At 36.1% G+C, this 570,000-nt stretch overlaps 8 protein-coding genes and 2 long non-coding RNA genes across 17 annotated transcripts; 5 read left to right on the forward strand and 5 right to left on the reverse strand.

Annotated features, from left to right (window-relative positions):
• The first annotated feature begins 241 nt into the window (after positions 1-241).
• On the forward strand, positions 242-4,481 carry LOC129756637 (uncharacterized). Its single transcript, XM_055753559.1, has 3 exons — positions 242-653; positions 720-1,226; positions 1,888-4,481. Exons 1-3 carry the CDS (start codon positions 257-259, stop codon positions 1,989-1,991), a joined length of 1,008 nt encoding a protein of 335 aa, XP_055609534.1. The 5' UTR covers positions 242-256; the 3' UTR covers positions 1,992-4,481.
• Positions 4,482-11,960: 7,479 nt separating this feature from the next.
• Positions 11,961-12,839, forward strand: LOC129750982 (uncharacterized). Of its 2 annotated transcripts, none has more exons than XR_008738547.1 (3): positions 11,961-12,314; positions 12,364-12,663; positions 12,725-12,839. It is a non-coding gene; the product is annotated as an uncharacterized LOC129750982 (long non-coding RNA). The 2 variants fall into 2 exon arrangements; XR_008738546.1 differs by having other exon boundaries at positions 12,384-12,663.
• Positions 12,840-38,734: 25,895 nt separating this feature from the next.
• Positions 38,735-289,644, forward strand: LOC129758486 (uncharacterized). Of its 5 annotated transcripts, XM_055755990.1 has the most exons (15): positions 38,735-38,913; positions 50,188-50,754; positions 97,912-97,935; positions 127,173-127,233; positions 160,510-160,541; positions 199,788-199,829; positions 259,116-259,690; positions 267,917-268,045; positions 268,871-269,380; positions 269,442-269,639; positions 270,462-274,207; positions 274,274-274,408; positions 287,721-287,935; positions 288,003-288,314; positions 288,373-289,644. In XM_055755990.1, the coding sequence occupies exons 7-15, from the start codon at positions 259,170-259,172 to the stop codon at positions 288,628-288,630; spliced, it is 6,024 nt and encodes a 2,007-aa protein (XP_055611965.1). In that variant the 5' UTR covers positions 38,735-38,913; positions 50,188-50,754; positions 97,912-97,935; positions 127,173-127,233; positions 160,510-160,541; positions 199,788-199,829; positions 259,116-259,169; the 3' UTR covers positions 288,631-289,644. The 5 variants fall into 5 exon arrangements, with proteins under 5 accessions (XP_055611965.1, XP_055611964.1, XP_055611963.1 ...); XM_055755989.1 differs by lacking the exon at positions 160,510-160,541 and having other exon boundaries at positions 50,154-50,754; XM_055755988.1 differs by lacking the exon at positions 160,510-160,541.
• On the reverse strand, positions 176,619-177,116 carry LOC129758488 (uncharacterized). Its single transcript, XR_008739998.1, has 3 exons — positions 177,016-177,116; positions 176,766-176,957; positions 176,619-176,712 (listed from the first exon to the last, which is right to left on the reverse strand). It is a non-coding gene; the product is annotated as an uncharacterized LOC129758488 (long non-coding RNA).
• Positions 289,645-297,572: 7,928 nt separating the features above from the next.
• On the reverse strand, positions 297,573-301,319 carry LOC129753200 (uncharacterized protein K02A2.6-like). The gene has a single exon (XM_055748998.1). The coding sequence runs from the start codon at positions 301,317-301,319 to the stop codon at positions 297,573-297,575; it is 3,747 nt and encodes a 1,248-aa protein (XP_055604973.1).
• Positions 301,320-307,758: 6,439 nt separating this feature from the next.
• On the forward strand, positions 307,759-313,044 carry LOC129753201 (uncharacterized). Its single transcript, XM_055749000.1, has one exon. The coding sequence runs from the start codon at positions 307,759-307,761 to the stop codon at positions 313,042-313,044; it is 5,286 nt and encodes a 1,761-aa protein (XP_055604975.1).
• A 4,474-nt stretch (positions 313,045-317,518) lies between these two features.
• LOC129758229 (uncharacterized) lies at positions 317,519-318,770 on the forward strand. The gene is made up of 3 exons (XM_055755692.1): positions 317,519-317,786; positions 317,851-317,997; positions 318,056-318,770. The coding sequence occupies exons 1-3, from the start codon at positions 317,669-317,671 to the stop codon at positions 318,625-318,627; spliced, it is 837 nt and encodes a 278-aa protein (XP_055611667.1). The 5' UTR covers positions 317,519-317,668; the 3' UTR covers positions 318,628-318,770.
• Positions 318,771-328,760: 9,990 nt separating this feature from the next.
• LOC129756522 (MFS-type transporter SLC18B1-like) lies at positions 328,761-350,506 on the reverse strand. Of its 2 annotated transcripts, none has more exons than XM_055753436.1 (8): positions 349,391-350,506; positions 340,220-340,537; positions 339,829-340,159; positions 339,594-339,759; positions 339,384-339,479; positions 329,980-330,297; positions 329,617-329,745; positions 328,761-329,549 (listed from the first exon to the last, which is right to left on the reverse strand). In XM_055753436.1, the coding sequence occupies exons 1-8, from the start codon at positions 349,499-349,501 to the stop codon at positions 329,477-329,479; spliced, it is 1,542 nt and encodes a 513-aa protein (XP_055609411.1). In that variant the 5' UTR covers positions 349,502-350,506; the 3' UTR covers positions 328,761-329,476. The 2 variants fall into 2 exon arrangements, with proteins under 2 accessions (XP_055609411.1, XP_055609410.1); XM_055753435.1 differs by having other exon boundaries at positions 328,761-329,561; positions 349,391-350,503.
• Positions 350,507-385,414: 34,908 nt separating this feature from the next.
• Positions 385,415-452,743, reverse strand: LOC129756779 (circadian clock-controlled protein daywake-like). Of its 2 annotated transcripts, none has more exons than XM_055753788.1 (5): positions 452,602-452,743; positions 448,126-448,301; positions 396,507-396,881; positions 396,285-396,434; positions 385,415-386,180 (listed from the first exon to the last, which is right to left on the reverse strand). In XM_055753788.1, the coding sequence occupies exons 2-5, from the start codon at positions 448,211-448,213 to the stop codon at positions 386,026-386,028; spliced, it is 768 nt and encodes a 255-aa protein (XP_055609763.1). In that variant the 5' UTR covers positions 448,214-448,301; positions 452,602-452,743; the 3' UTR covers positions 385,415-386,025. The 2 variants fall into 2 exon arrangements, with proteins under 2 accessions (XP_055609763.1, XP_055609762.1); XM_055753787.1 differs by having other exon boundaries at positions 452,598-452,721.
• Positions 452,744-509,962: 57,219 nt separating this feature from the next.
• Positions 509,963-542,583, reverse strand: LOC129755478 (protein takeout-like). Its single transcript, XM_055751992.1, has 4 exons — positions 541,612-542,583; positions 532,700-532,792; positions 510,714-511,048; positions 509,963-510,499 (listed from the first exon to the last, which is right to left on the reverse strand). The coding sequence occupies exons 1-4, from the start codon at positions 541,757-541,759 to the stop codon at positions 510,257-510,259; spliced, it is 819 nt and encodes a 272-aa protein (XP_055607967.1). The 5' UTR covers positions 541,760-542,583; the 3' UTR covers positions 509,963-510,256.
• Between the last annotated feature and the right edge of the window lie 27,417 nt (positions 542,584-570,000).

Here is a 570,000-nt window from a genome sequence, read left to right on the forward strand (position 1 = left end):
CGCTTAAATTTACCGAATGGAAAAGAGTGTTTTTTTTTCAAGTCAAGTGAAGTTATCAGCAGTGCCAAGCTAACCATTCCATCGGTTTATCCGACTTTAGGATATCCAATCTCAAAATATGTAATCAGGAGATCGAACCGATTTAATCTAATCGGTCTTTTTTAACCTGGAGGAACGATCCAAAACCCTTTTATGATGATTGTTGAAAAATAAATCCAAGTTTCGTCGTGTCTTGATTTGCTCAATGTTGTAGAAAATGACCAAAAACTCGAAGCCAACGAACGTGTATTTTTATATATTATTTTGTTGGCAATATCCTACAGGGCTTTCATTAATCGCTACGAATGTATTTGTATTTCATTTCATTATTTGTCCCTTTTCCGTATATCTCCAGCTACCCGACGTGCAGCAGCCGCGGGAAATTTTCCTCAAATCGGAAAAGGGCGAAATCGACGTGTTCCTGTGCCCGGAATCATCGGAATCGTCGCCCAACAACAATCTGCTCGCCGGAACCAGCAGCAGCAACGGAAGTCTGATCGGTACCGCTATCGGGAACGGTAACAGCAGGCCTGGACCGGATCCCTTGTTAGAAAATATAGATCCCCTGTTATCGCCATTGAGCGAAAAGTTGTTTAGTCCCAAGAATCGGCTGCGTAAGTTTTGCTACTGTTGTATGTTTGAAGTCATTGGAACTAACCGTAGATCATTCTATTTTTTAGGTGGAGTTTGGGGAAAACCATTCAGTTCAGCGCAACGCAACCTGTGCAAAGCCTTGTTTGGCAGTGCCCCTGTAGAAGTTAAAATGGAACCAATGACTGAGGTGCTGGACTCGCATCTGGTCCAAAGTGCCAATAAGCCTGTATCCCCGCTCACTGCTTTGCATAAAGAACTGGAACTGCTCAGCGAACGTGGTTCACCACCTGGCAGCAACAGTAGCAACGACATCAGTAATCGGAGTAACGACGGTGTGTTGTCTGCGGCGATAAAGAAGGAAAAGATCGAGGACATTGGTCTCGGCATAAAGTCAGTGCCTGAACTAACAATGAACAAGTATGCTTCGTTGAATGATTCGAAACTGAGTCCCGAAGCGCTGATAACTCAGGCCGAACAAATGAACGTAATGCTGAAGGGATCAAGTGCCAAATCGACGCCGGTGAACATGCAGCCAAATGACATGATGGCCGTTTATGGCAACTGCAGCCCGTTCAGTTTGCAGTACTCAGGAGGTAGGTTGAAACGTCGATTCTTGTGGGTTAATGAACGGTTAGTTAAACATGTGATGGGGACAGTGATTTTTATGCAAAAGGGATGTGGAATACAAAGACTACAAATGAGCCGATCAAGAGCTCTGGCTGTGACTTGTGTTCTTATTTTATCTATCACATCACAGTCTGAGTTCTTGCTTGGACTTTTGTAACTACTACTTTAAATGGTCGATGTTGTTACCAAGAGGTGCAGAAAACTAGTTATGGCCACTACTAAAGCTGAACTCTCGTGGATCTGCAGTGAATTTGCAAACGTGTAGCACCATGAGATTCAGCTCTAGTGCTGGCTGCTTTATTCGAGAGGATTATAACGGGAAATACATACAAAAGTGAAGATAGCTAAATACCGACGATGAAGATTATAACATTAGAAAAAGTTTAAGGATAGTCTTGGTATTACCTATTTGATTTTACAATGTTTCAAAAAGTTATTTTTGTTTGAAAATTTAATTCGTTAGACCACGTGTAAATTATAAGAAGAAAGACCTCAGACAAAGTGAAAAAAAGTGGAATATCATTTACTTCCAGTAAACTAGGTAGTGTAAAATTAGTAGAAATAAAAATTAAAATATCTTTATTTCTGTATTCAAATACGATTGTAATTTCTGTTCAACCGTTTCAGTGACCGGGATGGATGCATTCATGCCGCTTGAGCCGCTGGACAGCGGCTACAACTTTTCGCTGGACCCCACGGAGGGCGTGTTCGATCTGTTTGATCTGTTTTAATTTTTAGTTCAAATTTACAACCCGTGCGCGCGCGGCTATGCAGAATATACGCATATTGGTATATCCTACGTTACACATACAATTGTTTGTATCTCTCACCGCGTCGTCTTAAAGCCGCAAACGGTCGCTGGAAATAATGTTTTTCCTGAAGGATTTCCTGGTTCATCCAAAGTCAAAGTGAAAATAATGTTGAAACGGAAGTATTTCAGTTTCAGACACCGATTGATTATTCCATTTAGGAAATCATTTGTTAAAAGGAATTTATTACAAAAGTTTACATTTTTTTCAATGAAAATTTCAAAAATTATTTCATATTCAAATTTCCAAAATTTAGAACCTAATTTATATCCAAAGAATGTAGTTTGAAATTTGATCCAGATACGTACTAAAACTTCTTAACTCGAGTCAAAACATTTTATGTTCAGGCTTGAATGAAGATTTCTGATGTAGTAGAAGTAATTTTTGCGCTTCATTTTATTAATCTGATCAATCATGTAAAAACGTTGAAAAATTAAAAAAAAAATGAATATTTTTCTACTTTATTATTTATTCTATTTCTAAGAAATTTGTATTCTGCAAAGAATCAGCATAATATAACTAAAATCATTTGTAGATGCAATAAAAAAAATGTTTTTGATAACAATGACCTTGTTGAAAACACCTTCCAAATATTTGAATTGTTCCTGCATTCTTGAAATATTCTTTCTGAAGAAAAGCACTTTTCAAACAAAATATGTAGTTAAATTCGACCTTTATAGCTAACTACATTTTAAAAAGCACATAATCGTGCAAAAACCTTCTTACTGAACTGATCCAACATTGTTTTTAAAATGATTTTTTGATGTTCATACGGAATATCTTTCCATCGACCCAGCAGAGGCTCACATGCTTGGTGAGAGATCGTAGTATAAGAAAGCATTGCAACATCAATTCGGAAAGAGTAGGTATTTGTTCGCTGCATAATTTCAGGCTTACAATAAGATTTTTTTAACATCTTACTATTGATTGGTGAATAGTTATATTTTTTGTACATATTATTATATAAATTATTGAAAAAAGTAGATTTAAACAAATCAATTCGTGAAAGTATGAAGAAAGTTTCTTTTTTTGCACTATGGGACGTCCGATTTTATAATTGAGGAAATTTTAAGGTGACCTGACTGCAAACCACTCCCCGTTGCTTAAAAATACAAAACAGGAATCCCTTGCTTCCGATCACGAAAGCTTTAGGGGTTCGTCTAGAAGCGCTTATGAATCAAAAGAAAAACTCAAATCAACTGCAACGGGGCTTTTGCAAGCCATAGCGAGCAAATCCGCTCACAAATAATAACAAAACGAAACAAAAAGATTCCAATGCAACTTTGTTCCATATCGCTAGACGAGTGTTGCGGATTGCATTAAGAAAAACTTCAATGTCATATAATAAAAACGGCTAATTATGAAACATAAGAGTAAAAACAATTCTAGTAATGCGAGTACTAAAAACAAACAATGCACACAAAACATATTTTTATGGAACGGCGACAAGGATCTTAATTTACACATCTATATATTTTAATAGAAACGTCTAAAATCAATTGAACCTAACAGAAAAAAAATTAACAAAAACTCAACAAAACAAAACATCCAGTAACAAGGAGCCGAAAGCAAAAAGTTGCAAGTGAACAAAAAATTGAATGTGCAAAGACACTTTTTTTTTTAAAGTAAGCAAATTTTATCGACTTATTTATGTTAAATCTTTGTGTCCGTCACATGATAATTACTGTAATACGCTTGTTAGGTTCATCCCGTTGCCAATTGACTAATGATTACGAAAGGAGAAGAGGAAGAATAATACATATATTGATATGCTTATCGATTATATTATCCAATGGTTATTTTGAGAAACAATAAAAGATGCCAATCTGTGTGGTTTGGTGGCATTATGCAACGCAAAACACAACATTTTCTTTCAAACACAATCAATCTGTCAAATCTCATTCCTATTGAATTTCGTTATAGAGTTATCCAGATAGTGTCAACGTTCATACAAATTCGTCGAACTTTCAGCCGAAATAATTATAATAAGGTCTTGATTATCTGTGTTTTTATTTTCCATAAAATATATTGTTTTATTCGAATTGTTTTAATAAGACAAAACCGGACTGATCAGTTAGAAAAGGATGTGTTATGTAAATATCTACTTGTGAAACATGCTGTAAAATACAGATTGTTAATGGAGAAAGGGTTGAAGCCTAGTCCAGAACAAACAAAGGCAAGCATATACTGCAAATTGAAAGATCGGAACAACCATCTAACAAGTTAACGTACTTTTCCACATTGTAGCAACAAACCACTCACCACAACAACAATACATAGGCTCGGTCTTGCAAAGACAGACGTTACAGGGCGTTTCTTCATCTGTGTTGTATATCACTCGTGAAAATTGCAAGCGCACGACAAAAACGAAGGGAAAGACGTCAAATAAAATATTGACAACATTGAACAAAATATTTTCTTATAAGTTCATCACTTAGGGTGTCTCGATAACCTTATGGGATCTGCATTTGGCATCAAACGTAAAAAAAATCGTATCCAGTTTCAAAATTCATTAAATAAGGTTTTTAAAAGACTGGAAATTTTGAACTTCATGGTTAAAAGACACTCTGTGCGATGAATGGTAAAGTTTGTTTTTATTTGATCATGAAAGAAATGCCTTAAATCGAAGCCTCACCAACCTTGAAAAAGATCGATCACTTTTTATTTGCCGTGTTTGTAGGACAATGGAAACATTTTTTTTTAATGTTAAAGGGGGAAAAAATAGCTTCGAACCAAATACATATGCGGATTATTTTTTTTAATTTTTGGTTTTTTCTACCTCGATATGAAGATTTTAGTGACCTGAATTTATGTAGGCAAAAACACTAGGTGGTATGAAAAACCCCTAGCAATTGCTTTTGCTAAACTAAATCGAGCATTCGAGCAGTCGCAGAAAGCAATTGCTTCGGTTGATATGAATAAAGTTTTTTCTGACAGCTGTTTTCTCAGTCAGGAGCTTTTACTTTTAGAACAAGCTAGTTCGGTATGAATAAAGCCCAAATCTGAAGCAATCGCTCGAGAAATCTCCTAGCAATTACTTTATTTTCTAAGCATGCTTGGTAGCAGACTTTTCCAATAAACAAATTCTTCAACAACGTCATGAATTTATAAAATTAGCAATATTACACTTCAATACAATTTAAAAAGGCATTTTCAACATAGATAAAGAACAGTCGAAGTGATAACCCAACTTTTTTCATATTCCTGTTGTTGTATGAAATGATTCGTCTAAGATGAAACAAAACAAATCAATTAGTAAATATTACAAATTAAAAAAAATCCGGCTACAGTGGAAGAAGTCCCAATCGGCTTGAAGTTGGAAGAAAGTTGTAATAATTTTAAACATAATTCAGATCTCCCAAATTTATATGATTTTTGTATAATTCAAAGATTTAAAAAAAACATCTAAGTTAAGATGCGCGCCTATTGCCTATTTTTTTTTATATATCGGATTATCCAGATCCGAAAACGTGTGGGAGAGCTTATGATAAATGTTAAAAAGCTAGGCCAATTTTTGTTTGACAATATTCAATTTTCTTTAAACATCAACATGCGAGCATGTATTGACTTAAATTTTTCCGATCGTTCTTACACCCACCACCCGCACCGTCGATTAAATGGCTATTTTAAGCGTACTTTTCAATGTTTTGATCGTCTTCTTTCATTTTACTTAAGAAAATTTCAGATTCTGCTGGTTGGATAGCTCTTTTTTCGAAGCAAAAGCTATGTTCTAAGACTTTAGTACACATCTGCTAAGCAAACGTTTATTCATACCAAACTAAGCAAATGCTTTGGGCTTTTGCTTTGCTTGATTTCGAGCAAAGTAAAAGCTACCGAAGCAATTGCTAAACCTTATTCATACCACTAACTCTTTGATACGAGATTATACACGGAAAATAAAAAAAAGGTATAAATTACCGAGAAGCAGAGGTAATTTTTTTTTCCACCCATCTTTCTTGGTAAGTTTTTTTTTTTTCATTCAGCTAGCAAAGGTGATTTTTTTTCCATTCATCTAACAAAAAAGTGGCTTTATCCTTTTTTTGGTTCACCTAGCAACAGGTAAAATTTACCTCAATGAAAAACAGAGCATTCACCTTTTTATCTCGTTAAATTTTACTTTTTTATTATTTTCCGTGAATGAACTCATGTGCGTTCTATACAGACCAAACTTCAATTCCTTATTAATAAATACTTTTAAGTTTCAAAATCATTCGTTTTATTCAGCTCTCATTAAGTACTCAAGAAATCGTTGAATTTCGCTAAGAAAAAAAAACGGATTTTTTTCCATTACTTACTTAATGATTACGCGCCGATCCTCCGGTGCATAGGGCTGTGGTAAAAGACCTCCACTGTTGACGATCCGGAGCCAGCGTCTTCACCTGGTCCCAGTCAAGATTCTCGTCGACAGTTCGGATTTCAGCGGCTAGGCTTCGCCGCCACGAGTTTTTGGGTCTGCCTCTTCTGGAGTGCCCAATCGTTCTCCATTTACGTTCCCGAATCTCGATTTCTAGCGCCCTTTGATGACACCGGCGATGTAGTTCCTCATTCGAGATCCAGTTGCCGCCTGGATGATATTCCGCAGGCAGCGGTTTTGCAGTTTTTGCGTCGTTACCGCATATGTGCACCAAGTTTCGCACCCGTACAGCAATACGGATTTGACGTTTGAGTTGAAGATTCGGATTTTCGGAGACTCGCAAATGCAAAACGGGCTTTTCTGATCCGGGTTTCGATGTCTTTCCTGGTACCACCATCAGGCGTTATCTGGCTACCAAGATACTGGAAGCACCCCACTTTCTCAACTTGTTGCCCAGCTACCATGAAACTGGAGGGATTTGCTGTGTTGATCTCCATCGACTTGGTCTTCCCGACATTGACTTTGAGACCTGCTGCCTTGGAACTTTCGGTGAGGTCGTCGAGTTTGTTCTGCATATCCGGTTGTGTTTGGGCGAGCAAAACAATATCGTCAGCCAGGTCAAGGTCGTTCAGTTGCTCCATTGTTGAAGGATTGCACGGCAATCCTCGGTTCGGTGCACAGTCGATCGATCCAGTCAGAATCTCATCCATTACGATGAGGAAAAGTAGTGGTGATAAGATACATCCTTGTCTCACTCCAGCAGTTACCGGGATTGGTTCGGACAAGACACCATCGTGCAAGACCTTGCACGAAAATGCCTCGTATTGTGCTTCGATGAGATGGACTAGTTTCTCTGGGACCCCTCGTCGCCTTAGAGCCGCCCAGATGTTTTCATGGTTAAGTCGGTCGAACGCTTTTTTCGAAATCAATGAAAACCAGCAGAAGAGAGTCCTGGTATTCGTTGATTTGTTCCAGTATGATTCGTAGCGTTGTGATGTGGTCCACACATGATCGTCCGGATCGGAATCCAGCTTGTTGCCGTCGGAGTGTAGCGTCGATTTTCTCCTGGATCCTGTTCAGGATCACTTTGCAGAGTACTTTGAGAGTTGTACAGATCAAGGTTATGCCTCGCCAGTTACCGCACTCTGACAGGTCTCCTTTCTTCGGGACCTTTACGAGGATACCCTGCATCCAATCGGCCGGGAATGTATAATAATTAGTATTTTAGTATAATTTTTAGTATTTTTAGTATGAACATTTTCAGTATTTTGAGTATGAAAATATAATAATTTATATAATACAAATTCAACGAATGGTTTAGTGATCATTTGTTCCACAAAAAATTGTTTCTCGGTAGCATTGGTAAAAAAAAATTGTGATTTTATGTTGTTTTTATAATGAGAATAACAGAAGGATAGAATGTGAAATTATAAAATTTTGAAATCGAGTTGGTTTAAATCCCATAATCAATCTCATAGATTTAATAATATTTAGTGGTATGAATAAGGTTTAGTAATTGCTTCGGTAGCTTTTACTTTGCTCGAAATCAAGCAAAGCAAAAGCCCAAAGCATTTGCTTAGTTTGGTATGAATAAACATTTGCTTAGCAGATGTGTACTAAAGTCTTAGAACATAGCTTTTGCTTCAAAAAAAAAGAGCTATCCAACCAGCAGAATCTGAAATTTTCTAAAGTAAAATGAAAGAAGACAATAAAAAAAATGAAAAGCACGACTAAAATAGCCATGAAATCGACGGTGCGGGTGGTGGGTGTAAGAACGATCGGAAAAATTTAAGTCAATACATGCTCGTATGTTGATGTTTAAAGAAAATTGAATATTGTCAAACAAAAAATGGCCTAGCTTTTTAACATTTATCATAAGCTCTCCCACACGTTCTCGGATCGGGATAATCCGATATATAAAAAAAAATAGGCAATAGGCGTGCATCTTAACTTAAGATGTTTTTTTAAATCATTGAATTATAAAAAATCATATAAATTTGGGAGATCTGAATTATGTTTTAAATTATTACAACTTTCTTCCAACTTCAAGCCGATTGGGACTTCTTCCACTGTAGCCGGATTTTTTTAATTTGAAATATTTACTAATTGATTTGTTTTGTTTCATCTTAGACGAATCATTTCATACAACAACAGGAATATGAAAAAAGTTGGGTCATCACTTCGACTGTTCTTTATCTATGTTGAAAATGCCTTTTTAAATTGTATTGCAGTGTAATATTGCTAATTTTATAAATTCATGACGTTGTTGAAGAATTTGTTTATTGGAAAAGTCTGCTACCAAGCATGCTTAGAAAATAAAGTAATTGCTAGGAGATTTCTCGAGCGATTGCTTCAGATTTGGGCTTTATTCATACCAAACTAGCTTGTTCTAAAAGTAAAATCTCCTGACTGAGAAAACAGCTGTCAGAAAAAACTTTATTCATATCAACCGAAGCAATTGCTTTCTGCGACTGCTCGAATGCTCGATTTAGTTTAGCAAAAGCAATTGCTAGGGTTTTTTCATACCACCTATTATGTAGGTACGAAGTTGTTATATAATCTCTAGAACCAAAACACAAACTACGTTCATAGAAAATTGGATTTTTCTGTGGTGTCCAATTTACTTAAATTCTCATAAACTGTCCGGATGATTTCGATGCAATTACTTTGGTCACTCGTTCTGCTTTTGATAATTTGTTCCTCGTTATATATGTACTTCTGATTTTATTTTCATTTGTGTTTAATCTGAAGAGCTATTTTTTATGCATTGCAAGTTTTTTATTTTAACTTAATTTTCATAAATTCTTTTTTCAAATTGAAATTTCTTTCAAATTTTTAAAGCCTTCATAAAACGTTTTTGTAATTTTTGCCATATCGTAGATCATAGTTTCTTCTCAACGGACTACAGTGAGCGAAATAAGAATAGCACCATTATGTGTTTTGCTTGTTGAAATATGAATGTTTGAAAATCACCAAAATTTTCTTCTATAAATTGTTTGGAATTGTTTAACGAATAAATCAAGCATAAGTTTACTTTTTTTGGACGTTGCAATTGGCATTGAGGACCAAAACTATGAAAAAAGGGTACGAAATAAGAATAGCACCACTTGTGTTTATCAACAAAAACAAGATTATTTCTAAAAATTTACTGTGTAAAAGTGAATAATAATGCTTCTACGAATTATTTGAGTAGTTTACTGCATTTTAAGGAGTTTTCTTAAATTCCAAAGATTTTCAAAGGTTTTAAAATGGGGTTTTAAGAGATGCTCTTCTAGAACTAAGGAATTTGATATTTGAGCTGTAATTCTTTACCAAACTACTTACTTTCTTCATTAAAATGACGTGAAATGATGAATCAAACATTTTCGGTTTATTTTAAATTAGAAAAATACAGGTTGGAATTCATAAACTTAGATTTTTTCAATGAACATCACTTTTTCCAGTTTCAAGTCATAGATGGCAGCACTATCTTGCCGTTAAAACCAAATAAATAGTGGTATGAATAAGGTTTAGCAATTGCTTCGGTAGCTTTTACTTAGCTCGAAATCAATCAAAGCAAAAGTCAAAAGGATTTGCTTAGTTTGGTATGAATAAACATTTGCTTAGCGGATGTGTACTAAAGTCTTAGAACATAGCTTTTGCTTCGAAAAATAGAGCTATCCAACCAGCAGAATCTTAAGTTTTCTAAAGTAAAATGAAAGAAGACGATCGGAAAATTGAAAAGTACGGCTAAAGTAGCCTTGAAGTCGACGAAGCGTGTGGTACTGGTGGGTGTAAGAACGACCGGAATTCTTTTGTTAATGCGTGCTCGTATGTTGATGTTTAAAGAAAAATGAATACATATTCGAATATTGTCAAACAAAAAATGGCCTAACTTTAATATTTATCATAAGCTCTCCCACATGTATTCGGATCGGGATAATCCGATGTATAAAAAAAAATAGGCAATAGGCGCGCATTTTAATTTAGATTTTTTTTTTAAATCTTAGGATTATAAAAAATTATATAAAAATGAGATCTGTATAATGTTTTAAATTATTACAATTTATTTCTTACTTTGAGCCAATTGGGACTTCTTCTACTATAGCCGGATTTTTTTAAATTTAAAATATTTACTAATTGATTTGTTTATAGTCATCTTAGACGAATTTAAACAAGATTTTATGATTTTATACAACGACAGGAATATGAAAAAAGTTGGGTTATCACTTCGACTTTTCTTTATCCATGTTGAAAATACCTTTTTGAATTGTTTTAAAGTGAAATATTGCTAATTTGATAAGTTCATGACGTTATTAAAGAATTTTTTATTGGAAAAGTCTGCTACCGAGCATGCTTAGAAAATAAAGCAATTGCTATGAGATTTGTCGAGCAATTGCTTCAGGTTTGAACTTTTTCATATCAAACTAGCTTGTTCTAAAAGTAAAAGCTCCTGACTGAGAAAACAGCTGTCAAAAAAAACTTTATTCATAACAACCGAAGCAATTGCTTTAAGCGACTGCTCGACTGCTCGATTCAGTTTAGCAAAAGCAATTACTAAGTTTTTTTCATACCACCCAAAGTCTCAATATTGATTTTTCAGGTTTATTTAGGCCCATATTCATTATTTCGAGGAAGTTTTCCAACACCAGCACAAAAATATAACACCGCCAAAATTCCTGCTCATCTCAACTTCCGATTCAATTTCAAATCATACCAAAAATACAGCTATAGTTATCTGGTTCATCAAGCCTCATCGGAAAGTACAAAATTATTCTGATTATCGATCCAAGAAATTTACTTTTATGGGTCCTTGATGAAATTCTTGTTTTTTGATATTGTGTTCTCTGAATTTCCAAGGTGGTTACACGGTACCAAGTACTTATTTCTTGACCAAAATCATCCAGCACACCTGAATTAATCCCAGATATTCGAAAATGGGCATTAATTCGGTTTAATTGCAAGATAGTGCTGCCATCTATGACTTGAAACTAGAGAAATAGTGTTTGACTATTTAAAAACATAAGTATTTTTGAATTTGAAGCCTGTTTTTTTATTCAAATTCAGCATCAAATCTATGTTTCGTCTATTTGCATCATATTTATGAATGATAATGAAGAAATAAAGCAGTTGATAAAGTATTATAGCTCAAGTATCAAATTATTAAACGCTACACGGAAAAATATTGCATGGGTTTTTCAAATACAGGATCATGATAATTTTACTATGTCCACGATCTAGTATTTTCGACCACGATTTAGTATTTTCTACCAGAAATCTGGGCTAAAGTACTACGACATAGTATTTTTACTATGCGAACTTTGACAGCTCATAGTAATTTTCTCGTGTTCAAATTACCATGCGCATGATATTTAGATATTGCACGATTCGTGTTTTTGAATTTAGCATGCGCATGGTAACGTTTACACACCGTCATTTGTGTGGTCGAAAATACTATTCGCGTCATAATTTAACCATTGCTTCTCTTAAAATAAGCATCAGCATACTTATTTCGACATTTTACGCTCGAATGCATAGTAATAATACTATGCTCTACGTTTGAGTGTATTTTGTTTTGTTTTCTGATCAGCCGGTCGCGACTTCGGAACACGGAAAAAATGTAGCTCGGGTATATCGCTGAGGTGGCCGTTTGGAAATCGTCCAGTGCAGGTGAAATTTTGAGTGTTTCGGTGAACAATCGATTTGTGGCTTTTACTAGTGGGCAATGCCCATGTCTTATTTACCAAGAGGTTGGACCTGGTCATCGAGTTCCACTGGGGGATGACGCACCGAGCGATTCTCGGTGGTACCATTGAATCCGTTCATTTTTCTTCTGGTCATCATGATGACGATTCGGACAAACTTCTGGTGGATGAACAATTTTTCGCGATCAAACATACAGGGGAACATCAGTAAGTTTTGTTTTTTTTTTTCAATTTTTATACTAAATTTTTTCAATAGTTGCAATTCTTACTCTACAGACCATCGACATCCAGCTGTTCTGCCAAAATAAGGACATCGCCTGTTTGGCCAAGATCAACAATCGGGACGCTTGGCTGAAGCAACATTCGTTGGACTTCAACGAAAAGTACGGTCATATTCTCCCCCCAGGAGCTTATCAAGATTATTTCCTGGAGGAAAACAGAATTACACACAGAATTTTTTGTCAAAGTGTTGCTGTTAACTATTCAGAAAAAGGCTAGCTCTGAACAGTTGTCGACTGCAGCCGGGCAGGTTATTCCCAACTTTTTGAAAAAAGAGGTATGTTTGTCCCTTCATTTACAGTTTATATTTTAAATTAACTTTTCTCGGTACTTTTCAGTTCCAACTTTGAAAACATGAAGAAAATTGGTTACGCCCTCGTCATGCCAAAGGTGCAGCAACTGGAGGACAATATGAAGGAGAAAATTGAATGTCAACACAGCAGATCCGGGGGAAAACTACGACGTACGTTTCGTGAAGTGAATTAAAAATAAAAGTGAACAGTGTAATTAAATTGTAGTGTAATTTATAACCAGTGATAAAATAAAGAGTCAAATTGAAAAACAGCATTTTCAATAGAAAGGGTTCGAAATATCACAATAATTGGTAAAATCTATTATGCTACGGGATATTTATATCATGCAGCATGGTAATTTTACTATTTAATCCTGCTATCTAAACTTGTTTTTATCATAACGTATACTAATTTTATAATTGAACATACTAATTTTACTATGTACGATGTAAAAGAACTCATCATTTCATTGACAACTTTACTATGAAGGTAGTTGAAATTACTATGCGCAGCCGAAATCAACACAGAGTAAAATAACCATACGCGTAGTATTTTCAAGAACAAAACATTATTGACTCAAAAATATGGTTGCGTGTTGTTCATTTAAACCACGGATTTAGTAATTTTACTATGCTTTTTTTTTTGTGTGTAGAGGAGCATCTCTCAAAACCCCCTTTTAAAACCATTGAAAATCTTTGAAATTCTAGAAAACTCCTTAAAATACAGTTATCTATTCAGATAATTCGTAGAAGCATTATTATACACTTTTACTATGTAAATTTTTAGAAATAATCTTGTTTTTGTTGAAAAAACACAAGTGGTGCTATTCTTATTTCGCACCCTTTTTCCATAGTTTTGGTCCTCAACGCCAATTGCAACGTCCAAAAAAAGTAAACTTATGCTTGATTTATTCGTTAAACAATTCAAAACAATTTATAGAACAAAGTTTTGGTGATTTTCAATCATTCATATTTTAACAAGTAAAACACATAGTGGTTATTATTATTATTATAATTTATTTGAGACCTTTTAACCACCCGGGTCATTCGGGTCTAAAAACACATAGTGGTGCTATTCTTATTTCGCTCACTGTATAACAAACGGTACATGGGTGTTTGTTGCAGCATCTCGATCGAATTAGCCAACGATGGACAAATGGATACCTGAAGGACTTTCGGGGCTTGAAACCAAATTTGTTCATTGATCAGCAGTATCAGTACAAATGCTAAGTATTCGTGTTTATTTTATTTTCTTCTGCGTCTAAAGTCTTCGTCCTCTCAAGGAACATTTATAAAAATTCGTGAGTACCGTAAAACGGGGTAACATTGATCACCGGGGTAGCTTTGATCAACATGACATTTTGCCACATAATCATCTATAACTTAGCCTGTAGTTTGAATTTTTGAAAACTGTTTTCTACATTTGAAAGCCTATTTATTGAGTATCAAGAAGGGAAAATTTGGTTTGTATTTGAAATGTTTTTTATGTAAGTTATAATGTAATTTCAAAATCCAAAAATATCTATTTTTTCCAAGGCTTGCAAAAAAGCAGCTTTCCTGATGAACTAAAAATAATTTAGAAGCCAACGGGATGTTGAAAGTGAAAGAACAACTATTTTTCTTTGTATTTGTATAGTTCAAGTGCTATTATTATAGTCATTTAATGATAATTTTTTGATATTTAAAAAATAAGGACGTTTCCCAAGAGTAAGCTCGTATTCGACAAATGGATAGAAACCCTATAAAATCGTTATATTTGAGGAAAAAATGAAAATGTAAATAGTAGGAGGGCCTAGGGGAATGTGTGAAGGTAAAATTTCATTTGTATTTTGAAGTTCAAACTATTTAGCAATAATTATAATTTTTGCCCCTAAATGTAGGCAGCATCATAGTTATTTTTTCGGTTATAAATGTTTTTAAACGAAAACGTTAAAAAGCAAGTGAAAATTGATAAACTAGCATTTGTAAACATAATGAAAGTGTTTTGAATCCTTTATGATCAAGAAAACTCGATAAAACCATCAAAATAGAGACTGATCAATGTTCCCCCTAAACATCAAATTCTGAACAGAGACGAAATCGATTTTTAAATCAAATTAAAAGTAGTCTAAAAAATGTCTGCATCCATGTTTGATATTCATTGGAGTCCAGTACTGGTTTTAAAAATATAAAACATGCCACATTCCCCTTAACAGAAAAAATAATCGAAATATATATTGAAAAAAGTGATCAATCATACCCCGGATTACGGTACTTTCTTTACTTGTCTCCTAGGTTTCCGAATCTTCTTCTTTTTTTTTTCTAAAAGTAACTTATTTCATGAGTTTTATTTTTTTTCTGAATTATATTTTAAGTGAATAACAATATTTTTGAACTAATGATTGTTGAAAATTATAAAATTGAGGCTAGTAAGATAATTATAGTATAAAATTTCAAATGGTTAGCAAGTTCTTTGAAAAATCAGAATTGACTTCAAAACTTTGTATACAATTTTGTTTAAATACATTTTAGAGAATATGATTTGTAGATTTGATCTGTTAAATATGCAATTAACTAATGAATTTGGAAATTTATATGTTTATCCGGGAAACAAGTAAGGAATTTATGATGAGTTTGTTGAATACATATATTCTAAACTTTGTTTGGAGCCATGAATTTTTGTTTATTTTTTCGTGCAAAAATAAAAAAAATTGCTCTAGTTTCAACTTTTTATATGTCATTATTAACTCAGTTCCATTTTCACCGATAAATTGGTCTTTAAGATAGCCAAGCTGTTAAAATAATGTTTAAAACTTCACTTCAATTCAATCAAAAAGTTTGAGATTTGTCAAAAATGACTGTCATGATTTTTGAATTTTATTTCATTTTACTGTATTTTGAGAAAAAAGTTACAGGAAAAATGCTGTTTTAATTATCATGATTTTCTTTAAGGTTCGTCAGTACATTTGATTGAAGGAATGATCAAAATTCAAATGAGTTAGATGGGTACAATAGGCGAATCAGTTGAAAAAATGAAAACGAAACCATTTAGGAAGTAAGATTAGTACCCTTTCATTGAAGAAGTTCTAGTATCCTTTTAAAATGGTACGAGGCAGTGATGGTAAATTTCGCCCGTCACGCTTGACCCGATTAGTTTTGTTTCATCAAACGACTGGCACTGTTCTCAATTGACGGAGCCTCACTACTCGCATGACGGACAAAGCACGACAACAATCAACATTTCTCCATCATCGACTGGCGAAGCTCCTACACATAGTCAAAATTTCTCCTGAGAGTGACTGACAAATCTCTTCACACTTCGATCGGCTGCTGACGGCAGGTACAACTAATTGAACGACTTGCTGGCAGAGAGCAACAATAGCAATAAAAAACTGAAAACGAGCTTGCTGGCAGGAGCAACAATAATAATAAATGCTTTTCTTGTTCCTCTTCGGTCGTCTTCGGCTTCGGCAGGAGCAACAATAATAATATATGCGTTTCTTTTTCGTCATCGGTCGTTTGAATGCGATTGCTTGACTAGGTTATTATTTTAGCTTCAAATGAATGGGGAATGAATGACTGGCAAACGAAGTGACTGGTCGTTAAGGAACAGTCAATTGAGTTTGACGGACCAAGAGGCTTCACAGTCACAACTTCACGCCTCATGACGATGATATTTGCCAAGCCTGGTACGAGGTAAGATATTGAAAATGTGCAATTTTTTTTATTATATTTCAATAATGAAAATAGCTTAACTCTATTAATGGGGATGTTGGGGGGGTCATCGAAGGGGCAGGCATCGAACGATCCGAAAACTGATATACAATGGATTGTGGGTTCAAGCCAGCCGGAGTATCTCGGCAAATTTTGAATCTTGGGTAGGTTACTTAAGTACCTTTTTAGGATTCTTTATTTGTTTCGAACAGTTTGAAGGAAGTAAGATGAGTCAAACCTGCCCCAAGCCAGTGGTAACGGACCCCTTGGTTGTGTTGCAAATATTGTTGATGAGTTAAGCATGAGCAATATTTGAATGTGCGATCGAGACTTCCCGTACCGCCTCGGGTCGAAAGACCTATCAGCCACTGGTGGGTTCAACCACATACATACATACTTATCCTTTCCAGGATTTGGAATTTAAATATCTTTACCGTGAAGTAAAAATTTAATTTCTTTTTAGAGTTTTTTTAAATTAAGTTTTCAATTTCAATTTTTTTAATATTCGCTTTTTTCCAAATCGAAATTTCTTTCATTTTTTTAAAGCCTTCGCAATTTTTTGATACTTTTTGCCATATCATTTTCACCATTCATTCCTAATTATTTCTGTTTACAATCTTCTTCTAGTTGCCTGAATTTAAAAAAATTAAACTCAATCAATAATCATAAGGAGCTCTTCGTTGTAATCTTCGTTTTTGTTCTTTACTTTTTTTATATTATTATGTTACTAAATTGTTTTTTGAACAACTGTTTTCGTAGCACTTTATTTTTCCAGAGTTTGAATTCAATTAACTTTCACTTTGAAGAACAAATTGTTTTTCAATTAAATTTTACTTCTCATTTTACTTTTGATATTGCAAACATCTTCATTTCATTTGTTTTATTTTCTTGATAAATTATTCCTCGTAATATTTCTCAATTTTTGTTTTTCATTTGCTTTCATGATTTAGATCTTTTTTCTCATACTTTGCAAGCATGTATTTTTGCATGTATTATGTACATTTTTTTCAAATTGAAATTTCAATTAATATTTTTCTTTTTTTTTAAATGAAATTTCTTTCAAATTTTTCTAAGCTTCCATAAGTTTTTTTTTTTTTGAAATTTTTTACCATATCATCTTCATCATTAATTCATACCGCAATCATTTAACTCTAGGATGTGGATTTGTCCAGAACTTTTCCATCACAGAACTTTTTAACTTCAATTATTATTTTTTAATTTCTTTTGCGTTCTTTTTTTGTTTATAAGCTTTCAATTTCTCGGTTGCCATTACCTTCACCGTCTTCAGTTCATCCCTTTTTTTTTGCTTGATAAATTGTTCTTTGATTTGCTTTCGTTTTCCTTTATACTTTGTAATCTTCTTTTTTTAACCGAACTTTTTTTTTTAAATTAAAATTAGTGGATTCTGAGTTTTCGTTAACATATTTTAAACATTTCACTTCTAATCTTTTCTTGCAGTCTAAATTTTTAAATTTTAAAATCAATAAATACTGTAGGGTACCATATTACAGGCGCACCTTATAGACACATATATTGATCAGCAAGTATGTTACCTTGTCTGACTAAAGGGTGATACGGTCAAAATTTGGTCAATATAAAATTGACGTATTTCTTTCAATTTTGCATTCAAAAAACCTGAACACCCCTCATTTTGAAGGTGTGTTTGTGTGTGTAGAATGTTGCTCCTATTTTGATTTTGGAATTCACTCTTCAGTTGTCAAAATGCCGCCCAATGAAGAAGAGCAGCGTATCAAAATATTGCTCGCGCATCGCGAAAAACCGAGCTACTCGCGCACGCAAAGCTGGCAAAATCGCTGAAAGTTGCCAAATCAACCGTTACAAATGTAATTAAAGTGTTTGGGGAACGTTTGTCGACAGCCAGGAAGTCTGGATCGGGGGGAAATCGAAAACCGGAAGCCGCTGAGACGACAAAGAGAGTTGCCGGTAGTTTCAAGCGAAACCCTAACCTCTCTCTCCGAGATGCCGCAAATAAGCTGGGTGTATCGTCCAGAACCGTGCATCGAGCCAAAAAACGAGCTGGACTATCGATTTACCAGAAAGTAGTGACTCCAAATCGCGAAGATACACAAAATACGACGGCCAAAGCCCGATCCCGGAGGCTGTACACGACGATGCTGAAGAAGTTTGGCTGCGTGGTAATGGACGACGAAACCTACGTCAAAGCCGACTACAAGCAGCTTCCGGGACAGGAGTTTTATACGGCAAAAGGAAGGGGAAAGGTAGCAGATATTTTCAAGCACATGAAACTGTCAAAGTTAGCGAAGAAATATCTGGTTTGGCAAGCCATTGTTACCTGTGGCTTGAAAAGCAGCATTTTCATAGCTTCCGGGACTGTCAACCAAGAAATTTACGTGAAAGAGTGTTTGAATAAACGTCTGCTGTTTTTCCTGAAGAAACACGGTTGTTCCGTACTGTTTTGGCCGGATTTGGTATCTTTCCATTACGGTAAAAAGGCCATGGAGTGGTACGCCGCCAACAACGTGCAGGTTTTTCCCAAGGACAAGAACCCCCAAACTGGCTTTCTGCGGCGAAGAAGGTGGACAAGGTTGCTGTACAAAATCTGATGGCAGGGGTTAAGCGTAAGGCCCGGCAATTCGGATTTGGAAAAGCGGAAGCCTAACTTAATATTTCTCTTGAATTTTATACTAATTAAACTTGAAAAAGAAATTTAATTTGATTTTTTAAATAAACGATTTCACCGATTAACACGCGTTTCCCTTGACCAAATTTTGACCGTATCACCCTTTGTCAATTCATCGTAAGATTCGTTTTTCAAATTTTACATTTTTCTGTTATTTTGTCACTTTTTTTCTTTCGTAGCATTTTACCATTACTGTTTTAAAATCAATTAAATTTAACCGTCGAAACCCATTTTTTTTTTTAAATTTCTTTACTTTTCATTCCATTTTTGCATGAAGAATATCATTTTTAAACAAAGATTGATTTTTTTCTGAATATTTGTTAGAAACCTTAGGAGCTTTCCTTTTTATTTTTTTTTTTAAATTCGCATTGATTTAATCATTTATCTTTTTTTTAGAACTTCGCCTTCTCAACGAAATTCTACAGTGAAAAAATTTATTCAACTTCGCTTTCCCATCGAAGTCATATATTGATTAATAAGAACTTCGCCTTCCCATCGAAGTCCGTTAAATCAATTTTATTTTTCATATTTCTTTTTTTAAAGTGATATTTATTTTTCTTCCAGAAACTTCGTCTTCCCATCGAAGTTTCATGACTACTAAATTTTATCTTTATTTTTATTTATCATTCATTAGGAATTTCGCCTTCCCATCGAAGTCCTGGTTCTTAAATAAGCATTAAGTTTAACACATTTTTTTCAGCAATTTAAAAAAAACACCACTTAAATATAACTGTTACCGCCAATAGATTTACTAGCAATGGACAGTGTGTTTTTGTTTTGCATATTTTGGCCACAAAAAAGGGCATTCAAAACCGCCCTTTAAGCCATTTAACATCAGTAATTTCAGAAAATTCATCAACAAAATGGTTTAGCCGTATATAAGAATGGTCAGAAGGGGTATCCAAAGTGTTGTATCTGAAGCGGATTTTCAAAATTCCGTAATGCTTGGTAAATGAAGGTCTTTTGCTTAAAACAACAGTCAGCAAAAATTGAGTCCCAAAAAGTAATTATAATTAAAATTGCAGGAAAACAGCAAATAAATATATTAATGAAAGTTGATAAAACATATACCGCTACATGCATTGAAATGTGAATAAGTTTGGAAAAAAATTGCGTTTGTACTTTGCCCCCATAAACGGGGCACTCCGGTGTAACTTTATCAATAATTTCGTAAAGGAGTTTCTAAAACTTCAAGAAGCTTTTGTTTGTCAACTGAAAATTTTAAATTCAAACGCAGTGAAAAAGAAGCCCCGCAGCCAACGCAATAGATAAAGTCTTGATGTTTATGATCGGTTTTTTAGACGCATTGGGTATACGCAACATGTGATTGATAGCGTTCCATTGAAGGATCTTGCTGTGCGTGGGTAAATTTTAAATGCTCCGCGAGGGTCCATCCTCTTCCAAGTTGTAGAGTGGTCGTTGACAATAGGCCTATCTATAGGAGAAGAAACCGACAACCGTTCAAGGTTTTGGCTATCGGAAATATGCAATTTCTTCAGTGCACCAATGAAAATTTTAAACAAGCGAGAAAAAAAGCGAAAAAAAACAATAACTTAGGTGGGTCGCGACATGTGTACGACACCCATGCATGGTGAGCCGACCTCGAACAGTGTTGTTTTATCAATGAATTCCTTAGGAAATTCAACTGCAGTACAGCTATATCGCGCTTCACCGATCGGAGTCCAAAGTAACTTAACTAATTCCGCAGCAACTGTGTTTGTTTTAAGTTTCTAGTTTAATGATTTTTTTTATCGACATTGCACGCGGGCAAACTTGTGCAGCTACTTACATCGTATGGATCTGGTTTTGTTGCACAAAATTTTGAAATTTTGTCACGTTTTACTTGTGCAAATCGGCAACGAAGCGTTGGGGGATTCATGTTGCTTGCTGCACCATCAGGTTTTGTATGAAGTGGTGATAAAGCGCGACGAGTAATTAAAGATAGTTTGAGTTCTTCGGAGCGGTACATTAGCAGGAAGGAATTTCTGTTCCGATAAGCTTTACAACTAGTTTCTGCAATATCCGGCTTTCGTTGACTCGAAAATCGGTTTGGATCCTGTGATTATTTTGCATCTTATCTTTTTCAAGGTGGATTTTAGCAATTTTCTCAAGTCCTCGTTAAGTTTTTGAATTTTTAATTTTCGATTTCAAGGAAGCTTTAAGGCATGAAATTCGCAATAACTATTGTGCTATGTAAAATTTCATGCCGTAAATTTCGTTTACAAATAAATTACAAGAATCGATAAAAAAAATCAGAAAATATTGTATGTTGATTGTATTCTAATTCACTTTTCGCGTTTCGTTCTGATCAAAGCCGGATTCAAATGGGTTGGTATTTCTGCTAAATTTGAGATCTTAGAAGTTTAAAAAAAATGAAAAAATATATTGTTAACAATTTTTTTTGCTAAGATAGCTCTTTATAGGCGAGATGGGGGCATAATGGCCACCTTCAGGAAAATGCTTATTTAACCATAGAAAACAGCTGCAATATGTGAATTACATCATTGTTTCGTGTTCAGACACTCAAATAGCCTGTTGCCTAATTGGATGAAACTTGAAAAAGTAGATAAAAACGTTTAAAAATGCATTTTAAAAATTTTTGCCGAAAGCTGAAAACCAGTCACTGTAGAGGCATAATGAGAAACCCCCCGAGGCAGTATGAGCACCATTAATGAAGGCATAATGAGCATTTTCTACCGGGGAATCTAGCAGCGAATTCGACTCGATGAAGTCAACTGAGTAATAGAGCTACAGCCTGACTTGTATCGTCTGACGATTTGGCCTATTGGTTAGATGTCGGAGAGGTAATCAGTAGGCTCGAGTTCGATTCCTGGTGGAGGTGATTTTTTTTTTTCATTTATCATTCATGATCATGATTGCGGATTGCGGTGAGGCGTAGATTCATCAAACAAAGCAATAACAAAATAATCTAGGTCTGTTTGTAGAATTCAAAGAATTAACACATTCTCATACATTATGTTTCTGGTGTTTTGTTTGACGAATGATGCTTTGATGCTATTAGCCGTATAATGTAACAATAAAAAAATCAATCATGAATGGTATGTGCAAAAAAAAATCCCCTCGAACAGGAATCGATCTCGAGTCTACTGATTACCTCTCCGACACCTTACCAATAGGCCAAAGCGGCAGACGAAACAAGCCAAGCTGTAGCTCTATTGAGTTCGCTGCTAGATTCCCCGGCAGAAAATGCTCATTATGCCTTCATTAAAAATGCTCTGTTCGCCTCTAGTGAACAAATTAAAGTAAAAACGGGCTTTACGACTAGTTTCTGCAATATCCGGCTTTCGTTGACTCGAAAATCGGTTTCGATCCTGTGATTATTTTGCATATTATCTTTCTTCCAAGGTGGATTTTAACAATTTTCTCACGTCCTAGTTAAGTTTTTTGAATTTTTTTTTTCAATTTCAAGAAACTTTACGGCATGAAATTCGTATTAACTATTTTGTTACGTAAAATTTTGTGCCGTAAATTTCGTCTACATAATAATTTTCAAGAATCGATAAAAATAATTCAGAAAATATTGTATGTTGATTATATACTAGTTCACTTTTCGCGTTTTTTCATCTGATAAAAGCCGGATTAAAATGGATAGTTCTTTATGCATTTCCAAGTATTTCTGCCAAATTTGAGATCTTGGAAGTTAAAAAAAATGGAAAAATATATTCTTAACATTTTTTTTTTGCAAAGATAGCTCTTTACATAATCTTTCATTTGATGTAAGATTTTGAAATAAGCTATTTGTTTTCATAATTTTAATTTGTGATTATATGTGGAAGTCCTAAATTTTACTGTACAGATTGTAAAAAAATCAATTTGCGTATCGAAATTTCACTTTAAAATCAAATGATTTTGATGAGACGCTGAGTTTTTTTTAGATACAAATGCGCTAATTCAATTTTTATCACTGATATAAAGAATAGGTAAACAAAGTTTTTAAATTATTCAATGTCATAACGAAGTTTCAATATCGAATGTACGTCTCGGTGGTCGAGTGGTTAGCGTGGTAAGACGTTATTCGCTAGCCCACTGATGGCATGGGTTCGATTCCCATCTCGGTACTGGGTGTTAAATGTTAATTAAGTTGTCCATGTCATTCATTCAGTCTGTAAAGCCTAAATCGGTTAAGACGGTGTATGTCTTTCTTTTTTTTTAATATCCTAGGAAACAAGCAGATTCAAAAGCTGATAATCATTTTTTAGAAAATATATTTCTGCAGCAGCTATAATCTCTCCATCCATTTCAGATTAGTTTTGCGTCCATCTTTTGTTACCATTTTTATTTCAAGATCATTTCTATTTTTTTTGTCAACATTGTAACCATTTTTTAATGTTAAGCATCTAAAACCCAATATTTTAGCTGAAAAGTTCGCAGAAGTTTAGTTTTACGATTTAGTTCTAAGAAAAGCATTAGCGTTCAGGAAACATTTCGTACAATATTTTTTTTTTTTTTGAATTGCATAACCGCATGGGCTAAATATCTTTATTTCAGTACTTTTTCGGTTGAAAATATTGAACATATTAACCAAGTTAAGCTAAACTTTAAGTATATTTGTCAATTTCAAACTTCACCTTCAGCCAGGGTTTATATTTCTTCGTTTGTAAACCTTATATAGGATAATTTTTTTAAAAAGAACAAATCCAGAATGGTTGTAAGTTTTAGACCTAACTGTCAATAGCTATTTTAGCTCGAAAAACACAGGGACCAAGGGTTTCTGACGCATTTCGAGTTTTTACATGATTTAAAGCTTTGACAACTGCTTATCAAATAGTAGCCATTAGTATAGATTTGAATTTATTGGAACATTCTATAAGTAAGTTAAAATATTGGTTTGGATTTGGTTGAATGCTGATTTTAGTAGATCCCGTCTTAAGGCGGGGATGGTTTTTAAGAGGCTAATAAATTTCAATTTTTGACTTTTTTTTATAAAGTAACAAATTAAAAACAGATTACAGAAAGACAAAAGAAATTTTTTCAATTTTTTTTGTAATGGACAGCAAAACGAATTCTTTAGCGGTCATCTGGTACAATTCCAGCCTGAAACTTTTCGTTTCGTTGACATGTCTCACCTGTATTTCCAGGAGATAAACAAGGAGATAAAATTGGAAATTTTAATGTCTAGTACTTGAGGAGGCTAACGATCAGTGGATGAATGGCTTAAAATACAAAGAAGACTGCCTCCAAATGTGACCGTTTTCTCGTTGGATCTGGAATCGTGCCATTACGCAAAAACTGTGGTGGAGCGATAAAAAGTCGAACATGTTGTTTTTGTTCCGAAGGGGACAATCGTCCAAATTTTACTACATTTTCAACCAAAATTCAAAATTTTGAGTTTTTTGAAAGTCAAGCTTTCCCTCTCACTCTTTCAAAATTATCGTTTTTCGCACTAGAAATTAAAGTTCTTTTTATTTGTCGATTTTTAAATATGTGTAAAATATACCCCCACATCCCCGAGAGTAAGCTCTAGGATCGCACCTGGATTCAGCAGACATTCTCATATAGGGTAAAACTTGTACAAGACGCACCAGCGGCGTAAGATGGCCAATGCCATTATTTTTCAAAAATACGCCAACTTATGGCTACGAATTATGTTTTTCTTCCTTTTTGTTGCGGCAAACAAGCTTCTCTATCATTTCCTAGGTGAAAATTTCAGACTGCGCAGATTGATAAAATTTCAGCTTTTCTTTTATCCAATCGTATGCCACTTCGGATGATTATAAATATTTTTTTTAATATATCATTTAATTTTCACAAATTTTAACAATAACAATCATAAGAAACTGCACCTAAGCCGAAGTTTTGTCCAGAAGGCCAAAACTAAGGCTAGGCTTCGAACGTCCAAGGTGCAAAAGGCCCCTAATCGCGACGAAAAGCAAAACAAGTCCGCCAAATCCGTGCCAGGAAGTTGTACCTCAACAACATGCTGACGAAAGTTTAACCCTCATCCGCATTAGGGTGTCATTTTGACACCATTGCAAGTTTGAGGCTTGTAACTTTTTTCAGAAGCTTCAAAATACAAAAATTTCTTCGGGGACCCTAAATGAATTCAAAAGTTCTTCAATATTGCATCTTTACTTCTTTTATGGACAAACCCTGGAAGCCTGGACAAAAAAACTCCCTTTTCCGACTTTTGGTGTCATTTTGACACCACAAAAGTAAAATCTATTTAAGTCGTTTGAATTATTATGAACTTCATATAAAACTTATATCAATAGAAACCTTGTAATGTCAGTAAAATATGCTTAGAACATTATATACAGCTAAAGTTACAAGTTTTCTCGTTATTCAGCATGAAAGAAAAAAAATCCGAAAAAACATGCCTCACGAAAACTGCTGTAGTTCATATGTTACACTTCCAAAAAAATATTTGCCTTATGCATATGAAAGCTGAAGTTAATGCCTACATCATGAAGACAAGAAATATTTTTTAAATTTTTTTTAATGAAATGGTCACAAAAAGTTCAAAAAAGTGGTCTAAAAACCCTACTTTTCATTCGATTGCTAGTAAATACTGTTTGAGCGATGGTAGAGTTTTGAAAAAAATATGACTACAAAATGTATTAAAATTCCAACATTTTGCTGTCTTTAGATTTTTGATGCAACAAAAATTGAATTTACTGGAATTTTTCAAATTTCTCTACTTTGCGCAATTTTTTTACAAATTGAAATTTCATCTGTTTTTGTGGTTCACCGTCAGGTTGTACCCGGATTTTCAGTGCTTTTACTTTGTTTGGACCAATCAAAAGTATATTCATAGGAAAGCTAATTTAATCTACATTCTAGTGAGGTGCAACAAATCACGCTGTGAGATTTCCCAAAAATATGAAAATTATAAACGTAAAATCATTCCTGAATTTCTAGAACTACAAGCACCGCGTCCAGCAAAACGTGTTTGTTTGCTCTCCGAGTTGGTACGGTGGGTGGTGATTCGGGCAGAGAGCGAAGCCGACAGACGAAATAATGATGCGTGTCGTGACTAGCAAATGCAAACTACTATCAATAGAATATTTACAACCAAGAAATGCACGACACGCATCATTATTTCGTCTGTCGGCCTCGCTCTCTGCCCGAATCACCACCCACCGTACCTACTCGGAGAGCAAACAAACACGTTTTGCTGGACCCGGTGCTTGTAGTTCTAGAAATTCAGGAATGATTTTACGTTTATAATTTTCATATTTTTGGGAAATCTCACAGCGTGATTTGTTGCACCTCACTAGAATGTAGATTAAATTAGCTTTCCAATGAATATACTTTTGATTGGTCCAAACAAAGTAAAAGCACTGAAAATCCGGGTACAACCTGACGGTGGACCACAAAAACAGATGAAATTTCAATTTGTAAAAAAATTGCGCAAAGTAGTGAACTTTGAAAAATTCCAGTAAATTCAATTTTTGTTGCATCAAAAATCTAAAGACAGCAAAATGTTGGAATTTTAATACATTTTGTAGTCATATTTTTTTCAAAACTCTACCATCGCTCAAACAGTATTTACTAGCAATCGAATGAAAAGTAGGGGTTTTAGACCACTTTTTTGAACTTTTTGTGACCATTTCCTTAAAAAAAATTTAAAAAATATTTCTTGTCTTCATGATGTAGGCATTAACTTCAGCTTTCATATGCATAAGGCAAATATTTTTTTGGAAGTGTAACATATGAACTACAGCAGTTTTCGTGAGGCATGTTTTTTCGGATTTTTTTTCTTTCATGCTGAATAACGAGAAAACTTGTAACTTTAGCTGTATATAATGTTCTAAGCATATTTTACTGACATTACAAGGTTTCTTTTGATGTGAGTTTTGTTCAAATCGGTCTAACACGCCAAAAGTTATAGCGATTTGAGCTTGTGGTGTCAAATTGACACCACAAGTGCTGATTAGGGTAATGAAATCTAATGCGGATGAGGGTTAATGCTGCATCATGAACGACGAAACATATGTGAAGGCCAACCTCAAACAGATCCCCGGCAACCTGTTTTTCACGGCCAAGGATAAGTTCAGCGATCCGGAGCATGTCCGCACTCAGAAGATGTCCAAGTTTGCGAATAAATTCCTGGTTTGGTAAGCCATCTGCACGTGCGTTTCATGACCTATAGGACAGGTGTTCATGAAAAAGTGCCTCCAGAAACGGCTGCTTCCTCTCCTGAAAGCCCACAACGGCCCAACAATCTACTGGCCGGATTTGGCCTCATGCCACTACTCCAAGGACGTGCTTAAGTGGTATGCGGACAATAAGGTCAATTTCGTGCCGAAAATGTTCAACCCCGCCCAATACTCTGAAGCTCTACCCAATCGAGAAGTACTGAGCAATTATGAAGCAGCACCTTCTTAAACGACTTTAGGTAGTGAAGACAGTTAAGAACTGGAGAAATTATGGGTTTACATGCAAAAATCGGTTGATTCACAGGTTGTACAGAATCTTATGGCCGGGGTTAAGGCCAAGGTGCGGGTATTTGAGTATGGACTGTAAATAAAATGCGAGTAAAATGGTAAAATTAAGTTTAATAGTTATTTTTCAATCCATGAAAATTTGATGGCAGTCGGACGAATTTTGCGAATTTCTCATCGTGGACACCCTTTATCATAGATACATTCCTCGTATATTCACTCCCATGCTAAATTTGATTTCATTAGCATGATCAATTCTCGAGTTATGAAGACTTGTTACTTTTATTTGAGAGACCCCCTGCCCCTTCCAGTGAGAGGGAGGGGTCCCAAACTATTTATTATATGAAACTTCTCCGGTCTCAGAAGTTTCCATCTACAAAGTTACACGTGAATCGGTTCAGTAGTTTTCGAGTCCATAGGAAACAGACAGACAGACAGACGGATAGATAGACTGACAAAAATTAATTTAATACATTTTGATAAGTTTGGGTGCTGATAATTTTTTGATATAACTACAGCAAACGAAGCTTTGAAATTTTATTGCACGTGTAGTGAGATGTTGTTTTTAAAATGTCTTTTTTGTCATAATCAGTTAAGGTTTTGATTTTCATTGAGTTTATTTCTGCAAATTCAATCATTCACTCATTGACTTAACAAGCTTATGAATAACCAACTTTTTTGGTTGATTTGTTTTCTCCGTGCAATCGTGAAATCAATATGAGGCAAAGAGTTGAATTGCTCTTATGAGTTTCCAAAAACAATTTTATTCAGTTATCACACCATAACAAGTTTAAAATTAAAAAAGACCAAAAAAGAGCTTCGCATCATCCATCAACAAAATCATTATATTTTAAATATATATCTATATATCTATTATATAAAAATCTCTTGTAACGGTGTTTGTAGTACTACTCCTCCGGAATGACCCAAACGATTCGAATGAAATAATTTTTAGAATATTCTGTAGCCATGCGAATCGGTTTATATCGAATAAAAACAACACAAAGTCGCATCAATTGTCCGGATTTATTAAATTTGTAATAATTTGAATCAAATTAAAGTCATGGCATCCATTTTTTTCGAGATTTTCTTTACTTTGGGCGGTTTGTTTTTCGTCTCCAAGGTCGAGGCGTCGCGAGCCAATGTCGCCAGAGGATAGTAACCATGGCATAGCATACTGATCAGTGAGAATATTTTGGCGCGTATTTCTCAACCAAGCATATTTGCAATGCAAGTGGTGGCGATATGATGCCTTGATGTGATTTTTTTTTCTTCTTGATTCCTAGCTCATTTGTACAGCACATGGTTATGAATGATGCCTAGACGTGACTCAGATTGACATTTTGCCGATCGAATAAAACATAAAAATTTTGTTTTGCCAAAATCTGAAATTGAAAAGTCAGGCATCCAATTTTAGAGATTTTCTTTTCTTTGAGGGGTTTGTTATTCGTCTCCATAGGCGAGGCGTCGCGAGCAAACGCCGTTGCAAGATAATAGTAACCAAAGCATACTGTTCATTGATCGCTGGAAAAATTAAAAAGAAAGGCGCCTTTTTCTCAACTAAGTACCTATATTTCTTATACACGTGGGGGTGATATGCAACCTAGATGGGGTTTTCCATGCTTATTTATACACAGCACATGGTAATAAATGACGCTTAGATGTGACACGGATTGATATTTTATCGATCGAATCAATACCATATAAACGATTTTAAATAATTAAACCATTTTTAATTCGTGTTAATTTAAGCAGTAAATTGTTGTCCAAAAAATATGAATTTGGTAATGATGCATAGGAAATAATGTAATGACACTTTGCGGACGTTTGAAAATAAGAAATTGGGAAGCTTTACATTCAATTTCGTTTAACCCAACTGAAGGTTTAACTGAACAAGAGTCTATCCTTTGAAATAGATTAGATAGGATTGAAGTTTTCAAAGGCCGAATGAACTTTTTGATTTTCTGCAAACGTAAGTTGAAGTTATCAATAAAATAATCTACTTTTTAAGAACAAAAAGTGAGGATATGATTAATTCAAAAAAGTCTGCTTTTCAATTAAATGTTATAAAGTTTTAAAAATATTACATAATCCTAAATGAAATCGCAGATCACCACCAACAATGTTCAGGAAATTTTGAATCAGAACATAGCAATGCTTCAATTAGAATCTTTAAAATAATAGGTGAAAATATTTAAACATATTTTTTCCTCTTTTCAAAACCAATCGTTTCTTTGATTCATTGGGATAAAGTTCAAAGGAATTAATTTGAATTTTTTGTTTGAATAAATAAAAAAAGGAATTTGCTGTATACAAAATAGACAGATTAAATGTCATGACAAGTGCTGTTTGGGAATATTTAAAATTGAAATGTGTAAAGTCTAGAAGTTTAGTATTAGGTGAAACTTTTTTGAACATGATTTTGTTGACAATATGGATTTTAACTCCAACTGCTTCGAAGAATGAGGATGGTGAATAAAAAGCTGTTTGAAAATGATTAGTAACAAATCTTTTCTTATGTTTTTTTTACTTCTTCAGCTCTAAATCCAAAGCTAATTGGGAGATGAAAGCGCTGCGTTAGGCAAAATATTCGGCAAATACTCCAAAAATTGTCCCGATATTCAAAATTCTACTTTAAAAATGATTCATACGCAATATATTCCAATGAGTGAGAAACTTTTTATTTCGGTTTAAACCTTAATGTGAACTCGAACAAAACGGAATGAATCTACTAAATGGAATACGACAAATGAAACATACATATTATCAACATACAGTTATTTCTGGAACAAGTAACAAAAAGTGGATTTTAAAAGACCCGTAGGATTGAGTTAAAACTCTTGGGTTTTATTTTGATAGAATTAAGCGAGACGATTTGAGTAAAAGGAAAGGAGGGAAATATAATAAAAAAAAACTAGGAAAAATGGAAAATGGACGCCCAGTTGAACATGGTAAGACGAAGTTTACCGGGCCTGCTAGTCTATATATATAAAAATGAATGTTTGTCTGTCTGTCTGTTCCCTATAGACTCGGAAACTACTGAACCGATCATCGTCAAAATTGGCATCTGAGGGTTTTTGGGGTCGGAGATGGTTTCTATAATAGTTAAAACCTCATCCGACTTAAGGGAGGGGGGGCTTTCATACAAAATTTGTAGTTTTTCGAAACAAATTAAAGTCATGACATCCATTTTCTCGAGATTTTTTTTTCCTTTGGGCGGTTTGTTTTTCGTCTCCATGGTCTGGGCGTCGCGAGCCAACGTCGTGAGAGGATAGTAACCATGGCATAGCATACTGATCAGTGGAAATATTTTGGCGCGTATTTCTAAACCAAGCATATTTTCAATGCAAGATGTGGTGATATGAAGCCTTGATGTGATTTTTTTTCTACTTGATTCCTAACTCATTTGTACAGCACATGATTATGAATGACGCCTAGGTGTGACCCAGGTTGACATTTTGCCGATCGAACAAAACATATACATTTTTTGCCAAAATCTGAAATTGAAAAGTCATGACATCCATTTTTAAAGATTTTCTTTTCTTTGAGAGGTTTGTTTTTCGTCTCTATGGTCAAGCAAACGGCGTCGCAAGTGGATAGTAACCAAAACATACTGTCCATTGATCGCTGGAAAAATTAAACAATCAGGCGCCTGTTTCTCAACCAAGTAACTATATTTTTTATGCACGTGAGGGCGATATGCAACCTAGATGTGTTTTTCTTGCTTAATTGTACACAGCACGTGGAGATAAATGACGCCTAGATGTGACACGAATTGGTATTTTATCAATCGAATCAAAACCAATTGAAAGATTTGCAAAAATATGTCTATATTCAATTCGTGTTAATGTTACCAAAAAAATATAAATTGAGTTCTGATGCTAATGAAATAATGGTATGACACTTTGCGGATAATTGAAAAAAAAAAAAAAATACAGAAAGTAAAGAATTTGCATACATTTTTTTAACCCATTTCGCCTACAAGGTTATTTTTGAATCATACTGATAACAGAAATATAAATAAGATGTTTTTTTACAGAGGTTCATCGGAAACATTTTGTTGAACATGTAAAAATATACTTTACTGAATTTTTATCAAGCGCCATTTAAATTTAAAGAAGATAAAAAAATGCGATCCAACAGATGAACTGATCATGAGCCTTTTTTTTAAATTAGATAAGAAAGGACTGACGTGTGCATAACTGATAGGTATCGGTGAAAATTAGCTTTGCATTTCCACTTGCCCCAACATGCGGGACAAATGTTAACTTAGAAATTTGTTTTTCCAACATTTTTGAATATTTGACTTTCAAAGAGAAAATAAAAAACGTTATTTAGTGATGCAACTGATATTTTTTTAAATGCTTATATTTTTTTTTTTAATAAATTTGTTAAAAAAAGAAATTTGTACTTTATAAAATCGATAATTTTTATACCACGACAAGTGCTGTTTTGGAAAACTTCAAGTTGTAATGTCTCATGTCTACAAGTTTGGCATACGGCGAAAGATTTCTTAACATAATTTTGGCGCAAAAAGGATAGATATTCAAACCGCTTCGAAGGGCAAGGATGGTGAAAAAAGCTGTTTGAAATGATTATTAAAAATATTTTCATCGTTTTTTTTTTCAAATTTATATAGCTTATTTTTTACAACTCCAAAAACACACACCATCTTAAACTAATCAGGAACTGGAAGTGCTCATAATACAGAATATTAGGAATATACTCAAAAAACTGTCCCGAGTCACGCTATTGATCGGTTTTCAAAATTCTATCTCCATAAAATACAAAATGCATTAAATTCCAATATGCGAATCTTTTTCTTTCAATTAGAAATTTATGTAAACTCGTGCCGGATAAATCAGCCTACCTTCTTTAAGCAGTGGGGGACAAAATTGGAAATGATGGGGGAGCTCCCATGTAAGTTTAAGATAAAGAGTTTTTTGAAGAAGGGACCATATTTTAAAAGAGGGTTTTTTTTGCGTACGGATATTTGACATTACTCAAAAATTGATGTGACAAATGTTTTTTTGAAAGTTCGTAACTTCCCATTTGGCAAAAAAAGGTGGAAAATCCATTAATTTTGACATTATTTAAGTCATAATGAAGCTTTAAAAACAGAGTACAAATTTCAAACCTTGAAAAACAAATTTCGAGATCAAGTTTCAGTAAATAATATATACCATCTTTGAATTGCAATTCGGAACACCAGCTGCAGCTCTCATTTCAAAGTTGTTGGTTCTAAACCATGATGAGGTTTGATTTAAAGAAAATGCTTACAAAAATCTTAATTTGAATAAATTTTTACAAATTACATTTATTTTAGGAAGGTGTAGCAAAGCACACCGGGTCAGCTAGTTATAAATATTCTACAAAGTATGATAAAAGTATCTTTCTCTAAAGGGTCGTTTTTCAAAACACATTAGTGTATCAGGAACAAGATTTAGGAAAACAAGGTAGTTTAAAGAAAATGTAAACACATTTTTATTTTACTAAATATTTAACTTCTTATCACTGCCTCAAAGATAGAAATAGGAGTTTCCTTAAGATCAATCTAGGAGCAAAGGAGGTGTAGGAAAACTCGATCACTCGATTCACCAAAATGGATCCTGATTCGCAGACGTATAGACAGTTTCTCTAGTCGGAAATATTGACTTACTTTTGTTTCTGAATTTTTCAAAACTAATCTTTGGAATATAAAGGGACAAAAGGTTGTTAACTGATCCTATAAAGTATCCTACAAACAATCCTTCCTTCATTCCTCATTCACTACTAGGACGTGGCCGGCGTCGTTATTTATAATTTTTAAAGGGAGGGCATGAGTTTTGTGCATTGTGAATATATTGCTAGTCCCAAGCACCATTCTTTCGGCCATTGCACACAACTGATGGCCTCGATCAATCACGAAGTAGGGGAGAAGTAGGCTATATGCGCCTTTTAAGCAGAATACTGATTTTATCAAATATTACATCGAATATGTGTACAAAAACTATAGACACATGAGCAGGCATCTGTTAACTATACACTGCAGTAATTTTTGTTGTTGAAATTTCCTTCAGTTTTCGAGAAAACGATTTTATTATTTATGTTGTCTAAAATGCCAATCCTCAAACCGTGTGGGTTCAATGCGCCTATTTATGTTTTGAGCCAAATTTCTGTTTCCGGCAATATTTCCGTATATACAATCGTATAATCCATAAGAAAAACTTTATCAAATCTGTTTTGAGACCTTCAGTTCACTCTTAAAATGTTAATTAGAGCTTAGATTCAAAGTTTTAATGCTAAAATCATGTATCATACCTATGTAACCTATTATTTTAAGATAGAGGCATTTTACAAACATGATGGAGGCGTACAAAAACACTCTCTTATACCACTTTCGGATGCTCTGGGCTGGTAGTTCCACCTCCTCGTGGTCCAGGGTGGAAACGTGTCTGCAAGTCCGGCGTATTGCAGATGTACGGCCAAGGGAACTATCACTAAACCCACATGAGGCCGTCGACGGGTCTGCCAAACCCGCGCGGAAGAAGTGGTGCACCCGAGTACTTAAAATGTACCAGTACTCGGGTGTGAGGGTGAGGGTCCAACACGCGTTCGGGGGGTTATGGCCCTGAAATGCGGACGTGACCGGAGGGAGAGCGATCGCCAACTCGTTTTGCGCTTCGGTGGGTATAGACCCGACTCGCACCCGACTCACGGTGGGTATAGACCCGACTCGACCCGAGTAGATGCGTAAAGTGGTGGCCAATGGTGGGCCGATCACCTGGAGACGTGTTTTACACGTCAGTGTCAGTGAGGCACAGTTTTATGCCGGAGGTGTCAGGGTTCGACAGGCGTTTCGGGAATTGATGCGCCCGAACCGCGAGTGCGACCTGATGAGGGCGTTCTACAGCTCGATTTGCGCTTCGGGGAGTAGAGCACCCGACTTGAAGATTGAGTAGTTGCGCTGAGTGGTGACTTAAGTCAACACTACTTGTGAGTTCGGATTTACCACCTGGGTTGGCGAGGTAGAACGCCAGCAATCAAGTAGTTTGAAGTTCGTAAGTTAAGCAAAGTCTAATAAAAGTTGTTATCTGAAGTTTTAAATGATTGATCATATCTAAGAACTTCAAGTTCAATGATTTAAGGTGGATATGAGTAGTCAACTTATCTAAGCTATCACAGCAAAAAAAGTGTTGCGATATTACATCAAAAACGTGCACATAACTTGAGTCGCAAAAGCTACCTAATATAACATCGTTTTGATGTAAAACCTATGACCTCGATAAGATGGAACAAAATTAAACTAGAAAATTTTTTGAAATTTCAGAAATGTGTACAATTCTACACTTAGTCAAAATTCATTCGAACAATTTGCTCTAGAAAACAATGCGGTAGTCCAAATGACGAAATATTTATTGAAAAATCACAATTCGCAAATGTGTTCACAAATGATAGTCTGTCTATTCATAATTTCATTTCCTAAGCGATTTATCTTTCACAACAAAGTCTAGTAATGTACTCCGCTGGTGGAACTTTTAGCTTTTGGCTTTCCGTAGACTTGGAAATAAATAACCTTTCGACGCTGGATCTCGATATTGGCTTCGGATCGACATGTAAGACATGAAAAGATCTTCGGGATATTTCTCTGGGCCTAAAAAAAGGTGAATCCCAAGGTAGCGGGTATGAAAAAATAATCATAATATGACCCTATGTGGTTTATCTATAGGTGGGGACAACCAAAAACTTAAGTATTAGTTCGTTGTATCCATACAGTTCTTTATGAACGATTGTGACGTAACGCGACGCCATCACGGAGTCAAGTGTTAAGCGACCAAATGTAGCCATGGATACCTATTGGGAGGAATGTTTGGGACGTAAATAAAGTTGTTTATTATTTAGAACAAACAGCATCGCTGTGCTGCGCGTCAGTAAGAAAACGCGTAAATAAAAGGGTACTTTGATTGTGATTTATGAAATTACAAGAAACATTGTATGTCGTCGGTGAATGGCGACTTCAACGTCGAGACGCTCATGAACGTTTGTGACGTAGCAATCAAAACATTGAAAAAACTGATTTTCACACTCGTGCAAGGTAGTGAACCTTCATATAAGAGAAGCGACATCTGATCCCTCTTAAAATGAAATATGTGGCAACATCGCCGAAATTTTGGACAAAAAAATTCCCAGCACTGTTTTCTGGCTTAATGTTCAAGCTCTAAAGTGAACGCTCCTTAATCCAACAAAATAACATTGAACTCGATGGCCGAAGGATCGCGATAAACGGTATGAATGACTTGAATTTCGTTAATAATCAGTTAGCTTTCTAACTAGAAACATGATTCACCAAAGCATTAAAAAAAATTGCACCTAATCATAAATTCATATGACCAGCTAAAAAATTATCTGTTTGAACTATAACAACAATCGCAATACCTTCCTTGGTTGAGTTTTCAATAAGAAAGGTAAAAGCTCTGCGACAAAATGCTCGGATCGATTGGAATCGATTTTGACAGTTCTTTTGCTCGATTTTAATTTTGTGTTTCAGATGTCCCTTCTCTTATATACAGGTTCACTAGTGCAAGGGTACTCTTGTCCCCACCTATAGATAAACCACATAGAATATGACCTAACCACCGATCCGTTTGAAAAATTCCTTTCTATACTCCTTGTACTTTTTTTCTTCGTAAAAAATTTCCTGGAACAAACTAATATAAAAATCAGTTAGTATCACTGGTTTTGCTTAAAAATAAGAAACAAATCGAGGTATTGCTGATCCAATCTTTTTTTCTATTTCTGCGATAGCTGATTTGGGCTCCCGTAGGGTACCACTGTAAAAAAAATTACAGTATTCAAGAAAAAAATGAGCATTGTTTTACATAAGGATTATATATCGACTGAAATTAAATCGGATGAACTAGCGAAAAACACTGAAAGATGATTTAATAAAAAGTTGTCAAAAGAAACATGTATACCAAATATATTATCGGATTATCCATTGTGTTGTGCAAAATTGTGTTTGCCTTGAGATTGGTCAATCAGCGGTCAAAATCACGGAAAAAATGAATAATAAAAAAAATTGTTTGCGATGGGGTCAATCAGCGGACAAAACCACGAAAAAAAAAATGAAAACCTGTAGTTGTTTAGTTAAGTTTAGATTTCGACGACACGGTAGCGATCAAATGCAATAAGTGGTAAAATTTATTATGTTTCTTTTCATTCACCACATCAATTGCAAATTAAAGTGTCTGCTGAACACGAGTCGGTTCAAAATATTCAAGAATATTGTCCCTTTCATTGAAAGTTGGATTTCGTGCTATGTTTTGCAGTCGCAGTTATCCGTATAAAGTTTAACTTAAAAGCGGTTAGCGTGTAGAAAACCGTCAGATTTTATACTGATTTGACAGATCGCACAAATTTCGCAGTTATGAGTGCGCAGTCCAATTTTTTGCGATGCGAATGGTATTATTTCCTATAATAGATATTCACCGATCAAAACTCCTTTTTTTTAACTTCTCATATACGATTTGTTACATTTTAACGACAACATAATCGAATTCGACCATCATAAAAAGTATCAAGGACGCATTTATCGCATCAAAAATCTTCGTCATGCCAAATTCGTTCATTCTCAGGAAAAATGTGTTGTCAATAATGTAGATTGTTTTTGCTGTTTTTAGTTTTGTCTAAGATTTCAACGCTCTCACGTTATTCTTCTCTGTTAATAATGTAGAAGCTTCAATCCTCGCTCCCAGAAGAGGAGATAACTTCCTTAAAAAACGCATTTGGTTTGTTATGAATGAAGATAACGAATAACCTTGAATGAAATGAAACAGGTAAATACAAAAATCTGTGTGTATCTCGTAATTAATTCAATCTCAATGAATACTAAGAATAATAATATTTCATTCCGATGACTTCATGTTTTGCCCTCTTTTGCAAAATAATGATTTGTTATTCAAGAATTAACTTCTAAACTTTTCAATGAAATTAGTGAGTAAGAGTGATTTTTTTAACTGTGTTTACTGCTCCGGCTAGCCTACCGCACGGAAGGCTACCGTCGCACGGTTAGAAATTTTCCCAGTAACCGCAATATCTTACCAGTAGATTGGTTGTCTCTGAGCCTCAGAAATCCTTCCGGAGTTTTTGATTTGAAAACTATTTTGTTGACAGTTATGAGCTGCTTCGATGTGATTACATTGACGATGTGATCTTACATAAACAGACATGTTTAAAATTGTGTACATCGATTGGATGTAATAAACGGACGGTTGTGTAGTATCACAATAAAAAGTCGTACTATTACATTTTTTGGCTAATATCTGCTCAAATTACATCGGCCAGCGTTACAATATTTTTTGCTGTGTAAGCTAATTTTTCAATGAATTTGAAACATTGTTTGAGTTGGCTTTAATCTGTATGGGAGCCCTCTCTTTCTCAGGTGGGGGATTTTGCGATGATCCTCCAGGGGAAGGCTTTGTCGAATCGAACTTTTTTTTTTTTTTTCAAATTCCGCTCGTGTAATTATTGCATTATAAGCTGGATTTTCCCTATATCTTTAGTCAAACATTTAACATGGAAAACGTAATGTTAAAAAGTAATGCAGAATGATTGAGACTATAAAACCAAAAACAATCCTCTTTTATTTTACGTGCTTATGACTTTCAGAATATCTGAGCAAGAGAAAACGTATCACAGCCCTCACGACTGTAATAGCGTATCCTATGCTTCCAACATGTAGGAAACCAAAAAAGTCGCGCAACATAAGCCGAGCCGGTGTGTTTATCTAGCTACACGCGAATCAACAAGTGGAGCAGCCGGTAAACCGTTCTGTTTTTCCACCGGCTTAGAGCTGACCACTTCTACCCGGTGATTTCTATGAGTGTATTTGTGTCTTTCAGCTGCTCAATTGAGCTGCCCGTTAGGGGGGTATCAATGATCAATTATTTATGTATTTAAAAATGTATTTTGAAATTTTGTTGGCATTTGTTGACGGTTCAGTCATGAGAAGTATGTTTTTGAAGTCATGTTCTAGAAACCAACTGATTTTTCAAATGTTTTTTAAGCAAAGCTTCAACGATCAACCCTAGGAAAAAAACTTACCGCCAGCCAGGTTTCGCGCCTCGGCCTGTGTTGAGATCGCGCGTCGCTCTTCTGATCTCGCGCGTTCGCGATTCTCCGCGGTTGATCCTCGCGAGCTCTCGCTGAATTGGAGCCTCGCCGTGTGTTGGTTTGCTGGTGCTGTTGTGGCCGTTTATCTCAAGTTCCTCATCATCAGCAGCTCAATTCCAGCCCAGCCCAGCCGTTCTTCGTCGTTTGCTGGCAGTTTGGTTAGTCGAGTGAAAGACTTCGATGCGTGCGGAAGCAACAAACCTGTTTCTCCACGTGTGAACTTTTTCTCAACCTTTAGCAGTAGTGTTCTTGACAGCTAGTACCGATCTTCCGTTCGGGATTTCAACTTCTAGCCTCCCTGAGGCCTACCGGATTACCTTTTCTGTAAGGATAGATTGTTCTGGTTTTTTTTAAACGTTCGCCAACCGTAAAAGTGAATGGAAGTGAGCTAAATATTGGAATGGTTCTTCAGAGGGGGGAGATTGTGGTCATTAAAGTGAAATGTGAATATGAAGAAAAAATCCCATAAATACGTTGACATGTGATATTCGAGTTTAAATTCAAAAAGCAAAAAAAAAAAAAAATGGGTCGAGCTCCGCCGAGAGATGAAAGAGAAACATGGTGGAATTTTTCGCACTTGTGAAATACCTGTTGCGGGGACCGAAAATGTGCTTCGCGAAATCGGGGAAGGTGTGCTTGTGACTTAAAAATGGAAAATAAGTTTTAGCGGACGCGATCTTGGAGACTGTGATAAAGGAGCAACGAAGGAGCAGGAAAAAAACTAGTCTGAATTAATGAGAGCCATATTGTGTATGGCTGCTAAAACTGCGGCTGCTGCTGATTTTGTTGTTGTTGTTGTTCTCGGCCAAGAAGAAGGATTTCAAATAAGGAGAAAACCAGTCGCGGATCAAGCCTGCGCAAGTGAGAATTCCATTGGTGGAACGTTGTCAGGGATCAGTGGGCTTCAGCACACTTCGTTGATTACTGAAGTTGAACTAATTGATTGATTTTCAATCAAAATTTTAAAGCAATTTATGGAGCTTAAAGCCTTTTAGACTTCCTTGTGATTCTAAATTTATTTCTAGCTGATCCAGTGTGCTTTGCTTTAACTTTGAAAATTATTAAAATTATGAAATTCTTGAAAGTTATTTGATTTTTTTTGTACATAATTTAGAATGAAATCTCTACATTATTCAGAAAATGCAATCGCTACCTCTTTCCACCTCTTTACTGAAAGATGGGAGAAATATTTAGTAATCAATCGTAGAAATATTTCTCTTAACCAAATTTGGTTACAATAAAATAACACAAAAGTGATACAAAAAAGTATCTATGTATAAGGGCCCCCTCCCTCCTTACTATCTCCTCCCTGGAATGCGGAAAGCTTACCAATTGATTATAGAAAAATTTCTCTTTCTCAAATACCCTCCCGTATCAAATTTTATTTCATTTCCTTGATAATGTTATGCCAAAAATATAGATGTTCCTATTTTCCATGTACTGGAAAAAGATAGGGGTATGAAACAATCATTGAAACCTTTTTTTTTCCATTCGCTTGATATCTGAATTTTCTTCCCATGCCAAATTTGTTTCCCTTTGCTTGTTAAGTTTGGAGTAATGTATAAATTATATGGAGCCCCTTCCATCCTTCTTATCTTCCCAGCGGGTGGAGAAGGGTTGCTGAGTCATCATAGAACTCTTTTTCGTACCCAAAACCTTACCATGCCAAAGTTGATTCCATTTGCTTGATCACTTCTCGAGATATGCAACAAAATGGTATGAAGGTTTTCCTTCTCCGCTTGCCATCCCCCCTTTTTTGGAAGAAGGAAAATAGGGATGGATCTCGTAAACAAACGCCCTCCAATGCCAAATTTGTAAAGGGGTCCCTTTCCCCCCTTCCTCACTGGATGGCGGAAAGAGTACCAAATAGTCATAGAAAAAATCCTCGGATCCAAATACCCTACCTTGGAATATTTTTTTGATTTTGCCTGATCAGGGGGACTGATCTCAACTGAACCGACTGAAAAGAAGGAGGGGCCTCAAACTCTCATAAAAACATTCCTCGTATCTAAATACCTTCCCATGCAAAATTTGGCTCCATTTACTCGATAAGTCCTCTAGTTAAGCAAACTATAATATGGGAGCCCTTCTCCTCACTTCATATCTTCTCATTGGAAGGAGGGAGGGGTATCAAACCGTTTTAGAAACATCTCCCGTAACCAAATACGCTTCCATGCCAAATTTGGTTCTATTTCCATGATCAGAAAATTTATAAATTGGCATTAAAACCTATAGCAGGCTCGGTTTCAAAGAAGAAACCAAAATTATATTGATTATTCAGTACAAAATGTTTAATTTTCCCATACAAACCTGATAATTTAAATTGACTCATGTAAACGTAATTAAAAATTCTGCAAAAAATCATGGATATGTTTTGGACCAAAACGAAGCTTTTAAGACCCTAGATTTTGAGAAATTCAAAAATGACCCCAAATCGACTCAGTCTAATGAACAGTTCTCGAGTTATTCAAACATCTTTCTTTTGTTTGGAAGGCCTCCTCCCCCCTTCCAGATAGGAAGAGGTGTCCCAAACTATTACAGGAACCTTTCCCTGCCCCCAAAGATCTCCCTTGCCAAGTTTTACGCAAATCGGTTTAGTAGTTTCCGAGACTATAATAGGGAACAGACAGACAGACAAAAAAACCAACTTTTCGTCATATTTCAAAAAATTAAGCCATCTAGCCGGTTTTTGAATTCTTCTGGCCATGAATTCCAATTTCTGATATCTAGATTCTAAATTTGGTATTCTCAATTTCGATTTTTGAATTTTAAGTTTTGAATTTTGAACTCTGAATTCTGAACTCTGAATCCTGGATTTCAAACTAGGAGTAGGTATTGAATTTTGAATTTGATTTTTCTTAAATTCAGAATTTCAAAAACTTTCTGAATTTTGTTTTTCCAAAATCATAAAGTTGTTCAAAATTGAGATTTTTTTTAATGACATCGCTTTGAGGATAAATGAATAATTAGTGAATCAGGCCCTGGCCTTTTTTGAATTTTTGGAATTCCCCTTCTATGGAATCGATACAAAAATGCGCCATAGGCAAACACCTTCACTTTTTTTCGCCGAACTCAAAACGGTGCCCATTCCAGGTACCAGAAATATGATTTAATTGGTTTGTATCATGTCAGCCCGGTGGCCAATTAGAGCGGCTCAATAATTGTCAAACCATCATCATTGGGGTTTCGATTCTTCGATTGGGGTTTGTTGCTAAACAAATCTGAACCTCGGTAACCAAACGCTTGAAGGTTGTCTGAAAACTTTTGGTGGATTTCCGGTGTTGTTTTCTCGCTTTTTTTTTCTTTTTGTAGATGATTAATTGCTTGTGGACACTTTGAATTCAATCCCAAATCTTACAACTGGTAATCAAAATTGATTCGGTTTATCGACTTAAAAACTATAGTCTGATTTCAAGTTATTTTTTTATGTATTACTGGAAAAACTGTTTTGCTAAATAGTATTTCAAAATTTTTAAAGAAAATGAAAGATAGGTAAAGCAGATGCTTATTAGAAGAAAATGTATAGGTGTTGAAATTGAGCCAAGAGCATAATTATTTTATGAATAGTTTCAAAGTTGCGTTCTATAGACTAAGGTTGTTAGATTTTTTCCAGCACTTACCCGGGCCGTACAAATCCAGGCTATTTTGTCTGAAAACCTAGCAAAATCCGGGCATTTGATTTCAGAATTCTCGATCATAATCCGGGCCAAATCAAGAAAAAAAACTTATAAAAAAAATTTTGCATCAAAATTTATCAGCAGACTTTACCGCATTTTAGGCTTCCAAAAATCCTTCATGATTATTTTTTTGAAGTTTGCTCAAAAAATTTCGTTTCAGACGCATAAATAACAAATTTTTACAACATAATTTGTTTTTTAAACTTTGATTTTTGAATGAGAATGAGAATAAACCCGGGCAACACTCGGAGTTTTCCAATGAAATCCGGGCTATCGAGCCGGACCAGATTCTTCCCAAATTGTATATCAAGTATCCGGGACAACCCGGATAAAACCAGACAATCTGGCGACCTTATTCTAGACCCTTTGTCAGGCATCAATTGAATGGCTGGAAGAAGTAATAGCGAGAAGCACAATTACGTTCACCCATACATCAAACCAGTAATGCCGAAATATGTTCTGTGTGTTTTCGTAAATAAATTCTAACATTCTGTGATTTGAGCTGGACATTTTGTGATGTGATGGAAATAGCACAAGTTTCGTTTTAATGTTATGAAAAATTGAGTCTTTTTTACATTTTACTTGAGAAAATACAATTTAAATTAACAATCTTATCATGATTTTTCAAAACACAGTGAAAATCCAAAGTTTATGTTGACAAAAAAAAATTTTTTTTTTTAAACATGTATGTGGAAAATGAAAAAAATTAGTGAAATCTGTGAAAATTTTCAGAGTTATATATTATGTGACACAGATTTTGTGATGAAAATTTGCTCAAAATTCTGTGAAATTACAGATTTTTTTGTAATTTTGGCAACCTTCGATCCGACCCGTTGCACAATGGGAAAATTTGGACCTGAAATCACGAAATATAGAAACGACAGATTTCATGACTTGAAAGAAACTCCGTCATTCAAATTTAATCTTTAATTCTTCCTTCTAAAATTTTCGTCATAACGTTCACCGAAAAGCCTAGCACATTTAATTGAAAGATGAATGATATTTTCCCAAACTTTGAAAAAGATCATTCAAAATTTGCAACCAACAAAAAAAATCTTTCAAAGTTTTCGAGACATGGGCTACAGATATCGTTGCGTTACATCAGCTCTTTTTAAAGGTTTTAATATTATTTAACGTATTGAAAATTGCTGATCTAGCCTACGGAAGAAAATATGGGTGAGTGTTGAATAGAAAAATATAAAAAAAAGTATAATAATTTTAGTTCTTTGGGTTTTTTTTAAAATATAAACAATATCATTCTGTGACTTGCTCCGAAAAACTTTTGACGCTAATCTGTGATGCTATTTTCAGAAATTCCATAAGAAAATCATGTCAATTACATAAAAATGATAAAACGATTATAATAAAAAAAAATAAATAAATAAACCAAACATCGATAAATTTAGTAAATTTACTTGCAGGTAAACAGTACGCATTACCAAAGTCATAAAATTTTCATGAATAAGCTTAATTCATGAAATCTGTAAAAAATTCAAGAGCAGAGAATGTCAACAGAAATTTGACGAAGTTTGATTCAAAATCTGCGAAATTATCATTTTTCCTGAGATTTTGACAACCTTAACATGCAATGTAATAATGCAATGAACTTATAAAAAACCTCAAATTCAAATTTTTCATCTTTTGTTGAAAAAAAATCTGGTCTTCGAGAACAAAATTTACATCGTGAAATGATAAAAAATTGTATTCAAACCAAAAAAAATGTTTTTCTTAGATATCGGTTCAAATCTTTTTGAATTTATTCAATAACTAGCTGACCCGGTTTGCTTAGCTACAACTTCTAAAACTTATGTATATTTTACAAAAGAGATTAATTCTTAAGTTTTCTGTTTTCAAAACCTGACCTAAGTTTTTTTTCTAATCATTATTTTGTAACTAAAGTTAAGACTCTGTGTTTATTCCTAAATTCTGCCAAAATCAATGTTTAGCTTGTATAAAATTCCTTTTTCAAGCCAGATTTGGTTCCTTTTGCTTGATCAGTTTTCACACATTAAAAATAAAACTTTGAGAGTCCCCATGTTTAATGATGAAGAAAACATTTATCGCACTCTAATCCCTTCTATTTAAAATTTTCTTGAATATTCCTAGAGTTAGGAGTCTTAAATTATTATTTCCATATACTTTTCTATGCCAAATTTGAGCCCATTTGCTAAAAACATTATCGAGTTATGCTTGAAATTCTTTGAATGCTCCTTCTTCTCCATTCATCACCCCCCCCCCCCCCCCTCTTCTAGAGGGTTCCCGAATAAGCATAGAAACATTTCTTCATCAGAAAAACCCTCTGCTTCTAAGTTAGTAAGTTAGTTTCTTTCGTATGACTTATTCTAAAGATATGCAACAAAAGTATGAGGCTCCCGTCTCCTATTCCTATCTCACTCGTATCAAAATACAATCCCATAAAAAAAATCGGTGCCTTTCGACTGATCAACTCTCGACATCTTAAAAAAACTGTGGAGGTCTCCTTCTCTTTTCCTATTTGTTTACTGGGATCAAGAAGGGGTCTCAAAACACCATAGAGTCTTTTCCCGTATCCAAATATCCTCCCATGTCTTATTTAATTTCATTTACTCAATTATTTAACCAGTCATGCCGAAAATTGTATGGGAGCCCTCCTCCCTTTCTGTTAATCCAATGGAAGGTGGGAAGAGCTTCAAACCATCTTGCGAATATTTTTTTCATTCAAATACCCTCGCATGCCAAATTTGATTCCTCTCACTCGATTTGTTATCGAGTATTGTAAAAATGTTTATGCCCCCCCCCCCCTCCTCTCTTTCTATTCTACCAATGCAAACCGGAAAGAGTCTCAAACATTCAGAGAATTAAAAAAAAATATATCATATCAAAATATCCTCCCATATCAATTTGGTTACATTTGCTCGAATTTAAGAATAAAAATTGTATGAACCCCTCCCCTCCCTTCCTATATACCAGTGATTGAATTTTGCTGAGCATGAGTTGATCAACCATCTCTCACTCAACGCTTTACTCGGAAGCAAAGGTTGATTTGAGGCAGCGAAAACGACTAAACCGATGATGTATACGCTCTCAAAATGGCCCGACTTCATGAAGCAATATACATTCGAGGCAGCGAATCCAAAAAACCAAACGAATGGCTCTCACTCATCTCCTGTTAAAACATTGAGGGAACCGAATTCAAAAGGCAGAGCAAACCCGAGTCTCCTCGTTCGTGCCTGGATCGAATGCGTGAGGTTTTTCTGCTATTGCTATTATTGCACAGCAACCGCACGCAGGCAGCTAGTTTTTTCATTTCTTTTTCTTCCCCCCTCTTTGCATCATACGTTGCGGGCCTGTGCAATGAAAAAAGTTCGGTTGTTTTGTTGTTGCCTCAACCTTTGTGGCGAGGTTGAAGATGTTCTCCTCAACGACAGTTATCGGCTGGAGTTATTCAAATTCAATAACGTAAATGAGTATGTGTGCCTCGTCTTCTTCATGCATCATGTAGCAACCGAACGTTGAGAGAGTTCGTTCGGGGCAGCAAATGAATAGTATCTCTCAGAGCAGATCCTCCTCATGGGGGGAGGTTTGAAAGAATGTAGGGGAGGAGCGGGCTATATGCGCCTATTAAGCAGAACACTGATTTAATCAAATATCATATCGAATAGGTGTACAAAAACTATATACACGGGTGCAGGCATCTGTTTTCCATACATTGTAGTAATTTTTATGTAAAAATTTTCTTCTGTTTCCAAGAAAACGATTTAATTATAAGTGTTGTCTAAAATGCCGAACCTCAAACCGTGCGGGCTAAATGCGCCTATTTATGTTTTGAACAAAATTTCTGTTTTTTGGGCAATATTTCCGTATAATTTCATTGAAACTGCTAGAAAGTAATAATTTCCGTACGATAAAGCTGAAGTTTTATAAAAATCTATGTATATGATAATTTTATGGAATAAAACAAAAGTTAGGGTTGCCATACTATGGAGGCAGTTCATCCATGAGAAAAACTTTATAAAATCTGTTTTTGGATCTTCAATTCTCTCTAAAGATGTTATTCAGAGCTTAGATTTGAAGGTTTAATGATTAAAATCATTAATTTATTCTATTTAACCTGTTATTTTAGGATGGAGGCATTTTACAAACATGATGGGGGCATACAAAAACACTCTATTATTCCACTATATAATCATTATTAAACCTCCACAAAAGCTGAAATATGTTTAATTTCTTAAATTCATTTGAGTAAGAAACAAAAACCATCCTAGTTTTTGTTTTAAGCTTCTTTACGTATAATTTTTAAAAGTCGAAATATTACATCAAAATGTATCAAAACCTTGTATGATTTTTTAAATTTTTTTGAGTTTGTAAATTCATAAAATTCTTTTTTGCCTTATGTTCTAAGCGTATCACCCTCAAAATGCATTGGTCAGATAAACTGTTTAGTCAGCCATTTCATCAAACAGCCGTAGGGTCATTTAACCCGATAGGCCCATTTTGGAAACCTTTCCCCTATATGTATCGTCTCCTGTATAGCTATGCGAAGCCTCAAAGCGTGTATTTTGAATGCCTCTGATGAGAAAATTGGTGAGGATTTCAATCACTGCTATATACCCACTGGAAAAAGGGATGAGTCTGAAATAATCACTGACACATCTCTTAAATTCATTTCTAATATCATTGAGATATTCCTTCAAAATAAATCAGCAATCATAGAAACATTGAGTGTATTCAAATACACTCCTATGTGAAATTTTGTTCCATTTGCTCGATTCCATGATGGTTTCGATATCATATTTGGCTTCATTAGTTAAAGAAGTTCTTGGTTTATGCAAAATAATTGTATGTGATCTCCACTCTTCGTTAACTTTATCCCCAATTGAAGGAAAAATGAGTCAAAACTAACCATTTCTCTTGTCCAAATGCCCTCCCATGCCGGTTTTGTTTCCAATTGCTCGATTAGTTCTCGAGTTATGCCGAAAATTGTAAAGGACGCTCTCCCCCTCTCTCTTCCTATCATCCCACTGGAAGAAGGCAGTAGTATCAAATATTCATAGAAACATTCCTCGTACTCAAATACCCTCCGAAGCAAAATCCGGTTCCATTAGCTGGAAAAATTTTCGAGTAATTTTAAAAATTGTATGGGCGACCCTTCTCACTTAACATTTTTTCCGCTGGAAGAGCAGAGGGTTTTCCAGATATCACAGAAACATATCTGGTATTCAAATACCTTCAAGCAAAATTTGGTTCTATTTGATTGAGAAGTTTTCCCGTTATGCTAAAAATTTTTAAGGAGCCCCCTTCCAACTTTCCTTTTCCTCACTGAAAGGAGAGAGGGGTACCAAATATTCATACATCCTTTTCTCGTAACCAAATACCCTTCCAAACCAAATTTGATTCCATTTGCTCGTATAGTTCTCAAGTTATGCAATAAAAAAGGAAGCCCCTTCATCCTTCCTCCCTTCCTATATCCCCACTGGAGGGATGGGGTCTAAAATAATCATTGAAACATTTCTCATACAACAATACCCTCCCTTATCAAATTTGGTTCCATAAGCTTAATAGACTGAGTCGATTTGGGGTCATTTTCGAATTTCGCAAAGCCTGTGGTCTTAAAAGCTTCGTTTTGGTTAAAATCTCATCCATGATTTTTTGCAGAATTTTTAAGTAACGTTTACATTAGTAAATTTGAACTTCAAGGTTTGTATGGGAAAATTGAATATTGAAAAATCAATATCATTGATGTTTCCAATTTTTTTTTGTAATCATGAGGCAAAGAATTTATTTGCTGTTTAACAGGGGCATATCTTTTGGCATTGAAAAACAATAAATTCAATTGACATCACTGCTGGGTGTCTAGCGAGGTATTGCACGACTACTTTTTGATCAATACTTCGCGAGGCACTAGCAGAGATGTCAATTGAATTTATTGTATGTCAATGCTAAAAGACATACCTCTGTTAAACATCAAATAATTTCTTTGCCTAATAAGATACGAAGTTACGGTTCTGGACAAAGTTGTTCAGCGGGAAATTTCCTTTAGATATTTTATAAATTGGCTCAAAACCCATAAAGGGGCTCGGTTCCACAGAACAAGCAAAAATGATGTTTATTTTTCAGGACAAAATATTCAATTCTTAAAACAAACATAAAATATCAAATTTACTCATCTAAACGTCACTTAAAAATTCTGCAAAAAATATCATGGATCAGTTTTAAATGAAAAGAAAGCTATTTAGACTAAGGTTGCCAGATTGCCCGGTTTTATTCGGGTTTGCCAAGATATTTTACACAAAATTTGACAGGTTGCCCGGATTTCAGTTTAAAATGCCCGCATTTTGCCCGGATTTATTCACTTTGTTTGCCAAAACAAACAATAAAAACAAATTGTAATGAATTTTTTTATTCGTCGCAAACCGAATTTTTTTAACAAGTTTTATAAAAATAGCCATGAGAAATTTTTTGAAAACATAATACGATTTAAGAACTGCTGATGAATTAAAAATATTTTTCATGTTTTTTTTCCTTGATACGTGTTAGGTAATTCCTAGATTTGGGCTGAATTAGCCCGGATGTTGCCCGGATTTTTGGTCGAAATTTTGAAATCAAGTGCTTGGATTTTGCCAGGTTTTAGATGAAAATAGCCCGGATTTTCCGGCCCGAATATGTGCTGAAAAAATTCTGGCAACCTTAATTTAGACTTTAGGGTTTGAGAAATTCAAAAATGACCTCAAATCGGCTCAGTAGATTCCGAGTCCATAGGGAACAGACAGACAGCAATCCATTTTAGATATATATAGATAGCTGACCCTGTGCTTTCCTACCCCTTTCATGAAAAAAATAAATTCGTTAGAATTATTTTAATTAAAATGAACTTCCTTTTGAATTAAATTTCAACAGTATTCAAAAGTGAACTGTTTTTCATGGCATCTGAGCTTCTAATTCAACCCCTGAAAAGTTATGTAGTGATTTTCGGCATTGGTTTAGACTTGAGGTTATTTATTCACGAATTTGGTAAATTGAAGAAATATTGTTTATTTTTTTTAGATTCTTTAAATTTCTTCAATCGATTGATTAGAGTTATTACCAATGAATTTCAAAAGTACTCGATTGTGGTTATTTTTACAAATTGCGCTTTGAAGCTTACTGGAAAAAGTCTGAACCACGATTACGTACAGTAAATCTAACAAAATCGCCCACCAGGTCTGACTTTTCAGTAGGTAATCTCTTGTTCGGAAAGAGACCTTATGATTCAACAATGCCAACCGCTTGGTGGCAACTGCATGATCTTTCTAGCCAGCTATGAGTACAAATACATATACCGGTTCTCTTAACTTCGAAAGTGCAGCGCGCAGCTGATTCTTTTCAACCCGGCAGCACCCCGGGAACCTGCAAAATGGGTATCTTAAAACGATCTTAAGTAAATCGAATGACTGGTGACGGCGGGTGACGATTGAGTATTCACCGGCTGGCTGGTTGGCTGGCTGGCTGGCGAAAAGCCTTGGATCAGAATGTTTTTGAAGCGGCCATTATGTGATGTGTCCTATTCGGCAGCCGCAGCGTGCATAGCGATTTCAATTTGAGGTTTATGCTGAGCAACTAAGTACCTACTCATGCAATGTTCATGTACCTCAGACCTCAGACAGTGCAATAGTTGACTCCAAGTCGAAGTGCATAGCCATATACTTGTGGACCAAAAGTCGTGAGCGTGAGTGGAAGCTGTGGAATTTGCACAAGCGCACCTTTTCCGCGCGGATATCAAGGCTTTTTACAGTCAATGTTACTCGAGTAGCAGAGGACTTATCACTAAAAGTAAACATCCTATCTATGGGATGCTCGACAGATTCCCTGAACTAGTGCTGTGCGAAAAATTTCATCATCCCTCTAACAATCCAGTGTCTCTTGAATTAGCCTGTATCGGAAATAACTTGTCTGTGTATTTTAGAAATTCCTTCATCGATCAGCGTCATCATCAATATTTATGAGTGGACTTCCAAGCGAAAGGAAAACAAAATTCTTCGGCCCTAAGTGGAACTTAACCAACCAGTCGAGCGCTACAAAATCAACGTACCGAGAATAATCATAGGCCGATCGATAGGTCTCTACACAGGGTACAACTCGTTAGAACTTCTCGGCTGAAAGTGAAACGCAAACTAGCTCCGGTGCAGTTTTTTTTTAGTTTTGAGCCTAGACGTCCTACCTAGATGAAGTGTTCCAAGTTTGAACCAAAATAGTGAAGCGGTGAACAGAAGGGGGTCTTAAAGCCTTTTGAGACCAACGGAACTGGTTCTGTGTTAAATTTTGCTCAAGAATTTGGACTCGGTTCTCGAAGATTAATCTGCTCTAGTACCCGAGTTAGCGGATACTAGTTTACTAAACTAAATTGTGAGTGTACTAGTGGTGGTGATTGAAAGTGTAGCCAAAAGGTGACTTGCGTGGGATCAGATCCAAGGAACGGCGCGGATACTTTGTTGGTGCTTGAAACGGGATTTTTAAATACATTATCTTCAAGGTAAGTGTGTACCGGATCGGTTATATGTAGGTAATTTTAGAACCACCTGCGTATGGTTTCTTTTTTAACGATCAATTGTTGACTGAAGTCCTCTTGAAGAATGACATAGCGGCATTCTAATAGTGATTCTATTTAATATTCAAAGGAACACAGCATTGATTTTGTATTTACTTCAGTAAGTTATTGTCAATATTTTTTTCAAGACTCAACGTTAATTGATGACTCATCGAATTTATAAAGCTCTTTTTAAGATTAAGAATTAAAAAATTGATCAGAAAGGTCAATAATTATACTTGTTTACAGAATTTTTACAGAATTTACAGAACTAAGAAAATTGACGTTAATTTTTAATGTCAAATCGGGTGCTGAATCGAAAGTAAAAAAATCTCAGTAGAACAGTTTTTAAATTATGGTCCAAATATGAAATTTTGGAAACAGAAAAAAGTACCTGTACTTAGATTCAAACATGTCGAACTGCATAGCAAAATTTGAAATCTCTTTTTTGTATATTGGGGGAAAATAAATATCCTACAGATTATATGGACTTCATTTTTGCGTATGAGTAGCAATATTGTTGATATTAGTTAATTTATGATGGAATAAAGATAAAAAATACATTTTTTATGAGAAAATTTCGTTTTATCACGTTTTTTGCCTCGATAGTAAACATTTTAAAAATGTGATTTTCTTCATCAATATTTCCTTGATATTCCTTGAATGTTAGTTTAAACAATGATTTCAAGTGCTTATTTTTATCAAAAGCGGTTGTGAATTTTAGAGTTATAGTTTTTAAATTTTATCGTGCTCAAAAAAAATATTCCCGTGGAAATTGCGAAGCCGTGAATTTAATAAAACTTAAAATTAAAGTGTCAAAAAGGTTTTTTTGATTTTGATTAATGATTAATGGGGATTTTTTTTTATTATCTGACGGGTTTGCGCCGGGGGTCTTCAGATTTTCCCCAAAATTGAAAATTTGGTTCATTTTTGCGACTTAAAAACACATGTATTTTTTCAGATTTCTAACATTTTTATTTTTTGAGTTAGCTTCGGTTTAATTTTTTTGTAAATAAAAAATAACCATTTTTCAAAGCTACATAACTCTGTTACTTTTCAACGGAAATTATAAAATAGCACATCAAAATGCATTGAAATTTTATCAGCTTTCCATATAAAATATTTGAAAAAAATTAAATAATGACCTTCAACATGAAAAGTTGTAAATAAACTTTAAATGGCGTCTAAAAGTACCGTCTGCACCACAGAAAATTTTGCAAAAAATACCATTGTATAGCTGGATTTATGATGCAACTTTCATCTGAAGACACCAAAGTGGGCCATTAACACCTTGAAGAGTTATGAAAGAAATAATGACAATAAATCTCTTTTTTTACATCGAAAACAAACAATGGTCGAACAACTGCACTCACATATGGAGATAGCAAGCACTTCTAACAACATAGAAAAAAAAAGAACTTATCAAAGCAGGTAATAAACACTATTTTTTTCATCCTTTTCAGACTGCCCCTACTCGCATAACAGTCCCATATGAATTTTCGTCATTTTAGGTCAACATAAAGCTTCAAAATAAAACACTAAAAAAAGAGGTTTTGTTCTACAAATTTCGAAAAAAAATATCAATTCGTGGCTGTCCTATAGGAAATATACCTGAATAACAGTCCCATAGGTGAAATACCACGGATTTGGTTACTTTTCAATGCTTCTTTCGGCGAAATAGTCTTTGGTTTTTTGCTTTGAATCATTTAAACATTTTTTTTTAACTCACTTGATGTCGAATGATGCACAGTAGTTCTCGAAGGCAGGTCTGACTTTCTTAGGAATGACTTCCTGAGCGAAAAACTATCGGATGCAATCAAAAATCGTCAAAAGATTCAACCAACAATGTGGAATTCACGATATTTTTTTCCAAAAGTATGTTTTTTTTCTGGCAATTGCATTTAGAAGTTTAAAATGATCAAATCTAAGTCCTAGAAAGTAGCTTGGTGAACAAAATATATTCTGTATGGGGCTGTTATGCGAGTAGATTTGAAAAAGGTTTCAAATATGGTCGATTAACAGTCCCAGAATGAATATAAATGGTGCTCTCGACCTTACCAATAACCCAACTTCGAAAATTTCAGGTCTAACGATTTATTATGACAACCTAGAAACGATCTTCGTTTATGCTGAAAGTGATGGTCACAATTTAAAAATATATTCCAAAACAGAAAAAGCTGATTTCCTCGCTTGCTTGTTTTTGCATATGGGACTGTTATGAAAGTAGGGGCGGTAGATAGTTGCAGCTTAACTGACTTCATGTTATATCCAAAAATCTAATAACGTATTCGTTTATACTCAGTTTTGCACCAGGTCACAACAAGTTATGCACATTGTACTGTCATTTTTAGAAGTTTATGCGCTAAGTTTTGCATTCGTAATTCCCCAGATTTGACTTAAAATGGGAGGTGGAACACTGAAGATTCGTGTGTGAGCGATCGAGGTAGCAAAACACTGACGACGAATTATGTTCTTTCTAGTATGGTAAACCTCAAAACTGGGCGAATGGAGAAAACGAATACGGTAAAAGTATCATATTTTCATCATTTTACAGCCTGGGCTGGCCAAACTGAGCTCTTCGATTATTTCTACAACATTTGTGCCACTTTCTCATACTTTTTTGATCTACGGGAAAGGATTTTGGTGTCCAGTGCATAGCTCCCGATATAGAAACAATGTAAAGCACGTCTATATTTCATTTTTTAATCACATTTTTGTGATCCCAAACACAGGGACTGAACCTTCTACTATTGGCATTGATTATGCTTCACAATGATCTTTGATTGAAAAGTTAATAAGTTATATAGTATATGACCAGGTTGTAAAAGCAACATTCCCATTATTTGTTATATCACATTAACAATACGATACTAAGAATTTTGGTTAAAATTTAAAGTCAGTTTTGCTGCAAACAAACACAAAGCACGAAAAAGTAGTGTTTTTTACCTGCTATAGTAAGTTCTTTTGTTTCCATGTTGTTAGAAGTGCGCGCTACCTCCATAAATGATTGTTTTCGATGCAAAAAAAGAGATTTATTGTCATTATTTCTCTCATAACTCTTCAAGGTGTTAATGGCCCACTTTGGTGTCTTCAGATGAAAGTTGCATCATGAATCGAGCTATATAATGGTATTTTTTGCAAAATATTCGGTGGTGCAGACGGTACTTTTAGACGCCATTTAAAGTTTATTTACAACTTTTCATGTTGAAGGTTATTATTTAATTTTTTTCAAATATTTTATTTGGAAAGCTGATAAAATTTAAATGCATTTTGATGTGCTATTTTATAATTTCCGTTGAAAAATTACAGAGTTATGTATCTTTGAAAAATGGTTATTTTTTATTTACAAAAAAATTTAACCGAAGCTAACTCAAAAAATAAAAATGTTAGAAATCTGAAAAAAACATGTGTTTTTAAGTTGCAAAAATTAACCAAATTTTCAATTTTGGGGAAAATCTGAAGACCTCCGGCGCAAATTGTCAGATAATAAAAAAAAATCCCCTAATTCTAATGTTTTAAGCAGTGGAAACGCTTTGAATCAATCAATTTTTTTCATTAGATGTAAATATCAAAGTTCATATTGTATTTCTCTTAAGCAATTTACAGGGTTGGTAGCGATTTTTCGTTTTGAAATTCTAAAATTTTTCTCGGTTTTCTCCGATTAAACATGATGATTTCTCCGGTATTTTTTTACTCGTTTTTTTTTCAAACCAAATCATGTTGAATAATAAAAATCAATATAAAGCCCTCAAATTTTTTACAATTGTTTTTCTAAAACTTGTTGATCGGTGACAAATATTTCAACGTCTTTTCACACGTAGTCATATCGTATCAAATTTTCAAGTTTTCATATATTTTTGAAAAGAATCCAACGAAATTGTCATCTATTCATTGTTTTACTCCATAATTTTAACAATTTTGCAAAAACAAGTTCAGTTAACTTGATATTGAAATTTTAAGGTGGTTGTTTTAAGCAACTGTAAAAATTCAGTTATTTTCTAGAATTTGTATAGAAGTGTAGGAAAAAAGGCATAATTTGTATAGAAATATATAAAAAATACATCGAAACATAATATCAAATCAGCTTGTCGACTCGAACAGAGACTTGTCAAACAAAACTTAAAATAATCAGATTGCATGAAAATATTTAGTGGTTTTTTTAGTGCGATTATTTTTGTTTGTATAAATCCAAAGACATGTTTAAAAAAAAAATGTTTTTTATGCAAACAATGAATTACTTTAGTAGTGCCCTAGTCATTCGATCTTCGTGAAAATATAGAAAAATCGTAAATAAGACAGGGCTGAACTTCATTCATTTGAATGTAAGATATTATTTTTTATCAGGATACAGACACAATTTTTACATAAGACATACATATATTGCAGTGTTGGAAACTTTAAGCAAAAGATTAACTTAGGCAGAATGAAAACCAAAGCATTTACGTTATAAGGCTTCGATTTTTTTTCAATATGCATCCGGGCAGGACAAATCCGGGCAATTTAAATAAAAACCTGGAATAATCCGGACATTTGATTTCAAAACTGACGACCAAAAATTAGGTCAATAACCGGGTTAATTTGGACAAAACCCACTAGAAATTATTCAACCTAAATCAAGCAAAAAGTGAAAAGATTTTTTTTTCATCAAAATTTATATTTTAAATCGTATTTTAGGCTTCCAAAAAACCTTCCATGATTATTTTAATGAAACTTGCTTAAAAAAATCGTAATCTCTTGTTTCTCAGCTTATTTTTACAAAATTTATAGTTTAAGAAACCCCGTAATGTAACTCAAATATGCGTCTCAGACATTATTCAGTTGCAACGCTTCAGTTTTCTTTCATTCAATGTCATAGAAAAAAATTCGAAAAAACATGCTCAGAAAAAAGACTGTGCTCGATAAAAATTCCACTTATTATCCAAGAAAGCTGAAGTTGAGTGCTATACCATGGACATGAGGATATATAATTTTTTAAATTTTTCATAATCATGACCACAAAAAATGTAAAAAAGTGGTGTATAACCGTACTTTTCAATCAATGAACCGTCAAAATTGTTAAGGTCCTATCTGATAAATTTTGAAAAGAGGATTGGGAAGTTGACGTAATTTGAAACATTTTTTCAATTTTAAATTTTCAAAATACGAAAAACAGATTTATTGACGAATTTTTTGGCAATTTGCAATTTCTCATATTTTATAAGACTTAAATTCAACTTTGTACTGGATTTTGAGTATATGCGAGATTTCTGTCATAAATGTATATTAACCAGAAAGGAAATTTCTTACCGATTTCAGTGGTGTAACGATATTAGCGCTGAGATACTTTATTTAATCAGGCCGTTAAATATCAAATTCTTCTTTCGTCATTCTCACTTCGGTTTATCCTAAAATTCCGAATGGGTAACTATTTTATAAGTATTTTTTAAAAGAAAAATCGATAGCCCTTTTATTTGAATAATGAAACATTTTCCATATCGAAATACTGATTGCGAAAATGGGAATTTTATCATCTTTATTTGTCTATACTTTTTAGAATTTTCGATTTAAAATTTCGCGATCATCCAATCCAATTGTATGCAATTTTGTTGCACACAAGTTTTGGTACATGTTTTTGTTATTTTGAATTACTTTTTATTAATTACACCCTCGAAATGTTTCAACTCAGAGTGACAAAGGAAGGATTTAAAATTATTTCAGCCTTATTACTAAAAACTTAAAAAAATCCGTTTTTAACTCCTTCCCCATAGAGATTTCTTTCAAGTAAAGTATTCAGAAAATTTGCTAACCTTCGGTGATTTTTTTCAAGTAAAATGTTATGCAAATCTTTCAAAGACTAGGACATTTTATTTTAAGACACTATATGACGTTTCTAAATTGATACGAATTTTGAATTTCGGTTTGGCATTTAATAAACCTTTTTTTGTGTTGAAACTCAAATCTTGATACAAAAACACTCTTGATTATATTTAGAATAAGTTCTGATTAAGAAATGTTCATGTTCATGTTCATGAAAAAGTTCAGACGTTATTACAAATTTCTAATTTTCATTACAAATTTTCTCTCAAATACTCTTCGAGAAATCAACTTCAGCCTCAATATTATTTTGTGATTCTTGTTCTTCTAAATGTTCAACCCACATTCAAAAGGGTTCTGATAATGTACAGAAGGCCACAAAATTTACATTTTTCCGAGGTGTAATGAACTTTAGAGCAAATTTTCATGCAATGGGGTGCTCTGAATTCAAATGTGTAATTAGTTTATTTTTCAATTAGCTTTTGTTTTTTTAAATAAATTTTCAAAAAAAGGTAAAAATAATTAAAGAAAAGTACCGCAAGTAAATTTAACTTCTGCGAGAAAATTTAGAGAAGTTTCTATTTGTTTACTTTTTCCCATTCTGAAAAAATCATTTTGCAGGCTTCATCAAAAAGGATGAATTAAATAAAACCTTTTTTTATATTTTTCTTCAGTAATGTCAGAAATATTTTTATTAATATCTTTATAAATTTCAAAAACTGTAAAATTTATCTTTTCTCTAACTTTAACGATCTATAACATTTGTCATCATCATGATCAAAGTATTTTTCCTTTATTAAATGAAGTTTGTATAGTAAACAAATTTAGAATATTTTTTCATGTAGTTTTGGAGTTCTGCAGATATTAATGATTGATTTCACTCAATACTTATTCATTATTAAACTAATAAACTCTATATCAACGAAACTAGAGGCGATAGATAAAATCGGTGTAAGGATTCGAATTCAGGACGCCAAAATCTACCAATAACCATTGCAATTTTTATTGGGATTTTCCTCGTCGATTCTTTTCGGTTCGTTCAGCCTTTTCCTAGATGATTTACAAATGTAACAGTTTTGAGAACATGTGTCGGTCAATTCGTGAATTACTTTTGTATGTATTAGCCATGGTAAAGAGAAGTTCGCTTTTAATACTGACATAGAAATTTTTGAACAAACAACATGTGTGACGTAATGATTTTATCTCGTCTTCCATTTTCAAACTTCTCTCTTTAAAAGACATTTGATTGGTCTACATAATGTAGTTGAAGAAGGATAGTCATTGTTCCCTTTTAAAAAGTTCATTTGACGGATTTTAATGTATGGGAGAATCAGGATCCGTGATCCCTGGGGATACTTGATTCGTTAGCTACATATATCTCGTTACTAAAAAGTTAAAAGAGTTAAAATTTTCCAATAAAAATATTCATTTAAATATGCCATTCGCAAGAGTATAAAATGAACTTTATAATGCCATATATTCTAAGCAATAATGGTAAACTCTCAATTAATGTTCAGAAAAAGTTTTCTAAAATGTTCATTGTGGGTTTAATTGACCCCTAGAGTTCATAAAGGTATATTTTTCGACTATATCGCCAAGATATCATTGCCAAGTATGGATTTATAAATTTTTATATAAAAACCAATATTTTTCCGATTTCAGCTTCGTAAAAAGACTCATAAAAATTGATTTTATGTTAAAATTAGAAAATCGCGCCTTGTAGTATGCTGAGATTGTAGAGTTGAAGATATAATTTAGAATACTCTTTTTCTGCGCTTATAAATTGTGAAATGAGAATTGATATGGATAAAAACAGTCCATGGACCTTCCGTTTTTTTTCTTTAAATTTAAGCCACCTTGAATAAAATATCACGTCTCCTTTAATGAGGGATTCAATTCCTTAACTTTAAAAATATGTCTGTTTTTAATGTCCCATCAGAATGCTTTTAATTCATCGACGGGATCATGTTTCTTTCTAATTTTTGGAGCATACAGAAACTTGAAATGATATGCTGTCAGAAAATGCAAAAGATGACGAGTTGCTAAATTTTTCAAAAAGATATGATGGAAACAAGAAAAAGGTATCAAGTATCCCCATTCTCCCCTACTGAGCTTTGGTTAAGTCACTGCGAAAAAGTAACGCCAAACCTTCCTCTGGAGTACACGGATCTACTGTGAGTGGTACAGACGCTTGCGAGGATGCGTCTGGCGATTTTGTCAGTGATTTGACTTCTTGCCTTACATTTCAGGTAATTATCTACTAGCAATTAACAGTTTAAAAAAAACATTGTATGGAAATTTCATTTCGCTGTATCGAATATATGTGTATCTAAAACCAAACTCGCCAAACAAGACATACTTAATAGTACGCTTGCGCCTCCTGAGACCGTTATCTGCACAAAAGCAGAAATTTGTTAATAACTTTTAAAGCTAGAAAAATATCGGGTGTTACAGGAGGATTGAAATTTTTGTTTGAAAAAACATAAAAATTGAAAATTTTGAAAATAAAAAATCTCGAGTAAACAAAAAACACATCCCTAGTTTTTTCTGTGTCTAATATTTGTGTTACAAACTATTTAATGCAGTAAAAAGTGGATTAATTCGTTTGCCTCAATTCGAGATATAGCCGCTCAAAAATTAATAAATTTTTTCACAATAATGCTCCTAGCTTCAAAAGACAACAAGATAGCCATTTATAGTCCTTGAAAAAAGATGCGTTTTGTTGTGTTGAGAAAGTGTTTAGAACACATCAAACTTGTAGAGCTGCTATCAAAAAAGTTATAAGCAAAAAACCATTTTTTAGACACGTCCTACTTTTTTTATCTTTAAAAAACCATAGAGCGTTGCCATTTCATTGCACGACTTGAGTATGTTCAGCAAAGTTTCTTAAAAGATACGATTTATAGCTTTCTAGAACATTTCTATACTCTATCTATTCACCGAAAGGAATTAGTTAATTTCACGGTATTGACACTTCCTAATAATTCACCATTTAAAAAAAGGCGTTTGTATAAAGTAACTTTGTAGAACAAATGATTTGTCTAAAACACACCGATTTTGTTTTATAATTTTGTTTCGCTGAATATTTGATCTGGACCACTACTGTGCATTGGCTTCAAAATACTGTATTCTTTAGTTATCATTGAATTCAATAAATATATTTTTTTTAATGATAAGCAGTTTTAATTGAAAAACATTTCATCTTAAATGTTTAAAAAATTATCTGTTTAATCTTTATATTTTGTTTGTATTTTCAAATAAATTTTCAAAATTTTGCAGTATAGCGTTTTGAAATTCATAGTCAAACTATTTATATTCTTAGAAATATTTTTAACTAAGTTTTTAACTAAGTTATTTGAACTCATCTTTTTTGAATATATCGTGTTTTTTTAGTTAATCTATTAAAAGTTCCAAAAATTATTAGGTACTAGTAGCAACTTTAAAGCTTTATTTCAATGCCCTTCAGTTTTGTACTTTCAATAATATTGAATATTACAACAAAACACGGAATTCATATTTTTTTAATTTCTATCAGTTTCTTCTTGATAATTTTAGAATTTATCCTTTTTCCAACCTGTACTTCGTCATTAGGGGAGAGGCGGGCTATATGCGCATATTAAGGAAACCACTAATTTTCTCCCGTATTCTAATAGATAGGAGTCTGAAAACTATATACACATGAGCGGACATCTGTTTTATACAAGTTAGAGTAATTTTTCTGTTAAAATCTGTTAATCTGTTAAAAACCTGCCTTGATATGGGCATTCAGAACCTTTCTCTTATTCCAATATCTTATCATTTACAACTTTGCTAAAAGCTTCAATTTGTTGAATTTCCGATTTCCAGATGAATAAGAAAGAAAAAACATTAAAATTTTTGTTCACAGAATCTGTACACACGATAATTAAAGTTCGATATATTATAACAAAACTGACACAAATCTTGTTTGAATTTTTAAATTTTTTTGGCTTTATATAACCATCAAATTTCTTCATGCCATGTTTCAATAGCATATTACCCTCAAACTGCACTGATAAGATACGTTGAATCTCCAGCCATATCGTCAATCGGCTGTATGCGCATATTACCCAACATGCGCATTTAGGAACACTTCCCCCTATACGCTTTCAATGATGAATTGAACATGTTGTTTAATTAACAAATTGCGGACCAAATACGAGATATCTCCTTTTTTTGCTTGACGCGAATGCTCTTCACTGAGAAGCATAACTCAAAAGTAATTCATTTAAAATAGAAAGTTTGTTCTACATATTTACTGATAATTTACAGATGAAAACTTGGTAGAATTTGGTCCATTCGTTTTTGAAAAAGAGTATGCCAAATTTTGGAGCTCTCAGGCTTAGATTTTTTAGCGGTCCCTAATGTGTCAACTTTTATTGAAAGAATTTTTATTTAAAATTTGATTTTCTTTGATATTAATTTTCGACTGGATGATTTTTATTTTGAGGTTTTAATGGTTAACGGCTTAATCAGTCATATTCTTGAAAAGCTGATTTAAAATAAAATTGTAGGTATTATCATTTAGCTAAACAATTTTTAACCATGGTTAATAGAGTGCCCCAAATGACCCGACTTTTGAAAAAGTTATGCGCTGCAGGCTAAAATTGATCCTTGGCCTAGTACAAGATCTCATGCCAAATTTGGGCCCAATCGGATCACGGGAATGGGTCGCTCAACGAGCCTGAAGTTTGTATGGGATTTTGAGACGTTTTGTTCGGGAGAAACATGAAAAACCAGTTTTTCATCAATAACTTCGGTTTCCGTCAGCCGATTTCTTTCAAAAACGGGTTTTCTTAAAGCCTAAATTATGAAAAATATTTCATCCCAAGACTGCATTTGATAAGAGTTATGATAAAAAAAATATTAGGCTTCAAAAATGGGCTAACTTTTTTAACGGTGGTATTCAGTACTGTTAATTAGGCGTCAATATGTTCGACCGCCTCGATTCATTAACAGTGATGAATACCGTCCTTGAAAAAGTTAGCCCATTTTTGAAGCCTAATAACTTTCTTATCTTAATTCTAATTGAAATGCAGTCTTCGGATGAAATCTTTTTCATAATTTAGGCTTTAAGAAAACCCGTTTTTGAAAGAAATCGGTCGACGGGAACCAAAGACCCCTTCCCGTGATCCGATCTGACCCAAATTTGGCATGAGATCTTGTACTAGGACTAGGATCAATTTCAGCCTGCAGCGCATAACATTTCACAGGTTTTGAATTTCCCATACAAATTTGGGGCAGTCTAATGGTTAATTTCTGATTTGATCTGAAATTCATTTTACGATTCCGATTTATAGTTTTTGAAATCTGGTGGTATATTTTTGAATTCTATTTCTGTGCTCTGATTCTTATTTCGGAAGCTTTCAAGTCTGGTTTTATTCGGAGTATGAATTCGCATTCGTTTTCTGATGTTCCTGAAATATTCATTATAAACTTGTAAACTAGGCTGCTTAAGATTTCTCTAACCAAATTGCTTGTTCAGTATAATGAAAAATATTTTGAATATTTTTTAAACAATTTACCGGATTTATTGTGTATTTTTGGTATTGTTATTATTTCTAACAAAATCTGATTTCCGAGACCCCTCCCATGGATGAGACTTTCGCACAAGCCTGGAGCATTGAATAGGGAAAACAGTCTCCTTATCTGACAAACTTTTTAAGACGCCGATTTCGTTTTTTCTTGAAATCGTTCAATCGACACCGTGAATTGTGATTAACGACTATTACCATTGAATAAACTTTAGATTTAAAAATGTATCGTTCAGTTTTTTTTTTAATTTCATTATTTTAAGAACTTATCATCCCACAAAAATTGCATACAAATCTAAAACAACTTCCGTCAATTGCAAGAAAAATCTATTGAAACGTTACTACTCAGGCTATTCCATATGTACTGAAGTTTAATGATCCGTACATTCATTTTATTGGTACAATTCGACGGGTCACAACGAGTGTCAGCGCCGTTTTTTTTTATTGTGTGGGCGGATATGTTGTAGCTGCCGACCCAGCAGTGAACGGCAGATAAACAATCGTACGCAAAGCGAAACAAAGTTTTGCTCATGAGGTTTCAATATCCTCTGTTTGGGTACCCAAAAACCGATCAGGTTTGAATTTAGAGCAACTGGTTTTGTTTGATTTGGAACCAAACGACAACATTTCAACTCTTCGGTTGACCTTCGAGCGCCACATTCTTCTTTGACCCCTCCTTTTATTTAGTAGAGGTAAACTGAATTGCACAGCGCCAACAAACCAGTGCAAAGGGGAGCTCCGTTTCGGATCCAATCGCTCCTAAGCCTATGGTGTTGGGAGCAGGTCTTCGATGATGACTATACCTACTACACTCCACACATGCCGATACGCTCAATTGAGCACCATGAGGCGTTGAGCATTCCACGGAATGTGTGCTGCTGTTGTTGTTGTTCGGTTTGTAGCTTATTTGTTCAGATCGGAACTATCGCCATTTATGAGTCGAGCGGTTTCACACACCCTCCTTTGGCTGGTGAATCTTGATGATCTGATCGGCTTTGTGGGGTACAAGAGCTCTCCGGTGCAGATTATTGTGTTTGGAAACATGGTTCAATTTTGGTCGGAATGTCGTCGCACCAAACCAACTGATTGCAGCGTGCTGGAAAATTTGTAACCGTTCCGAGGCGAAAATCCGCATGACCCCGCGCTCTCAAATGTGAGAAATAATGCATAATTTATGATAAAGCCATCCCAAAATGTTTCTAATCCACAGCTGGCCTAGTGTCGTGGTTTAACCCGCCCAACCTCCCAGAGATGATGGAAAAAAGAAAAAAAAAAACGGTAGATGGAAACGCAAAAGTTTCATTTTTATTACAAGTCAGCTGCTGGGGCAATTGTTACCTTGAAGCGACTTGAAGTTTGAAGTAACTTGTCAAACAAGACTCGACCGACTTCTTGGGTGGTGGAGAGCTGCACTCCGAAATGAGGTCTAGCTTTTTTGTCTAATCAAATCACGCGTACCCTACCTACCTGGTTAAGGGGTGATGAAGAAAAAGTTGACAGATTTGGGTGCTCCGGCTTTTCCTAAATTGGGAACAAGAATTTGCCACGAGCTGGAATAAATTATGATATTAAACAGATCTTTAACTCCTATGATAGCTATCTCTAGAGATCAACTTCTATTGATATGTTAACAAAATAATTCATATCAAAATCTCAATCTGATCTATTTAAAAAAAATCAATGAAAAGCATGTCTAAATTTGGTTATACTGTCAGGTATAGGACCAAGTGGGGTGAATATGAATAAATTACTGAGATTTTTCTATCTTCAGTAAAAAGAAGACTTGAATCATTTTAGAACAAATCCAAAATAAATCGTATCGTTCCCCCTTATCATAAAAGGATTTTCGGTTTATTTTTTAAGTTGCACCTGGTGCTTTGAAAATGTCAGCTCGTAATTAGGTTGATATCATGCTAGGGCGATAAGCGTCGTTTGGCGTTCTGCGTTCCAATAAAAAAAGAAAAAAAACGCACGTCTCGGTGGTCGAGTGGTTAGCGTAGTACGACGGTAATCGCTTGTCCACTGATGGCATGGGTTCGATTCCCATCTCGGTACAGGGTTTTAAATGTTAATCTTAAGTTGTCCTCGTGACTTATTCAGTCTGTAAAGCCAAAATCGGCTAAGACGATGTATGTCTTTTTATAGGTAAAGGGTGATACGGTCAAAATTTGGTCAAGGGAAAACGCGTGTAAATCGGTGAAATCGTTTATTTAAAAAATTGAATTAAATTTCTTTTTCAAGTTTAATTAGTATAAAATTCAGGAAAAAATCCGAATTGCCAGGCCTTACGCTTAACCCCTGCCATCAGATTTTGTACAGCCATCTTGTCCACCTTCTTCGCCGCAGAAAGCCAGTATGCCTTGAACTGATGCTCGTCCTTAGTAGTTTTTTTGGTCTTCTTTAGGTTCCGCTTGACAATAGCCCAGTATTTCTCAATTGGGCGGAACTCTGGCGTGTTGGGAGGGTTCTTGTCCTTGGGAACCACCTGCACGTTGTTGGCGGCGTACCACTCCATGGCCTTTTTACCGTAATGGCAAGATGCCAAATCGCGCCAGAACAGTACGGAACAACCGTGTTTCTTCAGGAGAGGCAGCAGACGTTTATTCAAACACTCTTTCACGTAAATTTCTTGGTTGACAGTCCCGGAAGCTATGAAAATGCTGCTTTTCAAGCCACAGGTACAGAGGGCTTGCCAAACCAGACATTTCTCCGCGAACTTTGACAGTTTCATGTGCTTGAAAATATCTGCTACCTTTCACCTTCCTTTTGCCGTATAAAACTCCTGTCCCGGAAGCTGCTTGTAGTCGGCTTTGACGTAGGTTTCGTCGTCCATTACCACGCAGTCAAACCTCGTCAGCATCGTCGTGTACAGCCTCCGGGATCGCGCTTTGGCCGTCGTATTTTGTTTATCATCGCGATTTGGGGTCACTACCTTCTTGTAAGTCGTAGTCTGGCTCGTTTTTTGCTCGATGCACGGTCGTAGACGATACACCCAGCTTATTTGCGGCATCTCGGAGAGAGAGGTTAGGGTTTCGCTTGAAACTACCGGCAACTCTCTTTGTTGTCTCAGCGGCTTCCGGTTTTCGATTTCCCCCCGATCCAGACTTCCTGGCTGTCGACAAACGTTCCCCAAACAATTTAATTACATTTGTAACGGTTGATTAGGCAACTTTTAGCGATATTGCCAGCTTTGCGTACGAGTAGCTCGGATTTTCGCGATGCGCGAGCAAAATTTTGATACGCTGCTCTTCTTCCTTGGACGGCATTTTGATAACTGAAGAGTGAATTCCAAAATCAAAATAGGAGCAACATTCTACACACACCTTCAAAATGAGGGGTGTTCAGGTTTTTAAATGCAAAATTGGAAGATATAAGTCAAGTTGATATTGACCAAATTTTGACCGTATCGCCCTATATGGTGGCAGTCGAACGGCATCATTCCATGGCAATCGACGGAGTGCAAATCGTAGGAACTTCTTTTGTACCCTTTCCTGTCGTTCAATTTGTAGTACCTGGTGAGGTCTCCAAACTATCATGACATATTCTAAAACGCTACGCACCAGGGAACAGAAAACCGCTTCCAGACAATAACCATCCCCAAAGTCTGCAGGGTTCCTTCAGACGGAACCCAAAATGGCAAAACCTTTTGCAGAGGTATCAGCTATGTGTTCCGAGAAGGATAGTTTGTGATCGAATATAACGCCAAGATCTTACCATTTCCACGGCATCCATTGCACTGTTAAAACACTGATCATACTGACACGACACTTAGAACAAAAATTCGATCATTATCTGGCTATTTTTTTCGTCAAATTTAACAGGTTCGCAATACCGACGGCAGGTGGCGAACCTATAGTTTTTCCAGTAGAAATGCCCTGTAGGAAAAATGTACCTGTTTTGCACGATTTTATCGTCTGAATTGCCTGTTTTTTGCGAAAGTCGGGTGGCACTTTCTAACTGGGATAGCATTTCTTCAAATCGATCGATGCGCACTCTGGAATCGATATTGCGTACTATCGATTCCAGAGTGCGTAAATTATCCAAAAAACGAAATCGACTGCCAGTCAGTATGGTCAGTGGTTAAAACGTAACAATTCTCTCGTTTTACATAACGTAATGCATCTACATATACTAGCATTAACTACCATTCCATGAAATTACTGCACCAATTCAGGAGAGTGGAGATGTTTGCTTGAAGTGCTGCACAGTCCATAAGTGATTCAATGTTCCTGAATATATTAAGGTCCTAAGTGGCTTCCCTGAGGGACACCGTAGGGGACAACAAATGGCTGAGACTGGATTCACCGTAAGTTAACAAATGCTCGTCGATTTGTCAGGTACGAGAGCAGCCACATTGTAGACCTCGATGGGAAGCCATAGCGTACAATTTTGCGGATTGCGATCTCATAAGGAACCTTATCAAATGCTTTGGAAAAGTCTATATAAATGGCGTCTACTTGTTGCTTTTTGCTAACAGCAGTATATAGTGTAACGGAATAGCTCATAAGATTTGAAACCGTAGATCTATTCTTCATCAAGCCGTGTTGATATTCAGATAATTGGTTTAGCAGCATTATAAAGTGTCTCGTAGAGAAATGTTTCAAAAACTTTCGACAGGCAACAGAGTATCGAAATAGGTTTATAACTCTCCACTCCATGAATATTTCCCCGATTTATGAATTGGGGTTATGGCAGCGGTCTTCCAGATGCTAGGAAAAATACCATCAACGAAGCTCTGTGTTCCACCATGGCTGTTTGTATGATTTTCGGGAAGGACGTTTCCTCGGAGTGTGAAGCGCAGCTATCCTTAGCAAATGATTGTAGAAAAAACAGCCTCATCAGGGCATATTCAATAAGGTGTAACCAATCTATAGATGCCAGTATTTCAATTACTGGTACATAATTACATCTTCAATGTCGTAACTGTAATCGTCATCATTCATGACGTTATCGTCGAAGCAATCAAATATTATTACATTTGGTCTATGATGGCGTTTAGTGGATAAAATTAAACTAGGTGGGTCTACAATATCATTTACATCTCGTTTGTTCATAAAAAAAATCATAAGTTTGTAGCCATAAAACTAAACTGATGTGAATTTTTCAGCTTGAACTTGAGCTTAGATAAATCGTACATTTCAGTAGTTGCTACTCCGTGATTGACAAGAACCATCAAAATTGTACATTGATCCAAATAAATGGGGCTTGGGATTAGCTTACCATTTTCTGTGTACACGTTTCGAAGGTTCCTTATTTTGTATTATCAATAACAGCGCCGGCCACGTCCTTACGGTTCATCGAGGAAAGGGAAGGATTGTTAGTTCGACTCCCGTTGCTAATAGAGACCGAATACACCTCTAAATCTCCATGGTCGTCACAGGAAGGGTGGTTTGTTAGAAGGGAAGGTAAATAAGATCTGGATTCCCTTTGGAAAGGGATGTGATCACAGCAAAGTTAAATACTTAATGGTCGTCGCATCGCATACTATCGAGTACATCGCGTTTTTATTTAGAGCAAATTTTATCCAGTTCATAAATTGAAACTTATTTTTAATTTAAAGTCTTATTAAGAATGGGTTTTATTTAAAAAGTATATCTAATAAAGTTCAAAATTAAAAAAATAACCATAAGATTCCAAACTCATTCATCGGATAATAATTTAGCACATCAACAAGTTGGTGGCAATGTGACAAGTGTTTACTACTGAAAAATTACACAAGGCAACAAAATTTACATTATTCCGAAGTGCAAAGAATTGAAAGTTAGTTTTGAATTATTTGAGTGTCTTGAATTATTCTTGTATCCAAATATATGAAAAAGTTTTAATTACTATCAGCACTTGTTTTGTTAAATAAATAACTATTGGAAATAGGTTAAGGTTGCCAGAATTTTTTCCACTTCCATCCGGGCCTAGCAATTCCGGGCATTTTTTCAAAAAAACCTGGCAAAATCGGGGCATGGATTTCAATTTTTCAAATCCAAAAACCGGGCAAAATTAGGGTATTATTATATATAAAAGCAAAGTAAAAATGCAAAAAAAATGAAATTAATATTTTATTAATGTAATTGCAGACTTCCAAAAAGTTTTTGGAACACTTAAATATTTAAAGGTTTATAAAAGTAAATCAGTGAAATTCGATACCATTAATCGATTTTGCTGAAACTTACTCAAAAACTTTGGTTTTTTTTTGCTTTCTTTGTGAAAATTGTTAAAAAATCCGGGCTATATCCGGACTTTTTTCACGATATCCGGGCAACCGGGCCGGACCGGACTTTCTCGAAATTTTGCATCAAATATCTGGGCAAACCCGGATAAACCCGGGCAATCTGGCAAGCTTAAAATAGGTGAAATCGTTTAAGAAATTTCTGATTTATTTGACCCAAGTTTAAAACATTACGAAAAAATTTAAACTAAAAATAAACTAATTTCCCATACAAATTTGGGGCAGTCTATTCAGCAGGTTTCACGAAATTTAATCAACGAAACTATTTTTTTTTATTACTTTTCAAGTTATAATAATTTGTAATTACATCTTTCCAAAATTTTATAAAAACTTTGGAATTGTGCTTTATTGATCTTTCGTCATCATTATCATCAAAATATTAATCCTTATCAACGATTGATTTCACTTTTGACTGATACATTTGAAAACTTAAACTACATACAGAAGTTTTTCAATTTTATCACTGTTCGATTTTATCAATACTCTCCAAATTCACGCAAAACTGATGTAAATATTTCAGCTACAAAAATTAAACTGAGAGGGTTATTGGTTATTTGCAAGGCCGTATTAAGGGGGGGGGGGAGGTCAATCCAAGTACAAAAAATCTAAGAAAGGAAATAGAAATAAAACAATCGGAATTAAAACGTAAAATAATTAAGCTAAGGTAACCCCTATGAAATAATATCTCGAATAGGTTTCACTCAAATATATGATAAAGGGGCACCCTAGAGTGAGTTTTACAGATCTTTGACCGCATTAGCGAAAGCTGTTTTTTTTTCAAAAATTATATGATTTGGGTTAAAAAAAAAAATAGAAAATCCGGAAAATCTAGGAAGAAATCATTGATTATTCGAATAAAAATTAAGAATGAAGTGAGTAATAATATTATAAATATCATTGTTTTTATCGAAACACGTCAGCAACGTTAAAATCAATTTAGATAAAGCTAGCTCAAAAAATTAGCCCATTTTGAGTTTTCTGTTTTTTTCCTGTGTATGAATCCAGCAAAATATGGACTTGTTTTTTAAATATTATGGAAACCAGCCAGACCGTAGTTTGCTTTACTTGTTCACTTTTCTTTAAATACCCGTGTATGCCCGAAAAAATTTGGAAAATCTTGAATGTCTACCCACACAATAAATAATACATAACTTTCTCTTATTTATTGAATACAGAATGTATTTTAGGAGCTCCCAGCGAATGACGCATTTTAATTTGAATATGAAGAAATATTTTCTCAACATTAAAAAAAATGTTAAGGCTCTAATGGCGACTGAAATTACTTTTTATTTGCTTTGTCGAGATTTGAACAAATTACAGTACCTAATTATCAGTTTTTGAATGAAGACACGCAGCACAGAATAGGTAGAACAAAGAAAAGCATCTCCCATTTTAATTAGGTTCGAATGTCTAATGCAAAATAAATTTTAACTTTTGGATCATTTTTGAAATTAGTGAAAATCAGTTAAAAAAAATTCTTTAGTTGCTTAAACTGATCTAATCAACCTACTGACTACTGAGATTCTTTATTGAATTTTTATTCAAATTTCTATCTGAGATTAGAAATTGAAACTTTTTCCGTTTAAATTTTTTTCTATCGATTCTGATGTATTTTCATTTTAAAAGTTTTCTTTCTGAAGTAAATATCCTGAATTCAGCATACCATTTTCCAATTGATAATTCTCAAATTGTTTTCAATTCAAACAGAGAGTCAATTGTTTGACAATTCAAGTCTTGTGTTGTTTTTAAAGTTTTATGGTTTTTTTTTTAATTTTGAGAACTTGAGATCTTTCTGGCAAAATCTAAACTCATCTTACTTTTATAATGATTACTGATTATGTGTTTTGGATATATGATCTCCATTTTATTTTTATGTTTTCAAATTTATATTTTGTTACATTTAGAATTACTATTTGACAAATGATTCTGTTTCTAATATTTGAGAAGATACTGAAAATCCGCTTCACAATTTTTAAGTTACAACACATTACATAAAACGATTGTTTTTGTGTTTACGAAAATGAAATTGAAATAAAATTAGTCATTCTTCTTTGGCCCTGATTGTAACTTTATTTGTTGATTTGAAGATATTTTTTTAAACATTGGATACTGTAATGTGGTTTTGAATAAAATCTGATTTCAGGGTTCTAATTATACTCTTGAACTCTTATATCCGTATCTCCATGGAATTTGAATTTACTTCTTTTGTTTTTTTTTCAATTTTTGATTCTGGAGTCTAAAATCCTAATGTTACTTCACAATTGTTTTGAGAGTAATATTTATCCTGCTATGCGATGTATGCGAGGTATGCGATGAAGCGCATACCAAGCAAGCAACAATGAATTGAAAATATTTTAATATCAATCATTGATTATTTCTTAACTTGAAAATTTTAGTTGCTGATTACGAATCCAATTTTGAAATTAACAGCTCTTCTAAGAGTTTTCATTTTCGATTAGTTGGTATATTAAAAAAATGATTCGTAGGGGTCCCCCGATAAAAATTGCCAACCCCCCCCCCCCCCCCCCCCCCCCCGCTGGCTTAATCCAGCCCAGGATATTTGTCAACAATTTTACCTTTGGTTCGCATCCTTATTTACGATTGTCTTACCTATATAATTAACTAAACATAAGCTTAGAAGGCAAAAGCCTTGCACTCCAAACAGCCAAACCTTACTTTTGTGCAATATAAACAATCAATATTTCAATTTATTAAAGGAAATAATCGACGCCTCGTCGAGTTTATGACTCCCCGAGCCGTAAATTTAGAGTTAGGTAATTGCATCAAGGTGCTTTTTTTATCAAAATGCAGCGTTGCGAAGTTCCTCACACTTGTGGTCCAACAATATTGCAATGCACCTCAAGCATCTGTTAGCAGCATCGGGTGAAGCGATCGAGGACGGGTCATTCGTTTGTTCGAGTGACCCGAAAGCAAGTGCGCAAAAGAAGAGGAATTGACCGGTCGGCCTCAGCGCAGCCCCTTTGACCGAATGACGGCTTTCGAGGAGCCGTCGTGTCAAATATCGAGTAACCGAGTGATTAGTCGTTACGCTGTGGCCTGCACGATGACAGCTGTGAACGTCCTCGCGATTTTTTAACCTCAACAACGGTGACTGAACCATTGAATGAGCCGGTTAATGAGTGAATTCAAGTAAAAAAAAAGCCGAATAAAAATCGTGAAGTGATCGTCAATAAACAACCAGTAAGGGGGAAGTGAAAGGAGTACATTTTGATCGGTGGGGACACCCTTCTCGGTTCGGTTAAGGGTGGTCCGTTGGGTTTGGGGATGATGTCCAAGGAGCATTTGCTGATCCTGCCCGCCGCCATGTCAGGACACGCGATCGAACTGATCCTGTATGGCCTGGACTATGTGCTGCGGTGGGTGGTAAACGGAGAGCAAGACTTTCTGCTGCTGTTTCTGTACGAGAAAGTTGTCTACAAGGCCATGAAGCACTTCTGCTGAGCTTGCTGCAGCATCCGGCTGCTCAGTTGGTTCGCTTAGCTGCACCTTCTTCTTCTTCTGCTTCGGGTGAAGTTGAAGATTACACCAGCCATACTAGAGCCTATCGTCAGAGCTAGTAGCGGTTGTGGTTTGGCAAGCGGAAGATTTCGTTGGGTCGTAAACCATTGCAACAGTCATAATGACATTTATTTAACGCGGAAGGCCATCATGCGGTTTGGTGGTTGCTTTTAAAACGAATTTGAGTAGGAGATAGTAGAAAACAATGAACTAGAAATGATGCATATAACTTTTGTGTATTTATTGAATGATTAGCGAATAAATATAACTTATTTAATGAAACTATTTGGTATATTTGTTGATATTTGTTGACTGCAGTAATATCACAAATTCTCCAGTACACTCAAGTTTTATTTTTGAACAACATTACACAATTTTTGGTTTCTGCTTTCTGGAAACTGAAATATATTTTGATTCAATTATTAATTGATTTCTTGTGTGTGCTTTGTGAAAGGATAATCAATGGGAATCCTGCTTTTCGGTTTGAAAAAAAAAAAAATGGAAGAAAGCATTTTTGGTTGACCGCCTTTCACCATTGATGTTTCGCAAACCTGTTAAATGCGTGCTACTTCTTTCAATGAAGCTGTCCTTTCAGACAATCTCAATCAGGATCAAATCAGTGAAGAATTGGGTTGAAGAACTGTTGAAACCATTTCATGTTTCATGACATTTAAAGTAGTTCTGGAAAATGTTTCGGTCATGCGAAACTAATCACAAACAATAATATGTAATAATTCCTGTAGCTAAAATAGTGCACAGAAAGTAATAAAATATGGATAAATGAAACTTGTTTGAAAAATTGCATTCTTAGGATAATTTTCATTTTTGTAAACTGCAATCACTCATTCGATAATGTTGTAATTCAGAGTAACTTAAAATTCCAAATTTGAAGAAAGTTTATTTTTTGAACAGCCTTTTTTGATCATCTACCAAGTCTGTTTAATTTAGCTCGTCCATTCATTGATTGAATTCAAAATGGTTTTTTTTCGCTCGTCAGTTCTGTTCTATTTTATCTGGAATAAGACTTTTTTCTTAAGCTGTACATTCAGGAGATTCTGCTAGCATTTCGGAGAAAGATCCTGAGCCATCATCATTTGGAAGCAACTTTAAGAATATTTTCTTCAATAGAAAAAAAATTAACATCGCTGGAACGTACTCAAAACAAAACGTATGATTGAACCCAATTGTTATATGGTGATGCTAAGATAAGCTTGCCAGATTGCCCGGTCTTTTTAAAAGACATACACCGTCTTAGCCTAAGGTTGCCAGAATTTTTTCCATTCCCATCCGGGCCTAGCAATTCCGGGCATTTTTTCAAAAAAACCTGGCAAAATCCGGGCATGGATTTCAATTTTTCAAATCCAAAAACCGGGCAAAAACCGGGCAAAATTCAGGTGTTATCTATATATATAAAAATGAATGTTTGTCTGTCTGTCTGTTCCCTATAGACTCGGAAACTACTGAACCGATCATCGTCAAAACTGGCATCTGAGGGTTTTTGATGCCGGGGATGGTTTCTGTAATAGTTAAAACTTCATCCGACTTAAGGAAGGGGGGGCTTCCATACAAAATTTGTAGTTTTTCGAAACAAATTAAAGTCATGACATCCATTTTCTTGAGATTTTTTTTCCTTTCGGCGGTTTGTTTTTCGTCTCTATGGTCGAGGCGTCGCGAGGCGTCGCAAAAGGAAAGTAACCCAGGCATAGCATACTGATCAGTAGGAATATTTTGGCGCGTATTTCTCAACCAAGCATATTTTATTTGAGGGGTTTGTTTTTCGTCTCCATGGGCGAGCAAACGTCGTCGCAAGAGGATAGTAACCAAAGCACACTGTTCATTGATTGCTGGAAAATTTAACAATAAGGCGCCTGTTTCTCAAACACGTTGGGGCGATATGCAACCTAGATGCACGTGCACGATGCACAGCACGTGGTAATTAATGACGCCTAGATGTGACACGGATTGATATTTTATCAATCGAATCAAAACCAATTGAAAGATTTGCAAAAATACTTCCATATTTAGTTCGTGTTAATGGTGGTAGCATTCGACTTTTCATTCAAGGAACATTAGAACATGTTCAAACGTTAACTTTTTCTGTTAAAAAAAAAATTATGTTTTCTTCTAGAAATCGTTAATTCGGCCCAAATACACAACTGAAACTGAATTTAGAAATGAAAATGGGAGCTTTTTATTTTAAATAATTCTGAAAAAACCATCGTACTTTTTGCTTACATACCAATTCAAGTACGTACTTAACATGAAAAGTGTTTTTGTGTTACATGGCTGCATAAAAGAGACTTTTGATCCGCTTCGTTTTTGAAAAGCGAGACTTTAGAACTGATATTCAACTGGACGCAAAAATTTTAAGAGAAATTTTTAGTATACCCTTAAAATGATAAAAACAATATTCCCTTCTGTCAACTTACACGGTGGGGCAAGGGCAAACGTCGAACTTTTAAGAAATTCATCTTCAAAATGATTCAATATGCTGGAAAGACCAGAAGGGGTATTCCATATGTTGAAACTGCAGCGGATATTGAAAATTCTTAAATGTCTTTGTAAATGAGGTTAGTTTTCATTACCATTACCTTTGAACAGCATTCGTTAAAAGTGGAGTAACAAGCATAAATTTATACTGCATTAATACTGCAGATATATCAGTGAAACTTGATAGAACAAAAAACAGGAATTCGTATTAAATCCATTTTAAAGCCATTACTCTGACGCATCTGTAAATAACCTTTGCATTGACACTTGCCCCAATATATGGGACAAATGTAAACTTAGAAATTTGTTTTTGCCAACATTTTTGAATATTTGACTTTCAAAGAGAAAATAAAAAAAAAACGCTGAGAACTTATTTAGTGGTGCAACTGATATTTTTTTTAAATATTTATATTTTTACCGTAGTAAATTTATTTAAAAAAAAGAAGAAATTTGCACTGTATTTATACATAACTAATTTAATATACTTTTCATTACCATGATAAGTGCTGATTGGGTATCGAGCCAGTTTAATTTGCCTACCTTCTTCAAGCAGTGGGGAACCAAATTGAAAAAGATGGGAGAGCTCCCATGTAATTTAAGATAAAGAGCTTTTCAAAGAAGAGACCATATTTAAAAAGGTTTTTTTGGGTACAGAGTACAAATTTCAGATCTTGAAAAACGAGTTTAGAGATCAAGTTTCAGTAAATAATATATACCATCTTTGAATTGCAATTCAGCACTGCAGCTGCAGCTCTCATTTCAAAGTTGTTGGTTCAGAAGTATGATGAGGTTTGATTAAAAAAAATGGTCTCTAAAATCTAAATTTGAATAAATTTTTACAAATTACGTTTATTTCCGGAAGGTGTAGCAAAGCACAACGGGTCAGCTAGTTATATATAAAAGCAAAGAAAAAATGCAAAAAAAATGAAATTAATATTTTATTAATGTAATTGCAGACTTCCAAAAACTTTTTGGAACACTTAAATATTTAAAGGTTTATAAAAGAAAATCAGCGAAATTATTTGAAACAACCGTTGAAAATTTCCATACCGTTAATCTATTTTGCTGAAACTTACTCAAAACTTTGATTTTTTTTGTGAAAATTGTGAAAAATCCGGGCAATATCCGGACTTTTTTCACGATATCCGGGCAACCGGGCCGGACCGGACTTTCTCGAAATTTTGCATCAAATATCCGGGCAAACCCGGATAAAACCGGGCAATCTGGCAAGCTTATCTTAGCCGATATAGGCTTTACAGACTGAACAAATGACGTGGACAACTTAAGATTAACATTTAACACCCAGTACCGTGATGGGAATCGAACCCATACCATCAGTGGACCAGCGATTACCGTCTTACCACGCTAACCACTCGACCACCGAGAGACACGGACTTGCCCAGATATTTGAGGCAACATTTTGGAAAAGTTAGGCCCGACCCGATTGCGCGTTTTGTTATAAAAAAAAGCCTGGATTTTGCACAGATTTATTCTCTTTATTTCCAAAACTAAACAAAAAATCATAGATTGATTTTATTTTATTTTTTTTTCTATATTTGCGTCCTAATACGATTTTTCTTTGGAAAGTTGAATCTAAATAATCACGAACTGTTTTTCGGAAGCCTTAAAAACGATTCAAAATATGCTGATGTGGTTTGATGTAAAAATAAATTAACAAGTGTATTCTTTTTTATTTTTAAAGAATAATTCCGTTGATTTGATCAAATGTGGTCGGATATTGCCAGGATTTTGGATTGAAAATTTTGAAATGATGCACGGATTTTGCCTGGTTTTAAGATAATATTGCACGGATTCGCCCGGTATTCTGGCAACCTTAAATGCTAAGAACAAAATGTGTTATTGAATCTTGTCTTATACAAACTTTAAAAAAATGCTGCGGGTTTTGAGAAAAAAATACGAAAACATTATATTTGAATGATTTTCTGTGTTCAACCAATGAATTTATATTGAGGTTTAATTTTGGTTTTTCCAGCGTTAGTCAGTGAAACTTCGTAAAAGTGTTACCTATTAAATTTTTACAGCCTTATCGGTCATGTTCTTTAAGAAGGGACATTTCTAGTTTTGAAAATCATAAATGTATTAAAGAAGATTAGAAAAAAAATGACAGCAGTTGAAATGATTGAGGAGAGATTCCATACAAAACGTTTTCATCATGCAGCTATTTTGAAGTGGAAGAATCGGAGAAGGTTGAATCGTCCACAATAATTTTCGCAAGAAAAAGCGGGAAAATTTGAGGAAAAAGTAGGACGGCGGAACGGATGGCAACCCTATAATATTATATTTTTGTGTTTGTGTTATGTGTTTTTTTTTAAATTGATTTTTATTTATTTACATAGTATTCCGTCTCACGACATAACTTGACGAACATAATTCCTAAAATTAACTCGGTCCATGGCAACTCCAATTTCTCGGGCACCCCACGTTCGCCAGATCACGCTCCACTTGGTCTAACCACCTCGCTCGTTGCGCCCCCGCTCGTCTTGTTCCTACCGGATTCGTAGCGAACACCTGTTTTGCAGGACAGTCGTCCGGCATTCTCGTAACAGGTCCCGCCCAGCGTATCCGGCCAGCCTTCACCACCTTCTGGTTACTGGTTCATCCTTCGCCTCCACACTCCGTTCTCCTGTACGCCGCCAAAGATGGTTCTTAACACTCGTCGCGCAAATACTCCGAGTGTACGCAGGTCCTCCTCGAGCAATATCCATGTCTCGTGCCCGTAGAGAACAACCGGTCTAATGAGCGTCATATACATGTTACACTTCGTGCGAGGGCTAAGTCTTCCCGACCGCAGTTGCTTGTGGAGTCCATAGTAGACACGACTTCCGCTGATAATTCGCCTCCGGATCTCACGGCTGGTGTCATTGTCTGCGGTCACCAGTGAGCCGAGATAGACAAAGTCTTCGACTATCTCCAGCTCGTCGCCGTCGATCGTGACCTTGTTATTACTGGACAAGCGGGTTCGGTCGGTCTCTGTACTTCGTCTTGGACGTATTAATTATCAACCCAATCCTTCCTGCTTCGCGTTTCAGTTTGCGGTAGACCTCATCCACCGCCGCAGATGATCTGCCGACTACATCAATGTCATCGGCAAAGCAGATAAGTTGACTGGATCTGTTGAAAATCGTGCCCCGCATTTCGCCCACCGCTCGTCGAATAACACCTTCTAGCGCCACGTTGAACATCATGCAGGATAGATCATCACCTTGTCGAAGCCCCCTGCGCGATTCGAATGAACTCGACAATTCACCCGAAATCCGCACACAGCACTGCGTTCCATCCATCGTCGCCTTGATCAGTCTGATCAGCTTCCCGGAAAAACCGTTCTCGTCCATGATTTTCCATAGCTCGTTACGGTCGATCGTGTCGTATGCGGCTTTGAAGTCGATGGATAGATGGTGTTCACGGCATTTTTGAAGGATTTGCCGTAATGTGAATATCTGGTCCGTCGTAGACCGTCCCTCCATGAAGCCGGCCTGATGACTTTTTTTTTGCTTTATTCATTTATTTGCAGCTGAAGAAGTCTTACAAACTGTTGCCAACTACTTTAAGAGCGGAATTGTAAAGTGTGTAAGCATTTATATATCCTAATCATAATTATCAATTTGATTCGGGGTGTATTCTAGAGTATACAATATTCAATTAAATTAAAAAAACATATATCAGGGAAAAAAGTTAGGCGGTAGTAAAAATCATTTTAACAAGGAAAATCGCGCATATCTTTTACACGAAAAGTTTTAGTAGTATCACTTTTGCGTAGAAAAATCATTCCATTCGCGTACCAAGCGTATTTGAACTTGTGTTCCTTCTGGTATTTCCGTGCAGCTCCCAAGAGTTGTTGATTGGCCACAGTTAAGCGATGATGAAAATATATAGGCTGGTTGCATCCCAACCCAAGAGTGTTGCAGTTGATCGGCCGTGTGCGGGAAGTTTTCAAAATCCTTTCCTTTAGGGTGGAATTTGTAAGGCAAACTAAAATCGGCTGGATACCTTTCGAATTAGTTGAATTCAAACGAGTGATGGTTTGCATTTCATCGTCTCGGTATTCAATGCTCAAACCTTTCATTATCGTTCGAAAGAGAACAATAAGGTTCTCATCAGCGATTCGGACAACGTTAGAAATTAATAAATGGTTCATCATACTTGCTTGCTTCAGTTGGTTAAGCTCGCACATGACATCCTCATTTAGTTGGCGGCAGTCCGAATGATCATTTTTCACCTGCAGAAATTCCTTGGTGAGATGACCAATATCGCTTTGCTGATTCGATAGCGTTGATTTCATTTCTTCAAATTCGTTTGATAGATACTGTTGTGAAATTTTTACTTCGTCCACTTCAGTTCGGAGATTAGCAACGGCTTGATTGATAGTGCGAGCTACTTCATCGATGCGGGCATTTGTTTGGCTACAAGCGGCTTGTATATCGGTTTTTATCATCCTGTGCAAGTCGGCTAGTGAGATGATGGGTTGACTCACGGGATCAGTTGTTTCTTCCTCACGGTGCTGAGTGTTCGCAACTTGGCCGGAGAATTTTTGTTGCTTGGATTGGTGATTTTGGTTTGTCCCCGGTGAGACAGTTTCTTCACTGGAACAGTTAAGTTGCCGTTTGATGCGGTTGCGGGACATGGTGAAAGCAACGAATAACACAAAGGCTGCTTATCTTAGTGCGATGAGATCCTCTGTTATGGCGTTGAAACTATCGGCTTTCGAGAGAAAATTGTACAATTTTCAATACTTCCCACGAATCTGTTTGCTTGTGGCGTTAGGCGGCGGAGTAGGATTCGGGACAACACTTTGTAGGCGGCATTGAGGACAGTGATCGCTCGGTAGTTCTCACAGTCCAATTTGTCGCCCTTCTTGTAGATGGGGCATATAACCCCCTCCTTCCACTGCTCCGGTAGCTGTTCTATGTCCCAGATCCGGATTATCAACCGGTGTAGGCAATCGGCCAACCTGTCCGGGCCCATTTTGATGAGTTCAGCTGCGATGCCATTCTTCCCAGCCGACTTGTTTCTATTCAACTGGCGAATGGCTTCCTTAACTTCACTCATCGTAGGGAGTGGCTCCTCTTCGTCGTTGGCTACGCCGGCGATGTACCGTCCCCCACCGTCTTGATCTCCTGCATGTGCGCCATTCAAGTGTTCATCGAAGTGCTGCTTCCACCTTTTGATCACCTCACGATTGTCTGTCAGGATGCCCCCGTCCTTATCCCGGCACATTTCGGCTTGTGGCACGAAGCCTTTGCGGGATGCGTTGAGTTTCTGATAGAACTTTCGTGTTTCTTGGGAACGATGCAGCTGCTCCAGCTCCTCGAGCTCCTCCTCCTCTAGGCGGCGCTTTTTCTCCTGGAAAAGTCGGACTTGCTGCCTCTTCCGCTGTTAGTGATTTTCCACATTTCGACGGATGCCTCTTTGCACTACTGCCGCCCGCGCGGCATTCTCTTCGTCCATCACCCTCCAAAACTCCTCGTCGAACCAGTCGTTCCGTCGAGTTCGCTCCACATAACCGATGACGTTCTCCGCAGCACTGTTGATGACTGTCTTGATGGTATCCCAACAGTCCTCGAGAGGGGCTTCGTCAAGCTCGCCCTCTGCCGGCAGCGCTGCTTCGACCGATTGCGCGTAGTCTGCTGCGACCTCAGGTTGCTTCAGTCGCGCGATATTTAACCGAGGCGGGCGCCGGTTCCGCGTGTTGTTCACTACGGAGAGTTTTGGGCGCATCTTCACCATCCCCAGATAATGATCCGACTCGATGTTGCCGACCCGACAGGATCTGACGTCGATGATGTCCGAGAAGTGCCGGCTGTCGATCAAAACGTGATCTATCTGTGATTGAGTTTGGTACGGTGATCTCCAGGTGTACTTGTGTGGGAGGCGGTGCTGGAAAAAGGTACTACGTACGGCCATTCGTTTGGAGGCGGCGAAATCAATAAGTCTGAGGCCGTTTTCGTTGGTAGGCTGGTGCGCACTGAACCTTTCAATTGTCAGTTTGAATTCCACCTCCTGGCCGACCTGAGCATTGAAATCCCCGATGACGATCTTGATATCATGGTTTTTGCAACGGTCGTATTCACGTTCCAGCTGCGCGTAGAATTCGTCTTTGTCGTCACCGGTACTTCCGAGGTGATGGCTGTGCACGTTGATGATGCTGATGTTGAAGAACCGGCCCTTGATTCTCAACCGGCACATTCGTGAGTTGATCGGCCACCACCCGATCACGCGCTTTTGCATCTTTCCCATCACTATAAAAGCTGTTCCAAGCTCGTGTGTGTTGCCGCAGCTCTGGTTGATGGCACGACCATCTGGATACGTTCGTACCGTGGAGCCCTTCCAGCATACCTCCTGCAGCGCTACGATGTCGAATTTGCGGCTCTTCAATTCGTTAGAGAGCACGTGGGTACTGCCCACAAAATTTAGAGATCGGCAGTTCCATGTTCCAAGTTTCCAATCGCTAGTCCCTTTTCGTCGCGTGGGTCTTTGCCGATTTCCATCCGAAATTTGTTGTTCGTTGTTCGTTGCTTATGTTTTTTGTAGTCACAGGCTCGCAAGACCCGCAGCTAACCCCACTATCTCGCAGGAGGACCGTCGTGATGTTGCTGTTTTGGGTCCCGAACACCACCAGGACGTTGTTGCACTCCGCACGCCGCCCCTGACATGGAGAACAGACGCGTACGAAGCCCCCTAACTCAGTCTGCATGCGACCAAAGCATCCACCGGGGTTGGGTACCCGATCTCCGCTAAGGTTGCTCGCACCCCAACTAGCACCACGGGGAGGTAGAGAATCGGAGTTGCAGACAAGAGGTGATATGACCACTACCCGAAGGTTGGGTGTATGGGGTCTCGAGTTGAACATTGTCTACCTTTCACTAGCCGTTTTTAAATTGAATTAAGATTAAATAGAACTAAAATATCGGGAGGAAATACTAGATTTACAGCAGTCAGCTCTCACTGTAAATTTGAACTTTCATTTCTTTCTACTTTCATGATTTTTTTTTATCAAATTTTCTGCGTAAGATAGATCAAGGATCACACTATAATATCACAATATTAGGGCTTTCTAAAGTTTGTGTTGCTTGAGATACAGTAATTTTACGAAAATCGGACTTTTTGGACTTTAACCTTTCATACTTCAATATCTCAGAAACTACGCTACACTTTTTATTGAAATTTCGCAAAGCGATTGTTGAAGTATAAAATTAGCATGTTTGATTTTTTTTTAAATTTCCATTGATGGGATCAAAAGTTATGCGATGTACAATATTTCAGTCATGAACCTAAAAATGCGATTTCTATAGAATACTATAATTTTAGCCTGCAGCGCGTAACTTTTTACAAGATTAAAATTTTCCATACAAATTTAGGGCACTGTATACATATACCGATTTTGTGATATTTGATAGATGCGAAATTTTGTGATTCTGCATGGTAATCGAAAAACGATGTTTTGCCAAAAAGTGTAATGCAGTGCAATATTTTACTCGTAGGATTACTCATCTCCCTTAGTAGAAATGTTGATATCACTGCAATCCAATCTGGTGACTCACTCAGATCGCATCTTTGCTGATATTTTATCGTTTTAATTTTTCAATTTTATTGTTGCAGACATTTTTGTCATTTATCTGAAGAAGGTTTTTCTTTCTTCGGAAGGTACAAAAACTGCTCACCGATCCTCAGCAAGTTAAACTTTCAGGATAAGGCATGTGTCATTGCAGCCGGAACCGGTTTTCCGAGACCGATAGCTTGACCCACCTGAGCCTTTGAAATTTATGGACTTCTTCGGAGTGCTGTTTGGCTTGTTTTTTTTTTGTTATTTTAATTTTAAAACAACTTGAGATTGACTTCAATAAATTTACAAATAAGAGAACAATTCAAACCACAACTTATAAAAAAATAAGAATATGGTGTCTAAAATCAGTAAGAGGCTGTTTTAGACAGGAATCAATTTGCTGATGCAAAATCATGTCGAAAGTTCAGTGGAAAATTCTGTGACCATTTTCGTTGGAAATCGGTTTGGCCGGCAGTCGGCAACCAACCAAGCCAACCAGTCTCAAGGCAGAGGAACCGGTTTTTTTCCATTAATTTTTCCAAACTTCGCAGTGACAGCATCTCCAATACCTACCAAAAACGCATCGGTTTTTATGTAAGCGGCAGGCAAAGTTTTGGGCACTTGTTTTATGGGGTTGAGGTTGTTGTTATTCTTTTATGTGGATTTTTTTTTTCGGTGGGACATGGAGTTCAATTTACTTTTTGGGCACTTCTTGAACTGGGGACGCCAAGCGATGCTGTTTTATTGTTGTATAATATTTGCGACTTTTCCTGCGCTTTTGAAATTTGCACACCACAACTCATGGATGGACGGATGGAATCGTGTAGTCCGAAAAAATCAATAAAAGTCCAATAACGGTGAGCCGTTATAGAGAAACACCAATTTTTACGTGTATATTAAAAAAAAACAACGCAGATTCCCTTGTTTGTAATTTTGTTTTTTTTTAAATTTAAATTTTAGGAAGGTTTAAAACTAAAAGTTGATAAGGGAAAAAAGTTTGAAAAATAACAGACTACACTTAGGAGGACTTGATTAAAAGACCAGATGTCATGATTTGCAATAATTATGCTTTTATAACCCATGAGGCAATTTTTGAACCTGCCAGAGTGTTGAAAAACTTTCATAAAACCAGGCGTGTAATCTTTCTAACGAGATTTCCCGATGAGCTGGGTTTTCTATTCTCGGTAGAAATTCTCTATAACGCAGAGCAGCGATTTTTATCTGCAACTCCGTAGAGAATCTGTAAGCCAACACGACAGAGCAAACATAAACTACAGTGAAGAAGTTTAACACTCGCCCGAAATATTCTTCGTTTGTTGAAGCTTATTTGTTTTTGTCTTTGCAATCACAATGCAACAGAAGAGGAGAATCGGGAGGTTTGGTATTTTGTTATCATATCTTCTTGGACAAATTTAGCAACTGACCGTCTTCTACAGTTTATGACAGCATTTAATTTCGAGTTTCTATGCTCCAAAAATTGGAACTATACTTGATCCCGATCTTGAGTTTTATACATATATTTACATAAAAAATCAGTGTAAAGTGTAAAATGGAACGCATTTTCGCCTGATGCCACCCATCAAAGCCTTTAAAGTGTCATCCGATACCAGTTCCTTAAATAGTTGCTTAAATTTTCTTAACATATCTTTCTCGTCTTTCACAGTCTTTTTGCCCTTCCGAAGTCCCTGCTTCATTAATGTCCATTGCTGCTCCACCTGGTGTAGCTCCGGACAGTTGGGTGGGTTCATGTCCTCTGGAGTAAAATGGAAAGTGTTGGCCTCATACCAGTCCAGGATACTTTTAGAATAGTGGCATGATGCCAAATCTGGCCGGCGTACTGCTACAAAAACGGCGAAAGGCGCTTCTCGAGGCACTCAGATTTGTAGATCTCGCCCTATACTGTGACCTTTGTCACGAAAGGCTCACACCTCAGTCCGCAAAAGTAGAAGGGTTGCCAAACGAGATATTTGGAGTCGAACTTCGACATTTTCATCTTGTTAAATTTGTCGTCCACATCGAACTTGCTTAAACTCGGCTCGGGAGCTTCCGTGCCCGAGTTTTAGCCGTCGATTGTTGCCGCTTATCGCGGTTTGGGAAGTTCTGTACCTTGTATGTATGTAGTCTAGCTCTCTTCTTTGTATTCTGGACGTAGCTCTGTGACATACCGATCTTTTTAGCCAAATCACAACTTAAGATATTGGAATTAGCATTCAAATCCACTTAGGCGACTTCACCGCAAAGATTGGCTCCGAAAATCAGGACTTTGAGCGCATCATAGGGCGCCATGGTCTACGACAGATGAGCGAAAACGGAGAGATGCTTGTTGAATTTTGTGGGAACAAGAACATGGTGATCGGTGTATCGCTCTTCCCCCATCGACCAGCACATAAGGTCACTTGGGTATCCCGAGATGGCGTAACAGAAAATCAAATTGACCACATCTGCATCAGTCGAAAATGGAGAAGGAGCCTTCTTGACGTCCGCAACAAACGAAGCGCAGACATTGCATCTGACCATCACTTCGTCCTTGATGAGATACGACTGAGAGTCACGCGTGTCCAGCGGCGAGAGGAGAAAGTCGGATGTCGATAACGTTCTCCGGTTGGAGAATCCAACAGTGAAAAGGGCATACGTTGATCAGCTTGAATCCCGAGCCTCGGAACTGCCGACAGACGGAACAGTCGAAGAACAGTGGTATGGAATCAAGAATGCCTTTATCACAATGAGTCATGGTACTCTCGGTAAAGTTTGCGGAAGAAGAAGTGAATGGATGTCGAATGAAAACTGGAAGATGATCGATGATCGGAGAAAGGCGAAAGTCGGAATTGAGCAGGCATGTACCGGGTCAGCCAAAGCAGCCGCCCGCTTACGATATGCGGAGCTGGAAAAGGCAGTTAAAAGAGCTTGTAGACGAGACAAGGGAGCCTGGACAAACTCCCTAGCCGAAGAGGGAGAAAGAGCCGCCACCATTGGAGATATCCGATTACTGTATGATATTTCTCGCAGCCTTAGTGGTGCAAGGATTAATGCAAGAATGCCGCTGAAAGATCGAGCAGCTCAGCTGCTGACAGGTCGAACAGATCAGCTCAAGCGTTGTCAAGCGTTGGACTGAGCATTTTAAACAACTTTTCCGAGTCACAAATAGCGATGGCCAACAGAACCCGCAGCTCGAGGCGCCAACAGTAAGTCGCATTAATGGGGTAAATTCAACGTTCGACAACGACAAATCTAATGGACTATACTAACACGCTGTTCCCTGCAGTTGAATCTCGTCGCCAGATAGACTCCATATATGTAGATTTTTCAAAAGCGTTCGATCTAGTTCCACATACCCTTGTAATCGACAAACTCTTACATCTAGGCTTTCCGAGGTGGATAATTGAATGGTTGAATTCGTACCTGTCGGACCGCAAAGCATTCGTTCAAGTGAACCACGAAGCCTCAACATCACCTCAGGGGTTCCTCAAGGGAGCGTGCTCGTTCTGCTTATTTTCATCCTATACATCAACGACCTCGCATACCGATAAAAATCTTCCGAATAATAGCTTCCATCGTAGATTTTACTGCCTTGCAAAATGATATTGATTAGCTCCTGATGTGGTGCGATGAAAACGAAATGGCCGTTAACATCAAGAAATATAAAGTAGATTCATTTACTCGGTGTCTGACTACTATCAAATCTAGCTACGCAATTGGTTCGACTGTCCTTGAGCGAGTTAGTTCTATTCGTGACTTAGGTGTGGTAGTTGATAGCAAACTAAGATTCAACGAACATGTTTCGCTAACTGCAGCCAAAGGATTTTATGTCCTGGGCTTCATTCGCCGCAACGCAGCATTTATCACTGACGTTTATGCTCTCAAATCTTTATACTGCTCATTGGTGCGTAGTGTACTTGAGTACGCAGCACCAGTTTGGGCACCGTATCACGTCACACGTGCCCTCAAACTAGAACGAGTCCAAAAATACTTTATCCGATTCGCCCTTCGTCAGCTTCCTTGAACTAATCCTGCTGAGCTATCCTGCTGCGTATCCTTCACGCTGCTTGTTAATTGGCTTAGAAATGCTTTCGGCTAGACGCCTTAAATTACAGCAAATTTTCATATTTGACCTTCTTACAAATCGTATCGATTGCTCAGCTTTGCTTTCAAATATCAATATTAACACCCCTTCTCGTATTCTCCGATACCATGTTGGGCTTGTGTTACCATTTAACAGGACAAGCTATGGATACAACAATCCACTCAGTACTTGTATTCGAGTTTTTAATGTTGTTTTTGAATTGTATGACTTTAATATAAATAAGAATGTTTTTGTGAATAGAATTAAGAATTAAGGTTAAGATTCAGTCTGTACGAATAATTTCGAAGACGAAGAACAAATAAATAAATAAATAAAACTCGGAAGCGCCCTCGCTGGCTGAAATAGAAGCGGCAATCAAAGACATGAAATCCAACAAAGCGCCTGGAATCGATTGCATTCCTGCTGTTACACCGTCTTTTTACCGACATTTGGGATACTGCAACATTCCCGGCATGCTTCCGAAAATCAATCATTTTCACTGAGCCATGCTTGACTACATTCAGAGCCAAAAAATCAAAGCAGTCAAATTTTCCTTCTTCAACCAAATCATACAAACAATCATGCATGACAACGACGCTTCTGTATTTGAAACACTTTTGCGATACATGATGAGGTAAAAAAGGACGCAGACTATCAGCAACGAACGTCTCGATGCAGATTTCCTTCCCCTAACGACTTTCAACCTTTAGGATCATAACTGATATGTATCAGTTCTGAGCGATCTATGTAGGCTATCAGATGATTTTTTATTTTTCGTTTTGCCTAGAAGGACAAAATCATGACTAGGTAACCGCAATGAACTGTCCAGCATGTGCTACAGCTTTTTTGAACATGTGGTCCTGGTATTTATTCAGATTTTTCCTTTTGAAACATTAATGATCGTCTATCAATAACGAGCATTATCAACAATGATGCGAGGATAGACGTTCGGGAATGATTGAGGGAGCGACGTTCAAAATGTATCACTAAGTATGTCGATCACCGTCGATTAGCCACGTGACGAATAGCAACGGTAGCCTCCGGTGGGGCATGGTATATCTTCTTGTATCAAGTTAGTGTTGATTTTCGACATTTATTCAATGGGTACTTTTACCACGTGCGTATCACAGCACTCGGAGGTAGCATCATTCTAGCTAGAAACCATTCCTGATTGCTTTTCTTGAGCGATTTTCCGACCACTGACCGGTCGACTGGATGCAGGGTATCCTTGTAAAGGTCCCCAAGAAAGGAGACCTGACCGAGTGCGGCAACTGGCGTGGCATAACTTTGATCTGTACAACTCTCAAAGTACTTTGCAAAGTTATTCTTAACAGGATCCAGAAGAAAATCGACGCTACACTCTGACGGCAACAAGTTGGATTCCGATCCGGACGATCATATGTAGATCACATTACAACGCTACAAATAACACTAGAACAAATTAACGAATTCCAGGACTCTCTTCTGCTGGTGTTCGTTGATTTCGGAAAAGCATTTGACCAACTGAACCCCGAAAACATTTGGGCTGCTCTAAGACGACGAGGAATCCCAGAGAAACTAGTCCATATAATCGAAGCACAGTACGAGGCATTTTCGTGCAAAGTCTTGCACGACGGTGTCTTGTCCGAACCAATCCCGGTAACTGCTGGGGTGGGACAAGGATGTATTTTGCCACCGCTGCTTTTTCTCTTCGTAATGGATGAGATCTTGACTGGATCGATTGACTGTAGACCAAACCGAGGATTGCCGTGAAATTCTTCGACAATAAAGGAATTGAACGACCTTGACCTGGCAGAAGATATATTTTTGCTCGCCCAAAGGCAACAAGACATGTAGAGCAAACTCGACGACCTCACCGAAAGCTCCAAGGCAGCAGGTCTCAAAATCAATGTCGGAAAGACCAAGTCGATGGAAATCAACACAGAAAATCGTCCCAATTTCGTGGTAGCTGGACAACAGGTTAAGAAAGTAGAGTGCTTCCAGTATCTTGGTAGCCAGATTACGCCTGATGGTGGTACCAAGAAGGACATCGAAACCCGGATCAGAAAAGCCCGATTTGCGTTTGCGAGTCTCCGAAACATCTGGCGGTCACGCCAGATCTCTCTACGAACTAAGATCCGAATCTTCAACTCAAACGTCAAATCCGTATTGCTGTACGGGTGTGAAACTTGGTGCACATATGTGGTGACGACGCGAAAACTGCAAGTTTTTGTGAATCGCTGCCTGCGGAACATCATCCGCGCTTGGTGGCCTGGCAACTGGATCTCAAACGTTGAATTTCATCGCCGGTGTCATCAAAAGGCGCTAGAAATCGAGATTCGGGAACGTAAGAGGAGATGGATTGGGCACACGCTGCGAAGAGATGAAAACGAGATTTGCAGAGAGGCGCTAGATTGGAATCTAGAAGGTCATCGAAGAAGAGGCAGACCCAGAAACTCGTGGTGGCGAAGTCTAGCCGCTGAAATCCGCACAGTTGACGAGAACCTTGGCTTTCAGCAAGTAAAGACGCTCTGGCTACGGATCGAGTTTCAACTAACAAAATTCCAAACAATTTGTGAAATCACCATTATTAGTGCTCCTCGAAACCAGAACTGAATGTAAGGATCATGTGAACGAAGCTTGATCTGATTTCAAATAACCTGCGGATCTCTTTGATTTGTGTAATTATGACACATCGTCATAACATAATTTGCAGCCCAAAGACACCTAATTGTTAATGACTGGTTTCACTCAAACGTTCACGCGCCTCACGATGTATCGATCCTATGCTGGCTAGCTGACTACGCTCTTCCTCTTGATGACCGATCGGCCTATCATGGAGACAACACTCAAAGTTCGCCCCACAACGACGCACGTCAAGGAAAGCCAGTCTCGGAGAGCGTTCGGGTATTGCCTATTTGTTCAGTCATTATACCTAGAGCAAATGAAGGAACCGATAGCAATCAAATGTTTACCTGATTGGGTCGTCTTCTACTAAGTAGAAATAAAATAAAAAATAATGATTGAGGCTACTGTGATCTTCGAATATAAGTATTTATGTGGCTCACATTCGATGAATGCTAATCCTATCCGCGCGCGCTCAGCAGGAAGCATATTTGGTATATGCAGAATGATCTAAGTCACGTGTTCAGGTCACTCGAATTGGTACATAAGCGCATGTCCACTGAACTGACCGAAAGTGAACTGCACCTACGACTACGACATTTTAATGCACTCCACGAAGCTGTTTTATCGTTACGCAATCTGAAGGACGTTTGTTAGCATTTTTTTTTCGTTTCTCCAGCTTTGACAGCACAGTGTCGATTCGTCGCAATGTCACCGGTTGCCTTCGTTGGAGGGTATCCTTAGGCCATCTGGATGTGCTGCATCTTTCAACGGACTGCAGTAAAATCTAAGCTAGTTTTTGTGAACTATTTCAGCAACTGTAGAGGGCAAAAACCAAACCAAACATTTGAGTGCTTACCAGTGTAAACTAAATTTGTAAATACAAATGTTGCTGGCCGAGTGTTGCAAAAAACTCAAACTACCTTGGCCAGAGACCCAAAAGAGCCGAGATTAATTAAAACGATACCTACCTACTTGTTACCTTTGCGCCTTGCGGTTGAAAACGGTTTATTTATGCACAGCGCAACCTGCAGCAACCGGTTAGGTCTAGCTAGCCCGTTAAGGTAACCGTAGGGGGAGGGTGATGTATCGTATAATTAAGGTCTAAATTGGAAATTAGGCGCGTGTGCGTGGCATGCTAATTGGAATTTTGGGTTAGACTTCGTGGAGTCTGGGTCTGTTTTCTAAGCGAGTTGTATTTTGGTCATTTTTAAAAGCCTTGTGGGAACCTAGACCTTATGGGAATGGGAATCTGGCTTGAAAAAGTAGTTGTATTTATTTAAATGCAATTTCTTAATTGAAAAAAAAATATTGAAATCCATTCAAAGCATTAGTTTACATTTTTGGTGGCACCGTAGAATATAACCTATAGTATTTCAAATTGAAGATTTAAAATTTTTGATTATCAACTTTTTTCAAGGTAGTACAAAAATAGTTTTACCTTTCGCGAAGAAAGTTAAAAGGTATTTTTCTGTTTTTATCCACTCATTCGGCGGAATTAGAAAATTTAGATGCACAATATCGAGAACAAGAACTTTATATCTGTTATTTTTTAAACCATAAGCCGTAACGTACTGCATTTATAAAAAAGTTGCTATAGGTATACGTTATAATCTTGAACTTTCAAAACTCAGAAATGTTCACCAGTGATGCCAGAAACAGTTAAGAATTGTCTTTTTTATTTTACAATTTATTTCTTTTAAACTATTACCTCATTACCTCATATTTTTGTCCAGTATTTAAAAAAAACTTAGTGCCAGTGCGTTTTTAGTAATTGATAGGTGGCAGAAAGCCTATGACAAATATTCCTTGTAGGGGAGAGGCGGGCTATATGCGCATATTAAGGAAAGCGCTCATTTTCTCCCATATTCTAATAGATAGGAGTCTGAAAACTATATACACATGAGCGGACATCTGTTTTATATACGTTAGAGCAATTTTTCTGTTGAAATCTCTTACAGTTTTTGTAAAAATAATTTTATAATAAAAGAAGTCAAAATAGCCGATTTTCGAAACTGGCGGGCTAAATGCGCATATTTATGTTTTTAGCTATATTTCATTAACACTTGCAATATTTTGATATTATTTAATTGAAAATGGTAGAAACGGATGTTAAGCATACGTCAAGGCTGAAATTTCGGTGAAATTTTTTACATCACTAGTTCTTTTGCATTAAACATAGTTAAGTATGCCATATGGCCATATTTCATGGTAATATTTTGTTCATATCGTATTTTTATCGGATCAGTATGAAGTTCTTATTTTTTCGCTGTAAGATCGTGATTTGGGCGTAGATTAAATGTTTAAATGATAAAATGTAAAAAATTTATAAAACTAATCTATTTTTCTTAATATAGGCATTTAACCTGCCTTGATATGGGCATTCAGAACCTGTCTCTTATTCCAATATCTTATCATTTACAACCTTGCCAAAAGCTTCAATTTGTTGAATTTCCGATTTCCAGATGAATGAGAAAGAAAAACCATCAAAACTTTTGTTCCCGGAATCTGTACGCACGATAATTAGAGTTCCATATATTCTAACAAAACTGACAAAAATCGTGTTTGAATTTTTAAATTTTTTCGACTTTATATAACAATTAAGTTTTTTCATGCCATGTGTTAAAAGTGTATTGCCCTCAAACTGCAGTGATTAGATATGATGAATCTCCAGCCATATCGTCAATCAGCTGTATGCGCATATTACCCAACATGCGCATTTAGGAACACTTCCCCCTACTCCATCCTGCTCAATAGAAAGAAACGTTATTATCTGGTGAAAGAACGATCATATTGAAAAAGCAAAAGAAGAGGGAGAGAATGGCAGGGAGGGGGGTTCAATTGCAAATGAGTCTACAATATAAGCTGCACTCTGCTCCTCATCCTCCCCTTGAATTTCACTTAAAAAAATCAGATGTATGTTGAAAAAAAAAAAAAAATAAATAAGAGAAGAATAATGATAAATATTCTTCTACGGAACTTATACATCCTTTACTACAACAATCAGTGCAAAAAGTGTTGATAAAATGAAAATTGTCGTTATTTTTATATCTGGTAGTTTGAAATTGTCACTTCTTCAGGTCTTTAAAGAATTTATAATTATAAATGTTATTCTACAAATGAAAATAATACACACGTAGCTGTGAGATGAAAATGTAGAATAAAATCCTTTAGGTTATCTACATCGTTTTATCTGAGCTTTTGAATATCAGCGCTAGGCTCAAAAAAAATTAATAACTCTAATTTTGCAACTATATGTTTGAAAAAGCTAACTTTTGAGATAACTAACACTTATCACACACGATTATTGTTTTGAGTTTCAATCTGATTGTAAGACTCTGATATTTCAGTATTTTAATAAAGTATTTCACTTTTCTACGTTAAGACCAATAAACTCATTAACAAACATAAATAATGGTAATAAATTCTTCATTGGAGTTTTTTACTGGATCGTGATTTGGAAATTTCGTATTATTATTTTTAATTTTGAAACACAACTCTTGTTAAAAATTCTGGATCTGATTTTAAAATTTATTTACATAAAAAATCATCACTCTAAATATAAATCAAGTTGAAAATAAGATTATCAAAATCAGATTCTGAAGTATGAAGCCTCTGAAAAATAATTTTAATTGATTAGTTCTTGGATTTTAAGTTATCATACAAAATTTTCAATTTTAATCATACTGGAATTTGCAACAAATAAATTATAAAGAAAGTAAAAATCGTTTTTGTCCTTCATTTAGGTACCTACACATAGTTCCAATTTTTTTAAAAGGATTTTGCATTATAATGAAACATCATGAAATGAACGGTTAACCCTGATAGTTAATACTATTCTATAGTGAAGAGTCGTAATCAATTGCAATTAAATTAGCCAAACATTGAGATTCAGAGGATCAAACCATAAACTGGATTTTAATATAAAATTTCAATATTATTGTGTGGATGAGCTTAAAGTAGTATCGGCGAAATAATTGGTGTTGATAGGCAAACTGATTTGTCAGTTTTTGGCGTCCTAAACTCGATTTTTTTTTGCCAGTTTTTAAAAAGTTCTATTGACGTTTCCTTAGGAAAATTATATTTTATGTTCAACAACCAGTAAATCTATTTCAATAAAAACCTCAAAACAACATCGTGAGATTCTAAGCTTAAAACACAAATGGATCATTCAATTCATTTTTTTTTCTTCATTGCTTTTGTCAGACATTTTTTGACTGATTTGTGGATGGAAAAGATTTAATCTCATAAATCTTCCAAAATTCTAAAAAAATCGTATTTTTAAGCTCATGCCTGAAGATTCCATCGATAGAACATTTCTAAAACGCTAACTTTATATTTCAACAATCACTCTTCAACATTCCAATAAAAAAAAGGTAGCGTAGTGTAGTGTAGTTTCTGAGATATTGCAGTTTGAATGGTAAAGGTCCAAAAAGTTCGATTGTCGTAGAACTACTGTATCTAAGGCCAGACAAACTTTATAAAGTTAAAATTTTGTGATATAATAGTGTGATAGTTGATCTATCTTACGCAGAAAATTTGATCGGAAAATATCATCAGAGTGAAAAGTTATGCAAGTTCAAAGTCGAAGTGACAGTAAGCATGCTTCTAATTTCTATACAATTATGAACGGTACTGTACAACGATTTGAAAAAAAAACTATTTGAAATTTTTTTCAATTGAATGGGTAGGTTATAACACCAAAGGAAGGTTTGTTTAGTTAAGTATTTGATACTGAAAATTTCAACTATTTCATAAGTTTGTCGATGGCTGAAAAGCATTTTCACTTGTGCTTTAAAAAATATCCTAAATTAATTTTGATTTTAAATGTTTTCAAAATTCTCTTATTTTGCAAAATGTGGAACCACACTTCTTCTATATTTTTTCCGCCCAGAAGTAATTACGTTAAAGCACTTTTTTCAAAACCATTTTGATATTTTACACTTTTGCTACAAAGTGCACGAATTTCACCTTGTGTTTCCAAAAGTTATACCAGAAACAAAAGCTGTTACAAAAAACATCAAATTTGCATTCAGTGCCCCTAGATAAGTCAAAATCAGTTTTCAAATTCTTTGCAGTTAGGAAAACATGAATTTTGTTTCCTTTTGTTATAATTTTGAACGTAGATTTTGAGTTCTAGGGATGAATTTAAATCTCTATCAAAAAATCAATTCCTTAATGTTAAAACAACTTTAAAAAAAACTTGTTTTCTTTTTTGGCTCTTAATGTGGCTGTGAAATAAAGTTACACTAAACACTAAATTTATAAAAACGTATTTGAAAATTTCATTTAATTCAAAACTCCACCATTAACATCCCTTGAACCTGAAAAGTTTTATAAGGTACAGATACATATGTAACGTTCTTTCGAAAATATAATCTGGAGGGCCTGTAAATAGACCTTTTGTATGTACTAGATTCCTTAAAAAGAAACTCATCATGCCTAACGCAGATTTATAGGAAAGACTTATAGATAGCTACATAAGTTTGTCAGTTTTTTCAATCCCATTCAAGCTACCATTTTTAATTGCAAAAACTTTCATAAGACGAAAAAGTTTTTCAAAAGTGTATCAGTTTAATAGTTATTAAAAAAACACCATTGTTTTTCAAGGGTTCAGTGACGACTATTATTATTTCGTATATTGTCACCTTTTCTATGGTAAATAATGGGATATTTTTTAACGACAGTTTTCTATTTTAGAAAGTTATCCTCATCTAATCCATGCTCTATTAAATCTCGGCATACTAATGGCTGAAATAATTTTGAACAAAATCTTGAACTACTACAACAAAAATTCTTACTAGAAAATTAATATTTTTATATCAATTTTATTGGTTTTAATTGATTAATGAGCAGTTTACTGTAGGCCCGTTATTTATTCGAAATTTTTCAATACATATTTGCTGTAAGCTTAAAAGCGCAAGTTAAATTGAGCATGTAACGAAAATTCAGAATATGAAAATAATATTGAATTTCTTCACAGATTTATATCAAACAAATTTAAGCTTTCTGATTAGTTTTTTATTTATATTTGATTTGAATTAAAATCATTTGTTTTTAAAATTATGATTGAAATCCAAGTTCCGGAGCAGAATTATTTGTAGATGAAAATAATATTATAAATAGGTTTTATAAGCAAAGTTCATACAGAACTTAAGAAGTTAAGATGACTTGCCAAGGTTTTATAATTTGCTCAACAGAACCTACTGCAGAAGGGCCTTTTTGTGCCACTAAGTGTTGAATTGGAGTTTAATAGACTCTAACATGGTTTTATAGCTTGAATTCATAATTGGACTGAAATGCATTAAAGAACCCAAATTTTTACTTGGGATATTAACTCTTTCGACTTTTTCAAATTTGTCATTTATTTGAAATTAAAAACAAAATAAAAAATAAGAAGCTCAAAATTTGAAGCAAATTTGAATTTTATTACTTTTTACCTCAAATAAAGTTAGGCATATGAAGGAAACTAACGACAATTTAAAAAAAAAAGTCGTCCCTAAATTTCATATCAAGCTCAATTGTTTAATGGATAAAATTGAAAGTCAACACTCTAAGTCACTCAAATAAAGTTATTTGGTGTAACTCGGTCCAGGAAATTGCAAGTTACAGCTGCTTGAGTTTGGTGGACCGATTATTTTCAATCTTGAGCCTTTAAGTGATGAATAAACGTTCTTGTTTTTCTTGTGTGAAATTTTAGCTTGTGACGGTATTTTGTATCGGTTTTTTTGTCGCTTTGGGGGTTGATCACTGGTTAAGATGCCGGATTGGCAAGACGTTATAAAAATATTTTGTGAGTTCTATTCTCACTTCCCTACGGCGCGGTACTTCGTATTTTTCTTGTTTCTGGGATGAATTATCCAATAGGATGAAAATGTTTTTCTTGTTTTTCTTGAATGTAGTGGTCATGCACCATTTTGATGGGAAGCTCGAGTATTTATGCCAGTAGTGCAATCATATTATCTCTGGCACAGTACACTTTTCAGCGCATTTTCGGCACAGAGATCAACACGTTCGTCGCCACGCTCATTTTGGTAGTTTTACTGGCCGGGCCCAAAGAAATTCTCGGAGCGAGGAAGAAAAGAGGGAGAACTAAACGATTTGAAACGTATGGCTAAATTGAGCGGCTAACTTGAGCAAGAGAGCGTCACACGTCACACGTCACGCCTCCCAGGAAATATACCCGTCACCCGAATATGGGTCCCATGACGACGAACGTGTTAACTTAAAAAAAAATACTATAAATATCTAAATATCTTGGTAACGATAATCAAACAAAATTATCGACGTGAAAAGATTTAAACTGCCATCCTTCATCAGTTTCTACGACTGCATAATTCCGGATTAATCGATGACATGATCGAATGTTTTCTTCGCATCACATCAGTGTGCACTCGCTCGCTTCGCTCCCCCAAGATGCCGATTTGTGTAACACCATGTGGGCGCCGCCGCCGTCTTCAAGCTCTTCTCTGGGCTTGACACGTGAATTGTCGCTGTCGCATCTCTCTTTTTGCCGCCCGAGAGTTGTCACTCGTTGAGGTAGTTTTATCATTTCGAGTGCGTTATCTACACTTCTACTGCGAATCGGAAGGCATTCGAAGAAACCGAAAACAGGTTTCGGATCTCCGAGGCGCAGTTATTGCGGTCGTCATCGCCGCCGGTTGAGGAATTCGAAACTTTTATGGATCTATCGGGATCATTACGTATTCAGCGGCGATTGCGGCGTTTGGTTACGACGACGAGAGTAGCCGCAAGGGACCCACAACAAGGAAATCCAGTTTCCCGATAGTATTCAGCAGGAATTCTCGAAGGTGCAAAATTTCCTGAATTTGCGTACGCTTTCGGAGTGATTCAGATGTTTTTCCCAAACTTGGTGACGATTTTGAATAGCTCCGCATCAGTTGATCCCGTGATAAAGGCCATAAATACAAGATATCTGACGTTTTGATAGTTCTCAACTGCTCGGAAGACAAATGGTCGGTTTTAGAAAATTGATTAAATTGTTTTGCTTTATAGCGGTGTCCTATTCTATGTGCAAATGTTGAAGGTATCGAGAACATTCAATTTGGAACACATTAAACCAGTTTTTGAAAAATAAGTCGAACAAGCCTCCAGCGCTGAGATTTTTTTGAAACTGCCCAAAAAGGTTGACCACAAGAATCAGAACAGAATCAAATATTCGAAATTCAGCTCAATGATTTATCAAACTACATTTCGTTTTTGGTTCATAGTAATTTGTATAGTGTAATTTGATTTGTAGTGTAGTTTGATTTGAAGTCTACATAATACAGTAGACTGAGTCGATTTGAGGTCATTTTTAAATTTCTCAAACCCTGGGGGCTAAAATGCTTCGTGTTGATCCAAGACTCATCCATGATTTTTAGCAGAATTTTTAAGCAACGTTTACATGAGTAAATTTGAACTTTTATGATTGTTTGGAAAAATTGAATATTTTGTACAGAAGAATCAACATCAATTTAGTTATTTCTGTGGAACGGAGCCAGCTAATGATTTATGTGCCAATTTATAAATTCGCTAAACGAAATTTTCCAACAACAACTTTGTAGAAGACCGTAACTTTTAATCTTAATAGGCAAAAAAGTTATTATTAAAGTATTATTAATACAGTCCATTTTGTTCTTTTGACCCTCCAAAACACTTCTTCATTCCCACCGGTAGAAGTTGCTTTATTAATGTTTGTCGGTAAATATTGCGTTAATTTCGACTTCCTCAATCGTTCGACAGCTTTAATCGAAAAAAAAGCGCGCGCGTTCCCCTAAAACATGAAAAAACCAAACTGCCTATTTCCTCTCTATATTATTTTTTGATTGGATGTGATGAAACTTGAACTTGTTTCCCATATAAATTTTACTCTCCGGTTCGTTTGCGGTAACCTTGAAGGTCGTGTTGTGGTTATTTTTTCCTGCCTATTAGGTATTTGTTTATTTTCAATTTGTTGGAATCAAAAATCCAAGTTCGTCTTTCATGTTGCCGTGATTATTATTGGACGGGAGTTTAGTAACGGAAGGCAGCGAACCATTCAACCGTCGTCGTCGATGCTTTTGAATTGGTAGAAGATGGCTTGCGGAACGTTCTATCTTACCTACATACCATACTTTGGTTGGGGTCATGGCTGTGACATGGTCTTTTGTCGATGGAAGGGAATTCAAACAGTGGTGATGAATGAATCGTCCACTTGTCATATATATATTTTGATCGAATCGATGATGTCAACACATATCAATAAATCATAAAATTGTGACCCTCCCAATACTATTATTTTATTATCTTTTTCTTGCAGATTGAAGAAACTACAACAATATTGGTGAGTACAATTAATTCTTGAAAACAGTAATCGGTATATAGTTTTCATTAATATCAGTATTAGGTACCAGCAAAACTTGTATTGAGGACTAATTTAGACTAATAAAAAATAAACTCTAAATGGGAAACGAGAGTTTATTTTGAGAAATACGCTTTTCTACAACTCCGTACTAAAATATTTGATTTTCGTTACGAAGTTTGGTTTTGAATCAGTTTTTAATCTCGAAGCAACTACAACTGGTATCTGAAAGTATAAAAACTTAATTTTCAAGAACATTTTCTGGCATTGCAAAAAATTGTATACATATGCATAAGGATGCCAGAATTTTTAAGGCACGTAGCCTGGCTTGGAAAATCCAAGCTATTTGATCTAAAAACCTTTCATCTGATTACAAAATTTGTAACCCAAAAGCCGATAAGCCTTGTTGGTTAATTGTACGACTCGTGCTTTAAAAATCTAATTTTTGCAACTTGTTGTATAACTACCTAAATATGTACATTTGAATAAACACAAGTTGAGTTGGATCCCTAAAAAAATAATACCGGTACCAAGCAGTGAAGTTATTTTAAAAGTATTTTGGTGTTTATCAAATTTGTGAACTTGGTTAGGCGAGTACTGGATAAGCGAGAAACCTCTATAAGTGAAAGAATTCGCCAGGACCCGTCATTTTTACAGCCAAAAACCTTAATAAATTAGAGTGAAAAACCTCTGTAAGCAAGAGTCAAGATGATACAAAACCGAAGCAAATTAAAGTGATTAGCAATGCCAAACTAAAATTTGGGAGCCAAACTGGCTTTCTGATACCAAACTGACTTTGTGATTTAAACAGAAGCTCATGATGTGGTACTCAATATTATTTTAATACTATGTAAAAAATTAATACGTTTACTTTCGATTTGATTGCAGTTGCTTAGTTTTGCCTCTATAAGTGAAGACACAAGCAGCAGTATAGCATTGACATGTTGTTTACAAAGTTCATTTCTATTGTTTTTAAAATTTATTTCTGTTAAAAAACTGGGTCTGAATGGTTCAAGATTTATAAAATCAATAACACTAGTTTACAAAATTTAAAAAAAATCATGGACTTCATTGACTTACCCAAAGTTTTAATGTAAAATCTTTCACTGAATTCGCAATACAAAGAAAAATCTCAAAAGGATAGTGTTTGAAATATGATCTAAATATTTAAAAATAAAAAAATATAAAAAATGTACTTGTACTTAGATTCAAATATCTCGGACTGCATTTAATTACAATATCTTTTTTGAATATTGAAGGTGAATAAATTTGCTACCGATCATCTCACCTTCATTTTTGCGTATGATCAACAAGTCAATTTTCGATCATTGAGCAAGGTTATTCAAGAGTAATGATATTTACCCACAGTACTGATGCCAAAATCTCGAAACTAATCTCAGGTTCAGGATTCTACTATAATTTATCAAAAATAAACTTACCTTGTTGATAGAATTGATCTGTTTCTGAATTTTTTAATGAGTTTTAACTCATTCCAGAAGTTCTGGTTCTATAATATCGAAATAATTTGTTTAGGTATTTCTGTTTACACACTTTGGATTTTATAATCAGTTTAGGATTCTCGATTCTCCATTCACAACATCATTAGAAATTAGATATAATTTTCAATATTAGGACAATAATTTTACGAATGTGAAAATAAGAAAATTTGAAGACATTCCGAGTTTTTGTTTCATATGCAACTTAAACGTTTTTAAACTTATCACTCATGTAGTTTTAATATATTTTGAAGCTTGTAAATGGCAATTCAAAATCGAAAACTCAGAATCAGATTGATCGTACAAAATTCAAAAGTTCATTCAGATTCACAAGAGGGTTTATTAATAAATAATTGTTATAAAGAATTATGATTGAAGCCCAAAAAATCTCAATTAAAGTTAATTTTTTTTTGTGTGGGGTATTTTGGATAGTTAAAGTTAATCTGAAAGTTAGATTCAGATATCATTTTTGATCAAATTTGAAATTCAGATTCGGATTCAGCTCAAAAATAAGTTATACAATCAAGATAACAATATCGAAATGACAATTTTGTTGAGGAATTCAAATCGATAAAAAAAACCTTAAACTTATAATTTTTGTTGTTAATTACATTTCAAAATTTCAAATTTTAAATAAAGTCAGCTTGTACACACAATTCAGCAGAGAATCACAAATATTTAGTAGAATTTTAGTTTATTTTACAATCTGTTTTATTTTGAAAATTAATTTAAAAAAATTCAAGCTCAAGATTTCTATTATGAAATTGATTTTAAATGATAAAACACGGTGTCTCTGGGAGAAAACATGATTTTTCGAAAATAAGCATCGCTAATTTTTCACCATTCGAAAGCTGGGACTTTTTCCTTTCATTTGAGCCCAAATTAGAAATTATCCATCGGGGGGTCTAGAACAATTTATTTTTCTTTAAGATTTTTTAGTCTTCTTAATGGTTTTTAAAAGACAAAATCATTCTACTCACTGTGAAAACGCTTTCCTTACCTTTAGCGTTAGTCCAAATATGAACTCTTCATTTAAAAAAAATCTGCAGGGAATTAAAATTTGTTCTATTGCAGTTTTATCAAATGCCAAAGTTTGAATAAAAATTTTAAATTTTGTTCAAGTTTGCAACATTTAGATTTGAACCATAGAAATTTTAACTTTTTTTTTTATTTTTGAAAATTTTATTTATTTACATCGATGGTTAAAAGCTTTCAATATACTTAATAGTTGGGTAGATTCAGATTATTTGTTTTTAACATAGAAATTTTTCAATCAGAATAAGTTTTTGATAATTGAATTTTTTCTTTAAAAAATTATCTTCTATGCAAAATCGGATCAGTTAAACCAACTAAACTCTTAAGCAAATTCAAAGACATTAACCATCGATGAGAGTAAGTTCAATATTTTGTCATCAAAGAATTCATTATACAAATTGAGAATATCATCTTAAAGATTTTAGGACGTTTTTTCAAAAGTAACAATTTAATTTCAAAAACTAATTATGTAAAAGCACTGAAAAATTTAATTATTAAATAGTATACCAAAAATATATTATTAATATACCTATAACATTTTTTTGGAAACACATCATGAAAAAATTAGTCATCAAACCGCCCCCCATGAGTCGGTTCCTAAAACGGCCTTGATTGTTGATATTAGTGAACTTATGATAGATAAAATGATAAAAAGTACATTTTATAGAGGAAATTGTGCGTTATCAACAGTTTCAGATTCGATGGTAACATTTAAAAATCTGTTTTTTATGGACCGTGAATCTTAATTCAAATAAAGATTTCAAGTAGTTGTTTGTCAAAATCGATTGAAAATTGAGGAAGTTATGGTTATTTTACTGAAACAGTAATGTTTGCATTTCTGAATAATTTTACGAGCCGCAGTGTACTAATATTGTTATAGGAATAACTAAACATAATAAATCTCACACGCTTCAAGTCAAAATTGATCATTGGCTTACCATAGCTTTAAAGGGTTAACATACTCCCTAGAACGAATCTCACCGAATATCTTTTAACAAGATATATCCCTGAACCTATATAAGAGTGAACCTAGATATGTAAGTGAGAAACCTCTTTAAGCGAGAAAAAAAAATCTGTCCTTGGACTTTCGCTATCCAGGTTCGACGCATTAATAAAAAATCTTTAGCATCGGATCATGAAAAAAGCAAAAGACCTATGAAAAATATTTCCATATACCTATCACAAACATAACAAGAATTCCAAAAGTTTATCTTTTTATATTATACTAGCTGACCCAGTGTGCTTTGCTACACCTTTCAAAATCAAATGATATTTTCAGAAATTATTTAAATTTTTATTGTTTTGTTGACATTATTTCGAATCAAATTATGACATAATTCATAAGCAACCGCTATAAAATGAGAGCTTAAACCTAAACTAACTTTCTGAATCTTGATCTATAAATTTGTGTTAAAGTTCTGAAAATTTTAATCTGTTTACTTAAGCTTCGCCTTAAAAAAGAGGGTCACAAATTAATCGTACGCAAACAATCTAACTAAAATATGGTTGTTTTTGCTTGATATGTCCTGCATTTATGTTAAAAAATTGATAAGAGAGCTGCCTTCTTTCTTCCCCACTCTACACTGTAAAGCGTAAGGGTCTATAACATTCGTAGAAACATATCTCGTAACCAAGTACCTTTCCATGCCCTATTTGTATGAGTTTTACTGAAAATTGTAAGGCAAACCTCTTCTCCCCCTTTTTATCCACCTTTTTGAAGGAGTGCGGAATACCAAATATTCATAGAAGCATTTCTCGTACCCAAATATCATTCCATGCCAAATTTGGTTCCATTTGCTGTTATAATTCTTGAGTTATGCAATAAAAATTGTATGAAGCTTCCCTCCCTCATTCCTTTCTTCCCGCTGGAAGAAAGAAGGGGTCTCAAACAATCATTAGAACATGTCAGGTTCCCAAATATCCGCCCATGCCAAATTCGGTTCCATTTGCTTGATTTGTTTTTGAGTTATGTAAAAAATAAAAAGAGGGCCCCTCCCCCCTTTATAACTCCCTACTGGAGAGAGGGAGGGGTCTCAAATAATCATAGAAATATTTTACGTATCCAAATACCTTCCCATGCCAAATTTGGTTCCATTTGCTTTATTAGCTTTTGAGTTATGTAAAAAAATATGGAAGAGGCCTCCTCCCCTTTCAACTGCAAAGAGGGAGGGGTCTAAAATAATCATTGAAAGATTACTCGTATCAAAATACCTTCCCATGCCAGATTTGGTTCCAATATCTTGATTAGTTTTCGAGTTATATGAAAAATTGTAAAGGGGCTACCTTACCTTATTTTCCCCCCCTTCCTATCACCCCACTGAGTGGAGGGAAGGGTACCTAATATTCATTGAAATATTCCCCGTTCCCAAATACCACCCCATGCCAAACTTGATACCATTAGCTTGATTGGTTCTCGAGTTTTGCAAAAAAAATTCTTTTGTTTGGGTGGCCCCTCCCCCCTTCCTGTTAGGGGGAGGGGTCCCAAACCATAATAGGAACCTTCCCCGGCCTCCAATGTCCCCACCTGCCAAGTTTCACGTAAATTGGTTCAGTAGTTTTCGAGTCTATAGGGAACAGACAGAAAGACAGACAGACAGACAGACAGACAGACAGACAGAAATTCATTTTTATATATATAGATCGGTTGGAAATTCTCAATTTTTTTGTAGTCAATAGTGCAAAATCAACTCATATTCTTACTTCACACTATCATTAACAACGATTTTGTGAGTATTTATTATTCACTCATGTTCATCTGTATTATAAATAATTTCACGCGTACGGTTCGTTTTTTCGTTACTGCCAGGTCGGCTGTTTATTTGGGTAGCTTCGGAAGTCAGATTGTGTTGTTCGATTATACATAAGTTGTGCGAAGATTGATGAGTGTGACAAAGCTACTACAATACTAGAATCAAAAATGAAAATGTTTTCGTGTTCATTCTGGGAATGAAATAGAATGTGGAAAAATGGACTCCGCTCGTTCGCGTGTGTAATGTTGATTTTGCTGCTATGACGAAGCGTTAGCTACGCGCGGATTGCTTTGATGTTTTATTTTTCGAACCGTTTGCGTTTTTGGTTGAAGTGATTGAGTGCGCATAAACAACTTTACCTAAACCCAGCCCAGAACATGTATGGACGTGTTCGAATCCATCGCAGCAAGCGGGAAATTTCCAACGAAGGAAAGCTCGAAACTGGTGAGAGCGTTCCATCTATTTTACTTTACTTTATTGTTCACCTCATAAGTTGAGACAATAATATGACGTAGCCAATTTAGCATCAAAATTTTCAATTGTTGATTTTTTTATTGCAATTGTTAGAAAAAAAAATTAAAATCAAATGTTTGTAAAGCGAGAAATTACATTAGTATTTTGGTTTTTCTACTATCTTAAATGATTTATCATTTCCCTACCCAAGATTCAAGATATAGCTGAAACGCAATAAAAAAAAATTTAAATTGATTGCCGATTGTCATTCAAATTATTTAAAACTTAAGGCTGTAAAGCTTAGGGTCTAGCTAAAATATTACGTTTTAAATTGTGTTAATATAAACAAACAATTTATCACAATCATCAGATAAAAGTTGATGGATTATGAAAATTTTTACATTTCAGATTCTTACAAAATTGTGCAAATTTTAGCGAAATTTTTAGGTAAAATGAATATTATATCTTTTTAAACTATGAAAAGTTTTAAATAATTTGTCCATTTTTTTTTTGGTAGAATAAAAGTTTAACTCAATAGTTGTCAATAGTTAAAATTTTCTCCTTGTTTTATTTTAATGCATCTTAAAAAAGAGAAAAGATTTTTGATGTCTTTAAATTAAAAAAAAGGAAATATTGAAACACTTTTTTTTTATTTCATCGAAATAATCGAATCTGATTTCAAAAAAACAGCTTTGTTTTTTCTTTGTAAACTTTTTATGTTTAACAACATTGTTTTGTAACCTCCATTTTTATGCATCTTAAAAAAGAGAAAATATTTTTGACGTCTTTAAATAAAAAAAAAGTAACTATTGAAACACTTTTTTTTATTTCATCGAATAAATTGAATCTGATTTAAAAAAAAAAACAGCGTTGATTTTTCTTTGTAAACTTTTATGTTTAACAATATTGCAAACTACTATTCAAACTTTTTGTTTTTAATTTAAATTTTTTAACCTTAAAGTATTTTTCACATTAAATTTACTGCCCTTCAAGATAACTATTATTTCTTTTTCAGGTATCAGGTAACTTTGATGTTATATATATATGTAGAATATTATTTTGAATTTGAATTATATTTTCATATCGGGGATTGGGAACTAGAGGGAATGCATCTGGGGATAACCCAAAGCAATTATTGCAAGCGGAGTGGAGTGCCAACCATTGTAGGTTTCTGAGGGTTGGATGCCTCCTCTCGACGAACCATCGGCCGTGGAAGCCCGAGAAGTCAATTCAAAGGCCAAGCCACACAGACATAGGCAGGACCTTGCTACCGATGGGGGAATCATACATACATACATACATACATACAATAGTGCAAAATCAACTGTTTTGACATGTTTTGGTTTTCAATGAGTGTTTTTCATTCCGTAGATGAACTCAGATGATAATTTTAATTAAATTGTAAGGCAACAAAAATTTTTAATCTGTATTATGTTATCTTGCTAATCCCACATATTTTGTTAATCTTGTTTATCTTGTTTATTTCGTTTATCTTGTTTATCTTGTTTATCTTGTTTATCTTGTTTATCTTGTTTATCTTGTTTATCTTGTTTATCTTGTTTATCTTGTTTATCTTGTTTATCTTGTTTATCTTGTTTATCTTGTTTATCTTGTTTATCTTGTTTATCTTGTTTATCTTGTTTATCTTGTTTATCTTGTTTATCTTGTTTATCTTGTTTATCTTGTTTATCTTGTTTACCTTGTTTATCTTGTTTATCTTGTTTATCTTGTTTTTCTTGTTAATTTTGTTAATCTTGTTTATCGTGTTATCTTGTTTATCATTTTTATCTCGTTTTATTTTTCGAATTATTTTTCAATAATATCCGACTACTTTCCGTTGAGCAGTATATAGTGGGAGTTTTATGCGATTTCCAGTAACTTGTTGATTCGAAAAGTAATGCCTAGCGGATGCTATCATCATGGATTTCAAAATAACGTCGGACTAGGATTTGCGATTTTATATGTTAACCATCACTGCATGAATTATGAAAATTTTGAGACTTGTGTTTGTTGTCAATAGAATAACTGTATTGCCCTCGAATCATAAAACTTATATCAGAAAAATTTAATTTGTGTTTAAACAGTTTAATTGTTTAAATAGTAAAAATTAGTTTATTAAATGGTAAACGAAATAAGGCATCTATGAACTATCGTAGAATATTACATTGACAAAGATTATATTTCTAGAAAATACAGTTAGTATAGTTACACACATTTTTTTTGTTACCATTTATAACACATTAACATTTATAAGTTTTATTTTACTGTAAAATCTAATTTATATTTTTGTATTATATATGATACCACGTTAAGTAATCTCTTAAAAATGCGTAACAAAAGATCTCAAAGCATTATAAAGTTATCAAGTCAAAAACAAACATTAAAGTCATCATTGTTTATAGTCTCGAGTTGATTTGGTTCCACCAGTAATTTTTAAATTTACCCACAAAACTATGCGATTTTTACCCTACTAATGAAAAGTTGCACCAAACTTTGTTTTTAATGAAAAAATAAATGAAATCGTTTGAAAATTTTTAGTTTTCGTTATGTTTGTGATTTCATAACGCATGAAGCACAATTTGCAGTAATTTTTGGTTTTGTTCGAACTAAATTTTACACGTTTTCTGTCAAAAATGTTTTTAAAGAAAAAGCATAAGGATGCTGCATAAATTTAGGGATAAAAATACTACAAAAAATTCTACTAGATGGAATCATAAAAATTAACGTTTAGATGGATTAAATTTTGAAATTAACATACGCGTGATACAGAACAAACATATTCCAGCACATAGAAACGAGTTTTAAACGGTGAATCTTTGATTTGTATTGTGATGCATTTTAGCCCAGTTTGGTAACTGAATTATTAATATATGACCCATTCCAAGCGCCCTTCAACTGGAGAACCGATTTTCATTTTTCATTATTCAAATCAATTTGCCCAGCATTTGAAAGTTCATTTCTTGAGCTTCATTTTCCATCAAAAGATTTTCTGTTACCTTTTTTCGGAATTGAGTATGTTGACGTTGAAATTTAAAATTTTAGTACGGAAATAAACTGATTTTAACAATTATTCTTTATTTGAAACATAACTTTGTCAAAAAACTAGCTAATTAAAACAAGTTATTGCAAAATTATTGTAAAAAAGCCATCATTTAAGAATGATATTAGATTAAAAATTATCACAGCAACTTAACGCTCTGTGATTGGTAATAAAGGTATCTATTTTTGAGCGTTGTGACGTCACGAAAATTCTACTATTTTTCAATTCATGATTCCTTTAAACGTCACATACTGTCGAAAATTAAAGATCTCTTCAAACATTTTTGAGAGGAATTCAATGCTTTATTCAGAATGAAAATCGGTTCAGAAGGTTGTGAGTTGCACCCGGGCAAAGAATGCGTTGTGACGTCACGTAAATTGATTTCCTTTTTTTCGATAACGTCTTACTTTAACACTATTATAATATTTCTTCAAAACAAGTTTAACATAACAATGCGCTTCAAGAAATGAATTCAATTATCAAGTTTTAATGATATAACAAATCATTTTTTTTCGCATTAACGCGGTTATTTTAGAACGTCTTAAAAAAAAAATACAAATTTGCGCTTGTGAAACACTTTATTCGAGAATAAACAAACAGTCATTAACATGAAATCCTCGTCGATTTTTATAAAGAATATTTGTAAATTATACAGTAGGTAGTGATCACTGATTTGAATAAAAATTTTGAAGGTAGTTATCTGAAGTTTAAAATAAATTACAATAAGATCAAGTTCTTCGATATAAGAATAAAAAATGCGCTTATAGCTTCTATAACTTGCTAACATTATGTTAAAAAAAAACTTAGTATCTATGGAATAAATGCAATAGGATTAACAAATTTTTGAATATGGTAAATTTTTTAAAAAACAATTTTCTTTCGTACAAATTCATAAGACTGTTCTCATAAAATATTTTAAAAAAGTGTCCTTTATTGAAACTTCTACCTTATAGAATGTTGCTAGAAAATCCAAATCGAACCCCGTATTCACATTAATTCCCACGAAGAGACTTTTAACTCAACAACAATATTAAAATATGAAGGTACTAGCACAGGGTTTCATGCAAAATTAGGCCCAGATTATACTACAAAAAGGAGGGGTCGTGCAACAAACCTTAAGTTTGTATAGAATTGAGCATAATTTTTTCGGGATGAACAAAAAAACCTATTTACAAGTTTTTTACCAATAATTTTGGTCCTTATTAACCGATTGTTCTTCTAATTTCAGTGTTTCAAAGCTTAAATTAATATAGGGTGATTTGCCAATCGTTGTCCCCTAACCCATTGTTGCACAGCATGACTTAAATTGTCAATATTTCAGCTGTTTTTCAACTTTTTCTCAAAAATAATAATGAATCATGTTATTCGGAATGTTTTCTGATGAAATTAGGGTTTTGTGATATTTTCTGCTGATAAGTGTGTATCTTACGACAGTTTTAATTTTTCTTGTTTTTATCGCGCGGTTTTTGTGCTTATTGTTAACAAAAACCTTAACATTCCTTCTACGGCAAATAAGGTTTTACGTCAGAGCAAAACATTTTTCGTATCAGTTTTCTATACGAAACGTTTGTTGGACAATTTTAACACCATGATTTTGAAAAAAAAATTATGATCCATACTTAACTAGAAAATATGTTGGATCGTGCAACAATTGGTCCGCTCAATTTCCTCCTGCCCCATTGTTGTACATAGTTCTGCTGCAAAATTTGTTTGGAAATTTCAAATTCGTATACCTCCAATAACTTTGTTTGGTTGTTTTTACAGCTAAAAATAGCAATAAAAATTTTGGAAGCGATCGATTAAGTCCTGAGTTATAACAACGTATTTTAAATTAGTAAGGAGGCTTGTACAGAAAAATCCAAATTTTCTTTCAAAAACCATCAGAGAAAGTTCAAAAAACATAATTTTTTATTTTTTAAATATTTCTTAGTTCTTGCAATACATTGCATGTGAACAAAAACTTAACCATACTTTTACCCCAGAAATGATATGCATTGTCATACAAAAAATTTCAAATTGAAAAATATTTTTTTATTTTAGTGTTTTGACAGCTAATTTGAAAGCTGGTTAACCGGATGAAAATAAGAATCGCATTATACTGCTTTGAATAGCCAATAAGTGTAATGATTCAAAACTTTCGTAAAAACATGTCATGAAATTATTGAAAACTTCAGAAAGCAAATCCTGCAATTTTACAATACTTTTGAATGGATTACGATTTTTTATTTCGAAATAATTATAACTTTTTTCATGAAATACTTTGCTTCTTCTCATGCTGGAAAACAATTAATCTTAAGAATGGGCAAAACCAATTATTTAAAGACATTTCAAACTTATTTGAATTTCTTGTATATGCGAAAAGTTCTTCTTGCATACAAATTGTCATACAAAATTGAACACGTTCATTGACTACATGCAACTAAAACAACTCGAGTTGTCTATTGATATAACATGTTTTTTTTGCTTGATTTTTAATAAATAATTCAATAATTCAAAGACACTTTCTATATCCATAAGTTTATTTTTTCTACCGTCAAATCTTAAAAATGAAGTTTTGAAATTATTTAACTCGTTGAAAAAACTTATGTATGTATGAAAGTTGGGCAACTTGCATTGTCTGAAAAGTGTCAAAGTCAACTCAACTGCATTGGCTTTGAGAGACTACTTTTTTATCAGATTTATTTTAAATTACTTTATCGCGACCATTTACTCAACATTTTATGCAAATAATCTAAAAGCTGTTCTGAAAAAATCTGTTTCTCTTATTTCGTGTCAACAAATCTAAAAGAATTTTTTTCCATGTCAACAGCGATCCCCTTGATATTTTTATTAATATTGTCAGAATATTGTACAGGAGGAAAACTACGACCCTTAATTCCAAAAACTAGAAGTCGAAGGTTGGAAGACCCGAAATATTACTTATCTGACGTGCAATTTTCTCAGGAATTCGAATCTGCCGTCGAATGTCTATGTGAAGTTTTATTTGGCCCTTATCATCCAGAAAAATAAACAGTCATAGCTTTGTGAAACTTAATTTGATCCAAAACAGTTTTCCAGCCGGAAAACTCTTGGGAAGCATTTCTTTGTTATGTGATTGTTTCCTGAAGATTGATGAAATGCTATAGAGGTTACATTAATTACAAATAAACCCACTTATATGAAAAAGATATTTAAATCAATTAACTTTTAAAAAAAATTCTTATACAAAATTGTATATCATGAGCATAAATCAGTAAAACGATCTGAAACTTTGGGCGTGGTTGTGTCCATTTTCAAGTTTTAAATTGAGATCCATTATGTAAAAATCGATCGACTTCCAAGTGAGTCCTAAAACATTTGTTTTATAAAATCGCATCTTCTTCATGGGGGTAAAAGGGGGCAAAACAGATCACGTTCTCTAATCTTTTCAGCTGTTAATAGCCACTTAAAAATAAGCATTAAATACCTTTCAGTTCATTCTATGGGATTTCAAAGACATAAAATTTTATGTTGGTAGGACATATAAAGAAAAAGGCTCAACACTGGGTAAATAAAGTTAAATAACACTCCACTCAAATGGCTTCGGGTAAATTAAGAGGTGGATTTGAGTTTCTGAGAAAACTTCACGTGTGATAAATGCTATTCCAGACACTCAAACCGGCGGATTTGTGTTTTTTGGGGCCGAATTGGAATTTGAAAGTGCATTGGATCATATGGAAGACCCCCCCCCCCCCTCATAAGGGGCCGTCTAAAAATTAGATTGCATTTGAACTTGAAGTTCTTAATAAGCTTCCGTAACAAATATCAGCCTATTCGACCTCATGGTGACGGATTTTTAAAATGTGCAACCATTGGAAAAAATCGGACAACATTATGCACGACACAAAATTTGCCCGTGCAACTATTGGGCACAGACAACCTTTTTTAAATAATTTTTTAAATTTTTATGTTACTTTTTTAAAAAACTTGAACTTTTGGATCTTGTTGACCAATCCTGTATGAGTGCATCGACTAAAAAAATCGAGTGAATTTGGTTGAAATGACTAAAATACAGCATAAACACCAAAATCATGTGCTTAGCTGTGCAACGATTGGCAAATCACCCTAATATTTCATCTGAGGAACGCATGTCGATTAGAGCTATCATAAAACAGTTATAAAGCTTCAAAACAGGTGTTTGACTCTTCAGAAGCTCATGTTTTAAATTCGAAATGGTACCTTGGGATAAACTATTTGTCATAACGAAAGCTTTGTGAATGACTATAATGAAAACAAATCACCCGATAGGGACTTCAGAAATTGGAGCAAAACTGGGTTTTCATGTTTTTTTCCAAGAAAATTTTCTCATAATTCTATACAAATTTTAGTCTTATTGCGCCATCTATTTCCGAGGTCCGATCCCCCTAATTTAGCACTGGACTTTGTGCTAGGCCTGGGATCTATTTTGGCTTTTCATTAGTCGGCTGATTTAGGCACTCTAGTGTCCATCAACTAACTTTTGATAGATCGCAGGATTTTGAAATTATCATTTATTTTTCATTTCCTTTGCAATCAAATATTGAAAAAATTCAGAAACATATTTCAAAGCTTTTACAAATAAATATATCCTAGCATAAGTTTTTTCTAAATAATATTAACATCATCACATGCATAAATTTCGAATAAAATTGATGAGCGCTGTGTTGCAAACTGTATCCTGCTTATATGAGCCATTTAGATTCGATTCCCTTAATTTTTTGGGTATAAATGAATCAATCAAATCACATTATTTGTTGAGTTTTTGAGCATTTTTAGTAAATTAAGCATTTATTTTAAGATCATATTTTGATTTATTTCATGTAGCTGACCATAAAATTTCGTGACGTCACAACGCTTTGCAAAACCCTGCTTTAAAAAAAATGGCACGTTGTGACGTCACGAAACTGAATTGCTCTAAAATAAATTTAAATCAACAGTTGGAAAAAAACAAAAACAGTGATTTGTTGGTTGTAATGAAACGATACTTTTCTGAAATTTTCATAAAATATGCTCGAATAGGAGAGCTGAAAAATGCGGTTTTGTAAAAAAAAACTAAAAAATGGATAAATAGGCGCGTTGGGACGTCATGATTTCTTTTGCTTATATTTTGATAACTATATGTTTAATAAAAAAAAATTTGATTTAAAATTGTAACGAATTAAATTCTGAACATAGGTGTATAATATTTTTCAATGTGCGATATGAACTGTAAAATCTACAAACCATATATCAAACAATTATTTTTCAAACGTTGTGACGTCACGCTGGAATGGGTCATATTTATTTAAAAAAATTGGTGAACTCAATCTGTAATAGAAACATTTTTTTTCTGCTGGCAGTTCACACGATCCACATGATTTTCCCACCTCTGGAATGTTCATGAAGTAACGATTGAATAATAGCGCGCAGGCTCCATAACTGACCGCATTACACCATGGCGTTGTCAACCGAAGAAAAGATGCTGCTAATTAATACTTTCCCTGATGCTTCAATTCCATCTGGTTTGTCTTCTTAGTTATAGTTGAAGTCTTCGGGGGACAGCTTCCTCCCTCAGTATAGGGTGAAGCTTAGTTGTTGTGCAGTAAGGTAGTCAGTGCCAAATTGCTGACTGCCTCTCTTTATTGAATGGGGGTTTTCTATTTGTCCGGCTTGAGCTAATAAAGCAAAACTCAAAGCTCACGTTTTCAAAACAAATGTCTTCCACCTTTCTCCAACTGGCAAACTGACTTTAAGTGTGGACTCGTAGGGATTCACCATACATTACCATACATTTTGATGATTTTTCTCTCAATTCGCTTGGTTTTAAGCACACACTAACGCTATAGAAAGAGAAAGGTTTGAAAGTCTTTCGGGGCTGGAATTATGGCAAAACCCCTCTCGGCTGAAGAGATTTACTTTTGATCATAATATGGATAGGTTTATACCCACTAAAATGCCACCACTCCATGAGACAGACATGAGCTATGTATCTCCCTGCGGCTATTCGATTGTCGTGCAAAGTCTCTGTCACGAACTTCAAAGGCTGAACGGTATGGATTTCATCGAGCTCATCGATTATTACATGAGCAGCGCAATATCTCCCTCGTTTGCCATCCATCTATCGATCGAGAAGGTGACGTTCGCGTCTTCGCGTCATCGTGTGTGAAGTGTGATGGAAGATTTTGGCATCTTTCCATACAATGAACCCAGTCGGTCGGTGGAAGTGCGAAAAGTGTTGAATGAAAAACGAATGCCTAACTGGTGCGAACAACATTCACCGCACGCCTTTGCACCGGCAAGTAGCAAGCGATTGCATTATCTATCTTCCCACCTACAAGCAAAAGGATGGATCCCAATCGACGACGCTAAACAAACCGACTGGAGCGTGTCCAATTGGCACCCGGGCGCTAATCAATGGTGAATTATTATGTGTGGATTGAACTTTGTTTCAATCACGGAATTTTACTTGCATCTTAGTTGGAAGTTTGCAAATAGGCTTAATATTCTGGAAAAAAGTTCTCACGTGATTTCAAAATTATTTGAACAAAATAATCAATTAAGGAGAACATTTTGAAAATTAACTCCGCTCTCATAATAAAATAATTTTTACAATACAAAAATACTCAAAACCTTTATAGAATTTTTTCGATGACCCCAAGCTGTTTATTTTTAAGAAGAACTGAAAGCCAGTAGATCCTGACCTAGGGGATAGCGTCCTTGTCTTCTAAGCCAACAGTCATGAGAACGAATCCTGGTTGTGAAATAACCTGGCACACATAGTATGATGAAGGTTGGCGGTTTTAGCATTAGTGAAATGATAGCCGGGTAGACATTAAAATTTTACGCCTCAATGATGCACCACAAGCATATGGATGGATCTTTTCAAGGGAGCTTCGTTTGCACTTGGAGATCCTATCTATATAAAGGGTGTCCACGATGAAATTGCCACACACAAAATTGATTGAACATTTTTGGCACGAAATTGACCTTATTGTCCTCATACCACTTCAGAAGTAGTGGTATGAGGCTAAATCCGGCCAGAAGATTGTTGGGACGTTGTGGGCCTTCAGGAAAGGAAGCAGCCGCTTTTGGGGGCACTCTTTCATGTACACCTGTCCGTTCATCGTGTCCTGGGTCACAAAAGGTGCACTCCGCCTCCCGCACGTGCAGATGGCTTGCCAAACCAGGAATTTATTCACACATTTAGACATGTTCTGAGTGCGGACATGCTCCGGAACGCTGAACTTATCCTTGGTCGTGAAAAACAGGTTTCCGGGGATCTGTTTGAAGTCGGCCTTCACATATATTTCGTCGTCCATGATGCAGCATTCAATTTTCATCAGCATGTTGAGGTACAACTTCCTGGTACGGGTTTTGGTGGACTTGTTCTGCTTCTCGTTCTACGTTCTGCAATCGTTCCTCGAACCGCTTAATCACTCGCGACACCGTGGAATTCGCGATTCCCAACGTTTTAGCAATGGAACCATGCGAGAGATCCTTGTTCTCCTGATGAATGCACTATATTTTATCACGCACGAGCTGTTCTTTCGACTCCATTTTCACTAGTTTTGATCACAGGATGTAAGCAATGCACTATGATCTAAATTTACCCAAATTTTCATAAAATTCTACCCAACGGTTAAAAAGTTAGAGCAATTTCAAAGTGTGACACTTTCATTTCATTTATGAAATTTGTTTTAGATCCAATTCTGCAAAAGAATCTAAAGTAAAATTTTGAAAAATTAAAAAAGGTTCGTTATTTTAATTTTTTTTATAAACCGACAGGTTGTATTCCGAACATGAAAGTTCTAAAATCAAAACCGAGATTTGAAATAGGATTTTTCCCAAAACTGACGTTAAGTAACAATAAACAGGATACAGAATCCAAATTATTATCAACAGACATCGAATTTTAATGTTTATAAGCAAATTTGGAACCACAAAATCCGGAATTATTCTAGCCTAAGCTTTCCAGATATTTTTAACCAAGTGTCCAGGCCGTGCAAACCGGGACATTTTCTCCGAGATCCGGGATCCTTCAATATCAAAATTAATCAATAAAAATCATGAAGAAAATTTCAAAATTGGATTTGAAAAAGTAATAGATTAAATTACAGCTTGAACCAAATGCAAAAAATTTGTGTTGACGCCATTTTCCTCTAGGCGCTAATATTTGAGTTATATTAAGCATACATTTGATGTGTTTTGTGTTTAGAACCGTCATTTAAAAGTTTGTTTCTTATACCCTAAGCTATCATTCGAAGATTACGACCCCAGAACCCCAGAAAAAGTGTAATTATGGGCCACCCTAGTGTGCGCTCACATGGGTAGGTACTACTTCTTGAAGACAGTTAATTGGTGAGGGAAATAGATTTTAATATGTGATGAAGCTTTTATTGCAAATGCTCTTCGCTCTTTCAACATATTAAAATTTCCGTTTTCTATTTCAACTCCTTAATCCTTATCAATAAAGCTGCAAATTAATCCAAAAAACTATTCAAAAAATGAAATTAAAATTTTCACGATTTCACTTCTTCCGAAGGCAAATGACCAACATGAAATTTTTCCAAATAATCATCAATAACTAAGTCTATAGTTAAAATATCTCAAAAATTTTTTCTACGTTTAAAAACCTTTTAGTTGAGTTTTAAAATTGGGAAAAACTTGGTTTTCTTTTAGAAAATTTCAAATTAAAAATGTTATTTCAAAATCTTGAACTATCTATTTTTTGAAGGCTCGCAAACAAACACCCTTCCTGATGAAATCAAAGGGTTTAGAAGCGGCAGGTTGATTTATATCAGAGTCATGGCCGTAGGAACGGGAAGGGAAGGAGGGGAGTTTGGGGGTTAAACCTCCCCCCATGAGGGTCCAGAAAAGTAAGTGAGGTATTCTACTCTACTCCCTAAATTTCAAATTGTTCATAAAATTTTGATGATTGATTAAAGTTATCAAGAGTTTCAACCTCAAAAATGTAAATGTGTTCAGTTTTTAAAAATTGTCTCACATGTTGTAAGAAATTTATTTCTGAATATTAAATTTAAAATGAGATTTAACTCATTTCCAAGGTTCTGGTTCCGTATTATAAAAATCAAAATTCTATTTCTGTTTTCATTTTCAGATTCTATATCCAGTTTAAGATTCTCAATTTTCGGTTCGAATCATCATAAGAAAATAGATTTGGAGAGTTGATTTGAAATCTACGTTCAAATTTAGTTTTCATTTCGTACCAAATTTGATTCATCTGATTGGCTTTCGAAACTCATATGCATTTCCAGTATTTTGATGATAATTTTCTGGATGTGAGAAAAAATAAGAAACGAAGTTCTTAACTTTATTCTTATGCAGAATTCAAACATACCAAAGCTTCAACATGGAGATCCAGAATTGAACACTCAGAATCCGATCCAGAGTTCCAAATTCATAGTTTGATCAAGATTCGCAAATCGGATTTAATATAAATTATTGAAATAATAAATTCAGATTTATTTCAAAGATAAATGACTGTGGACTCTGGAACAATTTCAATTTTTGGCTTATGTATTAAATTCTGACCTGGAGTCTGAATTAAAAAATCGATTTTTGTACATTTCAGAAATCATATTGAAATTTGAAAACATATCCAAAATTCAAATGCTGAATGCAGAATCAGAATCAGATTCCGAATCAACATACAAAACTCGGATTCAGATTCAGCTCGTAAATAAGTTCCACAATCAAATTGACATATTAAGGATAACACCGATATTCGACCATTTTTATCTCAGAAACCCCTAGACCATATTCTACAAATTAAATATCTCTGAATTGCCGAAACAATTGTGTTTAATTTAGTAAAATTTAGTTTAACCATTCAATTTATAACATTTGAGTAATGCATCTGAATATTATTCAAGAGATAAAACGAGATATCTCCGCATGTGTTGAAATTATCAAAATGACTTTTTCGTTGAGAAATATACAGTAGAATTTCAGTTTATTTAACAAGTAACGTTTGATTTAAAAAACTAAATTTTATTAAAATATTTTACAGGATTTTATTATAGAGTTTATTGGTAATGAAAATATTTGCTGATAAACAAACATGTAATCTCTTCGTAAAATATTTCACCGAAAATTCTTTTTTTGTGTATTGATTACCAGTAATCTGAAACGTTTTGTTTGAATCAGGTTTGGAAAAACGAGATTTGAATCACAAAAATTGAATCTTCTATTGGAAATTTAATTTATCATATGATCAAATTTCAAGAACTTGAGGGATTTAGCTTCTATGATTTGAGCGTGAATAAATTGTTTATGTAATGTAAGGCTTTCTTGAAAAAATCGGATTCTATGTTCAATTCCAATCAGCTAAACTCGCCAGATTTTTTTTTAGTAAATTCAAAGATTTCAATCATCGATAGAAGTATGTTTCCTATTTTAAAACTAAAGGATTCCATATACAAATCTAGCTTTAAATTTTAAAGATTTTTGGAAATATCTTCAAAAGTTTTTATAAATTGAAATACGAAAAACTATCAGAACTCAATTACGATGAATCAAATAGTATTATTAAAATCTGTTTATTTTTATTTCATTCATACATTGATTGAGCAAAATATCCTAGAAAAAACTAGATCATAAACCCCCTCCCCCCATAACGCGGTTCTTCCTACGACCCCAAAATTTCATTTGTTTTTGTAATTAAAATTTTAAAAGTTATGTTAAAAATTTAACCCTTTAATTTATGCAGCATCATCGTCCATCATTCGATTTTAATTATAGTTCCGCCTTAACACATTAATGACCGCTATGTTGTTTTTTGACCGCGAAGAAATCTAAAGCAAGAAACACCGAATTCAGCATTGTATATCTCAGAACTCACTGAACGAAAAGTTACAAATTTATTATCTTTGAGCCTTCGAAAGTGTTGTTTTCTTTTTTGTAGAGTTTCAGGATCAATTTTATATCATTCGAGTTTTTTCCGAACTGCCTTAGCAATTAATAAACTAGCATTTATAAATATTATGAAGGTGTTTTGTATCTTTTATGATAAAAAAAACTCGTTAAAACCGTCAAAACAGAGACTGATTAATGTTTCCCCAAAGCATCAAATTCTTAGCAAAGACGAAATCGATATTTAAATTAAATTTAAAGTAGTCTAATAAATTTCTGCAACCATGATTTACGTTCATAGGAGTCCAGTACTGGTTTTAAAAATATGAAACATGCCACATTCCCCGTCACAGAAAAAATAATCGAAAAATATTGAAAAAATATCAGTATTACCCCGGATTATGGTATTTCCTTACACTTTAAATAATTACGAGAGATTCATCTTTAAACTATCTCGCTTTAGGACACAACTTCCTTTTAAATAACTGAGTAATTTTGCAATCATTTAAATTTTGTACCACTCGGTTTATGTTCAACGACATTTCCGGAAAAAAAAACATTTTGTATGTATTTTACAAACTATAATGTTCGACATGTTTGCCTCAATGTAATCAAAACTCCTGTTGGAAAACAACTTCTGTATCAATAAATATTTTATTGACTATTTGCTCCACTTCACCATTTTCGGAATTGGTAGGAAGTAAAACCATAACAAGAAACCTAGACATCATCATCATAGCCCATAGCACTCACAACATAACTTCAATCACATTCGTTCCTCTATTCCGATTTCCAATTATGGATTGGGCGAGGTGCAATACGCAATCCAAACTCATCACCTTTTTCCTTCAAGCTATGTTCATCAATATGTGATAATCATCCCCATAATCGAGTGTCATCTGGTTTTTTGCGATCAAAAGCCACTCCAAGCGTAGACAGACAGACAAGGTAGCTTGTGATCCACCTTTTGACGCGTTTGTATGAAGATACACCCAAAGTGATGGGAAAGTAGATTGTACCATGTCGGGAAAGAAGATCGTATGTGCCAAACTGGGATCTGAGTGCAGTTCGATTCCATGACGTGTGGGCCGGTAATTCTTGTTCATCGGCGGCGATGGTCAACACATTTTGTCTAGATGGAGGTAGTTACCATTTATTATTACAACAACCAGAAGCTGACTAACCGGCTAGTGGTGATTGGTGATGGTAACATAATATTGAAAGTTGTCGCGCCCTCTCTTGCGGCTGGCTAGTTGGCTAGCTGATTGAAAGTGAGAGTTTGTTTGCGGAAAAGGGTGATGCTAATGTGTGTGGCTGGCTGTGTCTTTCAGCCGCGCGCACCGGCCTTGCTTTGCCGGCTTCGCGCTTCCGGCGTAGTAAAAGTACGCGCGTTTGCGCTCGTGCGCCTAGCTATTTAGAAGAAAGGTTGCTGCTGCGCGTCTAGCGACTTACGCCTAGGGATGGGTTGAGGTTTGTGGATGAGACATTAAAACGACATAGCCGCCGGCAGCGCTAGCTGGAATAATAAGGTAATGTCGAATCGCCATCGTCGTGGTGCATTTCCACGACGACCCGCTATGAACGGGAAGTTGTCATCGGAGTTGCTAGGTCTGCCTGCCTGTGGCTAGTGGTTTTGGACAGATGGTAATTGGAAGATAGTCGGCTTTTTGGCACATCTAGTGCTGTGCAAAATGAGAACCAACCAAATGACTTTCGTCCGAAAAGATAAACAATCTGCAGATTGCAAGTGAAAATATAAAACGGAAATTTGAGTTTCCTTTGGCTTATTGCCATATTGTTTTCTGAAAGACTTTAGATGAACATAATTTGATAAAAGTTTATTTTTAGCACAAGTTGAAATATTTTAAACAGGAAGCATGATTTGGAAAACACATTATTTTGTTAAGTTATGAATCATGAATTTTTAGAAAAACCGGCGTGCCACTTACAACATCTACTTATTCAAAAAATAAGTGCCAAAAAGAGCCCAGATACTTTCAAGAGCCTCGATATAAGCTTTTGAGTAGGTACTTGTGCACGCTGATTTTAAGCGCCTCAATCATAGTTCAGTATGTATGATCTACTGTACAGTTACAAAGCGGATCAAACAAAAATGTGTTACGCCACACACACCAATCAGATCCTACTCCAATAATGAACTTACCTGAAGGTGGAATTATCGGTTTAAGATTCTATGCCGGAAGGCATTATTATGCTTTCTAATAAAGGGTGATACGCAGTCTTCCGAAAATCAATCAAAACAAACACTCAGGATGCGTTTCCTGTTGGAAACATTCAGATTGTATAATGGGATAGCGCCTCTCGCAACTGCTTCGCCTGGCTGGTATGCAATCTCGATCAGCGCTCCTATCAGCTATGCAAACCGAGTCGCATCATTCAGAATCATCGGTTTAGCAAACATCGCATATCGGAGATGAGTGAGATACAAACTGATCCATTCTGAATGTAGCTCACTCAGTATCTGCCTGAATTGTATGAAATTCAAAATTATTTTTTGCAGGACGAGAAAAATCAAACAGTTGTGCGGGACACCATAAATTCTCAGTAGTTTTAACGTGACGGACGACAGTTTAATAAGAGAACTTGTAAAATTTGTAAAACATGGCGAAAGTGAACATCTTTCCCTCACAAACACAACTTCAATTTGATTTTGATCATACTGATGTTAAAAAACGTTATAACAACAAATAAATTTATTAATTTGCTATATATCAAATCAAACAAAATACGCTAATGATCGGCTTCATGTATCACTCACTCACTGCCTGATCCATTCACTCCTGATCGAAGACCAACAAGATTCGCCATATGCATTGCGCATTGGTGAGATTCCAATTTGATGATGGTGCTGCACTGTTTTGACAGCAAGCATCGTACGAGGTGATCTGTATTTTAGCGATGAATTGAACGATCGATGATCGGGTAGGTCCAGTAGCAATCAATAACGAAACCCGACGGTTGTACGTTCAGTTGCGAAGTGCAATCAGAAACATTCATTGAAAATGAGTGATATTCGGAACACTGGTGATACGGTCAAAATTTGATCATGGGAAAACGCGTGTAAATCGATGAAATCGTTTATTTAAAAAATCAAAATTAATTTCTTTTCCAGGTTTAATTAGTATGAAATTCAAGAAAAATATTCAGTTAGGCTTCCGCTTTTCCAAATACGAATTGCCGGGCCTTACGCTTAACCCATGCCATCAGATTTTGTACAGCCACCTTGTCCACCTTCTTCGCCGCAGAAAGCCAGTTTGCCTTGAACTGCTGCTCGTCCTTAGCAGTTTTTTGGTCTTCTTTAGATTCCGCTTGACAATAGCCTAGTATTTCTCAATTGGGCGGAGCTCTGGCGTGTTGGGAGGGTTCTTGTCCTTGGGAACCACCTGCACGTTGTTGGCGGCGAACCACTCCATGGCCTTTTTACCGTAACGGCAAAATGCCAAATCCGGCCAAAACAGTACGATACAACCGTGTTTCTTCAGGAAAGGCAGCAGACGTTTATTCAAACACTCTTTCACGTAAATTTCTTGGTTGACAGTCCCGGAAGCTATGAAAATGCTGCTTTTCAAGCCACAGGTACAGATGGCTTGCCAAACCAGATATTTCTTCGTGAACTTAGACAGATTCATGTGCTTGAAAATATCTGCTACCTTTCCCCTTCCTTTTGCTGTTTAAAACTCCTGTCCCGGAAACTGCTTGTAGTCGGCTTTGACGTAGGTTTCGTCGTCCATTACCATGCAGTCAAACTTCGTCAGCATCGTCGTGTACAGCCTCCGGGATCGCGCTTTGGCCGTCGTATTTTTTTTATCATCGCGATTTGAAGTCACTACCTTCTTGTAAGTCGATAGTCCGGCTCGTTTTTTGGCTCGATGCACGGTTGTAGACGATACACCCAGCTTATTTGCGGCATCTCGGAGAGAGAGGTTTGGGTTTCGCTTGAAACTACCGGCAACTCTCTTTGTCGTCTCAGCGGCTTCCGGTTTTGGAATTCCCCCCGATCTAGATTTCCTGGCTGTCGACAAACGTTCCCCAAACACTTTAATTACTTTTGTAACGGTTGATTTGGCAACTTTTAGCGATTTTGGCAGCTTTGGGTGCGAGTAGCTTGGATTTTCGCGATGCGCGAGCAAAATTTTGATACGCTGCTCTTCTTTCTTGGACGGCATTTGACAACTGAAGAGTGAATTCCAAAATCAAAATAGGAGCAACATTCCACACACACACACCTTCAAAATGAGGGGTGTTCAGGTTTTTTAAATGCAAATTGAAACAAATACGTCAAGTTGATATTGACCAAATTTTGACCATATCACCCTTTAACTGGCATTGTCCTCCCATCACAACCACATTGGATATGTCCAATATGACAACCAGATTGGATATGTCTGAAAGAACCAATAAAAACACACCACATATCCGTTTTTTGGTAAATAATCGGCGGTGGCAGAAAAACTATGATATTAAACTTTCGTTGCAAACCGACTCAGATGGTGCACTGGGCAAGATACCGGACTGGCAGGCCGAGATGAGATGTTGCAGTGAGTTTCATTCTCACTACATTTATTTTGATGAATAATCCAATAGGATGAAAATCCTATAAAATGTTTTTCTGTTTTGCTTGAATGTAGTGGTCATGCATCATTTTGCTAGGGAGCTCGAGTCTTTATGCCAATAGTGTTTTTCCAATCATATCATCTTTGATACAGTACACTTTTCAGCGCATTTTCGGCAAGGAGATTTGCTAAATAAGCATTGGATTTTTGGAACTTCTTCTATGGGTGCAGATGTTTTGTAACAAATAGCAACTGATCTGTTTCCGTAATATCACGGAATGCTTTATCCTTTTTTCCTTAATTTTAAAGTTCGTTCCAGTTCAATGTAAATTTCAACTTTAAGGATCGATCTGTCAATGCAAATTGCATTGTCATATAACAGAAGCTGCTGTCAGTTTACACTTATTGCTGTAAAGTTAATTATTTGCAATTATTTTTATTGCTCGAACCAAAACTTTTGTATGAGTATTTTGAAGTTGTTTTTAAACTTACAGAAATAAATATATGAATGTAAATATTTGATCCTAAAGATGGCAATGGATGTATAAAAAACCATTATCGTTTTTTTTGCACAATTTGTGAAAATTTTCAAAATTGTCAAAATTGTCAAAATTGTCAAAATTGTCAAAATTGTCAAAATTGTCAAAATTGTCAAAATTGTCAAAATTGTCAAAATTGTCAAAATTGTCAAAATTGTCAAAATTGTCAAAATTGTCAAAATTGTCAAAATTGTCAAAATTGTCAAAATTGTCAAAATTGTCAAAATTGTCAAAATTGTCAAAATTGTCAAAATTGTCAAAATTGTCAAAATTGTCAAAATTGTCAAAATTGTCAAAACTGTCAAAATTTCAACATTGTCAAAATTGTCAAAATTGGCAAAATTATCAAAATTGTCAAAATTGGCAAAATTGTCAAAATTGTCAAAACTGTTATCTTAACTATTTCCAATTGACTTTTTCAAACTTTGTTTCAAAATATTTTTTTCATTTTTTTTTATTTTAAGGTTTCTTCTTACTTTACGGCAATTTATACTCCACATCATCCTAACAACTCTAGGATGATTTTTTAAATTATTTTTGTTTTTTCAAACCGTCCTCACAACCTTTTTTTCTCATAGAGCTGTCCTCCTTGCTCGGTTCATGGTGTTTTTTTTCTGAATGTTCAAGCTGTCCTTTTAACTCGCTTGATCACCGAGCTGTGCTCTCAACTTACTTTCTGGTGTTTTTTTCTTTCTATTTATTCAAGCTAGCCTCCCAACCCGCTTGATATCCAAGCTGTCCTCTCAACTTGTTTATCGGCATTTTTTTCATTTTTTTCAAGCTGTCCTCTCAACTCGGTTGATCACCAAGTTGTACTCTTAATTCGCTTATTGGTGATTTTATTCATTTATTTCAGGCTGTTCTCTCAACTTGCTTTTCAGTGATTTTTATAATTTATTTCAGGCTGTCCTCTCAACTCGCTTTATCACCAAGCTGACCTCTCAACTCGCTTAACGGTGCTTAAAGCATGGATCATCAGAAATCTGGACGCACTGTTTATTATACCATAGCGCTCCTAGTTGTTGGATCTGGATTTTTTTGACAGTACTTTGTTTGGAAATGTTTCTTCTATCAGTGCTGAAAATTTCATTATGATTTGTTTTGTTCCAAAAAAGTTACACGTGATAGAAGCCGCGAGACGAAAATTAATTTTGGACACCCACGTTCAAAAACCCGATGTGGTCTGGTTCAAAAATCGCGAAATCTAATTTGAGGAGGCTTCCTGACCAAAAATTTTACAAAGCCACTGGTCGGAGTGATGTCGCCATCAAATTCAAATTCGTTTTGCCAATATCTTTGCAGAAAAGTGTTTGATCTGGCAAGATATTTGGAGCTGCGGCCGAAAAACCCCGGTTTTTTTTTGTGAAAAACAAGACCATGGACTCCGAAATGTACGAGGAGGAGAGCCTGAAAAATGTTTTTTCCTTTTGTTAGATCTTACAAAGAACCAGTAAAGTTTTTGCTAGATTTAGCTAGCTACCACTACAGCGAAGAGGTACTACAGTGGCATCGGGCCAACTGGTGGATTTTGTCGAAAAGGACGTCAACCCACCCAACTGTCCTCAATTCCGCCCTATCGAAAAATTTTGGGCAATTGTCAAGCAGAATATGAAGAAGAATGGTAGGACGACTCGGGATGCAACAGAAATGAAGAGCTTGTGGAACAAAATGGCCGCTGAGGTCAGTGAATAGGGTGTACAATCTAAGATAAGTGGTTCTCGACGAAAAGTACGAAATTTCATCAAAACAACATCGTAATAATTTTTTTATTATTTTTCCTTAAAAGTGTAGTAAAAACCCTACAATTTGAGCACAAAACATTTTTATTTCATCTACATAGCTCCGAGATAGACCCTTTTTAATGCGTCTAGATTTGTAGTGATCCATGCTTTCGTTTCCATTTGCATCAAGCTGTACTCACAACCCGCTTGATAACCAAGCTGTCCTCTCAACTCACTTATCGGTGAATTTGTTTTCAGCTGTCCTCTTAATTTGCTTATCGGTGATATTTTTTTTCATTTATAAAGCTGTCCTCTCAACCCACTTGATCACAAAACTGTCCTCTCATTTCACTTATCGGTGTTTTTAACATTTATTTCAAGCTGTCCTCTCAATCCGTTTGATCATCAAACTGTCCTTTCATCTCGGGTATCGGTGGTTTATTTTTATTTATTTTAAGCTGTACTCTCAACCTGCTTGATTACTAAGCTGTCCTCTCAACGTCCTTATCGGTGATCTTTTAATGTATTTCAAGCTATTCTCTCAACCCGCTTGATCACAAAGTTATCCTCTCAACTCACTTATCGGTGATTTTTTCATTTCTTCTAAGCTGTCCTCCCAACTCACTTATCGGTGATATTTTGTTTCATTTATATCAAGCTGTCCTCACAACCCGCTTGATGATCAAGCTGTCCTCTCAACTCGCTTATCGATGATCTTTTAATTTATTTCAAGCTATTCTTTCAACTCGCTTGATCACCAAGCTGTCCACTCAACTCACTTATTTTTGTATTTATTTCAAGCTGTCCTCTCAACTTGCTTATCGGTGATATTTTTTTCATTTATATCCAGCTGTCCTAACAACCCGCTTGATCAGCAAGCCGTCCTCTCAACTTACTTATCGGTGCATTTATTTTAAACTGTCCTCTCAACCCGCTTGATCACCAAGCTGTCCTCTCAACTCCCTTGTCGGTGATTTTCTCATCTATATCAAACTCAACCCACTTGATCACCAAGCTGTCCTCTCAACTTACTTATCGGTGATTTTTGAATCTATTTCAAGCTGTCCTCTCAACCCGCCTGGTCACCAAGCTGTCCTCCCAACTCGCTTATCGGTGATTTTTTTTTCTTTTATATCAAACTGTCCTCTCAACCCGCTTATCGGTGCTTCATTTTCATTTATATCAAGCTGTCCTCACATCTCGCTTTAATATTTATCTCTCTCTAGCAGTCTTCCTAACTTGCTTTGGTGATTATATTTTAAATAAATTTATCTGCTGGAATGTTTAATTTCACTTTTCTCTTTTTATCATAATTTAATAAATTTTCAAACTCCTTAACATTTTTCCAACTATTAGCACAATTTTCTGAGCGTGCATAACTTTAACGAATGTTGTTTTAAATCGGCTAGATATTTTCACATTTAGTAAAAAACCACAATTCGATAACCAAACACTTGCTACGGTCGCCAAATGTGCAGATTGTCATGGTCTACTGCAGTGGGGCTGCTAATGTTGTCTTTTGTATCAATTTTGATCGACATGAACTTTTTTGTATGGGAACCCTCCTCCAGTAATTACCCATTTACACTGCTCGTGAGAATGAAAGTGAAAAATATTATTTCGTCAATAACACAACAACGCGATAAAATTTGGTTTTTAACATGGCGGAATTGACGAGGAATAGATTAAAGATGAAAATCCAACTCGTTGCTAAAAATCTACAAGAAAAGTTTTTATTCCGATTCCACCGCCATGATGAAATTTCCACGGTGAAAACCGGGACAATCGGAATAAAAACTGTTCTAAAAAAATTAAATAAACGAGTCCGACTGGAATTTCATCTTTCAACCATTCCCCGAGTGATAAACAAATCGTCCGGTTGTGGTCGTAGCTAGGAGGTTTGTAACTATGTTAGAAACCCCTAGCTTTTTCCCTCAGATGTCATGTCATACGGAAGACTCATTTTCTAGTGACGAACCGGTCACGATAAACGATCATCGCATCCAATCCTAGCCGAAAAATATGGAAATGTGTCACACGCACCCTAAAAGGCGTCCACCATCGAATTCCGATGGAAATAAGCTGTTCTCCAGCATCCGCAAGACAAATCAGCTTTAACTTAACGGCACCTCTTCGAATTCTGGAGGAGAGGAATCAATTTGTATCTACCCTAAGTTAAGTGATGGTCACTGCGCCGCGCCGGCCGGTCGTGAACTCTGCGTCTGCTTGTAACTGTAAAATTTTCTGGAAGGAATTATTACCAAGTCATCTCGACCTACACAAGCCGATCTGTGGCCGATGAAGTTTTGAAGTTATTGATTTACCTTTTGCCAAACCTATGGAAGCTGGAAAGACGTTTCCAAAAAAAAAAAAATAAGCCAGGTCAGCGCGTTTTATGAACTAGGTCGTGGATTAACCAGTTTCAGCGGACAGTAACCTACATCAATCGACGAGTCATCGCCGTTGATCGCTGTCCCTAGTTGTTCTATCTTCCACTTTTTGAACTAACAGTGTTGATATATTCTTACCAGTCATTGATTAGAATGTTATGAATGAAGTTGGAGATCACGTTTTTCCAATTATTTGCATCCTCTGGGTCTAGTTTCCATTCTTAGCTATTTCATAATTGAACAACTGTGTTTAATGAGTAGAAATTTCTTGTTAGCTATTACGCTGACCTCGTTAATGTTGTTTGACATAAATATACAAATATTTCTGAGTTCAAAAAAATATAAATCATGTTATAATGTTTTTTTTTTTCAGATAAAAGCTGTATTCAATGTGTACCCTACATACTCGGCAATAACTGGCAGGATTTAATAAGGTAAGAATAAACCTTAGGCTTTTTTTAAATGCTAGGAAGCGTTCTAGAAAAGTCATCATCAAAGAATCTCACAAAATAACCGGATAGATCACCTTCACTCATTCCGGCCGGAAAACAAACATTCTACAAAGATTTTTTCCACAATGTTAAATCAAACATTCAACCCTGATGCGCACCGTTCGTCGTCGTTGACGCGTCGTCGACTTGACGCGGCCAGACAGACGACAACAATGAAATCATCCTCATCTGCATTTCCAGGAACAGAACCGCGTCAAATGGAGGCTTCAGCAAAAAAATAAAATAAAGAAAAATGGAAAGAAACCAACCATCATGATGAGGTCTTAAGATGTTTCGTTTATAAATTCAGTTCCTATTCGCGTCGGGGTCTGCCTGCAACCCGGCATTCCAGTCACGTGAGAATTCTTGCGAATGGCTCAAGGTTTTCAAATACAAACAAAAATTGCGCTAAAGTTGGAGAAAAGTTGGAATCATCTCCAGGGGGAAGAATCATATGGGATAAGCACAAGAAGAAAAGTTTTGGGTATATCTTCAGAACCACTCCCAGCTGGGTACTTCTGGGAAGATTATCCGGTGCGATTGGCCTGTGGGGGTGATCATAATTTGTTGAATGCACCCCCACGATGAGATGCGCTGATTAATGACGACGAGAAGGTTTGAATCAGGTGGGCATCTTCGTCTTACAGAGTCCAAAAAATAAACGGAAGGGTCCCATTCTTTGAAATGATTTAGAGCCAAAAACGGTTTAAAAGCGCTTTTACTTTTTGTTCAAGGTAAATATTTCTTCTGACATTTCAATAATTTCCTGGAAACTTTTCTCTTACAAACAAAAAAAAACTAAGGAATATTTTGCACTGCCCAGTCGGTTTTTTGCTTTAAAAATTCTTGAAAGATTAATTGCATCATCATTATTCAACTTAAATATCGGAAAAAGGTATGGAAACTAAATTTTCTTTCTAACGACAATAAATTAAGCTCCACTGCTTGAAATCCAAAGAATGCAGCTTTCGATTTGAGGTAACTTTTAGTCAACCAGAGAGACACTTGTTTATCTCAATCCAATCAACCGTTAGATGCACCGATTATGATTAACCGGTGCGATGGGCGCTGTAAAAAAGTAAAAAAAAACAGCCATTGTCACAAAGAAACATTTTTGTGATGTTTTTTTTTAAAGTTGATCACCCATCAATGACATAACAACTGCAGCAGGAAAAAAAAGAGCTCCACTTAAGTCCGCATTTTTGGGGGGTTGTCTTGTGAGCAAACGCTGACTGTTAAAACTTTTCATCCCAGTATTGCTGCTGGCTGCTGGCTGGGCGTTTCATCTCGTTTGACGTTTTAAAATCTTCATTTACGACACGATCGTAAATAGCTTTGATTTCGTTTTCGCAGTTGACTTGTTGTTAAGTTTTGGTTTTTTGTCCCTGTTGGTTGATTTTTGTGGTTCGATGTTTGTTCAGCTTCGGTGTTATTTTTGCTGGGATTTGATTGTTTTATGGTATCCGATCGTGTATCATTATTAGGATGCTGTCAGGAAGTATCTTTGCCCAGGAAAAAACAGTTATTTATTATATTTATTTGGTGTTCCGTCTCACGACATAACCTGATGAACAATATTCCACCAATTCACTCGGTCCATTGCAAGCCGCCAAAGATGGTTCTAAACACTCGGCGCTCGAACACTCTGAGTGTGCTAAGGTCCTCCTCGAGCAATATCCACATCTCGTGCCCGTAGAGGACAACCGGTCTAATTAGCGTTGTGTATAGGTTACACTGGTGCGGAAGCTAAGTCTTCTCGACCACAGTTGCTTGTGGAGTTTATAGTACGACTTCCGCTGAAAACTCATCGCCGGATTTCACGGTTGGTGTCATTGTCTGCGGTCACCAGTGAGCCGCGATAGACAAAGTCTTCGACTACCTCCAGCTCGTTGCCGTCGATCGTGACCTTGTTATTACTGGACAAGCGGGCTCGGTCGGTTTCGGATCCGCAGGCCAGCATATTTAGATTACAAAATCACCATTACCAATATTGGTTTTAATACGGTTCATACGATTTGAACGGTTCGAAAGGTTCAAACGGTTCGTACGGATTTTACGGTCTAAACGGTTCGTACGATTCACACGATTCGAACGGCTCGTACAGATTGGACGGTTCAGACGGTTCGGATGGTCTGTCTCACAAACCCCAGAGGTCAAATCTGAACCTGGCAAACGTAGGTAACACCGAAACCTACCACAGAAACGGGAGCGAATCAACCATAGATGTCACCTTTGGTGGCCCGGAGTTGGTTTGCGATTGGATGATGAGCGAGGAATAAACAAATAGTGATCACTTCGAGATCCGCTATAGGCTAGGCTCAAGTACGCAGTCAGGTAGACGTAAGTCTAGGACAGGTGACGCCTCTGGAAGATATCGCAATTCCACTGGAATGTCTTCGTCGAGGTGTTACATTGGGAGAGGCACCTGGATAACCTGTCCGTTGAAAAACTGACGAGGGTACTAGCTTGCGCTTGCGATGACGAGAAGCGCCAAGCGTAAAGACACTAGACCATCCCTCTACTGGTGGACAGAGGAAATCGCAGAACTGCTCGCCAACTGCCATAGGAGGGCAGGGCGCAGGATGCAGAACGCAAGGACCCAAGATAGAAGAGCGGAGCTAAGGCCACTCTTCAAAGCGCGGGATTGGCCCTCCATAGGGCCATCAATGCAAGCAAGAGGACACGTTTCAAACAACTATGTCGTAACGCCAACGACTGTCCATGGGGCAATACCTATCGGTTAGTCATGGCCAAAATTAAAAGTGGGGGTGCGCCACCTGAAACGTGCCCAGACAAATTGAGAGCAATTATCAACGAACTGTTCCCACAGCACGATGTTAACCACTGACCATCAGCCTCATACGACTGGGACACCGGACGGTATTCCGAACGTAGCAGTGAAGGCCGCGATCAGGGAGTTCCTCGAAATGTTTCGATCAACATTGCAACGAGATGTGACGGAACGGGTGTTTCCTGATGAAATGATGGTTCCGATATATCTATGATGGTTCCGATATATCTATATAGACTTGTGGAAAGTTATTTCCACAATCGCCAACTACATTATATGACCGGTGAAGGCATACAGACACAATAGGTTTTGACGGATGTGCCACAAGGGTCAATACTTGACCCGGTCATGTTTTTTTATTAGTTTATCACCCAGGTGGTAAATCCTTTTAACGGATTGAATGCCAAGGCACGGCGAGCAACCGAGTCCCCCCAGTATGCTACTCTAGGTCCATGGGTGCAATTGGACGAATCATGATACTATGTACCCCTACGCCATAAAGTCCACCTGGGGCCTCTGGCCATAATTCCCATCCGGACCTGCATCGAAGGTTATACCCGACATGGGAGACCAAGTCCGCGCTTAGGAGCTCATCGGCAAACTCCAGTTCGTGTCAAAACTCCAGCATATACATATACCCTACCTCTTGCTACGGTTCAAGACTAAGGACCTCTCCTCTGACGACTCGAGGTCCGGCTTTTACTCGCAACTAGAGGCTCGCTTAGTTTTCACGACTATCGTGCGCTCCGCCTCTGTTCGAGACCACTGCAAGAGACCAATGACCTCTCCTCTGACGACTCCAGATCTTGGCTCCGCTTGGTTTGGCTCGAAGCCCTCTCCTCTTTGCCCGTCCGTGTGCCGAATCGAGAGCAGCTTATCCTGGACATGGTCATGTGGACTATCACGTACGACGAGCTCCTACGAATGAGTCCCCCATCGGGAGCTGAATTCGTAGGACTTGCGGATGCCGTAGTCCTCTTGGCGAGAGGATCCTCAACAGCGGAGGTACAGCTACTTGCAACAGCAGCTACCCAGGCAGTGGAAAGCTGGATGTACTCCAAGTGTCTGCGTCTAGCTCACCACAAAACCAAGATGGTGCTGATCACCAACCTTATTTCACCCAAAACAGGTGCCATTGCACCATTTCAATTGAATACCAAAGGGTGGATGATCGACGACAGCTTCGATCCGCAGTAGCAAGGGGAGGATACTGTCAAGCGTGACCACGTCAATCTTGGGGTACGGAGCAGCGGCCTGGAGGCAGGCCCTGCGAAGACAATATAATCTGCTGAGACTCTGCTTTGTTCAGCGGCTGACAAACCTGCAGGTTACCAGTGGATACCGGACCATCTCGTCCGAAGCCGCCAGCGTAAAGGGTGTCCACGATGAAATTGCACTACACTAAATTGATTCGCAAAATTCGAGTTTTCATCCGATTGCTATCAAACTTTCAGGAATTGAAAAATAACTATTCAACTTCATTTTACCATTTTACTCGTTTTTTATTTACAGTCCATACGCAAATTCCCACACCTTATCCTTAATCTCGGCCATGAGATTCTGCACAACCAGTGAATCAACCGATTTTTGCATGTCTGTCTTTAGTATTCTAGGTTGCTTAAGAAGATGCTGCTTCATAATCGCCCATTAATTCTCGATGGGGCGGAGCTCTGTAGTGTTGGAAGGGTTGATCATTTTCGACACGAAACTGACCTTATTGTCCGTAAACCACTTAAACACGTCCTTGGAGAAGTGGCAACGATTGTTGGGACGTTGTTGGCCTTCAGGAGAGGAAGCAAACGCTGCTGGAGGAACTCTTTCATGTACACTTGTCCGTTCATCGTGTCTTGGGTCACGAAAAGTGCACTTCGTTTCCCGCATATTCAGATGGCCTGCCAAACCAGGAATTTATTCGCAAATTTGGACATCTTCTGAGTGTGGAAATCCTCCGGAACGCTGAACTTATCATTGGCCTCGAAAAACATGTTGCCGGGGATCTGTTTGTAGCCGGCCTTCACATATGTTTCGTCGTCCATGATTCAGCATTCAACTTTCGTCAGCATGTTGAAGTACAACTTCCTGGCACGGGTTTTGGCGGACTTGTTATGCTTCTCGTCGCGATTAGGGGCTTTTTGTACCTTATACGTTCGAAGCCCAGCCTTAGTTTTGGCCTCCTGGACAAAAATTCGGCTCAGGTGCAGCTTCTTAGCCACATCCCGAACGGAGGCGTTCGGGTTTCGGTTGAAGGCCCCAACTACGCGGTTGTGTTTTTGGTGTTGTACGAAATACTTTTTCCTTCACCTCTGGGCTTCCGATCGGTGGTCAATCGTTCCTCGAGCCGCTTAATCACTCGCGACACCGTGGAGTTCGCAATTCCCAACGTTTTAGCGATAGAACGATGCGAGAGATTCTTGTTCTCGTGATGAACGCGCAAGATTTAATCACGAACGAGCTGTTCTTTCGACTCCATTCCCGCGAGTTTTGATCACAGGACTGTAAAACTTGCAGGATGTAAACAATGCACTATGAAATAAATCTACTCAAATTTTCATGAAATTCTATCCAACGGTTGAAAAGTGAGAACAATTTCATTGTGTAGCAATTTCATCGTGGACACCATTTAGGTACATGTTTTGTGTTTTTTATGTCCGTAGGTTCACAAAATTTCCTTAACCTTAGTTGGGGGGAAGTGGGAATCGAACCCGATAGTCTGGCTTACAAGTCAAACGCGCGTGCCAATTGAGCTAAGCACCCGACCCGGCACCTCTTCTCCGAACGCTACCTTTTGCAAGAAAAAAATCCAAAACAGCAAACAGCAGTGGGCATGGTAACGTGGGTTATTTTTTCTACGTTGTGTGGTGGAAATCTAAAGAATTGTTTTCTTCATTTACACTGAGGTGCATGACTGAAACACTAGGGCGCTCTTTGCTTAGAATTCTGTTTCTCCCACTCAGATACTAAAGCTCTCACACTTGCCATCCGAGTCACTTACAGTCAGTGATGCCACATTTAAATTGGTATTTTTAAACCCAAAAAATCTTTTCTCGGTATGGAAATCCGAAAAATCGGTATGAATATCTGTATTTTAAGGTGATTATAAATTAGCATTTATTGAGATTTTGAAATCTTGCATATAATTTTTTTTTCTAATTAAAGCCTGATAGAATTTAGAGTGTTCGCCTTTTCTATTTTTTACACATTTTTAATAAGTTTCTTAGAGTTTTTATAAAGTTTATGCTATTCTTTTCTCTCTAATTTTTTTTTTAGAAAATTGTTGCAAATTTTGTATTTTTAAAAAGCGGTATAAGTACACAAAAGTGATTTGAGAAAAAAACGCTTTTAAGCTGTTGTGTTTGACCGTTTTCTATACGTTTTTCAATAATTTGTATTTTTCTTCCGAGCATAACGGTATGTAAATAAATTTCTCAACATCTGAATAAATCACCAAATATAGTTTGAAACATGAAAAATCATTCCGTATTATTAAATCAAAATGGATAATTTTTGCTCTTATACCCCTTTGGCGCCGAGGGCCCTAATTAAAAAATTTCATATATAGTTTTTGTTAATTTCTCAAATATTAAATATTATCTCCGGACACAAAAGTAACATAAAAATGCTAAAGAAAAAACAAGACAGTATTACAAATAACACCAGAGCAGCGGAGAAAAACAGAGAGAAAGACAACACAGCACTCATAGACCACATTATAGAAACAAACCACACATTCAACATCGATAAAACAATTGTATTAGATACAAGTTTTAACAAATACACACTTAATTTTCTCGAAATGTGCCATTTATTTAACACACCCAACACAGTCAACCAAAGAACAGATGTAAACAATTTAAACTTTATTTTTGCATCTGTCTTAAACATATTAAACCAACACATTTATAAGAAAATGAACCGGAAAGATTTCAAAAATATCGATAATCAGACCGAACAAAAAAGTTACAGAGGTTGTATATAAGAAACGACCGAGAAGTTCACGTAGAATTACAATGTCTTTGTGCGTCAATGTGCTTTTCGTCTTAAATTAGCATTCTAGAATAAAGTATGTCGAATTTTTTTTAAAAGAATTTATCTTCAAGAAAAGTCATTCTTCCCTAAATTTTCGATTAATACCTATTAATGGTCTAAAACGACCCATAAAGATAGTATGCAGCTTTTTCAACTGCATAAAAAAAGGCGAATTAAATATTAGTATAAGCAGAAACAAGACCGTTGCCGTCGATATGATTGCGCCCGGCAGTTATGCAAATAATGTGATCAACACACGAGCTTTGTATCAAACGCTTGCGAGTAAAGCTTACAACGACTGCTTTGATCTAAACGCTTGACTCAGTGCAAAAGCTTTCAAACTGTTTGGCCTAATGCGTCTCGTTGTCGTTGGAATCAGTATCTTGTTTTTATTTTCCTTCAGATCACATAGCAATCGCTAGCTAAAACTGTTGGTTTTACCTAGGATTCCGGAGCAATCGTTGGATTAACTATGTTTGAATATAATCAAAATTCAATAAACGGCCCTTTTCAGGGCCAAAATCTTATAAAGAGAGAGTCTTGACTTTTATATTATCATTCAGGGATGACGAGTGCGATGGGTGGTATGGATGGTCTGGATGGGTGGGTGGTGGTGGTGTGCGATGGGTGGTGTTTGTGTGCGATGGGTGGGTGGGTGGTGTTTGGGTGCGATGGGTGGGTGGGTGGTGTTTGTGTGCGATGGGTGGGTGGGTGGTTGTTGTGCGCGATGAGTGAGTGGGTGGTGTGCGATGGTAGGTGGTCAGGATGGATGGGGGTGGTGGCGTGCGATAGGTGGGTGGTGGTGATGGCAAGTATGGCGGGGAGGTGTACGGTGGGTGATGGTGGGAAATAGGCTGCGGTGTGCGGGTGGTGTTCCATGGGTAGTGATAGGAGGTGTGTGTTGCATGGTGATGGAAGGTGTTGATGGGAAGTGTGTGTGTGTGTATGTGTGTGTGTATGTGTGTGTGTGCGCGGGTGAACTCAGTGATCTGGGATCTCAGTCCCATGTCACAGGTTTGAATTTCTCTGGAAAAATGAAACAAACCTTGTTTGTTTTGTTTTGTTGTTTTATTTGGGATTTTAAGCCTCCAGGGTTTATTCATCCCATAAATGAAACAAACTGTCAGTCGACCCCTGCTTTTATACCTTTCGCAGGCTGGTAAAAAACCCAAACCCAGGAAGGGGCGGGGCGTCCTAGTTTTCTTTCACTTTCGAATAGCCAATCAACGTTGAGCACGCTTGGTATGTCTTTTAAGAAAGATGTCTTTGAAAGAGGCGTTTTTCGTGACGCGAGATCCGTTCGCGAATTTCAATTTGCCCCCCTATAGTGTTGCCGTAAGACGTAATTCTACGTCAAAACAACGCAAGAAGAAACATTGCAAAACAATAGTACCGCCTGAAAGTACACAACAGTGCTTCTCATAGAAAGTTTTTTGGAGAAAAATTTTGAATTGGAATCGTAAGAAATAGTACAGTTTAACATGATATTTTATAACATTTCCAACCACCGTTACAGTGATTCAGCATAAAATAATCCGGCAGTACGTTTTTACAAAAAACAAGTAATAAACGACAACTTTGTAAGTAGGCTTATAAAATAGGACAATCAACACACAAACAAAACACTTTAGTTTTACAATAATATTGTTCAAAAAACATTGTAGGATCCCTGATGATGGTGTCAATAAACACCGAAACGTCGGAATAAATTAAACGTCGTTTATAAATACAAAATTGGACTGATTTGCCGTAATTTGAACATTAAAAATACCCTGAAGCTTCCTTGTAAGATTCTCAATCATTAAATTTCTTCAAGTTACCGATTAACACATGAATTCTGAAACGTGTGATCCTTATAGAGTGTTCTTAACATTTTATATGTGTTTCACAATTCTTTTCAAACTTATTCGTTTTAAACCTCATAAGATTAACTTCCGCTGGCATTATTGGCGGAATTATCAATATCATAAAATATGTTATAGAAAACAATAATTTTCCAACATTCTCAACGAAAAAAATATTTCTTTATTCCAACGGATAGTTAGCATTTTATTCGTGGACTTGTCTTCAAACATACGACTATCAAAAACAATATGCTTCAATCCTTTCCAATTTGAGAGTTTTGATTGAAATATTGAAAGACGTAAACGTATCATAAAAGTGGCTCTTACTTAGCTATCGCCAAATTATATCATTTGGTCGTCTTCAATTTAACAGAAACTCAATATTTTCGAAAGTCTTCCATAGACTGAAATATACCTTATATTTTGTACCAAAACCTCAAAAATCAGTATGTTCAGTTTGTTTTACTAAAAATCGGTATTCGGTATACACCGATTTTTTATCAAAAATTTTGTCAAAAATCGGTATAAATACCCAAAAATCGGTATGTGTGGCATCACTGCTTACAGCTCGTGTAAACTCGTATAACGAGTGGAACACGATCAGCGGAAGAGGATAACACTCAAAAGCCGAACTGAAAACAGTGTTGTTTTCTCCCGGCTCTTTCTTGTTTGGGAGGACCATCCATGAGGGGTTTAAGTGGTCAGAGGTCAGATCTCGAGTCGCTAGAGGAGAAATCGGGCCTTAAGTCGTGCGAAGGAGATGTATGTGTACGTCAACCTCGAGTCGTTGCGAGGAGGGGTAGGATCTCAAGTAATTGTGAGGAGATGTCGGTTCTCAAGTCGTTAGAGGAGAGTTCAGACGTTGAGTCGTAAGGATGAGAGGTTTTGCTGAAAGTGGTCTCGTCTATGAGTATTGCCATGGAGCTCACTAGAGCGATACCTCCCACTATTGAAGCATAGTGCGTCAAACAGTTCGAGGTGGGAACTAGGTCTATGACGTCAGGTGGAGTTTAGTGATTAGAAGGTTTACACGGAGTATATCATGAGTCTTACCTTTGTATCCATGGACCCAGAGTAGCAAACTTGGGGAACGCGGTGGCTCGCCGTGCCTTGAAATACAATGCATAAACCGGGATTTACCACCTGGGTTATCAACTAATAAAAATAGACGGTTCGTACGGTTCGGATGGTTGGTACGGTTCGTACGATTGAATCAGATAGTATGGTTTGTACGGTTCGTACGGCTCGTACGGTTCGGACGATTCGTATGCTTCTGACGATTCGGATAGTACATAAGGTTCGAACGGTTGGTACCATTTCGATAGTTCGTACGTATCCGACGATTCGTACGGTTCGGACTGTTGGTACGGCTTGTACGGTACGTTTCGGACGATTCGAATGGTTTGGACGGTTCGAACGGTTTGGTTCGATTGAATGGTACGGCTTGAATTGTTGGGACAGTTCGTAGAGTTCTAACAGTTCGAACAATTTGGATGGTTCGGACGGACGATCGTTTCAGACGATTTGTACTGATCGTAAAGTTTGGAAGGTATACGGTTAGAACGACTCAGACAGATGGGCCGTTCGATTCGAACGGTCCGGAAGGTTTCTATGGTTTGAACGGTTTGGACGGACGGTTCGAATAGTTCGGAAGGTTTGGACAGTTAGTACGGTTCGAACGGTTCGAACGGTTCGTACGATTCGGTACAAGTTCGGTACAAGTTCGGTACAACGGATCGTGCAATTCGTATGGTTCAAACGGTTCTTTTCGGTTTGTACGGTTTGGACGGTTCGTACGGTTTGAATGGCTTGGATGGGTTGAACGACTCGAACAGTTTGGACGGTTTGAACGGTTCGTACGGTTCGGATTCATCGATTTGTGCGGTTCAAACGGTTTGAACGGATTAATCGGCTTGAACGGTTCGGTCGGTTTGGATAGATCGGAAGTTTTAAACGGTTCAAACGGCTCGTACGGATGGTTCTTATGGTTCTGATGGATCGCACGGTTCGAACGGCTCGGATGATTCGTTTGCACTTATTCGTATGCTCCAGTTCTATCCGGTTAGTTTTATGCGATCCGTTCATTTCATGGATCAGCACAAATGAACCCTTTAACAGCATTAACTGCACACCTATGCTTAAAAAGGTAAATCAATATGATGAATACGGTGGCCAGATTCCGCTTCAGAAAGCTGCACCATAAGAGGTTCGTACCGCAGTGTAAGTTTCTAGAAAAGTTCCACAAGATTTTTTTTGAATTAAACTGCTATAACTTTTTTTACCTATTTTGGCAGTCATTATATAGATGACCAACGATCTGCAAAATTAAATTTTAAATATTTTTAATATATTGACGAGAATACTTCAGAAGCGATGATGAAACTTTTTTTTGCTGAAAAAGACAAACCCGCACGCTAGAATTTCGCCTGAAAGAAAGTTTTTCATTTTCTCAAAGGTAGAATACTTAATTATGTGGATAAAAGACAAAACAGTTTATTGTCAATGACAATGAAAACTATTATCAGATTCAGTAGGTCATCTTCTCAAAACATTGACTGAAGTTTAAAATCTAATCTATTTTGGATGAATTACCTTTGCGGATTAGCAAGTGCCCCGAACAGGAAAAAAACTCCCCCATTCGAATCTTTATGACTGGAATTAAGGGGTCCCATTAAAGCATGTTTATTTATGTTGAGAATATTGTTGTTACTGGCCGCTCGCTAGCTATCCAGGTTCCCATAAGAGCAGAGACTTCAGGTGTGTAATTTGATAGCGTTTTTATTTCGGGTTTTGGGGAGAAGTTGGAAGGCAACGATCACAGACCATGTAGGTATTATGTTGAACGTTGTGCTCGTGATGGGACGAAGGTCAAAATGTGTGGTGGTTGTGCAACAGAATTCCGAAACTTCCCCCAGCAGGGGTGGGGTTTTTTTTTGTTCAAAACAAAATTCAAGGTCCCTCCCGACTCAATGAATTACCTTTGCCCGGGAATGAAGGGTACCCAAAATAAAATTTATGTGGATGAGGATTCTTTCATAAAAAGATTCTCAACTCCCCGGGAAGTTAATTTGGCGTTTTTTTCAGGTTGCGATTTTTTATTGGACAACTGGGAACTGGCATAACGAATTCCAAGAATACATTTGTCTGACTGACCAAACCCTCATGTATGCTGTAGGTATCGGTAGCTCCTGTTGATTGATGGCTACCGATGACCCGCAGGGTCGATGATTTGTGAAGATGTATCCTTGGCGCTGACGTTATCTGATGAATAATGCCTCCGGGGATGGTCATCTTGCATTAGCAAGAGAAGTTTTTGATATTTAGATGAGATTGTATGCAATTGTAAATCGGATATTTGTACGATGTTTAACAAAAAAAAAAATCGAAAATAGTATAGCTCAAACAATCATTGAACAGACCTACTTTTCAGTCGTCATCATCAGATTGACTCATTCCACGACAATCCAAACATTCAGAATCTGAAAAAAATAATCCGGGGAACCTAGCCTACTGCTATCGTGTCGATCATTGCTTCTCCTTGAGACCTACTTGGATCGATCTTACAGCTAAACGATTGGGTCCAATTTCCTGCACCCCATATTTAGAGAATCAAGTCAACGATCTTGTTGGGACTTTCGCTTTCAATTCTCGTACAGCAACAAAAAATCACCCCCTGCTGAAGCGAAGCAGGGTTGGGTTCTGAAGGTTGATTGACACCTGGTCACGTGGTTGTCTAGATTATTTTGATTTCTGAGACATGGAAAACCTCACCCAATTTTGGGAGCGACACGCATAGACCAACAGCGTTAGGACAACTTTTTTCATTCTATATTTTTTTTAAAGAATGCCTCAAAAGATGTTTCGAACTACATTAGGGCTACGCTTATTTTAAAACTTCCTAAATATGCTGTATTTCGTAAAACCAACATAAAAAAACTTATGATTGATGCTACACGTGCTCTTTTCCCTGTAGCAATGTCTATGAGAATTAGGCTTTGATTAAGAAAAACTGTTCTGAGTGCCTTGCAGTAAACATCTGCAAAAAACCATCACTATTTTAAAATCTGTGGAACACCACCTTTGAAGAGCAGCATATCAAATAGCAACGCGCTTGATTAAGTTATTCGCATCGACAGGCAATTGCGCAAAAAAGTGCTCCATGCGATGGAAACCAAAAATACCAAGCTCAGAAAGCTTAGTTCCCATATAGCAGAAAGCTTGCAAAAAAAAGTCGGAATTCTTTAACCCATTGAAGAACGGAATTCGGCTCCGGATCACAGAGCGTTGAATACTTTATTTTGCTAGCGCTGAAAAAAAAATCGGCGAGAAGTGTGAAAAATCACACAATTAAACTTCCCTTGCCGCGGAACGCACTAAATACTTGAAACCTACCTCGTTATGACTCAAGTCAGTGTTCCATGATAATAATAATTTTTTTTTCACCTCTTTCAAGCCACATTTCATGCAAAGCTGCTGCCACCTATGCCGACGTTCTTGGGGGTGTGTTGTTGTTGTTTCCATCACTTTTCTGATTTTTCTTTCCTATCTAGCAAACGAAGCGGTAGAGATTTGGTGGAGCTTTCGTAAATATGATAATGGCTTAATTTTGAAACGAAAGTGACTGAGAATGTAGCAATTTTGGGGCGAGTGTGAGAACCACAGCCGTTGGTTTTTTTATTTCTTTCCTCAGATTACTATGCAAGGTGTCGGAAAAATTATCTGACGGAATAACTTAGATAAATATTGTAGGGTGTAAACTAGGGTGGTTCTTATTTTTATTTTATTTTTAAAAAGCTTCTTATCCGTAATCACAGATCCAATCAATAGTAAAGCGATACTAGATACTAATTTTATATAAGTTAAAACCAAAACGATTTTCAAAAACGAGGCTGGGTCATTCGGCCGAAAGTCGTGAGGCCGAATGCCATTCGGCTGAAGGTCATTTGGCCGATGGACTTTAGGCCGAATGGGTTATCTGTCCGAATAGGTCACTAGGCCGAATGGGTTATTCAGGCCGAATGGTCATCAGGCTTAATGGTCGTTAGGCCGAATGGTCATTTGGCCGAATGGTCCTTAGGCCGAATGGTCATAAGGCCGAACGGTCATTAGGCCGAATGGCCATAAGGCCGAATGGTCATTTGGCCGAATAATCACTAGGCCGAATGGTCCTTAAGCAAAATGGTCGCTAGGCCGATAAGACATATCAACGCTTGTTTGCATGTTGGGGCAAATTGCAGTTAGGCCGAATGGTCTGTAGGCAGAATGGCTGTTAGGCTGAATGGACAATAGGTCAAATGTTCGTAAGGCCGAATGGTCATCAGGTCGAATGGTTGTAGGACCGAACGGACGATAGGCCGAATGGTCGCAAAGCCGAATGGTCGAATCCGGCCTTGCATCCATTCGGTCTGATGACTATTCGGCCCAATGACCGTTCGGCCTTATGAACATTTGGCCTATCGCCCATTAATTCGGCCTCACGACCACTCGGCCTAGTGACCACTCGGCCTAGTGACCATTCGGCCTAACGACCTTTCGGCCTAACGACCTTTCGGCCTTGCGACCTTTCGGCTTTGCGACCATTCGGCCTTGCGACCATTCGGCCTTACGACTATTCGGCCTTACGACCATTCGGCCTAGTGACCATTCGACCTTATAATATTCGGCTAAATAACCTTCTGCCTAATGTCCCATTCGGCCTATTGTCCTATTCGGCCGAACATCCTTCGACCTTTTAACCCATTCGGCCTAGCGACCTTCGACCTAACATCTTTCGGCCTATCAGCCTTCGGCCGAATGTCCGGGCCCCTTCAAAAACAATGAAATGATTGTTTATTTTTCAAGTAATTTTCAAAATTTCAAAAAAAAATTATTACTTTTTTTGTTTCACTGCCGAACTAATTGAAACTTTTTTAAGGAACAGATTTTTCAAAATTTTAAAGTTTAGCTTCCTCTCTTTATTTAATCAAATAGAAACAATGGTTCAACAAAATGACTTTATTATGTTTGATTTTAGTCAAACTTTCGATTTTTAATTTGTTTTATTTCATGCTTTTTATGCTTAACAATTTCTGTTCATTGACAAGTGACAAAAATGACAAAAATGACAAAAATGACAAAAATGACAAAAATGACAAAAATGACAAAAATGACAAAAATGACAAAAATGACAAAAATGACAAAAATGACAAAAATGACAAAAATGACAAAAATGACAAAAATGACATAAACGACAAAAATGACAAAAATGACAAAAATGACAAAAATGACAAAAATGACAAAAATGACAAAAATGACAAAAATGACAAAAATGACAAAAATGACAAAAATGACAAAAATGACAAAAATGACAAAAATGACAAAAATGACAAAAATGACAAAAATGACAAAAATGACAAAAATGACAAAAATGACAAAAATGACAAAAATGACAAAAATGACAAAAATGACAAAAATGACAAAAATGACAAAAATGACAAAAATGACAAAAATGACAAAAATGACAAAAATGACAAAAATGACAAAAATGACAAAAATGACAAAAATGACAAAAATGACAAAAATGACAAAAATGACAAAAATGACAAAAATGACAAAAATGACAAAAATGACAAAAATGACAAAAATGACAAAAATGACAAAAATGACAAAAATGACAAAAATGACAGAAATGACAAAAATGACAAAACTGACAAAAATGACAAAAATGACAAAAATGACAAAAATGACAAAAATGACAAAAATGACAAAAATGACAAAAATGACAAAAATGACAAAAATGACAAAAATGACAAAAATGACAAAAATTACAAAAATGACAAAAATTACAAAAATGACAAAAATGACAAAAAATGACAAAAATGACAAAAATGACAAAAATGACAAAAATGACAAAAATGACAAAAATGACAAAAATGACAAAAATGACAAAAATGACAAAAATGACAAAAATGACAAAAATGACAAAAATGACAAAAATGACAAAAATGACAAAAATGACAAAAATGACAAAAATGACAAAAATGACAAAAATGACAAAAATGACAAAAATGACAAAAATGACAAAAATGACAAAAATGACAAAAATGACAAAAATGACAAAAATGACAAAAATGACAAAAATGACAAAAATGACAAAAATGACAAAAATGACAAAAATGACAAAAATGACAAAAATGACAAAAATGACAAAAATGACAAAAATGACAAAAATGACAAAAATGACAAAAATGACAAAAATGACAAAAATGACAAAAATGACAAAAATGACAAAAATGACAAAAATGACAAAAATGACAAAAATGACAAAAATGACAAAAATGACAAAAATGACAAAAATGACAAAAATGACAAAAATGACAAAAATGACAAAAATGACAAAAATGACAAAAATGACAAAAATGACAAAAATGACAAAAATGACAAAAATGACAAAAATGACAAAAATGACAAAAATGACAAAAATGACAAAAATGACAAAAATGACAAAAATGACAAAAATGACAAAAATGACAAAAATGACAAAAATGACAAAAATGACAAAAATGACAAAAATGACAAAAATGACAAAAATGACAAAAGTGACAAAAATGACAAAAATGACAAAAATGACAAAAGTGACAAAACTGACAAAAATGACAAAAATGACAAAAATGACAAAAATGACAAAAATGACAAAAATGACAAAAATGACAAAAATGACAAAAATGACAAAAATGACAAAAATGACAAAAATGACAAAAATGACAAAAATGACAAAAATGACAAAAATGACAAAAATGACAAAAATGACAAAAATGACAAAAATGACAAAAATGACAAAAATGACAAAAATGACAAAAATGACAAAAATGACAAAAATGACAAAAATGACAAAAATGACAAAAATGACAAAAATGACAAAAATGACAAAAATGACAAAAGTGACAAAAATGACAAAAATGACAAAAATGACAAAAATGACAAAAATGACAAAAGTGACAAAACTGACAAAAATGACAAAAATGACAAAAATGACAAAAATGACAAAAATGACAAAAATGACAAAAATGACAAAAATGACAAAAATGACAAAAATGACAAAAATGACAAAAATGACAAAAATGACAAAAATGACAAAAATGACAAAAATGACAAAAATGACAAAAATGACAAAAATGACAAAAATCACAAAAATCACAAAAATGACAAAAATGACAAAAATGACAAAAATGACAAAAATGACAAAATAACAAAAATGACAAAATTGACAAAAATGACAAAAATGACAAAAAAGACAAAAATGACAAAAATGACAAAAATGACAAAAATGACAAAAATGACAAAAATGACAAAAATGACAAAAATGACAAAAATGACAAAAATGACAAAAATGACAAAAATGACAAAAATGACAAAAATGACAAAAATGACAAAAATGACAAAAATGACAAAAATGACAAAAATGACAAAAATGACAAAAATGACAAAAATGACAAAAATGACAAAAATGACAAAAATGACAAAAATGACAAAAATGACAAAAATGACAAAAATGACAAAAATGACAAAAATGTCAAAAATGACAAAAATGACAAAAATGACAAAAATTACAAAAATTACAAAAATGACAAAAATTACAAAAATTACAAAAATTACAAAAATTACAAAAATTACAAAAAAAATATAAAAATTGCAAATTACAAAAATTTACTGTTATGCTAAAGACATTAACTACAAAAATCACACACAAATGTTGATCGTTTTCTGGAATTTGTTTTTTTTTACAATGTTTTCTACTGTTTGTATACTCGAAAAATTTTATCATCTTCATATTTTGTTAAACTTTTGTACCTAATATTTTTTCAGTTTCTCTATAGTAAAATTCTGTCATTTTTGCCCTAAAGTATTCAAAGTTTGATTTTAACAATTTCTCAACGCTGTTTGTATGTCTAAACATTCCCTTTGAAATGTTGAATAGAAATGTGACTGGAAATTTATGTTTTGTCACTTTCATTTTCTGATGGTGGTTGAAATTCCGGAGTTATGAATCACTACTTCTAAGGCGTCGGGTTTTGCTGCAGCGCATAAATAAAAACAAGAATTTATGATTAACTAGGTTGGTGCGAAGCACAAACAACCGCATAAATGACCCATTTCAAAATCTAAGAAAATCGAATCAAGCAAAGCATGAAAACAATGATTCATTAGCTCTCGTGATCGAAACTTCATTAGCAAAAGATGTACCTGTACCGATTTTTTTTAAACTAGTCTTCACAACTTGGCAACCTTCCGTGCTTAAGCCAAATTCCTCTATCAGTTAGCTTAAACCAAACCATCGCCGTCGTCATAAAATAAGCCGGTCGGCAACTTGTTCATTCACTTAAAATAATATTGACGTGCGGGTCCAAGACCTTACCGGAAAATTGATCATTTTCGAGTTGCTGATAGTTTTTTTTCCACCTTCTGTTTCACTTGAAGGTGCCTCAGGTGTAGGTACGATGAAGAACCCGCCAAGGTTGAACGGGTCATGGTATCAAAACACTTTTTTTTGCTTACCTTCTACCTATTTTGTATTGGAGCTGTGCGTGATTGAGGATCGGTTTTTTTTCTCTCTCTTGTGGGTAACGATACCTACCTATTATGATCGATGGAACCGGCAGCTATCAAAAAAGGTTTCATAAAATATGATTGACATTTGTTACAGCGCTTCTAGCCTGCAAAAAAGCACGCATGCTCACTTAAATCTACTTAGTTCGATTATCACATGACACGATTATCTCATCCTAAAATTTAAAAAAAGCTCCAAATAATGAGGGATGTTTAAATATTAGAAAATCATTCATTAGGTATCATGATGAAAACTGTAAAAAAAAAACAAATGAGAATACGGATGACATTCACAACTTATTCATTATCCTTTGTATTTATAGAAAGTAATCAACATTCAAAAATTTTCTATAATAATTGAGCAATTTTGGCTTTTCTCTGCTGGTTCCACGAATTATGATTTAAGCGAAGTTTTTTGAAGACCGCGTATAAAAAGTTTCAGAACTCTTTTTTTGTTTCTTTTTCTGGTTTGGTAAAATATGAAAAACTAATGGAATGTTTAAACTAAACACAATGTTTTTTTGGGCAAAATTTGGACCCAAGAGTTGACAAAGCGGCTCATGAGCCATAAGCGGCTATTGTATTCTCGACGTTCAAGTAAAATTTTCGATGATAGAAGTATTATTTACAAAATTCCACACAGCAGGGACAACTACCTCCACAAATAAGACTCTATTCCAATAATGACCTTCCTATGTGGTGGAATTATCGGCATAAAATTCTATGTCGGACCGGCACTAACAAGATTTTTTATCGCTGGCATTGTCCTTTGAATGCAACCGCATTGCATATGTCTGAAAGAATCCAAATAAACATATCCTATATCCCATCACAAGACAAAACAGGATGGAAATAATAAGCCATAAAAGATACTGTCGAATGATGTATCGAGCCCATCTGATTCCCATCCTAATCCCATCCCATTCCAAATTCATCCCCATCCCATTCCCATCCCATCCACATTCCAATCCCAATCCCATCCAATTCCCATCTATTTTCCATCCCATTCCCATCCCATTCCCATCCAATTCCCATGCAATTCTCATCCCATTCCAATTCCATTCTTATTCCATTACCATCCCATTCCATTCCCATTCCATTCCGATTCCATTCCCATTCCATTCCGATTCCATTCCCATTCCTTTCCATTCCATTCCCATTCCATTCGCATTCCATTCCCATTCCATTCGCATTCCATTCCCATTCATTTCCCATTCCATTCCCATTCCATTCGCATTCCATTCCCATTCCATTCCCATTCCATTCCCATTCCGTTCCCATTCCATTCTCATTCCATTCCCATTCCATTCCCATTCCATTCCCATTCCATTCCCATTCCATTCCCATTCCCATTCCATTCCCATTCCATTCCCATTCCATTCCCATTCCATTCCCATTCCATTCCCATTCCATTCCCATTCCATTCCCATTCCATTCCCATTCCATTCCCATTCCATTCCCATTCCATTCCCATTCCATTCCCATTCCATTCCCATTCCATTCCCATTCCATTCCCATTCCATTCCCATTCCATTCCCATTCCATTCCCATTCCATTCCCATTCCATTCCCATTCCATTCCCATTCCATTCCCATTCCATTCCCATTCCATTCCCATTCCATTCCCATTCCATTCCCATTCCATTCCCATTCCATTCCCATTCCATTCCCATTCCATTCCCATTCCATTCCCATTCCATTCCCATTCCATTCCCATTCCATTCCCATTCCATTCCCATTCCATTCCCATTCCATTCCCATTCCATTCCCATTCCATTCCCATTCCATTCCCATTCCATTCCCATTCCATTCCCATTCCATTCCCATTCCATTCCCATTCCATTCCCATTCCATTCCCATTCCATTCCCATTCCATTCCCATTCCATTCCCATTCCATTCCCATTCCATTCCCATTCCATTCCCATTCCATTCCCATTCCATTCCCATTCCATTCCCATTCCATTCCCATTCCATTCCCATTCCATTCCCATTCTATTCCCATTCCATTCCCATTCCATTCCCATTCCATTCCCATTCCATTCCCATTCCATTCCCATTCCATTCCCATTCCATTCCCATTCCATTCCCATTCCATTCCCATCCATTCCCAGTCCATTCCCATTCCATTCTCGTCCCATTCTCATTCCCATCCCATTTCCTTTCCATTCCCATCGAAAACAAAGGAGGATAAAAAAAACCACCGGCAAAACGGCAGACGGCCAACGCAGTGCGTTTTTTTTGGTTATCGGGCGTGGCAGAAAGATTTTGACAATAAACATTCGTTTGCCAACCGACTCAGTTGGTACACTGGTAAATGTATCGGACTGGCAAGTTAAAATAAAATTCTGTGTAGGGTTCGATTCTAACTTAATTTTTTTATACTTTTGGGATACATTATCCAATAGAATAAAAATCTTATGAAATGTCAATTTTCAGCGCATTTTTGGCATAAAAATAGCACGGAGTGGCAGCAAAATTTTGCAACCTTTTCTGACACTCTAAGAATTGAATGAAATATTTTGTGTGTGTGTGTGTGTGTGTGTGTGTGTGTGTGTGTGTGTGTGTGTGTGTGTGTGTGTGTGTGTGTGTGTGTGTGTGTGTGTGTGTGTGTGTGTGTGTGTGTGTGTGTGTGTGTGTGTGTGTGTGTGTGTGAGAAGAATTCATTTTAAAAATTAAAACTCAATTTTACAAAAAAAAAAACCAGTCCAGAATTTTATGATTTTTTTTCCTAAAACCACTAATGCTTACAAGTCTCTATACATTGCAACTTTTGCATATTTATTTGAAAAAAGTTTTCTCAACAAAAACTTTTTTAAGTTCTAACTGAAATAAAAAGAATTGTTTAAATGTATAATTTTAATTCAAAACTAATACTTTATTTTATTGCTGTAATTTTTTTTACAGAAAATAAATAGATTTCCTGAAGCTTGTTTCTAAGTAAATGGTATTCAATTCACTGTACAGTTTCATCACCCTAGGATTGAAAATATTATTATTGTCTGCCTAAAAACGAGAATTGACTTAGCTTTCTTTCTGCCAACATCTTGTTACACATATACATCATATCTTAATGCAATTTGTTTGTAATTAATGACTATAAATGCTCAATTATAATAACAACTCGGAAAAGTTGAACGTGGACAGTGTTGAAAAGTAGTTCGTAAACCTTCATTATCACATTCACTCACACGAAAAAGGTCCTTGTGATGCTGTTGGAAATACTAGTATAACTCCAATATGACTAGGGCGGTTAAACAAACAGAGAAAAGTATAAAAAAAAGAATTTCTGTAACGTTTCTTTAGAGCAATACACAAAAATGTCTGAGGAACTTGAGAGTTTATTTAAAAAACGAAACAAAAACGAATGCCAGAAGTTTCATTCGTTTGTACCTATGAATAAACATCAAATTGCTGGTAAAAGGTATTCTAATTCTGAAAATTACCTTACATTTTTCAATTTATTTGGTAAGTCAACAAAATAAAGAAAATGCATGCATAGATTTTTAATATTATGATTATTGTAAAATTTCAGATGATTTGGCTGACTCCTGAGTTAGCGCTATGCGTTTCAATTTTGTATGGAAATTTGTATGGAAGAATAAATTTTTGCACATTAAACCAGCAGAAAATTCATGTAAGCTTGAAATGAAGTCGGTCTTTGATTTTTGGTTTTGACTATTCTTAAGCTTATTTTTTTTGCTAACATGACAAGCAGCTATAAAATTCATGAAAAAGGTTAAGTTAAAAGTTAAACATAATAAAATAAAAAATCTGATTCCATTGAAAAATATTTAAAAATGGCAGACTTTGCTTACTAGAGCTGTTAATAATTGCATGAAATGTTTTTGCGAAGGTAATTTAACTCAATAAGTTCTCTGGCTATGCAAAGCAGTTTTTTGAGATATGAATTTTCATCCTATAGCTACACAGCTTTCAAACAAACCAGATAAAAACGCAAAAATTGAAAAAAAATTTTGATTTTTTTTTGTATAACATTGAATAACATCACTTTGCGATGTTCAAAAGAGTTGTAGATCACTCACCGCCACAAATAAAAAATCACCGATTTCTGAGATGTCCATTTTTTCTAAATCGATTTTAAGTTTATAGTTTGCATTTATTGCAGTTATTTATACCATCAATTACTACTATGGAAGCTCTCATTTCTTCGAAATCATTATAATCAATTCAACGGAGCAGTTTTTGAATTAAAGGTTAAAAAACTACACTAAAAAATAAATTAAATGATTTTCAAAAGAAAAAACATGAAAAGTAGCAATATATGGACGACTTGTAGGCCTTTAATCGACTTAGGAAAACATTTGAACAAAAATTCTGAGATGGCATTTTTTGAGAAATTGAGTTTTAATTTTTAAATTGCATTTTTTTAGTGTTAGATAAAATTAATATTTTTTTTTTTTTCTAAAAATTCAATAATTTTTTTAAATCTCTCTTAGAATATTTGTGTAGGAATTGTAATTTTCGAGCGTAAATGTTTTTAAAATTTTTGCCTGAAAAGTTTTGCCCTTTTCAAATGTTAGTCTAGATAATTTTTTTGGAAAACTAAGTATGCCAAGTTGCTTAACTACACTGAACGAAATCGGGCTATAAAGAATATCGGAAATTCCAATGCTTTTGCACTACTAGAAAATCCAATACTTTTTACCAGTACTAGAAAGAATTTATTCTATTGGAATGGTTGAAGGATTGATTTAATTGGAAATTCCGATAAATGTAGTAGTGCGGCAAGTTGAAACGATTTATTATTTTTGCATATGAAATGAAACGGTATCGTAGGATCCAATGAAACTTACTAATATTTATTTAGCTAAAAATTTGTTTTGCTTTATTTTACTTACTTTCCTTAAATTTATTTTTTTTAACTAATATATATCGCATCCTCCATATCACTTTTGGATGTTCTTCGTACTTTCAATACAGCTGGTGTTTCTTCCTGTGTTGTATTGCTCATTGCCGTGTGGTGGTATCCATCAAATATGGTTAATGGACTTTTGTTCTGGAATGTATTTTAACACTATTACTTTTCCTTCAAAATAATTAAACTATATAAACTTACCAACGAAATATGTTGCGACGTCAAAAAAAAAGTCCTCTCATCAAGCTGAATGTTTTGATTGAGTCACACGAAGCTGCGAATAAAGTTTTCCCCTCACATAAATCGTCATCTTCTTGAGCTGGAGAAATATTTTTATCGAGCGAAATAAAATAAAATAAATCCTACTATTTCCGCATTTATTCATTCTGGAATAAAAATAATCACAATATTTCATTGCATTGCAGATCAAAATAAACTACTTACCAGTATTTTAGATTGAGCTTTGAAAATGAACAATGATTGATTTACAAACTAATTCCTTTTCAGAATCGATATTATTTAAATGGTTTAAATTTTATAAAAGTTATTGGGTCTTCTTATGCATTTTACAACGGGTGACTGCCTTATAGAATTTATTGGATCTTTTAGTAGTTTCAGACGGATTTTTATCAACCAAAACCAAGAGCTAGAATTCATTGGATTTTCTTTTACTTTTCATTAGAAATGCTATTATCTTTTATCAATACCCTAATTTCTAGAAGTTATTGGGTTGACCCGATATATTATATAGCCCGATTTTGTTCAGTGTAGGTAAGATCCAAGGTTTTGTGAAACACAAGGTTCTCCAACTTTCTCAGTAATTAGGCGAGGAGTAAGCGGGGCTCTCAATGAGTTTGTTTACAATCATAAGATTATTTGCTCAGCTTTTCTGTGATTTTTTGGTAAATAAACTCCATGAGTTCGGCAATTGTATGCCAAAATAGCCAATATGGCTGAATCGGAAAATTGATATACAGTAACACCTCCTATATATACACTTCTTGGTAAGATCTTTATGCCCACAAAGTTTCATTGAATGCTGAGAGGGTCATGACAACTTCGTGAATCCGTTTATATGAATTTTCTCAATAAACATGCACTTAACATAATTTTCACTTAAAATGAATGTGACCTCTGGAGTGAATTTTGGCCATTTGTGAATTCATGTGAATTTTAAGTTACCGTCAAGTGATATTCACTTAAGTGACTGGTTAAGCGAATTTCAAGTGAATGACGAGGTGAATTACAAGTGAGCCTGAAGTGAATATGAAATGTATGCTCAGGTCGTCGAAACCTTTCAGTAATAGTGATTTTAAGATGAAATTTAGAAATTTCAGTGATCAGTGAACTTTGTTTAATCAAACTAATATTTATTCATTTGCGAATTCGAAAAAATATATTATTTTTTACTAATTTGGGTTCAAATCAAAGTTTTGACTTGAAAAATTCTTCGTTTTTCCCCAATATCTTGGTTGATGTTTTCTGAAAATAAGGCTGGAACAAATATCATTTTTTTTTGTCAACACCCTCCCTCCGTTCGAAATTATCAAAAATCCCAAAGGGAGAAATAAATATAGTTTGAAATATTTTATCTAAATTTCGAAAAAAAATTAAATAGCCTAAAGATTACCAGACCAGAGAAACAAATTTTGGAAGATGGGAGTTATTTAACCTTTTGTATTGTTGATTTTATTGAATTTTTCGATGAAAATGTTTTGTGCAATGTAGTATGCAATATTTTTGCATACAAACTTTCGAGCAATTTATTCCAATTTATTTGTTTTTCGCATTATTTTTTATTATTTCCCCCCCTTTTGATGTTCTAACTTCTGGTGACAAAAGAAGGATTTGGAATTCGTTCCGGCCTAATGAAAAATAAATTAAAAATGTTTCTAGGCTTTTTCTTTTTCATGACATGTACCTACTTTCTTTTATTGGCACTGTACTTGAAAATTACAGAATTAAAATACCTTCGGGAAGCATTTCCGAAACCCGTTTTTACAGGAAATAGAAAGAAAAAAAATTAAATTGAAATATTTTGGTTAATGGAAATTTATTACAACTTACATCCAACAAAGATTTCCCATGGTGGCAGGTTTATTAATAAATTGCTCTGTAGAAGTTACAACTTCTGCCGATTCCTATTTTGGCCTCTCATTCGAACGAATAGTTGCACTACAATGTGTTACTCGATTCATAGGATATTTTTCCCGGGCTCTGGAAGTATAGAATTGTTATGAAACTTATAAATTACTCTTTACCTGCAGCTACCAGCTCATACAAAACTCTGTGATGTTTCCACAATAAAACAATCTTTCACGACATGGCTGACATTTGAGCATGTAATGAAAATGAAGTGAGCGGCGAAGTAAGTTGACATTCAGAGGAATTTAAAGTAGTAGGCACCTAAAACTCAATTGATGAGTTAGTGAACATTGATTCGGTCACTTGAAACTTAAGTGATGGGTAAGTGAAATGTACATGAGCCACATGAAATGAAGAAATTCACTAAACTTCCCTTTTGTGAAACGTCGAGTGAATGTTAAGTGTGATTTTGGGTTCAGTGTAGGACGCGTCATTTGGATCTATCCAAATTTGAACATCAATAACTCCGCCATTTTATTTATTTAAATTTATTTATTTATTTATTTATTGTCTTCGAGAACAAATGTTTCGCACAGACTAATTATAATGATAGTTGCCTTAATCTATTTTTGTACACCTGTTTTGAGATTCCAAAATCGAAGATGCTAGCACATTGATTGAAGAAGCGGTTGCACGTGTCCAAAGGGTTGTAGAAACCATAAGTAGTCCGATGACCGGGAATCCAGAGGAACTGCTGATGCCGGAGTGACCGTGTAGGGGCGGACAAACTAACATTTTGTAGGAGTTCGCTATTGTCGATGTTCCCGCTCAATATGTCGAATGTGAACAAACACTGTAAAAATTTTCTTCTCCGGGCAAGCGTATCCAAATGTATAAGGTTGCAGCGATGTTCGTATGGAGTAGTGATATCAGGATTCCATCTAAGTTTCCGAAGAGCGAAGCGGATAAAGGCTCGTTGAACACCTTCAATGGATTGACTTAGTGTCGATTGGTACGGGGCCCAAACAGGAGCTGCGTACTCCAGAATGCTTCTGACAATCGAGCAATACAGCGTTTTGTGGGTGTATACATCGTTGAAATGAGTTGTATTTCGACGAAGGAAACCAAGCATTGCATAAGCCTTTGCAGTTATGGTAGTAATGTGCGTGTGGAATCTCAACCGACTATCAAATGTAACTCCCAGGTCCTTGATTGTTTCAATCCTTTCGAGGGAATGGTTGCTCATAGAGTATTCATAACGAAGTAAGCTGCGTGATCTTGAAAAACTCACTATTTTACATTTTTCAACATTCACCAGCATACCGTTTGTCATGCACCATCTCGTAACAGCGTTCAGATCATTCTGTAGTAAAATATAGTCTAGCGGTGACGTAATTGACCGAAAAAGTTTCAAATCATCTGCGTAGAATAGTTTGTATGAAGTCATTCGATCGCACAAATCGTTCACGAAAAGAATAAATAGTAACGGTCCAAGATGACTGCCTTGTGGTACACCAGACGGTATTTCGAAATTCGAAGAGCAGTAGGAGTTCACTCTGACATAAGCTGTGCGGGAGTTCAAGTACGACGCAAACCAAGTTGTAATCCATTCAGGTAGTCCCAAGCGTCTGAGTTTTTCTATAAGTAACCTATGAGGCACTCGATCAAAGGCTTTAGAGAAATCAATGTATACAACATCTACCTGCTGACGTTTCTCGAGTTTTGGCATCAAAAAATTAGTAAATGTCATCAGGTTCGAGGTAGTTGATCTTTTTTTCATGAAACCGTGCTGAGCGTCACTAATTAATTGTTTCACGGACGGGTAAACAGCATCGTATACTAAGGTCTCGAACACTTTCGCCAAACAGTTAAGAATAGAAATAGGACGATAATTTTCGACACTATGAGTGCTTCCGTTCTTATAAACCGGCGTAATCGACGCCGTTTTCCACACTTTTGGAAACATTCCAGAGGACAGAGACAAGTTAAAAATTTTTGTAAGAGGAATCGCTTTGGCGGCTGCGCAGTTTTTTACAAACAACGGAGGCAGATTGTCAGGTCCAGGTCCTTTTGAAGCGTTCACTGCGATCAATGCATCATAGACTTCAGTGACAGATAGTCTAAGACTAGGAATATTTACGTTATATGACGGTGAGAATGCAGAGGGTACATCCGAGGGTAATTCGTTTTCATTTTGGAAGACTGATTGGAAAAAGTCGGCGAACAGATTAGCACAATCCTCAAATGATTCCGCAGTTCTGCCAGAGTAAGCGACATCAGCTGGGATCCTACTCGAATTTTTTCGGCCTCGAACAAACGACCAAAAAGCGGCGGGATTGGATTTCAATTCGTTTTGAGTGCGACTTATATACTCACAAAAATTGAATTCCTGGGCACGCTCGTATTCCTTTTCCACGTCCAAAAGGATGGATTTGTGCACGCTAGATTTCGTATGGAAGAAACGTTTACGTGCTTTCCGTAGGCGGTTACGTAGAAGTCTAAGATTCGCATTCCACCAGGGCTTCCTGTTCGTTGAGTTCGGTTTTAACGTTCTTCTGGCAACCATAACGTCCAAGGTAGCATATATACTGTCGTAGAAAAGGGAAATAGAATCGTCGATATTCGAACAAGTTTGCAGTGTCGTCCAGTCTATTGTTTCTAGAGCAGTGGTTAAAGCATCGAAATCACAATGACGGAAGTCATATTGTTGTGGTTCAACATATTCCGATGAGCTGAATGCATAGCCATTGTCAAATTTTAAAATAAACGGTGTGTGGTGCGAGTCAATTTTTAAAAGAGCTGATGGTGGATTAAAGACGTCGAACGAGCATATGTCACTGACGAAAGCGAGATCAAGTAGTTTGCCATTAGCGTTACAGTTGTCGTTCAATTGCATTAATCCAGAACCGATAATTTTTTCAGCTAGAACGCATTCGGATTCAGTTGATGCGTTGTTCGGGATGAGAGCGTCTACATCTTCATCAAAGGTCCATATGAGGTTCGGTAGATTGTAGTCACCCAATATCAGAATGGAATCCTCACTTGAAGCTTTATCGAGTATTTGTTGAATGGCTTTGGCGTGTAGATCGTAGAGGACAGGATCACTATTGGGACGCAGATACACAACACACACAAATAGCACCTGACGACCAAGTACGATACGGACGACGACCTGTTCCAGTCTGTTGCAGTTGACTAGGTTGACGGATTTGCAGACAATTTCATGTTTCACGGCTATGAGGACTCCTCCACCACGGCTCAGGTTGCTGGTTTCAGGATTACGGTCGCATCTAAATACAGTATAGTTGGAGGCAAATTCGGCATTGTTGATTTTCGGGTGAAGCCATGTTTCGGTCAAAACAACTATGTCATAGTCGCACCGTTGTAGAGCGAGAAGAAGATGGTTTGTTTTTGTGCGGATTCCGCGTACATTTTGATAGTAAATCAGGAATTCGCGTGGTTTTCTGTTCAGTTGAGTTGGCAGGAAATCGGATTGTAAATTGGGCTGCTCAGCAGAGGTCATCACACAATCTATTGGGGGAGAGTTGTTGCATCCGTGTTCCTGCTCGTGGTGGGATTCATCGAAACTGGGTCGGAAGTCCTCGATGGAGGCTTCCAAAAACCCTTACGAGGAGCAGTGGTCGACTTAAACTCCCTAAACACAAGTCCAAGGGGCCATGTTGACGGTTTCATCGCTTTATCCTTCAGATTGGAACACATAGTGACTTTGTAAGAAATGTAGGAAAACCCACTGGTGTCCCTACCACGAGGAACGAGCTTAACAAGTTTTAAGTCTGAAGTGGTCAAAGCGCCTTGTGCAAGCTCCATCACTTCTGCATCGGTGACTTCTGGAGAAATTCCTGATAGATATAAGTGGAAACAATTTTCCTCGGAGTTATCTTGCGGTGGTGCAGAACGTGCCGTGTCTGTACCGCGGAAGAGTTTTGCTGGGCGACGGGGCGTTGAATCTTTAATTTCCTCAATCTCTCTACCTCGTTTCACTGAGGCAGGTTGCCCCATTCGAAAAATGGGGAATTCCGCTAAACGAGAAGGTTTCGGTGTATTGTTAGCCAAAGCGTCAAAATTTTTCCGCAATTCTTGCAATAAATCATTGCGAACGTGATTACAGATTTCGGTTTTAATCTCTTCCAGAATTTGAGTATTTGTGCCTTCAACAGAAAGCAAAGCATTGCGAAAGCGGGTTTTCTCCATCAAGGCTTTGCATCCGTGGCATCTCCAAGTAACAAGATTATTGGATGACACGGCAGCAAGCATTTGCTCATCAAGTCCTGAACATCTCAAACAAAAGGTGACGGAGCAAAAAGCTTGGCATTGGACTCTTAAAGTTGAATCTGTAAAACTTACAGAGCAACTTTCGCAACACGTGGACATGGTTCCAAAAGAATTATTGGCCACACTTCCTTCAAATAGAGAGGTTCAGCTACTCTCTCACAGATGGCGTTGCCGTCGATAAAAATGTGCGCACTTCCCTCAAAGAGATAGTTTTAGCTACTCTCTCACAGATGGCGTTGCGGTCGATAAAAATACGCACAGGGTGGTTAAACGTAGAAACAAAAGATTTGACGTTTGTTGTGGTTTACCTTGTTCACCTCTCCGTGTACCAAGGAATGCGGTGGTCCGATGCGTGCAGCGATGACGGTGGCGGGTGGGTTGCGGGTTTGTTTTGATTCCAGTTGCGGATGGTCGGAAGCGAAATAAAAACACAGGCAGCGAAGGTTGTTTTTATTGTGGCAGATCGTGGTGTTACAGTTGATACATATATGTAATGTTTTGTGGCTTTTTGTGCGAGTTTATGATTGAAGGCGACTGGTAGGCTGTTGGCAGGATACGGCAGATGGATGGTTATGCGGTTAAGCGGGTGGATGGCAGGTATTGGTGGCTGTTTTATTTTTGGTTGTCTGCGCTGCAGGTAGGTGATTTTTGGCGAGGTGGGAGAGTGGGAGGGTGGGCGGAAGTTTCTCGAACCACACTCAAGCCGGTTCGTTATTTACGGAAATCAGGCCTTTACCTTGCGAGCGGGTACTGGATTGGTGGCGGTAGCGGTGATGTAATCAGTAACGTTCTTCGTGGTACGATCACTATGGTTTTAAAAAATATTTGCAATTCGGAAATCGATAAAAATACGGAGCGAAATTTTCACAAAGCAGGATCTTAACAGTGTTGCCAAATAAATTTTAATTAATATATACAACAAGAACGCACTAGTATTGATGCGTTTTATATCGAAAACGATCCGGCAATGTAGAGAACTGTAAATAAAGTGTTAAAATTTGAAAAATAAAAAAAAAACAGGTCTCCTCGTTTTCGGAATTTAACGGTACCAGACATTTTTTCTTAGGGAAAAATCAAAAACCTAAGTTCAGGCCAGCAAACCGATCCCCATTGGCGAACATGAAGCTAGTAAACGAGGTAAAAACCCGATATAAAGCCCAAAATGCTGACTTTAGCATGAAAAATGCATGAAAAGAGCTGAATTGCCTATAAAATGGGGATGCTCATTCAATCGAAGATCTATTCTAAATCTGGCGGTGTTCGGCATCGCTAACTGAAAAAATAGCGCCGCTAACTAGATCGCTAACTCATTCAATGTTAGCGATCGCTAATAGAGTACGCTAAATGTGCCGAAAAAGTTATCGCTTTAAGCTTAAAGCGCTAATCGCTTATCGCTAACTGTTGACCAACATAAAGGCTTGAACAAATATCAAATTCTTCTTTTTTCACGCCACTCCCTCCTTCGATTTTTCCAACTCTTCAAGGGGAATAATCTTTCAAGTAAAATTAGATAAATTGATAAAATTTTCACACAATTACATGAGCGAAACAGAAACTGTAAAAGATGGGAATTTTACCAACTCCCTGTGTTTCACAGTGGTAATTTAATCTTATTTTTATATGAACTGATCTGAAAAATCTCGTAAAAACTGTATTGTGAAAAGTAAATATCTCAACCATTTGAATACAAATGTTGATGAAGGGATGTTAGTTTTATATTGTTTAACACCTTTTATTGTTATCTTCTTCTGTGAATGTTGCGAAAAAAGTGCTAAAAGAGAGAAAAATGACACTAAATACAACTTTTCTCTAACTCGAGTACACATTCCTCCAACTAATCCAATGAAGCAATCAGAATGCTGCCCAATATCACCTTAACTTGATTGGTGACAAAAAAGTTTATTCTGTCACTAATAATTCGAGAGATTGATACAAATATATGAGAGTTAGCGGTCTTCAATTAGCGGAACCTAAAAATAGCGAAACTTTTCAATTCGCTAGATCGATTAAAATTTAGCGGCAAAATTAAACCACTAACGAAAAGTTAGCGGACTAACTATCGATTAGCGAATTAGCGCTTTTGTGCCGAACACTGACTGGTTCGGAATGAATGGCATAATATATCCTGAAAGAATCTTTTTTATAATTAAAAGTCAGCTGACAAACTACGGAGTTTTTGAACGTTGATTACAAATGGCTTACACTATAGTAACACGTTACTTCAGAATGTAGGTGTTTAAAATAATCATAAGTTTGAAAATCTAACAGCAGAATAATAAACAAATGTTTTCATGCCTCTAAGTAAGCAAAACAACTGTACAGAGCGTACAGTTGTTCTGCTGACATAAATGTAGGAAAACACTTGTGCTCGAGTCTAGAATGGAAGAACAAAATTAAAATTTACTGCTTAGGAGTAATATTGGCAACTTCAGCGGTAAAGTTCATCACTCAATAAAAAAAACTCTTATCCGTTAGCTGCATTTTCCATATGCCCAAAGCTCTTTGACATGGTCAGTAAGTCATCGTTGGAAAAACTGGGTTAGCGGCATCACCAGCCTCCTTATCTGATTGACACCGTTCACAGATGTGCATCACTAATTACGGATGTGCACCGCAATTTGCCAAAGTGCAATGGAATGCAAAATTTCGCGATTTCATCTCATTCTTCATCTTCTCTTAAGCGCAGCGCGATTCAAACGAAAACCGGCAAATTGGACATGAACCCAGCAAATTTTTGCTATTCAGATACATATTTCGGAGTGTGATGTAACTTTTCACATGTGGGCCCGAAACAAACCGGAGGAAAACGATCAAAACGCAAAGTAGCAAACAAACCGAAAAAAAAAACATTTTTTTGATAATCAATTCATTATTATCTTATTATGGTAAGACATGCGAGGCAAGACTAGAGGCAAAGACAAGAGGGTATCTCTACCTTGAGCAGACTGCGTGGTTCTTCCAATAATCGGGTACCGGCTTGTATTTCAGCTCGATTCACTTTCTGCCGGTTTCCCAGTCAGTCAGTCAGTCAGTCAGGCAGCCTCAAGCAATCAAAAGCCAATTACCCACATTCCAAATATTGCACAACAAACTATTCCGAGTCAGAGTCAGAGTCAGAGCAATCGGAATCTCGGGCTTAAAAGCTTGATGCGTTCCAATAAAGTAGAGCAGATCAATCCTTGGGTTGAACTTCCGCGAACTACATTCATACATACATACATATGCTGGTAGTGCGTATGAGTACCTATAATTGGAAATATATGCTGTTGCCTGCTGCAAGTCAGGATGACGGAAGTTGCAACAGATAGCATTGAGGTTTATGCAAAAATCATTCAGAGCTCGGTTGGCTTATCTCACATTTTGATGATTATGCAGATGCAGACTTTCGCTGTTTTTTTTCGTACCTAATCGATTTGTCGCTAAGGTTCGTCGCTTTTCGACGAACTGGTTCCAATTTGCATGGCATTTGTCAAGTTGACTCTCGTAACGGTGATTTTTTTGAAAGAAAGTTTTCTTCGCAACTGAGGATTTAAAATCAAGCGAATTGTTGTCGAATAAGTCTTAATCTTTGTATTGTTTTGAAGAAAGAAAATATGTTGATTCAAGTCTGACTCAAATGCATCAAACAATCATAAAATTTAAAACTTGATCTTGTGTTTTTTTCTTAGCTTAATATTTGAAAAGGCTCGCCTTCTATTAACATATTTTTCTCATTGCAGGTGATTGAAAACTTCAATATTTTATTCTTCCGGTAAGTGTAAAATCATTTATTACACTCTCTAAAAATTCGTTCATTTTGTATGAAACATGTTTTTACAACTCCAAATCAAGATTTCCGAGTTGAATAAAAAAAAACAAACACAGAGCATATCGTTTAATTTTTGTATCACTTTACAATTTTTTTTCTGCTTACTATTCACTTAAAACAAGCCCACTCGTATTGGGAATCAAGAAATTTTGATACTACAGGTCGGACTCGATTATCCGGAGACTCGATTATCCGGAGACTCGATTATCCGGGGTTCGATTATCCGGAATTTTAGACTCGATTATCCGGAGTATTTTTTTACATTTGTTTTTTTTTTTATTTTTATTTTGATTTTTTAAATAATTTAGTACTATAATTCACAAAACAATATTTTTAATCAGCTTTGGACGGAGTTAGGGGGGTCAGGTGCTAGTATAGTAGTTGTACTTTATATAAAAACTCGGTTATCCACAGTGTTTTGTTCAAGATCAAACTCATTAACTCTACAATACATAATATACAGTTCAAAAAAGAATGAAATCGCGCGAATTTGCACACCCTCTTCCAAATTTGACGTGCTACCATTTCTCTCTCAGTTGATATTTTTTCATGAAATTTTCAGAAAATTTAGTTCAACTATTCAACTAACGCTCTGCAAAATTTGGAGTCTTTACAATGAATGGAAACAAAGATACAGCTTTTCCCGTAAAAAAAGGGAAATTTGGAATTGCTTTACCAAATTCGCTGTATCTTTGACAATTTTCATTGAAAACTCTTGAAATTTGGTCCAAAGTTGTAAAAATGTATGATCTAGTACCTGGTTAAATTTTGTCAAAATCGATTAACGCGGTCAAAAATGGTGCCGGGTAGAAAATAGGGTTCGTTATCGCCCAACAGACGATTTCATTCGTTAGTTGAATAGTTGAACTAAATTTTCTGAAAATTTCATGAAAAAAATATCAACCAAGACAGAAATGACAGCTCGTCAAAGTTGGAAGAGGGTGCGCAGCTCCACGCGATTTCATTCTTTTTTGAACGCAACTGTAAATATGTGGTCAAGCAAGAACGTAGCTAGGAACAGGAGGGGTAAGAATAAGAGTTGTCAATTTTTTTAACCCCTACATCCCATGGTAGCACAAGTGATCCACAACATTTGCGTCTTTATCAAGTTTGTAGATCTACTATTATGATGCAGTCAATAATTGTATAAACTTCCTTGTACTCATTGTGCTTGAAATTCAAAAAAATCTCAGTAGAACAGTTTTCGAGTTATGATCGAGTTATGATGAAATTTTAGAAAAAAAAAAGTACTTGAACTTAGATTCTAATATCTCGGACTGCGTAACATAAATTTGAAATCCCTTTTTTGCATATTAAAGGTGAGTAAATTTGTTATCGATCACCTGAACTTCATTTTTACGTATGATCAAGACTATTGTTGATATTAGTGACTTTATGATAGAAAAAATTATAAAAAATAGGTATTTTTTTAGAGTAAAAATTGTTTCAACGAAAATTAATGGCTTGATGGTAACATTCAACAAAATTCATGAATAAACCAGTATTTTTTGTTCCTCCCGAGCAAAATACCTTAAAATCCTATTCAAGTTTGAGACTCCAGCAACCCCTCCCCATGGTCAGATCTATCTGAAATTTGGCATGTGACCTTCTGGTAAGCTAAAAAATAATTTTGACTTGGAGCGAGTGAGATTTACCGTATTTAATTCTTCCTAAATTATGATTAATACACTGCGGATCGTTTAATTATTCTAAAATGCGAAAATTACTATTATGTTAAAGAAACCATATCATCTCAAATTTTCAACGGATTTTGATAAATAACTACTAGAAATCTTCGTTTTGAATTGACATTTAAGGCCAACAGAAAATCAGATTTTTTTTAATGTTACCATGTAGCCATAAACTTTCGCTGAAACAATTTTTTTTTTCTAAAAAAAATACCTTTTTTATAATTTTTTCTATTATAAAGTCACTAATATCAACAATAGTCTTGATCATACGTAAAAATGAAGTTCAGGTGATAGACAGCAAATTTACTTACCTTTAATATGCAAAAAAGGGATTTAAAATTTATGTTTCACAGTCCGAGATATTAGAATCTGAGTTCAAGTACTTTTATTTATTTTTCAAGAATTTCATATTTGTAGCATAACTCAAAAGTGTTCAACTGAGATTTTTTTAAATTTCATTTTCGGATTCAGCGCTCGATTTTACATTTATAATCTAGGTCGGTCAATGAAGTTCACGATTTTTTTTTAATTTTGCAAACTAGTGCTATTAGCCTTCTTGAAATTTAGATATAGTAACTATTGAAAAACAATCTAGCAACTATTGAAACAAACAAAAAAAAATTCAATGAATTACAACTTTTGAGACCATGGGGAGCAACTTTTGTTCAAGCTCTTTTATTACAAAAGCTTTTTTGTTTTTTTTTTCTCATCACTACTTTACCCCTTTTTCCTATAAAAATGATTTCTGGCTACGCCACTGCATTTTACAAGAATAGTGCACAAAAAAATTACAATTTAACGTCCTCAGACTGCAAAAAAAAAAATTTATTTTGATTCGATTATCCGGAAAATTCGATTATCCGGAGTGAAAAAAAAATCGATACTCCGGATAATCGAGTCCGACCTGTAGTAGCACATTTTGAAAATTTAACTGTGCAAAAATGTTTTCAAGATCTTCGGGCGTTGTTTTTTTTACAGCACTGTTTCTATTTCAGCCGTATGTGATAGAAATATTGCTTTTTTGCAGCACAGGATGCGAAAATACAACACGTTTTGTAAAAAACTTGAAGGCGACAGATCTTGAAAATGTTTTTGCATGGCAAAATTTTCAAAATGTGCTAAAAGTGTCAAATTTTCTACCACTTTCTCTCAACACCAGTGAACTTGCTCTTAGTGTGGGTGAATTAAATAAATGAGAATAAAATTGCTACCCAAAATTTTTCATATAGTTCTGAAAAAGCTTTTTGGACTCAAACATGTTGAACCAACTGAAACTATCTTGTGTGATTTTTCGCGAGGAATCGTAAAATGAATTTATGACTGTTTTCACTCTCAATTTCCCTACATTTTTCAAATAATTTAGTAAAAATGATGTTCGAACATGCTACAACAAGAAGGTCTCATTTGGTTCAGCTTGAGCCTCGCGAAGTGTTGCATGGAAAGTAGTCACGCAACACCTCGCTAGGCACCCTGCAGGGATGTCAATTGAATTTATTGTTTATCAGTGCGAAAAGACATACCCCTGTTAAACAGCTAATAACTTTTTTTCCTAATAAGATACGAAGTTACGGTCTTCGACAAAGTTGTTAAGCGGAAAATTTCCATTCGGAATTTTATAAATTGGCACAAAAACCATCAGCTGGCTCGGTTCCACAGAAGAAAAAAAAGGATGTTGATTTTTCAGTACAAAATATTCAAATTTCCCATACAAACTTAAAAGTTCAAATTTACTCATGTAAACGATACTTAAAAATTTTGCAAAAAATCATGGATGAGCTTTGGACCAAGACGAAGCTTTCTAGACCCCAGGGTTTGAGAAATTCCAAAATGACCCCAAATCGACTCAGTCTAATGTGTCATAAGCTTATATTTAAGATTATATTGGTTATCGTTATTATGACTGTTAAAAGTAAATTTTAATCATCAATCAATGCTAAGAAAACAAGTCTTCATAACTACCCCATATCTTGAAAAATTTGGGGTAAATAGAGACACTAGACCGCTGCAAAAAAAAAACGACTTTTTGCTCCCTAGGATTACCAAGCATCAATGTTAAACTTAAGATGATTTAGTTGGTTCCTGAGTTAGTGCAACACGATTCAATTTTGTATGGAAATTTGTATGGAAGAAGAAATTTTTACGAATTAAACTATCCAGAAAATTCAAATAAACTTGAAATGAAGTTTGGCTTTCATTATTGGTTTTACCTATTCTTAAGTTTCAGTTTTTGGTAATATTAGAAGAAGCTTAAGTTATAATCATTTCAAAGTAAAAAAAATCCGAATTTAATGAAAATTATTTTAAAACGGCAGGTTTCGCTGGCTAGAGCTTTCACAAATTTAAAGAATTGTTTTTGTCAAGAATCAATAAATCAACATTTAAGATAATGCAAAGCAGTTTTTTGCAATTTTCTGTTTTTATCCTACGGTTTGAAAGCTTTTAAATGAACAGTCAAAAAAGCTAAAACTAAAAAAAAATATTGAATTTTTTTTGCATACCATCGAATATCTTTTCTAGAGTAAAAGTTAGGTTGAAGGTTTGTTCTGCAAGTATCAAGGGATATGTATTTAAATTCCAAAGATATATTTTTTAGAACTTACAGCACATCTTTGGTGATTTTTTAAATATTTTTTTTGTTCCATACAAATTTTCATACAACAATAAAACTCGTTGCGCTCATTTTAAACTGTATGAATCACTTTCAAAATTTGTATTGCTATTTGTGGCAATAAATAAACCGAAAAAAATATGGGGAATGTAAAAATGAATAAATTTGAAATTTTCATGCGAAATTTGCAGCAGTCTTATCAACACTATTTTGAGCGTGTGTGAAATTATTTTCTAACAGAAAATAATTTTACATCTCATGGAGCATCAATTACTGAACGTAAAAAAAACAACAACATTTCATTTCTATTTACATTGACAAGGGAGTCAACTGATAAGTCAAGTCAGAGAACATTACAGTTGCCTTTGTGGATTTTCATTGGTTCAAATGTTAATGTTGCGATTACATTTAATGTATAAAGCCTGTATGTGGCTAATGTGGGTCAAAAAACTCCCTTTACAATTAGTTCTTGCCTAAGTTATTGGCAGATTAGAATTTCTGAGAAATTTTCATATAGTACTATTATAGACATGTGACCCGTGGATTCGATTTTTTTCAAAGTTCAAAAATAAATTAAAATTTTAAATAATTTTAAAAATACCTTAATTTTTTTCCCAAATTTATTTTTTTATTTATTGAAATTCAACAAAAGTTTTATTTTAACCCTATTAAAAAAAAAAATCCATGATAGTTTCATAATCAACAAAAAATATTCCGCCTAAATTTTGCGGTGTTTGAATTCATTATCTCTTAGTTTTGAAGGCTTTACGCCCTTTTCTACATTAGATAACTTTTTAAAATATTTTTAAGTTTAGACTAAACCGGTTTGATTGACGTAGATTCGATTTTTTTCATTTGAGGTTCAAATTTTTTAACTGTTCATAGGGCCACCCAAAGTGAAAAAAATAAATTAAAATTTTAAATAATTTGAAAAATACCTTTAATTTTTTCTCAAATTTATTTTTTTTAATTGAAATTCAAAAAAAGTTTTATTTTAACACTATTTAAGAAGTTCACAAAGTCCCATTTAATTTTGAACATAATTCACCAAAAAATGTCTGGAGATTAAAAGAATTTATCCAATAATATTTATATTGGTGATTTTCCATTTTTTTAACATAATATTTGAAATCATTAAAAAAACAAGATTTAAAAAAAAGCTTCAATTGAGTAAAAACAACGTCCTGCATCTAATAAAGAATGTTTGGTACAAATATATAAATTCGAAAGTAATTTTTTTTTTCAATTTCTAAAATTATTTTTGGACTTTGATGACCATGAGTAATACCTCATTTTCAAAATAATGACTTAAAACCTGTTGAAATGAGTTATTTGAGTTGGACTGATATTATTAACTTAAGGTTGCCAGATTAACCGATTTTATCCGGGTTTGCCCGGATATTTGATGTTAAATTTGGGCAAAGTTCGGTCCGGCCGGGTCGCCCGGGTTTCATTGGAAAAGACCGGATTTAGCCCGGGTTAATTCTACACAAACAAATTTTGTTTTTTCTTATGCGTCCAGAACTAAATTAACTAAACTTTTTGAGCAAGTTTGATAAAAATGATCATAAAAAATTTTTGAAGCTTAAATACAATTTGAAATTTGCTGATAAATTTTGATATTTTTTTTCAAGATGTCTTTCTTGATTTTTGATGAGAAATTTCTAGGTTTCGAAAAAATTTGCCTGGATATTGCCCCAATTTTGGTCGACAATTTTAAAATCAAATGCTCTGATTTTGCCAGGTTTTTAGATAATACATCCCGGATTTGTTCAGCCCGGGTCCGTGCTAAAAATCCAAGTAACCTTAATTTAAGTGCATCAATTTTTGCTATACCCATTAAAAAAAATTGAAGCGTTGATTGAATGATTTTAAAATTGGATTTTCGGTTTATACCATATAAAGAATTAAATAAAAACTTTTGTCAAATATGAAGTACAGTATCGTTCATAATTGTATAGAAATTGGAAGCACGCGCACTGTCACTTCGACTTTGAACTTCCATAACTTTTTACTCTGATGATATTTTTTGATCAAATTTATTGCATTAGATAGATCTACTATCGACTATCACACTGTTATTTCACAAAATTTGAGCTTTCTGGAGTTTGTGTGGCCTGAGAAACAGTAATTCTACGAAAATCGGACTTTTTGGACTTTTCCCATTCAAACTGCCATATCTCTGAAACTACGCTACATTTTTTATTGAAATTTTTCAGAGTGATTGTTAAAATATAAAGCTAGCTTGTCTGAAGTTTTTTAAAAGTTCTATCGATGAGATCAAAAGTTACGCGAGGTGCAATATTTCAGGCATGGATCTAAAAATGCGATTTCTATAGAATTTTGAACGATTCATGAGAATAATATCGTTTCCTCCACCAATCTTACAAAAAATGTCTGGCAAAAGCAATGCAGAAAAGAAAAATGGAATAAATGATCCATTTGTCTTTTGAAATCAGAATCTCGCGATATTGTTTTGATTTTTTGGTTGAAATAGATTCAATGGTTGTTAAACAGAGAAAATGATTTTCCTTCGCCATACATTTGAGTTAAATAACAAAAGTTACAATTTTTTTTCTCTATTCCTATGTCTCTTATTGTAATGAAACCAAATAAAATGCACCGAGTGCAAATCTATTCAATTTATTAAGGAAACATCACATAAAATTATTATTGATATAGTTTGGAACTCAATTCAGTGTTGCCAGAGTTATTCATTAGGTTCGATGTCTAATTTTAGCTTTAAGTACTTAGTTTACAATTTTACTACTTAGAGATGACACTTTGAGAGTGGTTTTAAAGCGCGGTTGAATCGCTTTCGAGTTTTTGATGTATTTGGTGTTTTGTACAGATATTTTTTTGAGAAATTAATTCAAGAAGTGGAGACCAGCTAAATTTGAAAATCTTCATATATGTTGGCATATAAAGGCCATCAGATAAAAAAATTCAAGAAAACTTAAGTCTATAAAATCTGTGGAATTTAAAGCATGAAGAATTTCAAAATAATCATAATTTCTTGCAAATAAAATTGCTCTCTTTGTTGAATTTTTGTTTGTTTTATTTGTTACACCTAACAAAAATTTGTTGTTGCTATTCTGTTTATTTGGTATGATTTAATGCAGACAACAGAGCTTTAATCCATCTTAGCCTGCGATCATTTGGGTAACATTTTGCATCACAGGGTGGCCAAGTCAAAGTAATTCACTTTGTTTATTGCACAAAACTAAAAATATTTGTTATTCCTATTTTTAAATCGATATCAATATCAACTATAAGTAGTAAAATTACAAACTAAGTACTTCAGTTCAATTTTTTTTCACCTTGGTGAACAATCGCACACACGACTTAGTTCGGCATTTCGTTCCAAATCTTCACCAAACGGTTTTAAGTGTGTTCAACTTTGAATGCTTAACGGCGTCCAACTTCCCTATCATGTGTCTCCAGATATTCACCATTTCTGAACGATCAATGCTTTATGCGCTAGTGCTGTATTATGTTGAAGGCAAAAACTATAAATGACAAAAAGAAATATGACGCAAGGATGCAAATAACCTTTGAAAATGTAAGGTAATACTTCTTGTTTATTTTCACCATCAATTTCCCCAAACAATCACAGAAAACGTATTTTGATAACGTTCGACTGGTTATTAACGGCTGGTACCATATCACGAAAATATGCTCCATGAACACGGTCATTTAGCTTGTTTGATGTTGCCTTCAGAATAAACTAGGGTGATTTGCCAATCGTTGTCCCCTTACCCATTGTTGCACGGAATGACCTAAATTGTCAATATTTCAGCTGTTTTTCAAGTTTTCCCCAAAAATAATACTGAATCATTTTAATTGGAATGTTTACTCATGAAATGAGGCTTTTACGATATTATTTTGCTGTAAAATATGCATCTAACGACAGTTTTAATTTTGATTGTTTTTTTCGCGCCATTTTTGTGATAATTATTAAACAAAATCTTAAGATTCCTTCTAAAGCATTTAAGCTTTTACGTCAGAACAAAACATTTTTCGAATCGGTTTTCTTTACGAAATGTTTGTTGGACAATTTAAACACCATGTTTTTGGAAAAAAAAAATCTATCCATACATAACCAAAGAAAATATAGGATCGTGCAACAATTGATCCGCTAAATCTCCTTTTGCCCCATTGTTGTACACAAGTCCGTTGTAAGATTTGTATGAAAATTTCAAATTTATTAACTTATATACCTCCAAAAACTTTGTTTGGTTGTCTTGACTGCCAAAAATAGCAATAAAATCTTTGGAAGCAATTTATTAGCAATGAAAAAGCACAACGTGTTTTTAATTTGTACGGGAAATGAAAATTTTCATTCAAAAATCACCAAAGATGAACTGAAAGTTTAAAAAACTTAATTGTTGGATTTTTGAAATATTTTTTGGTTCTTGTAATACATTCCATGTGAACAAAAACTAAACCTATTTGAACAAAAAAATTCAAAAAAAAAAATTAAATTTTGGTGTTTATGATTGCTAATTAGAAAGCTGTTTTACCGTAAGCTGAAAATAAAAAATCGCAATCAATTGTTTCGCATAGCTAATGAATTTGTTAGTTTATATAACCCTCGCAAAAACATGTCATGAAATTATTGAAAGCTCCAGCAAGCGAAGCCTGCAATTTTACAATACTTTTTAATGGATTTCGATTTTTATTTTGAAATGTTTATAACTTTTTTCATGAAATACTTTGCTCCTTCTCATGTTAGCAAAAAATTAAGCTTAAAATTAGCTTAAATCAATATCCAATCAAATACAAACTTCATTTCAAGCTTATTTGAATTTCTGGATGATTTCATATGCAAAAATTTCTCCTTCCATGCAAATTCCCTTACAAAATTGAACACGTTTGTTGATGACATGCAGCGCAACTGAAAAAAACTTGGATTGTCTTTTAATATGACATGTATTTGCTGAATAAGTGGATATTTACGTTTAGCTATTATTTTTAGTAATTTCTGTGCTCTAAATTAATCGTTTTCCACCTGGAATTTTCATATTTTATGTTGATTTTCAATAATTCAGCCTCTATCCAAAGACACTTCATATTTCCATTTTTTTTCTATCTAAATATTAAAATTGAAGTTGTGAGATAATTAAACTCGTTTAAAAACATAGCTATGTATTGAAAAGTCAGGCAACTTGAAATATCTGAAAAGTGTCAAAGTCACTTAAACTGCTTTGGCTTTGAGGGACTACTTTTTTATTAGATTTATTTTTAGATCCTTCATCCCGACCATTCACTCAACATTTTATGCAAAGAGTTTAAAGACCCCTAAGAACCCCTATTTCTCAAAATTCGAGACGACAAATCTTAAAGAACTGTATTTCATGTCAACAGCGAACCCCTTACTTTTGATTATAATATTGTCAAAATATTGTAAATTGGGAAAATTTCGACCTTCATTCCAAAAAAAAAACTCGTAGTCGAAGGTTGAAAGACCCGAAATATTACTTATCATGTGCTATTTTCTCAGAAATTCTAATCAGCCGTCGAACTAGACCGGAGACATTTGAGTGAAGCTTTATTTGTCTCTTATAATTCAGAAAAATAAATAGTCATAACTTCGTGAAGATTGATGAAATGCTACAGAGGTTATATTCATTATAAATAATCCCACTTCATGAAAAAGATATTCAAAATAAATAAATTTTTGAAAAGATATACTCAATAAATCAGACGAACGATCTGAAACTTCGGGCGTGGTTGAGTCCATTTTTAAGCTTTAAATTGATTTTAATAATGTAAAAATCGATCAATTTCAAAGTAAGTCCTAACGTAATTATTTTATAAAATCACATCTTCTCCATAAGGGTAATGTGGGGCAAACAGGTCGCGTCCTTTATTCCTTTCACCAGTAAATAGACGTTTTAAAAAAAGTTTAAAATACCATTCAGTTTATTCTATGGATTTTCAAAGACACAAAATTTTATGTTGGTGAGACATATAAATAAAAAAGCTCAATACTTGGCAAATAACGTCAAATAACACTTCACTCAGATGGCTCTGGTTAAATTCAGTGGCAGATTTGAGTTTCTGAGGAAATTTCACGTGTGATAAATGCTATTCCAGACTACTAAAACCGGCGGCTTCGTTTTTTTTCGATTTTTGGTCCGAATAATTCCATTGTGCAATGGACGGTTTATGTGGAAGACCCCCTTCAAAAGGGGCCGTCTCCAAATTGGATTTCATTTGAACTAGAAGTTCTCATAATAAGCTTCCGTAACAAATATCAGCCTCTTTGACCACATGGTGACTGAGCTTTAAGAAGGTTTTCAAAATGTGCAACCATTGGAAAAAATCGGACAACATTAGGCAGGACATAAATTTTGCGTGCAACTATTGGGCACAGACAAGCTGTTTTAAATGATTTTTTAAATTTTTATGTCACTTTTTTCGAAGACTTGAACTTTTGGATCTTGTTGACCAATCCTGTAAGAGTGCAATCGACGAAAAAAATCGAGTGAATGCTGTTGAAATGACTAAAATACGGCATAAACACCAAAATCATGTGCTTAGCTGTGCAACGATTGGCAAATCACCCTACTATTCTTTTGAAAAAAATGTTGTAAACTGCGTGCTTCTTCAGCAGAAACCGAGATCTACATAAGAACCGTCATTAAACATCAAGATAAATAATTTTAAACTCAAGTACTAAGTTGGTAATTTTACTACTTACAGATGATATTGGAGTTGATTTCGAATGAACAAAGTGTATCACTTTCACGTTGCTACTCTGTAAATCTGGCTGTGTTTCAATTTCTTCTTGATTTTCCGTTATTCTTTCTATTTTACGCAAAAAATAATAAATTTGTTAAGCCTTTCGAAAAATTTCGTATATGAACTTTCTCCTTTTTAAATTAGTCGAACAAAGGTACATTTAAGTGTTTTTGACAAGATTTTCGTAAAGGTTTTCAAAACAATTTTTTTTAACACTAGGCACCAAGCATTTGTTGAATTCAACGATATTAAAATAGGTCTAAGAATTCCAACAAAATGCTGAACCATGAATTACGTATTCTCGTCTACAAGCCTTGGAATATTTACAAAAGATTAAGTGTGGTAGCCATCATTGTGTATGCCTGAAAGAAAGAAACATATGTAGATACATACTTCAAAACTGTCATGTCATCATATTTGGTGCAATGCACATTTTTCACGACAGTGAATTTTTACAATCTCTTATTTTTAGATAGTTTTGTGAGCTGTGTGTGGACTTCAAACATGTGTTTTTAGGCTCTTTCATCAAAAGCATGAATTTTTGTCAAATTAATCTCTATTGGTATTCAATGTTGTACACTAATCCTACAACTTAACATTTGAAAACACTTAAAATCATGTTTAACTACACTCCAAACAGCCAAACATAAGGTAGTTTGAGTTAAAACTCCACTGAATCAAGCTTAGTCCCCTCGAATTAGTCCTCGTAATGAGCACATTAAAGTTCACCAGCTAAAAACCATCGAGCATCGGAGTACAGTTGAACGACCTTTTGTGGCTATTTTCAGAGACCTCTCCCCGTTCAACTTTGTTTCTTATGAAGTCAAGTCACCGCCAGTCGTCGTCGTCGTCCATCACTGATGAAAATCTTGCTCCCATCCGTCGTCGTCATCGTCCAGTTGGGCTAGATCTACATAGAGACCCTCTCTTAGTGATAGATCAATTTTCGCTCCATGGAAGAAATTGCAAGACGGCAACTAATGCTGATGGTCAGTTGTTTGAAGACGAGGAAAAAAAGTTCTGTTCAAAGAGCACGTTCTTCTACCTCTAATGCTGGGCACTCACCCACCATCCTAATGATATGGTTGAATTATTCACCGGAGCGTTTTGTGAGCTTTGTGACTCGGTCTTTCAAATAAAAAAAAATAGTACCACTGTAAAGTCTTTGAGAATGGGGAGATTTATGAGCACTGCTGTGCTCTTTGATGTGGAAGAATGATGGCTATTTATATGCTAAAGTTATAAATTAAGACTCGATGGAGAAAAAGAACATTCACAGTCAAACTTGAGGCTGACAGAAAAAAAATGAATTGAGAAAAAAATGTTCTAAAGAAATTAAAGTTTTAACATAAGCCATTTTATAGAATTTACGTAACTTGCTAAAACAATTTAAAATTTCAAAAAATTTCTCACCAAAACGGTAAGGCGAATGAACTTCGAAACAAAAGATCAATCAATTGGTCTCAGTAACGCGAATTCGATGTAACGCCTCTAAGTTTAGCGGCCTCTGAGGTGTGGAGGATTTGAAAAGGGGTTGGTAATCGGCTGTTAATCCATTAAGCGGCAAACACCCTTCGATGCTGCTGCTGCTACACAAGTTGGTGCTCAATCAACAACGTAAACAAATCGAGCGTTTTATTGAACGCAACCCGGCACAGAAGGATCATTAAGCATTAGTTAGTTCTTCTCATAGTATTTTCGTAGTAAGCAAGTTGCCCTGACTGTTGGTTTGGACTAATTTAGTGTAGTCATAACAAACCTAATTGACTACAAGACCTTCGCGGAGCATATTATCAGGTTAGTGATTCTTCATCGGTTGGGATGCAATCGTGAAATGCACATTTATCAATGGAGGTCAGTAACACTTTTGTGCTGCATTTGTTATGCAATTACATATTTGCAATACCTTGTGTTTTTTTTCTTATAGTTATTGAGTATTTTCGGATAAAACGGAGCTACAATGCTTTTGTTGATTATGTTTTTACTAGTTGGTTTTTTTAAATTTATATTCGTTGTTAAATCTATCCCTTAAGACTTAGCTAAGGAAAAATAATTTAGGGAAAAACTCATATGATTTAGCATGCAAAAAAACCATAAAAAAATTGATTTTTAAGAAATTTTTGACTATTCATTTGATCAAGTTTGTTATAGCCAAAGCGTTTATATTGAAGAGAAAATAAGCATAACAGATTTCATAAAAAAAAAATCTAAAGATTCAAAGGGAAGATCAGAATAAAAATCATGTCAAGGATCTGGATCAAAACAACGATCATGATTTGGATTTACTACTGGAATATGATCGGAACAGGATCACGATCAGAATCAAAATCAATATTTGGTTGTACCCAGGCCCGTAGGAAAAATTGCCTCAAAGGGGGGGTTTTGGTGACAAAATTATTCTTATAAAATTTGGCCCTAAAATGCATACATAAATAATAGTAAAAATAAGTGATACTAATACTATCTCATTATTCGGGTTTAAGTTCTTTTATATTACTAGTTATTCATTTAAAATCATTGCTTTCGAAAATAAGTCCTAAAAGTGTATCAGTTTTTTTGAAGCTAAAAAAATAAATGAGGTATCTTGGAGACTTTATTTGATAGAAAAACTTGTATGGGGTTCAAATCAGATTTATTTTTAACTCTTGTAAACTCGATACATTCTGACTTAAGTTTTAATCTTTGTATTTATACAATACAATACAAATTGTATATACAATGTTAAATCTCAAACCAATAAAATATATTTCCAGCAGAATTTTCCTGAAATTGAAGACTATGTGCAAGTTATTTTATCAACATTAAATTATCATTCGTAATTACTTTTTTATTAAAAATTTAGTTTTTTAACAGAACACAGTCTTGGAAAAGAGATCAGATTTCATAGTTTTGGTTATCACCTGTTTTTTGTTTTGTTTTGAACAATTTTGAATGTTAATTCCTGATCAGTGTTTTGCATTTTGAACCTCAATAAAAGCTCTGAATTTCTAATTTGAATTCGATTTCTGAATATAAATTCTAAATGATTATAAACCATACATGACATTTTACAACACAATCCTTAATCAGAAATATCTTATTTGAATTTTGAATCTTTGAATTGCTATATGAAATCCCTGAATTCTTTCTTCAATTATGTATTTGTAATTCAGCTAGTGAATCTGAATGAAAATTCCGAATGATGAAACTCTGATATTTCAATTTTGGATCACTATTCTGGAACTTTTTTAAGTATCAATTTTGCATAACAATCAAGAATAAAAATCTCGAATCCAAATCTTAAAAAAACGATTATTTCTAATATTTTCTTTAATGCTCCGTAATGATGAGTTTCGAACATGGAAAATGAATCTAATTTTAGTTTTAAATGCAAAACCAAGATTTGAATCAGGATTTTGTCCCAATGATGAACCGAACTGAAAATCAAGAATAATAAACTGGATACAGATTCAGCAATCCAATCACAGGCAACAAATTTAACAGCTCACCAGATATTTCTCCGAACATATCCGGGTAAGGCAAATCCAGACTATTTCATCTAAAAACCTTGATAAAGTTTACAACCGAAAATCTGAGCAATATTAAGGAAAATTTGAAAATTTTCAATTTCAATTGAGAATAAATAAAACTCTATTGGCGTTTTTTTTCATCGTTACACATCACAAAGTTTATTTGGATAAAATAAAAAAATATAAATGAAAAATAAAACTAAAAACATCCGGGTAATCAGGCAACCTTAGTGAGTCTAATCTTGTTGAAAATTTGATTTTCGAGACTGAAAACTGTACCAAAAATTCAGGCACCATCTTCTTTTGTGAATAATTTTTGCTGGCGTTTTCGAGTACGTATTCTTTAAACATAAACAAATGAGAAAACTTTTGAAAATCTGTAGTAGAATTGTAGACATAGGATAAGATTTCGAGGTTTAGCCTTAGTATTATGAAGGCTACTGTGGTCGGTGCCACGAATGAATAAAATCTTTCGCAAACATATGATGGCAACATTTATTTACGGTTGCTTGAATTTTACACCCATGTTATTTCCCCCCTCACATTATAAACAAATCGACTTACGTGCATCTTCGCTGCCTTGCGGGTTTCGCCTCGGTTGCTTTGGAGCGGCTCCCTGGATCTATTCGGCACACGCCTGGGATTCGCCCCAGTCAACGCCCTCAGCAATCCGTAGGTTCACACCTGTTCTTGTCACCCACGCTGAACGATTCGCGCCACCTGTCCGATTCACTCTCGTTCACCTTCGATACGCGTGCAATACCGCTTGCTGGCACACGTGCAACACCGCTTGCTGGCACACGTGCAACACCCCTTGCTGGCACACGTGCAATGCTGCTCTCTGGCACACGAGTGATGCCGTTTGTCACTCGACGAATCTTGGACACCGCCAGGTGCACCTCTAGACATGCACTCTCACTCGTCGTACGGAGATTCGGACCACACCACGGATTTTCGCTCGTGTCCCCGCAGAATGTCATCCGCTGACCGATGATGCTTTGATACCTGCGTCCTCGTCTTACCGAAACCACACCTTGTCGGCCCGCACGAACAGAAGTGCAGCACCTAGTCACTCCTGGCTCTAAGGAGGGTTGCCTTTTCGTGGATTTCTGCCTCCCTCGTCGTTCGTCGATCGCCCAGCAGAAACTTAGCACACCCCGTGTGCTCCGAATCGACAAGCCTTATGCCTTTCTAGGCCGTCGAGACAATCCGGACTTCGATCGAGCTTTCGGTCGCGAAAGTGCAACAAAAGTTGTCCCCGATGTTGGAACAACAGGATGATGAAAAGAATGTCACGCAAAGAAAAGGTTTGCGCAAACAGGCTTGCACAAAGAGATTGCGCCAAAGGAAGTTGCATAAAAGGTTCCGTATAACAGGTCGTACATGAACAAAGAAAAAAGAGGGGTCCTGTTGGAAAAAAACGTTGGTCAGCCGAGGCATGACGGTAACACTCACAGTACTCACGCTCTCGACCCCTTTTGATGATTGTTTCCTTCTTGGCTGGCAATTTTCCGGGCGTCTGTGGCCCTTTTCTTTGTTGGCCGATAGCTTTAGCAAGCCTGCAAAAGTACGCGCTTTAGTCGTTGGCTAATTTTGTGGGTTTTTGGCTTACCTTTCCGGTTTGCTCGGATATCTATCCGCTGAGCCACCCTCGTGCTTCCGGATGTGCCTCCGGATGTTTACGGATTATGATGATGAGTAGAAAGGCAGTGATGGCTAATTTGTAGCCCACGTTTTTTTTTTGCCCGTTCCGGCAGTCGTCCTGCTCGGAAGAATCCGATGGCGGCCAATCGGTGGAGCGAGCCTGAGGAGTACATTTTCGTGAGGATATAATTTTCTTGCGGTTGTTAGAATCCGCTTACCTGTCGATGCCTGCTTTTCCGGGGACCAGAATGGGTAAAATCGACGACGGCTTTTCCCTACCGATGGCGCACCTTCCCGACGCGTGTTTTTTACTTTTCACCGGAAACACGAATGAGCAAGCAATGTTGCCAAGTTTCTGAATTTCCTCGTGTTATTTTTGATTGACGGCTCTTCACACGCTAAAGGAAGTCCACTCAAAAAGTGCGTTTTTCTTCGTCGTATCTTGTTTCAGTGTTTTTGCTTTTTACACTCCGAGAAAATTTCAAATATTTGTGCAGTGCGTATTTGTATCTGTATGAGGGGAATGGGTAAACAAAAATGTTTGCAAAATGCGCTCTTATCGTATCGTCAAATATAAGGAATAATTAATTGTAACATTAGTTCTGAGTCGAGATTGTTACTGTTGATGCACTTTTGTCGTTCTTCAAAATTTGAATAAAATTTGAAATTTTTAGTTTAGAGAAGAACATTTTGCTTGAAATTTTTTAGACCCTCATGGGGGGTTTAACCACCCATCCCCCCCCCCCCCCCTCCCCGGTTCTACGGCTATTGTTGTGCCTCATTCTCATATCACTTTCTCTCTATTAAAACAAATTTTTTCATAATGAAACTTCTTAATTGCGGAAATTTTTTTTAATATTTCAAGCCCTGTAAATGATGTATGTCATGGCCGTAGGAACGGGGGGGGTTTTGGGGGTTAAACCCCCCCCCCCATGAGAGTCCAAAAAAAATCAAGCGAGGTATTGTGCACTACACTCAAAACTTCAAATTTAAAACCAAATTATTATAATATAGCGAGGTTATTTAAGAATAACAATCTAGACTAAAAACTAATGCCAAACCCTCAAGAACCCACCCCAAGTTCAAAATTCTGCTACAGTTTTTCAAAATTTTCTCACTTATTCATAAAAATTCTGGTCTGAATGTTAAATTTTAAATTAAATTACACCAATTTCGGAGGTTTTGGTTCCATATTCCAATAGCCAAAGTTATATTTCTATTTTCGTATTTCGGATTCTGTATCCAGTTTAGGACCCTTGATATTCAGCATAGCATGGCGTGACTACACACATCTTGCATTGGCTGATACGAGAGTAACAACTGATAATCATAACCAACACAAGATGCCAAAATAAGTACCTGGATTCAGTTCTTATTTCAAGAGTAGACTTTTTAATTTATTGTTCAAGATTCTTGAAAATTTTCTATCCGAAAAAACACAACCGTCGTCCAGTTTAGGACCCTTGATATTCAGTTCGAAAAATCTAAATAAATTAGAAACGAAAAGCTGCTTTGGAATCCTGGTTCAAATTGGGTTTGGCATTTCATATAAAATTTAAATCACGTTTTCCGGAAATCATATACATATTCAATATTTTGACAATAGTTTTCCAAATATGAACAAAAGAAATTTTTTTTATATATTCGAATTCGAAGTTCTTAAACTTAATTCTCACACAAAATTCGAACATTCAAAGCTTCTAAATGGCGATCCAAAATTGAAAATTCAAATTCAGATTCATCATTTGAAATTATATTTTTATACAGATTAAAAATAAACAATTTGAAATTTTTTTTAGATCTAACTAGAACTACAGTATTAAAATAATAGATTCGTGAATGCCTTGAATCTTGATATTCTTATGAAATGCTTATATGCAATTAAGATTCGGAAATCATATCTTTTGTACATTTTAGAAATCGTATAGAAATTCGGATTCAGGTTCAGAATTCAGATACAGAATGCAGATTACAAATTCAGAAATAGATTTGGCTTGTAAATGAGTTTCACAATCAACATTAAATTGTTCAGAAGTTCTAGAGATCATAAACTTAAAAAAAGGCTTGTCAATTCAATTTCTAGAATTCAAATTTTTAATAAAAAATATTTTGTACACACAATTCAGCTGAAAATCACAAATATAAAGAAGAATTTGAGTTATCTTTCTAAGTTTTGTTTTATGGGAAAAATAAAAAAAATATTTTAGAAAAATTGTTCACAGGATTTTCATTATGGAATTGATTCTTTATGGAAAATTTGTGCTGTTAAAGAAACATGTATCTTATCTTAACAATAAAAATCGGCACGAAACTTTATTTTTTTCTCGGTGTATTGTTATAATTTTCAAATGCAGTTTTTGCACTGACTTTTTAAAAGCCAAATTTCAAACTAAAATCATAAGTTTGGTTTAAGTTGCATCAAGCTAATTTGATCCTCAAAATTTTTATTTCTTACTTATTTTCAATTTGATTTTGATTTTCATCCAGGGTTATAATCTTTGAATATGCAAAAGAGTTTGTAAGACTAGGCTTGTTCGATTTGAGTACAGAATAAGTTTTTTTTAAGAAATTGAGGTTCTCCTAAAAAACTTATTTTATGCTTAAATCATATAAGTTTTATCTACCAAACTCATAAACAAATTCAAAGATTCTAACCATCAATGGAAGCTAATTTCAAATTTTGTTACTGAAGATTTCATCATAAAAATTTACCTGACATTTGAGGTTTGGAATCAATTCACTAAATTTACGATTCAATACAAAAATTATTTATTTAAAAATACTTAACAATGAATAATTTTTTTGGATTTTTTTTTTCGTGAATTGTTGGGCAAAAAATTATAGATAAAGTTCAGTCACCAAAACCCCCCCCCATGAGTCGGTTCTTCCTACGGCCCTGATGTATGTATATTAACTTTTGAATGAAACTTTTTCATAAAACTTCGTATTTTATGTTTAGATCTTTGTAGTGAAAAAGTAGGAAGAGTTATATTATATGACTTGAGTGAAAAGGATTATAGAAACTTGAAAAAAATTATCTACATCAAATCAGATTTGAAATTCGAATTTTATCCCAAATATAAGAACTTCCAATCAAAAAAATTAGTTGAAAACTTTTTTCTGAGTTTTACTTTTTAATGTTTGCACAGATCATTTTTTTTAGTTGTTCAAGAACTGAGACATTTTATTTTTATTCAAATCACAGATATTTGATTGAACATTTTTCAAATGAATTGAGAATTAACGAGTGGAAACGGGACAACCAACTTATGGTTGAATAAACGTTTTTTTTATCGTACTGCCATTTATTTTCCTTCGTGTGTATGTACTATAGTTTGAAAAAGAGTCTAAATGAGAAATGTACCGAATATTCTATCGGCCAAATATTCGCCTCCAAATACCACAAAAAACCGTCAAACCAAATATTTGGTTTATCGAATAGTTGAGGTAAGTATTCGACCGAATATTTATTTTTTTTATTTATACAATAACAGACTTGTCAAATTGTTCAAAGGATGTTGGATATTTCATACAATATTCAAAAGTAATTTGCAAAAGCTACACCCATAGAAGAGGTTGCAAAATTTCAATGGCACTCGGCGCTAACTTTATGTCCAAAATGCGCTGAAAAGTGTGCTGTACCAAAGATGATATGTGATATGTTTGGAAAAGCATTACTGGCATCAAGACTCGAGCTCCCATGCAAAATGATGTATGATCACTACTTCAAGCGAAACAAGAAAAACATTTTATGGGTCTTTCATCCAATTGGGTAATTTATCCCAAAATAAAAATAAAAAGTGAGAACCGAGCCCAACGCAACATTCTTATTTCGACTTGCCAGTCTGATAACTTAACCAGTGCACCAACTCAGTCAATCAGCAAACGAAGGTCTATTGTCATTGTCTTTCGTCACCCGGTCACCAAAATAACGCAGTGTTCTACCGTTTGGCCGGTGGATTTTTTTTCATCCTCTTTTTTCTTTGATGGGAATGAGATGAGTAAAGGAATAGGAAACGAGAAACTGTTTTCAATTGCCAGATTACATACACACGCACAGCTGCTTTCTGCCTGATATCTTAGCCGGTGGTTGTTTGCCGGGGGTTGGAAACAAAGAAATGTTTTTTTGATGCTGGTTTACATACTCTATCAGTGCTCGACAATATCCTTGCTGGCTAATTGTTTCCATCCTTCTTTGTCTTGTGATGGTAGATGGAATATGTTTTGTTTGGTTTCTTTCAGGCATATGCAGTGCGGATGAGAAAGCTCGTAAGTGCCGGTCCGGTATAGAATCTTGTGCCGATAATTCCCCCTCCGAGGAAGGTCATTATTGGAGTAGAGTCTGATATGTGGGTGTACACTACACAATCACCAACAGTTTCAGTGTCAGTAAAACATCTAAGGTGTATCTGTGTATTTTTCACTGAAGATCATGCTGAAAAAATCGTGAACTTTATTGACCGACCCAAATTTTTATTGTTAAATCGAGTGTCGAATTCAAAAATGAAATTCAGCAAAACTTCAGTAGAACAGTTTTTGAGTTATGTTCCAAATATGAAATTTTTAAAAAATAAAAAAAGTACTTGTACTTAGAATCAAATATCTCGAACTGCATAACATTAACTTGAAATCTTTTTTTGCAAATAGAAAGTGAATAAATTTGCTCTCGAATATCTGAGCTTTATTTATGCATGTGATCAGCAGTATTGTATTGTTGATATTAGTGAACTAATAATAAAAAAAAAAATGATAAAAAAATTCAATTTTTTTGAGAAAATTTAATTTTATCGACAGTTGTGGACGCAGCTCGTGGCGTAGAGGGTAACTTCCAAATTTTCTAAGCAAGCGGGCATGACATCGAATCTCGATCACGGCATACATTGTACATAGTAGTCTGTGGGTTGGTGGTTTTATCATTTGTATGATGCTAGCCATCATATCCTCGAAAGGTTCGCTTAGAGTTAAGAAAAAAAGGGATCTCTTCGAGGAAACATTCAAATTTCATTGCAATCCTATATGTGTTTGTGTTCGTTTTTAAAGAAGTAATGGTTATTTTGATTTGTGATGCTGAGATATTTTGAAGAAAAATGACATTATTGAAAAACTAGTTTGTTTTGCTCCTCCCGTGTGAAATACTTTAAAATCCCATTCACGCTTGAGATTCAAGCAACTCCTTTCCATGGTCAGATCTTGCTGAAATTTGGCATGTGGCTAATGATCAATTGTAGCTTAAAGCGAGTAAGATTTCTCCTATACTAAGATTAGTACACTGCGTTTCATAAAATTATTCAAAAATGCATAAAATTACTGTTTTTGTAAAATAACCAAAACTTTTTCATTTTAATCGATTTTGATAAACAACCACTTGAAATCTTTGTTGGAAATTGAAATTTAAGTTCGATAGAATTTTTTTAAAATGATATTATCGAAATTTTGCTCTAACAACTGCATTTTTTATAATTTCTTCTATCATGAATTCATTAATTACGCAAAAATAAAGCTCATATGATCGATAGTAAATTTATTCACTTTCAATATGCAAAAAGAGATTTCAAATTAGTGTTAATCAGTCCGAGAAATTTGAATCTAACTACAAGTATCTTTTTAATTTTTCCAAAATTTCTTATTTGGAGCGTCACTCAAAAACGGTTCTAATAAGATTTTCGTGAATTTCATATTAAAATTCAGTGGCCAATTTTGCATTGAAATTGATTTTCAACTTTATTATTTAAAAAAATGGTGTTATTGTTTAAGGACTGTATTCGAAAAAAATGCAACATTTATGAATAACTTTTGATCGGATGGATGGATATTGATTGGAGGCACCTAGTCGATTTCCTAAGAGAAATTTTTTGATAGCAAGCCTCGTCTGAATGATCCAAAGAAGAAAGATAAGAAAAATTCAAAATTATATTATATCTAGTACTAAATTTGGATGACGATCTGTGGAAGATAAAACCGGTAGGGGTTTGTGATATAGCTCAGTTGGCAAGTCTGTTGTCTCCTGAGCCGATGTCCGTGAGTTCGAGCCTAAGAGTAAACATCGAACACGGTTGTACCGGATAGTTTTTCAATAACGATCCGCCCACTGTAACGTTAATAAAGTCGCGAATGCCATAACGATGGTAAAACGACTATAATCGAAACAAAAAAAATAAAACCGGTAGGTAGTACATAACTATTGACACATTTAACGGCCAAAATACAAAAAAATGCATACAAAACCCACCATTTGCCTTCCATAGCACATTCAAAGGTTTCTAAATCTAAAATGTCAATAATGTTGTTTTCTTGCAGAAGATAGACAGTCTGTTAAATTTGCCATCACTACGATAAAATAGCAAATATTGAGTTCTTTTGAAGGCCCTAGGAAATGAATGACGTCAACAAAAATAGCCTTAACATAGAAAAGTGGTAGTTCACAGATGGCTCAGATGTTGTCCAAACTTTTTGATCAATAAACATATTTATTAGATGCTGTCTCAAAAACCACTTGACAGATTGCCAATTTTGCATGTCAACGTTACATTACTAGGTAGTATCTGTGAAAATTTCCTCAATTTCCATCCATCCGTTCAACAGTTATTCACAAATGTAGGTGTTGCATTTTTTGGGATACAGTTTTTTTAAGAAATCGGAATTTGTGAAATCTGGCCAGGCTCCCCAGATATTGCTAAAATCTTCCCCGATTTTGACTTGATATACTTACCTGATTTACAAAACAAAAAAATGAAGTTCCGCTTTGAAAACTTTTAATTTTAGTTTAGAGTTAGTTCACAAACAAACATCAATTTTTTTAATCATGAAAAACGATTCCAACGCACTGCTGATGTGATTTGATGAAGAATTCAAATTGGAAAGTAATTTTTTTACTCTCTGTGTGTTTCTGAATAATGACTTAATTTTGATCAGATTTTCCCAGCAGTGCTGATACTTTAGTAGAAAGTATGATATGCTTGAGGTTAAGGATCGTCATTTTCAACGAAATATTTCGAAAATAGTTTTGTTAATTTATTTTCGGCATATCAGCGAAAATGTATATTCTTGAAGTACAGCCCGTCCGGAGCATACGTGTTTACCTTCGGACCAACCAAATTTCGTTGTATAGGTAGTGCCACCTCTATCCCGGTCCAACTTCTCCTAAATAATGAAATGTTGCGGGGTAAAGTATGGTGTACATTAATAAGTTTCCTCGCAAAAATGCTCTTTTGCTCTTTTCAACATCTGTACATTTTTTCTAACTTTTCTTACCGGAGAGGCGCAAGATGTGGATTCAAGTCCTACCGGGAGACAAGGCGAATTTTTTTTTTCGCATGTTTTTCAACATCGATTTTCTCTTATCTAGTCCCTGAAATTTCATATAACACAGTTGGATTCATTTCTTCTACAAAAAAAAAAAAAAGGTTCGCTGATTGAATGTTTGAGTCAAGACCCATCTCTGGGTCGCAGTTTAAAAATTTTCTAACCATCTTTATCAATTTTCAATTCTGATATTCTTTCCCCATGAATATACATTTTCACCGATATGCTGAAAATAAATTTACAAAAATCAATTAACGGTGGTTAACTTATCCTAAATATTTTGAAAATATCTTGCTTAATTTTGGCCTTTATCTAATTTGATTTCAATTAAGCCATCGCAGATTACTTGGAACCTGTTTAAACATGTTTTGTCCCAGAATTCACTGAAATGCATTCTCTTTTTGATAAGTCCTTGAAGCGACAAGTGATCTGATTTCATTTTAGCTAGTGATTACATTTCGAAAATCATCCAATCTTCCAATGGAACGCGCTGAAAGGAATTTTTTTTCTTAAAAACTCAATAGAACATTCGACCGACTATTCGTTCCACCGAATAGTTGAAAAGGTCAATATTAGGTATTCGACCGTTCGTCGAATTTCACTATTTTGTATATCTCTAGTCTAGATATTAAATAAATAAGAAATATATTTCAAATTTGACCTGACGTGCTCGATAGCGGTCTTTTTTCAGAATTCGTGTTTTACTAGTTTGTTTTGTTTTAGGTTGTTCAAAATACGATTAATTTCATCGACTTTATGGCAGAAGTCAAAGTCGAATTGAGGGTGTAAAATAACGTCTATTGAATCAGCTAGTTTCTGGGAATATTTTAATATATGATTTATTTTTCATTTGATTACTGATCCTGTTAATCCTCAATAATATATATCATTCTTCAACGGTGCATTCATGTTTTGGTGGATCTATTTACTGTTTACAATTCTAAAGATATTTAGCAGTGAGCTAAGTGACTTTCTTGGTTGATTTTTTTTCAATTTTCTTGATAGTGTTAAATTACTAATATTCTAATATAATAATTAATTACTAATAATTAATAACTAAGAATAATCGATCCATCAAAATTACAATACCAGATAAAATTTCACCGATATCTGTAATGATTTTATCGAACATCAGACATAAATTACCTTCGCTCAAAAATTTAACTCGAAATTTTTCAAAACTTATCTAAAATTTAATATTATTCTGTAGTATGTATTTTTTCTAATGATATCAATTACCTCAAATTCGCCTTAGAACTGTACATAACATGCAAGAATCTTAATAACGTATCAAAGTTGACATTCAATCACTCAGTTATGCATAATTTTTAAACCAGCTCGTGTCGTGTTATTTTTTTTCTTTTTTCCTCTGTTCTTCGAATCAAACCTCGGCTATTGTGATTTGTTTAAGAAATATTCACTTCTCTCGAACCTGCTCCCAGCATCTGATACCTACAACTCAAACGGTCGGAATCAAGAAATTGCGAGCCAGTTGGAGTTGTAACTCTATATTAAGTGTATGAATCAGCACTCCCACAAATACGGGTTTTGCCTTCTCAATGAACCCGAAATGAAGTTACATTTGTTTTTTGTTTCTTAGCTCAACTGACATACCCGGCAAAAAGTTGGAGACTATTGGGTCAACAGAACTTGTTTAGAAGTACAATAATGAAATCGAAATGAAGTCAAGGTCGTGCTGCCAACGAAAGGTAATCATTTGATCAAACACTTATTTCATTTGGTTGGATCTTGTTTTTTTTTTTTGTTGAAGGATGGAAGAGAATTCTAAAAAAAGCTTTGGTTTATTCTAATGAATTCTAATTGAGTTATTTCCGGATCATGTCTTCGTTTCAAATTCGACTACGAAAATTTTCACGGTCACCGGACCGGATTCAGTCGCGCATTTTTAGTTAGCCCACTCAAGTTTGTACAATTCGGTACGTGACATTTCTCCCTGTTGTGGAAGCGAAAATTTTGTAACGTAATTAACACCTACTATTTTGAGCAAAATATTAATGGAAATGTATGGTAATAGATTTTGAAAGGAATCACCTTTCCGCTGCAAAACGACGAAACAACTTCATACGTTCAAATAATTAGCTGTTGTTTACGACAGAGCGATGAGATGAGGAGAGCTTAACGGTCATAAATCATTCATGTGTCACTCAAGTGGTTGGTGGCGTGCTAAAATATGGTCAACACCAAGCTAACTTGCAACTGAGTGACCGAAGTCGATGTGGGAGGATTGATTTGACCGATAACACACCACGTGGAGGAATTTGGAACTGAAAAATTTAGAAGCTAAATGCGATGGAATGTTCTCAATGGTAAACCTCAATAAATAACTTGAAACTTTAAAAATTAAATTTAAAAGATCATTTTGAGTGGGCAACAGTGAGCGAAACAAAAATAGTACCACTATGTGTTTGGCTTGTTAAAATATGAATGAGTAAAAATCATCCAAATTTTCTTCTACAATTTGCTTTAAATTGTTGAACGAATAAATCAAGCATGAGTTTATTTTTTTTGGACGATGTAATTGGCGTTCAGGACCAAAAATATGGAAACGGGGTGCGAAATTAGAATAGTACCACTTATGTTTTCTACAAAAATCGAAATAATTTTTTAAATACTCTGTTTAAAATTAATAATAGTGCTTTTACGAACTACTCATATGGATAACTAGGTTTTTAGGCGTTTTCTAGAATATCATAGGTTTAAAGGGGTTTTTATGAGATTTTACTCTAGCATTAACGAATTTGACATTTGAGATATAATTCTTCATCAAACTGCTTAATTTATTCATTAACATGACGAGATATGATGAAAAATAGAACCTAAGCTGAATTTGAATCATTCAAAAATTTTGTTTTTTCAATTAGTCAAACACTGCATTTTCAGTTGGTACTTCAACCTTCAAACTTTGAAGTCGGAGATGGCTACCTTGCTGCTATACGGTATCGCGTAAACGCCATGGAAAATATAAGATCACTAAACCAAACAATTATATCTCCATAAAAGTCACTAAATGGTGGATCTCATGGACCGATAATCAGAATATTGTTGTACTTTCCGATGGAGTTTGATGGACCAGATGGCTAGCAGTATTATTGATATGATTTGCAATTGAATCGGATGTTGAGATGAGTTGAAACTTAGGTGGTGGTATATTCAAGAGCTGGTGAATTTTTGGAAATCTAGAAAAGCTTCCTTCAGCGTGAACTTCTACAAAACTGTGTTGGAAAACTTCCTCAAAGCATTGAATATGGGTCTAAATAAATATATCCGAAACATCAATATTGAGAGCTTATTTGGTTCAAGCTGCTAGAACTGCATCTATGAATTGCACAGGAAAAGTGTGGTTTACAAAAAAAAGATTTTTTTTTCTGATTCGAAATTAACCCAGAATGTTTGTTACATCATTTCACGTCTTGTTGATGAAGAAAATAAGCAGTTTGATAAAGTACTAAAGCTCAAATGTCAAATTGTTTGGTGTTAGAGGAACATCTCTTAAGAACCTTTTTAAAACCTTTGGTATACTAGAAAACGTCTGGAAATGCAGTTATCTATTAAAATAGTTTGAAGAAGCATTATTATTTACTTTCAATCAATTTGAAAAAAATAATCTTGATTTTTGCTCTATTATGCCCCATATAAGCGAATCACCAGTTTCCCTGTATTCCATGAACATTTTGAGTAAAAAACATGTGAACTCGTTGAAGAAAAGTATTTTCTACAAATGCCAATAATTTTTCATTATTTAAAATCCCTTAATTGCTTCAAAAGCTGATTTATTTACACCCACAGAACTAAACTGTGTTGCTAATTCGCGCCGGTGTGTATTCAATAAGCCCCGTAGAGCCGAACACACCCGAAAACAGCCGAGAACCAAAAACCAATACTAAAAGGCTTTTTGACTGGAAAGAAAAATCAAAAAAGGAGTAAATGAAATTTAGAAAACACTCAAAGTTGATTCATTAAACTGAATTTGGTTTTTACACTTTTTGTTCATTTTCAATGAAAATTGGCCGTTTTGAAAAATAATGCTATTTTCAGCATTTTATGGGTGACGCGTTATAACGAACGTAAGGGCCATGATAAAACATAGGGGAAAAGTTCATATAACGCCCCATGTGGCTAATACGCGCCACCCTTGTTTTTAAGAATCTGAAACATTTTAAGGCAGCAAAATATTATCAATTTGTTTTACATGCTGTGATTGGTTATGGCAAGTTTGAATTTTTCCCTAAAATGACCCTCTGTGTCGTGATAATTTCACAATTTAGGTTTTTCTTCATTTCGATCTAAATTTTAAAACACTTGCAATAAGGTGTCACTAAGCAGAGAAAAATGAATAAGACAATATTTTCTAACACATCGATAGAGGAGATTCTAAATATATGATTTTATGCTAAAAATCACACTGAACTTGCTCGTGAACGCTGGCAACATTGCCGCGTGTTGGTCGCGTTTTTAAAATCGGTGTTGCAAATTCACTTTTTTCGGGTGAAAAACGATGGAATTGTTCCATTTAAATAGTTGTTCGGTTCTGTGATATTGTGAAGTGCTTATAAAAAGTGAAATATTGTAGAAATTCGTGTGATTTGGTGTTGTTTTGTCGATTTAATGTTTGTTTAAAATGTATCCGAAATGGCGTCGCGTCAAAATTTGTTCGGTGTCGAAGAGAAAAAAAAAAGCTTTCGTTATAAAAGCACACGTTTTGCATATTGAAAAGCTCAGATGAAAGCCAAAGAGCGCAAGAGGTGTGACAAAGCGCTCCACCATAGCTACTTAACGAAATATGCATGTGTCCTCGCTAAAAGAAAAGCTCACAGGGGTGTGGATTGGATCGATAAAAGAATCTAGGGTAAAGTGAGCTAGAGGCAAGAGGCAAGAGGTAGATGGGTCGAGGTCTGTTAAATGGGTAATTTGTTAAGGGCGAGTATTGTGAATAAGGCTTTTTTTTACAATCGAATGGATTCAGGTAAGAAAAATCAATTCTTATTTACTTAAATATTTCAATTAGGGTGCTGGATATAAATTAGCACCTTATTGCGGCGGCTTGGTACATTGCAATTCGTATATTCGTTTGAGGAAAGTGTTCAAAAACCAAACATATGAACAACACCGAAACAAGTTGATTTTCCGAGTAGTTTCTCCACTTAATTACTTAGGTTATAATTTTGGAAGCTTTTTTTCAGTTCTTTATTAAAGGTGTTTATAATTGCAACTCTGGGTTGTTTTCTCAGACTGTTTGTTGTATTCATAATCGTTAGTGTTAGAGTTCATCTTTTTCTCAGTAAAGGTAAAATGATCAAGAAACGTTAAAGTGCTGTTTTTTCAAGATATAAGTCTTTAATTTGGAATTCAACAGGACAGATAAAAAACGTCGTTTGCAAAATATTTCTGCACATCTTGTTTTTTTTTAAATCAGAAATTCTGGCTTTTCATAAATAGAAAGGTAATATTTTTAGTTTGGAAATTGTTGTTTGAAAGTTGTTTATTGGAATTCAATTAACTATCGTTGAAGAAACTAAGTGCGAACTTCGAAAAATAAAGAACTTGCTTATTATTGTGTGTTATCTACAAAACTAGAATTTTAATGTATAAAATATGCGAGTATAAAAATAAATTTCAAGCAGTTCAATGTAGTTTTTGAGTTTTTCTTCTTGGTTTGGAAATAAAATCAATCGTTTAGTAATATTTTTCTATTTCATAGGTTCCTAGGAAGAATATTTTGATACCTGAGTAATAGTTTATGAACTAAAGAAATAATTCATTTATAAAAATTAGAGGATTTTAACAATCCAATGAAAAAATATGTAATGTATATTATTTGTTTTTTAGTAGAAGTTAAAACTCGTCATCATCTTCAATGTCAAATAAAAAAAAAATTAAGCGTTTCAAATAATTAAGATTAGAAAACATAAGTCGTTTCTGTTCCTGTTTTCCATTGCTTTTAATCTATTTTCATAAACAAAATTAAATATAACATAGTTCATATTGTCTGACATTATAATTTTTTAAACAATTTTTTTAGCTTTGTTTGATTTTGATTTGTAACTTCTCGCATTACATAATAAAACAATTTGTTTAACAAATTTCTTAGCTTTGTTTCGTTTTCGAGCATTAAAATATTTAAGTAATATTGTAACTATCCATATTTTCAATTAATTATTATTATAGAATTTCATTTTTTTTTACCACTCAAAGTATTTTATTATTTACATTCTCTATATTCATGAAAAAACATAGCTTCAGCGCAATAAGAGAAAAAAAATCAAATTGTCTATCAACTCAAACTTCAAAACCTTCTCTTCTTAAGGTGAGATTCAACCTTAAAATTTACTTGACAAACCCCTTAAAATTTATTGATCAATATGTATTTGTTAATATTTAAAAACTGTTAACCGACACCTTTAAATACTAAATGGTGTGTAATTCAAATTCTTACATATTCTCACATCATCGATGAATATTATGACGATTTTGATTTTGATTTATTTATTTTTTTTTATTTAAGTTTAACTAATATTTATTATTTCTGTCAATAGTTAAAATTTTACTCCTTGTTTTGTAACCTCCATTCTTATACATCTTAAATAAGAGAAAAGATTTTTGATTTTGTAAATAAAAAAAAAGAAACTATTGAAACACTTTTTTTATTTCATCGAAATAATTGCATCTCATTTGAAAAAGACAGAAAACAGCGTTGATTTTTCTTTGTAAACTTTTTATGTTTAATAATACTGCAAACTACTATTCAAACTTTTTGTTTTTGATTTAAATTTTCTTACCTAAAAGTATTTTTCACATTAAATTTACTGCTCTTCAAGTTGATCTTTATTTTCAAACTTAAACTTAATATCATTTCTTTTTCAGGTATCAGGTAATTTTTATGTTATACATATGTAGGATATTCTTTTGAATTTGAATTATATTTTCATATCGGGGATTGGGAACTAGAGGGAATGCATCTGGGGATAACCCAAAGCAATTATTGCAAGCGGAGTGGAGTGCCAACCATTGTAGGTTTCTGAGGGTTAGATGCCTTCTCTCGACGAACCATCGGCCGTGGAAGCCGGAGAAGTCATTTCAAAGGCCAAGCCACACAGACATAGGCAGGACCTTGCTACCGATGGGGGAATCATACATACATACATACATACAAAATCACACTGAACTTGCTAAGGTATGCTTTTTATGGGTATGTTCTATCACGGCCCATGCGTTCGTTATAACGTGCCAATCGTAGTAGGCTGAAAAAAGCATTAATTTTTCAAAAAGGCCAATTTTCATTGGAAATGGACAAAAAGTCTAGAACCATATTTTGAGCGTTAATTCAGCCCAAAAAATCTATTTTTCATTTCTTTTTTAAATTTTGATTAGTCTATTTCGATTTTCTTTTCAGTCAAAGTGTCTGTAAGTATTGGTGTGTTTTCGGTCTTCGGCTGCTTTCGGGTGTGTTCGGCTGCTAGGCGCGTATTGAATACACAGCGGCGCGTATTTGCAACACAGTTTTGTTCTGTGGCTTAGAATATGGTTTTAAAAAATCAAGTTTTTTTAAGCAACTATAGCAATAAAAAGTAATAAAAAAATCAAAGGCATTCGTAGAAAACACTTTTCTTCAACGATTACATCAATTTTTAACACAATTTGTCCGTGGAATACATAGAAAATCAGCGATTCGCTTAGGTGGCGCATAATAGGGCATGTTCCCCTACCCAGTAAAAGCATATTTTAGCTAGTTTAGTATGATTTCTCAACATAAATCATAATTTAGATTAATCTCTAGCGATGTATCATAAAATATTTTCTTATCCCTTTTTACTTCGCTAAAAGACACCTTATTAAAGGGGCTTGAAGGAAAAAATCATACTGACCATGGAAAATCACAGAATTAAAAACAAATTGGTATTATTTCACAGGCTTGAAACATTACAGTTTCTTGAAAACACGAGTGGCGCGTATTTGCTACATGGGGCGTTATATGAACTTTCCCCCTACCAAACGCTCCGAGGGGCAATGTGATGGAAGCACGAAAAAGAGTGCTCCTTGTTGATAATAGTAGTAGGGTCATCCTTCAGAGGCTGGAAATGAGTTATTTTGTACACAGAAATCTGAATCATTAAAACGAAGAATTTAAACTTTCAAATATTCTTGGCTTAACAAAAAAAAAATCCGTGTTTTGTCTTCGATTTCTGATTGCCCTCATTTCTGGTCATAGATCAAGGTTAAAGTGCCTTTATTCGCTCTTGAAAATAAATTAAAACAAAAATAAACTAAAAATAAACAAAAATAAAACCTCTCGAAGTCTGTTTAGAACTCAAAAGGTTCGTTTCGCTTCAGATGCAAACCCATCTGACTTAATCCATGTCCTTAGAAGTATTCAGAAAAAAAAACAAACATAAAAAAATCGACAAAAACATCCCCAGCTTAAATAAGCTTTTTCAATACATTTACGGTTTTTTTCTGATTTAAGAAAATCGATTCTGGTGAAAAGAGGTAAATATATTCTTTTTTAACTGTTGATTTCACCTCCGTAGAAACTATGTTTAATTTAAAATGTTAAGGAAAGATCTTACCATGTCGATGTTTTTCATTCGTTTCAAAAGATTTTACAATTTCAATAATCCGGAAATGAGCTTTATGTTCTTCAGATACGCATTTCTTTCAATCACAGCAGTCCAGAATTCCAAGTCTATGCACGCTCGTTGTTCACGAGAAGGATCGAAAACAAAGATACTAGCCACGCACGCTGGTTAGAAATGTTAAAATCTTGCTCTACATCAATGTTTTCATAATTATTGATACATTTTTTAAATTAATCTATTTTCAAGCTTCAGAAAAATTTCAGATTCACGCTGAATCACAAATAAATAGCAGTTGATCGAGGACAACGCGCACTCGGGAATACGTAAAAAAAAAATATGAAACGAAACATTTGTGTCTTCATGTGACACATTCCAGCTATTTAGGCTGAAACATTCATAAGAGTAAACAATTTTTGAAAAATTCCATTAATTTTACTTAATTCGGGAGACAGTACTGCAACGCTACGACTTCGTTTTTTTTCTTAAGATACTACTTAATGGATACTAGCTTTTCCAATTTTCGACATAGTTTTCTGGAAACTATTTTTAAACACGAATTAAAACGTAGACGATCGTCTTTTTGGCGGCTTATGCGAATTTGCACCCATTTACACCATAATTTGTTGATGATTTTCTACAAATTTTATCAATTCACAAATCGGAACAAATTTTCACGAGACGAAAGATAAAAACGCGTCCGTCCCCGACAAGTTAACGCGCCGAAGAAATCTTTGAATTAAGAATTTTAAAATCGTTAAATAACTAAACTTCAAGATATTTTTTCTCGAAACTTGTCACGTAGTCATATACGACCCTCTTATAACAGCCTATATTTTGTTGTTTTGTTTTTTTTTTTGACATATCTCTCTGGTATCCTTGGAAACATCTAGTGGCCTAAAAACAAAATTAGGCCCAAAACGTTTGTTGGAGTTTTTACACAAAATTTAAAGGTTAGCTTGTGCGTACGTTTGTAAGACTTTTTGGTACTTTTGGTGACAAAACTTTTGCTATATTATTTTAGCTTGAAGAATACAAAAAAAAATGTAGGTTCTATATCATTAATCAGGTTTGAGTTATTTTACATAAATAGTTAGTGTTTATTTTAAATCCAAACTTTCGAGGACAGATTTATGGCAATTTTTTGTATAAAATTTTGAAAAAATAAAAAAGGGATCTTGAAAATTTAATTTTAAAGATTTTTTTTCGTATTCACTCAAAATAGCAAGTAATAAGCTTATTCTTTTTAACCACAAATATAACCATTCTAATCACTGGTGAAAATTTAACAAATATTCACAATTAATAGTGAAAGATTAAGTTCGCGGTTCAAATCAAATTTATTTTCCACTCTTGAAAACTCGATTTAAATTAAAGACTTTAGTTTGAATTTGACGAATTGGCAATATCAAAAATGTTAAGCAACAAAAAAATTAATAATATTTACAATTGAATTTTCACTGTTGAAAAAATTTTCAACATCTTTCACCTTATTCTAATCTTCTATCCATCTATAATCTTTCAATTCTTAATTTTAAAAATATAAAAATTTCACCAATATAGCTTATAAAATAATTTCATTAAATAAATTTACGGTGATTAACTCTTCATTTCAAAAACCAAAATTAGAATCAGTATTTTGTACGAATAATGATCCGAATTGTAATTTGTAATTTGTAATTTATTGATTATCAACTTCAACGCAGTCTGTTAGTTACAATTAACTTTATAGTCAGGTTAAGGAAAGACACTTCTTAATGATATCCTATTTATTGAGTGTTAATAATTAAAAGAAATACAGACTAATCAACTAAACTCGGTTCAAGGCCGTTTTGAAAGCAGTCAGTGAACTAGCCTGCCTTGTCGATAAAGGCAGGGTGTTCCCAAGATAGGTAGATCAAAAGGTATGACATTGCGCTTAACCTCAATCGACAGAACCGTGTAAACACAGGGTCAAAAATAGTTATGAAATTTCGAACAATATGTATGGGATTTGAAACATAATTCCAACTTATGGAAGATTGAGAGGTCTTATTGTCCAAATAAGTAATCAGTCGCATTCTTTGAAATATGTTGTGTAGCAATTAGTAAAATTTATGTACAAAAGCTTTCTTTATTTTGACTACGAGACAGTTTTTCGTTGGCAATTTAGCAGTATTTCAGCAAAAATTTGAATTTTGGAAAGCATTTTTCCATAAGTAGTTATAAAAATATGGTGAAAAAATGACTTGTTACAACTTGTATTGAATGCTTCTTTATTTTAGATACTAAAAAATTAAGAAAGTTTCAGTTATAAGGAATTTATCAAAAAGCAATTTTTTTAAACTCTATAAAAAATCCAATTAAGAAATATATTTTCCATCCGCAGAACGCTTAATGCGTTGTAAATACTTTAGTGAACATTTCTATATTTTTTGCAGAATTTTAAAATCAGTAGTTTTATAAGAAAACTAATGTTTAAACAAATTTCCATGCATTGCTGTGGAATTTCTATAACTATTTTTCGGTTGGCCTACTAATACATATGCAAGCAACGGAGTAGTATACCTAAGGAATCTAGCTATCCTGGGGTGTTCCAGCATGAAGCGCCGTAGATAAGGCCCTTTTTCCTTGATGTCGTAGTATGCTGTGGTATAATAAAGCATTTGGCTCGATCATTTCTTCCACGTTGTAGATGGTTGAGAAGATATGTTGGCAGGCATTCGTTGTATCCTTGCCGCATAAAACAACATATGCGTCTATGATAGCAGTCCAGGAGATCACAACCAAGGATACGTTTTCTGGCGACTTCTGTAGTTTCCCTCCGTCTCAGGCTGTACACAAATCTTGCGGCTCATTTGAAGCACCTAAGCAGCTGGTCTTTTCTAGCTGCTGATAAACCCAGGAAGTAAACTACATCGCAATACAGGAACATAGGGATGATGACAGCTTGGACCAGCTTCAAACGAATCGGGACCGTGAGGACGGGTTGAAATTTTTGGAAAGTTGCGAGGGTTTGGAAAACTTTAGCTGATATTTCGTTCACGTGGTTGGCACAATTTAGGTTGTGGTCCATCGTAAGGCCCAGTTTTTTTTACTTTTTCCGTAAGCTGAATAGGTTGGTTACAAAAAACTATGTTTTCTGATGGGCACACGGTGCCTACTTGGTAAAAATTATCGCCTGGGTTTTATTGGGGTTCGGTGACAGAAAGTTCTTCCTACTCCATTGTTCAATTTTCCTCAGATCCAAATTAATTCTCGCCACAAGTCGATCGATTTCAGACACAAGTCCACTTGTGTATATTTGTAGATCATCAGCATATAGCTGATAACTACAGTTCAATAAGGAAGGAAGGCTGTTTATATACAGGCTAAACAGTAGAGCACTTAAATATGAGCCTTGTGGTGTTCCATCTCTAAGTGGTAGTTCGTTTGAGATTTGATTGCTACAGCGTACCGCTTGGCAACGGTCTGATAGAAAAGATGTTATCAAATCTCCAGCAGGTATGGAAACCCCAAACTCCGAACTTAACTTTCTAGCTAACAACCGATGTTTGACACAGTTAAATGCCAAGGAAAAGTCGACTAGTACCATTTCTGTGCATTGGCCATTATCGAGGTTATTCTGAATATCGTGTGTTACTTTTGCTAAAGATGTCGTCGTGGAATAACCTTTGCGATATCCGGATTGATTGTCAGCCAGAAAGGGAGGGTTGTGCTGTGTGAGATACTCAGTAATTTGTGCTAGTAGATTTTTTTCAAGCAGCTTCTACATAGCAGGAAGAACACTGATGGGTCTGAAGGAAGGGTCCTAAGGAACTGTTGGGCAGATGACTTTCGGGATGGGTGTAACAATAGCTTTTTTCCAGACAGTTGGAAATCTACTGATGGCTTTAATGCTATTGAATAGATGACATAGTACAGGTAGAATAAACGGGCACAACATCTTGAGGAAATTTACTGGAATGTCGTCTGAGCCGGTGGCATTAGAATGGATTTCGTAAAGCTTTTTGGAAATATCGTTAACGGATGTGTTTTGAAAGCAGAAATCACTGCTACCATTGTTGTTATATTCGTCGTCATCTTCATCGAGTGTATGAGTGCAGTTTGAGTACGGTTGAGGTTGTGACTGAAGATCAAGATGTCAATTCGTAAAAAAGTTAAATAGTACGTTGGCATCGAAGTCTTGGCTTGGAGTAGTCGTCTTGGAATTGTTATGTATTCAAGTAGGTAAATCGTTCGAAAAACATCTTTCAGCATATCGCTTCTTAGCCTTGGAGATCAAAGTTCTGGCCCTGTCGCGTATTGTGATGTAATCTGACCATTGAGGATCTCCTTTGAACCGGTTGGGATTACGTACATAGAGCGAATATGCTAGATCCCTTAGTGCAATTGTACGCTCTTTCTCGCTGGTAATCCGGGGTGTGCGCTTATTACGGACATTAATAGTTCTTCCTGGAGCATGTGTATTCAGAAGGGACTGGAGTTGGGTTGATAGATGTTCGGTGAGACGGTGCAAAATCGATTCTCTGGAAATCGAGGTGTAGCTGAACTAAATCAATTCTTTCTATGTTGCGCACTTTTATACTTTGTGGAGGAGGTTTAGGGACACGATGATCCCATGATGTGAATTCTATCGAAGTCGAAAGCCAGTAGATCCGACAAAAATTTCTCGTACGTTTGTGCAAAATGCGGGTTCGTCCCACATGGATTATAGATGATAGCGACACAGATGTTCAGTAGATTTATTTTAGTTTGAACGGCTAAATATTCAAGTCTTTGATTCACAGAGATAGCAGGATCATGAACGGACCTAAGGATCGGTGTGGCTTTGATACCTTTTTTCACATAAAGCCCTATTCCTCCGTGTGATCTCGTGCGTCTCTCATGTTTGTTAGGAAGTGAGTGACGGATGAATTTATAGGCTGGATCGGATCGGATCGGGCCAACAGGTGATGATGGTTTCAGCATAGTTTCAGTTAATCCAAAAAATTTATACTGTTTTTTGTCGAGAAGCAACTTGATTCCATCAATATGTTTCTCTAGGCTTCGAACGTTCAGATGACCAATAAATAAACTAGATGAGTTAGAGTTGGACATGATAGTAACTGGAAAAACTTCGACGGATAGTAGTGCGTTTTGAGTTATATTAGTGTAGAGTTTGATAGTTCAGCCGCTGCATCGTAGAAAACAGATGAATCGTTGCATTCTTTTTCTTGACGTGACAGCTCCTGCAGATGTTCAATATTCTTGACCAAAATGTATTGATGTTGTTTTGGTAGGCGGATACAAACATACCCGTTACGAATGATAACAGATTCCACAAGATTTTGATATTTGAGTCTCAGAGCGAGATTGCGGATACGAAAAACAGGAACGGACAAAACGTCATTCAGTGTGAAGTGGTAATTGAGAGAACTTTCCGGATCCATGTTACAGAGTTTGCTATCCTTGAACATTTTATAATAATTTGCAGCACTTTATTCCTCAGATGGCTGTCATCAAAAATGACTATTATCGTAGGAGAGAGAGAACGATCTGACCTCTTTGACATTTTGACAGGAGTACATTTTTGCAATCTTAGTAGCGGATTCAATTTGCTCAAGATTACTACCTACCTCGTCAAGTAATTTACTATCGATGCTACGTCGTTCCATTTGTCGATCGGCCTCTAACAGGTGATGCCTTAGATTGTCTATCTGTTTCTTGTTGTTGGCACGCAGATTAGCTAGGTCTTCTTGTAATTTCTTCAGATGGGATACTAGTTCAGCTATTTCACGAATTTGGTCGGAAAGTAGACTCGAAGGGATAGTTGGTGTACTCGTACGAGTCGGAGTAAGAATTCCGCGTAAACAGCAGTTTTCACAAGCATAGTGGTAGTTATCTAAATCGGGTATTAGCTAATCCTGGATCCGAACACAGCGAGTGTGAGACCATTTATTGCATGCATCGCAACCAATCCATCCGATAGATTTCGCATTTTTGGTACTCCTTTAGATCCTCTGACGGGAGGATTCTTCCGACCACAGCATCCACATACTTCAGGGTCGCCCATGATGGTGATATATGCGCTACACACCGCGAATTCCACACAATCACACAGACATATAAACACTTAGCACTGCCTCAGTAGAGTCAAGCTTCGAATTTAGGTTATGTGTGCGATTTTTAAAACTTTGCTACTAAGTCCCGATTTTAATGTTGAGCACTTTAAAAGGAGAATCTTCTGCTGTAAGACAGATATTTTTCCACTTTATACTGAGTTCCGTAATTTAAGTTGAGTTAAAACTGGAAAAGTTTATAGAAATATATCGCGGGCAAAACAATCGTCTACTTTAGGCAGTGATGCCAGTTTCATTGAAATTCAAAATCAATTAATTGAGCACAAAATTTAGCTCATTAGAAAACAAATAAAAAATTCACAATTTTCCCGATGTTTTGGCCTTTGGTCTTGGCTTTCCTCAAGGCATATATAAAATATCTGAACATTTAAAAAAAAAGATTGCGAATTGTGCACATTTTTTGGTTAATTTTGCTTTGTTAAAAATCGGACAAAATCTAAGCAATCTGACAACCTAATTCTTATGTTATTGAAATTCGATATTCGGAACTGTATTTCAACACGGGAGAAAATAAAAAAAAACTGTAGTAGACTTGTGGACTTGGGATAAGATTTCGAGGTTTTGGCTTTAACTCTGAGTTGAGATTGTTACTCTAGAATCATTTTTGGCCGTTCATCAAAATTTGATTAGGAATTTGGAATTTTGAGTTCAGATAAGAACATTGCTATTTGCATTTTTGACCCTCTCCCTCCCCCCGTTCCTTCGGCCATGCGAAAACGAATATTTGATTGATCAGTTATTACTACAGAATTATTTTGTCCTTTGTTAACCTAATAACTAGCATTAAATTTTGAAAATCTCGAATGATATATTATATATTTTGGTAATTTACTGTAAATATTAGGCATGCATTTCTTTCAGCTTTAATTGCTAGCTACAAATAGAATTCCGTGCTATATTTATTTTATGAGCTGATAAAATTGTTTTTTTCCTATGCTTTTTGTTTCTTGTAGCAGTGCTTAGTTTAATCACATATTTCTTTTTCTTTTCTTTCAGAATAACTGAATCGGCGAATTTTTAGCTGTTTATTTCCAACAGGTAAGTCGTTTTTCATTTTCCAGGATAAGTAGGAATATAAAGTGTTACAGTTCAAACATTGGAAACTACACCTTTTGAAGTTATTTAAGTATTTGAATGAACGATATCGTATTTATTTAGAAGCAAGTTGAAAAGGAAATCAAAAGTACGTTCTATCTGTTGGCGATCTTCAACTACAATGTTTCTTTTTTTTTTCAAAGTTGATCAATAGTTGAAATTTTAAACGTTTGTGGAATTTTATTTAATATCAAGTTATACATATTTAAATTTGAATTCTGTTTAGTGTAGGAGTCCATCTTATTAATTATTCGAAGTATTTGCGCTAAGATGAAAAAAGTTGGCTGCTTGTTACGGCAACACAAATGATGTTAAAAAAAATAGGGATGCCTTAACACATTAAGGGTCGCAAAGAAATCTATGCCGAGAAACACCGTATATCTCAGAAACCCCTGGACCAATTTTTGACAACTTAGCATCTTTAAGTTACAGCAAATATTGTGTTTAATTTTGCCCAATAAAGTTGGGCATTTAAAAACAGAACAATTGAGTTATGCTTCAAAGTGTAGCAGTCTGTATGCGACCGGGTCTTTAGTTGTCGAAAAATAAACAGATCGGAAAAAAACCAAGAGCATGCAAAGTTTAAAGCTCTTCATGAGTCATCTGGATTTATTGATGCCGCCATTTGTTAATCACGAATGTATTTAGATACTTCTGTTTGATACCGGTCAGGCCAGAGGCTACACATGATTGGTTTGAGTTCCCTTCCCGTACGCCATTCTCGATAGGCATATGCCCCTTCACAGGACGCAGCAATCATTAGCGATGATTAGCAAACGCCTCAAGAGCCCATGTCACATACGTCAATTTTTCTTTTCCGTTCTAAAAGTCGTCGACTTTGAAGTTATAGTGAAAGGGCGTATCTACAGATTAGGATGTCATCATTAGGGTTTATTTTTTAGTTTCTTTTTTTGAAGCGTCTGAACCTTTCGGATTTGCGGATGTCTTTCGCGTAGTTCCCCATATAAATACATACTTGACTTGAACTACTCCTCATTCACTGGAATCAATATTTAACGACGACGATCGTTTGGCGCAAAGTTCCCTGAAGCGTGTCCAATGCGCATCTGAAAGGCTACCGTTTGGTGTTCGGAGCTAGTCGGCGGAATAAACACGTGTTTTAAGTCGAGGCGGCGACTCCGTGGAAAGACTCGCAAACTGGTCACCAAGCCGCACAATTTCGTTCAAGGCCAAATCGGACCTGATTGTGAATTATTAATTCAAGCCGCGCGCCTTCACTGAGCGCCTTCTGATTCGCACTGAATTGTGGTCACTGATCCATTGACCATACTGCCACACTGGAAGCAGTGCAATGGACATATACTCGTTTAGTATGCGCCCGGACCGCTACTTTGGCGCTTAGTTGGCCGCATGCCGAGGTCATCTGATTGGATCAAATACCGGTGATAAACCACGCCCTTCCTTGACCTCGGCGAATGACTTCTTGCGTCTAGGCTTTGCGTTTGTGCTTTGCGCCTCACAGACTGCCTCAAAAGTGCAACAAAAGCGACGACTTTTATGATGACGACGACGTCGACAACGGATGGCCATTACTGGGGCAATTAAGTCGACCGTTTTACAGGTGCATTTTTTTTTCACCTCCAGCACTCTCGGAACGGTGGAAATCGAACATGGATGGGTGATGATAACCCCCTAACAGCCTCAGAATTGCTGCGCGTTAATCTGCGCTGAACTGGCTGAAATTGCCCGGTTAGGGTTGTGCAAAATATTGTTGCTGATCTCGGTTCACACACACACCACGTGGTTGGCGAAAGACGCCAAACGCCAAACGGTTTCTCTAATCGCACGGTGTCGCAAATGTTGCTGCTGCTGTTGTTGATGGCGCATATCGCGATTATTGTTGTTGCGGTTTCTGCTGTTTCTTGAGAAACATAAGCTTCCTGCCGAAGGTGGGAAGTTCACTGGAGTATGTGCGCAATCTTTGATGAATTAATCTAGTGCAACACACCGTCAGAGAACTGTTAGACAGAGATGCGAACTTCTGCTGAATGCTGTTATGTTAGGTATGTACTGTTAGGTGACAGATTCTGTTGTCGAGGAGAAGAAAAAAGTTCTACAATTTCCGCCAAGGTTGTTTTATTGTTGTTAGGAGAGGCTTTTACACTGCAATTAAAGTACCGCGAAAGTAGGTCAGAAGATATTTCAATGCATTTCAATTATATAGAATTTATGTTAATGGTTTCTGCAATCTTCTATTATGGAGAAATTGTATTAAAATTGTAGTATATAAAATATAGTATTTCAATCAATTTAATTGAGCACTAGCCGATCCCGTGAAGAATCCCTTTCACTTGCAATTATTAAAAAAAAAGTATGAATTATAATACAAACAACAATGCTCAGATGATGTATCCTCACTAGCAAACTCTTAGGGAATTATATCTCAGAACAATAGAACTATTTAAATTCATATGGCAGATAAAATAATTGGGAAAAATTTATCAGACCTAAGCATAAAGCTACAGACCTTATTATGTTGTTTACACTTCGCTCATTGGCCCCCTGCTCGTCTCTTTCCTACCAGGTTTGTAGAGAGCACCTGTTCTGCAGGACTGTCGTCCGGCATTCTCGTAACATGTCCTGCCCAGCGTATCCGACCAGAAGCCTTCACCAGCTTCTGAATACTGGGTTCGCCGTAGAGTCGCGCGAGCTCTTAGTTCATCCTTCAACTCCACACTCCGTTCTAGTGCACGCTGCCAAAGATGGTTCTTAAAACTTGTCGCTCGAATACTCCGAGTGTGCGCAGGTCCTCCTCGAGCGAAATCCATCTCTCGTGCCTGTAGAGAACAACCGATCTGATGAGCGTCATGTACAGGTTAAACTTCGTGCGAGGTCTAAGTCTTCTCTACTGCGACAGTTGCTTGTGTCATTGTCTGCGGTCACCAGTGTGCCGAGATAGACAAAGTCTTCGAATATGTCCAGCTCGTCGCCGTCGATCGTGACCTTGTTATTACTGGACAAGCAGCCTCGGTCGGACTCGGATCTGCATGCCAGCATATACTTCAACTTGGACGTATCAACCCAGATGATAATGCCCACTAAGTCAATGTCGCCGGCAAAACAAATAAGTTTACTGGATCTCTTAAAATAAGTGCCCCGCATTTCGCCCACCGCTCGTCGAGAAACACCTTCTAGCGCAACGTTGAACATCATGCGTATTGACCTTTGCCTTGTCGAAGCTCCTGCGTGATTCAAATGAACTCGACAATTCACTTGAAATCCGCACACAGCGTCTGGTCAGCTTCCCGGAAAAGCGGTCCTCGTCTATAATTTTCCATAGCTCGTCATGGTCGAGCGTATCGTATGCGGCTTTGATGTCGATGAATGGATGATGAGGAGGGACTTGGTGTTCACGGAATTTTTTGGAAGATTTACCGTATTGTGAACATCTGGTCCGTCGTGGACCGTCTCTCCATGAAGCCGGCCTGATGATTTCTCACGAATCTATTTGCTTTTGGCGTCAGGCGGCGGAGAAGAATTCGGGACAACACTTTGTAGGCGGTATTGAGAACAGTACTCGCTCGGTAGTTCTCACAGTCCAATTTGGCTCCCTTCTTGTAGTTGAGGCATATTACCCCCTCCTTCCACTCCTCCGGTAGCTGTTCTGTGTCCCAGATCCGGACCATCCGGTGAATGCAATCAACCAACTTATCCGGGCCCATTTTGATGAGTTCAGCTGAAATTAGTCAAAACGATTACGTTTATCAACTTTTAATCATATGTTGGTTAATTTTATACGAGAACCTTCCATTTTGGATTCAGAGGGGTTTGAAAGTATTACAGAAACCATTCCCGGTCTTAAAAACGGCTTCACACCAAGTTCATGTTGATCAGTTTAGTTGTTTCCGGAAAATGTTCAAATTGTGTTATATTTTTATAAAATTTGTATGGGAGCACCCCTTCTTTAATTTGGAGGGATTTGAAAGTATTATAGATACTGTTTCCGATCCTCAAATCGGTTTCACACCAAATTTCACGATGATCGTTTCAGTAGTTTCCAAAAATTGTTCAAATTGTATAATTTTATCAAATTTGTATGGGAGCTCCCTTGATTTGTAGGATATTCAAAGTATAAATGAAACCATTGCTGGTTTTGAAAATGGCTACACACCGAATCTCACGTTGATTGGTTCAGTAGTTTCTGGAAATGCCTCGAATTGTTTCATATTTTTATTCATTTTGTATGGGAGCCCCCTCTCCTTTAAGTCGGAGTGGTTTGAAAGTATTTAAGAAACCAGCTCCGACACCAAAAACTGTTGCATACAAAATTTAAAATTGATCGGTCTAGTTGCCCACTTTAGAACATTTTAGTGATGGTTTTTCTAAATCCATAAGTTTCTCATAAATGAATGGAAGATTTGTATTTTTCAGAAAGCCAAATTATAGTTTATGATCATATATATATATATAAATTTTAAGGAGAATTTTCAACATATGTAGGTGTTGCCTTCATTGAAAAATTTACAAAGATATGAATGTTCAACATTTCCAACTTTAAACCTATTGTTCCTGATTTGGTACTGAACTGGTTCCTTTCATCGGGCCTATATCAAAAATACCTATGAGCGCCTTGATTTTTTTTAAGATAAAACAACAAACTTATTGATATTAAATGAAACATAATCAGAAAAAAATATAATAGCTTTTTGAAGATTTGGAAAATCATTAAAATTGATGTAATGCAAATCTAAGAAGATTTCACTATGGGTTTTCACTGCCAGCAGCACAGGAGTTAGAAAATATTTGTGTTCACCTGTAAAAATTGATCTGATTTGAATTTTACTCTGAATTTCGTATTCCAATTCGAAGAAAAATGTCGAATCAAATGAAACTGATTTTTTTGGCACCAAGAACATGAAATTAGAATAAATATTTAAATTTTGAGTAATAAAATTGGCATTTCCTACTTTGGCTCTAATAACGATTAAGATTCTCTTTTTTACTCTATTTGTACTTTTTTACAATTTATTTTAGCTGAATCTCAGAACCTGAGATTTCGTTTACATTTTATGTTTACCAGACATTTATCAAGCATTTTCCAAGTGTCAAAACCAAATAAAAGAATGTGAATGTTCAATAAGTCTTGATTTGAAATGATGATTTTGATTTGATTTGAGACCTTGAGTTGTGGTTCTGAATTCTACCTTAATGTACGTATGTATCTCATGCTAAGTTTTAAATTAACTAATTAAAAATCATTATGAAGAAAATAATAATTCTATTTTTGTTGAACCACAAACCAAGCGCCCAAAAACAATAGAAACAATTTAAAGTCTCATGTTTTGAGTTTCTTTAAACTAATTTTTAGAGATCTTACATTTTTGAGTAAAACTCAACTTACATTTGGATTTAGTAGATCCTATCAGAGATTTTATTTTCGATCAGTGGATTAACTCTTTTTAAAAATGTTTGCTCGTAATGTTATAACAATCGTTTATTTTAAGAAACGAGATACAATTTTTGAAACAACGTTACCTTATATTTGAGCTTTCAAATATGACAACAACCATTGAAAGGAAAACAAAAAAAAATCAAAATGTGTCTGAAACATGATAAAAAATAATGAAAAATGACTGAAAATTGTCAACACATGACAAAAAACGACTCAAATGATAATAAAAGTGATTCATTTTTAGTTAGAAAGTTAGAAAAAAACCTTTTGATTTTTGCAACACAATGTGTTCGAGCGTGTTGCAAAAATCGAAAGGGGCCTGTACTTTTTTCATTGAAGATATAACGGTTATATGAAGACTCGCGATTCTTTGGAATGGTTTTGAAAAAAGAACTGTTCATAGATCCAGCAGAAAATTTGAAATTGCATCCGCTGTAGCAACAAGCGAAAAGGACCATTTTTAAGCCTTATTTTACAAATGTTTGCTTATTTTGAAGAGCATAGAGATCAAAATTTAATTTATCATTAACCGTTAAGGCAAAGAATAACTGTAGTTTTAAAATACAAAAACAAATATATAATTTTTATATATGAAACCTGTGTATATTATTAAATCGTTCGAACACAAAAGATGAGCTGTAGCTAACAGTAAAATCAAAGTGTATCATTTTCGAAAAAAGTAGCTCTTAAATAGCCTCTGTTTTGTTACCACGTAGCTCCTCTGTAAAAATTGATCAGTTTAAAATTCCAAAATCGCATTTGAATTAACTCGAAAAATATTTTCAACTACCTGAAGCCTATCACATTTATTTGAATTGAAAACGATAATTTTAAATTATCTGAATATAGATACCTCATTAGCATTCCAGATTGTCCAATTTGAACCGGGCTTTCCCGGACTTCCATAAAATAAATTAGGAAATACCCGGTCCGGTTGCCCGGATATCGAAAAAAAAAAGGCTCGGCTTAATCCCGAATTATTCACATTTTTTTCAAATTTTTACCTTGTTTCAGCAAAATAAATTCGCATGCATTTTAAGGAATATATGCGATAAGATTTGTGATGTGCCTTAGGAAAATTCATTTTTCGTGTGTTTATTTATCATCTTTTCTCTTGCCTTTTTAAGGAAAATATATGCATTTAGGCTGGATTTGCCCGGATACTATCCGGTTTTTAGTTTAAAATTAAGAAACCCAATGCCCGAATTTATCCGGTCTGTATACGTGAAGAAAAAAAACTGGATAGCTTACTTAAAAACAGCGGGTTAAAAAGTAAATTCTGTTTTCAAGTTCAATTCTGGAAATCTATTTGAAAACTTACCCACAGGCTAAATACTTGTAATCAATAACTAAGAAGAGTAATTGAAAAAGTGTTACACTTTGATTTGTGAATAACTTTGAATGCACGAAAAATAATTGAAAAGTAATTGCATGAATTGCATGAGAAAACGTGATCAAAAATAGCCTTTATTTGAAAAAAAGTTGATTCATTGTAAACATGGCGATAAACGGCGTACGTGGTGCCCAAATATTAAAGCCGTAAAACTTCTTCATTGTACGCTATCTCAAAAGCCACTTGACTGAACGTCACCAAAATTTGCACGTGTGAAAAATTCATTGTCAGACAGCTTCACTGAAAGTTTTATCAATTTCCGTAGATGCATGCAAAAGTTATTCTGAAAACAAAGTTGCTTTTTTCGAATACACTCCTTAAATTAACTTTTACACCCCGAAGCAGTTTGTTGTATTACTGAATTGTATGAATTTAAAAAAAACTTAAATATTTGAGTCTTTGAACACACTTAAAATTTCAGGTGTGATGCCTTCAGCCAATATTTACTAAAATCACACAAATTTTGAACGAAGATTTAGTAACAAACATATTTTTTTTTCATTTTTCATTATAAGTAAATATTTTTAGGCTCATGTTTGACATGTAAACAGGCGCGGTCCTATGGGGGGGGGGGGGGGGTGATCGGGGTGATCACCCCCCTCCCCCCCCCAAGCGGCAAAAAACCGTTATAAAATACCCGCAAAAGCTCGAATTTCTATAAAAAGTTGTAACTTTTCTGAGTAGATGTGCTTTTAAATTTTCAAAATTTTTCACTCCGTGGGGGTGTTTATTCAGCAAAACAGTTAGTTTATCACTTAAAAGGCTCAATAGTGAAAAAAGTCGGACCATCAAACTTAAGCAGCTGTAACTTGCGATTCCCTGAACTGAATTATACCAAATAACTTTTGTTGATAAGTAACTCAACCAAAGTGTGTTGTTGAGTTTGATCTTGGATTTGCTATTAATGAAATGTAGAGACAATTTTTTTAAATTGTCACTAATTTCTCTCATATGCCTAAATTAACTCGAGCAAATCGTCATAAGTTTTATATTTGGTTCAAATTCAGAGCTTTTGAGTTCATGATTTTTTTTGAATTTTAATGAAATGACAAATTTGAAAAAGTCATATAGGGGGGTGAATATGGTTATAACACTGAAATACTTGAAATATTTGTTTTGCTGTTATCATACATATTTTGCCTTCAATATGCTTTTTTTTTATTTGCTCAGATTTAGAAGGAAAAAATAAAAAAAAATCTTTTAACTATAAACGTAAGGAATCATGTGATTTTCAATTTTCTTTATTTTTAGAAATTTCTACCATGTTTAATGGATTAACAGATCTTGGTCGTTCTAAGAAGTAAAAAAAACTTTTGACCTTGAAGTGTTAAATTGCCTGTAAGAAATTTAAATTTTAGTCCAGTTATCCATCGGAGTGTTCAGTTTTCCAGTAGGCGTTTAAGAAACGTATGACTTCAATTTTCTAACTTTCTAATCTTTTTTGTTTGTCTTTTAGTCACCAACTTTTTTTATAAACAATTTCAATCGTAATAAACAACAAGTGTTGATGCCGGATTAAATTCATTTTTGATGAAGTTTTGAGCAGCGAAAAGTTTCCCGTTAGGATTATTTTTGTGTTTCAAAATATTTCTTATATCGAAGGAAAATTATCAATTCAGAATCAGGAAAAATTATTATTAAATAACTTTACTTTAAGAATATAAAGCAAATACATATCTGAAATATAAATATAAATTTGAATTTAATATTCTATTTTTTTCCTTTGTATACAGCTGTTTTATTGAGATTTTTTAAACTTTTCAAAATCATATCAGATGTCTAATGCTAACCTCATTTAAAAATCTAAAGTAATGCTATTTTTCACTTGCGTTTATATGGAATTCATGAGTTATTGCAAAATATGAATTCAGGTTCTGAATCACAGTAAAGATTCTCTTTCGCGAGTTTTTATCTCCCTCAATTTTTCACCATTCAAATATGAATTATAAACTTAAAATTAATAACCTATACTATGAAATTCAAAAACATAAATTTAAATTTCAAATCTGATTTTATTTAATTCTGTTTAAAATGTTTCACATCAAACATTCATTTTATGGATGACCATGAAAAATCTACAAGTACTGCCAAACAGAAATCGAAAATAAAATATTCATAGTAAGAGTTAAAATTTAAAAAAAAAACTTCTCTTGAGATTTCAGCAACAATAAATTGAAAAAAGAGATTATGATTGTGTTATGATTTTTGCGTTCCCTGTGAGTTTTTAGAGCCAAAAAGGAACAAAAAAGTAGTTATAAAAGTTGGTTCAATATGAAGGAATTCATTCCAGAACCCACAATCTGCATTCAAAACTAAAACACAATGAAATAAAAACCACATTTTCCGAGGTGCAAAGAATTCGAAAACTTATTTCGACTTATTTAGGAGCACTTAATGCAAATTTGTATTTTTTTATCAGCTCTTGTTTCCGGTATAAATTTTGAAAATACAAGGTTCATTGAAAAAATTTGTGCATCTTAGCAAAAGTATAAAATATCAAAAAGATTAAAAAAAGGTTTTAACTTAATGATAAATTTTCATAAAGACTGTGAGTAATTACCAAGAAAAAAAATTATAGAATTAGGTACCTTTCCTCATTTTGTAAAATACGAAGATTATCTAGACGAAATCTGTATTGTTTTTTTCCGGGAATTTGTCAATTTTCGGCATTCTTCCCTCTAATCTGTTTCGTTGAAGGAATAAAGGATCTTGAAAAGATTTTACATATTTTTTGTTGTTCATGTAGGTTTCTCATTGATCGATTTCACTCTAAACTGCTAAGTTTTAGAATTACTAAATGCCAGAAAATAAGAAAGGAGAGAAAAAATCTGACAAAAAAACGAGTTTGAGTCGCAAAAATCTTCCAGAATCAGTTTGCTTCGGTTTTAATTTTTCTCTTTTGAATAAAAACTATTCCCTTATAACTCCACAAGGCAATCTATCATACAAAACAGTCAGAATATCTTTTAGTGATTTTTAACCAACACTCCTGGATTTCAAGATCTACAACAATTATGTCACCGATACTGCTTTCAGCTGATCTACACAATAATATTGAAGTTTTTAGGTAAAATTATGCTTAAGGTTTGATATTCTGAATCTAAAAGCTTGGCTATTTCAACTACAAATGATTGAGACTCTACTCTAAAGAAAAGTAGATATTAACATTCAGAATAAACCGTTTATTATACAGTACTTTTTTAAAATTCATAATTAATTATTCAAAAAATAAGGAATTCTGCGAAGGTACCTACATGAACAATAAAAAAGAAATAATCACTTTTTTATAATTTAGTTGTTAATGAACAATTAAAATTGAAAATTTATAATGTTAATTTTAAATTTAAGAGCAAATCAAATAAAATTAGGTTCCAAAAGCTTCATATTCAGTAACTTATTTTAATAATCGTTTTTTTTCTAAAAAATAATAATACTAAATTTCGAAATCACGATTCAGTAAAATAATTCAATGAAGAATTTAATGCCCGTATGTTATGTTTATTTATTAGTTTATCGGACTTATCGGTGACAAGTAAAATACTTTCGATAAATTTAAAAGTATCAGAGCTCTAATATTTGAAAGCTCAGGAAAAAAAATCAAGATAGCTTGGAAATTTTCTTCTACATTTTCATCTCTCAACAACGTATGTATTATTTTCATTGAAAAAATTACATTCATAACGAGAAATTTTTTAAAGGGCTCTTAAAGTGACAATTTTAAAATTATCAACAATTTTTCGCAGTGGACATTATAGATTCGCTGGTTAATTTTTTTAAATACCTGTTGTTCAGTGCAATTCATGGGGGAAGGAGGAGCAGTGTGCAGCTTATATTGTAGACTCATTTGCAACTGACCATCCCCCCGCAACCCCTCCCCCTCCTTTCACTCACTCAACTGATTGTTTTTTCACCAGATATTATCGTTCCTTCAAATAGACTGATTATTGAAAATTGGAAAATCACCCCCCCCCCCCCCCCCAAGAGCCAGCTCTAGGACCGCCCCTGCATGTAAATCTCCGAAATTCATTTCGGCATGCCAAGATAAGGAGCATGCCAAAATAACTTTGTTATTTTATATATTTTTCTTTTCCGCAGAAATAATAAATATTCTGCTTACGTTAATATGTTCAAATCTTTCACTTTAACATCATGCGAAGTATTCATTTAAGCTTGATATCGATTTTAAATTTTCTTGACTCGATGTTTGCCAACGCATTAAAATTTATTAAAAAATCAAAAGATGTTACAAGAGTAGACGATCCAGAAGCGAATCCGTATTAAAAAAAATTAATGAAACATTCAGGAGTTCGAAACAAAATACAATGGTTTCAAAGTAATTTTTGTAAAAGTCATGTTCATTGAAATATATAAATGAATTTTTTGCCTAAAGTTGCCAACCACTGGGCTAGGTTAAAATCAGTTATAGTAGTATATGACTGACATGCTCACGTTCTTCTCACAATAAACTTTAAACATTAACGTCTGTGATTGTTTTTTTTGTTGCAAAAAATTCTGTAAAATTATAGATAAAGAATGTATTCGAAAAAAAGCAAAAATTGGTATTGAAAAGACCTTTTAAATGTATGGATGGAAAATGATGAAATTTTCAGCCAAGTCACCTGATAATGTAATGTGCAAATTTTTGTGATGTTCTGTTAAGTGGTTTCTGAGAAAGCGTCCAATAAAAAAAATTCCACTTAAATTTTTGGGAAACATGTGCGCCATCTATAACATACTATTAACCACCTTTTTTCAATTCAAGGCTATTTTTGCTTACCTTTCCTGTTTCCTGATGTTTGGCTTTTAAAATAACTCAATATTTTGATTTTGGTCAAAATTACAAGAAATTTAGCAGATTGTCCTCCTTCGGCAAAAAAAAAACAACTTATTTGACCTTTATTCACTCCACCATCATTTTCGCGTATCAGCACGATTCCAGTTCCATCTTAAACAAAGTATAAACTTTGTGAGAACTATTGAAGTGCTTTTCAGAGAAAACGGTGGCATCTCGAGGCAGTCTTTTTTGTATTTGTAACCATTCATTTTGTCAATCGCTATGAAAGACTGAGTAATTTGCAGTTACCACAGATCGTTAGCCTCCTCAAGTACTAGACATCAAATTTTTCAATTTTTTCTCCTTTTTATCTCCGGGAAATACAGGCGAGACTTGTCAACGAAAAGTTCTAACCAGGTGACTGCAAAAAAGTTCGGTTTGTTGTTCATTACGAAATTTTTCAATACATCTTCCCACAAGCAGTCTTATTATATTGCGCACGATTTGACCACCGCATTTTGTTTATTTTACCGGTTCTACCATGTAGAAATAAAGTTAGGCTTATTTATAAGTCAGCTATACGCATCACTCAGAAAAAAATGCATTTTTTATTACTTCGTCTATTCATATTTCAGATTAAGCTTGAAAAAACTCATCACATTCTTCTTACTTCGTGGAATCAATAATCTCCACTTTTATTCAAATTATAGCTCTCTGTTGGGTCTTCTATGACTTCTTGAACGATTTACGAAGTGAACTTTAGTCGAATAGTTGATTTCCAGCTGTTTTTTGGGTCTCCCAGGACTTTTCTGGATTTTCTGAGAAACGCATATGGGTACAATATGTTAATAGGTAAAGCAAACGGAAATATTTGGAGTAACTTCGATTTTGCCATTCAAATGTTTCTAGAACTCTCTTAAAAATAAAATCATTTTTCATTACCTTAATGACTTTTGCCCTTAATTGAGTAATGAAATCTCAACCTAAACTCCTATCCCTACTTCCGGCAATTGGTGAGAAAGGCACCATTAAACCATTCTTGCGTCTTCTTTCAAATTCCGTTCTCTGAGGGTAGGAAGGTAGGTAATCGTTATGTCACTAGCATGTCTAATCTTGTCCCTTGACCCTTTCATTGTTCACTTATATTACCCATACAAGAAGAGGTTCCCTTCCTGGTGGTTGATCATTCATATCCAACCGACAAATCAGCAGCAGCAAAGTAAGTAACTACTTGTTTAGAGGGGGACATTTAACCGAAACCTGTCTGCACCCTCAGACCACCTTTTTTTTCCTCAAAGTCGAAGATGGGTAACCAACAACAATTCTTCCACAAAACGGAAGGTAACGATGATTCACTGCAGGCAGGAAACGAAACAGGAGGAAGAACTTTGCAACGGGGAAAAGAACCTGTGTTTTTTTTCGATGTTACGATAAAGCAGGTGTATCTGCTTTGCTTATAAAACTGTGCGGTGGGACCCCTTAAGGTCTCAGGTACTGATAGCCGGTCCAACCGAGCCGAAAGCTAAGCATGAAGAATGAATTCATTCACCGTAGGGAGACCTCGTCGGTTCTGTCTTGTCTTGTCTATGGATTGTTCTTCGGGTGACCCTACAGTTTCTGTTTATGTTTTACCACAATCTTCTAGGTAATACATACAGTGCGTTGGATAATTTGAGGAACGTTGAGTAGAGGCTCTCTGAGACATTTGGATGATTTTTTGTCCGATGTTCCTATTTATTATTGAATTGAGACACATAATTTGAACCTTTAGCTTATTTGCAAAAATAGTTTTTTTTAATTCATAGTCGCCCTTAGACGGCTAAGCCCAAATAAGTCCAACTTGCCTGAATAGTTTAAAAAAATTGGGATTTATCTCAATAGATCTCTAAACAACTAACAAGATATACAGCTTTGATTGAAAGTTAAGATGCACAATTCAAGATCACTACTTAGAGGTGAGTTGATTTATATCTTCAAGTCTCAACAACTCACAATGAATGGTGACAATGTTTATGAATCACATTGTTTTCTATACTTGACAGCATGCGAAGTTAATGACAATATTACCTAGGTTGTAGCCAGCAGAACCCTAAGACTTATGTTAAACAACATATCCAACTCACACATTTGCACGAATAGCGACCCTGTCTGATTATTCGTCGTGTTCCCATAAATTCTGACATTTCAGGTGATGGGAACTTTTTGATAACATAATGGTGCTAGCTGAGACGCATCGGCTAAGTTGTCGGATATGCATATTATTCTGGTTCAGTGGCGCGTAGGGAACCGTTTTTTTCTGGGTGGCTAGAATGAACCATTCTATAAAAATCACCAATTTTTTTTTTAATATAATTCATTTGAAAAAAGTTGTTTTCGTTTTATAAAATATGTACTTTTTTTCAATCTGAAATCTGAATTCTGGTTACTTTTAATTTAGTGTTTTTTTTTCCATTCAGAATTTTCAAAAGTGATTATGGATTTTTTTTTAAACTTTAAGCCAGAATGCGGCGATCAAGAAAGAAACCTCTTTTGGTAATAAAAATCGAAGCCGAGGCTACTCAGCCCGGTGTTAAATGATTGTATGTCGCAGCTCTACACGAGACGTATAAGTAGACAAGAAAACGTATTTTACGAGATGCTGTTATCGGTTGTTTTGTCATCCATGTTTGAAAACTCTGCTGATTCGGAACAACCAACCGGTCCCCAGGGAGGCTGTCGTACGAAAATTTATGGAAATTATTCAGGTGTTTGGATTGATATTAGCTCCGTCAGGAGAAAACTTGTGCCAGTCAGTCTGCTATTTGGGGCAGCGTTGGATTTGAGGTTCCGTTATAACTGGAGTTTTGGCATCAAAGTGATTTGGGACAATATTTGGAGACATAAAACTACTTTCTTCTGTGATCTGTGATCTATTCTATTTTATTTAGAACTGTTTCAACAAGCAAAACCTTTTCAAATCAATCTTTTAATTGAAACTGCTTTGAAATGGTTTCAATTGTTTTTTGATCAATAGATCATTAATTGGAGCTGAAATTTCCAATTTTTTTTAAAGTTATGTTATTTAAATTTTTTCAGAATTTCAAATTTAAAAATTTAACTCAATATTGAATATTACGGGGAACTTGCTTATGGCCGGACAACATTGATTTTTCGAAAACACACTATCTTAATAATGTTTTAACACCATGGAATTGAAATAAATAGCAGCCTATATAGTTACGGGAAATTAACTGATCCCAAAATGTATAAGTGTTAACAAACATGTGAGAAAATTGGCTTGGCTTCGGCGGAGTTCAGTCCTATATCACTCTAAGCTAAGCTCGACAAATTGCCCCATTTTATCCAAACATGTCCTAATATTCAAAGATAAAATTTAGAAAAAGTGCGGTCTGGCCCGGTTAGCCAAAAACTAAAAAAAAAACGCTTAGTTTTTGACAAATTTATTCACATTAATTGCAAAACCAAACGAAAAACTGGAGTTAAGTTAGATAATACAATTTTTATTTTTTTCAGACAACCCCAATCTTGCCAGCTTACTAGGCCTAAGGCATTTCATCTTATGATACTATATAATTGTTACGAATCTTAAAAATTCATTATTCGAATACTAATTTAACTTATTAATAATCTGGTAGACATGTGGTGATTACTACTCATTATCAAGGTTGCTGAAAAAAAATCTGTGTTTTTGAGAAAAAAATTCTGACTTTCTGTAATTTTTCCCAAATATTCTCTTATGCATTTTCGTGACGGTATTTCCTTGAATTTCATAGCAAAATTCATGATAAATTGGGTTTTTTTTACATTTTAGTTGGGCAAAATCAATCACCGTTATCAACCTATTCATATTTTTCTTATTCTAAGTAAGAAATCTAAATTTTGGAATTATAATTTTGGTGATTCATTGAAAATTTAAACATTCTTTGAAATATGTGAAAATTTAAAAATTCTGTGTTCTGTAACACAGGTTCGGTGATGAAAATTTGCTAAAAATTCTGTGACATTAATTAAAAAAAATTGTTTATGTCATTACAATTTTTTGCTTTTATGAAATTTTCTTCAAGAAACTAATTCAACCAATCATCATTAAATTTTATTTTTTATGGTTCTTGTTCATAAGGCCACAAAGATTTACATTTTTTAGAGGTGCAAAGAATTTAATTGCTAATTTTAATTAACTTTGATGCCCTGAAAAAAATATGTAATAAGAAAATTTTTATGAACTTTTGTTTTTGAAATAACTTTGAAAACAGATAAAAAACTTTTAAGAAATTTCTGCACATTGATGAATAAGCTGTAAAACTTTATTAAATAATTAAATTTGAAATATTAAAAAAAAAATGTTTTACAAGCTATTAAAATTTTTTGAATGAAACTAATCCTTTTTTTAACTTTCAAGTCAGAAATACTTTAAATTATATGTTTCTTCCAATTCAATAATTCAAACATAGACATGTATACGCTTCACCCTAGAGGTATCAATAAAATTTTGTAACTACGTGTTTAAAATTGTAAAACATTTTAATTAAAAAAAAACCTTCTGAAATGTAAAAAAAAACAATCTTTTCCATCTTCAAACTTTATTTAAATTTTCAAAAAAATACTGAATTTCGAAGTAGATACAGAATTATTAATTTTCAAATAAAATTACAGAATTTTTTAGTGATAGCTATTTTTTTTTGCATTTCAATTGACGGCGACAATTCAGGCCTTGAAATTTTAAACAATATTTCATTTTTTTATTATTATTTCAAATCTTCCCTTTCAAAAGAACATGATTTTTCAATATACCTACTCAAAGTTCGAAAAATGATTTGAAGTATCAACTTTAAAGCTTTTTTTTTTAATTTTTTAGACTTGCTTTGTGCTATCAAAATTTGCAACAAAACTTGAAACTTCTTTCTCTTATTTTAATCAGTTTCTTATTGATGATTCTAGAAATCAAATTTCTCAACCATTTCCCTGTCAGGATAAGATTGATGAATCGAACATGTTATTATAATGAACTTCGAATTTGAACTTTTTTGGCCTTTAAATATTAATAACTGGAAGAATTTGGTTACAAAAATGCTTTTATTTCTGGCTTAGGGCACTGGCAATCCTGAAAGAAAATTAATTATTTTCTTCGTTTTATCAAATTAAATTCAATCATCAACTATGAGTTTTGAATAAATTACATTTTCTTATGTTCAAAATGGATATTGCTATCCTGATCGATAATTCATGTTCTAATTCATAATTTCTCGCGAGAGCTTTCATTACGTCGCATGAAACATCTTAAGAATTCACAGAAAACTGCTGCAATAGTTATCAAATTAACTTTAAGATTTTTGTTTCACATATAGAATAGAAGTTGCAACTAGTTTTTGTAATGTCTTTTATTTTTTCGTCAAAAAACTCTCTGTTTACATTTTGTTTCATACTTATTTGCTTTAATTAATAAGTAATTTATTGAAAATTATCATTTTGCTCGACAACTTCTGACCCTTTTTTGTTGGTTTTTGAATTGGTCTTAAAATTTCTTTTAGAATTTGGATTCAATTTCTTTTTAAATCTGCTATTATATTTTATGTTTGCATTCGAAGCTTCCAATTCTGGTTTTATTTGAAATTTTTAATCGTGTTCGTTTTCTGGTGTTTCGGAAATATCGATTTTAAATGATTTAACTAGACTGCTTTAAAATTATTTTCAAGCAAATTTGTAGAATAAGGAACATAATTTTGAATAGTTCATTAATGACTTGTCGAAAATAGCATTGATTGGAATATTGATTTTTTCTACTTCGAATCATATCAGTAAAATTTATAATTTTTTTTTCAAATTTATGTGGTGGTCATGGCTTTTTCCTTATTTATTGAGCATTTTTGGTATTATCATTATTACTGAATTTGAAACAGTATAGAAAATTTCTTTCTAGTTTTTTCGAAACTAATACTTTATTCTGGTTTGCCAAAAAACAAAGCTTTCATGAAAAGGCTTCATAGAATGTTTAATATTCGTGAGACCTGAACAAGTAATTTGTGTCAATTCGCTATGTGTTATGCCATAAGTGAAAATTTTGGTGAAGTGATTCGTAGTGTTCGGCCACAGACAACACTTATGGAAACTGGTGGGTTTTTTTGCTTATGTAGTTTAGGAATCGTAATATTAATTCTCTTTATATTTGTTAGGCAACTAATATTTACAAAAAAATTTTTTTGAAGTCATTGCTCAAAAACCTTAAGTTTTCGGTAGTAGACAAATTCCCTCTATAAGAAATTGTTAATTAAATGTTGTGCAATCTCGACTTCAAGTTTCCAAATGCTCATGGGTGGATCAGATGTGGAAAATTAAAACGGGTGAATTGTGACAAAATTGATGTGGTTAAGAGCCAAAAAAGAATGCATTAAAAGTCTAAGTTGGATGGGAATACAATCAAAATTTTTAAAAAACTATCCCATTTCTCAACATTTTAAGATAATAATTTTTGGAAACGTGATGAAAGTCAACTGCTATTTTTTGAATATTTGATAGTCATTAAGTACAAAATGCACTAACGAGATTTGTAATTCAGATAAATGTTGACTTTTTTTTTTTTAATTTTTCTTATCAGTATTTTCCTCACAATGTCATTTAAAAATAAATCAATTTTAACATTAATCAGAGCCAACCATTTAAAAATGAGTACTGCTGTTGGAGTTCCAAATTGCAACACAAAGATGACTTTATCCTATTTATTTAGAGAAACTTGATCTTTAAATTTGTTTTCCAAGATCTAAAATTTTACTATATTTTTAAGGTTTTATGAATTTTTCTTCCAAAGGAGGGAGGACTCACGAACTGCCATAAAAATATTTTTAGTATCTAAATAACGTCACATGCTACATTTCGCTCCATTTTAAAGATAAATTTGCGAGTTATGTCAAATAAAATATGAAAAAAAACATTCCTCTTTTCTGAGAACCCTGAAAAAGGCAGGATCTCAAATTATTCATAGGCAAACAACCTCTCATATGAAAGATGGTCTATTTGGAATGCTGAGTGTTTGAATTATGCAAAAAAGTTGTATGAGAGTCGTCCCCTTTTTCCTATATACTCCCTGGAAGAAGGGTAGTGTCTCAAATAATAATAACTTGGTCAAACTTGGTTCCATTTCTTAGATTAGTTCTAAAGTTGGGACAAAAATTGTATGGGAGCCCCCTCTTTCCTTTCTATATCCCCAATGGAAGAATAGAGGGGTTTCAAACAATCATATAACTATTCCTCGTATCACATGCTCTTGCGGGCCAATTTCGCTTCCATTTGATTGATTATTTCTTCAGTTGCGCATTAAATTGTAAAACAGCCCCTTTCGTTTTCCTATTTCCACACTTAAAAGAGAAAATGGTGCAAATATCAATAGAAATATTTTTTGTTCTCAAATACTCTTTCATGACAAATCAATTCATTTTAAATCTAGTTCAAGGAAATTTTCTAGTCTTTCTGAGCAATTGAAAGAATGGAAAATATCTCTACGGAGTGTAAAAAAAAAGTTTTAAAATTTATTGATTTATGAAATTTTTTAATATAGTTTAATAATTCAATAATTTTCGAAGCAGCTTCAGTAAAACTCAAACTAAAAGCTTAAACAACAGTTCAGTACATGTTTTTCAGTTTCAAACATCATTATTTCGAAAGTCGAATTAAGGCTCCTAATTATTCAACACAATATTCTTTAAACTCATTGAGACTGTCAAAAGTCTAAAAATTGGATTAAGATTTAAAAGTAACAGATATTTAATGGTTGATTTCCTTTTTCCTTTGTTTCGTTCTAGCTTTAATTATGTTAAATTAGTGTTTTACCCTTAAAGAAAGAAATTTTTAAACAAATCTCAGACGTTATATGTTTTTATCACAACTTTAAATGCAAAGGTAGAAAACGTTCAAGACATAATTTTCAGAAACCGTAATCTAGAGTTTCATCTCAATTGTTGTATAGTTTAACTCATTCAGGTACAGGCATTATCCAGAAGAAATTTGGTTAATGTAAATAATAACGAGATCAATCTTCAATCTTTTTTTCTTAATCTAGTTTAAGTGATTTTAAATGCTGTTCAATCTTTTGAAGTTTTCATACAAATAGAATACTGTTCAGAAGTATGAATTAATAAAAATTCTGAAGTTAAAGTAATATTCTAATTTGTTTTTCAAAGTGATCAACTGATACACTAGATAAATAAGTGGTCTATCGAGTTTCGCAAAATTGTCTCTACTTGTTTAATTTTTTTATTTGAGAAAATGATAACTTTGACAATTTTCAATTAGAATTTAAAATCAAAATTCCAAAAAACGTTGGACAAAAGGTAAATTTTTGAATAATATGAAAAAATTTAAACAGTGAACTTATCTAGAAAATATCGTAAAAAAATCGCAAAAGGTGTCACAATCTTTTGAAATATATCGTCAAATTTGTTTTTGTTAATTTGCTTGAAGATTTTATTTCAAAAAGCAGAAAATTCCACTGCTTTTTGATAGCTTGATCTAAAAAAAATGGAAGTTTGGAAAATCTGCAGAATAATGATTATTTAATTTGAGGAAAACCGAAGTAGTAGATTTCGCTGGATAAATGCATTTATAACAGGATTTTTTCTTAAATACAGAGTTTTTAAACAAGAGTTTTAAGTTTTGAAAAGAATTTCTGATCATTATATTCTAAATTTTAAACATAAAAAACTTATCATGTTACAATAAACAACAGAAATAAGATTTAGTTCAAGTAAAGGATATCCTTTCCAAAAGAGAAACACAGAGTGGCAGAAGAAATAAAACAAACATTCTTTGGTACTTTTTCTTCTCTCAACAAAAAAAGTTTACATCTAGACGTTTCCAAAACATATGCCTTTAGGTCTAAGAACAAACAATTAATATCAGAACACTAAATTTTATTGAACAAATTTTATTTAATATGTTCCTGTTACTTTGCAATTTAAAGGACATGTGAATTACAAAGTCGAATATTCCTGTTCAACTCTCAGAAGAGAACGACAATCATGTTAAATTCTTTAAAATTGAAATTTAAAAATGAATCAATTAGTCGGATTGTTGGTATCGAAGTGATTTACGTTCAGCGATCGTTGCCTTTTTTTCGTTTCACTATCTATAGAGGCATTATTTCATTAGGAAGTTCTGACTTGGAAAGACGCGTAACTCTCCCCCTGAAGAATGAAAAAGTAATTTTTCAAGCGAAACGATTTGTATTCTGTCTTCTCCTGTCCCTTCTGAGCACGGGACCCTAAATGACTTGTGGTGGTCATTTTGGCGCTCTCATTTATCTATTTAGAATCATCAAGTTCGCTTTTAAACCAACAAAGAATGATTCTTCAAAACAAAAATTAAGTAGACCAGACAACGACTGGTTAATGACTTCCTCAAAACCGGACGCCAAATTCCTGCTTTGGCACAAAGTGAGGTCTAGAAATTGAGGAAAACAAAACAAACACAGAAGCTTTCTTAGACGGGTTCTGGTTAATGAATGAGGGTAAGTGGGAGGGAAAGCATTATTGCAGATTATGACCTTTTTGAAGTTTAGACTTCGGACAACGACATACACAATGAGGGTACAAGGAATTTGCATTTAAGTCTTTTCGAGACAATTCTACTGGGAAAACTGTATCATGCAGAGAGCTTCAATACTAAGATTTATGTTCTTGAGATAAAGCATTTACTTCAGAGCATTTAAATAATTCTTAATCCAATCAGAAAACAGAGGAAGTTGAGCGTTTTATCTAATTCTGTCGTCACGTCTGTCACTGTAAAAGTTTAGTGCTGAAGTTTTGTCACAGTCTGGTTGAATCAGACCTTTAATAGATTTTTAACTATTTTTCCTCCTAGGAAGTGTCTATAAACATCTCAGCTTCCACCCACCCTCAGCTTGAATCCAACCATGTGGCTAACTCAGACAACAATCGATTCTCCCTTCAGCTCTGGGAAGTAATTTGCATGGATTTTTTATTACACAATTTCAATGTTATTGCCAACTGGCGGCAACTGTAAACGGTACTTCTGGAGGCAGAGCCAACGATTCTATATCCGTTCCTCTATTGGTGACCTTCTCTGCAGTAAGCGACATGCATAATGCACCGTAAGAACTCATAAAATAAGCAGTGATTGACAATTGGGGATTTTTTTTTATTATCTGACAGGTTTGCGCCGGGGGTCTTCAGATTTTCCCCAAAATTGAAAATTTGGTTCATTTTTGCGACTTAAAAACACATGTATTTTTTCAGATTTCTAACATTTTTATTTTTTGAGTTAGCTTCGGTTAGATTTTTTTGTAAATAAAAAATAACCATTTTTCAAAGCTGCATGACTTTGTTGTTTCTCAACGGAAATTATAAAATAGCACATCAAAATGCATTGAAATTTTATCAGCTTTCCAAATAGAATAGTTGAAAAAAAATTAAATAATGACCTTCAACATGAAAAGTTGTAAATAAACTTTAAATGGCGTCTAAAAGTACCGTATGCACCACCGAATATTTTGCAAAAAATTTATAGCTCGATTTATGATGCAACTTTCATCTGAAGACACCAAAGTGGGCCATTAACACCTTGAAGAGTTATAAAAGAAATAATGACAATAAATCTCTTTTTTGCATCGAAAACAAACAATGGTCGAACAACTGCACTCACATATGGAGATAGCAAGCACTTCTAACAACATGGAAACAAAAGAACTTATCAAAGTTGGTAAAAAACACTATTTTTTCGTCCTTTTCAGATTGCCCCTACTCGCATAACAGTCCTATATGAATTTTTGTCATTTTAGGTCAACATAAGGCTTCAACATAAAAGACTTAAAAAAGAGGTTTTGTTCTAGAAATGTCGAAAAAAAAAATCAATCCGTGGCTGTCCTATATGAAATATACCTGAATAACAGTCCCATATGTGAAATACCACGGATTTGGTTACTTTTCAATGTTTCTTTCGGCGAAATAGTTTTTGGTTTATTGCTTTGAATCATTTAAACATTTTTTTTTTAACTCACTTGATGTCGAATGATGCACACCAGTTTTCGAAGGCAGGTCTGACTTTCTTAGGAATGACTTCCTGAGCGAAAAACTATCGGATGCTATCAATAATCGTAAAAAGATTCAACTTACAATGTGGAATTCATGATATTTTTTGCAAAAGTATGTTTTTTTTTTCTGACAATTGCATTTAGAAGTTCCAAAAATGATCAAATTTAAGTCTTAGAAAGTAGCTTGGTGAAAAAAATATATTTTGTATGGGACTGTTATGCTAGTAGATTCAAAAAAGGTTTCAAATATGGTCGATTAACAGTCCCATAATGAATAAAAATGGTGCTCTCGACCTTACCAATAACCCAATTTCGAAAGTTTCAGGCCTAACGATTTATTATGACAACCTAGAAACGATTTTCGTTTATGCCGAAAGTGGTGATCACAATTTAAGAATGTATTTCAAAACAGGAAAAGCTGATTTTATCGCTTGCTTATTTTTGTATATGGGACTGTTATGAAAGAAGGGGCGGTAGATTGTTGCAGCTTAACTGACTTCATGGCATATCCAAAAATCTAATAACGTATTCGTTTATACCCAGTTTTGCACCAGGTCACAACAAGTTATGCACATTTTACTGTCATTTTTAGAAGTTAATGCGCTAAGTTTTGCATCCGTAATTCCCCAGATTTGATTTCAAATGGACGGTGAAACACTGAAGATTCGTGTGTGAGCGATCGAGGTAGCGAAACACTGACGACGAATTATGTTCGTTCTAGTATGGTAAACCTCAAAACTGGGCGAATGTAGAAAACGAATGCGGTAAAAGTATCATATTTTCATCATTTTACAGCCTGTGCTGGCCATACTGAGCTCTTTGATTATTTCTACAACATTTGAGCCACTTTCTCATACCCAAGGTTCTAAGATATACTAGGTTCTCCGACTTTCACAGTAAGTAGGCGAGGAGTGAGCGGGGCTCTCAATGAGTTTGTTTACTTTTTGCTCAGCTTTTCTGTGGTTTGTTGGTAAACAAACTTCATGAGTTCCGCTTAGTTGCATAGCCTACATAGCCAAAATGGCTGAATCGGGAATTCGTTATTCGGGAACACCTCCTGAATATATACCCACCTTGCTCATACCTTTTTGATCAATGGGAAAGGCTTTTGGTGTCCAGTGCTTAGCTCTCGATATAAAAACTATGTAAAGCACGTCTATATTTCATTTTTTTAATCACATTTTTGTGATCTCAAACACAGGGACTGAACCTTCTACTATTGGCATTGATTATGCTTCACAATGATCTTTAATCGAAAAATTAATAAGTTATATAGTATATGACCAGGTTGTAAAAGCAACATTCCCATTATTAGTTATATCACTTAAACAATACGATACTCAGAATTTTGGTCAAAATTTAAAGTCAGTTTTGCTGCAAACACTCTACAAAGCACGAAAAAGTAGTGTTTTTTACCTTCTTTGATAAGTTCTTTTGTTTCCATGTTGTTAGAAGTGCTTGCTATCTCCATATGTGAGTGCAGTTGTTCGACCATTGTTTGTTTTCGATGCAAAAAAAAGAGATTTATTGTCATTATTTCTTTTATAACTCTTCAAGGTGTTAATGGCCCACTTTGGTGTCTTCAGATGAAAGTTGCATCATAAATCGAGCTATAAATTTTTTGCAAAATATTCGGTGGTGCATACGGTACTTTTAGACGCCATTTAAAGTTTATTTACAACTTTTCATGTTGAAGGTCATTATTTAATTTTTTTCAACTATTCTATTTGGAAAGCTGATAAAATTTCAATGCATTTTGATGTGCTATTTTATAATTTCCGTTGAGAAACAACAGAGTTATGTAGCTTTGAAAAATAGTTATTTTTTATTTACAAAAAAATCTAACCGAAGCTAACTCAAAAAATAAAAATGTTAGAAATCTGAAAAAATGCATGTGTTTTTAAGTCGCAAAAATGAACCAAATTTTCAATTTTGGGGAAAATCTGAAGACCCCCGGCGCAAATTGTCAGATAATAAAAAAAATCCCCAATTGTTGAATGTTTGTAGCTTTTAAACGTTTAAAATCCGTTAAAAAATACTCTGTTGATCTGAACATGACGCTACGCTACTAAACATTGCTAGTTATAAATGCAAATATGCATTCCTTCTTCTTTTTAACGTTCGTTTGACCCACAAGTTGGTCATTATCGATGATGGTGGTCATAAATTTGTATGAGTTCCAAGGAAGATGTAGTTCCAGGATAAGAATCAATCATCTTCAGTGAAAACCAGGTAGCTGATAAGATGAATTCCAAATTCCGAAACAGGTAACTACTGGAAAACAGTAAACATCGTATAGTAAAAAAAATATCGATATTATGATTCACGATAGCACATGACCTGGAAGTAAAAAAGATTCCCTTTTGAAGTGTTATACTGGAAAATAAGCCTAACTAGTCACATCTGTTTCAGTTTCATACAAGTTACTGTCTAAAATGTTTTTTTTTTTAATTCTCAAGCTCTTCACCTGATACATCACGCGACGAAATTGAATATTAACATAGGTACATGCGTCTGAAGCTTACTTATTTTAAGGTTTTAACAATTTGACTCCCATATTTCTTACACGGCATGCACGGCTGTTTGGCCTATTGGGAGTAACAAACAGTTTGCATGATGGACCGGTTGCAATCAATTTTGTAAACAAATATTTACCCCCCTGTATCGATGTACCGTGAAAATCCTTTTGAACTGGTAATTTTGTTTCAACCATGGTGCATGTAAGCTTTGTTCCCATTTTCCAGTGCTCTGAAAACCCAAATCAACCTGGCATTCATATCATGGAAATAGGCAAATGGAATCGGTTCATTCTTTTTTGATTGATAGTGTGTACAATTTTCTGATTTCAATGGAATCGCTTTTGTATACATAGTGCGACCTTTCTATGGTAACAGGTTTGTTTCGGAAGAACCCAACTAAAATTTTGGATTTATTCCGCACATGCGTTGAAGTATCTGCATGTTTGAAATATAACAACAAAAGCGTTTATCCGTCTTTTAGGTCAAATGAATTCTTCTAGAAAATCTGATCCTGTACGAATTCGGTTTCGCTTGCAACTTAAAAATAAGATATGATATAATGTTGCATATGGACTAAAATTAAATCTCAATATTTTACACTGGAGAAAAAAATACCTTTACACTCAGAGTATCATTAGAACAAACTCTGGTACCGTAAAACGGGGTAATTTTGATCACCGCGGTAAATTTGACCAACAATAAACTTTTCCACATTATCATGATTGAAAGTTTTCAAAAATTCAAACTATAGACTTTTTTCTATGTTTGAAAGCCTATAAATTGAATATCAAATAGGCAACATTTGGTTTGTATTTGATTTTTCTGATAGTAAAAAAACTAATTTCAAAATCTTAAAATATCTATTTTCCCAAGGCTCGCAAACAAACAGCTCTCCTGATGCTACCAAAAAGCATTTAGAAGCAAACGGGTTGTTTTATGTGAAAGAACAACTTTTTTTCTTTGTTTATGGACAGTTATAATGCTACTTTTACAGTCATTTGATGATAAACTTTTGATATTTAAAAAATAAGGACATTTTCCAAGAGTAAGCCCGTATTGGACAAATGGGTAGGAACCCTATCAAATCGTAAACTTTGAAGAAAAAATGAAAATGGGAATAGTGGGAGGGCCTAGGAGAATATGTGAAGGTGAAATTTCATTTGTATTTTCAAACTCAAACTATTTAGCAATTATAATTATTTTTGCCCCTAAATGTAGGCAGCATCATAGTTCTTTTTTCGATTATAAATATTTTATAAATAAAACTTAAAAAATCAGGGTTAAATTGATAAAATAGCATTTGTAAATATAATGAAGGTGTTTTGCTTCCTTTATGATCAATAAAACTTGTTAAAACCGTCAGAATAGAGACTGATCAATGTCACCCGAAAGCATCAAATTCTAAACAGAGATGAAAACGATTTTTAAATCAAATTTAACGAGGTCTAATAAATTTCTGCATCCATGTTTTACGTTCATGGGAGTCCAGTACTGATTTTAAAAATACAAAACATGCCACATTCCCCTTTATTGAAAAAATAATCGAAATATATTGAAAAAAGTGATCAATATAAACCCGGATTACGGTACTTTAAAGTCTCTATAATTCAACAACAAATTAATAAACTTTGGTACTCACCCTCTTAAACGAACGTTATAGTTTCTTTCCAAACGCCGTTCTTCAATTCGCACATTCATCGAATTTATGTTCACAACAATATCGCGAAAACGATGTATGGTTCATGAGAACAAACCCTTTTCGTTTCGGGATAATCCATCATTGAACATTTAACTCATAATTCAACATTACGGATAGATTGACCCTCCTTGAAAATCCCCGTGTGCAAATTTGCAATTCAGACAATATTGCAAAATAATGCCTCATGTCAATTCATTCCTTTGATTAAAGCGTCATAATTCATTTATTCGATATGTTGTTGTGGCAGCCATTTCGTCAAACGGCTGTAGACGCTTTTTAACGCGATAGGCACATAAACAGTATGACCCATAAAAAATGCGAAAATCTGTCAGCATGGTTCAAAAACATTTTTCTTGATCTTAATATGATTTAACATGAACATGAAACATCGATAGGCCCAATTTCATGGAGCTCCTGTGTTTTTCTTCGCGTATTTTTCGTTTATCTGGAGTACATCGTGAAATTTTAATGAGCCTTTCTTCTAAAAATATGAGATTTGCCTTCTTGAGCGATCTCTAAATCGCATGATTATTTTAAACAGTGGAGCTCTGAAAAATGAACGTTCATTATGCAAATAAAATATCAAATAATTTTTCCGACCGGATGATTTTGAGGTTATGTAATGGCTTTTCGGTCTTATCGATAAAGTATTAAAACACTTTTATTTGTGCTTCATCCAACGTTTCAAATACTATGTATTCTTTTTCAAGGAACTAAAATTGAATAGGAAAGCAGGCTGCGGCGCCGGCCAATACCATCACATTTTGGGCACGTAAGTCGCACAGTTTCCTCCTCACTTTTAAAACTGGAATAAAGATTTGAATTCAAATTTGTAGCCAGAATATCGACGATCGATGAACGCTATAGGAGCGGATCTGTTTTGGACGATAAAACTTATGTCCGAGTAAGTGATTAATGATTAATTGTTAATCATTAGAAATACGTTTTATGCTTTCCTATTCAATTTTAGTTCCTTGAAAAAGAATACATAGTATTTGAAACGTTGGATTATGCAAATAAAAATTTTAAAATTTATTTGAATAAATACTCGACCCATAGCTATACATCCCAGAGTTTTCTTTTAACATTAAATGGAAATTTATCATGAGGAAAATAAATTATTTCCCATAAGCATTAAGAACAATTTAAACTTTAATTTGAAAAATTATTTATTTCCTTGAGCAGCTGATTAAAATAAACATGTGACATTGAAAGGATTTTACAAAAAAATGAGACATATTTTTCAACTTCAACATTGAAAATATCACGAATGCGGAAGCATGCGGAAGTTTTTTCTTCTGTACATGATCCAAGATGTTATTTTTGTGTTTGTGATATAGCTCAGTTGGCAAGTCAGTTGCTTCCTGAGCCGATGTCCGTGAGTTCAAACCCAAGAGTAAACATCGAACACAGCTGTACTGGATAAGTTTTTCAATAACTGTTCGTTCGCCAACTGCAACGTTGATATAAAGTAGCGAATGCCATAATGATGGTTAAACGACTATAATCGAAACAAAAAAAAGTTGTTATAAATTTTCATATGATATAAATTCTAACGGTGAAACCTACTGGGAAATAAAACCAAATCACTTTTTTAACAAAAAAAGCTTTAAAAACTGTAAAGCAAAAGAAACGATTTTTAAAAGCATAGATTTATAACATTCTAGCATTCATTTAATATCTCCATTTCAAAATTTGTTGTTAAGTCACCTCTCAAACCTGGTTTGCAAACCTGTAGCCACACGTTGAACTGTGACGCAAATTTTATAAGGTTTGTTGTAAAATTTCAGTTTATAAAAAATATTGAAGTTCCGATAGCCGCTATTTCGTAAAACGATTAAATATCTGAAAACTGACTGATACATGGAGCCAAATGTATTCAAGAAACAATGAACGTAAAAACCATTATAATAGTTCAGTTTTTTAATTTGACATTTGTCCAGGTTTTTGGGTGAAATACTCCTATGTGCACCAGTACAATCGAAAAAAGTTTCTTGTTTAAGAACACGACAATCAGCTGCTTAGCTATGGCAGATCTCTTAAACTAAGGCAGCAATCATCATCATCTTTAATTTAAAATCTGCGCTTCCTCAGCCAATCCGTCTTTTCACCGGTGGCCAAATCTTAAACAAACCATTCGTTGCAGCAGCCTAAAAAACCCTTTTTTTCATTTCTGGTCCTTATCAACATCAATGTCTTATTTTTGAGAAAATTTCTGAATTTTAGAGTTGGAAAATAAAAAAAAAATCAATTTCAAATTATGATTTGGTAAACAGCCCATATTAGTTATGACCAACAGCGGTATCATATATACATGCCTATTTTTCTGTATTATACACATTTCTCAATGCCAATACAGATAAGATACAGTTACAGCCAAGTAACGGAAAAATGTGAATTTGGTCGCCATGTGCCATCAGTTAAAACTCATCCTTTTTATAAAGCATACCAGATCATATCTAAAAGCAGATTTGATAAAAACAAAGATATCAGTTTTAATTTTTTTCAATCGATTTGAGTTGAAATTTGAAAAGCAAGAAATTTTATTTAAATAAATAATAAAATATTCAGAATATCCGGCAAATTACGTCACAACCACGGAATTATTAAATAAAAATCCAGAATGAGATACTGAATACACATCAGCAGTTTTGAAGTTGTATTTTTTAAAGTATTTTTTTGTTTGTTTTTTTTTTTTTTTATATTTTACAAGCTGAACGAATAAATCCGAGCAAACTCCGGGCTATTTTGAAGGAAATCCGGTCAACCGGATCGCAGTTTTCCAAAATTTTGCAAAAAAATATCTGAACAAGTCCGGATAAAACCGGGAAACCGGCAAGCTTGGTCTTAAAGATGATAAAAATAACAAAAAAATATTTAAAATTATCAAAAATTGACGAAACATGTTGAAACAAGTAAAAAAATAGTTGGGAAAAAATTGTTTGATTTTAATAACGGGGTCTTTACTTGCAATTATTTTCCTTCGTTCTTCTAAATTTACCTCAAACCATTACATGTTTACTGCTCAAAGTAAGATTTAATGCATTGTAAAATTGCGAATACTTTAACACTTTTGAATCCTCAAATGATTGGCGAATTTAAAATTATGATTTGCCAAAAACGCATAAAATACATTGTGAATACGCATATTTATAAAAAAAACTGAATACACGTAAAGAAAACAGGAGTTTTATTTCCGATTCTAAAAAATGAAGATTCTTTTATTAATCTGATAAACATTTTTTTAAACCCAGTTGATGATTCTGATGACCAGAGCTTTTAAAAAGCTGGAAATAATGTTATCAAACCTGTTTTACTTTATCTGTTTGGAATAAAAATTTAAAAAAAAAATCACAATACGCTCCAAACCTCATATAACCCGTTCTAATGATCAGTTATTTTCGATTTTTTACAAAGATGGCATTGAAAAGATAAAAACAATTCTAAACTTCACAGAATAGGAGAAGAATACTAGAACAAAGATTATAAAAATAAATAAAAATTTGAGCGGATATTTTTAATGGCCAGTTTAAAGTTTTAACCTTATGTACATATGATGTTTTAAGATAACTACATATAAAAAATCGATAAAACACAATTTAAACTTTAATAAATTGGGATTGTGGATGACGCTTAAGTTAAGCTTGCCAGATGCCTGGATTTTTAATACAAAATTTGGGAAAAGTCCGGTCTGGCCCGGTTGCCCGGATTTCGTTGAAAAAAGCCCGGATTTTGCCCGAGTCTATACATCTAATTTTTCAAATCAAACAGAATAAAAATTGTGTTGTGCAATTTTTTATTTATGCCTCCATAACGAAAGTTTTTGAGCAACAATTTTTTTTTCAATCGTCATGAAAGGTTTATGAAAGACTAAATTTTTTTTGAGTTATTTTTCTCGATTTTTGTTCAGTTATTCCTGGGTTTTGTCCAAATTTGCCCGGATATGGTCCAGATTTTTGATAGACACTTTTGAAATCAAATGCCCGGATTTCGCCAGGTTTTAAAGTAAAAAGCCAGGATTTATCCGGCCTGGAACGTGCTGAAAAAATTCTGGCAATCTAGTTTCAGAATAATGCTATGAAAAATGGATCTTTGTCTTTGAGTAAGAAAATGTGGAGTAATTTTATACTTTCTATAAAGGCGACAGTCTCTGGGTAAATTGCTTTGGTATATTCAAAATTTTGACTTAATTTGGAAGTATGCTCTTAAATTTGTAAGATATTTAATGAGGTTTACTTTTGGATGTAGAATGTTTAGTTGGGGATACCTAATAAAATTAAAAATCTTAAATAACATTTGATTGGTTTTGCGTATCAACCGGATAGTATTTTTAATTTTTTTTAGATTTCCATTATCAATTACCATTTATACATTGAAAATGTCTTGAAAATTTCGATATTCAATTATTTTTATGCTTTCCAATTTTTGCACTTTAATAAAAAAAAACTCCAATAAGGCTGGAACAAATATCAAATTTTTCTTTTGTCCCTAGATGTCTGGAAACTAAAACTTATAAGTTATAAATTCAATCAAGAAATTTTGTTAATAGAAGTCACGTCAATTTAAGTTTCGAAAATGAAAATTGTGTGGAAATTTTCATCTTAATATTGATAAATTTTGCAGTAATACCCCTCTGGCTCAAAGAGTTTCAGAATGATAATATAATTTTTTATCAAGAAAACACTTTTCACCTACATATGTACTTCTACTTATAACCTAAGCAAATGCAATTCCAAAGTAAAAAGTTTTTGTCGCAAAATTGAAAGTTTACCTTAGTTCATCTCCTGCAAAATTCCTCTTCCACCCCAGATCTACTGAAGTATGACTGGCTTATTGTTTTCGCAGCTGCGCAAGTGCATTCCTCGAGCTACCGATATCTTGGGTCATAAAAAACCGAGCTATAAACAGTGACAAATAGTTCGGCTGATTACTGACTGACTGAGTTGATAGCTCGCCTTCCTGAACTATTTTTTCCACTGACCGCATTCCTTCACATTCTCGGAGGGTTCATTTTAACTCTGCTTGTTCCATGGTTCAAAAGTTGATATGTTTATGCGGCTGCAGAATCACAGTCGAGCCCATTCTTCGGATTGGACAATTCCTTCGCGCGATTTATCGCGGAACGCCATTTTCGCTTCCCTAGAAATTGAACGCGCAACTTTGTAGTAGCAAAACTTACTCTGGAGAGGGCGTCGTTGTCGATTTCGATTACCAGTTGGAACTAAACTAAAAAAAAAAATAAACAGCTGACCAGTTGAGATGGAGCTGTTCTGTTCAGTTCAGGACTTGTTCCATTGTGGAGGTATGTAAACATGGGGCGAAAGTCATTCAACCATCAGGTCGCTGAAGAATGGCCGTGCAAATAAATAACCAGGTTCGGTACTTGAAAATCGAAATTGCGAAACTCGTCCAGTCATGGATTTATGAACGTAGGTTTGTACCATGTACCTACATATTTAAGGTTCAGTTCAGCACTACTCATACCTCTTCAAATGGGTTCGCTCTGAAAATAAAATTAAGAAAAATGAAAGACACCAACAACAAGCCACAAACCGCAACAGGTTCCCGTCCTTTCAGGGCGACAATCCGTGCCGCATTCAAGTCTCTCTCTGTCTCTTTCAGGGCTCGGCTCATTGGCCATCAAGAACCTGTCCCAACAAGAAATTGAAAATTTTCACGTACCTTCAAGTAAAACGGGCATATGTGTAATGAGTGGTCGAGTTTCAGTAGGGTGCCCAAAATACTAAGAGATCTTATGTTTTGACTAAAAATGTAAGGGGAATAAATCGAATCATCGTATTTCAATTTTAAGCTTAAGTTGATTACACAGAAGAGTGCCCCAAATGACCCAACATTTGAAAAAGTTATGCGCTGCAGGCTTAAATTGATCCTAGGCCTAGTACAACGTCTCATGCCAAATTTGGGCCAGATCGGATCACAGGAAGAGGTCGCTCAACAAGCCTAAATTTTGTTTGGGATTGTTCGGGAGAAACATGAAAATCCAGTTTTTCATGAATAACTTTGGTCCCCTTTGGACGATTTCTTTTGAAAACAGTTTTTATGAAGCCTTAACTATGAAAAACATTTCGTCCGAAGACTGCATTTCGATTCAAGCTAAGACACAAAAGTTCTTAAGCTTCAAAAAATAGTTAACTGTTTTAAGGGTGATATTCATCACTATTAATGAGAGACACCGCTTCAAACATTTTGAAGCAGCATTAACAGTGATAAATATCTTCCTGAAAAAAATACCCCATTTCTGAAGTTTGATAACATTTTTATCATTAGTCGAATCGAAATGCAGTCTTAGGATGAAATATTTGTCATAGTTTTGACTTTCAAAAAAACCGTTTTCAAAAGAAATCAGCTATTCATGAAAAACTCTATTTTCGTGTTCCTCCCGAACAAAATGTTTCAAAATCCCATCCAAACTTTAGGCTCGTTGAGCGACCCCTTCTCGTGATTGGATCTGGCCCAAATTTGGCATGAGATCTTGTACTAGGCCTAGGATCAATTTAAGCCTGCAGAGCATAACATTTTACAAGCTTGAAATTTCTTATACAAATTTGGGGCAGTCCATTACACAGTTCAAAAATATTTATTTTTTCTACAGTGCCGAGAATTTTAAGTGATGATTTTAACTTGATTGATTGATTTTGAGAAGTAAGGGTAAATTCGGGAATAAACTTAAGAATAAACTTATAAACACAGTGCATCATTCTGTTTGCTTTTGTTCATGGATGTTTAATAATTGGTTCGAAAAATCTAGACATGACAAGAAAAAGTAATGGTGTTTTTGTTACAAGTTTAAGGGGCTATTATTTACGGACAACAACAACCTGAACATCAATTCTCGTTTATTCTTCTTGTATTCATTGACTGATTTAGCAAAAAAATATTTTTTTTCGATTTTTCAAACGATTTACCATGAATACTATAGGTGTTAGAAAACAAAATTAATGGATTTTTTAAATTAAAGAAAACTGAAAAATCTCGGAAACACTCTGTTTTCTGTATTCCTGAAATAATAATGAGATTATCATAATTATTTCAGGAATACAGAAAACAGAGTGATTCCGAGATTTTGAAATTGCAGATAGTTTAAAGTGAGCAAACTTTTTCAAAACTGCAGTACGTTTGGCTTCTGCTAAACTGCCAAAGATGTTCGAAAAATATTTATTTTGACGAAATTGGACATTCTACCTGGTTATCCGTAGTTGGTTGAAAATAAAATAAAGAGAACAAAAACATTTTATTTTTCAAATGCTTATTATTTCTGACAGCTTTGTTGTATTTCAGTGTTTCATTGAATTTTGTAATTTAAAAGTACAACAATGCGACGATGTAAAAACATGTAGAGGTCCGACACTTGTTGATTCCTGAGCTTTAATAAAGTTGCCAGAATTTTTACTGCACGTATCTGGCGCTGATTTGTAAAAGTTCAAACTAAGATTCATCCTGAGCAGGATAAAAGGCAACAAAATTCACTTATTTCCGAAGAGCAAATAATCTCACTGATTTTGACTTATTTGAGAGCGCTTATTCCAAATTTGCAATAAGGTACTTGTTTTCTGTCAGGTTTTGTTTTTGATATAGCTTTAAAAAATGCGTAAAAATTCATTTACCTAATCAATTTTTGTACAGTTTTGGCAAAACTGCAGTATACTACAAAAAACCTTCAAAATAACGATTTTAATTAACCCCGAAGACTGCCAGTATTTTGAATTCTGAGAAAAAATTTCTTTTTTTTTACAAATTTACAAAAAAGGGGAATTTTGACCAAATTTTCAAAGAAAAACTGGACAAAATTGAACTACCAATATTTTCGAGCCCATGAGTCAAATAATTTCGCAGTATACTGTAATTGTCCATTTGGTTGTAGAAACTTGCCATTGTTTTACTTATTTTGTTATTCGTTTTTACTTTCTTGAATGATGTGATGAATGATGATTTCGGAATTAAAATTTAGTGAGCAATAATAATGCTACCTTAAATGCACAAAGAATTAGGAGATTGGTTTCCAACGCCACCTTCCTACTTATAATCATCATCAAACAAACTTGATAAAATAATTGATTAATAAAATGTAATTTTCATAAACAAAAAAACAAGAAAAAAAATCAATGAGTGGGGAGAGTGGGGATACTTGATCCCCTTTTCTTATTTTCACCATATCTTTTTGGAAAAATCTAGCAACTCGCCGTCTTTGACATTTTCTGACAGCTTGTAACTTCAAGTTTCTATGCTCCAAAAATTAGAACGATACTTGAACCCGTTGAAGAACTAAAAGCATTTTCGTGGGGGTAAAAAAATTGCAATTTTTCTGAAGTTAGGGGAGACTTGATCCCGTATTGAAGGAGACTTGATCTTTTATTCAGGAAGCCCTAATCCTTGTATAAAAATCAAACAAAACCCCAAGATAGAATGTTAATTGACTATTTCGGTCATGTTTGTTCTCATTTCACAATTAATAGCAGACCTAAGAAGAAAATTCTATAACTTGGTCTCAACGCTAACAACATTTCATACTTAAAGGCGCTATTTTTTGTAATTTAGAAAAAAATAATTATTTTTGCTCTTTTCTTCAGACAATTGTTTGATAAATATTAGTTTTTGGATAAATATTAGTAATTTCGTAATCAGCAATCATAACGATCAATTCAGAAGAAGAATATGCCGTTTGGAAGGGGGATCAATTGTACCCAATTCTAGGGGATCAATTGTACCCATAATCAACATTTTGGAAAACTTTTTCTGAAAAAAGTTGAGAGTTTTCCATTGCTTTGAAAATATGACATTATGAAGTTCATTTTACGCTCGAACGATTGATACATTGGAACAAATATTTTTTTCATAATTTTCCCATGTAAGGAACATTTTAAAGTGATGAAAAAAGATCTTCAAGTTACATTTTGTGAAATTTTTCAAACAAAGTTCAATTACTCAAACAATTAGTTTGTTAAAATTTTTTGAGCTTTAAGCATTGTTGTTTTGCTCCATTTGGCACATTTTTCTAGAACATTTGATCTTTGTAAGACATTCCAGTTTCGAGATATAGCTAAGGAATCAAGTATCCCCAGGGATCAAGTATCCTCATTCTCCCCTACAGAATCTGTTACGGCAACTACGCCCGGTCTTTCAATCCCACCAAGGGGTTGAAACTGACGACGCTTCAGCTCTTTTTGACAGATTTTGATTGAGGAGAAGAATCAAGAATAGTGAATAAGATAAAGGTTGAAAGTCATCACCCTAAATCGTGCGCAATTTTTATAATCGTTTTGCTTTATTATTATTTTTGGGAAACACAAATATGCGTTTGCATAATCTCGTAAGTACTTCCGCTGAATATTAACGGAAATTTAGTTGGACTAATACGAGATCCCACAAATAGTTTTTTTTTCTATATATTTTATCACTTGGCTGTCAACGAAGTTTGAGGTTAGAACCTATTAAGCAGGAAACCATAAATTGTAAGTTGGCAGTAGATAAGACATTTACCACTCACTAATAAAATTGTCATAAAGGGTGATACGGTCAAAATTTGGTCAAGGGTAAACGCGTGTAAATCGGCGAAATCGTTTATTTAAAAAAATCAAATTAAATTTCTTTTTCAATTTTAATTAGTATAAAATTCAGGAAAAATATTCAGTTAGGCTTCCGCTTTTCCAAATTCGAATTGCGGGCATAACGCTTAACCCCTGCCATCAGATTTTGTACAGCCAACTTGTCCACTTTCTTCGCCGCAGAAAGCCAGTTCGCCTTAAACTGCTGCTCTTCCTTAGCAGTTTTTTTGGTCTTCTTTAGGTTCCGTTTGACAATAGCCCAGTATTTCTCAATTGGGTGGAGCTCTGGCGTGTTGGGAGGGTTCTTGTCCTTGGGAACCACCTGCACGTTGTTGGCGGCGTACCTACTGCTTGTAGTCAGCCTTGACGTAGGTTTCGTCGTCAATTACCACGCAGTCAAACTTCGTCAGCATCGTCGTGTACAGCCTCCGGGATCGCGCTTTGGACGCCGTATTTTGTTTATCATCGCGATTAGGAGTCACTACCTTCTTCTAAGTCGATAGTCCAGCTCGTTTTTCGTCTCGATGCACGGTTGTAGACGATACACCCAGCTTATTTGCGGCATCTCGGAGAGAGAGGTTAGGGTTTCGCTTGAAACTACCGGCAACTCTTTTTGTCGTCTCAGCGGCTTCCAGTTTTAGATTCCCCCCCCCCCCCCCCCCCCATCCAGACTTCCTGGCTGTCGACAAACGTTCCCCAAATACTTTAATTACATTTGTAACGGTTAATTTGGCAACTTTTAGCGATTTTGCCAGCTTTGCGTGCGAGCAGCTCGGATTTTCGCGATGCGCGAGCTAAATTTTTAAAACACTGTTCTTCTTCCTTAGATGGCATTTTGAAAACTGAAGAGTGAATTCCAAAATCAAAATAGGAGCAACATTCTACACACACACACACCTTTAAAATGACGGGTGTTCAGGTTTTTTAAATGCAAAATTGAAAGAAAAGCGTCAAGTTGATAATGACCTAATTTTGACCGTATCACCCTTTAGTATTAGCCATACATTCACGAACAACCACCGTGTGTTTGATTGCTCAAAAAGGTTCCTGAAACAACCCGAACATTCTAAAAAAATTATGTCCAAGATGCCGTCTGGAAAAAAGATAGTTGAGAAGCTCCCTCAGGTAGATGACACGGTGTTGGGCACCCAGGCTGGAACCACCAGTAGCTGTCAAGCCTGTGAGGAAGCGGATAGGATGGTGATGTGCGATGCTTGTGACGCTTGGAACCATTACCATTGCGTCGGCGTAGGAGATAGTGTTAACGACAAGAGTTTCGTTTGCCCTAAATGCAAACTTGTTTCCGTACCCACGATTACGGAGAAGACCCGGAAGGAACAACCCCACCTGTCGGAGAGTAGTTCGACTAGCTCGATCACGTCTACGATTGAACCTGAAGAAGCTTGAGGCCGAACGAGTTTTACTGCAAAAGCAACTCGACTTGGAACGTCGAGCAAAACATTCGGAAAACAAGATGGAATTCGAACGACGACAACTGGAACTGGACCAAGCCTTTCACCGGGAGAAATTTGAACGTCTTGATGAGGAAGAAAATGCTTAGAACGATATTAAGAGCCAGAAGTCGATCCTGAGCAGTATCCGGAAGGTTCAGCAGTGGCATATTGGAACCGAAGCTACGACGCAGAAGAAACTGGGGAGCTGAAAACAGTATCGAATCCGATAGAATTAGATAATGTACCAAAACGCAAGGTAGGCCACAAAAAGTCAAATTGTTAGCAACCCGAGACAAACGACGCCTACAGGGCGCAGTTGGTGAAAGCGTAGAGATATAAATTATATCAAACAGTACCGACACACCGTCATCGAGATTATTCTCTTGATATTTTTCCTATCAGGTCAAGTAATGTCATAGACCCCAAACCTTTTCACCCGGTCGATAAACATACTCCGTCTTTTCCCCACGATATGCGCGAAAGTAATCACCTTCCATCGAATCGTTTATCTCGCGATCAAATCTATTGCGAATCGAAAGTGATTGGAGACCTGGTACGTAACCCTCCGAGGTGGTACGATGCAGCTTTTAATGCGACAAAAGCACGTAAAGACGACGAACGTTGTGCGAATGCCACGAAACCGATGATGATTCAACGTGACGGTTCGTGTGACGACGCAGCCAGTGTGATATGTGGAGATGAAGAAGCTGATTTACAATACCAACGTACAGGAAGCAGACTTCGTGGAGTAAGGGATTATAATCCTACACATCAGCAGCTATCAGCTCAGCAGCTTGCATCGAAGGAATTACCTGAGTTCGATGGTACACCGGAAGATTGGGCTTTATTTATTTGCCCGTTTCAAAATACCTCGGCCGCATGTGGTTACTTCGATGATGAAAATTTGCTAAGGTTGCAGAAATGTCTGAAAGGACCAGCGAGACAAATGGTTCAGAGTCAACTAATGATGCCGTCCGCGGTACCTAGCATCATTGAAACTCTGCGTACCCTTTACGAAAGACCGGAAGTACTAGTACACTCATTGCTGCAAAAAATACGATAAATTCCTGCACCCAAATCTGATCGGTTATCCGACCTAATAACCTTTGGGATGGCGGTCAAAAATTTGTGTACTCATCTGGAAGCCGCTCAACTAAATGCTCATCTCAATAACCCCACACTTTTGTTCGAGCTCATGGAAAAGCTACCGACGAACTTGCAGCTAGATTGGGCTCTGTACACAATGCGTTTTGAATTCTACGATTTAAGCACGTTTTCTTCATTTATGTCACAGCTCGTCACAGCAGCTTCGAGAGTCACTTTGAGGATCCAAATATCAGGTGCTAATTCGGTTCAACGTGGGAGTAAGACAGAAAAACTTAACTCTAGACATTTTCTCGGCGTGCACACGGAACTGGATTCGTTCCCGGGGGACGCAGAATCAGGTTTAGGAGAACGGAACCATATTTCTACTGGGAACAAGACTTTTGTTGACTGACAGAGACTGATTGTTGAAAATCGCTGAACGAAAAATCTGGAACTGGGAGTTTGCAAAGTTTGTCTGGGATACCACGGACGAAGACCTTGTAAGTCTTTAAGAGCGTGCGAAGTTAATGGATGCCAGAAAAAAAAATCATTCTGTGCTACATATCGCGATCGTGAATTCTAAGAACACACCAACAACATCAACAGCAGTAACAAATCTCCATCACTCGGATCCATCTACGCTCTTCAGGATGCTGCCGGTCACGTTATATGGAAACGGCAAATCAGTCGAAGTTTTGGCGTTCATCGATGATGGTTCTTCCACGACGCTACTGGATTAGGATATCGCATCGCAACTGGAGGTCCGAGGAGAGCCAGCCCCACTGTGCCTTCAGTGGACCGGCAACGTTACACGCAGCGAAGCGGAATCTCAATGAGTTATCTTGGAGATAAGAGGTACATGTAAGTCACAGTAGTTCCCGGCGGGAACTTCCCGCTCGAAGTGCGGACAGTGTGTGGCCTAGAGTTGCCTAACCAGTTGATGTGCTACGCAAATTTGCTTGTGCCTCGGGTGTTGACTGGAAACGATAATTCTTACATCGGAGTGACGTTGAGAATACGAGAAAGAGAACCAGGCAAACCTATAGCTGCCAAATGTCGATTGGGTTGGTCAGTTTACGGAGCTATCGGGAAAGGTACCAGGGAAGCTGGCAGTTTCCGTATCAGCGCATGCAAGTTCGATGGAGAACTTCATAACATGGTGGAGGACTTCTTTTCGACAGAAATTGGAATATGGAACAGCCCCGGACCACAGTCTAAAAAAAATCTAAGCGCGATCAAAATAATGGAAGAAACTACGAAACGTCGAGGTCAGAGGTTTGAAACCGGTCTTCTCTGGAAATATGACGACTTTGAATTTCCCGATAGTCGAAAAATGGCCGAACGTCGACATCGATGCTTAGAGCGTCGAATGAGGAGCGACCCAGTTATTGGAGATAGTGTGAGGAAGCAGATAATGGACTTTCTCAGGAAGCGATACATCCATAAAGCCACTTCGGAACAATTGGCTGCGGCCAACGCCAAACGAACGTGGAATTTACCACTGGGAGTAGCCCTGAACCCCAAGAAGCCTTCACCACAGGCGAACTCAGAGCCGGAACGACTGTTGTCGCTTGCAGGAAACGGCGCGACTGAGTCGACGGACTCAGAGGGCTCCGTACTTGCCTGTGAGAGCCTTGCCTGTGGGTTGATGATTAATACGTCCAAGACAAAGTACATGCTGGCCTGCGGATCCGAGACCGACCGAACCCGCTTGTCCAGTAATAACAAGGTCACGATCGACGGCGATGAGCTGGAGATAGTCGAAGACTTTGTCTATCTCGGCTCACCGGTGACCGCAGACAATGACACCAGCCGTGAGAACCGGAGGCTAATTATCAGCGGAAGTCGTGCCTACTATGGACTCCACAAGCAACTGCGGTCGAGAAGACTTAGCCCTCGCACGAAGTGTAACCTGTATACGACGCTCATTAGACCGGTTGTTCTCTACGGGCACGAGACATGGATATTGCTCGAGGAGGACCTGCGTACACTCGGAGTATTCGAGCGACGAGTGTTAAGAACCATCTTTGGCGACGTACAGGAGAACGGAGTGTGGAGGTAAAGGATGAACCACGAGCTCGCGCGACTCTACGGCGAACCCAGTATCCAGAAGGTGGTGAAAGCTGGCCGGAAACGCTGGGCGGGACATGTTGCGAGAATGCCGGACGACTGTCCTGCAAAACAGGTGTTCGCTACGAATCCGGTAGGAACAAGACGAGCGGGGGCGCAACGAGCGAGGTGGTTAGACCAAGTGGAGCGTGATCTGGCGAACGTGGGGTGCCCGAGAAATTGGAGAACGGTTGCCATGGACCGAGTGAATTTTAGGAATTATGTTCGTCAATTTATGTCGTGAGACGGAATACTATGTAAATAAAAATAAATAATTGCCTGTGAGAGCGGTCTGGAGAACTTCCTCGCCACCAACGAACTCAGGGCCAGGACGACTGAAGACGCAGGCAGGAAACAGTGCGACTGAGTCGAAGGGCTGCTGAAAGCCAAAAAAAATGGCCAAGGTACTTGCGGGCGGGAATGAGCGATAGTTTGCGTGGCGTCTGTGCTCGGGTGAAATATTATCACACAGAGATAAAGTTCTTGAAAGGGATAAGTACTTGCCTGGATAAGTTGGCTGGAGGACCTCATTGCCAAAATCGAACTCAAGCAGGGCTTGGACGGCTGGTGACGCTAGCTGGAAACAGCGCGACTGAGTCGAGGGGCTTTTAGGCATCCCAAATGCCAAGTGGAGATATTCATGAAGCACTTTCCGGAATCGATAAACTATCACAAAACAATCGGCAGGGAGCTACGGTCTCTTCGTCGTTATCAGCAAAGGTGGGCGAATTCCACCAACCAAGATTATTGGTGTTACCAAGCATAGAGTTGAAAGGTGCTCTTCCAGCAACCAGGCTCTCAGTCCAGTTCAGTCCAGTCTAGAGGCTGAGTCAAGAAATCGGAATTTGAATTCAATCTTATGGGTACCTATTCTATGTTTATTTTGGAATACATAGTGTTATTTCTAGAGTTTTTGTGTTATAGGTATTTGGAAAATGCAAGTAAACCGCAGTCCGTGGCGTAGAGGATAGCCTTCAAGTCTTCTAAGCCAGGTCATGAGATCAAGTCCCAATCACGGCATACACAGTATTTACACTTCCCGAGGGTTGAAGATGTACGCTTAGAGTTAGGAAAAAGGTAGATATCTCTACGAGGAAGCATCAAGTTTCATTGAGATCCCGAATGTGTTTGTGTCCGTGTTTAAGTGCTAGTAGTCTGTTCTTGTCGCCAAATACTGAGGTCTTTTAGAAGGAAATTTCAATTACGCTGACGATTTTGGTACTACAACATTTGCACTTTAAAAATAAGTAGAATGTCGGCAGCCCTACATCATCCGTTGAGCCCGAATTCATGCAAAAAGATTCCACCCAGCAGATGCATACATCGGCAATCTTGAATCGAAGGGAAGGCTCAAAAACACTTACAACATCGACCTGTGTGAAATCCGTACCACAAAGCAGATAGCCTTCGATGGAATCGTCATAAGTCCTTCCGTAGGTACCAACCTACAAATATAAGTAGGTGGACGCTCTATTATTATCTGTGGCCTGGCCTGGTCTGGCCCTTCTCCTTTCGGTGCAATGTGGTTTCGGGTTGATGCATTACCTTCTCCGATCTGTAGGTATGCCATGAACTAGACCTGTCTGTAGTTGCCGAACCGTGCAAAAATCTCCCCGCAATGAGCGAATTTCATTTGAGCTGGGAAGGATCGAGCCAGCCACCGTAAGAAGAGTGAAAAAATAATATCACGCAACACCAGAGAAAAAACCAGTTTCCCAGTAGTAAACTCGAGCGACGACGACGGTTTTTTTTTTCGGTGTCTACCGAGGTAGGTTCATGTGCATTGGCATGGCCCGGTAGACTGTTGTTGGTATCTGTCTACATCGCAACCGTACAATTTATTTACCTGGATTCCACTTCACGCGAACTCCCCACAACGCCTCAGCGCCTAGCAACTGACTTCATCGGACGACTGATAGGTCGTAGGTACTCGGCTGCCATCGCCGCGCCGGTGGCGTTCCGATTACAGCCGAATCGGACCGGGAACGGTTGCTTGCTGCTTGCCGGTTGCCGAACAAAACTTCTCGGACCGGGTGCGAGGGTGTTTCGACTTGGTCTCCACTAGTGACCCGACACAAGCGCGAAGGCTCCACCTTGGGTGCCATAACATTACACCAACACATTAACAGAAAGCAATTGTGCGCTGTTAATCATCGGTACGGAGAGAAGATAATTAATAATTCCAAAGAGGTTGGTCTAGAAAAACTTTCGGTGCCAATTGGAATTGGGAAGTGTTTTAATGGGATTTTAATGGAACAAGTTTTCTTCAATTATTAATCAGAGTCTACGATTTCAGAAGCTTTGACATGTAGAATCAAAATAATCTTTTTGAACCTACCCTAAAATCGGAATAACAAATGTTCAGAAATGATAAAAAAAAAGAATCAAATCGTAATACAATAATTAAAAATAACTGTGCACCTAAACTAAGTCGAAATTCCAAATCAAGTTTTCTTCCTCAAAGAACACTTGTCAAGTATACGACAAAAACACTTTCTGATCTTTGATTCGAAGAAAAACCGTAGGAAAGCAAACACCAAGAAAATACCTCGATTAACAATATTAATCCCCGAGAAAATTAATTATGACCTGACAAACGTAATAAAAAAATCTACCTGATGATGATACCCAATGGGATGGGAACCTACCTTCGAGCAACCGATTCCTGGGCTCTAGAATTGAATAACCTTCGGGCCCTTCGGGGGGTTTCTTTAATCCAGCTCCGATTCCCGGAAAAACCCTTCTGCTGGGCGATTCATTCGGCATGCATTCTTGTTTTTTCTTGGCTTTCTTCCCGTTCGGATTCTTTTGCACCTTCAGCTTAGTCGTCGACCGAGGAAAAATGAAAAAGCGCTCGCTCACTGGGTAAGTGAGAATTGCGGAGCCCAGCACAGGTCGTCAATAACAACAATAAAAAAAATCAGCTTCGGGAGTTGTCCATTGGTATGGGTCCTTCGAATTCGTCTCGATCTTTGCTGCACAGGCACACCATTATTTGTTCGTATCGAACAAGCGCATGCAGTTTCAACGACCCACGGCTTTGCCGATTTTCTACAGTTTGATGCGAATTCATTGGAAATATTTCAAATGATCAAACAAGGAATTATTTTCAAATTTAACCATCAATCCCATAGGAACAGAATTATCGTTTTTTTCAAATGTCGTGTAATTAGGGGAGATAAGGGCATAAAGAGCACTCGGGGCAAAGTAAGCAGAAAAGAAAAGAGAAGTTTTCTACAAAAGTGTTATGTTTTTGGTGCTTTGCATCATCCGCCAAGATGCTACTAGTCATATAATGCAACAATCAAAATAACCGATCATGAGTGGTGAACAAAAAAAATCTCTTCGAACAGGAATCGAACTCGAGCCTACTGATAACTTCTCCGACATATTACCAATAGGCCGAATCGTAAGATGTTAACTGGTGCAGCTGTAGCTCTATCATTCAGTTGACTTCATCGAGTTGAATTCGCTGCTTTCATATACGGTAGAAAACGCTCATATTGCCCTGATTGATAGTGTTCTGTTCACCCCAGGTCAACAAATTTAAGTAAAAACGCGTTTTAAAATGGATTTAAGTGAAAAATCAAAATTTTTTTAGGTGAAAATTGAGAAGCAATGTTTAAATCATGTTGCAGTGTGTACATTTCAGATCAAGATGAGGTCATAAAAGCTTATTCGGTGGTGCTCAAAAATTATAATATTTTCGTTACTTGAGAACCTAGCTGGTTATTATTTAATATTTCTGTAAAGATGAAAAGTACATATATTTATTTTTTGGTGAAAAATTAAAACTATAGGTATTGCGAAACAAATCCTCGTGAAAATTTGTTTAAGAAAATACGTATTTTTGTATAAAAAAGGAGTGCTTATTATGCCTTCAAACGAGCTCGTTTGAAGTGTGCGTAAAACCACGCTCTCAAACCACTGGGCTCGCTATACATGGGAATGCTCTTTCTGAGTTTCTCATGTATAGTTAGCTAGTGTAGAGCCAAGAGGCGGCAACGTTACACGATTTGTCTATGTATCGTGTGACCAACATCTTTCAAACAAGTCTTGGTGAATCTCGTTTTTAAGCTTTTTTTCTCAAATTTAAGCTTTTTTTGCCTTGAGAGCATAGGAGATGAAAGCTCAAATCAGAAAAAATAGCTTAAATCTGTCAAAAAAGGGGAAATCTGAGGGGAAATCTGAGGGGAAATCTGAGGGGAAATCTGAGAGATGTGCTCCATACGGTTTGAATAGCGTTGCCGCCGTCTGTGTGGAGCGAAGGCGGGAGCGATTCATGGGAGCTTTTCACCAACATGCCCTCTAGCCTCAAATTTCAACACCTTTCAAGCTTTCTTCTATTGGCGCACTAATGCCTGTCTGTTCACCTTTCTTTAAAATTTCTATAAAACAAATTCTCTCTAGTTAACATTTCGCCGCACATGCCATTAAAATTATAATCACCCAAATTACGGCGATTAAAATCATGTAACTTAACGAATTAACGAAACTTTCGAAATTGTTTATTTGTTTTACTCAATTTTCTTCTGATATTTGTTTTAAATATAATGAACGTTTAGCGAATTTCGTTTGAAAAAGAAATAGCGTCTAAATGGCATGAAACCTCATTCTTAATTTTCCGTTAATAGGGGAGATTGTTTATTGTTTATTGTTTATAATAGATAAGGGCATAACGAGCACCCAGGGCATAATAAGCATTCCTTTTTTATACAAAAATACGTATTTTCTTAAACATATTTTCACGAGGATTTGTTTCGTAATACCTATAGTATTAATTTTTCACCAAATAAAAAATATATGTACTTTTCCTCTTTACAGAAATATTAAATAATAACCAGTTAGGTTCTCAAGTGACGAACAAATTTTAATTTTTGAGCACCACCAAATAAACTTTTATGACCTTTAAATCATCTTGATCTGAAATGTACACCATTCAGTCTAGTTGAGAAGGCTAACGATGTGTGGAAGCTGCAAATTATTCAGTCTTTCATAACGATTGACAAGACAATCGTTATGAAAGACTGAACAATTTGCAGTTTCCACACATCCTCATTAGCCTTCTCAACTAGACATTAAATTTTCCAATTTTTTTCCTTGTTTATCTCCGGAAAACACAGGCGAGACTTGTCAACGAAAAGTTTCTGATTGGAAACCTGCCAGGTGACCGCTAAAGAGTTCATTTTGCTATCGAATACGAAATTTTTCAATTTATCTCCCCATAAGCAGTTCAGTTATTTTGAGCACGATTTGATCACCGTATTTTGTTTATTTTAGCGATGGGCAGCTTTTTTACATGGTAGAAATTAAGTTAGGTCTATTTATAAGTCAGCTAGATGATGCAGTCAGAAAAATTTGACTGATTTATCGCTTCCCCTATTCATATTTTCGGATGGAGCTTGAAAAAAACTTCTCACGTTCCTCTCGCTTCATGAAATCAATCATTTTCACTTTTATTCAAATTTTAGCTCATTATTGGGTCCTCTAGCACTTCTTAAACAATTTACCATGTGAACTTTGGCCGAAAAGTTGATTACCAGCTGTTTTTGGGTCTCCCATTGGGACTTTTCTCAATCCTGCCCATAAAATTATGTCAATGAACTCCATTATTGGACGCTTTCCCAAAAACAAGTGGTGTGTCACCAGCTTGTCACCAGATTTTGAACACGTACACATCACATTAATAGGTAGCTTCACTGAAAATCGATACGTTCAAAAGTTATTTACATAACAAAGATGCATTTTTTGTCGAATACATTCCTTATTCAGCTATATGTGAAATCTGTAAACAAGTTCGTGCTGTTTGGTTTTTCAAATATTTTTTTTTTCAAAACAAGTTTTCTCTTGTTTATATTCGCAATCGTTAATTAAAATTGTGAAATGACTACTCTTCGTTAATAAACGCCGGAGGTAAGGCAATTTCAATGCTTTGGTTCGAATGAAATATTTTTGATTTTTTTTTCTAATTCATAACAAGAATTACCGCCTTTGTCATAATTTGGTTGTCCTTTTTCAATAAAATAAAAAAAAAAAGTTCAAGTACAAAAAAATCTTATTTTAATAACAAAAAAACATACCGTGGTTGAATTTAAAGGAATCATTTGATTGCTTTGGTTCAGTACAAAAAAACATACAATTTTTTTTATCTTGCCTAAGATTTCGGCTATTAATACACATATACTTGCCGATGCAGAGCATGAAACAATGTTTATTTTTGATACAATTTTATAAAATGTGTCACCAACCGTGACCTAGAGGATAGCATTTAAGTTTTCTAAGCCAGAGGAGTATTTAAATGTAGGCAAATTTGTACATAATCAAAAACGTGTCAAAATTTATGAAAACACTAAGGCATTTTTTTGTAATATGTATGTTACAATATGGAAGTCATCATTCGATAAAATGGGAAGCGGCTTTCAATACAATATATTATCTAATTTTGTTTAAACTTATTTGTCAATTAAAAATTATTTGTTGAAATTTTGTCAAATTTTTGATGATTTTGTAGGAGAGCCACCTCCCCCCCCCCCCTTATCCAAATTTCACGTTGATCGGTTAAGAAGTTTCCGAAAACTGTTCGAATTGTGTCATATTTTTATTATTTTGTATGGGAGTCCCCCTCCTCCTTTAAGTCGGAGTGGTTTGAAAGTATTATAGAAACCATCACCGATCCCAAAAACTCTTTCATACAAAACTTCACATTGATGGGTTCAGTAGTTTTCGAGTCTTTAGGGTACAGAGAGATAATTGTTTATTTTTACTATCGAATATTGAAAAAAAAAAGTGTATGCGTGTGTGCTTAGATTCAGGGCTAAATGATAAAAATTAAAAATTAATTCTGTTTTATCTTTTTTTTAGATAGGGGCAATCTACAAAAATGATAAGGGCATACAAAACACTTTCTTGTTTCACTTTTTAATCATCATTAAACCTTCATAAAAGCTTTAATTTGTTGTGCTTTCGATGCTCAACTGAACTAGAAACAAAACCACCCAAATTTATGTTTTGAGCTCCTGTACATATAATTTAAAAAAAGTCAAAAATTGAATATAGATACCTATGAAAATCTTATATGAATTTTTAAAATATTAAGAGTTAATAATTTCATAAATTTTTCATGCCTTATGATCATAGCGTATTTTCAACATCATGTACTGATTAGAAATGTTGTTTTTTCAGCCAGTTCGTCAAACGGCTGTAGTTACATTTGACCCTTTAGGCTAAGGTTGCCAGATTGTTTTAAGCAAGTAACGAGGCCGGACAAACCGGGCAATTTTTTTTATTAAAACCTAGCAAATCTGGGCATTTGATTTCAAACGTGACGACTAGAAAAACGGGAAATATCCAGACAAATTTTCCCAAAACTTTGAAATTACTCAACAAAAATCAAGAAATAAAATTAAATTTTTTTGTTTGTTTCATTAAAACTCATCGATGAATTTTGAAACGCAATTAAGGCTTCCAAAAAACCTTTCATGATTATTTTAAATAAAACTTGCTCAAAAACTTTCGATTTTGAGGCGCTTGTTGTTTTTTTTGTATGATTTGCCAAATAAAGTAAATAAATCCATGGTATTTTTCAATGAAATCCGGGCAAATGAGCAGGGCTGGACTGTTCCCAAATTTTGCACAAAATATCCGTGCAAACCCAAATAAAACCGGGCAACCTTACTTTAGGCGCATATTTGAATATTTTCCCCTTCTTAAAATAAACTGATAGAGATTCAAAATACTTTTTTTGATTGCTAGAAATCTATGAATCTCAACTTTTTTTTCATAAAAACTTTTTTTTCATAAAAATAAAATTTTCTTTCAGAAACTCAACTATTCGCAATCGTGAAAAATGAAACAGATATTATTGGTTGCTTAGAAATAAAAGTACTCGATATGCAAGTTTCACTTGCAACATTTGATAGGAAGTTTTTTATTTGTATTGCATGAACAAAACTAATTTTTTTTATGTTAGCACAAGTTCAATTTGAATTGATTAAGTTAAGGGGATTTATTATATTATATGACACGTTCGTACCGGCGGTCTTCAGATCTTCCCCAAAATTGAAAATTGGGTTTGTTTAAAATTCTTAAAACACAAGAATTTTTCTCATTTTTCTAATCTAACGTTATCTAACTCGAAAAATAATTTTTATAAGAAATCTGAAAAAATACATGTGAGTCATCAAAATGATCAGAATTATCTATTTTGGGGAAGATCTAAAGACCTCCGGCGCAAATTGTCTGATAAAAAAAATTTCCTTAAAAGAGGGGGGGAGGGGGCGGTGGGCTAGGGTCTAACACTTCAAAAATCGATTTTTTTTTCTTGTTGTAAAACATTTCAAGAATGTCAAATTTTCAAGTCAATTGAAGCAAAACTGTAAAAATTATAGGCCTTTATCTCCTCCTATCTAATACTGCAAGAAAGCATGATCAGAAACTTCAAACGCGTTTTTCTCGAAAGCACATTTTTAAAGTCCACGGACATCGTCATTTGAAAACTACTTATCCGATTCTTTTCAAATTTGGAACATATTTTCTACATATAAAATACCAGACCCCAACGTTTTTCTTTTTTCTTTTTTACTTTTGGGAGATTTTACAGATAAAAAATGGCGGATTTTTTCGTGAAAAATCGTAGTTTTTACTTCAAACAGCCACAAAAATTTCATAAATTTTTTTTAAGTTAAATAAATACTTTGGTTTCCAGAAAAACATCTATTAAAAATATTTTGGTCTGAATTTTCGACTTCAGATGATTCTTTGCAGAGATACAGTGTCCACCGCAAATCCTGTTTTCTAAAAGGCACCCTCGAATGTGCTCCGTCACCGACTCATTTTTCAATATTTTCTACGAAAAAATTACTAAATGTTCTTTTAACAATGCTTTGTATAATGCAAAAAATTTGAATACATTTGTTTGAACGATAGCCCTAGAAAAAATCGTGAAAATGGTGTTTTTTTACTTGTTAGACCCTAACCACCCCCCCCCCCCCCCTCCTTAAGAATTATCGTTTAAATTCGCTGCTGAGTTTACATTATTTTGATGGAGAGTTTCATAAGGTTATGATTGATGGACATATTTTGAACTGCATATCGCGACTTTATTGTTTCAAAAACTTAAAGATATGTAGCAGCTTTATATAAGTTTTTCTATTCATGGTACAGAGTTTTGTTTTCCTTTATCTCTATAATAAATCTATTGTTTTTTGCATTTTCTCTATTTTCAATGGTATTTTTCAAATCAGTTCAATGAACAAGATGGTCGTTTTTTTATTTTTACGTCGACAATCGTTTTTCATAATTCTTTCATCAATTTTTCTGTTAAATATTTTTTTATTTTAAAAAGCTATTCATTCAATTTATTTATTTCACGCATTAAAACGATTATTTTTTCAGTTTTCAAGATTAAAAAGATTTTTATCAGCTCGTATCTTAATATTTGTTTCGTCAAGCTAGTACGTTACCTGTTCATTTGAAGGGTCCTTAATATTTAAAAAATCCATAAAAATCTCCCCATTACTTGCGCATGGGCTTCTGTGCTTCAAATAATTTTGTACTTAGTATCTAAAGACACTCTTTTTCAGATGGTTCGATATTGCATTCTGCTGGTGTGTCCTTCTTGATTCAGCATCACCCTGAATCCGAACTCATGAATATTACTTGATTTTCGTAAAATACTAAAATCACTTGTTCTTTATTTATTTTGACGATTGGGGTTCGTTAGGTCATTCGAGGCATTTTATTTCAAACTCAGATATGTTTGAACAGTATCATAGTAATTCGCGAAAATTAGAATATAATTTAATAAATACAAGGTGGTTCAAAATATATTTTTTGTCTTGAAGTATAACGTCTCTTCACTGTTTCTGTATGTTTACCAATCATCTCCATAAATTCGCACCTGACTGTCCTTATGTTCTTTCCAGCACAAGTCATGTTTCCAAACATTCGTCAACACCCTCGGGCGCCCATAGATTGGGGTGAAGTTATGTCGACGGGTGAAGTTAAATGAACGGCGGCCGACCTTTTCGTTTTGTTGTTCTACAATCTCGACGACGACGCTGTCTTTCATCTATGTATTGGTGGAGTTGTTTTTCGGAGTTCTTTCTTGCCCAGACCGGGGAGTGTTGTTGTGTGCCGCCGAAGGAAGAGAAATATTTTCGCAACTTGCCTGGCCGGTTGACTTTAGGAACATTCCCTGTCGAGGTGCAGATCGGTTCGGGTGTCGTGGATCGGGATCGCGAGTTTGTCGGTTTCAGTTTTTTTAAAACTTCTTTCGGGGGAAACCGTTCCCATTCTATTGCCTTGAACTCGTTGAAGTCTCCTGCAATTTTTTTTCTGCTACTGCTCTACAAGCGTGAATTAGTCATTCGCACGCTCTGGTACCAACTTCTCGAATAGTGTTCGGTATTTGTTCAGTGCTGTCAAGTGATAGATTGGTCGTTACTGGGTTGGTTTTGTTTTTGGGTGGGGAATGTGCCAACGCGCCTAGAAGTTTGAAGTGTTTCCGAAGGAATTTAGAACGCGTGGTTGGAATTTTGGCGATTAACATGACGTCATGCTGATGGTGTTTGGTGCCGTCAATGAAAAGTGCATCTCATTAAGATTTGCGGAAGGATGTTGACCAATGTGCTAATTGGCGGATAATCGGGCAGAAGTGAAGAGTGTTCCTTGGATATCGGAATCGAGTCTAGAGCTGACAAGCAATTAAAAGGTATTGCGGCTTGTCTTGTGAATTTCCTTATTGGAGCAAAGTTAATCCGTTGATGGTCAAGTTGTTGATCGGGGGTGACTCATGGTGAAACCAAATGCCCTTTTGAACAATGGAGCCGTGAGAAGGATTATGGAGCTGTTCACTCTGATACAGGAAGACAAATACTATAGCTATGTTTGCAAATACCAATCGGGTAAAATGGACAATGAAATGTTCAGTAGTTGTAAATGGCAGTGAAATAGTGCAAAACTATGAACATTTGAAAATACTTTGGTTATTTTGAAAGATGCATGGCAAAAAGAAGCCTTGATAAGTATATCAGGATGTCTGCAAGAAAAAAACTAAACTATGCGGAACCAATCAAGCTTTCAGAAGAACATATATCTAGGGGAAAGGTTTCCCAAATGGGCCTATCGGGTTAAATGACCCTACGGCTGTTTGAGGAAATGGCTGACTAGACAGCTTATCTGACCAATGTATTTTAAGGGTGATACGCTTAGAACATAGGGCAAGAAAGAATTTTATGAATTTACAAACTCAAAAAAAAAAATAAAAAATCATACAAGTTTTGATACATTTTGATGTAATATTTCGACTTTTAAAAATTATACGTAAAGAACCATAAAACAAAAACTAGGATGGTTTTTGTTTCTGACTGAAATGAACTTAAGAAATAAAAGATATTTCAGCGTTAGTGGAGGTTTAATAATGATTATATAGTGGAATAATAGAGCGTTTTTGTATGCCCCCATCATGATTGTAAAATGCCTCCATCCTAAAATAACAGGTTAAATAGAATAAATAAATGATTTTTATCATTGAACCTTCAAATCTAAGCTCTGAATAACATCTTAAAAGAGAATTGAAGATCTAAAAACAGATTTGATAAAGTTTTTCTCATGGATGAACTGCCTCCATAGTATGGCAACCCTAACTTTTGTTTTATTCCATAAAATTACACACATAGATTTTTATAAAACTTCAACTCTGTCGAACGGAAATTATTACTTTCTAGCAGTTTCAATAAAATTATACGGAAATATTGCCCAAAAAACAGAAATTTTGTTCTAAACATAAATAGGCGCATTTAGCCCGCACGGTTTGAGGTTCGGCATTTTAGACAACACTTACAATAAAATCGTTTTCTTGGAAACAGAAGAAAATTTTTACATAAAAATTACTCCATTGTATAGAAAACAGATGCCTGCACACGTGTATATAGTTATTGTATAGGGGAGAGTGGGGTAACGTGGGCCATGGGGAAACGTGGGCCACCTCAAATATCTCAGCTGTGTGTTGAGATAAAAATCCCAATCCAACTGTCATCGTCGTCGTTTTGCGTAAGCATGTTTTTCTATATGTTGTTGACTTATGTACGTATCATGTGCTTCTTTTATGAAACTAGCGTAGAAAAACGTACTTTCATAATTAAACAAGCACCCGCAAAATTGCATCCGTGCGAGACCTCAAGTACATAACAAAAATATGCTCATACGCTTATGATCTCGGCTTTGTCATGTTCTTTCACGTGGAAAAGGAATTTTTGATGAAACATAAATAGGTCACACAAACGCAACAAATTTCCAAATCATTGCTTGTGGGGAATCGTGGGCCACATTTTGTGGGGTATCTTGGGCCACCTATATTTTGGTGTTTTTATACACGTTCAGAACTTAAAATACGTTATTACTATGTGTAAAGTTTTCTTATGCCAAATGAAGAATTATGAAAAATGTTTTGTCCATCTTTTCTAATGCGATAGAGACTAACAAAAATCCTAGATATGGAATTTTGCCGAAACGTTCGCAAGCCAGGTTTTAGGATCTATTCGATCATACACAACTCTCTTTTTAGTTTCCTCTTCTGAAATCGCTTTTAAATAACTAAATGAATTATGAAATTTCAGTTTTGGGTCAACTCATAAACTTTGCACGTTATCTAGTCAATTTGGATTTGGTGGCCCACGTTTCCCCACAGTTTTTCAAAATGCAAAAAAAATTACTTTTTTTAAAACAGTCAAAACTTGAGGAATTAATGTATTTAAAAAATAACAAAAAATGCCTAATGGTACTTCAAAAATGTAGAGAACCTTTCCATTTATTTTTTTCATTTTGTCTTTTCTAATAAAGAAGTTATGAAACAAAGAAAAAAAGTGGCCCATGATACCCCACTCTCCCCTACATATTCGATGTGATATTTGATTAAATTAGTATTCTGCTTAATAGGCGCATATAGCCCGCTCCTCCCCTACTAGGGTGTTGTCCATAGTTCCAGCATTATCGAAAAAAGCTGGATAAGTTGACGTCTACCCAAACAAATGTTAAGCAGCGATAAAAAGCTAAAGTTCAAGTTAAAAATATTCTTAAAAAGTGCCAACTGCTTGATGACATAGAATGAGATACTTGTGTTAACCACCAAATCAAATAACTAAGTGTTGAATAAGGATACATTTTATAAAATGAGGAGTTTTCTAATTGATTGTAAAGAAGTAAATTAAACACATCTGGTCTGGTTTGTAGTCACTCCAAAACTGAAAGACTCATGTCTGTATTTGATATACACAGTTTTTACAATTGGAGCGCAGCTCTCTCACTTATGACTATTGTCAACTGAATACCCTAGAGGGTTTCCCTATCATGTCGAAACGTGACAAAAATAGTTTACAAATCATTTAAAACACTGTAAAGTCTACTCAATTAAACATTTAAAACTGTGGAACTAGTAAAAAAAAATATTCCTTATATGTATTTGTATTTTTAATCAATAGTTTTTAGACGTAAGTTAAGTTGAGACGTAAAATAATTCTTCCTGATTGATAGAGATGTACCAAATAATGACGTTTTCAACTATTCGGCCAAACGAATATTCGGCCGAATATTCGTTGGAATATTCCTTCGAGTTTTAAATGAAAAACCCAGAAGCGATTATTTCATTTTCCTTATATTCCTTCTACTTTAATGCCATTCATTTTTTTTGAGTGTATATCATGTATTACGAGGTCTTTTTCAAAAAGGGGTCTCTCTGGTTTTCAAAATGTCACCAAAAACTGAAATGATATCAGATGGCTTGTCACATCTAGGGCATTTATCTCCAAAGAGATTTGATTCCTGTGAAATCTGGGATCAAAGTAATTTGGGTATGGAAATGTCCACGGTTGTCCACGGAGAGGGGGGTAGGGGTTTGGGTCATGTCCACGTGGACATACTTACTTTCAAAATATTTTCTATTTAAAGGAGAATTAATATTCAGATGTTTAAATCAAAATCTTAAAATGGAACACATTTCCAGTTTAAGTTTAAACAATAAGTAGCAAGTGATTTATATGATAATTAAGAAATTTAAAACTTTTAAATTTTTTTTATATCAGGAAATGTTATTCGGTTTTTCAAAATCAGCCATTTCTATAACAAAAAGGCAAAAAGTGGTGTTTTCTAGCTGTCAAATTATAGGTATTTAAAATAAAAACTTTTTTCAAATCTGTCCACGTGGACATCTGGGGAGGGGGGTAGGGGTTTACCAAGTGTCCACGCTTGTCCACGGAGGGGGAGGAGGGGGTCAAAAATCTCTTTTTTCTGTACACGTGGTATCTGAACGGCCCCTTACTTGAAATTTTAAGCTTTTATTGAATCACAGCAGCAGTGTTTGTCTCTGAGGATTAAACAAAAATTTATGTTCATTTTGAGATTTTTTTAAAAATCGTTTTCAAACACAAAATTAAAAATTTATCAAAAAGACATTTTGGTTGTTCATTTGAGTTACAAAATAATCTAAATAAACCTGGGAAAAATCCGAGATGTTTCAAACAATATTTATGCATCCCGGCCAGATTTGATTTGTCATATATCTAGTTCTTCATAGGATTAATGGGCAAGCCAAGAGATATCGAGAAAATTTGGAATTTGGACTTAGTTCAACTATTTGGGGAGCCGAATATTCTTAACGGTTTTGGGGCGGTATTCGGTGCCGAATATTCGGCTGATCGAATATTCGGCACATCTCTAGTGATTTATTTCTGGTACAGAGATATTACAGTCACAGTTGCAGAAAAATTACAGAAAATCAAAAATCTCACTAATTTTAACTGATTTTTGTTACTGGTTCTGTATTTTTTACTGATTTTCTAAAACTTTTTACGGATTTCCTAAATGTAAATACTTCATATTTAAAAATAAATACAAATTACTTATAATGGATACTCATGTTCAATAGTCAATACTTTTATCAAGAATATTAGCTGATTTTCTCAAGACATGACTCGTCCATTAAACTCATGAAGATTCAGATTAAGAGATTTTCCTGGCAATCTTGCTGACAAATTTCAACAGAGTTTCTAAAAAATAAAAATCAATCATCTCAACCTAGAAATCTTCTTAAGGTGTCCCTTAAAAATTTATCTAATTCCAATATGCTTGAAACGGTGCAATTTAATTTTGATAAATACTTTATCTCTGGAACTTGGAAAATTTGGAACCGAATTGGAAATCGGAGTAAAAATTTGATTGATTTATAAATTGTTATTAACTTTTTTTTTGAGTTTTTCTTTAAATATCAAATACATGTCTGGTCTCCACAAAATGAATCTTGATCTTTAAGCTCCCCAAACAAACACAAGCCCTTTTCTTGGATACTTGAATATGGATTCGCAGACGTATAGACGGTTTCTTGTTTCTGGGTCAAAGGATTTTTTGGAATCTTCAGGAATAAGGAGTTCAAGCCAAATTTGAAGAGTATCTTACTTATATTCTTCCCTTTATTCCTCATTGACTACTAAGACGTGGCCGGCGCCGTTATTGATATTTTTTTTTAAAAAGAGTATCAGTTTGAAAGAGTTGTTCATAAATTAAAAATAAATCTAAACATTCTCAACCCAGAAGGCTTCTTTAATTGTACTTTGAACATTTATTATTTTCTTTTGATTTTAAAGAAGTGGTTTATGTCCTTACAAATGTTATGCTGTTATAAAATATTCTTCAAGAACCATTTTCTGCCTCAATTATTTTTTTCCTTGTTCTTCTCAATGCTCGACATCACATTGAAAGATGTTTTGATAAATTACACAAGTCCATTAAATAAACATTTTTCTGAAGTGCATGGAATTAAAAACGTAATTTTGACTAATTTAGGTTCCCTGAATCTAAATAAGCATTTCTTCTATCAGTTTTTATTATTGAAACCATTTTTGAAAATATGTTGAAATTATTTAAGAATATTCTGAAATTTTTTGACAAAACTTTAAAACATAAACATGAAATTTTAAAATATAAATTTTAAATCAATAATCAACTTTCCTCAAGACTTCAAGTAATTTGAGTTCTGCAAAAAAAGTTAAAGAAGTTTTCTTTTGGTTTACTTTCCCTCATTAAAAGGAATTTAAAAGAAGTTTTCAACAAAAGTGGTATTGGATATTTTAAAAGTATACATCTAATTGTTTTGCAGGTTTCAATAAAAAAAATTTCTAATGAAATCAGGTTTTTCCAAAACTTTCTCCAGTACTGATAAAAATGCTTAATTTTACTTTTTAGATTATGCATTCTCATCACCAAAATATTATTCCTTTATTGAATGAAGTTTGATCAACAAAATCAGAATCATATTTTTCTTAAATGTAAGGTTGATAGTTAGTCAGTTTTCAATGATTGATTTCACTTTTAACTGGCACATTTTAAACTCCATGTCACAAAAGTTGAATCTGATAGTCCAAATTTGACAAAAGATTCGAGTTCAGGATACTAAATTTCTACCAAATCAATTCAATCATCAAGCACAAAAATGCTTCTCCCTTGAATTTACAATTGAGTTCTATAAATGAGTTTTTATAATATAAATGTAGTAAGATGTGTTTATTTTAAAAAAATCGTTCTTAAATGGTTAAAAACTTATCGTTTTAATCTTCATATTTTGTTTTAATCTTTCAATGAATTTACCGAGTTTTATAGTACAGTTTTTTTTAATCAGTTTTTTTATAACAAATTCACTGAATTTTTTAGGTCAAACTATTTGAATTTTTCGAAATATATTTGATTAGTTTGTCCATGTTTTTTTATTCCGAATTTCCGGTGTTCCAAGAACAAACCCCTTTTTATTTTTTACTAATCAAAAATTCACATTTCAAATCACTGCTAACAAAACACTACAGCAGAATGTTTTAATCAACTCTTCAGTTGAAAATGAAGATGAATAATAAACAATAATTTGTTGATTGCAGAACATTTTTTCGGATGGGAAATAAAAATCACTTCTGATGTTGTCGAAGAATGAAAACTGAAGAGGAATTTAATTGTGCCATCTTTAGACATAACAAATTTTCGTGCCCTAAATTACATTTAACCCTTCATTTCATGATTTTTTGTTTTCCATAAAACTCATTTATAACAGTTGGAAATGCTTAGTACATCACGAAAAATAAATTAAAACAAAATACGATTTTTAACTTTTTCCATACATTAATTGTTGCAAATTTGTTTCTTTCTGAAACGAAGGGTGAACAGTACGAAAACTGGCAACATTATGGTTTAATACAAAACGGTAAACTCTGAGCGTTTTTCATTTTAAAGTGACCAATATGGGTGAGATTCATCATAATTATTTTCATTTTCCCAACAACTAATCACTGCCTAGCAATTATTTTGAGGCAAATTTCTAGTTCAGAATTAGAAACATCATTTTGAAAAAATTATCAATGAATTACCGAAAATATCATTGATTCCAAACATTCATTGTGATTTGTTTTGGAAATTTTGATTTATATAATCAGTAAACGACAAATAATTAAATTCTACAAATTGTAGAAAGTTCAAACATTAAATCCACAATTGAGTAAAGAATTACTTGAGGTCGTGTCTGAATGAATTTTCCATATTTTTTTTGTCTAGCGAATTGGGTAAATAAATTGTCAACTTTATGTAGCATTCTAATTTTTTACTTTATCATATTTTTTATTTTACTTTATCATATTTTATTCAACGCAAAAACAACAAAAAAAAAAACTCCATTTGGATATGAATCTGTTGAGAAAAATCATTTTCGTCAACGGAAATAGTTATTTTCACCTCATACTAAATAATTTGTGCCAGAAAAACAAAATAGTTTTTTTTGTTTATATTGCAATACATGTGATATTTTTCGAAAACATTTTTATAGGTAATGTAATTTCGTTTTGAATTTTTTTTTATGCATTTAGTTTGCTTGAATATTTTAACAGTACTGAATTATGTTAAAAAATGTTAAGAAAAACTTCAATAACATCGATGGGCTTGTATATGTAGATTGTTAGAATGTTACAAAAAAAAATTCTGTATACATTTTCGAATCAACGATTCAAAGGTGGATTTGAGGCATTCATTAATAATCATTTGGGGTCATACCATTAGACATTATTGATTATGTTTTTGGATATCGATTTTTGAAATTTTAGTTGGTAAATACCTTAAACTCACAACTTAACATACCCTCTTCTCCCTTTAATTACAGATTCAAAGCACAACTGCCACGTTGTCGATCCCTCGGTAAACGACACTCGGCAAGATGGACGATTCTACGTCGTCCAGCCACAACGATCACACGGCGGGCGATGCCTATGCCTACAAGAACGAAATATCGCTCTCGATTGGCGATGAAGATCAGAACTCTGGAACTAACAGCACCGCGGTGCCAACTCCCTCGCCCCGCCAGGTCGAAGTTCCGATGGCGGGAGACGACAGCGAATACACCACCCTCAAGGATAGCAGTAAGAATGGTGGCAGCCAGATGAATGGGTTGGATAATCCGGCCTTCGAACCGGAGAAAGAAAAACGACCGCTCAGTTCGTTTGGACAGTCCGGAGAAAAGTCACTCGGTGCCGTTTCGATGAATGGCAAAGCAAATGGAAATGGGGAGAAGTCACTTGCCGAAACCGTCAATTTGGAGCTGCTGAGTATGTCCAAGCCTTCGAATGGCCATCAGAATGGCGCTGGAGCTCTACCAGTGAAGAAAGATACCGAGGTGGACATTGGAGATCCCTATGATGAGTACTTTGTGCCGGTGAACGAACATCGGAAGTATATGAGGTAATGGATTGCACTTTTGGATGTGGAAGTTTTACAGCAAATAGTGGATACATAACTTCGAAGAAGAGATTTTTTGACTCAAGTTCTAAGTAATGTGACTTATCAAAAAAATAGCTACCAATTGTGTGCATTTTACCTTGCCAGTGTAATTTTTTTAAGAATAACTTTCATAATCTATTGAATTACTCCAAAACCGCTAGAACTAAGTAGTTCGCGCCGTTATGGTAAATAAATTTGGGTAATTTAAATTGCAACCCAGAAACAAGGATGTTAAAGCTCATCGTCCTCAACTAACTTTAAGGGTCTTCTTTAGCGCAATTCCGAGAAATTACATACCTCATACCTCACATTGACATAAGCAGGGGTTACTTTGATTACCTTTGATTCGTAAACTTTAAGAAGTGTTTTACGCTATGAATTTCAAATTCCTTAAAATAGTTGTTTTTCTAAAGGCCTAAAACAATCACTTCGGCTGATGCTCCTTATATTGCAAGAAATACTGTCCTTGTGGGATCTTTTTCAAGTAGCCATATATCACTGATTTGTTATTTTGTTTACACTTTGAAGCTTCTATTCTAGTATTGCCACGTAGCTTTTAGTTTTATTTATTTTTAATTTTCATGATTGCTTTATAGACAGATAAAAAGTTAGAAGAAATGAAAGGTGGTGAAAGTGAGTGGGTAGAATTTATTAAGAAGCATTATCGTCACATACCAAATTTTTGTTTTACAAAGGCATACTAGTAGGCCTAGTAGAAGATACAGATAGAGTTGCACCTACCACTGCACATCAGTATGCCAAGAGTGGTGAAAAGATGGAACAAAAAAGATGGAATGTAATCGCTTAGATTAGCTTCCTTAAACTCAGAACGATTCTATCGATGTGTTCTTGTGATTCTTAGTTTGTTATCACACAAATTGCGGTCATTAATCTTTCATAAAATTTTTATAACTTTTAAATTTATTTCTTAATTTTATTAACTAAGATTAATCACTGTAAATTCGCAAGTTCGTTCGGACTGCAAGTTTTGCGGTGTAAACCACGCATGACCAACTATAGTGTTGTGTTAGACTCAACCTGTCCGATTCTAGCACTTCAAAGTAGTTGATACGTGCTAGAACAAAAGTTTGGTATGTGGTGAAAATTCTTCTAACAAATTGCTACTCGCTCATTTTCAATACCTGTAATTTTCTTCTAATCTTCTTCTATCTAATTTTCAAATCTTGAAATGTTCTTACTATGAGAACATAACATTCACCGATAAGGCCGTAAAAATAAATTTTATGTTTATTCTGTACATTTTTATCTCAAATTAAATTTAATATCTCGATAAGCTATTTTCAAAACTGATTCATTTAAATTCCATTGGATGATTGTTTCAAAAACACCATCTGATTTTTAGCAAAGTGCAGCGCAGATATAACAACAAGAGTGTTTCCTCACTTGAAACCTACGCGGGAGAAGAAAGCGAGCAAAACCATCTTCAGAATCTGATAACATGGCGGACATTTGATCATATCCGATTTAAACCGACTTCAAGTAACCATTTTTACGATCTTTTACTTATTAAGTAGGAATTTTGATTCGCTGTAACGTTGATAACGACTTCCGCTATCATTTCTTAAGCGATTCTCTGTTTGCTGGGCAGCTTTCTCAATCTGCGTGTCTTCAGTCCGTCTCACTAACCGGAACTGGCATCATTTCAAAACAAACAAAGCACATTTTTTTTAATCTGCGCTTCTTCAGTTCGCCTTATTTACCAAAACTGGCACCATTTCAAAACAAACAAAGCAGCAGCATTTCCAAAATGCGCTTCTTCAGTCCGTCTTTTATTTTATTTACATAGTATACCGTCTCACGACATAACTTGACAAACATAATTCCTAAAATTCACTCGGTCCATGGCAACCGTTCTCCAATTTCTCGGGCACCCCACGTTCGCCAGATCACGCTCCACTTGGTCTAACCACTTCGCTCGTCTTGTTCCTACCGGATTCGTAGCGAACACCTGTTTTGCAGGACAGTCGTCCGGCATTCTCGCAACATGTCCCGCGCAGCGTATCCGGTCAGCTTTCACCACCTTCTGAATACTGGGTTCGCCGTAGAGTCGCGCGAGCTCGTGGTTCATCCTTCGCCTCCACACTGCGTTATCCTGTACGCCGCCAAAGATGGTTCTTAACACTCGTCGCTCGAATACTCCGAGTGTACGCAGGTCCTTCTCGAGCAATATCTCGAGTGTCTTGTGCCCGTAGGGAACAACCGGTCTAATGAGCGTCATATACAGGTTACACTTCGTGCGAGGGCTAAGTCTTCTCGACCGCAGTTGCTTGTGGAGTCCATAGTAGACACGACTTCCGCTGATAATTCGCCGCCGGATCTCACGGCTGGTGTCATTGTCTGCGGTCACCAGTGAGCCGAGATAGACAAAGTCTTCGACTATCTCCAGCTCGTCGCCGTCGATCGTGACCTTGTTATTACTGGACAAGCGGGTTCGGTCGGTCTCGGATCCGCAGGCCAGCATGTACTTCGTCTTGGACGTATTAATCATCAACCCAATCCTTCCTGCTTCGCGTTTCAGTTTGCGGTAGATCTCCTCCACCGCCGCAGATGATCTGCCGACTATTTCAATGTCATCGGCAAAGCAGATAAGTTGACTGGATCTGTTAAAAATTTTGCCCCGCATTTCGCCCACCGCTCGTCGAATAACACCTTCTAGCGCCACGTTGAACATCATGCAGGATAGACCATCACCTTGTCGAAGCCCCCCGCGCGATTCAAATGAACTCGACAATTCACCCGAAATCCGCACACAGCACTGCATTCCATCCATCGTCGCCTTGATCAGTCTGATCAGCTTCCCGGAAAAGCTGTTTTCGTCCATAATTTTCCACAGCTCGTTACGGTCGGTCGTGTCGTATGCGGCTTTGAAGTCGATGAATAGATGTTGCGTAGGGACTTGGTGTTCCCGGCATTTTTGGAGGATTTGCCGTAATGTGAATATCTGGTCCGTCGTTGACCGTCCCTCCATGAAGCCAGCCTGATGACTTCCCACGAATCTGTTTGCTTGTGGCGTTAGGCGGCGGAGTAGGATTCGGGACAACACTTTGTAGGCGGCATTGAGGACAGTGATCGCTCGGTAGTTCTCACAGTCCAACTTGTCGCCCTTCTTGTTAATGGGGCATATTACCCCCTCCTTCCACTCCTCCGGTAGCTGTTCTATGTCCCAGATCCGGACTATCAACCGGTGTAGGCAATCAGCCAACTTGTCCGGGCCCATTTTGATGAGTTCAGCTGCAATGCCATCCTTCCCATCCTTGTTTCTATTCAGCTGGCGAATGGCTTCCTTAACTTCACTCATCGTTGGGAGTGGCTCCTCTACGTCGTTTTCTACGCCGGCGATGTACCTTCCCCCATCGTCTTGATCTTCTGCATGTGCGCCGTTCAGGAGTTCATCGAAGTGCTGCTTCCACCTTTTGATCACCTCACGATTGTCCGTCAGGATGCCCCCGTCCTTATCCTGGCACATTTCGGCTTGCGGCACGACGCCTTTGCGAGATGCGTTGAGTTTCTGATAGAACTTTCGTGATTCTTGGGAGCGATGCAGCTGCTCCAGCTCCTCGAGCTCCTCCTCCTCCAGGCGGCGCTTTTTCTCTTGGAAAATTCGGACTCGCTGCCTCTTCCGCTGTCGGTGATTTTCCACATTTCGACGGGTGCCTCTTTGCACTACTGCCGCCCGCGCGGCATTCTCTTCGTCCATCACCCTCCTACACTCCTCGTCGAACCAGTCGTTCCGTCGAGTTCGCTCCACATAACCGATGACGTTCTCCGCAGCACTGTTGATGGCTGTCTTGATGGTATCCCAACAGTCCTCGAGAGGGGCTTCGTCAAGCTCGCCCTCTGCCGGCAGCGCTGTTTCGACCGATTGAGCGTAGTGTGCCGCGACCTCAGGTTGCTTCAGTCGCGCGATATTTAACCGAGGCGGGCGTCTGTTTCGTGTGTTGTTCACTACGGAGAGTTTTGGGCGCATCTTCACCATCACAAGATAGTGATCCGACTCGATGTTGGCGCCTCGACAGGATCTGACGTCGATGATGTCCGAGAATTGCCGGCTGTCAATCAAAACGTGGTTGATCTGTGATTGCGTTTGGTACGGTGATCTCCGTTAGTTCGTCTTATTCACCGGAACTGGCATCATTTCTGAACAAACAAAGCAGCAGCCTTTCTTATCTGCGTTTCTTCAGTCCGCTTGTTTTACCGGAATTGGCGTCATTAAAAAAAACAAACAAAGAAGCAACCTTTCCAATCTGTGTTTCTGTATTCGTCTTATTCACCGGAACTGGCATCATATCAAAACAAACAAAGCAGCAGCTTTTGCAATCTGCGTTTCTTCAGTCCGTCTTATTGGCCGCTACTGGTATCGTTTCAAAACAAATAAAGCAGCAACTTTTGTAATCTGTGCTTCCTCAGTTCGTCTTATTTACTGCAACTGGCGTTATTTCGAAACAAATAAAGCAGCAAATTTCCAAGTCTGCGCTTCTTTAGTCCGCCTAATTTACCGGAGCTGGCATCTTTTCAAAACAGACACAGCTGCAGCATTCCCAATCTGCGCTACTTCAGTCCGTCATATTGACCGAAGCTGGCATCATATCAAAACAACAGCAACTTTTTTAATCCGCGCTTCATAAGTTCGGCTTATTTACCGGAACTGACAACATTTAAAAAAACAAAGCAGCAACTTTTGTATTCTGCGCTTCCTAACTTCGGCTTATTAACCTGAACTGACATTATTTCAAAACAAACTAAGCATCAGCCTTGCCAATCTGCGCTCATTGTACAAACTACGCCATTGTCGTGAGCTGACGAATTATCTGAATATTAGAATCTCGCTTTAATTAACACGTCCATCTTTCGCAATTAGAGCTATAACTGATTTGAGTTTTCGTTTTCACTTTGAAGCTTCTATTTTAGTGTTGCCAATTTTTATTTTATTTATTTTTATGACGTTTATTTTTTTCTGCACATTCTTTGTCATACCACCTATCATGAAAACGATGTTCTCGTTATCGATGACTGTAAACAGCCTAAAGAGGGTTTTTTTTCTTTTTAAAGGTGGAAAACGGTCCCTCCATCTTTGTTTAATTAACGACGAGTGCTAATGATTAAAAAATTGGAAATTTTCTACTTTGATCAAGCAGAAGTGGATTTCTATGAAAACTGATTTCGATGCTTTTTTCCTAAATATTTCACGCTATTGACCGGGAATCCGAACCTTAATCTTCGAATACGAACGATGCTGCTATGAAATTCTTCCAGATCTTTATCTACATTTTCACCCGTCATAAACATAAAGTTTCTGCTTTTCAACCATAAATCTGTTCAAACTGACGTCTACAGGCGATAAAAAACGGAAAAATCGGAAGATCTGGGTGTTTTTTTATTTAAAAAATGGCTAAAGCTTAGTTCTTTTAGAAATGGGACACTTTCATTTGCTAATAGCTCGTTTACTAGTTATCGGATATTCAAAATTTTGACAGTATTTTGTTGCCTGTAAAAAGTTCTATTTGACCTATTTTTTTCAAAATTTAAAATTTACGCGTTTTTGAGATATGTACGATGCAAAAGAAAAAGAAAAAAATAATTTTGCACAGTTTCCTTTAAAATTCGTCATTATCAAATTGATAGCTGACAAAACCGTTGATTATTCAAAGAATTACTGAGTTTTTGTGGTGGATAAATATGCAAACACTGTCAATAATGTCCACAAAGTTCAAATCAAGCATTGGAGTGAAGCACATGATCGGCAACAACGGTTAAGGGTCATCAAGGAAGTCAAGTCTCATACCAGCATTTTTAATTTTGAATAAGCGAAAAACTAAGGGTAGATCGCTGAAATGTCCAAAACAATTTTCTCCGATAAGCTGAATGTGTTGCCTAGTGATGACTCATTGAAATCCAACCACAAAAAAACATTTTTTGATAGTTCCAAAGCTCTTAAGCTGTAAAACCGGTACCGAAAAAATAAACGTTAAAAAATGTGGTCAAAAATAATCAAATTTGTTCATTTCGAAACAACTGTATCCACTCAAATGCTTCCAGTTTCTTTTAAAAGAGAAGTATTGGACTGGAAAGTATCAGAAATTGAAGAAGGAGGATGAAGCCACCTAAATTATAAATTTTACGAAGTATAAGTTGGAGAAACTGTTTAATACCATGACTGAATAAAGTGTGCGCCGGCCAATGGGAGATACCAAGAATAACGTAGAAATTTCTTTAACAAAAAACGGTAAATATTTTTTTTCAAATTTTTTCATGAAATATCATAACATTACCTTCATTTTCTTCATAGAAAGTATTTCGTTCAAACGAATGGTTTTTGAGATACACGCATTCGTAACTGTCCCATTTCTAAAAGAACTAAGCTTTAGTTTTTAAAATTCAAAACAGTTTTATCCTCTATAAAACCACAGAGAACAGACGTACAAGCTCGAACAAAAAATCTCCCAAAAAGTGTGTAAAATTTCAAATGCTGACATTCAAAAAATACGTTAGAAATTGACTTGAAATACACAGACAAAAATTTTGACTATTACGTGTCACTGAAAACTGCAATCTTTAAAATAAATCACCTGTTATTAACAAAACCTGTAATTTTAAATTGTTTTCTTTGAAAGTTTAGCGAAGATTTATTTATTATTACAGTAAATGTCCTGTAAAAAAGTTGCACATTAAAAATTAAATGTCATGTAAACATGTTTTCGACCTGTAAAATTACGGTAATTGTCCTGCTCCTTTTTGTTACAGGACATTTGCGTAATTTTACAGGAAATAATTTTTGCTGTGTAGTGCCATCTATTGCGCCGTTCAAAAGTTACAAATCAAATTTTCAAGTGGCCAATTTTCGAAAAGGCCCAGCCAAAAAACAAAAAAAAATGTTCAAAACTATCGTTGGAAATTTTACACACGTTTCGTGGACTAGCTTGTATGTCTGTTCTCTGTGATAAAACTTCTTACCAGCAAATATTTTCGTAGCTATATCCTAATGCTGTTTTGATAAACGTTCTATATACATTAAAGAATAATCGTATGAAAGTTGAAAAAACAGCATTTAACCTACCAAAGTCTAGACAATATACACAAATAAATTTCATTTCTTTCTAAAGCCATGAGAACTACGGCGTTACCAGACACCTTATTCATACCTTTTGGGAGAATAAAAGAGAGAGCACAAGATATTTCTCTCATAGCCTTTGAATCGCTGTCAGCGACAATATTTTCCAGTTCTTTCAATCGCCAACTGATCTTGAGCAATCTGGATGCACTGCTGGTTGCAGAGAGAATTGGCGATGATTTTCTCACTTGAAACCAGCACGGGATCAAAATCATTTCAAAATGTACAAACATGGCGGACTTTCTATCAATTCCGATTCATACTGACTTCAGACGATATTTTATACGATCTTTTCACTATGCAGTGGGAATTGTGATTTGCAACTCCGTTGTAAACGACTTAAGTTATCATTTCTGATACGATGATATCCATTATATCGGTTGTAATGAGTTATTAGCTGACCCGGTAAACTTCGTTTAATCTTTAATTTAATAAACCGTATAAAAATTGTTCGATATCTGTTCCACTTTAGATTGATTTTGTCTGGGAGGTACCCTTCCATAAAAAGTGATATTTTCGAAAGTATTATACAAACCATCTCTGACCCGAAAAACCCTGAGCAGATACCAAATTTCACTTCATTCCGACCGTCCGTTTATACGTGATGGTGTTACAAAGAAATCGCCTCCATTTTTAATATAAGATGAAGAACCAAAAAGGTTTCTGGTAACTGGTCCACACTCAATAATCGGTTTGTTATCCTTTTTCAACTTCGTTCGTCTTAAAAATTTAAAGTATAGTAACAACTATCTAGTTGTCGAAGAACATATATTTATTTAATTAAGTTTTATATTTCATGGTAATCAATAATCCCGTTTCGTTTCTAATGCATCTGTCGGAATTACCATTTCATCATTCGATTACTACCACGGTCACCAACTTAAACAAAAACCAACCATTTTTGCTACCACCACACTCTTAAAACGCTGTACTACCACCAAAAAACAAACGCGAATATCATCCCTGGGCGCATCCGGGTGGGCGGACAATTGGGCTGAACCCAAAAAAATAACCCGTTTCCGGTTGATGTTGATGTTTTCCGTTCCTTGAAAATTAAGCGTCTCGTTTCAAAAGACGCGACGCCATGCGTACAACCAGCACGACCGTGGCGTGGACTACACCGGGCACTCGGTTAACGAGCCGGCCCAAGGAACCGTGGACTTTAAACAGTGGACCAGAATCACGAGGTACTAGCCCCCTACAATCTCTCACTCTCTGTTTAAGGTTCTTCTCGTTACCGAATCAAATCAGTACTAAAGTGCATTCCAATTGTTGCTAACCACCCCATATAAATGTGTCATTTCTAGAAGGAAAAACCACAATAACCAAACTCATCCGATATCAGGTACTCCTATATAAGATAGCGTATCGGTGGGTCCGTGTTTAACAGTTCTTGTTTCATAAGTAAAAGTTCACAACCACACATGTGCACTAATTGTTCGAATTCCATGTTAAGGGTCACGAGGCAAAAGATTCGATGTACCCTTTGAGTCTTTCACTGCCGCAAAGTTTAAAACCACATGTTAATGTCACCAATAACCAACCATGTTTAGATCTCTGGGATGTACCTGGCCATCGCAGTCCTGTGCCAACAATTTTATCAATAAACGTAAGAATAACAACAATCCCTCTCCCAGTTTAGGTGCTTTTCAAAGGTAACGTTCAACAGTTGCGCTTTCAGTTGTAAGAAGGTGAGGTGTGGGATTTAGGAATAAGCTATGCTCGATATATGTTCAAAGTTTAACGCTTTTATTGTTACGGCCTGGTGGTAATCTTTTGTGAGAGCTGTGTATGGATGCACCAGATCCTGCCCCAGATCTCGAAAGTGTAACGCTATGGTGCACAAATTCAGTAGATCGCCGCTCAGTCGCTGTGTGAACAGTGCTTTGTAAATACTTGTTTAAGATCTTTTAAATTCTACACCGCCTATATGTAAATATTATGTACAAAACTGTACATTTAGTTGAAGACACCATTTTCAAAGGATTAATGACTTCTGTTTGAAATTTTAGAGGAGAGAAATTGTACGTGACAAAGGATAAACGAGACAAAAAGAAGAAACCCTGGCTGTGTTGGGTTATCGGGCTGGGAGTTCTACTAGCTATCATCATCATCGGTATACTGGCAGGATCGGGTGTGATCTTCAACGAGAATCCAACTCCGGTAGAGTCACGCAATTTCGCCGAAGGAAATCCAGTGGCAGCAGCCGGAGTCTTCGGAGCAGGATCGTCACGCCAGCAAAACGCCTCAACATCTACTTCTACGCAATACCCATCAACTCCATCGCCTCCCAGCTCAACGGTGCCTCCAATACCTCCGACAACCGAGGAAAACATCGTCTACGTACCGAATACGATCGAAGGCCAGATCACCCTAGCCAATTTGGAGTTCTTGGATGACTACCGTGATCGTAACAGCTCCGCGTATCAGGTTCTGGTAGCAGAGCTAGAGGAGGAAATCAGGGAAAGTCTTCAGCTGCCACTACCCCGTGATAAGTTCTACGTGAAGATCATGAGTTTGAAGTGAGTTTCTACCTTGAAACCTTATTCAACATTTCACTTCTAATCGATATTTTGTTTTCAGACCGGGATCCGTGGTAGTGGACTATCGGCTTAGTTGGGACAATTCTACAGTATCGCTAACGATGGACACCCTGCGGGAAAGGCTAACCGACTATCTTGCCGACAATGGGAACTATCTTGCCACCTATATCGTTCCCACCAATACGATCAGGGTTGCCAGGCTGCCAGATATGTGCGCCTCCGGAACGTCCGATATGAAGTAAGTTGTTTGTGCATTTGGTTACTTGGAATTCCACTCGAGACTCTAAAACAAATGGATCGCTCATTTTTGTTTGTTGTCAGTTTGATCAAAGATGGCGTTGAAACAACCAGCACTCCGCGAGAGGCTTGTACTTTTCATCGAAACGCATAAAATCAAGGAAAGAAGTTTATAATAGACCGCTATCGGAACAAAAATGTGCTCGTTGACACTGTTTATCGGATCCTGATATCCCAGAACGTCATGCTCAAGACCAGTTGTAGCCGTCCACTAAAGAGCAAGACGTTCAAGAAAAAAGAATCTCTGAACAACTCTAAACATCTCTAGACATCAAGGAGGGTATGAGTTTGCGTGACGTGATAGTGTGGAAAAGAGAGCTGCGAAATATTCGGCCGATGGTATCACGCAAACTCGTACTGTCCAGCCTTACAGCCTTACAGACTTTTTAGAAATTATGTGTTCTTATTCATCACGACCATGTCGGAAGGCCATTAGCGGTGTTCTACTAGACGTTTCGGTTCCGATAAATAGTGGTCACAGGCACGTTATCGTGCTGAGTGTGGCCTGTAGCTTTGTCTCCTAGGCTTTCATACGTATTGAGAAAGCACTCGCGGAGCGCTTGTTGTTCGACGCCATCCTTGATAAAATTGATCCAACTGACAGCAACACGATTGACACATGCCTATGGAGTACAATTCTCTCTGAATGACCTTAATTTTTTAAGTTTCTTTCATGTTTTTTACATGAAGATATGTACATCACTTTCATTTAAAATTGAACACAAGACATTAGTACAAGACCATTAACATATTTTTATTCTAGTTGCGAATTCAACTGCCAGTTCAATGCTCGGCTGGGTGATTTCATGTGCGTCTGTCCACCGGGAATGCTGTTGAACAATGATGATGGAAAATCATGCTATCGGCCTGTTCCGGCTCTACAACCCCAGCCTGCTCCCGAGCCGGCACCGAAATCGGATGAGGAAGATGATGATTTCTTCAAGCTAGACGATTTCAGTGATTTTTCATCATCTAGCAAACCGGAACCATCCAGTGAGCCTGAACCTGCTAGTGAACCGGAGCCATCCAGTTCTCCTGAACCGGAGCCTTCTAGCTCAGCGGAACCGGAACCCGCGAGCGCGGCTGAACCTGAACCATCTAGCTCAGCGGAACCAGAAGCAGAACCAAAACCGGAACCCACCAGTGAACCCGAGCCTGCTAGCGAACCTGAACCATCGAGTGAACCTGAACCATCGAGTGAACCTGAACCATCCAGCTCAGCAGAACCGGAGCCATCGAGCTCAGCTGAACCTGAACCTTCTAGCGCAGCCGAACCTGAACCTTCAAGTTCCCCTGAACCGGAGCCATCAAGTGAACCCTCTGCCGAACCTGAGCCAGCTAGTGAACCCGAACCGGCAAAGGATTCAGAATCGCTCAAGGAGCATCCAACAACGAAACCAACACCAGAACCTTCAAGTGAACCCGAGCCAACGAGCGAACCAGAACCAGCCAGTGAACCTGAACCATCAAGTGAACCAACATCTCACAAAGATACAACTTCAACCACAGAATCCAATCAGTTTGGTAAAATCATGCAAGATCCAACGCCAGCTAGTGAACCAGAACCCGAACCTACGAGTGAACCGGAGCCATCTAGCGAACCAGAACCTTCCAACGAACCAGATAAGTCCTCTTCGAATCAATCTACTAAGATAGGATTCGCAGAATCGAGTAGCACAACACCGGAACCAGAACCTACCAGTGAACCAGAGCCCAGTTCTGGGCCTGAGCCTTCAAGCGAACCAAATCCAAAGGCAGAAGTTGAACAATTTAAAAACCTACCGGAAGAACACACAAGTGAATCTTCAACAACCGAAGCGGACCTAGGAAAGCTGCGATCTTCTACTGAAGGTTCGTCCACAACCTACAGCAGCTCTACCAATGCCATCGAAGAAGAGCATACGGTCCCTGTTTTCGTCAACGGTGGCTCATCTTCGACCACACTGCATACTGACGTTAGCACAGAGTCATTCTCAACGACTAGTGTTAAACCGTCCTCGGAAACACCAGCCCCGGTAACGGAAAACATTGTTGACGATACTCCTCAACCTTCTGTAGGAACCTACCTGATAGCTGCTAAAACCACCAAGACACCCAAAGAACAGATGAACATCTTCGATGGACGAGCGTTGAACAGCGAAGAAACTGAAACTACCTCAGAATCACCCTACTCAACCTCTAGCCCAATCATGCTGGAACAATGGCGTTCATCAACAAGCTTCTCCACTTCAACTGAATCGCTCGATCAGGCAAAGGAACCCGAAGAAGACATGTCTCCGTTCTTGCCGAACATAGAATCCTCGAGCGCCAAAAACCGAGGAACCTACGCCGTGACGGAAACCGTTCTGGAAGCAGAGACGGCACCATCCATACTCACGCACGCTGACCAATCCCCTTTCTTGCCAGAAATTGAAAATAATTCAAGCTTGGTTAACCTACTGCACGAAGGACTCGATCGACAGGAGGGTTTCGAAAACGAATCACAGCAGCAACATTTCCTAGACGTTCTACCACTCGTAAAGGACGGTGGCCGAAACGATTACAAGAAACAGCTGGATACTGAAATTACTAAAATCTTGGTTGCAACTACGATCCGTACCTACGAACCAACGACGATAGAATCCGTCGAAGACCTGTTTACCGCGGCCAGTTCGAGAAATGTTGTCGAACAAACCACCAACGTCGTCGACGACTCAGCGGCATTAACCAGTACCGAGAAGGACGTTGAAGAAACTACGCTCGGGAAGCTCGAAACAAGCAGCAGTGCTCAGCTGAAGGAAGCAACCACAACGGAACATGTTGAGGAAAGACCTGCTACGATGGTAATGGAGGAGGTTCATGTTTCACCCAAGGAAGAAGTTGAAGAGCTGTACAACTCTGAGAAGTCGGATGAAAAGTTGACCTCTCCCAAGAAGGATGTTGAACTTGTAACGTATAATAAGGAAATAGTAATTCACTCCACCGAACCTGTGACCGAAATGGACGTTGATGAAAAGGCAACGACAATGCGTGTTGTAGCGAGCTCAGCCAGTCAGCCAGCTAAGCTTGAACTGGAAGAGGAGCGGTCTACTACACTGAAAATGGAAACCGAAGAAGAGGAACCCAAACCAGCGAAAGTGGTAGCTGAAGCAACAACAGCCAAGGAAGTTGAAGAGACAACTGCCCACACAGCAGAGAAAGCTGCTTCATCGATAACCGAGGCTGGAGAGAACGCAAAACTGACGGAAGAAACCAAAAACTCTACGGTTGAAGTCAATGAACCATTGCATACGACAACCGCTAAGCAAGTAACCTTAACAACCGAATCAACGACGACAAACTCCAAGCAAGACATCCTCGAGAAATCATACCAAGACCTAGACGAAAATAACGACATTTCGGAAAACGACTTAAAAGTTATCCCTCTAGAAAAGAAAGCAGACCGCTTCAAAGAAACACCACCACCGGATCCAACGACGCATCAACCTCAAAACAACCAGGAATCCACCTTCGAAACGACTACCGGTCATTTTTTAGACGAAACGACGTTTCATTTGATTAGATCAGAACGATCGAATGGAACGTCGTTAAAGCAGACCAGAAATTCTGAAACGGGACCTATGAGCGATGTTGCGGGGCAAACCAGCACCACCATGTTTACTAAATGTGCCGTCGGGCAGTTTGAGTGCGTCAATGGAACCTCGATCAAGGATGGTTCTTCTTGTATCCAGCGATCGGAACGGTGCGATTCGGTGTCGCACTGTTCGGATAACTCGGACGAGCGGGATTGTGAAAGGTTAGGATGTCCAGGACATTTCCAGTGTCGAGATGGTTTCTGTTTGGCTCGGCATCACGTGTGCGATGGTATTACTCACTGTAACGATGGAAGTGATGAGGTGGATTGTACCGAGTGGCAGTGCAATTTTGACGAGATTTCCTGTAATCCGTCGAATGGAGGAGGTGGACCATGTTTGCCGGCATTGTGGAAGTGCGATGGACGGGATCAGTGTGCGAATGGATTTGACGAAACGAATTGTCCGGATACGTGTACGAACGATGAATATTTCTGCGTAGGTCAGCGGAAGTGTATACCTGAAGCGTGGCGCTGCGATGGAAAGACGGATTGTGCAGGGGACGAGGATGAGCGACTGTGCGATTGTCCGATGGGTAACTTCCAGTGTAGCACTGGAGGATGCGTTCCCGGTAATTATGTGTGTGATGGACAAGCTCAGTGTCCGGATTCGTCTGACGAGTGGGGCTGTTTCAACGTTGACGATGAAGCGCTGAAAGTACGGGTAGAATCTCAGGAGTTTAGTCCGGTTTGTGGAGATGGCTGGACCCAGGAGTTGTCCAATTCGGTTTGCGCCGAGTTGGGTTACTCTAAGGCGAAATCCTTTGCAGTGATGAATAGCACGGTGGGAAATTCGTTCTACCGTTACGTGAACGAGAATAGCTCAAACCTGTTGAGTAGTTTTGCGCTGACTGTTGGATGTCACAGCGGACCGGTTCAAGTTGAATGCGAACGATATAGTAAGTTTCACAATGTGTTTGAATATTCAACCACTTACTAACAATGTCATTCTATTTTGTTTGCAGCTTGTGGAAGTGATGGCATTACTCCATCCCTGGAGCAGCGGATAGCGGGAGGAATTCATTCCGATCCGAATCAATTGCCAAGTCTGGCGTTAGTCTATAGCAACAATGCAGCAATCAAGTGCACCGCTAACATAAGTAAGTATTAGTTTTAATTATTGACTTTACTAAATCTACTGGGATGTCAAAATGGAATAGGTCCTTATTTAAATCGATTCTGGACTTGCTGCCTGTTGGTAAGTTCAGCGTCACGAGGTCATTCTTAAGAAGGATCGTTTTACAGGTTTACCCTCTGGTTATTGCTAGGATATTAGAGCTGATAGATTGCAGTAGCGAGATATTCTTATATACCCTAGCAGGTTTACCCTCTGGTTATTGCTAGGATATTAGAGCTGATAGATTGCAGTAGCGAGATATTCTTATATACCCTAGCAGACTATGTCTAAAGTAGTCTCTGCAAGGTTGGACGTGAACTTAAACTGTATTCTGCAAGAACTTACTGCAGAGTCATACATAAGTCTACCAGCAATGGCACATTTAGCAGCTGTGGGTTGTTTAGGTCACCTGAAAACGAGTGACCATTGATGTCATATCACATGTATGGTCCTATTAAAGGGTTCACTTTGTCCTAAGAACGCGTGAAATCATCTACCTTGACCTGAATTTGAACCTGAGGATGAACTACTTTTGATTAACTTTTGGTCAACACGTCTATGGTTGCTTCTTGCAAACATACTCTAGGAGGCTTTTAAAGCTGAGCCGGTCGTCAATAATCGCACCCAAATATTTTTGCTCGCGTTTCGATTCAAAAGTGCATGATCCAACTGTTATTCAGCATGTTTGCGGTGAAATCAGGTTTGATATCAGGACCATCTCGGACGATTTCTGGACGATTTCTGTTAAGTAACCTGTCGCTTGTAGTACGACGTCATCCGCGAAACAAACCAACTTCACTCCCTTTGGCAGGCTCCTTATCGTACGTAATATTACAAAAGAACCGGGCCTATTGACCTTTAGAGTACTCCAGCTTAAACATCCATTCTCTGGAATCCTTTGCTCGTCATATATTGTAGCTTACGGTTCTGAAAATAGCTTTCCACCAGCTTTTCATCAGTAGCTTTACCGTTTTGGGCAGCAAAACAAGCTTATGCCATTTACAAACTTCTGAAAACATCCTTTCCTTAATACAAATTTGCAGAGACGATCGGAATTTTTCGGGAAATTCCATAATCGCGGCCCTAACTGTGATGTTCAGGACCATCTGGACCCAGAGCCTATTTCCACTGAAGGGATTTTTCCTCGCTCGTATCCCAGTCGTACGGGGCTTGTGACCAGCTATTGACATTATGTTGTGGGAACAGCTCTTTCGTTATTTCCCTCAGCTTGTTGGGGAACATTTAAGGTGGTGCGCTACCGCTTTTGTTTTTTTTTGCCACTATTATCCTGTAGGCATCACCCCATGGTCAAGACAAAGTTTCCTCAAATATGCCCTTTTACTTTCTTCAATTGCCTTGCAGAGGTTTCTTTTCGCAATTTTGATAAGCGGTCTGCGCTCGTCTTTCTCCGTTTGAGTTCGTGCTCTCTTAATGTTTCGCCTAGCGCGAAGGTAGCTGGCACTCGATGTCCTCATTCCATAAATAAACTGGTGGATGTGAGTTTTCACAATTAGCTCTGCTCGTCATTGCTGCGTCACAACACGGGTGAGTACTTTCTTCAGGTTTTCTGCCGACAAGTTAGACAGGTTTTGCTCCCAATTAAACCACTCCGTAAAGGCATTCCGCACAGTGGTTAAAATCCTCAAGAAGCTGGAAAAGTCCATTTTTCAAGTCAGCGATAACCAAATTTTTTATGTTGGAATCGGATCTCCAATTTTCAAGGAACGTTATAATTTAATAAGATATTTTATAGGACCTTTCATACACCTTCCATGGAACAAACATGAACGACAATTTAAACACAAGAATTAAAAATAGATTTTTTAATTCTCAACCCAAAATAACTGAAAGAAGCATATGAATCTTTAAAAATTTATAAATGTTCATACCGAAATGATATATTATAATCTAATTCACAGTTTGGAGATGAAAATCGTCATCTATATCATGAACTAGAGTTTGTCTTCTGCCTTCATTGGAATCGGACGTACTTTCACGCGCTCCAATACCAATCTTAAAGGCTATTGTTTTGATGAGTAAAAAGATAACTAGTGTTTTGTGCGCGGGATGAGTCCTTCTCCCGGGGTTCATCCGGATAGGACCATTCCGGAATGGATGGATCCTCAAGGGATACATGGAAGGTTATACTACATGTTCCTTAAAGCGAGGAAAGGTTTTGTACTACCAAAAAATCCGTTCGTCATTGCAAGGTCGATCGAGCAGTACGCGGGACAAATAGATAGCGGGTACTTTGTGAAAAGTAAAGAATGGTACGTTTTGAAAATTCGCAGTAAGGATCAAGCCCGAAAAATCTTCACCATGACAACACTAATCGATGGCACGCAAATCGAATTAGGTCGCCATCCGGAATTAAACAGCCGAAAGTTTGTGGTACGATGCCACGAGGTCGCAGGTATGTCTGAAGAAGAACTTCTAAAAGAGCTGTCGCCGCAAAAAATTATACATGTAAAAAGGATTATGAAAAAAACATCTTCTGAACTCGTTGAAACGCCAACACTAATACTAACAATAAATTCGACCGTGATTCCGGAATTTATAAATTTTGGATTCATACGTTTGAGGACACGTCTTTACTATCCCCAACCCCTAATATGTCGACATTGTTTAAAATATGGACATCCAAAAAATAAATGTTTGACAGAAAAGGCGTGCATAGTTTGCTCTGGTATCCACAGCAGCGAAACATGTACTGCCAAATCCAAGTTTTGCGCTAACTGCAAAGGAAACCATTCCCCGCTCGACAGAAATTGTCCCGTCTACACATACGAGACTGCGGTTCTGAAAGTGAAAACCGAACAGAATGTAACACTGGACGCCGCCCGTAAATTGGTAGAAACGCACCATCAGAGTATCACCAGCTATGCAGAAATTGTAAAGACCCACAACGAAGTATTCATGCAGCAGAAGAAGAAACAGCAACCGAAAAAGTACATCGCACCGACCGAACCAAAGCAACAGAAGGATCAACAACAGCAACAACAACAAATACAAAAACGAAATCATCACTCGACCGAAAGCATCACACCAGCTACAACAGTAAACTTGACCGTTTCACCGCCCCGCAAGAGACCAACCCCTCAAGCTTCGCCAATCGCCTCCGGTGACGAGGCTGAAGATGATCGACAACGAAACGATACACTTATCAATTCCGAAACTCGGAAATTGATCAAAGAAACAAATCGTGTTCTTTCCCCAAACCCTTCCTCCTCATCCCAAAACCTACTCCAACCACCCCTTAATTCTAAAATTAAATTTGACCCACGGCAAAATAATACTTGTAAAAAGTGAATTGCCTTAATAAATTTTAGTATTAATAAAAAAAAAAAAAAAAAAAAAAAAAAAAAAAAAAAAAAAAAAAAAAAAAAAATCATGAACTTACAAAGTTTCGCTTGATTAAGAACCCAAAATTAGATGATAAGAATTTTTCGATTTACTCTATTTATTTTTCGGAAGCAAAAATAAATTTTGCGCTGCCGATCGCCGTGGAAAATTCTTTGCCGTTGGATAGGTGAAAGGCTTATCAAAAACATATTCTAAAATCAGCTGCTTATTTTTGCTATATTTTGAATACGATGTCTTTGAGTGGAACGCTGTTTGGTTAAAAAAAGAAAATTTTACAGTATATGTACAAAGTGAACCAAGCATTGTTTGCTTCGATGTAGATGCAAATTCACCATAAAACATCAGTTTTAATGTTTATACAACTAACCTAGATGAATTTAGGAGCCCATACTGAATTTTAACAAAATTTTTGATAAATAATTGAAAAATATTCAATTTTCCTGTATAAAGCTCATACCCCGTTTTGGCAATTATAAAAAAAATAGTCAACTTTGAAAAAAACTCTTATTTCTTAATTTTTTCAACTTTTCGCCTATAATTTTTGACAAAAGTGCTTTTTATTAATTTTTTCCACCATTTTTTGATTTTGAACCACTGTGTTCCAGTCGAATTGTTTTGTCTTAAAGCGTCGTTCGTCTACCATTATCTCTTCTTTGCCTGACTGTGCACTCTTCGAAAAAAAAAATTGACCGCAAAGTGGTCGCTATGACCGTAGTCCTCATTCAACCTTCAGATACTTGTCCATCTACCTCCCTATGATAGGTCGTAGTATTATCTACGAGTGCTTCAAAAAGACTCTGTCCTCTGGCATTCGTAAGGGAACTACCCCATTCCTGGGCCCACGTATTGAAATCCCCCGCGATAATAACGGGGCTTCGATCTGTGAACATCTCGACTATCTCATCGTAGCGGTCCAACTTGGTGGAGCGTAGTAGCTACAGAAGATGATCCCATTGACTTTGGCTATCGCGAAAGCTTCCATATTCGATGTGATCACTTCTTGTATGGGAAACTTTCCTGTCACCCCAATTGCCGCCAGAGTGGCACTATCGATTCAGGGCTCTACAATAGGGGTCTGCTACTTACGCTATGTTTAGCTTGTCCTTCTCCACCATCTGTCGCAGAAGCTGTTGTGCTTCGATTAATTCGGATTACTTCCAAGCCCTTTGTATCACTGTACGACGGATTCTTCTAACGTTTTCACCTAGTCCAGCAAGCTTGTCGTCGGTCCGCATCTGACGAAGCACGTCTGCGTACGTACTCTCTGGTGCCTTAACTACGATAGCTTCCCCTTTTCCCGGTTTTGCTGCTTCTTGGGCTTGAGGTTTAATTTCGCAGCTCTCACCTTACGGTCTTAACGCGTCACTTTCTGACATTCGAAGGCCATCCTTGCCTTCCAATTGGCTAGGGTTCTGTCAAAACATCGGGGCTTGGGCCCCCTTCTTTAGTGTGCCAGGTCTTAGATCACCTGGCGACCCTCTTTTCCTCTTGGAACTCTTAGTGCTTCTCGTAGTAATGATCACATTTCTCACCGTTTGAACGAAGTCATCGATCCGATTTGAGCGACTGACATTCGCCTGAGAGTTTTTTTCAGCATTTGTTCCAGTACTAGAAGCGCTGTCATTTTGCGCACTTATCATCTCTAGGACTGCTTTGTTTGCCTCTGTAAAAAGAGCCTTCAACAAGCTTGTCCTTGATCTCTTTATGAATGTTCTGCTTGCTCAAAACCAAACTAGTCAAAGCTTTCAATTCTGCCATCGCTTCCTTCATTGCCTTTGGTACATGAATTTCTTCCTTCTCTGGAGAGCTACTATGCTATCTTTCTACTTCCGTTCTGGAGCCTTCTGGAGATACAATCAGTTGAACAGCAAGCCGCCTAGCTGGAGATCGCCGTAGACTCCTACCTCCGAACGGATTAGGGCTTGCACCCTTCTCCACACTCTCCTCCTTCTTTCTCTTATCACTATTATTATATGTTTTTTGAATCATATGTGAATCCCACCAGTAGCTAGGGAAACATATTGTCGACTGCGCCAGTGCCCTGCTTTAGCGCAGCAAAGTCAGCAATACTGTGTGGTTTGTCCCGACAGTCTACCACCTCATAAGCACGGTCTTTTAATGAGTTTTTGTTTGTTTACTGTTCATGAATAGATCACATATCAATCAAAATGATAGGTTAAAAGTTAAAGACAAACTACAATTACACGGAATTGACCCTATACTATACTTAAAGCACTAAGGATTCTTTTCCGGAATAATTTCCTCGGAACGTCACAATCAAAATGATCAGAGAAGCGGTTAAACGTCCTTATTGCACCAATAAGCACTGTATTAGCTCCGTAGACAATAGAGGCCCCTGTTGCAGTTCGGCGGGCCTGCAGCGTGTCGATGTCGATAAGGCGGCAGCGGTTTTCGTAGCTGGGAAGTCGGAACGGGTCTTGCCAGTTCAGGTTCCGGAGAGCGAAACGGTAAAAAAACGCCTCTAGATGGCCTCGATACGCTCCGAGCCATTTTTGTAGTAGGAGCACCATACAGCCTAGGCATATTCGAGTGACGATCGAACCAAGCTTCAGTGAAGAGTCTTGAGACAATAAATATCCTCAAAGTCTTTTGTCATGCTGAATAAAAGACCCAGGTATCTAGAAGATTCAACAACGATGTAGTTTGTGTGGATCTTGAATTTCAGCTGTTTGTCCAGGATCACACCAAGGTCTTTCACATGATCAACTCGTGCAACTGCCTCATGTCCGAGAAAATGATCAGCTGATAGTGGGAACCGCTTGCGTGAAAGCGAAATTACCGTGCATTTCTTGCAGTTCAAGGGAAGGTAAATGGCATCACACCAGGCGGCGAAGATGTTAAACTGGTTCTGCAAGACGTTGACATCTTCGGGGCTGTTGATGGGTTGAAACATTTTAAAGTCGCTTGCATACGCCAGTTTTGGTCCATCGAAAGGCAGCAGCACGTCGTTGAAGTAGATCAGGAATATTATGGGTCCTAGATGGCTCCCTTGAGGTACTCCAGAAGAGGCAGGGAGTTGATTCGAAAATGATTCACCTGTTTGTACAATAAGTTTCCGTCCTACCAGGTAGCTATGGAACCATTCCAGTAAAGAGCCGCAAATACCGATACGGTCTAGTTTGGCTATGGCTATTTTGTGGTTTACCTTGTCGAAAGCCGCGGACAGGTCGGTGTAGAGTTCATACAGTTTATACAGTTTGGCAATCGCACATGGGGCAGAAATACCGCGGTAATTGTTAACATTCTTCCTGTCACCTTTTTTGTAGACCGGAAGCATGTAAGCCTCTTCCCAAATGGAAGGGAATGTTGATTCCATGAGCGATGCATGGAAGATTCGTTTGTTAGCGAAGAGGTTACAAATGTCTTATACGTGAGACCGTCTTAGCGCTCCCATAAACAGCACACCTTGGACACATTGGGTTTTTTCTTTCCAATAGGTTCGAAAGAATTTTCAATTCCGTTTGCCATTGTCGTCATCAAGAGGGGGAGCTGCTGGATTTGGTCACCTCTTACGACATGGGCAGAACCAAACTTGTTCGTACAAAATGGAAACTACGACCACGACTACGAAAGTGAATACAAGTCAAATTTTCGCTAACGAGCTGCAGCGATGCACGTCGAATTTCTATAAATTACTAAAATTCTTTTCTGGAGGGTTTCATCTAGTAAAAAATGTGCCTCGTTAGGTACATACAAATTCTGGGAAGGTCAGCTGGTTACACAAGTTTTAAGCTACTCAAAATAACTATTGGTTCAGGCAAAAGCAAGATATTTAGAACTTTGGAATCGTCTCCGGGGATCATAGTCTAATACCCAGGAGCGGCAACATATCAGCTAAATAATACTGCGCTGTTCCAACAGCAAAAGTAGTAGATAGATACTAGTAGTAAATACCAGTAGATACAAGAGATTGTCACTCTAGACGTGAGGAACGTCTTCAACAGTCTTAGCAAAGAAGCGATTGCTTCGCTGGTCATCCGCATGAGGACCTCGACATACCTTTGAGTCTGGCGAATAGTTAATGCTATAAGTTATACCACAGGAGGTTTTAAAAGGTTATCGGCAAAAACCTATATATCTACACGAGCGACGAGTTGTTGGGTATAAGCATCTCAAAGGAAATTGTACTGATGGGATACGGGATTCTATAGACGGGTCCCTCCACGGAGGAAGGGCACAATATACTATCAACTTTTATCGTGAGTTGCGTATGCTCCCAAGTAACACAGATCAAGCTAACTAGCATTTCGATGTTTTATTATGGTTTTATTATGGCTTTTTTTGTGCAGCTCGTTTTATGATGGTTTTATTATGGTCATGCAAAATGCTTATATTTTTGAATCGAATAGATAGTTTTGAAAACGCTCATAAATCTTCCATTAAACATACTGTTTTAGTTATTTAGAAAGAGTTAGGAATGCTTTGTTTAAACTATAATAAAACACAAACTTAGAAGTTTGCTCCAAGCTTTCTTTTGCATGTTCTATAATAGCACTCAGTGCCTGATTATTAAACCGCCATCAAACTTAGTGACAGTTCTCGATCAAGATGTCAAATCAGGACACGCTCAGATTAGATAGCATATATTTGAATTAGAATTCCCATTTTTACACATTTTTGATAAGTTCTGTGTTAAAATAATAAAAAATTATAAAAATCTATGAAAACTTCGAATTACCAAAAGTGGAATGATTAACTTTACAATATGAGTATTGAGTGAAAGAGTTCAAATAGGAGGAACAAAATTTGTTGCTTGACGCCATCATTAGTACAAGATGGCGGCTTCCGCTTTTATTTTCAAAGTTGTAAATAACTGAAAATATCATGAAACCTTATTAAAATTGTTATTAGGTGAAAGTAATAAACAAGTAGAAGTCGAATTTCGTTGTCCGTCGCCATCTTAAATTCCAAGATGGCGGCTACCACTCAACATGAAAATACTGTAAATGACTGAAAATCGCCTCAAACCCTTACAATATGGGTATTAGTTGAAAGAAATGAACCAGTAAAAGTCGAAGTTCATTATTTGACACCATCCGAATTTAAGATGGTGGTTTCCACTGAACTTTAAAATGTTGTATATGACTTATAATCGTATGAAACCTCAACAACATTGGTATTGGGTAAAAGGGCTAAATGAGTAGTAGTCGATTTTCTCTTTCCGCTTTACTCTGAAATGCTGTAAGTGACCCAAAATCGCACAAAGCAACCACAATACAGACCCCGAGCGTTTTTCTCAACATTCGATTTTGGAAACATCTGATTTTGGCACATGTCCCTAAATCAAACAAATAACAGAAACAACATAACCTTATAGTTTTCGCTTTAATAGGACCAATACAATTTAGACATATTAGCATGATAGACAATGACATAAATAGCAAATGGCAAAAAACAAAAACTATCGACAAAACAAAAAAAGTGCTAAATGCATCAAAAACATGATAAAAAATGTAGTACAAAGAAAAAACAAAGTTGAGGAAAGAATCGTTCGATTTGAACAACATAAAATGTTCGAGCGGGTTGCCAAAAACAATCAGGGTCTGGTTCTTCTAGTTTATCCCGTTCAACGAATACCAATATTGTAAAGCTTTCGTGCGGTTTTTAGTCATTTGCAGAATTTTAAAGCTCAGTGGAAGCCGCCATCTTGGGGCACGCGTTTTTTCTTCGTTCGTGAAAACTTTGTCAATTTTCTATTTTAAAAGTGAAACTTTCGGAAAGTTTTGAAAAAGTAAACAGATAACGGATAGCTGTGATTTTTTTTTCAAGCCCATTCATAAGAGCCTGGAACGAGATTAAAAGTCCTGTCATATTTCCGGAGGATTCTTTTGCCAAAAGAATTATGTGCTTTGGCATGTGCTGTGTGTTGTAAAACTTCTGAATCCCTGGTTTGTAGATGTTTTTAAAAGTTGAAGCTACAATTCGTATCAAGTAGGAGTGATCGTGAGCTCCCAGGAGAGTGGTCGATATTTTTCCCAACACCCTTGTTCTGCTGAACCGTTGAACGGGCGCGTCCGAAATCGGTTGGCAAAGTGCTATGAAATTGGATATTGGTGAATTGGAAAAAGTGAAATTGAAGTATTTCGGTTGGTGAAGGTGCGTGATATTTCAAATTAGGAAAAAAAACCAGCAGTTCGAACTACAGTGGCAATGTTGTGGAAGTGAGAGGGAAGGGAAATAGTTGAGAATGGATAACAGTGGCTGTAAAATCTGGAAGCTAGAGGAATGCGCAGAAATGGAAAAGGAGTGCTTCGATCAAATTTTCTTAGATTTGTCGGGAAAAGGTTACGGAAACGGCTGGAAAGCTAAGTATTTTCTTTCTATTTAATTTAATTCATTGGAGTTTTAAGTTTGACCTTCTTCATTGTGGGATTGGAGCTGTGTTAATTTTTTCATACTGTACCATTCAAAGAGATTGGTATCCTAGTGAGAAAAAGGTTTTATTAATGACACTTTACCATCCTAGTGAGAAGGATAGAGCTTTGAATATGAATGCCTTCTCGGCTCAGAAAAAATAAATGCAGTTGATAAATCATCTAAGCCCTAAATGTTCGGAAAGAGTTAAATAATGAACAATTTTATTATAAGATTGTACTTTTCTAAATAGCGAAGCTCCGTATAGAAATACCGAAAAAAAAAACAGTAGAATTTCTGTTTTTTTTCGGTATTTTCGACTTTTTACAGGTTATTAGAAAAGAAACATAGAACACCATACAACGAAAAATCGAAATCAACATCTTTATCTTCCACTCAAATAAATAAATATGAATAAATCATAGAAAAGCTAAAATATTTTTTTAGAAAAGCTGAAATATTTTTTTTGAAGGGGAGGGGGGGGGATGCTTACACTAATTATATTTTTTGTTCTTTCAATGTTTCTTTTCAAGAGCGAGCAAAGGCGCTATATCCAAGGTCAAAGACCAGAAATGATTGTGCATCGAAATCCGAAACTCTAAATTCTTATTAACATTGAAGTTAAAGCAATACTGTAATTTTTTTAGTAATGAAAATAAGGAAATTTGTAAAATTATTAACTATACTATGGGGTTTTGGATTTCGGTACAGAAAAACATCATTTCCATCCACAGAAGGACGAAGTCACACGGACCACCATCAAGGAGCACAGAAATTTAGCATATGTGCTCCCAACGTTAAAATCTCACTTATAGTCATGGAAACGTATGGTACTGTTGTCCACGTTTCTTCCTCCCTTTGTTCCAGTTGTCTCTGCGTCCAATACTGCACAGTGGGCCCGGCCAAGTTAAGATGAGTAGTAAATGTACTTTTACTACTCACCGGGATGCTGACAAGATCTGGCTGTGCACGTATCATAAGCATAAGCATCATAAGCATAAGCAGTGGAAGCCGCCATCTTGGATTTCAAGATGTCGTTTGATAGAAAACTTCGACTTCTACTCGTTTGGTCCTTTCACACAATGCCTATATTGTGGGAGTTTCATGCGATTTTAAGTGTTTAACAGCATTTTAAAGTTCAGTGAAAGCCGCCATCTTGGATTTCGAGATGCACCTGATAGCAAAATTTGACTTCTTCTAGGTTAGCCCTTTTAGCCAATACCCATATTGTGGGCGTTTCATGCGGTTTTTTAGTTATTTACAGCATTTTAAGGTTCAGCGAAAGTCGCCATCTCGGATTTCAAGAGGATCTGATAGAGAAATTCCACTTAAACTGATTAAGCCATTTTATCCAATGACCATATTGTGGGAATTTCTAGTGACTTTCAATGATTTCAATCATTTTATAGTTCAGTGGAAGCCGCAATCTTGGATTTCAAGATGACGCCTAATTGCGAAATTTGTATTCTACTCGTTGATCCTTTTCAACTTATACCCATTTTGTGGAAGTTTCATGTGATTTTCAGTGATTAACAGCATTTTAAAGTTCAGTGGAAGCTGCCATCTTGGATTTCAAGTTGACGTCCGATAGCGAAATTCGACTTCTTGTAGTTTAGCCCTTTCACCAAATACCAATATTGTGGGCCTTCCATGCGATTCTCAGTGACTAACAGCATTTCAAAGTTCAGCGGAAGACGCCATCTTGGATTTCAAGATGGCGTCGAAAAGAAAAAAATCGGCTTCTTCTAGTTTAGCTTTTTCAACCAATACCCACATAGTGGTTGTTTAATGCGACTTTTGGTCATTTACAGCATTAAAAGTTCAGCGGATGCCGCCATCTTGGATTTCAAGATGGCGTCTGATAGCGAAATTCGACTTCTAATCGTTTAGCCCTTTCACCCAATACCAATATTGATGGGATTTCATGCGATTTTAAGTCATTTACAACATTTGAACGATCAGCGAAAGCCGCCATCTTGGATTTCAAGATGGCGTCAGACAACGAAATTTGACTTCAACTCATGATTTATTCCACGGGTGATTAACAACCAATCCGTTTTTATTTAAAATGTATGTCCTCATTGACTGTTCTAAGGATTAACAACTCATGAAATGAGGAACTCATCCTTAGCGTGTAATTGGTTGGCTTGCGAGAGAAACGTCAAATCGTAGCTTTTTTTGGGGTCATCATTAAACCATAATAAAACTATGAATTGACTCACGCCATGTTGGTTGCAAAATCGAAGGGCACAAAATGCCGCCATGTTGATGGATTCACAATGCAAGCATTGGAAAATATTTTTTCAAGCCTATTTTCCATCAATTCCATCATGATTGATCATCAGATTTGACGAGGCGCATTTATTTTAAGATACTATTTCATATACATTTTACCTCAAATCTTGACTGGCAGTAGAAAAGACGCTCATTATATGGTTAAAACATTGGTATTTTGGCAATTAATTTTACCAGATCATAAATATCTCAATAATGCAATCATCATTCATCAACCATTATGGTTGCTGGAAAAAAAAATAAAACTCCGAGAACTCACAGAATCGAAAAAAACGAAAATTCCTAATAATAGCTTTTAAAAAGCTTTGGTGACCAACATTGATGACCAACAATGATATGTCATGATGACGTTTCTAGGGTAGGGCCAAATAGCCTAATTTTGGCTTTATTAGAGTCCAGGTGATGTTATAGAATGCGCTTTAGCTTTTTATGAAGATTAATGCTATAGTCCAAACGAAATTTTGCTGACCATAATAAAGCTTAAATTGTTACTTGGGCTGTACCCTCCAGTTTGCTACTCTGGATCCATGTGTGCAATTGGACGCATTGTATCTTGTACAGTGTATAAAAACTTCTCCTCTTGGGGACTCGAAGCCAGACATCTCCTCTGACGACTTGAAGCCCGACTTCTTATCACCCGAATTCGAAGTTCGTCACCTAACTGCGATTTCTGATTTGAGACGAATTTTGTTGTCTGTTGTTTTTAATGTTGTTGGGAACATGAGACCGTCTCACGACCAACTGTCTCCTAGTATGGAATATCCTTTATCCTGGACTCCCGCCTGCCACACACACTCGAGGGAATTAACGCAATGACTCGAGTGATTCCCGACGAATACTTCATCCTACATCGACTCAAGTGGCTAACCCGGCGTCGAGAGCCATCTTACCTGTGGGTATTCACAACAACCTCCCCTGCAAAGAAGGTCTAGTGTTATCCCCGCAACTTCGATCACCGAGAAAGCAGTACTCAGATACTTCCACGAAGGTGGAGTATTTGAGTACTACTTACAAACGAGGCGTTCTCTTGTCATCCACTACGCAGAAGACGATGCCTTCCTTATCTGTGTAGCTTCAGACCGTGGAATCGGACTCGCTCTACACGACAGTTCAGCCCTACGCAATCGCAGTTCAACATCAATCGCATTCCTTATCCACATTATAAACCATCTAGCAGACTCGTGTTAAACGTTTTTGAAACAATCTCTTCAATATGAGTCGGAGATTGTTTTTGCTGAAATTAATACCAATTTATTTTACAGTTTCTCCCCGGTGGGCCCTCGCCAGCTACTCCTGCATCATGGGCAAGACGGAGTTCATCGACAACCGGAACGTGGCCGACCTGAACTGGATGCTGTACGCAGGAACCTCTCTGTTCAACTCTTCCCAGGTTGATGACGCGGCCAGCAGCAGCAACCAACACCGGAACAACTCCTACCAGGTCATAGAGATCCTCAAGATTGTACCCTACCCTCAGGTAATGCTTCTGTTGTCAGTTTCCATGGCTGGATGGATTTTTAAATATTGTGTTTCATTTTGAACAGGCCAAGTACAAACAGTTCCTCTATACCGGTGACGTTGTGCTGCTAGAGCTAGTCAAACCGTTGGAGTTCAACCAGATGATCGGTAGCGCTTGTATGGTGGAACACTCGAAGGTCGGAGTGGACGAGCTTTGTCTGACTGCCGGCTGGGGTGTTGATCCACAGGACATGAGTACCAATGAGCAATACCTGAAGTATCTTCCGGTGCCGACGATGCCGACTGAGCAGTGCAACTCTAGTGCCCACTACAATGGGCTGCTCGCTGAGGAAACGATCTGTGCGGGCTACCTCAGCAGCAACAAAACTACTTGTTATGTAAGTCTATAAACCTTCTTAAGTCGATCTTTTATTAAAGTACTCTTTCATTTCACAGAACGACGAAGGTGCCCCGCTGATGTGCCACACCGAGCAAAGCGGCCAGTGGCGTCTGGAGGGCATTCTCAGTTACCACGGAAACTGTGGTAAGCGACCACATCCGGCCATATACAATTCGATTACCTCAAGCATTTCCAACTGGATCCGGAACACGGTCGGCAATGGGCTGATGTTCGAGAAGAGTGCCGCACCCACCGGAAGTTCCGAACTTTCGTCCACCGAATCCAGCCCAGTCATGACGACGCGACAACAATGATCAGTGACGGTGACCTCGAATACAGCAACACCCTCAAACCAGCCACGTGTAAATAGCGAAAGTGTATTATAAGCAAGACGACGGAGAAGCGACTACGTTAGTTAAGTAGCAACTATTTGAAGAAAAGGTAGGAGTTGGAAGAACGTCAAAATCTGTATTTATAGCTAGCGACTAGAAGCAAGAAATGAGAGTTTAATTCTGCGTTTTCGGTATAAGCATATCTGAATAATTAGAACAAGAAGAAGGAAACCTAGTCACAAAAGTCGATTATTTTGTGCCAATACTTAAAATGGGAGTTGAAACAATCTTATTTTCATGAAATGAAACTAAAAATTATAAAAAAAAACTTGTTTTCGAAATAAAAAGAAACATGAATAATCATACCAAAAATACCAATTTGGAATTATTTGCCGTTACCAGAAACAAAAGCAATTGAAAATCTTCTCAATGATGAAAAAATTCTATCAGTTGTCCCTAGGCGGACACTAAAATATTTTTTTTATATGAACATGTTTTTAATCCAATGAGTATGGAGCGTTCGAGTGTAAATAAGACTTTTATATAAAACAAAAATCTAATCACAGTTGTACTAGTAAAAATAAGTTTGTAGTTTGAAAAAAAAAAAAATTAAAAGAGGAACCTTAACACAAGCGATGTTTTGAATTACATATATTGGTGTATACCTAAGGTAGTGTATTTAGTGCAACGCAAAATAGAACACTTTTTGAATTGTGCATTGCTGAGAACGGCAGCTACCCGTTTTGTTTCCAGTTAATCGTATAATTAGGGCCGAGTAGGATTATATTGAAATAGCATACTTCTACCGTGTGAGTGGTTCTCATCGAAAATACTCAAAATGGAACAATTGGTAACTGGATCCAAAATTTTCTGAATAGCCAGAAGATGAGTGCCTTTTTCTTATGGGAGCTAATATGTAAGTAATTCGTACCGAAACGGAACTGCGCACAAATTCGACGTCAACAATAAACTAATGAAACTATCGTTTTTATCATAGATTCGTTTATGTTATTGATTAGAATTTCTCGAAAAAATTCCCTTTCAAAACCCTATTCTAGCACATCGATATTCAGGCTTAGGTTATTTATTGCCTTTCATTCAACGGAAGAATAAAATTGCGCCATTTTCTTGAAAGTCCATAATTGTAACCTTAAAACCTGATAAAATCTTTGTTTTTACCCAAAACATTCTATTGCGTGTAGAGTGTCCTACCCGGGATTTCCAGGGAATATTTAATCCCATGACTTCCTCTGGGGACAACGGGACGCAACGAACTAGGAACTACGGAGATCCCTGAGCCCTTCGAATCAGTCACGCTGTTTCCTACCAGCTTCAACAGCCTGCGTTATCTGTCAAGTATTATATCACCGACAGTCCTACTCCGCCTGATGGAATTTGCCTTTCCAGTGATCGTCGTTCCTGTTCTGCTTCTTAATTGGCCGACTCGATTTTTTTACAAGATGAAAATTTGACTTCAAACATTAGAGCTGGGTGTTTGCAGCCGTGAGTGGGTTCGTCCCACTAAAACCACCTTGGGCTTCGTGTGCCAGATATGCTTCTTGGTTTCACCCTATGATGCTACATCAAGGGGTAGACTGTGCTCATGCACTTATACATCTCACCCTTTTCCTTTTCCTCTTACTCAATTTTTGTTTTTTTCCATATCATCTTTCTCCTTTTTCCTTTTTCTCCTTTTTCCTCTATCTCCTTTTCCTCTATCGCCAACTTCAGACTGGTACGGAAGACCCCGAGAAGTGTGCCGGTTAGGTAACGCTTTCATAGTAACTTTGCTGTCACAGTATCCACTACCCCGGAGACCTCGAGAAGTGTGTCGGTTAGGTAACGCTTTCAAAGTAACTCGCGCCCGTCACAGCATCCACTTCCGCTGGATTTCTAACCATCAAGGCATACCCAATTGAGAAACTACCAAGCTAGAATCCCGTCACGATCACCCCGAATGGTATCTTCGCTTCCTTTTGCTACAGGAAAGATCGTAGCTGAGTACGTAAGACCTTTTAAGTCCCACCACACGTATGAGTCCAGGTTGGGGTTATACCACGCTCTACACAGCAAATTTTTTTTGCTGGAAACCAGCAAAATTTTGCTGGTTTTTGTCCCGCTGACTTTCCAGCAAAATTTCCAGCAATTTAAATTGCTGGAAAAAACAGCAAACGTGAATGCTGGTTTCCAGTAATTCAAATTGCTGGAAAATTAGCAATCCAAATAGCTGGAAACCAGCTATTTCTTTCAACACAACCGGCAGTATTTGAATCAAATTCATATTTTAATTCAAAATTTAATTTTAATTTCGGCTGTGCATGTAAAAACAATAATTTTCTCCTATTTTCAATAAGGGATTTATTTATTTTCAAAATAATATTTTTTTTACATCTTTCTAACACCGGCTCTGAGGTGGCAGCTTTGTGCCAAAGTGTTGATCATCCGCCACCTGTAAAAATAGTTTTGATTAGTATCTTTTATGGAATTGCTGCCTGCACAATAAAAACTTACCCTTGCCTTGATGCCTGGTTGCTAGAATATAGAGGAAAATAAAAAATGAATGTATTAATCTAACCAAAATTCGTGAAATACAGTCTCACCTTGCTTCAGCGTACGAAAACAACAGACTCCAATTTGACAACTCGATTGCTGATTTTCCAGCAAACTAGATCAATTGCTGGAAAGTCCAGCAATTTGAAAATCGATTGCTGATTTTTCAGCAAAAAAGAAAGGAAAACAACCGAATGCTGAAAAATCTAGCAATTGGAAAACCGTTTGCTGGTTTCCAGCAAAATTTTGGATTGCTGAACGGTTCCAGCAATTTTTTTTGCTGGAAATCGAGGCAAAAATTTAATGTGTAAGATCGCGTTGCTTTTGAGTTGTAGTGTCATACGAGGACCAAGACCTTCCATTAGCTTGTCAAATTTGGTTGACTATCTCGCTCTCTCCGTTCATCATCTTTCCTGGTTCCAATAAGATCGCGCATGATTTGCGAGATTTCATCGACTATAGCACGCCACGACTGTTCGTCGCGACACATTTCACTCACAATATTTCCTGCGTTTCCAAATTTTGAAGTTGTTGACGCCTTGAAATAAACCTGGTGCAGACAATGATAGCATGTTCTGCCGATTCCTCCGTATCTACGGGCAATAAGGCGAGCCGATAAGCTTAAACCGATGAAGGTTTTGCTTAAAGCACCCATGACCTAAAAGGAACTGCGTCAGGTAGAAGTAGACCTCTCCATACTTCCGATTTACCCAGTCTGAAAGTCGCGAGATTAACCTATGCGTCCATCTTTCGTTGTTCGATGCGTCACATTGCTCCTGCCATTTGAGCATAGACGCTACTCGTTGAATTTTACCCACTCCTCTAACAGCTCTTGCTTCATAACACACTATATCCTCCTCCAGAGTTATGTCGATGGAAGTCATGCCTGCGAGGACAAAAGCTGCATCTGCTGATATGGTCCTGTATGCACAGGAAACTCGCTTGGCTATCAACCGATGTGTGCTCCGTAATTTGGATCTGTTGCGCTCTACCTCTATCGCGGAGCTCCAGGCCGCACCTCCGTATCATAGTTTCGACAGTGCTACGCTCGCAAGGAGACTTCTCTAGCTAGTCTTTGGACCATGGCAGTTCGGCATAATCCAGGCCAATGACTCTATGACTTTCGATGCACTTTCTCAACAGTATTTGACATGCGCATCAAAACTTGAGAGATTGTCGACCATTACTCCAAGCTATTCCAGATGCTGTTTCGAAGTAATATCCGTGTGCGACACAACTCTTTTATTGGTCACGAGTAGAACTTCGGTTTTATGGTGAGCTATCTGAAGCTCAACTCCCTCCATCCAGATGCCAACACTTTCTACGGACACCGTTGCAAGGTCTTCTACCTCCTCGATTGTTTCGCCGGTGATCATGAGCACGATATTGTCAGCAAATTCGACTATCTGCACGCCTGCTGGTAGTTTCAGCGTTAACACCTCACCACCTGGCCGACACGATTAACATTTACTATAAGAATGTATACTGTACTGCTAACACTTCGTGTTCCTGCTACGACATTATCGCCTTTACTGGAACATGGCTTAATGATCGCTTTCTATCTAGCCAGGTTATCGGCTCTGATTACGCAGTGTTTCGTTGCGATCGAACTCTACTCAACAGCAAAAAGTCAACCGGAGGCAGTGTGTTACTTGCTGTTAAATCTGAACTCCCCTGCTTATTGAAGCTGATTCTTGGGATAATCTGGAATTTCTTTGGACTCGCATCGATCTTGGTGATCGGAAGTTTTTTAAAAGGAACACATCGCTAAAGCTCGTTACTCCTTGATCGAAAAACACCTTTTGAAAGTAGGTACCGGCCAAAAACATGAAAATTTTGATCGGCCAAATCTCAGCCATCTTATTACATATTGGAATTCTTTTGATCTCATTAAAGAGATCGTGAGCAAAATCTTATTTGTAAGTATTTGACAAAATGTTAATATTGAGTTTGTATGACATAAATTTAGCTTAAAATTAGGACATTTTCCAAAAACCGAACTTAAAATTCAAACCCGTTCTTCTCAGGGTAGGGTGCACCAAATTTCAAAATTCGTGTTGAATTCGAATCCTTGTCTCATATTATTAAAATTCATTTGTTTAATATTGTGTGAAAAATTTGGAATGTACTTAAATATATAAAATAGCTATATATTAGCTATATATATATATATCGTACAAAACAGTCGGACTGTTTGGAAAAAATCATCAGAAAATGATAAAAATTTTGCTGAAGTTCTAAAAAAGTTAGTCTATAAAAATATTTCTACTAAATATCCATAACATTAGTTAAACTCATAAGCTTCCAAATCAGCTTACCATATAAACAATACATTGTTTGCTAACAGAGATACGCGTGAAATAATTATGCATGTTTTAGAGGACTGATCCCAAACTTTTGACCGTTACACCATGATACGGGGTAATCCCAATCTTTTGGGCGGTGACTTAAGTAGCTATTTGATATACTTTAAGTACATTGCAAATTTTTCGCATAATATTAAACAAATGTATTTTAATAAGTATGAGACAAGGATTCGAGTGCACCTCAAATTTTGAAATTTGGTCCACCCCACCCTGAGATGATCGGGTTTGAATTTTAAGTTCGGTTTTTGAATAATGTCCCAACTTTATACATACAGTGAGCGAAAAAAGAATAGCACCAATATGTGTTTTGCTTGTTAAAATAAGAATGATTGAACATTACACAAATTTTCTTCCACAGTTTGTTCTGAATTGCTTAACGGATAAATCAAGTATAAGTTTACTTTTTTTGAACGTAGCAATTGGCGTTGAGGATCAAAAATGTGAAAAAGCGGTGCGAAATAAGAATAGCACCACTTGAGTTTTTCAACAAAAACAAGATTATTTTTAAAAATTTACTGTGTAAAAGTAAATAATAATGCTTCTACGAATTATTAGAATAGATAACTGAATTTTAAGGAGTTTTCCAGAATTCCAAAGGTTTTCAAAGGTAACAAAAAGAGGTTTTAAAAGATGCTTCTCTAGCGTTAAGGAATTTGATATTTGAGCTTTAAAACTTTCTCAAACTGCTTGATTTCTTCATAAAAATTCATAAGTATGATGTAAAATGATGAAACATACATTTTAGGCTGAGTTTGAATCCAAAAAGCAGGTTGGAATTCAAAAATACTAATGTTTTTTAATAGTCAAACACTATTTCTCTTGTTTTAAGTCATAGATGGCGCACTATCTTGCCATTTAACCAAATTCATGCTCATTTTCGAATATCCGGGATTAATTAGGGAGTGCTGGATGATTTTGGTCAAGAAATAAACACACGTACCGTGTGAACGCTTTGAAAATTCTAAGATCACTAAATCAAAAAAAAAAAAAAATAGAATTGCATCAAGGTCACTAAAAGTGAATTTTTTGGACCGATTATCAGAATAAAGTTATACTTTGCGAAGGAGCTTGATGGACCAGATGGCTAGCAGTATTATTGGCATGATTTGCAATTGAATCAGAAGTTGAGGTGAGCAGGAATTTTGGCGCATGTACATTTTTGTGCTAGTGATTCTTTTGCAAATCCGGAAAAGCTTCTGCAGCGTGATCTTCCACAAAACTGTGATGGGAAAATACCTTAAAATGATGAATATGGGCCTAAATAAGAGAAGAAAATCAATATTGAGACAAAATTTGGGTTTACCTGCAAGATAGTGCTGCCATCTACGACTTGAAACTGAAAAAAGTGTGGTTTACTGAAAAAAATCTAAGTTTTTGATTTCCAACCTTTTTTTATTCTGGTTCATAATTAATCCCGAATGTTTCTTTCATAATTTCACGTCATTTTAATGAAGAAAATAAGTAGTTTGGTTAAGAATTGCAGCTCAAATATCAAATTCTTAACGCTAGAGGAGCAGCTTTTAAATCCCCCTTTTAAAACCTTTGGAATACTGGATAACTCCTTAAAATTCAGTTATCTATTCAAATAATTTGTAGAAGCATTATTATTTACTTTTACACAGTAAATTTTTAAAAATAATCTTGTTTTTGTAGGAAACCACAAGTGGTGCTATTCTTATTTCGTACCCCTTTTTCACATTTTTGGTCCTCGATGTCTGAGTTTATTTTGTATTGTATAAGTTAATGCTTTCCCTCAACATTTTTACCTTAATTTAAAAGTGGTGCCCCACGTTGTTCTATCCGAGTAGTTATTAGTTTGAATTCGTACACCGGGAGGGTCGCTCGGGAAATCGATCTCCTCGCTTTTGCTTCAATCACCTCTGGGGGAATTTGAATTGTGAGTTCCTCCGGTGATGAGAAGCGTGAGAAATTGAGACGGATAGAACGACGGTGAGCACCAACTATCTTCTGACCGAGTATGAAGAATGAGTAGTTCTTATGCATTTTCCTTCTCCTTGATCGTTCCGCATCCTCTTTCGGATCCTATTGATCGACCCGCTCTGAGGACGGGTCTCTAGCCGGGCACACAACCGACGAGTAATCCTCGAGAGAGGTGGCGCATCAGTTACTCGTTTGATTAGAAACGGAAGCGTATCAGGGGACAGTTGTTTCACTCTACAGGCGTATCTCACCCACGCTGACATTGGCGCCCAACGTGGGGCCTGGTAGATGTAACGGGTGGCTCTGATGTCGAAGCTAGCGGTTATAAATCGCTAGATCTGCGTTGGCGGTTCGACTATATATAAAAAGCCGGCGAACGGCTGTTCGACAAGACATTAGCACAGAAATTTGACGCACAGAACAATCAATGTTTTTATGTTACCTTTTTTGTAACGATGTAATCCGCACACATACACTAATAACCGCACAACAATATCTAGCAATCTTATACTAATTAGGGATAAAGGAAACATATTAACATTTAATTACCAAGCATTAAAAGTGACTTCACGTGTTCTCTTACGTTTAATAATTACTACCGACGCGGACAAAAAGGCAAACACTCGCTATTGCTTCGCTCACGGTTGGGTTCAAAGTGAAGTTGTAACTTCCTGAAATCCTCAGGCAGGCGCGAGGGATTCCCAAAAACCGAGTGGAAGTTCATTGACCTATATCATAGGTCAGTGGCTTTTCGATCGTCGGATTGCATCAACTAGCCCCGGATATGCGTCCCTTTCATTCTTACGACATTCGCCTAAACCTGTCTCGCCCCGGTCCTTTTTCGGTTCCCTGCTAGTTCGGGTCAACTCGGGAGGTCTCCACGAGAGAGTGACTAGTCGTAAGCGTATCAGAGTGACAGCATTTCTCCATTGAAGTCTATTTTTGGATATTGCATGCAAGTCTACCATAATGCGTCTATCTACACGGAGTTTATTTACGTGACAATTGAATAAGGCGAAATACAAATAAATAAATCTAATTTTAATATTAACAAAAGTTAGATTTAACATAAAGAAAAATAGTACGATATTGAATTGAAAATAAATAATCTATAATAATAAATAACAAAACAAATAAATTAACAAAAAGATTAACTACTAATTAATTATATTATTTAGGACAATGTGACATGTTACAAACGCCAATTGTTACGTCCAAAAAAAGTAAACTTATACTTGATTTATCCGTTCAGCAATTCAGAACAAACTGTGGAAGACAATTTTCGTAATGTTCAATCATTCATATTTTAACAAGCAAAACACATAGTGGTGCTATTCTTGTTTCGCTCACTGTACAAAGAACGTTTGGCTCACGATCCCTTGAATGAGATCGAAAGAATTGCTATTATGTAATTAGATGGTTAAAATATAGCAGATCAAAATTTTCATGTTTTTGGGGAGGTGATCCCAAACTATCGGCAAAAATTTTACAAAATAGAAATTGTGAAAAAAGTTAACATGCGCAGAGAAAAACATTTGAGTTCAATAAATTCCAATAACGATTCATCGTTGAACGCTGAGAAGACAGTAATTTCTTTAAAATATATTTATCTCACTGTTAGTATCGCTGTTGATCAACTCCAGAACCATTGCTTGGAACAAAAATAGGGTTTTCTCAGAAAACGGTTTAAACTTTTTACGAACTATGGAAATGAAAATTCTGTTTGTAAATTATTTTAGAATGGTCCAGAATCACCATTTCAACTTCGGCTGGTATTATCCGCCTTGCATAAAAATCGGTGTTGAATTTTTGTTTCCTTCATGCACATTGTGGTGTACCAAATGAAAACACGAGCGTTGTTTACTACAACTAGTGACTGCTTTATTTGAACGATGAGAATAGACTGACCAATTGGGAAACGGGATGCTTTATTTATACTCTCTTATACTGGTGCCGCTCTCTCTCGATTATGCCATTTTACTCTTCGTCGCCTCGGTCGGTCTCGCTGGTTGCTATGTTATAAGACAATACACTGCAACTACTCCCTCTCCTAGTTCCGAGGCGGTTTCACCACTCGATTGTATCTCGTAACATAGGTACCATCCGGTTGATGACGACCAATGCTGACGGAACCGGAAGGGCTTCAGATGATGGTTCTTCTTCCGGTAGGCTCTCCATTGGATCTTCGTAGATTGAGTCATCAATCGGCTCAGGACCAGGGGTGGCTCCGTCAGCTTCATTACCATCAAAATCGTCGTAGGGGTACTTCATTATTTGGTGGCTGCGACGTTTGACAGTTCCCATCTCTTGAGTGTGGCATTCGTAGAGCACAGAGCCTAGCCTAGCCACGATGCGACCACGAATCCAGGACTTCTTGTTGGGTTGGCGGTAGTCCCGGACGTAGACCGTTTCGTTGATGTTGAAGCTGACATCCTTCTTGGTACGGTTTTGGTATTCGACAGTTTCTTTCTGCCGGATTGCAGACCTGGACTTCAAGTTGTCGAATCTGATGCGCATTTCCCTTCCAAACATTCGCTTGAAAGGACTTTCCCCAGTCGACGTATGTGTTGTGGCTCGGTACATCTCCAGGAAAGAATGTAGTTGGACACTTATCGGCTTCTTTGCAAACGAGGGGTCACTCGCCAGCTTCTTCAGTGCCGCCTTGACCGTTTTGACCGCGTTCTCGGCTGCTCCATTCGAACACGGACTATACGATGCTGTCGTCAGGTGCTTGATGCCACGGGAAGAACAGAATGCATGGAATTCTTCCGATGTAAAGGCAGTGCCGTTATCTGACACCAAAGTGCTGATCAGACTGAATCGGGAAATATATTCGACCAACTTTTCCGATGTCTCCTTGGAAGTTAACGTTCTAACGGGGTAAACTTCCAACCACTTGCTGTAGCTATCCACCAGGACTAGAAAATCGGCGCCTTGGAATGAAAAGTGATCGACATGAACTCGATCATCAGGGGCAGATGTCAACCGCCACGGTGAAATTGGATCACTCCTCTCCGGCCGCAATTGGAGACAAAATTCGCATTTCTTGTCTAATGATGGCCACCAGAAATATGACCGTGCTAGGGACTTCATCTTGACGATCCCCATGTGTACGACATGGAGTTCACTCAGCAACGGTTTCCGAAGCTTCGCCGGGATGACGATGCGGAAACCCCAGAGAAGGACGCCTTCCTCCACGGTTAGTTCGTCTCGTCGCTGGAACAGCTTCTTGATTTCGCCGTCGTCAAGGTTTTGAGGCCAGCCCGATTTCAGATACTCCACGACTCGACTTATGACCTTGTCCCTTCGGCTTTCGATTATGATCTGCTTCCGCTCCACCAATGAGCGGGTTTCGACTTCGATGAAGTTGAGAAAACTGATGGCTTCTTCCTCGTCTACCTTCTCGTCTTGGTTACCTGTGCATGGAAATCGAGAAAGAAAATCTGCTACGACGTTGGATGTACCTTTGATGTGTTGGATCTCGAAATCGAAGTTGGACAGATAGACTGCCCATCTCTGCAAACGCCCTGCTGCGGTTTCCGGTATGACTTTTTCCGAAAACAGACCGGTCAGTGGTTTGTGATCTGTCATCAGGATGAAACGACGCCCAGAGAAATAGCTGCTGAATCTCTGGACACCGTAGTAAATCGCCAGCGCCTCCCGATCGATGACCGAATAGTTGGACTCGTGCTTCTTAAAAACTCGGGAAGTAAAAGAAACCGGTCGCTCCTTGCCGTCTGGGAAGACGTGTACGATCACTGCTCCAATGCCTTCCTTCGATGCATCACTATAGAGTTTAATCGGCAGATTACGGTCATAATGGGCCAGGACCGTGTCATCCGCCAATAGCTGTTTCGCCGCTTTGAACGCCTCCTGGCACTCCTTTGACCAACGGAACTTCACCTCTTTTTGCAGCAACCGGTACAAATGCTTCAGATGTTGTGCCAGACTGGGACAAAACTTGGCATAATAGTTGACCAGTCCCACAAAGGCACGAACCTCCTTGACGTCTTTTGGAACTCCCAACTGGATTATAGATTTCACTTTTTCAGGATCTTTATGTAGACCGTCGATATAATGTCCAAGATAACTCACACCACTTTTGAAAAACTCGCACTTGGTCTTATTAAGCACAAAACCTGTTTCTTTCAACTTACTAAGCACTTGTTCCAGGTTCTCTAAATGTTCTTTCACTGTTCGTCCAGTTACCAGCACGTCATCCAGGTAAATTATCGTTCCTCGACAACCCTGCAGGACTCGTTCTAGGGTAGCTTGAAACACTGCACACGCCGTTTTGGTCCCAAACGGCAATCGATTCACGTAGTACACACCACGTTGAGTACTCCACGCCAACAGATGCCTTGCTTCTTCATCCACTTCCAGTTGGTTGTAGGCATTCTTCAGGTCCAGCTTGGAAAAATGCTTACCACCTTGTAGCGCTGCGAAAATGTCGTCAATTATCGGGAAAGGGTGGTGGTCGTCTTTCAACCACGGGTTAACGGTCAGCCGATAATCTGCACACAAACGTATAGATGAATCCTTCTTCAAAACTGGGACGAGGGGGGTGCCCCATTCCGCTTCGGTTGATAGTACCTTGGAGATAATGCCGATGTTCTCCAATCGATCCAGTTCGTCTTCGACCTTCTCCTTGAAAGCCAACGGTACCCTGCGCGGCTTGAAAAACTTGGGGAAAGCTTCATCCTTCAATGGTAGGTGAACTTTGCCGTATCGATAACAGCCTAATTCACCCTCGAAAACTTCTTGGTACTTGGTTAGCAGCACATTCAACGGAGCTTTAAACTCTTTCATGCTCTCCGTCAAATGGCAAAAGTTGATCCTCAGTCCCCAACGCTGCATCGTCTGACGCCCCAGCAGTGGTTGCCGGTCACCCTCGAAGACGAAAATTTCCTCCCTGGACTTGTGGCCTTCGAATTTCATCTCCACCTCGAACCTTCCTGTTGCTTGGAAACAAGACCCGTTGTAACAGACGAACTGCTCCTTTCCGCCAGTCTCAAGATGCACTGATTTGAAAAATCGACTGTACAGCGCATTTGAGATGGCATTAACCGGACTCCCAGTGTCCAGTTCGAACTCGACCAAATGTCCGCCCACACGGACAGGAATAACCACGGGAGGGGGCGCGTCCAATTTATTCAACGCCAAATGGTGCACTTTCGGTTTCCGGTCTTCTTTCGTCGCATCTTTCCTATTCGGGCAAACTTTGGCTAGATGCCCCTTTTTGTCGCACACCTTACATACATAGGACTTGTACTGGCACTTTCGGAAATTATGGTCCCCCTTTCCGCACGCATAACAACGGAAATTGGGACTCGCCGGTTTCTTGAGCTTGTTTCCTTGGTCTGATTGGAACTTATTAACCTCCAAGGACTCCTGCTGGCGCAACGTTGACTCCTTTTTCATCGCCACCTTAACCAGGGCTTCCAAATTTGAGTCAGGATCCTCCTCGCACACTGGTTCATATACTGGGCCACGTTTCAGACCCACCACAAAAATGTTTTTGAGGAAGACCGGAAGGTCGTTCCCAAACTCGCAGTCAGCGGCCAACTTCTTGAGACGCGTCGACCACTCTATCACCGTTTCGCCGTCGTTGGGGTAAATCGTTGGCGCATCAACGAACAAAGTTCGTCGAACTGCTTTGTTTCCGGCTTGTCCGGAAAGCACAGGTTCCGAATCGTCTGTTAAACCTCCATCGACACCGCTGTGAGCAAAAATGCCGAGCGGCGCTCGTCTGCTTCCTCCTCGACTCCATAGGCCACGAAGAATCTCCTTAGCCGTTCCTCGTATAGGGACCATGAATCGCCAATATTAAACTCTGGAGGCTTGACGTTCATTTCGAAAATCCCTTTCGTCGCCAATTTGTGGTGTACCAAATGAAAACACGAGCGATGTTTACTACAACTAGTGACTGCTTTATTTGAACGATGAGGATAGACTGACCAATTGGGAAACGGGATGCTTTATTTATACTCTCTTATACTGGTGCCGCTCTCTCTCGATTATGCCATTTTACTCTTCGTCGCCTCGGTCGGTCTCGCTGGTTGCTATGTTATAAGACAATACACTGCACACATGAACTCGTATTATTTTTCCTTTTGAGATTTGTTTTCTTCAAAAAATTGTCTTTATTGAAAAATATCGTAAAGATATGCTTACTGTTATAAAATGTTATTAAGAGTGCAGTCCGTATTTATTGAATAAAGAAAATATTCCAGGAGTTTCCATCGAATCATGCATTATGTTCTTAAGAATTTTATCCTCATTTAGATAAAATGTATTGTCAGTTTTTGTAAGAAAATTTGCAGAAATTTGAAAAAGTGATGAAAGTGAAGAAAAACATTTAAAATCCTTTTATATTGCAATTTTTATCGGGTACGAATAATGCTAAGTTATTTTAAGTTTTCCAATCATTATTTAAATTAGCGTTGATTTATACACTCTGCACACAATTTTTAGAAAAAAAGGTAACTGGAGTTGACTGGAGTTTTTATTCCATCTAAGATTTGGAATTATAATTGGAACTTTTCCAACTGATTATGCCCAAATTACATATTTTTGATTCTGATGTACCGTAATCCGGGGTAAGATTGATCACTTTTTTTCAATAATTATATTTTTTTTCTGTTAAGGAGAATGTGACATGTTTCATATTTCAAAAAACCAGTACTGGACTCTCACGAACGTATGACTTGGTTGCAGAAATTTATAGACTTCTTTCAATTTTATTTAAAAATCGATTTGGTCTCTGTTTAGAATATAATGATTAGGAGTAACATCGATCAGTCTCTATTTTGACGGTTTTAATAAACTGTCTTGTTCATAAAGGATACAAAACACCTTCATAACAGTTTATTAATTGCTAAGACAGTTCGGAACTTACTCAAATGATATGAAATTAATCATGAAACTTAAAGATACTAAATTTGTAACTTTTGGTCCAGTGAATTCTGAAATATATAATGCTGAATTTCGATGTTTCTTGGTTTTGATTTCTTCGCAGTCCAAAAAAAAAAACAACATCGCGGTCCTTAATGTGTTAAAGCCGAATAACAATTAAAATCGAAAGATGGACAATGATGCTGCATAAATTAAAGGGTTGTACTCCATTTACCCGAAAACCATTGCCCAGAATGAAAAATCCCCAGAATTCCAATCGCCAGAAAGAACCATTCCCCAGAATTTTTTTCCCCAGACGAACCATTCCCCACAAAAATTTTCGCCAGAATGTACCATTTCCCAGAAAATTTTTCACCAGAATGAACCATTTACCAGACATTTTTTCGCCAGAAGAACCATTTCCCAGAAAATTGAAAACATTTATCCCTACTAGAAATTAATAAAAAAAAAAAGGAATTGTTACAAAAAAATGGGGTTTCATAACTTAATTCTTTTGCGGCAAAGCCGCAACCAACGAGGATGAAGGGGCTGAGGCGGCACAAAGCCGCCGAAGCTCCCAAATCCGAGGTGGCCGCCGACCCGCCGTCGGAAGCGGCGGCCCCATTACATTGGTCTAGGTCTGCCGGGGCTTCCTAGGTCTGCGTGAAAGCTAGGGGTGATCCCTTAGCCCCGTCCGCCACGCGACAGCGTGAAGGACATAACGTCTTTCAAGTTCGAACGCGCAGCGTGAGGAGTCGGATACCAAAACGGTTTTTTAAAGGACCATGATAAGCATTGAATCAATTAAAGTACCCAAACCATAAACAAAGCACAATATTGGTTCTAAAATAAATTTAGTTGGAAAATTTCAAAGTCTTAGTTTCATTAAAAAAATCATTTTGAAAAAATTAATTTCGAATCATATGAAATATTCAAGAATTCATTAGAAAAAAAAGAAAACAAATAAAAATACTAGGGGAAAAAATCTGGGATTTGTGCCATTCTGGTAAATGTTCCATTCTGGGGAAAAAAAATTCTGGGAAATGGTCCATTCTGGGAAAAAAAATTCTGGTAAATGGTGCATTCTGGGGAATTTTTTTCTGGGAAATGGTTCATTCTGGGGTTTGATTTCGGGTATTTGTCATTCTGGGAAAAATTCATTCTGGGCAATGGTTTTCGGGTAAATGGGATACAATCAATTAAAGGGCTAATTTTTTTCACATTACGTATAAAAATTTAACTACCATAAAAAATGTTGCCTTAATTCAATTCCCTTGGCCCTTGCACTATTCCCCTTTATTTTTTTTCCTCGAACTGTACCAATTGATAGGGTTTCTAGCCTTTTTTCCTATACTGGCTTACTCTTGGAAAATATCCTTATTTTTAAAATATCAAAAATTTACCTCAAAATAAAACAAAAACAACACCAAAACTATATACATTTATAACGGAAACAAGTTGAACTCTAACATACATCAACCTGCTGCCTTTAAACGCTTAAATTTAATCAGGGAGGGTGTTGTTTGCGAGCCTTCGAAAAATTAGACATTTCAAGATTTTGAAATAACATTTTTACTAACATTTCAGATTTTCAAAAACAAACCAAGTTTTTTCCAATTTGAAACTCAACTTATAGGTTTTTAAACGTAGAGAAAAGATTTTAGATATTTTAACTTAATACTTAGTTGTTGATGATTACGTGAAAAAATTTCATGTTGATAAAAGTTACCCCGTCTACTGTAAATACTCTGAATTCAGCATATCATCAAAGATCTCCAAGTATCAAGATAGTCGGGCTGTTGTTTTTTCGAACAAATCGTTGGCGTTACCTACACAATGTTTATGGCGCTGCCGCCCTGCGAAATGGGATCCAAACTTAGCAGCTTTCCACACAAGAATTGCAGCTTTGCATTCAAGCTTTGAGTGGAAGCACATCATCACATTAATACTTAGAAAATCAAGCGTAACTTCACTCACACAATGTTCATGTTTACACAGTAAACGAAAATCGAGTTCCGTATTTTTTTTTGCCGAAATCCTAACATGTGTAAATCGTTAAATTGTTCGGTAATTTTTTCGGTAAAAAATAAACGAATATCGGGAAATAAATGAACCGATCTACCGATGTTCATTTATTTTTTACCGAAAAAATTACCGTACAGTTTAACAATTTACAGATGTTAGGATTTCGGTAAAAAAAAAATACCGAAATCGGTAATATTCGTTTACTGTGCATTAGACCGCTGCAAAAAATAAATTTATGCTCCCATATGTTTTTTCGATGCCTTTTGGGTCGCCAAGCATCAGTGTAAAATTTGAGATGATTTGGTTGAAATTTGTATGGAAGAAGAAATTTTTGCACATTAAATTATCCAGAAAATTCAAATAAGCTTAAAATGAAGTCGGTCTTTGATTTTTTATTTTGACTATTCTCAAGCTTTATTTTTTGCTAACATGCACATGCAGCTAAGAATTTCATGAAAAAAGTTATTGCCGTTTCAAAATAAAAAATCTCAATCCATTGAAAAGTATTGAAAAATGGCAGACTATGCTTGCTAGAACTTTTAATAATTTCATGAAATGTTTTTGTAAATGTTAGGGGGCATCCATAAATTACGTAACGCTCCTAGGGGGGGGAGGGAGTAAGCTCAAGCGTTACGAATTGTGACATAGGGGAGGGGGGGAGATATGCTCATCGTTACGTAACGATTTTTTCCTTAAAAACTTGAAATCGCTGCTATTTTGATGTCATGCAATTTTTGCAGAATGATAAACAAATCAAAATTAGCAAAAATTTGTAAGCTTCAACATGATTGAAACTGATTTGTAACCTTTCCTCTTTAAAGATTTTGAGATAAACTCCTTAAAATGTGTATTGAATATCTGTTGGTAGACTATCTATGGACCCTAACCACGATGCTGCGATGGTCGATAATCGAAAACCCACGAAGCAGAAGGTCTTAAGGAAAGGCGTTAATGACGAGCGAAACAGCTGATTTTCGAACCGTAGTTCGAGAAGATAACAAACATATGAAGAAAAACCCCTTAAAAGGGTCACCATTTTTCACTAGTATTATATTCAGTCTTAAGAGCGATTTGGCACAGGTCATATGAGACCCCGTTGAAACTTGAATAATTTGCCTAAATATATGTTTAATGTAGTTTCGTAGTTAATAAATTCGTTTCAAAGTAGTGTGTTTTTTAAGCCAAAATAAATGTGTAGTTTTTGTAAATAAATTGTGTGCCTTACTTCAACGAGGAGTTTTTACTTACCGTCACCGGAGAGATTGCTATCATCACAAGGGACAACCCAACACCCCCCACGGAAGACTCAACCCAACCAGCAGCCCAAGGTTTGCCCCACGGAAATTCCCCCCATACAGTCCACTGCGAGGTCCAAGCAGGGTTTGGACCGCACCCCAACATTTTGGTCCAATCGAACCGGATTATCAGCACCGCTTAAGCAATCTCTGCAGCACACCGCCATTGGAAAAAAACACACATCATATTCATCGCACAACCGCAAAACTCATCAAAAACACCGTCGCTCACTACCCGCAGCTCACAGATTAGTAGGAACTTCTTCGTGCTCACCATTAGACACTCCAGAAGAACCTTAGCTATCGCCAATTAATGATTAATTGTTGCGTTTAGCACGGCACTTCTAATAACCACGAACCGTTTAGTGGATGTGGATCAACACTAAACCGCCAATCAACGGTCGAATACATTTCGGATCTTCAAAAGAATCGTCATCACAGCAGCAACTGAAGACATAGAGCTATTTCTTCGCGGATTATCCTGTTTGTCCAGGTAAATATACACTAATAGGTCTATGTTCAGTTGATGCTTGGACCACTCGATGAATACTGCATCGTTTCTTTCCATCTTCTATTCGTAAACAACCCGATCCTGAGCTGTATTGCTACGCCAACCCCAACCAACTGAACGCACACTACGAGCAACGAAACTACACCAAAACGATCGCGCTAGATCGGCTAGATCTCCACCGTCATCACCACCACTACTTTTGATTGGAATTGGTCACAAATCACAACCACCGAAGCCATCCGTGACGTCATCGATCTTTTCGGAAGGCATTCAGCTGGCGTTTTTTGGTGACGTCATCAATCCAGAGCACGAAAAACATCACTTTGGGCAATAAATTACCATCAACCAGAGTGGTGATTATTGGATGTTCATCACCTTTGCACCGATTTCTTCACTGGTTATCAATAGTTCCCCCCGGTGGCCTTATTGGAACGATTGAATTGCATCGATCGTAAATCTGCCGGCAACCATTTGCAACACTTACCCAAGGCCAAGGTCATCAGCTTCCATGGTCATCAGCTTCCATGGTCATCAGCTGATTATCACCGCTTTTGAGGCATCTCCGAAGCACCTGGCAACATACGACTGGTTGCCACCGATTGAACCGCGCGCAACTAACCTGACAAGACGTTTTCCCGGAGCACCACACCTTTTTCGGTCAGGTTAGTAAAACTTTTCGGACTACCGTTTTAGTATATGACCGGCCGTTGCTGGACTTAGCAAATACTGATCCCTGCCAATCTTACCTCACAAACACAACTGTATGGTGCAACATATCCCTATTCGAACGAGTTGGATGTTTGAATGTACATAATTGTGCATTTGCCTATTTATTTGTACTGCATTGGATCCGCAAGTACACCGTTCAGCAGAATTTTTGGATTTTCTGCTATTTGGATTTTATGCTGCGCAATAGTTTTTTCGGTTAGGTTAGTAGAACCGTTAGTATACGTCCTGCCGAAGCTATATTGAAATACAAATACTACATCCAATCATTATCCTTGCCATAACACCCTGCTAAACTGATCGACCCGAAATATTTTGGAATAAACCGAGGCGCACCAACTTTATTTGCGTTGTTCGAGGAGCAGCTGTACTCCCACGCATTTTGAGCATCATTTGCCGGATTTTGGATACCTATACCTGTAGAGGGGCGCAACTGAATTTTCTTGAAAGTAAGTTAAGCTCTACAGAGTATATGTTCTAGTCGAAGCTTTAAGAATTTGGAAACTACAACATTATTATTTTGCCCACAACACCACTTGTCTGATCGATACCGAGGTTAATCATCAATCTTCACGCGTAAACGAGGGCTTTTTGGAAGCGTTACTCCAGGCGCTAAATTCACATCGCGCACTGCCATTCAAGTTTTGGATTGGGAGGAGCCTACCTGTAGAGGAGTGCAGTACTAAGTTTTTTAAAGTAAGTTAAGCTCTACAGTGTATGTTCCTTGCCGAAGCTAGAGTCAGAATTGAATCCTAACACCGTGCATTTTCTCCTGTGAATTTTGTGTGAGTGAACTACAACCATGGCTACAACATCCGCTTCTAGTTTGTCATTGAAAAATCCACCGCTGCGCAATCTACAAACAAAGGTGAAGGCGTTGATGGAGATGTTTAAATCAATAACCATTTTTGCAAGCACTCTGGGGGAAGTTACTTCAGCTCAACAAATCCAGGTTAGGCTGGAGAAACTGGACGATTTATGGGATCGGATCAACGACGCGCTGATCGAGGTTGAGATGCACGAAGAGTACTCGTCGAAAGAAGCAACATGTTCCAATATACGGCAGGATTTCACCACGAAGTACTACAACGCCAAGGCATCTATGTTGGAACGCATCAAGGAACTGGAAGGAGGTGCCAGTGTTCTACATTCCACCCGTATGATGGACTCGTCAATTCAACCAACCATCGAGCATGTCAGGCTACCGCAAATTAAGTTGCAAACTTTCGACGGTGACATCGACCAGTGGCTGAGCTTCCGGGACCTGTACTTATCCCTGATCCATACCAAGACGGACTTACCGGAGGTTGAGAAGTTCCACTACCTGAAGGGCTGTCTCACCGGCGAGGCGCGGGCTCTCATCGATCCGTTGGCGCTTACGAGGGCGAACTATTCAGTAGCTTGGGACATCCTAATGGCCAGGTACAACGACAGCAAGGTGTTGAAGCGCAGGCAGGTTGGAAACCTATTTAAACTTCCCAAGGTGGCTAAGGAGTCGGCCGTCGATATTCAGGCACTACTGGAAGGTTTCGAACGCGTCGTGCAAACCCTGGACCAATTGGTAAAACCGGAAGAATATAAGGACCTGTTGTTGCTGGAAATGTTGTGCTCCAGACTGGATCTAATTACACGTCGTGCATGGGAAGAGCACAGTGCTCATCAGGACCAGGACAAGGTGGTAGATTTAACCCAATTTCTCCAAACCCGCGTGAAAATCTTGGCATCGCTTCCACCTAAGGCTCACGATAACAAGCAGGAAGGTTTTCAATGGCCGAAGAAACCCAACGTCGCCAGAACAAGTCACAGCGCAGCACAGATGATGGCCGGAAGTTGCATCGCTTGTCCGGAATCCCATTTGTTGTACACCTGCCCTACGTTCCTGAAGTTGAGTGCTTCCGCTCGAGACAAGCTGCTGCGACAAAATTCTCTCTGCAGAAACTGTTTTCGGCGTGGTCATCAAGCTTCGGACTGCAGATCGAACCGGGTTTGTCGCAAATGCAAAGGAAAACACCATACGCTAGTCTGCTTTCGCGTCGACAGTGCAGGAAACAACTATACACGTCCATCGCAACCTTTGGCATCTGCTGCCAACAGTAATCAATCCGCTTCAGCAACCACCTCAGCCGTCAACTTAGGATCCGTTTCATCGAACATGGCAAGGAATCATTCCTCAACCGTTCTGTTAGCTACAGCTGTCGTCTTAGTGGAAGACGATGCAGGCAAGGTGTTCCAGGCAAGGGCTTTATTGGACTCAGGCTCCGAATGCAACTTCATGACAGAAGGGCTCTGTCAACTTATGAAGGTGTCTCGAAAACGGTCGAACATTTCTATTCTTGGAATCGGTCAATCAAATACCACGGTCAAGCATCAGGTGTCAGCGGTCGTACGGTCAAGAACATCGGACTTTTCTCGGCCGATGGATTTCTTGTTATTACCCAAGGTTACCGCGGATTTACCGACAACAAACGTGACGGTTTCTGCGTGGAAATTCCCGCAGGGCGTGGAACTAGCAGATCCAGCGTTTTTCAAATCAACATCATTGGATATGGTGCTAGGAATACAGCACTTCTTTTCATTTTTCCCGAGTCAGACCAAGATTCCGTTGGGCGAAGGTTTACCCATGCTGATTGAGTCAGTGTTTGGCTGGTTGGTGACAGGTTCGGTAGAAGGTCAAGCTTCTTCGTCGCGCATCATCTGTAATACGGCCTCCAAGGTGGATCTGGATGAACTTCTTACTCGTTTTTGGTCTTGTGAGGAGATAGGGTCTCCGAACAATTATTCCCCGGAAGAGCAACGCTGCGAGGCGCAGTTTGCTCTAACCAAGTACAGAAGTTCTACTGGGCGATACACCGTTGCACTACCGAAGGACGAAAAGATATTGGCAACCATTGGCGAGTCGCGGGAGATGGCTTTTCGTCGACTTCAGTCCCTGGAACGTAGACTGGAAAAGGAACCAGAGCTACGTCAACACTACCACGGTTTTATGGCAGAATACCTGGAGCTCGGGCACATGCGCAGGGCGAATGTGGGTCCCGAGAAACGTGTTTATCTTCCTCATCACCCGGTCATAAAGCAGGCAAGCACAACAACCAAGGTGCGCGTTGTGTTTGATGCATCATCCAAAAGCAGTAGCGGTATATCCTTGAACGACGCCTTATTGGTTGGACCCGTAATCCAGGACGAGCTTCGAGCTCTCATCATGCGTTGTCGGATGAAACGAGTCATGATTATAGCGGACATAGAGAAGATGTTTCGACAGATTGGTATATGCGAAGCTGATATGCCCCTGCAAAGCATCCTTTGGAGAACGGATACGAAGAAGGAGGTTGAAACTTACGAGTTGGCAACCGTGACGTATGGCACGAAACCGGCGCCATTTCTAGCAACCAGAACGTTGAAACAGCTGGCGAGCGATGAGTACAATCGATTCCCAAGCGCATCTAAGGCGTTGGTAGATGACGTCTACATGGACGATGTTATCACAGGCACCGATACAGAAAGTGATGCAATCAAGTTGTGCGCAGAACTTATCAAATTGGCAGACAGTGGTGGTTTCCGTCTTAGGAAGTTCGCATCTAACTCAGCAGCAGCTTTAAGAGAGGTGAAAATCGAGGATCTTGCTCTCCCGCAAACCAATGAGATCAATTTGGATCCTGATCCATCGGTGAAAACATTAGGACTGGTCTGGCTGCCACATAAGGACTATTTTCGCTTCAACTTCACCATTGAACAAATTGCGGCAAAGGAAAGGTTGTCTAAACGGAAAATCCTATCAGCTATCGCTATGCTTTTCGTCCCCCTCGGTCTCGTAGGAGCAGTTACAACGAGTGCAAAAATCTTCATGCAGCGTTTATGGCGGCTGCAGGAAGACGGGAAAACCCTCGGTTGGGATCATCCAGTTCCGATTGAAGTAGAGGAAGAATGGCGAAGTTTCCATGGACAGTTATCAATCCTGAATAACCTGAAAATCCAGCGATGTGCAGTTTTACCAGAGGCGGTCAATATGGAGCTGCATTTCTTCTCGGATGCGTCCGAGCGTGCGTATGGAGCGTGCGCTTACGTCAAGAGTATCGACAAACATGGAAGGTCTCTCGTATGTTTGCTCGCAGCGAAATCGAAGGTAGCACCATTAAAATCCCAATCCATTCCGAGGCTAGAGCTGTGTGGAGCGCTTTTGTCGGCGGAATTATCTGTTAAGGTACGCGAAGCGTTGAAATTGGAGATCGACATGCATTTCTGGACAGATTCTACGTGTGTTCTTCAATGGTTGAAGGCAATTCCTGCGACGTGGTCCACTTTCGTAGCTAACCGTGTTGCGAAAATACAAACGATTACGGAAAACTGTACTTGGAGACATGTTCCCGGCTTGCAAAATCCAGCAGACCTTATCTCACGGGGTATGGACCCAAATCAGATAGAGGGTTGCAGTCTTTGGTGGATGGGCCCTGAATGGTTAGGGCAAAATCATTATCCGGAGCAGCCAGGCACCTTGGAGTCTCAAATAGCAGAAGAGGAAATTCGTCGTACCGCACATCCAACCACCAGTCGAGTATCAGACTTCAGTGAAGACTATGTTCGAAGGTTTTCGTCATTTACCAAACTAATACGCAGTACCGCTTATTGGATGCGGCTCATGCGTATTCTTAAGAAATCTGAAGAAAACTGCAAAAACATACTAACCGTCGAAGAATTGGAACAAGCAGAATTTTCTATCATCCGCTGCATCCAGCAAGAATCATTTCCTGCTGAGTGGAAGGCGTTGATGAAAAACGAAAACTTACATCGAAGTTCACCACTTAGATGGTTTTCCCCACGAATATCATCAGAAGGACTAATTCGCGTGGGAGGCAGATTAGGAAGATCCATGGAATCGGAAAATACGAAGCACCCCATTGTGCTGCCAGCTAAACACCCGTTTACTAAGATGTTATTCGAGTACTATCACATCAAGCTACTTCATGCTGGTTCTCAACTACTGCTAAGCACAGTGAGACTAAAGTATTGGCCACTTGGTGGCAGAAATGTTCCACGACAGGTTGTGCATAATTGCATGAAATGCTTTCGAGCGAAACCCAGCCCTATTGAGCAGTTTATGGGAGAACTACCTCAAGCACGTGTCACCGTAGCTCGAGCATTTCTAAGGACAGGCGTCGACTATTTTGGCCCAGTATACATTCGGCCAGCTCCAAGAAAACCAGCGGTTAAGGCATACGTGTCAGTCTTCATTTGCCTGTGTACGAAGGCTGTACATCTAGAACTCGTGTCCGATTTATCCACAGAACGTTTTCTCCAAGCTTTACGACGATTCACCGGTAGAAGAGGATACTGTTCAGACATCTATTCAGACAATGGGACAAACTTTGTCGGAGCCCGAAATTATCTGCGAGAGATCCTCAAACTGCTGCGCAACGATCACCACAAGGAAGCAGTTTCGAAGGAGTGTGCGAACAACAATATCCAATGGCACTTTATACCCCCAGGAGCACCTCACTTCGGAGGACTCTGGGAAGCAGCAGTCAGATCAGCCAAAAAACATCTTTTGAAGGTTCTAGGAGAGAACGTGGTTTCATTTGAGGACATGACTACGCTTTTGGTGCAAGTAGAAAACTGCCTCAACTCCAGACCAATAACAGCGTTAACGGATGATCCTGATAATCTCGAGCCTCTAACACCGGGGCATTTTCTTATTGGGGAACCTCTACAACAAATACCGGAGAGAGATGTTCGCGATGTCCCCTTGAATAGGTTGAACAACAATCAAACGCTGCAGAAAAGAATCCAGCACTTTTGGGATCGTTGGAGAGTTGAATACCTGACGCAACTTCAAGGGCGGTTCAAAAGATGGAAGACACCAATTGAAGTAAAGATCGGGCAGCTAGTTGTCATCAAGGATGATAACTTACCACCAAGCCGTTGGAAGATGGGACGAGTAGATCGAGTTTTTCCAGGACCTGATGGAGTCATAAGGGTCGTCACTTTGAAGACTGCAACAGGACCTTCTACGCGCCCAGTCGAAAAGCTTTGTGTTTTACCAGCGTCGTCTCAACCAGATTACCAGCAGCCTAGTTTCTCGGAGAAGGATCAGTAGCACCCACCCGTTGTGTTCGCGAGGTTTTCTTTTCTTTCTTTTCAGAAATACGAGCTATTTCAGGATGGGCCGGGATGTTGGTAGACTATCTATGGACCCTAACCACGATGCTGCGATGGTCGATAATCGAAAACCCACGAAGCAGAAGGTCTTAAGGAAAGGCGTTAATGACGAGCGAAACAGCTGATTTTCGAACCGTAGTTCGAGAAGATAACAAACAGATGAAGAGAAACCCCTTAAAAGGGTCACCATTTTTCACTAGTATTATATTCAGTCTTAAGAGCGATTTGGCACAGGTCATATGAGACCCCGTTGAAACTTGAATAATTTGCCTAAATATATGTTTAATGTAGTTTCGTAGTTAATAAATTCGTTTCAAAGTAGTGTGTTTTTTAAGCCAAAATAAATGTGTAGTTTTTGTAAATAAATTGTGTGCCTTACTTCAACGAGGAGTTTTTACTTACCGTCACCGGAGAGATTGCTATCATCACAAGGGACAACCCAACACCCCCCACGGAAGACTCAACCCAACCAGGAGCCCAAGGTTTGCCCCACGGAAATTCCCCCCATACAGTCCACTGCGAGGTCCAAGCAGGGTTTGGACCGCACCCCAACAATATCCGTGAAATTACCGATGGAAAACCGAAAATTAGGTACATTTACCCACAAGAACTCAATTCAATCTTAAAACGGAAATTTTACTATTTTTTCTCAATTTATTCAATAAACGCAATTTTTGTTATTCCGACGAATATTACTAAGTGGAGTATATTTTGCATAACAAGCTATGTTTAACAAACAAGTTAAACAAAATAAAGTAAAGAAGGTAGGTCATCAGTGATGAGTGAACAAACACAGAGCAACTCGTAATAAAACAATCTTTTTATTTTTTCAGAGAGTTATCATCAATGTGTACTAAGAAGCGATTTGGTTTGGATAGATATTATTTTCGGTTTTAAGAACGTTAAAAAAATTATGTTAAAAATTTTTTTTGGTCTTTGTATATCAGTATTTAAAAAAATGAGAAGATTGTGGGGGGGGGGGGGGTAATTCTTAGCGTTATGTTATTTTCATAGGGGGGTTTGTCGAAGCGTTACGATTTGTGACATACGGGGGGAGGGGGTCGAAAAAGTGCATTTTTTGCGTTACGTAATTTATGGATGCCGCCTTATACAAATCAATAAATTTCCTGGTTATGCAAAGCAGTTTTTTGAGATTTTTTATACTCATCCTACGTTTCACAGCTTTCAAACAAACAGTCTAAAGCGAAAAAATTAAAAATTATTATTTTGAAAACAAAAATTTTGTATAAAATCGAATATCTTTTCTGAGGTAAAAGTTAGGTTTGTGGTTTGTTCACATGAATCATATTGCAAGAATCAAGGAATAGTTTTCATTCAAAGTTAAATTTTTTTAACTTTCAGTATAGCTCTGGCGATTTTCAAATGAAAAATTTTGATTCCCCATACAAATTTCCATACAAAATTAAAACTCTGCGCTAATTCAGGACTTGATGGATCGCTTCCAAAATTTTCAATTGCTATTTCTGGCAGTAAAAACAACCAAAAAAAAAGTTGTAGGAGGTGTAAAAATTTAAGAATTTGAAATTTTTATTCAAAGCTTGCAGCGGTCTTGTAACTAAATTGCCTCACCCGGAGTAATTAGACTCGACACGCAATTGGCTCAGTTCAAGGAACGATTTATATCTCGAAGGCTGAAAGCCTGAATTTCAGTCAGCGACTTGAAACCTTTTATCTTGCGCAAAATTAAGCTCAGTGATTTTAGTGTAATTTGCTATAAGCATTCTTATTTGTTTTAAAGCTCGACAATTAACATTTTATGTTGAAAAAACTGTGTTGGCCCAATGCCATTTGATATACTTAAATCTAGTCAAACCTGGTATCGCTACAAACAAATTGATCAGCTGCTCTCGAACGTCGACGGGGCCCCGGAATCGTGTACTGCAGCCTCTGCATGCACTCCTTTCACAAGCATTAAAAATGCACAATCTTCGCTTTGCGCTCTCTTCGCACTAACACTAGCACTGTCTATCTCCGCTGCAGCATCGCCCATGCTCAGAGTCAGATCATGCGTACGTGACTCTCTTTCTCCTTCCTCTAACATGCAATCATGCAAAGATGGGGCTTCACAAATTCCTTCACAGAAGAAGCCGTCGGCTATTGCTGCTGGATACTATTTGGCTCTCTTCTCTATCAGCAAGTCGGGTGCGCTGGTAGGCGTTGTTCTCTCCCACAGAGACTGGATGATACAAATTGGCAATCAGCTGAGTTATGTTGGTTCCATGCAATGTTGTCGTCTTGTGTCCCTGCGAAAATCAGGCCTTATTTTAAAGGTCCTGCGTCGTTGACGAGGACCTTTTTGATTTTCTTGCAGCACCAATTTTGCACCTTAATGCCGAACGAAGCTAGGCTGCCGCCCAATGGCTTTATGCGCGATTCTTCCCGTTAGGTAGCGCGACCGAAGTATCTTGTGGGTGACCGTAGTGGTAACGTCAGCTGATGTTCGATGGTTTCCTTATGTGGTTCTTTTGCTAGTAAGCATGCTTTTCGAATGGTGACGTTGTTTTCGATGCTTGTAAGCACTTGTTGGCATCCATACATGCAAGGATTGCCACTTGCCACCGTGTGGTTGTTGGATCGTCAATGTTGATGTGAATCTCTTGGTGATGTTACTTCAATGGGTTTTTAGGTCGAGAAATCAGCCATGTGTAGCGTGACTATCGGCTTGTCTTGCTATGTAGCGACCTTGCCAATCTCGTGCCTGATGAATCCTCAGTGTGTGTCACCTGGATCCTAAATCGCGTGGCTCAAGATTAGAATCGCTTGATGGGCTACTTATTCCGTCGACCGTAATTTGAGGCTTTGCCTGCTTGCACGTTTTTTGCGGAACTGCTTATGACAGTCGAGGTGCTGAGAGTGTGGATTTGCGAGAGAGTGGCACCAGTTTGTGCGATGATTTCAGTAGTACAGTGGTTATGCGGTTTATATTCTGGCTATCAGTGTTTCTCATATCATATATTCGATGCTATGTTTTGCAAAGATCTACGGTGTAGTAACAGTCTACTGTGTATATTGTTTACAACAATGCAATTTGTGCTGGTGCATGTGTGTGCGTGAAAAAAGTTCAAACTCGAGCTTGGATCTCAACCCGTCAACCCTCATTTGGCGCTAGTGTTTTGTCGCCAGAATTCCGTGCAAGCCGATATCGCCTGATATCATTCTATAAATGAACATTATCAAATTATTATGCTTATAATGTTTTCATTGTTCAAACGCGAATTTAATTGAGCGATTCTCTTAGCATGAAAATTTCTTTATTTGCAATCTCATCTTACTCCAGATTTATGATTCTGTGTTTCGTTATTTTAATTTCCATTCTGAATTATTTTTTTCGAAGGTCACATTTAGAGGAACTTTTGACAAAAGCTTTTGATTATTTTTTAAATAAATTAATAAATTTTTTAATTTATGTTTTAATCCGCATTGAATTTTAAAAATTTAACCACATAACATGAACACAATTTTTTATTTGTATTTTCAAGATATGAAAGTGAAATAAACATTTGGATTTGAATTAGAAGTTTTGCAACTCTTGCCTTTCTTTGATTGTAACAGGGGTTCTCAATTTTGTATTTGTATTTTATTTGTAATTTGATAATGCGATTTTGATTGGAGACTTTGAATAGTGAGTCTGAATAAAATCCGGTTTTAGGTATTAAATTTCACTGTTGAACTGTATTTTTATTTATTTTAGATTGAGATTGAGAGATTTTTGAGTGCTGATTGAGTTATGGAATAAATTGTGAATTGAATTTTGCTTTGAACAGCTCTAATCAACTTCTTCATTTTCGATTAGTTGATTAGTTCTTCCACAATGTTTGCATGTGATGGATTATTTGAAGATATCAGACTTAATGGTTATTTGAAGATAATATAACGAGCTCTTTAAAGTTTCTTTGTATGTTCAAAATATAGGTAATGTGTTCTTTGGGACAGCATAAGAAAAAAAAATAATTTCGCCGTGAAAAATGGCTCCGGGTCCTCCGATGGCTTTATCCGGTTCTTCTTATAAAAAAAAAAAAACGATAAATTTTTAATCCCTGAGGATGATATTATTCGCTATCGAAACTTCGCTTTGTTTAATAAAATTTTGGTTGCTTTTCCGAAAATTCTACTTATTAAAATCATCTAGTCGACTTTTTAAAATTATCTTCACTTATTAAAATTTTCATATCACTTTTCATTACAGTCCCTTCAACTTGCATACAACTATTGATATGTATTGCACACAAGCTCCTGTGCAATATTTTTTCTACCTACGCAAGCGAATTCAAACAGAACATGTGGTTGGGGAAATTCAACGCGTATGAATCATCTCCTCCGGCTAGCCATTCACTTATCATGACATTTCACGATGCTGCTTAATTCCGACAGTATTACAAAGAACGCGGCGTTTCGCGGTAGCTCATTCAAGATTTTCCCCTCTAAAGAATAACATCACAATCAAGCTTGTGCTCTAATTTATTTATTTGAGTGTAAAGTGATAAGAAAATATTTCAAAAACTTTAGATAAAGATCGTAAAGGGTCAAGCCGCTGTGCCGCCATGCGGAGCATCACCTGTGAAATTCTTTTCCCCTACAATCGGGCGGAAGAATTTTACTGTGGTGAAAATCTTCATCTGTGCATTCAGCTCAAGTGTCACAAGCCGGTAACTGTTTGTGGTAAGACTTATGATAACAATCTTAACGGATAGAAATCACTTATCAATTTATGAAATACCCACAGGTATTTTCCTCGAAATTTCGTGCAGCACCCAGGAAAATGTGAACTCGAATGAATACGGCAGATACATTGATGAAGAAGGGTCATCAACTGCCCAAGACAACAAAACGATTGTCAGGAAAACCGAAATAAAACTGTGGGGTGAAAATGGTGAGTGTTTAAGGAATATTTAAAAAATAAAAAATTACATTATGTTTACACATTGCAGCAAAAGAAATCGTTGATCTAATACCGGGAACGTTTATCTATGACGTTGAGTGTCGCTTGCCTGAAAGTATTATGGAACGAAGCTGTGATCCGGTAGATTCGGTTGTCAAAGAATTGGACTACACATTTAAAGTAAGAATTAGGAAATATAAAATTGATAGCAATAGTGAAAATGGCACTAGTCAAATTGTGACCCATCAAGCGATGGCTCTTTGCCGGAAGCGCTTGGTAAATTTTGTTTGGCCAGCCGAATTTAACCAGATTTCGAATTTCAATCAAACCTTGGCCCGGGTTAGCTGTGATTTTATAGATATTTTAGACTATGAGAGTAACAAATTTCGTCATGAAGACGACGATGATGAGACAGAGTATACCTTGGAGAATTGGCTCGATTCTGTATTGGAGCATCCTCCACCAGAAGATGAAGATGAAGAGGAAGTGGTAAATCCTGAAAATTCTGCTAAGGATCAGAATGATCACGAATGTGAAAAAAGTACAGATTCAAATATTGTTGAAAATGTTGGAAACGAAAGTGACGATAAAAGTACGGAAAATCAAACGATCGAGAATTGAGTAATACGGAGTAATCTGATCCAATACTTTAATTATTAAAAATCTGGCAGCAAGCATTTCATCTATGACATTCATAATATTGGAAGTTCTGAATAACACAAATCAAGATAGCTTTATTTATATTAAGAAATATTTAAAAAAAATTGAACACCAATAAAACTTATATTTGAAATCCGGAATTAGATTTTATTTCATGCTCAATCTTTTAAAAAATATCAAATTAATTTTGATTAGACTGTCCATTTCCTGGCTATTTTTGCGTTCCCAGGAATCGAGAAATCTAACGATTCTTTTTCCGGGAATTTTCGGGATCCCGGAAAAAATTGAAAAGTAAAGACATTAACAGTCTACTTCATACAAAACATTATATTTGAGGTATTATTAAATTTAAAGCTGGTAATATGGAAAAAACATTTCAAACTTTTTTAGTGCGTTAAAAACTTTAATAAGCAATTATAAAACCCAAGATTAAGAACTTTAACCGACAAACATGACTGATTCTTGCTGCGAAAATATAAAATAATTAAGAAAGATTTATAGCTATTAAAAGAAGTTGGTAAGCTAAACTTCAGGTTATGCATCGAATCTTGTAAATTTTCATATAACTATCCTTTTGTTTAAAAATTTGTCATTTCTTTGTCGCTGACAGTTCTTAATGATGAGTGTGGCAACAAAAAAGAACATTCAAATTCTATCCGTGTCGTTTCTTCATTGGAATTGTTTGGTTAAATTGAATCTTTGTCGTTTTTCACTTTACAATATTTTTTCTAACGAAAAAATATTTTGTATCAAACTCAATGTTTTAAACAGTTTTTAAAAAACAAAATGGTTAAGTTTACGCCTTTTTTTCACGGAAGAGCCATCATTTTCCTTGCTCTTTCTGATCTATTTGACCAAATTAGATCGTTTAAATTTTTAGTAATTTTGCACTTTTTAGGCTTCGGGAATTCCCGAGATTTAAAAGTTTCCCGGGATTCGGGAATTTCCGAATTTTTCTGTGTTCCTGGGAATTCCCAGTCGGGAATGCCGGGTAGGACACTCTAGTGATTTATTGTTGTTTGCTGTGTCGGACTTTAAAATAAAAAATATCAACACATACCAAATTGTCATTTTAATTTTTTTTAAAACTCTGAAATGGTAAAGGGTGATACGGTCAAAATTTGGTCAAGGGAAAACGCGTGTAAATCGGTGAAATCGTTCATTTAAAAAATCAAATTAAATTTCTTTTTAAAGTTGAATTAGTATAAAATTCAGGAAAAATATTCAGTTAGGCTTTCGCATTTCCAAATCCGAATTGCCAGGCCTTACGCTTAACCCCTGCCATCAGATTTTGTACAGCCACCTTGTCCACCTTCTTTGCCGCAAAAAGCCAGTTTGCCTTGAACTGCTGCTCGTCCTTAGCAGTTTTTTGGTCTTCTTTAGGTTCCACTTGACAATAGCCCAGTATTTCTCAATTGGGCGGAGCTCTGACGTGTTGGGAGGGTTCTTGTCCTTGGGAACCACCTGCACGTTGTTGGCGGCGTACCACTCGATGGCCTTTTTACCGTAATGGCAAGATGCCAAATCCGGCCAAAACAGTACGGAACAACCGTGTTTCTTCAGGAAAGGCAACAGACGTTTATTCAAACTCTCTTTCACGTAAATTTCTTAGTTGACAGTCCTGGAAGCTATGAAAATTCTGCTTTTCAAGCCACAGGTACAGATGGCTTGCCAAACCAGATATTTCTTCGCGAACTTTGACAGTTTCATGTTCTTGAAAATATCTGCTACCTTTCCTTATGCCGTATAAAACTCCTGTCCCGGAAGCTGCTTGTAGTCGGCTTTGACGTAGGTTTCGTCGTCCATTACCACGCAGTTAAACTTCGTCAGCATCTTCGTGTACAGCCTCCGGGATCGCGCTTTGGCCGTCGTATTTTGTTTATCATCGCGATTTGGAGTCCTTACCTTCTTGTAAGTCGATAGTCCGGCTCGTTTTCTGGCTCGATGCACGATTGTAGACGATACACCCAGCTTATTTGCGGCATCTCGGAGAGAGAGGTTAGGGTTTCGCTTGAAACTACCGGCAACTCTCTTTGTCGTCTCAGCGGCTTCCGGTTTTCGATTTCCCCCCGATCCAGACTTCCTGGCTGTCGACAAACGTTCCACAAACACTTTAAATAATATTTGTGACGGTTGATTTGCAAACTTTTAGCGATTTTGCCAGCTTTGCGTGCGAGTAGCTCGGATTTTCGCGATGCGCGAGCAAAATTTTGATACGCTGCTCTTCTTGGATGGCATTTTGACAACTGAAGAGTGAATTCCAAAATCAAAATAGGAGCAACATTCTACACAAACACCTTTAAAATGAGGGGTGTTCAGGTTTCTTAAATGCAAAATTGAAAGAAATACGTCAAGTTGATTTTGACCAAATTTTGACCGTATCACCCTTTATACCCAATTGTTGAAGAAGAGAATCTTAAATAAGCATATAACTGTTTCTCGTATCGAAATGCCTTCATGCTTAATTTGGTTCCAATTGTTCGGTTACTTTTCGAGTTATGCGAAAAATTGTTAGGGCCCCCCTTCTTTTCTTCATTTCACTCCACTGGAAGGAGGCAGTAGTACTTAATATTCCTAGAAAAAAATTTCGTACTCAAATACCCTCCCAATCCAAATTAGGTTCGATTTCTCGAGTAATGTAAAATATTGTATGGGAGCGCCCTCCCCACTTGAAATTTTCCCACTGGAAAACCAGTAGTTTCTCAAATATCATAGAGACATTTCCCGTATTTAAACACTTTCCTTTGCTAAATTTGGTTCCATTTGCTTGATAAGTTTTTCTTTTATGCTGAAAATTGTAAAGAGCTCCTCTCTTTCCATCTCTCCACTGGAAAGAGGGAGGAGTACCAAATTTTCACAAACCCATTTCTCGCACTCAAGCATCCTCTAAGTCAAATTTGGTTCCATTTGTTAGAATAATTTACCTCTTTATGCAATAAAGAGGTATGGTTACCCCCTTTCTCCTTTCCCATATCCCCACTGAAAGAAGAGAGAGGTCTGAAATAATCATAGTAACATTTCTCGTATTCCAATACCCGCACATGCCTGATTTGGTTCCATTAGCTTGATTAGTTCTCGAGTTATGTAAAAAATTGTTAGGTAGCCCTCCTCTCTCCTTCCAATCTCCCCATTGAGAAGAGAGAGGTTTTCCAAATATTCATAGAAACAATCCTTGCACCCAAATACCTTTCCATGCCAAATTTTGTTTCATTTGCTTGATCTGTTCTCGAACTATACAAACATTTGCCGTGCCTTAATGAGACCCCCTCCCCCTTCCAGTTAGAGGAAGGGGTCTCAAACCATAATAGGAATCGTCCCAGGTTTCAAAGGCTCCCACATGCCAAGTTTCAAGTGATTCGGTTCAGTAGTTTCCGAGTCTTTAGGAACAGACAGACAGACAGAAATCCATTTTCGATTCTCGAAAAAAATTGCTGTTTTTGTATGTTAAAAAGATTTTTTAATAATTTCACATTAATATGCAAAGTTTTATTCCATTCCATACGTGTACCTATCATTTATGAATTTGGCATGGTCGAAATACAACCGAATCTTCCGAGCGACTTTTTTCGCTAATCGTATAAGAACCACCATCTCGAGTCAAAGTAAATACACTTTGGCCGCGAATAAACATTGCATCTGTTATGTTTCACATAGTTTTCAAAGTAATTTTAGATCTAACTTGTAATATATAATTCAACAAATTTAATTTTACACGATTTATGATATTAATTTCATCGATCGTTTGAACTGTTTTTACGAAATGTAAAATTAAATCAAAACAATTTATATCTATTCACTATTTTTAAAAGACTTAAATTACATCAAAAGGAGTTGAAAATTGCATTTTTTTAATAACAATTGTGAAAAAAAATCCGCATAATTTGAGAACTTTTTTCCAGTGGATTGTACTAGTTTGTTTGAATAAATACTACCAGATATTGCACGATTTTCAGAAAATTGTTAGATTAATTGTTACACCATCCACCATCCAAAAACTGTTAAAACTTGTCGAAAATTTTATGATTTGAAAAAAAAAAAAATTAAATAAAGCCGGATTCAATTGGGATATTGAATGTCGAATAAGTCATGTTTTGAACAACACCAACACCTGATTTGGAATTGTTTTGTAAAGATCGTAAAGATGTAAAGATTGTGTTTATTCATTATATTTGATGAACTTTCCCGAAAGAAGCGCATTGGTATTTTCGGTAAAGAAATAAATTTCCGATTTGTTAGAATTATTCATGATTCTTCAATTGATTATTGTAAGAATTCTCAGTATCGAATTAAAAATTAAATTATCACGAATTGAAAACGAAATTGTAATGTTTTATGATTTGCTTTGATTTCATCAAAAAGATCAGAAGGGTGCAAGTGAAAAATATCAAAAAAAGTAGTTCGCCGTTTGAATGAACATAAGTAGGGGAGAATGAGGATACTTGATCCCTGGGGATACTTGATTCCTTAGCTATATCTCGAAACTGGAATGTCTTACAAAGATCAAATGTTCTAGAAAAATGTGCCAAAATGAGCAAAACAACAATATTTGTAGTTTAAAAAATTTCAACAAAATAATTGTTTGAGTAATTGAACTTTGATTGAAAAATTACACAAAATGTAACTTGAAGATCTTTTTTCATCACTTTAAAATGTTCTTTACATGGGAAAATTGTGAAAAAAATATTTGTTTCAATGTATCAATCGTTCGAGCGTAGAATGAACTTCATAATGCCATATTTTCAAAGCAATGGAAAACTCTCAACTTTTTTCAGAAAAAGTTTTCTAAAATGTTGATTATGGGTACAATTGATCCCCCTTCCAAACAGCATATTCTTCTTCTGAATTTATCGTTATGATTGCTGGTTACGAAATTACTAATATTTATCCAAAAACTTATATTTATCAAACAATTGTCAGAAGAAAAGAGCAAAAATAATGAATTTTCTCTTAATTAGAAAAAATAGCGCCTTTAAGTATGCAATGTTCTTAGCGTTGAGACAAAGTTATAGAATTTTCTTCTATGTCTGCTAAAAATTGTGAAATGAGAACAAACATGACCAAAATAGTCAATTAACATTCTATCTTGGGGTTTTGTTTGTTTTTTATACAAGGATTAGGGCATCCTGAATAAAAGATCAAGTCTCCTTCAATAGGGGATCAAGTCTCCCCTAACTTCAGAAAAATCGCAAATTTTTTACTCCCACGAAATTGCTTCTAGTTCATCAACGAGTTCAAGTATCGTTCTAATTTTTGGAGCATAGAAACTTGAAGTTACAAGCTGTCAGAAAATATCAAAGACGGCGAGTTGCTAAATTTTTCCAAAAAGATATGGTGAAAATAAGAAAAGGGGATCAAGTATCCCCACTCTCCCCTATCGCAAAAACTTTGGTTTTTCTTGCAGAATCATTCATTTTAGACCTCTTGAGACACACTCCATCGAAAATTGAGTAGAAAAAGCGAGTCAATAATTATGATTTAGAAAAACAAACTTTGATGCCCGTTTTCTCATAATCGAAAAGTCGAAAAAAGCAATGATGCTGCATACATCTAGGGGCAAAAATAATAATAATTGCTTAATAGTTTGAGCTTAAAAATACAAATGAAATTTCATCTTCACACATTCCCATAGGCTCTCCCACTATTTCCATTTTCAATTTTTTTTTTTCAAAGTTAATCATTTGATAGGATTCCTATCCATTTGACCAGTAAGGGCTTACTCTTGGAAAATGTCCTTACTTTTTAAATATCGAAATTTATCATTAAATGACTATAAAAATAGTACTATAACTATGCATATACAAAGAATAAAAGTTGTTCTTTCCCATTCAATCACCCGTTTGCTTCTACATACTTTTTGGAATCATCCGGAGACAGGGGCGGTCCTAGAGTTGGCTCTTGGGGGGGGGGGGGGGGGGGGGGGGGGGTGATTTTCCATATTTTCAAAAATCAATCAATAAGAAGGACAGTAAATATTTGGCGAAAAAACGTTTTCTTTTGAGAAACATAGTGAAAGATGGTGGAGAACGAGGGGGGGGGGGGCTTTTTGCAGGTGCAAAAAAGACTTGTATTTTGTAGGTTTGAATACTTGTAGGTTTGTAATTAAAAAAAATTGAACTAAAGGAAAAATAGTGAAAATTTTTAACAAATTGTACTCAATATACTAATTTTGATATCCTTTTACGAAACAATCTGCGAATCTTAGATGTTCACTGCGTAAAAGTGTCGATAAAAAGAAAATTTTTGTAATTTTTACATTTGGCAGTTTAAAAATTATAGCTTTAAGAATTCTGTAAAGAATTTTCCAATATAAATGTCGTTTCCCAAATGAAAATTAAACACACATTTTCGTAGAAGAAAATGTTAAAAAAATCTTCAAGTTATCCACAATATTTTTACTGGGAATTTTCATATCAGGATAAGACCCTCACCAAAATACTAATGATTCTCATTTTGCATCCATTCCAAACAATTATTTGAGAGAAGTGTTTGTTGAAAATTACTATGAATTAAAAACTGAACATTTTTATTCCGAAGTATTTTGCTGAATCGTTGTTCAGAAGTATCGAATTATTTTAAATTCTTGTTCAAATTCTTCAATTTTTAAATATAAATTTAATTTTAAAATAAGATCATCAAAATCATATTCTTAGATATGAAGCTTGTGTATTTTAATTTTTTGTTTTGTTTTTTCTTGAAATTTAAGCTCTTTTACTAGATTTTTAATTTTGTTGGAACTGAATCCAAAGAAAAACTTACTAATTCGCAACGAATTATTTATGAAAAAGGTGAAAAGTCGTATGATTTCTTCTTCTTTTTTTTATAAATGTTTGAATTAAATAAAAACATATTGAATAAAGAGTTTATTTTTAAAAGTTCATACTCTTTCAATATTTCATTGAAAATTCATAATCAAGTGCAATTGAAATAACCAAACTTTCAGATTCAGAGTGGATTTTTTCACCTAAATTATTAAGCTGGATTTCTACTGAAAATTTAAAATATTATTAAGTAGATGAGCAAAAAACAGTATACAATTGGTGTGAATCCTGAAATGCAGCCTTATTGATCAAAAATTAGAAAATGTCTTCTGAACTTGAGCAATTGCCTTGTTTCCGAGAAAAAAGTTGGGGATGACGGAATAGTTTTATCTCACCTAGGAAAAATTAAAACATAGGCAATTTTTTGGAGCCTATGGTCAAAAAACTGATTTTGGGAATAAATTTCTGAACTCGATTTCAGATTTTATCCATCACCTCTAGTTTCAGAAGAAGTATTTTCAGTATTTTTCGAAAATTGAATAGATATCAATTGAGATGTACCAAAAGTACCGTCTGTATCATCGAATATTGTGCAAAAAATACCATTGTGAGTAATATTTTAAAAGTGATAATTTTTTTTTTCACTTTTGCATAGAAAACAAACAATGCGTGAACAACTGCACTCACATACAAACGCAGGTAAATCGAGCCTCTTAAAGCTTTGACGCAAAAGTACTAATCGAAGTAGGTGAAAAACACAAAAATTTTTCGTGTTTTGTATAGAATTTGAAGCATAACTGATATCAAGTTCCAACCAATAATCTAAGTTTCACATTTTAAATGTAGTTTTTTTAACCATATAATCCCCACAATTTAAATTTGTTTATAATTTTAAACATTATTAGATCTCAGAACAACTCTGGAAGAAATGGTTACCATTTCTTACATAATTAACTCAATTTTAAAAGTCTTAAATTAAAGAATGGATTTTTTTTATAAAAACTACTGATCATTTTTAAAATTGTTTAATTGTGATAATGGCTCAAAATGTATGAGGTTCTTCGAGCCAAAGGGGTATAAGTGCATAAAAGCTAATGAAAGACGTAAAATATCACAGCGAATAAGCCTTGGAAAAGAAGAAACATAAAAATCAAAATTTATTTCGAGAAAATACATTTTTAGTTTAATATATTTGGACATTTTCCATAAATTTATCTAAAATTTTTATTTCTTTTTTAAACGTAAAATTCTCAATATCTGAAAAATTACCAACTATAGTTTGAATTATGAAGATTCGTTTTAAATTGATAAATCAGAATCTATCATTTTTGCTACGTCGAGGAAAAAAAAAATCAAAGCTCATTTTTTTCAAAAACGTTTCAAAATAAGAAATTATTTAAAAAATAAATCTGAAATTAAAATTTATCTTTTTAATTTCAATGGTCTAGACAGTTTCGATATCTTTAATTCAGATGAAATATGGGCTTTTGAGAATCTCAAATTGAGATGAATTCTGTAATAATTCTGTGTTTCATGTTTTATATATCTAAAGATGTCAAAATGTTACAAGTTACGTCCATTTTCCAATCCACTTTTCAAAAAATTCCTACTGTGATTGGAACAGCTTTGGAGATTGACTCATTAAAAAGTACGTTTTTTAATCCACTTTTTCACATTTTTTGTGGTAATGATCTTAAAACATTACTTTGTGAAACATATAGCTTCCAACTTCAGCTTTCTCTGCCTTTAAGAGAATTTTTTTTCGAGCTCCTTATAGCTGACTTACAGCCTTTTTCCCGAAGCTTGTTTTTTCGGTTTTTAATTCTTAGACTTCGAATAATTTTAAATTCAATAATTGTAGCTGAATATTCTCTAAGAATTATACTTGAGTCACGTTACAAGCTTTCCAAAACTATAAATTTTATAAAAATCGGTTGAGAAACAAGAGAATTTTAACGAAAAAGGTGTTAGGGTGTTTTTGTTTTTGGGAGGGTGATTCCAAACTTAGGACCAGTATATATGGTCAGCAAATTCTAATTCAACGCTATAAGTACCTCAACAAAAGTTACTTGATGAAATTCGTTCCAGGGAATCGCAAGTTACAGCTGTTTTAGTTTGGTGGACTGAATTTTTTTCAATTTTAAGCTATGTGGTTAATAAATTCTTTTATTAAACAAACACTCCCACGGAGTGGAAAAATTTGAAAATTGGAATGTACACCTACTAGAAAAAGTTCTTAGTTTTTATACAAAATCCAGCGTTTGCGAGTGTTTCGTAACGGTTTTTTGCCGCTTGGCCCCCCCCTCAAGCGGCAAAACCGGGTGATCACCCCCATAGTACCGCGCCTGTCCGGAGAGCTGTTTGTTCGCGAGCCTCGGAAAAAATAGATATTTTAAGATTTTGAAATTACATTTTTACTATCAGAAAAATTTTTAAATACTGACCAAATTTTGAGTATTTGATACTCAATTAACAGGCTTTCAAACGTAGAAAACAATTTTCAAAAATTCAAACTATAGACTAAGTTATTGATGATAATGTGGAAAAATTTATTGTAGGTCAAAGTTACCCCGGTGATCAAAGTTTTCCCGTTTTACGGTACAAGAAAAAAATTTGCAAGTGCAATGTTTTGGGTGAAAGCACCCTTTTGCAAACATGGAAAAGGTTTCCAATCAAAACAAATAATTTCATAATGTTCATACTCGTTTCAAACAAAATTTTTGAGATAAACACTTAAAAGCGATTCGATTGCTGCAATACTCCATGTGGGTTGTAAAAGGTTCCCTTTACAAAATGGAAGGAGTGTTTCCCGTAAAATGAGGTGAAATATAATATGTTATGAATTATATTATAATTATGTGATATTTATTTTATGAATAAATAATTTGCAGCACTATATAACAGATATACAATTTAATACAGACATAAATAACAGATATACAATTTAATACAATCACAATTCAAATGATTTTTTAAACACGTACGGATTATTCGTTTTTCATAATAAAAACGAATTTTCTTCATAGATATTTAAGAAATGATCCGGGTTTAAAGGGAAGCTTCTAGCTCCATTGCAAAGAAAACTGCAACAAAGTATTATGTCGAGATTGTAAGTATTTTATAAAGAACACAAAACCTTAAACTCAACCTTCTCCACTCGTTACTGAAACTGCTTGTTGATAAAGACTTCTAGAAAGATTCACCAACTGCTCTCCGACACTGCTCGCGAACCTTTCGTCAGCTGATCGCTAATGAATGACAGCTCGATCCTCGCCGGCAGCATCCCAGCCAGAAGGGAGTTTTCGAAGATTGTCTAGCAGAAAGTGATAGCGGATAATAGTAGTTACTCGAGGTGGATTTTTCCATTTCTTAGCAGTGATCTATCGTTTATTTCGCCTATTTAAATAATCATCCATACAGCACAGTCGTCGCTTATCGCACATTGCCTCGCGTATTTGCCGCCTGTCAGGGTGGCAGCAGAACAAAAAAAAACGAAAGAAATAAGCGGGCTATCATCACACTTGAGCAATTTCTGCGGGGTTCTACCTCTTGACGGGGAGAACTTTTGTTATTCTTTGAAGTTGGTTACATTCTAATGGGAAGCTGCCAGGGCACTTCCAAGTCATGACAATGCATTGGTTTTGTATTAAATAAAGAACACATTTAATAAAAAAGGAGAACATACGAGTATGGTAAAATGTAATAGGAAACATATACAAATGGAAAAAAGAACAAAATAATGACGATAATTTTCTACATCCTTATACTGAATGACAGCTATGGGTGACTTTTCAAACAATATACCATTCATTCCAAACGAAACATGCTGCGTTTTAAGGTATGTGTATATTCATTCAAATGAATATTGTTTGCTGATATCTAAAATACCAAGATACGTGCTTGCGTTCCTTTTTATGAGTGGGCGCCTATAAATTTAAGAGTCGTTACAAGATCTACCTCCTTGTTTACAGATATCGAACTGCAAAAAAGGTTAGATTCAAGCTTTGTTTTCCAACCTTAACGACTCTTGTCGTTTCGAAGAGTTCATCATTCTAGGACATGGTATCGTGGAATGCCGGGCGAGCGTCGAAGCTTCCATACTGAGGACCGTATTGTGCCACATTGCTAGTTTCCAGCCTGAAAATTATAAGTATCAGTCGTTTTCGCATGAAAAGATCAAGGAGAATCTTACTCTGTAACTGATCGTGCCCAATGTCCTTGTTTACTGTTGTAGCTGTTGCTGATAATCAGGCTGTTTGGCGAAGGACGCCACGATTCGATGCTGATGGAGTGCTGACTTCCCAAAAACCCGGTTTTATTACTGCAATTAAACAAATGCGTTAGACTCATTCATGGTACTCTAATCAGCGATTTGTTATTGATCATCAAACACACACACACACGGAAGCCCGATGGCCCCTGACGTCTCTCAAAAAGTATAAACAATTTGAAAGTAAGCACTTCAATGATAAGCTCCGTCACGTGTTCACGTCTCAGAGTAGCACATCAAGTTCAATCCTTCGTCCACTCATACCCTATCAAAAACACTACTCACCGGAAGCTGATATCCAAACTACTGGAGCTGGATGCACTGCCATCAATGGATCTGCCATCGGTGCTTTTGACCAGGGATTCGGTCGAATCGAGTTTTTTGTACTGGCCCTTGGTGCGATCGCACATTATGAAGAACCAAATAACGACGCCAACGATGGCCACCAGGGCCACAATGAACATGGTTGCTAGCCGGAAGCCCAGTACATCGTACAGCAGACCGGAAACCGAGGGGCCCACGAATGCTCCGAAGGCAAAGGTCGAGGTCCACAGACCGGAGATGATCCCATACGTTTCGATGTTGTCCTGCATGCCGTTAGATCTGTTAGAAATTGAAAGTATTTTGAAGTTAGCTGACTCATTTTACTCTTGCAAGCGATATTTTTCATCCATAACATAACTAAATAAAAGTAGATAGATTCAGAAAAAGTATTAAACTTGATTAAACAAAGAGTTCTAACAACACAATAACATTTAAGGATTGGATAACATTACATTTTCTACTCTGACCTTACGTTAGGTAGTAAAGGTCTAAAATTCAACGAAGGGGTATCCTGCGATTTGTTAAGAAGTTTTGTGAATTTGCCCCTTCTTCCCTGTTCTTTTCATGTCTCAGAGAAAAGACAATCGTTTTGAGACGTGTCTTGTCAATTGACTCCCCCGTCAATGTGAATGGAGATAACATGTTGTTTTTTTAAATTAAAACTTTAGTTATTGATGCTTGATGTGGTGTGATAAGATTTTCTGTTGATAAAAAATTCCTCCCACGCACATAAAAGTTTTCATATTTACCCCATACTTTTCAAGATGCGGGGTGATTATGAACACGTGGTTTTTCAGCATTGGTTTATGATACAAATTTTCTTTTTACCTTCAAAATCATAAAACCATCCAAAACTAGAAAATGAGCCTAAAACATTACATTATGTTTTTTTAGAATTGTGGGTCTGTGATTATTTGAAAAGATGCCTTCCAGTTATGTCAAACTGAAAATAACCTATATCTTTTCAACAGTAAATTTATAAAAATTACAAATCTCACTACAATGCACTGTTTAGATGTGGTTTTAATCTAGGAGTAAAGCCAATATCAAAAGTCATCACACAACAATAATCGTTACAGTGTTCATAATTACCCCTTAGACAAGGGGGTAATTATGAACAAACAGGGTAATTATGATCAACGAGGGAATGAAGACACAAGAGTCCAATACTCGACCCAGTTCTGCGGAACTCAACAAACGACGAACTATTGACAGGAATACTTCCAGCGATAGTGAAGCTAGTGGAACACACGGACGATGTTGTCCTTCTTGCAATGGACTCTTCTACTCTTCTTGTGAGCCTGAATATTATGATTGTTGACTACTTTAGCTTCAACAGCCACGTCAAGTACACATGTAAGAGAGCGGCAAGGCCGTTTTTACACGGATCATATCAAACACAATCCGATGCAGAAGTGGTGCACCCGGGTACTTAGGTACCAGTACTTGGGTTTGAGCGTGAGGGTCTAACACGTGTTCGGGGGGTCATGGCCCTGGTATGCGGATGTGACCGGAGGGAGAGCGATCGCCAACTCGTTTTGCGTTTCGGTGGGTATAGACCCGACTCGCAAAACGAGTAGATGCACAAAGTGGTGGCCAATGGTGGGCCGATCACTTAGGGACGTGTTTTACACGTCAGCGTCTGAGAGGCACAGTTTGCCGGAGGTGTCAGGATTCGACACGCGTTTCGGGAATTGATGCGCCTGAACCGCGAGTGTAACCTGATGAGGGCGGTCTATAGCTCGATCTGCGCTTCGGGTGAGTCATGCACCCGACTTGAAGAGCGAGTAGTTGCGCTGAGTGGTGACTTAAGTCAACAATACTTGTGAGTTCGGAAGAGTCTGAGTCCTACACGTGGCTTAGGGGGCTCACCCCCCTACCCGCGTGTTTGAACAGAGAAAGTGTCATCGACAACTCGCTTTGTGTTTCCGGACTTCCTGGACTGGATTCACAAAGTTAGTAGTTGCGCTGCGTGTGGACCTCATTTACACGATGAGATGTCGGGTCCTAACTCGTCAGAGGAGGGGTTGCGCATCGAGTTGTGTTAGAATGAGGTATTGCTGACAGAGGATTCGGAAACGAGCATTGCCTTGGGGCGCACTAGCGCGAATTGACCTCCCACTATCGAAGCAAAGTGTGTCAAACAGTTCGAGGTGGGAGCAAAAGTCAGTAACCCCAGGTAGACTTTATGGCGTTGGGGGTACAGTATTCCTTAGCATTGTATCATGAGTCGTCCAATTGCACCCATGGAGCCAGAGTAGCAAACTGGGGGGACGCGGTGGTTCGTCGCGCCTTGGAATGCAATCCGTAAAATGGATTTACCACCTGGGTTAACAACTAATAAAAAAATACGACTGGGATACGAGTAAGAAGGAGCAGATTTCGCTGGAGGAACTAGGCGACATTGCTAAATCCCTTCAGTTGAACAGAGCTCCGGGTCCGGATGGCATCCGTAATGTAGCAGTGAAGGCCGCACTCGTGGAACATCCCGAAATGTTCCGGTCATCACTGCAACAGTACGTGGATGATAGGGTTTTCCCAGACGCGTGGAAGCGGTAGCGATTGGTGCTCCTGACAAAACCGGACAAGCCACCAGGTGACCCATCAGCATATCGCCCGATATGTCTCCTGGATACTGCTGGAAAGGTGTTCGAGAAGGTGGTATAGAGCAGGATCCAGCTTTACACCGAAAGTGCGAACGGCCTATCCGACAAACAGTTCGGTTTTCGGAAAGGCCGCAGTACGGTGGATGCCATTCGAGGGGTCATCGAAAGGGCAGATGAAGCCAGAATGAAGAAGAGAAGAGGAGACCGGTTTTGCGCAGTGGTCACCCTTGACGTGAAGAACGCCTTCAACAGTGAGAGTCTCGGCAGGGGTTCCACAAGGATCGATACTTGGCCCGGTATTGTGGAACATTGTCTACGGCGAACTGCTGAGACTGCGTCTCCCCACGGGAGTGAGACTTGTGGGATTTGCCGATGACGTGGTTCTCCTAGCATCGGGCCCATCAACCGAAGGGGTCCAGCTACTCGCCACAGTAGCTATCGAGAAGGTGGAAAGTTGGATGCGCTCCAAGAGCTTACGTCTGGCTCACCACAAGACCGAAATGGTGCTGATCACTAAACTGATCTCAGTACAATCAGGGACGATTGCAGCTGGACCGTGCGCAATCGAATCCAAGCGTGCGATCAAATACCTGAGGGTGATGATCGACGACTGGCTGAGCTTTACGGCCCACGTCGACTACGCCTGTAAAAGAGCGGCAAGGGCGACAGCAGCCCTCTCGCGGGCCATGTCGATCAAGTCGGCGATCCGCTGCATCAGAAGGAGGGTCCTGGCGAGTGTGACCTCGTCTATTTTGCGGTACGGAGCAGCAGCCTGGAAGGCAGCCTGGAAGGCAGGCCTCAAGTTGAGTCTCGAAGAGTCGAGACGGAGAAACAGTAGGATGTGTGGATATCTCCAGACCCGAGGAGAGGCGAGTTGTTCTCGTCTCGAATTGGGTCAAGAGACGATTTGAGCGAGGACCCTCAAGACACGAGGAGTGGTGGGTAGAGTCGCCTCGAATCAGGTCAAGAGGATGAGCGTGAGAAGGTCTCGAGTCACGAGGAGAGACGGGTCAAGACGGCTCAAATTGTGACAAGAGGCCGTATGTGGAACTCGAGTCACGAGTAGCGGCGAACGGACTGCCAACTCGTGAGTCGTGAATCGTGACAAAGAGTGGTTGAAGATTGCTGGTGTAGCACGTATAAAAATGAGTATTGCCGTGAAGCGCTTAGCGCGAGTATGGTCTTCCCATCAAGTGATAGCCTCTGTTGCAGGTCCGGGTGGGAAATATGGCCAGAGGCCCCAGGTGGATTTTATGGCGTAGGGGTACATAGTATCATGAGTCGTCCAATTGCACCCATGGGCCCAGAGTAGCAAACTGGGGGGACGCGGTGGCTCGCCGTTCCTTGGAATGCAATCCGTAAAAAGGATTTACCACCTGGGTGATCAACTAATAAAAAAAAGAGGAAGATACCTTCTGCTACGAGCACAGGCACATGCCCGACGTGCGGAAACATGCCAGAGAGGCCTCGAGCTCGGAACGTGACCAGTGGACACATCGCTTGATCCCTTACGTCGGATTTTGGATGGATCGGACGCATGGAGAGGTGAATTTATGCATGACACAGTTCTTGACTGGTCACGGATGCTTCTTCCAGTACCACCATCGATTTGGACACGTGGCATCGCCATTCTGCCCAACCTGCGGAGACACAGTTGAGCCACCAGAGCACGTAGTGTTCAACTATCCAAGGTTCGAAAGGGGTACGAACAACATGCTTGCCGCCTGCGGACCAGACACGACAGCTGAAAACATCGTGCGGAAGATGTGTGAGGATGTCAATACTTGGCGCGTGGTCAGTGATGGGTTCACCCGGATCATGACTGCCCTGCAGAGGAGTTGGAACCAGCACCAGTCTGCGACCGATGTAGGGTGATTCCTTCGTCGGGGAGCACCTTAGTAGTGTGCGTCCGACCCTGGCAGTAAATACAAAGATAAGACTTTACCTTCTACGTATGCCGAGCTGCTAGGTACTTCGCGCGTCTGTGTGTAGGATACCTCCACCGTTACCGTCGCGGAGTATCCGAGTCGAACGCGCCCTCTGCGACGGAAGCTGTGAGGATAAGACAAGACCTTCTCCACAGTCGAACTCATAGAGGGAAGAGTATTCATGTCGCGGAATACTCTCGGGTAGAGTGGTCTAACATCGCCATCGGATGAGCCACTCGAGCCGGGTAGGATGACATTATCGTCAGGATTCCTCTGAGTCGTAAGCGTAAAAGACCCGTACATGTGCTGTGACAGGCGCGTGTCCAGGTCCTGGCAGGATAAGTTGCTCTTGATTCGGTAAATGGCGGGCAAAAAGCCTAGGGTTGCCAGCCCCAAAGTCACTAGCCAAAGGAAGAAAGATGACCGGACCACGATCGGAGATGAATGCCCTTTCGGCGGGGTGGATTCAAGGAGTGTGCTTCCGACCCTAGCAGTAAAGCATACAAAGATAAGAATCTACTTTCTGCGTATACCGAGCTGTTAGGTACGTCGTAAACGTTGTGAAGGATACCTCCACCGCCGCGATGTATCTGAGTAGAACGCGCTCCCTACGACGGAAGCTGCGGGGATAAGACTATACCTTCTTCGCAGTCGAACTCGTAGGGGGAAGAGTATTTACGCAGCGGAAAACTCTCGGGTAGAGTGACTTCACGTCGTCGGCCGGTGAGTCACTCGAATCGGTGTAGGATGATGTCTTCGCCGGGAGTCATCCGAGTAGTTTCGTAAAGCCCCGGACATGTGCTGTGACAGGCGCGTGTCCAAAAACTGCTTTCGATTTGGCACATGAAGGGGCAAAGAGGAGAGGGCCTCGAGCCAAACCAAACGAAGCCATGATCTCGAGTCGTTAGAGGAGAGGTCATTGGTCTCTTACAATGGTCTCGAACAAAGGCCGAGCGCACGATAATCGTGGAAACCAAGCGAGCCTCGCGTTACGAGTAAAGGCCGGACCTCGGGTTGTCAGAGGAGAGGTCCATAGTCTTGAATCGTAACAATAGACAGGGTATATATTTTTATTTTTTATTTATTTCAATCCTTGCAGATGCTCAAAAAACTAAGTACAATAAAAAATATTTAAACTATCTTATTCTAGATTTAAAAACAGTTTTGGAAACATTGAAATCGAAATCAAACGGGTTGTTTTGACCGTATTGGGTTCGTCGCAGGGCAAGTCTAAGAAAATCGCGCGTCCGGGTTGTTGTGATGGGAGCATTTAACGGCAGTAGTGATAGCAGTTCTGAGCAATCCACGTTGTTCTGCAGGAGGTCGAAGATGAAAAGCCGTTGTAGGTAAACGCGCCTTGATTCCAGTGTCGGCAAATGCAAAAACAAACAGCGTTGTTCATAAGGCGGGAGGTTATGAGCGTCGATCCATGGTAGTTGACGCCAGAGGATATCTGATGAAGCATCGTTGTACTTTCTCGACCCTGTTTACATGCACAGTCTGATATGGTGCCCAAATTTGCACCCGTACTCCATAATACTGCGCACAAGATCACAGTACAAAGATTTCAAACTGTATAAGTCATTGAAAAATGATGTGTTTCGTCGTATAAATCCAAGAACTGCAAAGCCTTTCGCTACTGTTGCGGAGATATGCTGGGAAAAGTTTAGTTTACTGTCCAAAATAATTCCAAGGTCCTTGACAGTAGATGTGCGGTTCAAAACGGTCGTTAGCACATTATATTCGAAATTCAGTGGACGACGTAGACGAGAGAATGAGATGACACTGCACTTAGTAACATTGGGTGCCATACCGTTTTGGTAGCACCAACTTGAAAGTGTGTCTATGTCCTTTTGAAGAGCACAACAATCAACCAGAGAGGAAATCGTTCGGAAAATCTTGAGATCATCGGCGTACAGTAACTTTTCTGATTCGATCGTGGAGCCTAGGTCGTTTATGAAGAGAAGAAAGATCAAAGGTCCTAAATGGCTTCCCTGAAGAACTCCAGAAGTGATTTCGAAAGGTGTCGAGTTAATGTTTTTCAGTCGTACAAAAGCAGTTCGGACTACAAGGTATGAGTTGAGCCACCTACAAAGCCAATCTGGGAGTCCAGTACGACGCATTTTTTCAATAGCTAGCTCGTGTGGTACCTTATCGAAAGCCTTGCTCAAGTCTACATACACAGCATCGACTTGTTGACGTTTGTCTAGTCTAGGAACCAACTTCGAAACGTAAGTCATAAGGTTAGTGGTCGTGGATCTACCTTTCATAAACCCATGTTGATCTTCCGAAATAGTATGACGCACCGATTGGTAAAGCACGTCAAATACTAGACTCTCAAACACCTTCGGAAAACAGTTCAGAATAGATATTCCGCGATTGTTTTCAGATTGGTGTATGTTTCCGGATTTGTGAATCGGCGTAATCGATGCATTTTTCCAGGCATTGGGAAAAATACCCTCCATCAATGACTGGTTGAAAATAATCGACATAGGAACGGACAATGAGTCAGCGCATTTTTTGACCAGAGCTGGTGAAATTCCATCCGGACCAGGACCTTTCGAATCATCCAACGCGGCCATCTTGCGGAACACATCATTCGGGGATAAAATCAGCATATCCAGGTTGAAGTCTCGGCTCTGCAAACTATTCAGGTACGATTCCGACAAAGGTGGTGATTTATTACTTAGCACGCTCTGAAAGAATGCCGAGAATAGAGTTGTGTCGTTGTATTTAATAGTATGAGGTACACCTTGAGTACCTTTTCGTTGTCTAACATATGGCCAGAAGGATGCGGGATGATGGAGTTTGGACTTGAAACTGATTAAGCCGATAAGCACTTAAGCGCGGACTTTGTCTCCCATCTCGGGTACAGCCTTCGATGCAGGTCCGGATGGGAATTATGATCAGAGGCCCCAGGTGGACTTTATTGAGTAGGGATACATATTATCTAGAGTGGACCAATTGCACCCATGGAACCAGAGTAGCATACTGCGGGAACGCGGTGGCTCACCGTGCCTTGGAATGCAATCCGAAAACAGATTTACCATCTGGGTGATCAACAAATAAAAAAAATTTCAGCAGTCTGCACTTTCAACCATCTGTACCTTTTTGACACAAATTATTTATCAACATTTGTATCCATCTATAAAAATTCAGTACAATCATCATAAAAAATCAGTTATATTCTGCTATAATTCCAGTGCTAAATATTGTTGTTCATTTCACTTGTAACCTCAATAATCAATATCGATTATGATTACAATTTTAATGGCATGTTCTGCGGAATGAAAACTAGAGAGAATTTTATTTTTTATAGAAATTTGAAAGAAAGGTGGATAGACAGGTATTAGTGCGTCAATAGGAGAAAGCTTGATAGGTGTTGAAATTTTAGGCTAGAAGGCATGTTTATGAAAAGCTCCCATGAATTGGCCCGCCTTTTCTCTACACTAGCTAACTATACATGAGAAACTGATAGCCTGTTTTTTATGCCTCTGGATTATTTGTAAATTCAATAATTGCTGTGTAACACATAAGACGGCATCCATAAATTACGTAACGCAAAAAATGCACTTTTTTGACCCCCTCCCCCCCCCCGTATGTCACAAATCGTAACGCTTCGACGTACCCCCCTCTGAAAATTACGTAACGCTGATAATTACCCCCCCCCCCCCCCATCTTATCATGTTTTTGAATACTGATTTTCGAAGGTAAAATGAAAATTTTAGCAAAATTTTTCAACGTTCTTCTAAACGGAATTGATATCTATCCAAATCGCTCCTTAGTTTTCATTTATGATACTTCTCTAATGAATTGATTGTCTCATTACGAGCTGCTCTGTGCTTGTTAACTGATGATCTATGTACCTTGTTTACTTTATTTTGTTCAAGGAGCATGCAAAATATATTCCACTAAGTATTGTTCGTTTGAAGAATCAAATTTGTTTTTTTTTTAATCAAATTGAGAAAAAAACAGTGAAATTTCAGTCTTAAGGTTAAATTGAATTCTTAGGGGTAAATGTACATAATTTTCGGTTTTCCAACGGTTAATTCACAGATATTCAATACAGTCTATCTCTGAATCTTCAAAGAGGAAAGATTACCACTTAATAGTTTCAATCATGTTGAAGCTTACAAATTTGAAGCGGATTTTTGTTTGATTATCATTCTGCAAAAATTGCATGTCATCAAAATAGCTGCAACTGAACTGAAATTTTTAAGGAAAAAATCGTTACGTAACAATGAGCATACCTCCCCCCCTCCACTATGTCACAATTCGTAACGCTTGAGCTTACTCCCTCCTTCCCCCTAGGAGCGTTACGTAATTTATGGATGCCCCCTAAACTAATGTTGCATCTAACCCCACTGAGCTTACCAGATTGACCAGTTTTACCCAAACGTGCTCGGATATTCAATGAAAGTCTGGTCCGGCTCGGTTGTCCGGATTTCGTTGAAAAAAGCTCTAATCTGTTCAATTTATTTACCAAAATATTCTCAAACTAATATTTGAGCAAGTTTCATCAAAATTAATATGAACGATTCTTTTGAAGCCTAAATACGATTTTAAATCGACTAATATGTTTCGAAAAATTTATTATGTTCCCCAAGTGTTTCTTTATGTTTTTCATTGATTAATTCATTTGCAAGGTTTTTAAATAGAAGTAAATCGATGAAAAAGACATCAATATTGATTTTCACACAAAATGATTCGTGCTTTCAAATATGTATAATGAATTTTTTTTTACAGAACTTTTTAATATTTCACTACTCTTTGAACTTTGGTGCTTGTGAAAATTTTCTCAAGAAATAGGAAATTCATTAATAATACTTACATAGCTGTCCGCAGAGAATCCGTAAATCCAGATACTAGTACAGCAGCAATACCGAATCCATGGAAAACCAGCCCTACAATAACTAGTTTTAGTGTTCTGAGAAATGAGCAAAAACATAAAAATTGATTAGTAAGTGCATTATTCGGCTGAGTTCAAAACGGAATACATATTTTGCAAATATTTTATAAAAATTTGTATTGATTCACTTACGTATCGACCGGAATGAACGGCGCAGGTCCCACAATCATAAACCCTGTGACGATCATTGCACATCCAATTCCGGAGCAAACTTTGGGGTTCAAGAACTTGTCCACCATCCATCCAAACACGGGAGCAGATGCCGCATAGACCCCTCCGTTTATGACAAACACAACGCCTTTGAAAAATATAAAACAATAAAATTGTATTATCCATAACAGTCATAAGCTACGCTTTAATATCCTACCCAGTATAACAGGACTAAGGTTGAACTGCCTTAAATGTGGCTCCAAGGTGGCACTGAGAAAACCGATCGACGCACTAGTTGCGCAAATGGCCAGGGTGCTAACTAGGACGCCGGGAATTTTTAAAACCGACCACATCGACAGCGATTTGCTGTTTTCTTCGTATGGTTCATTCGGATGTTTGGGAAGAATGCATAGTGTGAGAATGGCTGTGATGAACAGTGCCGACCCTAGGACTACAAATGGCAGATAGTATCCTCCGGCATCGTACAGTACACCTCCAACCATAGGTCCAACGATCAGCCCAAGACCGAAGCATGTCTCCAGAGAAGCCTGCAAAATTAAAACTATACGTGGTACCTTTCTCGAATTCGATCACTTGATAATACCTACAAAAGTGGTGGCCACATTATCTGGGAACTCCTTGGCAATGATGGCAAATGATGCCGTCAGGAAGGCAGCATTTCCCAGTGCTTCCACTATCCGGATTGTGAAAGCTGCTGTTATGAATGGCAGGTGGTTTGGGATACGATCCAGCAGCCCAAACAGAATGGCTGCCGTTCCGGTGGTGAAGATTCCACTGTTGAATAATACTTTTGGACCTAGTCGATTTAAATACTGCCCATAGATGGGGGATATGATGAACACGATCAGCTCGAAAATACCGAACACCAGCCCGTATTCTGTTGCCGTGGCACCTTTACTTTCTGCCTGCAAAGGAAATAAAATAAAGAAAATGCATAAATAGAAAAGAAACTGCCCAACTAATTTCTTAAAATATTAGATTTCATGAAATTTAGCTAAAACAAATGGGACATAACAGAAAAATAATTTCAAACATTATCAAATTTATTAGTTTGTGAACTGTAGTATTACAAAACTTTCAATGGATAGTGTTGAAAATTCAATGACATTTTGAAACAGTTTTTGAATAATCGTAAACATTTATTGGATCAATACTTTGTAAATAAACAAAAAAATTAAGGATAAATTTGAAAAATTTATTTAGGTTATATTAGATTTAAATTAATTTAATTTAGAAAATTAATTTCCTTGAAAAAAAAAACTATTTTTTTCGACTTTGATGAGTAATCACTGATAAGATTTCACCGTCAAACCTGTTAAGATTATTTATTCACATGAAATATGATAGTATAACTACATCAGTACCTAATTGTAACCCGTTTGAGAAGAAAATTTAACATTAACACTTTAAATAATAAATTAAATTGAAAAACCTGCAACTGCGATGCTCTAGCATTTATATTTAAGGTTTTGTTTTACAAAACTTTTTTAAACTTTTGATAAAAAAAATGAATAGATATACTAAAATGCAATGAATAGCAGAATATTGTTTGAATATAATTAATTTTAAAACTCAAATTCGACACATTTTGAAAGAAGGTGCTAGATTCGAATAACTTTCCAATAAGAAGATATTAAGTTGTCATCCAATAATCTATTTTATTTTATTAATTCGAAGGAATTCAGTTGCTGAATCTAATTCACACCTCTATAATTTAAAATTTCAATATTTTTTCTCATTTTGTCAACTCAGTGAGATCAACTAAAAGTGAGATTTTTTTTTAATTTATGAGTTTGTCATCCAATCAAAATGATGTCTGCAAACAACTTGTAGACAATACCATTTTAAAAAAAATTGTAAAAGACTTTAAAGCTCTATATTTTCAAACAACAGATTTATAGACATTTTTCTAAAAACTAACCTCAAAAAACGAAATTTTCGTTTAACTTGAGTGAGTCAACTAAAAGTGAGATTTTTTTTTAATTTATGAGTTTGTCATCCAATCAAAATGATGTCTGCAAACAACTTGTAGACAATACCATTTTAAAAAAAATTGTAAAAGACTTTAAAGCTCTATATTTTCAAACAACAGATTTATAGACATTTTTCTAAAAACTAACCTCAAAAAACGAAATTTTCGTTTAACTTTTTTCAAAGCGACTTTCGAGTCTTACTTGGAAAATATGAAAAAAAAAAATATGAAAGAGTTTTAACAATTATAAAAATACACAACTTCGTTGAAGGTGTCAAGTTTCTATCTTGACGTTAAATGGTACTTTTTGTGTGATCACGTTTTAAAATTGCATATTTTCAATGTTCCATATCTCTGAAAGTTGCAAATTTATGATATTCAAATTATATGCATTTGAAAGGCACATTCTTAAGCTTCAATGAACATACAGTGAGCGAAATAAGAATAGCACCACTATGTGTTTTGCTTGTTAAAATATGAATGATTGAAAATTACGAAAATTTTCTTCCACAGATTGTTCTGAATTGCTTAACGGATAAATCAAGCATAAGTTTACTTTTTTTGGACGTGGCAATTGGCGTTGAGGACCAAAAATGTGGAAAAGGGGTGCGAAATAAAAATAGAATCACTTGAGTTTTTCCAACAAAAACTATATTAGTAATAAAAATTTACTGTGTAGAAGTGAATAAAAATGCTTCCATGGGTTATTTTAATAGACAACTGCATTTTAGGAGTTTTCCAAAATTCCAAAGGTTTTCTAAGGTTTTAAAATGGGGGTTTTAAGAGATGCTCCTCTAGCGTTAAGGAATTAGATATTTGAGCTACAAAACTTTATCAAACTGCTTGATTTCTTCATTAACATTCATAACTATGATGCAAAATGAAGAAACATAGATTTGAGGCTGATTTTGAATCCAAAAAGCAGGTTGGAATTAAAAAATACCAATGTTTTATAATAATCAAACACTATTTCTCTAGTTTTAAGTCATAGATGGCAGCACTGTCTGGCCATTAAACAAAATTCATGCCCATTTTCGAATAACTGGGATTAATCAGGGAGTGCTGGACGATTTTGGTCAAGAAATAAATATATGTACCGTGTGAACGCTTTGGAAATTCTAAGATCACTAAATCCGAAAAAATAGAAATGCATCAAGGTCACTAAAAGTGAATTTTTTGGACCGATTATCAGAATAAAGTAATACTTTGGGATGCAGCTTGATGGACCAGACGGCTAGCAGTATTATTGGTATGATTTGCAATTGGATTGGAACTTGAGATGAGCAGGAATTTTGGCGGCTATACATTTTTGTGCTGGTGATTCTTTTGCAAATTCGGAAAAGCTTTCTGCAGCGTGAACTTAATCAAAACTGTAATTGGAAAATACCTCAAAATGATGAAGATGGGCCTAAATAAACCTGAAAAATCAATATTGAGACAAAATTTGGTGATAACTGCAAGATAGTGCTGCCATCTACGACTTGAAACTGGAAAAAAGTGTGGTTTACTGAACAAAATCAAAGTTTTTGATTTCCAACCTATTTTTTCTGATTAAAAATTAATCCTGAATGTTTGTTTCATCATTTCACGACATTTTAATGAAGACAGTTAGTAATTTCATGAAGAATTACAGCTAAACTATGAAATTCCTTAACGCTAGAGGAGCATCTCTTAAAACCCCCATTTTAAAATCTATAAAATCCTTTGGAATTATGGAAAACTCCTAAAATGCAGTTATCTATTCAAATAACTCGTAGAAGCATTATTATTATTCACTTTTACACAGTAAATTTTAGAAAATAGTCTTTTTTTTGTTAGAAGACTCAAGTGGTTCTATTCTTATTTCGCACCCCTTTTTCACATCACATTATTGGTCCTCAACACCAATTGCTACGTCCAAAAAAAGTAAACTTATGCTTGATTTATCCGTTAAGCAATTGAGAACAATCTGTGGAAGAAAATTTTCGTAATTTTCAATCATTCATATTTTAACAAGCAAAACACATAGTGGTGCTATTCTTATTTCGCTCACTGCATAATTTCATTTGTATGTATCAGGTTTTGCTACTAAAATCATTTATTTGAAATATGGTAGTTTTCAAGCTTTTGTTAAGCCAGCCTGGCAATATCTTGCTGTTTAGCAAAAGGAAGGATGAAATCTCCTTTTTTCCATTCCTACCGTTGACAAGTGAAGACGACAGTTCTTAATTTGTTAAGATTAAAGAGTTGGCTCTGTCTAGGAGCGTTAATTCCATCGTTCGATACGTCAAGTTGAAGTTAAGTGTTCCATTCTCCTTTAAGATTGAGTTTCTTTTCATCAATTTAAGTTTCCTTTCTTCAAGGTAAGTTCACAAAATTTTATTTCATGGGGCTCGAATCGTGAACCACTTTTTAATACCCATTGGGCAGTTATTCAAAGACGCCCAAGAGTCTAGGAATGAGGATATTCGAAATTTTAGAGAACATCACACTCAAAAATTTTCAAGGCAAGCAACAAAGATCGACCTTATGCATCGGATGCTCGAATATTCGGACCCTCTTTTAACAAGCCTGAGAAAATCTAAACCAAGACCACATTTTCCCTTTATTGCCGATGCAAACTACATGCTTGATTTAGAACAATCAGAAGAAGAAGATCATGAAAAATAATTTTTAAATTTCATTTTAATCTACTCTCTTACGCAACTATTCAACCAAAAAAAACTTCATAAATAAAAAAAAAAACTTTAAATAAAGCCATGAAAATTAAAGGTTACAAAATCATCCATCGATATCACTTTCGTGTGCAAGCGGCAACATTTGAAAAGATGTGTGTTGATAATATACGCAAAATGCCCATTACTTCAAAACCTTCTTTCAGATAAATGATTAACTAACTATAATGGAACTAACGCTTCTAGACAGGGCCAACTCTTCAATCTTAACAAATTAAGAACTGTCGTCTTCACTTGTCAACGGTAGGAATGGAAAAAAAGAAGATTTCATCCTTCCTTTTGCTAAACAGCAAGAGATTGCCAGGATGGCTTAGCAAAAACTTGAAAACTACCATCTTTCAGATAAATTATTTCAGTAGTAGAATCTGATACATACAAATGAAATTATATGTTCATTAAAGCTTAAGAATGTGCCTTTCAAATGCAAATAATTTTGTTGTCATAAGTTTGCAACTTTTAGAGATATGGAACACTGAAAATATGCAATTTTAAAACGTAATTACACGAAAAGTACCATTTAACGTCAAGATAGAAACTTGACACGTTCAATGAAGTTGTGTATTTTTACAATTGTTACAACTCTTTTATATAAAGTAAGACTCGAAAGTCGCTTTGAAAAAAGTTAAACGAAAATTTCGTTTTTTGAGGTTAGTTTTTAGAAAAATGTCTATTAATCTGTTGTTTGAAAAGATAGAGCTTTAAAGTTTTTACAAAGTTTTCAAAATTGTATTGTCTACAAGTTTTCTGAAGACATCATTTTGATTGGATGACAAACTGAAAAATAAAAAAAAATCTCACTTTTAGGTGGATCGGCAGAAAAAAATTATAGCAAAATATGCGCAATTAAAAATAATGAAACATTGTAGAACATGTCATCAAGCTATTTTGACATCTAAGGCATCAAAAAGCCCATGATCACATTTTTCGAGTTTTAAACCACTGTGCTATGTAAGAAAATCCCTATAGTAAAAAAAAACATACAGTAGGGTTTTTAAAAACCAAAATTTCTCTGCTCCCACTCCCAGATCTTTTTTTCAAGACAACAAACTGTGCTAAATTTCAATTCGATTGGACAACTCTAAGGCGACCCTTAAATGTCTTAAAGGTTGAAAAATTATGGAAAAGGCATTTACATAAAAAAAACCCAACTTATTCTGACAACACTGTTCAAATTTCAAAACTTAGTTATAGTGTCTTTTTTTTAGCCTAGAAACAAGTTTATAGAACACACCAACTAGTTTTGGACTCGACGAAAAAGAAATTATAGACCTTTTTTTGTACATATTTTCCATTCATCTTGTGTATAAGAAAAATCCAAAATAAATCATTAGTATATGCATTTTTTTCGCTTAGTTTAACTTTTTTTCTACAATAAAAATTCTCCTGAACTTAAAATCTTATAGAATGAACATTCAAAAATGTTTGAAAGTGCTCCAAGAATGTTAAGGTGATTTAACTATGAATTAAATCTTAGTTCTTGAAAATTTCGAAATAATTACCTGGTCAATGAGTTGACTAAGGCTCAATTAAGCCTTATCGCTACATACAATTTTGACATTGCTTTGATTCGCAAAGAATAGTAGCCCCTTTCAAATGCGTGCTCAAATGTACGATAGAGGAGAAATTTGACTTCTGCGAACAAGTTGTGTAAATATCGTTTTCTTAACTGTCGTCATAGTAATCTGAGATTATTATTCTGGGAAGCTTAAAATATTAGAATTTTGTGTTAAAGTTAGTTTAAGAACTTCAAATTTTTTTTATAAAACAAAATTTCTCTTTTTTTATATTCGGGAAATTTTTATCAAAATATTGTAAATGCATTTTATTTTCGAAAAACATAATTCAAATTTCATATGAAATGAAAAACCAAATTAGGTCAAGGATTTAAAAGCAGTTTTTCATTTCTAATTCCTGATGATTATTCGAACTGAATATCAAGAATACTAAACTGGATCCTAATCTGAAATACGATATTTGAATACAATTTTGTTTTTTGTTTTATGGAACCAGAACATCCGAAATGGATTTAATTTAATTTTAAACTTAATAATCAGACCTGAATTTCTATGAACAAGTGAATAAATTCCGAAAAACTGTAGCAAAATTTTGAACTTGAAAAGGATTTTTAAGGTTCGGGCATTAATTTTTAGTCTAGATTGTTAGTCTTGGAAAACCTTACTCGTTCATATCAATTTGATTTTGGATTTAAAATTTTGTGTGTAGAGTAGAATACCTTGCTTGCTTTTTTGGACCTGTTGCTCCTATTTTGATTTTGGAATTCACTCTTCAGTTGTCAAAATGCAGTCCAGAGAAGAAGAGCAGCGTATCAAAATTTTGCTCGCGCATCGCGAAAATTCGAGCTACTTGCACTCAAAGCTGGCAAAATCGCTAAAAGTTGCCAAATCAACCGTTACAAATGTTATTTAAAGTGTTTGGGGAACGTTTGTCGACAGCCAGGAAGTCTGGATCGGGGGGAAATCGAAAATCGGAAGCCGCTGAGACGACAAAGAGAGTTGCCGGTAGTTTCAAGCGAAACCCTAATCTCTCTCTCCGAGATGTCGCAAATAAGCTGAGTGTATCGTCTACAACCGTGCATCGAGCAAAAAAAACGAGCCGGACTATCGACTTACAAGAAGGTACTCCAAATCGCGATGATAAACAAAATACGACGGCCAAAGCGCGATCCCGGAGGCTGTACACGACGATGCTGACGAAGTTTGACTGCGTGCAGGTCCTACCGGCTTCCGAGAAATTTTGGCGACCGAACACTAGCGCCAAAACAGATTTTACGGACTGAGATCCAAGCTCAAATTGTGTAATCTGTTACACACACTACTGCATAAAAACAAATAAAAATCAAAGCAGCTCGCGTTTACTTTTTTGTTTACATCCCAGTTCTCTTTGTCTACACCACAGCACAGTGGTCTAAGTTGCAAACAAAAATGAGGCTCTCAGAGCCAAAGGGGTATAAGTGACAAAATGGTTGATTTTGAGTTAATGATGCGAAACGGTTCTACACATTACAAACCTATTTGATGATTTTTTCGGAATTTTTGAATTTAATTGACATACTTTTACATTAGAAAGAAAAATACAAATTCCCGAAAAATATATGGAAAATGGCTAAACACATCAATTTAAAAGCTTGTTTTCTCGAAATAAGCTTTCATACACTTATACCCCTTTGGCTCCAAGGGCCTCAAATGTGAATTTTTACAAAGTTGGTCTAATGTGTTGAATATATATGTAACTGGATTGAACATTATGAAGCTTGTGGAATATTTATGCCAGCAGTTGTTTTAATTTTTGATATGTTTATTTGAAACGTTTATTTGCGCCGTATAAATAAAACATTGATTCTGTACGAGACCCTCTTTTCAAAATTCATTCAATCAAAACTTGGCTGTTTAGCAAATTTGAGAAAATAAACTTGAAAATTCCGGCCAGTTGCAACAAAATGTTCCATCAACAGTGGCAAAGAATAACAATTCACCCATAGTGCAAAATGATTGGCGTGAACAATGTAAACAAAAATCTTGTTTGGGAAAAGTGACGTTTGTTTTCAATGTATTAGTGAGAGGTGCAATCGTCAAGTGCAAAGCTTGGATCCCATCTCGTTGGATGGCAGCACCATATACATTGTGTTGTTGTCTCCGAAGATTCGTTCGTGAAATAATATGCCCGATCATCTTGATAGTTAGGGATCTTTGCTGCGTGGTAATGGACGACGAAACCTACGTCAAAGCCTACGGCAAAAGGAAGGGGAAAGGTAGCAGATATTTTCAGGCACATGAAACTGTCAAAGTTCGCGAAAAAATATCTGTTTAGCAAGCCATCTGTACCTGTGGCTTGAAAAGCAGCATTTTCATATCTTCCGGGACTGCCAACCAAGAAATTTACGTGAAAGAGTGTTTGAATAAACGTCTGCTGCCTTTCCTGAAGAAACACGGTTGTTCCGTGCTGTTTTGGCCGAATTTGGCATCTTGCCATAACGGTAAAAAGGCCATGGAGTGGTACGCCGCCAACAACGTGCAGATGGTTCCCAAGGACAAGAACCCTCCCAACACGCCAGAGCTCCGCCCAATTGGGAAATACTGGGCTATTGTCAAGTGGAACCTAAAGAAGACCAAACAAACTGCTAAGGACGAGCAGCAGTTCAAGGCAAACTGGCTTTCTGCGGCGAAGAAGGTGGACAAGGTGGCTATACAAAATCTGATGGCAGGGGTTAAGCGTAAGGCCCGGCAATTCGGATTTGGAAAAGCGGAAGCCTAACTGAATATTTTTCCTGAATTTTATACTAACTGAATTTTATGTAACTCTAGATTTCAAGCTATTTCTATAATTATTTGTGTTATAATTAGTGTTTTAAAATTGTCTCATCTTCAAAGAAGATCTCACTTTTCTATGTCAGAAAATGTCAAAGTTTGGCGATAAATCCAAATTCAACACAATTATTTTGATTGTTGCATTTCATTACTAGTAGCGTCTTGGTGGGTGATGCAAAGCACCAAAAATCATAATGTATGAGTTTGTGTTAATTGCTTGTATTCTAGAGAAAGTCATACATTATTTTAGTATTGCTTTGTTTGATGGATCTACGCCTCACCGTTTAGCGTAAAATGCATCGATCATGAATGGTTAAAAAAATCACCTCGAACAGGTATCGAACTCGAGCCTAACGATTACCTACTGATTACTGATTAGTTAAATTATACTTATGTTGAATTCGATTAAAGTTTTTGTTACAAAAAACTTTCAAGATGAAAAAGTAATCCACGATCTTCGACTCTCCCCTGCAGTATAATTCTTGTATTTTTTAGTTATCTCTTCAGATGTTTTTTTGGTACCTCCAGTGTATTGTTTTTTGTTTTGTTTCCCTATAAAAAACTTGTTTGCAGCTTGTTAAAATAAATGAAGATCATTTTTAATAGATAGAGCAATATCTACACTTTTGCACATTTACAAGAGAGAATCAGTTGCTTCATATCAATGTTCAAGTAGAAATTCAAAAGTTCAAATGCAATAACTCTTTCAGATATTTTAAAAAATTGTAATATTTACTAGAAACATACCTCTGCGGGGAAAAACGGAGCCTGTAGACTGACGCAGACTGCATTGCAGAAATCTGCCAGTCCCATAATCATGAGTGTGAGCCATTGCCGTCTGGTGAACTTTAATGCCATTGTACGGTAGCTAAATTTGGGTAAGTTATGATCGTGTTGTTATCACTGTTCGCCTCTAACCTGAACCGCGAGTATTCAGGACAGCTGGACCGCGGATGGCCCAATTGATTGTCCGGAACCTTGGTCCTACTTGATGTCGGTGATCTTTGCGCCGTTTCTGATGCCTGACCAATTAGAAAGCAACGACTAATTACCACTGATAAGGTGTCGAATCCAATGCACTCCGAGAAGATTCGGACTGTTCAACGGAGGGGGAAAAAATACTAATGCAGACTAGAGCCTGGCAGTAATTTTACACACCACTTGTTTAGAATGCCAAGCTATTGAATTACACGGAAGAAACACACGCTAGATCGAGACGTTATGAAACTGTGATCAGTTCCCGTCGATGATGCCACGATTTCTACTGCGTAGTGTCTTCGATTAATCTGATTTCGTTTCTGATTAACAAATCAAACACACGGAACTTTGGCACACAACAGGATCCAAAATGCTCACTATTCGAGCTCACTTCTCACTGGATTCCTCCTCAGCTTTTCCGACAACAAAGGCTGCCGAATTGTTTTGGCACAATTTGATTATTTCTTTCGTACTTTCATAAGTTGAGGATCTTCAATCGCTGAACTTCTGACAGCAACGGAACAGCACGGCACAATAAATTCTTCCACTGACGGTTGAACCAATCTCAGGGATGGGTCGTCGAAACCGATAAACGCGTGACCTGCAGGCGCTTTACATGTAAACGGTTCAGATACATTTTGCAGGACCAGCCGCTTAGATTAAACTTTCTTCTCTGTGAATTTGCCGATTCCGATACAATTTTTGAAGTTGAACCCGAGAAATCTAACTCAAATCGCACATTCGCCTCTAACAACTTTCTTCCCCACAAATAACGACCTTCGCCAAACGGCAACGCCACGTTTCTGGACAGGATCCCGTACCAGATGATCTACTTCAAACCGACAACCGAAACAGACTGATCAGAAGTAATTCGCAAACAGTTGTAACAAGCCATCAAAGAGCACTTACTCTCAGGCAAACGGGCCCAGAATCTGAACAGTTCGAACTGGGCGGGTAGCTCAACTAGCATGTCTTATCGATAAGCTTCATTTTTTTTTCCTACTGCTGCTGTAATGTAATATTCGATTTCCCTGAGCCACACTCAGAATCAGAGCGACTCAACCTCACTCCAATGGGAGGGATCCGGTGATCTATGGAAGCTCGTGTTAGCAAGTAAAGTGTGAGCACATTAGACACCCATTCGGTTCACACTTTCTCTCGGGATCTGTTTTCTATTTGAGTGTTTGCGGTTTCCTTGCCCATTATGTTCTGTTTTAGTGTGGCTGATGCAGTTGGATGACTAATGATGTGTTGTGTATACTACCTGTGCAGCAAAGCAGTTTCTGTTGCATTTCACTACCTGTTTTTCTGACATGCTGCTACATGTGCAGTAGGGGAAGGACACATGCAAACGACAAAAATGGTTGCAAGGATTGTCACTTCTGCTAGCTTCTAAAGTGAAGAGATTCTTAGGGATGCGTGAAACAAAAACTAAGAATAGTGGGAGGCTTGTAACTGCCTACTAATGACAAAAGTGTCATGATTTTAAAATTGATGGTTGTGCTGAATATTGCTTTTGTGAAGTTTATAAAAATAATCAAGAAGCTGATGATTGGTTGAACCTACTCCATCATTAAAATTTTAATTGGACAAGTTTTCACTTTCAAAATGTCAGACATGAGCTTTGAATAAGAATCAGTTATTACACCTTTTCGAATTCTGGTTAAAAATATGGAACATGTTTTCTCATTTGAAGTTGTTTTAAGGGATACGGTGTATACTTTGAGATATTGTCACCGAAAACAGACGTTCAAGCTCGAACAAAAAACCGTCAAAAAAGTGTGTAAAATTTCAAATGCTATCACCAAAAAAATACGTTAGAAACTGACTGCAAACAGTGCCATCTATTGCGCCATTCAAGAGTTACAAATCAACTTTAAAGTGCCCAGTTTTCGAAAAGGCGTAATCGTAGCCAAAAAACAAAAATTAGTTCAAAAAGGGTGTTGGGATTTTTACACAAGTTTCGTGGGCTAGCTTGTACGTCTGTTCTCTGTGATATTGTTTCACACTTTAAATCCTATTTTTTTTAAAGTCATGAATGTATTTTGATTTTTTTTTCCATTAATAGTAAAATCTCTTCATCCCGTTTACACTGATGGCTCAATGCAACCTTTTCCTGTTGTCGGATATTGCTTAAACCGGACATGTGATCTTTTGGAAAGTCAAAGATCAACTTTAGCCTAGATTCTAGAGTGCTTGAGATTTTTCATGATTTGTTCACTCTTTACTTAGAATCAGGGCCGCAGTAAGAACCCGCTCAGAAGGAGGGAGGGTTTGGTGATTTTTTTTTGTTTAACTTGCTTGGACAATGCAAACACACAGAATAGTTAAAAAATTGTAGGTTCTATCTAATTACTCAGGGTAAATTTATTTTACATTAAAAGTAATTTATTTTAAAACAAAGTAAAAAAAAACTCCAAAGAGATGACAATTTTTTTCATGAAGCATCAGCAGATATGGAGGGGGCCGGGCATTTGGTCGAAGGCCGATAGGCCGAAGGTCACCAGGCCGAATGGGTGGTTAAAAGGCTGACGGATGTTCGGCCCAATAGAACAATAGGCCAAATGGGACATTAGGCCGAAGGTTATTTGGCCGAATGGATGTTAGGCCGAATGGTCATTGAGCCGAATGGTCATCAGGCCGAATGGTCACTAGGCCGAATGGTCGTTATGGTCGGCCGAATGGATTCTAGGCCGAAAGATCGTTAGGCCGAATGGATACTAGAAAGTCGTTAGGCCGAATAGCCACTAGGCCGAATGGTTGTTAGGCTGAATAGTCATTTGGCCGAATTTATGCTTGGCCTATAAGACATATTATCGCTTTCTAAAATGTTAGGCCGATCAGTAGTTAGACCGAATGGTCTTTAGGCCGAATAGTCATCAGGCCGAATGGTCAACAGGCCGAATGAAAGCAAAGCTGGATTTGACCATTCGGTTGTGCGGCCATTCGGCCAATCGTCCATTCGGCTTTCCGAACGTTCAGTCTAATAACCATCCAGCCTTGTGACAATTCGGCCTAATGACCATTCGGTCTTATGAAAATTCGGCCTATCGTTCATTTGGCCTAACAGCCATTCCGCCTCATGACCATTCGGCCTAACGACCTTTCGGCCTAACGACCTTTCGGCCTAACGACTTTTCGGCCTGATGACCTTTCGGCCTAACGACCTTTCGGCCTAACGACCTTTCGGCCTAGCATCCATTCGGCCTTACGACCATTCGGCCAAACGACCATTTGGTCGAATGACTATTCGGCCGAACATCCTTTCGGCCTTGCGTCCTTTCGGCATAACAGCATTCGGCTGGATAACCGTCGGCCGTATAACCCATTCGCCCTAGTGTCCTGCTAGCAAATTCGGCCTAACGTCCATTGGCTGAATGACCTTCGGCCAAATGGATTTCGGCCTCATAACGTTCGGCTGACTGACCCACCCTCAATATGGAGACTTGTGGTATAGCTCAGTTGGCAAGGCAGAAGCCACCTGAGGTTATGTCCGTGTGTTAAAGCAAAAAACCGATCACAGTTGTAACGCATTAGTTTTTTTATGACAGTCCGCCAAATGCATCGTTGATGAAAGTTTCGAATTATTTTATAACGACTTCAATCAATTCTGAAAATAAACCAAATAAATAGGGGTTATTGGAGGCTTCATTTGAAAGAAAAACTTTTATTTCATACTTAAATAAGCAAGCATTTTTTTTAAACACAAGCATTGGTAAAAATGCATCATATATTCAGAAATGAGAGTAACAAATAAAATTTACAGATCAAATAAGGATAATTTTCTGCTCTTGTAATTTCGAATAAATCTTAAGATTTAAGTTTGTTTATTTTTTGTTTTAAGAATCAGCATTATAAATAAAATTAAATGTTAAATAATATTTCCAGCTGAATTTCAGCTGAAGATTAAAAACAAGGACTGTAAATAAAAGAAACACAAATATCAATAATTAGTTAAATTTCAAAATTGAACCCCTGTGAATAAAGTTTTCTTTTATTATTTCAACATCAAATTCTATGAATTGAATGCAGATCTTATTCTATATTTGATATTTTCACTAGGTTTGTGTTTCTAAACGAATTATGGTTGAATTTAAAAACTTTATTTTGAATCAAGAATCAAGTTATGAAACAGCGAGCTCCTTCAATTTGAATCCTTAATAATATTCTCATATTGATATTTCAATCTTGATTAGAAAACTTGATTTTGAGCTGAATCTGAATCAGAATTTAAATTTTTATTCCTATTCTGAATGCTACATTTGGAACGTTTATTCAAAATTTGAATCCTAATTCCAGATAAGAATTCCTTTAAATTTAAACACGAAAATTTGATCAGAACCTTCATCCAGAAAACTCTAACTTCATTCTGAAGTTATAGGTTCCAATTGAAATTGCTTTCGTTTATTTACATGCAATTGAACTTGTAAATTTGAACGAAAATTTCGTTGGGTGAAATTGTTTCTGATTTTTCAATTCGGGACTCATTAGACTTTCTTATGTTTCAATTTTCATATGAATTGAGGATCAAAAATTCAAGTCTAAATCTAATGGTTTGAATTTTAAATATTTTCTTTTCATTTTCCGAAATGATGAGCTTCGAATATGAAAAATTCATCTTATTTTAGTTTAAGTTTATTTTATTTTTCGGCAAGTAGCCGGGTAAATCCATAACCAAGCAGATTGTTTCAAAATTTTCTCCAGAATCCGGTTAATATCCAGGCAAATTTTGTATTTATTCCATTAAAATCAAGAAAAAAAAATTATATAAAATTAATTTTTATGGAAACAAATCAACCGATTTAGACCAACATATAATTCCCAAATTAAAATTTAGCTAGAAATAATAGTAATTCCAACAATGCACAATAAATAAGAAATGTAATTACGCATGACTATCTATCACACAAACTCGAAAAATAATTAATTTTACTGAAACAATTCAAAACAAATCAGAATCAAAGTTTCCAATGAATGCTTCTGCTAAGTCATACATAAATATTAGAAAATAATGTTCCTTATTCTGAACTACAAATATGCTTGAAAATATTCAGTTTTCAAATTTGAAATCAATATTTCTAAAACACCATAAAAGGAAAACGAATTCCAATTTCGAATAAAAGCAGAATTTCAGGCTTCGGAAATTCCACGATAATATCTCTTATTCGAAATTCAAAAAAATCAAGATTTTTAATGTAAAGATTTGATGAGGAAAAAAATCATTTTAAACTTAAGAGAATTAAAAAAAAAATCGCATATGTAGGAAGCTTATGATTAAATTTAATGAAGAGATTAACCACCGTAATGTTTGTATGTTACTTTAATTTGTCGGCCTTAGCGGTGAAAAGTGATGTCCTTTTTAGTAGGGACATCTAAAGATTATGAAATTTTTATATAGGTGGATAGAGGGTTCGATGAAATTAACCTTCCAAAGTCGTTCGGGTCAATATGACCCGAAGCGCACATTCAAATCATCATAACTCTTCGAGAAAAAATCGCAAAAATTTGATTTTAAAAACCTCCCTGGGGAATCACGAAATACACAATCTGTAGTACCAGGCAACTTCCTGTGACCACCGGAAGTGCTCCCTCAAAAAAATCCGTAATTAGGCTGTTAGGGTCTATATGACCCGAGAATTTGCGTAAGTTCCCCTGGCCGCAAATATTGACCGATTTCGATGTATTTTAATTCATTGTATAGATAATTTATTCTAGTTTCTCAATATTGATAAAATAAGTCGAAATATTTTACGAGATCACCAGTAGCTGATTCCGAATGAAAAAAGTCCCGAAAAAGAGCTCTTTTTAGAATGCTTATAACTTGTGACAGCTTAAAAATATTGCGCTGATTTTATGATATTTGGAATTGTCAAGAATAAATCTATCCATGGATGTATAAGTTTTTGGTAGTTCAAAGGAAGTTTTGGCCGCTATCCCGGAACTTCCGGTAGAAAAAATTCTTACTTCAAAAAAGTCACCCAATTTTGGCTTTGCATTGCTGTATCTCGCTTTTCAATGAAGCGATTCTCTAAATTCAAATTTTAGTTTTTTTTCGTTAACTTTATTATTATTTTCGTAGAACATAGTTGGTTCTTCAAAAATCTCCGTTGTTCAGTATGTTGTAATAAAAATCACATCTTTTTTGTCATTTTTCAAACTCCCCCTCATGTCGGTGGGTTTACGGAATTTTGTTAGCGTGATTTCTCTAAAATTTGAACTCAAATTGGTCACTTTTTATATACCTAAAGATTCATTAGAATCTCCTCTTTCGATGGACATACTTTTTGTGTGGTGTTTTGAAAATTTGTAGCAACGTTTTTCGAATTTACTGAAAGCTGCCAGATTTCAACCAGTTTGGCCAACATTTTCAGCAGGTTGGTGTACAAATCTCGCACCCCTCAAGTAGCCGCGGGAGAAACAAATCCTTTAGCTCTCTTTTTGTCGCTCACCAAATCTACCACCCAACCCAGCAGCAGGAGGAACTGCCGTCTCGTCGCTTGGTTTGTTGATTGATTGTAGGGGGAAGTGTTCCTAAATGCGCATGTTGGGTAATATGCGCATACAGCCGATAGACGATATGGCTAGAGATTCATCATATCTAATCAGTGCAGTTTGAGGGTAATACGCTTTTAACACATGGCATGAAAAAATTAAATTGTTATATTAAACTAGCTGGCCCGGTAAACTTCGTTTTACCTTATAATAAATAAATCGTAATAAATGTTTTATTTCATCTACATGTCCTTCGATGCATCGTGCTCGCGAATCGCTTTTTATGAAAATCGTAAAAAAATTACATTGTACGGCTTGTGTCCCATTTAAAGTTGATTTAGTATGGAAATCTTCCTTCCATAAAAAGTGAGATTCTGGAAACTATTATACAAACAATCTCTGACCCGAAAAACCCTCGGAAACCAAAAATACTTCATTCCGACCGACCGTTTATTCGTGATTTTGTTACAAAGAAAACGCCTCCATCTATATATATAAAAATGAATGTTTGTCTGTCTGTCTGTTCCCTATAGACTCGGAAACTACTGAACCGATCATCGTCAAAACGGGCCTCTGAGGGTTTTTGAGGCCGGGGATGGTTTCTGTAATAGTCAAAACTCCATCCGACTTAAGGGAGGGGGGGCTTCCATACAAAATTTGTAGTTTTTCGAAACAAATTAAAGTCATGACATCCATTTTCTTGAGATTTTTTTTTTCCTTTGGGTGGTTTGTTTTTCGTCTCTATGGTCGAGGCGTCGCGAGTAACCCAGGCATAGCATACTGATCAGGAGGAATATTTTGGCGCGTATTTCTCAACCAAGCATATTTTCTTTGAGGGGTTCGTTTTTCGTCTCCATGGGCGAGCAAACGTCGTCGCAAGAGGATAGTAACCAAAGCACACTGTTCATTGAGTGCTGGAAAATTTAACAATAAGGCGCCTGTTTCTCAAACACGTGGGGGCGATATGCAACCTAGATGTGTTTTTTGCTTATTTGATTTGTACACAGCACGTGGTAATAAATGACGCTTAGATGTGACACGGATTGGTATTTTATCAATCGAATCAAAACCAATTTAAAGATTTGAAAAATACTTCCATATTTAGTTCATGTTAATGTAGGTAGCATTCGAATTTTCATTCAAGGAACATTAGAACATGTTCAAACGTTCAACTTTTTCTGTTAAAAAAAAATTAAAAATTATGTTTTCTTCTAGAAATTGGTACTTCGGCCCAAATACACAACTGAAATGAATTTAGAAATGATGATGGGAGCTTTTTATTTTAAATAATTCTGAAATAACCATCGTACTTTTTGCTTACATACCAATTCAAGTACGTACTTAACATGAAAAGTGTTTTTGTGTTACATTGCTGCATAAAAGAGACTTTTGATCCGCTTCGTTTTTGAAAAGCGAGACTTTAGAACTGATATTCAACTGGAAGCAAAATTTTTAAGAGAAATTTTTAGTATACCCTTAAAGTGTTAAAAACAATATTCCCTTCTGTCAACTTACAAGGCTGGGCAAGGGCAAACGTCAAACTTTTAAAAAATTTATCTTCAAAATGATTCAATATGTTGGAAAGACCAGAATGGGTATTTCGAATGTTGAAACTGAAGCGGATATTGAAAATTCTTAAATGTCTTTGTAAATGAAGGTTACAGCATTTGTTAAAAGTGGAGTAACAAACATACATTTATATTGCAGGAATACTGCAGATATATCAGTGAAACTTGATCTATCAAAACAATCTAACAAAAAGCAGGAATTCGTATTAAATCCATTTTAAAGCCGTTACTCTGACGCATCTGTAAATAAGCTTTGCATTGACACTTGCCTCAATATACGGGACAAATGTAAACTTAGAAATTTGTGTTTGCCAACATTTTTGAATATTTGACTTTCAAAGAGAAAATAAAAAAAAACTGAGAACTTATTTAGTGATGAAACTGATATTTTTTTAAATATATATATTTTTACCGTAGTAAATTTATTAAAAAAAAAAGAAATTTGCACTGTATTTAATACAAAACTAATTTAATATATTTTTCATTACCATGATTAGTGCTGTTTGGATATCGAGCCGGTTTAATTTGCCTACCTTCTTCAAGCAGTGGGGGACAAAATTGAAAAAGATGGGAGAGCTCCCATGTAAATTTAAGATAAAGAGCTTTTCAAAGAAGGAATCATATTTAAAAAGGTTTTTTTTGGGTACAGAGTACAAATTGCAGATCTTGAAAAACGAGTTTAGAGTTCAGGTTTCAGTAAATAATATATACCATCTTTGAATTGCAATTCAGAACTGCAGCTGCAGCTCTCATTTCAAAGTTGTTGGTTCTGAAGTATTATGAGGTTTGATTTAAAAAAATGCTCTCTAAAATCTAAATTTGAATAAATTTTTACAAATAACATTTATTTTCGAAAGGTGTAGCAAAGCACAACGGGTCAGCTAGTTTTTATATATAAGAAGATGTAAAGAAGAGATAACTTTGTATGGGGACCCCCCTCACATAAAAAGTGAGATTCTTGTATAATTGTAAAATAAAATTAGAAAAAAAATTAAACAAAAATTTTATACAAACCATCTATGACCCCCATTGGATACCACATTTCACTTCATTCCGACCGACCATTCATACGTGATGTTGTTACAGAGAAAATGCCTCCATTTTTATATATAAGATGTGAAGAAGAGATAACTTTGTATGGGGACCCCCCTTTCATAAAAAGTGAGATTCTTGAAACTATTATACAAACCATCTCTGACTCAAAAAACCCTCGAATACCAAATTTCACTTCATTTCGACCGACCATTCATACGTGATGTTGTTACAAAGAAAATGCCTCCATCTTATATATAAAAATGGAGGCATTTTCTTTGTAACAACATCACGTATGAATGGTCGGTCGGAATGAAGTGAAATTTGGTATCCGAGGGTTTTTTGGGTCATAGGTGGTTTGTATAATAGTTTCGAGAATCTCACTTTTGATGAAAGGGGAGTCCCCATATAAAATTATCTCTTCACATCTTATATATAAAAATGGAGGCATTTTCTTTGTAACAACATCACGTATGAATGGTCGGTCGGAATGAAGTGAAATTTGGTATCCGAGGGTTTTTTGGGTCAGAGATGGTTTGTATAATAGTTTCAAGAATCTCACTTTTGATGAAAGGGGGGTCCCCATACAAAGTTATCTCTTCTTCACATCTTATATATAAAAATGGAGGCATTTTCTTTGTAACAACATCACGTATGAATGGTCGGTCGGAATGAAGTGAAATTTGGTATCCGAGGGTTTTTTGGGTCAGAGATGGTTTGTATTAAGAAAGGTTTCCCCAATACAAATTCAACTTTATTTGTTACGATTTTCTAAAGATTCTATTCGCGAGAACGATGCAGTTAAGGACGTGTAGATAAAATTAATCATTTATTACGATTTATACTTAAGAAGGTAAAACGAAGTTTACCGGGTCAGCTAGTTTTTATATATAAGATGTGAAGAAGAGATAACTTTGTATGGGGACTCCCCTTTCATGAAAAGTGAGATTCTTGAAACTGTTATACAAACCATCTCTGACCCAAAAACCCTCGGATGCCAAATTTCACTTCATTTCGACCGACCATTCATACGTGATGTTGTTACAAAGAAAACGCTTCCATTTATATATATATATATATATATATATATATATATATATATATATATATATATATATATATATATATATATATATATATATATATATATATATATATATATATATATATATATATATATATATATATATATATATATATATATATATATATATATATATATATATATATATATATATATATATATATATATATATATATATATATATATATATATATATATATATAAGATAAGATTACATGAAAATTGCTCGAGATGTGTCATGTTTGAAATGATTTGATATGAGAGCTCCTTCCCACTAAAGTCGGATAGTCTTAAAACTATAATATAAACCAAATTTCATGTAATTCTGACCGCTCGTTCATATGAAGGAAGCGTCTTCATTTTCACATATAAGATTTATATGAAACTTCTCTCCCCTCCTCTCACCTTTAGTTCAAAAATGGGGGGGGGGGGTTTATGGAGAAAGCGTTATTTATTACAATAAATCATATTTTACTGTCAAAACATGGCTGCCTGGCTCGTTTAAGCAAAATCGCTTGGCAATTGTTTAAGTTATGTTATAACTCACGTTGATTTTGTATGGGAGCCTCTGGTTATAAAGGTAGGATGTGTTATTTAGTAAAATAGATTGTTTTTCCACATCAAAACATGCATGTGTACACAGTTTAATGAATATCCCATGTGAATTGTATGGGTTGTATATATTTTTTCAAATTTTTTCACATTTTTTTAAGGGAGCCCCACGTTTTAAAAGCGAGCAATTGCAGTCTGCATAATGAATCAACTTCTTGTGTCTTTTCGATCTCGTGAACCAATTTTTATGAAAATCGCATTTAAATTGTTCAAGTTATGTCCCGTTTCAATTTGATTTTGTATGGGAGCCCCCCTTCTATAAATAGTGAGATTCTTGAAACTATTATACAAACAATCTCTGGCCCCAAAATCCCTCGGATACCAAGTTTCACTTCATTCCGACCGCCCGTTCATACGTGATGTTATCACAAAGATAGCGCCTCCATTTTTATATATAAGAATCTAAAAAATTTAAAAATTCAAACAAGATTTTTGTCAGTTTTGTTATAATATATTGAACTTTAACTATTGTGCGTACAGGTTCTGTGAACAAAAATTTAAATGGTTTTTCTTTCTTATTCATCTGGAAATCAGAAGTTCAACAAATTGAAGCTTTTGGCAAAGTTGTAGATGATAAGGTATTGGAATAAGAGACAGGTTCTGAATGCCCATATCAAGGCAGGTTAAATGCCTATATGAAGAAAAATAGATTATTCTTCTAAATTTTTTACTTTCTATCATTTAAACATTAAATCTACGCTCATCTCACGATCTTACAGCGAAAAAAGTAGAACTTAATACTGATCCGATAGAAATACAATATGAACAAAATATTACCATGAAATATGGCCATATGGCATACTTAACTATGTTTCATGCAAAAGAACTAGTGATGTAAAAAATTTCACCAAAATTTCAGCCTTGACGTATGCTTCACATCCGTTTCTACCATTTTCAATAAAATAATTTAAAAATATTGCAAGTGTAAATGAAATATAGCTTAAAACATAAATATGCGCATTTACCCCGCCGGTTTCGGAGATCGGCTATTTTGTCTTCTTTTATTATGCGTGTCAGTTTATTGTTTATTGTTTATTGTTTATTGTTTATAAAAAACCATCTGACGTAAATGTCTTAATGGTTTACTTAATCTAGGTCTATCTTGACATACATTCAAAGTTTTCTTATTAGTTAGTTCTTAATTGGTCACTTATGCTGGATTCGATCAAGCGTTTAAAGGTTGCAGTTGAGACATTAAAGTCAAAGAGAGCATAATTGCGTAAGAAGCTTACTTTTGCAGAACGCAGGGGGTCATTGCTACCATAGCGCGTATTTCTTGATTCCAGTGATAGCCAGTCACGATTTCGCAGGGTTCTTTCTGGAGCATAAATATGACAGCGCGAAAGTATCCAAGAACAATTGATTTCGTTTTTGAGAATTTTCGCCACAAACAGTGATTGGCTAATATCATGGCGATTCGACAGCGTGTGGAGGCCAAGCAAAGCGCAGCGGTGTGCATAAGGTGGCAGATTTCGAGGATTACCCCACGGTAGATTACGCAGTGCATAACGTACGAATTTTCGTTGAACAGCTTCAAAACGCGCCACCCATGTAGTTTCGAATGGCCACCACACCAGATTTGCAGATTCTAATATTGAACGAACCAGGCAGCAATACAGAGCTCGTAGACAAACAGGATCTGTAAATTCTCTACTCAGACGTATGACAAACCCCAGCATTCGATTGGCCTTTTCAAGTGTAGCAGAGTAGTGTTCCTTGAATGTCATATGACTATCCAAAACAACGCCAAGGTCCTTTATTTGATTAACACGATGTAGAAGTTCGCCCTGGATATAATAGTCGTACAAAAATGGAAGTTTCTTGCGTCCAAATGTTATGATACAGCACTTAGAAACGCTTAAGGCCAGTAGGTTGACAGCACACCAGTTCACTACTGTATCGAGGAATTGCTGTAGTATCTGACAATCTGCCAAAGTGTTAACGTTCAGAAAAATTTTCAAATCATCCGCGTACATAAGTACTCCGCATCCAAAAAGCAGCATATTAATATCATTGCAGAACAGGGTGAACAATAAAGGGCCCAAATTACTTCCTTGTGGTACTCCTGAAGTCGGAATGAAATCTGAAGATTCAGATGTTCCGATTTTAACAGCAAGACGACGATTTGTTAAATAGCTTCTGATCCATGCACAAAATCTCTCAGATAATCCCAGGCGTGTTAGCTTTAAAAATAAAATTAAGTGATTAACTGAGTCAAACGCCGCAGTGATGTCCGTGTAAATTGCGTCGACTTGTTTGCCACAATCCATATTAGATATGCAAAATGATGTGAACACTGCCAGATTTGATGTTACCGAACGTTTCGGAAAAAAACCGTGTTGATTGTCCGAAATCCAGTTCCTGCAGGCTGAAAACATAACATCGTTGACAATCCTCTCTAGGACCTTCGAGCAGGCAACTAGTGATGTGACACCACGATAATTGCGAACCTCTTGCTTATCACCCTTTTTGAAGACTGGGCTCATGAAAGATCTTTTCCAGGTGGCAGGGAACCGATGTTGTTGTAAGGACTGATTAAAAATATAAGTCAGGGGCTTAACAAGTATAGTGCAACACTTCTTCAACACGCACGCAGGTATTCCATCCTGCCCGGCTGAGGTAGAGTACTTTAAGTTTTTGATAGCCTCGAAAACCATATCCTCTCTAACGGCAAACGCGTCGAGATTCAACACATCGGTAGGCAATCGTGTCACGGCTGCGGTAATTTGTTCTTCTGTTGGCGATTGAATTGAAAATATACTGGAGAAATGCATTGCAAAAAGGTTACATTTGTCAGCAGATGATTTTGCAATTCTGTTATCTAAATGTACCTCCGCAGGTAGGCCAGATTCCTTCCTTTTGGATTTAACAAAGTTCCAAAACTTTTTAGGGTTCCGACGAAGCTCATTTTGAGTCCGATTCACATAACGGCGATAGCATAATCGATTGTAGACTCGATATTTTCTGGTAGCATCATTAAGTTTAGATTTCATGAATGGGCATCTAGAATAAGTAAATGCTCGAAGCAATTTCGAGCGCAGCTGTTTCAGTCGTTTTAAGCGAGAATTAGTCCAAGGAGGTCTAAGCGGAGGTCGAACCATGGGCACAGATTTGTCAAAAACGTCGTCCATAATTGCACAGAATGAACTAACAGCTACGTCTACGCTTGTATATCTTTGGAGATTTGTCCAGTCCACTTCAGATAGACATAGGTTCATGAGATCGAAATCAGCACGACGGAAGTCACGTGCAGATGGGTCGAAAGCCTCAACAAAAGCGACCGGACTCGGGAATGCAATGTTGAACTCAAGCGGAGGATGGTATACGTCTATAAGTACCACGGTATAACTTGCTTCAATTACGGGGCTGTTCAAGATTGAGTCATCCGTAAAAACCAAATCCAACGTCCGATTTTGAAAATTTTTTACGCCGTTTCGTTGATGAAGTCCGTTCAATACAGTTCCGTTCAAAAAAGTAGCACTCGCCATATTTAGTACTGAAGCAGACTCGACCACCAAGTTGTTGCTTCCGCTAGGAACCCACGATAACTGTGATTGATTAAAATCACCGAGGAAAATAATACCGGACAATGGCTGTTTCAATCTTGCTTCTGATAATGTCTCAACATGCAACTCTAATACTGAGGTATCCTGACTTCTTTCAGGAGGGATGTACGATAAACCGATCAAAAGTGAACTTTGTTCATAGGACACTTTTACCCACAAATTTTCAATGCTACCGGAATTACAAATTGTGAATATCGATGAGCTAAACTTACATGAAACGGCTATTAGCACTCCTCCACCCCGACTACGACAGCTGTTAGAGCCATTCCTATCGCATCGAAACACGGTGTAATCCGCGCTGAATAGTTGGCTGGATGGTACTGTTGCATCAAGCCAGGTTTCGGTGAAAGCGTAGATGTCGTAATCGAGCTCTGATGTGGAAACGAAACATTCCGAAATTTTCGATTTCAAGCCACGAACATTCTGGTAGTATATGCGTACACCGTCAGCAAAGTTTCCATCATCAGGGCGGACTTTGCCTGAGAGCACAGGCTGGAGAGCCCCGTTGCCTTCTTCGAACACAGGGCCGGGACGACTGTTGACGCTGGCTGGAAACTGCGCGACTGTGACGAAGGGCTCGGGGGCTTCCAATGTGCTAATTTCGGTGCGTCCCGGGATTCCAACAGGCAAGTGATTAGCGACGGCTTCGATTGAGCGATAATCGCATAATGCATTTCCGTTTCCATCCAGTCGACAGTTCACAGAAAAACTGACGATATCGTTAGCAGCAGGCTGTAGCTTTAAGCTTGAATCCGTGTTCATCCGTGCATCGTGCTGGCCACAATAAATCCGACTCGATGCGCATGGTGCGGGGCTAGAAGGCAGAGCTGTGTGACTAGATGAAAAGCACGAAACTGAAGGATACTTGCCATGAAATGGCAATTGGAAGCCTCCCCCAGAACCACCTGACCGATAAACGGGACGACTTGAAGCTGGAACAGTCGGTCGTTGGTGGTCCGGGAAAGGAACTTGCTTTGATTGGTGCGTCCCGACTTCCGGTTGAGGCTCGCAGGAAAATTGTCAATATCAGGGGCAACGTTCGCTAAAGACTCCGTGGAAATTTGTTCATCGTGAAGTCCAAAATAAAACTGATTCCATGAGAGGCTAGAAGGCAGAGGTGCGTGACTTCGAGAAAAGCTTATGTATGAGGAATACTTGCCACTGCATGGCAATTGGAAGCCTCCCTCTGGACCACCTGACCGATAAACGGGACGACTTGAAACAGGAACGAACGGTCGTTGGTGGCCAGAGAAGAGAACTTCCGAACTGGCATGATTCACAAAATCATTTTCACAAAAACTGTATGAGATTTTAACAGAAAAATTGCTCTTTCGTATAGAAAACAGATGTCCGCTCATGTGCATATAGTTTTCAGACTCCTATCTATTGGAATATGTGAGAAAATGAGTGCATTCGTTAATATGCGCATATAGCCCGCCTCTCCCCTACTGATGGTGATAACGAAATGAATGTTTTATTATGTAGGTATTGCTTGAATCTTTTTTAATATTTTATATTATAAATATTTTAATGGATGGGCAACATTTCTAAAGTTCACGTCCATGATTCCAGATTCAGATTCAGATTTCAGATTTCAGATTTCAGATTCCAGATTTCAGATTTCAGATTTCAGATTTCAGATTTTAGATTTCAGATTTTAGATCCAGATTTCAGATTCAGATTCAGATTCAGATTCAGATTCAGATTTCAGATTTCAGATTCAGATTTCAGATTCAGAATTCAGATTTCAGAATTCATATTCAGATTTCAGATTCAGATTTCAGATTCAGATTTCAGATTTCAGATTCAGATTCAGATTCCAGATTCAGATTTCAGATTCATATTTCAGATTCAGATTTCATATTCAGATTTCAGATTCAGATTTCAGATTCAGATTTCAGATTCAGATTTCAGATTCAGATTTCAGATTCAGATTTCAGATTCAGATTTCAGATTCAGATTTCAGATTCAAATTTCAGATTCAGATTTCAGATTCAGATTTCAGATTCAAATCTCAGATTCAGATTTCAGATTCAGATTTCAGATTCAGATTTCAGATTCAGATTTCAGATTCAGATTTCAGATTCTTATTTCTGATTAAAGTTTCTGAATAAAATTTGAGAATATTTGTTACTTAAATCATAGATTTTGTTTCTCTTGCAGTAGACACTGCTTGAAATAAAAGAAAAGAACCATGATAACATTCAAAACAAATGTGGGTATCACTGAAGAATTCTAATGATAAAATATCTAAAAAGATTCATGAGGTTTATTTCAATTTGGAGAAATAATTTTTTTCTATTTTAAAATCAAAACATTTACTAGGGTAAATGATCTTGAGCGGAACTAGTCAAAATCTGATCTTGAGCGGAACCATTTACTTTTCCGAAGATCTAGGCAATGATTGTTTATGAATCTTATCAAATTGTTGAAAAAACACTTTTTCAAGATCTTTTCATACAAGCATTGACATTTTTGCTTAAATTTATTAACTGAAATAATAATATTAGAAGATTTAAAAACATACCCATTTCTGCTGCAATTTCCATCAATCTACGCTGACTTTGAACGTCAATTTATGTCATCCTTGACCGTTGAAAACTGATTCTCAATGAATAAAATTGTATAAAAACTCATAAAAAAGCATTATTCGGGTTTTTGTTACAAGTTCTCCATTAAAATATCAAATAATGGCGTAGTTTTTAAAAGTAAAATATGATCTTGAGTGGAACCATCTTTGATCTTGAGCGGAACTACTAGCTTCCGAAATATACCGCTAGGTGCGCTGCCTTATGCCTTATGTCTCACACGCGTTTTTTTACCCCTGAATGTATGCAGCACCTTTGTATTTTCTCATAACATCAGCTTTAGGGACAGAAAAGATGTAAAATTAAGCTCGAATAGAACAAAAACTAATTAATTGGTGTAACAGCGTACCAAAATAGGCACACAAAAAGTTTAATTTTTTGGGGTACAAGAAATGTGTTTTTGATTCTTTCTTTCAGAGTGACGTCAGGAAGAAGGAGGAAGGCTTTCATACATATTTTTTGGCATAATTCGAGAACTAATGAAGCCAATAAAGTTAAGTCATTATTTCAGAATAAGAATCAATCTACATTGCCATTACTATTCGTACTTTAAGAAGTAGCTTTCTTTTAAAGAGGTTGTTTTAGAAGTTTACATTCCAATTGAAAACGATATATGTACTATCTTATAAACAAAATTTCAAATTGTTTTACACACATTCCTTCAGTTTTACAAAGTGTAGCAAAGCACACCGGGTTAGCTATTTTATACTACTCCACGATTCAATTGGTGGCATGGTATTGAAAACCTATCCGATTCCCTTGTGTTTGACTTTACACTTGAGCTTGAACTAGAAATCGGTTTGAGAAATACTTGTTTTATCAGTTGAGCTAAATATTTAATGTTTCCATTAATTTTTAATATAAATAAATATTAACGTGATTCATAAGAAACTGAAATTTATTATAAACTTTATTCTATGAATGAGTTGCTTAGAGCAAAGTTTCCGAAATCACAGAAAAGTCTGTTATTTCACAGAATTTTGATGAAACTTTTCAACACCACTCTTATGATTTGTCTTGGCTTGGTACATCTTTGTACCGGAGATTGTGGGTTCAAGTCCTGCCGGTGAGCCGTTGTATCTTTTTCGAAAATTTCATGATATTTACGGCTTGTGTTCTTTCGTTCTTTGATACCTCATGTTTCTCTAATACTTTCCATCACCTTCGAAAATTAGGAAACTTTTATCACAGCATCTGTGTCACAGAACACGAGATTTTGAAATATTTACAGAGTTCACAGAATTTTAGAATTCTGAATGGATTTGCATAATTGTATTTTTTTTGGTCAATATAAAATTAAGGTTTCTTACTTTGAATTAGAAAAGTATGAAAAGATTTTCAACGTTAACTGATTTTTCCCAACTAAAATATAAAAGAAAAATTATGAAAAGATTTTCAACGTAAACTGATTTTTCCCAACTAAAATATAAAATTGACCCCATTTATCATGAATTTCCAATAAAATTAAAGGAAGAAATAATAAAAAACAGATTTTTGATTTAGAGCAATGCACATTTGCGTTTTGCAAAATCTGTAATTAAAGGCATTTTCTTTTGTATTACTCACTTTGTCGTTACCTTCAATTTTTTTCGGGGTAATATGACCCTAAACACGCACATTCCAAAAATCAATCAAATATACTAACGATTTTAACTTGTGAGATAAAAAAAACTAAAATTTGAGTTTAGAGAATCGATTCTTTCAAAATAGGATACAGTGAATCAAAGTGAAAATTTGACTTTTTTTAAGCAAGAAATAAATATGAACAGATATTTTGAGAACAACTTTGGAAACGCTAAGTTTCTTTTTTTACGTAAAAACATTAATTTTTTAACTTAAAATCTTCAAAGATGAAATTTAATTGAAGTTTTCACAGTTACACATGTATTAGGAATAAGAGCTTTTAAAGATGTTGACAGAAGAAAATGGTTCCGCTCAAGATCATATTTTAGTTCCGCTCAAAATCGGCGTGGTTCCGCTCAAGATCAGAATTCTTACTTCAGTTAAACAGCTCTAGAGTTATTAGGATTTACTCTAAAATATTCTAAAAATCATCATTAGAAAGTAGAAACCAAGATCTATCCGCTGAACTGAAAAAAATTTTGGTCGGGTATAACCCAAACCCATACCGCTTGATCAACTGTTTCGAGTTGCGTCGAATTGAGCCAATTAGTTCCGCTCAAGATCATTTACCCTACGCAAAGAGGTATCAGCATGAGCACAATCAATCAACAAACCACGCGGCTGGCGAGTTGGGCAAATTTGCCCTAGCCATCAAAACCCGAAGAAAAAACACGCGACGAGACGACAGTTTCTCCTGCTGCTGGGTTGGGTGGTAGATTTGGTGAGCGACAAAAAGAGAGCTAAAGGATTTGTTTCTCCCGCGGCTACTTGAGGGGTGCGAGATTTGTACACCAACCTGCTGAAAATGTTGGCCAAACTGGTTGAAATCTGGCAGCTTTCAGTAAATTCGAAAAACGTTGCTACAAATTTTCAAAACACCACACAAAAAGTATGTCCATCGAAAGAGGAGATTCTAATGAATCTTTAGGTATATAAAAAGTGACCAATTTGAGTTCAAATTTTAGAGAAATCACGCTAACAAAATCCCGTAAACCCACCGACATGAGGGGGAGTTTGAAAAATGACAAAAAAGATGTGATTTTCATTACAACATACTGAACAACGGAGATTTTTGAAGAACCAACTATGTTCTACGAAAATAATAATAAAGTTAACGAAAAAAAACTAAAATTTGAATTCAGAGAATCGCTTCATTGAAAAGCGAGATACAGCAATGCAAAGCCAAAATTGGGTGACTTTTTTGAAGTAAGAATTTTTTCTACCGGAAGTTCCGGGATAGCGGCCAAAACTTCCTTTGAACCACCAAAAACTTATACATCCATGGATAGATTTATTCTTTACAATTCCAAATATTATAAAATCAGCGCAATATTTTTAAGCTGTCTCAAGTTATAAGCATTCTAGAAAGAGCTCTTTTTCGGGACTTTTTTCATTCGGAATCAGCTACTGGTGATCTCGTAAAATATTTCGACTTATTTTATCAATATTGAGAAACTAGAATAAATTATCTATACAATGAATTAAAATACATCGAAATCGGTCAATATTTACGGCCAGGAGAACGTACGTAAACAACAGGTCAAATTTATCTGAAATTGATTTGTACGGAAATTTTGCGAACGGCTTTGGAAGGTTAAAGACAGAGCAGACATTTTTCAAGCATCATAGTTGACATGGTTGCTGATTTTCCTTCATCGTCACGTTTCAAATCTCATTTGACTACTAGTCAAGCTTCAAGGGACTGGAAAAGTTTGACTATCGTCATGGATTTCTGTTCACGTGACGGATGTTATTTTTCAAACGACGGTCGTCAAGCAAGTTGACGGCGTCGGTTCAAAGCATTTTATGTATGATTGGAAAAATTTTGTGTATTTGGATTGCTTGTTGGGCGATTTGCCAGTATCATAAACAAATAAAATTCGGATTCAAACAATACTATCAATTGCGGAATTACAATATTGTAAAGGAATTTTTATATAGATAATTATGAAAGGTAATTTTTTGCGCATAGTCGATATTGTCCTTCTAGTCCCTAGCGAATTCTTATCGGTCGTGACGTTCGAAAATGTCCCGGTCTCGAACTATCCTGGACTGATCTCCAAAAACGGAAACGACGATCGTTGTTTTAAATTTTTTTTCAGCTACGACCATAACGTAACTTGTGTTTTTCGGCGTCGTCTTAAGAGGTTTTTTTTTATCAAAACATTATTCCGTCACAGTCAAAAAGACGACGACGGGCTGAAGGCGACTATGATTATTCCGACGCTTCATTTGACTGAAGGTTGAGGCGAGATTGTTTGCTTGGTTACTCATTTGAAGGCGTCTGTTATGAATGCGACTGCTTTAACTTCTTCACAGTCACAGTTTTATGACTGATGACGGTGAGTTTTGTATGCTCTGGTTAAAGATGTTGAAAATGAGCGGGTAGAATTGATTTAGAATATCAAATTTTTGTTCCTCACGGGCCAACTACTATGAAGCGGTAGATACAGATAGAGTTGCATCTACCACCACATATTAGTAGGCCAAGCGTGGTCCGCCCCACAAGGGAAAACTTGCAGTGCGGACGAACAAAAAGATGATACGTGATCGCTCAGATATACTCCCTTTAACTCAGAAACGCATCTATCGATGTATAGGGTAACAGACCTGTTTTGCACCGCTTTGGGTAGTTGGCTATGCTATTTTCTGAAATAAAAAAGTACATGTTACAAGTTTGGGCTGCTTTATCCGTTCATTACGAAGATACTGGCTTTTTCTATCGAAACATATTGTCGTTCATTGCAATGTAACCAGATTTAAGCCTAAAAACTCGTTTCTTCGATCATTTCTCTGGTCGGTATTTTGGACGACCAGGTTTCTATTTTGGACCACCTTCTGGACCTATTTTGGACCACCCTTAAACTAAACAAGTTTTTTTTTTAAATTTTGCTATATTAAAGACAGCGATTGATGCGCAATTATGCGAATAATTCAGTTGATCATTTCCTTTCATATTCTTGTAATCGAGTTTCGTTTGTTCACTTTAATTCATTCCTAAACTAACTTTCTTCAATTTTTCTCAGCCTCTATTAAGCAAGACGTGTTTGCTACTAAATATAACCATCTGTTGGCTAATCTTTAGGATCGATGTTTACGTTCACCTTCAATGATTAGTTAAGAAAGTCTTTCATCATCAGCTCCGCGTCATCAATCAATGCGTTTTGACTTGAAAAACCTTAGTGGATTTGGTTTGGTTTCAGTTCTGTAGAATATATATATTCAAAAAAGATAAAAATGTGCGAGAATTATGCGATCTTTTTAACCATCTAAAAACCAGATTTTTTTTTTTTGATAGAAAATTCACAAAAGTTTATGGTTATCTTTGAAACAACTTTTGTTCCACGAAAAAAAATTATGGTGGGAGTAAATTCATCAACTGTTTTTTATCATTTATTGCATAACCACAGGGACTGAAAAACTAGATTTCTAGTATTTTTTCGATTGTAATTTTTACACATTTCAAACAAAATTTCTATGTTTTGAATCACGTTATGACTATCTCATGGCTATAGTTGAAAATATTAATTGTTAAAATTGTCCTACTATTAAATGCGATATTTCAACTATTTCAAATATGAAACTCAATTACATATTAATTCTTATTTATTGATTTTTTTGTTATACTTTTTTTCAACCCCTTCTTTAGAAGGGGTTTATATTTCGCCTCTTCTACCTAACCAAGTTAACTTTTTATTCTCAAAAATCAACCCTGTACGGTTATAACTTTTAGACCAAACTGTCAATAATTTTTCATGGGGCATAAAAAAAACCACTTAATAAAAAATAGGTGCATGTTCAGTTTTTTCATGTTTTTAAGCTTCTTTAAGCTGTAGCTTTTGACAATTGCTTATCAAACAGTAGCCATTAATGTAGATTGTAATGTAGAGAAATGAATCCAACTTAGATGAAATTTCAGGGACTAGATAAGAGAAAATCGATGTTGAAAAACATGCGAAAAAAATTCGCCTTGTCTCCTGGTGAGACTTGAACCCACATCTTGCGCCTCTCCGGGGCCCGTGCTTAAAAATGTCCAAACTTGATTCCAACTACCGTAAGATGAAATGATGGGAATAGAAATAGACCAAGAAAAATGATTATGATCACATGGGAGAACTATTCCCTTCATTCCGATAGACATCGACACTCAACCAGTATAATATTCATACGCCAGGTTGGGCTCCTGTAGTAGAATGTTAATACATGGGCCCCGGAGAGGCGCAAGATGTGGGTTCAAGTCTCACCAGGAGACAAGGCGAATTTTTTTCGCATGTTTTTCAACATCGATTTTCTCTTATCTAGTCCCTGAAATTTCATCTAAGTTGGATTCATTTCTCTACAAAAAAAAAAGTTTCGCTGACTGAATGTTTGAGTCAAGACCCATCTCTTGGTCGCAATTTAAAAATAGATTGTAATTTAACGTGGTTTAAAGCATAGTGCTCAAAAAGTAAGTAAAAACAATGATAGGCCTGGTTTTATGCCGATCGAAGTAAACCCCGTCTAAAGGCGGGTTTGGGCTTAAGTGAGTTGATTAAATAAAATAATGCCAAAATTCAAAGTTTAATTTATAATTTATAGCGATTGAAATACTGTGTGTAACTCTTTGCATATCGCCGTACAAAGTTTTATTACGTTCATGAACATTTAACAGTAAGTTGAATACTCAGGTTATGTTGGGTGGTCCAAAATAAGTCCCTAAGGAATTAAATTGGACCTATTTTCGACATGGGTCAAATGGCGATTAAATCAGGTTTTTTTTTGTTCTTCGAGCTTGCAAACTAGTTTTCAAGTGTTTAATCATAGCTGAGAACATATTTGCAGTTGTTAAATTCATTACAGCTAGGCAGAAAACTTCTTGGAAGTTGACTCCAATAATGGCACGTCCTCCTGAAATGGGCTTGATTTGGCCCAACTGTGAAAAACCAAAAATTTATTTACAATTTTCTATCCCTTATCAGCTTATTTAAATGGAATCTTAGATATGATTAGAATCATAAGAAAAAGCTTTATCTATATTTGTTCAAAATTTTCATGATTAACATGACTTATCAGAGAAAGATTGGAACAAGTTGCAAGGTGGTCCAAAATATGTACCCGGTCCAAAATAAGTCCGTTACCCTAGTCTTCTCAGTTTGTTATCTTCGCATTTGTTACATCCGGGGTTTGGATGCGAAACAGTACGGTCGATAGTCTGATAGTGACCTATCACCGATGCTATGATGTTGTGTTTTTATTTCTTTTTGGCCAAAGTTATTTAATTTAATGAAGACTATGATGATTTATGATTAAAGTTAATTTGATAAAAGAAGAAAATGAGAGAGTACCTATAATCAAAGTCAGAAATAATAGGGGAGAGTAGGGTATCGTGGACCATGGGGAAAAGTGGGCCACTTTTAATATCTCAGATGTGTGTTGAGATAAAAATCTCAAACCAACTGTCATCGCCGTCGCTTTGCGTGTGTATATATTTCTATATGTTATTGACTGAAATACGCATCATATGCTTCTTTTATTTATCAAGCTAAAAAAAGTTAGAAAAATTTACTTACATAATTAAAAAAGTGGAGGAGGTAGTAATTCGGCTACGACCGCTAAACGTAGAATTACGCAATTGTTTTTTGTCAATGTATAGAATAACAGAACTTTTGATTTTGCATTTTTGAAATGACCAACATATGAGTGTCAAAATGGCAATATGACGTGACAAATTTCAATCATTTAACAGAATTTAACCATGTGACATAAACCTATCACCAGAAATAATCTGAGCATGCAGTACATGTGACATAATCGGATCATGCAACATAATCAGATCATGTAACATGATTCGACCAGGTGACCAAATTCAACCATGCAATAAAATCGACCATCTGACATAATCCGACCATGCAACATAATCGACCATGTGGCACAATCTGATTATGCAATACAGACCCCGTTCGATTTTGGCAACACGCCCGTACATTTTGTGTTGCCAAAATCGAATGTTGCCAAAATCGAACGGTTTTTTTTCTCAACTTTTTTTTCAGTTGTTTTTACAAAATAACTGTTATTATTATCAAACACGTTATTTTTGGTCAATTTTCGACATTTTTCAGTCATTTTTTAATTTTTTTCATCATGTTTTTAAAACATTTTCCACTTTTCTTGTTGTCTTTATAAAGTTTGTTTTCATTTGTCATATTTGCTGTTTTTGTCATTCTTCATCATTTTTTTGTTGTTTTTTGTAAATTTCAGTCTTTTGCTTGAATTTGTTTTTCAACTTTTTGAATTTTTCATATTTTTGTCATTTTTGAGTACTTTATACATTAAAAAAAAAATTGATTTTATTGTTGCATTTTATCACCATTTCAGAATATAAAAACGTATTTATGGTGTTTGTCTTAATGAAATTGGTCCTGTTATAACGAAAACTAAAAGGTAATGTTGATTCTGGAAACCGTTCGATTTTGGCACATGTGCCAAAATCGGATGTTGCCAAAATCGAATGTTGCCAAAATCGAATGTTGCCAAAAACGAACGGGGTCTGTATAATCAACCATGTGACAATATCCGATCATGCAGTTAAATCGAAGATGTCACATTATATGATCATGCAACATTTTGGACCATGCAACATATTTTGACCATGTGACAAAATCCGACCATGCTACATAACTCGATCATGCAACAAAATCCGACCATGTGACAAAATCCAACCATTCAACATAATCGAATCATGCAACATAATCGGACCATGTGACATAATCCGATCCTGTGACATAATCGACCATGCAACAAATATGTGACATAATCGGACCATGTGACATAATCGGATCATGCTAGTTAACCAGACCATGTGACATAATCCGATTATGTAACAAAATCGGACCATGTGACATAATCCTACCATGCAACATTATCGACCATGTGAAGTAATCCGACCATGCAACAGAATCGACCATGTGACAATTCGATCATGCAACAAAATCGACCATGTGACATAATCGAATCATGCAACATAATCAGACCATGCAACATAATCGGACCATGCAACATAATCGGACCATGCAACATAATCGGACCATGCAACATAATCGGACCATGCAACATAATCGGACCATGCAACATAATCGGACCATGCAACATAATCGGACCATCTGACAGAATCTGATCATGCAACATAATCCGACCATGCGACATAATCGGACCATTTGATATAATCCGACCATTCAACAAAATCGGACCATTTGATATAATCCGACCATGCAACATAATCTGACCATGTGACAAAATCTAACCATGCAACATAATCGGATCATGCAACATAATTGGACTATGTGACATAATTGCCCATGCAACAGAAATGGACCATGTGACATAATCCGACCATGTGACGAAATCCAACCATGCAGCATAATGGGACCATGTGACATAATCGACCATCCAACATAAATCGACCATGTGACATAATCCGACCATGCAACATAATCGGACCATGTGACAAAATAAACCATGACACATAATCAGACCATGTGACATAATCGCTCATGCAACATTATCGACCATGTGACATAAATCATAATCGCCCATGCAACATAAATTGACCATGTGACATAATCCTACCATGCAACATAATCGGACCATGTGACATAATCCGACCATGTGACATAATCCGGCCATGCAACATAATCCGATCATGTGACGAATTCCAACCATGCAACATAATCGACCATGCAACATAAATCGACCATGTGACATAATCCGACCATGTAACATAATCCGACCATGTGACATAATCCGACCATGCAACATAATCCGACCATGTGACAAAATAAACCATGCAACATAATCGGACCATGTGACATAATCGCTCATGCAACATTATCGACCATGTGACATAAATCGATCATGCAACATAATCGGACCATGTGACATAATCCGATCATGCATCATAATCCGAACATGAGACATAATCCGATCATGCAACATAATCTATGCGACATAATCCGACCATGCAAAATAAATGGACCCTGTGACATAATCCGACCATGCAACATTATCGACCATGTGACATAAATCGAACATGCAACATAATCGGATCATGCAACATAATCGGATCATGTGACATAATTGCCCATGCAACGGAAATGGACCATGTGACATAATCCGACCTTGCAACATAATCCGAACATGCAACATAATCCAACTATGTGACGAAATCCAACTTTGCAACATAATCGGGCCATGTGATATCATCGACCATGCAACATAATCGGACCATGTGACAAAATCCGATCATGCAACATTATCCGACCATGTGACGAAATCCAACCATGTGACATAATCGCCCATGCAACATAAATGGACCATGTGACATAATCCTACCATGCAACATAATCCAACAATGCAGCATTATCGATCATGCAACATAATCAGACCATGTGACATAATCCGACCATGCAACATAATCGGACCATGTGACATAAATCGATCACGCAACATAATCGGACCATGACATAATCCGACCATGCAACATAAATCGACCATGTGGCGAAATCTAACCATGCAACATAATCGGACTATGTGACATAATCGACCATGTGACATAATCGACCATGTGACATAATCGACCATGTGACATAATCCGACCATGTGACATAATCCGACCATGCAACATAATCCGACCATGCAACATAATCCAACCATGCAACATAATCCGACCATGTGACGAAATCCAACCTTCGACCATGTGACATAATCCGACCTTGCAACATAATCCGACCTTGCAACATAATCGGACCATGTGACATAATCAGACCATGCAACATAAATTGACCATGTGACATAATCCGACCATGCAACATAATCGGACCATGTGACATAATCCGATTATGCAACACGGACCATGTGGCATAATTCGATTATGCAACGCCACTTGCGATGACCTGTAGGATCCCTGCCACTGCCACTGGAGTCCTCCGCCACTGAACGCCTCCGCCGCTGGCTGTCTACGCTGGTGTGGTGGCCGTCATCGCTGCTCACCGTCATCGTTGCTCACTGGTCCACGGTTGCCACTGAACTACTGCAAATCGATATCTGAGTCGGATTACCACTGGTGGGGTCCACACTCAGATCGAAGCGCAGCAACGGTCTGTTCAGCTTGACGGCAAACAGAGAAAGAAACCGAGTCGATTGACGGGCCCTTTGTTTTATACCTTTCGTAGGTAGGGAAAAACAAAACCCATAAAAGCAGGCGTTGGTGATGACGTCATAATCCTTTAGATAGGATGTCCGTTAAATGGAAAGTTTTCGTGACGCGAGATCTGTTCGCAAATTTCAATTTGCCCCCCTATAGTGTTGCCGTAAGACGTAATTCTACGTCAAAAAAGGGAAATGGCTAAAGAAGTAAAGATTTTTAAGACTGCTGCTAGTGATTGTGTGTGTTGATCTGGCCTTTCGGTGGACGGAATGGCTTTGAAAGCGCATTCTTAAGACTGTTGTTGCTGGTTGCTTGTTTTGGTTTTTCCCGGTGGAAAAAGACGGAATTGGCTTAGGAAGCGCAGATTTTTAAGGCTGCTCCTGCTGATTGTTTTTTTTTATTTGGCTTTCCGGTGGAAAAGACGGAATTGGCTTAGGAAGTGCAAATTTTTAAGGCTGCTTTTGCTGATTATTTGGGTTGATTTGGCCTTCCGGTGGATAAAGACGGAATGGCTTTAGAAGCGCAGATTTTTAAGACTGTTGCGACTGATCGTTTGCTTTGGTTTGACTTTCCGGTGGAAAAAGACGAAATGGGGTTAGTGAGTGCAGATTTTTATGGCTTCTGCTGATTGTTAAGTGGACACACATATGGCTTGGCAATGCTAATTAGATGATTCAAAGACGATTGTTTGATTCTTTGCTCGCCCAGACACGATACAAACATATTTCACACGAACACAAACGGTTGCTGGCGAAAACAAGATTTCACCAAATAATTGTGAAAATAAATTTAATTCCTTATAATATTCACTGTTATTGCTACAAACAAAAAAACAACGAAAAAATCAACCCGAATTGCATTTCGAAACCAAAGCTATTTCATGCCTTTTTCATCATAACATTGCGTAAAATTCATTGCGAATTCATGTCGGATCGCGTTAACATGATTTTGTCTTAAAAGTTACGTAAAAATCAAATGGATAAAAATAATGTAGTTTTTCATGTAGTCACGACGTGCGGATTATTTTGCGGGTAAACATATTTTCACACAGGGTGCCCCATTATGTCTAAATACGATTTAAAATAAAAACAGTAAAGAAAAAAAAAAACAAGTAAGAAATCCAAGTACCAAAACAGCGTGTATGCTTGATACTTGAAAGATAATCAATTGCCAAACACTACGTAATGTCGTGATAGTAAACACAGGAAATGCATGAATGACGACTAAATTTATGTCGTCTGCCACTGTTTACCGAATGGTGTGGCATCTATAAATAAGAACCAGTCTACCATTCACTCGAAGCAAAGTAATTCCACTTTGATCTGGATTTGGCTGCCATTCGTCTGCCAGCAGCATGAATCGATAATGGCGCCTGAAAATGGTCCATGAGGAGATTACGACAACAAAACAAAACTATCATAACCATATACTACCAGTTGGCGTCTTCGAAGGCCCTATTTATAGCTCACCTTCTTATCAATCCAGATGAGCTGGATTGACCAACCTCTACATAACGATTGTGAATGCAATAACGCAAGCCTAAGGGTCAATCGATGGAGCATCGCAGCTTAAGAAAAATATGTATGTGATAAACCCTTTGACTGACTTGCTTAAGTAGAGTTGACTCTAATATTCATTATTCAAAACGTTTTACTGTATATTTTTCTTACATACTTTCGATTAACTTGGTACCAAAAATTAATAAAATTGAAGCTGCTGTTGGAGGGTTAAAGTATTTAACGGTTGTTGGATGCTCTCGTTTCCTGATTCCACGAGTCATGTTCGTATGCTGATCGGCGTCGTCTACAAGAGTGCCTTATCAAAGTCGGAGGTGATCAAGGGTCTTCTTTTTTCATTCACAGATGGTGATTCTGAGGACGACGTCTGAGAATAGCTGCCAGGGAGTTGCTCTGATAGTTGCCCAAACTAATCGCATGTGCATACACACTTTGTAGTAACGACTTTCGGAAGTAGTTGAGACGTAAATTTAAGGCTCATTTGTTATCGATAGAAGAAAGTGTTTTTTTTCGATGCGCTTGGATTTTGGGTGGTCTACAATGCTTTATGACTATTTATTTTGCAACTTTTTAATTGCATTTCTGAAATGATCATGCGTTAAGAAATAAGAAGGTTTCTACAAAGCAAATAAACTAGTTGAAATGAATTCCATACACTTGAGAAAAATGCGCGCATCATAACAGTTGGGCACGAAAACTCGTTTTGTTTTATTTTCATACAACGAATAACAGTTATATTTGAGATACTATGTGCATTCAGTGAAAATGATGATCATGTTATCAAAATATAACAAAAATGTCAGTGTTGAAAATCGAATCAACTTGGAATGAAATAAAACGCTGCAAAGTTCAGCGGCTAAAACTCTTATGTGATTCTCAATTTTTATATTTTTTAGAAGGTTTAATTTTATGAATCTCAGAAATTATTAAATTATTTCAATACATCTAAGAAATTTGAATGTATGGGAATTTTGAGATGAAGTCTTATATGTTCAGAAATTGTTTTAAGTTTCCTTAACAATGAATCTAAAATCATGAAAATCGGTCAACATCATCACGCAAACTATCGGGTTATATTGACTCGTACGGCAAATGTGTAAGTTTTGTTTGACCTGTTGGTAGGAGCACTTCCAGTGGACACCGGAAGTTGATTGTTCTACAGATAGTGTATCTTGTTATTTTAGTATCATGTTCAAAATTTCATATTTTCCGATTTTTTTTTTCAAAACACTTCGATTTGAAAGTTTGCTTCGGGTCATATTGACCCGAAATACGAGGGATGGTTGAGGGAATCAAATAAGGCAGGAACACATTTGTAATCTTGCTGTTGTCACATGGTGTAAGAATATCACGAGTGGAGGAATAATAAAAAAATGATTCAAATTTTCAATCAACTGGAATATGATGGATAAAAGCTTGTAAGCAACAAACTGGCATACAATCTGCATTTCACAAAATCGAAAAATCGAGTAAAATAAATCGAAAAAATGATAAAATCTAGAATACATTAGGTGATACTATTCCTATTTTCTACAGTTTTAATTTCACTTTCCCAACTGTTTAAATTTTAGAAGAATTTATCAAAGTTTTCAATAAAATATCTAAATCTTTATTTATTTCTTCCTTTAAGATTTTTAGATTCCGGCCTCAAATGTATTCAGTTAAGTCGTTTGCCGTTCTTTATTGTGAACTTAGCTTAAATATTCTTTTTTTTTAATTTCGACATTCTATTTATATATTTAAAAAAAACCTTCTGATCCTGGAAGTAGCAGTAAAAAATCTTACACACTTACAAATTTGGCAATTGCTGTACCTTCCCCAAACATTTAAACATTTTAAACTCTTATAAAAAAACAACCTTTAAAATATTCTCGTTAGATTGAATAAATTTGAATTGGATGATCTGAACTCCTGTATGCAAATGATTTCATGTAGTAAAAATATTGGCTGATTTTTGAGTAGGTATTTTTATAAACACTGCTGGCTGAAAGTTTAGGGTCACCCCTTCAAAAACATGACTATTTTGATCGCACATATCTTGGCTATGTTATTTTATACGTATTTCGTAGAAAGTATATTATGTTATGTATTCTTCCAAAGTTACATTATAAACTCATTAAGAACGCATGTTTTCTTAATGGGATTGAATAAAGCTCAATGAAGCCCGACCGAAGAACCCGTCCATAGGAAGAGTTTAAAATTCAAATTTAGCTAGAAACAATACCAAAAATGCACAAAAAATCCGGTAAGCCATTTAAAAAAAAATCCGAATCATGTTCCTTCTTCTGGATTGGTAATTTGATTGAATTTTTAGCTTGACACAAATCCCTAAATGATTTTTAAATCAAATTAGTAGTTAATCATGACTAAAACTTGTTCAGAAAATGATAACACTTGTTTAGAAATGGGTGATTTCTAAAATGATCAATAAGAAACTGATAGAAATGGAAAAAAGGAATTCCATGTTTTGTTGCAAATTTAGCAAAAGCGTTGAAATTTACCCTTAAGGTTTCTACTTGTCATCATTTTTCAAACTATTCATAGATTAACCTAAAAATCTTGGTCGATTCATAAAAGATAATTTAAATACTAAAAATAAGTGTAATGTTTATAAACTTTCATGTACATATTACATAGTTAAAAATATCAAGCTCTTAATATTGTGCCCTGAAAGGCCAGAAGTTAGAGACTTTTCTTATTAACATGTGAAAAAAAATCAGAAAAAAAATAAATTCAAACAAAAATTAATTTCAAAAGAATCTAAATTATTTGACTATAGCATGCGAGCAATTAATTTGAGAATTTGAGAAATGTACTAAAAAATTACAAGAATTTATTAAAAAACACAAACAAGAAATTTAGATAAAAAAAAGTTATAAAAATTCAGAAGCAATTTTTTCAATAAAAAATTCGTACCATTTCAAAAACTCATTTATATAGTTTAATTGATAACTCAAGAAAGCATCATTTTCGTGTCTAAGAATCAATCACTTAACTACGCAACTACATGAAAGAGAGAAAAAAGGTTCTGAATTTGTTTATCATACTTAATTAAATAAGAAAAAAATATTTTGATCATGATGAAAAAAAATTGATGAAATTCCTTTAATTTTCAGAATGGGAAATAGTAAACAAATATGAAACTTCTGTTTGTTCGCAGAAGTGATAATAACTTGCGGTCTCAGCAATTATCAAATTAATTGAAAAATTCTGTTTATTTTTATACTGTGACTCAGAGATAAGTCTTGACTTAAAAATTCAGTCAATGAAACTTTTTTTTTGTGGAGAAATGAATCCAGCTGTGTAAGTTGAAATTTCAGGGACTAGACAACATGAAAATTACTGTTGAAAAACATGCGGAAAAAATTCGCCTTGTCTCCCGGTAGGACTTCAACCTTGAACGTCATCGTCGTGATCTTATAAAAGCTCTTACAGGAATAACGTTTCCGATCCAATCAAAGTATCTAAAAAATTATTTGAAAGCCTGGGACTGGGAACATCATGCACCAATTTTCAAATTTAATGGCTTCTAAAAACATAATGCCCTCAGATAATAATTCCACTTGTACATCACAAATTTTAATGTTGAAAATTGACGTAGTCAAAAAACTATTGGTTTCACCATGCGATTTTCACCCTACTTATAAAAAGGGGTAAGTTGCGAAACACTTTGATTTATTGAACAGTCTAATGACAACGATTGAATATTTATAGTTTTTGAAATATTTGTGATGTCATAACGCATAAAGCACCATTTGCAGTAATTTTTTGTATTGTTCGAATTTAATTTTACATTTTTTCTGTCCAAAATTTTTGTGGGGGTAAAAAATACTACAAAAAAAAAACTACTAGCTGAAATAATAATTTTATGATTTTAAAATTAACGTTTGAATGATTGAAATTATTAAATTGAAAAACGTATAATGCAAAACAATAATATTCATGTCTTTGATAAGCAATTTGATGCATTTTGCCCAGACTAAGGAGTGTATTCGAAAAAAAAATGCAACACTTTGTTTTGAGAATAACTTGAATGCATGAATGTAAATTTATGAAATTTTCAGCGAAGTTACCTGGTAATGTAATGTTTACATGTGCAAATTTTTGTGATCGTTTCTCGAATGGTTTTTGAGATAGCGTCCAATGAAGACATTTTTCCACTTTAATCGTTGGGCAATACGAGAGCCATCTATAATGCATACTATGAACCACCTTTTTTCAAATCAAGGCTGATTACGTTGATTACGTTTTCGGTTTCCTGAAGCTTGAATTTCAAAATAATTCAAAATTTTGATTTTGGTCGAAGTTATAAAAAATTAAGCTGATAGTCCTCCTTCGGCACAAAAACAAAATGTTTCTGGTTGAAATCCTTCCAGGTGACCGCTAAAGAGTTCGTTTTGCTGATCATTACGAATTTTTTCTAAACATATTCCCCATAAGCAGTCCAAATATTTCAGGCTCGATTTTAACACCGTATTTTGTTTACTTTACCGGTGGGCAGCTTTTCTACCTTGTAGAAATAAAGTAAAGCCTATTAATAAGTTAGCTAGACGAACCAGTCAGAAAAAACTGACTTTTTTATCACTTCCTCATTCATGTTTTCAGATTGAGCTTGAAAAGTATTCCATATTCCAATCACTTCATGGAATCAACAATCTTTACTTTTATTCAAATTTTTGCTCACAATTGGATTCTCTAGGACTTCATAATCGGTTTAACAGGTGAATTTTAGTCAAATAATTGATTTACAGCTGTTTTTGGGTCTCCCACTGGAAATTTTCTGGATTGTTCACAATTCTGCCCATTAAATTTTGTTAATGAACTTCAATATTGGACACTTACTCAAAAACCACTTTTCAGATTGTTACCAAATTTTGTACACGTACACATTACATTACTAGGTAGCTTCTCTGAAAATTTCCATCCATGCATTCCAAAGTTTTTCACAAAAAAGTGTTGCATTTGTTTCGAATACACTCCTTAGACTGATAACTGAATTGCAAAAAAATGGTTTATTTGAAAAAAAAATTGGTTGTACAAAAAATATGTTTACACCAACAGTGATTGTACTAAAAGCAATATAAAGTTTGTACATTCATAAAAAAATGCTGTTTAAACGTTATCCGTGATGAGCAGGGTTTTATCTGAATCGTTCTTAGACATGATGAAAAACCCTAAATGATACTGCATTTTTGCATGCTTGAACGTGTTTAGATTCTTCTTTATCCGAAAGTTTTTCATCAAAAATCGTCCATAGCGATGGTCGATTCCTGAAGCCTACGTGCTCAAATTTTCTTCAGGTAACCTGTTTAAAGATTTCTATGAGATTTTCAATGAATTCCATGCGAGTTTTAGGTGTTTGTAGCGTCTGAAATAAATACTAGCCAAAATTGTATGATGACTGCAAACAAATCTTATCTTTGGAATTGTTAAACAAATGGTATTCGTCGGCCAAATCTATTCTATTACTTAAACATCAATTACCTTATTCCCACAAAATCTCAAAAACTCAGTCTAAACATTATAAGCAGTATTTGGTTCAAATCATCCAGATGGTAAAAGCATAGATTTTGAGCCGCTTTACGAGAAATTCAACGGTTATTTCTGATTGTAGACAGCCGCTTGATTCCTTTGCCTCTCCTGGTTGGTTGGAAATGTATTTTTAAGTAATTTTGCTTTAAAATAAAAACCTTTCAGACGTTTTTAAGCTTAAGGTTTACGAATATCTACGCATACTTGCACCCTCAACTTATTGATCTTGATAAATCGAATTCAAGTATCATTGATGGAGGTGATCTTCATAACACCAAAATCGATCATCGAAGCTGCATGTAAACAGAAGTACCAACTGAATTTAAATTCTCAACTAAAAATTTCAAGCTGTTTGAAAATTAATCGGGATGAATTTGTCGCACAACGTTGCAACTCGGTGCGGAAAAAAAATCATAAATCAACATAATTAACTTTAAATAAGCTTTCTAATCTGAAAGGTTAACGACTTTTGCAATCGTATTTTTTTAACTTCACTAATTGGTTTAGTAAAACCATTCTTATCTGACATTGAACGGTTTGTTAAGCACGGTCGGAAAATTTTAAAACTGAGGTAGATCGAGAGGCACAACATTCCTTCGCCGAGATTCTCATCAAACTTTTGCACATGTCATAATAAATAAATGTAGAACACTGTTTTCCTTTGATTCCGTTATTTCTGGATCCAATTGGGCAGGAAAGGTTTTCGTTATCACTGAAAACAAAACCGATGTTTTTATTTTTAAGACGTTTCTAAAAAAACAATTTCAGTTTCTAGATCACGTATTGATACAAACCATTTTGTAACGGAATTCCTTTGCCACGAGTTGAATCATTCGGTAGTCGTAATGCCTAAACGTGAAAGGTTCTTTGAGCTCTTATCATTTCGGATTTTGGCCCAAAGGCGCTGATGAAATACGAGACGGGAATTTCGTCATCAATTGTGTCCTTGATTATGAAATTTTCGGCTTTCGAAGTCGAAGGTCAACGAACTTTACAAGTGGAATATTTTACAAATTTTATTGACAATGGTTTGTTTCATTATACAAATTACGTTCAATCATATTTACAATCTTACATAACTTAGACTCTAATGGGGGTGATTTAAGTTTTTGTACCTTTCTGTTTTTTCGCGGCCCAAAGTGTCGAACGATGGGCCGATTAAAAAAGCACGAACCGAATTCGACCTAACTATAGTGTTTAGCGTGTAACAACGATACAAAACAGAACTACACTTTCAATAAATAATAGCATGTATCGGGTTGAATTGTTCTCGAAAAATTAACAACGAAAAAAACAACAAGTTCGATTTCGTTTTTATAGTTATAAATTTCGATTTCAAGTGTCTAAAACTGTTTTTCTTACTATCTTTTTTCGGTGCCGATCAATTAGATAATCTTACTCACTAAATCATATCACTTAGTGGATAAGGAGAAGTGCTCTTATCTTGCTACTAAGACTCTCCATCATACACACATTCGCACTCGAGACACGAGAGATAAGCTTATCTCCGCCCGATTCTCTTCAATGTTTTGTTTTTGTTTTGATTTTTTTTCGGACTACTTCCGCCAAGTGTCCATTCATATGTCCAGCAGGGGCAGGCAGCATCGTCTTACTCATCCAGCAGCCACAATCGCATCGGCAGATTGCTGAAGGCATCATTCAGGAACTTGCGGAACAGTTTGCCTATGCTCTGGGCCGAGGCCGGTCTCATCTCCTGGATCAGCTCGTTGGCATTCTGGTTCAGGAACTGGTTGATAGCCTCACCTGTGGGTAAAGTGAAGATTAGATTGTGACTAATGCTTGGAACTAACAGATATATCAAGATAACAGAATTAAGATAATTTTGGGGATGAGTTCTGAATGAGGATGATGAATCACGGAACAACGAAAATCTAAAAAGAGACAAATCTGTATGTCGACACGAATTGATGACACTTGATAATAACTGCCTCAAAATGTTTTATCAGAGACTTCTATGAGGTGAAAATAGTACACCGATGATACCGGGGCCTAAGATCAGTATCACTTCGCTGGCTTATTTATTCAAATACCGAATAGCGGATTTGAGTCCTCTTAAAACCCGGTATTTACAGAATTGAAAAATAACCAAAGACCCATGATTTTGACTAATTAAAATGTTCTGAAAGGTGTTTTTGAATAATTTCACATTTTAAATGACACTGTAATGCAAATAACGAATTCGACACAAATTCCAAGTGAATTTTATTTTTGTCATTAAAGGTTAGACACCAAATCTTTGAGAGTAAAAAATAAAATTTTTCAATCAAATGATAAATTCCATCTGGATTACTTTCTGGCATTTTGAGTACCGTAAAACGGGGTAACTTTGACAAACAATGAACTTTTCCGCGTTATCATCAATAACTTTGTCTGTAGTTTGAATTTTTGAAAACTGTTTTCTACGTTTGAATGCCTATAAATTGAGTATCAAATGATCAAAATTTGGTTTGTATTTGAAATTTTTTTCTTTAAGTAAAAATCTTATTTCAAAATTCTTAAAAAGCAATTTTTTAAAGGCTCGCTAACAAACAGCTCTTCTGATGATACCAAAAAGCATTTAGAAGCAAACGGGTTGTTTAATGTGAAAGAACTACTTTTTTTCTTTGTATATGAGTAGTTATAGTGCTATTTTTAAAGTCATTTAGTGGTAAATTTTTTATATTTAAAAAATATGGAGAGTAAGCCCGTATTGGCGAAATGAATAGGAACCTTATCGAATCGTTAACTTTGAAGAAAAAATTAAAAAGGAAATAGTAGGAGGGCCTAGCGGAATGTGTGAAGGTAAAATTTCATTTGTATTTTGAAGCTCAAACTATTTAGCAATTATCAAAAAATTTGCCCCTAAATGTAGACAGTATAATAGTTATTTTTTCGAGTAGATATTTTTTTTAAACAAAACGTTTGAAATCAAAGTTAAATTGATAAACTAGCACATGTAAATACTATGAAGTTGTTTTGTATCCTTTAAGATCAAGAAAACTTTTTATAACCGTCAGAATAGAGACTGATCAATGTAACCCCAAAGCATCAAATTCTGAACAGAGACGAAAACGATTTTTAAATCAAATTTAAAGAAGTCTAATAAATTATTGCATCCATGTATTACGTTCATAGGAGTCCAGTACTGATTATAAAAATATAAAATATTTCACATTCCCTTTAACAGAAAAAATAATCGAAATATATTTAAAAAGTTATCAATCTTACCCCGAATTACGGTACCGTCAAATGCAGAGAACAAGGACAAAGACAACAATTTTACGATAAGCATGCATAGTTTTCTGAATTGAACGATTTTTTTTCATAGCATTACAATGTCAATCACCTTCTTGTGCAAACTTCGCTTCGTATTCTACTGGCTGAACGGGTGACTCGTGTCCTGCCGCAATTAATGTCGTTAGCTGACTGATGGCACATCCACTTGTATAAATAGACAAGAGCTCAAGGAGAGAGAGAGATGGGATCCTTGGGTGATAGTGTGTGTAGCCAAGCCAATCACCGGCTACACATCTCCCCATTACACCAAACAGAAAAAAAACAAAAAAAAACTTTTTTTTGGTTGATGAAAGTTCTATTAAACGCTCTCTTTTAAATTGGCCTTTCTCCTCTAGGTGCTAAATAACATGAATCTTTCTTCTGCTCTTGAAAGCAAATATGCTGATTATTATATTGTACCGTTTCGGTAGACAGATTTTCTAATCGACAAGTTCCTTTTTCTTGTATGTAGTTCTGTGTCTGTTGAATCATGTTACTAACCGAATCATTTTGTTCCTTTAGTGTCATGTTTAACTAGTTCAACAGACTCAAACTCAACGCTTGTTATTTCCCCACAATCGAATCTCAGTTCCAAATTCCAAATCTCAACTCTGTGAATCCTTCATGTGAACCCTTCAGAACACTATTGAAGTTAGTCAAGCTGATCAAACATAGGAGGTTTCTTTTTTTGCACATTTCACTCTGTAGTGTCTTTTCGGCGAGAATATTACCTAAACCGACTTTTTGAAGATACTTAACATCCAGCTCTTGACAGATATAAATTGCGATCCTCCCGATCCAATTCACTAGAAAAGTTCTCAAACAAACTATTTTATACAAGACATTATGCTGAAGTCCGAATTCAATGGTCATCCTGGTGCATGCGATAGTTTGTTTCTATATTCTTTTATACACTAGACATCCCTCTCCGGTCATACTTATATTAATCTCGATCCCATTCAATAATATTCAAACCAATCTGTTGTACTAAATTTTGAAACAGGTGATTCGGAACCAATGTTTCTCATACTTAAATTTCCTTTTTCCTGCGTGAAATTCTTCTCCAGAAAATTGGATATTCAAACACATATACCATCAGAAAACTTAACCATGTTGGCCGTCTCGAGCTAACATAAATTCGTAGTTAACCTTCCGAGCACTCTTCACGTTGGTCCTCCTGATCCAATAAAAATACGTAAAATGAAGCTTCAATGCACCCTTCACGTTGGTCCTCGAGATCCAATGAAAGCTTGTGAATTGAACATTCTGAAACAATCATCTTGTTGGTTCCCCCGATCCAACAAATATTCATGAAGTGAATCTTCAGAACACTCTTCATGTTGATCCTCCCGATCCAACGAAAACTCATCAAGTAAACCTTCAGAACACTCTACATGTTGGTCCTCCCGATTCAACGAAATTCGTAAAGTTAACCTTTAGAACACTTTTCATGTTGGTCCTCCCGATCCAACAAAATTCGTAAAGTGAACCTTCAGAACACTCTTAATGTTGGTCCTCCCTATCCAACGAAACTCGTAAAGTAAACCTTCAGAACACTCTTCATGATGGTCCTCCCGATCCAGCAAATACTCATGAAGTGAATCTTCAGAACACTCTTCATTTTGGTCCTCCCGATCCAACGAAAACTTATCAAGTAAACCTTCAGAACACTCTTCATGTTGGTTCTCCCGATCCAACGAAATTAGTCATGTGAATCTTCAGAACACTTTTCATGTTGGTTCTCCTGACCCAACGAAATACATAAAATGAACCTTTCGAACACTCTTCATGTTGGTCCTCCTGATCCAACAAAATTCGTAAAGTGAACCTTCATAACACTCTTCATGGTGGTCCTCCTGATCCAACGAAAACTCATCAAGTGAACGTGAGGTGGCGTGGCACCGGCTACACACTTCTTTTAGTCTTTATCGATCTGAAATGGAACTAAATGACGTTTCGAAATTGTGTTTATTTTTCGAAATCGGTTGTAAAATTGTAGAGTTATTCGACGTTCAAATCGGACACATCCTGGTGGCGCACCCTGTACAAATTCAAAAGCTCGTAGTTGCGTAAAAGCACACTCTCAAACGCTAAGGAGAGTATTGAGTACTGATTTTCTCCCATATTCCAATAGATACACCCATAGAAGAGGTTGCAAAAATCCAATGCCTATTAGCAAATATCTGTGCCGAAAATGTGCTGAAAAGTGTACTGCGCCAAAGATGATATGTTCGAAAAAGTTCTTTTGTATAAAACATATGTAGCTAGGGATGCCGTATGGCCAGATTTCATGGTAATGTTTTATTCCTTTCATATTTTAAACAGATTCTGATTTACTTCTTCTATTATCTCTAGGATTAAATATAATTAGAGCGTGGATTTGATGCTTCAATCATAAAAAGTTTAAAATTTGTATGGATTATCTGTTTTTTCTTCTTGGTAGTGGTATTTAACCTGTCTGATATGGTCATTTAAAACCTGTCTCTTATTCCAATATCTTATCATTTATAACTTTGCTTAAAGCTTCACTTTGTTGAGTTGCTGATTTTCAGATGAGTTAGAAAGAAAAACTATTACAATATTTGTCTACAGATTATGTACGCGCGATTATTGAAGTTCAATATATTCTAACAAAACTGCTAAAAATCAAGTTTTGCACTGATTAGATAAGTGGATCTATGAGTCATTTTGTCAATCGACTGTATGCGCATATTACCCAATATGCGCATTGAGGAACACTTCCTCCTACATGGGAATTCTGTTACTCACTTTCTCATGCATAGGTAGCTAGTGTGTAGAGCAAAGGCGTAACAATTCATGGGAGCTTTTCATCAACATGCCTTCTAGCCCAAAGTTTTTAGAATTAGAAGGTTCACGAGTTTCAAAGTAATTAGGCGAAGAGTGCAAGGGGTGCTCAATAAGTTTGTATACAAACATAAGAATATTTCCTCAGCTGTTCAAAGGTTTGTTGGTAACCAAAGTCCATGAGTTCTGCAGTTGCTTAACTGAAATGGTGAAATTGGTTGAATCAGAAATTTTGCATACGGGACCAGGAATTTGGCATAAATTCCTTCTAAATATACAGCCTCAAATTTCAATACCTATCAAGCTTTCTTCTGTTGGCGCACTAATGCCTGTCTATCCAGCTTTCTCTCATATTCTTCATAAATAAATTTCTCTCTAGAACATAGGTGGCCAACATTTTCAACCGGCGGGATAAAATTTTAGTAAGGAGATTTTTTCGATGCGAGAGAAATTTTAGTAGGAGATTTTTTCGATGCGGCAAATGATTGTGCAAAGAAAGCCCTCAGACAGACATCGCAATACGTAATTCCAATTTGAGACATGAACAACTTGCTAGAGAAGCTAGCCGCCTCAAACTTGAAATTCTGGAACTGAGTGAAGTCCGTTGGCCTAACACCTGAGAACACAAGACACAATCCGGGCAAGTCCTGCTTTACTCTGGCATACCAGGAGAACACGCTACTCGGGAACGGGGAGTTGGTTTCCTATTAAGCCCGTAGGCCCATGCAGCCCTCATTAGATGGGAACCGATAAACGAAAGAATATTCGTAGCCAGATTTAGAACACGGGTTAGAAACCTTACAATGGTCCAGTGTTATGCGCCAACTGACGTTGCCGATTTGCAGGAGAAAGAGCAGCTTTACAGTCAACTGAACAGTGTGGTAAAGAAAATTCCGAAGGGTGACATTCAAATCCATTTGGGCGGCTTCAACGCAAAGATTGGCTCCGACAATCAGGACCTTGAGCGCATCATGGGGCGCCATGGCGTAGGTCAGATGAGCGAAAACGGAGAGCTGTTTGTAAAATGTTGTGGCAACAACAACATAGTGATCGGTGGATCGCTCTTCCCCCATCGACCACATAAGGTCACTTGGGCATCCCGAGATGGCCGAACAGAAAATCAAATTGACCACATCTGCATCAACCGAAAATTGAGAAGGAGCCTTCTTGATGTCCGCAACAAACGAAGCGCAGACATTGCATCTGACCATCACCTCGTCCTTGGTGAGATACGACTGAGAGTCGCACGTGTCAAACGGAGCGAGGAGAAAGTCGGGTGTCGATACGACGTCCGCCGGTTGGAGAATCCAGAGGTGAAAAGGGCATACGTTGAACAGCTAGAATCCCGAGCCTCGGAGCTGCCGACAGACGGAACAGTCGAAGAACAGTGGTGTGGAATCAAGAATGTCTTTATCACGACGAGCCATGGTACTCTCGGTAAAGTTCGTGGAAGAAGAAGTTAATGGATGTCGGATGAAACTTGGAGGATGATCGATGATCGGAGAAAGGCGAAAGTCGGAATTGAGCAGGCATGTACCGGGTCAGCCAAAGCAGCGGCCCGCTTACAATATGCGGAGCTGGGAGAGGCAGTTAAACGAGCTTGTAGACGAGACATGAGAGCCTGGACAAATTCCCTAGCCGAAGAGGGAGAAATAGCCGCCGCCAATGGAGATATCCGATTACTTTATGACATTTCTCGCCACCTTAGTGGTGCAAGGAATAATGCAAAAATACGGCTGAGAACCGAGCAGGTCGGTTATTGACCGATCGAACAGAACTTCGAACTTCGAACATCTCTTCCGAGTCACGAATAGCGATGGCTGACAGAACCCGCAGCTCGAAGCGCCAACAGTAAGTCGCATCAATGGTGTCAACTCGGAAGCGCCTTCGCTGACTGAAATAGAAGCGGCAATCAAAGACATGAAATCCAACAACGCACCTGGGATCGATTGCATCCCTGCTGAAATGCTGAAAGCCGACCCTGCTTTATCAGCAGAAATATTGCACGGTCTTTTCGCTGACATTTGGAATACTGCAACATTCCCGGACGACTGCAAGCAGGGAATCCTCGTAAAGGTCCCGAAGAAAAGAGATCTGACAGAGTGCGTCAACTGGCGAGGCATAAGGTTGATCTGACAACCCTCAAAGTACTCTGCAAAGTGATCCTGAACAGGATCCAGGAGAAATCGACGCTTCACTCCCACGGCAACAAGCTAAATTCCGATCCGGATGTGTGGACAACATAACAACGCTACGAATCGAACTGGAACAAATCAACGAATTCTAGGACTCTCTTCTGCTGGTGTTCGTTGATTTCGAAAAAGTATTTGACCGACTTAACCATGAAAACATCTGGGCTGCTTTAAGGCGACGAGAAGACCCAGAGAAACTAGCCCATCTCATCGAAGCACATAACGAGGTATTTTCGTGCAAGTTCTTGCACGACGGTGTCTTGTCCGAACCAATTCCGGTAACTGGGTGAGTGAGACAGGGATGTATTTTATCACCGCTACTTTTTCTAATCGTAATGGATGAGATTCTGAATGGATCGATAGACTGTGCACCGAACCGAGGATTGCCGTGGAATCCTTCAACAATGGAGCAACTTAACGACCTTGACCTGGCTGACGATATTGTTTTGCTCGCCCAAACACAACCGGATATGCAGAGTAAACTCGACGACCTCACCGAAAGATCCAAGGCAGCAGGTCTCAAAGTCAATGTCGGAAAGACCAATTCGAAGGAGATCAACATAGGAAATCCCTCCAGTTTAATGGTAGTGGGGCAACAAGTTAAGAAAGTGGAGTGCTTCCAGTATCTTGTTAGCCAGATAACGCCTGATGGTGGTACCAGGGAAGACATCAAAACCCGGATCAGAAAAGCCCAATTTGCGTGTGCAAGTTTTTGTACACATATTTGATGTAATATTTGATTAAATCGTATTCTGCTTAATAGGCGCATATAGCCCGGTCCTCTTCTTTCTCCGTAAGTGTTTTTCAAAATTTCAGGCGAAAAATTTATCTTTTCTAAAATTTTCAACAAGGAAAGATAATAGTGTTCAAAGTTCCCTCAATTTACGGTACTACGAATTGAAAACTTAATTTCCAAAGTCGTTTTTTAACACTAAACGTACCGGAGGCGGTCAAATGACGGTTTTTGAACTTTAAACGATGATTACGTCTTATATAATTGTTTTTTCGCAAATTTAACGACAGGACTATTTTTGTTTTTGAAATGCAATTATTTTTGCGTTTTTAAATTTTTTTTAAGTGTTACGGTTTTCGAATAACGCATGTGGTATACCTATTCATACCGCGAGCGGTCAAATGACGGCAAACACCGTTTTCGCTAAAACTCCCTTGTTTCTCAACCGATTTCTACCAAATTTATAGTTTTGAAAAGCTTATAACTCGACTCAAATATGTTTCTCAGACAATTTTCAGCTACAATTAATAACTTTAAAGTTATTTACAGTACAAGAAAAATTTTCTGAAAAAACATGCTTTAGGAAAAAGGTTGTAAATCAGTTATTAAGTGCTCGAAAAAAATTTCACTTAGTGCCTGAGAAAGCTGAAGTTAGAAGCTACATGTTGCACATACGGAAATATTTTTTAGAAATTTTCTGAGATCATGGCCACAAAAAATGTAAAAAAGTTGTGTAAAACCCGTACTTTTCAATCAATCAACCGCCAAAGCTGTTCCTGTTACAGTAGAAAATTTTGAAAAAGTGAATTGAAAAGTAGACGTAATTTGTCACATTTTGGCATCTTTAGATTTTTGAGATACGAAATACATAATTTATGACGACTTTTCAAAGGTAGCTGTTTTTCGAACTTTTTATCAATTTGGATTTTCTAAGACAATTCCTACACCTAAGCTCAGTTTTGCACTGGATTTTGAGTACGTTAACGTAAGGTTTAGGCAATAAAACTATATGCAAAAGAAAGCTTATTTCATACCGGTTCTAGTGGTGTAACTGCATTGGCGGTGCAATGCTTGGCAAAAATATGATAAATAAAACAGTGAACTAGTTTCTGAATTTTGAGAAGTCAGCACAAATTCTTGCTTGGCAGACGGGCACAGTGGGTGGTAATATCTCAAAGCTATTTTGCACACGAAGACGGGTGAAAGGAAACGAAAAAACAAACGAGCATTCGCTCAAATTTTCTGGTTTTACTTTCAGAAATATATTTATTATATTTTTGTCAAGCATCACACCGCCAATGTAGTTACGTCACTAAAACCGGTATTAAATTTTCTTTCTTTTGCATATAATTTTTTTGCCTAAACCGTACGATAACATACTCAAAATCCAGTGCAAAGCTGAATTTAGGTGTAGGAATTGTATCAAAAATTCGAATTGATGAAATGTTTGAAAAAACAGACATCTTTGAAAATTCATCATAAATTATGTATTTCGTATTTTAAAAAATCTAAAGATGCCAAAATATGACAAATGACGTCAACTTTACAATACATTTTTTTAAATTTTTCTACTGTAACAGGAACGGCTTTGGCGGTTGATTGATTGAAAAGTACGGGTTTTACACAACTTTTTTACATTTTTTGTGGCCATGATCTTAGAAAACTTTAAAAAAAATTTCCATATGTGCAACATATAGCTTCTAACTTCAGCTTTCTCAGGCACTAAGTGAAATTTTTTTCGAGCACTTAAGGGGGGGGTAGGGTCTAACGGGTATAAAAAAACACCATTTTCACGATTTTTTTCTAGAGCTATCGTTCAAACAAATGAATTCAAATTTTTTGCATTATAGAAAGAAATGTTAAAAGAACATTTAGTAATTTTTTCGTAGAAAAATATTGAAAAATGAGCCGGTGACGGAGCACTTTCGAGGATGCCTTTTAGAAAACAGGATTTGCGGTGGACACTGTATCTCAGCACAGAATCATCTGAAGTCAAAAAATCAGAGCAAAATATTTTTAATAGATGTTTTTCTGGACCCCAACGTTTTTATTTAACTTAAAAATATTTTTATGAAATTTTTGTGGCTGTTTGAAGTAAAAACTACGATTTTTCACTTAAAAATCAGCCATTTTTCACCTCTAAAATCTCCCCAAAGTAAAAAAATCAAAAAAAAAAAACGTTGGGGTCTGGTATTTTATTTTATATGTAGAAAATATGTTCCAAATATGAAAAGAATCGGATAAGTGGTTTTCAAATGACGATGTCCACGGACTTTAAAAATGTGCTTTCAAGAAAAACGCGTTTGAAGTTTCTGCTCTTGCTTTCTTGCAGTATTAGATAGGAGGAGATAAAGGCCTATAACTTCAACAGTTTTGCTTCAATTGACTTGAAATGTTTTACAATAAGAAAATAAAAAAATAAAAAAAATCGATTTTTTGAAAGTGTTAGACCCTACCCCCCCCCCTTAATAACTGATTTACAACCTTTTTCCTGAAGCATGTTTTTTCAGAAAATTTTTCTTGTACTGTAAATAACTTTAAAGTTATAAATTGTAGCTGAAAATTGTCTGAGAAACATATTTGAATCAAATTATAAGCTTTTCAAAACTATAAATTTGGTAGAAATCGGTTGAGAAACAAGGGAGTTTTAGCGAAAACGGTGTTTGCCGTCATTTGACCGCTCGCGGTATGAATAGGTATATACAAAGTGTCGGTATGTTTAGTGTTAAGGTTCTATAAAATGAAATTCGACCAAAATGATCAAATCCAGGTTTCCCTTTGTCAATTTCGAATTCGTATTGATGTTAGTTTTTTTTTTAAAAGACCTTTTGAGTGAAAGCCAAATCTCTCAATATTACTCACCAAGCACATTTTGAGTATTGACGTTGTCCTTAACCTTGAAGCGGGCGTTCTTCATGGTGAAATCGACCAGCATCTTCTCGATGTACATGAACACTTCTCCATCCCGCTCAACTGGCTTACCGTAGATCTTGGCAATGGCACTGATGTCGGCTGCAATGGGGTTCGAATAAAGGCCGTTAGAAATTTGATTATGAAAAAAAATTGATTTGAATTTTCACTCACTGAATTCGGTCCAAAATTCACCGTTCGATCGAACGGGCAACAGCAGCACGTTTCCAATGACTTCGTACTTTCCCCGGGACTCAATCCGCGGAATGCCCAGACTCATGTCGATTCTCAGCTTCTTGATGTCGCTGCGCACATCCTTGATGGTGTAGTTTCCGGCTCCGAGGGCCACGATGTCGGTGAAGAGGGCCTTGATGCGTACTGCGCCGGCGTTATTTTCCATGGCCAGTTCTGGAATTCGCAGTGGCTCAATTGGTGGCGTCTTGAGTTCGGCCAGACCGGCCTTGATGTACGGCCGGATGAAATTGAACGAGTTTTTGATGCATTTGTTGATCTCTGGGTCACTTCGCCGGCAGGGAAGAACGTACGGAGCTGTTTGGAGAAAGGCAATCGAGAAAAAAAAAGCTCGGTTAGTTGAGACGTAATTGCATACCGGTAGGCGCATTTTTAATGCACTTTAGGTTTATGAAGGGGAATTTTGACGGTAAATTTGAAATGTTACTGACACATAAAACAATTTAAAGAGTGTTTTGACTAAACTTGGAACGTTATGATTATTCGACCAATAATCTACCCAGAACATTTGTCACTTGCTCTACCTGTTTAGGCATCATGTAGCATCATCGACGTGACCGGCTTGGCTTGAATAATAATCTTGACACTGGCTCTTGACCATTGACTTAATGTTCCTCAACATTAACTCCTAACCAGTTTTATTGCAGCGGGCATGCATATAATATAAACTATACGACCTGCCTGTGCTCCGCTAAGGGTTAAGGGCGTGAAACATCAAGTTAATTGTAGTGCTTGCGTTTAAGAATAATTCAGCTAAGGTGCTGAAAACACATAGGCAATAAATAATATATTAAGCTTGAAATATATCTTGCGATCTCCTAACGAAAATATAAAGAGACTTCACTGTTTTACATACGGGAAAATCACTTGAGATATTTCCGATGGCAAGAAAGTCAAGGATTCCAGTCTCTAGGGTACAATTAAGTGAGTGTATCTTTCCAAGTCATTAGTCAAGTTTTAATCAAACACAACGAAACTTGAACGACCGTCGAATGTAGACGAATCTATACGGAATCATCTCGGCATTTCCCACATGTCTCACGCTTACATTATTCGACAGCCGTCAGTTTGTTTACAATATTTAAATTTAACGCATGAAGTTTGATTTTTTCATTTGAAACTCTGGAAAAAAAAACCCTTAAGTGTAAGTTTAGTATAGTTTTCGGGACTTGCACTTTCTTTGCATGTTTAATTGTTGATATGGCTGATTCCAAACCTGTGATATTTAAATATTTTTTTTACTGAATTACAAAAAAGTACTGACTGGAAACTCTTGAGATGCAAAGGTAATGAGTATTTTATTTTAATTCATTTAATTCATAAATACTTCATCAACAATCAGCGGTATGATAAAAAAATGACTTCTTAGTATTATACGGTGAATCATTCAACCTTTAAGGAGAAGCTCGATGAAGTTCGTATTTTCAGTGTATTTTGAAATCAAAAATAAAATGACTTAATTTTGATTGTGCATGGCTGAAATGAAAATTCTGTTTTTCTCCTTATTTGGCAATCTTAATTGAGACCCTAAGAGAAGAATTTATCATAATTTTATGATTTTACTTTAAGTAGGTACGAAAAAAAAAACCAAATATCAATCGCGTGATGCAAAAAAAAATTCTAGCATATCGAACAGAGAATCTTTGTCGTTGTCATACGCTCTGAACGATAAAGACAAATTCCTTTGCTGATGGATTCCGATACCTAATAATTTATCAGCACATTCGTGGGTTGCTATTGGAAAATATAAGGATAAGCGGTTCCAAAAATACCAAATAAAAGGTATCGAATCATAGCTTGTGAGATATTGGAAGAAAGCTCTTTGCCTCAACATGAAGGGAATCGATAGGAGAAGCAATTCGGGGCACTGGGTCGTGGCCATGGTCAATCGGGTCGATCCCCTGGAGGATCCCCTGCCGGCTTGGGGGCATTCCGCTATTCGGCCCAGTAATCGAAATGCAATAACGGTTCCCGAATGGTTGGATCTCCGTGGCGAACAAGGGGAAATACTCTTGCTCCGATTGAAACCTGTTAGCCCTTCCAAGCTGCCAAAGAACCCATTCATTATCTCCACCTCCGTCGAGCAGCTAGTTGGAAAAATCGAAGGAGGTAATCCAATCGAAGGCGGCTCCAACTACCTGTTCAAAGTACGGAATCCGACCTAAGCTGCGAAATTGATGAAGCTCACCGATGGAACTCCAGTCACAATTGAACAACACCCAACCCTTAACTCATATCACTGCGTCGTCTCTTGTAATAACGTCGACGGGCTCAGCGACAACGAACTTCAAAAATCCCTAGCTGATCAATGTGTGATCAAAGTTTTCCGTTTCCTAAGAAAAACACAAGAAAAACCACCCCACCAACTCTATGGTCCTCACACTCAAAGGTTCTGTCCCTCCCCGTATATCTATTTCGGATTCCTCCGAGTGGCCACCAGACTGTATTACCCACGGCCGCTCATGTGCTACCAATGCGGAAAGTTTGGCCACTCCAAGAGCCGATGCCCCAACACTCCAATCTGCATCGATTGCGGAGAATCAAGCCCACACGATGAATGCCAAAACCCCCCACACTGCGCCAAAAATGCACCACCTGAACAAACTGCCAACAACGACAAGGACCTCAGAATCGCCGAACTTGAGCTTCTAGTCTCCCAACTGAAGGAACAGCTGAAGCAACAAGCCAACTACGAGGTTTCCCAATCCGACGCCGAACGTCACACGATGACCCGCAACATACAGTGCCACACCTCAACTCCAAAACGTAGCCGACAAAATAGCTCCATGGATAGTCCCGCCGAACAAATGACGAAGGTGAGCCGCCAAAAGATCCAACGTCCCGAGGCCCGATCCCCACAGTCGGCAGGTAAACCCCCACCCACCCAAACGGTAAGTCCTTTCGTCATTTTAAAAAAACCCTTCTTAACCATACACCACATTCCCTTCTTCATATATAAATGGCCAACTCAAACCATTATATAAGCACCCACACAATAATAATCCCGCATATAATAGACAACCTCACGGTAAGAGATGCAACAATCCCCCAACTCAGAAAAAGTCCACCAATTTTGCAATACAGTCGAATACCCGAGGTCTAGTCTGTAGGCTTCCAGAAATCCAAGTGATTATCAAGGACTTTCCCTCCTAATTTAGGCCATACAGGAAATCCTTAGCAAAACCACAATATCCGCTGACCTCATTCGAGGATACCACCTGTACACCGTCTCGAACTCAAACACCCGCCAAGGGGCCGGACTTGCCATTAAAAATAACATCCCCCATCAGCTGAACATCAATTCCGCTCGTCTACAAGCCTCTCTTGAAATAACTGCTGTTTCATTGTACATCCCCCCTCAAATGACCTATCATGACTTTGTCGACAAACTGGAAGATCTCTACCCACAATTACCCTCACCCATAATAATAATGACCGACCTTAATGTACACTCTTCCTTTTGGGGAAGCTGCCACACCTCCTACAAAGGGGCCTACCTGGAGAATCTTGCAGTCACTCAAAATTTAACTATTCTAAACAATTGTCAGCCTACCCGCATTAACCCTGCCACCGGCAACATGTCCGCTTTGGACCTGTCCCTTGTCTCATGGGAGCTGGGACCAAGGTTCAGTTGGGAGATATTAGATGATTGTCATGGTAGTGATCACTTCCTAATCCCAATCCTAATCAAATTACAACACCCCACCCTCAAAGTATTGACCCGACATATTTAGATTGAAATATAAGAAAAGCCAATTGGCCCGAGCTAGGGGAGGAAGACTGAAATTCGCTGTATCGTTTTTTTTACTGTTCGGCAAAAAACCAGCAATTGTTGAAAAGATTTGTAATCATTACTTTTAATATATCGGCCTTAGCGGTGAAAAGTGATGTCCTTTTTAGTAGAGACATCTAAAGATTATGATTTTTTTTATATATAAATGGAGGTTAGATGAAATGAAAGATGGTGAAAATGAATCCAAACCCCGGACGTAACGAATACGATGATAACAAACTGAGAAGACTATACATCGATAGATGCGTTTCTGAGTTAAAGGGAGCTTATCTGTGAGATCACATATCATCTTTTTGTTCATCTGCACTGCAAGTTCTACCACTTCATAGTAGTAGGCCTATGAGGAACAAAAAAAAATTTATATGTGATGATAATGCTTCTAAATAAATTCTACCCGCTCATTTTCACCATCTTTCATTTCATCTAACCTTCTATTCATCTATATTAAAAAAAATTATAATCCCTACTAAAAAGGACATCACTTTTGACCACCGCCGATAAATTAAAAGTAACAAATACATATAAACTAAGGTAGTTAATCTCTTCATAAGATTTGTAATCGTTCAAATTTAAACTTTAGATGATCAGTTTTGTGTAGCGACTTGACAGTAAATCAGTTGTTTAGGTGCTACATTTGAGTCACCTGAGTAATTAACTGCAGGTACTAAAGTAAACATCGAAATCGAATACACCAGCTAGATTATCCTATACCAGTCTGTCAACTCTGTCGTAAATATAAATTTTGAACTATATAAACATGTTGTTCGGTCCATGGGAACTACTCAAAATCTAAATCTGTTATTTAAGATATGTTTAAGAACAACCATTGATCAAACAATTTTTATTTATCAGCTTCAAAACCTTCAACAAAATTTGAGCGACACCCACTTGAACCAACACCACCATATTGAATGTCTTTCCCTTGACCTCTGTAAGGCCTTCGATCGTGTTGATTGCATTGCTATTATCAACAAACTGGTCAAATGGAACATAGGGGGTCGCCTGTTGCACTACATCAACAATTTCCTCACGAACAGACGTATCCAAGTACTCATTTACGGCGAACGCTCCCAAATGAAACCATTCCAAGGCGGGGTCCCCCAAGGCTCCGTCATCGCCCCCACCCTATTTCTCATAGCAATAAATACCCTTTTTCAAATCATTCCTCACAACATAACAACCCTAACCTACGCTGACGATATACTTCTCATTTTCACTTCCCCTTTCCCCATCCTAGCCTGCAGAAGACTTCAATCTGCCATCTACCTTGTCGAAACTTGGGCTCCTATTGTTGGCTTTCAATTCTTTCCAGCAAAATCTAACTTACTCTATCTAGGGCCCAATCGAAGAAACCTTCGAAAACTCTCTCCTCTCATTATGCCGAGTCAAATCATCCCTCTTGTACACTTCTTTTGCCTACTAGAAGTCTGGGTAGATGACCGGCTCAATTTTAGATGTCATCTCAACAAAATAAGAAAAAAAACTCCACCAACAAAACCAGTTCCGCACATCGTGACTCCCATTTCCGTTTTCTGCATGGTTGGCTGATCCCCTCCATTTTGTACGGCCATGGATTTATAAGCCGCGAACTGTAAGAAATGTGTTTAAAACTTGAGCCACTATACAATGAGTGTGTACGCCTTATCAGCTCAGCCTTTTGGACCAGTCACATACCCTCTCTAATGGCCGAAAGTGGCCAACTACCCTTCCAGTATCTTATAGCCAAACACCTGTCATCAAAGGCCCTACGCACCATGTCCAACATTTGATCTAACGACTCACTAATGGTTAAAAGAACCAACGATCTGCTTATTGAACTAACCGATGACCCTCTCCCCAACATCTGTCACAGACTCGGGCTCAAGATCCGACACTTGAATAATTCTATTACCAAAGTAGAACTCACCCTTAAGCAACAAATCAAAGCGGGAAATCCCCCAGCAATAGTCCTTGCCAACTTTCTCCAACTCACCCAAAACAAATATCATGCCCTACCTCACATATACATTGACGGGTCCAAAGACAACAGTGGCAAATTGAGTTGTAGTATACACGATGGTGTCAACAGCAGGAGCCTCGGCCTACCCAAGATGTACACTGTTTTCAGTGCAGAAGCCTATGCTTTACGTGACGCAGTTGAATGATCAAACCCCCACTCCATCATCTTTTTCCGACTCAGCTAGTGTGTTAACAGCTATAGCTCCTGGAAATCTAAAACATACATGGGTATACTCTATCTCGGAAACTGCCCCTAGTAAAAATACTACCCTCTGTTGGGTACCCGGACTTTGCGGGATCCCAGGCAACGAAGCAGCCGACCGCCTGGCCTTTGCCAACAATCAACAATCAGCTCCATCCCCCAGTCCGACACCATGCTCAATCTGAAAAACCGAATCTGCCATTCATGGGGCAGCAAATGGACTGCCACTCTACCAAGCAAAATTCGAGAGGTGAAAAACACCACCGAAAAATGGCAAGACAGACCCAACATTATCGAGAGAAGAGTCCTCACCAGACTCCGAATCGGGCATACCCGACTTACACAAGCCTATCTCATCACCAAAAAAGATTTTCCCAACTGCCCATATTGTCAAGAAAAATAACTGTTGAACATATCCTCACCTGCTGCCTTCAATATCAACCCCAAAGACTTTCCGGTTCCATCGCAATTTTCTTACGCCAAATCCTTTCCTGCTGTCCCAAAGAAGAGAAAAAACTCATAAGCTTACTAAAAAAGTCCAAACTCCTTAACCAAATATACCAAATATAATCGGCTGAGAAGGATGCAAGGAGGGGGTAATATGCCCCATCTACAAGAAGGGCGACAAATTAGACTGTGAGAACTACCTAGCGAACAATATCCTCATTGCTGCCAACAAAATGTTGTCCCGAATCCTACTCCACCGCATAACTCCACAAGCAAGACGATTCGTAAGAAGTCATCAGGCCGGCTTCATGGAGAGAGGATCTACCGTGGAGCAGATCTTCACACAACGGAAAATTCTTTAAATGCCGTGAGCACCAAGGTCTCACTCACCATCTATTCATCGACTTCATCGGATACGCTGGGCAAGATATGTTGCGAGAATGCTGGACGATTGTCCTGCAAAACAAATGTTCGCCGCGACTCCGATAGCAGCAGACAAGGTGGTGTGATCAAGTAGAGCGTGATCTGGCAAATGTGAAAAACGTACAACTTCAAAACTTTACCAGCCAATCTCTCAAACATTTGAAATTCGCCAATTAACATGCCATGTATTGCCAGGTTATTTGATAATCGAAATTAGAAATCATGATCATTGATATAGAAACCAAAGATTTTATCTACCAATGCAAGGTTCTTTGGCAGAATAGAATCTACGACTAAACGAACTTCTGATGGCTCATTTGTAGTGAGTATAAAAAGTGAAAATGTACATTTCTTTTTCATTTTTTTTCCAAACTTGTACTCGACCCAAAATAAAGTCTTCCGAAGTCAACAAGAATTAACTGAAAAAAAATCTTACGTGAAAAACACCAGAGTTGACTTTTTTTTTCTATCACTGATTACAGTAGCCTCGAACGAAGCCGTTACGCGATTGTGATTAGGTGTAGCTAGCTTGTAAACGAAGCAAAAAGGGGCTGAATAATCCTCGCTAAACACCACTTGAGGGCCACGGGAGTGCCGATGCCAAATACTTCAGCCGGACAAACAGAATTCACCTCACCAATTCAAGGTAAACATGGTGGTATGCAAAAATTTTACATACACATCTCAGGTATTTATTGCTTTAGGAATGAGGAATTTACTTTGAATTGGATATTTAATATTTTGTTAGTTATTTTCGATAAAAAAAAAATCTGTCTCTGATTCAAGGTTCGTATGACGGATTCATCGAAAAAATTTAATTGTGTCTTACTTAAGCTTAGAATGTTACACTTTTCCACTCGAAAAACTTTTTGCAATATTTACCATTCAATGCAAGGGCAAAGAAAATTTGCACCTACAATCCGCATCGTCATTCAATTAGGTACGGGCTATTAGAACATCGGTCCATTCATAAGTTGCCTCAGCGATTACGCAAATCCCGCTAAGCGTCGGTTGGCGGCGTCGGTGGTGGCTTAGCCCTTTTCAGCTTCGTTCGACGCGTTTTTGAGCCGGCGTTTTTTTTCTCTCTGGTAACCGGAGGAATTCCGCTTTTCCATCGATTAGGGGAGCAGTGAGCACATTAGAAAAATGTCCGTTAATGTTATGTGGTGGCAGCTTATGACAACGAGCTGAGCTACCATTTAATCGTAATAAGCGCATTGTAATCGATGATGGTAAAATGAGGCTCGGCATTTTTTTTTGGCTTTGAGTCAGCCTTACTGTTTGTTGATGATGCAAATCAATATGGCTCCTAGCCGTAGAATGTCCATTTGTGACGACTACACTCATCAAGGGTAGATAGAAGGAAAAACTAGCGGAACTGATCGATGAACAATGGCAGGAAGTTGGGGTTTGTGTCATAGTTAAATGAGTTGATTGATCTTAACTTTTTAGTTTCGAAACAGCTGTACATATTGTAAGGTCATTAGTAAAGTACATTAGACAACTCAGCTGATGAGGAAAGAAGAGTCGCTTTTTACCGTTTGAGCGTGTTTATGATGACAGATTTGGAAACTGTCATGTCAATTACGAAAAATGATAATTTCTTTCTTTATGCGTCAATTTGAAAGCCAAAAATTCAGCAAGATTTCTTGAGAAATAAATTACACTTTTACTAAAACTTAAACCGATGACTAAATCGCGTGTTGTGTGAGACACTGCCTGGTACAAAAGCGCTTATCCGATAATCATAAAAAGAATCGGAACTATCAAAACAAGATCATTCCACATTCGATTGTGTTGCCGAGGGTTGTCCAATAATAACTCACGGTCATCTAAGAAATAGCATCAGCTCCAGTCAGAAATACACAACACTGCTAATGAACATCGTTAACCAGCAGCGGTGGCAACATTGAAGCAATCAAACTGAGACTAACGAAAAACGGAAGAATGAGTAACGTCAGAGAAAACCGTCAAATTGAACCAGAGATCACCTTTTAGAGATCACTCGTCAAACACCAGCTGATCTAGGATCAATGGCACTTTTATATTACACAGCTGGTCCGTTGATTAGTGAACACGTGTACTGCCTATATGCACATGAACGTAGGGATTGATTTCAGCAGGTATGTTTAGTTGAGAGGAAAAAGGTTCCAAAACTTTTCTACAGTGCTATTCCGACAACGTTAAAAAAATAACATCCCATGAATTCGCCCCGAGTCATTGAGTTTAATCAAACGGAAAGCAAACAGCCGCAGGGTCAATCATGCTCCCTGAAAGAGGCTTGTTGGAAAACTGAAAACAAACAAAAACTGACCCGCCGTAAGTTACACAATTCAGCGTCTTGACACTGAGCTTGACATTGACATTAAAGGAATGCGATTGATTTTTTTTTTGCTCGGGAAGATTTCAAATTTCATATGTTAGACTATATAAGAGGTCGGCAACCTGCGCACAGTGGGTCAAATCCCCAAACAGCTGGAGAAAAGTCCGTTTTTCAAGTCAGCGACAACCAAATTTTCATGTTGGAATCGAATCTCCAATATTCAAGGGATGTTATGATATAATTAGATATTTTCTAGAACTTTTTCGGCACCTTCCATAAAACAAAAAAAAATGACAACTGAAACACAAAAATAAAAAAAAAAGATTTTTTATTGTTTTTTCCAAACAATCAAAAACGCATCTATATTTTAAAAAATTTATAAATGTCTATACCGAAGTGAAAAATTATAATCTATTTTACAGTTTTAAAATGAAAAACATCCTCAATATCATGAACTAATAAAATTTGAGAATAATTTTTTTTCGATTTACTCTATTTATTTTTCTAAAGTAAAAATATAGCTTACGCTGCCGGTTGCCGCAGTAAATATCATACCGTTGGATAGGTGAATGCCTCATAAAAAATATATCTGATTCTATCAGCTGCTACTTTTTGCTATATTCTGAATACGATGTCTTTGAGTGGAACGCTGTTTGGTTCAAAAATGAAAATTTTAAAGTATTTAGAGCGAGTTCACTGGTGTTGGGAAAAAGTGGTAGAAATTTTGTCACCTTTTGATAATTTTGCCAAGGAAAAACATTTTCAAGATCTGTGGCTTTCAAGTTTTTTAACAACACGTGTTGTTGTTTCGCATGCTGTGATGCAAAAATAGCAATATTTCTATCACATACGGCTGAAATAGAAACAGTGCTGTAAAAAAATACAACGCCCAAAGATCTGGAAAACATTTTTGCATAGTAAAATTTTCAAATTGTCAAAGATTTCTACCACTTTTTCCCAACACCAGTGAACTTGCTCTTATACAGAGTATACCAAGCATTGTTTGCTTTGATATATATGCAACTTCAACATAAACATCAGTATAAGTATTAATACAACTAACCTAGAGGAAATTCGGAGCCCATACTTAATTTTAACAAAAATATTCATAAAAAACTGAAAAATATTCAATTATCCAGAATAAATCTTAAACCCCGTTTCGGAAATTATGAAAAAAAGGAAAATTTGAACAAAAAAATCAACTTCATATTTTTTTATCAACTTTCCGCCTATAATCTTTGACAAAAAAGCTTTCCAACTTTATTTGATTTCGATTGTGCTGCGGCTCTCTAGATGTGAAGGAAGTTGCGAAGATTATGTTGAACAATTTCCAGGCATTGATTCTGAAAATGCAATAAGATTTTGTCATCAGCTCTAATCTTCGCGATAAGATATCAAAACAGATGAAAATCCAATTACTAAATTTGTGCTCAACTTTCAACATTCAACTTTCCTCAAAACCGCGAAGAGAAAATTTAAAGAAGTTTCCTCTTGTATGTTTTCATTCAGTAAATCACCTATACTAACTCTTGAAAATAAATAAGAACAAAAAAACCTTAGAAAAAAAACACATAACCGTTCTAGGGCTCGAGAGGGCCGGTTGCACGGTTCATTGATTGAAAAGTACGGTTTTTACACCACCTTTTTACATTTTTTGTGATCATAATCTTTAAAAATTTCATAAAAATATACCCTTATGCGTATAGCTTCTAACTTCAGCTTTTTTGGACAGTAAGTGAATTTTTTTTTGAGCATTTCATAGCTAATCTACAGTCGTTTTTCTTAGACTTTGAATAACTGAAAACTGAAGTGTTGTTGGTGAATATAGTCTGAGACACATATTTGAGTTACGTTACGAGGTTTCCACAATAAAAAATTTTGTTGGGAAACAAGAGAGATATATTGGTTTTAGTAAGGAGTGTCAAATTGACACTCTAGAGATTCTACCGGGTTAAAATTTCAGGGAAGGATGAGAGTTAACCTGGCCAGTATAAAATTTCAACAAAACTTTCAACAAAAAACTCATTTAACACATTCAACACAGTGGGCTTCATTACATATTAGACAAAGTCATGACTAAAAATAGTGTGTTTGTATGTTTGAAACGAACACACAAGTGCCGTCGACCGTGGCCTACAGGATAGCGTTTAAGTCTTCTAAGCCAGAGGTCATGAGATCGAGTCTCGGTCACGGCACACATAATATCCTTTCTGAGGGTTTGTGATGTTAGCATAAGTAAGATGCTAGCCATTATATCCTTAAAAGATGTACGCTCTAGTCTTAAGTAGAATTTAGATCTTTTCAAAGAAACATGAAGTTTCACTGAGATCCTATATGTGTGTGTTCGTTTTTTTTAAAAGAAGTATAGGATCTCAGTGAAACTTCAAGCATGCTGGAAAAGATTTAAATTCTAACTATCATCTTTGAATGGAATAACAGCTAGCATCTTACAAGTGTTGAGACCACCAGCTCACAGCAAGAGCAACTACAGTGGCGAAATAAGAATAGTACCACTATGCACAGCAAAAAAAGTGTTGCGATATTACATCAAAAACGTGCACATAACTTGAGTTGCAAAAGGTATCTAATATTACATTGTTTTGATGTGACTACGAAATTACATCTGAACGATGTAAAACAAATTACATCAAAAGTATGTATCGCAGTAAACAAATTCGAGCACGATTATATATACTATATATAAGCTTCCAATGTACCTGGATGTTTGAATATTTTCTAAATTTCTCATAAACATGATTGTTTCCGTTTTTTACTTGAAGTCTCATTCAAGACCCAGACTTTAAATATGGATTAAATATGGATAAGAATCAGGAAATTGAATGAGAATTAAACTGAGCAATTATAATCAAACTGTTGGCAGATAATTTATTTAAAAATATCATCATTCTGTTACATAATATTCTTATCCTAAGTGAGAACTGCCGTTTGTGAGTCGTCCGGATAGGAAGTTCTCTCTGACTAATTCTTTAAGAAGACAGGTTCCCGTTCCAAACATATCCAGCAGCACCGATTTAGCTGAAACTATAGAAATCCTGTCGAAACATTGCACTTGACCACTTCTGACCACTCCTGATAACATAATTTTTCATGAAACGACAGCTGTTCAAACTGTTTTTCATAGCTGACAATTATTCAACGGAAATGGAGGCATCGTATCAGTAAGATTTGAAGTTCGAGGTTCCGTATTCTTAGGAAGAAACAGCCAGCGTGTGTTTTCAATCCGTAACAGTTCCTTCCTAAAAAAAAATTGGAAATGAGCTCATTGAGGATAATCAGATCGGAAAAAATACTCATCTTTTCATCCGGGTGGTTTCAAATCTTTCTAAATTTTTCATTCTCGACGGTGTCCTTGGGCGAAATGACCCTGCAGAGAAAAATAGAAAATGAAACCTTACTGAATGGTTTTGCTAAATTTTTTTGAGAAGATCGATCATACTCACTAGAAAAACAAATCTTCCTGAGCCTTGCAAACCTCCACCAACTTTTTGATACGTATAGCAAATCAAATGTCAATTTGGATAAACATTGACTACTTGATGTGATGCTACATTGCTGGTTGTGATATTACACAAAAAGACCTGCTCGCATGGTGTACATAGAAAAGATGTAATATTAAAACGATTATCCAAAAAAATACATAGGTATGCTTACATCTTCATAAATTACATCGGCCAGCGTTACATTTTTTTTTGCTGTGTGGGTTTTGCTTGCAAAAATATGAATGATTGTAAATCATCAAAACTTTCTTCTACAGTTTGTTTAAAACTGTTCAACGGATAAATCAAGCATAAGTTTACTTTTTTTTTGGATGAAGCAATTGGCGTTGAGGACCAAAAATATGAAAAAAAAAATGGTGCGAAAAGAATAGTACCACATATGTTTTTCAACTGAAATTATCTTAAAATTAATAAACAATTAATAAACAAGAAACGCTTCTACGAATTATTTCAATAGATAACTGCATTTTTAGGCGTTTTCTACTATTCCAAAGGTAAAGGTTCCTCAAGAGGTTTTTAAAGAAATTTTCCTCCAGCTCTATGGAATTTGGCATTTGAGAAATAATCCTTTATCAAACTGCTCAATTTTTTCATTAACATAGAGTGAAATGATGTTATAATCGTTATGGGTCAATTAGGAATCAGATAAAACAGGTTGGAATGCAAAAACTTTGATTTTTTCAGTATACCACACTTTCTCCAGTTTCAAGTCGTACATGGCAGCACTATCTTGCAGTTTACGCCAATTTTAGTCTCAATATTGACTTTCCGGGTTTATTTGGGCCCATATTCATAATTTCGAATAAGTTTTCCAACAGAGTTTTGTTGGAGATCACGCTTCAGAAAGCTATTCTGGTTTTTTTTAAACTCAAAAGCACCAGAATATACTACTGCCGAAATTTCTGCTCATCTCAACTTTCGATTCAATTGCAAATTATACCTATAACACCAATAGCCATCTAGCCCATCATTCTTCATAGGAATGTACAACAATATTCAGATTTCCGGTATAAGGAATTCACTTCCATCGACCTTGTTGAAATTCTAATTATTTGAATTAGTGATCTTAGAATTTCCAAGGCGTTCACGAAGTACCATGAACTTATTTCTCGATCAAAATCATCCAACACACCATAGTTAATCCCGAATAATCGAAATGAGTATCAATTCCGATTAACGGCAAGATAGTGCTGCCATCTGCGACCTTAAACTGGAAATATGGAGTTTTCCTGATTAAAACAATAATTATTTTTGATTGAGAAGCCTGTTTTTCGGATTAAACTTCAGCCTGGTATCTTTGTTTTATCATTTCACGTAGTGTTTATGAAAAAATCAAGCAGTATGATAAAGTATTATAACTCGGTTGTCAAATTCCATAGAGCTGGAAGAAAATATCTTAAAGCCTCCTTGAGAGCCTTTGGAATACTCGAAAACGCCTAAAAATGCAGTTATCTATTCAAAAAGTTCGTAGAAGTATTTCTTATTTCTTCAAATTAACTTTCTAAAAGTGCATAACTTTTGTTAAGAAAATTTGAAGATGATTTCTGTTGAAAAACATAAGTGATACTATTCTTAATTAGCACCCTTTTTCATATTTTTGGTCCTCAACGCCAATTGCTTCATAAAAAAAGTAAACTAATGCTTAATTTATCTGTTGAACAATTTAAAACAAACTGTAGAAGAAAATGTAGATGATTTTACGCCATTCATATTTTTACAACAAAACTCATGGTGGTACTATTCTTATTTCGTTCACTGTATGTATGCCGTGATCGAGATTCGATCACATGACCTTAATGCTATCTTCAAAGCCAAGGTCGGTGGCCCACCGATTGGAGATACAAAGACTAAATTAAGAACATTTTCTTTGAAAATTGTAATTCAATTTTCAATTAACTCACAAAAAAGTTTGTCCGACAAGGGCAATTTAGGAACAAGTGGGTACTTTCTTGTGTAATTTTTTAAAAGAATTGAATAAAGGCTTTTCAAGCAATCGCACGCCGCGGACTAGAACATTAAAAAAATGATTTTTTTTTAGATATCGAATGGGTGTTTGAGCCACCGCACGCTTCGTAAAATGGAGTTATGGCTTAAATGTTTGACAAATGTTGGGAATCTAAGGAAAAAATGTCCATATATCAATTTTCTGATGCTTGCGGTGCCTTCAATCAATTCCTCTGAAAAAACAACACAAGGTAAGTCTCATTTGGTTCAAAATTTTCAAGTCCGAAAATGCGAACTCTTTAAAAATGCAGGGGAATTGAAGGTAAAAACAGTTGCTGAAATAGCCTTCATTCGATTCCTCAAAAAAAAAAAAATGGGTCACATTTTATGTAAAAATTTTCAAGTTTGGTGGCTCAAACAGCCTTCATTCGAATTCTCGAAAAAATCACACAAGATAGGTCTATTTTGAATTAAAATATCAAAGTCCTAACTTTCTATCTCATAATTTATTGAAAAATATAGGGGACTCGAGGATAATAAAAACAGCCATAACTCAATTTTCCTATCATTGCGGTGGCTTAAACCGTCTTCACTCAATTTATCGGAAAAACAATCAAGGTAAGCCTCGTTTAGTTAAAAATGTTGAAGTCAGAATGTGCTTTTTCTGAAATATTTAAAAAATGTTTCATTTTTCAATACGTGCGGTGGCTCAAATAGCCTTCATTCGATTCCTCGATATAAAAAATAACACTAAGTAGGTCTCATTTGCTCCAAAATCTTACTGTCCCAACAAGCTTTTTCTGAATTTTATTAAAATGTAGGGGAATAGAGGTTAGAACAGCCTTAACTCCATTTTACGATGCGTGCGGTGACTCTGACAGCCTTCGTTCGACTCCTCGGAAAAAAATATACAACATAGGTTGTATTAGATTCATAATTTTTAAGTTCACACATGTTTTTTTTTTCAATCAGTGGAAAAATGTAGCGAAATTTAGGGTATAAACAGCCATAACTCAATTTTCCGATGCGTATGGTAGTTGAAACAGCCTTCATTTGAATCCTCGGAAAAAAACAAATACTCAAAATTAGTCTCACTTGATTCAAAATTTTGAAGTCCGAACATGCTCTTTCTGAATTATACTTAAAATGTTAGGAAAGGGGGGTAAATCGGCCATAACTCAATTAGTGGATGCGTGCGGTGGCTCAAACAGCTTTCATATGATTTTTCGGAAAAAATAAATCTCATAGATAGATCTCATTGAATTCCAAATGTTCAAGTCCGAACATGCTTTATTCTCAGTTAATTGTAAAGTGGAATTGAGGGTAAACGGTCATAGCTCCATTTTGCGATACGTGTGGTGGCTGAAACAGCGTTCATTCGATAAATTGCAAAGAATCACACAAGATTGGCTTTGGTACAACTTTTTCTCGTGCAGAGACCTGGCTTATGGTGGGTTGGCCATGTTTATCAATAAAGATTTAGATTTCAAAACAAAGGTGAATGTTACTTGTGACGGATATCATAGAATAAGTGTCGAAATATCCATATGTGGTCAACTTGTCGACGTCCACGGAATTTACAGACCACCCGCTTATTCTTTCAGCTTGTTATGTGACCAGTTAGAATCTATTCTCTCATCCACATCTGATACACATTTATGCCTTATTGTCGGTGATTTGAATGTCCCTGTTAACCTAGTCAATACAAATATTGTGTGTAAATACAAATCATTGCTGGAATCCTTTAGTTTCCTTTGTACCAATTCTTACCCAACTAGGCCAAAAAGTCAAAACATTCTAGACCATGTTATATGTAAAATAAAAGATATTGAACGCCTAAAAAATTACACAATACTGACTGATAAAAGTGATCATTCACAAATCTTTACAACTTTTGAAATGTCATCAGAAAGACAAAAAGTGGTCTTGAATAAAGATATCACGGATCACACTAAACTTAATAATCTGTTTTCGGAATACTTAAGATCGTTCGTCCCAAGAGATAACGTAAATAATTGCATTGAAGAAATAGTAGCTACATACAATCGCATGTTTAAGCAGTGTACAAAAACAGTATCTAAGCAATGGACTGGCAACGCTGCTGCCAAGTGGAAGCTCCGTCCGTGATTTAGTCCGCGTATTTTTCAATTTTTCTATGAATTTTAGTGATGTTTTTTTAAACACTGTTCCGAAACATGGTATTAAGCTTAAAACTAATATTTGTGCTATGTGCTTGTTGTGTATTTTGCATTGTGGAAGTGATATTTTGCTTTAAAATTTGGAGTGCATTTTCGATTATGAAGCCATTGAGCAGATTGGGGCTTGGGCTTCGCCCCCGCTGCGTTGTAGAAAATGGTTATGGAACATGGAACTTCCAAGGGAGCCGAGCGGAAAATGCTGTTACTGATTCAAGATAAGTGGATAATATTTATTTTGCCATTTAATTTGATTTACATTTTACACTTAAAGATTGAAAATTCATCCAATCTGATTTTCGTCGCACAGCGCGAAATGTTTCTTTCGGGAAATATCTCACCGTCCATATTGCATCCAAGCTTGTACACAAGCCTAAAGCTCCTATGATACAAGTTAAAGAACAAAGGTACAGCTGAAAAAGCTCAAAGTGTCTGAGATTGCATCATAGCAAAACTTGCATCGAAAATAGAATGCAATTAGAAACAGCTAATGCGATATGGTCAATCCGATAGTAGAGACATCTTTTCTTCGGAATTGAAACGGAATATGTGTGTGTGTGTGTGTGTGTGTGTGTGTGTGTGTGTGTGTGTGTGTGTGTGTGTGTGTGTGTGTGTGTGTGTGTGTGTGTGTGTGTGTGTGTGTGTGTGTGTGTGTGTGTGTGTGTGTGTGTGTGTGTGTGTGTGTGTGTGTGTGTGTGTGTGTGTGTGTGTGTGTGTGTGTGTGTGTGTGTGTGTGTGTGTGTGTGTGTGTGTGTGTGTGTGTGTGTGTGTGTGTGTGTGTGTGTGTGTGTGTGTGTGTGTGTGTGTGTGTGTGTGTGTGTGTGTGTGTGTGTGTGTGTGTGTGTGTGTGTGTGTGTGTGTGTGTGTGTGTGTGTGTGTGTGTGTGTGTGTGTGTGTGTGTGTGTGTGTGTGTGTGTGTGTGTGTGTGTGTGTGTGTGTGTGTGTGTGTGTGTGTGTGTGTGTGTGTGTGTGTGTGTGTGTGTGTGTGTGTGTGTTTGTTTGTGTGTGTGTGTGTGTGTGTGTGTGTGTGTGTGTGTGTGTGTGTGTGTGTGTGTGTGTGTGTGTGTGTGTGTGTGTGTGTGTGTGTGTGTGTGTGTGTGTGTGTGTGTGTGTGTGTGTGTGTGTGTGTGTGTGTGTGTGTGTGTGTGTGTGTGTGTGTGTGTGTGTGTGTGTATGTGTGTGTGTGTGTGTGTGTGTGTTTTCTATATTTCAGATTACTATTATCAGATTATCTATGGACTACCAGATTACTGCTGAAGCTTTTATCGGATTGCAAAGAAGAATAGTTGCTTGGGAACAGAGTACATCAGGCAAGCGTGGCGCGATCCGATGCGTTTTTTTCTCTCTCTTTTTCTCTTTCTCTTGCCGCCTGCGGTAAGTTGCACCGGTGTCAAGTGCATTGTACGTATGACAATGCCACGTTATGACGTTTTTTGCTCTTCTAGTTTTTAGCGCGCGATAATCTTCGGTGAGTTGCACCGGTGCTAAGTAGGGGAAAGGTTTACTAAATGGGCCTATCGGGTTAAATGACCCTACGGCTGTTTGATGAAATGGCTGACTAGACAGCTTATCTGACCAGTGCATTTTGAGGGTGATACGCTAAAAACATAAGGCAAGAAAGAATTTTATGAATTTACAAACTCAAAAAAATTTAAAAAATCATACAAAGTTTTGATACATATTGATGTAATATTTCGACTTTTAGGATTAAACGTAAAGAAGCTTAAAACAAAAACTAGGATGGTTTTTGTTTCTTACACAAATGAACTTAAGAAATTAAACATATTTCATTTTTTGTGAAGGTTTAATAATGATTATATAGTGGAATAACAGAGTGTTTTTGTATGCCCCCATCATGTTTATAAAATGCCTCCATCCTAAATTAACAGGTTAATTAGAATAAATAAATGATTTAAATCATTGAACCTTCAAATCAAAGCTCTGAATAACATCTTAAGAGAGAATTGAAGATCTAAAAACAGATTTGATAAAGTTTTTCTCATGGATGAACTGCCTCCATAGTATGGCAACCCTAACTTTTGTTTTATTCCATAAAATTATAATATACATAGATTTTTATAAAACTTCAGCTTTGTCGTACGGAAATTATTACTTTCTAGCAGTTTCAATAAAATTTTACGGAAATATTGCCCAAAAAATAGAAATTTTGTTCAAAAAATAAATAGGCGCATTTAGCCCGCACGGTTTGAGATTCGGCATTTTAGACAACACTTATAATAAAATCATTTTCTTGGAAACAGAAGAAAATTTTAACATAAAAATTACTCTGATGTATAGAAAACAGATACCTGCACAGGTGTATATAGTTTTTGTACACATATTCGATGTGATATTTGATTAAATCAGTGTTCTGCTTAATAGGCGCATATAGCCCGCTCCTCCCCTACATTGTACGTGTATGACAATGCCACGTTAGGATGTTTTATTCTTCTCGTTATAATCGCGCGGTTAAATTCGGTGAATTGCAACGGTGCAAGGTACATTATACGTGTATTTTTTTTTTAATTTATTTGGTCCTTAGGATTTTAACACCTGGATGTCATTCATCCCTCTTTTATTATACGTGTTTGACAATGCCAAGTTAGGACGTCTTGCTCTTCTCGTTATAAACGCGCGGTAAAATTTCGTGAGTTGAACATGTGCCAAGTGCGTTGAACATGTATGACAGTGCCACGTTAGAACGCTTTGCTTTTCTCGTTTTGAGCGCGCGGTAAAAGTTGCATCGGTGGCATTGTACGCGTGTGACAATACCACGTTTGTTAGGACGTATTTGCTCTAAATAAAAACGCGATGTACTCGATAGTGTGCGACGCGACGATCACTAAATATTTAACTTTGCTTTGATCACATCCCTTCCCAAAGGGAATCCAGATCTTATTTACCTTCCCCACTAACAAACCACCCTTCCTGTGACGACCGTGGAGATTTAGAGGTGTATTCGGTCTCTAGTAGCAACGGAAGTCGAACTAACAATCCTTCCCTTTCCCCGATGAACCGTAAGGACGTGGCCGGCGCCGTTATTGACCATATAAGATCAGGAACCTTCGAAACGTGTACACAGAAAATGGTAAGCTAATCCCAAGCCCCATTTATTTGGATCTATGTACAATTTTGATGGTTCTTGTCAATCACGGAGTAGCAACTACTGAAATGTACGGTTTATCTAAGCTCAAGCTCAAGCTCAAGCTCAAGTACAAAAACAGTATCTAAGCAAATAAGCTTGAAAGGCAGATATTGTCCTTGGATGTCTTTTGACCTATGGGCTCTGATTAAGTTGAAAGATAATTGTTTAAAACGAGTAAAAAAACATCCTAATGATAACAATCTAAAAGAAATGCTTGTGCACATTAACAAAAAACTGCACCATAAAAAGAAAACGTGTAAACGGATGTATTTTGAGAGATTACTAAATGATACTACACACTCTAAACTCTGGAAAAACATCAACCAACTCTTGGGTAAATCTAAATCATCGACACCAATTACACTCACAGAAGGTGAAGAACTCATTACAGATAAAAAACTTGTTGGCAATAAATTTAACAGATATTTTTCTTCGATTGGATCAGATCTTGCTAAGAAAATACCCGTTGAAACTGAATTTGATGTCTTGTCCAACATCAACGAGGTTCAGAACACAATTTTCTTGCAACCAACGGATGAAAATGAAGTAAACTCAGTCATTATTACCCTTAAAAACAAAAAAAAGCTGTGGGCCTGATAGTTTTCCCGTAAGTGTGTTAAAGAATAACAGCATTTTATTCACTCCCATCCTCAAACAGTTTTTTAACTCAATAATTGAATCTGGACGCTACCCAGATTGCCTAAAACCAGCAAAAGTGACTCCTATTTTTAAATCAGGCGATCCAGAAGATGTTAGCAACTATCGACCAATATCAAGTCTCAGCGTATTTAGCAAAGTTTTCGAGAAGTTACTAGTAAATAGAATTTCCAATTTCCTCAATTGTAACAATGTTCTATATAGTATGCAATATGGGTTTAGAGCAGGCTCAAATACTCTTATTGCAATTTCTGAACTTGTGGATTCCATAATTAAAGAAATTGATTCCAAAAATATAGTTGGTGCTTTATTCTTGGACCTGAAAAAGGCGTTTGATACGCTTAATCATAGCATCTTACTGGAAAAATTAAATAAATATGGAATAAGGGGCAAAGCAAATGATATAATTCACAGTTATCTTTCGGATAGGAAACAATATGTAGTTGTTCAAGGAGTAGAGAGTGAAATTAGAAATATTGGTGTAGGCGTCCCACAAGGCAGCAATATAGGGCCACTACTTTTTCTTTTATATATTAATGATCTATGTAAACTTCCACTTTTAGGTACAGCAAGGCTTTTCGCAGATGACACAGCACTTTTCTATACAGGAAAATCTCCGAATGTCATAATCGATAACATGGAGCATGATTTAAAATTACTATCCGCATATTTTAACAGCAATTTGCTATCATTAAACTACACAAAAACAAAGTATATGATATTTCGCTCGGCCAGGAAAGTCTTACCACAACATAGAGACCCTAGCATGAACCAGTTTGTTATAGAAGAAGTAAAAAACTTCAAATACTTAGGTATTCACTTGGATAGTACTCTTTCGTGGAATTGCCATATAAAAAACCTAGAAAAAAGAATTTCTCCTCTTTGCGGTGTCCTCTGGAGGCTACGACGTTTTGTGCCTCAACATGTCTTGTTGAAATTCTATTACGCATTTATCCATTCAATTTTACACTACCTTATCTCAGTTTGGGGTCGAGCATCTCAATCACATTTACAAAAGCTGCAATCCTTGCAAAACAGATGTCTAAAAAATATTTACAACCTCCCTATTTTACATCCAACCAAACTTGTTTACTCCTCCAGTGCTCATAACATCTTACCATTAGTAGACCTTTGTGACTTCCAAACTATCATGTATGTTTTTGACAATATGCACTCATCAAATACCATCCAAAATATCAACTTTAGAGCTGCAATAAGAACACACAATACTCGTCATTTAAATTATTTACAACGCTGTCGGTCATTAACAACTTTAGGACAGAAAAGAATTTCTTTCATCGGACCAACCAAATATAATAACTTACCCAATGATCTGAAAGAAACAAATCGTCGATCCATATTCAAAAACAAACTGCTTCAAATGTTTAAAGAAAAAATAAGTCGTTAAACGAGTCGAACAAAGCTAGCTTTAAGTGTAAAGATTTTTAATTTTGTAGCGTTAATTTTTTATAATTTTTTACTTGAAGTGTTATTTTTTTTTTTAATTTAGTATAGTTTTATTGTATAATTAGTTTAACTTTGTTTCAACATGAATCTCTTCAAAGGAAACTTTTTCCATTGAGATTCATAGTCTAAATTAGTGTAAATAATATTCATCACATTTCCTCGCAATTAATTAAATAATTTTTGTGTTCTCAGCATGAGTAGATTTTGCTCGCGTATTAATTTTTCTTTTTTAATTGCTGCCAGACGTGCTGAGAACAGTAGCGTCCATTACCAGGGGGCTCAAATGAGCCTTTTGGTGTGGGGGAGTGTGGTGGGCCGCTACAAAATAAAAAAAAAAAAAAAAAAAAAAAAATTATCAAGCAAATGACCATTTATGAAACATAGCGTTATAAGTTTACAAAAACATGTTCCTAAGGTAGTTCGAGACCATTCTCCACTAATTTAGACTAAATTTCAGATTTTAAGTAATCGTTGTATTTTATCTTTGTTTTGCTCTTTGAAACTCAATTTGCTGTTGGAATTTCGTAGAGGTTTCATTTGAATGATGTTGAGATTTAATTTTAAATCATCTATAAATACAATAAAATTTTAAAGGTTTTTAAAAATGTTATTACTTACATTTATTTTTAAAAGATTGGCAGAGCACACCGGATCAGCTAGTTAAAAATGTAAAATTAAATAATTTTCTCTTAGTTTAATAGATTTAAAATCAATATTTCTGTTATGCCTACTAGATTTCTGCCAGTTTAAATGCAGAAGTAGGAGCGTGTATCAAAAACGACGACATTTATATGAGGCATATACCGTATTCTTTTTGGTTCAGTTTTGCATTGGTGCACTACCAGTTGTACACTTTTTGCTGTCTTGTGTTCGTTTATGCTCTCAGTTTTCCTCCGGTAGTGAACTGAGCGCGGACATGTCAAATGGGAAGTGAAGTTTAAAATTATAATGTGAAATCGAATGTAGTAAATTAAAAGGTTAGACCTTACGCTACTGAAAATAAACAAATAAATAAATAAATAAATAAATAAACCTTTGAAAATATTCAGTGTGTTGCTCATGTCCTCGCCAATAATATCGTGAATAAGGACAGGTCGGGCTTCCCGATGTAAACAAATTGGTACCGCCAATTTCGCGCACAATAACGAAAGATTAGTGCAAAATTCGATTTTGTACGGTTCAGTGCAAGGTGCAGAGTGTGCAGAGGTTAAAACATGTACGATAGGTATTATAAAGAATAAGTCTATTTCATTCTTTTTGTCGTTCATTAAGAATCTTTTGATCTCTTTTTTATCTTTGGTTTGCCAAACCATAATGGATTTGAGCTCAGAAATCGAATCCAATGTTATGAATTTATCTTGGTATATTTCGTACTTGCAAATTATCAAATTTTCGGAGTCGATGAAAATTTTAGAGAGCTTCAGAAACCGAAATCCTTAAAAGCATATTTTGCATTGCAGATTTCAGCGTTTCCCAATCGCAAATACTTAAGAGTTCTGAATCAATTTGAATATCGATACCACGCACTAAAATTCTCTACGCTCTCAGTTGAGCCAACGTTTCTACCGGTTATTTTAGTGACGCCGACTAGCTAAACCGGATTAGAACGACCCGGCTGCTGCTAGATATAGTTTAGTCACAGAGTCTCTTGGTCCGGTCGGCATGTTCTGGTCTGGTGTTTACTTTTTGCCCTACCACATTTTTCCCAGTCAGCTGATTTAGCAATCCGGTTTCAGGTTTAACTTCACTTTCCGACCAATGGATGTTGTCTGCTTCTGGTTCTGGTCTTCTGGTGTCTTGTCGCTGCAAGGCACTTAGAAAGCGCATAAAGAATCAGGCAAACGATTTTCCTGCATCTACAAACCTATTGGCCGTTAGAATCTCAGTCTCGGGTAAACGGAATAAGCCAGCCAAGTTTATACGGCCGGCCTAGATGCACCACAACCGATATGGTTTGTTTTTGCTCAAGCAGTTTGCGTCTCCGTTGATTGAGAAATCAGTTTTGACGCCGGAGACTGATGGTGATTCGGATTCAGAGATAGTGCCAGGTTTGGTTAGGGTAAAGGTTCCTGTTTTTCGTTCAGCAATGATCGTCTGGATTGGAAGAAAAGCTTTGCCGGAATTTTTCGTGCATTAAAAACAAACATTCAGAATTTCTCATACTCAAGAATGCAAAACCTTTCAAACAAGCTCTATTTTGGCATTCCCATACCAAATTTATTCAAAGATCGTCAATTTGCTTAAGCGGTTTCGTATTCTAAACAGCAACACCTCTTACCGGTGAGAAGGAGTAGCCAGTTATCTTTCACCATTCCCGAGTGAGAGAGCTAATTCAACAGTGACAAACCCCTTGTAAACAAGTTTCAATTTCTGCTCGAAGTATTTCAGATTTTTTTTTGCATATCAAGGTATAATTGGTATTAAATTATGACGTTGAAAGTAGCTCGATTTCAAGGTTGTCCAATGCTTTCGTTTTTGTCTGGCAGGTTTCTGCGACTATCTAACTTTTGGTTTCTGCGTTGGTAGTATATCTTTTCAATAACATCTTAAAGCTGTGATTTTAATACGACGAAAACAAATCATCAAACCTGAAATTCTCCAAAAAAAAAGTGTGGAATGAGTCAACGTTGTTTTATCTTATCGAAAATAATAATTTCGATAGTGAATCTTAATTTGAACAGAATTGCATCGGATCACTTGCATGCACAACCACACTATTTTTTTTGAACTGTAAACCCGAGACATATTTAACAACATCCAAATTTTATAATAAGTTCTAATGATCATAATCTTGAACTATCATTCAAAATAAAGTATGAAATAAAAATAATCCTGATCCACATAAGGGGCCGTTCAGATACCACGTGGACAGAAAAATGAGATTTTTGACCCCCTCCTCCCCCTCCGTGGACAAGCATGGACATTTGGCAAACCCCTACCCCCCTCCCCGGATGTCCACGTGGACACGTTTGAAAAAGATTTTATTTCAAACACCCTTAATTTGACAGTTAGAAAACACCACTTTTTACCTTTTTGTTATAGAAATGGCTGATTTTGTAAAACCGAAAAAGAATTTCCTGATAGAAAAAAAATTAAAATTTTGAAATTTCTCAATTATCACATTTATTACTTGTTTTCAAGAAGCTACTTTTTGTTTAAACTGAAACTGGAAAGGTATGCCATTTTAAGATTTTGATTTAAACATCTTTATATTTATTCACCTTTAGAAAATATTTTGAAAGTAAGTATGTCCACGTGGACATGACCCAAACCCCTACCCCCCCCCTCCGTGGACAAGCGTAGACATTTCCATACCCCCTCCCCCCCTAAGTTGTCCACGTGGTATGTGAACGGCCCCATCAGAATCAGATTTTTCCATTTTGGGACCCGAGAAATATATTTTAAGAGCTTCTCAAAATATTTGTAAAATCAAATTTATATGTTTTTGACACTAGGAACCTATACTCAATACTCTCATTTTCAAAACAATTTTGTTTAACATCGTTTTTAAAAATAGCGAAAAAGTCAAGCATTTAGGAATACGAACTCTGGTGAAGACAAAATGCATTTGTATAGAAAATATACTAAAAGGCAACACCCAAATCTTATTGTCTGCTTTGAAAAATTGAAAGCACGATAACTCAATTTATATGCTTTCAATTCTCGTTTTCAAGATGGCTTAAGAAAATAAATTTAAATACCTTTAAGAAATTTTTTGCATTTTCAGGCAGAACTGTAAAATAATTTTTTTTTTAAATATAGCAAATTTTTTCGATTTTTGAAAAACAGATAATTCAGTATTCTTTTTATTTATTTTTAATTCATTCTGGAGGAAATGGGAATTCGGAAAAAAATCTTATTGAACTTTCAGTAAAAAAGGATGCTAAAATATATTTCAATGCATGAGTTAAAATGTCTTACAGTCTTTAAAAAAGTTGTATAATAAATTATGTTATATTGAAATTTCAAAATGTGAAAAATTCAATGTTTAATTTTTTTTCAAATGCAGAGCATTTTAGAGTTTTTTTCAATATCGACTCGATTATCCGTTCAATGTTTTCAAAGTGATTCTATTAACGTGAAAAATAAATACCATTATCAAAAAATAGTTTTCATTATGAAGAAAAAATGTTGCAATTAAAGATTGAAAAATTTATTCAACAAAATCATCAGCCAAGTGTTTTTATTCACCGAGATTTGCTCCATAATATTTTTGCTCATATCTTCCTCCCCGTTTTTAAAATTCAAATTGAACTAGAAATTATAGCAACATTAAAAATGCACAATATGAAAGAAATTTGATATGTTAAACCATTTCTTAATCATGACCACCACACAAACTCGAAAAAATAATAAATTTAACTGATAAGAATCATAACAATTATCAAATTAAATCCGGTAAGACATTTATAAATGATTCAAATTTTTATTCTTTATTCTGAACTGGAAACGTGCTTGAAAATAAATCCTTTGCAGCTTCTGAAATAATAATCAATCATCAGAAATCTTATGCATAAATATATAAAAAAAAAAAACAAAATATTCAACTGAGAAATTAAATGCAATTTAAAGAATTAAAAAAAATTGATAATTTAACATTTTGATTCACATTTTATCTTTCACATTTTTGTTTGAAGGGTCGATTTAAAACATCCAATGTAATATTTTAAATTTTAAAAAAATTATCACGATATGGAAATACTCGATTAAGCAAAAAAAAATAAAGGTAACAAGGCAAGAAAATTTACATTCTTTTGAGGTGCAAAATAACTGATTAAGTCTAATTTGAGGGCGCTAATTTGAAATATGCAAATCGTTTTATTTTTCTTGAAGCTCTTTAAAAACGAACACAAACACATACAGGGTCTCAATGAAACTTGATGTTTCCTCGAAGAGAATCCCTTTTCTTAATTCTAAGCGTACATCTTTCGAGGATATGATGGCTAGCATCTTACAAATGCTAAAACCACCAACCCACAGAAAGTGTACTATGTGTGCCGTGACCGGGACTCGATCTCATACCCGCTGGCTTAGAAGACTGGAAGGCTATCCTCTACGCCACGGGCTGCGGCACATGAAATGAAATAGCCTTAAGAAAATGGGTAAAAGTCATTCAATCAATTTGGGCACTTTTTGGGCAATACTGTGTCAATTCCCAACTTTCCCGAAGATTGGCAGTTATTTTGACTTCTTTTAAAAAAGCTTAAGAAGTTTTCTTATTTTGACTAAATTTAAAGAATTTTTAAATCAAATTAAACCTAAGATATTTTTTAGGCCATAACTTCAATCGTTTTGCAGTCTTGAACAAAATTCTGAAATGAAATAAAAACTTCAATATAAATATCCGAAGACTTTCTGCCAAAAATATTTTTCTGTTAAAATTAATTAAAATTGAAGAGTTATTATTTTTATAAAGCTATATATCTTTGAATCTATATTATCAAGATAATATCTGAATCCTTCATTGAATGGAGGATATTGAATAGAATCAAAACAACTTTATTGAGGGTTTGATGGTTAATCAATGAACGATTTTACTCAAAATAGATCAGTTTTCGCCATATCACAGGCCATATCACAGCAACAAGAGCTGATAGATAAAATCTGGCAAATGATTCGATTTCAGGATGCCAGAGTCTTCCGAAAACAGTTATTGAATCATAGGCAAAAATTGTTGTTCCTTTAGTGTAGTGATTGAGTTTAATTCTATATATTCATTTTTTATGTTCGAAATCTTCCGGTTTTTAAAAAATGACTAGAAAATTTCATTTTTGAAGCTCACAATAATAACTTTATATATTTCATGTTCAATTCATCATTGAAAGCTCATATATATTGAAAATGTAGAGGTTTCGAAATGAGTGATTTTTTGAATCGTCAAAAGGACACTGAATAGTATAAAAATAAGGAATTCTATATTTTGTTGTAAACATTGAAATCACAAAGCAATTTTTAATTTTGTTTACATTGCGCATTGAAACTTATCAAAATTTTTTTTTAATTTTTCATCGATTTATTAAAAAGTTGTTATATATAATCTTCTTGTAAGCCTTTAAATCTAAATTTTTAATAAGAAAAACCCACGACCCAATATTTTTATCATCGACATACATATTATAAATAATTAAAAAAAAAGTTAAACGTTTATAATCCTTAATAAAGATTATTTATAATTATTTTAAAAAAATGTAAAACGTTTATAAATTTTCAAGCGCATGTTTTATAGTTCAAAATGCATACCATTGATATATAGTCGTCGATAATTGGAATATTTTGTCGTTGGAAAAACAAAAGTTAGAAATTATGCTAATCTTATTAAAAATTAAAATTTAAAGACATCCAAGAAGATAATATTATCAGATCACGAATATTGTAAATAAAAAAAAACTACTTTTTAAAAATATTTAAATAAATTACGTACATACATAGTTTAACAGAAAAACTTGGTACATTTATATGAAAATGTAGACAAATTATGAAGATAAAAATTCGTTTTTTAACGTAAGGGATTTAAAATTTTTCAACAAAAACGTTTTACCATGTTAAACATATTAATAAAATTTCATTAATAACTCATTTGAACAGCATTTTGGTGCCTATGTTTTAATTATTGATTTGGTAGATTTTGGCGTCCGGCCCTCAAATCTTTTGAATATTGCCCGAATAAATTCTAAAATGTTTATCATAACGACTTTTAGTTCATATAAGTAAACGTGAATTTATTAATAAATTTCATATTCATGAAATTCCTGGCAGTTTAAAAGCTGAACCCAAGAAACATAAGCTTTTTTATTCTCTATTTGCACTGTGAGCCAGTTTTGGCGTAATTAGCTGCTATTTAGAGCAGTAAGCATTACTAGTAAAGTTTACGTCTTAATAAACATTATTATTGTGCAAGACGTTTGTATGTAATGAAATTGAAAAGATGTTTTTCTTTATTCTACGTGTTTTATACTGAATATCCTGACTGACATGTTTCGATAAAAGAGGTGATTTTCTTCATTATCTTCTTTTTTTTCGAAAAATGACATAAATCGGTTCACATTATTTTTGACGAGATATGGGGTTGAAAATTTTGAAATTAAATACCAAAATTGTGATGTTCTCAGCCCGCAAAATGCGGAAGAAAATCCTTCACTGCCTACTCTAGGGGGCCCCTTAACTTATGTAAGAGAAAAACTATTCTAGATATTGTTTCACCGGGACCTCTTTAGTTGTTATATTTCGAGTTTTCAATCCGTCTTTCTAGTTTTGATTTCTTTTCATAGATATGTAGAAATTGAAGTAGTACGGTTAGAGTAATGTTTAAACTTTTTATCCCTCGGGGGCCTTCGTAAGCTGCAGGGGCTTGGGCAATTGCCCCCCTCCCCCTTAATCAGGCCTTGCTAAAACTAGAAATCTAGTCATTTGATTTATTTTATGATCGCCAAGTTTACTTAGCTCTATAAGGCTAGGAAACCAAGATACAGGTTAGAAATTCAAAACTTATACGCGGGGAGAGATAATGAAACCATGACTCTGGTATTCAATTCAGATTCCTTATTTATAAAGGTTAACATTTCGGAATGAACATTCTTTATCAAATTTAAAAACAAATTCTATCCGAAATCATTAGATTGTAAACCACTGCATTAATGAATCATCTTTTCCATAACATTTTTCAATTCAATACCAATTTCAAGTCGTTTGAACTTATTCAATTAAAACCCAGAGTTTGGATATGAATTCCAATTGACAGGTGCAGATTAGTCAAAAGAGGATAAGTTCGTTTATCTTCTTCATTTGATTTAAGCTCAGCTAATCTACAAATTTACGATATTACTATACGATACGATACGATACGATTATTCAAGTCTTTTTATTGACGAGACATTTGGTGGAGTCATTGAAACACTGACATTTTTCCTAACACCAAATTTTTCTAGGCATGTTTAATGTTCTCTGCTGAGAAGTTTTGTCATAACTTAATGAATTTAGGAAACAAACATTCTATTTCTCAAAGGTTTGTTATGAATATTGCATATAATAAAACAGTTTTTGAACGCTCGCCAGTGCAGTGGTGTTGTGATGTTAAGAAACGGTATCACCTGTTCCGTATTAAATCTCACTGAAACATGTCAAGAAGCCTTGCCTGGCCGGGTCTGCCACCAGAAGGCTGTTCGTGCCAAGACGACGTAAAATTTTACAAACGAAACCAAAAGTGATGATGCCATCGGAAAACCAAAACCTGCCCGGCTTGGCGGTTGTGTCTGGTGGTTGGCGGCCAGGTTGCAAAGTTACAAGAAAACAAAAATTAGAAGAAAAAAAAATAATCAAACACCACACCTGGCTGACGACGAACGTTGTCGGGGTGTCCAATATTGTAAGTTTGTGCCTATAATCTAATAATGAAACGCGCGAAGACCGTATGGCTGCCAGGCGTGGAGGCGTGTTTTGGTGGAATGCGAGCATTACACCTTCCCCATTCCCTTTCTCTGACCAACCCACCCGGTCAAATTATGATATCATAACAGCTGATGATCATGCTCTATCGCGCTCTAATGTTGGATTCGTGCCGCCCGTTGAAGGGTGAGTGTGATTGTGGCTCTTTTTACCTTCTCTGTTTTGCTCCTCTATTAATAGGCGGTTAAAGCTTTCAGTGCACTTTTGAACGATTCACTGCCACCAGTTCACATGGCGGGTGATCTATTTGTGCCAATCTGGAAAGGAGGTCAAAATCGAATTCAACCGGCTTGGTGTTTTGTCTGGTTTTTTTTTTTTATTTGGAATGACCATGACCGCTACCAACAAATTGTATCCGTCTAATTTTTGGTAGCTTTCAGTGATAGTTCGTTTTCTGTGAGTGCAGTTTGAAAAAGTTGACTAGTATTTTGAATTAACTGGTAGAAATTATTCGCATTTGTGTTAAACTGATCAAAAATTTTTAACGAAATCTACCTTTTGTTTTGCAACCAATTCTTTCGCTGGCATTAACACAAAACCAATCCTCATCCCACACAAAACCCATAATGGTCATTCCCAGTGTTGGGCATCGCTAACTGAAAAATTAGCGCCGCTAATTAAATCGCTATACCATACAAAGTTAGCGATCGCTAGTTAAATACGCTAAATGTATCAAAAAATTTATCGGTTTAAGCTTGAAGCGCTAATCGTTAATCGCGAACTGTTTACCAACATTAAAGCTGGATTAAATATAAAAATTTTTATTAGTCACGCACTTCCCCCTTTCGATTTTTCCAACTCCCCAAGGGGGAGTTAATGAAATTTCAAGGATTTAATTTAAAATAAGATAAATGGATCGTATTTTCATAAAATTATATGAGCAAAACCAAAACTGTCAAGCAGTTTTAACGAGTCTCTGTGTTCTATAAATTAAAACAAACGATTTTCGAGCAATTAAAGAAATAGCAAATGAACAGAATGTGGCAAATGGGAGCTATATCTCTGTTTTTTTTTTTATTTATTTTGGTTAAAAATTTTCTTGATCTATTGGTTTTGTGCAAAGTAGATAGTATGCAATTTTGTTGCAAATAATCTTTTGTGGAATTATTTTTTTTTTGTTTTGGCATTATTTTACATAATCCTCATTGAAAATCTTTAACCTGATCTCCCCTTTTTCAAATTTGCCGGAGCAATGACAAACGTTTATACAATTTCTATATGAACTTAAAATCAAGGCTACAAAAGTGATTTTATCTTATTTTAATATGAACTGATCTGTAAAATCTCAAGAAAACTGTATTGTGAAAAGTAAATAGCTCAACCACTTAAAAACAAATGCTTATGAAGAGATGTTGAAAATAGTTTTATATTGTTTCAAACCTTTTATTTATACCTTCATCTGTAAAAGTTGTTAAAAAAAAGTGCTCAAAGAGAGAAAAATGACACGAAATACATCTTTGCTCTAACTCTAGTACGCATTCCTCAAATGAATCCAATTAAGCAATCAGAATGATGCACAATGTCACTTTGACTTGATTAATGAAAAAAAAGTTTATTCTATCACTAAGAATCAGAGATGTTAAAATCGCGAGTCTACACACTCGCACTTTGCTCTTCTTTGCAGAACGATTTTATTTCGTTAATCTCAAATTGCAATGATGCTATCGATAGTTCAACTCGGAAAGCATCAGGAAGTAAGCTTCGGGTAAACTCGACAGGAGTAAACAGCAATCGGGAACAACATCAGCGAAGCGAACGTACAGTTTTGCGAATTCAAAATTCAAATCGTTTTCGTTCGGCAGCCGAACACATCAATTGGACAACGTATGGGGGCGTGGCTAAAAGTGATAGATACAAGGGAACGAGAAACGAGCGAGAGAAGGGTGCGAGGCAATGTTCACTCGGTCCGTCGGCAACGATCGCTCGTGTGCATTCGTGTACGGTAAACTTCGTTCTGTTGTTTCATTGGTGTGATTTATTCCTGCGAAGCGAGGAAAAGATCAATGCAGAACGGTTGTCTTCGTTTTGTGTGCAATCACGTAATGATTGGAACGAAGATAAAATCAATCTGCACACAACAAGTTAAACTCGGAAGAAATCAGCCGAATGATTCTTTCCGATGCGAGTTTACGCACCGCTGCTAAGAATTCGAGACATTGATACAAATATATGGGAGTTAGCGATCTTCAATTAGCGGAACTTTTAAATTCGCTAAATCAGTCCAAACTTAGCGGCAAAATTAAACCGATCAGCGCTTTTGTACCGAGCACTGGTCATTCTCCCTCCATTGTAGGAAAACCATCAGATTTTAGTGCTTACGAAAATCCAATTTGCAGTAGGTTGACCTGGTCCTTTTACTTTCATCAATTTTCATGACAGGATCAGAATATTAAAAAAAAATTCAAGAAACAAGAAAAATTTGACACATAAAACTTAAAATATGAAAAATCGATTGGCAATATCAACTAAAAGCTGATCATTTTTTTACTCTTACTCCTTCAAGCCTGAAGGGTTTAATTAAAAACTCATGTTTTCATTAGTTTTCACTGCCCAAATAACAGATGAACTATAACGGTGCTCGTTTTGCGCTTATTTCAATTTCATTTCATGGAAAATAGAGTGTTACATATGGTCGATATTTTGGAAGACGATATCTAGCATATTTTGAATAAAGTTCATTCGCAATATGAAGATTATGTAGCACACGCAAAATAATTTTCACTTAAAAAGTAAGTGACATCTGTAGTAAATTCTAGCCATACGTAATTTCATTTGAATTTTAAGTGACGGGTCAAGTTAATTCACTTAAGTGACCGGTCAAGTGAATTACACTTTGACGTTCGAGTGAAATTTATCTGAATTTATAAGTAAGTTTTAAGTTAATTGTCTCTCGCATTTTTTAATAAAAGAACATTTATAGAACACTACTTCGATTTCAAATACTTACATTACGCTTTCGCCATAAATTTATTGATTGGAAAATTCCTTCGTAATCTCCAGGCAGATCTGTTACTGCGGATAGTGCGACTTCTAAATCTTCCCTGCTGCAAACCAGAAAATCTGTCCAGTCCAACTCATAAGCTGAAACATGATAACATCTTTAAATAACTTTTTCTGACATCTCGTTTTACACAAACAACCGCCAAAATCGCCTAGTAAAGAATTGGGAAAATCCAAATCCAGCATAAGCTTTAAACGCTGCACTTTAAAATTTGCCATTTTGAACTCTAAAAATAAACACAATTACAACCCGACATTCACTAAAAATTCAAGTGATGGGAAAGTGAATATTTTTTCTCACTTCAAATTCAAGTGACGATTGAAGTGAATGTGGATGAATTCACTTGAAATTTAAGTGACTGCCAAGTGAAATGTATATGTCGCACTTGAATGGAAGAAACTCACTGGATCCTTGTTTTTAAGTGAAAAATCATGTGTATTTTAAGAGTGAATTTGGGTTCAGTGTAGTAAAATAAAATTAAAAAGTATATTGTTATGACCCTCTATTTTTTTCTTATAATTATCTTCATTTGCATAAATATTTCATTACTATAAAAAACAACATTCCAATGATTTAAAAAACCGATGAATACCGTTTTGTTTTAAATTTCCAAATCTTATAAATATTGTGAAATTCATTTTTTTCTTCGTAGCATACACTCACTATACATTTTCAATTATTTTTTGTTAACTAGTCATGGTCGATGCACTTTATATTAAACGGCGAGTCGCATCATTTGTCAAACAAGCAATGACAAAATAATGTATGGGTGTTTGTAATTTCAAACAATTCACACATATTCAAACATTTTTTTTTGTGCTTTGTTTGACGAATGATGCGACTAGCCGTATAATGCAACTATCAAAATAATCGATCATGAATAGTAAAAGAAAAAAAATATAGCCTCGACCGGGAATTAAACAAGATGCCTCTGAGTTACCTCACCAGTACCTTACCATTTGGGCAAATAGTCAGATGTTATATGTGTTAACCCTAATCCGCTCTTAAGTGTGAATATGACACAATTGAAAGTTTGGCTGCTTGTAACTTTCTTCGGGTGCTTCCAAATAATGAAATTTCTTCAGGAACCCTCAATGAATGCTCAAATAATTTTGCATATTTCCTTTTTTGATGGATGCACCCTGAAAGCTCATGAAAAAAAACTCCCCAATCAGACCTTGAATCACTTGAATGTCAATTTGACACTCCTCGCTTAAAACCGCTATAACTCTCTTGTTTCTCATCTGATTTTTACAATATTTTTAATTTTGAAAACCTCGTTGTGTAACTTAAATACGTGTCTCAAACATCATTCACCTACAACACTTCAGTTTTCCGTTATTCAAAGTTGAAGGAAAAAAATCCAAATAAAAACTTAGGAAAAGAGACTGTAAATCAGCAACGGAATGCTAAAAAAAATGTAGTGTCCAAGAAAGCTGAAAATATAAGCTATGGCTGATATGAATAAAGCTCTAGTAATTGCTTTTGCTATTTTCGAGCAGTTTTGTGAGTCAAATACTTCGAATGGCATGCATATTTTTTATTCGGTGCTGGTTGAAAGTAAATTATCTACTCTGCTTTTACAAATCTAGTTGAGCAAATGCTTTCATATTTTGCCATTCTAAAGTTCGAGCTAAGTAAAAGCTATCGAAGCAATTGCTATTTTCTTATTCATACCACCCATAGGGTGTTAAAATGTACCACCCATAGAGTGTTAAAAATATGTTGGAAAAAAGTATTGTATATATTTTTTAAGATTATGACTATTAAAAATTGAAGAAAAGTGGTGTAAAACTGTACTTTCCAATCAATGAATCGTCAAAATTGTTTATGTAATACCAGATAAAGCTTGAAAAGTGAGAACGTTGACGTCAATATGCAATATCTCAGATGTTCTTGCACTTAAATTTAGCTTCGCATTAGATTTTAAGTATATTCACGCAAGATTTTCGCAAGAAATTGATATTCATTAGAAAGAAAATTTAATACGGATTCTAGTGGTGTAATTACATTAGCACTGTGATACTAAACACAAATATGATAAATATAAAACAAAAAGTTAATCCAGAAATTTTCGCGAAAAAGCAGCTTCTAGCGGAATTTTGCACTGATTTCAGAATGTTTAGAAAGTTTATCACAATTTTATTTATCACATTCTGTGTATGGAATTGCAGCGCTAATGTAATTACACCACTAAAATTGGTATGAAATTATTTTTCTAGTGAGTATAAATTTATTACGGAAATCTTGCGTTTATATACTTTAAATCCCGTTCAAAGCTGAGTTTAAGTGCAAGAATATCTGATAAATTGAAATTTGACTAAAAGTTTAAAAAACAGCTTCCTTTGACAATTCTTCAAAAATTTTAAAAAACTAAAACGCAAAAATGTGCTAAATTACGTCAACTTTTCAATCCTCTTTTCAAAGGTTATCTGGTATGACTTAAGATTTTTTTTAACCTTTCATTGATTGAAAAGTACGATTTTTACACCACTTTTCTTACGTTTTTTGTGGTCATCTTAAAAAATTTCAAAAAATATATACCTTGTAACGTCTCGATTTCCTTCGGAAGTCGAAGCTGGAACAAGACGACAAAACTCTCAAAAACCAACAGCCACTGATTTTAATCAGGACTGAATCCCACTTCGTGCTAAAGGAAAGTGAAAATTTTATTAGCAAAATTGCGTAACTCAACTTAACAGCACTTAAGCGCCAACAACTAAAACAGTTGATGTGCTGAAGTCTCTTAAAACCCGGACTTTCTTCCCAGGGGTGGGCTTCCAAAGAAAAGTAACCAAAATGGTGTTGGCGAAATGAGGAAAGTTTGTGTAGGTTCACGAACTTAGTTGCCGCACAATATCCGTAGTTCTCCGCAGCATAAAATGACCAAACACAATGCTTGAAAAGAGGTTCACAAAGGTAACTAAAATGCAAACTTACCGATAAAATCGTCCTTGCACCTGCACACAAGCTACCGCCAGAGAACTTCCCGGGCTGGGTTTGGATGCCAAAACGTATAGCTAGGCCTTTAACTCCCGAGATCGTCGTAGGCTCGAATCACAACTTGCGCGGCACGTACTATTAGGGCAGATTTATTGAGGAAAATACTTGAAAGCAGTAGGGTAATAACCGCCTTACTCAGATTTACTCAAAACGCAGCTTATTTTACAAACCGACCGAACAACTCCAGGATCAAAATGCTAAGACCCTCAGGTTTTCTTTTTGGTCTCCAAGAAGACTCCATTTTCAATTCTCCCATAGAAAAGCCACCATTGGTAGCTCGTGATGACTGTCAGAATAACGATAAGTTATTCCGTAGTCCTTATGGGTGGAATTTCCATTTTACCGAAATTTCACATTTCAGCACACAAAGATCCACTCCCAATAAGACTGACATGATACATGTTCAAATTATGCATTAGAGATACTACGGATATTCCCACTTTGCCTACTACGGGCCGTTACAACCTACTTAATTCCAACGTTTAGCTTCTAACAAGTTTCAGATGTCTAGGATACTCATTGATTTTTTTGAGCATTTTGTAGCTGGTTTACAGTCTTTTTCCGAAGCATGTATTTTCGGATTTTTTTTTCTTTGCCTTTGAATAACGTTAAACTGGAGTGTTGAAGGTGAATGATGTCTGAGAAACATATTTAAGCTACATTACTAGGCTTCCGAAACTATTTCCTATAATAAAAATCGGTTGACAAACAAGAGAGGTATATTGGTTTGATTCATGATTTTTATTAAGTTCACATTATATGATTAAATATTGCGTCGAAACACCTATTCAAATTTTGAAGATGTTATCTAATTCAAAATATCTCTGAAGTACTACACAATTTGATCAAACTCCAAGAAAATTTCACCAAATTTTATCCACAGGCAATTTTTTTCAAAATAAGATGATTCAATGTATTTAAAAAAAAAATACAACTCAATTAATTCTTTCATAAAAATATTTTCAACTTTAGAATTCCTTAAAGTGTTGACTTCATCAGAGAATACTTTACACAGAGAAGGTACTCGCTCACACTTAAAAAGTGGGCATCAATTCAAATTGTATGTTCCTCACTTGATTTTTTTAAATAAAAATAAACTTTCAAGTTCTGTACAAGATTTTGCGGAATTTATTTTAACAATTTTCAAGCTCTCAACAAAATTGCCCAGAGCTTGTTGTTGATGTGTGTTCTATGTGGATGTGCCAACGTAAGTGCTTGGGTTATCTTAAGAATAAATCTTTTTGTGGATATTGCTAAAGCTAACTCAAAAACGAAAACGTATTAAGGTTGCTAAAAAAAACAAAATGTTACAGTGAACTAAAAGTATAAAAATTACAAATTGAGCATTTCAATTAGTGCGAAGTTCCTAAGACTTTTAAAATATAGTTGTAAAAATGAAAACTTTTGCTTCTATCTCTATTTTTTTTACAAGTTTTTGTATTGATTCAAAATTTAAAATTTTCTATGAAGAGACCGAATTCTTCGACCCTCACGATCGAATCATAAATCAACTCATGTTTACCTTCAATTTTAAATATTGGTTCTGGATCACTTACCTAAAAAAAAAAAGAAAATATATAAACCAATTAGTATAGTAAAAAAAATGATAACGGAACAAGATTAATCATTAGATTACAAAGTGATTTCTTAAGTATATGTCTAAAAAAACTTATATTTTTTTAGTAGAAGCTCAAAACCATAATTTTCCGATACCTGACATCGGTTCATTGATCTTTCTCTAAACGCTTTTGAATAACAAAATATAAAAGGAACTCTTATTAGTAATATTGAAGACTTTAATTGCTATTTTCATTTGAATTTATTATTTTTCAATAAACTCTTTACATCGTTTATTTCCGCTCAAGAGCAAGGTGTTGGCGGCGTTCATATTCAATTTGTTTCCAAGCAATTTGATTTGATTGATAGCTTGCTAAAGATCTCCGCAATATCGATTAAAACGTGACCAAAAATAGTAGTCTCGGGTACCCGCAATTTCTAGAGAAACCCGTTGCCCTAACCTGTAATAATCTGTCTTTGCATGCAATTCTTCGAAAATCGATTAAGCTTTTGTTTTGCCTTGTCGATAGGTTTAATAACTGGGTTTCTTTTTTTCCTTTGTAAGTGTGATGCCACGCGTCTTCGGATGAATGCCATTTAAAATTGATTGATAGTTCTGAAAATTTGTACGACGGCTTCTAATAACTGTGTTATTTGTGATTATTTTTTACAGGATTTGCTAAGCTTTGCTCAAAAGTCTTTTGATTATATCCATGAGGTTCTCAGATAATCCGGATCTCAGAACATATCAACGAACTCGAATGCCAAAAAAGATCCTAAATAAGTTTAAAAAAAGAACCTATCATCATATGGATGATAACTGTCTTCCGAAAATGGTAAGCACGGAAGCTGTCAATACTAAGACCACTTTCCTGTCCCTAGTGGCTGCAGTTCACAGCCTTCGGTGTCAATTTGAGAAAGGAATAAGCCATCAACACCCCCTTCGTCATTCATCCTTCCATCCAAGAAGTGGTTCAAAGAAATAACCCTAGGCGTGAACTGTCTTCAGCAGCAAACCCCTGGCCAGATTGTGCAAGATCATTGTACTCTCTAACTCAGGCCAGCGAATCAGCCAACATGTGTAGGTCAACGGATTTGCACAACGTTTGCTCGTGAAAATGTAAATAATGTTAATGAACATACTCGAACTGGCAGCCTCCATTCGTGTGCCCCCCAACTTTTATTGAGGGGCGGCTGTCTTTAGGCCAAAGACCACACACTACATCTGATCGGATCGTTTGGCATTCAACTAGAACCTAGCTCGTGTTTGTGTGTATTTGTATTTTTGCATGTCTGGTCCCCGAGTATGCAGTTTTTTGCTCTCACCCACCCTAAACTTAAAACATACTTAAGGCTTGAAGTATGGATAGATATTGGTCTTTCAAAGTCGGTGGCCAAAAGCCGGTTGGATTGTTCCGTTTCTTTCAAGACTCTAACGTAGCTACGGGCAGCTGATCGCAGTCGCAAAAAACGGATGGAAACAACCTTTCCGCGGAGCCAAAATTACCGATATTTCGTCACCAGCTTATTGGCTGATGGCAAACAGTGACCTCCCCCTTCACTTGATGGCGTCTTCCGAAGCCGGCTAGTGCTAGGTCCATGGAGAGTCCGTAAAAAGTCCAATACGGACCCGGCCGAAGAATGCTGAGAAGAAGAATTGATCGAAGCGACCCCCACTGGGGTATTTTCAGAGGATTGGTTCCTACAAATTTACGCTCTCTAATATTGCCGGCGAAGCCGGACCAGAGTTGTAGTTTTTTTTTCTCTCCTACAACTGCACTTGTACCTTACTTAGACGTGGTACTAACTGAACATAGCAGCAGCTGACTAAAGTTAGACTACGCAACGGTGGAAACGGAATTTTTGCCCACCCCAGGCAATTTCGTCACTCCATGTGGCGTTTAGAATAATCTGTCAGGCTGATCCGGCTTTTCGGGGTGTGGGAACCTTTCTAGAGTTTTGTGACGGAAAATTCGACAGCGAATTGACTGTTTGACGCGCTTCCAAAGTACTATACGCTATGGAGCTTTTATCACCTTTTATGATTAGATTATGGTTTTTTGAAGGGTTATTCTGATGACTATTTTACTGACTAATCGACTGTTAGGACACGTTTACAATGAGAAGCGATTTGTCAGTCATGGTATTGTTCAATGTGATTTATTTTCACAGTTTAATGAAAGCTTTAAATGAGGCAACTGTCAGTGCAGAATGATGAATTCTTTTGATGAAAGGTGTGGTAAATCAAATCCTGATTTAAATTTGAATTTGCAACCTCAGAGATTTATTCTCTTGCTGAAAAAAATCAATAAAATGAATTGTGTCTACTTCAGAAAGCTTAAAGGCTCTGTAATGATTGATAACGAACAGCATAAACACTATTAAGGAACAAACCCGATTTTTATTTCACCTCTATGTTCTATACAAAGGGTGATACGGTCAAACTTTGGACAAAATCACCTTGACGTATTTCTTTCAATTTTGCATTTAAGAATCCTGAACACCCCTTATTTTGAAGGTGTGTGTGCAGAATGTTGCTCCTATTTTGATTTTGGAATTCACTCTTCAGTTGTCAAAACGCCTACCAAGGAAGAAGAGCAGCGTATCAAAATTTTGCTCGCGCATCGCGAAAATCCGACAATCTCGCTCGCAAAGCTGGCAAAATCGCTAAAAGTTGCCAAATCGACCGTTACAAATGTAATTAAAGTGTTTGGGGAACGTTTATCGACAGCCAGGAAGTCTGGATTGGAGGAAAATCGAAAACCGGAAGCAGCTGAGACGACAAAGAGAGTTGCCGGTAGTTTCAAGCGAAACCCTAACCTCTCTCTCCGAGATGTCGTAAATAAGCTGGGTGTATCGTCTAGAACCGTGCATCGAGCCAAAAAACGAGCGGGACTATCGACTTATAAGAAGGTTGTGACTCCAAATCGCGATGATAAACAAAATACGACGGCCAAAGCGCGATCCCGGAGGCTGTACACGACGATGCTGACGAAGTTTGACTGCGTGGTAATGGACGACGAAACCTACTTCAAAGCCGACTACAAGCAGCTTCCGGGACAAGAGTTTTATAGGGCAAAAGGAAGGGGAAAGGTAGCAGATATTTTCAAGCACTTGAAACTGTCGAAGTTCGCGAAGAAATATCTGGTTTGGCAAGCCATGTGTACCTGTGGCTTGAATAGCAGCATTTTCACAGCATCCGGGACTGTCAACCAAGAAATTTACGAAAGAGCGTTTGAATAAACGTCTGCTGCCTTTCCTGAAGAAACACGGTTGTGCCGTACTGTTTTGGCTGGGTTTGACATCTTGCCCCTACGGTAAAAAGGTCATGGAGTGGTATGCCGCCAACAACGTGCAGGTGGTTCCCAAGGACAAGAACCCTCCCAACACGCCAGAGCTCCACCCAATTGAGAAATACTGGGCTATTGGCAAGCGGAACCTAATGAAGACCAAAAAAACTGCTAAGGACGAGCAGCAGTTCAAGGCAAACTGGCTTTCTGCGGCAAAGAAGGTGGACAAGGTGGCTGTACAAAATCTGATGGCAGGGGTTAAGCGTAAGGCCCGGCAATTCGTATTTGGAAAAGCAGAAGCCTAACTGAATATTTTTCCCGAATTTTATACTAATTAAACTTGAAAAAGAAATTTAATTTGATTTTTTAAATAAACGATTTTACCGATACGCACGCGTTTTCCCTTGCCCAAATTTTGACCGTATCACCCTTAAATTTTCACCCTGAGTGATTTAATTGAATTTAACTGGAATATCAGTTCTTTAGTCAAATTATCGTTATATTTCTAGAAATATTTTTTAAGGCCAGTAATATTTTTAGATATTTTTACCATCTACTGTTTAACTTTATGAAGCCCTCGTTTAATATAGTATCAAATTTGCAAAAGTTTTGTAAAAAGTCATATATAAAAAAAATTGATTCACATTTTTAATGATCATTTACAGCTGTTTAAAAAAAGTAATTCAGTGAGCGAAAAAAGAATAGTACCACTTTGAGTTTTGCTAGTTAAAATATGAATGATTTTATCAGCAAAATTTTCTTCTTCAGTTTGTTTTTAACTGTTTAACGGATAAATCATGCATAAGTTTACTTTTTTTGGACTTCCGATTCAATTGCAAATCATTATTGGTATGATGTCGTCAAGCTCTATCGGAAAGTACAATATTATTTCGATTATCCATCCTTCACTTTGAGTGACCTTGATGTAATTCTAATTTTTCGAATTAGTGATCTTAGAATTTTCAAGTCTTCCACACGGTTTCAAGTACTTATTTCTTTACCAAAGTCATCCAGCACACCTGAACTAATCCCAGATATTCGAAAATGGGCATCAATTTGGTTTAGTTGCAAGATAGTTCTGCCATCTATGACTTAAAACTAGAGAAAAAGTGTTTGGCAATTTAAAAACATTAGAATTTTTGAATTTGAAGCCTGTTTTTTGGATTCAAATTCAGCCTTAAATCTATATTTTATCATTTTACATCATACTAATGAATGTTTATAAAAAAAAATCAAGCTGTTTGATAAAGTATTATACTACCGCTGCCGGCAAGGCTGTCCCATATGCAAAAACAACGAACCGAGAAAAACGGCTTTAAAGATTTTTATGAATTTCTCGGTTGAAACTTTACCTTTTCTATTTCTTTCTTCACAGATATTAAGATAATTGTTGTAGAATTTTGTCCAATCTTTTTTTGCTTTGGAAGTTGCTGATGCAGATAAGAAAATTATGATGGGACAGCCTTGCGAGTATATTTCGCATGCGTATTAAATGTCCCATATTTGGCTTTTCTTTTGTCAGTTGATCATTTGACTCTCTCTATCTGCGCTGTATTGTTTCGATTATAGTCGTTTTACCATCTTTATGGCATTCGCGACTTTATCAACGTTGCAGTTGACGGATCGTTATTGAAAAACTTATCCGGTACAACTGTGTTCGATGTTTACTCTTGGGCTCGAACTCGCGGACATCGGCTCAGGAGACAACAGACTTGCCAACTGAGCTATTATTCACTTTACTGGTTGTTTACTGATTAAAATAAGTTTGAAATGATGTTTATGACATATTTAGATAAAGGTAACGTAAGTTTATCGTAAAAATTGAGTAGGTCTAAAATAAAATGAATAACAAAACCACGATCCATAAATAAGACAGCCTGTACCTTCATCTTTTGGAAAGTTTTTCGGTCGATTATCTTTTCAGAAAAACTATAAATACCTACAAATTAAATTAATGCTGAATCGGAAAAAGCAAAACATCTTGGCTGCAAATATTTAATGAGAAAAATCTATAAGTACAATATGACTTACGTGTACGTGTGCTACCAGGTACGCGTATTTTGGTTCATAGATTTTATGAAAGTCCAAGCAGCAAGTAACAGCATGACAAAAACCTAAAAGAATATGGCTTTGTAGCTGACTATTTTCCATGTTTTACATGTTTTTCAATAAGCCTTATGCGAAATAAAAAAAAAACAGTTTGGTGGAATTTACCAATTAGGCTAAACTTAGCTTGTAAAAAGTATGGAAATTGTTATTTTTGACTTTACAATACTGTTTTATCTAGTCCAACTTTCGTAATTTTGATGAATGCTTATTTTATCGCATACATTTTATGAATATTAGTAAAATTAACGTAAATTAAAGGAGCAATTTTAAAGCATTCTGCACAAATAGACATATGGGACAGCTTTGCGGGTATATTTCATGTGGGACAGACATGACTTGGTATTTTTTCCATATATGTTGAGAACAAATTTATGAAAGTTTTTAGTCTAAATTGAAGAACTAACTGTATTTAAACGATTTTTGAGATAAACTGAAAAATTACGAAAATGCATATGGGACAGTCTTGCGAATAGCGGCAGAATAGCTCTAATATAAAATTCCTTAGCGCTAGAGGAGTATCTCATTAAACTCCCTTCGAAAACCTTTGAAAACTTTTGAAATTCTAGAAAACTCCTTAAAATGCAGTTGTCTATTCAACTAATTCGTAAAAGCATTATTATTCACTTTTGCACAGTAAATTTTCAGAAATAATCTTGTTTTTGTTGAAAAATACAAGTGGAACTATTCATATTTCGCACCCATTTTTATTTATTTTTTTCATATTTTTGGTCCTCAACGCCAATTGCTACGCCCAAAAATAGTAAACATGTGTTTGATTTATACGTACATTTAAACACTAACTGCAGAAGAAAATTTTGGTACTATTCTTATTTCGCTGACTGTATAAAAAAATCATGAACTGAAGGATTAAATTCCTTTTATTTTCAAATAAAAACCAACTATGTACTTACTATAATATGAGAAGATTTCAGGTTAAAAAGACTGCCAAACTGTAAATAAGATATCAAATGTATCCTACCAAATCAATTTAATCAAGGAATTTGGCTATGCCATTCGACCACTGTTCCTAAAAATATAAGAGTATGGAGCTATTCGCGAAGGTCTTCCTAAAAACAGCTCAATTTTCCTAAGACTAAAGGTGCTAAAAGTGTCCAAAGTTCATCATCATCTCGCAGAGCTTTTCAATCAAAATGCGCATATTTCTGTGGACCAAAAATGAATCAGCAGCTCGCTAGTTCCGATTCGGGTTATTATTTTTGTAGACAATCATCCAACATCTATGTATACCCCGAACGGCCGAAGGTCATCAGCATTTCAGAGCGCAGATTGCAGCTCTCAAGATCAACCACTTCCTTTGGTTGTTCCGTCCATTCTTGTCGGCTGAAGAGAAGAATGACTGCGTTGTTTTTTTTTTTGTTATTTTGATTTTGTGACAGCCAATCGTCACCACCAGTTAGTGGCAGTGTGGGCTTGAGGGGCTCAGGTGCAAAACCCTATCCTGTTGTCATTTTTATTTAAATTAGGTGCGATTCGTTCTTCAACATCGGTGGAACATCGACTCAAAAATGTCAATCAGTAGGAAATTAGCATGCAACTTCCTCGTTAAAGGCTTTTATTTTGCCTGAGATAAATCAATCGGTCACCTGTGCCTGGGAACGGATGCTGAATGGCGACATACTTGACGCCTGGTGGCCCTCAATTCGGTTCAACAATGGATCAGCTGTTTCGGCGTTTTCCTAGAGCACTTAACCAAACATTGGATGCTTAATTGCTAGTCACATACCCTCTTAAGTTTAGCGCAGCATGTCCACAAAAGCATTATTTTAGTTCCAAGAACTGATACGTTGATCAAAGTCATGTGCCATTCTCAAGAGTTTGTTAATGTTGTTTGAAAAATAGGTTCTGTAGAATTTACAAACACCTACAAAAGGAATTCTACCGTTTTTCGGTGAACAAGCTTAGTGTTTATATCTTATGTCAAATTACAGCACGCACCGGATGGTAATAATAAAATATACACATAAAGTTGCTCGCCCATTCAAAAAAAACATAGCATTTTTGGGTATTTTTTTCAATTTTCCCAGTGCCCATGACTTTTGTTTGCAGCTTCACCGCCCATTGACCAAATGCCGAGCATCGTCCGACGTCGACGTCGTTGTTGGTGTACACATCAATGACCCTGAAATCTTGTTATTTTTATTTTTCCTAGTCACCCTCTCAGAAGGTCACCATGCGACTGGGTATGACGAGGTGTTACCTGGTTAGCTTTTGGCGTCAATCCAGAGAGGCGACCGATTGTCTACAAACAATTCACAGAAAGTTTACTACAACGGCACGTCTTGAGAGCTTAGTTTGGGAGCGTTTGCTTGTGGGACTTTTTTCTAGCTGTGTCTCTAAAAGAAAAAAAAAACTTTCTCAAGGTTCGTTGTTATGTTGTAGGTGTTTATTAAATACCTACAATTGTGCACAAATTTTACGTGATTTGTGAAATTTTAGAGATAAACATGTTCTTAAAGAACGCATCACTAGTTCAGAACTTATTTTCATTCTGATCACTGTTTCAATATAAAGAATATAAAACCTATACACCTACAATGAAAAGCATCCAATAACAAATATTGTTATCGTATTGATATCATTAAAATCAACCGCTAACCGTACCTTCATTTTTAATCACAACTTGTTTTGTGATTTTTTAAGAACAAGCGAATGCCTAGTAATGGTTGAATTATTAGAACTATCTAAAAAATGACGCGTTGTGACGTCACGACGTCGACCAAGCATATATCGATCGAAATTTCAGCAAGAACAAACTTTTTAAATCAAAATGAGGTGCTTTTAATTGTGCACCTAAAAATGAATGTTTTTGTTTTGTAGTTTTTGGCACGATTTTCTTGAAATATTCTGTTTAAAATTCATGGATATTCGCTTGGGTCCTGAATTCTAAAATGGATGAAAATTTAAAACTGTTGAAGCTCACTCGCGACATCCGAAATTTATCTCGCGACGATTATTGTAGACTGACGAGCTGCGTGGCAAATGTAAACAATAACAGAGAGTGGCAAGTGAGAGAGAACGTCAATTCGCTATTGTTCTAGAATCGACGAAGAGTGAATTCGTAGTGTTCACTGGAATCGTTGCCAGGTGATTAGATAGGAAATCATTAGGGAAGTGTTGCCAATATAACGGATGGATAATCCGATATATCAATCACTATCGTAACCTGACCTTTTTATAAGACTCGACGAGAAAAAAGATGATTATGTTATCAGTTTCCGATACAAAATAGTAGGGTAGAAACTCTAGATTTAGACAGGAGCAAGTTTTCGACAAATTTTTAATGAAATGCTTATCTTTCTATTTGGTGGCTCAAGCTATCTATGTTCATATTTTTGCTCTCCCACTTTAGTATACGTTGAATATAAAAGTTCTTCTGAATAAGTTGTTGAATAGTAATAAACCAATAATATAAAAGTAACATTCTAAATCACCTGTGAAATTCAATGCCATCGACCAAATAAGAATGATTTTAAATAACGAAAAAACTCTCCTTTAATTCGATTTAAAGCAACATAAAAGGAATCAATGGATGGATAAAGTTCTGAAATCAATCTTTTCGATAATTTATTTTATATCTTTGCTAACATTTAATGAAATTTCCACATGTTTTTTGAGCTGTCGAAAACAAGCGCTGTGAATTCTACTAATAATCTATTTTTCGACACCCATCTTCTTAGGTATGTTTATACTGTTTCCGTGGTGTTTAAAAACGTCGTGAAGTAGACAAGCAATTCCAGTATGCAAATATTCATATTCCTGAGCTATCAAAAGAGGTGGAAATATGCTCGTCAAAAACTGAAACTTTTTGTGTCGAAAACTAAAATTGAATGACGAAAACTGAATCATCGAGGAGTTTAAGAAAAAGGATAATAAAAACGTGGTTTGAAACTTTTGAACAACAAAAAAGGTAGAGAATGAAGAAAACAGTCTGATTCATATAGCCAATCATATTTAAAATGGAAAACTTTAGTCAATCAATTTATTTACATGGTTGTTCTGACAAAACAAGCAAGAACTGTCGAAATCTAGGTATTTTTCCGTATTTCATATGATTTCGATATCACAAAATAAAACACTAAAGGATTGGTTTATTAAATAATGTGAAAATTCATTTAAATTGGTTTTATGTCGTGAACTCGATCCCAAATGTAGACAACGATCACAATTGTACCGGATAAGATAATCAATAACTGTCCGCCAACTGCATCGTTGATATAAGTCGCGAATTACATAATGATGTTAAAACGACTATAATTGAAACAATAACAAATTGTAAAATTTATTACCACCCTTTCAAACTTTCAATATTTTTCCTTTAGGGAATATATGAGCATATTGGCAACCTTAAGTAGGGCGCTTATTTAACCAAAGAAACAGCTGTAATATGTGAATAACATCATTGTTTCGTGTTCAGACACTGAAAAAGTCTATTTTTTAACTGATTGAAACTTGAAATAGTAGATAAAAATTGAGGAGGTAGTAATTAAGCTACAACCGCTAAACGTAGTATTACACAATGTTTTTCTTGTCAATGTGTAGCTTGTATAGAATAAGTGAACTTATGGTGTACTCACGTATTGATAAACATTGATAAACAAATGGCAATATGTGACATAATTTGGTCATGCAACATAATCGACCATGTGACATCATCCGACCATGCAAAACTATCGGACCATGTGACATAATACAATCATGCAACATAATCGATAATGTGACATAAACTGACTATACAACGTAATCGACCATGTGATAGCATCCGATCATGCAATATAATTGACCAAGTGACATAATCCGGCCATGCAACATAATCGAATTTTCTAACGTAATCCAATCATGCACCATGATCGACCATGTAACATAATTCGATCATACAACATAATCGACCATGTGACATAATCCGACCATGCAACATAATCCAATCATGCAACAAAATCAACCATGTGACATAATCGAACCATGCAACACAATCGACAATATGACATAATCAGACCATGCAACATTATCGATCATGTAACAAAATCTGATCCTAACCGACCATGTGACATAATCAGATCATTCAACATTATCCACCATGAGACATAATCTTACCATGCGACATAATCCAGTCATGCAACATAATCTGAACATGCAACATAAACGGACCATGCAACATAATCTGACTGCAACATAATGAACAATGTGACATAATCTGATCATGCAACATAATCTTACCATGTGACATAATCCAGTTTGCAGCATAATCCGAACATGCAACATAATCGGAATATGTGACATAATCCAATCATGCAACATAGTCGACAATGTGACATAACCAGACTATGCAGCATAATCAGACCATGCAACATAATCGTATAATGTGACATAATCCAATCATGCTCGACCATGTGACATTATCTGACCATGCAACATTATCAACTATGTGACCTAATCGGACCATGTTACATTATCCGATCATGCAACATAATCTGACCATGCAACATAATTGACCTTGTGACATAATCCGACCATGAAACATAATCTGACTTTGCAACATAATCGACAATGTGACATAATCTGACTATACAACATAATCGACCATGTGACATAATCTAATCATTCAGCATTATCTGACCATGAAATTTTTTTTTAAATAGGCCCAACTTCAAGTTTTTAGCAGTAAAAAATGTAGGTATTTTTTTCACAGCTTGAAACTTCAATAGTTGAAACAATCTAGTTAATTTTATGCTCATATCGTGTTTTACATTAGTTTTGATAAATTTGAAATCATAATTTCGCTTGTCACGAATGTGATACATATCATGAAATTATGTTTCACAAAGTTAAACGTTACACTTTCGTTAGCTCACGGAGACTAAATTTGAAGAATTTAAATCCAATGGATTCGGAGATATAGAATGCTGAATATCGGTGTTTTTCGGCTTTGATTTCTTGGCGGTTCTTACTGTGTTAAGATAAAAAAAAACATTTGAAAAAAAAAATCTAAGTTCAGAGTTTAATTCAAAATTCTAAAACTTGTTCAAACTTAGTATTTAGCTACAGGAGTCAAAGTTTTGTAATAACGCTTTAACAGCCCGTCTGGCACTGGTGGTCTTATCTGCTGTTTGAGCACAGTTATCGATTTCCAATTTCCGTCTTTGTTTCAAATTCATGCAAATTTGGCGCAAGATTTTAATAAATGCAACCGATCGATAGACGTTGGGCGTGATAATTAACTCTTTATGAGACATCATTAATTTTTCCACTTCAACCCCTATACGTAACATTATTTGAGATATGATCGTAATAAAAACCGATTCAAGCATCAAAAAATCTAAGTATTTCCCGTTCCAATGAAAGTTGGATTTCATGAAATATTTTGCAACCGCAGTTATTGATACGAAAATTGACCGAAAAGCGGGTAGCGAATAGAAGACACCAGCAGCTTTTAATGCGATTTGACAGATCGCATAAATATATAAGATTCCAACATAATTGAAAATTTGATATTTAAGATATTTGTGACAATTTCTGAGAACATTCATTAATTTACACAGTGAAACAAAGAAAAATTGCCAATGATTTTGGGATAGAAATGCCACATTTCTTTTATAAACATCAACTAGAACTTGAACATAAATAAAAAAAAAGTGCTCCTCTAATTATGGTTTTAAACAAGACCACTTCTATCATGACTTCAGGAGACCGGTAATTGACACAGATTCCGTTGAACTCTTAATTTTTTCTTGAATTCTTTAAGCTGTCCAATTTTGAAATATATATTGAGAAATAAATAAAAAAATAGATACATGATTCTATTAATTTCAACTGTTATAAAAGTTACAATAATCATCAGATGTAATGTTAATAAAAAGGAAAACTGTCCACCACAAAATACCTTGAACTCAAAATCGGAGTTTCCATATGTTGAAAACTTGTTTTTTTCAATATTTTGAATTCCTAGTCACGAGATTATATGTGTAAATGTAAACAAACATTTTAGATAGCGCTGATGTGGTCTAGTGGATAGGCAGGCGTGAGTCTGGTAGCCAGGCGTACTGGGTTCAATTCCCGGTATCGGCAAGAAAAACTTTTGGGTTCGAATCCCATAAGTTGCCGTCAGGTAAGATGTGTTACATTGTATAAATAATTATATATATCAGAGAGAATGCATCTGGGGTTAATCTGAAGAGACTATTGCAAGCGGAGTGGATTGCCAACCATTGTAGGTCTCTGAAGGTTGGATGCCTTCTCTCGACGAACCATCGGCCGTGGAAGCCTGAGAAGCAATTCGAAGGCCAAGCCACACAGACATAGGCTGGACCTTGCTACCGATGGGGGACCCATACATACATACATACATACATACAAATGTAAACAAACATTTTATTACGAAAAAATACAAACACTGACATAAACTAGTCGCAACTTCTTTCCAATTAGAATATTTGTAGCCTGGACTACATATTCTATAGGTGAAATACAAATTTTAAAGTTGTTTTGATAACTTTTGCAGCAGTTTTCTGTGAATTCTTAAGATGTTTCAAACGACGTAACGAAAGCTCACGCGAGATATGTTTCGAAGGGAGGAGATCTACCGGAGACATATTTTTCTACATCATTTAATATCTGTTACAAATACCGGATCCAAGATATAACCAAGTTGAAAATCTCTATAATAAAGACAAAAAAAAAAAAGAAAAAAAAACGAGGAGTCATGTGCCTGGAATCTAATGCTTTCATTCTCCCATAATGCTCTTAAAGTCAATGAATTTCAAGATTTCTTATTAATGAGACAAGAAAATATATTTGGAAATCCAATCAAGATGCAATAAAAAGTTTTACGATACATTTTGAATGTTTCATCTTCTTTTTAGAGTTCGTTCAGATTTGAAAATAATCGTATGGGATTAAGAAAATTCTTTTATGCCAACCATCGTTTGAGTCACCCTTTTTTTTTTTTTTTTCCTGTTGGGGAGAGAGTCCACTGCGACCATCGAGTCGAGTCACTCTTGGTTGATACTTACGTCTTTCAAACTGCTGCGCCAAAGCCGATCCCGTCAGGACGGCCAGAAAGCTGACCAACCCGATCCAAACGGTCGTTGAAGGCTTCATCGTTGATTTATTTGTTGTCCGGAGGCACTACGCGATTCAACGCTAAACCGATGTTCTTTTCTTGGCACGAGATTTGGTTAAAATTACCCTGCAAATCGAAAGTTTTGGCCCAATGAGTCAAGATGTGGTTTAAAAGTATTATTCCAATATAAAAAATTACCTTTGATTGACAAATTTTCAAGCTCAGTTAAGGCATCAAGCATTTTTTTAAGACAATGGATATTGTGAAAAAAATATTAGTCATTAGTCCAAGTAGGACAGCAGTTCGTTCCAAAGAAAAATCAATCGAAATTTTTTTTTCAATCACCGCTCACTCCAATTGGAGATTTGATCAAATTGCGGAAACAGACTATACCGAAATCAAAAAGCCATTACCGGCTGCCAAAAATAAGCTAGAACCAATTATTAACAAGCTTGCAGCATGCATGAATAATGCGCAAAGACAAATTTGGTTTGAGTCAACGTTTCTTTGATTGAATTTGCTCCAGTGATTTGGTGCTGAAGATTGGAAACAAGCGACGAACCTGTGCTCTTGGGCAATCAAAAGACTTGGTTTGCGTTAATTTGACAGATTATATGGATTCAAGTCCTTCACCATCTAAAATCGTTTGGGTTGGCTTGAATCATCACGCTGTTTAAGATACTGTTAAACTGAATTGCAAATGTGCAAAACTAATAAAATCGAATAAACATAATTGACTAAAATTGTCAGCTGTGTGTTCAGTATGAATTGAGATTCAGAAATCAGATTTGATCGAGGTTTAGATTTCAGATTCAGTAATCAGTTCCAGAAATCAAATACCGAACTCATATTTAGAACTCTAGTTAGGAAAACAGATTCAGAACTCAGATGCAGAATTCAGATATGAAATTCATATTCAGAATTCTTATTCAGTATCATATGCGGTATCAAATTCAAAACTCCAAACTTCAGAACTTAGATTCAGAATTCAGATTCCGAACTCAGATCAAAACTCAGAATCAGAACTCAGATCCAAAAGTAAAAACAGAACTCAGCTTTAGAACTCAAAATTCAATATTCAAAACTCAGAATCAGAACTCAGATTCAGAACTCCAAATAAGAAGTCTGATTCAGAACTCAGGTGAGGAACTCAGAAGAAGAAGAAGAATTCAGATTCAGAATTCAGATTCAGAATTCAGATTCAGAATTCAGATTCAGAATTCAGATTCAGAATTAAGATTCAGAATTCAGATTTAGAATGATTCAGAATTCAGATTCAGAATTCAGATTCAGAATTCAGGTTCAGAACTCAGATTCAGAATTCAGATTCAGAACTCAGATTCAGAATTCAGATTCAGAATTCAGATTCAGAATTCAGATTCAGAATTCAGATTCAGAATTCAGATTCAGAATTCAGATTCAGAATTCAGATTCAGAATTCAGATTCAGAATTCAGATTCAGAATTCAGATTCAGTATTCAGATTCAGAATTCAGATTCAGAATTCAGATTCAGAATTCAGATTCAGAATTCAGATTCAGAATTCAGATTCAGAATTCAGATTCAGAATTCAGATTCAGAATTCAGATTCAGATTCAGAATTCAGATTCAGAATTCAGATTCAGAATTCAGATTCAGAATTCAGATTCAGAATTCAGATTCAGAATTCAGATTCAGAATTCAGATTCAGAATTCAGATTCAGAATTCAGATTCAGAATTCAGATTCAGAATTCAGATTCAGAATTCAGATTCAGAATTCAGATTCAGAATTCAGATTCAGAATTCAGATTCAGAATTCAGATTCAGAATTAAGATTCAGAATTCAGATTTAGAATGATTCAGAATTCAGATTCAGAATTCAGATTCAGAATTCAGGTTCAGAACTCAGATTCAGAATTCAGATTCAGAACTCAGATTCAGAATTCAGATTCAGAATTCAGATTCAGAATTCAGATTCAGAATTCAGATTCAGAATTCAGATTCAGAATTCAGATTCAGAATTCAGATTCAGAATTCAGATTCAGAATTCAGATTCAGAATTCAGATTCAGAATTCAGATTCAGAATTCAGATTCAGAATTCAGATTCAGAATTCAGATTCAGAATTCAGATTCAGAATTCAGATTCAGAATTCAGATTCAGAATTCAGATTCAGAATTCAGATTCAGAATTCAGATTCAGAATTCAGATTCAGTATTCAGATTCAGAATTCAGATTCAGAATTCAGATTCAGAATTCAGATTCAGAATTCAGATTCAGAATTCAGATTCAGAATTCAGATTCAGATTCAGAATTCAGATTCAGAATTCAGATTCAGAATTCAGATTCAGAATTCAGATTCAGAATTCAGATTCAGAATTCAGATTCAGAATTCAGATTCAGAATTCAGATTCAGAATTCAGATTCAGAATTCAGATTCAGAATTCAGATTCAGAATTCAGATTCAGAATTCAGATTCAGAATTCAGATTCAGAATTCAGATTCAGAATTCAGATTCAGAATTCAGATTCAGAATTCAGATTCAGAATTCAGATTCAGAATTCAGATTCAGAATTCAGATTCAGAATTCAGATTCAGAATTCAGATTCAGAATTCAGATTCAGAATTCAGATTCAGAATTCAGATTCAGAATTCAGATTCAGAATTCAGATTCAGAATTCAGATTCAGAATTCAGATTCAGAATTCAGATTCAGAATTCAGATTCAGAATTCAGATTCAGAATTCAGATTCAGAATTCAGATTCAGAATCCAGATTGAGAACTTAAATTCAGAAGTCAGATTCAGAACTCAGATTCAGAAGTCAGATTCAGAACTCAGATTCAGTCATTAGGTTCAGAATTCAAATTTAAAATTCAGATTTAGACTTCTGATATAGAATTAAGTTTCAGAACATTGAGCCAGAACCCAAATTTAAAACTAAGATTCAGTATTCAGATTCAGAATATCTGATTCAGAATCTTAGATTCAGAACTCAGATTCAGAACTCTGATTTAGAACTCAGATTCAGAACTCAGATTCTGATTCCAGATCAAAAATCCAGAATTTATACTTGAAACTTAGAGTCTGAACTGAGATTTAGAAATTTCATGAAGAACTCAGGTTCAGAAATCTTATTCAAAGCTTAGAATATGTACTCAAGTTTTAAGCTTTGATTCAGAACTCAAAATCAGCATTCAAAATCAGAATTCAGCATCAGAGTTCAGAATCAGAAATCAATATATAGCATTTCATTCAAGTTACATTCTGTTAGTTTTTCTTGAGATGTTCTCACAAATTTTTGATAGTTATATTATATTTTTGAAAGGTTCAAATTTTTTTCCAGCTAAAATTTCAAAAGTTTTTGAATAAATTTGTTCATCAAACCTTGAAAACCAATTGTAATAATAAACATTTTTTTGTCAACAATGAATTTATCATGCTAATATTTTTCATTGTACACAGTGTGTGAACCCGTTTAAGGTCCCGGCTGATGGCCATAAATCATGAATAATCTCGGAATGTTAAGTCGACGTCGAGCAGGGTCGAGTGCAATGTTTTCGGCTGCAGATTTTTTCTGCCGCCCCCTGCCGCAGATTCAGATCTCTCGGAATCTCTTTCATTAACAACACCATGCGACTTCTTTGTCCGCCAAATCTGAACGGCCTCCAAAAGTCCACGAGATGGTGACGTCTCGATGGGAGCAAACTCTTGAAAGGACGCTTCAACAGACGCCATGCAGCTTTACTCTTTTAAACCAATCTCATCTTGACTCTCGTGCTCGTGACTGTGGAATAAAAATCCACCCAAACCAAACAATCGTTGAAAAGATCAAAAAGTTAAGGCTGCACCATTTGGTTTCTCCCAGTCGCTTTTTTTCTTTTTATTTTTATGCAAAACGCTCTCGATTTGCCGACACTTTAAGGCGGGATTTTCAGCTTAACGTCTTTTTGGGTGGATATTTTGGGGTCATTATTCACAGTGGAACATTTGATTGGATGTTGATTTTTTACTTCTAATTTTCTATTGGTTTCATCTAATTGATCGAACATCTAACAGCATCGAGCCAAAGTTCATTGATCATCATCAAGAGCGCAAACATGTTCTTCACATTTCACCATGCTCCATCTATCGATTGGTAATCACACTTTTCATTCAACTGACTTTTAAAGGCCATCGATGTTTTGTCTGACGTTTAGCACAAGAATCCAAAAACCCCATCTGTTGCAACCACTGAAACCTTCTGTAGAACAGCTTTTCACTTTTATGTTCCGTGCATCTCCCTCAAGTAGTTAAAACCGCACAGTTCTTGATTCGCAACATCCTGAGTCTACTCAGGCCATTTCCCAATTCTGATTTGCGAAACAAGTTGATTTCCACTTCCACACTTCGAATCACAACAACCTTCACTCAGTCCCCGAAAGCACCATCAACAAGAACACTCACTTACTTAGCAGCTTTGAACAGCGTGTGGAAAAACAAAAAAAAAACCTCACAATAACCACCAGAGCCGAAAACCGCGCTGCTGCTAGTGGTAGCACCTGTGGACAACAAATAAAGAAGAAATTATGAATGCCTTAAACTTTTATATCGATTTCCACTTGCTGGCGGGCCACCCTCCGGGACACCGGACCACAAACAAAGCTCCGACACAACCACATAATCCATACGGTGTAGCACAGCACAACACGCGTGCTTGTTCGTTTCGGCTAGAACTCGCGGATCGTCGCGAGGCGACAAAAAAGCTCGCATCCCAGCGACTTCGGACGCAAAGCTTTCGGGGCCCGAGTGGATAATCGTTGGAGCGTCGGTTAGTAAACTTGACTACGAACACGATCTACTTAGTATACCGACCGAGTGTCAACAATGTTGTAGTAGAAGCGCACAAGCGGTTCTGATTCTAAAGATCGGGTTTAGTACACGACGACTGATATGAAAACATAGGCGTAGCGATCATGGGGAGTAAAGTGATTTTCACCATATCGAAGTTGATATAACATCAAATTGAATCTGTGGAAAAAGTCATAATTGAAGTTTTAATGTTGTTAAACAAAATTAATTTCTTCAGGGACCCTCAATGAATTTTTAACATCTTTAATATTGCATCATTACTGTTGAAACTTACGGTTTTCCTTGGTAGCAGCAAGCAGCAACTTCTGCTGCCACGAGCAGAACCAAAACAGTTTGTTTTGGTTCCGCATGCTTTGAGTCAATTCGCAATTGAAACAATAGCGGTGATGATTGATGATGACAGCTGATGATGGTAAACACGGTACAAATGTTTACATCATCACACTGTGAAGCCAAACAACTCAACTTAGGTTTGTGGTAACACAACAGTGTTGCCAAATATTCTGGGTAAGAATGTCAAAGTACTCATTGAGAAATGAGTACTTTCCCGGTTAAGGAATATAAGAAGTGGAAAGTGACAATTAGCTATCGCTAATTAATATAGTTGTATTCTACTGACCTCACAGACAAAACATGAATAAAGATAACTATATTCCACCACTGAAACCTGCGTTTTCAACAGGTTATGGGCCCAGATACGTCTGGAAATGGAAGTAAAGAGTTAGTGAGAGGGGTACTCTCAAGTAAATTAGCCTTGCGGTTAGCAAGTGCTTCAGCAGCCAGCGCAGAAGGACCAGCCGGGGTCGAGGAGCCAGCCAGAAGCCAGAGGACCATCGCAGAGGGCCAGCAAGCTGTCGGAAGTCCGCCAGCGCAGACACGAGCCCGAGGGTTATTCTCGATGCCGTCACGAGCCACGCTGGGGTTAGCATGCTTGAGCTCACGTCCGACGGCCGGGAGCAGTCCCAGGATCCGCAACCGAGATGGTTCAGCGCGAAGGTCGGTAATTCCACCCCGGAAAACTCGGGTGGACCTGATAGCCGAGAGGGTTACTCTCGTGCTTTGGCTGTGCGTTTTGGTCAGCAAACAGGAGCTGATCCAAGCACAGACGACCACCAGCGTAGAGGATCGGCAGCGCAGTGACAATGAGATTTTCCAGGTCGGCCAGAACGTGCCAATGGAGTTCGAGGCCGGGAAGTCGGGTTCCGAGAGGGTTACTCTCGATGCCGACACGAGCCGCGCTGCCGTTAGCAGCATGGTTTTATATCCGATGGCCGGGAGGAGGACTCTCGGGATCTGTTACCAGGATTGGTCAGATCCTAATGCTCCAGATGGAGTATTAGCAAGGATTGGAGATTGGAAGAAGCTGTTTGCCGTGAGGGCTACTCTCGTGATGTGGAGCTACGCTACGATCAGTACGCGTGAGCTTATCCAAGCCTACAGTATGGTTTTTCTGTGGCTTTGGAGATGTTTTGGGCGACGGTTAGTTGCCAGCAACTTCAGCAACGCATCAGAGCCAGATCGGGCTCATGCTGCTGAACGTTGCTCTCTGGCTTTTTGGAGCGCTCGAAGCATTGAAGCAGCGAGACGAAAGTCTATGAAGCTGCAATTCGAGAAGATCGTTCTCATGCTTTTAAGCTGCGCTGTGGTTAGCATGCACGAGCTTGTCTTCGATATTTGAAAGTTGTTCCGGGTGCTGCGGAGGAGGTGTTTTCGGCGACGGTTAGTTGCCAGAAACTTTAGCAACACACAGTCAGATTGGACGTTTGTTGCTGAACTTTGCCTTCCCGCTTTTTATAGCGATCAAAGAGTTGGAGTCGAGAAGATCATTCTCGTGCTTTGTAGCTGTGCTGCGTATAGTATGCGCGAGCATGTCTTCGATGGATGGAAGCTGCTCCGGGTGCTTCGGAGGAGGTGGTTCGGGCGATGGTTAGTCGCTAGCGAATTCATCCACCTCTTGATTTCTGTCGATCGAAGTGTAGCTAATTCACGAAGCCACCGAGAAAGGGCCCTGTTAGCAACAAGAGATTGTTTATCTGCGGTTACCAGAAAACAACATGAAATATATGCTGTGCGTTTGCATGCTGAGGTTATCAGCCACCAGAATCAACGAAGATTCGTCGTCGATTCTGGTGCCAGTCAGCATACGTTGGTAGACGAGAGCGACTACGAGAGTAGCGATGGCGAAGATGACGATGATGAGCAAGATTCCGTCAATCCCAAACCGGCCCAGAGACGCAGTCATCGAGCAGGAGGAGCTTATCAACGCTACGTGGCTAACGTAGCCGCTGATGATGAGGAAGAGCAACTTCGAATCGTCAGCAAGCTCAAGGGCCAAAGGGACTGCTTTTTCCGGAAGACCACCGCAGCCATGAAAGGAACGAGATTTGGGCTGAACGAAGTGAGGTTATCACTGAGCAGCCATTCCACAATTTGATCGGTTGTTTGCAGTTTTCGAGGCCGAAAAACAGTGCTGCGGTTAGCGTACTATCAAGCAGCCCTGGATGAGAGCGAGATTTGGGAAGCGGTTAGTTTAACCCATGTTAAAGGAAACCCATTCTGTTTCTCGTACAAATGGGTCTTCTGTAAGACAGCTGTCGAAACAGCCCTGGAGAAGTACGTGGCATGAGAGGCTGTTGGCTTACCCTAGGTCACAGGTTTCGTGACATGATCGTTCACTGTACGAAGATGAACGATGGTGAGGTTATCACCGAACAGCCGTTCAAAGAGTTGATCGGTTGTTCGCAGTATCTGGCGATATCATCGAGACCAGTTATTTGTGCAGCGGTTAGCGCACTATGCCAATACCAGGCCAGTCTGGCCACTAACGAGGCCTGCAGCGTATTCTGCGATACCTTCGACGTATGACCGATATGGCGTTGGTATACCGCAGAAACGCGAACACGGATCCACTTACGGGAAATCTAGTTTCGTGGTTAACGAAACGTAAGCAGACGGTCAGTCTGTCGTCGACCGAAGCTGAGATAGGAGCCCTTTGCCATGCGGTCAAGGGAGGTTTGTGGTTAAAAAACTTCCATAGTGAATTAGGTGTGGTTAGCACTCCTTTAACGTTAATGGAAGACAACATCCCTTGCATCCAGTATCTGGAAGAGGCGCGGACTCATCAGCGGATGAAGCATCTGGACGTGAAGTATGCATTCATCAGGGAGATCGTAAGAAGCGGTCAGTTTTCATTGAGACACATCTCTACTGAGGATCAGCCAGCTGATGCGTTCACGAAGGCGTTATCAAGGGCGAGGCACGTGAAGCTGTTCAGCATTCTCAATCTGCGAATTGAGGGGAGGTGTTGAAACTTACGGTTTTCCTTGGTAGCAGCAAGCAGCAACTTCTGCTGCCACGAGCAGAACCAAAACAGTTTGTTTTGGTTCCGCATGCTTTGAGTCAATTCGCAATTGAAACAATAGCGGTGATGATTGATGATGACAGCTGATGATGGTAAACACGGTACAAATGTTTACATCATCACACTGTGAAGCCAAACAACTCAACTTAGGTTTGTGGTAACACAACAGTGTTGCCAAATATTCTGGGTAAGAATATCAAAGTACTCATTGAGAAATGAGTACTTTCCCGTTTAGGGAATATAAGAAATGGAAAGTGACAATTAGCTATCGCTAATTAATATAGTTGTATTCTACTGACCTCACAGACGAAACATGAATAAAGATAACTATATTCCATCACTGAAACCTGCGTTTTCAACAATTACTTTTTTATGGACGCAAATTCAAAGTCCCAAAGAAAAACTCTCTAATCAGACCTTGTGAAGACTAAAAAAAATCCGAAAACATGCTTCAGGAGAAAGACTGTAGATCAGCTATGAAATGCTCAAAAAATGTACTAAGTGTCCATAAAAGTTGTAGTTAGGAGCTATACGTCGCACATACGAAAATATATTTTTGATTTTTTTTTAAGATCATGTTAAAAAGTAAAAAAAAATGGTGTTTAACCGCACTTTCTAATCAATGAACCGTCAAAACTGTCCAACTCGCACCAGATGAATTTTGAAAAAATGATTGAAAAGTTTACGTAATTTTGCACATTTTGTGCATTTTTCGATTGTCAAAATACGAAACGTTGAATTTTTGACGAATTTTCAAAGGACGCTGTTTCTGAACTGGAAAACAACTCGGTTCGCTCGAAAAACGAAAAACTAAGGGAATATGTGGATCGTTTTATGTATATCTGAATATTGCGTTTAAAATAAGTTATTGGGTTCGCCTTTATTGCTTCCCTCAAAAAACAATAATAATTAACATTTATCAACATGACTACACACTATCGTGCTTCCATTGAATGATTGAAAAAGCCTAAGGCTTTCGACGTTAAATTTTATTCATACGCGGTTCAAATACAATTGCTTTATAATATTTTTCTATATTTGTTTTGATGCAATTTGTCATTTTCAAAAAAAAAGGTTGGCTTAATAGCGGAACGTTATTTAAACATACGGAGGTATAATTGTGCCTTGATTTGAATCAAAATTGATCTTGGCAGCATATTTTCAAATTCCATAAAAGGCGAAAGGAAACGCTTTTGGTCCAATGCTGTCATAATCATGTAAAAGTAATCACGCGGCTTAAAAATTGTCTGACTTGACCTCTTCTGGACCACATTAAAATTATGGTATCGAAATCATAGATGCAAAATGTATTTACCAATTCCTTTAGCTTTAGATGGAATAGTGGAATCCACACAGAAAAATTTTTGACTATTACGTGTCACTGAAACTGCAACCTTTAAAATAAATCAACCTGTAATAAACCTGTAATTAACCTGTAATTATAATTTGTTTTCCTTGAAAGTTAACAAAGATTCATTTATTATTACAGCAAATGTCCTGTAAAACAGTTGTACACTAAAAATTAAATGTCACGTAATTTGTTTTTCGACCTGTAAAATTACGGTAGAGGTCCTGCTCTTTTTGTTACAGGATATTTTCGTAATTTTACAGGAAATAATTTTTGCTGGGTATATACAGTACCGTTCATAATTGTATAGAAATTGGAAGCAAGCGCACTGTCACTTCGACTTTGAACTTCCATAACTTTTTACTCTGATGATATTTTTAGATCAAATTTTTTGCGTTAGGTAGATCAACTATCACACTATTATATCACAAAATTTGAGCTTTCTGGAGTTTGTGTGGCCTGAGAAACAGTAATTTTACGAAAATCGGACTTTTTGGACTTTTCTCATTCAAACTGCAATATCTCTGGAACTACGCAACATTTTTTTATTGAAATTTTGCACAGTGATTGTTGAAATATGAAGCTAGCATGTCTGAAGTTTTCGAAAAGTTCAATCGATGAGATCAAAAGTTACGTGAGGTGCAATATTTCAGGCATGAACCATCGTCCAAAATTCTATAGAAATCGCAATTCAAGGTTCATGCCTGAAATATTGCACCTCGCGTAACTTTTGATCTCATCGATTGAACTTTTCGAAAACTTCAGACATGCTAGTTTCATATTTCAACAATCACTGTGCAAAATTTCAATGAAAAATGTTGCGTAGTTTCAGAGATATTGTAGTTTAAATGAGAAAAGTCCAAAAAGTCCGATTTTCGTAAAATTACTGTTTCTCAGGCCACACAAACTCGAGAAAGCTCAAACTTTGTGTGATAATAGTGTGATAATTAATCTATCTAACGCAAAAATTTTTATCAAAAACTATCATCAGAGTGAAAAGTTATGGAAGTTCAAATTCGAAGTGACAGTGCGCTTGCTTCCATTTTCTATACAATTATGAACGGTACTGTACCTGTCTGTCTGTCTGTCTGTCTGTCTGTCTGTCTGTCTGTCTGTCTGTCTGTCTGTCTGTCTGTCTGTCTGTCTGTCTGTCTGTCTGTCTGTCTGTATGTCTGTCTGTCTGTCTGTCTGTCTGTCTGTCTGTCTGTCTGTCTGTCTGTCTGTCTGTCTGTCTGTCTGTCTGTCTGTCTGTCTGTCTGTCTAGTGTTTCGTTAAATGGAGGAAAGGAAAAAAAATAGAAATTCTTTATAACTTTTTTTTACAGAAATTGAAAGTACTTGCGGTCTTCAGGAAATTTGATTATTAGTTTAAAACCTTTACTTTAAATTTTTAAGGTTTTTTGTAAAAATGCAGAAATTTCTTAAAAGATTTTATCTCATTTTCAAAAGTTTAAATAAAATAAAAGCTAATAGAAAAAAAATTCTAATTAAATATTTGTATTCGAGGCACTCAAATTAATCTTAATTGGTTCTTAAATTCTTTGTATTTTGGAAAAATGTGAATTTAGGGGCATTTTGAAATTTATCAAAACCCTTTTGAAAGTTGAACATTGAGAAGATAAAAAAAAATTAAATTGAGTCTGAAATGGGTTTCTTGAAGAATATTTCAAGTAAGCATGAAATTTGTAATGATATAATCTATTTATTTGTAATCGAAAAGATTTGCAATAAAGAAATGGATACTGTGTTTTAGATTTTTATTGATAATCATTTTGACTATTTAGAGTATTGAACACGTGTCCCATGGCTAATAACTTGTTGATTTGTAAAATTAGTGTTCTATGTGTAAGTTTTAAAGTTAATTTGGTTGGTTCCAAATTTTGAACTTATTATATTAACCTTCTTAATAAAAAAAAACCCTTTATTAAGGTGGAGTTTTTCTGTTTTAAAAATTTGAGTTTTAATACAATAGGTTTATTGAATTGCTATTCTAATCTAGCAATAAAAAATAAGTTTCAATTCGTGAAGGTCAGTAAGGTTACCAGATTGCCCGGTTTTATCCGGGTTTGCCCGGATATTAAATACAAAATTTGGGAACAGTCCGGTCTGGCCGGGATTCATTATAAAATGCCCCGATACTGCCTGGATTTTTTTACTTTTTTTGGAAAACAAAACAAAACAAAATTGTGTTGTAAAAATTATTTATTTATGCCTCCAAAACGAATTTTTTTGAGTAAGTTTCATAAAAATAATCTTAAAGGGTTTTTTAGAAGCCTAAAATACGATTAAATAACCGTTGATAAGTTTTGATAAAAAAAATCTTAATTTTTTTTTCTTAATTTTTGTTGAGAGATTTCTGGGTTTTAACAAAATTTGCACAGATATATTTAGGATATTTGTTCATCAATTTTGCAATAAAATTTCCGGATTTTGTCCGGTTTTAAGATAAAATAGCCCGGATTTGTCTGGCCTGGATACATGCTGGAAAAATTCTAGTAATCTTATCATATAGTGTTGGAAAACAAGATTTCTTTGGCCTATAGTGATTTAGGACCAAATTTCGCCGGGAGCTCATCAATTTTCTGACATGTTTATTAACACTTATTTTTTTACACCTTTTGGGATCAAAAATTTTGGTTACTATAGTAAATTCATTTCTTGATCTGAAAATTTTACTTGAAAAACTCCTAAACCCCCCTCCTCTGTTGCACGGCCTTGATACAGGATGATCACATTGCTCTAAAATAATACCCAGTTTCGTTTCACGTTACTTCTTAAGCTAAATTCTTCTAAGAAGAGTTTATTTTACAAAACCAAAAGATTAAGTCAATTTCTGTCAATCCAAAGCGGTTCAAATATTTGTTTCAGAAAAATTTTACCTGTAGTTTGTTGGTGTTTCCCTGGCTGCAAATGGTAATGTATAAGATTCTGAATGTGCTTATTGACCCGAACATCTTTAGAACGTTTAATGATCACTGATTCTGTATAATTTGTGTGATCATGTTCAGGAACCAATCGAAGATGAAAATTATGTATTAAAAAAGAATTAATCGTACACATCGATTTCTTCTGTTAAAACGGATAAATTATTATGTAGCGATTGGGAGGTAAAGTGATCATCCGGTATCGTATGAAATTTATACTTCAATTAATGAAGTCATAGAATTATCTAAAGATTTTCAGAAAAATAACACCCTTATTTTATTGAAATAAGCCTCTGGGTTGAATTTCCATACAGTAAAATTACCCTAAAAAATTATTGAACAGCCCTAAAGTAACTGGAACAGTTTTTTTTAAATAATTAAAAATGGTTTTGCAATTTCTCTTTGATTAAAGAATGTTTGGAAGACAGTTTACAGATCAATTTTTTATTGTTAACATGTTACAAATATGAGATTTTAATCGAAAACGAAATATTCACGACGAAAAACGGAGTTTCAACATGAATTTTTATAATAATACTAGCAGACCCGGTAAACTTCGTCTTACCGTGTTAAATTTGGCGTATATTTTTCAATTTTCACTAACTTTAAAAAGCATTTAATATTGAGTTGTGTCCTAGTCTTTTTTACATTTCCCTCCTTTCCGTTTATTAGAATTGTCCCACTTAATTCTATCGTAATTAAACCTAAAACCTAAGAATTTTAACTCAATTCTACGGGCCTTTACTTAAATTATCAAAAAATAACCTTCAATAAATCTTACAGTATGAATACTTTTTAATTTACTTTTCTTTAATTCGGATTTTTGTACATCGCCGAATGATCAGGTATCAAGTTCTCGTTGCAAATTTGTTTTTTTTTTCAGCACTTGACGTAAACATCCAACTTGGCAAGCCTCGTGCAAAAAAATTTTTGTAACTTGTTCCATAAATAATTGTATGTTGATAATATGTATGTTTCATTTTATGTATACCGATTAGTTGATTTATTCCACTTTGTTCGAGTTCACATTAAGGTTTATATCGAAATCAAAAGTTTCTCATTTATTGGAATTTATTGCATTTGAAACTTTATATAAATAGAGTTTTTAATATCGGGACCACTTTTGGAGTATTTGCCTAATATTATGCCTAACACTGCGCTTTCAGCTCCCAATTAGCTTTGGATGGTATATTTTTTAGAGCAGAATAGATAAGAACAGTAGATTTTTGAATAACTATTTTTAAACAGCATTTTGTTCACCATCCTCATCCTTTGGAGCAGTTTAACTAATATCCATCTTTTCACCAAAATCATGTTCAAAAAAGATTCGCCAGATATCAAACTTATAGACATGAAACATTTCAGCTTGAAGTGTTCCCAAACAGCACTTGTCATAGCATGAAATCTGGAAATTTTGTATACTCCAAATTACTTTTTTATATTTATGTAAGCCAAATATGCCACTTAATTTTCTTTGTACTTTAACTTAATGAATAAGGGAAACGATTGGTTTTGAAAGAAGGAAAAATTATGTTTAGATTTTTTTTTTGTTATTCAACCGAATCATAGCATTTTTTACATTTTATCTTAAAAGCATATGTGCCAATTTATCCCAATTTTTTTTTAAGATCCTAATTGAAGCATTGGAATGTTCATTTCAAAATTTCCTGAACATTGTTGGTGGAGATCTGCGATTTTATTAAGGATATAATAATATTTTCAAGAATCAATAACATTTAAGGGCTCGTGATATAGCTCAGTTGGCAAGTCTGTTGTCTCCTGAGCCGATGTCCGCGAGTTCGAGCCCAAGAGTAAACATCGAACACAGTTGTACCGGATAAGTTTTTCAATAACGATCCGCCAAAAGTAACGTTGATAAAGTCGCGAATGCCATAAAGATGGTAAAACGACTATAATCGAAACAAACAAACAAAAAAAAATCTATTTCTTAGGACGGACTCTTGTTCAAGTTCATGTGTCTATTCATTTTTATCGAATGTTGTTATTATTGTAAAAATTTGAAGGCGATTGATACGTCTTAAATAACGTACATTTGTACATGTTAAAAAAAAGTTTTCGATCTATTTCTGTCGAAAACATCTTATTCTTTTTTCAGTTATCGATACGAATCAAAACTAACCTTCCAGGCGTATTGGATTATACGAAATTGAATGAAAAGCTTTCGTCCGCAAAGAGTCATACCATATTTTATGCATCAGTATCAAATTCATTTTTCTAAGACAATATTTTTTGTTGTAATTAACACCCAATCGAAATAGTTTTTTTTTATATGGTTTTGATTCGGTCGGCCAAATATCAATCTGGGTCACATTTAGGCGCCATTCATTAAAATTATATGTGCTGTACCAATGAGCTAGGAATCAAGAAGAAAAAAATCACATCTTGGCTTCATAGCACCACCACGTGCATTGAAATTATGCTTGGTTGAGAAATACGCGCCCAATTGTTTTCACTAATCAGTATGCTATGCCATGGTTACTATCCTCTCTCGACGTTGGTTCGCGACGTCTCGACCATGGAGACGAAAAACAAACCACCCGGCGCCTAAAGGTAAAAAAATTTCTCTCTTAAAAATGGAAGCCATGACTTTTGTTTTATTTCAATTATTACAAATTTGATTATTACGGTCAATTGATGCGACTTTCTGTTTTTTTTATTCGATATAAACCGATTCGCATGCCCACATAATATTCTAAAAATAAATTCATTTCAATCGTTTGGGCCATTTCGGAGGAGTAGTACTACAAACTCCGTTATAAGAGAATTTTTTATAATAGACTGATAAGTTGCAGTTGTTTAGTCTAGGTCAAAAATGTCTTCTGAATGCAATTTTGATCCTTTAATCATCCCCGATTTTTATTTGATTTATAAAAAACATGATTTTCAAACTTTTCAACCTTAACTTTGTGCTAATAATGAAGTTGCATAAATGGTTACAGGTGTATTATCCAATACTGTATTTGGTCGGTTTTCAAAATTCGATCATGAAATTTGTCCCATACATCCATTGCCACCCTAATGAAGATCGTTCCTAAAGAACAGACCTCAGGTTACCAGATTAGTATTTATACATAGTTTAAAGCGCGGTGTTCTAAATAGAATCTAGAAGCCGTTCATATACCACGTGGCATATTGAGGAGGATACGGTACGATTTGAACCAAAACAAAGCCCACGTTGACTCATGTATTATTTATGAGCTGCTACATTCCGTTCACAATTTTTATGCGACATTTGAATTTTTGGCACCTTTGAATTTTATTACATTACATTACATTCGACAAGTCTCTATTTAATCAACAAGCTGGGAAATAATAAGAAAAAAATAATTTTTTGGTATTCCCATGAGCTATAAAAGATTTATTCGAAAAAAAAAAAAGATTAAATTAATAAAAATGATCCAAATTTTAACTTATTCAAAAGATTTTTTAACCTTATTAAATTTGCATACGAATGCAATACTGTTTGATTATAGATGCATCTCATCCATGACAGTTGATTTCGGTCTGATTTGCACATGGAACCCTATGCTCCGCAAACATTAGAGCTGCATGCTTCCGTGAGAAGATTGATTCGCTATCCACCGAGCTTGTGATTACTTAATTACCGGTGGCCATCAGGAAGACACCATGCTCACACAAAAAAAAAATACAACTCAAACAAACCATTCTCATTGATACATATTTCTTTCCCAACAAGCCGAAGAATCAACAGCAAAGCGCTCGGATTGAGGGTGGAAAGGGTAAATCAAATCGAATTCAACTGAATCAAGCGGCCGGCGTCGCGCGGCAAGTTCAGCAATAATAATAACGATAATAAACCATAAGACGGCACATTAAGCAAATTTATCCAAGGTCAGGGACATTCGTTGGGCCACTGACTGGACTTAAAAGTTAACTAAGTATTGATATAAGTTTTTTGAGCAATCTTGATTTGCGCACACATTTGGGCCGGTGCTTCTTTCTCGTTGTCAATGAATCACTTTCGGTTTTGCGCGAGCGACCGACCGGTGGGAGTGAAGTTCAAATTTTTGTTTTTGTTTACCTTTTTCTCTTGGTATTGGCAATAATAACAAACAGTTCAATTCACGCTGATACCTTGATTAAGTTGAAAAGTTCACATGTTTGTTCGGATCGCAAGAAACGTGTTCACTTGTTCACTGATGTAGCAAATTAAGGTGTTCCTAATGCATAATCGGGATGCAATCAATCTTTACCTATGCTAATCGAGATATAATTTTCAATGAGTAGAACTCGTTTAACTCATCTCATTTCAATGAAGAAAGCTTATTTTGTTTTATAAAAATCCTAAGTGTTATATTTTACATTTTTAAATCATATCATCAGCAATCTAAAATTTACTTTGACTTTTATTTGTTCAGTATCATTTTTTATTACGAAACCATCGAGCTTAACTCAACAGTTCGATCCAAAGATACGTAATCTTCTCATTACTATTATTTTTTGTCCTTATTAGTTTATTCCTAAGTGTTTTACGATTTTTGTTTTGCAAATTAATATCAGCGAACAAATTTTTCAATCAAATAACAGGTTTGGATTTGATTTACTTATTATTCTGGATATACTTCTTAACAAATATTCGGGTTTTCCCCGTTTTCAAGCACGTGTTATCAGGCTATATTGTCCCGAAATATTTTTGATACAGCAGCCTTGAAAAGTTCTTAGGCTCCCCCTTGACAAGGGATTCATTGGCGTGTTTCGAGATATGCAAATTTAGCTCTGAACTGCGTATAATAATAAACATCTTCAAGCTTCTTTCCATTCAGAAGAGATATTTTTGGCCATTTTTCAAACTTTGAGGTAGGTTTACAAATTGATTCGGTCCGTATGTTTTGAGAGTCGAAACATCCGGTTTTAGGTTTCCTAATTTTGGTACATGATTTATTTTAATCTCTTTTATAATCCTAAAGGAATGTAAAGTGGCTTGCGTTATGGCGTTTTTAAAGACACATATAGTAAACATCACCCAAATCCCCATTGAGACTCCTTTTTTCAATTTCAACACACGACTTTATACACTGCCGGTCGTCAAAGAGCATAGTAACATAAGGCTTTGAAAACTTTTATTTGTTTGACAAACTATGAGTATAAGGGTGGCAGCCAATTGAGTCTTATCGAATTTCGAAAACTGAACACATGTATTTTTAGATTGTCAGAAAAAAAAGATATGAGCTAAAATTCAGCTCAACCTGACTTGCCTCTTAGTGTTCACTTAGCGTTCAAAGTTTCATTTTTTTCCAAAACGCCTAAAACTTCGAGATCTTATTATTCTTTTAAATATTTTGTGCTCTGTCTCACGACATAACCTGATGAACAATATTCCTTCAATTCAATCGATTCATGGCAACCGTTCTCCCACTTCTCGGGCTTCCCACATTCTCCAGATCACGCTCCACTTGGTCGAACCACCTCGCTCGTTGCGCCCCCGCTCGTCTTGTTCCTACCGGATTCGTAGCGAACACCTGTTTTGCAGGACAGTCGTCCGGCATTCTTGCAACATGTCCTGCCCAGCGTATCCGTCCAGCCTTCACCACCTTCTGTATACTGGGTTCGCCGTAGAGTCACGCGAGCTCGTGGTTCATCCTTCGTCTCCACACTCCGTTCTCCTGCACGTAGAGAACAACTGGTCTAATGAGCGTTGTGTACAGGTTACACTTTGTGCGGGGGCTAACACGTCTCGAACGCAGTTGCTTGTGGAGTCCATAGAGACACGACTTCCGCTGATAATTCGCCACTGGATCTCACGGTTGGTGGCATTGTCTGCGGTCACCAGTGAGCTGAGATAGACAAAGTCTTCGACTAACTCCAGCTCGTCGTTGTCGATGGAAAAGCGGGCTCGATCGGTCTCGGATCCACCGGCCAGCATATAAACACAGCGTCTTGGACGTGTTAACCATTTACTTAATCGTTCCTACTTCTCGTTCCAATTTGCGATAGATCTCCTCCACCGCCGCAGATGATCTGCCGACTATATAACTGCCGACTTCGAGATCTTGTTATTTTGAAAAAAAAAAAAATAATAAAATCAGGTTGAAATCGACTGTCTGGATCTTAAAGGTGGCCATTATGCCTTTTTTTTAGATTGTAGCCACAACTGCTAAATCCCGGTTTACGGATTATATTCCAAGGCACGGTGAGCCACCGCGTCCCCGCTAGTGCGTTTCAAGGCAATACTCATTAACGAGACCACTTTCAGTAAACCTCTCATCCTTACGAAACTTACGACTCGACGCCTGAACTCTCCTCCCACGACTTGAGAACCGACATCTCCTCGCAATGACTCGAGATTCCCTCACAAACCTCTCCTCTTTGCGACTCGAGGCCTGATCTCTCCTCTAATCGAGTCTTTAGAGGAGAGATCAGGCCTTCGATCCGACCTCCGCATCGACTCGAGGTTGACTTCTCCTCTGCACAATTCAACTCTCCTCTAGCGACTCGAGATTCGATCTCTCCTCGTAATGACTCGAGGTGACCACTAATACCCCTCCTCTTGTTGATTAAGTCCCTGATCTCTCTTCTTACGACTCGATGCCTGACCTCTTATCATAAAGAAGGCTCACCCCGGCAACTCTACCCGTGAGTATTCCTGGATCGTGGAATAACCCTTTCCCAACGATTTCCATTACGAAGAAGGTCAAGTCTTATCCCCGCAGCTTCGGTCGTTGAGAACCGCCCTACTCGGATACTCCCCTGTGAAAAAGGTGGAGCATCCTACGCTTTATTTTTGTAGCTTCAAACCGTGGTGTCGGACGCACACTACTCAACAGCCCTGCGTCGGTGGGGTCAGTCTACGCCGACCGTTGTCCGGTCTTCTTTATCTCTCAGGCAGGCAACCCCAGGATTTTCGGCCCGCGGGCTACCGAAGGTGACATCTACGGTTGACTCGCTCCCATTCCTGTGGTAGGTTCTGGTGTTACGTACGTTCGCCAGGTCCACATTCAGCCTTGCCAGAGCTTCTTAAAGTGTTTGGCCTCTGGGGTTTGTGACACGGCTACCCCATTCATCGGCCCACGCGTTTAAGTCGCCAGCTATAACGATGGGGCTTCTCCCCGTAAGCACCTCTACAATCTTGTCAACCATAGTTCCGAACCTTTCCAAGGACCATCTTGGGGAGCATAGCAGCTACAGAAGTAGATCACGTTAACTTTGACTATCACCATGCCATCGTTGTCAGTCGCCACCACCTCTTGTATGGGGAAACTACCTGTTACCTATATCGCTACCAGTTTGGCATCATCGGTCACGCAATTAATGCTATTCGCAGCTCTACGATATGGGTCTGCCACTAGCGTGATGTTCAACATTTCCTTAACTGTCATCTTCCGCAACATCTGGTGTGCTGTGTAGCAGAGGTTGAGGATGAGTTGGACGATCTCTATGCTCTTGACGCTCGGGGTGATACCGCTTGCGCTTTTTTCTAAGCAGGGCATTTAGCAGGCTTCTTGCAGTTAGCCGACATGTGACCGGTTTCGCTATAGCGGCAGCATACATCTAAGTGCGACACTTGCTGCTGCAACCGGAAGCTTGACCAACCCGACCTGCATTTCAGATCTGCGGAGACCATTTTTCTACCGAACTGATATCTGGTCCGAGTGGATTTTTCACTGCTCGCCAAGTTCCACCCGCAGTTCATCTTTTGTTATGTCCTCATCCAGGTTTTACACTCGGATGGTCACTTCCTTAAAGAGGGCACACCTCAGCCACGTCGTTATCGCCGAGATCGGCGAGGTTCTCATCCGTACGCATCTGTTGTAGGACCTCTGCGTACGTGCCCTCTGGTGCCTTGACGACAATCGCCTCTCCCCTCTCCCTGACGTGACGTATGCGTCGTTGGGTTCCACTCCCGCCGAAAGGATTCTGGCTCTCGCCTTTTATCCGTTCCGTCATTAAAACTTTTATTGATTTTGCTCATATGAATCCTACTGGTGCCCCACAGGCAACCGTGACCTACCGACCCACCAGCCTTCCAGGTAAATCGGCACGGTTAAGCATTACATCTTCACCAAATGGTGTCGGATTCCGATAGTGTATCCATAGCCATGATCAATGTTCAATAGCGGAGGTCTTCATAAAGAGAGGGGGGGGTCCATCGACCCAGTAAATATTTATACAATTCAGAAATCAGTTCAATTTCGAATAAGATTCGAATATAGAATATATAGAATGAATATGAATATTGAATGTTTTTATTGAATGAATATGAAATACTGATAATATATGAAAAACCTACAATTTAATTTAAAAAAAGATTAAAATTATTGATTTTTTTTTCCATAAACTGAAGTTTAGTAAATATCTGCATTTTTATCAGCTGAATCGAGTTGCTGAACAAAGGCTGAAACAACGAAGTAGTCGTCGAGCAAGATTCAATTTAACATGTTGTTGAAAATAGCCTGTTTCGTCACGTGCACCGTCGTGTAACTGCCCCCCCCCCTTTTTTTTTTTTTGGGTACCTATTACTGCGACCAGTTAGTTGATCTATTGTAATATGTCCCCTGTTTAATGTATGCTAAGTCAAGGAAGATCACTTTCATTTATTAGATAGTGTCCCTATCTTGAGATTTAGCATTTTCCCAATCTGGTATAACCGCTCTTATGAAGCTGTTCACCTTTTTAGGACCAATTGAAAAAACTTCGGAGGGATCTAATATACCACAGCCGATTATTTTAATCCGTTTCGATATAAGAGAAGGACATTCGCAAAGAAGATGCTCTGACGATTCCTTCTCCATACTGCAGAAACGACACGCGTCAGAGTTTAATCTGCCAATTTTTTTCATGTGATATCTGCATTCACAGTGACCTGTAACGAGCCTTGTAAACATTTTAAGGTCTTTCTTAGATAAGCTAAGAGCTATTTCTGATTTTTTAATACTTGGTTGGATAAATTTTTTAGCCTGTTGCCCTACAACAGAGTTTTTCCAATTGTTTGCAATTATACATTTTTCTTTATTTTTCATTTCTAATTTTAAATAGCATTTGGAAATACTGCAAAATGGTTCTGGTCCTTCAAGCCTAATAGAAGACCCTTCTCTGGCCAAGCTGTCAGCCTTTTCATTGCCCTCTATACCGCAATGCCCAGGAACCCAGTAAAGATTAACTGAATTTTTTTGAGTTAGTTTTTCCAGGCAATTGATGCATTCCCACACTAATTTTGAAGAGCATGTGTAGGACCTAAGTGATTTAAGTGCTGCTTGACTATCTGAAAAAATGCATATGTTTGCATTTTTATATTTCCTTTTCAAACAAATGTTCACACATTCTAATATTGCATAGATTTCGGCTTGGAAAACTGTCACCCAATTACCCATAGAAATTGAAATGTTTACACCAAGGCCTGTTATACCCGCCCCAGCAACATTTCCAATTTTTGAGCCATCCGTAAAGAAAGAAAGAGACCCAGAGCGTAGCGTAGGACCACCTTCGTCCCATACTCTCCGGCTAGGTTCTATCAAATTAAAAGAGTGATTGAAAACAGGTTTGCTAGATATCCAATCCTTATTTATTAACATCATAGGATTTATCTGAAATTGTTCCTTAATTTTCATTCTATCATTATTCAAATTCATTTGTATTGAAGTTCCTTCGATAGCTGTCATTGCTTGTTTATTTGCTTCGAATTGAACACACTGGTGAAGTGGTAACATATGTAGCATTGCTTCCAATGCCTTGGTGGGAGTGCTACGCATAGCCCCCGTAGTAGATAATAGAGTGATTCGTTGCAATTTTTCGAGGCATCTTTGTGTTGTCACCTCTTTAGTTTTCGGCCATCATATGAGCGACGCATAAGTTATTCTAGGTTTGACTATAGTTGAATATATCCAGTGAATCATTTTTGGTTTTAGTCCCCATTTTTTACCAAAAGTCTGTTTGCTTATTCAAAGGGCACTGGTTGCTTTATTTACAATGTATTTAAGATGGGCATTCCAATTTAGTTTGTTATCTAATATAATTCCTAAGTACTTAACCCCTGATGTCAGTTCTAGGGGACTGCCATTTAGAGTTAAGGCTCCAATATTGAATTTCTTCTTTCTTGTAAATGGAATAATTGATGTTTTCATGGCGTTTACATTTAATCCTTCATGATTACACCAGCTTGATATGAATTTCAACGCACTCTGCATTCTATTAGTGATGATCAATTGAAATTTGCCCTGGATGAGAATGACAATGTCATCGGCAAAGCCAATAGTTTCGAAACCTTGCATTTCTAGCTGTGTTAACAGCTCATCTACAACTAGCGACCATAATAGCGGTGACAAAACCCCGCCCTGTGGGCAACTGCACCCATAGAAGATGTTGCAAAAATCCAATACTTATAAGCAAATTTCTGTGCCGAAAATGCGCTGAAAAGTGTATTTTACCAAAGTATATAAAATTGGAAAAGTACTACTGGCATTAATACTCGAGCCTCCAAGCAAAATGATGCATTCAAGCGAAACAAGAGAAAACATTTTATGGGATTTCCATTCTTTTGGATAATTCTTCACAAAAAAAAGTAGTGAGAATTGAACACACTGCAACATCTCATCTTGGCTAGCCAGTCCGGCATCTTACCCAAGTAACAATTTTAGCTTTATCATGGTCAGCAAAATTTCGTTTGGACTATAGCATTAATCTTCATAAAAAGCTAAAGCGCATTCTATAACATCACCTGGACTCTAATAAATCAGGCTATTTGGCCCTACCCTAGAAACGTCATCAAGACATATCATTGTTGGTCATCAATGTTGGTCACCAAAGCTTTTTAAAAGCTATTATTAAACATGTTGGAAATTTTTGTTTTTTTTTTTGATTCTGTGAGTTCTCGGAGTTTTTTTTTTATTTTTTCCAGCAACCATAATGGTTGATGAATGATGATAACATTATTCAGATATAATCTGGTAAAATTAATAGCTAAAAAACCAATGTTTTAACCATATAGTGAGCATCTTTTCTACTGCCAGTCAAGATTTAAGGTAAAATGTGTATGAAATAGGATCTTAAAATAAATGCGCCTCGTCAAATCTGATGGTCAATCATGATGGAATTGATGGAAAATAGGCCTGGAAAAATATTTTCCATTGCATGCATTGTGAATCCATCAACATGGCGTCATTTTGTGCTCTTCGATTTTGCAACCAACATGGCGTGAATCAATTCATAGTTTTATTTTGGTTTAATGATGACCCCAAAAAAAGCTACGATTTGACGTTTCTCTCGCAAGCAATTACACGCGTAGGATGAGTTCCTCATTTCTGAGTTGTTAATCATTAGTACAGTAAATGAGGACAGATTTTTTGAATGAAAAGGGATTGGTTGTGAAGGACCCGTGGAATAAATCATGAGTTGAAGTCAAATTTCGTTGTCTGACGCCATCTTGAAATCCAAGATGGCAGCATTCGCTCAACTTTTAAAGCTTTAATGCTGACAAAAAGTCGCATTAAATCACCACTATAAGGGTATTGAATGAAAAGGCTCAAAGAATGTGGATTTATTTTCATTCCGACGCCATCTTGAAATCCAAGATGGCAGCTTCCACTGAACTTTAAAATGATATTAATCACTGAAAATCGCATGAAACTACCACAATATGGGTATTGGGTGAAGGGACCAAAAGAGTAGAAGTCGAAACTTACTATAAAACGCCATCTTGAAATCCAATATGGCGACTTCCCCTAAACTTAAAAATGATTTAAATCACTGAAAACCGCATGAAATCACCACATTATGGGACGAACCAGCCCGAGGCTGAAAGTCTCTATAATAAAGAAAAAAACCACACTATGGGTATTGAGTGAAACGACTCAACTAGAAGAAGTCGAATTTCGCTATCTGACGCCATCATCAATCCAAGATGGTGGCTTTTGCTTTTCTTTTCAAAGCTGTAAATAACTGAAAATCTCATGATACATCCACAATACTGGGTATTGGGTGAAAGGGCTACACAAATAAAAGTCGAAAATCGTTGTCCGACGCCGTAATGAAAGCCAAGATGGCGGCTGCCGCTTAATTTTAAAATACAATAAATGACTGATAATTGCATAAAACCCCCACAATACGGGTATTACTTCAAAGCGATCAACGAGTAGAAGTCGAATTTCGCCATCTTAAATGCGAAGATTGCGGTTTCCGCTGAACTTTAAAATGCTGTATATGACTTTAAATCTCCACAATATTGGTATTGGGTAAAGGGGTGGAACCAAGAGAAAACAAATTACGCTACCAAACTTCATCTTGAAATACAATATGGCGGCTTCCGCTTAGCTGTTCAATACTGTTAATCGCTAAAAATCGCATGAAACGCCCACAATATTTTTCTTGGGTTCAAGGGCGAAACCAGTAGAAGTTGAATTCCTCTTTTTTACTTTATCTTGAAATTCAAGATGGTGGCTTCCACTGAACTGCGAATGACTAAAAATCGCTCGAAAGCTTTACAATAATGGTATTGAGTGAAAGGGCTAAACAAGAAGAACCAGAAGCCTTTTTTTTTGCAACACGCCCGAACTTTTTGTGTTGCCAAAATCGAACGATTGTTCTCTCAACTTTTTTCACTTTATACTACATTAAAACTTCTATTTTAAAACAATTTCCGATCATTTTAAATCACTTTTATTGTTTTTTATTATGTTTCTAATGGATTTAGCACTTTTCTTGTTTCGTTTATAGTTTTTGATTTTTTTGCCATTTATGTCATTCCATTATTCCTATCTTGCTATTATGTCTAAATTGTATTGGTCTTATTCTAGCAAAAACTATAAGGTTATGTTGTTTCTGTTAACCGTTTGATTTAGGCACATGTTCCAAATTCGATGTTGCCAAAATCGAATGCTGCCAAAAACGAACGGGGTCTGTATTGTAGTGGTTTTTGTGAGATTTTCAGTCACTAACAGCATTTCAGAGAAACGCGAAGAGAGATATTTGACTTCTCAAGGCTAAACTTAGCACCCAATACAATATATTTGGGAGTTCCATGCTATTTTCATTCATTTACAGTATTTTTAAGTTCAGCTGAAGCCACCATCCTGGATTTCAAGATAGCGTCAGAATGCAAAAATCAACTTCTTATAGCTTTCCCAATTGACAAATACCCTTATTTTGAAGGTTTCATGCGATATTCAATGATTTAGAGCATTTTTTAAGTTTATTGAAAGCTGCCATATTGGATTTCAAGATGGCGTCAGATAGCGAAATTCAACTTCTACCGGTTGATCTCTTTCAACCTATACCCCTATTATATGGGTTTTATGCGATTTTCAGTCATTTACAGTATTTTCAAGTTGAGTGGTAGCCGTCATCTTGGATTTAAGATGGCGACGGACAACGAAATTCGACTTCTACTCGTTTATCACTTTCACCTAATAACCATATTGTGAACATTTCACGATATTTTCAGTAATTTACAGCTTTGAAAATAAAAGCGGAAGCCGCCATTTTGAATTAATGATGGCGTCAAGCAACAATTTTTTTCCTACTATTTGGGCCCTTTCACTCAATACTCATATTGTAAAGATACTCATACCCAGTGTTCGGCACAAAAGCGCTAATCCGCTATTCGCTAGTTAGTCCGCTAACTTTTCGTTAGCGGTTTAATATTGTCGCTAAGTTTTGATTGATCTAGCGAATTAAAAAGTTTCGCTATTTTTTGGTTGCGGTAATTGAAGAGCGCTAACCCTCATATATTTGTAATAATCTCCCGAATTATAAGTGACAGAATAAACTTTTTGTCATTAATCAGGTTAAGGTGACATTGGGCTTCAGTCTGATTGCTTAATTGGATGAGTTGGAGGATTGTGTACTCGAGTAAGAGAAAAGATGTACCGTCAACTGGGGCAACATGCAACAATTTTCAACTTCTATGGCTTCTGAAAAACTTTTGTTCACAGTTAATCGTATCCCTTATGCATCAAAAGTTTTAAGGATGATGGGACCTCAAATTGGCGTAGTTAGAAAAATTATTGGTTTCTTTAGTTATTTTTAATTTTCTCAAAACATACGATTTTCACCCTCCTTTGAAAATGGGGTAACTTGCAACAAACTTTGTTTTTAATGAAAAATCTTATGAACACGAATGAAAATTTATAGTTTTTAATATATTTGCGATGCCTTAAAGACCATTACGCATGAAAAAAAACCAATTGCAGTAATTTTTTGTTCTGTTAAAACGAATTTTCACTTTTTTTCTGAGAATAAGGATGCTGCATACATTTAGGGGTTAAATAATACTACAAAAAATTCTTCAAGCTGAAATCGTAAAAATAAATGTTTGGATGAATGAAATTTCAATGTTTACGAACTCGAGATGCAAAACATTCAGATTCCAGCACAAAAAAAGGAGATTTACAAGGTGTTTCTTTGATTTGAATTTTGTTGCATTTTACCCCCGACACCTAACTGAATTATTAAAATATTTATTTAAAAAAATTGAGTGATTGTTCGAAAAATATTTTTACATCAACAGTGTTGATAAAGCATGAGGAAACCAGTAAAAAGTTTGTAGGTAATATTATCAAACCAATCCGTCAAACTGGGTAAAGTTTTTTACGGCATCGAAAAATGTTAAAATTTGAACATTTATTGCTCGATTTTTAAAATTTTATAAAAAAATAAAAAACTTTAAAAAACTAGCTTAAGATGCGAGAAATTATGTTATCTTCAATTTGTTATCATTAAAAGATAACTTTATAACAATACATTAAATTAAAAATGGATTTTGTGTGGTGTTATATAAGTGTTGCATCTAACCCCGCTGTTGCATGATGCCCCGTTTGACGGTATTTAATGTCATTTTTCTATCTTCTAGCACTTTTTTTCGCAACAGAAGAAGATAACAATCAAAGGTGCTAAAGAATATAAAACTATTTTTAACATCCCTTCATCGACATTTGTTTTCAAATGGTTAAGATATTTACTTTTCACAAAACAGTTTTTAAGAGATTTTACAGATCAGTTCATATAAAAATAAGATAATATTACCATTGTAGCATTGGTTTTCAGATCAAATAGAAATTGTTTATATGTTTATGTTTGACAATGCTCCTGCAAGTTTGGAAAAAGGAGAACAGTTTAAAGATTTTAAATGATGAGAATGTAAAATATTGCAAAAAAACAACAAAAAGAAATGAATTGCACAAAACATTGTTTGCAACGAAATTGCATACTATCTACTTTGCAAAAAAACCAATAAATCGAGCAAATTTTTATCTAAAATTTAAATAAAAAAAAGAGGTAAGTCTCCTGTTCCACATTCTGTTCTTTTGCTTTTTTAGTGGTTTGAAAATTATTTTTTTTTTTCGATTATAGTCGTTTTACCATCTTTATGGCATTCGCGACTTTATCAACGTTACAGTTGGCGGATCGTTATTGAAAAACTTATCCGGTACAACTGTGTTCGATGTTTACTCTTGGGCTCGAACTCGTGGACATCGGCTCAGGAGACAACAGACTTGCCAACTGAGCTATATCACAAGCCCAATTTTGAAAATTCGTTTTTTCAAAATAGTAGAACACCGAGAGTTGTTGAAATGCCCATCTTAGACAGTTTTTGTTTTGTTCATATAATTCTATGAACATTCGATCAATTTATCTCATTTTAAATGAAATACTTGAAACATTATTTTTTTCGAGGGGGGAGCGTGACAAAAGCAGAATTTGATATTTGTTCCGGCCTTTATGCTGTTCAATATTTAGCGATTAGCAATTAGCGCTTTAAGCTTAATGCGATAACTTTTTCGGCACATTTAGTGTATTTTATTAGCGATCGCTAACTTAGAATGAGTTAGCGATCTAATTAGCGGCGATATTTTTTCAGTTAGCGATGCCGAACACTGTTCATACCACTTTCGGTGATTTCAAGTTTTCAAAGATTTTTATGTATTTTTTTAAATTTTAACTCATAACCAACACGCATCACTTATCGAAAATGTGTTAAAATGGGAGTTCCAATTCAAATATGTGCTATCTAACCTAAGCGTGTCCTGTTTTGACATCTTAATCGAGAACTGTCACTAAGTTTTATGGCGGTTTAATAATCATGCACTGAGTGCTATTATAGAACATGCAAAAGAAAGCTTGGAGCAAACTTCTAAGTTTGTGTTTTATTATAGTTTTAAAAGAGCATTCATAACTCTTTCAAAATAACTAAAACAGTTTGTTTAGTAAAAGTTTTATTAGCGTTTTCAAAATCATCTGAAAACAATTGGTCGAAAAAAAAATAAGCATTCTGCACGACCATAATTAAACCGTCATAAAACAAGCTGCACAAAAAATGCCATAATTAAACCATAATAAAACTTCTTAATGCTAGTTGGCTTAATCTGTGTTACTTGGGTACCAAGTGCACTATTTGAGTCGGTTAGCCAACGAAAGTTTAGCGGTTAAATCTGCGGTCCTTGATGGGAAAAGGATGCCCGAGCAGACTTTGATGCCCAAAATGATAGCAAACTAAAACCTTAATATGGTGTCAACAGCAAAATGATACCATCTTCTGATGTCAAATTTAGGTCGAGAGCAAAATAAGGCATAACAAAGGTTTCAAAAACACTTTTTTTGATAGCAAGCTGCGACCACTCTCGGGCATCAACAGCAAAATTGAAGCAAAATTTGCTGTAAAACTTTTACTGATAGCAAAAAGAGCCCTCATTAAGCTGTCCAAATTCTAACATAAAATACCGAACTGAGACCGAAATTATAGCATCATTTGCTGTACAGTTAACCCAATAGCAAAATTGGGTATCATCGGGGTATCCATTATTTTGTGAAACTCAAACCGGGAATCAAAATTTTTATGCAATCTGATAAAGAGTTTTTTAATTACAGTGTAAATTTATATGGTCAAGTATACGATCGCGGCAAATCCATCCGTGCTCGAAAATTAATCTGTCACATGTCACGATTTGAAACTTAAAATAAAATAGCGATTTTAAAAGGACAGTTCATTGACGGTCCTAGAAGACTTTTTGTTGAAAGCATTCAAAGCAAAATTAGACATAGTTAAAGTATCATTGTTTTTATATTATTTGCTATTCGGCATATGTCAATAATTGCCAATTATTGCCAATTACGAATTATCAATTTAAATCAATCTAACAGTTAAGACTTTTAAAATCTTCAATTCAACGTGTCTTCATAACTCGGTTTTTATGTGGTGCCAAACTAAGGTTTGTAATTTTTCCACGTTAAAAAACTACCAATCTTACAAACATTTTAATTTCCCTCAAGACTTGATTTTAATGTTCAAATGCCTTTTTATGAATGTTATAAAATTTAAACCGAATACGAATATCAAAAGTTATAATACCAAAAACGATTCCAATCATAAACATTTTTTTAAGATGATAAATTAAGATTGTAGTTTTATTTTACTTTCAATCGCGACGTTTATTAGATATCTAATTTAATTTTTTTTTCTGGAAATACTCTGAAGAGCCAAAAAATTAATACTGGGCATATATTGTACAGCACTGATGTTTTGAGAATGCGTTCACAGAAAAATTCAAATAAAACGACTCCCTAAAGAGATTATAGTAAACGAAGAGGCGCCATCTGATTCTTTCAAATTAATACAATCAGCAACCATGCTGCGATGTTGCTCCAGGATTGCCATTAATAAAACTTTTTGTCATTATTGTTTCGGATGAACGAGCAAGCTTGATCAAAATTGTATTACTTTATTACTGCTCTTCATTCACTTTGTTTGAAGTAGATAAGAAATAATTATAAGCAATGATTTGCTTACTTTGTTAATATTAGTAGTAAAATCTAAAATTTTGTCTCTTTGTTTACTATAGGCTCGGTACGGCACTCCGGTTAAAAAATACTAGCTAAATAGATTTGTAAAAAATAAATGCATCGCGAAGAAAATCAGGGATTTTAAGAACTCCACAACTCTGCTTAGATTACATATATAGAGACGAAATACAGGTACAATAAACGGCTTAATTATGTCATTGAAGTGAGAAAAATCTCGGCAGCCTGCAGCTTTTAAAGAAAATCTCTTTTTGCATGTTATTTTAACCGTACATTGTAACTGAAACTGAAAACCAAACATTGTCATCATTGGTTAAATAGTGTTAAACTATATTATAACAGATTTGTTTAATGTTTAAAAAAAAAATGCGATCTTCTGAAAAATCAGAACACTTGGCATCCTTGCCCGGGTGTAAACAACTTGCTTACGAGTTGTTTTGGTTTTTCTTCAGATTGGAAAAGAAAGTGCGGAAGATGGAAGGGCCCGATCGAGTTTTCCATTTTGTTTGGTAAGTTAATTCAAAAGCAATAATGTAGAATTTAAAAGATTGAAAAATTTTCAGCTTTTACTATTTTTCACCGGTTATTCAATCAAAAGTAACCGAGAAAAGTTACCGTATCAAATGGCTTCTGGTTAACAACAACAGCTGCAGTTTCTGGCGGACGGCTTTCAAGGGCTTTCAAGGGGACTGCTTGCTAGTCGGGGAGGACTGTCCGTTCGTTTGGGTCACCGGTTCGCCCAGTTTGAAAGTTTCAAAAACTCTTCGTGAACGGGAACACGTAACCTCAAAAGTGCTGGCTTCAACCGGAGCTATCGTTTTTCTGATTCAAGCTCAGATTGGACACTCTCCGCCGTCTGAATTACGCAACTTTTTCATAGCCGTGATTCGCGATGAGCATCTGGAAGGATTAACTAGAACCGTCAAGTCGCAGGAAGCAAAGGAACTTAGGTGAGTTTCCAATCTACGTTGCTTTAAATTATTTACTAAAACGCTTAGGATCAGTACGAGTGATTTTATGTTAAAAAAGTTTTGAATCAAAAAGTGTTTTGGTAAACCTAAAACATGCTCAAATTAAAATACTGTAGACACAAGTATGTATAAATTTTATTTTTCAATATTTATCAGCAAAACATGAAAGTTCAGGTGAGAGAAAATTTCACCACAAAATAAGTTAGCTGTTAGTTAGTTAACAGTAAGTTAATCTCCCAGTTAAGGTTTCTCGAACCAAAAAATTGACAATCGAAGTATTTTGGTCATTTAAAGAAAACTTTGGGGACTGATTTCTCGAAATCGGTATTTGGTCAATTGCGTGCAGTTGCAACTCTTTGTTCCTAAAGCGACTCAATTTGAACAATTGTAATCGATAAAATTTAATAACATAGTAATATCGGATATCTTTTTAAAGGAAATTCACGATGCTATGGTGGTAATCCAAAGCGACAACAAGTAAAGGATTTCAAAACTGAGCTTAGTTGAGAGGTACGATGATCCAAAAGCTGATCTAACTGTTCCGTTGCTCTAGTGCTTTAAGGAAAGTACCACTTGCATAACAAGAACGCCATTTAAGCTCCACGGTTCGAATGAGAATCTTTTGTTTGGATCACGGAAATTATAGAAAAACACCAACATTTATTCAAAGCATTGAAGACGGAGATGCGAGAAGGTTCTTTAGGCCAAAGAAGACTACCAACAAAAGTAAGTTTTTCTTTTCATACATTAAGGACCTCAAAACAATCTTAGCCGGAAAACATCACTGTTTGACATTCTTCATCTCAGAACTAAGAATTTAGTATCCTTGAGTTACCAAAAGTGTTGTGTACAATTTAGAGTATAGTTTCATGATTAAATTTGTAACTGTTGCTTGTGAAAAATCGGGATATCTCGTATTTGGTCCATAATGTGTTATAAGACATTTTTAAAATGACACAGATAAAAAAGACTAATTTAAATTAATATTTGTTATTTCTAACTACTTATTTTCTTTCTAAATTGTAGATGACGGACTAAACCGAAAATGACAACCTATGGGAATCCATATGTTTATAAATAAAATTACGCGCGCTACAAAGTATGTCGATAAGTCAAGCCTGTGGATTCCGCTCTCAGCTGACCGAATGTTCGAGATGGATTGAGATATAAGAAGCAAATTCCTTACTGTCTGGCGGAGAATCAAAAACAATGCTCGTACGGAGAATATCACCATTCGTTTGTGGTAATGAAGAAATCCGTGCAGTTAAAATCTTTTAGCTGATTATGATTTTTAGCATTTGATGATTATGATGTTTAGCATTAAAGTCTTCAATGAAGATTAAACTACGGAAGCACAACATTGAAATCGAATGAACTCAGATGTTAAGAAATCCCTACTAGGAACTTCAGAGGAGCCAACTTTTTACCGAGCAACAGGTAAAGATTTTTAAAATTTTATCACTAAATATGCATAAGTATTATTGAATACGAAATCGGAAATTTAACTAAGTCTTGTTTGTGAGACATTCTTTGTTCTTAACGCTCATGTAAATGTAATTTCTCTTATTCTTATAATGGCTTCTTATATTATGAAAAAAGAAATTTTTAATTAGGGTAATTATTTGCTAATTGCTAGAATTTTAGTAAACGTCAATTAATTTACTGAAAAATGAGCACAAATTTATTCAGGACACTTTTTTGCATTCTGCTAATATTTTAGTATAAAAAATCCTTAATTGATTTATAATAACTGGTCAAATTTGAGCTAAATTTAGCTATAATCCAGCCTCGGAAGTTTTGTGGATAGATACTTATGACTATAATACATTTTTTCAGATTGCTCGTGTCAAAAAAAACTTGCGTTGTCTCTATCGAATTCGTCAACGATCTGTCCGGATCGCTGTAAATTGCTTTCACGTTGCATAACTGAAGGCGACTCGGATACACGGAAAAAACTTTAAAGCACAATAAGATTGAATATTGCTATCACGCTTTGATAAGTAAACTCGTTTTCATTTCGGTTGACTTAAGTTAGAACACAGCAAAAATAAAAGAGCAGTTTTTTAATAGGGACATCAAAATTAAACCTCGTTTTGCTGTAGTTTTTCTTCAAGTTTTGAAAACAAAATGATGCCAAATTTTACTGTCAGGCAAAATTATGTGATGCCTTATATTAGTATCACTTTGCTTTCCAAGCTCTCAGAAAATGAGGTGTAGTTAGGGTCTCAGTTTTAGCAAAATTAGGTATCATTTTGCTCACCAAGTATGAAAATCTTTGCTCTCATTTTTGCTGTGTACCACCTTATGTCAAGCAAAATGAGAGCAAACTCGGCTCTCAGGGCGTGATAGCAAAAATTGCTATAAATTTGCCATAAAAGTCTGCTCGGGTGAGATCTGGAGGGGAATGGTGTGAAATCTGTAATTTCACAGAATTTTGAGCAAATTTTCGTCACATAATGTGTGTAATGGAACACAGAATTCAAAAAAAAATCACAGATTTCACAAAATTTTTGAATTTTGAAAGGATTTCCAAAATTTTTTTTTTGCAAGTATTAAAATTGGATTTTGTTAATGCCATAGAACCTTATACTTAGGCATAGAATCTTATACAAAAAATTCCACATCCAAGGAAATTCATTATTAGAGTAGGATCTGGTTTGTTGGTGTGGCTAACACGCCGATTTAATGCAACGGAAATTGCAGTGTCAAGTCCCTTCGGTGATGGTTCAATATATTTACGGGTAATGTTTCTTCTTTCTTCATATCTCATGTTTCTATTAAACTTTCCATCACCTTAGAAATTCTTTATGGAAATTAAGTTGGCAACTCGAAAATCCAATTTTTCAACACTCAACGTAAATTTCAAACTCGAAGAGTCTTCGTTGCATAAATTTACGACTCGTGCCGAGAAACCAAAACTAAATATTGTTTTGTTAGAAAATTTATTACTTAAACGACATTGATGATCGAAAGATTCCTTTTAATTCAACCACGGTAAATGAAAAGTTCATATACCAGTATTTCGATAATACCGATAATCGATTATCGAAAACGTTCACTGAAGAAGGTAGTAAGTTACTATCGAAATACTGGTATATGATTTTTTCATTTACCGTGGTTGAATTAAAAGGAATCTTTCGATTGCTTTGATTCAGTTGAGTCATTCAACCAAGTAGGCTCACAACACAACACATTGATGATAAAGTTTATTTTAAACCAGTATTTTTCAGATCATTTAGATTTTTTTTAACTTTATTTCTTAATGTATTCAATGAAACCCCAAGCGATACTTGTTAGGTTCTGGTGACTTCTTTTTCGATCTCAAGCTTTTTCAAACTGGTTGTTCATCTTCGATACCAGACTTCCTATCACTTCCTGATCGGGATCAACTGTTATCGACGTCCCGCAAAAAGCTGCCCCAGCGATGGGAAATTTACGATCACGACTAACCATACAATAGGTAGGTATAGTCAGTCTCTAGTGCCATCGACTGATGACTTTTAACGACTTCGACAGCGTCTATAAATATATTCAAATTGGAGCGGATTTCCAGTTGATCCATCCGCTACTAAAAAAAACTGCCCAATTCGAACGGAACCACTCCAATGAAGACTGCATTCTGAAGTCGGTATTCTTTCAGATGAGTGGAGGTAAAAAAATTCCGGTTTCAATAGACCAGTTCCTCTGAAGGCATGTCTAAAGCCATAAAAACACACGATCTGAGCTGTCTAGCGGGGAATAAGAGATGAGAATTGCTCGGGTATTATCATACTGGCTTGCCTTCGGAAAATTTCCTCTTTCCGAAAAGAATGAAGGAAAATGTGCACGAATGGCTAATAATGCACCGAATAGATCCGTTAAACAAACGGATCAAATGACGATGTATTCTTAAATTGGCAAATCATCAAAACAATAATGGAATGAAAAATTAGTTGAAATCTTATTCAACCTCCTTTGTCAATAAAGAAAAAAATATGTTAACCTGCACCTATCAATTTTTCAGTCACTGAAGCCTTGAATTAGTTTTAGTGCTCAAAATTTAAAAATGGAAGCGAAAAAAATAATCGAAATTGAAAGTATTCAAACAAAAACATTCATTTGAATCGAATTATTCGTTCATACCTAATGTGATAGCAAAAGTCTTGTCTCACTCGAAATCCAATCTTAATCAAACTTTCAGAAATTTAAAATTCGAACTAGGAACTAAGTTCATGGACCGCTTAAACTCAAAAAATCTAATTAAGGTTAGGTTCAGCCTTATTTGAATCGAGGAGCTTGATTGGGGCGGCGTGGCTTCGCAAAGAGTGGAACGTCCATTTCACGCTTCGGGCAATCGATTCGGTTTGTTTGCTTCACGAGACTTGTCACCGCATTTCGTGAGCTGACGCGTTGAGGCGTTCTAAGCTTGCGCCATGTGCCTACGATCCCCATCCATAATGCTGCCAATCAACGGCGGCGCTTCTGCCAGCTTGAGTTGTCCTTTAACGCTCTGGCTAGGCTATAGATAACTAAACCGCGAGTCACACACCCGTGAAGTGATCCATCGGGAGGAGAGGGTCTTTTCTGTCACGGTTCCGGGCGCCTCGAGAATGAGAATGCTTTTTTAGCTAATGTGTCGTCGTCCACTTTGCGGTAGATGTACCTCCTTGGATCGGGGCCGACCTTCTCCTCCTGTTTTGCTCGATGCTTGTTTTAAGTCAATGGGATTTGGTGAAGTGCGGTAAACAAAGCACGGAAATGTTCACTCGGGGTGATCATCATAAATATAGTGTCAGCGCAACGACATGTGGATGAATGTGGATCATACGGGATCGATGAGGGTGAATGGCTAGTTTTGTCGACTATTTGCATCAGTAGCTTATCCTCACTTATCGATGACCGTCAGGTTTGTGGTTGATTGATCGTGGAGGAAGCAGTGGAAGGTATTTGAGGACTTTTCGTGATAAGCGGAGACATATAGGTTCCGTTTGGTAAGCTTTAAACAATCCTGTCGTGAATCCGCTGGAGGATACTATTAGATAGACGACCTTTGAAGGAAACAAAAAGGTTTTTATTAATTTTGATTGTAGTCATTTTATCATCTTTATGGGACCCACGACTTAATATCACCGTTGGACAGTTATTGGAAAATTTATCCGGTACAACTGTTTTCGATGTTTACTCTAGGGCTTGAACTCGCGGACATCGGCTCGGGAGGCAACTGACTTGCCAACTGAGAATATAATATTACTAGCTGACCCGGCAAACTTCGTTAAGCCTTTGAATTTCGCAGAAATAATGAACATGTAAATAAGCAGAAAATAGGTAAATAATTATTTCCGCTCATGAAACTGGATTTTTACCTTCAAACGAAGTGAATCGATACAGTTTTTTGTCTATTTTCGTAATACTTCTGTCATATTATGGTAGTGCCTACCTCCAGGGGCAAAAAATTTCGAAGAAGATAGACTTCCAACAAAACTGGAAAGCGAATATCTTCTGGGATAAAGTTAAGAATCTATTTTCTTCCGTTTTACATATTTTTTTTTCGTTTACAGAGTATCCTTGACACCGATATGTTTAATTTCTATTAAACCCAAGATAAGTTTCAAAAAGTGTTTTGTTGAAATGTGTCGTCATTTTAAGCAGTTTGGATCAACTACCTTTCCATTTTCGCCAAAACCATGTTCGAAATTTTCTTTATCGTATACACTGCCGGCCAAAAGTTTGGGATCACCCACTGAAAAACATGCAAATTTTGATCGTTCATATCTCAGCCGTCTTAGCACATATTGCAAATCTCCTGATCTCATTTGAAAGATAATGAGCAATAGCTATTTCGGAGGTATTTTTCCCAAATATAATTTTTTAGTTTTGAACTTAAAACTTAACCTAAAGTTATAACATTTTCAAAAAATCGCACTCAATATTCAAAGCCGATCATCTCGGGATAGGGTGGACCAAATCTCAAAATATGAGTGGCATTAGAATCCCTATTCTTTACTTCTCAAAACACAATCAAAAAATTTTGTGAAAAAATTCAAGAATGTACTTTTAATTAATAAAATAGATACTTGAGTTATCGTCCAAAAGTTTGGGATCACCCCTTTGTATGGTGAGTTTGGGGTCATTCTTATAAAAACATGCAAATTTATTTTATTCATATCTTTCGCTTCTTACATCGTATTGCAGAACTGAAGGGTTCATTTGGAAGCTAAAGAATTGTTGTTTTTTCATGAATTCATTCAAAAATTATATTTTGAAGTGATAACCATAAAAAAATCACCTGAAATTAATTGTTTTTTTTAAAAAGTTCCTAGTTATGTTTCTGATTTTTTTAAAGTTCTCACCTTAAAATATAATTTTTGAATGAATTCATGAAAAAACAAAAATTTCTAAGCTTCCAAATGAACCCTTCAGATCTACAATACGATGTTAAATGAGAAAGATATGAATAAAATAAATTTGCATGTTTTTATAAGAATGATCCCAAACTCACCATACAAAGGGGTGATCCCAAACTTTTGGACGATAACTCAAGTGTCTATTTTATTAACCCTCATCCGCATTAGGGTGTCATTTTGACACCATTGCAAGTTTGAAGGCTTGTAACTTTTTTCAGAAGCTTCAAAATACAAAAATTTCTTCGGGGACCCTAAATGAATTCAAAAGTTCTTCAATATTGCATCTTTACTTTTTTTATGGACGAACCCTGGAAACCTGGACAAAAAAACTCCCTTTTCCGACTTTTGGTGTCATTTTGACACCACAAAAGTAAAATCTATTTAAGTCGTTTGAATTATTATGAACTTCATATAAAACTTATATCAATAGAAACCTTGTAATGTCAGTAAAATATGTTTAGAACATTATATACAGCTAAAGTTACAAGTTTTCTCGTTATTCAGCATGAAAGAAAAAAAATCTGAAAAAACATGCCTCGCGAAAACTGCTGTAGTTCATATGTTACACGTCCAAAAAAATATTTGCCTTATGCATATGAAAGCTGAAGTTAATGCCTACATCATAAAGACAAGAAATATTTTTTTAAATTTTTTTTAATGAAATGGTCACAAAAAGTTCAAAAAAGTGGTCTAAAAAACCTACTTTTCATTCGATTGCTAGTAAATACTGTTTGAGCGATGGTAGAGTTTTGAAAAAAATATGACTACAAAATGTATTAAAATTCCAACATTTTGCTGTCTTTAGATTTTTGATGCAACAAAAATTGAGTTTACTGGAATTTTTCAAAGTTCACTACTTTGCGCGATTTTTTTACAAATTGAAATTTCATCTGTTTTTGTGGTCCACCGTCAGGTTGTACCCGGATTATCAGTGCTTTTACTTTGTTTGGACCAACCAAGAGTATATTCATTGGAAAGCACATTTAATCTTCATTCTAGTGAGGTGCTACAATTCACGCTGTGAGATTTCACAAAAATATGAAAATTATAAACTTTTTTAACGAATAGTCACCGTTGATTATTATTTTATGAAAGTTTAATGGCATTGCGGTGAACTTGATTCTACGAAAATTCTTGATAGAAGAATTAAAGATTGAAATTAAATGACGGATAGACAAAGCAGATGCTTAATAGAAGAAAATTGAAAGATGTTGAAAATGAGCCAAGAGCATATTTTATGGAAAGCTTCAAAGGTGCGTTCTAGACCCTTTGTCCCACATCAATTGAATGGCTGAGAGAAGTAATAGCGAGAGGCGCAATTACGTTCACCCATACATCCAACCCGATGGATTGGTAAAGCACGTGCTTCCCAATCGGACAAAAAGTCTAGACCGCATGGCTCTGGTGAAGCTTCCCTTTTGCTGAACCAGTTCAAGCGATGTGTTATTGGTTGTTTCGGATTCCGTTTTTATCGGCAGCGCTACTTATTGTTTTCACGCAAGTACCGTAAACGTCCCTACTTTTGCCAACTATTTAATTTTTTGAACTGTATTTCGAAATATTTACCCTCTATATATGTGGGACAAAGGGTCTAGAACGCACCTTTGAAGCTTTCCATAAAATATGCTCTTGGCTCATTTTCAACATCTTTCAATTTTCTTCTATTAAGCATCTGCTTTGTCTATCCGTCATTTAATTTCAATCTTTAATTCTTCTATCAAGAATTTTCGTAGAATCAAGTTCACCGCAATGCCATTAAACTTTCATAAAATAATAATCAACGGTGACTATTCGTTAAAAAAGAATAAAAATCATTTGGCTTTGGGGGGTTTATATAGAGGGTAAATATTTCGAAATACAGTTCAAAAAATTAAATAGTTGGCAAAAGTAGGGACGTTTACGGTACTTGCGTGAAAACAATAAGTAGCGCTGCCGATAAAAACGGAATCCGAAACAACCAATAACACATCGCTTGAACTGGTTCAGCAAAAGGGAAGCTTCACCAGAGCCATGCGGTCTAGACTTTTTGTCCGATTGGGAAGCACGTGCTTTACCAATCCATCGGGTTGGATGTATGGGTGAACGTAATTGCGCCTCTCGCTATTACTTCTCTCAGCCATTCAATTGATGTGGGACAAAGGGTCTAGAACGCACCTTTGAAGCTTTCCATAAAATATGCTCTTGGCTCATTTTCAACATCTTTCAATTTTCTTCTATTAAGCATCTGCTTTGTCTATCCGTCATTTAATTTCAATCTTTAATTCTTCTATCAAGAATTTTCGTAGAATCAAGTTCACCGCAATGCCATTAAACTTTCATAAAAGAAAATTATAAACATAAAATCATTCCTGAATTTCTAGAACTACAAGCACCTCGTCCAGCAAAACGTGTTTGTTTGCTCTCCGAGTAGGTACGGTGGGTGGTGATTTGGTCAGAGAGCGAAGCCGACAGACGAAATAATGATGCGTGTCGTACGTTTCTTAGTTGGAAATTTTCTATTGACAGTAGTTCACGTTTGCTAGTCACGACACGCATCATTATTTCGTCTGTCAGCTTCGCTCTCTGACCAAATCACCACCCACCGTACCTACTCGGAGAGCAAACAAACACGTTTTGCTGGACGAGGTGCTTGTAGTTCTAGAAATTCAGGAATGATTTTATGTTTATAATTTTCATATTTTTGTGAAATCTCACAGCGTGAATTGTAGCACCTCACTAGAATGGAGATTAAATGTGCTTTCCAATGAATATACTCTTGGTTGGTCCAAACAAAGTAAAAGCACTGATAATCCGGGTACAACCTGACGGTGGACCACAAAAACAGATGAAATTTCAATTTGTAAAAAAAACGCGCAAAGTAGTGAACTTTGAAAAATTCCAGTAAACTCAATTTTTGTTGCATCAAAAATCTAAAGACAGCAAAATGTTGGAATTTTAATACATTTTGTAGTCATATTTTTTTCAAAACTCTACCATCGCTCAAACAGTATTTACTAGCAATCGAATGAAAAGTAGGTTTTTTAGACCACTTTTTTGAACTTTTTGTGACCATTTCATTAAAAAAAATTTAAAAAAATATTTCTTGTCTTCATGATGTAGGCATTAACTTCAGCTTTCATATGCATAAGACAAATATTTTTTTGGACGTGTAACATATGAACTACAGCAGTTTTCGTGAGGCATGTTTTTTCGGATTTTTTTTCTTTCATGCTGAATAACGAGAAAACTAGTAACTTAAGCTATATATAATGTTCTAAACATATTTTACTGACATTACAAGGTTTCTTTTGATGTAAGTTTTGTTTAAATCGGTCTAACACGCCAAAAGTTATAACGATTTGAGCTTGTGGTGTCAAATTGACACCACAAGTGCTGATTAGGGTAATGAAATCTAATGCGGATGAGGGTTAATTAAAAGTACATTCTTGAATTTTTTCACAAAATTTTTTGATTGTGTTTTGAGAAGTAAAGAATAAGGATTCTAATGCCACTCAAATTTTAAGATTTGGTCCACCCTATCCCGAGATGATCGGCTTTGAATATTGAGTGCGATTTTTTAAAAATGTTATAACTTTAGGTTAAGTTTTAAGTTCAAAACTAAAAAATTATATTTTGGCAAAATACCTCCGAAATAGCTATTGCTCAATATCTTTCAAATGAGATCAGAAGATTTGCAATATGTGCTAAGACGGCTGAGATATGAACGATCAAAATTTGCATGTTTTTTAGTGGGTGATCCCAAACTTTTGGCCGGCAGTGTAGGTACCAAATTTGTAGAAACGGCACAACACTTTTCATGGTATGAAATTTCGCGATTTTTGTTATGCTGCAAACTGCAAATATATAAATATCAACAAATTTTCATATACCATTCTGTTTTTCGTTATCTATCATGCATTTGATATGTTCTCTGTATTAGATAATCTCCTCTTAATTTTTAAAATAACCTTTTTTATATCGACTTTAACTTTATCACATTTATCGAGAAATGGATGCTTAAGCACTGAACAAAGAAAATTTGAAAATTCAATATATATGAATGTACATGGAATTTTTATTCACAGCAATTTCAAATCAAATGGTTATGAAACCTTTTTTACGATGAGATATTGAATTCAAAATCAGAAATGAAATTCAAAAAAAGTCTTTGCAAATCTAGTTCAGTTTTCATTATCTCTGTTTTGGACCTTGAATCATATTTTCGTCGAGACTTAAATTTTTATTTTCCAAGCTTCTTGTATTTGAAGATATTATTAAACCAATTATCTGTTCTTGATTTCTGATACTGAGTGTTGGATCAAATTATGAATTTTATTTTTACAAAGTCAACCCTATTTATATCCTTAATTTTGTTTAGTTTTTTAGCACCTTAGTATGAAAAGAAGAAGTGGATAGTATCTAACATTTCCTTGGTTTTCTGATGAAATTCACATAGAATTACAAAGTTAATATCATTCTATTCTTGAACTAACTCATTACATTCTTGACGTTTACAAAAACTAAGTAAATCAATTTATGGTCGTCTTATTCTATTAATTAAAAATAAGACGTTTTCTAAATATGAACAGAAGATTCTGTGATGGAATATTTCATTTTTATCTGTTCAGTTGTTTTGGATATGTCAAAACTTCCACAGTCATACGTAGAAATTATTTTTCTTGAATAATATGACAGTCTTTCATTTAACCGGAAAATAAACAAAACAAAATAACGGAGTAAATAAAAGAGATCAGAATTTTTACCGCGCGTATCCTGGTCAGGCTAATTTATTCTATCTTAAAACCTAAAAATATCCGGGCATTTGATTTCAAAATTGTCAATCCAAAATCTGGGCACTACCAAGCAGATTTGGGCTAAATTCAGAATTTACTAAAAAAAATTATAACGAAAAGCACTTTACTTTTTTTTTTTTCGAAACACATCAGAAATTTTGAATCGTATTTTTAGCATCCAGAAACCGTGCATGATTATTATGTTAAAAGTTGCTCCAAAAATTTCTTTTTAGTGCGCAAAATTAAAAAAAAACCTAATAAGAGATTTTTTGTTATTTGGCAAATGAAATGACTCAATCCGGAAAATTCTGGTTTTTTTTATCAAAATACGGACAACCGGGCTGGACGACTTGACCGGGCTCTTTAAATTTTGTTTTATTAATTACCCGGTCAAGTCCGGGTAAAACCGGGCAATCCGGCTAGTTTTGGGTAAATTAGCTTAAAAAATGTTAAAGTTGCCTTGATGCTGAAGCAAAAATGACAATTTTCGAAAATAGGTATACTTCATGTCGGCTTATTGCGTTCTTTTTTTTCACCCCATACGGAAGGTGAACAATTACATCTAAGTATCCATTTTACTGGTGCCACGTGAAAAGTACACTTGCAACGAAAATGGGCGCCAAAACTGCCTATAGAGAGATAGATGAACATCAGTAAGCCTTGATTGCTTTTGGCGCCTTCCTACTCTGGGTGATTCGAATGAAAAAAAAAATGGAAATTGGGTGCCATGACTTTTATTTGATACGAATAAAAATTAATTTTCAAACTCCACAAAAACATTTTCGAAATTATCTCTCCGTTGTGTTATTCTTCGCGTGAGAACGAACACAACAAAAAAATCGCATGCAAATCGGATGATCCAGTAATGAGTTTTGCGTGTTCGCACATTTCTGTATGGTCTGTCTCTCTCCCTGTTTTATATATATAGAAGATATTTGATTTACAATTATGCATCGGAATATTGAAAAAACAAAAACAATTTGCTGACTGATTTACAATACTGCCCAAGAGGATGCCAAATAAGGCTCCACTATTTTTTTGTAGTCCTTTATCATTTTTTTTTACATAATGTTCTGTCTCACAACCTAACAAGACTCCAATTTCTCAGAAGGAAAATTTCTACAGCAAGGACTTCAGAGCAGCTGGGTTTTCGATTCTCGGTAGAAATTCTCCGGAACACACCGCGGAGATTTTTATATACACCAGCACACACTACAGTGAAAAAATGTTTTCACCATGGAGAGCGATAGCGATGGCATATGGCTCGGCTTATTGCGATTACCAATACATACAAAGTTTAACATTCGCCCGAAACATTCATCATTTGTTGATTCTTTCATTATGCATACCTTCATGTTTGTTTTTGTCTTTGCTTTTTCGTAGCTGGTATCAGTCAGCCGTGTGTTTCCACCCCAGTGCTCTACGGTGGCAAATCGTCGCACCTGCAGCGTATCCGTCCAGTCTTCGCCACCTTATGAATACGCCGTAGAGTCACACGAGCTCGTAGTTCATCCTTCGCCTCCACTCTCCGTTCTCCTGCACGCCGCCAAAGATGGTTCTTAACACTCGTCGCTCGAATACTCCGAGTGTGCGCAGATTCTACTTGAGCAATAACCACGCCTCGTGCACTAAGAGGATAACCGGACTAAGCACCGGAGTAGGCATGACTTTCGCTGATCATTCGTCGCAGTCACCAGTGAGCCTAGATAGACAAAGTCTTCGGCTATCTCCAGCTCATTGCCGTCGTTCCTTATTTTATTTTTACTCGACAATAGGGCTCGGTAGGTCTCGGATCCGCAGGTCAGCATATACTTCATCTTGGACGTGTTAATCATCAACCCAATGCTTCCTGCTTCGTGTTTCATTTTGCGATAGATCTCCTCTACTGTCGCAGATGATCCGCCGACTAAGTATATGAATGTCCTCGGCAAAGTAGATAAGTTGGCTGGATTTGTTGAAAATCGCGACTCGCATTTCGCCCACCGCTCGTCGAAAAGCACCTTCTAGTGCCACGTTGATCATCATGCAGAATAGACCATCTCCTTGTCGAAACACTCTGCGCGATTCGGATGAACTCGACAGTTCACCCGAAATCCACACACAGCACTGAATTGCATCTATCGTCGCCTTGATCAATCCGGTCAGCTTCCCAGAAAAGCCGTTCTCGTCCATGATTTTTCATAGCTCGTCACGGTCGATCGTGTCGTATGCGGCTTTGAAGTCGATGAATAAAGGGTGATACGGTCAAAATTTGGTCAATATCAAATTGACGTATTTCTTTCAATTTTGCATTAAAAAAAACCAGGACACCCCTCATTTTGAAGGGATGTGTGTGTAGAATGTTGCTCCTATTTTGATTTTGGAATTCACTCTTCAGTTGTCAAAATGCCGTCCAAGGAAGAAGAGCAGCGTATCAAAATTTTGCTCGCGCATCGCGAAAACCGAGCTACTCGCACGCAAAGCTGGCAAAATCGCTAAAAGTTGCCAAATTAACCGTAACAAATGGAATTAAAATGTTTAGGGAACGTTTGTCGACAGCTCGGAAGTCTGGATCGGGGAGAAATCGAAAACCGGAAGTCGCTGAGTGAGACGACAAAGAGAGTTGCCGGTAGTTTCAAGCGAAACCCTAACCTCTCTCTCCGAGATGCCGCAAATAAGCTGGGTGTATCGTCTACAACTATGCATCGAGCCGAAAAACGAGCCGGACTATCGACTTATAAGAAGGTAGTGACTCCAAATCGCGATGATAAACCTAATACGACGGCCAAAGCGCATTCCCAGAGGCTGTACACGACGATGCTGACGAAGTTTGACTGCGTGGTAATGGACGACGAAACCTACGTTAAAGCCGACTACAAGCAGCTTCTGGGACAGGAGTTTTATACGGCAAAAGGAAGGGGAAAGGTAGCAGATATTTTCAAGCACATGAAACTGTCAAAGTTCGCGAAGAAATATCTGGTTTGGCAAGCCATCTGCACCTGTTGCTTAAAAAGCAGCATTTTCATTGCTTACGGGACTGTCAACCAAGAAATTTACGTGAGAGAGTGTTTGTATAAACGTCTGCTGCCTTTCCTGAAGAACATGCTTCCGAAAATCAATCATTTTCACTGAGCCATGCTTGACTACATTCAGAGCCAAAAAATCAAAGCAGTCAAATTTTCCTTCTTCAACCAAATCATACAAACAATCATGCATGACAACGACGCTTCTGTATTTGAAACACTATTGCGATACATGATGAGGTAAAAAAGGACGCAGACTATCAGCAACGAACGTCTCGATGCTGATTTCCTTCCCCTAACGACTTTTAACCTTTAGGATCATAACTGATATGTATCAGTTCTGAGCGATCTATGTAGGCTATCAGATGATTTTTTATTTTTCGTTTTGCCTAGAAGGACAAAATCATGACTAGGTAAGCGCAATGAACTGTCCAGCATGTGCTACAGCTTTTTTGAACATGTGGTCCTGGTATTTATTCAGATTTTTCCTTTTGAAACATTAATGATCGTCTATCAATAACGAGCATTATCAACAATGATGCGAGGATAGACGTTCGAGAATGATTGAGGGAGCGACGTTCAAAATGTATCACCAAGTATGTCGATCACCGTCGATTAGCCACGTGACGAATAGCAACGGTAGCCTCCGGTGGGGCATGGTATATCTTCTTGTATCAAGTTAGTGTTGATTTTCGACATATATTCAATGGGTACTTTTACCACGTGCGTATCACAGCACTCGGAGGTAGCATCATTCTAGCTAGAAACCATTCCTGATTGCTTTTCTTGAGCGATTTTCCGACCACTGCTGAAGAAACACGGTTGTTTCGTACTGTTTTGGCCGGATTTGGAATCTTGCCATTACGGTTAAAAGGCCATGGAGTGGTACGCCGCCAACAACGTGCAGGTGGTTCCTAAGGACAAGAACCCTCCCAATACGCCAGAGCTCCGCCCAAATGAGAAATACTGGGCTATTGTCAAGCGGAACCTAAAGAAGACCAAAAATCTGCTAAGGACGAGCAGCAGTTCAAGGCAAACTGGCTTTCTGCGGCGAAGAAGGTGGACAAGGTGGCTGTACAAAATCTGATGGCAGAGGTTAAGCGTTAGGCCCGCAATTTGGATTTGGAAAAGCGGAAGTCTAACTGAATATTTTTCCTAAATTTTATACTAAAAAGAATTGAAAAAGAAATTTAATTTGATTTTTTAAATAAACGATTTCACCGATTTACACGCGTTTTCCCTTGACCAAATTTTGACCGTATCACCCTTTGAAAAGTCCAAAGTAGGGCAACTAACCCTATTTCCTTGGAGTTCAAAACATTAATTTTCATAAAAATACTCTAATACCCTGATTCTTATTAAAAAAGAAAGACTACTGGAAAAATGAAAAAAAAACTGTGATTGAACTTATGGGAATTATATTTTGAGTTCAATGCACAGTGGTGCAGAACATCAATCTAGCTGTACGAAATTAATAGCGCCCAGGGATGAAGAGATAGACATTTGATGTCTTCAGCAACATTGTTCAGTTTTACATGGAGCATATTCCAATTTAAAAATTTTTGCCGAGGGATCCACCGATAACCAGATAAAAATGCTAACTTTTTTGTTCTTCAAATTAGAGCTTTGATGTCTTCGACAAAGTTGTTTATCTGATCAAAATACATAAAGTTTGTTGAATATGTCAAAGTCTTATCACATCATCCTCAGGTGTTACAGTCAAAGTAAAAAAAATCTCTTCAAAAAACAGATTTTTAAACTTGACACGTTGTAGATTGGATAAAATGGTTCGCCCTTTTTTGTGATTATTTTTGATGATAAGCGGAACCATTGATGCTCTGCACCACTGTGCAATGGTTTCAAACTAACTGAATAATTGATAAAAATTTAAAAAAAGATCATCAATGAAAACTCAGTTCCTCAAAATTAAGGAACGTTATGCAAATTTTTAATGTGGCACCATTATTTATGAATATTTATCAAATTGGAAACACTGTTATGTAGGAATGTGGAATGTAGAAATTATATGCAGGAAGTAACATTGATATAGTCGGCAGATCATCCGTGGCGGTGGAGGACATCTACCGCAAACTGAAACGCGAAGCAGAAAGGATTGGGTTGATGATTAATACGTCCAAGACGAAGTACATGCTGGCCTGCGGATCTGAGACCGACCGAACCCGCTTGTCCAGTAATAACAAGGTCACGATCGACGGCGACGAGCTGGAGATAGTCGAAGACTTTGTCTATCTCGGCTCACTGGTGACCGCAGACAATGACACCAGCCGTGAGATCCGGCGGCGAATTATCAGCGGAAGTCGTGCCTACTATGGACCCCACAAGCAACTGCGGTCGAGAAGACTTAGCCCTCGCACGAAGTGTAACCTGTATATGACGCTCATTAGACCGGTTGTTCTCTACGGGCACGAAACATGGATATTGCTCGAGGGGGACCTGCGTACACTCGGAGTATTTGAGCGACGAGTGTTAAGAACCATCTTTGGCGGCGTACAGGAGAACGGAGTGTGGAGGCGAAGGATGAACCACGAGCTCGCGCGACTCTACGGCGAACCCAGTATCCAGAAGGTGGTGAAAGCTGGCCGGATACGCTGGGCGGGACATGTTGCGAGAATGCCGGACGACTGTCCTGCAAAATAGGAACAAGACGAGCGGGGGCGCAACGAGCGAGGTGGTTAGACCAAGTAGAGCGTGATCTGGCGAACGTGGGGTGCCCGAGGAGAACGGTTGCCATGGACCGAGTTAATTTTAGGAATTATGTTCGTCAAATTATGTCGTGAGACGGAATACTATGTAAATAAATAAAAAATAAATAATGCAGGAAGTAACGATAATACTTTGCTTCAGAGAATTTGAACGGTTCACTCCGAACGTTGCTCACCTGAGTAATGTGGACTCGGTCAACTGTAATTTAGAAGTTTGGAGATTTTATATCGAGCAACACTACCTCTCGGCAGTGGACTTTGTAAAAAAGGGGATATTTCACTTGCAGGAAAAGCTCTTCCCGGGACATTCCTTTGATTCGGTGTTAGATGACATCTTTCCTACATGTTGTAGCATAAAATGTGTTAGACGTGTGTCTAGAATATGTGGCACTCGATAAGCATTGAATGGATTGTCTGACTGCACATTCACTAGGTATAGTGTGGTATTCCAATCCAAATACAGAAATTTTAGCGATCGGACAATATTCGGAATGGATAAAAATACTATGACGTTAGAGACATGTGTAAGTTCGAATTTGATGATATTTGCACAAATTAAGGATCAGGCAGAAAAAGCGCTAATGTAATCAACAGTTCTTTTGAATTATAGCTAATCAGTAATAATAACTTAACTGCTGAAATGGTTTGGAAACTTGCTTGATTAGTTCGGAAATTACTTCCTGTAACCTAATGAGATTTCGGTCCTAATTATTGTTTACTCGCAGTGATGATAAGTAGAAAACCGCTCAAGCAAAGTATATAGAAGCCCACAATTGGCGAGGAAAACGTCCGAACAATTGTAGTCCTCTACGGGTAGTCGAGGGGGCGGTAATGCAATACCCTTGACTTTGTCGTCAATGAATTTCTGTACCCACATTTGCACTGTAACAAGGTGATGGTCAATCATCGCCAGCCGGACAACTAGCAGAGTTACATCACCACCACGCGATCATCTCACACCTTTCATCAGGGTGAGGTGCGTCAGCTAGGGTATGATTCGGAATCAATTGTGATTAAAGTGATTACCTTGCTCCCAGTCAGTGGGCTATCAAGCTTGACCATTTTGTTTTCTACCGAATGGGTAACATGTTTATTACGGTTATCAATGGCCGAACGTGCGCGTGCATTACGTTCTGTACTTGATGAGAGGAGCCATCCATTCATTGGGTGTTAGCAGGTTGTAAGCTTTTATTTGTCACGGCAGCAATTCCGTGTAGGTACTAGAAGATTTCCTCACAAGAACAGAGCGGATTTTAACGGTCGCCATTAAAAAATTCTACCCAAAATGAAACAATAAGATTGTCTGACTCCGGAGAGAAACAAAAAAGTTTGAACGCGTCAAAATAAAGCACCGACCCTGGGAAAAACCACAAAAACTGACTGATGTTTTCTTTAGCCTAGGCATCGCTCAACGGATGTACACTACAGTATGTATGAATTCTCATAATGCAATGGAGGCGCTCGGAAGGTACTCGCCTTTTGCGTGCCTTTTCTCGGTATGGTACTGTTATTCTACTTCGTGGGTCAGTCAGTCAGTTCAAGTGAACCTACCGAGGATTTGCAATGATTCACCGCTGCTGTTTTTCGTTCAAACTTTTTTGTTCGTATTTTTGGTTGCGCGCGCCGGTTCTTTCTTACAGCAGCTGCCGTTTTTTGATGGCCAGAATGGTACAAGAAAGCGAAAGTCGGTGAAGGTTCTCGGCATATCCTGTAGCTCGGTTCTTTGAATAGCAGCTATCTATTGTAATAATGGAGCCATTTCAATTTAAGTTAGCTGACTTAATGGAGATAATAATACTTTTCCAAAGACAGCAAATGTCGTTCATTACTACAAGAAAAAATAAATTCGTTTTTTATATTTTCATATAATTTAAAAATTCACCAATGTTAAAAACAATTTCAGAAATTGGGTATAACAATTATACCTGGTTTATTAGTTTTTTTTACTTACATTTTATTTTCCTAACCTGCAGGCGGGGTTTATTAAAATCGGCATCAAACCAAAGCCAACCTTTATTTTATTTACTTCCTGCGCAGATAGTTTCAAAATATGTTATTCTACTCAGCAAACATGAAATCGTATCAGAAATGATAACTTTAATCGTTTACAATGGTGTGGCGAATCGCAATTCAAACTGCATGACAAAAAGAGTGTATCAAATGTCGAATGAAGCTATGTTTGTAAACTTTGAAATGATTTTGCTCCCGTGCCGTTTTCAAGTGAGAAAATTATCGTGATAATCTTTCTGGAACCAGCAGTGCATCCAGATGGCTTGAAATCAGATGCGAATTGTGTAATATTGACTAATGAGATAACTGGAAAATATTGTCGGAGGCAACGATTTGAAGACTATGAGAGCGAAACCTTGCGCTCTCTTGCTTTCTTCCGATAGGTATGAATAAGGTGTCGGATAACGCCTTATTGGTGTAGTTTTCATCGTTTTAGAAAAAAAATGAAAATTCTGTATGTAAATTGCCTCCACTTTGGTAGGTAAATGCAGTTTTTTCAACAATCAAACGATCATTCAATAATGTATACAGCTACAGCTAAGAGAAGCTAAAAAAACATGATAAAGCTGGAAATGGACCAATTATTGTAAAAATTCTCAGTTTGGTAGCCTGAGAAATCCTTGGCCAAGCGTTTTTTGATCTAAAAAAGTTAATGGCAGTAGGTATAAGAGTTACCACTATTCTGGATCATTTGCTTAGAAAAAATATCCTTAACTAGATAGGACAAATTGAACATAAGCCACATCTAAGGCCGGGGTTGATAAATAACGGCAATACTTCGAAAAATGTGTTAATACTTATTTTTCATATAAGTTGAAATATCTCAGTTCTTTGTGGTGCAATTTGACTGATTTTTTTTTTAAATATAGTCATGATTCAGTCTAAACATAGATATTTTAGAGAAAATGGTTGAGGTTTGTAAAATAGGATTGGTCGATTTTAGATCGATTTTTTGGAAGATCGATTTTTTCATCTCAAATTTTCGATTTAATGGATTGATTCTTCGGCCTGGAAAAAGGATTAGATTGGTTTATTTTCCATTTGATCTTGCAAGCATCTTTTACGTTGATCTGTAGATATTTAGATATTTGTAAAGTTCAACGGTTTTTTGTAAAGTTTAACTTTAAAAAAATCATTAGAAAATCAGCAGTGAATCAAATAAAATAATGTTCAATGTGATGCAGAATATGCTGTTTACAAATGCAGAAGAGATAAGCTTGATAAACACAAAGCGAAAAAGTTATCATCTTAATTGTTATGGACTGCTGGTGTCTTTACTTACCCCGCCTTATGAGGTAAGCGGGGACGGTTGATTTTGACTTTGCTTTCTCACAAAACTTTAAACTACATACCTTGTGTTATTTTTTGGTTTAATAAGTCTTTAACTTTAATAAAAGTGGATGGCTCTATTAGTAAGCCATCATTGAATATATTATTGTGGGTAATTTATGTTGCGACACTTTCAATTTTTCAAAAATATTTTATTTATTTATTTATTTATTTTTACTAGCAATTCAAAATACAATCTAATTACAAGTTAGAATAAATAGATTGTATCTTGAATTGCTAGTAAAAATAAATAAATAAATTAATTAATTTTTTTCTTTTTTTTTAATTCCTATAATAAAGAAAAAAAAAATTATTTATTTATTAATTTTTACTAGCAATTCAAGATACAATCTAATTATTCTAATCTTATCTAACTATTTAATTATTCCGGAACAAACAAGTAATTTTTAAACCTTATCATAATCTGAATGCTAAATATAGCTTAATTGTATTGGAGGGGGAAGGAATTAAAAACATATCATGTCTGAATAAAGCAAGGGTTTGAAGACACAATTTTAGAGTTTTGTAAAAAAAACTCATTTTTTCTTCATTTTTGAACCGTTTGTATCTTTTTCTAACTTTTGTAGAATTTGTCGTCCATAGCCAACTAGTTTACGAGATAATTGCAATCGAAAATTTTCCACATTTACTTGACATGGTAGTTAGAAATTTCTAATAAACAAAACGTCCGTTTATTCGGAACCTTGTCTTTTTTACAGTTATTGAATAGATTAAAAGTAAATTTAACATTCTGTATTAAAAGTTTGAAAAAAGTGCTCAGTATTGTTCAAATAGCCATCGTTCCCCCTTAGCCCGCGTCTCCACTTACCCTGGTGTACCTTGCATTAAAGTACGAGGTTTTTTTTTCTTTTTAAAAGTCGAAGGTTTATTATACATTTTTTCGTATTTTGATCAAAAGCAGCTTCCCATTATTGCAAATGGAAAAGATCGATTAATCGGAGATCGGTCTTCAAGAACCGATTTTTTAAGATGAATCGATCCCAGGAATAACTGAGTTTATCTTGGAGATCAATCTTTTCCTGAAAATCGAACAATCCTAGTTTAAAAACAACAACTGAAAAAGTAGTGAAAAATGCTCCAACTATTTGTATTCATTATTTTGACCTTATGGGTATTTTTTATTCGATTAAATGACTAGGTTTAAGATGATTTTTTTTTGTACCATTTATTTAAAGAGGGATTAACCAAGTGTTTTCACCCTCTCGCTTCAATTTACAGATTATCAATTTTTTATATATCACTGTACAATTCACTTGACTCCAGAAATCTAATAAATGTATCCTAATTTTCTTTGCTATTTTGTAATATTATATCTAATTCTCCTTCCGGTAATATATTCTGCCTGAGCTCTGAACATTTTTGACATTCTCTTAGAAAATGTTTCACTGCAATTGCCACGCCACAAGTGCCGCAAATTGGCGCCTCTTTCCCTTTCAGGACATGTTGGTGGGTGATCAGCGTGTGATTAGCTTTTATATGATTAAGGGAACTGGGTATAAAATGCGCAGAGCGGGCAAGATGCACCACCATCAGTATTTCACGTAACAAACATTTTTCAACATTTTTGAAAATGCCAGTCTGTTCAATTCACACTTTAATGCGTTTATAACAATTTGTGGACCTTCTAAGTTTTCTAAACTATGGAAATTTAACGAAAAACGAAAAAAAATTTTTTTAGAAGTTTTTCTTGCAATTTTCCAACTTGTCCCGTAAGGAATTACGGCATCTATCAGCAAAAAAAAATTACCTGATATCTGTTCCAATGATGAACAATGCTCTTGTCGATCATCTCAAAACGAAAAATTTCATTATTCAATTATTTTTTTCTGTTATTTTGAACAATTTTTAATAAACATGTCTAGGTAGGGCAAAACGCGCCATGCCCGTTGATTTTTAAGCATGTTTCATATTTGTTTGAATTTATATGCAGTTTCAATACAATAATTGGAAAGATATTGATATGTTGAATTGGAAAACATAACTTATAACAAAACGAATATATTACAAATTCCTAAATTTAATATAGATTTCATTAACTTTTCACAAGAATGTCAGTATATCTGGCATCACTGCGCGTAGCAATACATTTTTCCATCTGTGAAGTAGAATAGAAGTGTTTTTACCTGGCAAACACTTTCGGAGGCACTTGAATCAAAAAACACTTATTTAACGTTAAACGGCGCGTTTGGGTACACACTTAGCGCACTTTGCCCCAAACGAAATGGAAATCATACTTTAGAAAGCCTTTCAAAATTCAACGATTAAGACGTGTATAATTGGAATGAGTGTTCTTGTATATATATTTCTCATAATGTACAGTCCCCTTTTCAAAACTATTGTCAAATTAACTGGATTGCATTCTTCATTTACGAGTATAAAAGATTCTCCTTAACGTGGGCGTCTAACCCCCAGTTCCCCTAACCCAGGCATGTCAAACTCGTTATAGTGTGCGGGCCGCATTAAAAATCTTTCATTTCCAAAAATAATTTTATTTCCTCTCATTGCAAAAAATTTTTTTTTAAATTTTTTGTGGCAGGAAAGCCAGCGTACTTTTGTGTAGTAGGGAATTTTGTGATAATTTAAGACGGGGCTACGTGGACCGCATTGACAAAGGCCGCGGGCCGCATGCGGCCCGCGATCCCTCAGTTTGACATGCCTGCCCTAACCCTTTTAAACTCAATTTTTTTGCCGAAAGATTCATAGAAGCTTACTTTGATTACAAACAACTTTTAGTTATGAAAACTGTATGAATGAGAAATTCATTATTTCTTGAACTTCATTTTCCATCAAAAGATTTTCAGTTTCCTTTCTTTAGAATTGCGTATATTATAGTTGAAATTTAAAAATTATAGTTTAAAAATAAATTGATTTAAACAATTACTCCTTATTTGAAACATAACTTTGTCATAATTGTTTTGGAAACGCTGTGACGTCACGCTGGAATGGATCATTTACATAGGGGAGATAAGGGCAAAACGAGTACCCGGGGCATAGTAAGCACTTCTCATTTCTACAAAAGTACGCATTTTCTTAAATAAATTTTCATGAGGTATAGTTTCGTATTACCTTTAGTATGTATTAATATTTCATCAAAAAGAAATCTCCTTATAATCTTTACAGAAATATTTAAACAAAAACATCTAGGTTCTCAAGTGACGAAAATATTATATAAAAAAATGTATGAGTGTGTGTGAATTGTTTGTATTCTACAAACAGTCATACATTATTTTAGTATTGCTTTGTGTGATGGATCTACGCCTCACCATTTAGTGTAAAATGGTAAATGAAAAAACAAATTGAAAAAAAATCACCTCGAACAGGAATCGAACTCGAGCCCACTGATTACCACTCCGACATCTAACCAATAGGCCAAATTGTCAGATGCAAACTGATGAAGCTGTTGCTCAATTATTCAGTTGACTTCATCGAGTGAAATTCGCTGATAGATTCCACGGCAGAAAACGCTCATCGTGCCACGATTAATGTTGCTTATACTGCCCCAGGGGGGGTTCTTATTATGCCCCTAAAGGGACTGATTTTCAGCTTTTAGCGAATATTTTTAAAATGCATTTTTAAACGTTTTTATCTACTTTTTCAAGTATCAGCCAGTTGGGAAGTAGAGTTTTTTAGTGTCTGAACATGAAACAATGATGTAAGTCACATATTATAACTATTGTCTATGGTTAAATAAGCGTCTTTAAATTTGCTCGCAAACAACTGAGATGTTTCAATTGATTTGAAAGGTGAATGTTGTGCATATTTTTCGAATTGTTATCGTACTTTTAAAACCCCGCATTTAGACGGGGTTTATGCTTTATCTTTTTTCCTAACTAAGGTAATCTTATTTTTGTTATCATTTTCCTTAGATCGAAAAACACATAGACCAAGGCTACCAAATTGATGTTTTTCTCAGACATTCCGTCCCTTTACAGTTTTCTCATGTTTCCAAGTTTAATTCAAAATGAAACCACACACACTTTGATGCGTTTCTATTTAAATCAAGAATCACACTTTCTATTTTGAGAAAACTCTAAATATGATTTGTTTCATTTCCATTTTTTTGAATTAAGAAAAATGAGTGACAAATGGGTTAAATCTTTATATCTATGAAGATTTGATTACAAACAATTAAACGTAAAAAATCTTATCTTAATGTCAAGAATCAGTCTTAGTTAGAAATGTAACGAATAGTGGTATTCGACCAACAGCCGAATACCGAAAATTGGCTTCTTATTAAATTTATTAAATGGCATTAAATGGCGTTGTTTGATAAATATTTGGTTTCCTATCTTATTTCTTTTTCAAGCAATTCTTTCCGTATCTACATTTTTGCTAGGCCCAACTACATAGAACCGTTATAAACTAAAAGCTATCGGAGTAAATTCAGCAACCATCACTCGAATGCGCCTTTCCTACCTACCTACCTAAGGGTCCAGCGCCGATTGTCCGGCGCATAGGGCTGAGATAAAAGATCTCCACTGCTGGCGATCCGGAGCCAGCGTCTTCACTTGCTGCCAGCCAAGGTTCTCGTCAACTGTGCGGATTTCAGCGGCTAGACTTCGCCGCCACGAGCTTTTGGGCCTGCCTCTTCTTCGATGCCCATCTGGATTCCAGTCAAGCGCCTCTCTGCAAATCTCGTTTTCATCTCTTCGCAGCGTGTGCCCAATCCATCTCCACTTACGTTCCCGAATCTCGATTTCTAGCGCCTTTTGATGACACCGGCGATGAAGTTCAACGTTTGAGATCCAGTTGCCAGGCCACCAAGCGCGGATGATGTTCCGCAGGCAGCGATTCACAAAAACTTGCAGTTTTCGCGTCGTCACCGCATATGTGCACCAAGTTTCACACCCGTACAGCAATACGGATTTGACGTTTGAGTTGAAGATTCGGATCTTAGTTCGTAGAGAGATCTGGCGTGACCGCCAGATGTTTCGGAGACTCGCAAACGCAAATCGGGCTTTTCTGATCCGGGTTTCGATGTCCTTCTTGGTACCACCATCAGGCGTAATCTGGCTACCAAGATACTGGAAGCACTCCACTGTCTCAACCTGTTGTCCAGCTACCACGAAATTGGAACGATTTTCTGTATTGATTTCCATCGACTTGGTCTTTCCGACATTGATTTTGAATGCGCCTTTCGGTAGGCAATAAAAATGAAACCGATCGTTCAAAGTTGTCGAAACGCAAAGCAAAGGCAGTGGTTCTCACATTCTCAACCTGTTGTTTCTCAAAACTGAATTTCTCGCTTTTGGAAATTGATGATAATTAAGTTACAGAATATCGTTTGTTTTCAATTTTCAAACCAAATTGGTATTGAAGAATTTTTTTACCTTGTAAACAAGACAAACCTCGAGATAATTTAGAAGTAATTTTAACACATTGCGGACCAAATACGAGATATTTCGCATAATTTAAGCATAATTTAAATGTGATACATTTGATCAAAAAACTTCATTCTGCATAATTGTCTATATCACTTTCGATAACTTAAAAAAGCATAATTTGTATAATTTGGTTCAGTCATTTCTGAGAGAGAAAATGCCAAATTTTGGTGTTTTTGAGCTTTGGTTTCTTCGCGGTCCGTAATGTGTTAAGAACCGATGATATATTATTTGTTCAGTGTCAATGAGTTATAATCTTTAAATGACTACAATGAATGCTATTAAAAAAAAGTTGTAAACATATTTATTAAAATTTGTTAAAGTGAAGAAATTTTGTTTTTCAAAGCGTTGATTCTCTGAAACAAGAATATCTAAGCAATATCTGAATCCTTGACTAAATTAAGGATTGATTTAAAATGAGCTTTTAAGATTCATGTAGGTTTACCAATTATCGAAGATCGAATATACCAAAAATTAACCAAATTTTTAAATTTACAAATGCCATATCTTCAAAACAAGAGATGATAGACAAAATCTGACAAATTTTTTCAATGCAGGACGCCAAAATCTTCCAAAATCAATACCGGATTACGTAGAATTGATCACTTTTTATCAATATTTTTCGATTATTTTTTCTGTTAAGGGTAATGTGGCATGTGACTTGACTCCTATGAACGTAAAACATGGTTGCAGAAATTTATTGAACTTCTTTAAATTTGATTTAAAAATCAAATTAATCATGAAACTCAACAAAACTGAGCACCACATTTTCGGTGGCTCAAAGATACTAAATTTGTAACTTTTGGTCCAGTGAATTCTGAGACATACATAGCAAACTTCGGTGTTTTTTGGTTAAGTTATTCCCCTTTAATTTTTTCTTCAAACTATACCATTTGATAGGGTTTCTAGCCTTTTTTTTTAGACTGGTTAACTCTTGGAAAATGTTCCTATTTTTAAATATCAAGAATTTACCTTAAAATACAACAAAATTTACACCAAATCTATACATTTACTAAGAAAAATTTGAACCTTCACAAAAATCAACTTCTAAACGCTTTGGTTTTTCCAGGAAGCGAGCCTTCGAAAAAATAGATATTTCTTAATTTTGAAATTACATTTTACTTACATTTGAACTTTTAAAAAGCAAACCAATTTGAATTCTCAATTTGAAACTCAACTTATAGGTTTTTAAACGTAGAAAAAAGTTTTGAGATATATTAACCTTAGACTTAGTTATTGATGATTATGTGGAAAATCTCATGTTGATCAAAATTACCCCGGTAATAAATGTTACCCCGTTTTTCGGTACCGTAATCCTGGGTATGATTGATCACTTTTTTCAATATTTTTTGATTATTTTGTGGCATGTTTCATATTTTTAAAACCAGTACTGGACTCCTATAAACGTAAAACATGGTTGCAGAAATTTATTGGACTACTTTAAATTTGATTTAAAAATCGATTTCGTCTCTGTTCATAATTTAATGCTTTGGGGTAACATTGATCAGTCTCTACTTTGACGATTTTATCAAGTTTTCTTGATCATAAAGGATACAAAACACCTTCATAATATTTACAAATGCTAGTTCAATCAATTTTACTTTGCTTTTTAACGTTTTCTTTAAAAAACATTTATAATCGAAAAAAGAACAATTGTGCTGCATACATTTAGGGGCAAAAATTATAACAATTGCTAAATAGTTTAAGCTTCAAAATACAAATAAAATTTTACCTTCAGACATTCTCCTAGGCCCTCGCACTATATCCATTTTAATTTTTTCTTCAAAGTTTACCATTTGATAGGGTTTCAATCCATTTGTCCAATACGGGCTTACTATTAGAAAATGTCCTTATATTTTAAATATTAAAAATTTATCATTAAATGGCAATAAAAATAGCACTATAACTGTACATATACAAAGAAAATAAGTTGTACTTTCACTTTTTACAACTCGTTTGCTCCTCAATGCTTTTGGGTATCATCAGGTGGGCTGTTTGTTTGCGAGCCTTGGAAAAAGTAGATATTTTAAGATTTTGAAATTACAATTTACTAACAGAAAAAAAATCAAATACAAACCAAATTTTGGCTATTTGGTACTCAATTAATATGATTACAAACGTAGAAAACAGTTTTCAAAAATTCAAACATAAGACTGAGTAATTGATGATAATGTAAAAAAAAAATATTGTTGGTCAAAGTTACCCCGTTTTACGGTAATTGATATATAGGCACCCAAAATGCTGTTCTCCTGGGTTTTCTAATATACTGCCAAAATATGCAAAATATATTTAATTCAAAATTAGCAATCATGTTTGGAGACCTGTTGAATCCTATTTTCAATCTTTTTTTCTAAAGCTTAATTTTTACTTGTTTAAAAGTTTTGTATAGAATAAAGCTCTTCAATCATAATTTAAAAAATAATGACATAATTTTTGTGTTTTTTCAGTTATTACTTAAGATCAAATACAAGAAAGAAAATCTTTTTTTGTGATGTTAATATTTTTCATAGAATCAAAAAAAAAATTAACGAATATTTAAACAATCTAAATTCAATAATTATTGATGTAAATTTTTTTTTGACCTTGTCAATTCCAAATTTATGATTAAGGCATTTTCCAGCCTCGGTTTTTCTGATTTTTCAGATTGATTTTATCACTAAATTGAGTCGTTCAGTTTTTTTGCCTTGATTTTTTCTGTAAATATGTAAATTAGGTTTGGGGACAACCGTTTGAAGAAGATCGTTGAAAAATACAAAATATCATACAGTTTGTTAAAAAAATCTACAAAAATCAGAACTTACTCTAGAAAGTTTGGAAAAAGAATGGTTTTTGTAAAGTCCATATTTCATAAGGATTCTAAATTTTTTGTCATGTCTTCAGTCCATTTCAAATACACAATTTAAAAAAAACTAAGGCATATCAACTACATTTAATGATTGAAACAAAATGGAATGTCGAAGCAATAAGTGAAAACTTCAAAGTGCGTTGTCTTTTTTATAAATATTGGACCCCGGATGAAGTTTTTTCCCAACAAGTTTATCTAACCTTTTAATAATCGTTTTTAAAATCTACAATTTTGCTCATAAAGTCGAACAGAAAATTCAAAGGGTTCACAATAAATATATTATTTTCGAAACATCCGGAATCATCAGATTCTTGTGTATTAAAGGTTTCCGAAGTAGCAAAAGCAACTTTTTGGTAAGATCGGAAAAATCCTTTGAAGGATTCTGTGTTTTAATGTGAATTTCAAAACTAGCGAAGGGTGAATTTGTTTACAATTTTAGTGTAGCACCGTGTTTTTGTTGTAAAAATATTCGCCAAATTTTGCCAAAAGTATTTGAAAAAAAAATTCCTGTGAAAAATCTCTCAAAAATTGTAGAATTTCCTCTAATAAGGATGGTATCGTCAAACGGGGCATCATGCAACAGCAGAGTTAGATGCAACATTTGCATATCAAAACACTCATTCAATTTTTATTTTAATACTAGTTGCCCCGGTAAACTTCGTTTTACTTTTAACTTAATAAATCATCAAAAAATGTTTAATGTTTTAAGTTGATTTTGTATGGGAGCCTCCCTTCCATAGAAAAGAATCTAGAAACTATTTCACATACAATATCTTTCCCAAAAAAAACTCGGATACCAAATTTCAATTCATTCCGACCGTCCGTTTATACGTGATGGTGTTACAAAGAAAACGCTTCCATTTTTATATATAAGATAATGTTATAAAGTTATCATTTAATGATAACAAAATATTGAAGACATAGATTCTCACATCGTGAGTTATTTTTTTAAAGTTTTTGTCTCAAAGAATATTTAAAGAACCGTACAACAGATGTTAATATTTTAACATTTTTCAATGCCGTAAAATACTTCACCCAGTATGACGGATTGGCTTCATGATATCACTAACACTCACTAACTCTATATTGCTTTCATTATCCTTTACCAACACTGTTGGTGTAAAAATATTTTTTCGGATAATCAACATTTTTTTAATTTTTTTTTTGTAATACAGTTACTCTTTGCTGCTAAATCATAGATTCATCTTTTAAATCTCGTTTCCATATGCTGAACTATGATTGTTTTGCACCACGCGTTTGTTAATTTCCAAACATTCATTTTTATGATTCCAGCTAGTAGAATTTGTCGCAGTATTATTTATTCCAAATGTATACAACAACCGTATTTTTGAGCTGTTTTTTTCATTAGGGAATGAAAAACGAAAATATTGAAATATTTTTTGAAAATCTTCAAATAAAAACAGTGAAAAATAGTAATAATAGAAATAGAAAAAGTTTTTAAAAAACATACTAAAAATTTATGATTGTTCAACTGATTTATGATGGTTTATGGTTGGATCAACAAAATATCACATTTAAAAGTAAACATAAAGTTAACATAAGTTTAAACATAACAGGGCAGCGAACTGAATTGACGTCGCGAAATTTCAAGTTATTCTGAACCATTCTTTAGAGCTTTCATTTGAGGGTGGTTCAGAATAACATGAAATTTCGTGACGTCAATTCAGTCCGCTACCCTGTTCTGTTTAAACTAAGTGAATTCACGTTAAAACATTAAAGAGGCTTTACTTTGTTCATTGTTGTTAAATCGAGATGCTTTGCACATCAATTTGTGGGTAATAGATTTTTTTCTACAACTCATTTGAAGACACCGATATCCTTTTTTCCATACAGAGAACAGAAAATTAATGTGCTATGGACTGAATTTAAAAATGGTCAATTCAAGCGTGAATTCACGTCATAAAAGTAATCGATACTAGGTACTGAATTTTATCATTTTTTTTAATTAGATGACTTCTAGAATGAAAACAGTTCATAAAGACCGGAAAAGCGATTTCACGTCACGGTGGAATGTGTCAAATATGTATAATAGAACCTTAGGAGTTCTACATCATGGACTAAAGTACATCAACCGCTTTCGGATTGACAGTAAAACAACAGCACGTTTCGATTTCAATATTTATTTACAGCTTAAATTTCGCTATCCTAACATTAAGAATAATCATTACTTTAGACATTTCTTCCGAAAACAAAGAAACTACGAAGTTGTACACAGTTGTTCATTAAACTAAAAATACTTAGTATTGGCAAAGGAAGAAAAATAAAATAAAAATAAATCACAAAATCCTAGACACATCCAATATTTACAGAGATTGTACGTTCCCATGCGTTTTGTGGTGCATTTCAGTGCTTCCGTTTGGAGAGTTTTATTTTTTAAAGGTTTTCAATACAGTGTCAATCACTTGATCCACAATTTCAGTGGCAGTTTGTTAAACAGCTCATTCCACAGTCCAATGAAGATGTCCGCCAGGCCATGCTCGAGATCTGTTCTTAGTTCGGAGATCACCTCGTTGGCATTTTGATTCAGGAACAGATTCAGCGACGCCCCCAGAACTTGGTTGCCTTGGAAGAGGTTGTCCAGATGAATGCGCATTCCACCAACCAGAAAAGTTACTTTCATCTCCTCGATAAAGATTGCGTCCTTTACAGAAAATGAAAGAAAAAGAGAAAAACAAGGGAAGAGAATGTTAAGAGTCAGCAGGTTGTCGAGGAAGCTAGGAAGTTTCGCCCGGGAGTAATGTGGCAGGTAATTGAACGCAAGGAAAACTACATTCTTGAGCGTTCCCTTTCGTTCAAAGTCTAGCCGGTTCAACGAATTGTATCGCTACAATTAAACAAAAAAAAAGAAGTACTACCTCAGGCAAAGGACGCACGCCGATCTTGGTGGTGACAGTTGTTTTGACGTCTTTGAGCACCATCGTTACGTCACCGTCGCCGACGAGAGGGAGCAGCAAAACGTTTCCCTTCAGATTGTAGGCTGCATCGATTTTCAGCTTCGGAATCTCCAGATCGAAACTCAGGGCGTTGGTTTTAAAATCCAAATGGGCTCGCTTAACGGTTGTATTGGAGGGCCCCTTGATGTTGAGCTTCTTGAAACCACCACTCAGCGTTAGAGCGCCGGAACCCCGGGATACCTGGACCGATTCGATGCGTAGCGGGTCAAACGATTGGACACCGATTTCCGGGATTCCTAGAAAAATCGTATAAAACTTATTAATTTGAACACAAAATAACTTTGTATAAACAACTACATCGACCATCAATGCTGTAGTTTAGGGTACATATAAGATAATAGAAATAAAAATTTGAACAACGGATCGAATTTATTCGAAATGTATTGGAAGCTAGATTTTTCATGTCTTTATTATAAAGGGTTTTAGTTCCTACATAGAAACTCAATATAACTTTTTTGTAAAATGGTCAACCATACAATTTTTTAGCGGCCCGCCACACTCTTCCACATAAAGAAACTCGTATGAACCTTCTTATAATAGACTGCTTTCAGCATGTTTGACAGCAAAAAGGAAAAATGCAAAACATGATCAATATTTACTCATGCTGAGAAATATAAAAAAAAATCTAAAAAAGTGCGAGGAGACATGACGTTACAAATACTTTATTACAACAGGAATCTCAGTGAAGATATATGTACATAATCCCTTTTAACGCTCGTCGTCACGGATTCCGTATATGATTGACAGTTGTTTATCCCGGCTGGCCCTGTCACATACAAAACATTCCAAAGTCGCCAGATCTGGCGTCTCATATCTATCCAACTACATATATGGAGACAATAAAGTTCCCGTACTTTTATTAAAATGCTTCAAAACCGTAACTATGCTCAAAAATAACCACCTGAACCACCTCAATAACAAGGAACATTCTATACCGTCAACTGGGGCAACATGCAACACTTTTCAATTTCAAAGGCTTCTCAAATACTTATGTTCACAGTTAATCATACCCCTTATGCATCGAAAGTTTTAAGGTTGATGGTACATCAAATTGGCGTCGTCAGAAAAATTATTGGTTTGTTTAGTTATTTATAATTGTCTTAGCACAGGGGTGAGCAATCTTTTCAACCAACGGGCCATTTGAAATTTGAAACCTTGTCGGCGGGCCGCACTTAATGATTTTTTTTTTATAATTAGCAGAGCTTCACGTCAATTGTATAACAACGAATTTATTTCTGAAAAAGATAATTCACGTATTTAAAAACAGGAATTCAAAATGACTTTTTAAATACCCGGTATTGAAAAGGTACATCACTACAACTTTGACATTTTAAAATTCTCTTAATTGTTTAGTAGTAGATACTTTTTAGCAAACATTCGTTCTTACAACATTATTTTTAAAACCAATGGTACTATTTGTTATCCGTTCCATTTAAAAATCTTCTGGAGCTTACACACTAAGGTTGCAATTATTCCGCTCGGGACCATGATCGTCTGAATTACAGGAAAACAGCTCAAAATGACACTTGAACTGTAAAAAAACAAGAGTTTTCCTGGGCCATGGGAAGATAGCTAATCGAATCTCGTGATAATTACGTGATCCTGAAATTCGTAGGAATTCTCTTTCGAGTGTTCAGGAAGTCGATCAAATGCAGGAAAGAAATCTCCTGTGTCACGTGACGTTTTAGGAATGACAGTTGTGTTTTCAGATTCATTATTATTCAATTTTTTCGGTCATCGTTTTTACCGCGAAACATTTTAACTCGTCGTTTCTTTACCATTTACCGTTGGTTGTGATTACTTGGTGGTCGGTACTCGCGCAGAACATTCGGCCGAAAGTAAAATGGCAGTTGCGAAGAACGGAGCAACGTGCAACCGCGGGACCATGTTCCAGCGTAGTATTGTATCAGCTGCGGTGCTGATTCGGACGCAAGATGCTTTTCCCCCGTGTGGGATCTTGGGCCATCGCCCCGGAACGCAAGGCTTTACCTGCCAGATTACCACGGCGGTTCTGTGGGGAGTACCATCCGGCGCCTGTGTGTTGTGTTGCGTTAATGAACATGTGTTCACATTGAAATAAAAGTTTTAAAAAAATGTGACAAACATTTCAAAATAAATTTCATTTTTTCTGGCAAACAATTGTGTATGTTTTTTCTAATAGTGCATTGGGATTGATTTTAATACTAAAATGAAAAAATAGCGGGGGAAAAGATACCTAAATTCACTAAAAAACTCGGGAGAAAGCCTTTTCGAATTCACAGGAAAATTTCAATAGCCCTGCAAAGTACAGGAAAACACGGATTCGAACCTACAGGTCATGTTGACAGTTGTTTTCCTGAGCACTTTTTCTGTCCCGAGATTTGTCCTGTAATTTCAGCTGTTGAAAATACAGGACAAAATCCTCCCGATCACAGGAGAAAAGATTAAGTGTGTACCACAGTGATAACTAACAGTGTTAAAAAATATATATTCAAAGAAAACGCAGTCTTATTAGCGTTTGTCGTTGAATCGCTAATTTATTTTCTGTTATTCTTTTCCACAAGTAAAACTTGTCTATAGATTTTTTTCCTACAAACGGTGAAAACCCTGTTTTTTTTAAATTGAAGTTCTGAATTGGATCATATCATTGCATTGAGATGTTGAGGAAGGTTGTCGAACTAACAGAAAAATGTTCAATTTCCCATATTTTTAAACAAATATCTTCAAAACTACATTCTTGATTCTAGATTTTTTATCCATATTTTTTTTTAATTTTAAATCTTATTTAGATATCATTGGGATATGATTTCTAAAGATTTAATATGACTTCGGCAATGTGGAATGCGAATTATATGTGAAATAACTCAATTTATCAATGTTTGATGTAAATTTCCAATAGAATTTTTGAAAAGGCATCACAGATAAACCTCAAAGACCTTTTGGGTCGAATAACAGAATTTCAGATATCTTTTGTTTTCACCAACTAACAACTAATAATTTTTGTCGGTAACTTTAATGCCGGCTGATTCATGTTGATAAAAAAATCTCAAATCGTTCACCCAGGCTTTATTTAATAAACTTTCTCAATTTATGTCAATATTCAGAAATAAAAAAATAATTAACAAAGTTTTGGTTTAAATTTTTTTGTAAGTATTTGAAGCCTTTTTGCCGAATTGGATAAAACATATTTTATAAAAGTTATCTGCTGAGCATGTTTTTTCACAAATAACTTTATTTTTGCTTGAATAAAAAATAACGACTTCATTAACGCACTTCGAAATTCCTTTGATCATGAGTAGCTTCCGATATTCGGCTGCTCTTTCGGCTCATTTGAATGGATTTTGCTATTCAAAATGTTAGGAGAAAAATTATTAAGAAAAATGTATTTTCAATAAAAAAAAATTCCAATATTGAGTTACGTTATAAACGATATTGCATTTATGCCTTTGAACAAAACATAATAAATGTTTAAAATGCCAATAAAAAGATCACAACCTGATGATTGTGGGGCCAATGCAGATAAGTTGAGGATGCCAGATTTTTTTCAGCACGTATCTGGGCCGGACAAACGGGGCTATTTTTATAAAATCCTAGCACTATCCGGGCTTTTCATTTCTAAATAGACGACCAAAAATCCGGGCAATATCTGGGCAAATTTTGCCAAAACCCAAAAAATACTCAACAATAATCAAGATAAAAGAAATTGAAATAATTTTTTTTCATCAAAACTTATAAACGGATTTTAAATCGTATTTTAAGCTTCGAAAAAACCTTTCATGATTATTCTTACAAACGCTGTTAAAAAAATTTGTTCTGGTGGCTAAATATAATATAATAATAATTTAACAACACAATTAACCCTTCATTTCATGATTTTTTATTTTTCCTTAAAAATCATTTTTTACAGTTGGAAATGATGAGTACATCAAGAAAAAAAATTGAAATAAAATACGATTTTTCACTTTTTCCATACATTAATTGTTGCAAATTTGTTACTTTATGAAACGAAGGGTTAAAATTTTTTTATTTGCCAAATAAAGTGAAAATATCCGGGTATTTTTCAATGAAATCCAGGCAACTGGGCAGGGCTGAACTGTTCCCAAACATTGTATCGAATATCCAGGCAAACCCGGATAAAACCGGGCAATCTGACAACCTTAAGATAAGTGCATATTTGATTAAGTCATATAAATTTTCCTAACAATGCATTGTTGAGAAAAGTTAATGCATTTGAATTTGAAAAAAGCTTCGCGGGCCGCGCTTTGCTCACCCCTGTCTTAGCACATGCGATTTTAACCGTCCTCAGAAAATGGGGTGACTTGCCAAAAAATTTGTTTTTAATGAAAAATATCATGAAAATGTATGAAAGTTTATAGTTATATAAACAAATTTTCACATTTTTTCTGCAAATAAGGATGCTGCATTAGACCGCTAATACTTTTTGCTCCCATATGTTTTTTCGATAACTTTTGGGTCACCAAGCATCAGTGTAGAATTTGAGATGATTTGGTTGATTGAGTTAGCGCAACGCGTTTCAATTTTGTATGGAAATTTGTATGGAAGAAGAAATTTTTGCACATTAGGGTAAGTGAGCCTTAACTTGGTATGCTCCTTTTCTTGGCATGCCAAAATGCATTTTGGTAATTTACATGTCAAACATACGCCTAAAAATAAAAAAATATTCAAAGATAAAAGAATATCGGATATGTCAACATTCTGCATAGCATTTGTCCACAATTGAATCCAAATAACTGCGTAGTAATTTTTTACGCATAACAAACTGCAATTAAAACTATGATCTTCGGAAAAAAATCTAAAATGAACCTACCTTGCTAGTGCATCAGCCATCTTTGAATTGATTTTAAAAAGACACTTCCTAAATCAACCAGAAAATTCAAAAAAGCTTGAATGAAATGAAGTCGGTCTTTGATTCTTGGTTTTGACTATTCTCAAGCTTCAATAATTGCAAACATGACAAGCAGCTAAGAATTCCATGAAAAAAGTTACAACCATTTCAAAATAAAAAATCTATATCCGTTGAAAAGTGGCAGAATTTGCTTGCTAGAGCTGTTAATAATTCTAATAAAAAAATTTTTTGCAAAGATTAAATAAATCAATAAATTTCCTGGCTTTACAATGCAGTTTCAGAATCAATTTCCTTTGAAGAAATATGTAAAACCATTTCTTCCTTAGACAGCACTAAAGGGCCCGGGCCTGATGGAATTCCTCCACTTCTTTTAAAAAATCTAGTAAATGAACTGAGTATGCCATTGTTTCTTCTATTTAACTCTTCATTGAAATCAGGTGTTTTTCCTCAAGTATGGAAAGAATCATTTCTTGTACCCATATTCAAGTCAGGAAAAAAATCTGACATAAACAATTACAGGGGCATAGCCATTTTATCGTGCATACCAAAACTTTTCGAAGCTATAGTGAATGCAAAAATATATAACCAAATTAAAACACTCATTACTGAAAAGCAACATGGATTTGTTAAAGGAAGATCTACAGCCACTAATTTACTCGAGTTTGTTACCTATAATATTAGCTGTATGGATCGCGGTAATTCTGTACAGGCTTTATACACGGACTTCAGTAAAGCTTTTGACAGAATTGACATCCCCATGTTAATTTTTAAATTAAATAAACAGGGTTTCAGTTCACACCTACTGAAATGGATAAGGTCCTATTTAACGAACCGCTCACAAGTTGTTAGATTTAATGGTTCACTTTCAAAAAGTATCTCCGTTACTTCTGGTGTGCCTCAAGGCCCCCATCTCGGCCCCTTATTATTTATTTTATACGTAAATGATATAACTTGTCTTCTCAAGCAGTCAAATGTGCTAATTTATGCTGATGATATGAAACTTTATATGAAAGTGAATAGCGAAGAAGACTTTAGAATCTTTCAAAACGAAGTTAATGTATTTAACAAATGGTGCATTAAAAGTCTGCTCAAACTTAACGTGGCAAAATGTTCAAATATTGTATTTACCAGAAGAAAATGTCAGTCATATGAAATTGTCAAATTGGGAGATGATCCTGTCGAGAGAGTCAACAAGATTAGAGACCTTGGAGTTATATTGGACTCAAAACTTACCTTTGTAGATCACTATAACTCAATAATCCAGAAATCAAACGGTATGTTAGCATTTATAAAACGTTTCAGTTATAATTTTAAAGACCCATACACAATAAAAACATTGTACACAGCTTATGTTAGATCTATTCTTGAGTATTGTAGCGTTGTGTGGTCGCCTTTTCAAATTTTACATAAAAACCGTTTGGAATCAGTCCAGAAACAATTTGTTCTATTCGCTTTACGAAATTTAGGATGGTCTCAGAACCAATTACCTAGCTATGAATCACGTTGCCTGCTTATAAACATGGAAACATTAAGTGTAAGAAGAGAGTTTGCTGCAATCTGTTTTGTAAACGACATAATTAATCAGCGCGTTCAGTCTGCTTATCTACTAAATCAATTAAACTTTTATTGTCCTTGCCGTCATTTAAGAACAAGAAATCTTTTCATTATAACCTCTACTCGAACTGATTATGGAAAATATAGTCCTGTTAATTGTTTAATGTATAGTTATAATAAACATTATGAGAATATAGACTTAACTATGTCAAAACAGCAGCTGAAAAAAGGTTTTTACGGTAACAGGCACCGAAGAACCTGACTTTGTAAATGTAAAGAAAAATTATTATTATTAAGCTTATTTGAACATTGTAATCTCTAGGTTTAAGTTATTATATATATGTAGCCTACACTGTTTGGCGGAATAAATAAACTAGCTTTAGTAAGATTTTTTATTTTCATCCTAAGGTTACACAGCTTTCAAAACGCATAAATTTAAAACGCTTTAAATAAAAAAAAATTTTGAACGAAAAAAAAATTGTTTAACATCGAATATCATGTTTGGGGTACAAGTTCAGTTTTTACTTTGTTCACATGAATTTGAGAATCGAGAAATATGTTTTATCCGAAGTTATATTTTCTGAAACTTACAGTACATTTTTGGAGATTTTTGAATAAAAACTTTTGTTTTCCCATACAAATTTCCATAATAAATTAAAACCCTTTGCGTCAAATAAGGACAGGATTGATCGCTTTCAAAATTTAAATTGCTATTTCTGGCAGCAAAAGCTAACAAAAAAGTTATGAGAGGTGTAAAATTTAATCGTTTCAAATTTTCATACAAAGCTTGCAGCGGTGTTATGCATATTAGACTAGTTCACTTTTCGGCTTTTTTCGCTGATCACAACGCCACTTACAGGGTTTGATCCTCATTCATTTTCAAGTACTCTGGCCAAATTTGAGCTCATTTAGGTAAGTTTCCAGCGTGCGCTAGGAGTTTTATTGAAAAAAGTCCATTTTTCTGGAAAATTTCCGTAGATGTGTTGTAGCAAGTTGTTGTTAATTTAAAATGATAATTTTATAGTGCTCGGTGATTGGTATGACAAGCATTCGTATGGACCTGATTTATATAATTGACTAAATCAAACCGAAAAAATTTAAAAATTCATAAACTACCAACTATTACAGAAAATTTACTTACAAGTTGAGAGCTTAAAATCAGTAGTAAATAGAAAAAAATGTTTTCGATATAAACTTTTCATAAAAAGATAGCCTTATTTATAACCTTTAATTTGATGAACACTTAATGATTGCAAGAGTGCTAGCAAAGTTATTCAAATATCTATGCAACAAATTTGATTTGATAAAATATTTTTCATTCAAGTTTGCTCCACACCAACTTGTGCACAAGAAAGGATACCCCATGACGGGGCCAGGAGTTAAAAAAAGCGCGCTTTGATCAAGTTGTAAGCAAGTCCTCTTGATGCCACGTTTTGCAGGTTGCATGATGCTAAAACTTGAATGGAGACAACATTATGATTCAAAGAATGTGATGTGAATGTTTGAACATCTTTGCTTGTACTGTTGCGATAATTAAGTGTTATACATCAAATTAAAGGTTAAAAATAAGGCTATCTTTTTATGAAAAGTTTATATCGAAAATACTTTTTTTCTATTTACTACTGATTTTAAGCTCTTAACTTGTAAGTAAATTTTCTATAAAAGTAGGTAGTTTATGAATTTTTAATTTTTTTCGGTTTGATTTAGTCAATTATCTAAATCAGGTCCATACGAATGCTTGTCATACCAATCACCAAGCACTATAAAATTATCATTTTATATTAACAACAGCTTGCTAGAACACATCTAAGGAAATTTTCCAGAAAAATGGACTTTTTTCAATAAAACTTTTAGCGCACGCTGGAAACTTACTCAAATGAGTTCAAATTCGGCCAGAGTTCTTGAAAATGAATGAGGATCAAACCCTGTAAGTGGCGTTGTGATCAGCGAAAAAAGCCGAAAAGTGAACTAGTCCAATGCATATGCTACATTTAAGGGTTAAACAATACTACAAAAATTTCTACAAACTGAAATCATAAAAATAAATATTTGGGTGAATGAAATATCAATGTAGACAACCCCGTGATGCAATACCATCATATTCCAGCATATGGAAACGAGATTTAAAAGGAATTTTTTTGAATTGCATGTTGTTGTATTTTACTCCAGAGAGGCAACTGAATTATAAAAAAATATTGATAAAAAAATGAGTGATTATTTGAAAAATACTTCAACACCAACAGTGGTGGTATAGGATGAGGAAACGATTAAAAAATTCTAGATGATATAAAGCCAACCCGGCATACTGGGTCAAGTATTTTACGGCATCGAAAAATATTAAAATTTATACATTTATTGTTCGATTTTTCAAATTTTATATGACAAAGAAAAAACTAGCTTGATATGCGAAAAGTTATGTCATCATCATTTTGTTATCATTCAGAAATAACTTTATTACATTATATTGAATTAAAAATTGCATCTGTGTGGCGTTATATAAATGTTGCATCTCACCCCGATTTTGCATGATGCCACGTTTGACGGTTTAACCTTGCCAACAACACTAAGCGAAAAAAAACGTGTTTGGCTCGAAATACCCTCCCATGACCTCAACATTTCTCCAGTCAATTGCAAATGCCTACAACACGATGCTCGCTGTCACATTTTCCGAAAGTGTCGTTTTAGACCCTATTATAAGGTTGCCAGAATTTTTCAGCACGTATTTGGGCCGGACTAATCCGGCAAGTTTATATAAAAATCTGGCACAATCCGGGCATTTGATTTCAGAATTGACGACCTAAATCCGGGCAATATCCGGGCAAGTTTCGTCAAAACTCAGAACTTCCTCAACAAAAATAAAAAAAAAATGAAATTTTTCATCAAAACTCATCGACTGATGAAATTCGGGCAACCGGGCCGGGCCAGACTGTTTCCTTATTTTGTTTCAAATATCCAGGCAAACCCGGTTAAAACCCGGCAATCTGGCGACCATTCCAAAGAACATTAGGAGAGAGTGGGGATACTTGATCCCCTTTTCTTATTTTCACCATATCTTTTTGGAAAAATTTAGCAACTTGCCGTCTTTGACATTTTCTGACAGCTTGTAACTTCAAGTTTCTATGCTCCTAAAATTAGAACGAAAATTGCGATTTTTCTGAAGTTAGGGGAGACTTGATCCCCTATTGAAGGAGACTTGATCTTTTATTCAGGAAGCCCTAATCCCCTAAAGCCCCCCCCCCCCCCCAGCCCTAATAATTGTTTGAAAATCAAACAAAATCCCAAGATAGAATGTTAATTGACTATTTTGGTCATGTTTGTTCTCATTTCATAATTTATAGCAGACATAAGAAGAAAATTCTATAACTTTGTCTCAACGCTAATAACATTGCATACTTAAAGGCGCTATTTTTTATAATTAAGAGAAAATTAATTATTTTTGCTCTTTTCTTTAGACAAATGTTTGATAAATATTTGTTTTTGGATAAATATTAGTAATTTCGTAATCAGCAATCATAACGATCAATTCAAAAAAAGAATATGTCGTTTGGAAGGGGGTCAATTGTACCCAACTCTAGGGGATCAATTGTACCCATAATCAACATTTTAGAAAACTTTTTCTGAAAAAAGTTGAGAGTTTTCCATTGCTTTGAAAATATGGCATTATGAAGTTCATTTTACGCTCGAATGATTGATACATTGGAACAAATTTTTTTTTCATAATTTTCCCATGTAAGGAACATTTTGAAGTGATGAAAAAAGATCTTCAAGTTACATTTTGTGAAATTTTTCAAACAAAGCTCAATTACTCAAACGATTATTTTGTTAAAATTTTTTGAACTACAAGCATTGTTATTTTGCTCATTTTGGCACATTTTTCTAGAACATATGATTTTTGTAAGACATTCCAGTTTCGAGATATAGCTAAGGAATCAAGTATCCCCAGAAATCAAGTATCCTCATTCTCCCCTACAATTGTTTGGTTTATTCGATTTCATTGTCAATGAAAAAAGTTCTCGGTTTTTAAAGAATGTATAAAAAGTACGGGGACCTTAATGTCACTTGTATAATTTTTACTAATTTAACTTCATTATATTACATGAAATCTCAAGTTTTTTATTTCCAATAAACGGAATTATTTTGAAATTTAGATCTATAGAGATCGATGAACACGGTGGTTAATACTTAGTTTCCAGATTTTTATTCTATTTGCAGCATCTTGGGCCTGGCACTTCTCAACCATAACTCAGATTTCTTTGCTATCTTAAACCAACTTAGAAAATGCAAATTTATGAAACTTTTTTTTATCATACCTTTTTCCGGTGATTATAAGTCTTCAAAACATTCTACAAAGTTGTTCAATTGTATAAAGTACATATCTTTGTCGAACATTGTAAGCATGTAAAATGTAAGTGTTTAGAGTTATATTGACTAATTGCATAAAATAAAAGCTCAATTTCAAGAACAATCGGCAGCTTTCGGCAGCTCGCACTATATGCAAATTGATCATCACGGTTTTGTCTATAGAACACTGTAAAAATCGTGTGTATTCACTAGTATCCAAGCGAGATACATCTATTTTGCTTTTGCATCTTTGTCAAATAGAAAAACAATGATATATGCATCAACAGCGCATTCCAAACAGCACAGTATTTTTTGCATCTTCTTTGTTATTTAAAATGTGCTGTTTTAGTACATAGAAAAACAAACAACCATGGCAAAGCAAAATAGATGTATCTCGCTTGAATACTCGTGGATACACACGACTTTTTCAGTGTTTCATAGACAAAATCTTGATGATCAATTTGCATACAGTACAAGCAGCCGAAAGTTGCCGATTGTTCGTGAAATAAAGGCTGAAATATTGAGCACTGATTTTATGCAAATTCTTAATATAGCTCTAAAACCTTAAATTTTTCATATTTACAATGTTCAACAAAAATATGTATTTTGTTCATTTTAACAACTTTGTAGAATGTTTTGTCGGGGAGTTTTTTCCGGCTTGCAGTCTTTTTTTTCGGCTTAAACGACGTATTGATTTACGTTTCCAGCGTTTCGATTCTTATTGGATCTTCTTCAGGGACTGTGTTTATTTAGTTAGTTCTGCTGATCACAATTTATGATCTCTTACCGAAAAGATGCCGTTTTCTTGTGAGTGTCGACTCGACTGGTCGTGTATAGCTGTCTTTTGATCTGTTTTCCGAATATTTTAATTTATTTTGTTTTTTAAGATATAAGGTGTAGTGTATCGACTTACTGCGTACAGCTGTTTGCGAATAAAAATCAGTTTGTCTAGTACCTATATTTGGGATTAATTTTTCACAGAATCGAACTTTTGGAATAGTCTTCACTTTGCACTTACTTTGTTTTGATAAAAAATCAGTTGTTGTGTATGTGTGTTGATGGTGTAGTTTTTTGTGTGTATTTTTTATTATCTGGCAGTTTGCTTATTTTTCCGAGTAATTGGAAAATGTTTGCGTATGAAGAAAGGATATTTTCAGTGTCTTTCTTAATGTTTTCAATATTTTTAGTTGTTTTAATGTGGCAGCTTTCCAATATCTTCAGTTTTTCCTGGTTGTTTCCCCTGTCGATAATCCTGGCTCCTTCATTGTCGAAAAGGTGGTGATCTCGTGATCCAGAAGTGCAGTTTGATGACTCAGCTTTGCAATTGGGTAGTCTGCTTTGATGCATCCAAGTTCTCATAAACTTTTTAATTCGTTTGTTTGACATCGATGTTGAGACAATTGCTGCTTTAGTTTCAAACTAGTAAGTCCTATGTAGCAAGCTTAACATTTTTCCCCCACGCTTTCATCATTTCTTTCCGGTTTCTCTTCTCCGTTACATTTTATTTTGTAAATTACATTTGTGTTTTATCCATATGGTGTTTTATCTTTGACTAAAGAGAAGATCGATCAAATCATCTGTTTGCTGGCGATTTTTATGTTTATGTTTTATGATCAGCAGAACTAACTAAATAAACACTATTTTGGTCCCTGAAAAAGATCCAATAAGGATCGAAGTGTTGGAAATCTAAATCAATACGTCGTTTTTGCTAAAAACAAGACTGCAAGCCGGAAAAAACTCCCCAAAAAAATATATTTCCAGTCGAATTTTCCACCACAAAAAGTAGAATGTTTTGAAGATTTTAAAATTACCAGGAAAAAGTTATGATAAATAAACATATTTTTTAAGGTTATTTACATATTTTACACTGTAACTCAAAAAGATTGTTTCATAAACTTGACGTATAAGAAAAAGTTTCATAAATTTGCATTTTAAATAAGTTTGTCAAAGATAGCAAAGAGATTGAATTTACGGTTTGAAGGTTAGATTTTTCATCTCACTTATAGAGGATTAATAAAAAATTCATATCAATTTCTTGTAGAGCTCATTCTACTGTAAAAATTTCCCCAAGACACGTTGAAGATGAAATATAAAACAAAAAAGTTAAAAGCAACGATCAAGTTTTTAATATTTTTGACCACTGTGCAGTGCATCCGTGCAAAGAACTATTTTATCAGAGCTACAAGACGAACTGGCCAACTAGTTGTCAAGAGACTGAAAACTGAATATGAGAAAATAAGATTCAACCTGATAGCTGCAAAACTTTAAACCAGTGTTCCTGGTTCTATCAAATCTTGCACTACATAAAGTTTCAAGCCCCGCCTAAAGTTTCACTTAAAGCGCAACGGCGTAAGACCAATGAAAAAGTAAGACTACTGGTATTAAACTTCGAAACTATGTATATTCAAAACTTTTACTAAAAGAAAATTGCTATTTTTTTTTAAACTCTCACATCACCGCTTCCACTAATCGCTACCGCACGAACCGCCAACTGACATCACCACCGCCATTGTATAGGGTAACGGACTTATTTTGGACCGCTTTGGGAAGTGGCTATGCTATTTTCTGGAATAAAAAAGCATATGTTACAATTTTGGACTACTTTATCCGTTCATTACGAAGATCAAGGCTTTTTCTAACGAAAAATGTCGTCGTTTGTTGCAATGTAACAAGATTTAAGCCCAAAAACACGTTTCTTTAATCATTACTCTGGTCAGTATTTTGGACCACCAGTTTTTTTTATTTTGGACCACCCTTTGGACCTATTTCGGACCACCCTTAAACTAAATAAGTTTTTTTTTCTAAAATTTGCTATTTTTCGACAGCGATTGATGCGCAATTATGCGAATTATTCAGATAATTTTGTCTTTTCTTATTGTTATAGACTAGTCAAGTTTTGTTTGTTCGATAAGAATAAAGTAAAAACATTAAAATTCCTGTTATATAGTGTGTTCCAAATGTTATGAAAATTCTGACAGCACACTGAAATCTTGACGAAATTTGTTCTGCAGTGTTCAATACTGGCCAGTTGACTTATCTTTTAGCTCAATTTTCAGAACCCAAATCTCCTTCAGGCGACCCAATGATAAGTTTAGAACTTCGCGACATCAATTGATGCATGTTGACTTCCAAAGCCTTAGAGAATTTGGTTTGGCTTCAGTTCTGTAGATAGATTCAAATTTAAAAATGTGCGAGATTTATGCTAGCTTTTTGTCCAGATTTTTTTCACAAACATTGAGTTTTAAGTTTGATACTTACTTTGTTCTAGGATAAAATTTATCGTTGGAGTAATTTTCCAACAGTTTTATTTATAATTGCATAACCACAGGGGTTGAAAAACTAGATTTTTAGTACTTTATCGCTTGTAAATTTTACACATTTTAACCACCTATTCCCAAGTTTTGAAACATATACAGCTATAATTGAATATATTATTTGATAAAATTGTTCTAATATTAACTGAGATATTTCAACTGTTACAAAAATTAAACTCATTGCATATTTGCCGATTTGTAGTCGTTTTTATTCCAAACTCCTTCTTTAGATGGGTTTTATATTTCGTTTGTTCTACCTACCCAAGTTTTTTTCCTCGAAAATCATTCCTGAATGCACTCATTTTACTGGCAACCCTAAACGGATGATACTTTTAAACCAAACATTCAATAATTTTTCATAAAACATAAAATACAATGACTTAATAAAAAATTGGTGCAAGTCCAAGTTTTCATGTTTTAAGGCTTCTTTAAACTGTAGCTTCTAACAACTGCTTATCAAACAGTTGCCATTGATGGAGATTGTGAGATTAACGTGATTTAAAGCATAGTGCACAAAAAGTAAGTTAAAACTATGATTGGCTTGGTTTTATGCCGATTAAAGTGAACCTCGCCTAATGGCAAGTTTGGGCTTTGGCGAGTTGATTAAATAAAATTATGCTTAAATTCCAAATTCAATTCATAATGAGTGATTGAAATAGTGTGCATAATTTTTTCATTTCGTCGTACAGCGTCTTATTACGTTCCTGAACATTCAACAGCAAGTATAATACCCAGGTTATGTTGAGTGATCCAAAATAAGTCCCTAAGGAATAAAGTAGGACCTATTTTCGACATGGGTCAAATTGCTATTAAAACCAGTTATTTTGCTTTTTCGAGCTTGCAAAATAGTTTTCACGTGTGCTGTGAACATGTTTGTATTTGTAAAATTCTTCACAACTATGCAGCAAACCTCTTGAAAGTTGACTCCAATAATGGCACGTCCTTCTGAAATGGCCCTGATTCGGTCCAACTGTGAAAATTCAAAACTTTATTTTCAATTTTCTCTCCGTTATCAGCTTACTTAAATGAAATGTTAGATGTAATTTGAATCATTAGAAATAGCTTCAACTATATTTGTTCAAAATTTTCGAGTTTAACATGATTTATGAGAGAAATATTGGCAAAAAGCTTCAAGGTGGTCCAAAATATGTACCCGGTCCAAAATAAGTCCGTTACCCTACCTGCTCAATAGACTGAGTCGTATTGGGTTTTGAACTTCTCGAACCCTGGGATCTAAATGACTTCGTTTTGGTTCAAAACTCATCCATGATTGTTTTTTCACAATTTTTAAGTACCGTTTTCATGAGTAAATTTGAACTTTTAGGTTTGTATGGAAAAATTTAATATTTTGTACTGGAAAATCAACATCATTCTTGTTTCTTCTGTGGAACAGCTCATGCAAATAGTTTTTGTGAAAATTTATGAATTTTTGAAAGGAATTTTTCCGCTGAACACTTTGTCGAAGACCGCTCCATCGTATTTTATTTGACAAAAAAGTTATTAGCTGTTCAACAGGGGTAAGTTTTTCGGCATTGATGAACAATGAATACAATTGACATCACTGCTTGTGCCCCGCGAACTGCCGCTGGAAGCATAATTGTCACATGTTACATTTTGATATGTGAGGTACAGACCCCGTTCGATTTTGGCAACATTCGATTTTGGCAACATTCGATTTTGGCAACATAAAATTTACGGGCGTGTTGCCAAAAACGAACGGGGTCTGTATTTTGATTTCTACCGCCTCGTAGCGATGAATATTTTTATTTTATTTAATAAAAACATGTTTTTTAGAGTGAACTTGATGTTTCTATAAAACAATGGCAAACAAAAATTTTGAAATTAGTCCTCTAGACACCAAAAAGTAGGAAATTTCAGAATGTAACATGTGACAATAATGCTTCCAACGGCAGCGAAGTATGGCATGAAAAGTTGTCATTCAATACCTCCCTAGGCACCCAACAGTGGTGTCAATTGAATTTATTGTTTATCAATGCCAAAAGACACACCTTTGTGAAACAGCTAATAACTTTTCTATATTATGAGATACGAAGTTATGGTCTTGCACAAAGTTGTTGATCAGAAAATTTGCTCTCGAGAAGTTATAAAGTGGCAAAAAAACTATTTGCAGGAACGGTTCCACAGAAGAAACAAAAACTATGTTAATTTTTCAGTACAAAATATTAATTTTTTCCATACAAACCTAAAAGTTCAAATTTACTAATGTAAACGTTACTTTTAATTTCTACAAAAAATCACGGATGAGTTTTGAACCAAAACGGAGTTTTTTAGACCCCAGGGTTTGAGGAATTTAAAAATTACCCAAAATCGACTCACTCTACTGCTTATCTCAATTCCTCGATTATCCGCCAATATGAGCAGTCACCATCAACAGACACCCAACGAGATAACACCCACAGCATATCGAAATAAACTAAATCAAACATGAGTGATATGAAAAATAAAACAAACCTAAAATTTGTAAAGTAAACTATGTAATAAACAGAAAAGGTTAGCCTCCAATAAGTCAGCATAACAAACCCTTAAAAGAACATTATGTTCACTGGGAATGTTTGAATTTGTCAAGTGAATTAAAATAAACTAAGTGAAGTGGGAAAAGAAAAAAAGTTAACCGGATATCTCGTACTGAGATAATTCTTGAGATTTTATTAAATAATGCATCACTTAAAAGTTAACTTAAAGATATGACTAGCTAGCATCTTACAATTTCTGAAATCAATAATCTACGTTGTACTGTGTATGTCAGATTGCTAGAAAACCGAGATTCGACCTCATGACCGTTACCAGAGAACACTATGGTAATATCCAATACGCCACGGTCTGCTGCGCAATTTTGGATTTCTTCCCAAAATTTTAACACCAATGAAAGAATGTTTGGCTCTATGTTTTACAACTACCCCGTTAACCCATTTTTTTTTTGTTTCGATTATAGTCGTTTTTAACATCTTTTATGTCATTCGCGACTTATATCAACCATGCAGTTGACCGGCAGTCATTGAAAAACTTATCCGGTACGATATTTACTCTTGGGTTCGAACTCACGGACATAGGCTCAGAAAGCAACTGACTTGCTTACTTACTTACTTACTTAATGATCCCGCGCCGATCCACCGGTGCATAGGGCCGCTGTAAAAGACCTCCACTGTTGACGATCCGGAGCCAGCGTCTTCACCTGGTCCCAGTCAAGATTCTCGTCGACAGTTCGGATTTCAGCGGCTAGGCTTCGCCGCCACGAGTTTCTGGGTCTGCCTCTTCTTCGATGACCTTCTGGATTCCAATCTAGCGCCTCTCTGCAAATCTCGCTTTCATCTTTCCGCAGCGTGTGCCCAATCCATCTCCACTTACGTTCCCGAATCTCGATTTCTAGCGCCCTTTGATGACACCGGCGATGTAGTTCCTCATTTGAGATCCAGTTGCTAGGCCACCAAGCGCGGATGATATTCCGCAGGCAGCGATTTACAAAAACTTGCAGTTTTCGCGTCGTTACCGTCAAACGGGGCATCATGCAACAGCGGGGTTCGATGCAACATTTATATAACACTACATTAAATCAAGTTTTAATTTAATGTATTGTAATAAAGTTATCTTTTAATGATCACAAAACGATGATGACATAATTTCTCACATCTTAAGCTAGTTTTCTTAAGATTTTTATTTTTATGTAAAATTTGAAAAATCGAGCAATAAATGTACATAAATGTATGCCAAAAAAAACTTTATCCAGTATGACGGATCGGCTTGATAATATTACCTACAAACTTTTTACTGGTTTCCTCATGTTATACCAACATTGTTGGTGTAAAAATATTTTTCGAACAATCACCCAATTTTTTTAAATAAATATTTTTCAAATTCCGTTATGTGTCTGGGGTTTAATGCAACAAAATGCAAATCAAAGAAATACCTGGTAAATCTCGTTTCCATGTGTTGGAATATGAATGTTTTGCATCACGCCTTTGTAAACATTGGAATTTTATTCATCGAAACATTTATTTTCATGATTTCAGCTTTTAGAATTTTTCGTAGTATTATTCAACCCCTAAATGTATGCAGCATCTTCATTTTCAGAAAAAATGTGAAAATTAGTAATTACAGACCCAAAAACTACTGCAATTGGTGTTGTCATGCGTAATGGTCTTTAAGGCATCGCTAATATATTCAAAACTATAAATTTTCGTACGTGTTCATATGATTTTTCATTAAAAACAAAGTTTGTTGCAAGTTACCCCATTTTCTAAGGAGGGTGAAAATCGCATGTTTTTAAAAAATTAAAAATAACTGAAGAAACCTATAATTTTTCTAACAACGCCAATTTGATACCCCAGCATCCTTAAAACTTTTGATGCATAATGGGTAGGATTAATTGTGAACATACGTTTTTTAGAAGCCATTGAAGTTGAAAATTGTTGCATGTTGCCCCAGTTGACGGTACCGCATATGTGCACCAAGTTTCGCATCCGTACAGCAATACGGATTTGACGTTTGAGTTGAAGATTCGGATTTTTGTTCGTAGAGAGATCTGGCGTGAACGCCAGATGTTTCGGAGACTCGCAAACGCAAATCGGGCCTTTCTGATCCGGGTTTCGATGTCTTTCCTGGTACCACCATCAGGCGTTATCTGGCTACCAAGATACTGGAAGCACTCCTCTCTCTCAACCCGCTGCCCAGCTACCATGAAACTGGAGGGATTTGCTGTGTTGATCTCCATCGACTTGGTCTTTCCGACATTGACTTTGAGACCTGCTGCCTTGGAACTTTCGGTGAGGTCGTCGAGTTTGCTCTACATATCCGGTTGTGTTTGGGCGAGCAAAACAATATCGTCAGCCAGGTCAAGGTCGTTCAATTGCTCCATTGTTGAAGGATTCCACGGCAATCCTCGGTTCTGTGCACAGTCGATCGATCCAGTCAGAATCTCATCCATTACGATGAGAAAAAGTAGCGGTGATAAAATACATCCTTGTCTCACTCCAGCAGTTACCGGGATTGGTTCGGACAAGACACCATCGTGCAAGACCTTGCATGAAAATGCCTCGTATTGTGCTTCGATGAGATGGACTAGTTTCTCTGGGACCCCTCGTCGCCTTAGAGCAGCCCAGATGTTTTCATGGTTAAGTCGGTCAAATGCTTTATCGAAATCAACGAAAACCAGCAGAAGAGAATCCTGGAATTCGTTGATTTGTTCCAGTATGATTCGTAGCGTTGTGATGTGGTCCACACATGATCGTCCGGATCGGAATCCAGCTTGTTGCCGTCGGAGTGTAGCGTCAATTTTCTCCTGGATCCTGTTCAGGATCACTTTGCAGAGTACTTTGATGGTTGTCAGGTCTCCTTTCTTCGGGACCTTTACGAGGATACCCTGCATCCAGTCGGCCGGGAATGTTGCAGTATCCCAGATGTCAGCGAAAAGACGGTGCAACATTTGTGCTGACAGGGCAGGGTCGGCTTTGAGCATTTCAGCAGGGATGCAATCGATCCCAGGTGCTTTGTTGGATTTCATGTTCTTGATTGCCGCTTCTATTTCAGCCAGCGAAGGCACTTCCGAGTTGACGCCATTTATGCGACTTACTGTTGGCGCTTCGAGCTGCGGATTCTGTTGGCCATCGCTATTCGTGACTCGGAAGAGTTGTTCGAAGTGCTCAGTCCATCGTTTGAGCTGATCTGTTCGATCGGTCAATAACTGACCTGCTCGGTCTTTCAGCGGCATTCTTGCATTAGTCCTTGCACCACTGAGGCGGCGAGAAATGTCATAAAGTAATCGGATATCTCCATTGGCGGCGGCTCTTTCTCCCTCTTCGGCTAGGGAGTTTGTCCAGGCTCTCTTGTCTCGTCTACAAGCTCGTTTAACTGCCTTTTGCAGCTCCTCATATCGTAAGCGGGCGGCTGCATTGGCTGACCCGGTACATGCCTGCTCAATTCCGACTTTCGCCTTTCTCCGATCATCGATCATCCTCCAAGTTTCATCCGACATCCATTAACTTCTTCTTCCACGAACTTTACCGAGAGTACCATGGCTCGTCGTGATAAAGACATTCTTGATTCCACACCACTGTTCTTCGACTGTTCCGTCTGTCGGCAGCTCCGAGGCTCGGGATTCTAGCTGTTCAACGTATGCCCTTTTCACTTCTGGATTCTCCAACCGGCGGACGTCTTATCGACACCCGACTTTCTCCTCGCGCCGTTGGACACGCGCAACTCTCAGTCGTATTTCGCCAAGGACGAAATCTCCATTTTCGGCTGATGCAGATGTGGTCAATTTGATTTTCTGTTCGGCCATCTCGGGATACCCAAGTGACCTTATGTGCTGGTCGATGGGGGAAGAGCGATCCACCGATCACCATGTTGTTGTTGTTGCCACAAAATTCTACAAACAGCTCTCCGTTTTCGCTCATCTGTCCTAGACCATGGCGCCCCATGATGCGCTCAAGGTCCTGATTGTCGGAGCCAATTTTTGCGTTGAAGTCGCCCAAATGGATTTGAATGTCACCCTTCGGAATTTTCTCTACCACGCTGTTCATTTGACTGTAAAACTGCTCTTTCTCCTGCAAGTCGGCAACGTCAGTTGGCGCATAACACTGGACCATTGTAAGGTTTCTAACCCGTGTTCTAAATCTGGCTACGATTATTCTTTCGTTTATTGGTTCCCATCTAATGAGGGCCGTGTAGGCCTGCGGGCTTAACAGGAAACCAACTCCTCTTTCCCGAGTAGCATGTTCTCCTCGTATGCCAGAGTAAAGCAGTACTTGCCCGGATTGTGTCTTGTGTTCTCCAGTATTAGGCCAACGGACTTCGCTCAGCCCCAGAATTTCAAGCTTGAGGCGGCTAGCCTCTCTAGCAAGTTGTTCGAGTTTGCCTTGTTGGGCAAGGGTTAAAACGTTCCAAGTTCCAATTCGTGTCCGTGTTTTCATGCTAAAAGTCGTCGCCAAAGTTCCAGGTCGGTCATTTCTTTCGGAGTCCGTAACAATTTCAAGTCGGGAACAGTAGGTTGTTAGCCTAAAGTCCCTATCCCGCGATGGGGCTGCCATCTGACTTGCCAACTGAGCTATATCACAAGCCCCCCTACCCCGTTTACCCAAGAGTATCATTATGTTGCAGGAAATATATATCGTATTTGATACATATTTTAGACTAACCTTACACGAAAATTTGTTAAATGCTTCAAGTTATAAAGAATCGATGATATGCATCAACTGAATTGCTTTCAAAGTGTATATGCATGGATAAGCTTGCCAGATTGCCCGGTTTTATCCGGGTTTGCCCGGATATTTGATCCAAAATTTCGAGATAGTCCGGTCCGGCTAGGTTGCCCGGATATCGTGATAAAAGTCCGGATATTGCCCGGATTTTTCACATTTTTCACAAAGAAACCAAAAAAATCAAAGTTTTTAAGTAAGTTTCAGCAAAATCGATTAACGGTATGGAAATTTTCGACGGTTGTTTCAAATAATTTACTTTTATAAACCTTTAAATATTTAAGTGTTCCAAAAAATTATTGGAAGTCTTCAATTACATTAATAAAATATAAATTTAATTTTTTTTGCATTTTTTCTTTGCTTTTATATATAATAACAACTAAATTTTGCCCGGTTTTTGGATTTGAAAAATTAAAATCCATGCCCGGATTTTGCTAGGTTTTTTTGAAAAAAATGCCCGGAGTTGCTAGGCCCGGATGGGAGTGGACAAAATTCTGGCAACCTTATGCATGGAAATATTGAATGAAGCCCAAAAAACTTGCAAATGTGGAACCAATTTGTAAACTACCCCGCGAATTTGCTAAAACGAACCGACCGAAGCGTCTCACACGACTGACTTACCTTTAGCAATGTACGGGAACGTTCCTTCGAACATTTTCTTGAAGCAGTTATCTTCATTGGGATTTTCCCTCCGGCAGACCCGCAACCATTCAGCTGAAACGAAATAGGAAAAAAACGGTCGGTTAATGGTGAAAATAATAACAATCTATCAATAGCCTGGCTATCAAAGTTATTGGCATCATCGGGGAGGACGCAAGCCAGAAAACCATTTGCCGTGTTAAAACTTGGCAGCCGATCAGCTGATTAGCAAAACAAACCAGCCACAGATTCGACCGGTTTTGAAACCGACCCACCGGAGTGTGTGTACTTTTTTTTTTTTCATTCACTCATAGCGTAGATTTTCTGTGGAGCAAAGTAAAAATCGACTGCAAGAAAGAAAAACGCCCAATAGCTTCAACTGCTCATTACACAATTGGGCGGGCAGTCAGGCAAGCATCCATAAATAGATGGACAAATTAGTCAATGTTGGCAACTTATGTTTAACAAATTGCCATACGCGCCAAACTAAACGGCTGAAATTGGGGGCGGTCACATCGATGATAGTTGCCGGTGGGTCATCCACCCGTGCAAATCGTACCGTGTGTTTATCTTGAAGTTCCCCATTTGAGGTTTCCTATGAAGCTTATATACGTTACATAGATTTTTGTGATATGAAGGTCACATTTCTTCATTGATATTTTTGTTTGGAAAAAGAACCTTTAATGATATTTCAATAAACCTCATAAAACATTTTAAAAATATTTATTCCAAACTAATATTCCAAACTTCATTCTTGAAATATGCGGATTTTTTATTTTTTTATTTTAAACAAGTGACAGATTTTTTTTAAATCTACTTTGAGAAGTCAATTGATTCAGGCATGGATCATTGACAGAAAGCTCCACGGAAGGTTAATGAAAACCATGGAAAGGAATATTGTTAAATAAATAGGAATATTGAGGAATATTGAGAATGAGTGATAGAAAAATATTTCCTGTTTTGATTTTATTTCACCGCATAATCACCGCTTCAATCAAAAATAAAAAAGTCTGCCGAATAAGGAGTTATCTAGATTAACATAAACACAAACAAATTGGAGAATTTTAAGCATTCTTAAACATATTTTTAAATATGTATACATTAGGGTTAGGAAAATGGGTCATGTCGTATTCAGAAAACCGACCATATACATTTTGTCCTGTCTCAAAGCGCTCAAAGTTTCGGATTTTATACCCTTAAAAACAAAGTAAGGGTTCAAAGGAAATCTGAATAATCGAAATTTTTTATTCATGTTTTCAAACAACTGTAACATATTAAGCCTGTAAAATACTACCAATTTGTTTGTAATGATGTGATTTTCCACGGTAGATTGAAGTATTAATTTATCATTAAGAACTCCTGAGTTGTGAAAATATAAGGCTTTTATTTTCATTTGTTATTTGTTATTTATTTCTTATCAACGGATCACATGTTGATCCAAATGATTACTTAAAATTAAAAATTAAAAACATAACATTAAGAAAAACTATGGGGTTCTCAAGGCCCGTATCACTTTTCTTCGGAAAACATCCCTCGAAACGTCGAAGTCAAAATGCGCCGAGAAACGGTTGAACGATCTCATTGCGCCGATGAGGGCGCTGTTAGCTCCGTAATTGTTCATTCGAAGGGGAATGTACAACTGAAGATCCAGATTTTTAAGACCACGGGGTCGTACACTAAGCGGAATAGCCTCCAGTAGCGTGGGACAGTCGATTCGCGATGACAGGAGGTCGGCGACGAATGAGGCACGTGTTGCTTGTCTGCGAGCTTGAAGAGTATCGATATCTATGAGGCGGCATCGATTTTCGTAGCTAGGTAAGCAAAAAGGGTCTTGCCAGTTCAGATGTCTAAGGGCGTATCGCAAGAATCGCCGCTGGATAGCCTCGAGCCGATCGACACCGTTCTGGTAGTAGGGACACCAGACAGCTGATGCGTTTTCAAGGATGGAACGAACGATGCTGCAGTATAGGCTTTTCAGGCAATACACATCCTTGAAGTCCTTCGCCACTCTAAAAATGAAACAGAGACTTCTGGATGCTTTGTCAATCACGTAGTTGGTGTGTGCCTTGAATTCCAAGCGCTGATCTAAGATTACGCCAAGATCGTTAACGTGGTTCACACGTGAGATGGGTTCGCCTCCTAGGAAGTACTCCGCGATTAAAGGTTGCCGCTTACGAGAAAAGCTGATGACTGCACATTTGTTGCGGTTTAATGGCAGACAGCTAAGGTCGCACCAATCAGCGAAGAGGTTAAATTGACATTGCAGAAAATTTATGTCGTCGTGGTCGTTTATGGTGTAAAATAGTTTTAGGTCATCGGCATAGCAGAGTTTGGGGACGTTGAGGAGTGACAACACGTCGTTGAAATAAATTAGGAAAATGATCGGTCCTAGATGGCTACCTTGGGGCACACCAGAGGTGGCTGGGAACTGCCTGGAAAAGGTGTTACCCGTTCGAACAATCAATTTACGACCGGTTAAGTAACTGCGGAACCAGCCCAGTAGCGTACCACAGAATCCTAAGCGTTCGAGTTTTCCGATGGCAATCTCATGGTTCACCTTGTCGAATGCAGCGGACAGATCGGTGTAGATGTATATTTTAAACACTTGCAGTTAGGTGTCACCAAACAAAGAAGATTAAATAAGACATAAGTTTCGAATACATCGATAAAGAATCATCTTAGCTGTGATTTTATGTTAACAATTTATACTGAACTTGCTAAAACATGCTTTTCAAGGGTATGTTTTCGACGGCCTATGCGCAGATCCCTGCAACGTTACACGATTTGTGTATGTATAGTGTGACCAACATCTTTTAAATATGTGCTCGTGAATCTCGTTTTTAAGCTTTTTTTTTCCTCAAATTTAAGCTTTTTTGCCTTGAGAGCATAGGAGATGAAAGCTCTAAATCTGAGGAAAACAGCTTAAATCTTTCAAAAAAAAGGAAAAAAGGGTAATCTGAGAGAAGTGCTCCACACGGTTTGAATAACATTGCCAGGCTCTGTCTATACACGTTTTCAGTAAGTGAAACGTTTATTCGACTATGCTCGCTCATAATGAATCTAGATATGATGGTCTCACTTCGGCAAAGAGTAGACGAGGGTTAGAGCGAAACGTAGCCGAAATTTTATAGCTGGCTATTGGCTTGGCTGCTGACTGGCTGGGATGCCAGTTGGTTTGATTTTTGTAAAACACGGAGTTTTGCGAGTCATCAATAAATTGCTCAAAAAAAAAGGCTTCGTGCCGCAAGCTGAAATGTGCCGGGATGAGGACGGGGGTATCCTGACGGACAATCGTGAGGTGATCGAAAGGTGGAAGCAGCACTTCGATGAACACCTGAACGGCGCACATGCACGAGATCAAGACGGTGGGGGAAGGTACATCGCCGGCGAAGCCAACGACGAAGAGGAGCCACTCCCAACGATGAGTGAAGTTAAGGAAGCCATTCGCCAGTTGAATAGAAACAAGTCGGCTGGGAAGGATGGCATCGCAGCTGAACTCATCAAAATGGGCCCGGACAAGTTGACCGATTGTCTTCACCGGTTGATAGTGCGGATCTGGGACATAGAACAGCTACCGGAGGAGTGGAAGGAGGGGGTAATATGCCCCATCTACAAGAAGGGCGACAAATTGGACTGTGAGACCTACCGAGCGATCACTGTCCTCAATGCCGCCTACAAAGTGTTGTCCCGAATCCTACTCCGCCGCCTAACGCCACAAGCAAACAGATTCGTGGGAAGTCATCAGGCCGGCTTTATGGAGGGACGGTCTACGACGGACCAGATATTCACATTACGGCAAATCCTCCAAAAATGCCGTGAACACCAAGTCCCTACGCACCATCTATTCATCGACTTCAAAGCCGCATCAAGGCGACGATGGATGGAACGCATGCTGTGTGCGGAAGCAGGAAAGATTTGGTTGATGATTAATACGTCCAAGACAAAGTACATGCTGGCCTGCGGATCCGAGACCGACCGAACCCGCTTGTCCAGTAATAACAAGGTCACGATCGACGGCGACGAGCTGGAGATAGTCGAAGACTTTGTCTATCTCGGCTCACTGGTGACCGCAGACAATGACACCAGCCGTGAGATCCGGAGGCGAATTATCAGCGGAAGTCGTGCCTACTATGGACTCCACAAGCAACTGCGGTCGAGAAGACTTAGCCCTCGCACGAAGTGTAACCTGTATACGACGCTCATTAGACCGGTTGTTCTCTACGGGCACGAGACATGGATATTGCTCGAGGAGGACCTGCGTACACTCGGAGTATTTGAGCGACGAGTGTTAAGAACCATCTTTGGCGGCGTACAGGAGAACGGAGTGTGGAGGCGAAGGATGAACGACGAGTTCGCGTGACTCTACGGCGAACCCAGTATCCAAAAGGTGGTGAAGGCTGGTCGGATACGCTGGGCGGGACATGTTGCGAGAATGCCGGACGACTGTCCTGCAAAACACGCTTTTGTTACGAATCAGGTAGGAACAAGACGAGCGGGGGCGCAACGAGCGAGATGGTTAGACCAAGTGGAGCGTGATCTGGTGAACGTGGGATGACCGAGAAATTGGAGAACGGTTGCCATGGACCGAGTGAATTTTAGGAATTATGTTCGTCAAGTTATGTCGTGAGACGGAATACTATGTAAATAAAAAAAATAAATAAAAATAACAATATATTGCTCAAATAAAGATTTCACCATGATTTTCGCAAACATATTCCATACAAGCGAAAAAATTCTTCCGGCTGAGCTTCGGGCTGTAGAGCAAAGCTGGGAGACGTTGAACCAATAGACGACGGTGCCGGTTTTGTCGGAAGCAGTGAGTAACATAAAATATCCATTACTTATACCAGATTTATGCTTATTAAACACTATTTCCTTCCAAGAGCTGTCTGGAAGCAGCAGAAATTCATCGAATCGGATGGTAACATGGCGAGGTATGACATTCCAACGTCCGAGAAGCGGCTGGCCTTCCTGCAGGAACATCTGATCTTCATCGAGATGAAACAGCTGCTTAAGAAGGACCCCCGTCTGTTGCCGTCGCTGCTCCAGAAGATCCAATCGAGTAATCCGGACCTGAAGGGTATCATTTGGAAAAACCAGATGGAGTTTTTGGCCCTTTTGAACGAGAGAACCGGTGGCAGTGTCGTAATGCATAATGTAGCCTCGACAACCGCTTCGATGGTGAACACCCTGAGTCCGACCTTGATGCTATCGATCGGACAATCAACATCCGGTTTAGTATAATGGTTCTTTGGTGCACTCTTAAAAGATCCTTCCTATTATCACGGTTAATCACAGCTATTTCGGAGCATCCGAAAAGAGCTGAGTGTATTGTAATTAAGGAAATAAACTAAAACCCAATTTGATTTTAAATCTTTTCATCTTTGGTCTATGACATGCGCAGACATACATAGACTTTTTTTTCCTTTGATTTTGTATCTCAAACACCTGGCATCCCTGGACCCCTTTTTTCGTAAACACTTCAGCCAGCTGTCAAATTTTTTTTCAATATGGCTGGACGTGCGATTTGACATGTGACACCACAATACTAGATTCATCATGATGCTGGCTATTAAAATTGTATACAGGTTTTTCTACACCAACACCAAGATTTTGACAACTGTGCCACTTAACTACTACTAATTGCTAAAGGAGAGCCAGCAAAAGTATTCTACACCAAAGAAATATTCTCAAAAAATATTTTTGATTATTTCATGGGAAATACCGAACTTGTGTCCCTCTGGGGTTTCTTGAGTTAAATTTCAAGACCAATGCTTCTAACCAATCAGTACTGGATCCTTCGTGACGTATTGAAGCACTTTAGTCCAGATAGATTCACAGCTTCAGCAGGCTTGGGGCATGACGAATTCTACATAAAAGACCATTACCCTTAGCCAAAAACACCATTTTTTTACGTACGACACTAGAAGTGATCGTCCATTTAAAGTTGTACTTCGTGGTCTCACCGGCGATCAGACACCGGATGAGATCACAACTGAATTGAATTCTTTGTTAGGCTTTTCTCCGATTCAAGTAATTCAAATGAGGAAAAGAACCAACACGAATAATATCAGTAGTGTTGTTTTTGCTCCTGAGCTTTATTTGATCCATTTTAAAAAGGTGAATAATTTGCAAATTCTTGAAAAGGGCCGTCTAATGTTTCATTGTCGAGTCAAATTTGAACCTTTTCGAAAATCGTCTACCAATTTTCTTCAAAATATTACACAATGTCGTCGTTGTCAAGCTTTTTGTCACGGCACTAAAAATTGTAGAATGAATGCCAGATGCATGCTTTGCGGCTCATTCGATCATGAAAAATCTAAATGCCTTTTTGGTGGTGATAAACCACAAACAGAGGTTTTCAAGTGTGCGAATTGCGCAGGTAATCATTCCTCGAATTCCATAAATTGTCCCGTAAGGGCAAACATTATTGCTTCTAGGAAAAATCCCAAAGTTTCCAGAAAAGTTTCTTCTCCTCCTTCCTCCTTTTCGTCTTCACATGTCAGACCGGCAAACAATCTGCCTGTTCGCGGTCAGCCTCGGCCTACATTGGAATCACGACTTGGTAATGCTCGAAGTGATTTTTATGTTACCTATGCTGATTCTGCGCCACAGACTCGTTGTTTATCGTTCTCTGAGGTGTTTGAAAATGGGTTGCCCTCTTCAGGTTTAACTTTTAAAAATGGGAAAATATTAAGCCTCAACGTTCACGCGAAGGCTTGGGAAAAACCCCGAAATTCAAATCTGATCCTGACAATTTTGATGATTTGGGTGAGATTACTGAGGAAAAATTACAATTTCTGCATCAAAATTTAATGGAAATGATGCAACTTATGTTGAAAGCAAATTCAATGTTTGAAGCTTTCCAAACTTCTTTTAATTATGCTAACAAAATTATTATGACTTTGCGATTCCCTCATGAATCCAAATAGATGTTTAAATATTATGATTTGGAATGCTAGATCTTTGTTGGCTAACCCAGATGAGTTCTTTTTATTTTTGAAAACCCAAAACGTACATATTGCAGCCATCACTGAAACTTTTTTAAAGCCGGACAATAACTTGAAAAGCCATGCTTTCTTTAAAATTTACGAAATGATCGACTTAATCGATAAGGTGAGGGTGTGGCTATTGTCATCAAAAGTCGTCTCAAATTTAGGAAGACTTCTTCCTTCTTTCATTACAAAAGTCTTAGAAACAATTGGAATTGAATAAGAAACGTCTATGGAGAAAATTATAATTGTTGCCGCAAACTTGCCTTTTCAATGTAGCGGTGAACAGAAAAATTTTTTTTGAAGCGAGATTTACAAAAACTCACCAGAAACAAATCTATTTTTTTTTTTTGGTGACTTTAATGCAAAACACCGATCTTGGAATAATATTTCATCAAGTTCTAATGGGATTATTTTATTTAATGACTGCTCTGCATGTTATTATACCGTTGAATATCCTAATGGGCATACTTGTTTTTCTTCAATTAGAAATCCTTCCACAATTGATTTGGTTCTAACGGATTTAGGCGAGCATTGTAGTCAATTAGTTACTCATGCAGATCTCGATTCAGACCACCTTCCAGTAACTTTTTCTATATCTCAAAGTCCCATTGAAACCCCTTTAAAATCAACATTTAACTTTCAAAAAGCTGACTGGGAGCGTTTTAGGAATTTTATTGAACTTAATTTGGATGTAAACGTTCCACTGAATTCAATGGAAGATATTGATTTGGCTGTAGAAAATTTGACAACTTCAATAGTCAATGCTAAAGCCGCTTCAATACCTAAAGTTAAACATAAATTTAATCAACCTTTGATCGATGATGATCTTCAGTTTTTGATACGACTGAAAAACATTCGTTAGCGCCAATATCAACGTACTAGGGATCCTTATTTGAAATTTATTTATTGCGACCTTCAAAAAGAGATCAAACGTCGTTTAAATTTCATTCGTAATGAAAATATTGCTAAAGCTGTAGAGGACATAAACCCTATTCAAATCCATTTTGGAAATTAACTAAAATTCTGAAAAAGCCCCAGAAGCCAATTCCTACTTTGAAAGATGGGGATAAACTGCTTTTAACTTATTCAGAAATAGCTCAAAAATTAGCCCAACAATTTGAGTCTGCTCATGATTTTAATTTAAACGTTGTTAGTCGATTTGATGCTCAAATGTCCCTTGAATCTGATGGTATTCTTTCTAAGCAAAATGTATTTGAAAGAGCTTGTGAGACAAATATTGATGAACTTAAATTGATTCTCAAAAAATTTAAAAACATGAAAGCCCCGGGGGAAGATTTTCTATGTTCTTATTCAAAAGTTGCCTGAAAGCACATGAATTTTTTTAGTAAAAATCTTCAATAAATGTTTTCACTTGGCTTATTTTCCCAATAAATGGAAAAATGCCAAAGTAACTCCAATTTGGAAACCTGGAAAAATTGCTTCAGAGCCTTCAAGTTATCGACCAATTAATTTGCTTCCTTCTTTAAGTAAACTATTTGAGAGAGTTATTTTGAATAGAATGATGATTCACATTAATCAGAATTCTATTTTCCCTGATGAAAAATTTGGTTTTCGTCATGGAAATTCTACTACACATTAACTTTTGAGTGTAACTAATATGATTAACGCTAGCAAATCAGAAGGTTATTCAACTGGTGTTGCTCTTCTTGATATTGAAGAAGCCTTTGACAGTGTTTGGTACACAGGTTTAGTAGCTAAATTAGCTCGATTTGATTTTCCTGTATATCTCACCAAAATTATTCAAAATTACTTGATTAGCCGAACTTTACAAGTAAGCTATCAAAATTCATGCTCTGAAAGGACACCCAGTAACTTCCAAAGCCTTTATTCAAGTGAAGTCGTGAATTCTGGTTGTTTATGTTATATTAGTGTACTTACGCTTTTCCTTAAACTGTGGAAAATCCTTGTTCCGGATAACGATATCTTTGGCCTCGATTTCCACCACTAAAATCAGGATCGTTAGAACCGTCGTCACCGAACCGATCGCCGATTGTCGCCGTCGTAGTCGTCGCAACGCGTCGTTCATGATTGCAAACTTTGTAAGAACTGATCAGCTTCCTTCTGCCGTGGCTAGATTTTGTTTCTTTCCGGTCGTTTGCTAACTACTAAGTACGTACGTATGATGGAAATAAGTAAGTAAAATGGGAAGGTACTCGATGCTGCCTAGATCTTGGTTGTCAGATTTTAATCGTGCCTTCCGAACTGACAAGGCCAAACAAGTTGCAAAATCTTTCCAGTTACTGCTGCACCTCTGTAGAACTTTATTGAATTCTAGAAGTTCCGAATAGAAGAGACTGCGACGGTGAGTTTTCTGTCAAAGAATTTTCCAAACCGGTCCGTTTTCCACTTTTATGTGTTAGCACCAACAAAGTTCAACGATCACGATCGTATGCGGCAATGCGTTGCGCAACGGAATTCGTGCTATGTTTGAACTTTAGGACACCTTCCGATTTCAAGTTCTTATTCGGGTCGACGATCTCTCGCGCACTGATTGAGGAAAAAAAACTCTTTACCGGTCACTTTTAACGAGCTTCAAAAGAGATACAGGTATGTGACAGATTTTTGACGGTTACGCAAGGACTTGATTGAAGTATCTCTGCAAGTTTTCCATATAGTGACGACGACAACTTGTAAAAAAAATTACACGTAACGAGACCTCATACGTTCACTTTCAGGCGCCTAGCTGGTTCAAAGTTCTTTTGGCTCTACCGCAGAGATCGACTGCCAGTTTTAAGGAGTTGTAAACACTTTTGCGCTCGTTACACACCTGAAACAGGCAACAAGTCTTCAGCGAAAAATTTTCCGACAACGCACGTCTGTTTCAATGGACTGTTCATGTACTAATAAAAAGACCCAGGCTGCAATCATTGAATTGTTGCTGCTCCTCGCAAGCCACATTCGAGCTGCAATAATAACACTGCAAAAAGTCTTGATATGACTTGAGAGTGCTTACCGGCTGTGGTCAGTCGGTTCAACTTTACTTTTTGGGGTGGTCAAGTTTTTCTACGTACTTGCATACGAAGACGCGTGGAGAAGTGACATAGAAAATCGGTGCTGCGAAGAGTTTGGCGCGCGTGAACTCCTGCCATGCTGTTTTAGCGCTGTTGTTTTGTTTTTGCCTCATCATTATTGCAAGTGATTTATGCGTTCGAAGAAAGATGTTTACACCTTTAGTGAATCGAGCTGGTAAAGATGTTTCAAACTTTGAAAACTATCATTCGTACTTTAACAGCAACGACTTTGGCTGTGTAAAAACATAGGCTTCAGGGGATTCAGCAATCGATTCTAATGCCAGTGTTCACGATGTAGATAATGCCGGGAAACAATAATAACATACAGCAGTGGTTTTCAAACTTTTTTCACTCATCGCCCCCTTTTGCAAAATTTTCGAGCTCAACGCCCCCCTAAGCAAATTTTCAGAAAATCTATTGAAAAAATGAAAATTTGGATAGTTAAAAAGCTATAAGCCTTTGACTTGACTTTGACTTGAAGGGTATCATAAGTGTGAAAATGGTCGATTTTGATTTTATTATGTCAATCGATTCTTATATTTCGAACTATATTTCATGATTTTACAGATTTTTAGAATTTTATTTGCATACTATTTTATTCGAAAGAAAAGAGCTTTTTTTTAATATATGGAAAATTGGTAAACATGACAAATTCAAAGCGTGTTTTCTCGAAATTTGCTTTTATTCGCTTTTATCACGTACCCGAGCCGGACAAATCGGAGATATTTTATCTATGAACCTGGCAAAATTCGGGCATTTGATTTCAAAATTGTAGACCAAAAACCCGGATAATATCCAGGTAAATTGTCTCAAAACCCAGGAATTCTTTACAAAAAATCAAGAAAAAAAAACTTGAAAAATTTTTTTTTCGTGATCATTTATCAGCAGTTTTTATTCAGGCATTCAAAAAACTTTTCATGGTTATTTCCTTAAAACTTGCTCAAAAAAATTCTATTTGATTTTTTCAATAAATATTCGGGCAATCTGGCTTCCTTAACGTATTTGGTTCCAAGGGCCTCATATTGCTTCAAACCTCCAGTAAACACTTAATTCTTTGTAAAGTTTCCTGGACACTTATTTAAACTGATTAATAAGTTTGATATCAAATCATATATCTTAAATAATGGTAAACAAAATTTTCTATTTACCATTAATTTGCTTTAGAGTTGAAAACTAAATTGCGTTATTGAATACAAATACTGTAAAGCCGGTAAAAAAACGTGAGAATTGTATTACTTCTCGATATCTGAATTTGAGTCCTGATCAAAGCTATGCAGCATTCACGGGTCTTAAAGTTTAAAAAATGTTCTAATAACTAAATCCAGGCAATGTTGTTTCGTAATTTGTGTAAATGTGGATTACGACCTCACCGCCCCCCTGAGCCTCTCCAACGCCCCCCAAATTTCAACATTGAGCTCACCGCCCCCCAGGAAGCTTTCATCGCCCCCAAGGGGGCGGTAGGGACCACTTTGAAAACCACTGACATACAGTATTGATCAAAGTGAATGGAAGGACCCGGCCGAATAGATACAGGACTCAATGAAATACTTTTCTGATGGCATTCATCCCGGAAATTTAGCCGAAAATTTTTTAGCTACAAGCCACTTTTTTTTCAAGCAAACCACATTCTTAACCTTCGAAAGCTTTTCAAAATTTACGATTGAATTTATTTTTCAGGTACCCTTTCATTTTGGCAACACACTTGATAACTTGATGTTGCCAAAATTGAGCCGTGCCGAAATCAACTGTTTTTTAACCTTTTTTCGCACTATTTGCTAATAATAAACTATTGCTTATATTATGAACGCCATTTTCCATCAATTTTTGTAAACTTCTTGTTGCTTTTTGTATTTTTTTTGTCTAAAATATTTGAAATGTTTGTCATTTCTAGACTTTTGTTTGTATTGGTTTTTGAGTTTCCATTTCAAATTCTTAATTTTTTTTATCATTTTTAAGTATACGATATTTTTTAAATTGTTTTTTTTTATTTTTGTTATATTTTATCAACATTTAAAAACGCTATAACAATGTCATGATGTTTGTCAAAATTGTATAGGTTCTTTAAACGCGGAAAATGTAAAGACACTGACAAACAGGCAGGACACTCTTAAGAAAATCCACTTATTTTTTCACAAGGATGATTATACTGCCAACTGTTGCCGACATTGCCTACCGATCGGTTCGACTTAAAAAAGGAATCATGGTCACCTTTGACAACTTTGCGAGAAAAGCAAAACGTAACCACCGAATTATCATTCGTGTTTATAAAGAGATGTTGTGTAACTAATCTTTCTGTTTTAAAAACTTAATCAAGCGTTGTATTTCAGGAATTATTGAAGTTGGTGTACAGCTAACGAGTTCAAGTGAACTCCATATGACCCAGCAAACATTTTTGTAGGTATATTTTGCAATTAACTTTGTTATATGTATCATATACATTATAGAATCATCGCATGATACTCGAAAAAACAACATTTACCTATCAAAGTGGAGGCAGTGTACATACATATTTTTACATACATTTTACAAATTTGGTGATATTCAACACCTTATTCGTACAAAGTATGTGAGAGAGCTCTATTTTTGCTCTCAATGCATGCAAACCGTTACCAGCGTCAATATTTCCTGCTTCTCTCATTGGACAATTTTTCCAAATGAACCATCTGATTATTAGTATACTAGATGCACTGCTTATCGCAGAGAGAACACCAAGGCTATTAACTCACTTGAATCTCGCGTGGGAGAGCAAATTTGCAAACATGGCAGACTTTTTATCATATCCGATTTACGTGACTTTAAGTTACTATTTTTACGATCGTTTACTTATTTGGTAGGAATTGCGATTCGCATTAACATTGTTAACGACTTGAGCTATCATTTCTAATGCGATTTTATGTTTGCTGTGGAAGAGCGCAAAGATATGAGGAAATATAAGGAACTTACTACTGAAATTCTCTAGAAAAATTGAATTATTCTCATTTCATCTTCTCAAAATGCTGCACCAAGGCACTGAAAACAATTTTTTTACTCAGTTTTTTTTCTAGTTTTGAAAAGGAAATTTGTAACTGTACCAAAGCTGCAGAATGGGATAGTTATTCACACTTTCATTTTTTTTAATGGAATCATTTGAGTTTTTGCGCATTTATCTCAATTTAACTCAGCTTTCAGAAAAAAGGTTGGAGAGCTTGTATATTAAACACAACAAAAAGATTTACGTAGAATTACGACATCTTTTTTCATACGATTTCACGGCAATTTGATAAATGTTTTATTTCGAATTTTTCATTATTGAATAATATTGCATTTCATATAGAATTTCTAAAAGTTTGTATCAACGAGAACTCGAACATTTAACGATTAGTAAATTATTTGTTATTCTATTCCTGGTTGATGCAGAGATGAACCAGCCTTTGGCTTAAAACCTCTTAAATAAAGACAAAAAATCTGGTTCATTCAATGTTTTGATGCTATCAAAAGTGGCGTTTATAGTCAGCCTTAACCCATGAACACTGCTATATGTTAACCAAATAATCGCCAGCTCCAGCGCCACCCCCTAGGCATTGTTATACTATCGTAAAAGCGATAAAACTAAGCCCAAATAGAAATTGCATGTGTTCAGTTCAAAAGTTGTTGGGCAACTAATCGAATTCGCTCAAATTTTTATTTTTTATGCCGAAAATATCATAGCGTACGCAAAAATGAAGCTATAGCGCAAAGCAGAATATCGAAAAAGGTGAAACGTACGTGATGCAGAGTATCGACGAACAAAAGCTTGCTTTGATCCAATGGTTTATCTCCCGAGTCAATCAAAAGTACACTGCCGCCCAAAAGTTAAAAAACATGGAAACACACTTATCAAAACACATTTGTTAAATTGCCTTGTACTTGAAATTATCAAAATAACAACTTAAGTTATGGACCCAAAGTTTGGGATGCCATACAGTATGGTGTATCGGCCAAAAGATTGGGATCGGTCTTCAAAAACATACAATTTTATTTCTTCTATATCTCTGTTATCAAACAACGTATCGCTTATCTGATAAGCTTATTTGAAAGTTTAAGTTGTACTTCATTTCTCTAATATGCCGCCGCCCGTGGTGTAGAGGATAGCCTTCAAGTCTTCTAAGCCAGGGGATATGAGATCGAATTCCGGTCACGGCATGCAAAGTTCACTTTCGGTGGATTGGTGGTTTTAGCATTTGTAAGATGCTAGCCATCATATCCTCGAAAGATGTACGCTTCAAGTTAAAAAATAAAAGGAATCTCTTCGAGGAAACATCATGTTTCATTGAGATCCTGTATGTGTTTTTGTTCGTTTTTAATATTTGGTTACATTTTTTCCTACTCATACTTCATGAAAGCTTCAACTAAAAGTTTATTATTGTATAAGATTTTTTTCCAAAATGTCTGACTGTTAGAAAAATGCCTTGAAATTTGTTTTGCCAAAACATACGAGTTGTTGAGGATCTGTTGGGCTTAACATATTAGACTGAGTCGATTTGGGGTCATTTTTGAATTTCTCAAACCCTGGGGTGAGTAGATTTGAACTTTTAGGTTAGTATGGGAAAATTGAATATTTAGAACTGAAAAATCAACATCATTTTTGTTTCTTCTGTGAAACTGAGTTTGCAAATGGTTTTTGTGCCAATTTATGAATTTCTTATAGGAAATTTTCCGATGAACAACTTTGTCGAGATTTTAACTTCGTATCGTTTTAGAAAAAAAAGTTATTAGCTTTTCAACAAGTGTCTTTATGGATTGATAAACCATGAATTCAATTGACACCACTGCTTGTGCCCCACGAAGTATGGCATGAAAAGTGGTCTTGCAATACTTCGCTAGACACCCAGCAGTGGTGTCAATTGAATTTCTTGTTTATCAATGCCAAAAGACATACACTTGTTAAGGAGCTAATAACTTTTTTGTCTAAAACGATACGAAGATATAATATTCGACAAAGTTGTTCAGCGGAAAATTTCCTGTAAGAAATTCATAAATTGGCACAAAAAACCATTAGCTGGCTCGGTTCCACAGAAGAAACAAAAATGATGTTGTATATATTATCACTTATTGATTTTTCTCGGTGAGTAAAACAACTATTTAATTATTTTCACGTAACGTTTCGGGCTACTTCTCTTCACCCATCATCAGACGCCTAAAATATTTTTATTTTATTAGAAATTTTTAACATTTAAAATAAAATTACATTTCTTTAAATTACAATAAATTCTTCTCATCACTTACAAAAACAGTAAGACAGCACAAGTTTACTCCACTCAGCTGCTTGTCGGTTTGTTTACTGTCTTTCCTCTCAGCTTGGCTATGAGACCGTTGTAGGTAGCTAGTTTTCCGATGTCGGTTTGTTGATTCGCTGTCCGCTCCTTTCCTCTGATTTGTATGTGTAGGTTTTCGGCTGCCTCTCTCGTTTCCCGAACTCTCAAGTTCCTTTCGAGAACACTCGGCTTTTTGAAATCGAAGCAGTGTTGCGCTTCTATTGCGTGTTGTGCTAATCCAGACTTTGGTTCGTTTTTTGCTATCAGTTTACCATGTTCATGCAATCTTCTCCCAAGCATTCTACCTGTTTGGCCAATGTATACTAGATCTTGGCAATCCTTGCATGGGATGGAATAGACTACGTTGCGTTGTTCTTCTTTTGGAATAGGGTCCTTCATTTTTGAGAAAACTTCGTGTTTTATTTTTTCTTTTGGTTTGACAGCTAGAGTCATATCATGTTTGATTAATATTTTTTGTAGTTTTTCGCTCAAACATGGTACATATGGTGACGAAATATACCTTTTGAATCCAATTTCTTTGTTGTTTTGTAATGTGTTATAATGTTTATGAACCCTATCCTTGATTATTGAATCAGTAAAATAAGTCGGATAATTGTTTTTAATAAGAATGTTTTTTACTTTTTCAATCATCTCCGGCCTATTCCTTGCATCTGTTAATTTTATAGCGCGATCAATTAAAGCAATGACCGTATTGCGTTTATGAGTGTGTGGGCTTTCTGACTCGAAATCTAGATATCGACCACAATTTTGTTTTGGGAGCCAAATTTTATCTATTTTTGCATTATTTCTTTTTAGTAGCATGTCAAGAAACTTTATTTTTCCATCTGCTTCTAACTCGATAGTAAACTGGAGTTTGTTATGGAAATTGTTGAAAGTTTCTTGAATCACTGCTATGTGATCGTTCAAACCAACGCAAAAGCAATCATCTACATACCTACGATAGAGTATCATTTCGATTTGTCTCTCCTTTAGTTTTTGTAGGCACTCGTTCTCCAGTTTCTCCAAAGTAAGCTCCGAGAGGATTCCCGAGAGAGGCGAACCCATTGGAACTCCATAGCATTGTTTGTAAACAACTTTGTTGTAGACGAAGAAGGTTGATTCCATCACAAGCTTGATCGCGGCAATCAGGCTGTGGCGCTCAATACTTGTGTGCTGTTCGATCTCTCCCCATCGCTCATTAATACATACCAAAACTAGGTCCAAAGGTACGTTGGTGAAGAGCGACGTGACATCCAAAGAGAACAATACGGCGTTCGAAGGTATCTGGACCGATGATATTTCTTCGGCGAAATCGAAGCTGTTGCGTACGTGTGAACTAGATTTACCAACAACTTTTCCCAAAATTCCCGCGAGAAATTGAGCCAAACAGTATGTTGCAGATCCTATTGTGGAAACAACAGGTCGCAGAGGTCTTTCCGGCTTATGTATTTTGGGTAAACCATAAATTCTTGGCAAGTTTGCGTTGGGTTCGCCTCTCTCGGGAATCCTCTCGGAGCTTACTTTGGAGAAACTGGAGAACGAGTGCCTACAAAAACTAAAGGAGAGACAAATCGAAATGATACTCTATCGTAGGTATGTAGATGATTGCTTTTGCGTTGGTTTGAACGATCACATAGCAGTGATTCAAGAAACTTTCAACAATTTCCATAACAAACTCCAGTTTACTATCGAGTTAGAAACAGATGGAAAAATAAAGTTTCTTGACATGCTACTAAAAAGAAATAATGCAAAAATAGATAAAATTTGGCTCCCAAAACAAAATTGTGGTCGATATCTAGATTTCGAGTCAGAAAGCCCACACACTCATAAACGCAATACGGTCATTGCTTTAATTGATCGCGCTATAAAATTAACAGATGCAAGGAATAGGCCGGAGATGATTGAAAAAGTAAAAAACATTCTTATTAAAAACAATTATCCGACTTATTTTACTGATTCAATAATCAAGGATAGGGTTCATAAACATTATAACACATTACAAAACAACAAAGAAATTGGATTCAAAAGGTATATTTCGTCACCATATGTACCATGTTTGAGCGAAAAACTACAAAAAATATTAATCAAACATGATATGACTCTAGCTGTCAAACCAAAAGAAAAAATAAAACACGAAGTTTTCTCAAAAATGAAGGACCCTATTCCAAAAGAAGAACAACGCAACGTAGTCTATTCCATCCCATGCAAGGATTGCCAAGATCTAGTATACATTGGCCAAACAGGTAGAATGCTTGGGAGAAGATTGCATGAACATGGTAAACTGATAGCAAAAAACGAACCAAAGTCTGGATTAGCACAACACGCAATAGAAGCGCAACACTGCTTCGATTTCAAAAAGCCGAGTGTTCTCGAAAGGAACTTGAGAGTTCGGGAAACGAGAGAGGCAGCCGAAAACCTACACATACAAATCAGAGGAAAGGAGCGGACAGCGAATCAACAAACCGACATCGGAAAACTAGCTACCTACAACGGTCTCATAGCCAAGCTGAGAGGAAAGACAGTAAACAAACCGACAAGCAGCTGAGTGGAGTAAACTTGTGCTGTCTTACTGTTTTTGTAAGTGATGAGAAGAATTTATTGTAATTTAAAGAAATGTAATTTTATTTTAAATGTTAAAAATTTCTAATAAAATAAAAATATTTTAGACGTCTGATGATGGGTGAAGAGAAGTAGCCCGAAACGTTACGTGAAAATAATTAAATAGTTGTTTTACTCACCGAGAAAAATCAATAAGTGATAATATATAAAAGGAACCGGTGATTAAGTCTCGTTAAAAATGATGTTGATTTTTCAGTACTAAATATTCAATTTTCCCAAACAAATCTAAAAGTTTAAATTTACTCATGAAAACGTTACATAAAAATTCTGCAAAAAATCATGAATGAGTTTTGGACCAAGACGAAGCTTTTAAGACCCCAGGGTTTAAGAAATTCAAATATGATCCCAAATCGACTCAGTCTATTAACATAAACTTATTGCTTTTAATATTTTGAATGATTTCAAAAGATATGCAATGCAATAAGTTGGCTGAGATATTACTGAAAAAAATTTTCATGTTTTGGAAAGGGAGATCCCAAACTTTTGAGCGGTAGTGTAGGAACATATACCGGATATAATTGAATCAAAGTTGTCATGAAATTATTTGGAACCAAAATTTGCCAAGTTTTCGTAACGCCGGATTTAAGTAAAATGGATTTAAGGAAACAGGTAGCAACCTATAGTCTGCCAAAAGGTTTTTTTTTCAATTCAACGCTCAAACTCTTAGTTAATTTGTTATCCTGGAAAGAACTGTTTTTGGTTGTTGTTAGACACGAACGACAGCATCACAGAAATGTTTGTATGAAATGAAGCTCTGCAGTTATATTTATAGCTTCCCGAGCCCATATTCGTATATGCACTTCATTGGTGTTGGTTTACCAACGCACAGCCGAAACAAAATATTCTTTGGAACAGATGTCCGTTAAAGAGGCTGTTTTCACCCCTATAGTGTTTCGGTAAGACGTAATTCTACGTCAAAAAGAGGTCGATGGCGATAACGGATAAAGCGAAGGCCGATAACAGAAATTGTTAAGAGAGCGGAATAGCAGCGATCATCTCAACTGGACCGACAACCTATGACGTCATCTGCGTCGATCAACAGCCAGGCCACCGGGATGCTGGTAGTCAACAGAGGAGATGATCAACTAGTTGCGATTAATTAATCGGAGTTACTAATTACTAAACGAGATCCGAACGTTCTGTGGCTGCTGCTAGTGCTGTACAGTGCAAAAAAACCACTGCTCAATATCCTCACCTGGTCGATGTTGGTACCTGCACCGAACCTGAGCTATCGAACAATCCCAAGGATTCAGGTACCCAGCACCGGGCTTTTCCCAATGTTATCTTTGAAAAACTTTGCAAGCCCGGTTTTAACCAGGCAATCTGGAATGCCTCAACTATCACCCAGAGTGGAGTGATGCCGAATATTCAGGAAGGTTTTCCATCTTTCACTTACCCAAACCGTCCTTTTCGAGACGTCATATAATTTCATTAGTTGTTTTCTTTAATATTGAATTGAGATGAAATTAACCCAAGTAACACCAATTGTTTTTTAAGACTTTTTAAGTCTCTTATAAAACCTAAACTTGGTCAAGTAGCCTGCTATAAAACTTGCTGCTATAAATGCTACTTGGGAAGACAACCTCTTTTTAATCAATTAATGGGCCTGAAAAGGGCCTTTTGATTGCATAGAGCTAGGGAAGAAATCTCAACGAATTCGACGAGCCAACTGGATATTTTTGGCATGATGGTCCATGATGGTGGCGTCGATGGCGCAGATATTGGTGTCCTATTTAGAACAGTCCCGTCTTTGTAGGCCTCACTAGCTTTCTGCAGTGCCATAACAGCCGAATTGAAATAACCTTTCTTTTATAAACTAGTGGCCCTGAAAAGGGATGTGGAAGGCGCAAAGTTGGTGTCCTCGAACAGTTCCGACCGAGTAGGCCTTGCTAGCTTCCTGCAGTGCCATGAGCTCTGGAATTGCAGATCTGTCTTGAAGTCCTGGGCAATCTCACTAACCAGACACTAGAAAGGCAGCCTTGGATCAGCTGCTCTTCTGGTAACGACGGATCGCACGCAAGGCAACGATTCCAGGCCGGAAACGATACGGTATCTTCACTCTTCCGGTGGTTTAAGCACCCTATCAGGCAGCCTTGGTCACCAGCTGCTTGTGGGAAGCCTTTCCTTCGGTTTGCTGCGATGTTTCCACTTTGAAAGCACGAACACGAATGAACAGTACTTCTTTTTATATCTTCGTGGGGAAGATTTCCGTGCCATCCATATTTGCGCTGAATTAGTATTGGTGTACCAACCAATAGCTGACTCAAAATGATGTACGTAAAATATGTCCGTTAAAGAGGCGTTTTTTGTGACGCGAGATCCGTTCGCGAATTTCAATTTGCCTCCCTATAGTGTTGCCGTAAGACGTAATTCTACATCTTACATTGAAAATTAAAATTTGAACAATTACAAATATGTTCGAAAATTTCTGACTTCTGCCGAACAGTAAAAAAAACGATACAAAAACGATCCAGATTAAGCATAATCGCTATTTCCAGCGATACCAATCATCTAAGAACCAAATTGAAAGTTTACGATGATTCAGGGATCAGATTTACGTATTATCATAAAAAAAAAATATTATAAAAACACGATTTTGATTATATTTTTGTAAAAAACTTATAAGCCAGAAAACGAACCGCGGGGCAATAATAAAAGATTTATTACCAAAGTATGGTTGGTTTATAAAAATACTATGAACATGTAACTAAACATTTGATGTTTCAATTATTACATATCGTATAATCATTGTTCTTTTCTCACCACCCTTTCCATATGGTGCGTTCTGTCCACTCGTTCTGGCGTTCTACCCCGCGGTTCGTTTTCTGGCTGTATAAGTTTTTCACAAAAATGTAATCAAAATCGTGTTTTTATAATATTTTCTTTATGATAATACGTAAATCTGATCCCTGAATCATCGTAAACTTTCAATTTGGTTCTTAGATGATTGGTATCGCTGGAAATAGCGATTATGCTTAAGTGGTGCGTCTTGTACAGTTTTCCCCTACCTTGAAAAAAAAATGGCGAACACCCAGAGGAGAAAGACTGAAACTCGCTGGATCGTTTTTGTATCGTTTTTTTTACTGTTCGGCAGAAGTCAGAAATTTTCGAACATATTTGAAATCGTTCAAATTTTAATTTTCGGTATAAGTATCGTGTAGCGAGCCATGTAACTTAGATGTCTTCTGAGTTAATTCCAGCAGATTGAAAAGTAAACCTCGAAATCGAATACTCTAGCTACGTGGTCTAAAAGGTTCTTCTTGACGTGGGCGTCTTACCTCTAGTTCTCCTAATGGTTATTGATTTTGACGTTACTATAGTTTCCGGAAACTGGGGTTACTTTGATCTACATGAAATTTTTCTACTAATAAAACACCTCTCCTGATAAAACTGAAGCATTCAGAAGCCACAGGTTTGTTTTATATGAAAGTTCAACTTTTTTCCTTTAAAAAGGAATTTTTTTATTGTCAATTTATGATAAATTTTTACATATGAAAAATAGGACTTTTCAAAAGTAAGCATGGGTAGGACAAATGATTAGGAATCCAATCAAACGAGTAAAGCTTGGAGTAATAAAGCAGATGGGAATAGTGCGAGGGCCTAGAGAATTGGAGGGTGATTTGCCTATCGTTGCCCTCTGAGCCATCTTTGCACAGGACGAATTAATTGTCAGTATTTCAGCCGTCTATTTATTTTTCCCCAAAAATTTCGTTATCATGTTCATTAAAATGTTTACCAAAGAAATGGGGATTTCAAAGACATTTTTGCTGTGAAATTTTTAACGATAGCTTTATTTATTTTTTTGGTTTTTTTTTGCTCGATTTTGATGCTAATAGTTAACCAAAACCTTAAGATTCTTTTAACGACAAATAAGGTTTTAAGTCAGCACAAAACATGTTTCGGATATTGGATATTGCAACAATTGATACGCTCAATCTTCTCCTGCTCAATTATGGTAGATTAGTCGACTGTAAGCTTTGTATGGAAATTTGAACTTTAAACCTTCCATAACTTTGTTTGGTTGTTTAAACTGCCGAAAATAACAATAGAAATTTTGGAAGCAATTCATTGAGTCCTGATTTGTTTCGATTTTGTACAGAAATTTGAATGGGAAATCCGTATTTTCATTCGAAAATCACTGGATATGAAATGAAAGTTATAAAAATTGATTCATGCAGTTCATTTCAGGAGATCAAACACAAAACCTTATTATTCATTTTCAATAATTTCTGGGCTCTAACTGACTGTTTTCCACCCAGAATTATCTAATCTATTACACTCAATGTTGATTTTTAATAATTCATCAATCATTCCAAGTTACTTCAAATATCCTTAAATATAATTTTTCTGTCGTCAAATCTTTAGTTTTGAATATATTAAACTACACCCAAAATTCTGCCTTTATGCCAATCGTAAGTAATCAATACCATAGCATCATTGGCATAAGAACAGAACGCGACCGGGATGATTCGATTTGCGACCTTTGCACACAGGGGTAAACAAGAAAAAGGCGATCAAATCTGTTTGTATGCATTTTAGACCTATAGTATCTTCAAGACAAATGACCAACATTACAAGGGTTATAAAACTAGTTTTTTGAAAAAAAAAAAGATGTATCCACCTAGCAGTAAGTTAGAAAAACTAACTTTTTTAAATTCCCTTTTAGAGCTATATTGTTTGAGAAAAGTTTTTAGCTTGTATCAATTCTAGCAACTTCTTCAAAGAAGTCAATAGATACTGTATCAATAATCGTTTCAAAGTTATGAAAATTAAAAAAAAAATCATCAATTTTCAGTTTTTTCTACATAATTTTTTGTAATTGATTTTTCATATAAATTATGTTCTTCAAAGTTTTGGAGTAAAGTTTCACACTTGGAGTTCAAACGAGATATCTTTAAACTACCTAACAAAAACAGCCATTTTTAACTGGTTATATCTCCTGAGCTCGGACGAGTTCGGTTACATATTTTACAGTTTTACGATAAGAAAAGTATCGCCTTTCATACAATATACGACTCAAAGTGGCCATTTGTGATCTTGAGTGCCATTTGTGAGTTTTGATCACCTTTTTCATATTTTACCCCTGTGTTCGCTGGCATTAACCTCTCATAGCAACTGCATTGCGTTTGACTGCAAGAAACAAAATGAAAAAGGCTTTCACGTTTTCGAGGGCTGAAAACCTCAAGTTGTGCAACAAGTAGCTTACAAAATATCATGCAAATCCGAAAAAAATCCCTTTAGAATCCTTTAATCGACCTTCAAAAAGTACATCTCAACAAATAACCGCGCAATGAACGACTGGAAAAATGTCATCAAGGAGGTCACGGACTATGCATTTGCAAGAAAAAAACAGTGTCAAAAAATGATTTTTTCGATACAGTTTCACTGTTTTGTTCGACTTTGCTAAAATTTTTTTTAAAGTAAAACGAAGTGGATATGACTTTTTGGGATGAAAAAGTCCCAAAAAAATTATATTTTTTTTCCTCAAAAGCCAACAAATTTTGCCATTTAGAGCTGATTCATTGGTTTTCTAAATAATCAAGAATACATTAATCCACCGATGTTAAAATATGTGGGGGTCCAACAGATGTTTTACCCGTTATCTCGTAATTTTCGATAGAATAATTTAAAAAATGACATTAAAATTTCGTTTTGCTTCGCAGTATCTCATTTATCAATGACCCGATTTTCTAAATTCAAATCTAAATGATATATAGTAAAATGACTATCATTTTCATTGAACATATTTGGTAGGGGTACATAAATTAAAAATTGCAGTTCTTCTTTGTATTGAAATGCTGTAGGATTGATCAATCTTGGATCGATCATTGAGAGATCGATCTTTCACATTCAATAATCAATTGTTTTATTAAGATTATTTAGCATTGCAAAATCAAATTGATTGATTTATTTTCGATTCAATCATTAGGGGAGAGTGGGGATACTTAATCCCCTTTTCTTATTTTCACCATATCTTTTTGGAAAAATTTAGCAACTCGCCGACTTTGAAATTTTCTGACAGTTTGTAACTTCAAGTTTCAATGCTCCAAAATTTAGGACGATACTTGAACCCGTTGATGAACTAGAAGCATTTTCGTGGGAGTAAAAAAATTGCGATTTTTCTGAAGTTAGGGGAGACTTGACCTCCCATTGAAGGAGCCTTGATCTTTTATTCAGGAAGCCTTAATCCCTGTATAAAAATCAAACAAAACCCCAAGATAGAATGTTTATTGACTATTTTGGTCATGTTTGATCTTATTTCACAATTTATAGCAGACATAAGAAGAAAATTCTATAACTTTGTCTCAACGCTAATAACATTGCATACTTAAAGGCGCAATTTTTTATAATTAAGAGAAAATTAATTATTTTTGCTCTTTTTTCAGACTATTGTTTGATAAATTTTAGTTTTTGGAAAAATATAAGTAATCTCGTAATCAGGAATCATAACGATCAATTCAGAAGAAGAATATGCCGTATGAAAGGGGGATCAATTGTACCCAACTCTAGGAGATCAATTGTACCCATAATCAACATATTAGAAAACTTTTTCAGAAAAAAGTTGAGATTTTTCCATTACTTTGAAAATATGGCATTTTGAAGTTCATTTTACACTCGAACGATTTATACATTGGAACAAATATTTTTTTAATAATTTTCCCATGTAAGGAACATTTAAAAGTGATGAAAAAAGATCTTCAAGTTACATTTTGTGAAATTTTTCAAACTAAGTTCAATTACTCAAACAATTATTTTGTTAAAATTACACTACAAGCATTTTTATTTTTCTCATTTTGGCACATTTTTATAGAACATTTGATTTTTGTAAGACATTCCAGTTTCGAGATATAGCTAAGGAATCAAGTATCTTCAGGGATTAAGTATCCTCATTCTCCCCTATTATTTTTTTTTATTGTTGTGGCTTTGTGTTACGGAATTATTGAGATCCAATTTTGAGATCGACTTGGGGTTAAAAAGATACAAAAAATTAATAAACTCATGCACTATACAAGCATTTTTCTATCCATGAGCTTAAGGAAAATAATATATCAATTTATTTATTCTTCATTGTTTTCATACTCTCATGCTCTTAAAGTTATCAACTTAAAAAAAGACCTAAACAAGTTTAGATTTTCAGATTAGTTAAAGAATCGAAAAAAATAAGGAAAAGTTTAACAATAAACTGATTGTCTATCTTTGCAACAAGACTATTGAACTACAAAAAATAAAATTCGGAGCAGAATGTTTATCTTTTCCAGGCAAACTTTGTCATCATCATCATCATCCAATTTCTAATTTTTATATTCTGCTTCTGTCGATCATACTTCCTTGATAGAACCTATATTTTGAACTTTTGGAACGCGAGTTCAATACTTGCAAGTGCAGTCGAAATTGTTTTCACCATTTTTCAAAAAAAAAATTCTATAGATTTTCTGAAGATCTTTTTAAATATGCTTATTTTTCAGTATTTCTGAAAAAGTAAATCTCGCGTGAGCTTTCATTACGTCATATAAAACAAAATGTAAGCAAAAAGTTTTATTACGAAAAAATACAGAAACTGACTTAAACAAGTGGCAACTTCTTTCCATTCAGAATATTTGTAGCCTGGAAAACATATTCTATACGTGGAATACAAATTTTATAGTTGTTTCGATCATTTTTGCAGCAGTTTTCTGTAAATTTTTAAGTTTCATACGACGTAATGAAAGCTCACGCGAGAAATAAATTAGCTGTAAAGTACTTTTCATTGAGAATTTCATGAAAATGTACAAATTAAAATAAAATTTTTCAAATCATTTTCACCAATTGAGCGACCAACTTTCATTGAATTTTATCGTATTGAGTAAAGTCCCCTCTCAATAAATTGAAACCTGTGAAAACGCAGATTTTTCCGAAAAATTAAAATTTATTTTATCCATCTTAGTTTATTTGTTCTTAATTTTCGTTTCATACTCTTCCATTGTCCCATATAATTATACACTTTCTTTTTTATGTTAATAATCGCATGCTTTGGAGCTCTTCGTTTTAAACTATTCTCCTTATTAATACACTTTTTAACCAAATTTACAACAAATCGGTTTTCAAAGGAAATTATAATGTCAATTTTCTTTGATAAATATAACAAATTCTAGTGGCTTATTGTGTAACGCTATGTTTTTGAGGTAGATGTAGAAAGGCATTTAATCTAACATTTATTTGAAGGCTCATTTTTTTCAAAGCGTCATTTCAGTTGATAAATAGATAACAGTTCGTTCTGGATTTCCAGTGGATCTGATTTCTTAGAAAACATGTATTTTTAATGAATGTAGACTTTACGTATTTTTTCAATTTCTTTAACTTCCCTTCACTTATTTTAATATTTTAATTTAATGTTGAGAACAAGTTGGTTCAAATGCACAATTAATTTTATACATACAGACATATCTTGAATCCTGTTCTACTCCAACCACAACTTCAGTGGAAACTTATTGAACACCTCGTTCCAGATGCCGAGAAATATTTTCGCCAAATCGTACTGCAAATCTTCACGGATCAAATTCACCACCGTATCGGCATTTCGGTTGAGCATGTAATTAACGGTCGCCCCCAGCACATTATTCCCGTTGAAAAGATTATACAAGTGAATCTGCATTCCGCCCATCAAAAATGTCAGCTTCAACTTCTCGATGTAGATGGCTTTCTAAAATTGTTTAAAAAAATTAAAAGTTGATATCTGCAACTTAGTAAAATATCAGACAAACCTCCGGCAGCATCCGCTCGCTAATCTGTGCGATAACATGTGACTTGATGTTGCGTAACGTCATCGTGACGTTTCCGTTTCCGTAAATTGGCAGCACAAATATCTTCCCCTTTATGTTGTACCGAGCATCCAGTTCCAGCGCCGGAATGTCCACATCGAACGTCATGCGCTTGTTTTGGAAATCCAAATTTGCCCCGACTAGGGTCGTATTCGATGGGCCTTTGATGTTTAGAGCATAGAAACCACCGTTTATTTTGAACACCCACGAGTCCTTTTGGACCTCGAAAGTGTCGATAAACAGGGGCTCAAATGGCTGAACCCCAATCTCGGCAATACCTAGAAACAGACAACAAAACTAATTTACTTAATTTTTCAACACAAAATGATTCGGAAGCACAGATGGATTATTACACAATATTTTGTTATTTTATTGAGAATTAAAGGTCACAAACTGAATGAAATTACTGTCCATACAAGCCACCATGTCTCACCGGATGTTTATCAGACTAATTTTTTTTCGGATGGCTGAAAATTGCTTTGGAAACATCTAAGACGACACGGTTGAATGGCAGTGAGCTTGTCAATGAATTCAAAAGCGTTTGATAGCAATCATCTATTGAAAATCTCTGATGCTCAATCGAGTTTAGAGTACCTAACAAGATTTACACTTTTAAATTCCCCAGTCATTTTAAAATGAAAATTCTTTCTTATTTCCGACTAATATTTGATGTTTTCTGATTTAATTTCAAAATACAGATTTTAGCACTTTTCGAGAATTTCCATTAAAAATACTAATTTTCACTTTTTTTTTTCAGATACATATGAAGCTTCCTAAATTGAATTCCATAGTTAAAATTAATTCGCTTGCTCTTTAACAAGTAGATAACAAAAAAAAGTCACTTGACCGTATCGTTTGCGATATTTCCAATTTTTTCTTAAGCCAACCGCTTCAAATAAGTTTAATCGACATCCGTTGAACAATTAAAATTATTTGTAGGCTTAATCTGAGCATGTTTGGACTAAGCTTAACAGTAAACGATGTGTTATTTGACTCTTTGTTAGAATATTTTCGGATAATTGAATACTCCCGTTTAGAAGTCAAAAATTTTCTATGGAAAAAATTCTATAGCCTGATGTAATGAATATAGCAAAAGTTTTCAGCTGGGGATTTTCCTTTTATATTTGTTAGATGGAATTTGCATATTAAAACTTACCATTTGAGAGGGTGGGAAATGTTTCTTCGAACATTTTTTTGAAACAATTATCCTCATTGGGAGCTTCTCGCCGGCATCGTCTTAGCCAAGATGCTACAAAAAGATTAAAAAAGCATGTTTAGTATTAAAACTATTGTTTGATGTTGATTTACACGAATAAAATTTGATGATGGGCTTTGAAAACTGATTCTATGTTTCCATTTTGAAAAAAAAAAAATAAAATAAATCTTTATAATAACATTTATGTTGAATTCGGCCACAAAATTTAAATTTGCTTAGTCAAATATACACTGAATTTATCTTCTTGCATAAGCCAGCGGCTTCGGCGTAGTGGTTAGAGTTCAAGTCATCTACGCCAAAGTTCATGAGATCGAATCCCGGTCATGGCATACATAGTACACTTTCTGTGGTCTGGTGGTTTTAGCATTTGTGAGATGCTAGCCATCATTACTTCGAAAGATGTGCGCTTAGAAAGAGACGAACCAGCTCAAGGCTGAAAGTCTCTATAATAAGAAAAAAAAAATCTTCCTGCATATTTTTTGTCTTAAAACTAAGTTTGAGCTCAAAACTCAAATAAAATAATTAAAACAGTGATTTCTTACGATATTACTTACTTTCTGACAACAAAGTGGAAAAAATCCTAAGGGATGCTTTTTGAGACAACCTTTCAATCTTCATTAAACTCTGAAATGAATTTTTCCTGAAGATTTTTGTTCAAGATGCCTAGCGTTAAAAGAGGCGATTCTACACTTTTTTTTATCAATCTTAAAATATTCTATACAAGAACTTGTAAAAGCTTAACAGCATCTCAAGTTTATTGCCAAAACCAGTTTGCCGAATAACCGGAACACCAATTATTTTCGAAATTTTTTTTATAGGTTTTATGAAAGAACTTTAAATAATAACTATGAAAGTTTACTTGAAAACCCTAGAAAATTGTTTAACATTGTTGAATTTACTCAGAGATTTAAAATAAATATATGCTTTCTCAATTGATCCGTTTCGAAACCAAAATGTAGATTAATGTAAGACGAAAAATCTACAGTAATTTATTTAGCATAATATGAATCTCCCCTCAACGAACATTTCTGTATTGAATGAAGTTCTTACGGTTTAATTGATGAAAAAACTGAATCGGTTAGCAAAAGAGTAATGCTTCAAAACATTCTTTCTTGTCAAATTTTTGGGTTTTTCATAGGTCAAGTTGAAGAGCAGATCCACAATGTTAATAAATTAAATCGACTCAACATTTTGAAGAAAAAACTTCTTTAGTTATTGAATCTAAGTTACAATTTTAATTCATATGAATACTTATCAAATGTGTAAACTAACGGAACTGTAAATATAAACATTAATAAAATTTAAATTGCTTTAGCAAACGAAAACATATTTTGGTGTTATCTGACAACAACACAGTGTAAACATTTTCTTTTAACTTATAAAAAAGGATAATAGATAGAAAAAAGATCGCATTCAGACTCATTAAAATTTTTTAACTAGAGCTTATTTTTAAAGAAGAATAAAACATTCTATAATTAGTTGTAATTTTTTCAAGAAACACTTAATTACATTAAGACTGCAATTTTAAATTTAAATAGAAGACCAAATTTAGTTAATTTTCTATTGATAAAGGCTTCAGCTAATTATTTAGAATGAGAAAGTGGAAATTTAATTTATTTTTTCATAAATACTTCATCTCTCCTGGTAATACATTCATGAAAGAAAACTAATGTAAAGCTGAACAAAATATGAACAAACCCAAAAAAATTTAATCTGAGATTTTCTCATGTGTTTCGATAATTCCGTGCCCTCTTGAGCATATCGTATCAATGAAAATGAAATTTTAAATTGTCACGGAATGAATTTATTCGGCTGACTGGGCTTTGCATCAGTTTTATGTACATCGAAATAAATCGATATAATTTTCAAAGTTTTGTATTGTCTATTTTGATTAGTTGTCTTTGTTTGTCTCAAAAAACACTATACCCACAGAGTTTTTAGTTGTTTCAGTACTCTAGGGCTTAACTTTTCAATCTCCAGATTGATTATGTTTGTTTTAAAGCAATACTTATAGTTTTAAAAATAATGACAAAAAATGCTCTCTAAAACTATACGAGTTTTGAGAACGATCAAGATGGGATATCCCAAGCAACCAAAAGTCCCATAAAACAGGTACAAAAATGCTTACCCTACCCCATCATTGATATGAAGAATGTTCTATGCAGCTCAAAAATTAAGTTCTCATTGATACTTTCAAGTTCCCAAAAAAGTCTTAATGACCTTCTATTCAGCTTCCAGCGGCCTCTTGATTCAGCTTCCATAAAATCCAGTTGCTCCCTTGGCATCGCTTCACATCACCTTCTCTTGATTATTTACTATGTTCAGTAGGCATGAGGCAGCCATGACGCGCCAGATTCCGAACTCAACTTAGCGGTTCAATTTGCTGCTCAATTTCTTCTTTTCCACATACATCGCATCCGAATGAATCAAGTATCAAATTAATAATTGAAAAAAGACTTGTTCAGTTTGGGGATCGAACCCGTGGTGACAATCGAACACGCTATCAAAAGACCACGCCTTGATGTTGTTCTAACTGAAACCAAAATTCAAAGTGGGGATAAGATTCCAGGCAGCCAGGAACAAAGCTCCTCAATGCCTTTTTTGTGACTTAGTAAACTCCGTATTGGGCACTGCTGTACCCTTTATGTGCCTTAAGTCCCTCTTCAACGTACATATAAATCCATGTTACAACCTTTAAGTTCACAAAGGAGTACATAGAGTTCACTCGTTTAATTGAGCAAAATAAGTCACATAAAACAAACATTTAACCACTTTTGCGACTTTCAAGTTTATTAATGAGTACATAAAGTTCACTCAAGGAAATTGGGTAGTTGATTCTCTTTGTCAGGAAATATGTAACATTCAAACCCTTCGTTCAAGTAAATATGTGACTTTAATTGCTTGGGGTTCCAGTAAAATGGTTTGTTCTTATATCTATTATTAAGTAAAAAAAATCAAGATGAACAACTGCAGAAACCTTGTTTTTATTGCAAGCGATTTGTGGTTTACATACGCTGTGGGATTTTACATTGTTTCAAGATTACCATCCATTAGTGGTTGACCGATAATTTAAAAAAAATGTCATTTTGAATCCAATTTCGTTTATTTGATACCTAATATTTGCGTAAAAGTTGATAATTAAGTTGTATTTCAATTATATTTATTGTATTACAACAACCCTTTTCAATTTTCAGCATACCGCTTGATTGCAATTTTAATAAGAAAAAAAAACAAATTTTATGTATACAGCAAAGAGATTATGTTCTACAGAATTATAACTGCACTACAAATAGGAACTCAATAAAGTATTTTTTTTTTGGGTATTTGGTTCAAAGTTTTACAGATAAAGCACGTTAAGTTTCGTAATTCTAACGCGTTTGTGAATGTTTAAATATCACAGTTTTCATCTACTCAATATCTTTTATTTTTTTTTTTAATTTTACTCTTAAGTTTTAGAATTTGAAAACGGTTTAAAAAGGAGAATCATTCCAAAAATAAGTTTTTTTTTCAAATTATCAGTCAAAATAGTTATTCAGTGGAAAAATTTAGTACAATATGAAATAAGTCATCAATGCTCTATTTCCCACATTTTATATTCTCATCGACATTTTCATGCCAGGCTTGTTTCTTTTTTTCGTATCCTTAGGGTGAGCCTTCATTATTGCATCCAAGCATCTCGTACCGGTGCCATATGCTTGGAGCAGCCCATTTTTAAATGTTAACCGATCAGCAAGATTTGCTTTCCAGAACATGTAATTTCTAATTTTTGGTCCATTGGCGACCAACTCTGGCATAAGGAAATATTTGGGCCATGATATTTGAATCGGGGGAAAGAGGGGGAGGCCTCCTTTTTTTCAAAAGGAAGCTTTTCCTTACTATTACTTGAACCTTTCTCAAATCCTATAATATCTCTTTGGCATATTCCATGCCAGGGCCGTAGGAAGAACGGCCTTATGAGGGGTGGTGGATTTGGTGATCTATTTTTTTTCTAATTAACATTTGCAAAAATGAACAAATTAAAAAAAATTCAAAGAAATATTTATGAATTTTTACTTAACCATTTTTAAGCTCTCTTACGTTAAAAGTTTTATGTATTACAAAGAAAACTTTGAAAAGACGTCCGAAAACCTGCAAAATAGTAAACTAGTAACAAATTAGAAAACTTGCTTTCATCAATTGTTATAATATATAAATTTGCTCTAAAATCTGATCAATTTAACTTATTTGATTTGTCAAAAAATAAGTTTTTTTAAAAAAAAGCCTTCGAATTGTTAAAAAAAATATTTTATACTCAAATCAAATAAGCTAAATCTACCAAACTCTAGAGCAAATGCAAAGATTTCAATCATTAATCAAAATAAATTTAATTTTCAAAAATAAAATTAATTTATTGAAGTTTTGAGGTTCAAACCTGATACTTCATATCTCGATCAAATTCAAGTTATTGTTCGAAATTTGACTCTAGGTAAAATTGTAATTATATTATTATTTAACTTTTTACGGGATATTATATACATTTTTTTATCCGCCTATACTTTTTGTAAAAATTTATTCCTCAAATAAAATCCTGAGGATGTTTTTTCAGGTTCAGAACTCAGGTTCAAAATTCAGATACAGTTTTAATATTCAAAATTCAAATTAAGCTCATAAATTAGTTAAAATTGTCAAGATTGCCATTTATGAAATTTTTATTTTGAATCTTCTTCCGAGTTTCAATACGGTTTCTGAAATGTAAAAAAAGCGATTTCTGAATTTTGATTCCAGATCAATATTTCGATTTTAGTCAAGAATTAAAATTTGTAACAGAATCCACAATTATCAATCTAATATTTTATGTTAAATGTTAAATTTCAATAATTAAATATGAATTTCAGAAGATGAATCTTATTTTGAGTTTTCAATTCTGGATCGCCCTTTTGAAGTTTTGAATTCTGCGAAAGAACTAAGTTTAAGAACTTCAGATCTGAATGTGAAACAAAAACTTATTTAGAGTCCAGGCACTTTATTTTGGTGAAAACTACATTCCTAAGATTCGGATATGGCAAATTTGACAGCATTGTGTTGGTCTTACCTACACTTAAGATGTCTAAGTTTTCGAGTTTTTTTTTAAATTTGCCATAGAAAAGGACATGATAAAAACATATTTGCACAATAATATCGGAATTCTTAAATTATCGACTAAAAAACTCATAATCATGAACTGTTGTTTTTTCTGGAATTTTGTTGGCCCATATAAATAAGGTGTATTAGGAGAATCACAGAATGCTCACGTTTTCCGATTGATCGAATAGTTTTTAACATATTGTATGTGTAATTGTCCGGATATTAAATAATCATAGCCTTAGTATTCTTTTATATTCGGTAAATAATTATTATAATTCATATGAGCTTCAAAAATTATGGATAAAATTTTGAATGAAATGCAAAACCAAATGTGTTTAACTATATCAAAACACCTTTTCAAGTATTTTCTAAAGATGATGCGAACTGAAAATCAAGAATCCTTAACTAGACATATGTTTAATGTGAAATATCAAACAGAAATACAATAAAGATTTCGATAATAGGGAACCAGAACCCTTAAATGAATTCAATCTTTTAATATTTCGTATTCGGACATGAATTCCTATCATCAAGTAAGAAAATGTTGAAAATCTGTGGGAAATTTCTGAACCGGGGATTAGTTTTCAAGGTTTTGGTATCAGTTCTGAGTAAAGATTGTTTATCTTTAACAACCTTACCCAATCATCAAAATTTGATGAAGAATTTAAAAATTCGAATGTAGAGTAGAACACCTGACCACGGCCATGTTTTATGCTGATCGGTTTTTCGGTGAGGATTGCGTGAGGATGCGTAATAGAAATTTCTTTAAACACCCGTACATTTTTTAGGTTTATTATCATCTGGAATTGAATATCACCAAAAAAACCTGTATGATAGATTTTTCTATAGATAACATTAGTTTTACTGACACACAACTCAAATCGATTGTGAAAAAGCAAAACAAAAATCATTTTTGGGGTTCGAAATGAATGAATTGATATGAAAACATCGAGATACTGATTAAGAAAACAAGAATTGTTGAAGATAATGATTGGATAGTACCTATTCATATCTGTTATCAGAAAAGTGTACAATATTTGGTTTGTGGTTCAGTCAATTGTGATATCCAAGGTTTTTTAAGGTTTTTGTTCTATACGACTTCTAAAATAGTGAATCTTTAAGTTCCTTCGTTTATTTCGCATATTCGCAGCCTAACTTAATCAAACTTCTAATTCACAACATAAACAAACCTGCAAAGATATTGCATAGGTAATAATAGGATTGCGATTTGAAGATTGTGTTACGACCTGGCCAGGTCATGAAACGATTCTTTCTCTCAGAAAGGAAACCTCTTCCAAAGTTTTATTGGGGATATGAATCATGAAATTATGTGGCTGAAATATCAAGTTTTCATCCATTGTATCCACCATAAATGGGAGCAGTACACTGTCTAGCAGTTCTGGGCAGAAACTTTGATTTATTTTTGTCGAAACTATGGCTATTCAAGTTTTTGCTTTTCGTGAAAATCCATTACATAAAATGAGACTGTTCCCTTAAAACTTTCGGCTCGGTTCTACTTAAATACTACTTAATATTCTAAAAAAATGCAACACCCCAAGTAACCAAAAGTCGCATAGATACTTAATTTTGTGCATCAAAAGTTCACATTTGGCTGGATCAAAGGCACTCGAGAGAAATGAAAATAAGTGCTTGATTTGGGATTCTGAACGAACATAAAAAGTCTAAACAAGTAGCATAGAACATTTTTGTGCGTTGCAAGTACCTTAAATAATCCAGGATTCAATTTGGCTTATCGTGCTTCGTTACGAACTTTTAATGAATTTTTTGGTTCCATACAGAACTTCTTACGAACTTTTTGGTTCCATGCAGAACTTGATACGAACTTTTTGGTTCCATGAGGAACTTCTATAGAACTTCAATGCAAACGTTAGCGTTAAGATTTTGCCCAAGAGTGAATAACAAAATATCAGAGCTACGAATATACGAACAACGAATTAAACCCTCAAATAAATCCACTGTTGTAATCAAAATGGATAGATAGCATAAATCTAACATATATTTCTTTTTTGTTTTATTTTCACAATATTCATATCTAAAAAACTGAAAAAAACACATCTCCTCGTTTACAATCCGATTTCCTTTATTTTTTCATTGCGAATTATTACAGCTGAAGCTGATAAACCTCCAGCACCTAGAGCAAATTTATTACCGCTAGTATCGATGGTAGCTTTTCGCAACTGTAAGCAATATATTCTTCAAAAGGATGAACTTGACTCTAACTTTCTCTATTCCTTTTCTATATTTGAAACAGTTCCGGAAATCTTGATTGTCATGATTGGGAAAATCCTTGTTGAGCAATCACATGAAAGCGCTCTCCATTTTTAAACAAAAATTGGAAACAGATAGTTAGAAAATTAATAAGAAAAAATTAAAAAATTAAATTACCCACATTTAGTATCGATTCCTCCTAGTTTGTTTTGGAAAAAAAATATTCATCCTTTGGTGAATAGATACGAATGTTTACAATTTTTAATATCGCCTGCTTTGGAAAAGCGATAATTCTAAGTTTCTTTTATATTGATGTTTAAAATAACAGCAATCTAATTATTGGTCATGGTACAGAGGTAACATGTTCAGTTCTCACCTCGTTGGTTCAGGTTCAAATCTTCAAGCAGGCAAATTTTTCAAGTAAGTATAAAAGTCATTCACAGTTAAAGCAACATTGAATTAGAATAAAAATAGGTATAACAATGCAAAGCAAGGAAAAGTATGATTCTTTTTGAATTAATTTTTATTTTTCGAGGTCTCGTCTGGAGGCTGAATAGCCTTCTACTCAGCTTCAACTATGAACTTTGAAAGTATCGATAAGAACTTAAATTTAAGGCTGAGTAGAATGCTATTCATTCATTAAACAAAGCTGAGTAAGCTTCTAAGAGCCTGTTTTATGGAACTTTTGGTTACTTGGGACTTTATTAAGTGAATAACTTTGGAATGGATGGATGAAAATTTATGAAATGTTCAGTGATACTTTCTAGTTCTGTAATGTTTACATGGGCATAATTTTGTAACGATCTAACAAGTGGATTTCGAGAGATATTCTTTTATGAAAATATTTGTTGATCAAATGTTTGTGCAGGATCATAAAAAATCTAGAAAAATCCCAATGAGAGATCCTAAAACAGCCGGAGAGCAACTATTCGATCAAAGTTCATGTGGTAAATCGTTCTAGAAGTCCTAGAAGATCTAACAGTAAGCTTAAATTTGAATAAAAGTTTACATGATTAATTCTATGACGGTATTGGAAGCCAGGGGCCTAATTGAGCCCAATTATCTGCTTCACCCAGCAGAAAAAAAAACAGGAAAAATATCGTGTATTATTGAAAAAAGCTTTTTACAGATAAAATTTACAAAATTCGGAAGCCACTTTTTTTCTTTGTTCCATAACTTCTTTAGGGCTTGTGATATAGCTCAGTTGGCAAGTCTGTTGTCTCCTGAGCCGATGTCCACGAGTTCGAGCCCAAGAGTAAACATCGAACACAGTTGTACCGGATAAGTTTTTCAATAACGATCCGCCAACTGTAACGTTGATAAAGTCGCGAATGCCATATAGATGGTAAAACGACTATAATCGAAACAAAAAAAAAAAAAAATAACTTCTTTATTATAAAAGATAAAATAAAAATAAAACATGGTATGGTTTTCTACATTTTTAAAGTATCATTAAACTTTTTTAAGTTTTTGATAAATTATTTTCCCCAAGTTCCCCAAAACTGAAACTTCAAAATTTATTTCGTTATTTTATAGCAATTTCAGAGTATGAAATAAAAGAGTTGTTTATGATCGAATAGATTCAAAAACCTGGCTCGCGAATGTTTTGGAAAAATTCTTTATATAGGATGGACAAAATAGTTTTATAACGCTTCATTTGACATAAGAAAACTTTATAGATAGGGAAAACGTATTTTAAGTTCTGAATGTGTATAAAAACATAAAAATATAGGTAGCCCAGAGTCCCCACAAGCAACTAATTGCAAATTGTGTTTGTTTGACTTATTGATGTTTCATCCAAAATTCGTTTTCCGCTTGGAAGAACATAACAAAACTAAGATCATAAGCGTATGAACATATTTTTGTTATGAACTTTAGGTTCCCCATCGTTGCAATTAGCGGGCGCTTGTTTATTTTTGTATGTAAATTTTTTTCAACTTTTTCAAACTTGATAAATAAAAGAAGCATATGATGCGTATTTAAGTCAACAACATATAGGAAAATATGCTTACGCAAAG

This window comes from Uranotaenia lowii, chromosome 3 (assembly GCF_029784155.1).
Source record: "Uranotaenia lowii strain MFRU-FL chromosome 3, ASM2978415v1, whole genome shotgun sequence".
Classification (NCBI taxonomy): Eukaryota; Metazoa; Arthropoda; class Insecta; order Diptera; family Culicidae; genus Uranotaenia; species Uranotaenia lowii.

Coding starts and splice junctions, on each gene's coding strand:
- LOC129756637 (XM_055753559.1), top strand. CDS start 257: ATGACCAAAAACTCGAAGCCAACGAACGTGTATTTTTATATATTATTT. Junction 654..719: donor TAGTCCCAAGAATCGGCTGC/GTAAGTTTTGCT, acceptor TCTATTTTTTAG/GTGGAGTTTGGGGAAAACCA. Junction 1,227..1,887: donor CAGTTTGCAGTACTCAGGAG/GTAGGTTGAAAC, acceptor CAACCGTTTCAG/TGACCGGGATGGATGCATTC.
- LOC129758486 (XM_055755989.1), top strand. CDS start 259,170: ATGGACGATTCTACGTCGTCCAGCCACAACGATCACACGGCGGGCGAT. Junction 268,046..268,870: donor CAGTGGACCAGAATCACGAG/GTACTAGCCCCC, acceptor TTGAAATTTTAG/AGGAGAGAAATTGTACGTGA. Junction 269,381..269,441: donor GTGAAGATCATGAGTTTGAA/GTGAGTTTCTAC, acceptor TTTTGTTTTCAG/ACCGGGATCCGTGGTAGTGG.
- LOC129753201 (XM_055749000.1), top strand. CDS start 307,759: ATGGCTACAACATCCGCTTCTAGTTTGTCATTGAAAAATCCACCGCTG.
- LOC129755478 (XM_055751992.1), bottom strand. CDS start 541,759: ATGAACGACGCGTTGCGACGACTACGACGGCGACAATCGGCGATCGGT. Junction 532,793..541,611: donor TCCACAGTTTAAGGAAAAGC/GTAAGTACACTA, acceptor ATTTCGTTTCAG/CTGAATGGTTGCGGGTCTGC. Junction 510,500..510,713: donor GCGTGCGTCCTTTGCCTGAG/GTAGTACTTCTT, acceptor TTTTCTGTAAAG/GACGCAATCTTTATCGAGGA.
- LOC129756522 (XM_055753435.1), bottom strand. CDS start 349,501: ATGGCATTAAAGTTCACCAGACGGCAATGGCTCACACTCATGATTATG. Junction 340,538..349,390: donor CTCCGTTTTTCCCCGCAGAG/GTATGTTTCTAG, acceptor TTTCCTTTGCAG/GCAGAAAGTAAAGGTGCCAC. Junction 329,746..329,979: donor AGTTTGGATATCAGCTTCCG/GTGAGTAGTGTT, acceptor GTTTAATTGCAG/TAATAAAACCGGGTTTTTGG.
- LOC129756779 (XM_055753788.1), bottom strand. CDS start 448,213: ATGAAGCCTTCAACGACCGTTTGGATCGGGTTGGTCAGCTTTCTGGCC. Junction 396,882..448,125: donor GGCGCAGCAGTTTGAAAGAC/GTAAGTATCAAC, acceptor TTCTCCAAACAG/CTCCGTACGTTCTTCCCTGC. Junction 386,181..396,284: donor CAATACTCAAAATGTGCTTG/GTGAGTAATATT, acceptor CTTTACCCACAG/GTGAGGCTATCAACCAGTTC.
- LOC129753200 (XM_055748998.1), bottom strand. CDS start 301,319: ATGGTCCCTATACGAGGAACGGCTAAGGAGATTCTTCGTGGCCTATGG.
- LOC129758229 (XM_055755692.1), top strand. CDS start 317,669: ATGCGGAGCATCACCTGTGAAATTCTTTTCCCCTACAATCGGGCGGAA. Junction 317,787..317,850: donor CAAGCCGGTAACTGTTTGTG/GTAAGACTTATG, acceptor AAATACCCACAG/GTATTTTCCTCGAAATTTCG. Junction 317,998..318,055: donor AAAACTGTGGGGTGAAAATG/GTGAGTGTTTAA, acceptor TACACATTGCAG/CAAAAGAAATCGTTGATCTA.